Source organism: Osmerus eperlanus, chromosome 12, assembly GCF_963692335.1.
Source record: "Osmerus eperlanus chromosome 12, fOsmEpe2.1, whole genome shotgun sequence".
NCBI classification, from domain to species: Eukaryota; Metazoa; Chordata; class Actinopteri; order Osmeriformes; family Osmeridae; genus Osmerus; species Osmerus eperlanus.
In genome coordinates this window covers 4,070,167-4,638,020 of record NC_085029.1, presented here as the reverse complement: position 1 = coordinate 4,638,020, position 567,854 = coordinate 4,070,167, and the positions used below count along the sequence as shown (strand labels likewise).

Here is a 567,854-nt window from a genome sequence, read left to right as displayed (position 1 = left end):
GTGCGGCTTATATATGTACACATCATTAAATGTAGCTGCTGCGGATTATATTCAGGTGCGCCTTATAGTCCGAAAATTACGGTAAATACATTATTTAACGTGACATTACTTACTGTACATGCAAGTCTTGAATTGCTTAAATGTAAAATGCTGCTAATACGCCACGGCACGATACGATACTTGCTGTGCAACAATCTTACTAGCACATCAATGCACGTCTTATCTATGCGTCGTTGCTAACGTGTGCTGACGTTGTGACGTAGGCTAGCACTGAGTTCCCTTTGTGCACACAAGGCACTTTTTGCTACAAAAACGTTGTAACCTCCTAAACCGTGCAACGGAACATAAATAAAAATACAAGCAACGCAATCGCTAACAAGACGAACCTTTGACACTGGCGTTGTCTATGTAGTCCAAATATTGAGGGATCCTTAGGGGGGCAAAAATGAATAATAAAGAATAAATATATATGAGAGTGAACAATGGTTGTGCTCGCCGAAGGCTTGAGCACACCCAATAACCCTAGTTACATTTACATTTAGTCATTTAGCAGACGCTCTTATCCAGAGCGACTTACATTAAGTACAGGGACATTCCCCCGAGGCAAGTAGGGTGAAGTGCCTTGCCCAAGGACACAACGTCATTTTTCACTGCCGGGGAATCGAACCAGCAACCTTCTGATTACTAGCCCGATTCCCTAACCGCTCAGCCACCTGACTCCACCTGAGTTACAACCAAGGTGTGCAGAATACCATCTCTGAACGCACAACACGTCGAACCTTGAAGCAGATGGGCTACAGCAGCAGAAGACCACACCGGGTGCCACTCCTGTCAGCTAAGCTAAAATATATAGAGAGAGAGATATAGAGATATATAGATAAAGAGAGATAGAGAGAGATGGTGCGGCTTCTTTCGTGGACTAACCGGTAATGATCAGGCACTCATTGTGGTCCAGGGCTTCGGTAAAGAGGCGGGAGACGATGAGCTTGGGGTTGATCAGGAAGCGGATCTCCTCTTGCACCAGGCCTGACCCTGTGACTCCTCCACCCACAAACTGGTTGGCAAAGTCCACCTGCAAAGCAATATGGCTAAACATAAGAGCAGAGGACGTTTTGCTGAGCAACTGTGACATTAAAATTGTAATATCCTCAAACTTCATCAATTTCTGCCATGAAAACAAAACTGACAAATCTACTGAAAGTAAAACTGATTTAAAATATCTCTCTCCTGTCTTTCTGTGGCCATTAAAATGGTATACTGACTGGAGCAAACATTTGTAACAGAAAAAAATATAATCAAAAAGGTTGGACCTCTTTTCTTTCTGACAGGGCTGATGACAGTTCTCTCAGGCTGATTGCAATAGCAAGCTTGGGTGCTGGTGTTACTCAGACATTTACGCCCCGTGGCTAAACGAGCCCCACCCAGGGAGCGTCACGTCAGAACGAAGCTGCAGGACCTAACAGCCAACCAAAGCAGTGTGCCTCTCTGCACCAAAGCTCACTCCAGGAAGCAGCCAAATTGAATTATTTTGATATTCCTCCATTTGGAAGGCCAACCTCTTTCTCACTTTGGGCTGTAAAATGTGTTTTTTTTTTTATTGCTAGTGACATGGGCCATATAGATGCTGCCGATGTGCATGCATATTTACATTTTGGACCATTCACATCAAAACAAGAAAGAATCTGGAGCGCCCTGGCGTTGACAGGATCACACATTGTTTTGGTCTGAGGGAAGCTGCGTGGAACGCATAATCCACCATTTTAAGGACTGTCAGTTTTGGCTCATTGGACTGTGGACACCCCGGGCTAACTTTGTATCACCCTGGCATCGGGCTTGGAAACGGCAGTCGAGTGGCGGCCAACCATTTTACCCTCGACCAGTCACTCAGCCCTGGGACACTCGGGCAGGCCTCCAAAGTCTGCTCTGACAGGCTGTCAGAGAGCCCCGCCTCGCCCGCACGTCCATCACTCTGGCTGCAGGGTGCCCCGGAGCTGGTCATGTGTGCACATCACTTGTCAGATCCACAGCAAGCGAAGGCAAACAAAAAGGTGAAGGGGAGATGAGGGCACCCTGACAATGTGGATGCGGTTAGGGCAGGGGAGAATGAGGGGAAGGCAGGGGTCTCAAGTCCCCAACTCCGCCCCCATCGGTTCCAGAGCGGCCCCCTTCTGACGTGTCTCCTGTGCCATCACAGGCCTGTTCAGCAGCAGTAAGTATTCTGTGGTAACTGACTATCATTGTGTGTTTGTGCACACGTGTTGGGCGCAGAGAGGCATTGAGCGAGCGATAGGTCTCCAGTCTATTTCAGAATGGGATCCAAGGAAAAAGTAGAGAAACCTTAAGTGCCACTATCCAGTCTGCCGTTGACTTCATTCTGCCTTTCCCCAGTGTAAACCTTATCAAAGTAATTTACAACTGTAATACATGTCCTACCTGCAGCATTCCATAGCCTTGGTCCTCAATGGTTCCTTCACATGTTATGTGAAGCTTTGTAAGCTGAGTTTGTGAACTGTAACACAAATAAATTGTGTTATATTATACATTTGACAATTGTCATGATGACTATGAATTTTAAATACTAAATAATGGTAATGTGATCTTTGAAAATAATCCAAATATAGGATTACAGGTGTAAACATTGAGTGAGATGGACATATAATGTTTTTTTATGAATCCCACTTTTAGAATGTGAAGGACAAAGTGTGTACAGTACTTCATCCAGTTTGGAGGACTATCCAATCTTTGTCTTGTGTAAGTATGTCATGGAAATTTTGGAATACAGTTATAATGTGTGTGTTTCATATATGAGGAATGTGTTTTAACGGAAGTCTAAAGTTGATTAAGAGTCAACTACATTTGGTAGAGATGCCATTTGCAGTTTTATAACTAGGAGACGGGAAGTCTGGGTGACCTGAGAGAGTTCTGTCACCTGGGGGGAAGAGACAGTTGGTCTGGAGACAAATGTGGATTCAACTGTATTGTTATTGTGATCTGCTGCTCTGACCCTTCCTGTAGACTTGTTTGAAGTGGCCCACACAAAGGACAGTTGACCATTTGACTGGTGAACCCCTGTGGTTTTACTATCTACTGGTTTGGGGAGAGAGGCCACAATGAAGAACCGTGGGACCTTGATATGAAGTCACTGTCACTGAGCAGTGCTGACCAATCACAGAGTTCAGAATAACCATTTGATCTAAAGTTTATATAAGGCAGGGTTTTGGGGTTGTTCTGTATCACTCTGGCGAACGACCTGTGGCTAGCACCTCCTTCGTTATGACTGATCACAAAGTACTTTGTTAAATCATGATCTGTATAAGCAAAATAAATTTATTATAACCGCCATCTCTTGACTATTCAAATCTGCACAGTGCCGCTGGAATTTCTTCCATATCAAAGTAACAAGTCCATTGGGTTCTGAAATCAAGGAAACCTTCAATCAATGATGATTTGCACCCTGTAATAGAAAATAATACGACTAATACTGATATTGCTCATCTAGTTTGTTTCAAACCTTACTTTGCTCAATGACACTTTTAAAATAGCAGAGAAGTATTTTCAGTTTCTCAATCTTCCTCTGGGATGTCCCCTCAAATAGCCTGTGAAAGACAGGTTGTAGAAAAGAGGCCAAAGGTACTTTAGAAAACAAAACAATTAAATTATAACATTGCCATAGAATTTGTTATGCCTCAATGAAGTATTAAGCCTGTCAATGTAAAGTCTAATGCCTCCTCCATTCACTCTTACAGGCACTCATTCATTCCCAACACCATTTCACTTCTGAACTCGGCACTGGGGTAGATAGAAGGCTAGTGATAGTTTATATGATAATGATGGTGACGATTAGGGCTGGGTGGTATGGCCTAAAATGTATGTCACGATATAATAATAGTATATATCACAATATATTTGTTTTTCTTGAAATATCATGAAAATGCAGTCCACACCGCTGCGTCTAATCTACCGCACTCGGACGGATTTAGATGGGGGACGGCAGGTGTTTCACATGAGTTGCATTTTTACTTTTGCAGTGCTTTGCCACTGAAGAAGAGCTAATATGTAGCTTTTAACCGTATCCTTAGTTTATGGGATCACAAGAAAACGTTATTCAATATTTGTAGTGAGCTAGCTTTAACAAATTATCACATGGCTGAATACTCGATTCTGTTTGCCTACAGTAAACATTTCACAATTCTAACCAACCTGGCATCATTGACTGCATACACCCAAAACAATACTCTACTCCAGGGGTCCCCAAACTTTTTTCTGCGAGGGCCAGATAATTTTTCCTTTCTTTAATGTGGGGTCGGTCTGTAACAATGACATGGGCTGGAGTGATAACCAGTATTATTGTGGAGATTTTATTATGATTTTAAATGCATTTATTATGCTAGATTAGTTTATTATTTTGTTATGCACCGTACATATCAAGGGATGTATAGCCTATTAAAAGAGCATCAGGGCTCAACATTAACATTTTTTGGCACTGGCCCCATCGGGCCAGTGGGTTTGAAACTTACTGGCCCCAAGACAGTTTTTACTGGCCCCCCCTCCAAAAGTTGTAATTTATCATTGTTACAACAAAACCAAAGACTTATACGTTGTGTTATTCTGTTAACATGTTTAACCGTTTATTAAACACATCCTGGATATAAAGAGAACAAAAATGAAATCACATTTCTAGCGATAAAAAAATAAAAGGTAGTCAGCAAAACAATTGACTTTTAACCTCAAACATGACGTGCTCTCTTCCCTGCTGACAGCCATCTCTGCACAACTGTCTGGCTGAAATTGAAACCTCTGGTCCCTCAATGCTAATATATAAAAGCTTCCATAGCATTTCATCAGTATGATACTAAGTACCCAAGTCGACACCATTCTTCTGCTGCAGTTCAATAGCCTGGGGGAACGAGGCGAACGTCTGGCCCGTCTTAATTACGTGATATGCTGTTGTTATAAGTCGTGCAATAACATGATGGGCATCTACATTTAAATTCCTGACCAGCATGGTCAACGGCCTCGAAGATGGATTGTCAACCATCCGCTTAGTTGTCACGCAAACCAGGTGCTGTCTGCTAGCATGGCTGGTCAGGTATTGTTTTCTAAAATTGTCGGTGCCTCTGTAAAAATATCCACTTTAGTCTGCTTTAGACGGGAACATACGACAGACTACACAGTGCATCTTCGTTCCATAAAAAAAGTTGCTTCCGTTTGAGCTCGTAGCTCTACCATTTTGCTGCCATCTTCACTTTATTGTCTCGCGCCAGTTGTTAAAAAATGTATCGAGATTAGAGAATTACAATTTGACAACCACTCCTCACTCACTACTCAACTCTTGATTTGCCAACTGTGCGCCCCACAAGCTGCAAAGTTATTTATGCATTAGCAGATAGCAAAACATATGAATGGATGTTAACTTTTACAATGCAAATTTCTTTCTCAATCAATAATTTGCAGTGGCCCGATCGGGCCAGTGAGTTGCTAGTTTAACTGTCCCGACATTACTTTTTTACTGTCCCCGGGCCATCGGGCCATCGTTATTGTCGAGCCCTGAGCATTATTACTGTCGTAATGACTGTGTCACATTGTGCCGACGAACCTAGCTCTGTCTCAACAGGAAAAGCACACTTCAAACACAGCCCCGGTCAAATCAAATCAACACTTTATTTGTACATCTTTTTACAGCCAACGTCACAGAGGGCTTTACAGATGCCCACAGATCAGCACCTATGGCCAAGCTGAAGCCTCAAGCCACAGTGAGCGGACCCACCCCTCTGTCAGGACCGCAGATGAATCCCCTGCTCTAGTCTTTACTGGGCGACACAGCGGGCTGCCCTTCATCTGTATATTACGAGAATCACAGCGGCTTTTAGGTTACACAGTAATAAGACAACACAGTAATAAGTCATATTCATGGCTATTGAAATCAAAACATTTATTTACTTATGCATATTAATCAGTGTGAACTGTGGGCTTGCTTCTGGCTAGTGAGAAGTCCAATGTCAGGTTCCATTCCTGTCACAGCCAGTCTCAAAGACTGATGCAAATGTTCATCAGTTAGTCTTGATCTCATTGGATTTTTCATCAGTTTCATGCTTAAAAAGCTCACAGATATATGTGCTTCCAAAATGTGTGGACATCTGTTTATGTTTGGATATGTCTCGTTAGGGAGGGCAGCATAGAATTCATTGAGACTGTTGGGCTTACAATGCGTCTTTCAGAACATCACAGTTCTGTAACTCAGCCAACTCAAACTGATAAGAAGGCATGGCTTTGTCAATGTCGGCAGCAAAGGGATTTCTTTAGCGTGGACAGGTAGCTCAGGGAATCTCACATCAAACTGCGCCTTCAGCATTTCCAGCGCTTCCACTGATTTTTAGGCTGGGAATGGGGCCGCTGGTTTCTCAGCTGAGGCTTTGGGTAACAGGGAGATGGGTGAAGTCTTGCTTTTGCACTTGTCCCACAAGCAGTGCTAGTTTCACCTCAAATGCTTTTATGTGGGAATACATGTCACATATTAGTTTCCCCTTGCCTTGGAGCTGCAAGTTGAGGCCGTTCAACATTTCTGTCACATCTGTTAAAAAGGCGAGGTCCCATTTCCATTCTGTGTCGATCTGTTCTGGGACAGTTTTGCCCTTTGTCAGAAGAAAGGTTGATTTCGGGTAGCAGCTCGTAAAATCGCCTCAAAACTCTGCCCCGGCTTAACCATTGGACTTCAGTGTGGTAAAGCACATCTCCGTGAGCAGACTCTAGCTCGGAGAGAAAGGCTTGGAACTGCCTGTGTTTAAATCTGTTTGCTCTGATGAAGTTTATACATGACATCACCACCTTCATAACCGATTCCCACTTCAGAACTTTGCAGCACAGTGCTTGCTGGTGAATCAGGCAGTGGACTTGTAACGGGGGGGTGAAACCTCCATTTCTCTATTTATGCATCCTATTAGCCCCCTCGACGCGCCAACCATACTAGGAGCCCCGTCGGTCGTGATGCTGGCCAGCTCAGACCAGTCTAGATCCAACACCCCTATCATTTGGCACACTTTACCAAAAATATCCTCGTAGGATCTGTCGTAGTACCTTTGAGACTTTGGGCTGCTAGCTCCTCGGACACTTAAAAGTTTGAGCTAACTCCCCGTAGAAAAATTAGCAGCTGTGCTGTGTCCTGCACGTCATTGCCCTCATCCAGTGCTAATGCAAAAAAATCGAATTCTTTCACTTTCTCCTTCAGCTGGGCATATACGTTATACCCCATTTCTTCAATTTGTCTGGTGATTGTACTTGCGGTCAGACTCACCAGGATGGATGAGCACATTTAAGACGTCTTTCTTATCGGGGCACACCTCCTCCGCAACAGCATTTACATTTATTGACAAACTCACCATCACTGAATGGCCTACCGCTGGTTGCAATCAGCTTAGCTACCTGAAAGCTAGCTCGAACAGATGACTGGTTCAACTGGGTTTTGCGTGCAAACGTATTCTGCTAAGCTAATAGTCCACGTTTTAGCTTTGACACTTTGTCTGCTCTCATTTGGCCTTGTACACTCGTATACTTGTCTCTGTGGCGGGTTTCATAGTGTCGGCTCAGATTGTAGTCTTTGAACACAGACATGGTTTCTTGACAGATGAGACAAACAGACATTTCTTTGCATTGAACAAAAAAATTATCACTTGTCCACCCTTGGTTAAATAGCCTGCATTCTGAATCTACTTTTCTCTTTCCCAACCGTTTGTCCGTTTTGTTGTCTCTGAATTTTCTTGCTGGCTCGCGTGCACCTGCTCGATCACGATCACGATGGAACGTTATGTTGAATGTACCATTCTGTTGGTAGGTGAATTTAACAAATAATTAGTTTACGTTAATAATTATAGTTAATAACTAAGGCACATTTTAGTTTGAAAGCCAACCTTCATTATCAAATACAGATATGATATGATTAAAACATATAGGCCTATAAAAAATAAAATTTTCAAAAGTGTCTCTGGCATTGTTCAGAGGGCCGGTCCAAATGTGTGGCGGGCCATATTCGGCCTGCGGGCCGTAGTTCGGGGACCCCCTCTACTCCATCTGTGCAATACTGATTGTGAGATTGTGGAAGATTGCTTGCGATGTTTGCATAGATTGATTGCAATATTTGGGTTAAAGTTCCGTAATTTTATGCCGTGCCTGTTGTGAATGGGGCTGTGACAAATCTTCTAGAAGGCTCTACCGCAGTTAGCACGGTATAATCAAAATCCATATTGTAGGCCAAATTCATACCGGCGTATTTCTATACCGTTAATACCGCCCACCCTAGTGACAATGATGATGGTTGTGATCATGTTTCACGATGCTGCCAACCTTTGCTAACTATCAGTTTTGTTTATGATGTTGGCTGTGTTTCTTGCATAAGGTTGTTGAATTGTTTCATATATCCATGTTGTAAATACTATTGGTGACATGTTGATCTTCGAACTGCTGTCCTGAAAATCAGCACTTTATTCTTGCAAGCATCTTTATAGCACTTTTCTTTCATATGTAACTCCAAGATTGGTAGGTCAACTTGGGACCACTGTTCTCCTCAAGTCCGTAACATTCAGTGCCCTTTTGTATTATATAGCTGTATCTTTGGCTGTTTTCTGTCTTGCTGCAAAATCAATTGCCCTCTGGGGATAAATACATTTGAAAGTCCTACCAAATTTCTAAGCACTATAAATTCATTAAGTAGTCCAAAGCGACATATAAAAAGTAACAACATGTATGCCATTCCATATAATCAATCTAAAGGTAGAAGTTGGACAAGGGTCACACAAGGCAACCAACACCTTCAAATCTTCAGCTATTAAAACCGTTCAGCTCTCACAAAATTCAGCAGTTTCAGGCTATGACTGCTATATCTTTTCAGCTTTGTACCTCTTATGCTTGAATTAATATAAATCAATATTCATAATATTTTTAACATGGTTTTCCAATTGAGTTTTTTTTCAAATCCTCTCAATCCTCTTAAACTTCTTAAACTTTCAAATCCTTCTTCCTCAATCCTTCAGCTACAGCCACCATTTAAACTTTAAAATGTTGACAAAACCCTAAACTATTTTTTTTTTATTCAGCTTTTTGATATCTATTCAACTTTTTTTAATATCACTGATTATGTTTCATGACTTTTTCAAACCGTTTCTGAGATTTACATGGGTGTGTATGTGAGAGCCTAGAGTGCTGACTGAAACGCTTAGAGTGGAGGGGAGCTTCGAAATCAGTTTCAAAAAGTATTTCTGGTTTGCCAGCATTGCCACAATTTTCACTCTTCATGCTTCATTTTTGGATCAATAGATAGCTAATTTTGTGCTGGTCGTGGAAAGTTGTCTGTGGAATCCAACAGACGTACACATTTGTTCAGAGCCCCACGAAAGCGAGACAAAGTCCAACTCTCGCCCCATAGAGACCTATGCAAATCTGGTGACACATTTCTCAGAGAAAGCAGAAGTTAGACGTTTTTGAAACTGCCGGTAGAGTCGTATTTCTGACCGCACAGACCTATAAAGGATATCTCTGGTTTCGGCAAAATCTTGGGTCTCGGAAAATATCCTTATTTTTTGGATTGGACGTATAATTTTGCGTCTAGGTTAACTTGTTTGAGGTGTGGATTCTAGCTACATTTCTGTTATTCGCGCTACCCTCAGCGCGTTAGCAATCATAGCTGCACCATCACCGTGGCAACCAAACAGACATGCGCCACTCTTACACAGGTGATTGGTATTAGCTTATTAGTGGAGACACAAGACAAGCTATTCAGTCAACTAGTCTCATTAAAAGACTAAGAGCACCTACTAATTCTGCAGATGCTGCTAATATCTCTTTTACTAACTACTATTGCTAATGGAACTGTTTTGTTCTACTACGCCACTGAGTGCGTTCACTTGACCATGAGAAACCCGATAGCAATTGTCGGTTTATGCCAATAATACGATTACTCCGTTTACATGTGTAATTGGGTGTGCTCAAGCCTTCGGCGAGAGCGCAACCTTTGTTCTCTCACATATATATTTATTATTGGGTGTGCTTTGCCTTCGGCAAGGGCACAACCTTTGTTCTCTCACATATATATTTATTATTGGGTGTGCTTTGCCTTCGGCAAGGGCACAACCTTTGTTCTCTCACATATATATTTATTATTGTGAGAATGCTGTTAAGCACAATATTTTCCAAGTATTGTTCTTTGAATCTTTATTCAACTTCTTATTCTTCTTATTCTATTTCTTCCGTGGAACGTTTCAGCGCCTTCAAATCTTCAGCTATCAAAAAATTCAGCAGTTTCAGGCCATTCCTGCTATGACTTTTCAGCTTTGTACCTCTTATGCTTTAATTAATATAAATCAATATTCATAATATTTTTAACATGGTTTTCCAATGGAGTTTACTTTCAAATCCTCTCAAACTTCTTAAAACTTCTTCAACTTCCAAATCCTTCTTCTTCCTCAATCTTTCAGCTAGAGCCACCATTTAAACTTTAAAATGTTGACAAAACCCTAAACTATTTTTAAATAATTCAGCTTTTTGATATCTATTCAACTTTTTTCAATATCACTGATTATGTTTCATGACTTTTTCAAGACGTTTCTGAGATTTACATGGGTGTTTACGTGAAACCCTAGAAACCCAGTGCAGACTGAAACGCTTAGAGTGGAGGGCAGATTTGGATGTTGTTGAAAAAATATTTCTAGTTTGCCAGCATTGCCACAATTTTCGCTCTTCATGCTTCGTTTTTGGATCAATAGATAGCTAATTTTGTGCTGGTCGTAGACAGTGCACACATCTGCTACTGCTATTACTATCCCAACTATAATTTCAGCTGTTAAGACTTTAATATTCTTTTTATGACTAGCTAGCCTAGGCCTACTTCTTCTTCTGTTTACCAGTTCAGCTTTCAGCTTCTCCGGCATTGTATTTCAGCTCTTAGCGTTGTTAGATGATGCAGTTCAGTTTCCACACTGCCTCTTTTGTGTGACTCACACATTTTTGACATTCATTTCAGCTTGCGGGTATTTTCTCATTTCTGTATTTTCTGCAATTTAAGAAAAATCATTTCATCTTTCAGCATTCCAACGCATTTTCAGCAGGAAATGCCTTTCTAGTTATTAGTGTGTTTGCTGCAAGCAAAAAATTGTTATTCTGCATACTTATTATTATTTTTTTTATTTTATTTTTTCTCCCACTTTTTTCCGTTGCCTACTCCTTTCACACCGTTTAAGCTAGAAACACCGTTCAAACTTCATTTGATAAAGTCTGAAGTGCTCTAGTGTGCTATTACTTTTCTCATTGATAACTTTTAAAGTGTTTAAGGTATTAAAGTTTAAAGTGCTAAAAAAAATGAATGGGTTTCAATGGTTCAGAATGTTCAAGTCAAATTCAATTGTGACGTCATGCACTGACAGAACTGTTTCTCACCGCGTCAATTTCTGACACTGTTTAACACTTTCCTGCCTGAATATGCAGACTTTTTCAAATAATATACCTGAACTGTTTATACCATTTTGAAGACAAGATTTAGGGCTTTCTAACAATGTAAATATTTATATGATCATGTTAGGCAAATCATCCTTTATCAAGACGATTTCACTGAGCCATTCTGACAAAAATCTTCTCCGTCTGCATTACTTTTTTAGAAAACCTCATTTTTAACCACTTTCTCTACAAGATAGAGGATATGTTAGATTGTATGAAATTTGCGTACGTTTGTCGTGAATTCAGAACAGCAGACAGATTTAAGATAGACTATTTTGTTTAAAAGTTATGACCACTGAAGTGATGAGTGGGATAACGCAATTCCAAGCTAGCGCGATGGCTCTCCATAACTAAAAACGGTTCTACTTTTTTCCACCATCGACCAAATTGGCCAAACAAGGTATGTACATTGAGCTTAAAGTGTACATAATCTAGCTAGATTATTTTTCTTTAAGAAAGTTTCACAGAAATATGCAAAAATCGAGGCTCAACACTGTCATAGCCGACTGTCACGAACAGTTAAACCGGGGTCACGAAAGGTTTACTGCAGCTGGCATTACTACGAACAAAAGCTTCGTAACTGAAAAGTTTTTACTTTTAGTTGACGATATTGAACACAGACGTTAAGAAACTTGTCTTTACTCTAAATATCTTCTCCGTTTTCAATTTGAAGCAGTAAATCTAACACATTAGGAATTCTCCCACGACATCCGCTCGCTCTGCTTTGACAAATATGTTTTCTCAGTCCACCATACATTAGACGAGCTAATTTTCAAGCACTTTCAATACAAGATACAGGCCATGTTAGAGTTGATATATATACATAAATTGTGAGGGCAATGTAGAACAGCAGACAGATTTGAAATATGATCTTTTGTTTTAAAGTTCTGGTCATTCTAGTGACGAGTGCTTACAACTCTAGCTACGACTGTCATCATACAGTACTGTACTAGCTGCCATAGAACGGCGAAACTAGCTACGTCTATCGTTCGTTACCTACAAACAAATGCTTCGTAACAGTATTTACTTTTTATCGGCGATATTGACAACAGAGGTTAAGGAACTTGTCTTTAATCAAAAGATCGTCTCCGTTTTCAATTTGAAGCAGTATCTACCTTACTGTAGGAAATCTCCCATTGCATCCTGTGATGGCATTTTTTGATATAATTACTAAGAGTGTATTTTTAATAGATTGAGGTTGTGTTTAAACAAATGAATGTTGCAGTTGGTCTTAAGGTATTTATGGTGTTGGTTTATGATGCCTGATTGAGAAGCTAGGGGCACGGAGGTTGGGGGATGTTTGAGTTCTGTGGCCTAAAGGGAGAAGGGTAGATGGATCAGTTGATCTAGCAGCTCTGACCTTTTGGCCAAGGAGATTGTGTCCTGTGTCCTGTTTGTGTTTCATTAAGGGTATCCTTACTGTCCCCATTTAGAGAAAGAACCATTTGATCTAAAGTTTATATAAGGCAGGGTTTTAGGATTGTTCTTCATCACTCTGGCGAACGACCTGTGGCTAGCACCTCCTTCGTTATGACTGATCACAAAGTACTTTGTTAATTCTTAATTTGTACAAGCAAAATACATTTATTGAAACCGCCATCTCTTGACTATTCAAATCTACACAGTGCCACTAGAATTTTTCCACTACAATCCTCTCTAGCTTCTTCGGCTAAAGATGGACGACAATGACGATGCATGCATTATTCACGCCTACGGTGTTAATACAGTCTGTAAAAATACCACTTTGACACACTTGCAAGAAATGATCCGCTGGCTAGATGTAGCATGATCTTATTTACCACCCACAATAGTTCTGCTTTTTTTGCAGCAGCAGCATTCTGAGTTAGAGTAGCTAGCTTTTCCAGTTGCACAAAAAAGTCACATAATGTGACGAGATTGAATTTAAAAAACTCACCAGGGACAACGACAACATCGGCAACCCTGCACTATGGATTATTATTTTGATGTCATCTTTAAATTAAGTGTCTTAAGTGTTCTTCCAGTCTCAAATACCACCTAAACGCAAAGCTTCCCTTAGCTAATGCGGAAGATGCCGGGCCAAGCACTGATGTAGCGCAGGGGAAGAGCCGTCGTCAAACTACTGTTTGAGTGCAACCGAGGCAAGCCCGTCAGCACAGCTCTATCAGCCAAGCTAACTAATCTAATAAACAGTTAATAAACACAGGTACATCTTATTGAACATAATTTATTTTCATCACCAATTATATAGAACAGCTTTCTCAAGCAGTTTGTGATGCATTTTGGAAACAGGAGATGAGCCCCTGGTCTAATGTGCCACCTGGCTTGAGAAACCCGTTCTCAAAGACTTACTTTTAGTCATTATTTGGGTAGCACACATATTCTGAATGCCTTCGGTGGAATTCAAATGAGCCATTTTAATCTAGATTAACGCCAACATTACAATGAGATTAATCTAGATAAAAAAAAATAATCTATGCCCACCACAACTTTTAACGATTAAAAATGTATGAAAGTCAATAAGATACTCTTTTCATCACTGTTTTTTCTCATTTTAAACAGTAAGAAAATATCGCAATGCATAACAATGACAGATATACTTTTAACACTTTTTCTCACCATTTTCTTTTTAAAGCACATACCTCTTTTAATATTTTTGTAAAACCTTCTTCACTATTCAAGCTGTGTAGATGTGGAAGCAACAAACAAACAATCGTTTCAACTGCTTTCAGCAAACACACATATTTTCTTCAGGAAATGTACCTTTCTAGTTTATTTTTGCCCCCCTAAATGTTCGTCAATATTTGGCCTACATAGACAACCTAGGTGTCAAAAGTTTCGTCTTGGTAGCGATTGAGTTGCTTGTATTTTTATTTACGTTCCGTTGCATGGTTTAGGCTCAAGTTAAGTTTTTGTGGCGAAAAGTGAAGCTAACCGTGGCTAATTTGCTAGCCACAGTCACTGACGTTACTAACGTCACTACGTCACGAAAACACGCGTGACTACCTGTAGCAGAACATTCGTTTCGCATCTGTTAACTTGGGGGATAGCTAGGCTAACTGTAGCTTTACTGCAAGGCAGCTGCAGAAACGCCACAAGCAAAGAGGCCAGGGTGATAACTATTTACTCATTTCACTTTGTGATGTGAAACACAATTGTGAAATGTAATGTACAATATTAGCTGATATTATTAAGGAAGTAGGCCCACATCTACTTTCGGAAACGGTAGTCTACTATTTCACTGAAGCATTAGCATCATGACATTAGCCTCTGTTGCCCGGGCAACACATACTACAGTGGTCTATGATGCATCTGTTTTCAATCGTTAAAATAAACATTCCTCACAAATACATTTTCGTTGTAGGATTTATTATGACATTACATTACAAGTAAACGATTTGTTGGTGAAATTATCATTACCTGTGGTTTCAAACCAGTGTTGCTCACTGCAACGCTGTAGCCTAGGCGAGGCACACTACAAAAACATCTACACAGCTGTTTAGGAAGTCAAACGGCGACAGAACATGTTCGGCACTCCCCTTACTTAAATCAAAAGTCTTTCAATAGGTGAAACTATCTGACTACTAACCTGAACTTCATTGCCACAGCCTAAACTTTGTCAATATGTTCATGAAAATAATTAATTTCAGCCTAAACCGTACAACGGAACGTTGTATCGAATTCAACCAACGCAATCGCTACCAAGACGAACACAGCAGTAGTCTAGTACTGTACTGTAGTAGTAGAATTTACGGGGCAGCTTCTCCACACAGGGCTATATCGCATTTTGCGTTGTTACTGACAATGATCGCTACCAGTGAGCTTTTTATGAATGAGCGATTTTCCACTAAATAAATGTCAAGCTTATTTACGTTTTTGGGGGCATATTTTCAGTTAGCAGATGGTACTGTTTGAATCGCGATTCCATCTTCTACTGCCGGTAACGTCGTAGAATAATCTTCAAAGGGGGTTCTTTATTAATCAATGAATGCAATATGAGTAGGCTAAATGCCTGAAAATATCACAAGAAGGGAAAACTTAAAAGGACGTTTAAGTCATAGAGATTAGGTCAATTTTTACACTGGTCTGCCAAATGTATTCGTTTTGATTCAGCTATGAGGCTGCCTCTTGCAGGGGAAATGAGAAGACATCATATTTCATTCTACACTTCACTCGTATTTTGAGTTGAAAATGAGCAGCAAAAAAAAGATGCTTTTAAATCTATGTAATCTTTATAAATAATAAGTAGGTCCTATGCATTTTTATATAAAGTATACAGAAATATCAGTTGTAAAAAATGTCATTAAAAAACGGACCCCTGTGCAACCGACCCAAGCAAGCACACCCTACAATTTCCCCAGAAATTGTATCCTCTCTAGTTTTTAGTATTATTTATTTTTGCCCCCCTAAGCCTCAGTCAATATTTGGACTACATAGACAACCTAGGTGTCAAAAGTTTCGTCTTGGTAGCGATTGAGTTGCTTGTATTTTTATTTACACTCCGTTGCACAGTTTAGGAGGTTACAACGTTTTTGTGGCAAAAAGTGTCTTCTGTCAACGAAGGGTACCAGTGCTAGCCTACGTCACTACGTCAGCACACGTTAGCAACGACGCATAGATACAGAGACGTTCTAGCACGCAAATTGGAGCTTGGATTATGAGTGAAAAATGCCAACCCCCAAAATTACCAACCATTGGGTTTTGTTGAGAAAGCAATTTCGAGTGGAACTGCCATCTCGGATTTTTTATTTAGGTCGTGAAAGTCTTTGTAATTTGAGCGAGTGCGGGTCGCCCGTGAGACTGCCTAGGCGGCAGCCATGCAAGCGTCATAGTAGTTTAGTATTTTCGTAATTTTATAGTTCGGTCAATTGTACACCAAAAAACAGGAGGAGGGCAATGTTATGACGATATGACTATTGTGAAGACAGCCAGATGGTGAGATTTTAATGTAGGTTGCTGTAAAAACTTTGATTGGTTTGCTACAGCCCCGTCAGCCTCCGTTGACGATTGCGTCAGCTTTTGTCGATCTCTGATAAGTATTTTCTTAATTTCGTACCAGGGTCAATTCTACATCAAAAATCAGAAGGAGGGTAGTGTTTTAAAGATATGGCGATTGCGAAGATAGCCAGCGGGTCAGCATATTTTTGTGATTTGAGTACAACTTGGAATTTGAGTGACACCGCGGCTTGTTTTGACGTTAGCCTCAGTCAGACTCGGCTCGCCCACTAGCAGTGTGTAGTACAGTACTGTCTTCAATGCCACAGCTAAACTTTGTAAAAAAAACGTTCTCATTTCCGGCGCTTTCAAACAATCAGTGAAATGTGGAGCAACAGCAGCTAGCTTGCCTCTAGCAAACTTATTTTGAATTAGTAATTTCCCCCTACATTAATGTCAAACTTATTAACGTTTTGGGGGGAATATTTTCAGTTAGCAGACGGTACTGTTTGAATCGCGATTCCATACTGCCAGTGACAACGTTGTTACAGTAGCTTGTTTCAAAGGGGGTTCGCAGCTGTTTCAAAGGGTGTTCTTAATGAAATATGCAATATGAGTAGGCTAAATGCTTGAAAATATCACTAGAAGGGAAAAACTTAGAGGACGGACCCACCTGCAACCGACGCAAGCAAGCACACCCTACAATTTCCCCAGCAATTGTACCCTCTCTAGCAGTGGTAAAATTGGAGGTGGGTAAACTATTAATTTTATTATTTATTTATTATTACGTTTCATTAGGCCTATTTAGATAGAACCAGTAAGGTTGGCTTGTACCTGCATCATCGTATTTGAAAGCACGTTATTAGGCTAGCCGCTAGCGTTTGTCCCTGTCTTAATGCGATGTTGTGCGAACCAAAACAACGTTTACAAACGTGAATTGATCTTACTCTGTACTTGAGGCCTTTTGCAGGCATCTGTGGGAGTGGGAGCACTCGATGGTCTCTTCAAAAATCGCCTGATATCCATGGCTAATATATCCATTACCCAGCTAACACATGACGTTGCGGCAACGTTGCCAGTAAGTGCTCAGTTGGTAACCCGCGACGTTACCTTCTGGCAACGTTGTGGCAACGTCGTAGCAACGTTATAAAGGGAATGTTGCCAGTTGGTCCCATGGACAACGTTGCCACGACGTCGTACCTTGGTCGGCTGGTTACGTTATTTTTAGACCCGTGGACAACGTTGCCGCAACGTCGTACCTTGGTCGGCTGGTTACGTTATTTTTAGACCCGTGGGCAACGTTACCGCGACGTTGTACCTTGGTCGGCTGGTTACGTTATTTTTTGGTCCCATGGACAACGTCGTACCTTGGTTGGCTGGTTACGTTATTTTTTGGTCCCATGGACAACGTTGCCGCAACGTCGTACCTTGGTCGGCTGGTTACCTTATTTTTAGACCCGTGGACAACGTTGCCGCGACGTCGTACCTTGGTCGGCTGGTTACGTTATTTTTTGGTCCCATGGACAACGTTGCCGTGACGTTGTACCTTGGTCGGCCGGATACATTAATTTTGGTACCATGGGTTAAGTTGCGGTTAAGTCGCTCTTTGGTCGCAGGACAACGGATCTCGAGTGCAATATAGTGGTTTATCCAGAGATGGAGAGATCACACTGGACTGCTCTCAGTTCTGACACCTTTGCAATGTATAGTCTACATGAATTTCAATCACACACAATATTAAATGTTGCACCCAGCACGTATAAATGTAGACAATGCATGTAATTCATGTGCAGCTCAGCCCCAGCATGTCATTGGTCATCAATTTTCTCATATGCAGAAACATAGCTTTAATAAATAAAAGACTGAATTTGGAATATAATTTAGTCTTTCATTCTTTACTATAAACATGTACAAAAGCAATCAATGTGTGATGTGTAACATGATTAAGCAAACATTATTTGTATAGCACACCAAAGCTGTATGACACACAATGCAAATTTGTGCTCCAATAATGTTTGTGATACAAAATTGTTAAATGTGACCAAAGGGTAAGCGACTCTTAAGAGTTTCATTTCCAAAGACAAGTCATCACAGAATATTACAATGCTTCCTTAGCAAACCTTCCCCTCAGTCTGCCCCTGAGCAACAACTTTGCGCATGCCCATTTCAACGCATCGCTGAAACTGGGGTTTCAGAAGAGATTTTGCAGGGGTTCACCGTCTTGTACGCATTGGATTTCAACTGGAAATTAGCTACTTCAAAGGTGAATTTCTTTACAGAAATAGTTTAAATATATAAACATATTTTCAGAAATTGGATGGGGCATGCTAATACGTATATGTTTGAAATTTAGGCCATTTAGCCTGTTTATGTGCTATCAGATTCACATTGTTTACGTTAGGATTTCGCTAGCTACAGTACAGTAGAGGTTAAACCCTCCAGAAAGTTATGTTGAAATACTGAAAATGCATAGGCCTACATGTTATCAAAGTTTAGCGTCTCACAAATCACCCACAAAAGAATCAGTGAAAATAAACGTTCAGAACTGTTAAAAAAACTTGTCCCAAAATAGTTTATTTAGCCCGGAATTTTCAAAGACTGTGGAGCTAGCGTGGCTGATCACGTTTTAATCAGTCGGCCATGGCATGCACAGCAATGGCGTCTATAAAAGTATCATGTCACTAATTTTTCCAATTTGTACATGCCATCTGTTTTTGGATAAGTTTATTCGTTTTAATCTTTAGATGCGTGAGTTCTAAATATTTCCGACGCTTCCACCAGTTATTTTTCCAAAACGGCAGCTAGGTAGCTTTAATTAGCTTCCGTTACCTAGCAACCTAGCATAATACTCGTAGCAATGCTACCACCTGCTAGTGTTACTTGTTACCCTACTATTTGTAAATTTTGAAGCCTTACTATAACGTTTGTCAGTTTTTGTCTATCGGAAAACAGTCGGTTGGAATGTTCAGAATCACACATGTGCGACGCTACGATGTGGGGCCCTGCTTTCGAACGGTAACATATGTGCAATGCTACTCTTTTAATATCAATATGCTATAACTATGTACATAAACTACATTCCATTTTCATTTCTGTACAGATTATCCTACCACCGTCACACGGCCTAGCACTGTGTCCCTGGGAAATGATGGTAAAGTAATGAATGACCGTTTAAAACAGTGACAATATTTGTATGAGCCATGGCAACCTAAAGGCTATGTTTTGAAGCAAAAGCATGACTTAAAACTTTTGCATCACCAGATTCCATACCCCTAGATGTCAACTCTGGTCTGGTGGAGGTGAACCAATTGGGGGCCCAGGAAAACAGCTGGCAGCCAGGCAAGTGCAAATATAAGACACTCAAAAAAATATATGCTTTGTATACAACCATTCAAGGTAACATTTGTTATTTACATCATTGTTACAGCTAATCTAGAAGAACCACAGTGTATGCCAATCATGCTAACTCTTGTAAACTTGTTTTACTTGTCTTTAATGACAGACACATTACAGGTTATGCTCCGGAAGATGGAGACATTGGAGGAGAACCAGCGAGAGGCTCTCCTATTCAGGCGACTACAGGGCAGAAACACTGAAGAGGTGCCAGTGATGGACCTACAGGTGATCCAAACACAGGCTGAACTCCAAGACCTTGAGGAGTGCCTTAAGGTGCTGGAGTTGCGAAAGAGAGTGGTAAGATGCCATGAGCCATGGCTTATACGCAGCGTTCAACGTTCACATTGGTGCTGACAATAAGTTCATGACTTCTAATTCCAGACGCTGTGATGAAGTGGAAGACGGGACTGGGAGAGAAAGCTGTGGAGCTCCTCATAGAGGAGACACTCAAACACGCCCCGGCAGCCCATTCAAAACAAGCCAGGTGAATGAATCATGATTGCAGCTTCCATATCCAACCTTTCACATGGCTATGTGACAAAAATCTAGAATCACATATTTTTTTGATGATTTATATTATTTTAGATATAAATAGCCCCAATATAAGCAGTAGAATTGAGAAATATAGGTTACTTAGTTAACGTTGCAGTTACGGACTGGCAACGTCACAAAATTACGTTGCTAGGAGGTCGCGGTTACGGACTGGCAACGTCGGAAAATGATGTTGCTAGGAGGTCGCGGTTACAGACTGGCAACGTCGGAAAATAACGTTGCTAGGAGGTCGCGGTTACAGACTGGCAACGTCGGAAAATGACGTTGCTAGGAGGTCGCGGTTACAGACTGGCAACGTCAGAAAATAACGTTGCCACGACGTCGCGGTTACAGACTGGCAACGTCACAAGATTACGTTGCGGTTACGTCCTGGCGTCCCACAGATGCACGGTCCCGCAACGTCGCCAAAGACGTTGCGGCAACGTATGTTTGGTCATCGAGTGACGTAGGGGCAACGTAACTGTGTTAGCTGGGTACGAACAGGTAGGCTGATCCACAACGTGTATGTGTTTACATACTTCGTGGATCCTGATTGGTGCCGCAGCCGCAACGCATTGATGATTCAGACTACAGCGTATGTTCAACAATATGAAATATTAAGTTTTTGGTGTTTTAAAATTACACCAAATTTATTTAGGATTATTCCAATGGCAGAATACGAGGCGCAGGGAACTTAGATGTTCGTAAACGCACATAAACGAAATTTAGAGGTGGATAAACGCAATTTCCGCAATTTAGAGGTGAATAAATGCTATTTCCCAATTCGGGAGGTGTGTAAACGGCGTTTACGTGCGTTTAGCCCCCACTACATCCCTGCTCTCTAGTGAATGAATGCAATATGAGTAGGCTAAATGCCTGAAAATATCACGAGAAGGGAAAAACTTAAAAGTTTAGAGAGATTAGGTCAATTTTTACACCGGTCTGCCAAATGTATTCGTTTTGATTCAGCTATGAGGCTGCCTCTTGCATGGGAAATGAGAAGACATCTATTTCATTCTACACTTCACTCGTATTTTGAGTTGTAAATGAGCAGCAAAAAAAAGATGCTTTTAAATCTATGTAATCTTTATAAATAATAATTATGCATTTTTATATAAAATATACAGAAATATCAGTTGTAAAAATGTCATTAAACAGACCCCTGTGCAACCGACCCAAGCAAGCACACCCTACAATTTCCCCATAAATTGTACCCTCTCTAGTTAGTTATGGGATTACTCAAACACGTCTACATGATTCTTTTTATTAGTCGTTGTATGCTCCACGGACAAAACGTGCACCATCATCCTTCTGCAACAAAGTGTCGCCGTGTCTTCCTGTATCGGCCCTACTGCTGTATGTTTCATTCAATCAACACATTAAATCCTACTAAGAAAGCTGAGTAAACGCACTCAATGATAGGCTACATCTGCTACTGCTATTACGATCCCAACTATAATTTCAGCTGTTAAAACTATAATATTCTTGTTACGACCAGCTAGCCTACTTATTCTGTTTAACAGTTCATCTTTCAGCTTCTCCCGCATTGTAGGCTATTTAAGCTCTTAGCTTTGTTAGATGATGCAGTTCAGCTTCCACACTGCCTCTTGAAATTCAACTATTTCTTCGATTGCTTTACAACGTTCAAACGTATTCTCCCGCATTGTATTTAAGCACTTAGCTTTGTTAGATGATGCAGTTCAGCTTCCACACTGCCTCTTTGTGTGACTCACACATTTTTGAAATTCATTTCAGCTTTCAGCTTGCGGGTATTTTCTAATTTGTGTATTTTCAGCAATTAAAAATACATAAATTCATCTTTCAGCATTCCAACGCATTTTCTGCAGGAAATGCACTTTCTAGTTAATTTAAGTCATTTTCTGCTTTAATTTCCCTGTTCTATCAGAGTAGCCATCTTTCATCTTGTGGCCATGGGTGGCAACCTGTCTTTGACACAGGCTAGCCACTGTAGTAATAAAAGGACATGGTCCTTTGAGAGCAGGGGATTAATACATAAGAATTCTATAATTTGACTACTCCTTAAAAGACGTGTAGACAGACATGATACAGATGCAAAAGTTACTTACAGAAAGACCATATCTACCCTATGGCGGAGCTTATTTAATTATATCCAGAAACTTACCTTCAAGACCTGAGGACATTTTACTCTGCAAATGGCAGCCTCTGAGAACCTTAACATTAAACGTTTGAAAGATAAAAATGAATTACAGATTACTATATTACTTAAAGAGATACATTCTAAAGGGATACTACAACAGTGTAAAGTCAAACACTGAATCGTTGACCGGCATTGGTTTCTAAATGGACTAGAAGAGATTTGTGTTTTTTACAGTTCTTGTGTACAGATAACAAAGCCAAAGGAAATATAATAGTGATCATTAGTATATGCTTATACTTCTAGTATATGCTACCAGTCCGTGACGTCCTGCCATTGCTCCCTTGTCAAATCAGCCATCCAAGTCAATGTCTAATCTAATTCTCTCCTCCAGTTAATGATCCTGTAAAGTGGAATTAAAAACGAGTTTCAAGTTCACCACACCATAGAATAATGTGTTATTAACTACCCATCCAAATTCGAATGAAAAAAATCACCGACAAGTATGTTAAACTAGAAAGTGAATTTCCTGCAGAAAATGCGTTGGAATGCTGAAATATGAATTATTTGTTTTTAAATTGCTGAAAATAGGCTACAGAATTAGAAAATACCCGCAAGCTGAAAGCTGAAATGAATTTCAAAAATGTGTGAGTCACACAAAAGAGGCAGTGTGGAAGCTAAACTGCATCATCTAACAAAGCTAAGTGCTTAAATACAATGCAGGAGAATACGTTTGAACGTTGTGAAGCAATCAAAGAAATAGTAGAATTTCAAGAGGCAGTGTGGAAGCTGAACTGCATCATCTAACAAAGCTAAGAGCTTAAATAGCCTACAATGCGGGAGAAGCTGAAAGCTGAACTGTTAAACTGTAGCAGTAGTAGAAGTAGTATATTCGTCTTAGTAGCTGAAATTATAGTGCTCTTAGTCTTTTAATGAGACGAGTTGACTGAATAGCTCTGTCTTGTAACAGAAATGTAGCTAGAATCCACACCTCAAACAAGTTAACCTAGACGCAAAACTATACGTCCAATCCAAACAATAAGGATATTTTCAGAGACCCAAGACTCTGCCAAAACCAGAGATGTCCTTTATATTTCTGTGCGGTCAGAAATACGACTCTACAGGCAGTTTCAAAATCTTGTTCTTTTTGCTTTCTCTGACGATTTTGTCACCAGATTTGCATTGGTCTCTATGGGGCGAGAGTTGGACTTTGTCTCGCTTTCGTGGGCTTTCGTGCGTTTCAGTCTGCACTCTAGTTTCACGTACACACCCATGTAAATCTCAGAAACGGCTTGAAAAAGTCATGAAACATAATCAGTGATATTGAAAAAAGTTGAATAGATATCAAAAAGCTGAATTATTAAAAAATAGTTTAGGGTTTTGTCAACATTTTAAAGTTTAAATGGTGGCTCTAGCTGAAAGATTGAGGAAGAAGAAGGATTTGGAAGTTGAAGAAGTTTAAAGAAGTTTGAGAGGATTTGAAAGAAAACTCCATTGGAAACCCATGTTAAAAATAGGATGAATATTGATTTATATTAATTCAAGCATAAGAGGTACAAAGCTGAAAAGTCATAGCACCCATGGCCTGAAACTGCTGATTTTTTTGATAGCTGAACGGTTTTAATAGCTGAAGATTTGAAGGCGCTGAAAGGTGCCACGGAAGAAATAGAAGATAAATAATAATAATTTAAAAAAAAGTTGAATAAAGATTCAAAGAACAATACTTGGAATGCTGAAGCAGCATTCCAACAATCAGTGATATTGAAAAAAGTTGAATAGATATCAAAAAGCTGATTTAAAAAAAAAATTTTTTTGGGTTTTGTCAACATTTTAAAGTTTAAATGGTGGCTCTAGCAGAAAGATTGGGGAAGAAGAAGGGTTTGGAAGTTGAAGTTTGAGAGGATTTGAAAAAAAACTCCATTGGAAAACCATGTTAAAAATATTCTGAATATTGATTTATATTAATTCAAACATAAGAGGTAGAAAGCTGAAAAGTCATAGCAGTCATGCAGCATTCCAACAATTAGGCTTTGAAATCGTAAGAAAATCAGCAGTCTTCTCTGTTCGAGACTGGGGGGGCGTGTCGCCTGAAGGAGCTGAAGCTCGGCCCCCTCACTGGAAGGCGCTGCCTCTCTCAAGTAAGCTACCTACGACCCAGATAATGGACGCTACGTCAAGCCGAACAAAACAGTATAGAATTAGAATGTATTTGTTCAATGAGTGAAACATACAGGAGCCGAGTGCACCAACTGGGCGTACGCCTGGGTGTAACGCTACGTCCGACATAGAACTGAAAGTTACGACTAGTGCACCAGTTAGACTTAAGCCCATTTATGTGCTGCACCTGGGTGTACATTTTACGTCTAGTGGGGAGCAGCCGTAAGTTGGAAAATCGGACTAATATCCATGGTAATTATAATGTACAACAGTTTGATCGCACATGCAGCGCGTCTTGTTTATAGGCAACATATGGAAAGGGCATTAAGGCGAGAAAAAGTCGTCCGTGAGCGCACAAATCCACTGTTCATTTTATTTGTGATCTATTTCCAAGCTGATTGTTTCTGTTTGTTTGTGTTGATACTATTAAATTTCCCCGTGAGCACGCTTGTATTCTGAGTAAACAACTCTAGAGGTTTTCTAATTTCTCTCTCAGTAAAATGTATTTTCCTTTTCTTTTTTTTCTTTTTTAAATCATGGCTTGTTTTGAAGGGAGATAAGCTAGCTAAGTGGCTCTTAAATGTGTTTCTTGGCAACGATCGATGCTTTCGCATTTTCACAAGGACGCGCATCTTAAAACCAGGCGTAGCTACGACCGTGGCCTGTCAAGCTTGGTGCACTCGGTGTAAATTCAAATCACAAAGTCGGACGTAGCTAAGACCGACGTAGGAGTTAAGACCAACTTTTTTACGCCCAGCTGGTGCACTCAGCTCCAGATGCATATAAATGAAACATTCCCCTGAGCTGTAACACAGGAGTAAACATTTACACCAGTGACAGCAGACAGTGCGCTCTCCAACTACTTCTAGCACATTAGCTACCATTTCACCAAAATACCATCATTCTACACCGAGTAGCCTAATATCAAGTTAGCGGTTTGCACTAATTATAGCAGAGATACCTCTGGAAAAGTTATCTAGTATAATTATAACAAGCACACGCGATGCTCGGTACGGCTCCGCGCTGCAAGAGAAGCCGTGTGTTGGTGAACCTCGTCTGTCTCTGGTCCATCGTAAAACTGTCCGCCGTGAAATGGTCAGTGGGGCAGAGGCGGCTGTTGGAGTTTATCCGAAGCTTTCCTTGAGCGTGGCTCTTCACAAAATCTATCCACCTATTTTTCACCTATTAATAGGGAACTTAAATGGCGTTGCAGCGCAGCTGGAGTTCTTGCATCCAGGGAAGATTCAGTTGCGGGTGGTGGGAGACATCCTGAAGCTAGCTAGCTAGCTGATGGAAGCTACAATAACAGTACAGCAGGAGGAGCCATTCAGTGATCTGACGTAGATGGGGCGAAATGACGTAGATAGGGCATTTTTTGGCTCCGCCCATTGATTTGAAAACGGAACAGAAACTGTTCTTCGGTCTAACTCCACATTTCAGTGCGACAAAGTTTTAGCGCTTTGCACATGCTTTCAGGAACTCATTTCACACGTATGTACTTAGAAGCAAAACATGGAATTTACTTTACAGGATCTTTAAGGAATTATACCACCGTGGAAACTACAGAGCTGGAACAACTGTGATCTATCAAAGTGGGGTCACTACTTAGATAGCCTTTAAAGAAATTAGAATCCCTACACAGAAACAGAGACACAGAGAGAGACAGAGAGATAGAACCACGTTACACTAATCCCAAAGTTCTTGTTAGAAGTAAATGCGAACCAAAAAACAAAACATTTTACTTCGGGAATATCCTTCAGCAAAGGATATTGGATTGGCCATTTGATAAAATTCCATCATACCTTTCACTTAACTCGTTGAAAATTTGAAAGATTGACCGGCCAATGAATGTCAATGAATCAATGTGAAATCAGGAAGTGTAAACCTGACTGACTGACACATAATTAAACCAAGTGTTTGCCTTTAACAGACATTATTCAAGTTGACTATTGGGAAAGGTCCAGTACTTTCTCTATAACCTAAGATAAAACTATCGTCCTTAATCATACCTGTGAAATGTTAAGGTTTAAACTGTGTGATGTCATGCAACTTAGGAAATAGAGAGGTAATTGTGAGAAGCTGCCGTTGGAACTGAGACTGGTTGGTTTCTTACTGATAAAAAAAACAAACACCAAACACTCAATCATTATAAAAAATAAAAAAAAGACTAAAATTAAGATCTCTGAGTGGGATAAAGAACTACCGTGTCTAATATTATGGAAAAAAACTTCACAATGCAACATAATTTAGGCTGTAATGATTCAATCCTAAATACAAGTAAGTTTAGACAATCGGGGGGGGGGGGGGGGGGGGGCTGCAACATAAACGTTTCTGCACTACCATGCAACATTAGAACTGCAATTATACTGATGAAGATACAGCGCTCTTAAAACATTGGCTCAATTGAATTTGGATTATACAGCCTTGTCTGAACGGTGTCCATTTGTTTTGCTATATAAGACACCAGCACATCATTATGGAGAAAGTCAAACAGATATATATCAATATCAGTGGTGGCTGCTGGTCTCTCAAAGAAGGGAAGCTCATTTTCAGCCTACATCAGAAAAAATGTCCATTATTTGGCTAATTCACTGGCTAGTTCACCCCTACAACACTAGCCTAGTCTACTGTATGAATGAATGAATGAATGAATGAATGAAGGATCGAACAAAACAATATTAAACTTGAAGGAGGAAATGTGGGAATTAGGTTAAACTGAAACAAGGAATGTGCTATATAATTGTATGAAATGTATGATGAAAATTGGCTAGCAATTTCGCCAAGCAAATACCAAGAAATAGGTTGCAGCAGTTTGTCTTCCGACTACACTTGCAAAATCCGTGATGGGACTGAGCTTGAATAGCTTCGGCGACTTTTTATAGTACAAAATCCCTGTCAATCAAAAGGAGATGCAGTCTTTCAACAGACCCTCCAATCATCACGAAAGAGCCCGGCGTCCAGGCCAGCCCACTCTTCCATTCACCCCCAGAGACGCAGATCGTCCATGGGCGGGACTTAATCTCAGCATTTATCCAATGACCTTATAGTTTCGAAGCACTGAAAAAAACTGTTCAAAGCAGCCCCATTGAAGTCCATGGAAGCCAGGCTTCAACAGGGAAATGCACTGTGACGCTACGGGAAAGTATGAGAAGGAAATCGAGACAGTCGACCTGCTATATGTGGCTGATTCTGAACAAACTCGTCTTCGAGATGAACGTGCTCTAACGCATTTAAAATGTTAACATAATAGTAAATATTTGACCATTACTTTTTTTTTGACATTTTAGGGCAAGCCGAGCTTCCCTTGCAGTCTTAAAGAAATCGCCACTGATCAATATAGTTATTGCCCATAACAATGAAATTAGTATTCACAGGCAGCCATGACTGACACGTTAGTATACTATATGTGATTATTTTTGCGTTATTATTAACTATTTTGCAGTGAATTTCTACTGAGAGACAATCTGAATAAATACTAAGAAAAGAGATGGAGAGTTTAGGTGAAAGTAGTTAGTAAAGAAAAATGCACAGGCCTCCTTCTGGAAATTAGTCCAAATAATCACCAGGGGCCTCATGTATAAACGTTGCGTACGCACAAAAAGCTTGCATACGCTGGTTTTCACGCACACTTTGTGATATATAAAGATTTACTTGACGTGAGATTGTGCGGGCCGTCACGGAAAGTTTTGAGCAGACGTGAGAATGTGCGGACCGTCCGCAAAGTCTTGTCTGGCTCTGTAACATGGCGAATTCTAACTGAAAAGTGCCGAAACTCACCAAACATTACAAAATAAAGTTTCCACTACAGTTTCTGTCATACGTAGGCATAACGTTAGTTATTCAAAAAACATATTTGGGCTACCTACGGTAATAAAAGTTTGATCATTAATGTGGATGATCACATCAAAACCCAAAACGGGAAATGCTATATAGCCTTCTGTTTAATCCACCACCACTTAATAACTTCTGTTAAACTTTAGGGTGTCAAACGAACGACAAAATCACTCTGGAAATGCATGTTCTCTGAACCCACAGCATTTATGGCCCTATAATAATAATAACTAGAGGGTACAATTTCTGGGGAAATTGTAGGGTGTGCTTGCTTACGTCGGTTGCACAGGGGTCCGTTTTTTAATGACATTTTTACAACTGATATTTCTGTATATTTTATATAAAAATGCATACTTATTATTTATAAAGATTACCTAGATTTAAAAGCTTTTTTTTTTTGCTGCTCATTTACAACTCAAAATACGAGTGTAGAATGAAATAGATGTCTTCTCATTTCCCCTGCAAGGGGCAGCCTCATCGTTGAATCAAAACGAATAAATTTGGCAGACCGGTGTAAAAATTGACCTAATCTCTATATTTTAAACGTCCTTTTAAGTTTTTCCCTTCTCTTGATATTTTCAGGCATTTAGCCTACTCATTGCATTCATTCATTAATAAAGAACCCCCTTTGAAGATTATTCTACAACGTTACCCGGCAGTAGAAGATGGAATCGCGATTCAAACAGTACCATCTGCTAACTGAAAATATGCCCTCCAAAACGTAAATAAGCTTGACATTTGGAAAATCGCTCATTCATAAAACTCTCACTGGTAGCGATCATTGTCAGTAACAACAAAAAATGCGATATAGCCCTGGGTGGAGAAGCTGCCCCGGTAAATTGTACTACTACGGTACAGTACTAGACTACTGCTGTGTTCGTCTTGGTAGCGATTACGTTGGTTGACTTGGATTTAACGTTCCGTTGTACGGTTTAGGCTGAAATTAATTATTTTCATGTACAGATTGACAAAGTTTAGGCAGTGGCAATGAAGTTCAGGTTAGTAGTTATATAGACTTTTGATTTAAGTAAGGGGAGTGCCGAACATGTTCTGTCACCGTTTGACTTCCTAAACAGCTGTGTAGATGTTTTACCACAGGTAATGATAATTTCACCCACAAATCGTTTACTTGTAATCTAATGTCATAATAAATCCTACAACGAAAATGTATTTGTGAGGAATGTTTATTTTAACGATTGAAAACAGATGCATCATAGACCACTGTAGTATGTGTTGCCCGGGCAACAGAGGCTAATGTCATGATGCTAATACTTCAGTGAAATAGTAGACTACTGTTTCCGAAAGTAGATGTACTTCCTTAATAATATCAGCTTATATTGTACATTACACATCACAATTGTGTGTCATATCACAAAGTAAAATGAGTAAATAGTTATCACCCTGGCCTCTTTGCTTGTGGCGTTTCTGCAGCTGCCTTGCAGTAAAGCAGTTAGCTTAGCTATCTCCCAGAAGTTAACGAGCTGCTAAACTAATGTTCTGCTAGAGGTAGTCACGCGAGTTTTCGTGACGTTAGTGACGTAAGTAGCGTCATTGACTGTGGCTAGCAAGTTAGCCACCGTTAGCTTCACTTTTCGCCACAAAAACTTAATTGCTACTTAAACCGTGCAACGGAACGTAAATCCCAATAGCTGCAACTCAATCGCTACCAAGACGAAACTTTTGACACATAGGTTGTCTATGTAGGCCAAATATTGACTGAGTTTTAGGGGGGCAAAAAGAAGAAGAAAAAAAATAATAATATATATGTGAGAGAACAAAGGTTGTGCCCTTGCCGAAGGCAAAACACACCCAATAATGATTTTTTTGTAATGCACTTTACATTTAGCTAAATCTCAAAGTGCTACAGGTTAAAAACAAGAAAGGGCGCAAATAGTGACAGTTTTCCACTCCGCCGACTTTCTTTTGTCGCTAATACCTGATGACAGGCCGCCAAACAGGACACATTTTCTCGCCTCCACCTCTGTTGTCATAACTCGATCTCACAGTCACTGTATTTCTTCGATTAAACGCCAAGGCATTTAACATTCATTTTTGGTGCGCCGTTTATTCGAGGGCGGCGTTTATTCGAAGAAATACGGTAATTCAGACAATGAAATGACCTCAGGAGCGCATTTATAGTTCATTTGCATATTCATTTATGGGAGGAGGCAAGGCGGGGTCAGTGGCTCGTTCACGTGCGGTCAATCTCACGTTGATTGTGATTTATAAAGGAAAGGTGCGCAGGACCTGGCGTACGACCGGTTTAATACATGTGAATATTTCTGTGCGTAGGTACTTTTCGAGTTTTGGCCGTACGCCATCTTCTGGTATGAAAGCTGTGCAATCCTTTATACATGAGGCCCCAGGTATTCTCACACTACCAGAACTAGATGAAGCTGTATTTTATCCACTGCAGTCTGACTTTAAATTACACCATCTTAATGTGGAATTATCCTATCGTAACTATTCATCGAGAGGTGAAGGATACCGTTTTTATCCTGTGGAGGGGGCTACCTGTTGAAGTTGATGTTTGGCTGGTGGGTGTACTCAGACTTCCTGGAGTTGCGTCGGGGGAAGGTGCAGCAGAAGGCGTTGGCAAGAAGACAGGCCACTTGCTCCTGAGACAGCTTGATGGAGTGGTTCATCTCTGCCTTAAGGAGAGGTATCGGCTGGGAGAGGAGAAGACAGGAGGGGAGGGGAAAACAAGGAGTGATTGAGGAAGGTCAAAATAATTAGCTTTTTCAATTAGCAAGAAAGAATAACAACAAAGCTAAAAGAGGAATTAACTGGACTCTTTAAGACCACTCTAGGCTTCTTAAATTGTGCATCATAATTAACATAGAGGGTCATCTCGGATTGGGGAGAGGATTTGTTTTATTGATGTAAATTACTAATCTTGACCGAGTTAATAATACATTTTGTGTTATTAGCCTTCACATTTTGAAAGAGCAGAGCTCCTATAGAAACACTATCCAACCTCCACATATGAGAGGAAGTCAAAGTAAAATCCCATAAGATTGATTGCAAATTAAGTTCAATGTTTAAAGCCGAAAGCCTGTGAGAAACATTACTCTAAAGCCCTGCAGTTCTACTTTGCTGACCAAATTAGTTAAACTAGCTGGTTCCCCAAACTAGACAAGGGCAAAATAGGGAGCATTTTGGGAGCCCCGTTCTGCTTTGTTCCATCATTAATCTCCCTAGCTGTACACAGACAAGCAAAAAAATCCAATAGGCTCTGAGGACCAGAGGTGGCATTTCAATCGATCTGAGATGGCTGCTCAATTTTCTGTCTCATTATCACCAAGTTAGCTTAAATCTTGAGGTAAACCTTTAGGCGTTCGGGGTAACATACCCCAAATTGTCTATTTTCAAAAGTGTCACACAAAACCTAATCTCATAAAACAGAGGCACAACATGAAGTCAAAGGTAGGGTACCGACTGAAAGCCACATCTCATTATTGGTGCAAAACAGAACCACAAAAAAAACGAATTGTTCAACACACAAACCACGGTTCGGTTTCTACATGTAAGCCACGGTTTTTCGGATCTACGAGAAAACACAACCTAACACCCTTTGTCCTTCCCCTGTCCCATACCCTTTCCCAGAGAGTACTAAGAGAGCTAAGTATTTAGAAAGATTATTTGCTATATAATTATTTTTTGTGACCGTTTGAATGCGGATCTCACAGCGTAACATCGCATATATGCGATTTCGAACATTCCAATTGAATATTTTCCGATGGACAAAAACTATGCCACAAACACTTTAGTATGGCTTTAAAATGTACTAATGAGAAGGCTAACAAGTAACACTAGCATGGTAGTAGCATTGCTACGAGTATTATGCTAGCTAACTTAGCCCAGAAGCTAACTAAAGCTATTTTGTTTTTATGTTTGCTTTAAATAGCCTGAGTAACATTTGCTTTAGAAATAATGTCGATTTCATGTTATCAAATCTCTGGATGTACCGATTCAATCACAAGTTCATATGAAGACTCTTGACTATGTTTAGTACACAAATCCGTGAAATAGTTTTAAGGAAAAACTGTTTTTTTTGTTGTTGAAAAAGTAGATTTATTTGAAATATGCTTGCTTGGCTAATTGCTATGGCCTCCTCCAATGAATGTCTCCCTTGCTCCACAGTTACACTGATACACCCTGGCCTCTGACACACACGCAAGCTTGGGCCTACGCACACACATCTAAGGTTTCCTGGAAAGTGTTGGCTCACTGTTAAAAAGACATTCTGTGGCTAGTTTGGCCACAGCTAATGCTACTGTTAAAAGAAACAGAAGGTCTTCTTCTCAAAGAAGTTTAATCAACCGAACACAGCCATTTTATTTTCTTCTTTAGCACAACGAAACTAAGGACAAAACTTACGGTGCGTGTCCACTACAGAGTTTTTTAACGCTCTGCACCGCTTGCCTTCCCACAGTACACCACGCTCCGGGGGCGTGTTAGACAAGTTAATACAGAGTTGTAGTTGTCTAAGGTCACTGTTGTAGTCATGGCCAAGCATGCAGACTTGGGTTCATGTAGGCTACTCACAATATCGATCAAAATACCACTTTTACACAACATTTGTGTAAAAAGACAATATTTTACTAGTGCAAGATTACAATAGAATACGGTCACTCAACCAGTCGTTTGTCGGCTGGGCTAGCGAGCTAGCTCTAGCAGTGGCACAGAACAGTCACGTAATGTGACGAGACTGAATTTAAAGTAGAAAAACACACCAGGGACACTGACAACATCGGCAACCCTGCACCATGCATTATTATTTTAATGTAATCTTTAAATTCAGGCTTGTCACATTACGTAACTTTGTACTGAACAAAACTGGGTGTGCAGACACATACGATAAGTTTCTCCTCCATCTTGAAATTGTAAAACCTAGAAATGTTTACCTTGACCAACAGTTGCTACGTTACAAGAAACAAATCCAATTGGCCAACGCTAGCGTTTTCCCGCTCCTCATTTACATAAAGTTGAGAAAATCCAACTTGCAACGCTCCGCTCGCCTTCCCGCAATGCCCTACGTGAGTGTCAACGCCTGATTTCATTGAAAATGAATTGGAAGCCGACGCCCCGCGCCGCCCACTCCGCTGTAGTGGCCACGCACCGTTACACTTTCAAGAAAGCATGGGCCTAACCAGAGAAATTTGGTGAGGGATGCCCCCTCCAGAGACAGTTGGTGATAGAAAGGTGCTGACCATAAGTTAAACTTAGTCATGCATTAAGAATAGAGTAAATAGAGAGTAAATGAGCAAATGGATGTTGAAACTAAGTGTTCTAAGTTTACATTTAACAGACATTTTATTAATTTAGCAAGTTCTTTAACTCAAACAACCATAACACAGCTTTTAATACAACAATAGCCTACATACATCTTGGTGACCTTAACTATAATTTACCTAACTATCATTGAAAGATGGATTCAATTTAAGAGAAAACCTGGTTTATTAGGTATGTCCATTGTGTACAAAACTGCAGTCAGATTTGGCGAGATGGCTAGCTTGGATGTTTTCTTTATTTAGCAGACCCCCACCCCTCGGCTTGAGGCAACGGCCCCGGTGGATGTAGGTGGTATTGCATTTCCGATTTGCTACCCGATTCGTCCGGTCGTTTTTATTCTATTAACTCCAGTCAACATATCTAAAACTATCTCCCCCAATAATTTTTTTTTGATTCTGGAACCTGGCTCATAGCTTTTTCATAGAATAATTTTTCCAGATTTTTGCTAAGTTTGAAACCAATCCGAAATGGGTAAACTAGCACCCCATTTATTTGCTTACGTCAAGAAAAGTTGCCTGGAAACGTGCTTGCGGATACAAAGAGGGGACGAGCACAAAAGGGAACATTAGCAAATTGTAGCAACTTTTACAAATGGTTGCACATATACGTGACGGTTGTTTGTAGAGTTAATTTCCGTTATTTTAAAGCAGATTTAACCATTTTGTAATGAACGTTATTATGCTCATGGCATGACAAACGTACTTATAGCCTAATATAATTAGTTATAATATCGTGGCATGTTAGGGCGTCATTATAGATTGTTGACATGTTTTTTCTGGAGCAAAGACGAAGATGAATAAATCATGTCGGTTAACCACAATATTGTTATGGTCGTTATATTGTTATAACTTTATGTTGGTTAACACCACAACGATGGCATTAACAATAACTGTAAGCTAGTAATAGTAAGCAACACTCATCATCATTATAATAGTAACATAGGTGTAGGCTTAATTTTGCTTGCTTTGCCAAGCTTGAACAACGACGGAGCCAGATATTGAAGTTTACAGTTTATTTAATCCGACACAATACAAAAACACGAAGCAAAAAGAACAACGTAAGCTATATTTGGTGAGTCTGAGTCGTATGTGGAACGTATGTTCCATCTAAAATAGTCATATTTCTAAAAACCAAGTGAAAGGAAAACTACAGTATGCATTGATTTTCGTAAAGTTCACATGTATCTGCTTCTTGATCGGACTTGTACCACACATGGCCGGATTAACCATATGGGCAACTAGGCAACTGAATATAGGCAACTATATATAAAAAATCTAATGTAATTGCAATAATACAGTACATACATTTGCAGTAACCCCAAAACAGTAACCCCAAAAATCACTCACGTTAACGTCCCACAATGTGTCTCTGTCTGCCTATGGTGCCTTCTGCGTTGTGTCTGTGCAAGCAGGGCACCCAAGTATCCCCCCTCCCCCCACCTGTCCTAATGCTTTCCCCATACCCCCTAGAACTCTCCTGGTTGGTTGCTGTGCCCTGGTCATGCCGCTCCCGTGTGACACTACAGTATGGAAAAAAATGTTTTTATCATTGGTATATTCAGACCCCACGTCAGCACAATTTGACGTTCCAAACACAATGCATAAACTCAGCGAAAGAGGCGCCAACAGAACGATCAAGATGAAGCGGCAGCAACTTAGCGGTAATGCAAAACGACAGTTGAAAAAAGATAAATAGTGTCGAAATGCGGCCACAAATTTAACTCAAATAACTTGTTTCTTTATTCGTACAGAAGAACATGAACTGCCAGGGGGATGCAGCAATAACTTTAGCAGAAGCACCAGCAGTACAGAAGCTAATCTACCTAACGACAGCTCTGCTAAACCAGCTAGTAGCAACAATGTCGATGTCCGCTCTGCCAAGCCAGCTACTGCTAGCAATGACAACAGCTCTGTGCTAAGAAACACAGTGAGCGACAGTACAGCCGGCGGTGAATCTCAGCCTCAGCAGCGACCGGAGCCGGAGGAGACTGTCAGCCCCGGCGTGAGCGGCACCCGGGACCAGGCGCCGGCGGAGGAAGATGGAACCGAGGCCCAGCACCAAAGTCATCGGCGGCAGCAACAGTACATCACGCCTGGAGACCTGGCATTATGGGGAGGGGGACTCTTCACGGAGAACGTGCGGGAAGAGGCTATTCAGTGAGGGCCTGCAGCCTATCAGAAGCAGGCTGCCAAATATCCAGCTTCTGTGCGGGACTCTGGAATTGGCGGTTGGACACGTTCTCTTACGAACGATTTGCTACATTGTCGTCTCCAAAACAATGAAACTGTGCCTAGGGAATGGCTGCATTACTCTCCGTCAACTGGTTCAGTTTATTGCTATGCCTGCAAACTCTTGTCATCGCAAAGTCACACATTCATAAACGGGTTCTATGACTGGAAACATCCTGAGAGGATATCCAAGCACGAAAATAGTGCTGAACACCGACACCACATGCTTGCTTTATTGAACAGATCAAAACACGTATCTACAGTGGACGCTTCACTTGGCCGACAGATCGAAGCAAAAGTATTGGAAAGAGGTGTTGAGTCGTGTAGTAGCCGTTATCAAGTTTTTGGGAGAGATGGGGCTTCCATTCCGAGGCGATGACGAAATACTCGGATCACCGCACAACGGCAATTACTTAGGAGTGCTTGAGCTGGTTGCGGAGTTCGACCCCTGTTTAAAAGAACACATCGAAAAGCATGTCCAGAAAGGTAGAGGTAAGCCCTCATACTTGTCCTCTACTATCTGTTAAGAGTTCATCTCAATAATGGGTGAGAAAACAAGGAACGTCATAGCAGCTGAAATCCAAAACGCCAAATCTTTTTCTGAATCATAGATTCAACGGCAGATCTATCTCACGTAGACCAGCTCACATTTGTTTTCCAATTCGTCTGTAGGGATGGGTATCGAGAACCGGTTCTTGTTTAGAACCGGTTCCCAGTGAATCGATTCCTTGGAATCGTCAGCCAAATTCTTTAACAATTCTGTCAACCATTCTCTGTGCCGTTGCGCATGCGAAACTTTTATAGTTTATTCAGACTGCAGCAATCATGGCAACTAGGCAGAAGCGTTCTAAAGTTTGGTTGTATTTCACACAACAAAATGACAACAACGCCACTTGTAACGCGTGTAAAAAGTCTATTTTGTCGAAGGGAGGAAATACTACAAATATGAAGAAGCATTTGAACACACAGCATGGAATGAAGTTACTGGAACGCAGTACCGGTCTTAGCACATCTGGCGCCCTAGGCGAAATGTATCAACAGAACCCCCCCCCCCCCCCCCTCCCGGAGCGCAAATCGTAGTGCCCCATATGTCGCCTGTAGGAAGGACCGGCCCTGCTGGAACGTCATGTGTTCGATGCATGCAGCAGCGCAGCTAAAGTTCGCGCTTCATCTCTAACTATCTAAGGTAGAGAGCTAAACTACTCAAAAGTGATCACAACCACTTGTTACTGTGTGAAGCAATTTGCCTTTATGTGTGTAGTCGATCAAGTTATCTTCTGTCCCGTCGTTTGAAGCATACATTTTAGCTCCGGCATTCGTCTCCCATTAGTATTGATCTTATTGATCATTTCACGTTATCGGGGGACGTGTGTTATCAGCAAACGTTCACGTGTCCCATTATTAAACTGAGCATATCGATTTTTAATCCATTATTAACCCTTTCACACGTAGGTTCTAAATTCCTTGACTGGTCCCCCAGAGTGAGTTTTTTATGCGCGTGAGTTTGGATCAATCTCAACGTTCCAGAAATTGATTATGACGCATTAAAATCGAATTGCTATACAATTTAAGTATTTCTCGGTTCGCATTTTCCATTGACCTAGTTTGCACCCCGTATTAGTGACGAATACTCCATTCATTGGTTGTTTTGTTTATCCACCTTCTCGTTACGTATTTCTTCCGCTTCAGGGGACTGGCGGAAACCTTCAAAGTAGATATTTTGGCTATTATTCTGGTGACTGAAGTATTTGTATAACTCAAATTATACCACCCATATAGTTTGCACGATACTGAGATGAAAGCATGAACTGTTGTATTTCACGAGGTGATGTTTTTGCCAAACTAGCTAGCTCGTAGTGTAGTAAAGAGTCAATCAACAAGTTAGCTGTTGCTAATTTACTAGGCTATGTTACGTTGTTTGTGTGGTCGGATTATAACGAATACAAAATAATTTGGATACATCCAGTCAGTCTAATTTGATTTATATTCATCGTTTTGTTTTCTCTAGCTGGCTTCCATCTCGTAAACCTTCTGAGTTGGCAACGCAGCCAGTGTTCACAAAATAAGTTACTGGATGGAAGCCAGCTAAACGAAAACAAAACGATACATTACAATCCTAGTAATACGCTAGACTGACTAGATGCACTTGCATTACTTTGTTATAATCCTACTACACAAACTACGTAACATAGCCAAGTAAATTAGCAGCAACTGTTGATCGTCAACCAAATTGAGCTATAGGCGAGACTGGAACATGACTCCCACACACCTCGGCGAAAGGCGATCAAGCAAGCTCATGCTGCTTGGATACCTTCAAACCTTTTTGGTTGGCATCTTTATCTGGGAAACTTTTCTGGTGAGTAGATTATTTATACCCACAAAATATACACATACCTGTGGCATGATATTGAGACGAAAGCATGACCTGTGGTTGTTTTCCACTATCTGATGTTTTTACTAGCTAGCTCGTAGTAAAGGGTATTATTCAGGTAACTAGCGATTACTAACTTGCCATGTTTAGTCAAATTAAAGCAAACACAATAATTCAGACATCCATTCTATATTGATGGCTATGTTTTGTGATCTCTTGCTACCATCTACTGTCATTAATTTCCGTGTTGATAGAAAATGTATTCCTCATTTATTGTCAGGCCACAGTTCAAGCAAAAATGAGAGGCAAGTGTAATTTGTTTGGAAAATCTGGGCTAGGGCTAGTTGATGGACGACATGTAGAATAAACCAGACTTTATGCTTATTCAGTCTAACAACCTATTGAAATGACAAGACGGCAATGTATGACTGTAATGTTTCATAGGGTAATGAAACGCACCACTTGTCATACCACTTGATTGCCTGCTGTTGACCGTTTTCTATATCTTGAACATCTCCCTATAATTTTACAGGTGAATGTTGGCCTGCACAGGCCCCGTTCCAAGAAACAGAACATGACAGCACTGCTGTACAAATTGTCCATGTATAGTACATGGCCTTCTCTCAGGTGTCGAGCAAGTACGGTCAGCACAAAGTGACCATTCCTTGCTGAACATCAACGAGACCGTCAAACACCTAATTCCTTGATGTACCAGCAGCATGTTTATTTTTTTGCAAAGGCTGAAAGCCCATCTCCCATCCCACACCATCACCACATTGCATAGAGGGACTGTAGAGAGCATCCCAAGGAGCTGCATCACGGCCTGCAGAGGACAGTGAGGACAGCTGAGAAGATAGTCAGGATCTCTCTGCCCTCCCTCACAAACATCTATACCAAATGCTGCATCCCCAAACCCACACGCATTGTGGACAAACCCATGCACCCCACACGCTCCTGTACATCATCAAACTCAATATTTTTGCATATTGCTGCTACCTCAATAACTGATGTCCATGTATTATGGTATTAGTATGTTATGTTTACATTCAGTTTCCCTTGCACTAGCTTACTTGTTTACATTCACAGTATCCCCACTTCTTGGTGTTTTGAGGCATTTGTCACAAATTTCATCTTGTCTTATTGGACCAATTTTATTGACCTAATTCCACACAGTTGTTGTAGTTGTCTAGGTTATGTCTAGGTCCTGGAAGAACGTTGTTTTGTTTCATTGTGTACTGTAAGTATATGATGACAATAAATACCAGTTGACTTGTCATGACAACAGATCCAGAAATCCCAAGCCCTTCATGATCCTGGATGTCCATAGTGGATCCTGTGTAAAGGATCATGTCCTAAACATAGCCAGTACATCACACAACTCAAACATGCTGTACCTTTTTGCCGATATGTTGACGGAAGCTTTGCCTACCCCTACACAGTAAGGTTTTAAATAATTTTGATGTGATATTTTTTATAGCTGTGTGCTAATGATATTCATTGATATGTAACGTGACAATGACGAGATTGTACCCTTTCCTGGACATGTAATTAGCTACCTGAAATGAGTAAAAGGATACGTGTTAAAAATTAAGAAACGTGTTGGTGTGGGCTTTTTAACTTATTAAAATATTTATTAAAATAACTTAGTACTGTCATTACTGTTCCGATTTTTAAATATTCACACAGGTGAATCCACAGTGAATTGATATGATATATTATCGTAGTGTAGCTTTCGAGAAGCTAACTTGGCTAATGACGATAATGTAGGCTGCCATGTTTTTTGTTTTGATCAGTACTCTGCATTGTGGGTGTCAAATGGTCAACGAGATGACCTTATCTTCTCACGAGAAAATACTGAGGTGTACGGGGTCAAGGGGTACATCATCAAGGGTCATATTTGTTGCCGGAAGACAAAAAAATCAAAGATGGCCTCTAGTAGCTCAAAACGAGACGAAAGAAAGACGAATGTCAGATGTTTTAGATGCATATTTGTGAACGTATATCTATTATTTCGATCTCTGGTTGGTTGTACAATAGTAAAATCTGTTGAAAGCGATAGCCAAGTCAAGGAAAACGGATAATATTATGGTTTACTAGGTGGCGTGAGTAAAGCGTGAGTTATTTTTGGTTAGCTGTTAGCTAACATTAGCTAAACTAAATTGTTTGAACGTTTTCTTATGGATAATAAAGGTAAACTTTCTCAAAATATACAGTAAATTGAGATTCATGTTTATAACATACGCGTAGGCTAATGCTGAAGAGTTTATTGTTACGTAATAAGCCAAACTGGACATTCTAAAGGACGCGTTCCAACACACCGGTGTGTTGGTACGCTCCAGGGACCAGCCAGGACTCAACACACCGGTGTGTTCGTACGCGTCAAAGGGTTAAACTTAGCTTGTTTAACCTTTTAATAGTCCTGTTAAATGTGCCAGAAAACGCCTAAACAACATACCCAAAGTACATTGAAAGCTGTTGTTGAACCATTTGAAGTACATGCATGTAAATGGTCTCTTTTGAAAGGTGACACTCTGAAATTATTTCCCCTGTTGTTGGACCCCTGTATGTCCTACTGGTGTTGAGTAATAGAAGCTTGAACACAAGGAAACTGAAAGTTTCTATCTCCGACTAGATTTAGTTTTGAAAACAGAGGCCTGAAGAGGCCTAGAAGTGGTAGGTATTAGCTCATTTCAGAGCCAGTCAAAGCCAGTTTGAGAAATTCGTTTAGAACAAGTGTGTGTGTGCGGGGCTGCAGGACGCACAGACCTAGTTGGCTGTAGAGGGGAGAATCGATAAGAGAATCGATAAGAGAATCGAATCGATAAGCAGGAATTGATAAGGAGTCGGAATCGTTAAAATCTTACCAATACGCATCCCTAATGTTTACTGAACTGAAATCTCTTGTAGCCCAAATACAACCATGACATAGTTTCCAATCCATATTTATGTGGTTAATTTCACAAATTCAACTGTAATATTTAGTAAGATGTTGGAGAAAAATTTAATAAAAATGATGTCCAGTCAAGTAAATTATATAATTCCAAAATCTTTTGGAAGAATACATTAAATTAAAAGTTTACACTTAGAAATGTATTTCAAGTCTAGTTTAACATTCTTAATAAACAGAATAACTATGAACAATTTAACAATGCATTGTATGAAAAGAAAAAAATGTTATATTTGCACTGTCTCAATGAATGACTAATTTAATTCCCAGTGTCTGTTATATATACCCATCACATCCCCTTCAAGGAGCCGTCCAATGTTATGCTCTCCTTGTAGCCACCCCCATTCCCACCCAAACCTGAGTATGTGGACGGTATTGGACTTAATCATATATGTAGATGGTCTTATATAGAACACATACAGAACATCTTCTGTGCCTTTAATGCAGGGGTGGGGAACCTTTTTTCTGCAAAGGGCCATTTGGATATTTATAAAATCATTCGGGGGCCGTACAGAATTATCAACTTAAAAATGTGCCTGTAAAGAATGTATAATACATTATAACACATATTCTAGAACTGTAATCACCAGCTGCATATCAGGCACGGCACTAACTATAATCCCAGTTATTAATATGTGTGGCATTTTAATCACTGAATGCATCACGGGCACTGTGCACGAGTGAATATAACAACAGGATTTATGAAGGATGCATGTCTTAAAGTTATGTATTGTGCTTATTAAAGTTATGTCTTATGAAACTTAGAAGTGTGCTCAGGCTTAAACATAGGGTCTCACACTGAGTGTGGGAAGCAGGCTGTTCTTTGTGTCTCTATCTTTTCATTTTCAGAAACAACCTTGAATCTGGGTGGAGACGGCACCCGAGCAGGTGGGACGCGGAGGCAAGAACAACTCCCTGATGCACGAGAGAACAAGCTCAACCCTTTTTTGATACTTGTGTTTTCTATTGCATTGTATAATATATGCTGGGGCAGGGAAAGATAGCCAGTTGGACTTCGTGAACCAGCCCAAACTCTGTTGCGGGTAGGGAAACGTAGACAACCCCAGAGCTCTGTACTTGTTGATTTCCAACTGCTGCATTAAAGCTGATATTATCGGACCTCTGCGACTCCAGACCACTCTTTCTAGAACACAGATTTGTGTCATTGAATACCATCATTACATATTGGAATAGACACAAAGATTTTCAATCCTTCACCTGCTATATTTTGTCAAACATTTAATTAACTCACCCCTAATGTGATGGCTGGAACTGCTTCTCTTTGTGAGGTTTGTGATGTTAGCTGGCACGGATACAGCCTGCTTTGACTGGGGGTGCAGTGAACATTTCTGGGGGGGTATCATGATTAAGGAAAGGGATTGTATTATTTTTTATATTGCTACCATTTTTGAGACTGCTTATCAATCCGAGTGTTAATCAGGCGCGGAGCCAGACGTTGTAAACATTCGGGGCTTAAGCCAAACCAACAACGTATTCTGGGTTTGATTTGCTAGAAAGGAATTCCACACTTAATGCGAGCGCGCAAGCGAAATTTTTGGTACATTGGTACGCAACGCTGCGCGCCTCTAAGGTCCTCTTCCACATATTAAAATAGTGCTGCTGCCAACGAATAATGTGTAACCTGCGTTGTGTTTGTTCTTCAAGGACTGCAACCCTGCACAATGGATCATCAAATACAAAGTTGTGGGCATTACTTTGGTCCGCCTGCAGCAGTTATCTTTTCTTATGCCATATTAATAACTGTGTTCTAATTAATTCCTAATGAAGGATTCAAAATCTTTGTGTCTATTCCAATATGTAATGATGGTAATTCAATGACACAAATCTGTGTTCTAGAAAGAGTGGTCTGGAGTCGCAGAGGTCCGATAATATCAGCTTTAATGCAGCAGTTGGAAATCAACAAGTACAGAGCTCTGGGGTTGTCTACGTTTCCCTACCCGCAACAGAGTTTTGGGCTGGTTCACGAAGTCCAACTAGCTATCTTTCCCTCCCCAGCATATATTTATACAGTGCAATTGAAACACAAGTATTAAAAAAGGGTTGAGCTTGTTCTCTCGTGCATCAGGGAGTTGTTCTTGCCTACGCGTCCCACCTGCTCGGGTGCCGTCTCCACCCGGTTTCAAGGTTGTTTCTGAAAATGAAGAGATAGAGACACAAAGAACAGCCTGCTTCCCACACCCAGTGTGAGACCCAATGTTTAAGCCTGAGCACACTTCTAAGTTCATAACTTTAATAAGCACAATGCATAACTTTAATAAGCACAATATATTCTTTACTAATTACTAAAACATACAATCTTCATCCAACATTGTATCACACAGAACAGCACATATCACCCAGTAGACACTCTACTCTTGTGGTGAAAAAAAGAGTACTGCATGTAGCATTCACGAAGACGTTACTGGCTAGTTATTCTAAAACGGGAATGCTAGCCACGTCACCAGTACGATAACCGTATAATAACAATTTTACCACACAAAATAGAACACTTCAAATCAAAACAACAAATTGATTTTGTTACCTGCACAATGGATCATCAAATACAAAGTTGTGGGCATTACTTTGGTCCGCCTAGACAAAATACATGTGAACATTACAAACTCCATTAGCCAACCGCCAACGTGCTTGAAAGTCAAACGAAAATAGAAAATGATAAATAAAATACAATTCTACATTTCATTGAAATGTGATTTATATGATTGCTTATTGACAACACAAAATAGGCATTTAATTGGTATTTGTAATACAAATATATATGAAATTATTCTAAAGATTTTAATGCGAACACTTTTTGCCCAACCTACCTGCAGCAGTTATCTTTTCTTCTGCTGCAAGGCCGGATATGCTACTAACATGTGAACAATATTTCAAAATAAAAGTCTTGACCCAATGATGCAGGGTTTAACAACCGCTAGCAAGGACTGTATATACAACTCCGTTACATACACCCCCCTTAAATTCTGCTAAATTGGAGACATACCGGAGAAGTACTAACAGACAAGAAAAGAGAGAAGGAAAGAAAAAGAGAAAATAATTTGACCAGGATGTCACTAAAAAGTATCACAAGCCGTCGATTAAAACAATCCTCCAACTAAGGAGTACTTAAAGAATGGAATGGCGCTTTACCCCAGACTGAAAGTAGACCCAAGAGATGCCTGTTACACCTCAAATTCTGCTATTCTATATCTGATACTCATCTCTAACTGTACCTTAGTCAGGTCAGACTGACTGGGAATGACATCTGTTACTACAATAAGAATTTCAAAATAAGCTCTTAACTAGAGAAAAAAAAGAGGTCACCGTGGACCCTGAAGTGTCAAGCACCTGCTCATTCATCTCACAAACAAGTCTCTGTGGTGGATTGATAACTCTGCCTCGTCTTGTTCGGGCAACTGTGTTCTCAAAGCCCCAAGGTTGAATGCACACAACAAGCTCATCCGAACCTCTATCTTCATACGGGAGCACTACTTGTTGGGACTCAACATCGGATGGGTCCCTGTTCGCAGAAGGAACATCACTGTTCTGCTTCCTCGCTTCACTCATGACGCCACTGGCTGAATCAAACGGCCTTGGCACACAATCAGCTACCTCACGCACTTCAGAGAGACAAGTCTGATGATCCTCCATCTCAAAATGGTCATGGCTAGAGAGCACCCAGTGCGCAGTTCGGTCACCGCTGCCATCCACCTCGGCTGGAGGGTTGACTTCAGGAACCATCTCGTCACTGCCATCCATCTCGACTGGAGGGTTAACGGGGACAACCTCATCACTGTCACTGGTCTGGGTTTCCTGTCCATCGTCAATCGGTAAGAAGTTCACAGGAAGCAGTAGATTTCGATGGATTACTCTCAGTTTGTCTGAGTTGATGTCTTTGATCTCGTAGACATGGATGTCAGGCTTAACAGCTACAACTTCATACAGAGCAGACTCCCATTTGTCAGCTACCTTCCTTTTACCTCTTTCACCTCTGTTTGCAACGAGTACTCTGTCACCAATGGCAAGTGGCGAACCCTTGATCTTCCTGTTGTAAAGCCTGGCGTGGCGAGTCTGCTCTTTCTGACTGTGTTTCTGTGCAATCTGAACCGCCTCACGTAGATCTTTCCTTAGGCGTGACACAAACTCATTGTGATCCACCACTACGCCATCAGAAAGCACATGTTGGAACAGAATGTCAACCGGGAGACGAGGGACCCTGCCAAACATGAGATAGAACGGTGCAAAGCCTGTTGTCTCGTGCTCCGTGCAATTGTAGCAGAAGGTGAGTAGCTGCAGCATCTGAGGCCATTTGGCTTTGGACTTGGGTGGCAACGTTCTTATCATGGATCCGAGGGTCCTGTTGAATCTTTCAACCACACCATTGCCCATGGGGTGATACGGTGTTGTGTGAGACTTTTCAACACCTGAAAGAGTCAACAGCTCCTTGATCAGCTTGCTCTCAAAATTCGCTCCCTGATCAGAATGAATTCTCTTCGGAAAACCATAGACGAGAAAGAAGTCATTCCAGAGTCTGCGGGCCACTTGCTTGGCAGATTGATTCTTGCATGGGAATGCATGAGCCATTTTGGAAAAATGATCAGTCACCACGAGCACATCCATGGACTTCCCATCACTGACCTCTGCAGACCAAAAGTCGATGCAGACCAGCTCCATCGGCTCTGATGTGCGGATGCTTTCAAGTGGAGCGCAAGCATTTGGCTCTGGTGTCTTCCCGACAACACAGCGATGACAGTTTCTCACATAATCGTCAATGTCTCTTTTCATGCCAACCCAGAAGAATCTCTGTCTCGCCAGAGACAGCGTTCGGCTCTTCCCTTGATGACCAGCTGCATCATGAATCCCATCGAGCGCTTGAGCCTTGAGAGAGTTGGGCACCACAAAGAGAAAAAGTCGCCTGTTTGTGTTCTGGTCTCTTCTCGTCTTGCACAGTAAACCATCGTGAACAACCAGCTTGTCCCAGTATTTTAGCAGCTGACACACACTGGAGGGCTCATCTGCTCTTTCATACTTAGATGGCTTTCGTTGTCTCTCGATGTAGTAGAGGACTCGGCCGATGGTGTCATCCTGCCCTTGCTGGTCAACGAGGCTGCTGCGGGGAAAGGGGGAGTTAACCTGCTGCAGTTGAGGAGTAGCTGGACTCGCACCCATGACTTCACTCAAGCCACCAGAGGCATGAGCATCCAGAACAGCTGAAATATCTGGAGCTTCAATTGAACCAGTGTCTGAGGCTTCGTTGGTAGATGTATTGTGTGGATCTTTGCCCAATCTCAGGACCATCTGATGATTGTTGGTGTACTTGAAGGCATGTTGCACTGTGTCATCCACAACACCACTGACATTCCTCAAGAGTGACAGATATGGCTCTGTGACAATGCGATGGCCTATGCAAGACTGGACGAATGGCTCTCTGCTCAAAGCATCAGCAACAAAGTTTCTGGGTCCTGGAACATACTTAATATCTGTAGGCCCAGCTGTAGGATGCAAGCTTGGCCACCCACCGCTGCTCACAGGCATCCAGTCTGGGCTTTGTCAAAATGTATGTCAAAGGGTTGTTGTCAGTCCACGCTGTGAAGTGGCGTCCCTTTAGCCAATGGCTGAACTTTTCACAGACAGCCCACTTCAATGCAAAGAATTCCAGTCTGTGAGCAGGGTAGTTCATCTGTGAACGAGACAGCGTCCTACTGGCAAAAGCTACTGGTCTCGCTATCTTTTCACCAGGTGGGACTTGAGAAAGAACTGCTCCAACTCCATCAAAAGACGCGTCTACAGCCAGAATGAAAGGTTGGTCGAAGAATGGGTGCGCCAAAGTAACGCTGTGCAACAAACCTGTTTTCAGGGCTTCGAAAGCCTTCTGACATGCAGGTGTCCAGTCAGTAGGAGCGAGTGTCGTGACGCTGAGCCTGTTCTTCGACTTCTTCCCCTTCCTCCCACGAGTTTGCTTTCTGGAGGAGCCTGCTGTTAACTGGAAGAGTGGCTTGGCCTTTGCAGAACATCCCTCAATAAAGTGTTGATAATAAAGCACCATACCAAGGAACGACCTGATCTTCTTTGAACACAGTGTCTGCCCGTCAGCCTCCATTAGATCAACCTTCTGGACTTTGCTGATGGCCTCGACTTTGCCTGGATCCGTCCTAATGCCTTCTTCACAGACAATGTGGCCAAGGAACTTGACGGATCGTCTTAAGAAGAAGCATTTCTTCGGGGCCAGCTTTAAGTTGTGACTGGACAGACGGGAGAAGACCATTTCAAGGTGTTGAAGACCCACAGCCTCGAATGGGGCAAACACCATCAGGTCATCCAGGTAACACAGGACACTGCTGAAATTCTCATCTCCAAAGATGGACATCATCATTCTCATGAATGTGCCTGGACTGTTGGAGAGACCCTGGGGAAGTCTGTTGTATTCGTGCAGGCCAAAAGGTAAAGTAAAAGCTGTGTATTTCTTATGCTCTTCCTGCAGAGGTACGTTATAATAGCCTGACGTCAGATCCATGGTAGAGAAGAAGGCGTTTCCGCCCAGCGCGGCCACACATCAGACTGGTGAGGCAACGGGTAGGCATCTCTGACAGTCCGAGCATTCAACCACCTGAAGTCCGTACAGATACGTAAGTCACCATTCTTCTTCCAGACCAGCACGAGGGGAGACGCATAATCACTGTGCGACTTGCGGATGATTCCTTTCTCCTCCATCTCGTTCAAAGCCAGTCTTAGTTTATCATACTGGCTTGGTGGTATACGCCTGTACGGCAAACGAAAAGGTCTGTCATCAGTCAGGTGAATGCGGTGGGCAAAGCTTTTGGCTTCTCCACAGTCCATTTTGTCCCTTGAGAAGGTAGACTCATATTTCTCGATTATCTGTAGAAGCTTGTCTTTCCAGTGTGCTGACACCTCACAAGACTCCAGGTCGATGTCCGGAAGGTTCAGACTGCACAGGGCTTGCTTCATTTCCTCACTTGATCTGGGTGTTGAAGAAGGGCCGCTGTCAGTGCACTGTACATTTAACTTGATCTGTTCAGGCAATGGCAGATCATCCACCGCAATACAAGGCGACACATCAGCTATTTTAGTGTTTCTTCTCAACACGACTCTGTGGTTGGTTGGATTAATGATTTTCAATGGGATAGAACCATCTCCCCAAAGTGGTGTGATCACTCTACCAACCATTATTTGTCTTGGTCTTGATCTAGACATTGTTGGCTCAATGATGACTGTGCTGCCCACCGACAGGACTGAAGACACGGGTAGCTTTCCCCAAACCAGGTGCTCCGTTTGTGGCTCTAATGTCACACTCCTCTGGAGCTTTACAGTACCTACTCTGTCTGGCACAGACTCACCTCTCCACCTCTCAGTGTTGGAGAAAAGGGACAAGAACTCACAGCATTCATCACCCTGGTTGTGGCTGGGCATGGACATGAGTCTCCAGTAACCACTCGTCTCTCTCAGCTGCGTCAACAGCCTTTTGATGATGTTGGTGCCCAGGATCATCTCCTCAGTCTGACCTGGCACAACTAATGTGGGGACAGTCATTGAACAGCCGTACACAGTGACTGGGAGGTCATAAATTGCCGTTGGAGTAACACGATGGCCTCCACAGCCAACAATCACAATGTCTCGAGCCGACTGCTTAGCCATGCCTGGACTGTATTTCAATAACCTCTGTTCAGCAGACTCACTAAGAGTACATGCCATAGACCCACTATCAAGGAGAGCTTTGAAAGTGAGTCCACTCACAATTGCAGCTGACGTGTAAAATAAACTATCCGACCTTGGAACTGTCTGCAAATTCTGAAAAATAACAGTTTTTTCTGAAGAAATATCGCTACTGTACAATTGACTTAAAGAGTCATAATCTGAAAAAGCTTGAAAGCCAGAGGTGGGAGGTATACTCTCAAGATCTACATGGTCCTCCCCTACACGCAGATCAGTTAGTTTAACGCCTGGCCAGCAGGTGCTGCACTCTTTCCTCTGTGTGGACATCTGTCCCTTGCGTGGTCAGGTGAAAAACACTGGAAACACAGCCTGTTATCTCTACAGTGTTTCAACGCAGAATGAGAGGGGTCTTTGCAGACTAAGCATGGTGAGTCATTAAGGCCTTTAATACGGGGTAAGTCACGCATCCTCCCACTTGTCGGTCTGGACTGGTTATTACTCACAAGAACTTTTTTTCAGCATTCCAATCAACCTCTCCATAGCAGAGTGATCTGTGGACGCAAGCTGTGGCGGAGACTGTACGTTACACAGAGGCACCGGACTACTGTTCACCTCCATCCTGTTCACAGCTACGGCCCTCTCCATAACAGCCCCATCTCTCTTTGTCAACACTGTTCTGATAGATGTCTCTGAGTGGTATTCATTCAGGATCTCTTGCACCTCTGAAGCTGACCACTTGTCAATGGTCTTAGAACGAAACGTGAGAACTAATTCTGAATTTGGGCAGTTCCTTATGAACATGCGTGTGACCTCAACAGACAGACTGTCTTGCTGCTTACCCTGTTCCTTGAGACACTCAGCAGTGACATCAGCAGCACGGTTTAGACAAAGCCAGTAGTCATAGGGATCCTCCTGTGGCTCAGGGAGGGTCGTGTAGAAGCAGAGGCAGGGGTGAAAACTGCTTACAACTGAAATGTTTCCTCAAAAGGCTGTATATGGAATCTGGGCTACGTCCGATGTCAACCCCACTATATTTCACGCCCACTTTCACGACATCCTTGGCCTTGCCCCTTAAATGGATGAGGATCTCTTCACCTTGCTCCTCAGTAGATAGGCCTCCCCTCCTAATGAAAGTACGCGTGATCTCAATCCACTCTTCCAATGTAACAGAATCTGAATTGTCACCTCTAAAAGTAGGGGGATCCCTCAGTTTTCTCTGACTCACTACGTGACACTGAGACGAGGAACTTTCCATAGAGTCATGAACTGGAGTGTGGCTACCACTGTGAACACTAGGAGCAGGCAAAGGTGCTACTGGACTAGGCCTACTCAAGTGTGTGAGAATGCTGTCTGCCAGCTGCTGACCTATGTGTTGTACCATGTCACCCATCTGACCTAGAATGTCTAGAGTATTTACAGGAGTGGAAGTACAGGGGCCCTGGTGGGTGGAAGGACTACCCTGTTGTGGGTGATCAGTGCGTAAATCACCAACTAGCGAACGTGAAGCATGTGCCGCCCTCCCTTCAGCACTACCTACAGATGGACTAAGCCCTGGGAAAGAGATGGGCACCCCTAATAAACCTCTACCCCGACTAACACTAACTGGGGTTTGAAAGCACTGGGCCCCAGTAAACTGTGCGCCAGCCATGGCAATCAAAGCGATAGAAAGAGAAGAGAAAAAAATAGAGAAGTAGAAACTGCCTATATATATATATATATACAACTACTGTTATATACACTAAAGTTGATACATCAATAACAGTTATTTACATGCTGCGGCAACCATAACCCATACATATGTGTACAATTGTGTATGCAGAAGTATTTGCTCAGCTGATCTCAGGAGCCGTAGGACGAAAACAGGTCCACGGGTCCGAAGAGTTGTTGATCAGCGACCAATTTGTAGAAAACGGGATCACGGCACCACTGTAACCTGCGTTGTGTTTGTTCTTCAAGGACTGCAACCCTACACAATGGATCATCAAATACAAAGTTGTGGGCATTACTTTGGTCCGCCTGCAGCAGTTATCTTTTCTTCTGCCATATTAATAACTGTGTTCTAATTAATTCCTAATTACTAAAACATACAATCTTCATCCAACATTGTATCACACAGAACAGCACATATCACCCAGTAGACACTCCACTCTTGTGGTGAAAAAAAGAGTACTGCATGTAGCATGCACGAAGACGTTACTGGCTAGTTATTCTAAAACGGGAATGCTAGCCACGTCAACAGTACGATAACCGTATAATAACAATTTTACCACACAAAATAGAACACTTCAAATCAAAACAACAAATTGATTTTGTTACCTGCACAATGGATCATCAAATACAAAGTTGTGGGCATTACTTTGGTCCGCCTAGACAAAATACATGTGAACATTACAAACTCCATTAGCCAACCGCCAACGTGCTTGAAAGTCAAACGAAAATAGAAAATGATAAATAAAATACAATTCTACATTGCATTGAAATGTGATTTATATGATTGCTTATTGACAACACAACATAGGCATTTAATTGGTATTTGTAATACAAATATATATGAAATTATTCTAAAGATTTTAATGCGAACACTTTTTGCCCAACCTACCTGCAGCAGTTATCTTTTCTTCTGCTGCAAGGCCGGATATGCTACTAACATGTGAACAATATTTCAAAATAAAAGTCTTGACCCAATGATGCAGGATTTAACAACCGCTAGCAAGGACTGTATATACAACTCCGTTACAAATGCACCTAATAATATGGTTCCTGCAGTGCCATGGCGGGCCGGACCAAATGATGTCGGACGTTCCCCACCCCTGCTTTAATGTATACATGGTCTATTAGCGTACCTTTTTCAGTTGTTGCTGCTTGCACATGTTGAGTGTATCCATGTTGTTCCATTAACTTTAGAATTGTAGACGATACAAAGACATCCTCGTTAAAGTCTCCCATGATAACTTTCTTCCCTGGATGCTTCTCAAGTTCACAGATAACCTTTAACAGCTGTTGTCGAAACACGTCAATTTTATAAGTGCTAGGCCTGTACAACACGGCACCTGTCAAATCTACATGAGGTATTGCAAAATACAAACATTCTAAATTGCATTGTTCTGGAATCAAAACATTCATGTCAATGTTGTCTGAATAATACACACCCACTCCACCTCTTTGTTGTTGTTTCAGTTCTGTAAAGAGTGGCTCTGTGTCATCGTAACAGTTTGCTCTTGGATTGTGGTTGAAGCAAAATCCTGGAAGTTCTGGTAAATCTTCAGTGCCTACATTGAGCCATGTTTCAGTTAGGCAAATACAATCAGCTTTCATTAGAGTTTTATGGGAATAAATATTTTGAAAGTGAGCTTTCAGACTCTGTATATTGTGAAGTGCTAGTGTACATGTACGGTTAACATTAGAGAAAACAGACTTTTCAAATGTAAACTGAGTCAAGCTTTTCATTGCCATGTCTATTTTGTTATTGCAATATATGGTTGACTCTTTGAAGTCCTCAATTATCAGTCTGCTGAGAGTTTTCACACGACTCAAAGCAACATATGCTTGCCCTGCAGTAAAAATATTTTTTAGTGATACAACAGCTTTTTCAACAGTGAGTCCTTGGTGTTTGTGAACTGTGCATGCCCATGCCAGTCTGAGGGGAAATTGACGGCGTACTCCACCAGCATTTGTGAATTTATCCTCTTGTACCTCAATTAGCGTTGAACGTTAGAAAATCAAATAAACCTCACATTTGATTTTCTATCTATGAATCTTGCCAACATTTGGGTCATCAAACTCTACATGAATAGCTGTGGGTAAATCATCATCTTGTTGACGTTTACTGATGTGGACAACTGTTCCAAATGCTCCATCGACAAGACCATCAGACACGTCTATATTCTTCAACATCACTTTTGCTCCAATACCCAATGAAAAACAATCTAACAAACAGGAATTAAAAATGTTTGTGTGAAAGCCTTGTAATGGCAGAATTCTAGTGGCACTGTGTAGATTTGAATAGTCAAGAGATGGCGGTTTCAATAAATTTATTTTGCTTGTACAAATTAAGAATTAACAAAGTACTTTGTGATCAGTCATAACGAAGGAGGTGCTAGCCACAGGTCGTTCGCAAGAGTGATGAAGAACAACCCTAAAACCCTGCCTTATATAAACTTTAGATCAAATGGTTCTTCTGATGGTCAATCCATCATTGTAGCAAACTCTGTGATTGGTCAGCACTGCTCAGTGACAGTTTGACTCCATACCAAGTGTCCCACAGTTCTTTGATGTGGCATCTCTCCCCAAATCAGTAGATAGTAAAGCCACAGGAGTTCACCAGTCAAATGGTCAACTGTCCTTTGTGTGGACATCTTCAAACAAGTATTTAATTAACACCACCCATGCAACAGGAAGGGTCAGAGCAGCTTGATCAGTTCATCTATCTTAAACTGCTCCCTCAGATCACAATAACAATACAATTGAATCCACATTGTCTCCAGACCAGCTGTCTCATCCTCCCCAGGTGTCATAAACTGCAAATGGCATCTCTACCAAATGGAGTTGATTCAACATTCATTGTATCAAGCTTCTCAACCAACTTTAAAACACACACATTATAACTGTATTCCAAAGTTCCACCACAATTCCACTCTTTTTTTTTTTTTTTTTTTTTTTTTTTTTACAATACCATAAACCCAAACAGTTAATCAAGAAAAATAAAATTCAAACATTAACATAAGAAATGCCATTCCCAAGACAAAACCCATTGTAGCCCGTACACCACAAAGTCCAGGTTGTCGGAACGGATGCCATGGTCGTGCATCCATAGTGACCATCTTCAGTTGGCTGCAGGCAAACTTCTTTCAGGCGGTGTAGTCTAGTCGAACCGATTGCAAACGACGATCAAATTGCTCAGGGCAACTTTCAACGACACTGCACTTTGCGTACAGCTCGGAAATTTCCTTGGTACTACGCAGAACGCGTATCCTCTGTTTCCGTCTCCAGACAAGGTGCACGCTTACAATGGTTAGCGTGTATCCACGTTGCTCTTCCCTCCGATCTTAACCGCCGGATTAGTCGTCAGGAGAATCTGGTATGGCCCCGTCCACCTTGGGTTTTACCAGGCGTTTCAGGTCCTTCACCACGATCCAGTCATCCTGGTATCAAATCATGCAGCGGTCCAGTCATAGGAATAGCCTCCTTCACCTGCCTGTGAATCTCACACAAAGTGGACTCCAAAAGGTTGCACAGTGATAAGCAAGCACATTCTCACAGAGGTCAGTTAAAGGTAACTGACTTCTTGTCGTCTGACTTAGTCTTCAAAGTTCTGTTCTCTCATTCAACTGAAGTGATTAACACAATGTTGAATCCTATCAACACCAAAATAACTTCCATAAACAAGTGTGACCCATTATCATTACATATCCTCAAAGAGGTCTTGTTCACGAGTGAGGGAAGGATGGAGCGCGAGATGACAGGCGGATCGGTGCGGCGTCCGCAGTGATGCGGGCTCTGCATCGGTCCGTTGTGGTGAAGAAGGAGCTGAGTCGAAAGGCGAAGCTCTCTATTTACCAGTCGATCTACGTTCCTACCCTCACCTATGGTCACGAACTGTGGGTAGTGACCGAAAGAACGAGATCGCGAATACAAGCGGCCGAAATGAGTTTTCTCCGCAGGGTGTCCGGGCTCTCCCTTAGAGATAGGGTGAGAAGCTCGGTCATCCGGGAGGGGCTCAGAGTAGAACCGCTGCTCCTCCGCGTCGAGAGGGGCCAGTTGAGGTGGCTCGGGCATCTGATAAGGATGCCTCCTGGACGCCTCCCTGGTGAGGTGTTCTGGGCACGTCCCACTGGGAAGAGGCCCCGGGGAAGACCCAGGACACGCTGGAGGGACTATGTCTCTCGGCTGGCCTGGGAACGCCTCGGGGTCCCCCAGGAAGAGCTGGTGGAAGTGGCCGGGGAGAGGAAAGTCTGGGCCTCCCTGCTTAGGTTGCTGCCCCCGCGACCCGACCCCCGGACAAGCGGCAGATGATGGATGGATGGATGGATCCTCAAAGAAAAAATCCCATCGAAGAATAATCTAAATTAACAAAACTTGACCACTGAGCCCCTGAGAAGTCTAAAACTTCTTCCCATCCAACAACCATCAACAATCATTAAACAGTATCACTTCTCCAAAAATTAAACTCTACAAAATCCATCTATCAATACTCAAATGGTTTCTCTAACCTTAACTGTGAAGCTTATCGTGTTTAAACTCCTTTTCTCATAATACTTGTCCCACATATGAAGCACTAACAAAATGACTATGCATCCATTACAAATCCTCTTGTATGCTAAAATAATGTATTCTTGATATCACACAAACTGTAGAGGCATGATCTTTCCATGTGTTAACTGAGCAAAATCTCAAGATACATGTTTTATGCAGACCATACAACCTCCATTTTTATTCTCATATCCTTCCTTTTTACAAAACGCATTTTCTTGTGTGTTTAGTCCAAGTTCGAATCTCCATTCCACCATTCCTTTCTCCATCTGTCCGCTGTATTCTGTAATTCTTATCAAATATACTCAAACAAAAACAAAATTCTCAGTCTGGGTTAAATACAGTCCAATACTTTCAACTCAGCAGTATCATATCAAACCCTCACAGTCCTATCACAAATCCAAACTACTGAAGCTAAATTCATAAAACCATAAAACCCCCATAGTCACTCTCTGTTTGGATCAGTCAGTCATCAGTCAGTCATAAATTCCTAAACGTCACCTCTTCCTCTCTAAGAAGCCTGCGCTTCCCTTAAAGAATCTGTAACAAATGTTGTATCAAGTTCACACAACAATTTTCCTCAAAAGACTCCTGTAAGCCCGAATTTGTCAAGTTAGGCTCATCCGGACATAGCAACATCATCTCATCACTTCCTGTAAACATATCAACATCAAAAACATATTCTAGTTAGTTCATCAATGCATGCAGGCAATCTAGAAACTGCTCCAGCTAGTATCAGCACTAGCATTTTCCCTGTGGAATAATCATAATTGTTAGAGTGAATTCCACATTTGCATACAGCAAGTGTTCTATAAGTGAAAATAAGAAACTTCCTGTTTCCATACCTTTCCCAAAATCATATGTAACACCAATGATGTATTTTACTATCAGTAAATATTTTAACTCTTTTCCCTTTTATGAATTAACAAGCTTACACTGAAGCAAACAACTTTTGAACCAATTTGTATAAAATAAAACTATTTTAGAAAACAACCAAATTACCCCATATTTTAGTCTCTTATTATCTTTTCTTAAAAAAACCTTTAGGAACAGTTCAAATGAATACCTTTATATTTCAGATTCCCTTTTAATTTTTTTGGTATTTAAATTCACCAAATCAAATCTCTCTTTTTCCAAGACATGTAGAAAACTAGCATCACTGCCCTAAACCAGAATTTAGTCTGTATGATTCCAAAATGAAACATAGACCATAAAATGTTCTTAATGTAACCATTAGCCAAAACTTATACCCCATCTATATTTCTATATAGGTTAGATAGGTAGAACTTCATAACTTGCTTTGGCTGCAGTCCAGAACAAGCTACTTAGCACAAACCATCATAACCACAATTTATCAGACTTAATGAGTCTTCCCAAATTATTTCAAAACCAAGTTATAATAACCCTCTTTATGAACCAATAGCATAATGAAACAACCTCATCACAGCCTAACTGTTTATCCCAAAACATTGTACCATGCCCTGATAAAACTCTCAAAGAAAACTTAAAATCAAATTACAGTCAAACTCCAAACAAAAGTACATTGCAATTATTTTCTCTTTCTCATTTCATAACCACATTGCATCTAATACCTTTATCAAAACTCTTAAAAAACCTCTAGATTTTAGTATTCTGATTTAAAACGTTTGCCCATATACCTCTTCAAAGCATATGCATAGTTCCCTTTTCAGAACATCAAAGTGTTTAAACCAATCATCTCTTCACATCCACAAAACATTCTCTTGTTTCATTAAATCCATGTTCGCACACTTAAAACTGCTCTTAGAATAAGTAATTCATGCTAGAATTACGCTACGACTCGCAATCACATCAATCAAACAATGCCCTTAAGACAAAAGAAAATATAAACTCTCCCTTTTTGTTTTTAAACCTTTAAATTCACAATTTAACATAAACCCGTAAAACAAAACCTTATTCTTTAACTTCTCTAAAGTCTTATCAAAGCATGTAATGTATACACCTTTGAATATTCCTATATTTACCAGTCATCTCAATTACTCTTTGTTAGTACTCAATGAATCAACTCAAATAAATGTCTATCAGCGCGCTCTGGAACAAAGCAAAAACTCTCAACCTTTTTTTTTTTTTTTAAACAACACAGATGGTTGGCGTTTACCATCTATTCACTTAATTTTGCTAGAGTATAACTTTTCCAATCCAATTAGAACTAATTTATGAACCAGGGGTCTAATTTCTGCATTTTTATGCATACCATCACACATCACAGATTTTCCGCTCGTAAATACAAGTTCTGGTCTGAAAGGCTTCTACCTCCCTGTTTGGCTAGGAATTAGAACAAATGTTAATCATACATTCGTAAACCACCAAACTTCGAATTCATCTAAACGGACACATCTTTCACCATTAATACTCACATAATTATGCAGAATTACACCCTCTGGGATCACCTTTGTAAAACTCAACGTAACAGGACTCTTTTTTTTTTGCCCCCACCTTTCCTCGGAATTTCTGAAACTTATTTAAAATGTCCTCAAACAAACAAAAACCTTGTTAGCAAATGTCTCAAAATACTCATCGCTCAACATATTTCAAAAGTAACCAAATTAATATGTAAAATTCGCTCCAAATTTATCTATTTCTCTAAATTTGCGTCTTAGTCAATTTCTAAATTTCCATCTGCGCATGCGTCATGCGGTTTTTTTTTTGCACTCATGGCGGGTGTGGGCCACTGCACGCAGAATGAGCTTCAATGAAAGAATCAACTTCCGCTAGGCTCAAGCGCATGCGCCTCTTTTCAAGTGGAGAATTCAGTCAAAGAATTAACATTAGCATTTTCAAAACAGAATGTCTCCGTCTTCAAAAACAAATGCCTTCTGGCGGTAATCAGACCGATGTAAAGTCTAACATCAAATATATAACGGTTAACACAAAGTTGTAAAACAATATAACAAGTCAATCGTCTCTCCTCTACCAACAGTGTCATAACCGATAAACATTGTATGTCACCAGTTCGGAACTCAACTTCCGGTCACGAACCCCTCTGATTTGCGAGAGTTCTGTGATGTGTGATGGTATGGAATTTCCAGAAAACTTTCAACAGTGATGACACATCTCCGGACATTCACGTACATGCTCAAATTCCCACAATTAAAGCACGCATTTTGGATTGACCATACCTAGCAATTCGTGTTGGCCTACATGTTTTTCAACATCATGTCAACACGCTCTGCATTAGCTTTGACCAACATAGCCCACAACACCATTTATTCCAAACACAACAGGGACTCAAACCCTTTGTACCGGAGAGGACTTTAACCTCTCCTTCTTTGAAACGCAAAATAATAAGTATAGCCTAGGCAATTGCAAGTCAAAGCACAAGCCGCAATCTTTGTGGGAATCCAAAGAGGATTCCCGCAAAGTTACTTCTTTTAACTTCAAAAAACATAACTTGCAATTAAAACAAAAAATGAACACGCGCGTTTACTAATTTTGAAATTTCATAAATCAGGCCTCCTTTCCTTTTTTTTTTTCTAAAACACTCTCAGCTGGTTACCAATTTCTCTTTAATTTTTACCAATTTACTCTTTACCAATTTAATCTTTACCAATTTAATCTTTACCAATTTAATCTTTACCAATCCTCTAAAGTATACTTTTTACCATTTTACTCTTGGGACTCAGAAATCAATACATTTCCTGACCCAATTTCCCAGGGCCTTAAAGACACACAGCACGATATCACGTGTGAATTATTACCCTTTATGCGCTCGTCAGCACATTTCCTGCATGCTTTTTGTACGACTCTAACGTAACGGGACCAACGTTCCAACGTTCTCCCAATTTGTACGACTTGCACGTACAGGACACAGCTCTCCTCCGGTCTCTGCCCGATTACTAACTTAACCGAATTATTGACAATAGTCTAAACAACACACATTTAGACAACTCAAATCACACAGCGACCAAAAGAATATCTCACCGGTTCTTTCAGGATCCCGCGTCAGCAAAAGCGCAACCAGCCAAGCCCCCCCCAGAATCGGTCCCGCTTTCTCTGTAAATTTTAGATAGAGGTAAAGGCGGTGTAGTGAGGTCCACAAGACCACACGGAGCCAACATCTTGCCACACCTGAAGAGTGATTCAATCACATCAGACAAACCTAATCAGCCCTTGTGACACCCTCAGTATGCTGATTACCCACCAAACGCCGATGCAAAGGAACCATAGAATGGGGGGGGGGGACCTCCCCAATCTACCTAATCAGCCCTCCTGCTAGCTTGCAAGCTTCAAAGGGCCTGATTTAGACAACACGTCTCCAGCGACCATTTGCTATCCGTTTCGGCGGCGATTTGAACAAAGAACATACCTTGATCAGAACTTTTGAGGAAAGTCTTGAGACTTCACCTTTACCACAAGAGTACAAGGTGGAGAATTATGAGAGGGATATTTGTGTTATGTTTGTTACTTTGTTTTAATGTTGTGTTCACTGAAATCTTGATTCTAGTAACAACTCCTTCTTCCTGAAAGATAACCACGTCATTCTTGGTATCTACACGAAGCTATCATAATAAAACAATCATTCAACTATATTTTGTAACTGTACCAAGATGTCCAGAACAATATTTGAACCAATCGAATGAACCAGCCAGAGATCAGATCACACCTTTGGTAGGTGTGAAGGAAGGAGGGGGGAGTTGAGAACCCAGCTTCCCCCAATCCACATCTGACCCCAGACGGGTCCTCCCTCGAACTGTATAAAGCCCTAAGATGACCATCAATCAAAGACTCCAGCGAAACCGACCATGGCATGAACGCCATCAGGATTGGCGTTCCAAGGACGTCGCCAAGCTTCTCCTGAGATTCAACTTTATAGTGATCGCGACACTATCTGGACGTTTCAACAGAAGAACCAAAAACGCAATTTCAAATGCGACTTCACTGAGATCCCGCAGACTCAGTCACATGACCCAGCGCAGCCGCGCTGTGACTTCAGATTCTTCAAATGGACCTTTGGCGCAAACCGCCCTCAACATCATTGATCAACCCCTGATCAAACGTAACTATGGCTAACGCTCTTTCCTCCTCGACATGGCATTGGCGTGAGCTCTGTTTATGATTTGTAAGGATGTAATCACTGACTGTACAATTTCTGCCTTTCTTTAAGTTAGACCATTTCATTCTGTTCATTGAAACCAATCTCTCATATCAAACCCATAATCCAACTTTTCATAAGATCTGTTTACCTTACTTGAATAAATTCATTGTAAAGATATTTTGACGTGCGTGTTCACTGATGTTACGATTGGCTCTACTCTTAGAACGAATTCATTCCTAAAGATGAGACTGATTATTACATATTAAACATAGGATTCCCTAATGTCCTAAACCAATATTAGGGTGGTGCCCCAGACTTTATGATAAATTAAGTATTTCTATCTTTAAACGAGCAAACCCCGCTACATAATGGCGCCCCGTGTGAGGCTAAGATAGATTGAAATGAGCAATCGTAACTTTTGTGAAACGAACTGTTAAAATAGAGCGAGCTCTAACTGTATGTAGCACCATGTATTTAATACTACTGTGCCTAGGCTACAGTGGCTGTGTGCGTATTCAATTGTTTTTCGTGAAATAGCTGCTAGTGTGTGTGTGGGACCAGCTAGCTCAAAGGAAGCAGCTAGGTTTGACCGGAGGTACGCGCGTGCTCAGAAACACCGCTTCCCCGACATTTACGTTGTAATCTGCCTCGGCCAGCTCTTCAAGGAAAGTAGCATAAGAGCCTTTATTATAGCCCCTATTTTAATAGTGTAGCTATTTGGTTAAGTGAATTAACCAACCAACTAATACGTTGGTGCACATGTCTAGTTCAGGGAAACAGACAGTAGTGCTTAGTCCTGAAGGACTTTTGTTTAGAAGCAACTAAACAACGCAGTTCTGTACACGTAACCTACCGCCACCACGAGTGTGTGTGTGGGACCAGCTAGCTCAAAGGAAGCGGCTAGGTTTGACCGGAGGTACGCGCGTGCTCAGAAACACCGCTGCCCCGACATTTACGTTGTAATCTGCCTCGGCCAGCTCTTCACGGAAAGTAGCATAAGAGCCTTTATTATAGCCTCTATTTTAATAGTGTAGCTATTTGGTTAAGTGAATTAACCAACCAACTAATACGTTGGTGCACATGTCTAGTTCAGGGAAACAGACAGTAGTGCTTAGTCCTGAAGGACTTTTGTTTAGAAGCAACTAAACAACGCAGTTCTGTACACGTAACCTACCGCCACCACGAGTGTGTGTGTGGGACCAGCTAGCTCAAAGGAAGCGGCTAGGTTTGACCGGAGGTACGCGCGTGCTCAGAAACACCGCTGCCCCGACATTTACGTTGTAATCTGCCTCGGCCAGCTCTTCACGGAAAGTAGCATAAGAGCCTTTATTATAGCCTCTATTTTAATAGTGTAGCTATTTGGTTAAGTGAATTAACCAACCAACTAATACGTTGGTGCACATGTCTAGTTCAGGGAAACAGACAGTAGTGCTTAGTCCTGAAGGACTTTTGTTTAGAAGCAACTAAACAATGCAGTTTCTACACGTAACCTATTATGCCGCCACGATAGCTTGTCGAAAAAAGCATTGACTATTCCCACAGCTAACTGTGTTTTAAAATAACAGTGGTTGCCAAACTAAAGTTACATTATTAGATGCAGTTCATCAATGTGGTTTAGTTACGTTGACTTCAAGAAGCTACTTAGTAACTATAATTGTGTAAAGTATGTACTATAATTACCTTGTACCTTTATTTGTTATTTGTATACGTCTTTGGCAGTCAATTGTAACCATAACCTAAATGAGTTTATTGAAACTAGTTTGATTTAAAAAGATTGGAAAGCCGACAACTTTTCCCTCATCTAGACCCCTAGTCACAAAGCTTCAATTGCTACGGCCATTGTAAGCCACTTCAAGTGCCTCTTTTTGTTTCAATAATTTCCTCTCAACCTTTTTCCTATGTCATGTCATAGCTTAATCACTCATAGCCATGCCAATGTCTGGGGAGGGGGGGTGACATGCTGTTACGCTGCTGTGGTCTTTCTTCTCTTGTCTTCATGTCAACAGTTTCATCGACGACGGTCTATGAAAGTTGACATCCGGGGGGATGTAGTGAGGTCCACAAGACCACACGGAGCCAACATCTTGCCACACCTGAAGAGTGATTCAATCACATCAGACAAACCTAATCAGCCCTTGTGACACCCTCAGTATGCTGATTACCCACCAAACGCCGATGCAAAGGAACCATAGAATGGGGGGGGGGGACCTCCCCAATCTACCTAATCAGCCCTCCTGCTAGCTTGCAAGCTTCAAAGGGCCTGATTTAGACAACACGTCTCCAGCGACCATTTGCTATCCGTTTCGGCGGCGATTTGAACAAAGAACATACCTTGATCAGAACTTTTGAGGAAAGTCTTGAGACTTCACCTTTACCACAAGAGTACAAGGTGGAGAATTATGAGAGGGATATTTGTGTTATGTTTGTTACTTTGTTTTAATGTTGTGTTCACTGAAATCTTGATTCTAGTAACAACTCCTTCTTCCTGAAAGATAACCACGTCATTCTTGGTATCTACACGAAGCTATCATAATAAAACAATCATTCAACTATATTTTGTAACTGTACCAAGATGTCCAGAACAATATTTGAACCAATCGAATGAACCAGCCAGAGATCAGATCACACCTTTGGTAGGTGTGAAGGAAGGAGGGGGGAGTTGAGAACCCAGCTTCCCCCAATCCACATCTGACCCCAGACGGGTCCTCCCTCGAACTGTATAAAGCCCTAAGATGACCATCAATCAAAGACTCCAGCGAAACCGACCATGGCATGAACGCCATCAGGATTGGCGTTCCAAGGACGTCGCCAAGCTTCTCCTGAGATTCAACTTTATAGTGATCGCGACACTATCTGGACGTTTCAACAGAAGAACCAAAAACGCAATTTCAAATGCGACTTCACTGAGATCCCGCAGACTCAGTCACATGACCCAGCGCAGCCGCGCTGTGACTTCAGATTCTTCAAATGGACCTTTGGCGCAAACCGCCCTCAACATCATTGATCAACCCCTGATCAAACGTAACTATGGCTAACGCTCTTTCCTCCTCGACATGGCATTGGCGTGAGCTCTGTTTATGATTTGTAAGGATGTAATCACTGACTGTACAATTTCTGCCTTTCTTTAAGTCAGACCATTTCATTCTGTTCATTGAAACCAATCTCTCATATCAAACCCATAATCCAACTTTTCATAAGATCTGTTTACCTTACTTGAATAAATTCATTGTAAAGATATTTTGACGTGCGTGTTCACTGATGTTACGATTGGCTCTACTCTTAGAACGAATTCATTCCTAAAGATGAGACTGATTATTACATATTAAACATAGGATTCCCTAATGTCCTAAACCAATATTAGGGTGGTGCCCCAGACTTTATGATAAATTAAGTATTTCTATCTTTAAACGAGCAAACCCCGCTACAGCGGCTATGCCGGATTGATCAGATCACCTTTTCTAAGGGAGTCCTTGTCCGAGATACGCTGAGCAGACGAGGATCCCGGATTTCGGCACCAAATGTAATGGCAGAATTCTAGTGGCACTGTGTAGATTTGAATAGTCAAGAGATGGCGGTTTCAATAAATTTATTTTGCTTGTACAAATTAAGAATTAACAAAGTACTTTGTGATCAGTCATAACGAAGGAGGTGCTAGCCACAGGTCGTTCGCAAGAGTGATGAAGAACAACCCTAAAACCCTGCCTTATATAAACTTTAGGTCAAATGGTTCTTCTGATGGTCAATCCATCATTGTAGCAAACTCTGTGATTGGTCAGCACTGCTCAGTGACAGTTTGACTCCATACCAAGTGTCCCACAGTTCTTTGATGTGGCATCTCTCCCCAAATCAGTAGATAGTAAAGCCACAGGAGTTCACCAGTCAAATGGTCAACTGTCCTTTGTGTGGACATCTTCAAACTATACTCTATACTGATTGCGTCAGGACAGGTCTGTTGCAGTCTCTGGATGTTATATTCATCAACCTCTGCGTTTGTAGCAAATATCTGAATGTCACTACATTCTTCACCAGTTTTGCACTGCTTTAATGTGAGAACATCATGGCTGCTTAGAGGTTCATTCTTTTTACGAACTCTCAGGTGATTCAACATTTCCGCAAAGGTTGCATTTTGTTGTCTGACTACTTTAGTTAGTTCTGCAACTTCAAAGTTGTTCTCTCACAAGTTGGCTCCGTTATTATCAGCAAAGAGAGGAGGGAAACTGATAGAAATCACCTACAGCAACAATGCACACTTTTCCAAAAACATAGTAATCGCCAGTCTGCTTGATTTGACGCAGTCTACCATGAACATAGGCCAGAAGGCGGTGGTCAACCATGGACACTTCATCAATGATGAGAATTTGCAAGTTGCCCATTTCGGTTCGTAGAATTGACTTTATCATCACTTAGAGGTTGATATGGCAATCTGATATTGGCACCAATGGAGAATGTGTTGTGAATGGTTGTTGCACCAATGTTATATGCAGCCACACTGGTTGATGCTGTTAAAATGACAGTGGCATCATCAGGACTTTCAGCAAGTTGAGATAAAATTCTAGAGGATTCATAATGTATTGCTTTGACTAAATGGCTTTTCCCTGTTCCTGCTCCACCTGTAATAAATAATCGAAATGGTTCAAGATTTTGTCCAAGCAATTTATCCAAACACCACTGACAAACATGATAGAATATTGCAGACTGCTCCTCGTTTAATGACTGTAGTAAATGCAGTGCATCCTCTCTGGGCATTGTCCCATGATTTGTTTCAAGAGTACATGTGGTTTGTGGACGTGCTGTCAGATCTGGAATGAGTTCCTCATCATCATCATCATGTTCATCAGGCTTGACCTTATCTTTCATCACTTCTAAACAATGAAAACGCTCGTTTTCAGTTTCAGGACATATTTGAGCCCAGGCATCTTCCAAGTCAATGTCGTCTTCCAGCAACTGTTTGGCTTTATCGATTTCATTGCTTTCTTTTTCAAATAAAGCTTCGTTAGAATCAACAATTAACTGCACTCTTTGGATATCACTGCCACATTTCACTGCACCATTCTTGTAGAAATCCTCGTATGTATCAAACTGTGCCGGCTTAAGGTGACAGTCATTATAATATGGCAAAAAAAGTTGCAATAACGAATGAAAGTACTTTTCTGTTTTTTTTTGTGGGAGAAAATCTGGGATACTTCACAACAGCAGGTTCAGTCCGGGTCCTTTGCTTCAAAAATCCACAGTCGTTGTTTAGCCTGATTATATGAAACTTGTGACTTTGAGAGTACTCTATATTCAGAACAAAAACTGGCAAGGCATAGACTTTCTAATGGTGCTGTCCTGGGTCTGTTCTTACACCTCTCAACTATATTGATCATCTAAAGACTGTTTTCATCATCACTCACTTGATGTTGAGATTTATTTTGGAGTATGTGCAAAGGCAAACTCATCCTAACAGGGTTCTCCCCAATGGGTATATATTGTACTTGACGAGAGCATTCTTTCAAGTGCATATGTGTTAATCGATACACTGCCTCTTGGGCTGAGACTTCTCTGTTGTGCAGATATATGCTTCCCTGCTGTTTGAATGCTGCTTTTGCATCAAGATTCCCGTGCATTCCCTCATTTTGTGCACGTTGTAACAGCAATCCCATTTCTTGTTCTGCTTTTGTGATATACGTCAGTATATATACCACTACTGAAAAAGCATCTGTGACATACTGGATATCCATATTGCCTTGCCATGCACGCAATAAGTCTTTGTTGTACTGATTTACCCAAATGTCTTTGGGACTTCGCTTTAGCACAATGCTTTTCTTTTTGGAACATATGTTGTATGCGCTTTCAAACAAACCTTGATCAATTCCAATAGACTCAAAAAATACATCTGTTGAACTGAAATTCATATCAGGCTTTGTCAACGCAGTTTGGACTTTCTTCATTATTCCAGTTGCACTTGTATTTTCATCTTTGCCATTCAAGTCTTCTGAGTTACCTCCTCTTGTGACAAAAGTATGGTTGGATGGTGGTCGTGGGAAATTAAATCTGCACACTGTGTTTTTCTTACGACAAGTCTTGGAATGTCTCATTCTGTGTTTCTGCACTTTGACACTTCACAGTCTCATAAAGCTCTGTGTCAGTTTCAGATGGAGTCTCACAAGTGATGTATGTATCTATGAAATGTGCTACTTCAGCATCACTTTCTTTGTCAATCTTAGGAGCATTCTCAACCCAAAAAAGACAGTGGACATGAGGTGAACCACGTTGTTGAAATTCAACACGGTAAAAGTAGTCTTGTATTTTCCCAATGGGTTCAGCTGGAGACATGATTACATCACGCAGAAAACAATGCCATCTGTAATCAAACATTCTTGCTGCTGTGACAGGATTGCATTGTATAAGATCACATTTTTCCGACCAGTCAAGCTCATCAACATTTAATTGTTTTCCTTCTATTCTCAGGATAGAGTTCAGCATTTCAGGCCATCTCAAATCAGCAGAGCTAAAAGATGCAAAAAAGGTGGGTATGGAAAGTTGTCTTATCATGGCAAAAAGGTCTTTCTGTACTGACATCCAGTATGGAGGTGTGCCACGAATTCCTCTTAAGAACTTGTATCCTTCATTATTATGTAATATTTGACGTAGCGAGTCTGAGTTTGTTAGCATGTCTTGTGTCACTTTTTTCATAGACAAACCTTCACCTTTGCGTAATGCGACTGAAACACTAGACACAACTTGATTAACTTCTGATATGTACTGTGCATAAAAAATGAAGTCTGTGTTCTGTGCGAAACGACCATCGGCATTGAGTATGCGTGTATTCAGGTAACGTGACAAAGATATTTTTTCCTCTCTTTCAGCATGCAAAGTAGGCCCACCAGTAGGATAGAGGACAGGGAAACCTTTTGCTTCATTGGTTTGATCTGTTAGCAACCTAACAGGACTGTTGCCTTCACCTGGTGCCACATTTAGGATGTCCTGGAAATGCTGATCAATTATCTCTGAACCCAGATCAACCAGCTGTAATGATGTATCTGACAAAAGTCCATTCTGTCCTTCAATATATGTCAAATCTTCCTCTGGTTGCGCTTCAGGAGTATTCTCTTCATTACGCTCTTCTACTGTCTCATCTTTATATGCCTCTTTCTCAGCATCATCAGTTTCATTCAAAGTATTAACCCAGTCTTCATTGAACTTCACATCATCATACCATTTGTTGTGTGTCATTAAATATTTCAGAGCATTTCTGACACGGTCAGTATGGACATACATATACTCATAATGCCCTTTGTAGGTCAATTTTCTCTTCAGTTTTACTCTTATCATTTTGTCGTCACATTCATGTCTCGGAAATATGTTTGTTACATCTGCGTTATTGATAGGAACAGAGACACATGGGCCATGACAAGCTCTCTGGCGACCACGGGGCAAACACAACAATTTCATAAAAGGAATATGACGTGCGATCAAATGATGCTCTAAAGAGTTGAGACACTTAAGTTCCGCTGGAATTTCCTCCAAATGCATGTTGTTGGCAACACTCTGGTCTGGAAGTTTACCACAAAGTATTTTTCAATGGCATGTATAGCAAATCCATAACTTACTTGATGGATTGTCAGACAAATGGTTTCCATGCTCACATTCAACATCACACACATGTAAATATGTAAGTGTTTTACACCTGTCAGCCAATGCAGCAGTTTTCTCTCCTTTGTTTTCATAGCAAAGTCTTTTACACTCAACAACCTGTTTTCGGAAAAGTAAACGGTGACACACACACCTGGACCTCTGCTGAAATGACTAATAGCAAAATCAAAGTTTTCTTGTCTCTTTTGCCACCTTGCATAGTCCTCACAGCTTCTTTGAGTTTTATTTACACAGATATTTTCATTTTCTTGGTACTTCTTCGTGTTATGCTGTTTGATTTTATTTTGAAATATGGTATTTCTTCTGTATTTATTACGACCATAATCACGGACAAAAGACTGAAATGTTCTGTTTGTCTGGTATTTGGTTTTAGAAAATGCTCGCACACTTTCTTTAAAGTCAATGTTCTTCCTGTATTTATTTTTAGAGTATGTTTGCACACTTTCTTTAAAGTCAAGATTCTTCCTGTATTTACTTTGAGTATGTTTGCACACTTTCTTTAAAGTCAAGATTATTCCTGTATTTACTTTTAGAGTATGCCCGTAAACTTTCTTTAAAGTCAAGATTATTCCGATATTTGGCCAAAAAATTCTCCAGCTTATGTTTTTTAAAGTTTGTGTTACTCCAATATTTAATCTTCTCATGTTCACACCTAGCCTGTTTGACAGACTCCTCTTTGTGATATTTATCGTTCAGATATTTCCGTTTTTTCTCTCTGTAATCAGAGTTATTCCAGTACTGTTCACGGTTTTTATTAGCTTTCACGCTTTCTAGTCCATAATTCAATTTCCTTTTCCTTAAACCTGTATTCAAAAGATAAATCTCTCCAGGCTGACACATTCCTGCACAAACATTTCGTGCATGTCTCTGTTTAACACATTCTACAACTTCATAATGGTTGCCTGTGTGGTTTAAGAAGATACAATTTTCTGTGCATGACTGTGGATTTGCAGTTGTGGGCCGGTGCGCATTCCATCTTCCATCATTAAAAGTGATTATAGTTGGGTCTAAAAAGTCAGCTGCAGCAAAAATGTAAATCTCGGTTAGCCCATGAACTACAGTAATAAATTCTTGACTTGGTCACGTAGTCCTTTACAGATGTGTACTCATCTCTCAAATATAATTCAAACTTGGAACTGTTCTTTTCAAGGTGTTGCACAATGGACCGTCTAATTGGTGGCCAAGCCGCGAAGCCACTTGTGTTTCTACCTTTTATTATTAGGGTTCCTCCGGTAGGAGAACCCTATTGTTATTGGTGGTATTATTATTTTTTACCCATGGGAGTCAATGGCAGCCCCTAGACCAGTACCGTAAAAAGTTGAGAAATTTGGCATGTTGAAACTGCAGACCATTAGTAACTACCATACCAAACATGGGCCATGTGAGACAATAGGTGGCGCTACAGGCCACGCCCCAATATGTCAATTTTCAAATTGATGCCATTTGCAGGCCATAAGTCCCAAAATTCTGAAATTCATTACATATGCCTTATTTCTCATGAGGAATAAAAAAGCCTCAAGAAGCTATAACGGCCGCCATATTGGATTTTTCTGTACAATAAAGATTAAGGAAACGCGTTTTTTCCCTACTCCTCCTACATTTTTGGTCGAATTTTCTTCAAAATTGCCATAGATGATATCCAGACTGAGCCTCACAAAAGTTATCGTAGGGATTTCTGATTTTCAAAACCGTTTGTCCGGTAGAGCCAATCAAAATCTGCAACAAAGCAACCAAACAGGACGTTTGGTCAAATCTCAGCAAATCTTTGAGATATCAACACCAAACTTGGTATGTCACGTGGAAGACACTACAACATGTTACCATGTGCAAAGGCAACTTCATACCTCTAAAAATGATTGATATAAAGCAAATTGAATTTATTGCTAATGCTAAAATAATGCTTTACACATCCGCCGGCCAAAAAACAATACTCTGATTCAATCACTAGTTCATATGAAGACTCTTGAGAATGTTGAGTACACAAATCTGAGAAAAAGTTGACTGTAACATGAAAACTCGATTTTTAGTGAATATTTGAAACATGCATGCTTGGCTAATTTCTAGAGCTGTTTCCCCAAATCCTCTCTCCCTTTGCTCCTGTGCGCGCGTGCTCCACATTCTCTCACACACAAGGGGCCAGAGCCCCTTGACACACGCGCGAGCTTGGTACACGCACAAGAAGACGACCATTTTATTTTATCGTTGGAGAACTCCTGCAGCCCTCAGAGATTTTCATTGTTACATTTGACAGTGAGTAATAAGATCCTACAATGGCAGTACAAAACATGTATTTTAGCGTTTGTATTCGTATGATAACTTGAAGACTTTTATACTGTCGTAAACAGGATAGCAGCTAATCTATCTAGGCTAGCTGAGCTAAGGATATCTCTTTGTACAGACAGTATTACAGGCTAGCAAGTCGTAAAATCTTTAACATTATACTTGCTTCTGTGAGACGCGTTTGAAATTTGTATACTGTGCGTAACTATGCGGTTGGGTTGTTCTATTTTTACATGTCATTGTTGATGTAATTTAAATTAGTACGGTGAGTTCCAAATGTGTCTTTCGATTAAACACTGCAGCGTGTATTACACAATGATCATTTGTGGTGCGGCGTTTATTCGAAGGCAACGTTTAATTAGTAAGACAGATTCAGTGAATTGTAGTTGCAGTGCGGCCATACACAAACAAATAGACAAGGAGGTCAGATAAATGCCGAGCAAGCTATAACCCTTAAGGCTAGTTTTTGCTTTTGTGGACGGCGTTTCAAATTTATGTACTGTACCTACCTACGGTTGGGTTATTCTATCTTTAGCTACATGTCATTGTTGATGTAATTTTGTTTGTTCGTTCCAAGTTTTTCTGACGGTCTTCACATTGTAAGTTATTCTTTTTGAAACTGTAGCTAGGTAGCCTAGTTTGCTGCACAGATAGAGCTACCTAGCATTAAACAAGTAGCAATGGTACCATGGTTGTTTTGCTTGCTAGCTTTGTTTGGTTTCATGGTTTGATCGTTTAGGAGTTCCATTGAAAGCCTATAGAGCTACAATACGTTTGTAATCGGCATGTTGTACTATGCTGCACGATTTCCCATCTCTTGATAACATTTTATATTTGTATCAATTTTATACACTAAATTGCCAAAGTATTCGCTCGGTTGCCTTTACACGCTCATGAACGTGAGTGACATCTCATTCTTAAACCATAGGATATGATGTCGGACCACCCTTTGTAGCTATAATAGTTTCAACTCGTCTAGGAAGGCTTTCCACAAGGTTTAAGAGGTTTATGGAAATGTTTTACCATTCTTCCAGAAGTGCATTTGTGAGGTCCAACATTGATGTGGAACAAGAAGGTTTGGCTCGCAGTCCCTGCTCTAATTCATCCCAAAGGTGTTGTATTGGGTTGAGGTCAGGACTGTGTGCAGGCCACTCAAGTTCGTCCACACCAATCTCGCTCATCCATGTGTTTATGGGCCTTGCTTTGTGCACTGTTGCATAGTCATGTTAGAACAGGAAGGGGCCATCTCCAAACTGTTCCCACAATGTTTGGAGCATGAAATTGTCAAAATGTTGGTGAATTATTGCATTTCAGGAAATTAACTTATGGGTAGGAAATATTTAATGGATTGGGCTCGGCGGGGTATTTTGTCATCCATCCATTCCTACTCCATGCTCTTGATTATGTAATTGACCTACAGGTACATCTTCTAGGCTATGTTTATTTGTTTTAATTTTCTAATGTGAGTCAGTGGCTTGGCAGTATTTTAACAGTAAGGTTTGGTTATTTGTGTTAAACTGTGATGATTCTTTTGATGAAACATGAATTTAAAGTAAAAACCATTTGCAAGATAAATTGTTCTCAATTGGTCTTAATTTGTATTTATAGTTGAGTCCGTTTCTCTGTTTACATTTTACAGACTTAAATTTGAATGTAGACAGTGTAAATTGAATAAAGGTAAATAATGGATGTCTAAATATTTTTTTTAAGTACAGAGATTGTTGTTTTGAGAATCCTAACCATTTCAATATTTTCTTAAAGGTCTGTATACTAGAACTGTTGAGTATGAAGTTATGATAATGTAAGACTATGAAATTGTTAAGCAGTAGTGTGGTATGTTACATTTCATAGTTTTTGATGGTTTTTCTATGTGTTTTTTAGATGCCATGTTCCAGCAAGAGATCCAGGGACCAAGGATCCACTGTTGAGGTTAGACTTCCTTGTGGGAAAAAATGCTAAACCAGTGTGTTTAAGTGATAAGATTAATTGAGAAAAATGAATGTGAATGAGCATTTTTAACAATGTCTTTGTTACGGACCCATGTTTAAAATGTCCTAATTCAGTCTGTATAGTTGTGGTTGTGTGTTTTTTCTTTTCTCCCTTCTTTCTTTCTATTCGCTGCATGCAGGTATGGTCTAGTCAGCGTTTGTTGGCGGTTGGCTATCAGTCTCCCTATCTCGTGATTGGCAATCAGCTGCGCACTTCCAATCAGCGGTTTAGTTGTCAACATAAAATTACCACACTGGTCAGAGATTGCTTTTTGCTTTGGAAAGTTGCTTGTTTAGAGAGTTGTCAAGTCAGAGAGACTTCTTGTTGAAATCATTGTAAATGTTGTTATTATTTTGTTAGAATGGTTTGCTTCATAGTGAACCTTTTTAATAGAGCAGTTAGTGGTGCAGCGTTTATTCGAGGGTGGCGTTCATTCAAGGGCAACGTTTAATTGGTAAGAGAGATTCAGTGAATTGTAGCTGCAGTGCAGCCATAGACAAATACAGAATAGACAAGGAAGTCAAACAAAAGCCCAGTGTAAAATGTATGTCTGCGTGTCTCTACTTTGTGTACAAATCTGACGCAGCATGCCGTAACATTCTTACAGCTTTCAAACAGAAACCTGTGCAGAAAGCACTCACCACCAGCAACAGATCTATAGCACGCAAACTTGGTGTTGATGAAAAGCACATTCAGGAATGGTTAAGTCAGCTACCTCGCCATATTGTATACAATATGTATAACTATCTATAGGCCTGAATGCAATTGTCGCATTTGCATTATAATAATGTATAATTTTTTTTCAAGCAATGTCTTAATTTAGAATTATATAATTGTATTCAGAATTATTACGTGACTTTATTTTGAAGGCCTTTTGGGACGCTCATGAGTGAGAGAGTCGACAACAGCAAGCGAAGCACAGACAATTTAAAGCTCTGATAAAAGTTTCAAGTTCAAGTTTATTATCATATACTCATAAACAGCATTTATAAGTAATGAAATTCTTTGTGCTCAATGTCCGTTCAACTTGCAGAATAAAAAAATTAAATACTAAAGAATGGAGAAAAAGGGTAGAAAAAATAAGAAAAATTGTAGTGCAAAAAGATATTTCAAGGACAGTTCAGCATCCTGATGGCATGTGTGAGAAAACTATCCCTGTATCTGCTGGTACAGGACCTTATACTCTTGTATCGCCTTCCAGAAGGCAGGAGGGAGAAAAGACTGTGGCAGGGATGACTAGGGTCAGAAATGATCCACTTGGCCTTTCTCCTGCACCGCTGGCTGTAAAGGTCCTGAATGGATGGTAATGCAGTCCTTGTAATACGCTGTGCAGATTTGACCACTCTTTGTAGTGTCTTCCTGTCCTGGGCAGTGCTGTTGCCAAACCATGTTGTAATGCCACCAGTCAGTATGCTCTCAATGGTGCACCGGTAAAAATTGGTCAGTATAGTGCAGTCCATGCCAAATTTCCACAGTCGCCGCTGAAAAAAGAGCCTCTGTTTCGCTGTCCTTGTAACCACACCAATATGGTGTCCAGCTCAGATCCTCACTGATGTTGATACCAAAAAATCTGAAACTTTTGACTCTCCACAGCTGTGCCCGCGATGTGAATGGGTGCATGTTCTCCCTGCAGCCGCCAGTAGTCCACTATCAACTCCTTGGTTTTTGCTACATTAAGCAACAGGCTGTTATGCTGACACCAGGATGTCATTGTTGCCAACTCTGCTCTGTAGGCAGACTCATCACCATTCTTGATGCAGCCGATAATGGTGGTGTCATCAGCAAACATAATGATAGTGTTGGACCTTTTTGTGGCTGCACAACCATAGGTGAAAAGAGAGTACAACAGTGGGCTTAACACACAACTCTGTGGGGCACCAGTGCTGAGTGTTAGACTGGTGGGGTGATGTTACCTAACCGTACTGCCTGTGTCCTGTCCAGCTGCACATGGAAGGACTGATGTTCGGTCCTGTAGTTTTATGATGAGCCTGGATGGTACTATGGTGTTGAAAACGGAGCTGAAGTCGATGAAGAGCATCCGCACGTATATGTTGTTCTGATCCAAGTGAAAGAGAGCAGTGTTCAAGGCCAAAGCTACAACATCATCTGTAGACCTGTTCGGCCTATAGGCAAACTGGAGTGGGTCTAATGCAGGTGACAGGCAGGATGTAATGTGGTCTTTGACTAACGTCTCAAAGCATTTCATCACAACAGGGCAACAGGGCGGTAATCATTGAGACAGCTCACTGATGGTTTCTTAGAGACTGGGATGATGGTGGCCCCCTTGAACCTATTGGGGACGACAGACTGCGACAGGGAGAGGTTAAAGATGTCAGTGAACACCTCTGCCAGTTCAGGAGCACAGGCCTTGAGAACACAGCCAGGGATGTTGTCAGGTCCTGGAGCTTTATGCACATTCACTCTAAGTGATAAGTTTAAGGTTGTTATAGAGGTTGTTAGCAATCTAAGGAAACCTCTATTCCCTTGTGTAGGCTACAGCATGCAGCCAACAAAGTATGTTGTTTTGTGTCTGTATTTGACTTTGGTGAATGTTATTTACATGCTGCGCATGTCATTGCATGTTCATATTAAGCTAATGTGGTCTTTATTTTCTCATTACAGCGTGAGTTTAGTTTTAACGGTGGATTTGGAGAAAAAGCTTCAAATAAATCTGTAGCAAGAAAGACACTTGTGCCTGCCAGTGTTTCATGGGATAATAGTATGCTACACTTGTAAATTACTTGTGTAATAAATACTGTGTTTTAATTTAACCAATTAAATAACCGTTTTCTGATTTTTTGGGGGAGGCGTTTAATCGAAGGTGCCATTTATTACACAATGTTCATTTTTGGTGCAGCGTTTATTCAAGGTCAACGTTTAATCAAAGAAAAACTGTAGTTTTCTTCCCAGCATGGGAAGGCCAAAGGATGTTTACAATTGTAGTAGGCCATTGATATGTTTTAAAAGTTCAGGGATGTAATTTGTTGGATAAGAAGCCCCCATCCCCCACTCCAGAGACAATTGATGACAGAGAGGTGCTGACATTAAGTTAAACATAGTCATGCGTTAAAGAGTAGAGTAAAAAATAGAGACAAAATGTGTACATGGATGTTGAAACTCAGTGCTCTGAGTTTGTGCATGTCAGTTTAGACAAACGTAGCCTTTTCAACCTCTAGGTTTAATTCTCTCTTTTATACATTTAAAGTTGGATTTGACATTTAACAGACATTTAATCATTTAGCAAGTTGTTTGACTCAAAAACCATAACGAAGTACATATGGTGTAAAAAATCTGCAGTCAAATTTGGCGAAATTGCTAGCTTGGATGTTATCATTACATATAGATGGGTTGGTGGTTACAAACAATGAGGATGCGCACGCAGCTTCAAGGCAGAACAATGCCTACCATTTCACCTCTAGTTTATATGTTCCCACCCCCCCACCCCCTTCTGAATAAAGTTAGATAGATCTGATTTGTTGATATCTGTTGCTATGAAAACCATTTTAGCCAAGATAACTAACATTGTTTTTAGCTAGCTGACATTACCATTCAATCACTAACAAAACACGAATAGAAATACTTTGCTAACAGTCCTCACGTGTAATCAAAAGCTTGTAGTGAGATCACATGCATGACCCCCCGAGACAAGCTTTCATGTTTGCATCGCTAGCATCTCGTCATATTACACAGCCGGAAGACAGCTAGATAATAAATATTGTAGCGTCAGCGCCCTTGGGTACCCAGCATGCAGTGCACACCAAAAACGCAAATAGCTGTGGAAAATAGTTTGGTTACAACAGCTGTGCAAGGGATTTCAGTTGTTGTGTTCGTTCACTTAAATGTGTGTAATGTTATTGTTTTTTACTTAAGATAATACTGTTGGTCACCCTGATTGTGCATTTTGTGTAGTTTAATGGGATCAGAGAGTCTGACCATGACAAAGTATTGTTAAGCTGCTGTACCATCACAAGGTACACTTGCTAACAGCTGGACATTAGCTATACCTTGGTCCAGTTCCCTACATGACTCTTGACAGTTGTTTGACTGAGACTCTAGAGAGAGCTCAATTCAGGTAGAGTTCTAATAGCCATGGTCTTGTAACCAGTTTCAGTTTTGAAAACAGTGTGACTGTGTATGGTATGTTTTTTGGGCTACTTCTAATACTCATACGGCTGCCGCATTTATGCCTTGGCATGACCTGCGCTGGGATAGAGGGAAACCACATGGATGGGGAAAGTGTGTGGGCAGAGCAAGCAGTAGTAGTACATAACCTACACACTTCCTTTAGTGAAGTGTATCCTCACTTTCATAAAGTTATTGTTGTAATCAAAGCTTTTAACCCTTGTGCTGCCTTCGGGTCACATGACCCAAAGGTTCATAACGAACCATCGTTGTGTTTACCCAATTTTACCCAATACAAAAACAAATAAAAATAATTTTCTTTTAACCATCGCTATGTGGGGGGTCTGAGACAGCCCAACGGTTAAAAGAAAATGATTCACTTTGTTTTGGTATGCGGTAAAGTTGTCGCAATACGACGGTGGGTCACAATGACTGATGGGTCAGAATGACCCGAAGATAACACAAGGGTTAAAGAATGGATCTCTGCATGATGGGCCTGACCAGAGCACAGGTGGCCTGACACAACACGCTTCAAAGTTGTCACTTTCAAAAGGGTGGCATTTTAACCCTGTCAGTCCAACATGTCTAAAAGTTGGTACGCATGCCTTATTGCCAATGGGGAACAAATAAGTCTCAAGAACCCATAATGTCGGCAGCATGGATATTTCTCTACAGTGACAATTTGTGAAGAATTTCAAAAAATGACTTCAAATCAGCCATTGATCCAATTGTCTTGAAATGTTGTGTACATGTATGAAATACATGTCTGTGTCATGTCAATTTTGTAATGGTTTGCAATGCTGAGGAGGAACCCGCCATTGCTGCCTGCAGCTATATTTATTATTATTATTGGTGGCCAAGCCGCGAAGCGGTGAAGCCACTTAAGTGTTTCTACCTTTTCTTATTGGTGGCGAAGCGGCGAAGCCACTTAAGTGTTTCTACCTTTTCTTATTATTAGGGTTCCTCCGGTAGGAGGAAACCTATTGTTATTGGTGGTATTATTAGGATTCCTCCGTAAGGAGGAAACCTATTGTTATTGTTAGTTTTATTATTAGGATTCCTCCGTAAGGAGGAAACCTATTGTTATTTAGGGTTCCTCCGGTAGGAGAACCCTATTGTTATTAGGGTTCCTCCGGTAGGAGAACCCTATTGTTATTAGGGTTCCTCCGGTAGGAGAACCCTATTGTTATTGGTGGTATTATTATTTTTTACCCATGGGAGTCAATGGCAGCCCCTAGACCAGTACCGTAAAAAGTTGTGAAATTTGGCATGTTGAAACTGCAGACCATTAGTAACTACCATACCAAACATGGGCCATGTGAGACAATAGGTGGCGCTACAGGCCACGCCCCAATATGTCAATTTTCAAATTGATGCCATTTGCAGGCCATAAGTCCCAAAATTCTGAAATTCATTACATATGCCTTATTTCTCATGAGGAATAAAAAAGCCTCAAGAAGCTATAACGGCCACCATATTGGATTTGTCTGTACAATAAAGATTAAGGAAACGCGTTTTTTCCCTACTCCTCCTACATTTTTGGTCGAATTTTCTTCAAAATTGCCATAGATGATATCCAGACTGAGCCTCACAAAAGTTATCGTAGGGATTTCTGATTTTCAAAACCGTTTGTCCGGTAGAGCCAATCAAAATCTGCAACAAAGCAACCAAACAGGACGTTTGGTCAAATCTCAGCAAATCTTTGAGATATCAACACCAAACTTGGTATGTCACGTGGAAGACACTACAACATGTTACCATGTGCAAAGGCAACTTCATACCTCTAAAAATGATTGATATAAAGCAAATTGAATTTATTGCTAATGCTAAAATAATGCTTTACACATCCGCCGGCCAAAAACTGATACTCTGATTCAATCACTAGTTCATATGAAGACTCTTGAGAATGTTGAGTACACAAATCTGAGAAAAAGTTGACTGTAACATGAAAACTCGATTTTTAGTGAATATTTGAAACATGCATGCTTGGCTAATTTCTAGGGCTGTTTCCCCAAATCCTCTCTCCCTTTGCTCCTGTGCGCGCGTGCTCCACATTCTCTCACACACAAGGGGCCAGAGCCCCTTGACACACGCATGCTTTCTTGAAAATGTGTGCTGACCAAGCCCCCACCCTCGTTTTTTAGCCCCTGTTTCATTTCGCTTCCAATCGCAGCTCGCTGTTACGAATACAAATTATTTTTCGGCGGCCATTGTTGTTTCCCGTGAAAGTCGTCTCCCGTGAAAGCCGTGTTGGAGGCAGCCACTTTCAGTAAGTCCTGGTTTTACACATTTTAAGCTAGAATTAATGATTGGGTTTGTGAAAGTACACTACTCTTGAATTATGGTGAAGGTTTAGCACTTTTAGACCTTATAGATCGTGATTCTGAAGTGACGGAAAACCAAACTCGAAAAGTAGCTACTGTAGCTCTAGCTTTTTTCCTCTGTGTTTTTAATTAGTGAGTCATTTTGCATCTCGGCGAATTGTTCATCAAAAAGGTCGAGGAGAGCAGCCTTTAGGAGAAAAAGCAATTCCCCACAGACCTGTCGGCTCATAATGGTGATTTTTGGCGTGAAAGTCTTTGTAATAAGCCTATGCGGCAGGGAGACTTTTTCAAGGCGAGCCTGTTTCATTCGTCATATGCCCTGAGAAAGCGACCTACGTTAGCCAGGCTAGTTTTGCCAATTTCGGTAAGTCAGGCTATTTAAAGGTCTCTTACAGTCAGAATCACTGTTTACAAGCAAAGGTCGAGCTGGTCTTTTGTCAGATGTGTATATATTGACCAGTTTAGAGGTAAATACTCTTGCCAGAGCCTGGAATCGAACCTGTGTTTTGAGTGACTGCATGGGTCTCCATGACGTCAACACATTTGGATTCAAGTTCAAGTAATGACACTGCATTTCACAGTCAAAACTGAAGTCTGTATCAAGTGTAGATGGGAAAAGCTTCATTTTTCACAACTGACATGGACCCTTTCTTCACTTTGACAGGTCTGGAGGGTCATGCAGAGGCCTGCTCAACAGAGTTCAACAGAGGATGCAACAGACTCGAGGATGGTGAGATCCACACAGACCCCTTGCTGGACTACCCCTCTCTAGCTGGACAGCTTCTCTTCAGCCCTGACCCCAGAACAGCTTGATCCAGCTGGCCTGCCTGCCTGCCTGCCTGCAGGCCCTGCTTGCCCCTGCCTGCCAGCCCTCCAGAGACAGTCACCCCACAGACACAGTAGCTCTGCAGCCTGCTTTTTTGAGGACATTGATGAAAAAGGACAAGCCAGCATTACTTTGATGAAAGTCTAAATGTTTAATCCTTTCCATGTGCCAGTATGCCAAGCTGCTGACTTTGTGTCTTAAGTGATGAAACTAGTTCAAGTGATAGACTTTTGACCTGAATCCAATGATTATTCATCTGAATAAAAACCACTCAAGAGAAGTACTGCTTCTTGGAGCATTTGTGCTCCACATCAGTACATCTCACACATTTGCCTTTGTTTCCATGGGATTCATGGAATTGTTAGTTTCTGCTCCACCATTTCCACCCTAGTGTAATAATAAGTATAATTTAGGACAGCAATTACATTTTTGTGTTATCCTTCCGCATTACACACATTTAGTCAATGTTCTTAAACTCAACCGATTATTGTCATTTTACCATACTGTTCATATTGAACAGACATCAGTGTTTACTTGGAAAGATGACTGTATATTTCCACTTTTGATTTGTATTTCCATCGTAAGTTTGGTCTTTAATTTCATTTGGAAGTGGTATTAAAAGGTCTTACATTTAACTTGTTTATACCTGTAGACACCCTGTGAAGCCCCCACTGCAGAGACAGTTGGTGACAGAGAGGTGCAGACATTAAGTTAAACATGCCTTAAGAATAGAGTAACAAATAGAGACTAAATGTGTAAATGGCTGTTGAAACTGAGTTGGTGCATGTCAGTTTAGGCAAAGGTAACCTTTTAAACCTCTAGGTTTAAAACAAATTCAGATTTGATTGGAACTCTCTTTTATACATTTATAGTTGGATTTGACATTTAATTCATTTAGCAAGTTGTTTAACTCAAACAACCATAACACGGTACATATGGTATACAATGCTGCAGTCAGATTTGGCGAAATTGTTAGCTTGGATGTTATCTTTACATATAGATGGGGTCTTGTTGATGCGCACGCAGCTTCAAGGCAGAAAGACGCGTTCCATTTCACTTTTACTGTACCTACACCTTTAATGTTCCCGCCATCCCCCCATTTCTGAATAAAGTTCGACTGATCTGATTTGTTGATTTCTGTTGCTATGAAAACCAGTTTAGCCAAGCTAACTAACATTGTTTTTAGCTAGCTTGCATTACCATTCAATTGCTAACAAAACATTAGTAAAAATAGCTTGCTAATCGGGCAGAACTTGAACTCGGGCAGGAGACTCTGAGACCTCAGCGCACCACTAGCATCTCGTCATATCACGCAGTCGGAGCACAGCTAGATAATCAGCGTCAGCGCTCTTGGGTACCCAGCATGCAGTGCGGCATGTTAAAAAAACAACAGCTACGCAAGGGATTTCAGTTGTTGTGTTCGTTCAGTTAGATGTTTGTAATGTTATTGGCCGGGTTTCCCAGATTCGTTAAGAAGCTCTTAACGCTAAGAGCTTCTTAGGAGCGTTCTAAGAGCGTTCTAGAGCGTTCTTAGAACGCTCTTAAGAAGCTCTTAGCGTTAAGAGCTTCTTAACGAATCTGGGAAACCCGGCCATTGTTTGTTAGTTAATATAATCTTGTTGGTCACCTTGAGTGTGCATGCTGTGTAGTTTAATGGGAACAGAGAGTCGGCCATTTTACTATCACAGGCTATACTTGCAAGGAGCTGAACGTGGGCTGTGCCCTAGACCAGACCAATTGCCTATGAGGCTAATCTTGATTCTGGATTGACTGAGATTCTGGAAAGAGATCTACTCAAGAAGAGAGTCAATATCTGTGGTTTTCAAGCCATCTTTGAGAAAGTTTGAAAACAATGTTGCGGTTAATATGTTTTGATTGTGGGAGGCAACTTTTGGACTACACCTAAACCTCATGCGGCCACCGCACCACCCGCACTGGCAAAGAGGGAAACAGCATGGATGGGGAAAGTGTGTGGGCAGAGCAAGCAGTAGTAGTACATAAACTACACACGTCCTTTACTAAAGTGTATTCTGACTTTCATAAAGTTATTGTTGTAATCAAAGCTTTTAAAGAATGGATCTCTGCATGATGGGCCTGACCAGAGCACAGGTGGCCTGACAGAACACGCTTCAAAGTTGTCACTTTCAAAAGGGTGGCATTTTAACCCTGTCAGTCCAACATGTCTAAAAGTTGGTACGCATGCCTTATTGCCAATGGGGAACAAAGAAGTCTCAAGAACCCATAATGTCGGCAGCATGGATATTTCTCTACAGTGACAATTTGTGAAGAATTTCAAAAAATGACTTCAAATCAGCCATTGATCCAATTGTCTTGAAATGTTGTGTACATGTATGAAATACATGTCTGTGTCATGTCAATTTTGTAATGGTTTGCAATGCTGAGGAGGAACCCGCCATTGCTGCCTGCAGCTATATTTATTATTATTATTCTAGTTCCATGGGAGTCAATGGCAGCCCCTAGAACCCTTGTATAACTTTTTGTGAAATTTGGCACACTCTTTAAGGACAGTTCCTTCTATACCTACACCAAGTTTCATGTATCCCATTAGACCACTCTGGCGCCACCAAAGGGTCAAAGTTTGACTTGTGTTTACACACGCAACTTTTGAACAGTATTACTGATTTTCAAAAATGAGGTACCATTGGATTCCCTGGATCAAGACGAGTTCAATAATTTCCGGTTATATAGATTTTCCGCCATTTCCGGTTTTATCAAAAACCTTTGAAAGCCTACTCCTCCTACAATTGTTTTCCAATCTTCCCCAGAATTGACACACATCATCGTCACAGCAGCCCTCACAGAAGTTATCAAAAGTTTTTGATTTTCAAAACCGTTTGTCCGGTACAGCCAATCAAAATTGGCAACAAAGCAAGCAAACAGGAAGTTGGGTCAAATCTCAGCTAATCTTTGAGATGTCAACACCAAACTTGGTATGATGACTCGGAACCCTCTTTCAAGGATGACCACACAATTTGGTGTCATGTGATAACTGGGCGTGGCCGCAGGAAGCAAAAATGTGTTTTGGCCAATAACTATTGATTTGTTTGCATTTATTAAGTGATTCATTATCTCATGATATCTTGGGACATCCCGTGTGACTCATAGTTTGTGATAATAGCCGAAATGATGCGGCCGCCATATTGAATTCATTGAAAAACGTTTTTTCTATACTCCTACACATGTTGTCACCAAATTTGGCAGAGATTATCTTCAGACCAAGCCTCACAAAAGCTATCACATGGTTTTTTGATTTTCGAAACCGTTTGCCCGGTACAGGCAATCAAAATGTGCCGTTAAGCCAGCAAACAGGAAGTTGGGTTGTATCTCAGCAAATCTTTGATGGATTCACACCAAACTTGCTGCGTGTACTCGTTACCCTCTTCTGAGGATATCTAAAATGTTTTCTGGGTCATTTGACTGCTTGGCCACCTCATTGCTGCTTGCAGCTATATTTGGATTTGGTCAGATTTGATATCCCATTGGTAAGTCTGCAGCATGGATTTTTCTATACAGTGACAATTTGTGAAGAATATACATTTTTCAATGGTTCGCAATGTTTTGGAGGAATCCGCCATTGCTGCTTGCAGCTATATTTCATATTTATTTTTGGTGGTAGTCTTTGCAACTAATGTCAGATGTATTTGACCTCTTTTAACTGAGAATTGAGGAACAGGATTTGTTGCCTGCTGTTCTCCGCCATTCTTGTGCCTCTAGCTCAGTTGTTTACAATACCTCTACCTAGCCTGATTGAAGACTACAGTAACACGCATTGAGTGGAGGGGAAGGTAGCCCATCCAATCATTAGTCTGGGGCCGGCTTAATGATTGGTTGTGTTTTTTACAGTCTTGCGACGCCCACAGATGTCGGATAGATTTCATATTACCATCAAATCTTTATATTTATTGGTTGCTATCAAGATGTGAAGTTTATTTTGGCAAATATGACCAAAATTGCTTCTCAACAACATTGCCTATCCTGCCTTTACATTTACATTTAGTCATTTAGCAGACGCTCTTATCCAGAGCAACTTACAGTAAGTACAGGGACATTCCCCCGAGGCAATTAGGGTGAAGTGCCTTGCCCAAGGACACAACTTCATTTGGCACGGCCGGGAATAGAACCGTCAACCTTCTGATTAATAGCCCAATTCCCTAACTGCTCAGCCATCTGACCCACCTTTAATTACCCCGAGGTCAAAATCCAAGATGGCATTTCTTCATCACTCAGGTAATGGGGCTGAGTGGGGCAACTGTCTTAAGAACATTGAGCTCCAAGTTGTTCTAGCTGCACCAGGGGCCTCATGTATAAAAGATTGCGCAGTTTACATACCAGAAGATGGAGTACGGACAAAACTTGAAAAGTACTTACGCACAGAAATATTCACACGTATAAAATCGGTCGTACGCCAGGTCCTGCTTAGCCTGGCTCTGCCCTCCTACGTACTTCCGCTCAATTTTTATTTTGCTTCTGTACTGCGTCTGGGCATGAGGCAAGTAAGTCAGATGTCTCCGGTTAATTTTCTACCTGTCCAGTCAGCGAACAGAGGGAGTGGCTGAGAACGATGACGTTGATGGCGTGCGCTAGTTTGTGTTGTAGTTCCGTAATGGCGGTGGAGAAAGATGCGAGCGAAGCCATTCGGTCCGTTGTGGCAACGCTGCCGAATATCCATAAGTTAAAGCCGGAGCAAGATCAATCTTTGATCCCCACGGGGTTCGTTTGATCTTCCTGCTAGCTCCGTTGGTCATGAAGGAGTTGGCTAAGGCGAACGCTAGCGATTGGTTATGGCAGATCCAGAGTGGCTCTGGGCAGATCCAATAGTTTTAAACTTCAACAGAGTACCGCCTTCAAGGAAGTTAACGCTTGTCAATGGTGCGATCCCAGACTCTCTGTACAAATGAAATGTACGAGTCTGGTTAGGACCAGGCTAGGTCCTGCGCACCTTTCCTTTATAAATCACAATCAAGGTGAGATTGACCGCACGTGAACGAGCCACTGACTCTGCCTTGCCTCCTCCCATAAATTAATATGCAGATGGACTATAAATGCGCCCCTGAGGTCATTTCTTTGCCTGAATTAAAATGGCTAAACACGCAAAAAATAAATATTTCACAGACTGAGATTGAGGTGAACTGAATTATTTGTACGTGAATTTGATAAAACTGAATTAGTTTGATCCAGAAATACAAATTTCTGTAATTCAGATTGCAGGAATTCAGATTATTGAAATTCAGATTGCTGAAATTCAGACTGCGGAAATTCAGATTTTGTCTGAACTACATTTGCATTTAGTCATTTAGCAGACGCTCAAGAGCGACTTACAGTAAGTACAGGGACATTCTCCCCGAGGAAAGTAGGGTGAAGTGCCTTGCAAGGCAAGGCATTTTGAAAGCCGGGAATCGAACCTACAACCTTCTGATTAATAGCCCGACTCCCTAACCGCTCAGCCATCTGACCCCACTAGGCCAAAGGTGAAACAGCTTGCTTTCACAGGGAAAAGTAGACAACTTTAGAACGACCGAACTTTACCTCAGAACAAACAGAGTTGCATTTCATTGAAACTGACTTCCAGACGATGAATCAAAGCTGCACCACCCGGCTGCACTACAGATATATCCTGTTAACTACTACATTTATTTATTTAGTTCCGATCTCTCAGACAGCAAATATTTCACTATCCATAACCGATCTGAAAGTTCACTTAGCAAATGAACATATAGTCTATAGCAGGGGTGTCAAACATACGGCCCGCGGGCCGGAACCGGCCCCCAAGGAGGTTCGATCAGGCCCGCAGGATAATTTGAAAGTGGAAAAAATGCATAAAAGACATGGAATTAATATTTTTAATTCGCTGCAATTCATGGATTATCCGCTAAGGGGCGCACTCTGAGACAGACTGAAAACAGCAGACGGTATCAATGCGCCATCTGCTGCTTGTTACGACGTTGTTAATACCTTGGTCTCTACCTCTCCGCTACACCCTCATTAGCCAAAATGTCGTTATCCAAACGGAGAAAAGTAGATAAGGAGTGTAGAATTTTCAAAGAAAAATGGACCACGTCCTATTTATTTACAGAGATGCACTGAAAACCTTTGTGCTTGGTGTGTTTGCAACAAGTTTCGGTATTGAAGGAATATAATATTCGACGCCACTACGAGACTCATCACAGCGAAAAATATGACGGCTTGCAAGGACAACTGAGAAGAGATAAGATTAACGAATTGCTGGCGGGTCTGAGGAAACAGCAGTCAACTTTCATCCAGAGCCGAGAAGTCAGTGAAGCAGCGGTAAAAGCCAGCTACCTAATTGCTAGCGAAATAGAATTAGCATCGAAGCCGTATTCCGACGGTGACTTTGTTAAACGATGCATGATGAAGGCGGCTGAACTTGTATGTCCCGAGAAGCGACAAGCTTTTGCCAATATTAGCCTGACGAGGAATACTATAGCATAGAGGATTTCGGAACTATCGGCAGATTTAGACAGTCAATTGAAACAGAGAGTCAAGTCATTTATTGCATTTTCCGTGGCAATTGACGAGAGCACTGACATCACAGACGTGGCCCAACTGGCCATATTTATTCGAGGAGTTGATGAGACATTGACTGTTACTGAAGAGTTTCTTGAGTTGGTGCCAATGATGGACACCACAACAGCCAAGGACATTTTCGGCTCTGTCGTTGCTGCATTGGACAGAGTTGGAGTGGACTGGTCCCGCGCTGTCAGCCTGGCTACAGACGGCGCGCCATCCATGGTCGGAAAGAAAGCAGGTGTCGCGACAAAGTTCAAAGACAAAGTACAAGCCCTTAATGGAGGAGATCGTTTCTGGACATTTCACTGTATTTTGCACCAGGAGGCATTGTGTTGCAAGTCGCTGAAAATGGACCACGTCATGGAGGTGGTTGTTCGCACTGTAAATTTCATCCGGTCCAGAGGTCTGAACCATCGTCAGTTTGACAAACTTCTCAGCGACAGCAACATTACCCACAGCCTGCCATACCACACTGAAGTGAGATGGTTAAGCCGAGGCGCTGTGCTGAGGCATTTCTTTGATCTACGAGAGGAAATCGGACAGTTCATGGAGAAAAAAGGAAAACCGGTGTTGGAATTACAATCTCAGGAATGGCTACGGGACCTTGCATTCTTGGTTGATATTACTGAACACTTGAACAATCTGAACAAAATGTTGCAAGGCCGCAAAAAAGTTGTCACACAGTTTTCTGACAACATACATGCATTTAAGTTGAATCTGACTTTGTGGGAGATGCAACTGGCAAATGGCAACCCTGCTCATTTCCCCTGTCTGAGAGATGTGTGTGTGACCAGACCTGATGCGGACATGAAACGGTACAAAGACAAAATTGCAGGACTACTGCGGGAGTTTGAGAAACGTTTTCAGGTATTTGGTGAACTTGAGACAGAATTTTCAGTTTTTCGCTCACCTTTCACAGTTAAAGCTTCTGATCTGCCGGTCGAAATTCAGCTAGAGATAATTGATTTGCAGAGTGATGCAGATTTGAAGGGCAAATTTGCCTCTGTAGGTCTGGACAGATTTTATCAGTATCTACTACCAGGGTACCCCAAATTAACAGCCCTGGCTGCTAAAATTTTGTGCATGTTTGGGACAACCTACCTTTGTGAACAAATTTTCTCAGTGATGAATATCAATAAAACAAAAATGCGTTCAAGGCTCACAAACAAGCACTTAAATGACATTCTGAAAGTGACAGCTAGTCAGGACATGACACCTGGTGTTAATGCACTTGTACAGGCCAAAAGATGCCAAGTTTCAGGAACAAATACAAGTCCAGACTAGACTAACACCTTTAAAATGCTGCCTTAGATACTGTTTGCATTGAAAGAATACAGCTCTGTGAAGATGAATCCTTACTGTGGTGATTTAAAAAATGTGCACTTTAATGTTAGTCAGCAGCTTCAAAACAAAAGTTGTGTGATGGAATTCTACTGTTCATACAACTCCATAAATTTTCAGTATGTATTGTATGTGTATGTATGTTTCATGTATGAAGTTTACAGATTTACAGGACAGGCGAACACTTTCTTCATTACACATTTAAAATCACTCTCCTTAGTTTGTAAGGTGTACGCAGGGATTACATTTAGATTTTATATGCGTATGTGTAAGTGGTTTAAAAATTCCTTTCTTTAAAAGTCTCATTTAATCTTAAAGTGCATTACTATATTTTTCAGTACCAATTAAAGTTTTGTGCCTTTGTACAATCAGTGGGATCAGTTGCAATGCATATTTGTGAATGATAAAAGTAAATTGCACATTTGTCTAAGGAAATATGAGGTGTTTCATGAAATGTTTTGTAAAAGGATAGTTCATTAAATTTCAATATTTTCCTAATGTTCTTGTGCTTCTTTACACCAAAACAAAGGAAAGACATTATATTTTGGTTATTTATAGCAGAGTATGGTATAATTTTAATGGTCCGGCCCACTTGACATCTCCCTAGGCCGTATGTGGCCCACGATGCGAAATGAGTTTGACACCCCTGGTCTATAGCATAGGCTGAACTTTTACTTTGATAGGAATATAAGGAGACAAGGAAAAACAATATACTTGACCACCCAAAATGTGCTATTAGCAGTAGCTAGCTACTTGATTCAACCTGGATTTTCTGTGTGGGTATTATAATGAAGAGACAATTGTATTCAATTTATTTTTATCAGGCTGGATGTTGATGCCATCAAGCTCTTAAAAGAACTCCAACACAGAAAAGAGAGAACAACGGAACAGAGAAACATAAACATATACAGCTTTGCCAGTTCCGTCTCTTCCATCGGTCTACGCCACCCTCCGACTCTGTCTCGAGTCCTTTGGTTACAGTAACTGCCGATTTTGGCAGAGAAGAAGACACAGGGTTTCCAAGTTTCATAAGCACTTATACCTCATTGGGCTCCATCCTCCTCCAACGAGCAACTCTTAGTTTTTGTTCTGAGGTCAAGTTTGGTCGTTCTGAAATCGTCTACTTTTCCCTGTGAAAGCAAGCTGTTTCACCTTTGGCCTAGTTCAGACAAAATCTGAATTTCAATAATCTGAATTCCCTCAATCTGAATTTTGGAAATGTGTATTTCTGGATCTAAATAATTCAGTTTTATCAAATTCGGCATACAAAAATTTCAGATCTTTCAGACAAGTTCATACTAAGGGTAACGTTGACAAAGTGGTATTCGCTTACAAAGGGTATGGTAAGAGCCTGGTAACACCATGGAAACAAACACGGCTTCCTTTTACAGTCCAGTTTCAGATTACTTACTGAGTAAATAGTCCAAACATGCGCAAGAACATACCCAGTATCCAAGAAGATTTACCATGACAGTAGAGGAAAACTCTTCCCGCGGAGGTAGGTATACCAGCCAAGTAAATGAGGCCATCATTGATAAATGTATCTGAAAAGGTATTTTATTGTAAAGTACTATCTTACCTTCTCATTAGACGTGGACTGTTACTGACATAAACCTTAGGTAACTGCAGGGTAATAGTAGAGTATTTTGTTCGTAATTCTGCTGGAGCTTGGCCGTCTTTACCTACTTAGTAGCAGTGGTATTTACCCAATAACACATTATAATTTACCATATATATCTCCCGTATTTACCAACTTACTACCAGCGGTATTTAAATAGTAATATTTATAAGTTTCCAGGTAAATACTAAGTTTTGTCTTCTGTCTTTACCTAATTAGGACCAGTGAAAATTACCCAGTAATAACCAGCACGTTAGTATTTAGTTAATGGGTAAATACTTCGAATTATCTAGGTATTTACCACCTTGGTACCAATCGGTAATACCCAATAATACAGAAAACATCCCCAGTAATGACCAGCACGTTAGTATTTAGTTAATGGGTAAATACTTCGAATTATCTAGGTATTTACCACCTTGGTACCAATCGGTAATACCCAATAAAACACATAACATACCCTTTACTTTCTATGTAAATACCTAGTACTTAAGGGACTGTAAAAGGAAGGGTTACCAATAATATTTCATTTATTTATGGGCATTTACATAAATACACCCCTTTCAGAATGTTTTTATTGCATTTCTTATTCCTGATCACCCTATAGGAAGACATGTATTCTACAAATCTGTAACAAATTTTAAGTCGATTGGAACTATGGTTCATGAGGAGAATCGTTTTGGAGGTTGTACCAAATTTGGACAGTACAGCAAAATTTATCAGGGCGGACCTTATGGGTCCTTGAGGCTTTTTTGTAACCCATGAGAAAATAAGGCATGTGTACCAATTTTCAGGCATTTTGGAGTACCTATGGGCATACATGGGCCACTATCCGTCTGGGAGTAGTGAGTGACCTGTTATATCATTGGGCCAAATTTGAAATAATCGGTTCTAGGATTTTTTGAGATATTTAGCCATTTCATGGAGAAGAGGAAAAATAATAAGAATACTAACAAAAACAATAGGTTTCCTCCTACCATGTAGCAAAGCCTGCTTTATATTGTCCAAGGTTTTCAAAACGGTCTTTGTTGAAATGGTTCAAGCAAATGAATAATTGAGTGTCAAACTTCACAGGGATCTTCTCATAGACAAACATCAGCCATGCCCGTCGAGTGTTTGGTTCCTTGGGAAGACTATAAAACATGTCAGCATTCCCTGTACAACCTGGAACGCTACATTTACGACCGTCCATTTTCAATATCCTTGAAAAAATTTCTTCTTAGTAATTCCCGTGAATGTACACAGAGCAGCGTGCAGCAAATTTTGGGGCGTGACAAAGGTACAGACCAGAGCCAAAAAAGGTGTATTTTTTTTAACCAACCGTTTTACAGCAGCAGTTTCAAATTGTGAGATTTGCATAGGAAAGAGGTGTCAATGGACTTTAAGGTTCACTGTAAGTCCATTTTACCCACCGAACTGTCGTTATTCAACTATGACAAGGTAAACTCGGTTTTGCAGTCAATGACCCCGCCACAGTCAAGAAAGCACAGCAGCGACTCTACTTCTTGCGAATACTGAAGAGAAACAACCTGTCTCCCGAGTTGCTTAAGTCTTTTTACCACTGTTGCATTGAAAGTGGCATCACATACTGTATCACTGCATGGTACGTCAACTGCACGGACAAGGACAGGAAATCCCTTAGTCGGGTCATAAGATCTGCTGAGAAAATAATTGGACTTCCACTGCCTCCCCTGGATGACATCTTTAGGACACGTTGCCTCTGCCGGGCAGGTGGCATTTTGAAGGATGAGACTCACCCCGCTAACCATCTCTTCACCCTGCTACCCTCTGGCAGGCGCTACCGGGCCACCACAGCCCGCACCTCCAGACTGCAGAACAGTTTCATCCCCAGGGCCATCACAGAACTAAATACCCACACAACCCTCCTACATATATTCATGTGTGAGTGCGTGGGGTTGCAAGCATGCTTAAATGTGCTTTAATGTGGTTGAAGGGTGTATGTGAATGTAAGCATTGTTTTTTTTTGTGGTTGCACAAGCAAATTTAATTGAGTATCTAATGCACAATGACAAATAAAGTCTATTCTATTTCAAATTAGTTTTCCCCGTGTGATTTTGAATTTGTTTTAATACTGGAGGATATCACACATATCTAGGAAGAGTCAAGAATGCAGGGTTTTGGAATTTGATCGAGTGCAAAGATACACGTTTGTTTTCTCTTCACTGGGCCCAGATGAACCCTCTTGATGCTTCTATTGTAAAGTCTAACCGAATATGGGACTTTGGGACAAAATTACACCAAAACATGATTCTAATTAAGATGAAGGACAAATCATTCTACGTAGGATTCTGTCTAATTAGTAATCAATTTGCCTGTCTAAACATGCACAGGCAATATCATCTACATCATACAAAGTGTAATGATCGAGAGCATTTAATACATAAGTCTAGCAAAAGGTATTAACATGAAAACACTGAATTGCTTAGCTTAGTGCAGTACAAATTAAGTGCAGTGAAGTCCCATTTTTTGGCATGAGCAGCATTGAATGTCAGTATAGCGTTCTTTAAATAAATAGTTAAAAGGTCTTTAAAATCAAATACAACCTTAATATCCTATCTGGGTAAGCTTATACAAGGTTATACAAGGTTTTTGAATCCATTACTTTTCATTAATATTTTCCTTGGACAGATTTTCTAAAGGCAGTTCTGTTTCATTTATGGGATCTTAACGCCACCCTATGGGTGTTTCTAGTAACAACAGTTAATAATTATGTTGCAAGTACTGCATATAAGTACTCCATAAATTAAGTCAACAAAACACATTTCTGCTGTTTGTTTTTACAAAAGAAAATAATAAATAAATTACTTACCTTCACATCACGTGAGCTGACAAATGTCTTCTTCAAGGCTTTCTGGATCAACTCCCACCTACTCTGCAGCTTGTCCCTGTCCTGTGAAAAAGGTCACTCAATTGACTCTTTGCCCTTACTGTATTTGGTATGAATTATTGCTGGACTACAACCTATGCCTTAATTATTAAATCATATAGAGTGAGTCTAATTTATTTAGTGCAGGGTGGCACTTAACCTTTTAAACTTGGCTGTAACGAGGGAATTTAAGTTTTAATATCAACATCACTAATAATGACTTACTGCTGGGAAAATGTTCAATTTTGAAGAAGGAATTTTTACATGTACATCATCCCATGCAACCTTAAACCTCGATGGAAACGGCAAAGGACATTTCCCATCTTGCAAAAGGTCAGCCTATCAAAAACATTTATACTTAATGCACTCAATCATTCTTATTGCATCATACATTTTTTATACAACTACAGAGAACTGTGCTGTTTTGTTAAGCAAAAAAATTATATGCTCAGACCCTTATCATGACAGTGTGCTGGTAAGGAATGTCCCTCAAAGGTGGGAGGGGTTGGCCACACTGGGGCATTCTTCTGAGCTCACTGATGGGGGTCCCCAGCCACTTGGCACTGGGCGGGGTGCTGTCATCTTGTTTCTGTACTGGAACCTCTCAACTGCAGTGTCTCAACGAGGAGGTCAGTGACGGCCTTCTTGAGAAGAAGTCTGTTATTTGGGGGGTTTGTTTGATAGGCTCTTTTGAACCCACTGAGCTGGATCTATCTTGATCTTGCTTGGCTACATCCCCATTGCATTCTGTTATGACATTGTATTATGATGTATTATGACAATCTTGTCTTTCTCAGGGTCAGACTGTGTAGAGGGCTGGGTCTCCTCCTCCAGTGCACCGGAGCTAGTAAAAGGCTTATCAGAGTTGTGGCAGGTTTGGACCTGGCTTCCTGTGTCCACATCCTGCTGTGAGGAGCAGTGAAAACTGTCAGGAGGACTCACCATCTCTACATCTTGAAGTGCTCCAGACTCTTCAAGAGGACGTGTGATCTTTTTGGAGTTCACCAGCCATTTTTCCAGTGTACCATGGAACTTTTTTAGCTTGGAACTGCTCTTGAGATGCCCAGACTGTGTTTTGACACCACGCAGTCTCAACATTTCAGTCTTTGCTTGGTGTCCCATTCTCTTTTCTTTAACTTCCTTTTCTTTCCTATGAAAGGGACATAAGTCTATAAGTGCTTTTAAGTCTTATAAGTCTATAAGTGCTTTTGCACCAAAAACATTTTTGGGAACAAATAAATACCTTTCTTTCTCTGCTGTCAGATCATTCATGCTTGCACTACAAACAGGTGGACCGGGACTTGCTGCAGAAATCCCACCCAAAAACAAAAGGAAAGTGTTGAGGTTCTAAAACTGCAATATTCAATCACATGAACAAAGTATTTTTACGCCACCATTTAATATGACAATGAGGTGGGCTGGAAATTATTCCATGTTTAAGTTAAGCAACTTTCGTGGTCTGTCACCTCTGCAAGGCAACTAAAGGCTCTCTTTTGAAGTATCTCAAAATTAGTCAGTGCAGTAGTGATGTGTCGTTCGTGAACGATTCATTCATTTTGAATGAATCATTAGTATGACTCAGGAGTAACGAGTCGTCTCAAAGAGTGACCCCTTAAATTTTCTTGTGGCCGAGAAAAAAGACAAAGTAAAAATAACAAAACCTGTAATTATCACTTGTGAACAAATCTCATTCACGTCTTACTATACTAAACCTAGCAGTCACGCGAAAGTGAATGAGGTAAACAAATCCTTTCTGTTTCCTCTTCTGAGCCTATGTAGATCACGTGAAAAATGATCCAACGACTCGTACCCGAAGACACGGTCGGGAAAAGAATGAATCCTTTCGACTTCCTCTACCAGTCGGCTACTGAGCCTATGCAGGTCACGTGAAAAACGATCCAAAGACTTGTACCCGAAGACACGATTGGCAGATGAACGAATCATTGAACCGAAAACACGGTCGGCAGAAGAACAAATCATTGACTCGAATACTCAGTCGGCAGATTAACAAATTTTTTACCCAAAGACACAGTCAGGAGGGGAACGATTCGTTCCTTCTTTCGGGTACTATGTGTGAGTAGTATTTGGATCATTTTTCACGTGACCTGCATAGGCTCAGTAGTTAGTAGAGTAAACCGAAACCAAGAGAAACTGACTGACTGACTAACATAACTGTGTCTTCGGATACGAGTCTTTGGATCATTTTTCACGTGATTTTTCACGCTCTGTAAAGAAAACAAAGGATTTGTTTTTTGTCATTCACTTATGCGTGACTGCTAGGTTTAGCAGTAAGACATGAATAATTGTTTTTTGATTACAGGTTACATCAATCTTTGATTTGATTGATTACAGGTTTTGTTATTTTGGTAATTTTTGCAACTTTACTTACAGTTCAGTGCGGTGTAATTGTGTGGCGTGATAATTAAATGCTAGTGTGATAATGAATTATTTCAAATCATACAAAGTGTCATGATGCTTTGTATTTAATGCAGGATTTTTTCTTCTTCATGTTTATATTTATATATTTGCAATAGTGGACGTTTTCAGGCTAGGAAATTGGTTATCAGATGTTGAGGAACATCTGATCCCCCCCCCCCCCCCCCCCCGCATACATAAACGCATACTCACTCAATCAGGGCCGGCCCAAGGCATAAGCTAACTAAGCAGCTGCTTAGGGCTCGTGTGGCTACCAGATTGTCATGGTAACGGTCATAAACAGTCATTGCGGTAAACTAATTCTGATGGGAGGACGACCTGAAAAAGTGGCCTCAAATAACGTACACTAGCATATTTAGCTAGTGAGCTAAACTTTGAAACTTTTTAACTGTTGCTACGGACGGTGAAGAGATGAATAACCTGACAACACAGTGTTTTGGGTGGTCTCTTCAAGGCTATGTTTTTCAGCCACATTTTTTTGGTTCCTCATCTGTTGGCAGGCGATGGAAACTGTACACTTTGTCACAACAACAATCCATATTGGTTGTGGGTGTGTGTGTAACGGATACGAGTTTTAACTTGGATCCTTGAGGCACACAACCAACACGGTGAAATAATTTACAAAAAATATCCCTTTATTAATACAGTTCTAAAAAAACAGAAGACTTAAGTCATGAGCAAATCGCAGCTCTACACCTGGTGCCAAAAGCTAATGTTAGCAAATCCACAGCAATTCACATCAAATTCACAGAAAAACCCACAGCAATTTCACTGCAAACCCACAGCAATTTCACTGCAAACCCACAACACTGCAAACATTATAGTACACCATAAACGTATGCCGCAAAACGGCGATAGGCTCATAACCCCCAGTCCCTCACGGAAGTAGCAGAAGATCCAGATTAATATAAAAGTAAGTAAAAAATAGCCCACTCATGAGGATTTGTCCAGCTATACCACCAGTCCAGACACCACTCACGGCCCAGCTGATGACTCAGGGCTCCAGTGTAATGCAGCCGCAAGCGCACCGCAGTTCCACCAAAACTGTCCTTTCACAGCGGTGGCGTACGTTTCCCACAGAACTGCGGAAGAAGAACAAGATAAATCAGGACCCGCACTGGCAGTGAAGTTAAACCACCAGGCTGTTATACGGCAATGTGGTACAGGCAAGAGTATTTCCCTTCCCTTTGCTGCCGAAATAGAGAGCGTTGTATGTCTTTTGGCGGTGCTCACGATACCAGTGTTCTCCAGCGTTTCTTGACGTTGTTTCGTTGAGTGCGTTGTATGGTCCTTCTGCTCGATCGTAACGGTTGCTGTTGTTCCACTCTGTGGAGGTTCGTAGTTGAGTCCTTTCTGCGCGCCTGCCACCAACCAGCCCCCCTTGTTGAATGCCGTCCTCCGCATTTAATTCCTCCCGTCACCAATCACGTCGGTCTCATTAGAGACCATTTGGCACACCTGTTGGGGAACGCTACAAACCATACACCATTCTAAAATAATCACTTACAATTGTTCAACCCCGCCCCCTACCAACAGCCAATATTTACATGTCACAATCACAAAACACCCAAACATTGTCGCCCCGTTACATGTGTTCAACACACTGTCATGAAGCCACAGATTAAGTTTAGTCTTGTTGTTAGTACAGCCGCAAACAGCGCAACAGGTACCAGAGCTCCACAATGACATTTTATAACACAACCAAGTTTTAGTTCAATTATAGTTTAGAGCTTATACTTCAGAAAGAAACACGTGAGTGTGTTTACATGCACACTAATACACCGATCATAACCCAATGCGATTATTAAACTGATCATGTAAACGCCTTTATCTGATTTCCAAAGTTGGGTTATGGTCTCAATCGGCGTATTCATAACCCGATAAAGACACCTGGGGCCTCATGTATAAAAGATTGTGCAGCTTTCGTAAAAGAAGATGGCGTACGGCCAAAACTTGAAAAGTACTTTGAGATTTAGCTAAATGTAAAGTGCATTACAAATAAAATCATTATTATTATTATAGGGCCGTAAATGCTGTGGGTTCGGAGAACCGGACCATGGCAGAAATTAAGAAACGAGAGGTGGCGCATCGTAACAGCATGGCAGCTATAGGGTTAGCGTGACATTCATTTCCTGAGTGATTTTGACGTTCGTTTGACACCCTCAAGTTTAACAGAAGTTATTAAATTAACATCAAGTTAATTTTTATACATCACACCGTGTGCGTGAAAACCAGCGTACAAAAGCTTTTTGTGCGTATGCAACGTTTATACATGAGGCCCCTGGATTTTTTGCCCAATCATTCGATTCTTTGATGCATGTCAACACCTTACTCGGCTTTCTTGCAGGTTTTGGAAACTGCGCATGTGCCACTTGTTTTGAAATCACAGCGTAATCATACGTATGATTTAACTATTTAGCCTACCTAAATAAACAACCGCATACATTAAAGACATCTGCATTTTGTGATGGGTAGAGCTAGACCTAGCGTAGGCGTACTGAGCGTAGATGCCTGAATCATAAGATTACGACGTCTTCCACTTTCCGTTACTATTAAAAGTAACATGAATGCCGTTGTCATTTGATTCTGCATCAAATAGGCTATCTAAAGTAACATCCTTTTTACAATAACATACAATAAGCTATCCTCAAACGATAAGCAAAATAACTAGTTGTTAACACGGAGAAAGGATAACTGTTTAACGTGTGTTTGTGGCGCTAGCATGCTCGTGCAACAAAGTTGTTAGTAGCCAGCCAGAAGTTGGTAATATGTTGCCAGCTAGCCAAGAAGGATTAAATGTGTTGATTGAATGTAACATACAGCAGTAGGGCCTATACAGGAAGACACGGTGACACTGTTGCAGAAGGATGATGGTGGTGCAAGTTTTGTCCGTGGAGCATACAACGATTAATAAAACGAATCATGTAGACGCGTTTATTGAGTAATCACATAACTAATTACACATGTAAATGGAGTAATCGTATTATTGGCATAAACCGACAATTGCTAGTAATTGGGTTCCTCATGGTCATGTAAACGCACATTGTTGAAGGCTGGCTGGGACTAACGTAATATTAGCTTTACTAGCAAACCGCAACTTCCACTATCACACCGGAAGTTGCACCCCCTGAGAATTAGCCTGGTCCTAACCAGACCCTCATACATTTCATTTGTACAGAGGTCTGGGATCGCTCCATTGACAACCGTTAACTTCCTTGAAGACGGATACTCTGATGAAGTTTGAAACTATTGGATCTGCCCAGAGCCACTCTGATCTGCCATAACCAATCGCTAGCGTTTGCCTTAGCCAAGTCCTTCACCACTACTGTAACGGAGCTAGCTTCCGTAGCTGGAAAATCAAACTTTTCCTGAACCCCGTGGGGACTATATAGCCAGCTAATTATAAATATGTCAAGCCAGTATTATATGGGGTTACCAGTCATAGAAAAGAGACGTTATTTGGAAAAACTGAAATGCTATAACGTTACATTACCAGAACCGTTCAACAAAACGTTGAGACAAGAATGTTTTTCTATGGACCTGTCTGATTTACTGGAGGTCAGTCAGGTGCATATCTTTGAATACTTAGTCGAGAGGGTATGTGTATATTCAAGGGAGGCGTTTGTCAGGAATATTAATCTTTTCCAAGCATTGCAGTCAGAAGTTAAGAAAGGTTTATTGCTTGTGGCCGCAAGGAGACAAAACATCACACGCCCATGTGCTACAAAGTTTGTCTGCTAGCATGTTGTGCTAGCTACCTATTTAAACAGACCCGCTCTTGACAGTCATTGGTTAAAACAAAGGCATTCAAATGTCCCATGCCTCTTCTTTCATTGGCTCCCTTGCATAGACCTGGCGTGCGTGTGTGTGTGTTTACGTGTGTGCGTGTTTATGACATCAACCCTAATTGAAAAACAACAACAGGATCTACTGATGTCGCAAAAGCTCCTTCACAAAGGTGTCAAGCAAATGGTCTCCAGACCTTGCGTCTCCACCTTAGTCCTTGTCACACAGTATCTCCTTAAAACAACCGAAACCCCCCTCTTCTTAGTCCCCCCAAGATAAGGGTCTTGTATGTTTACCCAGAGTTCAGATTTGGGGGTAGGCCTCTCTTTGCACCCAAGGAATACTGAACACAGAATCATTCTTATACAGGATAAAAGTTACATCTTTAACTTTTCTAACAGCGTTCAAGGCAAGGCCGTAATCATAATATATATTGGGGGGGGACACCCCCCCCCCCACAATATTCAAATCTGGTCAAAATGTCCCCCCCAATATATTGATATAAAAATATAAATAAAAATATAAATGTGCTACGCTACGACAGGCAACCACGCACGCTGTCCGAAATTATAATTAAAAAATGATTTTGTCCCCCCAATGTTGACTCCATGGCTACGGCCTTGGTTCAAGGCATATCGCAGCTTGGATTCCTACAACTATTTCCACTCTGGAAAAGTCAAAAGCATCCTTACGTATAAGAATGGAAATACCTGTGTGGTTTACAGGGAAATCGAGGCAGGTCAGACGCTTTCCAAGCACTATTCCGCCTGGATCATTGCGACTAAGTCCGGCGAAGTCCATAGCGGGCATTGCACTTGCATGGCAGGATAAGTAAGAGGCTGGCTAACAATACAGCCATGTTTCATTTGATAATAGCTTTTTAAATGCTTGCAATAACCCATGATAATGGAATGTCTCTGGATCTGTGCAGCAATGGAGAGGTGTGTAGCCATGTAGGCACGATTTTGATTACTGTGGAGCAGTGTGTCCAGGATGGACTGCAGAGTGGCCCACCTGTCACCTCAAAACCAAGTGTTTGGTCACGGGTGACTAAGAAGGTGAGCATTTAAAAATGACACACTACTTCCATGCCTTTTCAAATATCAGTGTGAAATTTGTGATATTTTGTTTCAGCAAAATGAATGTAGCTTTGATAATACTTTAAGTCCAATGCAATGCTACATATGTTATAATACTGCATTTCCCTCAATTATATTTAGATTATTCTTTCAGGCTGATCCACAACCTGTTGCTCAATGCAATTTCATTATACCTGGCAAGAAGCGGCAACCAGCTCCCCTCTGTTTTCCCCCGCTAAGTTCATGTGTTCTAAGTTCAAGTTTCTGGTCGAGTACCCCAACAGAGGAATTTCATACTGATTGTTTTGCCATCTGCGCTCTTTCTGGGTTGTCAATCCAACCCTGTCTGAGAGAGAGACTTGTTTGTGCAAGTTGCACGAAAACCTGGGCTTCATCACCAACAAGCTCCATCACCTGAAGCCGATACCACACTGCAACATAGAGGGGCTGGTAGAACAGGTTGTGTGTGAATCGAGTCAAAAGGACTGCATGTATGGTCAGTCTGACAGGTGTAAGCTAAACACCTTTCCACTCACAGTGCCCCACAACCCCACATCCACTGTCTTATGTAGGTGAACGTCGGGAGCTGGCTCGCATATCTGAAAAGCCGACTTTATTTTTTATAGATTAATATAGCCTATAGAAATTCAATGATTATGTAATAATGAAATAATGAATGATTTTAATTTTATTTAAAATAATTGACTAATTCAAAGAACAACAAAAAAATAAATATAGCTGCAAGCAGCAATGGTGGATTCCTCCTTCAAAATGGCAAAATGTTGTAAAATTGACATAATAGATAGTTACACTGGGATTAACCAGAAGACTTGAAACTGTAATGTCTGACATAAAAAAAAAAAAGTTAATACCTTTGCCTGGATTCGAATCCACCACCCTTCGCACATCAGCACTGCTTCTTATCCTACTAAGCCATTCACAGACTTAGACATTTGATTGTTCAGTTTTTTTTATCAGGAAATAAGAAATGTATCCAATGGCAAGCATTGTCAGATTTGGTTAAAGTTCAAACAGCTGTAATTTAGTCCTATTTGAATATGGGACATAAAAAAGGGACAACGGGATGACTGGGTTGCTGCTGTAAAGAATAGCTTACTCGTAGTGCTTTAACCTTTTAAGGAGTGAGTTCTAAATATTACGGACGCTTCCACCAGAGTGAGTTATTTTTCCAAAACGGAAACTAGCTAGTTTTAGTTAGCTTCCGTTACCTAGCAACCTAGCATAATACTCGTAGCAATGCTACTACCTGCTAGTGTTACTTGTTAGCCTCCTAATTGTAAATTTTGAAGCCATACTATAGCGTTTGTCATATAATTTTTGTCTATTGGAAAATAGTCGGTTGGAATGTTCAGAATCACACGTGTGACGGTACTCTGTGGGGCCCGCTTTCGAACGATCACATATGTGTGACGCTACTCCTTAACGGGTTAAAAAGGTTGTTTGGGGTGCCATAACTTGTCATGGAAGGGAATTTGAAATCATTTCAAATTTCAAATCATGCCTAGCATCAGTGGGGATGTGTCCTGGCTCAGGTTACTGAAATGAATTTGTGCAACAGGCAAGGGATCCACCTGAACAATTAATTTACTTCATTAGAGATAACCATTAGAGTTATCTCTACCATGCGTAGACTACAAGTAGCTAGCTACTGTGGTGAACCTGGCTTGTTTTGCAGTGGTTTACACAGTCTCGCTAAACAGATGATCGGAGTGTTGTGATGGGCTCAAATAAACACGCATTGCTATGTTTTACAACTGGAGGATTGATCGGAAGACTAGAAACCGTTTTGTCAGAATAAAAAAAACTATCCCTCTGACTGGTTTTGAACCTACAACCCTTTGCTTATCAGCACAACATCTCAGCCAATTGAGCCATTCCCAGACATGGATTACATGTTAAAATTCAGTAACTGGATAATAAAAAAAGCAGTTTCTCCAATGGCGAGCATTGTCAGATTTGGTCCAAGTTCAAAGAGCTGTAATTCAGACATAATTCAGACAATTCACATATCAAGGTGAAACTTTGCATGGTACTTCAAGGGGGTGTCACCTTAAAGCCTATTAGGTTTGAACCATCCTTCAAAAATACATTTGATTTAGTGACACAAACATATTGTGGCAATGTGGACATTTACATAAATACACCGCTTTCAGACATTTTGTATTTGATTCAATTGTCTTAAGTAACGTTTTTAAATACGTCAATGATACATATCTGTACACAATTTCAAGTCAATTAGTGTTTTGGTTCAAGAGAAGAGGAATTTTTAAGGTTTTCCAAAATTATCACTGTACAGGAAAATCCATCATGGTGGACCTTATGGATCCTTGAGGCTTTTTTGTTCCTCATGAAAAATAAGGCATGCACACCAAGTTTCAGAAGAATTTGAGCAATGGGGTGGAAATGCCATCACTTTGAAAATGTGACTTTTGGGCGTGGCCTGTGGCGCCCCCTATGGTCTGATGTGGCCCATATTTGGTGTGGGGGTACACACTTGGATGTAGTATCAATGTGCCAAATTAAAACATTTATGACTAGGGACTTTTTGAGATATTGGGGCGCAAGGAGAAGAAAAATAAATATAGCTGCAAGCAGCGATGCAGGTTCCTCCGCAAAATGGCAAAATATTATAAACATGTACACTGTAGAAGATCAAGACTTGTACAACAAGAGAGCAAAACTACTTCATGTTTGGCCAACAACAATAGGCTGAACGGGGATTTGAACTCATGAGCATAAGGTTACAAGTCAGTCTCTCTAGCCTCTCAGCTACACACCAACTGCTGAGATTTTATGATTAGTAAGGGCTGAGTATTAGCTTTGTATAGGATATTGAAACTCTTCTTGAGTTGATCTCTTTCCAGACTCTCAGTCAATGCACAACTAACAATAGTCATGTGGCAACTGGGCTAGGGCAGAACTCATATTCAGCTCTTTGCGAGAATAGCCTGTGATAATACAGCAGCCGACTCTCTGGTCCCCTTAAACTACACAACATGCACAATCAGGGTGACCAACAAGATTATATTAACTAACCAACAATAACATTACAAACATCTAACTGAACGAACACAACAACTGAAATCCCTCGCACGGCTGTTGTAACCAAACTATTTTCCACAAGTCTTTGCGTTTTTTGACATGCCGCACTGCATGCTGGGTACCCAAGGGTCCTGACGCTGATTATCTAGCTGTGCTCCGACTGCGTGATATGAGTATTAGTTTTTGGTCAGCTTTGGGACAAAGGTTAAGAAACAGTTGACATTTCAAGGTGAAATTGCATGAAATTGCGCATGGTATTTCAGAATGATGTCTGCCTGTTTAACTAAACAAGTAATCCAAATTATGACAGGCCAATAGACTGTGCCTGTATTCGAACCTGTGACCTTGCACTTTGTAGGACACCATTTCAACCCATTGAGCTACCCTCAAGGATGACAATACATGGTCAGTTACTGTGCATGTATTTTTTGTTAAGAGACAAAAAATACATCACCTTCACTAGACAATGTTTTACCAATTGAAAAACGGCTGTTTATTCTACATGAAGCTCAAAAACTATTTTGCGCTCAAATAAAGGCCAAAATGTTTCACTCCGTAACTAGCATCACATCAAACACAGAATGTGGATGCATTGGCAGGGCAGCTGTGGTGGCGTATACGGGGGCCGGTTCTGGTGGGCCGGTCTGGATCAAAGTCCAGGGCCTATTTTTACTCCCAGTCCGTCCCTGCCAAGCCCTGATCAACCACCCTCAACCAGCTGTTTAGGGACAGATACACAGCAGAGAATCACCACCTCTGAATAGGTGTTACATTGTTATGCTGGTGTTGTGTTAGGCTATTGGTATTGAGTTATATGTTTGGTAATAAAAAGTTAAACAAGCAAAAACAATCAGGTTTTTTTAGGGGGGGGGGGTATCATAAAGGAATTATGCTTAGGCCACCAAAATGGCTAGCAGCGGCACTGCATAAAATTGAGCATGGTACATCAGAAAGATGTCACCTTGAAGCAAATAAGGTTTGAAAAACCATCAGTCAAAATGATATTTGATTTATTGACACAAATATATTGAGGCAATGTGGACATTTACATTATACACCCCTTTCAGACGTTTTGTATTGCATTTCTCATTCCATTTCACCCTATATAAAGACACATCTGCCCGCACACTATCCCCATCCATGATACTTCCCTCTCTCCCAGCGCAGGTCATGCCAAAGCAGAAATGCTGCAGCAGCCACATGAGGTTTAGATGTAGTCCAAAAAATTACCTCCCACAATCAAAACATATCATCCTCAACATTGGTCTCATACTTTCTCAAAGACAGCTTGAAAACCACAGACATTCACTTTCGTCTTGAGTAGATCCCAAGAATAGCCTCATAGGCAACTAGCTAGGGTACAGCCCGGGAACAGTCCACATTCAGCTCCATGCAAGTGTAGCTTTTGAGTGTAAAGTAGCCGACTCTCTGTTCCCATTAAACTACATGACATGCACACTCAGGGTGACCTACAAGATGACATTAACTAACAAACAATAACATTACAAACATCTAACTGAACGAACACAACAACTGAAATCCCTCGCATGGCTGTTGTAACCTAACTATTTTCCACAAGTCTTTGCATTTTTTGACATGCCGCACTGCATGCTGGGTACCCAAGAGCACTGACGCTGATTATCTAGCTGTGCTCCGACTGCGTGATATGATGAGCGCTAGTGGCGCGCTAAGGTCTCAGAGTCTCCTGCATTAACAAGTTCTGCCCAATTAGCAAGCTATTTTTACTAATGTTTTGTTAGCAATTGAATGGTAATGCAAGCTAGCTAAAAACAATGTTAGTTAGCTTGGCTAAACTGGTTTTCATAGCAACAGAAATCAACAAATCAGATCAGTCGAACTTTATTCAGAAAGGGGGGGATGGCGGGAACATTAAAGGTGTAGGTACAGTAAAAGTGAAATGGAACGCATCTTTCTGCCTTGAAGCTGCGTGCGCATCATCAAGACCCCATCTATATGTTAAGATAACATCCAAGCTAACAATTTCGAAAAATCTGACTGCAGCTTTGTATACCATATGTATTGTGTTATGGTTGTTTGAGTTAAACAACTTGCTAAATGAATTAAATGTCTGTTAAATGTCAAATCCAACTATAAATGTATAAAAGAGAGAGTTCCAATCAAATCTGAATTATTTTTAAACCTAGAGGTTTAAAAGGTTACCTTTGCCTGAACTGACATGCACCAACTCAGAGAACTGAGTTTCAACATCCATTTACACATTTAGTCTCTATTTGTTACTCTACTCTTAAGGCATGTGTAACCGGGTAGCTCTAGGACTCAGGAGCTTTAACTCACAGCTGGCGCTCATTTCTTAATGAGGCCCGCGATAGTTTAAGTAGGAGTAGTACTGGAGGCAATTGTTTGCTGTTTGAGTAACCTAATGCCTTAGGCATCAGTTCCAAGGTCAGCGGGATATTGACGGTGATCAAGTGAGTTGCGGGGTCTAAACGCAATAGCAGTCGGTATGTTTTGATCGTAAATTATTAATTTGTAAATACTGCTGCTATTGTATTACTAATACATGTATCTTCTACTACAGGTGTTTAGTGCCTGCCACTGTTTTTCCCACATTTTGATTTATCTTTGTTTTCAAGTTGTTTGGTTTGAGCAGTGGTTTGTTGTGCTTACCTAGTGTGCTTTGGTTTGCCGTAAATTATTTTTATAATGTACTATTAAATACCTTTGGATTTTATTATTGTGCATAAAATAAAACTTTGTATATTTTTGATACCACAGTCTCTGTACAGTTCATTTGATTGGACGGGACACAAATAGTAGTTATAGTATTTCTAACTATGGGTCTCTCACCCCATCTGTGAGAGTGGCGTAGTCAGTCTTCCCCGCCAAATATGGCGTAGTCGGCAGGATACAGAGGCTGTGGTATTTTGTTTTCTTTCGTTGGTTTACCTATTTTGTTGTAATATTCGTTTAGTGGGAAAAACAGTGGTGGTCATCTGGGGCCTCATCGCCCCCTGGACAGCCTTCGGGTGGACTGTGGTGATCCAGTGGACATCAGTACTCTACTGGGCTCTGAAAGACTGTTAGTCATGTCGGAGGACAATGTTCAGGAACAATTACGAGCTCTTGCCGAACAGGTACGACAGCTTCAAGCTGAAAACAGCCGCCTGAGAGGGAATGGGGGTTCTCAGGAGGACAGTTCCGCCCCCTTGTCATGGAAATTTTGGAATACAGTTATAATGTGTGTGTTTCATATATGAGGAATGTGTTTTAACGGAAGTCTAAAGTTGATTAAGAGTCAACTACATTTGGTAGAGATGCCATTTGCAGTTTTATAACTAGGAGACGGGAAGTCTGGGTGACCTGAGAGAGTTCTGTCACCTGGGGGGAAGAGACAGTTGGTCCGGAGACAAATGTGGATTCAACTGTATTGTTATTGTGATCTGCTGCTCTGACCCTTCCTGTAGACTTGTTTGAAGTGGCCCACACAAAGGACAGTTGACCATTTGACTGGTGAACCCCTGTGGTTTTACTATCTACTGGTTTGGGGAGAGAGGCCACAATGAAGAACCGTGGGAACTTGATATGAAGTCACTGTCACTGAGCAGTGCTGACCAATCACAGAGTTCAGAATAACCATTTGATCTAAAGTTTATATAAGGCAGGGTTTTGGGGTTGTTCTGTATCACTCTGGCGAACGACCTGTGGCTAGCACCTCCTTCGTTAGACTGATCACAAAGTACTTTGTTAAATCTTGATTTGTACAAGCAAAATAAATTTATTGTAACCGCCATCTCTTGACTATTCAAATCTACACAGTGCCGCTGGAATTTTTCCATATCACTTGGTGGCCCGTAAGGGGATCCTCGCCTGCTCTGCGTATCACGGACAAGGACTCCCTTAGAAAAGGTGATCTGATCAATCCGGCATTGCCGCCTTTACCTCTATCCAAAATTTTCAGAGAAAGCGGGGCCGATTCGAGGGGGTGCTTGACTGGTTGCGCTTTGACTGACGCGGGATCCTGAAAGAACCGGTAAATATTCTTTTGTGGCTTCTGTGTAATTTGAGTTGTCTAAATGTGTGTTTAGACTATGGTCAATAATTCGGTTTAGTTAGTAATAGGGCGGAGACTGGAGTAGAGCTTTGTCCTGTACGTGAAAGTCGTACGAAATTAATAGGGCGGTGATCGGAGTAGATCTTTCGTCCTGTACGTGGAAGTCGTACAAATTAATCGGGTAAGGCCGGAGAACTTATCCTTTACGTGAAAGTCGTAAAAAAGCATGCAGGGAAAGTGTGCTGACGAGCGCACAAAAGGGTGATAAATTCACATGTTATATCGTGTTATGTGTCTTTTGAGACCCTAGGATTAGAATATGTTGGGTTAGTGATAGTTTGAGAAATTGTATTGGCTTTGGTGGTCATAACAGTTCTTATTTATTTACGGCCAAAACGTGATTCTAAGTCCCGAGAGAAAAGTATACTAGTCAGCTGTGTGAGTGAGAGTGTTTACAAAGGGTTTGAGTCCCTGATGGTGGAGAACAAAGAAAAGAAAAAGTTTAGGAAGTATAGGCCTGTGAAATTTCAAAGTAAAGGTTTTAAGTTTGCAACACGCGTGTTCATTTTTGTTTTATATGTTTTTTGAGGTTAAAAGAAGTATGAGTAACTAATGGTGTCTATTATTCAAGCTATATACAAATTACAAAAATCAAAATTTTAATTACTTTTCGAATTTTTAATTATTTTTTCGGTTTGAATATTTGTAATTTAAGATTGTGCAGTTATTTTCATTGAAAGTTGGGAAGTCGGAATTTAATTGTTTTTAGAAAAGAAAAAGGGTAATTGTGTCTTTATTTTCCGTTGTTGGTTATCGTTTATGGATTGTAATTCTGAAAATGAATGGTCTGGAGACAGAATTGACCTGTCCAAACATCGATTACATGAAGCAAAAGTATGGTAACGATAGTTTATTGCAAATGCAAATATGGATTGATAAATGTGGATTTTCGAGTGTTGAGTCGTTTTGTTTTAAGGACCTTATTGTATTGCGAAATGGGTTCGTGGAGAGAAATAGATACACGATATATTTTTTTTGAAGTGGAGAAAAGAATAGATTTTAGCCTGATTGGAGAGCTTTTTTTCTGATTGGATGGAGATAGGTAGAGGGATAAAGAAATATTAGGACAGAATAGTGTGGGGAATTTTTCATCTATTTCCCCACAGATTCTGTTCCGCAAACAAATTTCGCCTCATCCGCAGCCAGGGGTGTTGCGGCAGGATGCGCGGGCGCATGAGGGTTTGCGGGAATGCGAGAACAGAATACGAAGAGGTCAGACATTTGCCATTTCTTCTGACAGCCGGTTATATCTAGGAAAAGTCAAGAAAGTAGGATCCTGGAATGTTTTTTATAGATTTGCTTTGGATTCCCGCAAAGATTGAAGCTTGTGCCTTGACTTGCAATTGCCATTGTGTTTCGAAGAAGGAAAGGTTAAAGTCCTCTCTGGAACAAAGGGTTTGAGTCCCTGTTGTGTTTGGAATAAGTGGTGTTGTGGGCTATGGTCGAAGCTGATGCAGAGCGTGTTGACATGCTGTTGAAAAACATGTAGGCCAACACGAATTGCTAGGTCAATCCAAAATGCGTGCTTTAATAGTGGGAATTTGAGCAAAATGTACGTGAATGTCCGGAGATGTGTCATCACTGTTGAAAGTTTTTTTTTTTTTGGAAATTGAAAGTTTTTTTTTTTTGGAAATTGTGAGCGAACTCGCAAAATCAGAGGGGTTCGTGACCGGAAGTTGAGTTTCGAAATGGTGGCGTACAATGTTTATCGGTTGACACTGTTGGTAGAGGAGAGACGATTGTTTTACAACTCTGTGTTAACCGTTATATGTTTGATGTTAGACTTTACATCGGTCTGATTACCGCCAGAAGGCATTTGTTTTTGAAGACGGAGGCATTCTGTTTTGAAAATGCTAATGTTAATTCTTTGACTGAATTCTCCACTTGAAAAGAGGCGCATGCGCTTGAGCCTAGCGGAAGTTGATTCTTTCAGTGAAGCTCATTCTGCGTGCAGTGCCCACACGTGAGTGCAAAAAAAAAATATATATCACTCATTTTATTGAGAATTTGACGTTGAATTGTGAAGTATATTGGTTGGGAAAACAGATGTGTGTTTCTGTTTCTTTGTCGAACTTAAGAAAATATTGTGAGTTGCCATTCTCTTGATTTGGAAATTATGTACAGACCGATTTTCTATATTATGAGCTTGATTCGTTATTGAATAACGCGCTGGAAATTTAGTGTTTGGGTAGGATAATTGGTAAAAGGCCAGTTTTGGCAATAAAAGTGGTATTCATTTGAAGAATTACAATCCCGGGGTTATTGAAACTTTTATAGAAAGTTATGTGTTCAAACGGAAATGTTATGTTGTTTAAGGGATATTTTTGTTTATGTCTGGAAATGTTCGATGGTTTTATTTTTAATTTTGTGGGAGTTCACAGATGTTACTGTTGTTTAAAGAAATATGTAAAGGGTTATGAAGAAGTGATTAGAAAGATTGAGCCAGTCCGAGGGACTGAAGTGTATACAAGGGGAATTAGTTCGAGTGACCGAATTGCGTTTGTTGAAATTAAAATGGTACTAATGGTTGATAGACTTGAAAAGATAATCCAGGCTGTGACTGTTGGTTAATGGCTAATGGTGAAAACGTGGAGGAAGTGCATTTTGTTCTGTCCCGAGACAAAGGAGAGTCCAGGAAGTTGAATTTGCAACTATGGCAACGACATTGGCTAACAAACTAACAGACCGACAGGCGGGTACAGGCTAGTAAAGGAATTGCAGCTTGATATTTGAGATCCAGGATGAGTAACCGCATGACGCATGCGCAGATGGAGGTTGAGAAATTTACAAAGACGCAAATTTAGAGAAATAGATACATTTGGAGCGAATTTTACTTATTAATTTGGTTACTTTTGAAATATGTTACGTGGTGAGCATTTTGAGACATTTGCTAACAAGGTTTTGTTTGTTTGAGGACATTTTAAATGAGTTTCAGAAATTCCGAGGAAAGGTGGGGGCTAAAAGAGTCCCGTTACGATGAGTCTTACAAAGGTGATCCCAGAGGGTGTAATTCTGCATAATTATGTGAGTATTAATGGTGAAAGATGTGTCCGTTTAGATGAATTCGAAGTTTGGTGGTTTACGAATGTATGATTTAACATTCGTTCTAAATCCTAGCCAAACAGGGAGGTAGAAGCCTTTCAGACCAGGACTTGTATTTACGAGCGGAACATCTGTGGTGTGTGATGGTATCCATAAAAATGCAGAAATTAGACCCTGGTTCATAAATTAGTTCTAATTGGATTGGAAAAGTTATACTTTAGCAAAATTAAGTGAATAGATGGTAAACGCCAACCATCTGTGTTGTTTAACCTGTTTACGCTCCTGTTTCGCCCGCGAGACAAAAATGCTGCCTCCCCCTTCCTCAGTTACGACGCACTAAATTCTAAAAAATATATTTTTTAGACGCTACACATGTTATACATCGTTGGAAAGCTACGATTCTTGTGCTTCCATTGAAATAAACCAATTCAAGATCAAGTCGCAATAGCAAGCAAAGTCAACGTCTTTTTCCGGTGAACATTCCTTCAACAATGCCAAAGAAAAAAGTTGTACTCACCCTAAGTTGTTCAAATAGGTCCAGGTGTGCAAATCATGCCATCAAAACTTGATCTGCGTAAGTCCCAAGGGTTCAAAGTATCTAACCATGTAAAGTAATTCGTCCAAATACAATGTTTTACGTTCATGAATAGCCATTATCCTTTGTTTCATTATGCAAGTTAGCCGACGGAAGAAACAACTTGTTCACATAAAAGTGTTATTTTCTCCGATTTATCAACGGAGTATTTACAAAATGAAGGTCTCAAAATGTCCGTTGAACCCTCCCCTTTTGATTGACACCTTGTTCGACCCAATAGGAGCTTCCATGCCCCGTTGACAGCCCTCTAAAGCCAACTAGGTCTGTGCGTCCTGCCCCCCCCCGCCCCCCCCCCCCACACTCGTTCTAAACAAATTTCTCGAACTGGCTTCGACTGGCTCTGAAATTAGCTCGTTAGCCTTGTAGCTGACAGCTAGCTGAAAATGCCAATACCTCATTTGTATGCGTCTGTGGAGCCTTCAAAATAACAGTCGATTGCGCAATATGGTTGACAGAATCAGTGTTCTTTGTGCGCCAATCCTTGGAATCAGATAAAGCACTCCAATGTGTTCATGCTTCAGTTTTTGTGTTTCAGTATTACTAATTAGGGATTTAGCTATTATATATGATATTTCTAAGTACCAGAGATGGGCCAGAGATAACAATTATGAAAAATAATACCTTTTTATTTGACCTTGACCTTGGTTACAAAGGGTCATTTTGGAGTCTCCAAAAGACCCTTTTAGAAAATTCCTGGATGTACTCTTATAAAAACATGTGTCAAATATGAATATATTGTGGTATTATGTTTGACTTTTGATTTGAATTGGGTAAGGCTTCAACCTGTGGTCCAATTTAGTCTTCCAGATAATACCTACCACCTCTAGGCCTCTTCAGGCCTCTGTTTTCAAAACAAAATCTAGGCGGAAATAGAAATTTTCACTTTCCTTGTGTTCAAGCTTCTATTACTCAACACTAGAAGGACTGACAGGGGTCCTGACAACAGGGGACATAACTTCAGAGTGTCAGCTTTCAAAAGAGATCATTTACATGCATGTACTCCAAATGGTTCAAGAACAGCTTCCAATTTACTTTGGGTATGCTGTTTAGGCGTTTTCAGGCAAATTTAACAGGAACATGAAAAGGTTAAAAGAAATGAAAAAAGGTTGAGAGTTTTTGCTTTGTTCCAGAGCGCGCTGTTTGATTCGAGTTTGAAATGCGCGATTGTTTATTTGAGTTGATACACTAACAAAGAGTAATTGAGATAGCTGGTAAATATAGGAATATTCAAAGGTGTATACATTACATGCTTTTATAAAACTTTTGAGGTGTTAAAGAATAAGGTTTTGTTTTACGGGTTTATGTTAAATTGTGAATTTTAAGGTTTAAAAGAAAAAAAAGGGAGAGTTTATATTTTCTTTTGTCTTAAGGGCATGGTACAATGTTTTGGGATAAACAGTTAGGCTGTGATGAGGTTGTATCATTATGGTATTGGTTCATAAAGAGGGTTATGATAATTTGGTTTTGAAATAATTTGGGAAGACTCATTAAGTCTGATAAATTGTGGTGTGATGGTTGTGCTAAGTAGCTTGTTCTGGACTGCAGCCAAAGCAAGTTATGAAGTTCTGCCTATCTAACCTATATAGAAATATAGATGGGGTATAAGTTTGGTTAATGGTTACATTAAGAACATTTTATGGTCTATGTTTTATTTTGGAATCATACAGATTAAATTCTGGTTTAGGGTAGTGATGCTAGTTTTCTACATGTCTTGGAAAAAGAGAGATTTGATTTAATGAATTTAAATACAAAACAAATTAAAAGGGAATCTGAAATTTAAAGGTATTCATTTGAACTGTTCCTAAAGGTTTTTGAAGAAAAGATAATAAGAGACTAAAAGTTGAGGTTATTCGTAATTTGGCTGTTTTCTAAAAATAGTTTTATTTTATACAAATTGGTTCAAAAGTAGTTTGCTTCAGTGTAAGCTTGTTAATTCATGAAAGGGAAAAGAGTTAAAATATTTACTGATAGTTAAATACATCATTGGTGTTACATATGATTTTGGGAAAGGTATGGAAACAGGACGTTTCTTATTTTCACTTATAGAACAACTTGCTGTATGCAAATGTGGAATTCACTCTAACAATTATGATTATTCCACAGGGAAAATGCTAGTGCTGATACTAGCTGGAGCAGTTTCTAGATTGCCTGAATGCATTGATGAACTAACTAGAATATGTTTTTGATGTTGATATGTTTACAGGAAGTGATGAGATGATGTTGCTATGTCCGGATGAGCCTAACTTGACAAATTTGGGCTTACAGGACTCTTTTGAGGAAAATTGTTGTGTGACCTTGATACAACATTTGTTATAGATTCTTTAAGGGAAGCGCAGGCTTCTTAGAGAGGAAGAGATGACGTTTAGGAATTTATGACTGACTGATGACTGACTGATCCAAACAGAGAGTGACTATGGGGGTTTTATGGTTTTATGAATTTAGTTTCAGTAGTTTGGATTTGTGATAGGATTGTGAGGGTTTGATATGATATTGCTGAGTTGAAAATATTGGACTGTATTTAACCCAGAGTGAGAATTTTGTTTTGTTTGAGTATATTTGATAAGAATTACAGAATACAGCGGACAGATGGAGAAAGGAATGGTGGAATGGAGATTCGAACTTGGACAAATCCACAAGAAAATGCGTTTTGGAAAAAGGAAGGATATGAGAATAAAAAATGGAGGTTGTATGGTCTGCATAAAACATTTATCTTGAGATTTTGCTAAGTTAACACATGGAAAGATCATGCCTCTACAGTTTGTGTGATATCAAGAAGAATGCGTTATTTTAGCATACAAGAGGATTTGTAATGGATGCATAGACATTTTGTTAATACTTCATATGTGGGACAAGTATTATGAGAAAAGGAATTTAAAACACGATAAGCTTCACAGTTAAGGTTAGAGAAACTATTTGGGTATTGATAGATGGATTTTGTAGAGTTCAATTTTTGGAGAAGTGATACTGTTTAATGATTGTTGATGGGAAGAAGTTTTAGACTTCTCAGGGGCTCAGTGATCAAGCTTTTGTTAATTTAGATTATTTTCGATGGGATTTTTCTTTGAAGTTATGTACACACTTGTTTAAGGAAGTTATTTTGGTGTTGAAAGGATTCAACATTGTGTTAATCACTTCAGTTGAATGAGAGAGCAGAACGTGTTAATCACTTCAGTTGAATGAGAGAGCAGAACTTTGAAGACTAAGTCAGACGACAAGAGGTCAGTTACCTTTAACTGACCTCTGTGAGAATGTGCTTGTTTATCACTGCAACCTTTTTGGAGTCTATTTTGTGTGAGATTCACAGGCAGGTGAAGGAGACTATTCCTATGACTGGACCGCTGCATGATTTGATACCAGAGGACTGGATCGTGGTGAAGGACCTGAAACGCCTGGTAAAACCCAAGGTGGACGGGGCCATACCAGATTCTCCTGACGACTAATCCGGCGGTTAAGATCGAGGGGAGAGCAACGTGGATACACGCTAACCATTGCGTGCACCTTGTCTGGAGACGGAAGCAGAGGATACGCGTTCTGCGTAGTACCAAGGAATTTCCGAGCTGTGCGCAAAGTGCAGTGTTGTTGAAAGTTGCCCTGAGCAATTTGATCGTCGTTTGCAATCGATTCGACTAGACTACACCGCCTGACAGAAGTTTACCTACATCCAACTGAAGATGGCATCCGTTCCGACAACCTGGACTTTGTGGTGTACGGGGTACAATGGGTTTTGTCTTGAGACTAGCATTTCTTATGTTAATGTTTGAATTATTTTTCTTAATTAACTGTTTGGGTTTATGGAATTGTAAAAATAAAAAATAAAAATATTTTGGAATTGTCATGGAAATTTTGGAATACAGTTATAATGTGTGTGTTTCATATATGAGGAATGTGTTTTAACGGAAGTCTAAAGTTGATTAAGAGTCAACTACATTTGGTAGAGATGCCATTTGCAGTTTTATAACTAGGAGACGGGAAGTCTGGGTGACCTGAGAGAGTTCTGTCACCTGGGGGGAAGAGACAGTTGGTCCGGAGACAAATGTGGATTCAACTGTATTGTTATTGTGATCTGCTGCTCTGACCCTTCCTGTAGACTTGTTTGAAGTGGCCCACACAAAGGACAGTTGACCATTTGACTGGTGAACCCCTGTGGTTTTACTATCTACTGGTTTGGGGAGAGAGGCCACAATGAAGAACCGTGGGAACTTGATATGAAGTCACTGTCACTGAGCAGTGCTGACCAATCACAGAGTTCAGAATAACCATTTGATCTAAAGTTTATATAAGGCAGGGTTTTGGGGTTGTTCTGTATCACTCTGGCGAACGACCTGTGGCTAGCACCTCCTTCGTTAGACTGATCACAAAGTACTTTGTTAAATCTTGATTTGTACAAGCAAAATAAATTTATTGTAACCGCCATCTCTTGACTATTCAAATCTACACAGTGCCGCTGGAATTTTTCCATATCACCCTCTACCAGTGGGATGCCAGCTGCTGTTTCTTCACAACCGGTATCTGAGCATTATGTATTTGTTCCTAGAGAGCGTAAATGCCCTATATTTTCTGGCAAACATTCTGGTGACCTGATGTCTGTTGAGGACTGGATTGAGGAGGCTCGTAGGTGTCTATCAATTAGACGCATGCCTCCAGCTGAGCAAGCTCTGTTTTTGTTTGATCATTTAGATGGGGAAGCAAAGGCTGAGATGAAATTTCACTCTGTTACAGACAGGAATACCCCAGATAAGGTGTTTAACATTCTTGTAGAAAACTATGCATGTTCACAGGTGTATGTTCGTATACAACAACAGTTTTACTTGCGAACACAGAAGGAAGGGGAATCTGTTAGAGTATTCTCATGCACTTAAGTCTCTTATGGACATTGCTATTCGTAAGAGTCCTGAGGGGTCTGTTCCTAACGCTGAACGCACTTTACGTGACCAGTTTGTAGAACATCTGCGTAACGACATGCTTCGTAGACATTTAAAAGACAAAATGGTTGCTTCTCCTACAATGTCTTTCATGGATGCTCGTCGTGCAGCTCTGAGTTGGGTTGATCAGGGTAAACTTATGAGTGACCAAAGGGCTCGCGCACACTCTTGTGATACCTATGTGAGCAATGAGGCAGAGGCTAACATTATTGTTGCTAAACCTGATGGGGAGATTGCTGAGGTGAAAGAGGTCTTACGTCAGCAACAGTTACAGCTTGATGCCATTTTAAAACATTTGGGTGCCTCTGGGCCCAGTGACAGAGGGAGGGGCCCTGCTAGGCCACATAGGTTTCGGCCTGATGGTAAGCCAATTTGCTCCCGTTGTAACCAGGATGGTCATATCGCCAGGTTTTGTTCTGTTGATTTTAAATCTTCACTTAGGTCCAGACCCTAGGGCAGGCCCCAGAACATTCAGTCGGAGTAAAACCACAGGAATAGCATCTAGTGCTATGCAGCCGTCGGAAAACTAGCGCCTTCTGGTGTAGGGAGCCAGGCATCAGAAGGGGGTCTTGGGTGCTCCAACCGTATTTCATCTCAGCTCATAGGGAGTTGTCCTATAGTGGAAGTTGGTATGGGGGATGTTGTAGTCCCCTGCTTATTAGACACAGGATCAATGGTTACTACTATTACCGAGGTTTTTTTTAAGGAATATTTTCAGTCACAGGGGGTAGAGCAGCTGCAACAATGCAAGTGGTTACAACTAAAAGCAGCTAATGGCTTGGAAATTCCTTATGTTGGTTATGTAGAACTGGATGTTAATGTGTTGGGCAAGACCCTACCAAAAATGGGGGTTTTAGTAGTAAAAGATTCCCCAGATTTGTTTGCTCAACAACAAAAATCCAAAGTGCCTGGTTTACTTGGGATGAACATCATCCGCAGTTGCTATCATGAATTGTTTGGTCACAATGGCTCTGCCTTTGATCCTCTTTTTGCACAAACTGTTAGCCCTAACTGGGAACAAGCACTGTCTGAATGCCATAGCATGGAAACATTATCAGAGAGAGGTTGTATTGGCAGGGTCAAAGTCCAAGGTCCAGCTATGTGTATCCCTGCAGGATCTTTAAAATTTATCACCACAGCTTGTCCTCAGGTATCTAGGGCCACTCTCCCCTCTGTATTTTTGGAGCCTTTGTTTAGGGAAGGTCAACTTCCTGCAGGCTTACTCATCTCAAAGGCTTTACTTGCGGTTCACAATGGTCAGGTCACCCTACCTGTTGTAAATATAAGTGTGCGGGATGTGTGGCTTCAACCCCATACTGTTTTAGGTGAGCTCCATGTAGTTCAGTTAAGGCAAGAGAGAAATTCTATCACCATTCAGGAAGGTGGGGTTCAGGGTCAAATAGCTGTCGTCCAATCACAGAGGGCATCCACCATTACCCCCCCTGACCTTGGATATATTTCCTGGCATACCCTAACCTCTGAGCAAGAGCAGGAGTGTAGGGCTTTGTTAGAAAGGTATTGGGGTGTGTTCAGTCAAGGAGATTGGGACATAGGCTGTACTCGTTTAGTGGAGCATGAAATACCTTTATTGGATGAAGTGCCAATTAGGCAGCATTACCGACGACTAATCCCAACCCAGTATGAACAGGCCAAAGCTCACATATATGAGCTGTTAGAAAGGGAGGTGGTTCGGCCAAGCTGTAGCCCTTACTCTTCTCCCATCGTTATCGTGCAGAAGAAAGACGGTGACATACGGCTGTGCGTGGACTATCGGCAGTTGAACGCTAGGACCCGAAAAGACGCTTATCCATTGCCACGGATCAAAGAGTCCTTGGACGCCTTGACGGGTGCTCAATGGTTCAGTACTCTAGACCTGGCCAGTGGTTATAACCAAGTTGCCATGGCGGAGAAAGACAAGGCAAAGACTGCTTTTTGCACACCCTTTGGGTTGTTTGAGTTCAACCGTATGCCTTTCGGACTTTGTAATGCTCCCAGTACCTTCCAGAGGTTGATGGAGCGCATATTTGGAGATCAGAGCTTTCAAACCCTCTTGCTGTATTTGGATGATATCATAATTTTTTCCTCCTCCTTCCAAGAACATCTGTTAAGGTTGGAAGTTGTCCTGGTGCGCCTCCAAGAGCAAAACCTAAAACTCAAACTGAAGAAATGTCACTTCTTTCAGCAGGAAGTGAAGTATTTAGGCCATATTATCTCTGCCACGGGAGTAGCAACCGACCCAGATAAAATCAAAGTGGTAGCTGAATGGAAGCGTCCTACTACGACTACTGAACTGCGTTCCTTCTTGGGCTTTGTCTCGTATTACCGGCGCTTCGTGGAACGGTTCGCACAGTATGCTGCCCCATTACACCAACTGGTGGCAGAGCATGAAGGTAGTAGAAAGAAAACAAGAACTAGGGGGAGGGAGACACTGGAAGGGCGTTGGAGTGAAGAATGTGAACAGAGTTTTGCAACGTTGAGGAAGCTCCTGGTCAGTGCTCCTTTTCTCGGGTATGCCGACTTCTCCAAGCCCTTTGTATTGGAAATTGATGCCAGTAATGCTGGCTTGGGTGCGGTCTTGTCCCAGGAGCAAGAGGGTCAGCGAAGACCCATCGCCTATGCCAGCCGAGGCTTAAGGCCTACGGAGAGAAATATGTCAAACTACAGCTCCAGGAAGTTGGAGTTCCTCGCCCTTAAGTGGGCTGTCACACACAAATTCAGAGAATATCTGCTCGGAGGAAAATTTACCGTCTATACAGACAATAATCCACTCAGTTACTTACGCACTGCAAAGTTGGGGGCGGTAGAGCAGCGTTGGGCATCAGATCTTGCCCTGTTTCACTTTGACATCAAGTACCGTCCTGGACCCTCTAATCGAAACGCAGATGTACTTTCAAGGCAAAATGCCCAAGATTCCATTGACGCAGTAGTTGCTGGCATTTCGATACCGCAAGAAGTCAAGCAAAGACACCTAGAGTCTAGGACTACTCTTACTGTGACTGCATCTAGCGGTATGATTGAAGCCCTCCCTACCCGCCAAAAGGCAGATTTAAAAACACTGCAGGCTGCAGACCCTATCATTGGGCCCTTCCTGCACTACTGGAGGAGCAGGAGGAGGCCCTCCAAAGAAGAGCGGAGTAGGGAGGGTGTAGAGTTCCGGCATCTGGTGGGCCAATGGGCCAAGATGAGGGAAAAAGAGGACGTCCTGTTCCGTCGAATAATCCAACCCGGTGGGGGCAGGGAAGTGCTACAGCTCGTATTGCCTCTATGCTTGAGGGACGAAGTGTTGAATAGCCTCCATGACAACCATGGCCACCAGGGGGCAGAACGAACAACAAGTCTGGTGCGTGAACGATGTTATTGGCCCCGCATGTGGCAGGACATTGAAAAGTATTGCCAAGAGTGCAGTCGATGCGTAGTCTCCAAAGCTGTCCAACCCCGAGCAAGAACATTTATGGGCAACCTCACTGCCTCCAGGCCCCTGGAGATCATTGCTATAGATTTTACACTACTGGAGAAAGCTAGCGATGGACGAGAGAATGTGCTGGTAGTGACAGACGTGTTTTCAAAATTCACCCAAGCATATCCAACAACTGATCAGAGAGCCAGTATGGTAGCACGAATACTGACAGAGAGATGGTTCTACACCTACGGGATCCCCAAGCAGATCCATTCGGACCAGGGCAGGAACTTTGAGGGTGATCTGTTAAAACGCCTCTGCCAATTGTATGGCATCAAAAAGAGCCGCACCACTCCATACAGACCAGAAGGAAACGGGCAATGCGAGCGGTTCAATCGCACGCTGCACGATTTGCTGAGAACGCTCCCCCCAGAGAGAAAGAAGAAATGGCCTGTGTACCTACCCCAAGTGCTGTTTGCGTACAACACCACAGAGCACCAATCCACAGGCCACTCCCCCTATGAGCTGATGTTCGGCCAGAAGGCTCAGCTGCCTATCGATTTCCTCCTGGGGACAACGGAGGAAGACACCAACTTATGTTCTGTGGAAGACTGGATTGGCGAACACCAGCACCGCCTGAACTCAGTTTACAAGCATGCCAGGGAGCAACTGGAGGCAGCAGCAGAGCGCCGTGGGCGCCAGAACCCACCCAACGTGACTACTATCCTGGAACCAGGCACGCTCGTCTACAAGAGGAGCCATGTCCAAGGACGTCATAAAATCCAAGATTTCTGGGATTCCACCGTCTATGAGGTACTAAGAAAAATGGATGAGAATGGAGCAGTTTATCAGATCCGCCCTGTCAATGGCCCTCGAGGGCAAGAGAAGAACATCCACCGATCAGAGTTAAGAATACTCCCAAGCGGGGCTGTAAGTGAACCCCCAGCACTATTAGTGGCTCCCCCCCAGTGAAGTTGGCACAAGGCTTGCCAACAGTGGGCGACTATTGTGACTATCGTGAGTATGTAGGTATACTCCAGTTGTTACCCCCATCTAACGAAGCCCCTCCTGGCGGGCAGGCTCCTCAAAATCTCCGACAAGACGAGAATGCTCTAGAGGCTGAAGAGCCACAACCAGGACCGTCCAGTACAACTACCAATGCACGTGCAGTTGTCCTTCCGGTGGGGGAAGTACAGCAACTGGCTGACCAGGGATTAGCAACTGCCCGAGAGTCAGTTGGAACTATTGGACAAGCATTGCGCCGTACGCCGAGAAGTACCGCAGGCCAAAATGCAAACCCTTTCAACCTCCCTCGCTCAGCAGCTGGGATGCAGGAACGGTCCGAGGACCAGTTGGGGGTTGCAGCCCAGCCCATGTCCAATCAAGCCATCCGAGCAGGATTTAGACCTTGGCTTTAGGTTATGGTAGACACTAGCCCTGTCACCGGGACGGTGAACTTTGAAAGTGGGGATGAGTGTAACCGGGTAGCTCTAGGACCCAGGAGCTTTAACTCACAGCTGGCGCTCATTTCTTAATGAGGCCCACGATAGTTTAAGTAGGAGTAGTACTGGAGGCAATTGTTTGCTGTTTGAGTAACCTAATGCCTTAGGCATCAGTTCCAAGGTCAGCGGGATATTGACGGTGATCAAGTGAGTTGCGGGGTCTAAACGCAATAGCAGTCGGTATGTTTTGATCGTAAATTATTAATTTGTAAATACTGCTGCTATTGTATTACTAATACATGTATCTTCTACTACAGGTGTTTAGTGCCTGCCACTGTTTTTCCCACATTTTGATTTATCTTTGTTTTCAAGTTGTTTGGTTTGAGCAGTGGTTTGTTGTGCTTACCTAGTGTGCTTTGGTTTGCCGTAAATTATTTTTATAATGTACTATTAAATACCTTTGGATTTTATTATTGTGCATAAAATAAAACTTTGTATATTTTTGATACCACAGTCTCTGTACAGTTCATTTGATTGGACGGGACACAAATAGTAGTTATAGTATTTCTAACTATGGGTCTCTCACCCCATCTGTGAGAGTGGCGTAGTCAGTCTTCCCCGCCACACATGTTTAACTTAACCCTTGTGTTATCTTCGGGTCGTTCTGACCCATCAGTCATTGTGACCCACCGTCGTATTGCGACAACTTTACCGCATACAAAAACAAAGTGAAGCATTTTCTTTTAACCGTTGGGCTGTCTCAGACCCCCCACATTGCGAAGGTTAAAAGAAAATTATTTTTATTTGTTTTTGTATTGGGTAAAATTGGGTAAACACAACGATGGTTCGTTATGAACCTTTGGGTCATGTGACCCGAAGGCAGCACGAGGGTTAATGTCTGCACCTCTCTGTCACCAACTGTCTCTGGAGTGGGGGGTGGGGGCTTCACAGGGTGTCTACAGGTATAAACAAGTTAAATGTAAGACTTTTTAAGACCTTTTAATACCACTTCCAAATGAAATTAAAGACCAAATGTTTCTAATGCAAAAGGATAACACAAAAATGTAATTGCTGTCCTAAATTATATTTATTATTACACTATGGTGGAGCAGAAATTAGCAATTCCATGAATCCCATGGAAACAAAGGCAAATGTGTGATATGTACTGATGTGGAGCACAAATCATCCAAGAAGCAGTACTTCTCTTGAGAGGTTTTTATTCAGATGAATAATCATTGGATTCAGGTCAAAAGTCTATCACTTGAACTAGTTTAATCACTTAAGACACTAAAAGTCAGCAGCTTGGCATACTGGGACATGGAAAGGATTAAACATTTAGACTTTCATCAAAGTAAAAATGCTGGTTTGTCCTTTTTCATCAATGTCCTTAAAAAAGCAGGCTGCAGAGCTACTGTGTCTGTGGGGTGACTGTCTCTGGAGGCCTGGCAGGCAGGGGCAAGCAGGGCCTGCAGACAGGCAGGCAGGGAAGGCCAGCTGAATGAAGCTGTCCAGCTAGAGAGGGATAGTCCAGCAAGGGGTCTGTGATGCTCTCAGCATTTTCTGTTGTTGCTCTCAGCATCCTCTATTGAACTCTGTTGAGCAGGCCTCTGCATGATCCTCCAGACCTGTAAAAGTGAAGAAAGGATCCATGTCAGTTCAGTTGTGAAAAACGAAGCTTTTTCCATCTACACTTGACATAAACTACAGTTTTGACTGTGAAATGCAGTGGCATTACTTGAACTTGAATCCAAATGTGTTGACCTGATGGAGACCAGCTCGACCCTGTAATCACTGAATCTGACTGCCAGAGACCTTTAAATAGGCTGACCGAGTAAAACTAGCCTGGCTAACGTAGGTCGCTTTCTCAGGCAAATGACGAGGGAAACAGGATTGCTTTGAAAAATCCTAGATACTGGCTATCTTCAGCAGGCTATTGTCTACAAAAAGCAGTCCTCCCGGACGTTTTTGGAGTAGAATTGAGTGAAATACAGTCACTGCCAGTGAGCGAACCACGTCAAAACAATGCACTCTCACTCAAATTGCAAGTTTTCCACAAATCACAAAAATAATAGGACCATCTGGCTAAAAGCACAATTCCCACATCTCTTGAGGCTGCCCTGCCCTTTTCGGGGGTAGAATTTACCGAACTGTAAATAAAATGGTGAACATGATGCAACCAAAACGTGGTTGCCGCTGTTGGACCGAATTATCACTCCCCCGCAGAATCCCACTCCCCTACGCGTGAACGCGCACTGCCTTCCTAGCGTATTGCTAGTTGTAGTTTGACGAACCGAGGCGATTTTTACAAGCCTAGGTTCCCTCGTCTTAGGCTTTGAGGAAACTGTCAGTAGGTTATTTAATTCATGTTTCATCAAAATTTAAGTTATGTTGGGAGTCTGTTGACTCAGCGGTGGGAGTCTGTTGGCTGAGCGGTGAGGGAATCGGGCTAGTAATCCGAAGGTTGCCAGTTCGATTCCCGGTCATGCCAACTGACGTTGTGTCCTTGGGCAAGGCACTTCACCCTACTTGCCTCGGGGGAATGTCCCTGTACTTACTGTAAGTCGCTCTGGATAAGAGCGCCTGCTAAATGACTAAATGTAAATGTAATGTTGTGCTGCACTTGAGAGCCTATACGATTTGTATGTCGTGCTACTCGTAAAATCCGAATGATTGTCTCAAGAAAATAGACGTAGCCTACTTTGGAGCTGCACTTGAAAAACTATGTTGATGTCGATGTTGTGCTACACTGTCCTATTATCGGAATGAGGGTAATATGTGAATTATGTTGTAGTTGCTGTTATGTCACTGTCTGGTAAAAGCGAGCATCCTTTGTATTCATTTGTACGAATCACTTTCAGTAGAACTATTCACTTCTGATTCTTGATTACGTTGTACTTGCTGTTATATACTTACTAAATACACTATATGCCAATTAATTGTCATATAATTGTCTGGTAAATGAGTATAGCTACGTTATTTTACAAATGTAGGCTATATAAAAAGGCCCCTGCTCACAGGTCCCTCCTACCAGAATTCAACTTCCATTTCCCTCTCAGTAAACTACTTGTCACACAACTGTTTTGTGTTCACGATCATATCCATTTTATAGATCCTGCTTCCCACAGCCTAGTTTGTGTCTTCTAACTTGCAATGTACAGTGCTTGGTTTTAATACCTGATAAGCCAAGCCTGGACCTTCCCTTTGTGAATGGCTAGTGAAAAACATCTAATAAACTAGAGAGGGTACAATTTCTGGGGAAATGTAGGGTGTGCTTGCTTTATTTTGTAAGTATACTTAGTATAAAAAGTATACTATTATCATGGTACTTAAGAGTATACTAGCAGTGTACTTATTGATATACTATTTTTGTACTAAGTAAACTGAATTGGCCCACTTTTTAGGTCATAAAGTATATTTCCTAAAGTACTTCAAAGTATACTTTGGAATACTCTAAAGTAACCTGTGCAGTGCACTTTCAGTTCATGAAGTATGCTTCCTAAAGTACCTCAAAGTATACTTTGCAATACTTTCAAGTGCACTTTCAATTAATGTAAATACGTCAAGATGTAAACTTAATAAATGTAAATTTACTCAGATTTACTAATATATTGAAATGTTTAGGGGCCCTTCACATGCTGCTGATCTTGCATCGCCAAGTGACACCACAGATCCTTCGATGAAAGAAGCTAATTATTGTATACACACTAAGGCTGAAATAATCCAGCTCTCTTAACCCTTGTGTTATCTTCGGGTCGTTCTGACCCATCAGTCATTGTGACCCACCGTCGTGTTGCGACAACTTTACCGCATACAAAAACAAAGTGAAGCATTTTCTTTTAACCGTTGGGCTGTCTCAGACCCCCCACATTGCGAAGGTTAAAAGAAAATTATTTTTATTTGTTTTTGTATTGGGTAAAATTGGGTAAACACAACGATGGTTCGTTATGAACCTTTGGGTCATGTGACCCGAAGGCAGCACGAGGGTTATGAAACGTAACACTCATTTAACTCATGGTTACAATGGTAAACCGGCACAACAATGACAATTACCACGCAACAAACACTACATTCTAAGCAGACACGTAAAAAAAACGAAATTCATGAAGTTACATTTGTATTTCGAACAAACGGCAAACTTATCGGCAAATTTTTACATTATTTACCACCTTGCATCATGGGAATTGACCAGCCAATGAGCCACACTATCTTCATTTTTTCACTTCCTTATTTCGTACTTCAGTCAGTTTGACAGTATAACCTTCAAATGCACAATGCAACCCTTCTGTCTGCTTCTTTCTCAAGTAGCTTTTTCGTTTTTTCCATTAACACTCCAATTGATAATTATTAGTATAAGAGTATAGGGCTTCAAAATGTTTTTGCAGTAATTAAGGTTACAGCTTCAGTACAAAAAATATTCAATGTGCAATGCATAATATATTTTCCTAGACATGAATAATTAGAATGAGATGGATCTAAAGAATTTAACCTGTAATGTACTTAAAAATTATTTTGACTGTTTTTGCTGTATAATAATAGAAAACGTACATCGTACTCCAGAAGAAATGTATACAATTTTATGTTACGAAGCATACACTGTAAAATATTTCACTGTAACTTTACAGTAAATTACTGGCTACTAGTTGCATTACTTTCACAGTAATTTTACAGTAATGTATTATAAATATTTCACAGTAATGTACTGCACGTTTCACAATAATTAACTGTAAACATTTCACAGTAAAATTCAAGACAACTACAGCAGTATATTGTAACTTCACAATTGTCCTGTCATTGAATTACTGTGATATAGCAGTATGTAGCTGTGAAATTACATTGTCTTGCTGTATATAAATTACAGTAATTGTCTGTATTTTTCTGCCAGTAATTTACTGTAAATGTATAATTTTTAATTATACATTAAAATATTGTTTATTTACACTTTTACTGTAAAAGTAATGCAACTAGTAGCCAGTAATTTACTGTACATTTACAATTTTATTAACACTGCAAAATACTGCAAATTTGACTTGTTAACTGTGATTTTACCACACTAACGTGCTTTGGATTTGCTAAATTAAAAGTCAAAGCAAGAACTAAGACAACAAAGACGATACTCATTTTAACTTTTTAATAATGAAAAAAGTATTACATTCACTATTCAATTATACAATTTACTATAGGGCTGTCCCCTTAACATACATGTTCATTAAATTCACTATTCAATTATACAATTTACTATAGGGCTGTCCCTTAACATACATTTTCATTAAATTCACTATTCAATTATACAATTTACTATAGGGCTGTCCCTTAACATACATTTTCATTAAATTCACTATTCAATTATACAATTTACTATAGGGCTGTCCCTTGACAACTATTTCATATTTACAAAGACCACTCAAAGTCAACAAGCTTTCTTTGGAGTGTGCTCACATTTTGGCTTATGCCTCCACGCCTCTTGGATTTTGAGCCTTGCTCTGGGTTAATGCCCAAGAAGCACCTGTAAACGATAAGCAAAAACAACTTTCAGTTTTACAGATTTAATATTGCATTGTTTATCCAAGGCACATGCAGTGGTGCCCCTTCCCCTTTAACCAAATCGTACATGAAATAATTTAGTATCTTGTGGACATTTCCTAAAACTCATCATTCATTCATCAAAATCAGTCTAGGTAATAAAGAAAAAATGCCAAATGAACAACCATAAATACTATCCAAGCAAGATAAAAAAGCAATACAGTCCAGTGTTATTTTAAGTGTTACAATACCTTTGGATAAACTCCAAAGTGCAGGAGCCATCCTCAGGATATTGCAGGTTCAAATTGTAGTAGCTTGCAAAAACCGCAGCTATCCCGTTGATAAAGCGATCATGTGGTCCCATCACCACCTGTCCTTCAATGGATAACATCCAGGTGCTAGGCTTCATCAGGTCGCCTGAAGGGAACAGAGATACCCATCTATCACTACTGTAAAGAAGTGGAATGCTGCACAAGAGAGGAATGCTCTCTTGAATTTCATTCATTTAAAATGTTCAACGTTGAATGCTTTTGAAAACTGTGGCCCACTCACTGACCATTGTTATTGGTCTAATTGACTGTCTCTTGCACACCTGACACCAGAGAACATTAAGCCTATTTAAAATAACCACATACAGCTCAAAATATCAATATCAAATCCAGATGTCAACAATACCTTGGACAATCAAGCAGGGGGTGCTTGGTAACGTCACTGTCCTCTGCACATCAGCAGCTGTAGCACACGGCTGTAAAATAAGAAACAACACACATCAATAGTTGCATATGTTCAACATGGTGCATAAGAGAATGAAATGAAATCACAATCACTTTTTTTTAAATAAATCTTTTAACAACGACATGTGGAGACCATTAACTTTAAATGGAAACACACAATGGCCGGGTTTCCCAGATTCGTTAAGAAGCTCTTAACGCCAAGAGCTTCTTAGGAGCGTTCTAAGAACGCTCTAGAACGCTCTTAGAACGCTCCTAAGAAGCTCTTGGCGTTAAGAGCTTCTTAACGAATCTGGGAAACCCGGCCAATTTGAGTTTTCAATGTAGTGGGAAGATCAAGATTTTAACAATGTAGCTAGTACTGTCTTTGTATATCTGGTGAAGGGGTGTAGCATGGGCCAACATAATTCTGACCATAATTCGTCATTAGGCTTCTTAAAAACTTTTTAAGGAGGGAGTTCTATTACCGACGCTTCCACCAGAGTGAGTTACTTTCCTAAAACGGAAGCTAGCTAGCTTTAGTTAGCTTCCGTTACCTAGCAACCTAGCATAATACTTGCAATGTTCAGAATCACTCATGTGTGACGGTACTCTGTGGGGCACGCTTTCGAATGATCACGTATGCGTGACGCTACTCCTGGTGGTCGTTAAAACCGCGGGTTTTAACGACCACTGCAAAGGAGCTGCAATTCCTGTGCAGACAGGAGAACCTAGCAGAACAACCATCTCTCCAGCTTTCCATCACAGCCAAAGCCCACCTGAGAGGCCACGACAGCTAGCCAGACTCGTTAGATCAGAGAGGTATATTAACATTGCATCGTTTGAGTATCGTAAAAGTCGAGACTTCAGGGCCCCGGGTTCTGGACTGGATGGAGTGCTACAGAGATGGCGTTCTGCTAGGTTCTCCTGTCTGCACAGGAACTGCAGCTCGATTGCAGTGATTGTCTCCCATGTATGCACAGGAACACTGAAGCTATGTAAGTGTGTCTCTTTGGTACAGCTTTACTGTGCAACACTAGTTCACTCCAATGTGAATACTTAGCTATAAAAATAGCATTCGCGCTGACCCACAGCAGTTAGCTAGCGTTAATCGTTCATCCTAAATTTGGAGCCGGAAAAAACCTACACATTTGTAGGGTTATGTATAGTTTGAACAGTACTTGCAACAAATCTTTAGATGAGGCAACATATTCTATATGTTTCTATTCCACTGATGCCAACTGCAAATTAGCCACCCTAGAAGGTTCTAGCATCGACCATGTGAGACTTAGAGCTAGCTATCAAACTAGACGAAATTGTTTGCAATCATGACAGATTTACTGGATTACATTATTCAAATTAGTGTAGTACGGTATTAACTGAACAAGTAAAACATAAGTACACACAGAAATTACTAGCAGATAAATTAGATGAATGCAGATACTTTACCGTTATAGAGCCAAGGGGGTCACGATCCAAGCAGGCAGCTCTGAGGTGAAATGGTCGAAAAGACAAACGGTTGGGAAAGCGCGAAATCTGACGTGCATGTAAACCCATAGATAAACCCATAGATATATATATATATATATATATATATATATATATATATATATCTATATGTGTAAACCAATCTCATACATTTTAACTAATTGAATCTTGCTTGTTTCACAGCTAGCCATATTTAAAACATTATAGTATATTTTAATTGATAATGTTTAATATATTTAGGAATTAATAGACTTATGCTCATTCTAAGGATTTTAATTAATACATTTTGAGAAAATAATAAAATCAAATAGATGTAAATACTTAATTATAAAATATGCCATGATTCATTTCTGTGAGTGTACCCTCAAACTCTTCTATCGTGCTGTATCCACCGTGGATCCACCTGTCTCTTCTTGATCCCACAATGCAGTGCAGTTCAAGTGCAATTCAAGTTTTACAGTAATGTATTGGGTTATCTCAAAGGATGATTTGAATTGAGTATTTTACTGTGAAATAACCCAACAAAATGCTGTGAAATCCCGGTATCGATTTGTTCACAGTAACTTACTGTGTATACATTGATTTCACAGTAAATTCTACATTACAACATGATATCGTTATTATTACAGTTAAAGCCTGTAAAGTTATAATACAATGATTTATTGTGAAATATTGCAGTTAAATATTGTAAAATCCTGGTAACATTTTACAGTGTACTTCTTAAAAGTATATCAAAAGTGAACTATTTTCAAAGCATACTTAAAAGTATATCAAAAGTGAACTATTTTCAAAGCATACTTCTTAAAAGTATATCAAAAGCGAACTAAAAGTGTACTATCCATATTCTAGTATACTTATAGTATATTTTAATATACTTCTTTTTTGTAAGGGCCCCAAAACGTAAATAATAAGTTTGACATTAATGTAGGGGGAAATGGCTCATTTAAAATAAGTTTGCTGGAGGCAAGCTAGCTGCTGTTGCTGCACATTTCACTGATTGTTTGAAAGCGCCGGAAATGAGAAAGTTTCTTTTGACATAGAGTTTAGCTGTGGCATTGAAGACAGTACTACACACTGCCAGTGGGTGAGCCGAGTCTGACTGAGGCTAATGTCAAAACAAGCCGCGGTGTCACTCAATTTGTTTTACACAAATCACAAAAATATTCGGACCCGCTGGCTGTCTTTGCAATCGCCATATCTTTAAAACACTGCCCTCCTTCTGATTTTTGATGTAGAATTGACCCTGGTACTAAATTAAGAAAATAATCATCAGAGATCGACAGCTGACGCAATCGTCAACGGAGGCTGACGGGGCTCTCACGTAGCAAACCAATCAACGCTTTTACAGCAACCTACATTAAAATCTCACCATCTGGCTGTCTTCACAAGAGTCATATCGTCATAACATTGCCCTCCTTCTGTTTTTTGGTGTAGAATTGACCGAACTATAAAAATACGAAAATACTAGACTACTATGACGCTTGCATGGCTGCCGCCTAGGCAGTCTAACGGGCGACCCGCACTCGCTCAAATTACAAAGACTTTCACGACCTAAATCAAAAATCTGAGATGGCAGTTCCACTCGAAATTACTTTCTCAACAAAGCCCAATGGTTGGTAATTTTGGGGATTGGCATTTTTCACTCATAATCCAAGCTCCAATTTGCGTGCTAGAACGTCTCTATCACTTGGTACCATGCGTCGTTGCTAACGTGTGCTGACGTAGTGACCTAGGCTAGCACTGAGTACCCTTCGTTGACAGGCACTTTTTGGCACAAAAACCCAATTTCTACTTAAACCGTGCAACGGAACACAAATAAAAATACAAGCAACTCAATCGCTACCAAGACGAAACTTTTGACACCTAGGTTGTCTATGTAGGCCAAATATTGACTGAGATTTAGGGGGGCAAAAATAAATAATAACTAGAGAGGGTACAATTTCTGGGGAAATTGTAGGGTGTGCTCGCTTGCGTTGGTTGCAGGTGGGTTCGTCCCCTTAAGTTTTTCCCATCTAGTGATATTTTCAAGCATTTAGCCTACTCAAGAACCCCCTTTGAAACAAGCTACTGTAACAACGTTGTCACCAGCAGTATTTCAGATGGAATCGCGATTCAACAGTACCGTCTGCTAACTGAAAATATGCCCCCAAAAACGTAAACAAGTTTGACATTAATTTAGGGGGAAATGGCTAATTCAAAAGAAGTTTGCTACGAGCAAGTTAGCTGCTGTTGCTAGCCAAAAGTCACTGAGGGGATTGTTTGAAAGCGACAGAAATTAGAATGTTTCTTTTGACATAAAGTTTAGGCTGTGGCATTGAAGACAGCGACACACCACACAAGCTTGAGTTTAACCCTTGTGTTCTCCTCGGGTCGTTCTGACCCATCAGTCATTGTGACCCACCGTCGTATTGCGACAACTTTACCGCATACAAAAACAAAGTGAAGCATTTTCTTTTAACCGTCGGGCTGTCTCAGACCCCCCACATTGCGAAGGTTAAAAGAAAAGTATTTTTATTTGTTTTTGTATTGGGTAAAATTGGGTAAACACAATGATGGTTCGTTATGAACCTTTGGGTCATGTGACCCGAAGGCAGCACGAGGGTTAAATACATTATTTAATGTGACATTACTTACTGTACATGCAGGTCTTGATTTGCTTAAATGTACATGTGCTGCTAGTACACCACAGCACGATACTCGCTGTGCAACTGCACGCCAATCTATGCGTCGTTGCCAACGTGTGCTGACGTAGCTAGCACTGAGTACCCTTCGTTGACAAAGGCACTTTTTGCCACAAAAACGTTGTAACCTCCTAAACCGTGCAATGGAACGCAAATAAAAATACAAGCAACGCAATCGAGACCAAGACGAACAGGTTTCCTCCTACCGGAGGAACCCTAAATATAGCTGCAAGCAGCGATGCGGGTTCCTCCGCAAAATGGCAAAATATTATAAACATGTACACTGTTTAAGATGGAGAGTTGGACAACAAGGGAGCAAAACTACTTCATGTTTGGCCAACAACAATAGGCTGAATGGGGATTTGAACTCATGAGCATAAGGTCACAAGTCAGTCTCTCTATCCTCTCTGCTACACACCAACTGTTGAGATGTATGAGTAGAAAGGGCAGAGTATGAGCTTTGGTCAGCTTTGGGACAAAGGTTAAGAAACAGTTGACATTTCAAGGTAAAATTGCATAAAATTGCGCATGGTACATCAGAATGATGTCACCTTGAAGCAAATAAGGTTTGAAAAACCATCAGTCAAAATTATATTTGATTTATTGACACAAAGATATTGAGGCAATGTGGACACTTACATAAATACACCCCTTTCAGACATTTTGTATTGCATTTCTCATTCCATTTCACCCTATATAAAGACACATCTGCCCGCACACTATCCCCATCCATGCTGTTTGTCTCTCTCCCAGCGCAGGTCACGCCAAAGCAGAAATGCTGCAGCAGCCACATGAGGTTTAGGTGTAGTCCAAAATTGCCTCCCACAATCAAAACACATTAACCGCAACATTGTTTTCAAACTTTCTCAAAGATGGCTTGAAAACCACATATATTGACTCTTTTCTTGAGTAGATCTCTTTCCAGAATCTCAGTCAATCCAGAATCAAGATTAGACTCATAGGCAATTGGTCTAGGGCACAGCCCACGTTCAGCTCCTTGCAAGTATAGCCTGTGATCAGGGTTGCCAGGTTTGTGTGACAAAACCAGCCCAATGGCCAATCAAAACCACCCAAAACCAGCCCAATGGCCAATAAAACCAGCCCAAAAACCAGCCCAATATCAGAACTCAAAATATGCCCCTGCCAAACCATATACACTGCTTTTAAAGTCCAACAGCATTGCTATCATTGCCAAATGTATTGTAATATCTACAAAGTAACACCAAATGTTTAGTATGCCAGCATTTAAAGCAGTTTTCCATAAACAGTTCTTTCACCTAGGTCCTAAAATGGCCTTGTGTAATTAGATACAGTATATTATCATAAATAAAATATAGCTCTGTGAACTTGTAGACCAATTCACTGACGGACAAACTAACCTGTTGCTTGTTTTTAGGCTTCTCTTCCCTTTTGCCTCTTCCTCCCTGCCTGGAAAACAAGAATGTACTGTTTTTACTTCATATGCATTTACTGTAGTTAATGCAATACCTTATTTCAACTGAAACACCTTATCATGTTGCTTCACTATATTTTAATCATATACTTATAGTTCAAACATGTGTAAATAGGCTATGTATTTACTGAATTAAAATTATTTCAGCTTACCTGTTTGACTTGTAGATGGTGCCTTACAATAAAAAATAAAAAAAGAGAAAAACTGAAATGGAACTATTTACAATTTCCGATGTCTTTAGTTTAGACACTTTGAGACCCCTCGCCCTCTTGGTCCTTGTCATACATGTCTGTATTGAACAAGGCCAGCATCTCTGGTTGGCTCGAACAGGTGTCAGCAGATTCCATGCCTCTGCATGTAGGCCCGAATGAGAAGGATGTTCTCCAGAAGGCTGTCTTTCATTCGATTGCGCAATTTGGTCTTGATCAAATTCATCTCAGAGAATGTGCGTTCCACAGCTGCGTTTCTGAATGGCAATGCCAGAAGTAAGAGGGCAAACGATCCAAGCTCAGCAAAGTCCTTGTCACATCCAGAACTGTTCACAATCCTGAACTGACAGAGATGCAAGCTGGGGGTTTTTCTGAACACTGAGCACCGTAGATGGACTCAAGGCCCCGAGAGACTGGAGTTATTGCATGTTGGTAGGCAGACGTTGTTTCATTTGCTTCGCAAGTTCAAGCAGGTATTCTTTGCAACGTTGTTTGACTTTCTCTGCTGCTGGTGCTCGTAGATTTGCGATATCCAGCTCCATCTGGAACCAAATTCCATAATCAACAGCGGAGATAGGCAGCTGGTTGGTTTCAATGGCCCTGTCAAAGGCTATGATCTCTGTCCACCTTGAGCTGTCCACGACCACGGTGCTGATGTTTGTGACTCTTCGTAGCAGGCTCAGATAGAACGTGATGAGTTTGTGGAAAAGCCTGCATGGATTTGTGTTTTCCATCTGAAACATCTGGTTCACTCGGTTTGCCTCTTGGACAATGGGCTGAAGGAACAGTAAGTACAGTTTGTTGACTGGATCTGAGTACATTTGATAGACAATCTCCGCACTGTAAGCTTGGGTCCTTGTCTTTTGCCAACTGGAAGTGCAATCTGAGCTCTTCGTACTGGTCGAGCACCCGATTCAGGCACGCGCTGACAGCTAGCCATCTTGTGTCTGAAAGTTGGAGGATTTTTAGTGGAACTTCTCCAACGTTAATCGTTTCATAGAGATGCTTGTAGTTTTGCTGGCGGAGAGTACTGTGTGAAAACCACGCATAAGTTTGCGAAATCTGGTATTCTACATTTCTCGGCAACACACGCATTGCATATGAGGAGCACAGCTGAATCGAGTGACACACACATTTCACAAACACGATGTTGGGGTTGTGCTCTCGAAATTTTGTGAGATTTGAATGGTTCAGCCCAATGGCCAATAAAACCAGCCCAAAAACCAGCCCAATATCAGAACTCAAAATATGCCCCTGCCAAACCATATACACTGCTTTTAAAGTCCAACAGCATTGCTATCATTGCCAAATGTATTGTAATATCTACAAAGTAACACCAAATGTTTAGTATGCCAGCATTTAAAGCAGTTTTCCATAAACAGTTCTTTCACCTAGGTCCTAAAACCAAACCTCACTTGCTGCACATAGTATTGCATCCGTCGGTTGCGAGCCCGATGCATTGTTTTGGACACAGCTTGCATTCTTGCAAAAAATTCAGCAATGCGTCCGTTATTGAATTGGCATCTCCGCCGTCTACATTTTTGATACCAGCAAAAGTAGACACAATGCGCTGCTGTGTTTGGCTGTAGTATCGTATTACATTTACATTTAGTCATTTATCAGACGCTCTTATCCAGAGCGACTTACAGTAAGTACAGGGACATTCCCCCCGAGGCAAGTAGGGTGAAATGCCTTGCCCAAGGACACAACGTCATTTTTCACAGCCGGGAATCGAACCGGTAACCTTCAGATTACGAGTCCGACTACCTAACCGCTCAGCCACCTGACTCCTGTATTACAATACGTATTACAATAGCAAGCTGTTTTTGCATGCCCACGTCGGTACTTTCATCGATAACTAAAGAATACAGTTCTTCCCCTATATCCTTTAGAAGCTGGTGCTGCATGTCTGGGCCGATTACGTGTTGTATTAGTGCAGAGCATTGTGTCCTGTGCAGTTTGATGTCCTTCTGTGCAATTTCACCAACAAGCTCTCCCAGGTGATCCACGGTCAAAATGCTTGAATGGCAAGCAATGTGCGCTGCCATTTTAAGCTCGGCTAACTTGACAGAGCGGTCAATTCTCACTGTGGTTATGCCACTGTCAAACAATGTATGCACTCGACAACTGGAGAACGGAGCAGCATTTCGAAGGTGTTTCTCCGTTTTGCTGTGGTTTTGGAGATCACTGTGGTGCGCGCGGATCTCGCTTTTGCAGTACCGACAAAAAGCTTTGATATCACCCCCAGCCACATGTTCTATCCATTCTTTAATTACGTTTTGACTTTCCCATTCTTTTGTATATTTCTTCCCGTATTTTGCCCACTTACCGGGTGTCATGTTTCTCCCCGGGGTTGCTAGCTAGCTAGCTAGCTACACTAACTACCAGTTGGGATCGAGAGCAAAGGCATGAGCACACGCGTGTGTGTATGTGGGCGTGTCCCATGTCCATTTGTGTACGTGGTGATCTGGAGTCAGTTTGGTAGGATTTGGGTATAAATAAATTATTTCATTTAAAATATCGATTTTTATTTAAAGATATTCATGTCATTTGCATGCAAAATAGGTCTACCCGAACCAGCGGACAAAAAATTCAACCCGTGGCAACACTTCAAAAGTAGCCCAATTCCGCGGGAAAACCGCGGTCCTGGCAACACTGCCTGTGATAGTAAAATGGCTGACTCTGTTCCCATTAAACTACACAGCATGCACACTCAGGGTGACCAAGAAGATTATATTAACTAGCAAACAATGGCCGGGTTTCCCAGATTCGTTAAGAAGCTCTTAAGCGCTAAGGGCTTCTTAGGAGCGTTCTAAGAGCGCTGTGAAAGAAGGACGTGTTTCCCAGAGTCGTTCTTAGCTTAAGAAGATCTTTCACTAAGAAGGAAATGTAAGATCAGCCTGACCCACTCTTAACAGCCTTCTTAGCTCACTGCAGCCGCGTCAGGGAAAATTATATCTGACACTCAAAGGAATACTAAAACCATGCGGGATGATAAATGTGCGCCCACAGCTGCAGAACAACAAAAATAATAGCATAAGAAGAAAAATAACGATATAAAAATAAATAATTACCCATGTGTTCCTGTTGCACATAAATAAAATGAATCATCATTACTATCACTCATTACGTTTTCACACACATTCGGCATCTGCATATGAGTTTACTTTAGCTATAAAAACATCAACAACCCTGTGGTATTTCAGATACCAGGGAAACTGACAGGTGTAATTGAAGTCGGCTGGAACCTCATCCAGAGAGGCTCCACCTGCTAGTATATATAAAGTCCACGCGTGTGAGACACCATGGCTGCAATACAGCATATTCTCGCTGCTAACCAACAGCGTCGCCGTGCGCGAAGCCAGATGGTTTACATAAATGCCTATGTGCGTCAGCACTTCTCCCCACTTAATGTGCTGTCGGACCGGGCTGTCCAGTCCAAGTACCGGCTTCCCCGTGTGGAGATCCAACGCCTCGTCAGAAAGCAACCCGCTGCAATTTTGCCCTCAGCCCGGAGGTGCAGCTCCTGGCCGCGCTGCGTTTACAGGAGGATCGTGACACCGATCCTCCTGCGCCATGCCCGGACACACATCAGAATGCCCACCATACGGGAAGAGGTCCGCCAGGTCCACCGTGGATTTCATGCCATGGCTGGGATCCCCCGGGTGATTGGTGTCGTGGATGGCCCACTGATCCCAATCCACAATCCCTCCCTGGTGGATCTGTGCTGGATTGGGAGGAAACATTACGCTGCCTTCAACATAGGGTGCCGCCCCCCTACTCCCAACATTAAACCCACTACCATCACACAACCCTTACCAACTATCATGTAGGCTATAGGGCTTGAAAGCTAGGAAATGACGCAAAATGATCCACACAACACATGGTTGAAAAGGAATAGTAGTTTATAAAAAAAAAGAAGAGAAAAAGGGTGTTGTGTGTGATTTATGCGCCGATAAAGTGGTGGGTGATCGATTCGCCTGGCATCGATTGATTTAGTTTCAGCACCATGGCGGTGGGCAGCTCCCTCTAAGAGCTTCTTAAGAAGCTTCTTTGGCGGGATATTAAGAAGGCAGTTAAGAACGCGTCTGGGAAACACCCCTATCTTAGCGCTCCTTTTTAGCCGAACCCTTCTTAAGAGCTTTCTTTAGTCCTTAAGAACGATCGAATCTGGAAAACCCGGCCAATAACATTACAAACATCTAACTGAACGAACACAACAACTGAATTCCCTCGCATGTCCGTTGTAACCGAACTATTTTCCACAAGTGTTTGCGTTTTTTGACATGCCGCACTGCATGCTGGGTACTCAAGAGCGCTGACAGCTGATTATCTAGCTGTGCGCCGACTGCGTGATATGATGAGATGCTAGTGAGGTGCTAAGGTCTCTGAGTCTCCTGCATTAACAAGTTATGCTCGATTAGCAAGGTATTTTTACTAATGTTTTGTTAGCTATTGAATGGTAATGCAAGCTAGCTAAAAACAATGTTAGTTAGCTTGGCTAAACTGGTTTTCATAGCAACAGAAATCAACAAATCAGATCAGTCGAACTTTATTCAGAAAGGGGGGATCTGTATTTTTTACTCTACTCTTAACACATGACTATGTTTAACTTAATGTCTGCACCTCTCTGTCACCAACTGTCTCTGGAGTGGAGGGTGGGGGCTTCATATCCAACAAATTAGTAAGTAAGTAAGTAAGACTTTATTTATATAGCACATTTCATACAAGAATTGCAGCTCAAGGTGCTTTACATAAAATCAATAAAAACAATAATACAAGTGCTAAACAATTCAAACAAAAATAAAAATCCCAATAAGATCTCTGTTCAAGAGAGAAACCAACTTTAAACATGCATCTTAAAAGTAACAATAATATAATTAATAAAAGTAGGAAAACCCTTTTGAGATAAAATTACTTAAATGCTTCGGTAAAAAGGTAGGTTTTAAGCTGTCTTTTAAAAATGTCTAGAGTGTTTGCTTTCCTAATATTTATGGGTAATTTGTTCCATAGTTTTGGGGCGTAATTGACAAAGGCCGAATCACCAATCTTCTTATGACTGCTTCTGGTGACCTCTAATAGGCCTGCATTTGATGATCGCAGTGTTCTAGCTGGTGTGTAGTTTATAAAGGAGTTAGCAATGTAGCTAGGTCCTTGTCCGTGTAGAGCTTTGTATGTGAGGAAAAGGACCTTAAAGTCAATTCTGAAGGTAACAGGGAGCGAGTGTAAAGTAGCTAGGACAGGACTAATGTGTTCTCTCCTTTTAGTTTTGGTTAATAATCTAGCTGCAGAATTTTTAATGAGCTGTAGTCTTTCAGTGGTTTTCTTGGGAAGACCAGTGAAAAGTGCGTTACAGTAGTCCAGCCGGCTGGATATAAAAGCATGAATTAACTTCTCTGCATCATTTTGGTTTATGAATGGTCGTACCTTTGCTATATTCCTCAGGTGAAAGAAAGCTGTTTTGGTCACTTTATTAATGTGAGAGTTGAAATTCAAATCTGAGTCCAGGATTACACCGAGACTCGTCACCTCTGGTTTAAGACAGGGGGTTAAACCTCCAAGATTCTTAATAAGCATCTCTCTTTTGGATTTGGGGCCACATAGTAGGACTTCGGTTTTGTCTTCATTTAATTTAAGAAAGTTAGCGTTCATCCATTTGTTTATTGCCAACAGGCAGTTGGTAATGGAATTGATGGCCGTTGCATTGTTGGGTTCAGTGGATATATATATAGTTGTGTGTCATCCGCATAGCTATGGAAATCTATGTTATGTTCTCTGATTATGTCGCCGAGTGGTAACATAAAGAGAAAAAAGTAATGGACCTAAGCAGCTTCCTTGAGCAACCCCGTAGCAGTTCTCATGTTTCTTGGACCTATGGTCACCTAAACTAACATAAAACTTCCTTCCTGTGATATATGATTTCATCCAGTTCAACACACTATCCGTGAACCCAATAAGCTTTTCCAGTCTATTGATTAGGATGTCGTGATCAATTGTATCAAATGCTGCACTGAGATCTAACAGGATAAGGATAGAGACTTTATTTGCATCAGAGTTTAGTCTGAGGTCGCTAATTATTTTGGTGAGAGCAGTTTCAGTACTGTGATATTTCCTGAAACCTGACTGCGAGACTTCCAGGATGTTATTTTCTTCAAGAAAAGAATTTAATTGGACTAAAACTATCTTTTCCAGTACTTTACTAATAAATGGAAGGTTTGATATTGGTCTGTAATTTGCAAGTAGACTGTTATCCAATTTGGGTTTCTTTAATAGGGGCTTTACAACAGCTGTTTTGAAGGCATCTGGGAAAACGCCAGTTCTAAGGGATGTGTTTATAATCTCTAGCACCGGACCTGAGACACTAACAAACACTCGCTTAAAGAATGTTGTGGGTATAGGATCAATATCTGAGGTTGTGGAGTTAGATTCGCTGACAATTTTGGAAAGTTCACTAAGTGTGATACAGGTAAATGTGCTCATGGTTATGTTGCAGAATCTACTGATGTCAGTTTTGACCCCACTATTAATAATACTAGCTCTGATCAAAGTTATTTTGTTCTTGAAGAACAAAGCAAGCTCTTCACATATAACTACTGAGGATGGAGGTGGAGCAGGGACAGTGTTTAGCAGCTGGTCAATGGTGGAGAAAAGAACTCTGGAATTTCTGGCATTTTCTGTAATAATGTTGGAGAAATATTCTCTCCTTGCTAGACGGATGGTTTTGTTATAGGTGGTTAGTGTATCTTTGTAGATATTGTAGTGGATAGTGATCTTTGTTTTCCTCCATTTTCTCTCTGCTGCACGGCATTTTCTTTTTGTTTCACTAACATTTTTATTTCTCAGCCATGGGGAGGTTCTGCTTGTGCACTTCTTTTTGGTTTTCAGTGGTGCAACAGAGTCTAACACAGATAATAGTGCATCATTGAGGTTCTCTACCATTTCATTCAGAGAGCAATCATGGTTAGTCGGCTCATATAGAGCAAATTGTTCAGAAAATTTCATCATAGCTGTATCATCTAAATATCTTCTATGGACTAAGAATTCTTTTTTGTTTTTTGTTAGGATAATTTCCACATAAAAAAGTATATAATGATGGTCTGAGAGGGGTAGATCAGTTATTGAAATATTATTGATATTTAGTCCAGTTGTTTGTTTTTTTACACCCCTGAACTTTTAAAACAGATCTAATGGCCTACTACAATTGTAAATATCCTATGGCAATTGGGCCTCGATACAATGTCATCTAATATTTTCTGCCCATTCTGCACAGTTTTTGGGGACTTTCCACACCAGCACCCTTTGCCCAGTCCCTCTATTCTGCCCTACTACATGTGTTTTCCAACACCAGTTACAATCAACCCTGGGCAGGGACGGCGCCAGAGAATTTTTAATACAGGTGCTGAGGAGGTGCTAGATCATTGACAGGGGGAGCTGCGCAATTATATATACATAAATACTATTAATAAAGAAGCAGTACTTCTCTTGAGTGGTTTTTATTCAGATGAATAATCATTGGATTCAGGTCAAAAGTCTATCACTTGAACTGGTTTAATCACTTAAGACACTAAAAGTCAGCAGCTTGGCATACTGGGACATGGAAAGGATTAAACATTTAGACTTTCATCAAAGTAAAAAATGCTGGTTTTTCCTTTTTCATCAATGTCCTCAAAAAAGCAATCTGCAGAGCTACTGTGTCTGTGGGGTGACTGTCTCTGGAGGGCTGGCAGGGCCTGCCTGCAGGCAGGGGCAGGCAGGGCCTGCCTGCAGGCAGGGGCAGGCAGGGCCTGCCTGCAGGCAGGGGCAGGCAGGGCAGGCCAGCTGAATGAAGCTGTCCAGCTAGAGAGGGATAGTCCAGCAAGGCGTCTGTGTTGCTCTCAGCATTCTGTTTTTGCTCTCAGCATTCTCTGTTGTTGCTCTCAGCATCCTCTATTGAACTCTGTTGAACAGGCCTCTGCATGACCCTCCAGACCTGTACAAGTGAAGAAAGGATCTATGTCAGTTCAGTTGTGAAAAACGAAGCTTTTTCCATCTACAATTGACGTAAACTACAGTTTTGACTGTGAAATGCAGTGGCATTACTTGAACTTGAATCCAAATGTGTTGACCTGATGGAGACCCATGCAAAGTCACTAAAAACATGGGTTCGATTCCAGGCTCTGGCAAGAGTATTTAGCTCTAAACTGGTCAATATATACACATCTGACAAAAGACCAGCTCGACCTTTGCCTGTAAACAGTGATTCTGACTGTCAGAGACCTTTAAATAGCCTGACTTACTGAAATTGGCAAAACTAGCCTGGCTAACGTAGGTCGCTTTCTCAGGGCATATGACGAATGAAACAGGCTCGCCTTGAAAAATCAGATATACTAGCTATCTTTAGCAGGCCCTTGTCTACAAAAAGCAGTCCTCCCTGACGTTTTTGGAGGCAGGCAGGGTAGGCCAGTTGGATGAAGCTGTCCTGGGGTCAGGGCTGTGTGAAGGAAAAATTCTAGTGGCACTGTGTAGATTTGAACAGTCAAGAGATGGCGGTTTCAATAAAATGTATTTTGCTTGTACAAATCAAGAATTAACAAAGTACTTTGTGATCAGTCATAACGAAGGAGGTGCTAGCCACAGGTCGTTCGCCAGAGTGATGAAGAACAACCCTAAAACCCTGCCTTATACAGTTAGGTCCATAAATATTTGGACATTGACACAATTTTCATCATTTTGGCTCTGTATACCACCACAATGGATTTGAAATGAAACAATCAAGATGTGCTTTAAGTGCAGACTTTCAGCTTTAATTTCAGGGTATTTACATCCAAATCAGGTGAACGGTGTAGGAATTACAATACATTTTATATGTGGCCCCCCCCTTTTTAAGGGACCAAAAGTAATTGGACAATTGGCTGCTCAGCTGTTCCATGGCCAGGTGTATGTTATTCCCTCATGGGAGTTCGTTATTTCATTGACAAGGAGCAGATAAAAGGTCTAGAGTTCATTTCAAGTATGGTATTTGTGTTTGTAATCTGTTGCTGTCAACTCTCAATATGAAGTCCAAAGAGCTGTCACCATCAGTGAAGCAAGCCATCGTTAGGCTGAAAAATCAAAACAAACCTATCAGAGAGATAGCAAAAACATTAGGTGTGGCCAAATCAACTGTTTGGTACATTCTTAAAAAGAAAGAACGCACTGGTGAGCTCAGCAACACCAAAAGACCCGGAAGACCACGGAAAACAACTGTGGTGGATGACAGAAGAATTCTTTCCCTGGTGAAGAAAAACCCCTTCACAACAGTTGGCCAGATCGAGAACACTCTCCAGGAGGTAGGCGTATCTGTGTCAAAGTCAAAAATTAAGAGACGACTTCACCAGAGTAAATACAGAGGGTTCACCACAAGATGTAAACCATTGGTGAGTCTCAAAAACAGGAAGACCAGATTAGAGTTTGCCAAAAAACATCTAAAAGACCCTGTACAGTTCTGGAACAACATCCTATGGACAGATGAGACCGAGATCAACTTGTACCAGAATGATGGGAAGAGAAGAGTATGGAGAAGGGAAGGAACTGCTCATGATCCAAAGCATACCACCTCATCAGTGAAGCATGGTGGAGGTAGTGTTATGGCGTGGGCATGTATGGCTGCCAATGGAACTGGTTCCCTTGTATTTATTGATGATGTGACTGCTGACAAAAGCAGTAGGATGAATTCTGAAGTGTTTCTGGCAATATTATTTGCTCAGATTCAGCCAAATGCTTCAGAACTCATAGGACGGCGCTTCACAATGCAGATGGACAATGACCCGAAGCATACAGCGAAAGCAACCAAAGAGTTTTTTAAGGCAAAGAAGTGGAATGTTCTGCAATGGCCAAGTCAATCACCTGACCTAAATCCAATTGAGCATGCATTTCACTTGCTAAAGACAAAACTGAAGGGAAAATGCCCCAAGAACAAGCAGGAACTGAAGACAGTTGCAGTAGAGGCCTGGCAGAGCATCACCAGGGACAAAACCCAGCGTCTGGTGATGTCTATGGGTTCTAGACTTCAGGCTGTCATTGACTGCAAAGGATTTGCAACCAAGTATTAAAAGTGACAATTAGATTTATGATTATGTTAGTTTGTCCAATTATTTTTGGTCCCTTAAAAAGGGGGGGGGGCACATATAAAATGTGTTGTAATTCCTACACCGTTCACCTGATTTGGATGTAAATACCCTGAAATTAAAGCTGAAAGTCTGCACTTAAAGCACATCTTGATTGTTTCATTTCAAATCCATTGTGGTGGTATACAGAGCCAAAATGATGAAAATTGTGTCAATGTCCAAATATTTATGGACCTAACTGTATAAACTTTAGATCAAATGGTTCTTCTGATGGTCAATCCATCTATGTATCAAACTCTGTGATTGGTCAGCACTGCTCAGTGACAGTTTGACTCCATACCAAGTGTCCCACAGTTCTTTGATGTGGCATCTCTCCCCAAACCAGTAGATAGTAAAACCACAGGAGTTCACCAGTCAAATGGTCAACTGTCCTTTGTGTGGACATCTTCAAACAAGTATTTAATTAACCCCACCCATGCTACAGGAAGGGTCAGAGCAGCTTGATCAGTTAAACTGCTCCCTCAAATCACAATAACAATACAGTTGAATCCACATTGTCTCCAGACCAGCTGTCTCATCCTCCCCAGGAGTCATAAACTGCAAATGGCATCTCTACTAAATGGAGTTTATTCTTCTTAACCAACTTTAGACTTCCATTAAAACACATTCCTCATATATGAAACACACACATTATAACTGTATTCCAAATGTCCACAACAGCTGAAGAGAAGCTGTCCAGCTAGAGAGGGGTAGTCCAGCAAGGGGTCTGTGTTGATCTCAGCATCCTCTGTTGCATCCTCTGTTACGCTCAGCATCCTCTGTTGAATTCTGTTGAGCAGGCCTCTGCATGACCCTCCAGACCTGTCAAAGTGAAGAAAGGGTCCATGTCAGTTGTGAAAAATGAAGCTTCGGGTTCGATTCCAGGCTCTGGCAAGAGTATTTAGCTCTAAACTGGTCAATATACACATCTGACCAAAGCCCAGCTCGACCTTTGTCTGTAATCAGTGATTCTGACTGCCAGAGACCTTTAAATAGGCTGACAGAGTGAAACTAGCCTGGCTAACGTAGGTCGCTTTCTCATGCAAATGACGAAGGAAACAGGATTGCTTTGAAAATTCCTAGATACTGGCTATCTTCAGCAGGCTCTTGTCTACAAAAAGCAGTCCTCCCTGACGTTTTTGGAGTAGAATTGATTGAAATACAGTTACTGCCAGTGAGCGAACCAAGTCTAGTTCTGAGGCTAACGTCAAAACAATGGACTCTCACTCAAATTGCAAGTTTTCCACAAATCACAAAAATAATAGGACCATCTGGCTAAAAGCACAATTCCCACATCTCTTGAGGCTGCCCTGTCCTTTTCGGGGGTAGAATTTACCGAACTGTAAATAAAATGGTGAACATGATGCAACCAAAACATGGCTGCCGCCTAAGCCTATGCGGTCTCCCTGGTGTCCGAACTCACTCCAATTACAAAGACTTTCACGACCCAAATCAAATTCTGAGCCTACAGTTCTGTGGGGAATCGCCTTGTCTCCGACAGTCTGCCCTCCTCAACCTTTTGGGTAAACAATTCTCCGAGATGCAAAATGATTCACTAATTATAAACGCAAAGGGGAAAAGCTAGCTACTTTTCGAGTTCGGTTTTCCGTCACTTCAAACTCACGATCTAAAGGTCTAAAAGTGCTCAAACCTTCACCATAAGTCAAGAGTAGTGTACTTACACAAACCCAATCATTGATTCTATCTTAAAATGTGTAAAAATAGGACTTACCAAACGTGGCTGCCTCCACCACGGCTATCAAGCAACTCCAGTTGAAAACAACAATGGCCGCCGAAAAATAATTTAGATTCCTCACGCATCAACGTCGCTAATGCAAGTCGCGCTTACACGAATAAATCTCACTTGGGTAAACGTCAACTGAGACTTAAGCCTCAAGCCGTTCCACTAACGTTCCGTTCCACTAACAGGCAACGCTAATTCAAGCTAGACTTCAATAAGCTTAGACTGTGAAGCCCAGATCAGGCGATCTTTGAAAAGAGGAGTTATGTCGCAAAAAGCAAAGCGTAAACCAGCAGAGGGGCGTTATTTTCAGCAGCGTGAATTGAGTTTTTTTGGAGTTGTCCCCAAAAATGGCAATGTTGTCGCAATTAACACGGCAAGGGAGACAACTTGTCAAACCATTACGACCGTTAAAATGCGTAAATTGTAGGCCTACCAAATCTCCTTAACATAACTATATGCAGTAAGGCCTACTGATAATTTGCGTAATTTGATGAGCTGTCTGAAAACGGTCTGACAGTAGCCTATGGCCAATATTCTCAACAGGAGATTGAGAATAATAGCCCAAAAAAGAACGTGGCAGCAATTGAAAATTGTAGGCTAAAATTCAAAACACCGAAGAAGGGCATGGCACTTGATGTGGGCTAATAATGTTTTTGTCTTCACATCTTGAACAAAATTTATAAATTAGCCTACTTCAAAATAACTTTGCCACACACATTTATTAACTGATAGGCTAAGTGCTGAGCTTTAAGATAAAAGGGAAAGATAACCATGACTAAAATGGGGATTCACTGAAATAAGTAATATTGCACAGATCCAGCACAAACTTTCAGATCAGAAGGTGACACAAACTGTAGCACACTTTGCTTGGCAGAACAGTCATTTAAAATTGCTCAGCATGGCTAAGAATATATAATTATTATATTACACATGCATATTTAATCCAAATCCAATTATTACTATTCTGGCTGACAGTGTATGGACAGCTGCCCCAGATTTCCAGATTTCCAATTAACATAGTATGCCTCCACAGATCCAGAGGGGGCTTGGACAGTGGCAGACTGTGGCTGTTTGAAGGGCAGGGGCAGAAAAATTAAAAGGGTTGCTACTGCACAACATGGGCTCTCACCAGTGTAACAATGGGAATGGGAAGACACCCCAAGTGTCGTCACAGCCTCACTTTGGGAAAGCATGCCCTAGTGGGCACATTGTAGGGGAGACTGTTGGGCACAGCATCTAATCGTCTTCTTTGGAAAGGGCACCATTTGGGACATTGTCATGTAGTGGTAGCATAAAGGCACTTCACCTTACTTGCCTCGGGGAGAATGTCCCTCTACTTACTGTAAGTCGCTCTGGATAAGAGCGTCTGCTAAATGACTAAATGTAAATAAAGGGCACTTCATAACAGCACCCTTTTCCATTGGAAGTAAGGGCACGGGAACAGTCAAATATAGACCATTGTAAGGGCACCTTATAGGGTACTGCATCACATTTTCTCTACTATAAAGGAACTCATTAAGACATGTTTTGAAATTTATAGAGGGCACACTATCATTTATTGCGTTAAGGGGCACCCTGGGCACTCAAGCATATTTCACAATGTGAATGGCAGACAGTAGGGCACTTGGTCTCATTTTTTCCACTCTAGAGAGCATTTTAGAAACGCCTTTTCAACCATGGGGACACCAGACAGTCATCCCCTGAGTCTTCCAGTGGGCCTGGATACACCAATGGGGACAGCATATTGCACTTATAATATTGGGGAAGCGAGAAGGAGAGGTAATATAGAGGCTTGTCAACATATAGGCTACTTTAAACAATGAAAATACTGTCTGCTTTGGAGCAAGGTATACCCTTTATATTTCCTGGCATAGTTGCCCGTTCAAGAATGTCCCACATGCAAATACACACAGAGATGCAGACAGATTGAACAGTGTCAAGGCTTGGCTACAGTGAGTTTGCTTCCTTGTGTGTGATTCCAGCAGACTACATAGTTTAGGCCTACCTACATAGACTGCAGTCTACTACCCTCCTTTCCACTATTATAGTCGAACAAACGATTCGTTGATCTCCCGACTCAGTGTTTCTACGAGTCTTTGGATCCTTTTTTCACGTGACCTGCATTGTATTTTTTAGTAGAGGAAACAGTTTCCTCATTCCCTTTCGCGTGGCCGCTGTTTTAGTAAGACGTGAATGATATTCGCTCAAGTCATCATACTGACTGGTTTTGTTATTTTCACTTTACATTTACACTTACAGTTTAGTGTAATTGTTTGCCGTGATAATTAAATGCTAGAGTGATAATAAATGACCAAATCATACAAACTGTCATGATACATTATTTAAATGCAGGAATTTCTTTTAAAATAGTATCTGCTGGTGCACATGTCATGCACTAACCTACATGAGAATATGATACGTGTTTGCAGTGGACGGATAGCCACCCCCCCCCCCCCCCCCGTTGAAATGAACGAATGACTCGAAAAAAGATTTGTTCATTTTACTGAACGAGATTTAAAGAACCGAATCAGTAAAATGATCCGAACTTCCCATCACTAGAACACGGACTAAAGTGCTTTGCACGCAGGAATTTACTTGACGGAACTGTCTTTTGAGATTCTGTTTCCGCCTGTTTGAAATTATTTGCAACACATTTTAGTTTAGCTTGACTTTTAGCCTGACATGGATCAGGCTAGTTCCGAAGTATAAGTTACCTTGGTTACGTAGCTAGAATTAGAATAAGCCACCTTAATGGAACGGAACTCTCGCTAAAGTAAGTGAGACTTGACGAAATAAGACTCGCTTTTCCTTAATCAACATTGATGGAACACCCCCCAGGCACAGTTGTGGGTAATTGGGTGTGCTTTGCCTTCGGCAAGGGCACAACCTTTGTTCTCTCACATATATATTTGTTGGAATGCTGCTTCAGCATTCCAAGTATTGTTCTTTGAATCTTTATTCAACTTATTGTTGGAATGCTGCTTCAGCATTCCAAGTATTGTTCTTTGAATCTTTATTGTTGGAATGCTGCTTCAGCATTCCAAGTATTGTTCTTTGAATCTTTATTCAACTTATTATTATTGGGTGTGCTCTCGCCACAACCTTTGTTCTCTCACATATATATTATTATTATTGGTGGCCAAGCCGCGAAGCGGCAAAGCCACTTAAGTGTTTCTACCTTTTCTTATTATTATTATTGGTGGCCAAGCCGCGAAGAGGCGAAGCAGCGAAGCTGCGAGGCACCTATTGTTATTGTTAGTATTATTATTAGGGGCCAAGCAGCGAAGCTGCGAGGCACCTATTGTTATTGTTAGTATTATTAGGGGCCAAGCAGCGAAGCTGCGAGGCACCTATTGTTATTGTTAGTATTACTGGGTGTGCTCAAGCCTTCGGCGAGAGCACAACCTTTGTTCTCTCACATATATATTATTAGGGTTCCTCCGGTAGGAGAACCCTATTGTTATTAGGGTTCCTCCGGTAGGAGAACCCTATTGTTATTGGTGGTATTATTATTATGTTTTACCCATGGGAGTCAATGGCAGCCCCTAGACCAGTACCGTAAAAAGTTGTGAAATTTGGCATGTTGAAACTGCAGACCATTAGTAACTACCATACCAAACATGGGCTATGTGAGACAATAGGTGGCGCTACAGGCCACGCCCCAATATGTCAATTTTCAAATTGATGCCATTTGCAGGCCATAAGTCCCAAAATTCTGAAATTCATTACATATGCCTTATTTCTCATGAGGAATAAAAAAGCCTCAAGAAGCTATAACGGCCGCCATATTGAATTTGTCTGTACAATAAAGATTAAGGAAACGCGTTTTTTCCCTACTCCTCCTACATTTTTGGTCGAATTTTCTTCAAAATTGCCATAGATGATATCCAGACTGAGCCTCACAAAAGTTATCGTAGGGATTTCTGATTTTCAAAACTGTTTGTCCGGTAGAGCCAATCAAAATCTGCAACAAAGCAACCAAACAGGACGTTTGGTCAAATCTCAGCAAATCTTTGAGATATCAACACCAAACTTGGTATGTCACGTGGAAGACACTACAACATGTTACCATGTGCAAAGGCAACTTCATACCTCTAAAAATGATTGATATAAAGCAAATTGAATTTATTGCTAATGCTAAAATAATGCTTTACACATCCGCCGGCCAAAAACTGATACTCTGATTCAATTACTAGTTCATATGAAGACTCTTGAGAATGTTGAGTACACAAATCTGAGAAAAAGTTGACTGTAACATGAAAACTCGATTTTTAGTAAATATTTGAAACATGCATGCTTGGCTAATTTCTAGGGCTGTTTCCCCAAATCCTCTCTCCCTTTGCTCCTGTGCGCGCGTGCTCCACATTCTCTCACACACAAGGGGCCAGAGCCCCTTGACACACGCGCGAGCTTGGTACACGCACAAGAAGACGACCATTTTATTTTATCGTTGGAGAACTCCTGCAGCCCTCAGAGATTTTCATTGTTACATTTGACAGTGAGTAATAAGATCCTACAATGGCAGTACAAAACATGTATTTTAGCGTTTGTATTCGTATGATAACTTGAAGACTTTTATACTGTCGTAAACAGGATAGCAGCTAATCTATCTAGACTAGCTGAGCTAAGGATATCTCTTTGTACAGACAGTATTACAGGCTAGCAAGTCGTAAAATCTTTAACATTATACTTGCTTCTGTGAGACGCGTTTGAAATTTGTATACTGTGCGTAACTATGCGGTTGGGTTGTTCTATTTTTACATGTCATTGTTGATGTAATTTAAATTAGTAGGGTGAGTTCCAAATGTGTCTTTCGATTAAACACTGCAGCGTGTATTACACAATGATCATTTGTGGTGCGGCGTTTATTCGAAGGCAACGTTTAATTAGTAAGACAGATTCAGTGAATTGTAGTTGCAGTGCGGCCATACACAAACAAATAGACAAGGAGGTCAAACAAATGCCGAGCAAGCTATAACCCTTAAGGCTAGTTTTTGCTTTTGTGGACGGCGTTTCAAATTTATGTACTGTACGTACCTACGGTTGGGTTATTCTATCTTTAGCTACATGTCATTGTTGATGTAATTTTGTTTGTTCGTTCCAAGTTTTTCTGACGGTCTTCACATCGTAAGTTATTCTTTTTGAAACTGTAGCTAGGTAGCCTAGTTTGCTGCACAGTTAGAGCTACCTAGCATAAGCAAGTAGCAATGGTACCATGGTTGTTTTGCTTGCTAGCTTTGTTTGGGTTCATGGTTTGATCGTTTAGGAGTTCCATTGAAAGCCTATAGACCTACAATACGTTTGTAATCGGCATTTTGTACCATGCTGCACGATTTCCTATCTCTTGATAAAATTTTATATTTGTATCAATTTTATACACTAAATTGCCAAAGTATTCGCTCGGTTGCCTTTACACGCTCATGAACGTGAGTGACATCTCATTCTTAAACCATAGGATATGATGTCGGACCACCCTTTGTAGCTATAATAGTTTCAACTCGTCTAGGAAGGCTTTCCACAAGGTTTAAGAGGTTTATGGAAATGTTTTACCATTCTTCCAGAAGTGCATTTGTGAGGTCCAACATTGATGTGGAACAAGAAGGTTTGGCTCGCAGTCCCTGCTCTAATTCATCCCAAAGGTGTTGTATTGGGTTGAGGTCAGGACTGTGTGCAGGCCACTCAAGTTCGTCCACACCAATCTCGCTCATCCATGTGTTTATGGGCCTTGCTTTGTGCACTGTTGCACAGTCATGTTAGAACAGGAAGGGGCCATCTCCAAACTGTTCCCACAAAGTTTGGAGCATGAAATTGTCAAAATGTTGGTGAATTATTGCATTTCAGGAAATTAACTTATGGGTAGGAAATATTTAATGGATTGGGCTCGGCGGGGTATTTTGTCATCCATCCATTCCTACTCCATGCTCTTGATTATGTAATTGACCTACAGGTACATCTTCTAGGCTATGTTTATTTGTTTTAATTTTCTAATGTGAGTCAGTGGCTTGGCAGTATTTTAACAGTAAGGTTTGGTTATTTGTGTTAAACTGTGATGATTCTTTTGGTGAAACATGAATTTAAAGTAAAAACCATTTGCAAGATAAATTGTTCTCAATTGGTCTTAATTTGTATTTATAGTCGAGTCCGTTTCTCTATGTTTACATTTTACAGACTTAAATTTGAATGTAGACAGTGTAAATTGAATAAAGGTAAATAATGGATGTCTAAATATTTTTTTTTAAGTACAGAGATTGGTGTTTTGAGAATCCTAACCATTTCAATATTTTCTTAAAGGTCTGTATACTAGAACTGTTGAGTATGAAGTTATGATAATGTAAGACTATGAAATTGTTAAGCAGTAGTGTGGTATGTTACATTTCATAGTTTTTGATGGTTTTTCTATGTGTTTTTTAGATGCCATGTTCCAGCAAGAGATCCAGGGACCAAGGATCCACTGTTGAGGTTAGACTTCCTTGTGGGAAAAAATGCTAAACCAGTGTGTTTAAGTGATAAGATTAATTGAGAAAAATGAATGTGAATGAGCATTTTTAACAACGTCTTTGTTACGGACCCATGTTTAAAATGTCCTAATTCAGTCTGTATAGTTGTGGTTGTGTGTTTTTTCTTTTCTCCCCTCTTTCTTTCTATTCGCTGCATGCAGGTATGGTCTAGTCAGCATTTGTTGTCGGTTGGCTATCAGTCTCCCTATCTCGTGATTGGCAATCAGCCGCGCACTTCCAATCAGCGGTTTAGTTGTCAACATAAAATTACCACACTGGTCAGCTGTTTCAGAGATTGCTTTGGAAAGTTGCTTGTTTAGAGAGTTGTCAAGTCAGAGAGACTTCTTGTTGAAATCATTGTAAATGTTATTATTTTGTTAGAATGGTTTGCTTCATAGTGAACCCTTTTAATAGAGCAGTTAGTGGTGCAGCGTTTATTCGAGGGTGGCGTTCATTCAAGGGCAACGTTTAATTGGTAAGAGAGATTCAGTGAATTGTAGCTGCAGTGCAGCCATAGACAAACACAGAATAGACAAGGAAGTCAAACAAAAGCCCAGTGTAAAATGTATTCCGCGCGTGTCTCTACTTTGTGTACAAATCTGACGCAGCATGCCGTAACATTCTTACACTTTAGCTTTCAAACAGAAACCTGTGCAGAAAGCACTCACCACCAGCAACAGATCTATAGCACGCAAACTTGGTGTTGATGAAAAGCACATTCAGGAATGGTTAAGTCAGCTACCTCGCCATATTGTATACAATATGTATAACTATCTATAGGCCTGAATGCAATTGTCGCAATTGCATTATAATGATGTATAATTTTTTTTCAAGCAATGTCTTAATTTTGAATTATATAATTGTATTCAGAATTATTACGTGACTTTATTTTGAAGGCCTTTTGGGACGCTCATGAGTGAGAGAGTCGACAACCTAACAGCAAGCGAAGCACAGACAATTTAAAGCTCTGATAAAAGTTTCAAGTTCAAGTTTATTATCATATACTCATAAACAGCATTTATAAGTAATGAAATTCTTTGTGCTCAATGTCCGTTCAACTTGCAGAATAAAACAATTAAATACTAAAGAATGGAGAAAAAGGGTAGAAAAAATAAGAAAAATTGTAGTGCAAAAAGATATTTCAAGGACAGTTCAGCATCCTGATGGCATGTGTGAGAAAACTATCCCTGTATCTGCTGGTACAGGACCTTATACTCTTGTATCGCCTTCCAGAAGGCAGGAGGGAGAAAAGACTGTGGCAGGGATGACTAGGGTCAGAAATGATCCACTTGGCCTTTCTCCTGCACCGCTGGCTGTAAAGGTCCTGAATGGATGGTAATGCAGTCCTTGTAATACGCTGTGCAGATTTGACCACTCTTTGTAGTGTCTTCCTGTCCTGGGCAGTGCTGTTGCCAAACCATGTTGTAATGCCACCAGTCAGTATGCTCTCAATGGTGCACCGGTAAAAATTGGTCAGTATAGTGCAGTCCATGCCAAATTTCCACAGTCGCCGCTGAAAAAAGAGCCTCTGTTTCGCTGTCCTTGTAACCACACCAATATGGTGGTCCAGCTCAGATCCTCACTGATGTTGATACCAAAAAATCTGAAACTTTTGACTCTCCACAGCTGTGCCCGCGATGTGAATGGGTGCATGTTCTCCCTGCAGCCGCCTGTAGTCCACTATCAACTCCTTGGTTTTTGCTACATTAAGCAACAGGCTGTTATGCTGACACCAGGATGTCATTGTTGCCACCTCTGCTCTGTAGGCAGACTCATCACCATTCTTGATGCAGCCGATAATGGTGGTGTCATCAGCAAACATAATGATAGTGTTGGACCTTTTTGTGGCTGCACAACCATAGGTGAACAGAGAGTACAACAGTGGGCTTAACACACAACTCTGTGGGGCACCAGTGCTGAGTGTTAGACTGGTGGGGTGATGTTACCTAGCCGTACTGCCTGTGTCCTGTCCAGCTGCACATGGAAGGACTGATGTTCCGGTCCTGTAGTTTTATGATGAGCCTGGATGGTACTATGGTGTTGAAAACGGAGCTGAAGTCGATGAAGAGCATCCGCACGTATATGTTGTTCTGATCCAAGTGAAAGAGAGCAGTGTTCAAGGCCAAAGCTACAACATCATCTGTAGACCTGTTCGGCCTATATGCAAACTGGAGTGGGTCTAATGCAGGTGACAGGCAGCATGTAATGTGGTCTTTGACTAACGTCTCAAAGCATTTCATCACAACAGGGCAACAGGGCGGTAATCATTGAGACAGCTCACTGATGGTTTCTTAGAGACTGGGATGATGGTGGCCCCCTTGAACCTATTGGGGACGACAGACTGCGACAGGGAGAGGTTAAAGATGTCAGTGAACACCTCTGCCAGTTCAGGAGCACAGGCCTTGAGAACACAGCCAGGGATGTTGTCAGGTCCTGGAGCTTTATGCACATTCACTCTAAGTGATAAGTTTAAGGTTGTTATAGAGGTTGTTAGCAATCTAAGGAAACCTCTATTCCCTTGTGTAGGCTACAGCATGCAGCCAACAAAGTATGTTGTTTTGTGTCTGTATTTGACTTTGGTGAATGTTATTTACATGCTGCGCATGTCATTGCATGTTCATATTAAGCTAATGTGGTCTTTATTTTCTCATTACAGCGTGAGTTTAGTTTTAACGGTGGATTTGGAGAAAAAGCTTCAAATAAATCTGTAGCAAGAAAGACACTTGTGCCTGCCAGTGTTTCATGGGATAATAGTATGCTACACTTGAAAATTACTTGTGTAATAAATACTGTGTTTTAATTTAACCAATTAAATAACCGTTTTCTGATTTTTTGGGGGAGGCGTTTAATCGAAGGTGCCATTTATTACACAATGTTCATTTTTGGTGCAGCGTTTATTCAAGGTCAACGTTTAATCAAAGAAAAACTGTAGTTTTCTTCCCAGCATGGGAAGGCCAAAGGATGTTTACAATTGTAGTAGGCCATTGATATGTTTTAAAAGTTCAGGGATGTAATTTGTTGGATAAGAAGCCCCCATCCCCCACTCCAGAGACAATTGATGACAGAGAGGTGCTGACATTAAGTTAAACATAGTCATGCGTTAAAGAGTAGAGTAAAAAATAGAGACAAAATGTGTACATGTTCAACATGTGATGTTGAAACTCAGTGCTCTGAGTTTGTGCATGTCAGTTTAGACAAACGTAGCCTTTTAAACCTCTAGGTTTAATTCTCTCTTTTATACATTTAAAGTTGGATTTGACATTTAACAGACATTTAATCATTTAGCAAGTTGTTTGACTCAAAAACCATAACGAAGTACATATGGTGTAAAAAATCTGCAGTCAAATTTGGCGAAATTGCTAGCTTGGATGTTATCTTTACATATAGATGGGTTGGTGGTTACAAACAATGAGGATGCGCACGCAGCTTCAAGGCAGAACAATGTCTACCATTTCACCTCTAGTTTATATGTTCCCACCCCCCCCCCCCTTCTGAATAAAGTTAGATTGATCTGATTTGTTGATATCTGTTGCTATGAAAACCATTTTAGCCAAGCTAACTAACATTGTTTTTAGCTAGCTGACATTACCATTCAATCACTAACAAAACACGAATAGAAATACTTTGCTAACAGTCCTCACGTGTAATCAAAAGCTTGTAGTGAGATCACATGCATGACCCCCCGAGACAAGCTTTCATGTTTGCATCGCTAGCATCTCGTCATATTACACAGCCGGAAGACAGCTAGATAATAAATATTGTAGCGTCAGCGCCCTTGGGTACCCAGCATGCAGTGCACACCAAAAACGCAAATAGCTGTGGAAAATAGTTTGGTTACAACAGCTGTGCAAGGGATTTCAGTTGTTGTGTTCGTTCACTTAAATGTGTGTAATGTTATTGTTTTTTACTTAAGATAATACTGTTGGTCACCCTGATTGTGCATGTTGTGTAGTTTAATGGGATCAGAGAGTCTGACCATGACAAAGTATTGTTAAGCTGCTGTACCATCACAAGGTACACTTGCTAACAGCTGGACATTAGCTATACCTTGGTCCAGTTCCCTACATGACTCTTGACAGTTGTTTGACTGAGACTCTAGAGAGAGCTCAATTCAGGTAGAGTTCTAATAGCCATGGTCTTCTAACCAGTTTCAGTTTTGAAAACAGTGTGACGGTGTATGGTATGTTTTTTGGGCTACTTCTAATACTCATACGGCTGCCGCATTTATGCCTTGGCATGACCTGCGCTGGGATAGAGGGAAACAGCATGGATGGGGAAAGTGTGTGGGCAGAGCAAGCAGTAGTAGTACATAACCTACACACTTCCTTTAGTGAAGTGTATCCTCACTTTCATAAAGTTATTGTTGTAATCAAAGCTTTTAAAGAATGGATCTCTGCATGATGGGCCTGACCAGAGCACAGGTGGCCTGACACAACACGCTTCAAAGTTGTCACTTTCAAAAGGGTGGCATTTTAACCCTGTCAGTCCAACATGTCTAAAAGTTGGTACGCATGCCTTATTGCCAATGGGGAACAAATAAGTCTCAAGAACCCATAATGTCGGCAGCATGGATATTTCTCTACAGTGACAATTTGTGAAGAATTTCAAAAAATGACTTCAAATCAGCCATTGATCCAATTGTCTTGAAATGTTGTGTACATGTATGAAATACATGTCTGTGTCATGTCAATTTTGTAATGGTTTGCAATGCTGAGGAGGAACCCGCCATTGCTGCCTGCAGCTATATTTGGTGGTATTATTATTTTTTACCCATGGGAGTCAATGGCAGCCCCTAGACCAGTACCGTAAAAAGTTGTGAAATTTGGCATGTTGAAACTGCAGACCATTAGTAACTACCATACCAAACATGGGCCATGTGAGACAATAGGTGGCGCTACAGGCCACGCCCCAATATGTCAATTTTCAAATTGATGCCATTTGCAGGCCATAAGTCCCAAAATTCTGAAATTCATTACATATGCCTTATTTCTCATGAGGAATAAAAAAGCCTCAAGAAGCTATAACGGCCGCCATATTGGATTTTTCTGTACAATAAAGATTAAGGAAACACGTTTTTTCCCTACTCCTCCTACATTTATGGTCTAATTTTCTTCAAAATTTCCATAGATGATATCCAGACTGAGCCTCACAAAAGTTATCGTAGGGATTTCTGATTTTCAAAACCGTTTGTCCGGTAGAGCCAATCAAAATCTGCAACAAAGCAACCAAACAGGACGTTTGGTCAAATCTCAGCAAATCTTTGAGATATCAACACCAAACTTGGTATGTCACGTGGAAGACACTACAACATGTTACCATGTGCAAAGGCAACTTCATACCTCTAAAAATGATTGATATAAAGCAAATTGAATTTATTGCTAATGCTAAAATAATGCTTTACACATCCGCCGGCCAAAAAACTATACTCTGATTCAATCACTAGTTCATATGAAGACTCTTGAGAATGTTGAGTACACAAATCTGAGAAAAAGTTGACTGTAACATGAAAACTCGATTTTTAGTAAATATTTGAAACATGCATGCTTGGCTAATTTCTAGGGCTGTTTCCCCAAATCCTCTCTCCCTTTGCTCCTGTGCGCGCGTGCTCCACATTCTCTCACACACAAGGGGCCAGAGCCCCTTGACACACGCGCGAGCTTGGTACACGCACAAGAAGACGACCATTTTATTTTATCGTTGGAGAACTCCTGCAGCCCTCAGAGATTTTCATTGTTACATTTGACAGTGAGTAATAAGATCCTACAATGGCAGTACAAAACATGTATTTTAGCGTTTGTATTCGTATGATAACTTGAAGACTTTTATACTGTCGTAAACAGGATAGCAGCTAATCTATCTACTGTAGGCTACCTGAGCTAAGAATATCTCTTTGTACAGACAGTATTACAGGCTAGCAAGTCGTAAAATCTTTAACATTATACTTGCTTCTGTGAGACGCGTTTGAAATTTGTATACTGTGCGTGACTATGCGGTTGGGTTGTTCTATTTTTACATGTCATTGTTGATGTAATTTAAATTAGTACGGTGAGTTCCAAATGTGTCTTTCGATTAAACACTGCAGCGTGTATTACACAATGATCATTTGTGGTGCGGCTTTTATTCGAAGGCAACGTTTAATTAGTAATACGGATTCAGTGAATTGTAGTTGCAGTGCGGCCATACACAAACAAATAGACAAGGAGGTCAGATAAATGCCGAGCAAGCTATAACCCTTAAGGCTAGTTTTTGCTTTTGTGGACGGCGTTTCAAATTTATGTACTGTACCTACCTACGGTTGGGTTATTCTATCTTTAGCTACATGTCATTGTTGATGTAATTTTGTTTGTTCGTTCCAAGTTTTTCTGACGGTCTTCACATTGTAAGTTATTCTTTTTGAAACTGTAGCTAGGTAGCCTAGTTTGCTGCACAGTTAGAGCTACCTAGCATAAGCAAGTAGCAATGGTACCATGGTTGTTTTGCTTGCTAGCTTTGTTTGGGTTCATGGTTTGATCGTTTAGGAGTTCCATTGAAAGCCTATAGACCTACAATACGTTTGTAATCGGCATTTTGTACCATGCTGCACGATTTCCTATCTCTTGATAACATTTTATATTTGTATCAATTTTATACACTAAATTGCCAAAGTATTCGCTCGGTTGCCTTTACACGCTCATGAACGTGAGTGACATCTCATTCTTAAACCATAGGATATGATGTCGGACCACCCTTTGTAATAGTTTCAACTCGTCTAGGAAGGCTTTCCACAAGGTTTAAGAGGTTTATGGAAATGTTTTACCATTCTTCCAGAAGTGCATTTGTGAGGTCCAACATTGATGTGGAACAAGAAGGTTTGGCTCGCAGTCCCTGCTCTAATTCATCCCAAAGGTGTTGTATTGGGTTGAGGTCAGGACTGTGTGCAGGCCACTCAAGTTCGTCCACACCAATCTCGCTCATCCATGTGTTTATGGGCCTTGCTTTGTGCACTGTTGCACAGTCATGTTAGAACAGGAAGGGGCCATCTCCAAACTGTTCCCACAAAGTTTGGAGCATGAAATTGTCAAAATGTTGGTGAATTATTGCATTTCAGGAAATTAACTTATGGGTAGGAAATATTTAATGGATTGGGCTCGGCGGGGTATTTTGTCATCCATCCATTCCTACTCCATGCTCTTGATTATGTAATTGACCTACAGGTACATCTTCTAGGCTATGTTTATTTGTTTTAATTTTCTAATGTGAGTCAGTGGCTTGGCAGTATTTTAACAGTAAGGTTTGGTTATTTGTGTTAAACTGTGATGATTCTTTTGGTGAAACATGAATTTAAAGTAAAAACCATTTGCAAGATAAATTGTTCTCAATTGGTCTTAATTTGTATTTATAGTCGAGTCCGTTTCTCTGTTTACATTTTACAGACTTAAATTTGAATGTAGACAGTGTAAATTGAATAAAGGTAAATAATGGATGTCTAAATATTTTTTTTAAGTACAGAGATTGGTGTTTTGAGAATCCTAACCATTTCAATATTTTCTTAAAGGTCTGTATACTAGAACTGTTGAGTATGAAGTTATGATAATGTAAGACTATGAAATTGTTAAGCAGTAGTGTGGTATGTTACATTTCATAGTTTTTGATGGTTTTTCTATGTGTTTTTTAGATGCCATGTTCCAGCAAGAGATCCAGGGACCAAGGATCCACTGTTGAGGTTAGACTTCCTTGTGGGAAAAAATGCTAAACCAGTGTGTTTAAGTGATAAGATTAATTGAGAAAAATGAATGTGAATGAGCATTTTTAACAACGTCTTTGTTACGGACCCATGTTTAAAATATCCTAATTCAGTCTGTATAGTTGTGGTTGTGTGTTTTTTCTTTTCTCCCTTCTTTCTTTCTATTCGCTGCATGCAGGTATGGTCTAGTCAGCGTTTGTTGGCGGTTGGCTATCAGTCTCCCTATCTCGTGATTGGCAATCAGCTGCGCACTTCCAATCAGCGGTTTAGTTGTCAACATAAAATTACCACACTGGTCAGAGATTGCTTTTTGCTTTGGAAAGTTGCTTGTTTAGAGAGTTGTCAAGTCAGAGAGACTTCTTGTTGAAATCATTGTAAATGTTGTTATTATTTTGTTAGAATGGTTTGCTTCATAGTGAACCCTTTTAATAGAGCAGTTAGTGGTGCAGCGTTTATTCGAGGGTGGCGTTCATTCAAGGGCAACGTTTAATTGGTAAGAGAGATTCAGTGAATTGTAGCTGCAGTGCAGCCATAGACAAATACAGAATAGACAAGGAAGTCAAACAAAAGCCCAGTGTAAAATGTATGCCGCGCGTGTCTCTACTTTGTGTACAAATCTGACGCAGCATGCCGTAACATTCTTACAGCTTTCAAACAGAAACCTGTGCAGAAAGCACTCACCACCAGCAACAGATCTATAGCACGCAAACTTGGTGTTGATGAAAAGCACATTCAGGAATGGTTAAGTCAGCTACCTCGCCATATTGTATACAATATGTGTAACTATCTATAGGCCTGAATGCAATTGTCGCAATTGCATTATAATAATGTATAATTTTTTTTCAAGCAATGTCTTAATTTAGAATTATATAATTGTATTCAGAATTATTACGTGACTTTATTTTGAAGGCCTTTTGGGACGCTCATGAGTGAGAGAGTCGACAACCTAACAGCAAGCGAAGCACAGACAATTTAAAGCTCTGATAAGTTTCAAGTTTATTATCATATACTCATAAACAGCATTTATAAGTAATGAAATTCTTTGTGCTCAATGTCCGTTCAACTTGCAGAATAAAAAAATTCAATACTAAAGAATGGGGAAAAAGGGTAGAAAAAATAAGAAAAATTGTAGTGCAAAAAGATATTTCAAGGACAGTTCAGCATCCTGATGGCATGTGTGAGAAAACTATCCCTGTATCTGCTGGTACAGGACCTTATATTCTTGTATCGCCTTCCAGAAGGCAGGAGGGAGAAAAGACTGTGGCAGGGATGACTAGGGTCAGAAATGATCCACTTGGCCTTTCTCCTGCACCGCTGGCTGTAAAGGTCCTGAATGGATGGTAATGCAGTCCTTGTAATACGCTGTGCAGATTTGACCACTCTTTGTAGTGTCTTCCTGTCCTGGGCAGTGCTGTTGCCAAACCATGTTGTAATGCCACCAGTCAGTATGCTCTCAATGGTGCACCGGTAAAAATTGGTCAGTATAGTGCAGTCCATGCCAAATTTCCACAGTCGCCGCTGAAAAAAGAGCCTCTGTTTCGCTGTCCTTGTAACCACACCAATATGGTGGTCCAGCTCAGATCCTCACTGATGTTGATACCAAAAAATCTGAAACTTTTGACTCTCCACAGCTGTGCCCTCGATGTGAATGGGTGCATGTTCTCCCTGCAGCCGCCTGTAGTCCACTATCAACTCCTTGGTTTTTGCTACATTAAGCAACAGGCTGTTATGCTGACACCAGGATGTCATTGTTGCCACCTCTGCTCTGTAGGCAGACTCATCACCATTCTTGATGCAGCCGATAATGGTGGTGTCATCAGCAAACATAATGATAGTGTTGGAGCTGTTTGTGGCTGCACACCATAGGTGAACAGAGAGTACAACAGTGGGCTTAACACACAACTCTGTGGGGCACAAGTGCTGAGTGTTAGACTGGTGGGGTGATGTTACCTAGCCGTACTGCCTGTGTCCTGTCCAGCTGCACATGGAAGGACTGATGTTCCGGTCCTGTAGTTTTATGATGAGCCTGGATGGTACTATGGTGTTGAAAACGGAGCTGAAGTCGATGAAGAGCATCCGCACGTATATGTTGTTCTGATCCAAGTGAAAGAGAGCAGTGTTCAAGGCCAAAGCTACAACATCATCTGTAGACCTGTTCGGCCTATATGCAAACTGGAGTGGGTCTAATGCAGGTGACAGGCAGGATGTAATGTGGTCTTTGACTAACGTCTCAAAGCATTTCATCACAACAGGGCAACAGGGCGGTAATCATTGAGACAGCTCACTGATGGTTTCTTAGAGACTGGGATGATGGTGGCCCCCTTGAACCTATTGGGGACGACAGACTGCGACAGGGAGAGGTTAAAGATGTCAGTGAACACCTCTGCCAGTTCAGGAGCACAGGCCTTGAGAACACAGCCAGGGATGTTGTCAGGTCCTGGAGCTTTATGCACATTCACTCTAAGTGATAAGTTTAAGGTTGTTATAGAGGTTGTTAGCAATCTAAGGAAACCTCTATTCCCTTGTGTAGGCTACAGCATGCAGCCAACAAAGTATGTTGTTTTGTGTCTGTATTTGACTTTGGTGAATGTTATTTACATGCTGCGCATGTCATTGCATGTTCATATTAAGCTAATGTGGTCTTTATTTTCTCATTACAGCGTGAGTTTAGTTTTAACGGTGGATTTGGAGAAAAAGCTTCAAATAAATCTGTAGCAAGAAAGACACTTGTGCCTGCCAGTGTTTCATGGGATAATAGTATGCTACACTTGAAAATTACTTGTGTAATAAATACTGTGTTTTAATTTAACCAATTAAATAACCGTTTTCTGATTTTTTGGGGGAGGCGTTTAATCGAAGGTGCCATTTATTACACAATGTTCATTTTTGGTGCAGCGTTTATTCAAGGTCAACGTTTAATCAAAGAAAAACTGTAGTTTTCTTCCCAGCATGGGAAGGCCAAAGGATGTTTACAATTGTAGTAGGCCATTGATATGTTTTAAAAGTTCAGGGATGTAATTTGTTGGATAAGAAGCCCCCATCCCCCACTCCAGAGACAATTGATGACAGAGAGGTGCTGACATTAAGTTAAACATAGTCATGCGTTAAAGAGTAGAGTAAAAAATAGAGACAAAATGTGTACATGGATGTTGAAACTCAGTGCTCTGAGTTTGTGCATGTCAGTTTAGACAAACGTAGCCTTTTAAACCTCTAGGTTTAATTCTCTCTTTTATACATTTAAAGTTGGATTTGACATTTAACAGACATTTAATCATTTAGCAAGTTGTTTGACTCAAAAACCATAACGAAGTACATATGGTGTAAAAAATCTGCAGTCAAATTTGGCGAAATTGCTAGCTTGGATGTTATCTTTACATATAGATGGGTTGGTGGTTACAAACAATGAGGATGCGCACGCAGCTTCAAGGCAGAACAATGCCTACCATTTCACCTCTAGTTTATATGTTCCCCCCCCCCCCCCCCCCTTCTGAATAAAGTTAGATAGATCTGATTTGTTGATATCTGTTGCTATGAAAACCATTTTAGCCAAGCTAACTAACATTGTTTTTAGCTAGCTGACATTACCATTCAATCACTAACAAAACACGAATAGAAATACTTTGCTAACAGTCCTCACGTGTAATCAAAAGCTTGTAGTGAGATCACATGCATGACCCCCCGAGACAAGCTTTCATGTTTGCATCGCTAGCATCTCGTCATATTACACAGCCGGAAGACATCTAGATAATAAATATTGTAGCGTCAGCGCCCTTGGGTACCCAGCATGCAGTGCACACCAAAAACGCAAATAGCTGTGGAAAATAGTTTGGTTACAACAGCTGTGCAAGGGATTTCAGTTGTTGTGTTCGTTCACTTAAATGTGTGTAATGTTATTGTTTTTTACTTAAGATAATACTGTTGGTCACCCTGATTGTGCATGTTGTGTAGTTTAATGGGATCAGAGAGTCTGACCATGACAAAGTATTGTTAAGCTGCTGTACCATCACAAGGTACACTTGCTAACAGCTGGACATTAGCTATACCTTGGTCCAGTTCCCTACATGACTCTTGACAGTTGTTTGACTGAGACTCTAGAGAGAGCTCAATTCAGGTAGAGTTCTAATAGCCATGGTCTTGTAACCAGTTTCAGTTTTGAAAACAGTGTGACTGTGTATGGTATGTTTTTTGGGCTACTTCTAATACTCATACGGCTGCCGCATTTATGCCTTGGCATGACCTGCGCTGGGATAGAGGGAAACCGCATGGATGGGGAAAGTGTGTGGGCAGAGCAAGCAGTAGTAGTACATAACCTACACACTTCCTTTAGTGAAGTGTATCCTCACTTTCATAAAGTTATTGTTGTAATCAAAGCTTTTAAAGAATGGATCTCTGCATGATGGGCCTGACCAGAGCACAGGTGGCCTGACACAACACGCTTCAAAGTTGTCACTTTCAAAAGGGTGGCATTTTAACCCTGTCAGTCCAACATGTCTAAAAGTTGGTACGCATGCCTTATTGCCAATGGGGAACAAATAAGTCTCAAGAACCCATAATGTCGGCAGCATGGATATTTCTCTACAGTGACAATTTGTGAAGAATTTCAAAAAATGACTTCAAATCAGCCATTGATCCAATTGTCTTGAAATGTTGTGTACATGTATGAAATACATGTCTGTGTCATGTCAATTTTGTAATGGTTTGCAATGCTGAGGAGGAACCCGCCATTGCTGCCTGCAGCTATATTTAGGGTTCCTCCGGTAGGAGAACCCTATTGTTATTGGTGGTATTATTATTTTTTACCCATGGGAGTCAATGGCAGCCCCTAGACCAGTACCGTAAAAAGTTGTGAAATTTGGCATGTTGAAACTGCAGACCATTAGTAACTACCATACCAAACATGGGCCATGTGAGACAATAGGTGGCGCTACAGGCCACGCCCCAATATGTCAATTTTCAAATTGATGCCATTTGCAGGCCATAAGTCCCAAAATTCTGAAATTCATTACATATGCCTTATTTCTCATGAGGAATAAAAAAGCCTCAAGAAGCTATAACGGCCACCATATTGGATTTGTCTGTACAATAAAGATTAAGGAAACGCGTTTTTTCCCTACTCCTCCTACATTTTTGGTCGAATTTTCTTCAAAATTGCCATAGATGATATCCAGACTGAGCCTCACAAAAGTTATCGTAGGGATTTCTGATTTTCAAAACCGTTTGTCCGGTAGAGCCAATCAAAATCTGCAACAAAGCAACCAAACAGGACGTTTGGTCAAATCTCAGCAAATCTTTGAGATATCAACACCAAACTTGGTATGTCACGTGGAAGACACTACAACATGTTACCATGTGCAAAGGCAACTTCATACCTCTAAAAATGATTGATATAAAGCAAATTGAATTTATTGCTAATGCTAAAATAATGCTTTACACATCCGCCGGCCAAAAACTGATACTCTGATTCAATCACTAGTTCATATGAAGACTCTTGAGAATGTTGAGTACACAAATCTGAGAAAAAGTTGACTGTAACATGAAAACTCGATTTTTAGTGAATATTTGAAACATGCATGCTTGGCTAATTTCTAGGGCTGTTTCCCCAAATCCTCTCTCCCTTTGCTCCTGTGCGCGCGTGCTCCACATTCTCTCACACACAAGGGGCCAGAGCCCCTTGACACACGCATGCTTTCTTGAAAATGTGTGCTGACCAAGCCCCCACCCTCGTTTTTTAGCCCCTGTTTCATTTCGCTTCCAATCGCAGCTCGCTGTTACGAATACAAATTATTTTTCGGCGGCCATTGTTGTTTCCCGTGTCCCGTGAAAGTCGTCTCCCGTGAAAGCCGTGTTGGAGGCAGCCACTTTCGGTAAGTCCTGGTTTTACACATTTTAAGCTAGAATTAATGATTGGGTTTGTGAAAGTACACTACTCTTGAATTATGGTGAAGGTTTAGCACTTTTAGACCTTATAGATCGTGATTCTGAAGTGACGGAAAACCAAACTCGAAAAGTAGCTACTGTAGCTCTAGCTTTTTTCCTCTGTGTTTTTAATTAGTGAGTCATTTTGCATCTCGGCGAATTGTTCATCAAAAAGGTCGAGGAGAGCAGCCTTTAGGAGAAAAAGCAATTCCCCACAGACCTGTCGGCTCATAATGGTGATTTTTGGCGTGAAAGTCTTTGTAATAAGCCTATGCGGCAGGGAGACTTTTTCAAGGCGAGCCTGTTTCATTCGTCATATGCCCTGAGAAAGCGACCTACGTTAGCCAGGCTAGTTTTGCCAATTTCGGTAAGTCAGGCTATTTAAAGGTCTCTTACAGTCAGAATCACTGTTTACAAGCAAAGGTCGAGCTGGTCTTTTGTCAGATGTGTATATATTGACCAGTTTAGAGGTAAATACTCTTGCCAGAGCCTGGAATCGAACCTGTGTTTTGAGTGACTGCATGGGTCTCCATGACGTCAACACATTTGGATTCAAGTTCAAGTAATGACACTGCATTTCACAGTCAAAACTGAAGTCTGTATCAAGTGTAGATGGGAAAAGCTTCATTTTTCACAACTGACATGGACCCTTTCTTCACTTTGACAGGTCTGGAGGGTCATGCAGAGGCCTGCTCAACAGAGTTCAACAGAGGATGCAACAGACTCGAGGATGGTGAGATCCACACAGACCCCTTGCTGGACTACCCCTCTCTAGCTGGACAGCTTCTCTTCAGCCCTGACCCCAGAACAGCTTGATCCAGCTGGCCTGCCTGCCTGCCTGCCTGCCTGCAGGCCCTGCTTGCCCCTGCCTGCCAGCCCTCCAGAGACAGTCACCCCACAGACACAGTAGCTCTGCAGCCTGCTTTTTTGAGGACATTGATGAAAAAGGACAAGCCAGCATTACTTTGATGAAAGTCTAAATGTTTAATCCTTTCCATGTGCCAGTATGCCAAGCTGCTGACTTTGTGTCTTAAGTGATGAAACTAGTTCAAGTGATAGACTTTTGACCTGAATCCAATGATTATTCATCTGAATAAAAACCACTCAAGAGAAGTACTGCTTCTTGGAGCATTTGTGCTCCACATCAGTACATCTCACACATTTGCCTTTGTTTCCATGGGATTCATGGAATTGTTAGTTTCTGCTCCACCATTTCCACCCTAGTGTAATAATAAGTATAATTTAGGACAGCAATTACATTTTTGTGTTATCCTTCCGCATTACACACATTTAGTCAATGTTCTTAAACTCAACCGATTATTGTCATTTTACCATACTGTTCATATTGAACAGACATCAGTGTTTACTTGGAAAGATGACTGTATATTTCCACTTTTGATTTGTATTTCCATCGTAAGTTTGGTCTTTAATTTCATTTGGAAGTGGTATTAAAAGGTCTTACATTTAACTTGTTTATACCTGTAGACACCCTGTGAAGCCCCCACTGCAGAGACAGTTGGTGACAGAGAGGTGCAGACATTAAGTTAAACATGCCTTAAGAATAGAGTAACAAATAGAGACTAAATGTGTAAATGGCTGTTGAAACTGAGTTGGTGCATGTCAGTTTAGGCAAAGGTAACCTTTTAAACCTCTAGGTTTAAAACAAATTCAGATTTGATTGGAACTCTCTTTTATACATTTATAGTTGGATTTGACATTTAATTCATTTAGCAAGTTGTTTAACTCAAACAACCATAACACGGTACATATGGTATACAATGCTGCAGTCAGATTTGGCGAAATTGTTAGCTTGGATGTTATCTTTACATATAGATGGGGTCTTGTTGATGCGCACGCAGCTTCAAGGCAGAAAGACGCGTTCCATTTCACTTTTACTGTACCTACACCTTTAATGTTCCCGCCATCCCCCCATTTCTGAATAAAGTTCGACTGATCTGATTTGTTGATTTCTGTTGCTATGAAAACCAGTTTAGCCAAGCTAACTAACATTGTTTTTAGCTAGCTTGCATTACCATTCAATTGCTAACAAAACATTAGTAAAAATAGCTTGCTAATCGGGCAGAACTTGAACTCGGGCAGGAGACTCTGAGACCTCAGCGCACCACTAGCATCTCGTCATATCACGCAGTCGGAGCACAGCTAGATAATCAGCGTCAGCGCTCTTGGGTACCCAGCATGCAGTGCGGCATGTTAAAAAAACAACAGCTACGCAAGGGATTTCAGTTGTTGTGTTCGTTCAGTTAGATGTTTGTAATGTTATTGGCCGGGTTTCCCAGATTCGTTAAGAAGCTCTTAACGCTAAGAGCTTCTTAGGAGCGTTCTAAGAGCGTTCTAGAGCGTTCTTAGAACGCTCTTAAGAAGCTCTTAGCGGCCATTGTTTGTTAGTTAATATAATCTTGTTGGTCACCTTGAGTGTGCATGCTGTGTAGTTTAATGGGAACAGAGAGTCGGCCATTTTACTATCACAGGCTATACTTGCAAGGAGCTGAACGTGGGCTGTGCCCTAGACCAGACCAATTGCCTATGAGGCTAATCTTGATTCTGGATTGACTGAGATTCTGGAAAGAGATCTACTCAAGAAGAGAGTCAATATCTGTGGTTTTCAAGCCATCTTTGAGAAAGTTTGAAAACAATGTTGCGGTTAATATGTTTTGATTGTGGGAGGCAACTTTTGGACTACACATAAACCTCATGCGGCCACCGCACCACCCGCACTGGCAAAGAGGGAAACAGCATGGATGGGGAAAGTGTGTGGGCAGAGCAAGCAGTAGTAGTACATAAACTACACACGTCCTTTACTAAAGTGTATTCTGACTTTCATAAAGTTATTGTTGTAATCAAAGCTTTTAAAGAATGGATCTCTGCATGATGGGCCTGACCAGAGCACAGGTGGCCTGACAGAACACGCTTCAAAGTTGTCACTTTCAAAAGGGTGGCATTTTAACCCTGTCAGTCCAAAATGTCTAAAAGTTGGTACGCATGCCTTATTGCCAATGGGGAACAAAGAAGTCTCAAGAACCCATAATGTCGGCAGCATGGATATTTCTCGACAGTGACAATTTGTGAAGAATTTCAAAAAATGACTTCAAATCAGCCATTGATCCAATTGTCTTGAAATGTTGTGTACATGTATGAAATACATGTCTGTGTCATGTCAATTTTGTAATGGTTTGCAATGCTGAGGAGGAACCCGCCATTGCTGCCTGCAGCTATATTTATTATTATTATACTTCTTAAGACTGGGTGTCTATGGCAGGCCCTAGAAGCGCTTGGTCGAAAGTTGTGAAATTTGGCACACTCATTGGGGACAGTCCCCTGGTCCAATTCACAAAGTTTCATGTCCCATACTCGGGCACTCTAGCACCACCAATGGGTCAAAGTTGGACTTGTGTTTACACACGCAACTTTTAAACCGTATGACCCATTTTCAAAAATGAGGTACCATTGGATTCCCTGGACCAAGACGAGTTCAACGCACCCTATGGGGTCAATTTCCGGTTATATAGATTTTCCGCTATTTCCGGTTTTATCAAAAACCTTTGAAAGCCTACTCCTCCTACAATCTTTGTCAAATCTTCTTCAAAATTACCAGATATGCTCTTCAGACCAAGTCGCACAAAAGTTATGGTAGAGCATTTTGATACCCACAAACGTTTGTCCGTGACAGCCAATCAAAATCAGCAGAAAAGCCACCAAACAGGAAGTGAAGTCATATCTCAGCAGTTGTTTGAGGCAGTGAAACTAAATTTGGTACGCCGCCTCGGAACCTTATTCTGAGGATGTCCTCCAAAGATTGTGTCATGTGACTAAAAGGGGGCGTGGCCGGAAGCATAAACGTGTTTACGCTAATAACTGTTGAAGTGTTTACCTTAATAAAGTAATTTCTTTGTCTGTTGATGTCTTGTGAGATATCAAGCCTGACTATTAATAACTTTTCATAAAATTCGAACGGACGTGGCCGCCATTTTGGATTTCATGGAAAAGTGTAAAAACCTTTTGCACGCCACAATTTTTGTCCAATGTTTACCAAATTTGGCAAAGATGATCTTTAGACCCAGTTTCACAAAAGCAATCAGATGAATTTTCAATTTTCAAAAACGTTTGTTCGGTAGAGACGATCAAAAGCGGTGGCGAAGCCGCCAAACGAGGCGCAAGAGCATATCTCAGCAACCATTTGCACGATTGTCACCAAACTTGGGTTTCATCATTCCCATGAGGAGCAGAGGAGGCCTGCAGTGTTATACCAGAAAAATAACTTTGAACTCTCAGTACTCTTGAACACAAACATATATTTCAACCAAACTTGGTGTGTTGCATGAGTGCAACAGGTTGTTGTGACCTAATTGTTGCACAAGTGCTATGGAGGCCATGTCCTGCTCTGGACTGCTTGGCCCCTCCATTGCTGCTTGCAGCTATATTTATTATTACACTTCTTCTGCCATTGGAGTCTATGGCAGCCCCTAGAACCATATGGTAAAAAGTTGTGAATTTTGGCACACTCATTAAGCACAGTCCCCTCTTTATATTCACCAAGTTTCATGTCTCTCATTGCAGCACTCTAGCGCCACCAACTGGTCAAAGTTGGACTTGTGTTTACACACGTAACTTTTGAACCGTATGACCGATTTTCAAAAATGAGGTACCGTTGGATTCCCTGGATCGAGACGAGTTCAACACACCCTATGACGTCAATTTCCGGTTATATAGATTTTCCGCCATTTCCGGTTTTAGCAAAAACCTTTGAAAGCCTACTCCTCCTACAATTTTTCTTCAATCTTCCCCAGAATTGGAACACATCATCGTCAGAGCAACCCTCACAGAAGTTATCCAAAGATTTTTGATTTTCAAAACCGTTTGTCCGGTACAGCCAATCAAAATCGGCAGCAAAGACACCAAACAGGAAGTTGGGTCATATCTCAGCCAATCCTTGAGAAATCAACACAAAACTTGGTATGATGACTCGGAACCCTCATCTGAGGATGTCCAAACTATTTGGTGTCATGTGATCACTGGGCGTGGCCGCAGGATGCAAAAATGTGTTTTGGCCAATAACTGTTGATTCGTTTGCCTTTATTAAGTGATTCCTTTGTCTCATGATATCTTGGGACATCCCGTGTGTGACACATGATAACTTGTGATAACAGCCGAATTGATGCGGCCGCCATTTTGAATTACTGAAAAAAACGTTTTTTCTGTACTCCTCCTACAAATGTTTTCCAATCTTCAGACCAAGCCTCACAAAAGCCATCATATGTTTTTTGGATTTTCAAAACCGTTTGCCCGGTACGGCCAATCAAAATGTGCCGTTAAGCCAGCAAACAGGAAGTTGGGTCGTATCTCAGCAAATCTTTGATAGATTCGCACCAAACTTGTTGCGTGTACTCGTAACCCTCTTCTGAGGATGTACAACATGTTTTATGGGTCATTCGATTGCTTGGCCACATCATTGCTGCTTGCAGCTATATTTATTATTATTATTATTTTTATTTCTTTTTGCCCCCCTATAACTCAGTCAATATTTGGCCTACATAGGCAACGTAGGTGTCAAAAGTTTCGTCTTGGTAGCGATTGAGTTGCTTGTATTGTGATTTACGTTCCGTTGCACGGTTTAAGTAGAAATTACGTTTTTGTGTCGAAAAGTGAAGCTAACGGTGGCTAACTTGCTAACCACAGTCAATGACGCTACTTACGTCACTAACGTCACGAAAACTCGCGTGACTACCTCTAGCAGAATATTAGTTTAGCAGCTCGTTAACTTCTGGGAGATAGCTAGGCTAACTATAGCTTTACTGCAAGGCAGCTGCAGAAACCCCACAAGCAAAGAGGCAAGGTGATAACTATTTACTAATTTTACTTTGTGATATGACACACAATTGTGATGTGTAATGTACAATATAAGCTGATATTATTAAGGAAGTACATCTACTTTCGGAAACAGTAGTCTACTATTTCACTGAAGTATTAGCATCATGACATTAGCCTGTGTTGCCCGGGCAACACATACTACAGTGGTCTATGATGTAGCGTTATCTGTTTTCAATCGTTAAAATAAACATTCCTCACATATACATTTTCGTTGTAGGGTTTATTCTGACATTAGTAAACGATTTGTTGGTGAAATTACCATTACCTGTGGTTTCAAACCAGTGTAGCTCACTGCAACGCTGTAGCTTACGTGAGACACACTACAAAAACATCTAGCTTACACAACTGTAGGAAGTCAAACGGCGACAGAACATGTTCGGCACTCCCCTTACTTAAATCAAAAGTCTATCTAACTACTAACCTGAACTTCATTGCCACAGCCTAAACGTTGTCAATCTGTTCATGAAAATAATTAATTTCAGCTTAAACCGTACAATGGAACGTTAAATCCAATTCAACCAACGCAATCGCTACCAAGACGAACACAGCAGTAGTCTAGTACTGTACCGTAGTAGTACAATTTACCGGGCAGCTTCTCCACACAGGGCTATATCGCATTTTGCGTTGTTACTGACAATGATCGCTACCAGTGAGCTTTTTATGAATGAGCGATTTTCCACTAAATAAATGTCAAGCTTATTTACGTTTTGGGGGGCATATTTTCAGTTAGCAGATGGTACTGTTTGAATCGCGATTCCATCTTCTACTGCCGGGTAACGTCGTAGAATAATCTTCAAAGGGGGTTCTTTATTAATGAATGAATGCAATGAGTAGGCTAAATGCCTGAAAATATCATGAGAAGGGAAAAACTTAAAATGACGTTTAAGTCATAGAGATTAGGTCAATTTTACACCGGTCTGCCCAATTTATTCGTTTTGTTTCAACGATGAGGCTGCCTCTTGCAGGGGAAATGAGAAGACATCTATTTCATTCTACACTTCACTCGTATTTTCAGTTGTAAATGAGCAGCAAAAAAAAAATGCTTTTAAATCTTTATAAATAATAAGTATGCATTTTTATATAAAATATACATAAATATCAGTTGTAAAAATGTCATTCAAAAACGGACCCCTGTGCAACCGACGCAAGCAAGCACACCCTACAATTTCCCCAGAAATTGTACCCTCTCTAGTTATTATTAATATTATACATCTGCCATGGGAGTCTATGGCAGCCCCTAGAACCACATGCTCAGAAGTTGTGAAATTTGGCACACTCTTTGGGACCTGTCCCCTCATCACTTTCACCAAGTTTCATGTCTCCCATTTCAACCCTCTAGCGCAACCAATGGGTCAAAGTTGAAGGTGTGTTTACACACGTTACCTTTGAACCATATGCCGCATTTTCCAAAATGAGGTATCATTGGATTCCCTGGATCAAGACAAGTTCAACGCACTCTATGACGTCATACCCAGTCATATAGATTCTCCGCCATTTTGAATGTTAATGAAAAGCGTTTTTTCGCTACTCCTCCTACAATTCTTGACGAATCTTCTTCAAAATTGCCACAGATGATCTTCAGACCAAGCCTCACAAAAGTTATCCCCTGGAGCTTTGATTTTCGCAACCGTTTGTTAGTTACAGCCAATCAAATTCAGCAACTGATCCGGAAAAAGGGAAGTGAGGTCATATCTTAGTGAATCTTTGATGCATTGACTCCAAACTTGGTGTATGGATTCATGACCCTGTTATTAAGAGGTCCGAAAAAGGTAGGGTCATTTGAGCTCTACGGGGCGCTACAATAGGCTAAACTGTGTTTTGACCAATAACTGTTGATTTGTTTGTCGTATTTAAGTTATTCCTATGTCTCGTGATATCTTAGGAGATCCCGTGTCTGACGCATGTTAACGCATGATTCCAGACCAATTGATGAGGCCGCCATTTTTAATGAATGAATGAAACTTTTTTCCCTACTCCTATACAATGTATCCAATATTCACCAGATTTGGCACAGATTATCTTCAGACCACAATCACCTTGACATGTCAAAATAGGACTGAATTACAGCTGTTGGGGCAACAATTTGGGCCAAATCTGACCACGCGTGCCACAGGAGAAACGGCTTACTTTTTGTATACAGTAACTGTACACAGCAATTCCCAGCGCTGAAAATGGCTCACTGGGTTAAGACGGGCTCCTTTGAAGTGCAAGGTCGTAGGTTCGAATCGAGCCAAAGTCTCAAGCATGTCATGATACTGGTTTATCTGTTTAGTGATGCCAGGTATGCGACAGTAGCTGTCGAGCAGTATAATAATAATGGTCACGATAATGTTTCATTCTCAGGGGATTTATACTCAGTCAGATATATTGTGCTTTGTCGATATAGTGATGCTACATCTAGCCAGTGCATCGGATTTCTTGCATCATAACTTTTGAACAGATTTGTCATAAATCACAAGATTGGTCTCTTCTGATTCTACGTGGCATACTAAGTCGAAATATATCACACTGTCCCGTGTCTGCCATTTTGGGCGTCGGCCATTTGGAATTTTCATAAAAACAAACTCCTCGTTCGCCGTTGCTCCTATTTTCATGGACATGTAATCAAATCATTTTCAGACCACAATCACCTTGACATGTCAAAATAGGACTGAATTACAGCTTTTTATACTTGGGTCAAATCTGACAATGCTTCCCACAGGAGAAACTGCTTACTTTTTTTTATACAGTAACTGAACACAGCATTTCCCTGCAGTGAGAATAGCTCACTGGGATAAGACGGGTTCCTCTGAAGTGCAAGGTCATAGGTTCGAACCCAGCCACAGTCATTAAGCATGTCATGATACTGGTTTATCTGTTTAGTGAAGCCAGGTATGCCACAGTAGCTGTCTAACAGTATAATGGTAATGACCATGTTTCATTCTCAGGGGATCTATACTCAAGAAGAGTCAGATTTATTGTCCTTTGTAGATATGTGTCCTCTAACCTCTAGGGGGGCGATCCCGTGTCTGACACGTTAACTTGTGATACCAGCCGAATTGATGCCGCCATTTTGAATGAATTAATAAAATGTTTTTGTTCACTCCTACAAAATGTATCAAATATTCACCAAATTTGGGACAGATTATCTTCAGACCACAATCACCTTGACATGTCAAAATAGGACTGAACTAGAGAGGGTACAATTTCTGGGGAAATTGTAGGGTGTGCTTGCTTGCGTCGGTTGCACAGGGGTCCGTTTTTGAATGACATTTTTACAACTGATATTTCTGTATATTTTATATAAAAATGCATACTTATTATTTATAAAGATGACATAGATTTAAAAGCATTTTTTTTGCTGCTCATTTACAACTGAAAAGTGTAGAATGAAATAGATGTCTTCTCATTTCCCCTGCAAGAGGCAGCCTCATCGTTGAAACAAAACGAATAAATTGGGCAGACCGGTGTAAAAATTGACCTAATCTCTATGACTTAAACGTCATTTTAAGTTTTTCCCTTCTCATGATATTTTCAGGCATTTAGCCTACTCATTGCATTCATTCATTAATAAAGAACCCCCTTTGAAGATTATTCTACGACGTTACCCGGCAGTAGAAGATGGAATCGCGATTCAAACAGTACCATCTGCTAACTGAAAATATGCCCCCCAAAACGTAAAGAAGCTTGACATTTATTTAGTGGAAAATCGCTCATTCATAAAAAGCTCACTGGTAGCGATCATTGTCAGTAACAACGCAAAATGCGATATAGCCCTGTGTGGAGAAGCTGCCCGGTAAATTGTACTACTACGGTACAGTACTAGACTACTGCTGTGTTCGTCTTGGTAGCGATTGCGTTGGTTGAATTGGATTTAACGTTCCGTTGTACGGTTTAAGCTGAAATTAATTATTTTCATGAACAGATTGACAACGTTTAGGCTGTGGCAATGAAGTTCAGGTTAGTAGTTAGATAGACTTTTGATTTAAGTAAGGGGAGTGCCGAACATGTTCTGTCGCCGTTTGACTTCCTACAGTTGTGTAAGCTAGATGTTTTTGTAGTGTGTCTCACGTAAGCTACAGCGTTGCAGTGAGCTACACTGGTTTGAAACCACAGGTAATGTTTTTTTCACCAACAAATCGTTTACTAATGTCAGAATAAACCCTACAACGAAAATGTATATGTGAGGAATGTTTATTTTAACGATTGAAAACAGATAACGCTACATCATAGACCACTGTAGTATGTGTTGCCCGGGCAACACAGGCTAATGTCATGATGCTAATACTTCAGTGAAATAGTAGACTACTGTTTCCGAAAGTAGATGTACTTCCTTAATAATATCAGCTTATATTGTACATTACACATCACAATTGTGTGTCATATCACAAAGTAAAATTAGTAAATAGTTATCACCTGGCCTCTTTGCTTGTGGCGTTTCTGCAGCTGCCTTGCAGTAAAGCTATAGTTAGCCTAGCTATCTCCCAGAAGTTAACGAGCTGCTAAACTAATATTCTGCTAGAGGTAGTCACGCGAGTTTTCGTGACGTTAGTGACGTAAGTAGCGTCATTGACTGTGGTTAGCAAGTTAGCCACCGTTAGCTTCACTTTTCGACACAAAAACGTAATTTCTACTTAAACCGTGCAACGGAACGTAAATCCCAATACAAGCAACTCAATCGCTACCAAGACGAAACTTTTGACACCTACGTTGTCTATGTAGGCCAAATATTGACTGAGTTTTAGGGGGGCAAAAAGAAATAAAAATAATAATAATAATATATATGTGAGAGAACAAAGGTTGTGCTCTCGCCGAAGGCTTGAGCACACCCAATAATAATAATAATATATATGTGAGAGAACAAAGGTTGTGCTCTCGCCGAAGGCTTGAGCACACCCAATTACAGGTGTTTAAACTTGGGCCAAATCGGACAACCGCTTGCCACAGGAAAAACTGCTTATATTTTTACCCAGTAACTGAACTGTGATTTGCAGAACTGAGAATCGCTCACTAGGATAAGTTGGTGTCCTGGCAACGGCGACGTCAGAGGTTTGAATCCAGCCAAAGCCGACAAGCTTGTCATGTCTCTGATTCTCTGTTTAGCGAGACTGTAAGCCACTGCAAAGGAAGCCAGGTACACCGCAGTCGCTAGTTACCTGTAGTCAAGCTACAAGCTATAGTCAATGCAATCCTCACACAAACTATCAAAATTATTTTAGATTTTCAAAACCGTTTGTCAGGTACAGCCAATCGAAATCGGCAGCAGAGCCGCCAAACAGAAAGTTGTGTCGTATCTCAGCAAATCTTTGATGGATTCACGCCAAACTTGCTGCATGTACTCGGAACACTCTTCTGAGGATGTCGAAAGTTTCTTCTGGGTCATCTGACCTGCTTGGCCACCCCATTGCTGCTTGCAGCTATATTTATTATTATACTTCTGCCATGGGAGTCTATGGCAGCCCCTAGAACCACATGGTCAGAAGTTGTGAAATTTGGCACACTCTTTGGGACCTGTCCCCTCATCACTTTCACCAAGTTTCATGTCTCCCATTCCAACCCTCTAGCGCCACCAATGGGTCAAAGTTGAAGGTGTGTTTACACACGTTACCTTTGAACCATATGCCGCATTTTCCAAAATGAGGTATCATTGGATTCCCTGGATCAAGACAAGTTCAACGCACTCTATGACGTCATACCCAGTCATACAGTTAGGTCCATAAATATTTGGACATTGACACAATTTTCATCATTTTGGCTCTGTATACCACCACAATGGATTTGAAATGAAACAATCAAGATGTGCTTTAAGTGCAGACTTTCAGCTTTAATTTCAGGGTATTTACATCCAAATCAGGTGAACGGTGTAGGAATTACAATACATTTTATATGTGGCCCCCCCCCCCTTTTTAAGGGACCAAAAGTAATTGGACAATTGGCTGCTCAGCTGTTCCATGGCCAGGTGTATGTTATTCCCTCATGGGAGTTTGTTATTTCATTGACAAGGAGCAGATAAAAGGTCTAGAGTTCATTTCAAGTATGGTATTTGTGTTTGTAATCTGTTGCTGTCAACTCTCAATATGAAGTCCAAAGAGCTGTCACCATCAGTGAAGCAAGCCATCGTTAGGCTGAAAAATCAAAACAAACCTATCAGAGAGATAGCAAAAACATTAGGTGTGGCCAAATCAACTGTTTGGTACATTCTTAAAAAGAAAGAACGCACTGGTGAGCTCAGCAACACCAAAAGACCCGGAAGACCACGGAAAACAACTGTGGTGGATGACAGAAGAATTCTTTCCCTGGTGAAGAAAAACCCCTTCACAACAGTTGGCCAGATCGAGAACACTCTCCAGGAGGTAGGCGTATCTGTGTCAAAGTCAAAAATTAAGAGAAGACTTCACCAGAGTAAATACAGAGGGTTCACCACAAGATGTAAACCATTGGTGAGTCTCAAAAACAGGAAGACCAGATTAGAGTTTGCCAAAAAACATCTAAAAGACCCTGTACAGTTCTGGAACAACATCCTATGGACAGATGAGACCGAGATCAACTTGTACCAGAATGATGGGAAGAGAAGAGTATGGAGAAGGGAAGGAACTGCTCATGATCCAAAGCATACCACCTCATCAGTGAAGCATGGTGGAGGTAGTGTTATGGCGTGGGCATGTATGGCTGCCAATGGAACTGGTTCCCTTGTATTTATCGATGATGTGACTGCTGACAAAAGCAGTAGGATGAATTCTGAAGTGTTTCTGGCAATATTATCTGCTCAGATTCAGCCAAATGCTTCAGAACTCATAGGACGGCGCTTCACAGTGCAGATGGACAATGACCCAAAGCATACTGCGAAAGCAACCAAAGAGTTTTTTAAGGCAAAGAAGTGGAATGTTCTGCAATGGCCAAGTCAATCACCTGACCTAAATCCAATTGAGCATGCATTTCACTTGCTAAAGACAAAACTGAAGGGAAAATGCCCCAAGAACAAGCAGGAACTGAAGACAGTTGCAGTAGAGGCCTGGCAGAGCATCACCAGGGACGAAACCCAGCGTCTGGTGATGTCTATGGGTTCCAGACTTCAGGTTGTCATTGACTGCAAAGGATTTGCAACCAAGTATTAAAAGTGACAATTAGATTTATGATTATGTTAGTTTGTCCAATTATTTTTGGTCCCTTAAAAAGGGGGGGGCCACATATAAAATGTGTTGTAATTCCTACACCGTTCACCTGATTTGGATGTAAATACCCTGAAATTAAAGCTGAAAGTCTGCACTTAAAGCACATCTTGATTGTTTCATTTCAAATCCATTGTGGTGGTATACAGAGCCAAAATGATAAATTGTGTCAATGTCCAAATATTTATGGACCTAACTGTAGATTCTCTGCCATTTTGAATGTTAAGGAGAAACGTTTTTTCGCTACTCCTCCTACAATTCTTGTCGAATCTTCTTCAAAATTGCCACAGATGATCTTCAGACCAAGCTTCACAAAAGTTATCCCCTGGAGCTTTGATTTTCGCAACCGTTTCTTAGTTACAGCCAATCAAATTCAGCAACTGATCCTGAAAAAGGGAAGTGAGGTCATATCTTAGTGAATCTTTGATGCATTGACTCCAAACTTGGTGTATGGATTCATGACCCTGTTATTAAGAGGTCCTTTGAGTTCTAGGGGGCGCTACAATAGGCAAAACTGTGTTTTGACCAATAACTGTTGATTTGTTTGTCGTATTTAAGTGATTCCTATGATTCCTCGTGATATCTTAGGAGATCCCGTGTCTGACGCATGTTAACGCATGATACCAGACGAATTGATGAGGCCGCCATTTTGAATGAATGAATGAAACTTTTTTCCCTACACCTACACAATGTATCCAATATTCACCAGATTTGGCACAGATTATCTTCAGACCACAATCACCTTGACATGTCAAAATAGGACTGAATTACAGCGCCACCAATGGGTCAAAGTTGAAGGTGTGTTTACACACGTTACCTTTGAACCATATACCGCATTTTCCAAAATGAGGTATCATTGGATTCCCTGGATCAAGACAAGTTCAACGCACTCTGACGTCATACCCAGTCATATAGATTCTCCGCCATTTTGAATGTTAAGGAGAAACGTTTTGTTCGCTACTCCTCCTACAATTTTCGTAAAAACAAACTCCTCGTTCGCCGTCGCTCCTATTTTCATGGACATGTAATCAAATCATTTTCAGACCACAATCACCTTGACATGTCAAAATAGGACTGAATTACAGCTTTTTATACTTGGGTCAAATCTGACAACGCTTCCCACAGGAGAAACTGCTTACTTTTTTTTATACAGTAACTGAACACAGCATTTCCCTGCAGTGAGAATAGCTCACTGGGATAAGACGGGTTCCTCTGAAGTGCAAGGTCATAGGTTCGAACCCAGCCACAGTCATCAAGCATGTCATGATACTGGTTTATCTGTTTAGTGAAGCCAGGTATGCCACAGTAGCTGTCTAACAGTACAATGGTAATGATAATGTTTCATTCTCAGGGGATCTATACTCAAGAAGAGTCAGATTTATTGTGCTTTGTAGATATGTGTCCTCTAACCTCTAGGGGGGCAATCCCGTGTCTGACACGTTAACTTGCGATACCAGCCGAATTGATGCCGCCATTTTGAATGAATTAATAAAATGTTTTTGTCCTACTCCTCCTACAAAATGTATCAAATATTCACCAAATTTGGGACAGATTATCTTCAGACCACAATCACCTTGACATGTCAAAATAGGACTGAATTACAGCTGTTTTGAGTTTTGACAGTATTCGTGATCTTAGTTTCCTACTCTTAATTGTGAATGCGAGCTTATTGATTTTAAATGCTCCGGAAATTAAGTGTTGCTCGACTAGCCTAAGGTGATGTAATGTGTAAGAGTGATTCTGTATGGCTTCTCGAGCCGTGGTGTCATATTGATGGTATTACGAGGTGTAGTAATTTAGGTAGGACTAAGTATGACGTCGCTGAAGGCCTACGCGTGAAATGCATGGCCCGCCACTGGGTTTCAGTCACTGTCTATTTATAAAAACACAATTTGAATCGCCCACCACCTGCGAGCACTTGAGGAAAGCTTTTCCTATTCACACCAAAATGTTGGTAGTAATGAAACAGAAATGGGAGCGGAGGCCCCAGTTGTAAATGACTGTGATTTCAAACACTGATTCACACTCCATGGTCCCGGCACTGGGCTTAATCACAGCTGAGAGTCTACCCACAGTCTCCAACTGTCAAAGTGCACACATTTGTTAGACCCACTGCGCCAAGCACCCCCATTGGAGTGCCACTACAAATGCCCTGCTGTGGACCTGTTGGCAGTGTGCACTAAAATGCATTTTTTCTTTTGTTGTTTGTGGCAACTGTAGAATAACAAAATATATCACATGTACATTGTACTAAACAAATAGTCCAGAATAATACACCCTACTTCCTAGCAGGAGAAAATTAACTTGTATTCTGGCATAGAAGAATACAATATCACAGATTAAAAAAAGCTATTATTCAACTTGCTTAGCTATTGCATTTAGCCATAAAAATTCTGAAATGATGTACCCCCCCCTCACCACCACAGCACTCTTTTCTCTGCTCTGCTGCCTTCATGACTATTATATATAAAAAAAAATATATATATTATATTTATATATATATATAATATATTGCCCAACGGATGATAGTGTGTGGTTTTACTTACAAAGACCAGTGTTTTACAGAATGCCGTTTTGTTCTCATCATACCTTTCACCTAAATAGGGTTGTCAAAGTAACTTTGGCTTTCATAAAGCAGCTTTATGGCTCTGCTGTGTATCTGTCATGGCCACAGCCGTGCCCCCCTGTTGTTTTTGGTTTTGCCCTGTCCTAGTGTTTCCCTGTCATTGTCTTCACCTGTGTCTCGTTCTCGTTAGCGTCATTGTGTCCACCTGTGTGTCGTTTGGTTCTGTGTATTTAGGTTTCTGTTTTGTGTCCAGTCTTTGTCTTGTCATTACTACTCCTGTTATGTGAGTACCCTATCTGTGTCCCTGGATTTTTTTCGGAAATAAACCCTTTGTTTTCAGTATGGCTGTGTACTCCCTTGCATTTGGGTCCTACCCCTCCTCACACCCTGACAGTATCTAAGTAAAAATGTTTTAATGTAGTTTATTTAACCAATCTAACAAGAGAAGACATGACTCTTTTTTCAAATACACTTTTATTAAATAATTTCAGAATGCACAAAAGATTGCAATATAAAATAAACAACCCAAAAACAACCCAAAAAAAACTTGAATGTCTTTGCTCCAAAACATAATTTCAAAGATTGCTTGCTGTGTTGTGATTACTGGTAAAATATTTTATTAATACTTAAGGAAATACTGGAGTTGCATAAGTTAGTAGGGAAATTCATGTTGACAGACACCAACATGACTGGAGGAAGAGAATTCTCAACTTTGAGGTGTTATACAGGCTTTCGCCACTTTGTCAGTAAAAGCTATACTCAAAATGAGATGAGTACCAAGTAGAGAGAACATAATTAAAAGAACAGCACTCTATTTTGAGCAATCAACCAATAAAGACCTACAAACTCCCTCCCCATCTTTTCCACTTTGATGACAGTTGCTGTAGAGTTCACAACCAAAGACCAATGAAACATGATAGAATCAATGTGACCATAGAATGCATTTCCATTAGAACAGATGGACAGAGAACCATGTTTGTGCTTTGGCCTTGCACCATCTTATCCCCCTGTTACTCCATCTCCCTTAGATGTTGGGCCCCCCCTTCCCAGGCGTCTCTGTTGGGGAGTGCGAATTGGAAACGGTCTGACAGGCAACCGGATAGGCTGCTTGCCAAACTTCTCCATAATCTCTTTGATGCGCGACAGGTTGGTGCGGCCGACTGTAAAGTCGCACCGGGTAGCGCCCATGTCGTAGCCCACCTCACACTTCTTGCTGCTAGGGCTGTAGCCCTCCGCCCTGGCAGTCACTCTGTATTCCCCAGGGTTCAGAAGACGCCAGTAGTCACCATCAGAGGCTTTGGAGCACATGCACACATTCGTGAATACATGTGTGTGTGAGCATTGAAATTGTGTGTGTGTGTGTGTGTGTGTGTGTGAGAGTGAGTGAGTGAGTGAGTGAGTGAGTGAGTGAGAGAGAAAGAGAGGAATCCTTTTGTAAAGTCAACTCATGACCAAAGATATTCATGATTATGCCAGACAATCAGTATTTTGATCACATCAAGACCACATCATACATGCAAAGACAATATACTCACAACAATTAAGCCATTATTACAAACCATTCACAGATCTCAAATGTATGCACATTTACTCTAGATGGACTAATTACAAGCGTTGACATCAATGTGTGTATCAGTGTTTCTAGCCCAAAGTAAATGTTCCTATATGCTACTGTGCTCCTAGAATTAAAAACTCTGTATGTGTGGCAACAGTCGAAAGCCGGCACAATAAAGCAGGAATATGTTTGAGTGAAAACAGAAGGAGGGATAGTAGGGTGCTCTACTTTTCTTAAGAGGAGGAACTTTGTATTCCTGTTCAGGATAAAATAGGTCTGCACTGTTATCCTGGATTTACCTGCCTTCGCTTTCTCTGAGCAGGAGCATTGTGTGGACTCTGGAATGTGAAGTTGCTGTGTACTGATGCTCAACCATTGATACAGCAGGCACAGTGATGACAGCTACACTTCCACACCCCCCCCCCCCCCCCCACACACACACACACACACAAGCAACCATAAATGCACACACCCACACATGCAAACATGCGCTCACAAACCTTTTCTCTGCTGCCTGCATGACTATTGCCCAACTGATGATAGTGTGTGGTTTTAATTACAAATACCAATGTAGTAAATCTATCGTTTCTACAAAAAGCCACACGTTCAACACTGAGATGGACTCATTCAGAACAATCTGTGTTTGTGCCCTTTACCAACAGGATTCTGATGGGAATCTCTAAGAACTTTCTGTTTTGAAGAAGTCTAGGAAAACATCATACATGTTTTATGTTGACATGTCTTACCACCCCTTGCCAAGGCTACGCAGAATTCCAATTAACTCAAGAACATTCAAATTTACAGAAGGATTATTTATTTATTTTAACTGCTTGGTGAGGAGACTGTTTAGTTTTAAGGATCTTAGTTTTAAGAGTATGTGGCACTCCAATTAGTTTTTTTATAGTTATCAATTATTTATACTTATCACTGATCAAGAATCTTACTTAAACCTGTCTGTGGAGGGATGAAGGAACTGAGGCTTCTTATGAAAAAAGCTTGACTTGTACTGGATTTCAAGAAAAATAACCGCTTGCAGAAAATATTTGATTTTCTGCTCCGATAACAAAAGCATTTCAGTCATGCAACCTTTTTAGGTGTTATCCAGGATTGGCTTGGATTGGAGGCACATTTGATCCCCTAATCAAATCCATGGAGCCTTAGAGGATAGAGAGCATAATGCCCATCTCTAGTTCAGTCAAGGCACTCACATATTGATTTGGCCATTTATTGATAACCATAGACATAGACTTTGGCGGAGTGGATGTATGATGCACTACCTGCCTCTACCTATGTATGTTGTTTGCTAGAGCAACATACATTCCGTATTTTTTCGAATAAACGCCGCCCTCGAATAAACGGCGCACCAAAAATGAACGTTGTGTAATAAACGCCGCCCTCGATAAACGCTGCACCAAGAAAATCTGAAAACGTATTTAATTGGTTAAATTCAACCCCAGTATTTATTACACATGTACATAACTTTCTGCACAGCTTTCTGTTTGAAAGCTAACGTGTATGAACGTTTAGGCATGCTGCTTCAGATTTCTACACAATGTAGAACACTTGTATTTGAGACAGTTGTACTACCAACGCACACCTAATTGATAGCCAATGAGAAAGATTTGCCGCACTCATAGACAAACAAAGAATAGACAAGGAGGTCAGCAGTAGTAAATGAAAACTGCTTTTTTAGCTGCATGATTAATTTGTCACAATGTCAGCAACGAAGTTGTCCATGGCTGCACTGCAGCTACAATTCACGAAATCTCCCTTACTAATTAAACGACGCCCTCGAATAAACACTGCTCTCGAATAAACGCTGCACCAAAAATTAACATTATTTAATAAACGCTGCAGCGTTTATTCGAAGAAATACGGCACAATATGAGGCAGGAAGCAAATAGAGTAATAATCTTCCCTGATGGATAGTAATATTCAGACAACACAGGGGGAATGGGGATGGTGGAGAATGGCAGCAGCACAGATACTACAACAACCGGGAGTGAGTGTACATGTATCCGTGCTGCATTATATTGCCACCTTATCAGACGTGGCCCAATGGGCTTGAAGCAGGCTAACACAGGTTCAGTGATGAGTGCCATCGCTGAACTAGGCTTCGCTCATTTTCTAACATGAGCTGATGTTCCGTGGTGTACAGATTTTGCATCTTGACCGGGAGGCTGCAGTTGCCTAGTATTAAATACTTGCTTTATCTCCTACTGTTGTTGAGAAGTGAAGTGAATTACCATTGATGATGTACTTCATCAAACATGTTCTTCTTGTTACTCCAATTAGTTTCACTGTCAAAAGGAGCATTTAAGTTTCACCTGTGTTGGTATTTCTATGTGCGTTCACATACATTTGTCATACCTGTGCGAATGTCATGGCTGATCCCATCCACGGAGATGATGGCGTTTGCAATACCCCGCCCTTGGACGTCTCTCACAATGCCTTTGATTCCCCGATGCACCTATACAGAAGAGGTGTTCAGAGTGCAACAGAGGGGCTTGTGAGGAACATTGTGTACAGTTTTATGTCTTCTTCTGAGAAAGTAGCATGCAATAACCCATGTGAGTGTGTGTGTGGAGGGTGTGTGTGTGTAGCTAATACCCACAAACAAAACTGTGTCTGTAGATGTGTGTGTGAAGGCAGTTAGAACACCATCTCTGTACAGACCACCTTTGGGGTGGGGGTGGGGGGGGTGGTGGAAGGCACACCAAAACACTTCTCAAGAACTTGAGAAGTGTTTTGGTGTGCCTTCCACTTCTCTAAGTATTCACCCCCCTTGGATGTTTTCCACTTTTGTTGCTTTTAACCATGAAATCATGGTCCATATAATTTGGCTTTTTTGACAAGAATTTGCAAAAAAGCTCATTTCGTGTCAAAGTGAAAACACATTTTTACAAACTAATGTCAACTAATTAAAAATATATAGTGTAAATAAGTGTTTGCATGAATATTTACCCCCTTTAAAGTGACCGACCTAATTCAACAGAGGTCCAGCTAGTTAAAGATGCTGTAAAGCAGTGTCACAATTAGTGAAATGGAGAGCACTTGAGTGAGCAGTTGATGTGTGTCAAGTGATTGTAGTATAAAAACACCTGTGTCTGGGAGGTCCAGTCTCTGGTTCATCAGTATTTGTTAAGTACATACATGTTATGTATGCCCTGCATGTATTTTTTTCTGTTTTGTGTTGTTGTTTTGTGTTCCGTCTCCTCCTACTGTTTTCATTCTCCTACTTCACGGATGTGCACAGGTGTGATGAATGATTGATGAACGATTGGACACATCCAATCGTTCATCAATCATTCATCACGTCATCACACCTGTTCCAGATTCCCCATCATCCGTTCCCCTTTAAGAGTCATTTGTTTCTGTGTGTTTTGTGGTTAGAGAGTTGATTTTTGAGTTGAGCTGTGGCAGAGCTCTGTTTGAGTTATAGTTAGTGTGTTTGCTGAAAGCAAAAACACTATTGTTATTCTGCCTACTTATTAGTGTGTTTGCTGGAAGCAAAAACACTATTGTTATTCTGCATACTTATTATTTTTATTAGTGTGTTTGCTGGAAGCAAAAACACTTGTTATTCTGCATACTTATTATTTTTATTGTTGGAATGCTGAAGCAGCATTGATAAGCATTGATAGCAAAATAATAAGTATGCAGAATAACAACAATTTCAGCAATTTGTAAAAAATAATTTCAGCTTTCAGCATTACAACGCATTTTCTGCAGGAAATGCACTTATCTAGTTGTTGGTCACAAGGGCGTAGGTTTGCATAGGGTCCATAGGGACTAGTCACAAGCAAAGTTTGGGAAAGACACAATTATCCCCACCAATATTTTTTTAATTTTCGAAGAAAATATTTTGAACAATATATTTGCAAAACTCATTCGTATATCATATATACTATGTTTGTCACCCAGAAAAGTGAAAAATAAATTTCCAAGTTAACCAATGCGCCCTCGAGCCTGCGAGACAAGATGATCAGGGTTCTAAATTAACTGTTTTGATCACCAGCCAATTTGGCTGGTAACTTTCTAAAGTTACCAGCCAATCAGAATTTCCACTAGCCAAATTCTTTCTGGTGAAAATAAGAACAATTATGAGTTTCACTGAATGCACTTGATCATTTTATTAACATTGTTGGCATGAAAAACACAGAAAATGAAGTAAAATGAAGCACAGAAGTATGATGCAAGGGTATGTGAAATCAGTAAGGACGATTTATTGTAAATGGCTAAAACGTCCATTCGCGTCATGAGATTGACTCCTGCCCATGCATTTACAGTAACGTTTTGTCCTAAGCAGGCATTAATTAAACCTAATATACTCTTTATTAAGAACAGTGTATTTACATTACACTAGACTGTGTCAGTAAGCAACACAATTTTTCTTATGCGTAGACTACATGCGGCAATCCTTACAAAACATGACAACATTTTCATTGTCAAACACAAGCCATTCCCGACCCGTCAGCCATTTGGCATTACATTTTATTTTCTTCGTTTCTCTAGTGCTATCAATATCCGCATCCCCTGCCTCGTTCCCATTCTCGACCCCAGAAGTTTGTCCTAACCACCGCCGCATTAAGTTAACTTTATACTTTACTTTACTACTCTAGCTAGCTCTTATTACCTCCTATGATCCGCTATGCTTCGTTTTACTACTTCCTTGTGTTTTCTGGTGGACGCTCCGTTCGTTTCCACGGTTTCTCGCGCCGGTTTCACTTCAACTGCGTGCAGCCAATGGGCGTATAAAACGTTATCACGTAGCATTACGGCACAGTGTTCATGGGAAACTTAGGAAATACTGCCAGGGGGATAAATGACCGAGAACCAATGCCGAGAACAGAGCCTAACAGTGCGTTCACACTGCAGCGGAGCGGGCGGCGCCGGCTTCCAATTCATTTTCAATGAAACCAGGCGTTGACGCTCGCGTAGGGCATTGTGGGAAGGCGAGCGGAGCGTTGCAAGTTGGATTTTCTCAACTTTATGCAAATGAGGAGCGTGAAAACGCTAGCGTTGGCCAATCGGATTGGTTTCTTGTTTCTTGTAACGTAGCAACCGTTGGTCATGATAAACATTTCTAGGTTTCACAATTTCAAGATGGAGGAGAAACTTTTCGTATGTGTCTGCACACCCAGTTCTGTTCAGAACAAAGTTACTAATGTGACGAGCCTGAATTTAAAGATTACATTAAACTAATAATGCACGGTGCATGGTTGCCGATGTCGTCATTGTTCCTAGTGTGTTTTTACAGCCTACTTTTAAATTCAGTCTCGTCACATTACGTTCTGTGCCACTGCTAGCTCGCTAGCCCAGCCTACAAACGACTGGTTGAGTGACCGGTGGCGTAACATGTATTCTACTGTAATCTTGCACTAGTAAAATCTTGCACTTACATAAATATTGTGTAAAAGTGGTATTTTGATCGATATAGTGAGTACATGAACCCAAATCTGCACGCTTGGCCATGACTACAACAGTGACCATAGAGAACTACAACTCTGTATTAACTTGTCTAACATGCCCCCAAGCGTGGTGTACTGTGGGAAGGCGAGCGATGCAGAGCGTTAAAAAACGCTGCAGTGTGAACGCAGCGTAACAGTGCGTTCACACTGCAGCGGAGCGGGCGGCGCGCGGCGTCGGCTTCCAATTCATTTTCAATGAAACCAGGCGTTGACGCTCGCGTAGTCTGACACGGTAAACTACTAAATAACGCTACGCGAGGAAATAAAAGCCTCATATTAGTATTTCGTTTGGTCTCAGCATTGATATTTTTGACCCTTTTGTGCTTCGTACATAGGAAAATGTCACCCATCAGAGATATCAGAAGTTTTTTCACCACCCAGAGAGTAAGGAGCTATCAAGAGAAGGTCGTTAGTTAGCGCAAACCTGTAAGCCTTACATCGCCACCCATTCTACAATGGAAACGTGTTTTGAAAGCTGTTAGTGTAGTAGAGCATGTAACTTTTGCTTGTATTAAATCTATCCCTATCGTCTGCAATCTTTCGACCAGTGTGTTAGCAGCAGCAGGTCTTGCTGCAGCCAGAAGGATAAAGCTAACCTACCCACATAATGGGACCGTGCTAGTTTAGCCTAGTACCAGCAGGCTAGCAACTCAAAAGTGATATTAACTGGTAATAAGTAGGCCTATATGATCCCTTGGATAGTAAGATGGCTATCCCTGTAATCTCGACCAATGTCAGCAGTCAACTAAACATGGATAGTGTCTGTATTAAATTGATGAATTACTGTGCAGGAAAAACAGCACCCTGAAGCTACAGATGTAGAGCAGGTTGGTGATGAATCAGCATCAGGGGTTCAGGTGAGAAGTTGAATTGTCCATTTTGGTAAAGATTGCATTAAACTGCTGTTTTTTAAGGGACGTTTAGACAATGTTACCCATGAATGTTATCATTCACACTTATACTTGTAGGTAGTAAAAAGGTGCTATAAATTGGGATGCCCAAATGTATGCATCATATAATTCATTAATGCATTATTTCATTGCTCAGAAGTCCAGTACAGATTATGTAGGCCTAGTACAGCTCCATAAAACCTGAACCAATTACCTACATATAAAAAAGTAATTTCTGAACAAACAAATGTATTTTATGTACTTATCATTAGGTCATTTTGTTAATTAAGGCATTATTTTAAAATTCATTCAGGAAACTAAGAAATCCAGTGCAGATATAGTGCAGGCTGAGGAAGCAGCAGCTGGACCATCAGGGCTTCAGGTGAGGTCTTAGTCATGGCATTTCGTTAAGAATTTCCATGCATTAGCAATGAAATTGAAGGACCTTGGGGGAATCCGCCCTTATGTCAGCACTTTTTGATTGAGAATTATGTGATGTTGAATAAAAAAACAAGGCTGTTCCATAAAACCGGGCAGGGTACCGGGCAGTGTCCCTACCAAAGCTGACACCAAACCTACGCCCTTGCTGCTTCAGCATTCCAAGTATTATTCTTTGAATCTTTATTGTAGGAATGCTGCTTCACCGTGGCAACCAAACAGACACGCACCAGGAAAGCAGAAGGAACACGTTTTTGAAACTGCCGGTAGAGTCGTATTTCTGACCGCACAGACATAGTACTTGTTAAAGTTGGGCGCCAGGTGACCACTACCATGTCAGACAGAGTGAAATGAATCTTGGAATAGCAGATAGAATTAACAAAACAGTCAAAGAGTCAGAAATGTGTTGAAAAGGTATATATTTCAGTTCACAGTCATCAATAATTACATTGAACCTTATGTATACCTAGCACACAGACAGACTGCTTGTCCTAGGCTAACGAGTCTCAGATTTATTTTCAGGCAGCTCCAAAAAAATTTAAAAAAAGAGGAAAAAGGCAAAAAGTTAAAATCTTAAACAAAAAAGGGCCTCTTTGTAAATTAACCGAAATGAGTCTTCAGCGACACTGCAATGAATGCACGCAACAAATCAGACAGCCACAGTTGTGGTGATTCCACAACTACTACCACTACTAGTGCTGCTACAACTACTGCACCTGCTGATATATCTTATGCCACTACTACAACTACTAATTCTGCAGATGCTGCTAATATCTCTTTTACTACTATTGCTAATGGAACTGTTTTGTTCTACTACGCCACTGATACTACTGTATCTGCTACAGCTATTACTATCCCAACTGTAATTTCAGCTACTAAAACGAATATTCTACTTCTTCTACTACTTCTACAGTTTAACAGTTCAGCTTTCAGCTTCTCCCGCATTGTATTTCAGCTTTTAGCATCGTTAGATGATGCAGTTCAGATTCCACACTGCCTCTTTTGTGTGACTCACACATTTTTTTAATTAATTTCAGCTTGCGGGTATTTTCTAATTTCTGTATTTTCAGCAATTTGTAAAAAATAATTTCAGCTTTAAGCATTCCAACGCATTTTCTGCAGGAAATGCACTTTCAAGTTATTTTTATTCCTCTTCCGACCGCTTTTTTTTGCTGTCTAACTAGTTTCACGCTGTTAGCTAGAAACGGTGTGAAACACTGTTCAAACTTTATTTGATAAAGTCTGAACTGCTCTAGTGTGCTATGACTTTTCTCAATGATAACACTTTTCAAGTCAAATTCCATTGTGACATCATAAAGTACTGACAGAACTGTTTCTCACCGAGTACATTTTTATACTGTTTAACACTTTCCTGCCTGAATATGCATACTTTTTCAAATAATATACCTGAACTGTTCATACCGTTTTGAAGACAAGAAGTAGGGCTTTCTAATGATATAACTATTTGTATGATTATGTAAGGCAAATAATTCTTTATCAAAACAATTTCACGGAGCCATTTTGACAAAAATGTTCTCCGTCTGCAATACATTTTTAGAAAAACCTCATTTTAAACCACTTTCAATACAAGATGGAGGATAAGTGTATGAAACGTGAGTACTTTTGTGGTGAATTCAGAACAGCAGACAGATTTAAGATAGACTATTTTGTTTCAAAGTTATGACCACTGAAGTGATGCGTGGAAACACAATTCCTCTCATAATCAAGCTAGCGCGATGGCTCTCCGTAACTAAAAACGGTTCAAATTTTTTCCACAATCGACCAAATTGGCCAAACAAAGTATGTACATTGAGCTTAAAGTGTCCCTTACAAAAAAGAAGTATACTTCAAGTTTATTTTGTAAGTATACTTAGTATAAAAAGTATACTATTATCATGGTACTTTAAAGTATACTAGCAGTGTACTTATTTATATACTATTTTTGTACTAAGTAAACTGAATTGGCCCACTTTTTAGGTAATTTAGTACACTTTAAAGTACACATAGTGTATTGGAGGTTAACTTTTGAATACTGTAAAGTAGCCTGTGTAGTGACTTAGTGCACTTTCAATTAATGTAAGTACTTCATAAGTAAACTTAATAAGTGTCAATTTACTATGATTTAATAATGTATTTAAATGTTTAGGGGCCGCTAATCTTGCGTCATTTCGCGAGAAGAAGCCCTTGTCAAGTGACACTGCAGATTCTTAGCTGAAAGAAGCAATTAACTGTGTATGCTATGCACTAACTTTATAATAATCCAGCTCTTCTTATGAAACGTAACAGTCATTTAAAGGGGTGATTGACTGGGTTTTGGGGTATTTCACACTGTTCCTTAAGGTCTCTGAATAGGGTATGTAACATTGGTTGGGCTGAAAATGGCCCGGGTGCTGTTCTATGCCCCCTGACACATCCTCTTAAATTTTACCGGGAAAAAACGCTAGGTTTTCTCCTTTTATGGTATGCTCATGAATATATAGATGAGCTGTGCGCTGATTGGTACAACGAGTGAAGCTGTGGAGCAAAGACGCAACTCGACCAACACTCACTGAAACAACGAAGGTGGAGACTTGAAATAAAAACATACAAATAAATCTATTGTCTCTACACAACACTGTTTTCAACAGATTGACTAGATATCATTTGAAATGATTACGTTAGTTGTTTCCACTTCTGTTGTCGAAGCAAACTGGATCGACTTAGGTGGGTAGAACGTTACAGCTTAGCAACCAAACTATATTGTGATTCAACTCAATAAAAAATAACCTGCCAAAGATCTGGACAAACATGCATCGTGAATTGTAGACTTACATGTAAGGGTTATGTAATCGAATGAAACACAGTCAGGAACATGAAATAACGTGTTAGCCCCATTGCCAATGAACTAAATAATCACACATTACCTATGCTCTTGCGTTAGCAAGCTAAACTAGTTTACATGCCTACTCTAGGTGTTTTCGCTATCTAGCTGTTCTTGCATTCCTTGCAAATCAGCGTTAATAAAAAGCAGATGAGCTAGAGTCTAGCTAACATTGACTCGACGGGAATCGCAGATGTTTGTCTATAACGTAGCTCTAGCGTAGAAGATCCCTGTGCAAGCAAACAGGATCGACTTAGGTGGGTAACGTTAGAACTAGCTACAGCTTAGCAAACAAACTATCGTGATTCAACTCAGCTTCAGTTAGCTCTAGCTATCTTGCTGAAAAATAGATCTGGACAAACATGCATCTTGAATTGTAGATTTACATGACAACATGGGTTATTTATTTAATAAATAATTAAGAAATAACGTTAGCCCCATTGCCAGTAAACTAAATCATCACACATTCTGCCGATGCTAGATACAGGCAGGATACGTTAGCATTGCTAATAACTGTTAGCGACAACATCATACAGCTTGCGGTTGTGATGAACCTAAGGTCGGAACAGTACCTCTTTTCAGCAACAGCTTTATAGCAAATCCTGCTTTACATTGTCCCAGGTTTTCAAAACTCTCCTCTGTGACATGGTCCGAGCAAATTAATACTTTAGCGTCGTACTTAATAAGGATATTCCCATAGATAAACATCAGCCATGCCTGTGTAGTGTCTTGTTATTTGGGAAGATGGTGAAAAGTGTCAGGATTCTCGGTACAGCCTGGAAAACTGCATTTACGGCGCTCCATTTTCAATATCTTGAAAACTATCTTGATTAACTTTATTTGTAATTCCTGTGGATGTACAAAGCAGCGCGCAGCTAGCTAAAAAAGTGTCGGAGATCTACACGACCTCCGTTTATGTTCCTGCACCAGAAAACCAGAGGGCGGGTAAATGTAAATTTTGGGGCGTGACAAAGTTGATGCTGCAAGTCGTGACGTCACAACTTGCACTGTTTCAAAAGCTAGCGTTTGCAAGTTGCAGTTTCAAAAAGTGAAATTTTGATAGGAAAGAGGTTTCAATGGATTGAGGTTCACTGTGTCTATTTTACACACCAAACTGTCATTTTTCAACTATGACAAGGTAAAATCGGTTTTTCAATCAATCACCCCTTTAACTCGCGGTTACAATGGTAAACCAGCACAATAATGACAATTACCACGCAACAAAACATTACATTCTAAGCAGACACATTTAAAAAACGAAATTCATGAAGTTACATTTGTATTTCGAACAAACAGCAAATTTATCAGCAAATTTTAACACTATTTACCGCCTTGCATTATGGGAATTGACCAGCCAATGAGGTCCGTGTACTTTGCGGCCAATGGATTTTCGTTTTGAAATAAGAAAACCAAAATTGGGATAGGAAAACAAAAAACGGAAAACGACCCATTTTCCGTTTTGATAATAGAAAACGGAAAACAAAAAAACGACCCGTTATCTGATTTTCTTTGATGTGCTGAACATGGAAATCGGGAATTAAAATAGTGTGTGGAAATCTTCTTCCTCAATTTTGCGTAGATTTTTGTGTTGTGACCCGGAAGTTGCTCCCACGAGCTTGACAGTCACATATTCAGGATGTCAGCAGAGGGCGCATAGGTCCGTGTACCTTGTGGCCATTGGTTTTTCTAATTTGCAACCCGTGTTCACGAACGCAAAATAGGGCCGTAATATCGTTTTGTCACTTTAGTAAATCGAAAACACATTTAAGTATAACGGCTTGTTTTTGGTTGTTTCGTTTTTTTTGGAATAATGAAATAACCATATAACACAAATGGTATAACGAGCCATTAATCGTTGTTTTGATTATTCCATATCCTTTATGCTGATATCTGCAAAAGATGAAAAATAGGCTCGTAATATCGATTTGTCCATTTCGGAAGTCAGAACCAGATGATGGGGAAATGCGTGGTATCCGTTGTTTTGTTTTATTTTGGAATAACGGAATAACCATATAACACAAATGGTATTACGAGCCATTTGTTTGTTTGATTATTCCATATCCTTTATGCTGGTATCTGCAAAAAATGAAAAATAGCCTCGTAATATCGTTTTGTCCATTTTGGATGTCAGAACCAGATTATGGGGAAAGGCTTGGTTTCCGTTGTTTTGTTTCATTTTGGAATTACGGAATATCCATATAACACAAACGGTATAACGAGCCATTTACTCATTTGTTTGATCGGCTGTATTATGCATACTGGCACAAGTGAAAAAGAGAGAGGGGGAAAAATGTGAAACTATTGGGGGTGATCTGTGATCTGTGATCTGCAGGCCTACAATCTTGACGACATGGCAGCAGGTTCTTTAGTAGAAGACACACACACCAAACTGAAGGCACATGTTGACCGCGTTTGCTAGTTGCTACTTAGTTCATAAATCTTTGATGAACCCAAGTTTCTTTAATATATATTAAGTTTCTTTAATATATATTAGAAACATTACAAGACGGGGCTCCAGTGTGTGTTCAAACAAGGCCAAAAGTGCCAGACGGTATCAATCACACCCGTGCAAGTAACACTCCACCCCCCAACCCTCCCCAACCCTCCCCAACCCTCCCTCCCCCCCACCTAAATGACGCTTTCAGTTCTGTTGTACGTCTTAATTAAGTGCATTGAGGCAATCATAGTAAGAAAGTTGAGGTCAAGTGGGCTACCTTCGCAGTTTATATAGACACACAACTGACAGAGGCACTGTTGTGGATACTTTTTTTAAAAAGTTCTGATCATATTCCAAATTCAACTTCTTCAAAGTCCAAAAACAGCACGGAGCAGCAACGAGAGGGTTCCCAGGAAAATCTGATTTCCCTTTGTCTGTGCTTCACCTTTTATATCCAACAAATTACACCCCTGAACTTTTAAAACAGATCTATTGGCCTACTCCAATTGTAAATATCCTATGACTTCTGCTCCAATTGGGCCTTGATGCAATGCCATCGAATAGTTTCTGCTGTTTCTGCCACGTTTTTGGGGACTAACCAGGGACCAAACCAGTAACTTGTGCCCAGTTCCTCTATTCTGCCCTACTACATGTGTTTTTCAACACCAGTTGTAATCAACCCTGGGTTATAGTCCTTCACCATTGCATGGTGCCATTCATTCTTCACAGGTCACACCCATCAAGTCAAAGTGAAAAGTAACTGGTCCAACTCCATGTCCAAGCCCATGGTATCTGTGGAGGAATACAGTCATCACACTTGTCAAACCCTCCCCACACAAGTCCAATGACTGCATGTTTGCAGACATACAACACAGATGAGACTCAGGAGAGTGAATTAGAGATAATGGTAATGGGAGGGTGTTGCACTTTTCTGCTTCTCTTTTCTCCACTCACTTCTTTACCTTCTCACGCTTTCCAATTGTTTAAACAAGTCTCTATATTCTATTCTCTCTGTATCCTGCACAAAAGATGACTGTGTACTGTATATAAAACATTCCGGCATATAAATCCACGTATCTCCACACTCAGATCCTGTCACCCTTCCCCAGTCCACTGATGTTTTCAACTAACCTATATACTACAACAGCATAATACAATTGCTGAAATTCAGTTATGACTTGTGATTTTGGAAAGCCACCCCAGGATTTCAGTGGCCCCATCTGGCCACTCCTATAAAACATTTCTGGGGGTGCCACTGCTTTTGCCTGTTAATGCCTGCACTGCAGTGAAGAAAACTATATGACAACAATAATGTTTAATGTAACTGGCCCCTCTAACAGAACCTCTGGCCCCAATGTAACTGCTGCCCCCCCCCCCCCCCCTAAAGCTAGTATACTAACTTTAAGCACAGAAGTGTAGGCTGATACTCAAATCGTCACAAGCAGAACAGAAATTTTCTTTCAAAGGACATTTTTAAATTGTGTGTCACAGGGTATGAATGCATTGATGTAGGCTAAAACGTGTTGTACATTGATGGATGTAAGGACAACAATTGTATTGTCCCTACAATGGCCTTTTGCAAAATTGAATAGATGTAAATGTAATGTTTTGGGTCAAGTTAACTCTACATTTAATCCAAACTGAATAAAAGTTGCATGAGAATAATATTATGTTTTTTTATAAATAAAAAGGGAAAGTTTGCTCAATGATTGCCTCGATGCACTTCATTAAATTTCAGGGGTGTAATTTGTTGGATATAAAAGATGCAACACAGACAAAGGAAATCAGATTTTCCTGCGAACCCTCTCGTTGCTGCTCCGTGCTGTTTTGGGATTTTGAAGAAGTTGAATCTGGACATAGAATATGATCAGAACAGAAAAGTATCCACAACAGTGCCTCTGTCAGTTGTGTGTCTATGTAAACTGCAAAGGTACCACATGACCTCAACTTGCTCACTATGATTGCCTCAATGTACTTCATTAAAACGTACAACAGAGCTGAAAGCCGTAATTTAAGTGGGGGGAGGGTTGGGGAGGGTTTCTTGCACGGGTGTGATTGTCTTTTTCAACTGATACCGTCTGGCACTATTGGCCTTGTTTGAACACAGAAAAGAGAAGCAGAAAAGTGCAACACCCTCCCATTACCATTATCTCTAATTCCCTCTCCTGAGTCTCATCTGTGTTGTATATCTGCAAACTGCTATAGTATGGGCTTACACGAAAGTTATTACGTCATTGGACTTGTGTGGGGAGGGTTTGACAAGTGTGATGACTGTATTCCTCCACAGATACCATGGGCTTGGACATGGGAGTTGGACCAGTTACTATTCACTTTGACTTGATGGGTGTGACCTGTGAAGAATGAATGGCACCATGCAATGGTGAAGGGCTATAACCCAGGGTTGATTGCAACTGGTGTTGGAAAACACATGTAGTAGGGCAGAATAGAGGAACTGGGCACAAGTTACTGGTTTGGTCCCTGGTTAGTCCCCAAAAACGTGGCAGAAACAGCAGAAACTATTTGATGGCATTGCATCAAGGCCCAATTGGAGCAGAAGTCGTAGGATATTTACAATTGTAGTAGGCCAATAGATCTGTTTTAAAATTTCAGGGGTGTAATTTGTTGGATATAAAAGGTGAAGCACAGACAAAAGGGAAATCAGATTTTCCTGGGAACCCTCTCGTTGCTGCTCCGTACTGTTTTTGGACTTTGAAGAAGTTGAATTTGGACATAGAATATGATCAGAACTTTGAAAAAAGTATCCACAACAGTGCCTCTGTCAGTTGTGTGTCTATGTAAACTGCAAAGGTAGCCCACATGACCTCAACTTTCTTACTATGATTGCCTCAATGCACTTCATTAAGACGTACAACAGAACTGAAAGCGTCATTTAGGTGGGGGGAGGGAGGGTTGGGGCGTGGAGTGTTACTTGCACGGGTGTGATTGATACCGTCTGGCACTTTTGGCCTTGTTTGAACACACACTGGAGCCCCGTCTTGTAATGTTTCTAATATATATTAAAGAAACTTAATATATATTAAAGAAACTTGGGTTCATCAAAGATTTATGAACTAAGTAGCAACTAGCAAACGCGGTCAACATGTGCCTTCAGTTTGGTGTGTGTGTCTTCTACTAAAGAACCTGCTGCCATGTCGTCAAGATTGTAGGCCTGCAGATCACAGGAACATTTTTTTCAAAGCTAGTCGTTGCTGCCCTCTGGTGTTCGCAAGTAATAACACCCCCAATAGTTTCACATTTCTCCCCCTCTCTCTCTTTTTCACTTGTGCCAGTATGCATAATACGGCCGATCAAACAAATGAGTAAATGGCTCGTTATACCGTTTGTGTTATATGGATATTCCGTAATTCCAAAATGAAACAAAACAACGGAAACCAAGCCTTTCCCCATAATCTGGTTCTGACATCCAAAATGGACAAAACGATATTACGAGGCTATTTTTCATTTTTTGCAGATACCAGCATAAAGGATATGGAATAATCAAACAAACAAATGGCTCGTAATACCATTTGTGTTATATGGTTATTCCGTTATTCCAAAATAAAACAAAACAACGGATACCACGCATTTCCCCATCATCTGGTTCTGACTTCCGAAATGGACAAATCGATATTACGAGCCTATTTTTCATCTTTTTCAGATATCAGCATAAAGGATATGGAATAATCAAAACAACGATTAATGGCTCGTTATACCATTTGTGTTATATGGTTATTTCATTATTCCCAAAAAAACGAAACAACCAAAAACAAGCCGTTATACTTAAATGTGTGTTCGACTTACTAAAGTGACAAAACGATATTACGGCCCTATTTTGCGTTTGTCAACACGGATTGCAAAATAGAAAAACCAATGGCCACAAGGTACACGGACCCGCATAGCAGAGCAGATGAACGATAAAATTGCTCGCAGAGCAATAGAGCCTCAATGCAAAATTGGATTACATCGGACTGAAGCATGGTTCCAGAGTCTCATCAGACACCTCACAAAATAAAGAAGGTTCTACAACAAATTTGAATATTTTTCTAAGAAAGTCAACGACCGGATATGTTTTATAAATTATTTAAAAGTGAGTCTCTTTGACTTTTGGGGAAATGGGCCATTTAATGAATTTAAAATGTTTTTTTTATTTTTTTTTTATGGACAATGCAACCATATTTTGAACCTGTACACACAATCCTCTGTTATCAAAAAATATGTAGATTTCAAAGCATCACTAATATATGTATTATTACATTTACTGTCAAATAAAGTACAATCATAAATAAAAACATTTGGTAAAGTTGGTAAGGGTCTTATTCTTACATATAACAATGTGCTTTGAACTAACTGTAATAATGGTATCGGTTTTGCTTTACAGATCTTGTTGTATTCTCTATAAGTACAGTTTAAATTATATTTGTCGAAGAAAGCTTTATATTACAAAAGGTTACCAGACATCTATAACATCATTCACAAACACAATGCCCTTTTCATATCAATCATATTTCAACAATGATTTCCTATTGATTACAATGACCCTATTGTTCCATAAGGCTCAAATTTTTAAAGAGAAATGTTTAGGCTCGAAGTTGATAGGCTCAATTTTTAAGCTCGAATTTTTTGGGGAGCTCGAATTTGAGCAACCTGAATTTCCGAGTCTTGAATTTTGGGGTCAGATTTTTTTTTTTCTTCATTTAAATATATATTCATATGTGAATTCGGTGTTGTTTAAATTTCAATACTAAGTATTCAATGCCTTTTAAAATTCTAAACATTATGTCACTGATTTGCTTCCATACAAATGGCAGCGCGCCCTCTGCTGACATCCTGAATATGTGGACCAGAGTGACTGTCAAGCTCGTGGGAGCAACTTCCGGGTCACAACACAAAAATCTATGCAAAATTGAGAAAGAAGATTTCCACACACTATTTTAATCCGTGTATCATTCGTTCTTTCATTTTTCAATTGATAAACCAAAAATTATTCGTTTTTCCGTTATTCAATTGAGAAACCAAAAACGAGAAACCAAAATCTATTGTTTTTATTGTTATTCAATTGAGAAACCAAAATCGAAAAACCAAATCGAAAAACGGGGCACTGACCGAAAATGAGAGAAATGATGAGTGCCACTGAATGCATTTGATCATTTTATTAACATTGTTGGCATGAAAAACATAAGCACAATACATACAACAAAATATACATGGATGGATTCCCATCTGCTGCAGAGTTTTGGAAATCTCTTTATGCGTCTTCCCAGTTAGAAATAAATCCATAATTACATCAAAGTAACGTTCCAGTGCGGCCATATGGTGTCGACACCATACCACTGTTACTCACAGTGGCTCTTAGCGCAGCGCTGGGTTTATAGGCAAATATAGATCAGAATCAGAATCAGAATGGGATTCATTCTCCATGAAAGTTTGCACAGACAAGGAATTTGCTTTGGCAGGAAGGTGCATACAATAAACATATACCTAAAATTTAAATATGTGGACTATCTATACTAAGGGTACATAAACTAGCAGTACTAAGTGGGATTAGAATAGAATTAAATATACAATAAAATATAAGTTGCCGTAAATTACAATATAAAAATACAAAAATACAAATATTACAAAAGATACAAATGTACAAGATACCATTTTGTAATGCAGTGCAAAAAGCAGTGTGTTTTAAGCAAGAAGTCATTAGAGTCAGTGTGGTCCCTTGGGCTTGTTGAAGAGGCCAACAGCGGAAGGGAAGAAACTGTTTTTGTGGCGTGAGGTATTGGTCCTGATGGACCGCAGCCTTCTGCCGGAGGGGAGTGACTGAAACAGGGAGTGTCCAGGGTGGGAGGAGTCGGCCACAATCTTCCTCGCTCGCCTCAGGGTCCTCGAGGTGTGCAGGTCCTCGAGGGTAGGCAGATTGCAGCCAATCACCTTCTCAGCAGTGCGGATGATACGCTGCAGTCTGCTCTTGTCCTTGGCAGTGGCAGCAGCGTACCAGACGGTGATGGAGGAGGTGAGGATGGACTCAATGATGGCTGAGTAGATGGTGCACTTCTACTCAGCCATCATTGAGTCCATCCTCACCTCCTCCATCACCGTCTGGTAGGCTAACCTGGAAGGTCCTGCCGATTTTTTCGGTTGTCATCAGGGTTCTAAATAAACTTTTTTGATCACCAGCCACCATGTGGCTATGGTAACAATCAGAATTTCCACTAACCACATTTTTTCAGTGAAAATAAGAGAAACTAGAGAGGGTACAATTTCTGGGGAAATTGTAGGGTGTGCTTGCTTGCATCGGTTGCACAGGGGTCCGTTTTTTAATGACATTTTTCCAACTGATATTTCTGTATATTTATATTTATTAGATTTATTAGATATTTATTTATATAAAAATGCATAGGGCCTACTTATTATTTATAAATATTACATAGATTTAAAAGCATCTTTTTTTGCTGCTCATTTACAACTCAAAATACGAGTGAAGTGTAGAATGAAATATGATGTCTTCTCATTGGGTGTGCTCAAGCCTTCGGCGAGAGCACAACCTTTGTTCTCTCACATATATATTTATTATTATTTATTTTTGCCCCCCTAAATCTTTGTCAATATTTGGCCAACATAGACAACCTAGGTGTCAAAAGTTTCGTCTTGGTAGCGATTGAGTTGCTTGTATTTTTATTTATGTTCCGTTGCATGGTTTAGGCTGAAGTTAAGTTTTTGTGGCGAAAAGTGAAGCTAACGGTGGCTAATTTGCTAGCCACAGTCACTGACGTTACTAACGTCACTACGTCACGAAAAACACGCGTGACTACCTGCAGCAGAACATTCGTTTCGCATCTGTTAACTTGGGGGATAGCTAGGCTAACTATAGGTTTACTGCAAGGCAGCTGCAGAAACGCCACAAGCAAAGAGGCCAGGGTGATAACTATTTACTCATTTTACTTTGTGATCTGAAACACAATTGTGAAATGTAATGTACAGTATAACCAGATATTATTAAGGAAGTACATCTATTTTCGGAAACAGTAGTCTACTATTTCACTGAAGTATTAGCATCATGACATTAGCCTGTGAAAAACGATTTTTTTTCTTGTTATTCAACTGAGAAACCAAAATCCAAAAACCAAATCCAAAAACGGGGCACTGACCGAAAATGATTTAGAAATGTTGTTTTGGGTGACCCGGAACTTGTGACCCAAATGACTTCTTTGTGTATTCCACTAATGTCTCTTAATCTAGATAGCCTACTCAAACAATCATGGAGTTTTATATTGTTTAGAGGAACAAAACGTGCAGCCATGGTGTCGACACCACTGTTACTCCAAGTGGCTCTTAGCGCAGCGCTGGGTTTATAGGCAAAATAGATAGGCTAACCTGGAAGGTCCTGCCGATTTTTTTGGTTGTCATCAGGATTGTAAATTAACTTTTTTGATCACCAGCCAATGTGGCTATGGTAACAATCTGAATTTCCACTAACCACATTTTCGGTGAAAATAAGAGAAATTATGAGTGCCACTGAATGCATTTGATCATTTTATTAACATTGTTGGCATGAAAAACACAATTACAATACATACAACAAAATATACACTGAAAGTGCAAACATTCCATTTCAAGTTTGGGATCTATCTACATTCTTCCTTGTGTTTTCTGGTGGACGCTCGTTTCCATGGTTTCTCGCTCTGGTTACACTGCAAACTGCGCGCAGCCAACGGGCGTATGAGTAACAACTTCCGGGTCACCAAAAACACAATTTCTAAATCATTTTCGGTCAGTGCCCCGTTTTTGGATTTGGTTTTTGTATTTTGGTTTCTCAATTGAATAACAAGAAAAACAATCGTTTTTCGTTTCTCGTTTCTCAATTGAATAACGGAAAAACGAATAATTTGGGGGTTTTGGTTTTTGGTTTATCAATTGAAAAATGAAAGAACGAATGATACACGGATTAGTGCCCCGTTTTTGGATTTGGTTTTTGGATTTTGGTTTCTCAATTGAATAACAAGAAAAACAATCGTTTTTCGTTTCTCGTTTTTGGTTTCTCAATTGAAAAATGAAAGAACGAATGATACACGGATTCACAGATTTATTTTAATTCCCGATTTCCATGTTTAAGCACATCAAAGAAAATCAGATGACGGGTTGTTTTTTCGTTTTTTGTTTCGATTATCGAAACAAAAAACGGAAAATGGGTATTTTTCCGTTTTTTGTTTTCCTATTTCTAAATGGTAGTCGGGAAACAGCTTGTTTCCCGCTTTTTGGTTTTCTAATTTCAAAACGAAAATCCATTGGCCGCAAAGTACACGGACCTACACGGACCCAATGAGCCACGCTATCTTCATTTTTTTTCACATTGTTATTTCGTTCTTCAGTCAGTTCGACAGTATAACCTTCAAATGCATAATGCAACCCTTCTGTCTGCTTCTTTCTCAAGCAGCTTTTTCGTTTTTGCCATTAATACTCCAATTGATCATTATTAATATAAGAGTATAGGGCTTCAAAATGTTTTGGCAGTAATTAAGGTTACAGCTTCAGTACCAAAAAAGATTCAATGTGCAATGCATAATATATTTTCCTAGACATGAATAATTAGAATGAGATGGATCTAAAAAATGTAACCTGTAATGTACTTTAAAATTATTTTGACTGTTTTTGCTGTATAATGATAGAAAATGTACATCCTACTCCAGAAGTGTATACCATTTTCTGTTTCTAAGCATAATTCTTAAAAGTATATCAAAAGTGAACTATTTTCAAAGCATACTCATTAAAAGTACATCAAAAGTGAACTAAAAGTGTACTATCCATATTTTAGTATATTTATAATATACTTGAATATACTTCTTTTTTGTAAGGGGTACATAATGTAGCTAGATAACTTTTCTTTTAGCAAGTTTCACAGAAATCGAGGCTCAAGACTGTCATAGCTGACCATCACGAACAGCCAAACTGGGGTCACAAAAGTGTTTTCCTGCAGCTGGTGTTACTACGAACAAATGCTTCGTAACTGAAAAGTTTTTACTTTTAATTGACGATATTGAACGCAGATGTTAAGAAACTTGTCTTTACACTAAATATCTTCTCCGTTTTCAATTTGAAGCAGTAAATCTAACACAGTAGGAAATCTCCCACGACATCCACTGGCTCCGCTTTGACTAATAAATATATTTTCTCAGTCCACCTCACTTCATTAGAATTTTCGAGCACTTTCAATACAAGATACAGGCCATGTTGGCCTGTATAGTTGATGAAATATACGTAATTATGTGGGCAATGTAGAACAGCAAACAGATTCGAAATATGATCTTTTTCCTGAAATAACTATCGTTCGTTACCTAGCTACAAACAAATGCTTCTTAACTGAAGAGTATTTACTTTTTATTGGCGATATTGACAAGAGACGTTAAAATACTTGTCTTTAATTAAAAGATCGTCTCCGTTTTCAATTTGAAGCAGTAGATCTAGCTTACTGGAGGAAATCTCCCATTGCATCCTCTCTCCAGCTTCGCTTCGACTAAAGATGGACGACAATGACGATCCAGGCATTATTTACGCCTACGGTGTTAATACAGTCTGTAAAAATACCAGTTTCACACACTTGCAAGAAATGATGTGTAACGTTGTGTAATAAACGCTGCCCTCGAATAAACGCCGCCCTCGAATAAACGCCACACCAAAAACATCTGAAAACGGTTATTTAATTGGTTAAATTCAACCCCAGTATTTATTACACATGTACATAACTTTCTGTTTGAAAGCTAACGTGTATGAACATTTAGGCATGCTGCTTCAGATTTCTACACAATGTAGAACACCTGTATTTGAGACAGTTGTACTACCAACGCACACCTTGATAGCCAATGAGAAAGGGAGTTGCCGCACTAATAGACAAACAAAGAATAAACAAGGAGGTCAGCGGTAGTAAATGAAACCTGCGTTTTTAGAAGCATGATTCATTTGTCACAATGCCAGCAATGAAGTTGTCTATGGCTGCACTGCAGCTACAATTCACAAGATCACCCTTACTAATTAAACGCCGCCCTCGAATAAACGCAGCACCAAAAATGAATGTTGTTTAATAAACGCTGCAGCGTTTATTTGAAGAAATACGGTATTAATACTTTTCAGAATGGGTTTTATTCGCCAAGAAACATCACACAGACGAGGAATTTACTGTGGCAGGAAGGTGCACACATTAAACATATAAGAATCTTAAATAAGAAGTGGACAAGTCTAACTAATACTAAGGGGCTAAAATGTAAAAGATTAAGAATGAAATCAAATATAAAATAGCTATAGTACAAATAGGGCAACATCGTGCAATATGGCAAGGTGTCTTGTGCAGATAAAGTGATAAGTGGTCAAGTCAGTGTGAGTCCTTGGCCTTGTTGAAGAGGCCAACAGTGGATGGGAAGAAACTTTGTGTGGCGTGAGGTTTTGGTCCTCATGGACCGCAGCCTTCTGCCGGAGGGGAGTGGCTGAAACAGAGTGTGTCCAGGCTGGGAGGAGTCGGCCACAATCTTCCTTGCTCGTCTCAGGGTCCTCGAGGTGTGCAGGCCCTCGAGGGTAGGCAGATTGCAGCCGATCCCCTTCTCAGCAGCGCGGATGATACGCTGCAGCCTGCTCTTGTCCTTGGCAGTGGTAAAAGTGTACCAGATGGTGATGGAGGAGGTGAGGATGGACTCAATGATGGCTGTGTAGAAGTGCACCATCATTGTCTTTGGCAGGTCGAATTTCTTCAGCTGCCGTAGGAAGTACATCCTCTGTTGTGTTTTCTTGGTGAGGGAGCTAATGTTCAGTTCCCACTTGAAGTCCTGGGAGAGGATAGTGCCCAGGAAGCGGAAGGACTCCACAGGGTGATGGGGGTGACTGTCTTAAGAGCATTGAGCTCTAACATAACACTTTAACATTCATGAAATTAAATAAGATACCCTTTTCATCACTCTTTTTTCTCCTTTTTCAACGTAAGAAAATATCGCAATGTATAACAATGACAGACATACTTTTAATACTTTTTCTCACCATTTTGTTTTTAAAGCACATACCTCTTTTAAAATCTTTGTAAAACCTTCATTATTCAAGCCATCAAAACAAAATCATTTAAACTACATTCAGCAAACATACACATTTTCTTCAGGAAATGTACCTTTTCTAGTTGGTATTGCTTGTTTGACTGGTCTTTAAGTCTTCATGTCTTTATCCATATGTCTTTACCATTTAATTTAGTTAGCAGACTAATTAGGGTTCCTCCGTCAGGAGGACCCTATTGTGTTTGTTGGTATTATTATTAGGTTCCTCCGGTAGGAGGGAACCTATTGTTATTGTTGGTATTCTTCTTATTATTTTTCTTCTCCTTGCGCCCCAATATCTCAAAAAGTCCCTGGTCATAAATTTTATAATTTGGCACATTGATACTACATCCAAGTGGGTACCCCACACCAAATATGGGCCACATCGGACCATAGGGGGCGCCACAGGCCACGCCCAAATGTCCGATTTTCAAAGTGATGGCATTTCCACCCCATTGCTCCAATTCTTCTGAAACTTGGTGTGCATGCCTCATTTTCCATGAGGAACAACAAAGCCTCAAGGACCCATAAGGTCCGCCATGATGGATTTTCCTGTACTGTGATAATTTGGGAAAACCTTCAAAATTCCTCTTCTCTTGAACCAAAGGTGAAATTGACTTGAAATTTGGTACAGATATGTATCATTGACGTATTTAAAAACGTTACTTAAGGCAATTGAATCAAGTACAAAATGGCTGAAATGGGTGTATTTATGTAAATGTACACATTGCCTCAATATGTTTGTGTCACTAAATCAAATGTATTTTTGAAGGATGGTTCAAACCTAATAAGCTTTAAGGTGACATGCCTCTGCCATTGGAGAAACAGCTTTTTTTAATTATCCAGTTATTGAACTTTGTGTATTCCATGCCTGGGAATGGCTCAATTGGATGAGATGGTGTGCTGGTAATCAAGGTTCAATACCAGTCAGAGGCATAGTTTTTAATTTTTTATTCTGACCAAACGGTTTCTAGTCTTCCGATAAATCCTCCGGTTGTAAAACATAGCAATGCGTGTTTATTTGAGCCCATCACAACACTCCGATCATCTGTTTAGCGAGACTGTGTAAACCACTGCAAAACAAGCCAGGTTCACCACAGTAGCTAGCTACTTGTAGTCTACGCATGGTAGAGATAACTCTAATGGTTATCTCTAATGAAGTAAATTAATTGTTCAGGTGGATCCCTTGCCTGTTGCACAAATTCATTTCAGTAAGGACACATCTCCACTGATGCTAGGCATGATTTGAAATTTGACAAGTTATGGCACTCCTAACAACCTTTTTAAAAAAAACTATGAGTAAGTTATTCTTTACAGCAGCAACCCAGTCATTCCGTTGTCCCGTTTTTATAGGAAATGTACAAGCAGTTTCAACTTTGGACGAATCTTACAATGCTTACCACAGGAGAAACAGCTTATTTTTTTATACAGTAACTGAACGTGACAATATTCAGCACTGAGAATATCTCAATGGGCTGGGATGGTGATCTGTAAAGTATAAGGTAGTAGGTTGGAATCCAGCCATTATCTTTTGGCCTGTCATAATTTTGATTATCTGTTTAGCTAAACAGGATGACATCATTCTGAAATACCATGCACAATTTCATGCAATTTCACCTTGAAATGTCAACTGTTTCTTAACCTTTGTCCCAATGTTGACCAAAGCTAATACTCTGCCCTTTCTATTCAAAGAAACAGTTCTATATCTCAACAGTTGGTGTGTAGCAGAGAGGATAGAGAGACTGCTTTGTAACCTTATGCTCATGAGTTCAAATCCCCATTCAGCCTGTTGTTGGACAAACATGAAGTAGTTTTGCTCTCTTGTTTTCCAACTCTCGATCTTCGATAGTGTACATGTTTATAATATTTTGCCATTTTGCGGAGGAACCCACATCGCTGCTTGCAGCTATATTTATTATTATTATTCTAGTAATTTATCTCATGAACACATTGGTAAAATGTTTTGAAATTTGGCATATTGATACAACATGCCACAACTACGGCCCAAACACAGACTGGCCCACATCAGATCATAGGGGGCGCCACAGGCGACGCCCAAATGTCCGATTTTCAAAGTGATAGCATTTCCACCCCATTGCTCAAATTCTTCTGAAACTTGGTGTGCATGCCTTATTTCTCATGGCGAACAAAAAAGCCTCAAGGACCCATAAGGTCCGCCTGATCGATTTTCCTGTAGAGTGATAATTTGGGAAAAACTTCAAAATTCCTCTTCTCTTGAACCAAAGGTCTAATTAACTTGAGATTTTGTACAGATATGTATCATTGACGTATTTAAAAACGTTAGTTATAGCAATTGAATAAAATACTAAATAGCTGAAAGGGGTGTATTTATGTAAACTTCCACATTACCTCAATATGTTTGTGTCACTAAATCAAAGTTCATTTTGAATGATGGGTTTTCAAACCTAATAGGCTTTAAGGTGACACGCCCATGAAGTACCATAAACAATTTCACCTTAATATGTCAAAATATGACTGAATTACAGCTGTTTGAACTTGGACCAAATCTGACAATGCTCGCCATTGGAGAAACAGCTTTTTTTTGTAGAGTAACTGAACATGCCAATACTCAACACTGAGAATAGCTCAACGAGCTGGAACGGTGACCTGCAAAGTACAAGGTCGTAGGTTCAAATCCAGCAACACTGAGTCTATCTTAATTTGAATACATGTTTAGTTAAACAGGATGACATCGTTCTAAAGTACCATGCGCAATTTCACCTTGATATGTCAAAATATCATTGAATTACAGCTGTTTAAGCTTTGACCGAATCGAACAAGCCATGCTACAGGATATACATCTTTTTTTCGGGGGACAGAAACTGATCAGAATTTCTCAGCCTTGCGGGTAGCTCAATGGGTTGAAGCGTTGTACTGCAAAGCATAAGGCCACAGGTTCGTTTCGAGGCACAGTCTTTTGGCCTGTCATAATTTTGATTACTTGTTTAGTTAAACAGGCAGACATCATTCTGAAATACCATGCGCAATTTCACCTTGAAATGTCAACCGTTTCTTAACCTTTGTCCCAAAGCTGACCAAAAACTAATACTCATATCACGCAGTCAGAGCACAGCTAGATAATCAGCGTCAGCACCCTTGGGTACCCAGCATGCAGTGCGGCATATCAAAAAACGCAAAGAACAACAGCCGTGCAAGGGATTTCAGTTGTTGTGTTCGTTCAGTTAGATGAAAGTTAGTTAGTTGTAATGTTATTGTTTGTTAGTTAATAAAATCTTGTTGGTCACCCTGATTGTGCATGTTGTGTAGTTTAATGGGACCAGAGAGTCGGCTGCTGTACTGTCACAGGCTATTCTCGCAAGGAGCTGAATATGAGTGCTGCCCTAGCCCAGTTGCCCGCATGACTATTGTTTGTTGTGCATTGACTAAGACTCTGGAAGGAGATCAACTCAAGAAGAGTTTCAGTATCCTATAAAAAGTTAATAATCAGCCCTTACTAATCATAAAATCTCAGCAGTTGGTGTGTAGCAGAGAGGCTAGAGAGACTGACTAGTAACCTTATGCTCATGAGTTCAAATCCCTGTTCAGCCTATTATTGTTGGCCAAACATGAAGTCGTTTTGCTCTCTTGTTGTCCAAGTCTCGATCTTCTACAGTGTACATGTTTATAATATTTTGCCATTTTGCGGAGGAACCCGCATCGCTGCTTGCAGCTATATTTTTGGTTTGTCTTTTGTTTCTTGAATGTTTTGTTGCGTGCACCGGGACAAATGAGGATAGGTAGCCCCGGGGGCTACATATTACACCCACGTAGTTATATATTTTGTCACTACCCCAGGTTAGTAGTGAGCACCACCCACTGTCTTTTTAGGTGCTTAGCACCGGTCAAAGGGGCGGGCGGGTTTGTTTATGTTCTTTTCTTTGGTGCCACTGACAGTCCTCTTTGATCCCGGTGTTGCTGTTTGTAAATACTTTATTTCCTCGTATTGGGTCCTGGTTTGTGTGACTGCACCCTTACTGGCTTCACCTGTAGCCCTATCTTATATCCTTCCACTCCGAGCCATCGATAGGCGTAACATAAAGTGGGGGCTCATCCGGGATCCTTGATCCTTGTAAGCTACAGGTTTGGTTAGTGTTGGTGTGCAGTGCACACGTCAAGTAGGCTGGTGGTATTGGTTGAGTAGGTTGAGGTTTTGCTTGAGGCTGTTCATTACCTCATCATGAACATTTTTGAGGGTTTTCTTAGGGATCCTTCTGTGGAGCAGATCAACCGCTGTAAGAAAGAGGATTTGTATGCCACACTTTGACTTGGTAGTCTCATCTAGCCTGTTAAAAGCCGAACTGAAAGTTCGAAGTTGTGGTCCGCATGTTGGTGCACAACGAGGTGCTCAGTATGGGCAACAGTGCAACTGCTAGTGAGCCCACTTCTGGTGCAGAGGGGGACAGTAGAGAGGACGGGGTAGCTAAGAAAGTGCTGGTTGAGGTTCGGGTGGTTGCTTCAGATTGGGCCTCTACTTTGAAGCTTAAGCCCACTCCTCGTTCTGCATCCCGATCATCTCAGCCCGCCATAGACTACGCTTGGCACGTTTACAGTTTGTGGCACAAGAGAAGGAGAGAGATGCTGATTATAGTCACCGGTTGGCTATAAGGGAGATGGAGTTAGAAATGGAGGCGGAAATCTCTAACCGAAGAATGGAGTTGGAAATCGAAAAAGAGGTGAAGCTAAAGCGCCTATACCTATAAGCTGCTGCTAATACTGCAGTATACAGTGTGTGCAGAGTGTAGATCAACTTCCTGGTCCTACTGGGTCCCTAGTAGGGATGTGCATATTCATCACTGAGGACGATGCGATACACATCTCAATGCACTGCCTACGATCCAATACATAAAAAATACATAAAAGCAACTACTAATGCGATTCGATCCACCCCTATAGCGAAGCATTGCGATTCGACACAATGCGATGCGAAAGAATATGATGCTATGCAATTTACTATGGTACATAATGATTTATTTCTTTGTCAGACAGCAAATCATAATTGACTAAAAAGTGAACGTTTTACTTCACATATTCAACAAAGTCTCTGACAAAAGATAAAATAAAATCAGCCCTGGGGCCTCATTTATCAACCGTTCGTACGCACTAAAATGTGCGTAAACCGTGCGTACGAATGAATCAACTCAAAAGTAGCGATTTATCATGCCAAGAGATTTCTTGGAAGTGTGCGTAAATCTAAGAATGGTCAATACTATGCGTAGCTGAGTACGAACAATTCCAAGTGGTGAAACAAGGCAATTGCATCGTGAACCCGGGAACTATATAGGCCTATAAGATTGAAATCAATAATGAAAGCATTTTGCAAGGATTTCCATGAAATAAAATAAAAAAAATCATGAAATATTGTAATGATATAGCCTAATTGAACACCATAAGGGGAGTTGTTAATGTTGTCGAATTGATGTAATGTAGTGTAATGTTACAATATGCTTGTGGACCACTATAAAAGACAGTCAATTAACACAGAATATCTAAGAGAAGATGGCAGATCTAGCTGTGTTGGAAGATTTAGCACACGCCGCATTTCGCCGAGAGCGCATTTTCAGAGACAGTTATGACTTCTTTGCAGAAAGTAATGAGTGGCTCATTAGTAGATATTGTTTCCCTAAACCCATTTTAGTGGAATTATGCGAGGATCTAAGACCAACTCTACAAAGACCAACAAGGAGAACGAATGCCATTCCAGTGCACATTCAGGTGCTATCCACCTTGGGTATCTTGGCGACGGGCACTTTTCAGCGTGAGCTTGATGATCGGTCTGGCATCTCACAACCCTCCATCAGCCTAACGATGCCTGCTGTTTTAAATGCAATAATCAGTAGATCCCGTCAGTACATACTTTTCCCATATACAGTAGCACAACAGGTAGAAGTCAAACAAGGCTTCTTTGCGGTCGACGGCTTCCCAAACACAATTGGAGCGGTGGACTGCACCCACATTGCAATTAAAGCACCATCCCTGAACGAGTTCAATTACGTGAACAGAAAAGGCTTCCACTCAATTAATGTGCAAATCATCTCGGATGCGCAAAATAACTTGTTGAATGTGGTGGCGAGATGGCCGGGGGGAACGCACGACTCATTCATTTTGCAGAACAGCAACGTTGGCCTTCGCTTAGAGGAGGGAGCTGTTCAGGATGGATGGCTTATTGGTATGTATTGCCCAGGCATCAAGTACTTGCCATTAGTGTATTCTATTTACCTATTGGTTTCCCTGTAGGAGACAGAGGTTATCCATTGAAACCGTGGCTGATGACTCCTTTGACCAATCCTGTGACGGCACAGGAGAGAGCCTATAATGCTGCACACAGTCGCACAAGGTCGATCGTGGAGCGCACAATAGGAACTCTGATAGGCCGGTGTCTCTGTTTGTCATCTGCTGGGGGTGCTTTGCAGTATACACCGGAAAAGGCTTGCAACATAGTCATGGCCTGTTGTGTACTACATAACATGGCCATCAAGCATGGCATTCCACTTGTTCAGGAAGACCAACCTGACGAAACGATGCCAGACGCACCACCTTTCCAACCTCCAAATGCCTTGGCAGTTCAAAGGAGGATGGAGATTATTCAATGTTTTCGAGTAAGTACCTCCCCAAGAAGAGAACAGCCTACATGCCTTCAGCTCATTTATTTAACATTTGACTGGCACAGTTAACCAGTTGTTGTAGGGATTTGTTAATGTCATTGAGTGCAGTGCAGATGCCAGTTAATTTCTCATTTATATCTTTGATGGAGTTGATGATTTCGTCTTGTTTCTGTAGGACTGAGTCTGTCAGGACCCTTGGTTCACGGCTTGATGTGGCGCGGGAGCGTGGTGCCTCACTGTGGGTCGCAGCGGGGGGAATAATTGCCTCTCCCAGGATGACTCCGGAACTGTCTCCACTCACTGCAATTTATGGAATTATTTGATTACTGCATCAGAGCAGATTATAATTTCCTGTCAAATAAAGTGGTGACCACAATATTGACAACACTGTTGAAAATCAAATTATTCTACTTACCTTCAACCTGACCACGAGTAGACACCGGTGAATTGGACACGGTAGGACCTGCGACTAGGTCACTGTCTCCACCTGACACAATTCCAGACAGCGATGTGAGATTGCATGGGAGAAACGCTCGTCTCAACTTGTCCACCTCCAGTTGCAGCAATGTCTCGCCTGTGTGCGGCTACGGCCTTTTTTGCACTTGATTTTAAATCAAACCACTTTTTTTTTATATCTGCCAATGAGCGCCTCTGAGAAGATGCTGCGTTAACAGCAATCGCTACCTTTTCCCAAAGCATATTCTTTTTTTTGTTGGTCAAAACACCGTTTTGTGTTCCAAATAAAACTTTGTGGTTGCACTCAACCTCCGACACTAAAACCTCAATTTCGTTTTGCGAAAAATTATTTTTCTTTCCTTTCTTTTCTTGCTCCATTTTCATTACCAATTTCTAGCTGAACTTGTTAGCTCCCTTTTTATTGGTGGTGATTCAACTAATTTAGATAATATGGGGCGTTTCGTATGCAAATGCTTGTGTTCGTGCACAAGTTTATAGACTAAGAACAGGTGAGATTTATCAAGGATAATCTCCTTGGAGTGTGCGTACGGCGCTCGTACGAATGTTTGATAAATCGCACCTTCAACTGTTCGTGGGAATATTCCAAACCTCCACGTAAGAACAATTTCTACGCACGCTTGATAAATGAGGCCCCTGGACCTTAAACCAGTCCTTCTTTCCTGTTGTATGTGTTCTCTGAATGTAAAAAAGGTAAACTATTACTGGCAGTCACAAGCTGCTGTAAACACTGTCATAACACCTCACACACTAAATTGAACTCATATGTCCTACTTAAGGTGTTTTTCAATGACTCAGCTCTCGTCTTACTTTGTCGTACACAACAGGGATTTTTTTTCTCGGTGAATAGCTTCCTTTTTCGTATGTGGTACCTCGGCTCCAATATGTTGAGGAGGTATTGGAAGTCCTTGTTCTCTAACACTATAGGGCTGGATATCTTTACAAATAAAGAAGGCGATAGCTTCGGTTATTGAGAACGAACAGGGCTGTTAGCCAGTGGGGCATGAAAAAAAGTTGCAGTACTTTTCTCACCAGTCTTCTTGCGAGGGGTACCGGAGGAACTAGCCACTAACTGTAGCCATAGCTGAATCCGAGGGGGAGAACATGCCTCCAACTCGCGCGAAAATTGGCCACTGACACCAGTGGAGATGAGAGCGCGCTTAACCCTTGTGTTATCTTCGGGTCATTCTGACCCATCAGTCATTGTGACCCACCGTTGTATTGCGACAACTTTACCGCATACAAAAACAAAGTGAAGCATTTTCTTTTAACCGGTGGGCTGTCTCAGACCCCCCACATTGCGAAGGTTAAAAGAAAATTATTTTTATTTGTTTTTGTATTGGGTAAAATTGGGTAAACACAACGATGGTTCGTTATGAACCTTTGGGTCATGTGACCCGAAGACAGCACGAGGGTTAAGAAACTGTTAGAGAGGAGGAATCTATCTAAATATAAAATTGTTCGCCTACACATAATTCTATATATAAATACATAGGATTATACCGATGCAAAAAGTTTAGAAACGATCAATCGCGATTTCATTCCACATTCATTGTATCCGGTGCACACTTTTTTGCATTGTGAGTTTTTATCCCGAAGCACCGATGCAAACCGGTGAGTCTTACCATCCCTAGCCCCTAGGTACTGATCCCTCCGCAGCTGCAGGGGGTTTCGATGTAAGCAGAAACGTAGGGTTAGTTCCACAATTTTGTGAGGAGGAAGTAGACTCGTATTTCAGTGCTTTTCAACAAGTTGCTACCTCCCTGAAATGGCCAAAAGAGGTCTGGGCTATACTGCTCCAGTGTTTAACTGACGGGTAAAGCCTAGGATGTTTTATCTGCTCTCTCTTTAGATGATGGTTTGTCTTATGAAGCGATCAGGGCAGCTGTTCTATGAACTAGTGCCTGAGGCATATAGACAAAAGTTCTGGACTTATAAAAAAGCGCCCGGTAGAACATTTATGGAGTTTGCTCGTGAGAAAGCGTCCCTGTTTAATCAATGGTGCAAGGCAGGTAACGCAACTGACTTTGAATCTCTGTCGGAGCTTATTCTCCTCAAAGAGTTCAAGAATAGTCTGCCTGATCGGTTGGTGACTTACCTAAATGAGCAAAAAGTTGGGACGATAGCGCAAGCTGCTGTGCTTGCTGGTGAGTTTGTGTTAACGCACAAGCAGACTTTTGGAACACCCCGAAATGAGAGTAGGGTGTTGACCCCTTCTGCCCCGGCCAGAGTGCAGCCCAGTCCCCCACGCCCGTTGCCTCTCTGCTCTAACGAGGAACGGGAGTGTTACTACTGTCACCAAACAGGACACCTTAAGGCTGACTGTTTCATGTTAAAACCCAAGCTGCTGTCACAGCCAAACAAACGACCAAAAGAGGTTGGTTTGGTATGTTGGTGGGTCCAGTGTCGCTAACCCCGGAGATGGAGGGTGACACTCTGGAGTCCTGTTACGCACCATTTATGTTGGACGAGTTGGTTTCCCTCAGTGCGAATGCGCTGAACCAGTGCCCTGTGCGCATACTAAGGGATACTGGACAGCCCAGTCTTTTATATTGTCTGATGTGTTACCTTTTTCTACTGACACTTTAAGCGGCTCGTGTGCTTGTGCAAGGCATCAAAATGGGCTTCGTGTCTGTACCACTCCATCAGATACATCTGACCTGTGGCTTGGCGAATGGAGTGTTTAAAGTGGGCGTGCACCCGTCTTTGCCCGTTAGAGGTGTTACATTTCTGCTAGAGAATGACATTGCTGGTGGCAAAGTTATGCCAGTTTTAGAGGTTCTAGAACGACCTGAGATTTTGCAGCCTGACGTGTTGGCTCAGGACTTCCCTAAAGTGTTTCCTGTGTGTGCAGTCACCCGTGCTCAAGCACATAGTTTGGATGAAGCCATTTGTTTTGAGAATAATGGCTGGCTGATGAAGTTATTGGCTGGATAGCCAGCTCAGCCAAAACCTAAATGGCTGCTGCAGCCGCCAAAATGTTAATAGCTACAAATGGCTGAAGCTGCCACTTCATGTCTACAGATATGTTATACTGATTTACTAGATCTCAATATTTCCAAGTTCTAAAAGAGTACAAAAATATCGATAAAACACTAGTCCTGACACAACGACAAACGGCATTCTAGTCCTGACAAAACGGCACTCTTACTTCCAAAAACTGAAGATCTAACAAAAGTCTGAGTATCCAATGTAGAAATTAGGAAAGTATGTGAGAACAACACAATTACCTTTTCTAGTTGTTTCTGCCATTTCAGCTCAGCGTGAGAGAAAAATGAATTGCTTCTTTTACTGTCTATGTCTATGATCATCACTATCGGAAAACGCGCAATTTTAATTGGTCATCAATTCACTGTGAGTCCTGTGTATCATAGACTGTGGCGTATCCGGTGTGCAAAATTGATTTAGTTTATCATTTATTTTTCGTGTGTGTATGTCTCTATGTGATAGATATAATTATTGTTTGATGCAAATCATTTCAGCTGGCTCAGCCCAAAAATATCATATGGCGGCTCAATTTGGCTTACAAAATTTTTAGCTGGCTTTGGCTGAAACTCAAATGGCGCCGCTGGGCGCCGCCTGGCGGCGGCTTCGGGATCTAGTTTGGATGAAGCAGTTGATTTGTCGGACACCCTGTTTGCGACTGCGTTGACTGGCCAGCCTGCGTCACCATCTGTGTTTTTGTCCCAGAAATTTTGAATATAAGGTTATATTCTGAAAATACTGGTGTTTAGCATTCAGTCATTCTTTGTCAGTAGAGAACCCCTTCCTACATGACTTATAGATGACACTAGGCTTACGTAAACAAACTGACCTAGGTTGACCATTATCATACTAGAAGTGCAATAAACCTTATCTGTGTGGAGTGAATCATATGGTCAAGCCTAGGGTTAGAGAACTCTGTAAGTTTCCACATGCACGCGCACTCTGTCACTGGGATCGATCATATTGACAGTTGATATGCAGGGGAGGGGACTCACCAATAAATAGTCTTACCTGAAGACTGGGGAGATAGACAAACTTTGTAGCACAATGGCGTGTGATGTTTTGTCTCCTTGCGGCCGCAAGCAATAAAGCTTGCTTAACTTGTTCATCAACTGACTGTGCAATGCTTGATAGATTAATATTTCTGACAGTTTTCTCAGTCTACTGCTGAGCTGAGTGTCCAGCTTAAGGTTCAGTGCGATACTCCCAGCTCAGGCACAATCAGGTTACCTATGGGTGTGCTAGTCTTATTGCTGTTCAGAAGGAAGACGTTACTCTAGCCAAGTGTTTTGCTGCTGCTCTTGCTCCAGAGAGAGCTAAAAACACAGAAGTGACTTATTTTGTGGAAAATGGTCTCCTGATGTGGCGTTGGAAATCTAATGCTGATTCTGATAATGAATGGTGTGATGTTTTTCAGCTTGTCGTGCCTACACAGTACCGACAGTCCATTTTATCACTGGCTCATGACCATCACTGGTCTGGTCATCTTGGAATTACGAAGAAGTATGACCGAGTGTTAAGACATTTATTCTGGACAGGTTTGAAGCAAGATGTGTCTAGGTTTTCCCGTACGTGTCATGTATGTCAGATCACGGGGAAGCCTAATCAGATTATTAAGCCTGCCCCTCTTCATCCGATCCCGGCTATAGGGGATCCATTTGAACACGTATTGGTCGATTGTGTTGGTCCTCTGCCAAAGTTGAAATCTGACAACCAGTTCCTCTTAACAATCATGTGTATTGCTACCTGGTACCCTGAAGCTATCCCTCTTAGGAGTATAACAGCCCAGTCAGTAGTAAGGGCCCTAATCAAGTTATTTTCTACTTTCGACCTAAGATCGTACAAACTGATCAAGGTACCAATTTCCTCTCTGGAATATTTAAACAGGTATTAACATCACTGTCTATAACACACAGGACCTCTAGTGCTTATCACCCAGAGTCGCAGGGGGCACTTGAAAGATGGCATCAGACGTTTAAGTCAGTATTGCACAAATATGTCATGGAGAGCGGTAGGGAATGGGATGAAGGCGTTCCCCTGGCTCAGTTTGAAGTTAGGGACGTCGTGCAAGAGTCCCTGGGTTTTGGTCCAGCAGAGCTGGTATTTGGTCACACTGTGAGAGGCCCTTTGGGAGTTTTGAAGGAGCAGCTAACGGGCGAGAGTCCGCCCACCCAGAGAAACGTGCTGGCCTACGTGAGTCGCTTTTGGAAACGACTGCACGAGGCTTGCAGTATCGCTAAGGATAATCTCTCTATTGCACAACAGGGTATGAAGCGGCAGTTCGATAGGAAAGCACTTCCACGTTCTCTGCAGCCGGGTAACCTGGTTTTAGTGTTACTGCCAATTCCAGGTAATTTTATGAGTGCTCGTTTTACAGGACCGTACACCGTCGACAGGAGGTGGAGTGCTACTGACTATGTTATCAGAACCCCTGATAGAAGACGGAAAACGACGGAGTGTGTCATATTAATATGCTGAAACCTTACCACCCTAGAGACGACGTCCAGCCTGAAACACGCAGTGAGCCTCTTGTGGCCACTGCTGTGACATCAGTAGCTGTGAGCTCCATTACTTTCACAGTGAGTAATAGTGATGAGGATGGCCTGAGTATGCGAAATGCCCAGCAAAAGACCCCTCGGTTGGCCAACTCAGAAATGTTGTTGAGACTTCCATCCTTAATTCCCTTATCTAAGCATGGAGCAGGAAGCTGACCTACTCTACCTTATTTCTGAGTTCCCCTGTCTGTTTGGAGATGTGACTACCTGCACTACGGTGCTAGAGCACGACATAGATGTGGGTGAGTCTAGGCCCATCAAGCAGCACCCATATAGAGTAAATGCATTTAAAAGATCTCTGAGAAAAAAATAAGTTGATTATTTACTGGACCATAATTTAGCACAGTCCAGCTCCAGTCCGAGTTCTCTGTGCTTATTAGTTCCAAAGCCTGACATTACTGTCAGATTTTGCACAGATCATCAAAAGGTAAACCATGTCAGGGTGCCTGACTCGTTTCCTATGCCCCGCGTAGATGATTGCGTGGATATGATAGGATCAGCTTGCTGCTATGTCACAAAGTTATATCTATTAAAAGGTTATTGGCAAGTTCCCCTTTCACCTCAGGCTTCAGTTATCAGTATTTTTGTGACTCCTGACAGTTTCTTACAATACTCCGTGATGGCTTTTGTGATGAGAAACGCTCAGGCCACTATCTAAAGGTTGGTGAACATTGTGTTTAGTGTTGTGCCTAACTCTACTGCATATTTGGATGATGTGGTTGTACACTCGACAGAGTGGGATGCTCATTTGGACTCACTAAGAACCGTGTTTCAATGACTGGCTGACGCGTCCCTGACCCTAAACTTGGCAAAATGTGAGTTTGGGAAGGCGACTGTGAAATATTTGGGTAAACGGGTGGGTGGAGGCAAGGTGCGTCCCTTGGGGGCCAAGGTCGCAGCCATAACATCTTCCCCAGTGCCGACCACTCGGCGGGAGTTACGCAGATTTCTCAGAATGACTGGTTACTACCGAGGGTTCTGTAATAACTTCTCTGCAGTTGTAGCCCCACTGACTGACTTGATCAATTCCCTGGTGCAGTTTGTGTGGTCAGATACGTGTCACACTGCCTTTGAAAGCTGTAAAGCCCTCCTGTCTAATGCCCCGGTACTTGGTGCTCCTGATTTTAGTAAACCTTTTTCAGTTGAAGTCGATGCGAGCTGTATTGGTGCCGGCGCGGTTCTGACTCAGATGGATTCTGAGGGTTTGGTCCACTCTGTAGGCTTCTTTTCGAAGAAATTCAATAGTTGCCAAACGCGCTACTCAATGATAAAACAAGAGACGTTGGCTTTGCTGCTCGCGCTCCAATTTTTCGAGGTCTATGATGGGTCTAGTGTGGAGCCTGTGGTGGTCTACACGGACCACAATCCACTGGTGTTCCTGCACCACATGCACAACCACAATCAGCGACTAATGCGTTGGTCACTGGTTATTCAGAATTACAACCTGGTGATCCGCCACAAAAAGGGCATAAAGAATGTGTTTGCGGACGCTCTTTCTCGCGTGTCAACGCGTAACAGTATTCCTACTACAATTTAAAGATGAAGACAAAATAACACTCAAAGCAACTCAGAGAAAAGATAACTGAAAAGTATAAGTCAAGAGATGGCTACAAAAAGATTTCCATCCCACAGAGGTCAGTTAAATCCATTATTAAGAGATGGAAGGAGTCTGGGGCCGGTTGCACAAAACACCTTAAGTTTTTTCCTTAACTATGACACTTAAGGGTACATTTCTCCTTAGCTAAGGGATTTACTTCAGGGGGTTGCACAGAATCCCTTAAATGGTTTCCTTAGCTAAGGTGAAACATTAATGGATTTACTACATTGAACGTGATTTCACAGCTGTAAAATTCGACCGTTTCCACGGTGACCGCGTTTGTTCAGTTGTATCGCTGGTGCATCACCTTAGTAGCTTAGATCTAGCTAGCTTATAGACCTACGAAAAGGCAAGAAAACCAAATTTGTCAGAGGAGGAAAATATTGTGCTTCTACAGGAATACAAAAAAGAAAGCACATACTAAAACGTAAATTTGATCCACAAATAACTGCTAACAAAGAAAACTAATGTAGGACGAAATTGCATCAAAAATAAACTCAAGAAGTTTGGTGAAGCGGTCAATTCAAGAAATAAAAAATATAGCTTTATGATAACTTGACTGTTATGTCCAAAAAGAGTCCAATAAAACTGGTGATATCAACTTTACTTGTAGGTCTTGTTGCTACACAGTAACGTTTAAGTGAGAGCTAGCTTACTTAGATCAAAATGAGATCAACAGCATTTACCGGCGTGAGTCTAGGCTAGCTACTTTATTTACAGCGGTAGCCGAACGCATATTCCATTACTTTTTTCTCTTTATATGTTACAACTCGGGGACATAATCAGAGAACATAACATAGATTTACATAGCTATGCGGATGACACACAACTATATATATCCACTGAACCCAATGATGCAACAGCCATAAATTCCATTACCAACTGCTTGTCGGCAATAAATAAATGGATGAATGATAACTTTCTTAAATTAAATGAAGACAAAACTGAAGTCCTACTATGTGGCCCCAAATCCAAAAGAGAGATGCTAACTAAGAATCTAGGAGGTTTAACCCCCTGGCTTAAACCAGAGGTGACAAGTCTCGTTGTAATCCTGTAATCCTGGATTTAAATTTAAACTCTCACATTAATAAAGTGACCAAAACAGCTTTCTTTCACCTGAGGAATATAGCGAAGGTACGACCATTCATAAAACAAAATGATGCAGAGAAGGTAATTCATGCTTTTATATACAGCCAGGTGGACTACTTGAACACACTTTTCGCTGGTCTTCCCAAGAAAACCACTGAAAGACTACAGCGCATTCAAAATTCTGCAGCTAGATTATTAACCAAAACTAAAATGAGAGAACACATTAGTCCTGTCCTAGCTACTTTACACTGGCTCCCTGTTACCTTCAGAATTTACTTTAAGGTCCTTTTCCTCACATAAACAGACAAGGACCTAGCTACATTGTTATCTTTTTACCAAAGCATTTAACGAATTTTATAGTTATTTTTTTTTATTGTTTTATTATAGTTTTTTTGTATTCGAGAGACCGCAGATAGATTGCGGCTAGTCTGGTTTGTTATATGTTTTGGAAACTGCAAAGGCAACTCGAGTCCAAGACGGATTCGAGAGACCGCAGATAGATTGCGGCTAGTCTGGTTTGTTATATGTTTTGGAAACTGCAAAGGCAACTCGAGTCCAAGACGGATTCGAGAGACCGCAGATAGATTGCGGCTAGTCTGGGTTGTTATATGTTTTGGAAACTGCAAAAGCAGCTCGAGTCTAAGACGTTTTCGAGAGACCGCAGATAGATTGTGGCTAGTCTGGATTGTTATATGTTTTGGAAACTGAAAAGGCAGCTCGAGTCTAAAACGGACTTGAGACACCACAAAGACTGCGGCTTATACGTGTTTTTGTGTTACATTTTAATTTTTTTATTTATTTCTATTACTTTTATCACTTATATTATTGTTTTTATTGATTTTATGTAAAGCACATTGAACTGCAATTCTTGTATGAAATGTGCTATATATAAATAAAGTTTTATTATTATAAATAGCCTACATGTTTAGACTGAAGCACAGTAGCCTAACAGAGTGCTATAGGTGTGGGATGGGGTTAATTCATCTCCATAAACTCAGCCATGTTGCGGTAAAGAACAAGTCAGAGGTACCTTAAGTTTTCTTCCTTACTTTGTTTGCTAAGGTCTTTCGTGCAATGCTTTAACAAACTTTAAGGGAATCATTAAGTATACAACCAAGATAAGGAGAAAACCTTAAAAACTTCAGGGAACATTTAAGGAAACCTTAAGGAGAAGACTTACATTTAGTCATTTAACAGACGCTCTTATCCAGAGCGACTTACAGTAAGTATAGGGACATTCCCCAGAGGCAAGTAGGGTGAAGTGCCTTGCCCAAGGACACAACGTCATTTTTGCACGACCTGGAATCGAACCAGCAACCTTCTGATTACTAGCCCAATTCCCTAACCGCTCAGCCACCTGACTCCCAAGGGTGCTTTGGTTAACTGATTTTATTAACAGAAAGAACGGCGGGGGGGGGCGACGGCAACCATGTAGAGACAGAAATGACATGCCGTTGTGTAAATAAGATAAATAACATAAGGCCATGTAGTTTGTTTAATAAAAGAGCAAGAGCTATATTTGTGAGCTGAACAACGTAGCAGTCGCGCAACCAAATGTTAATGCACCTGTTAGCTACGAGCGAGACTTTCAGCCTCCAACTCAGCAAATCAGCCGTAGGCCCACTGAGTGCAACGAGTCAGAGGGGCAACAAATCAGACATGCACTCACCAAATATATGGATCCATGACATTCATTGTGCTGAGGTGGAGGGGCTGGGAGATGGGTCAGGTGACATGGCAGGTGGCATTGCAGGGGTGTGCCCATAGGGATGGCTGCTCCTCTGGTGGTACTGGGGATATTGAGGTGGGAACATGGACTGTTGCATCATCGCGAAGCCATCTACAATTGAATTAGTCAGCCTCTCTACTGTCCCTGTTAGTCTGGACGTGTTGGCCGAAAACTCCCACTCGGTGTCCTCCATTCGCTGGAGCAGCTGCCTTTTCATTTACATCTGCTCCTGTGCAATCCACACTTCTTGCTCTTCATAGAGAAGTCTTCTTTTTAGCCTTTCATATCTGTGAGCTGACAGATGAGCAGTGAGCTTGTCTCTGCGACACTGCAAATTTGCATCCGGAGGGTCCTCTCGACTCTCAGGAGGCGAAGAAGGGCCATTCTCCTACAAAACATCAGTCAGAGGTTAATCGGTAGGCCAATTAGGTCGTAATATTTGTAACTAAATATCAGCCTTGGTGGCACATACAGCACACAAATGAATGCTCACGCAAAAAGAGCGGGAACCGCAGCATATAGATGCACTAAGAATGTAACGTCAACTGATTTTTAACAGCTTCATGTTAACATACATGGAATAAGTATGCCCTCAATTGTACAACATGTATATAACCGTGTGTGTTCATCAATAAATTGTCTTTGGTTACTGTTATGGACAAAGTTTATTCCTCGTGTATATTTCCCTATCTAGGTTATATCAGTAAATGGGTAGGTATGAGTCTCCGTATGATTCAATTCTGACAACAGTTCATCATCGAAATTAATGTAAATGATAATCAGTGGTTTAACTTACCGCGGTATCGGGATCCACAATGTCACTTATCTCCAGGCTAGAGACAAGTGTTGTTGTTGCCGGAGATCCTCCCCATATTTTTTCGCACATCTCAAAAAATAGAAGTACGACTCGTCCATGGCCACTTCTTCTCCCGGAGTCCACCGCATGCCTGTACTTACTCCTAGTTGATTTCAGCTTCGTGGTATTCCACCTTTTCTTTTCCATGAAAAGAAACTCGCCTTTGCTGCTGATTTTGGTTGAGCCATTGTATTACTGTAACTGTTTTTTGTATTACTGTTTTTTACATCAAAACAAGTGTCAGTCTCAGCTGATCACGCGCATGTAAACAGAGCAGCGTGGCGGGAGGGAGGGGCAGGAGTGGCGTAACCATGACAACGATTGTCATGTACCCGTGTTAGTGTGGACGGCAAACATTTGGAAAATGATATGAAAACGCTAGTGTGGACGGAGATCGTTTTCATTTCGAATACGCGTATTTGTATTTACCCAAGCTAGTGTGGACGCACCCTTAATGTCAGGAGAGGATCCTGAATAAAGTCCTCCAGTTCACACCCATTCATGAACATTGGAGGGGACAAGCTTGGATAACTGACCAATTACCTTTCTCACCTGCACAAAAGACACTTCAAACTCAAGTTGTACTGCTTTGCATACTAAACCCATAACCTACCCAGTACTGGTCATTCCTCAATAAATCCTTTGTGTCAAATTTTATGTCGCGTAACTAGTCTACGTTCCATCATTGTATATGGTCTGCTCTACTCCTAAAAAATGTGTATTCCATCAGAAAACAGATTCTTACATATAATATCTATGTTAATATTAAGGTGGTGCCCCATAAAAACAATAATTCATTATAAATTAAGTTTCTTCTATTCTTAACTACCACACCATCTACATACATAATGCGTACAATCGTGTTTATGATGTTCTTGTTAGCATAAAAATAGGCTACATAGTTTGTTTATGTGTGCGTGTGATGCGTGTTTGTACGTGAGTGAGTGTCATGGGGCCATGTGGCCCCTTGCCTCTGTGTACCTGCTCCATGAAGACAAGTAGTGACTCGCGGTTGTTTTCCCACTCTTCGGGCAGCTCGCTTTCATGAGGGAATTTATCACAGCCCACGAACATGGACAACTCAAAGCAATTGGTGTGCAAGTAGCTGAAATCATTCATACCTGTCAAACAGAGAGCAATTTATGTCAGCCATTTTCAAAATTAAGGCATGGGATTTTTTTCTTGAAGAGACTGAAAAAAAGCACAGACTCTTACTGAACTGCTGCATCCCTGGTATTTTGGGATTATGTTACCTTTTATAGTTTGTGGATACTTTTACAACGGTATAAACAAAACACAAAATTATAAAAGTAGCTAGAAGTACAGTGGGATTAGCATATGCAGATATTTGCAAGGGAATTAAAACAGTAAAATTGTCAAGCGCCAAGGCTGAGCTGGCTTCTGCTAACTAACACCATTGGTGAGTCTTCACCAACAATAAGCCACTACAAGGAGAGAAGGCGGAGAGAAGTGCACAGTGGTCATGGACACTAACTCCCTGCTGCCGTGTGCCAGGATGCTCCATTGATGGTGCTGTCTTCTTTGGCAAAGTCCTCAGAGTGGCAGACACGGCGACTGGCGTCGGTCATAAGGCGATGGGTGGAAGCGTAGGAGAAAGCCAGCCAGCGGAAGACGTGGTCGTCAGGAGTGGGCGTCTGCTCCCTGATGACGCCCTGGGAGCGTGTCTTGTCATAGGGGAAGGTCACCACCAGCTCCCCCCCCTGGAGGTTCCCCCCCAGCACAAAGGATATCTTCTCCATCCATGCCACCAGGGCCCGTGTCTCCACAGCAACCTGGGGCAGAGGGAAAGCGACAATGTATTGTCTTCCAGCAATCATTTCAATACCAAGAACATCACACATAAATCATCTCTGGCTTCCCCCTAAAAATGATTCAATTGGATTGTATATTCAGCTGAAAGAATGATGAGGACAGATGTCAAACTGGCACAAACAATTAATTTCTACTTCTTAAAAATAAATTACATTCTAGTCTGTGCTGGAGGAGGATATGATTCAGTACCATAAAATTACATAGCTTTGCATTTTTTAGTCATAATTAGACAATATCGCTGCAAGAAGCAATGGTGGATTCCTCCTGAAGATTGCGAACCATTATGAGTTTTGAGAATTAATATGAACTGGTGATTGAATATTGTTTTAAGACAACCAGATGTGTAAAGCATTATTTTAATAAATCATAAACATAGCATAAATCTTTCCTTTTTGTTGTTTTTGGAGATATGAGGTTGCCATCTGACATGGCAACATAGTGTACTCTTTCTGTGTGGCACATTTAAAATACAAGTGGTTCATGGACACATGAAATAAGCTGCAACATTTGTCTATTCACCAATATATATAAATGTTTTATTTTATTGCTTACTACCCATACAAAATGTGTACCACATTTGAAAGTAAATCGTAAGTAAGGTATATAACAACATTTAGATAGCGATCCAATGGCCCGCCGGCGGGTTGTAGCTTGTTAAGTTGTCTAAATCGCCTCGCCACCAAAATAATAATTTAGACTGCTACACATGCCATATATTGTTGGAAAGCTACTATTATTGTGATTCTATTGATATAATCCATTTCAAGATCAAGTCGCAACAGCAGGTACAATCAACATCTTTGTCCGACCACGAGCATGTCAACAACGTGAAAGAAAATATAGACTTCTTACCTATTAAGGCTCAGAGTTGTCCAGTTATGCAAAACATCCCAACAAAAATGGTCTGGTTACATTCCCAAAGCTCCACACTGTCTAACCATGTAAAGTATTTCGTCCAAAACAATGTATTACTTCCATAAATAGCCATGATTTCTTGTTGCATCATTTTACATTTGCCGACTGAAGCGTCCTTTCACTCACATTCATTTGATCATAATTCTGGTTTGAATATTTACGATAGCTTGATGTCAAAATGGCCACTGCACTCTGAACTTTCGATTGACACCAATAGGAGCTTCCATGCCCTGTCCATAGCCTTCTAAAGCTAGCCAGGTGGCTCCCAAAATCTGTGTGTCCTTCCCCCCCCCCCCCCGCACTCCAATGTGTTCATGCTTCAGTTTTTGGGTTTCAGCAATACTAATGGGGGTTTTAGTTATAATATATGATAGTTCTAAGTACCACCTTTCATTAGAGTTAACAATTATGAAAAATAATACCTTTTTATTCTAAGTATTTGACCTTGGTTACAAGGGTCCTTTTGGAGTCTCCACAAAGCTCTTTTAGAAAACGCCTGGATGTACTCTTAGAAAAACGTGTCAAATATGAATATATTGTGGTATTATATTTGACTTTTGTCTTGAATTAGGTAAGGCTTCATGCTGTGGTCCAATTGTGTCTTCTAGCTAATACCTACCACCTCTAGGCCTCTTCAGGCATGTGTTTTCAAAACAAAATCCAGGCGGAAATAAAAACTTTCAATTTCATTGTGTTCAAGCTTCTATTAATCGAAAACCAGAATGACTTACAGGGGTCCTGACAACGGTGGAAGAACTCATAGTGTTACCTTTGAAATGAGACCACAATCATGCATGTACTCCAAATGGTTCAAGAACAGCTTTCAATTTACTTTGGGTATGTTGTTTAGGCATTTTCAGGCAAATTTAACAGGATTCTTATGAGGTAAAATGTTTTTTTTTCACTTTACAGGCTTTTTCGTTCCCCATTAAGGCATGTACATCAAGTTTGGAAATACAGGGCTGAGGGGCGATCATGTAGATCTTGGGCATGTACTGTAGCACCCCCCTATGGCCAGATTGGGGTCATTGTTGGTGGCCGAGTAATGAGAAGTATACAGTATTAGTGTGCTGAAGTATAGCATTTTTGGTGTAGTAGTTTGAGAGTTACTGGCAGTAATGTTGCAGAAGAAAAATAATAATAAATATAGCTACAAGCAGCAATGAAAGGGCCAAGCAGCATTCGATATGGAAATTCAGTAGCTAAAGAAGCAAAGCAAAACTTTTTATAAAATATTCGTTTAAAAAAAAATTGCATTCTACTTTTGGGCAACGTGGTGGCGCTACCCCAATACTTTTGATTACCTTCATGGCATTGTGCAAAATATGTATACAGAGTTTTGTAATGATAAGCCGATGCGTTCAGTAAATATGTCATTTTAAGACAAAATTTGAAATGGCCGATGTCCAAAATGGCCGACGTGGGAAAGTGTAATATTTTACGACTTGGTGTGCTGCAAAGAATCAGAAGAGTCCAATCTTGTGATTTTGGGTCAAACTGTTCAGAATTTATGATGAAGAAATCCGATGCGCTGGCTAGATGTAGCAGCATTATATCTACAAAGCACAATAAATCTGACTGTTATTGAGTATAAATCCCCTGAGAATGAAACATTATCGTTACCATTATAGTGCTAGACAGCTAGAGAAAAATTCAGAGTGAAAACAAAAATAATGCGCGAAAATGTCCAGTCAAAGAAAGCACAAGAGTGGGGACAAAAATAGAAAATTACAAGCTCTAAAACATGAGAGAATGTCAGAATTACTAAAGAAGACTCCAAAATTAACGAATATATGGAGTGCTGCAACTAATCCGCTGACTAGTCAGCCTGCTGCTGCTACCTCTCCCAGCACTGACCAACCAACTGCCATGATGACTAGCCAGTCTGCTGCCAGTGCCCTTAGCAGTACAATCTCTGCTGACACAACTGATGGTGATGGAGAAGAGCCAGGTCCTAGTTCACAATCACAAGTTTGCAAAGATGAACCAGAGGACCTATGTCACGCTGATTCCGAGGCAGGGGCAGAGACAGAAATATCTAGAGATGTTGCATGTTGGGGAAAAGTTAACGAGGAGGTTCGGTCCTACTGGGTCGGGAAAGGAGTTATGGCACCCACACTGTGTCAGAATAAAAATGCAGATTTTTCTGCTTCGGAAAGGACGTACAAAAGTACGAAACGATGTCTAAGCAAAACATTGTTCAACCGCACACTGCGAAATGGAGAAAAAGTTCCAAGAGAATGGCTCGTGTACTCCCCATTCACTGGGAATGTGTATTGTTTTTTGTAAACTATTTGGCGATGGATCATCCGGTTTCACTCATTCTGGTTATTCCAATTTGAAGCATTCTGTTGACCGGGTGGAGATGCATGAAGCAGGCCAGTCGCACTGAAATGCCACGCTCACTTGGCTTGCGCGCACGCAGGTGTGAGGGATAGATGCGGCGCTGCTGGATAGGGATGGGCGGATCGATCCTTAAGTATCGATATTTTCGATACTGGCATTGTATCAAAAGGATCGATTCTCAATTTGAAATATCGATCCTACCTGGGATTTCTTTTAAACAAGTGATTTTAGAATATTTTTATAATAGTTGTAGGCCGCATAGTATAGAAAAGTACTTAAATAGGAAAGTCAATGGGAACTATTTTTTCTTCCGCTGTGTCTGTGCTTATCATGAGTTCATCAGCGGCAGCGCGCCACGCTCTCTCACTCCCACTCAGTGAAAGCACACTCAGCGCAGATTCAAGTGCATTGCTGCGGTCATGACTGAAAGAAAACACAAACATGACAAGCATCTAAAAGTTACCCTAAAGAGCACAACGAAGTACAGCTGACGCTAGCAGAGGAGGCAACACAGACACGTAATGCCTATTGCGGTTTATTTAATATTAATAACAATGGCTTTCAGAATGCATTATAAAATTACTCAAATAAAAGATTTTCATAGAAGTATTGGTATTGATATCGACGATACTGGTCTTGAAAGTACTTGGTATCGGATCGAAAAGAAAATGATTGGTATCGCCCATCCCTACTGCTGGATCAATTCAGAGATGAGGCTAGTTACTGGCGAGAAGTACTGAGGAGAATTGTGGCAGTAATAAAGTTTTTGTCAGAACGTGGCCTTGCATTCCGTGGAGACAATGAAATATTATGCTCTGTCCACAATGACAATTACTTGGGAATCTTGGAATTACTGAGCAAGTTCGACCCTTTTCTTGATGAACATTTAAAAAAATATGGGTATAAAGGCCGAGGGACAACCTCATATCTGTCTTCCACTATCTTCGAAGAATTCATAAGTCTAATGGGTCAGCGGGTTCAAGCTGAAATAATTCTTCAGCTGCAGAAAGCCAAGTACTTTTCTTTGATTGTCGACTCAACACCTGATTTAAGTCACATAGACCAGCTAATATTTCAATCAGGAGAGACCTGGGATGAGTGAAAGATGTTTATTACAGAATAATAAATGTACTATGATGTTTGGAGCTTGAACCCCACGGGGAATTATATAGATCAATGGGCGCCTGCCCAACGCCCGAAGAAGAATCCCCAAAAGTAAAAGGGTAGGAAGTTAGAGACCAGAACAAAAAGCAAAACATACTCACCAACAGGAAGGAACCATGAACCTCTGGGGAATAAGCAACACAAACACAACACGGAGAGCGACCGACATGGGTGCACAGCACCGATCGGAGCGACCACGATCAGTACGAGAGTGTACAGAATGACCTAGGCTAAAAGCATCCATACCCGGGCCGGATCCTGCAGGAGATGGCAAGCTACGGACAGATCCGTAGACATGTTCCTATACCGAGAACCCAGGGGAAAGAGAAGCAATGATTGTAGGACGTAGCCTCCTGACCAGAGGCCGATGCCCTAGTGCATGAATGGGTTATGTGCTAGAGGGCCGACCCCCTCATGCTGTCGGTGTTGGCCTAGGCTGGCTGAGGCCCGACGCCCTCAATAATGAAAGTGATAGCCTTTGCGGCTTTGGTCGGGTAGAGGGCCGACGCCCTGGGTCTATGTGGACAGCCTGTGCTGGCTGGAGGACCGACGTCCCTGCGTACATGACCTATGTAGGCTAGAGGGCCGACGCCCTTGAGTCTATGTGAACAGCCTGTGCCGGCTGGAGGACAGAGTCCACGTGTACGTGAGCTATGTAGGCTAGAGGGCAGACGCCCTTGAGTCTATGTGACAGCCTGTGCACTGGCTGGAGGACCGACGTCCCCGCGTACGGATGACCCTATGTAGGCTAGTGGGCCGAAGCCCTTGAGTGTGTGAGCAGCCTTTGCCGGCTGGAGTGCACGTGAGCCTTTGTTGGTTGGAGGACCGATGCCCTCGTGACTTGTGATAGCCAGAGAGGCAGGAACCAGGCACCCTCTGTTTGCATACAGAAACCAAGTCGCTGTATCCGCAGGCAACGTAAGCATTGAGCCTGTAAACACGAGACGGTTTAACGAGAGACACGGTAACAACACCGACCACCAGTTATTTGCAAGCGCTCACCGAGAGCCGTTAGGGCCGTAGTGATCTTTGGGCCTCGATGATGGCAGCAGAATCAGGACGAATGTATGAAGAGTACGCTGATGAAGACCAGCGGCCCAGCTGCTGCAGAGACGCAGGGATGTAACTTCGGTGTGTTATCTTGTCGTTGGGAAAGGATGGCACCTACCCCCACCTCGGACGCGTCCACCTCCACCACGAACGGCAACGTGGGATCAGGGTGCTTCAACAGGGGTGCGGAGGTGAACCGTTCCTTGAGGACACCAAAGGCCCTCCCTGCCTGAGCCGACCAAAGCAGGTGTCGAGGCGCCCCCTTCAGTAAGGCCGTCAAGGGTGCTGCAACGGTGCTAAAGTTCCTGATGAACCGCCTGTAAAAATTAGCAAACCCCAGGAACCGCTACAACTCCTTGATCGTCTTGGGAGTGGGCCACCCCAGTACAGCTTGCACCTTGCCCTCCTCCATCTGCGCACCATCGAGGCGCAAGACATACCCTAGGAAAGACACTGAATCCTGGTGGAAAACACATTTCTCGGCCTTTACAAAAAGACGGTGGGACAACAACCGAGATAACACCGCCCGAACGTGACCAACGTGTTCCTCAAAGCTGGCAGAGAAGACCAGGATGTCATCGATGTAAACCACAACGAACCGATGGAGCATGTCACGCAGAACCTCATTCACGAATGCTTGGAAGACTGATGGGGCATTGGCCAACCCAAACGGCATGACGAGATACTCGTAGTGACCAGTAGTGGTGGAAAATGCAGTCTTCCATTCGTCGCCCTCCCGGATCCGTATCAGGTTGTAGGCACTGTGTAGATCTAATTTTGTGTAGCACCGGGCTCCTCGTAGCTGTTCCAGGGCCGCCGGCACCAACGGCAAAGGATAGCGATACTTTACGGTGACCTCGTTCAGTCCCCTGTAATCGATGCAGGGGCGTAATCCGCCATCCTTCTTCTCCACAAAGAAGAACCCTGCGGACGCGGGGGAGGTGGAAGGCCTAATGAACGCCTGTCGTGTAGCCTCCTCAATGTACTCCTCCATGGCTGCAGTCTCGGGTAAGGAGAGAGGGTACACACGGGAATATGGTGGCATGGTTCCTGTCAGCAAGTCGAGTGCACAGTCACAAGACCTATGTGGAGGGAGCTCAGCAGCTTTGGCCCTGCTAAAGACCTCTGCGAGATCTTGGTATTGGGGTGGCACAGATGAAGGAAGCTGGGCCGTGGGTTTAGCAAGTGCTGTTACGCTACACTGCATCGGAACACATCTCTTGGTGCATGTGGGTGACCATGACAACACCCTCTGGCTCGACCACGATAGAAGGGGGTCATGTTTGCGTAACCAGTGTAGCGGGGTTTGCTCGTTTAAGATTAGTAATACTTAATTTAATAATAAAGTATGTAGTTCTTAGGGCACCACCTCTTATTGTTAAAGGGATAGAGGAAACCTTATTGAATAATATTTAAATAATATCCTTCGTAATAATCAGTCTAATCTTAAGTCGTGAATTCTATGAAAGTAGAGCAGATCAGATAACGTGAGTGATACGCGAATATTATACACAATGATTTATTTAGGAGAATGTAATTATAATGAACAAATACCAGATAAGTTATGGGTTAGTCGGAGTAGTACAGTGGCTGGATGCAAATGAGGGCGAGCAACACAATGGCTGTGTAGAGCGCGTGTAAAGGGGGGAGGCAGAGAGAGTGAGAGAGGGGTAGAGAGGGACAGGTAGGCCTTTGTGGTAACAATGGACGAGCAAGGGCAACTGACTTAGCTAACTCATTTGTAAAATACAATCAACATCAACAATTCAATCACAACATGCCAATATGTCACAGGTAAGAAATATTGCAAATCGTAGTTACTTTTGTCGGTTTGAAGAAGGGTAGAGTCAATGGTTTCGTTATCGTCCAACGAAAATAGAACAACGGAATCTTTGGCCAAAGTTCCGGGCGCTCAGTGAATTTGCAGGTTGAGAGGAATAGTTTAGAAATGTCGCGAGCACTTCAGTTTAATCCTACGAACAAGCGGGGGTGATTGTACGTTTGGGGGTTTTATACTCCAAAGGAAATGGGGGGGTCCCCGTGAAGGTGACCTCTTTCATTGGTCAGTTTCCCCCCACCTGGGCGTCGTCCTGAGATCTGCCTAGGTGTGAAGTAGTTGTACCTTTTGAGTTCCGTTATTTCAACTGTCCATGGAATGCTAAAACTTCAGAATATAACAATACAACATTCGTAAATGGTTTTGTTAGTATGGTACAATAATTTTGATATCAAGATTGGCTGACTTAACTATACTTGAAGGGAAGTTATAATCAAACCTCACTTAAACAACGTTCTAAGTAAATGGGAAAAACACACATTATAACACATCAACTACTGTCATTGAAATAGTGTCCATGAGCCATGTAGTCCTTGAGAATATGTTTGTAAATCCACATAAGAAAGTTCTTCCTTGTAAATCCTTTGTCTGATACTGTGGGCCGTGTGGCCTCTGTATCTGACCCCATGCTGGGTCAGAAGCTTTGAAGCTTCTCCTCTGGGAGAAGGACAAAGGGGAAGACCCTTTCCTTGTCGGGGGTAGGAGAAGGTGTGATGGTACCGTGCTTTGTCTGTGGACTGTGCTACACCAGGGAAGCCCAAGAATGAGTTGATGACTTGGTGCGTTGATCACAAAGAGAGACAAGTGTTCTGTATGTGTTCCACCACACGTCATGGTGAGCATGTTGGTTCTCTCCGTTACCTGTCCGGAACCTAATGGTTGACCATCGAGAGTGCTCACCAACAGTGGCGGTACACAGGCTGTGGTGGGTATATTCAGGGTTGAACTAACCTAACATCAATAAAACTCCCTGCGGCACCAGAATCTATCCTGGCTACCACGGAACATGACGACTGTTCCCACCTCAGTTCGACAGTTATTGAGAATGATTCAGAAGGTAAGTTCTGTAAAGAGGTACTCACATAGGGCACGGCAGACTCCCCACCTCTAATTGGCCGGAGTTGACACTGGGATCTGTAGTGGCCCGCCTCCCCACAGTACAGGCACAATCCCCTCCTCATCCTGCGTTGCCTCTCCTGGGGAGTGATGTGGGTCTCACCGGTGCGTATTAGAATTCCGGTGACGCAGACCGGCGCACCGTCGCCGTGCACTCCGTGACAATAACATTATCGTGGCCCGGCACGTGACGTGCTGTGAGGATGAAGTTGTGATTAACGGAGAGCCATGTGATGCGTCTCATGAATTACATGATGAGTGGGCAGTTAGAGCGCCCCTTGTTTATGATGCTCACCACAGCCTGATTGTCGCACAACACAGCTATACGCTTACGACGCCACGACTGGCCCCACAGGTAACAAGCGACCACGACGGGGTAAATTTCGTACAGGGTGGAAGAGGTACCGGGTGCAGCGTAGTCGTGGGGCCAAGGGCTGGCAAACCACTGCTCCTGATAGAACCCCCCAAAACCAACGGACGGCACAGCGTCCATGAAAAAACGCAGAGAGTCCGAAGACCGCACCACGTCGTCATAAAAGAACAACACGCCATTCCAGCCCTCGAGCAACTGCAACCAGAACGATAAGTCGGACCGGCAACCATCGTCCAAGCAAACTGGATCGAGCAAGCCAGACACGGAGGACGCCAGAACGAGCAACCGGGAGATGAACGCGCATGGCGAAATTGAAATGCCCGAGGAGAGACAGCAGCTGCCGCTTAGTCATAGCTGAAGACGCCACGAGCGATCGAGCTTCTCAACCAGCAGGGAAGCCTTCATCTCTACTGTGTCCGGCGTGATGCCCAGAAACTCGAGGCGAGTGGCCGGCCCGAGAGTTTTCTCGTCAGAAGGGGAATGCCCAGTCCGCGGAACAGGTTTTTCAACAGTACCAAGAGAAAGTCGTCTAATAGGTGGAGCAACGCGGGGACCGGGACCTGATTTAACAAGATCCAACAAAGGGCCTCGGAAACCCGGTTGAAGATGGAGGGGCTGCTCCTGCTCCCGAATGGTAGGCACACGGCGAAATAAACCGATTCTCCCATTTCATCCCGAGCAAGTGCCACTGGGACGGGTGAACGGGGACGATCTTGAACGCGTCAGTGATGTCTGCTTTGGAAAGCCAGGCACCGGGCCCTGCCAGCTTTATGAGCTTGATGGCGTGGTCCACGGTGGCATAGTGAAGCGAGAAAGGCTCGAGGGGAATGAGCCCGTTAACCGGACCGGAGCGCGGAGCAGACAGGTCCAGGATGAGACGTTTCTTACTGGAATACTTCCGCGTAGCGACGCCGAGCTACTAGGAACTCCCCAATTGACAGGTCCCTTGCCAACCTGGGGTCAGCAGAACAGAGCACCATGCTGTATTGATCGCTGGTGGAGACGCTCGCGTCACACTCAGGCGAGGGGAGGATCAGCCGAATTAAATTGATATTCCTGCCTTGCAGGATGTGGGATCTCATGCGGGGGGTGATGTCAGCCCCCAAAGGGATGTAAAGGCCTACCTGCTGAAGGAACAGCCACTGCGGAAGCCAGGGTGTGCAGTGGCTCCTCCATGGGCACAAGGGGCACCGAGGCGGGGAGCGGCGCAGCCACGGGAGCGGAAGCCCCGGCGTTCTCCAGAGACCGCAGGCGGGCATCGATGGACTGAAGGGAATATGCCAGGACCAGAAGGGTACAAGAGAGGGCTTCCCCAGGAGGATCGGAAATGGGAACAGGCAGAGGAGCGACGGCAGGGCCGGCAGATGTGCCAGCGTCCGAATCCAGCACCTCCGGACGGCGCGACTTCCTTGTACGCTTCCGACCTTGAGCAGCGGCGGAGGGGGGAGCCTCGGGCGACGGGACTCGGACAGGAGACACGCAGTCCACCCCGACGACCAGGGCGCGGAGCTGGGAAAGCCCCAACCCGGGCGCTGGAAGGACACCCACGGCGCGCAGCCCCGCCTCTAATGCAGACCCGTCGTTGTCCCGACGAGCAGCGAGCCGGGAACTACGTCGAGCAGCAGGGGAGCCGGAACCGGGACGTCCTCCTCGAACAACTCCAGCTCGTAATCCGACTTGCCTGACCGTCTTGCCTGACTGAACTTGCGCAAGCTTCATTTGTGGTACGTAATGTTTCTCAGGAGGGCAAAGTCTTCGAGCGATTTTTACAATTTCTGCCGATATTTAGCCATACAGGCTAAATTTAGCCTGTCCCCAAATCGCTGTTTGGCCCCAAATAATAATAATAAAACTAACAAAAACAATAGGTGCCCTAGCAGCTTTGCTGCTTGGCCCCTAATGATAATACCAATAGGTTTCCTGCTATCGGAGAAACTCTAAATAGACGAAACACTTCCTCTTCTGCAAGGGCTCTAATTGTTTAGTGTTGGCCCTGTCTCTAAGCCTGGGGCACATGGTGGTGGAGAGATATGAAGAAAATGTTCCCAGCTTCCTGAGCACAGATGGGGACAACAGCTCCACTATGCTTGCCTGTCTGGGCAGAGGCAGCGCTGCCCAGTGCCTGCAGCTGCTTGGCTATTTCTGAAGCAGTCTGACTCACAGGTGGTAGTGAATAAACCCTGAATACTTGAGTGAGAATTTAATATATATGGCTGGGGTTTAAATTAGCTCCAAAGCACTGAGTCATAAACAAACCCCATAGAGAACAGCTCACTTGGCCAGCCCCCTCAAAAACAAAGTTTGAGTTTGGACTGACCGTTGCGTTTTTGGACTGGTACCAATCCGGGATGGGCACCTGATGGTTAAACATTTTCCGGGGGATCCACTTCCTGGCCTCCGCCTCCCAGAGGATGGAGTTGAGGTCAGGGAAGTTGTGGTGGATGTCTATGCCATCTTGGGTCCATCGTCCCAGGGACCAGCCGCTCAGTTCAGAACCCTACGAGATAACGACAGAGACAGATACACACAGTGGTATTATGAGGGAGATGGACCGATACATACTGTGTACCACATGCACACAAACACAGACACACATGACACAAATTATTTTCTATAATTCATTGTGGATATATGAGTCATAATTGTCCCTGATTTGTCAGTTTTTCACAAACTAAGATCTGAAACTCATGTTGAATTTCACGATCTTTGATCATATAAAAAAACATTAATATTCAGATTTTATGAAATTGTAGGGCACGACTTCCGAGAACCGTATATGAATTATCCTCAATAACACTGAACCCTTTAACATTTTTTAATTTCAATGTACACTTTTAGACTAGATATAAATATGTACATTCAGACCTTAAACAGCTGCTTTGGTTCAAAAGGGATAAAACATACATAAAACAACACTTTACTTTGACAGATCTTTTTAGGAAGGAGGGGGGGGGGGTGCTATTGGCCTTAGGGGTCAATAGATGCTAGGGAGGGGTAACTGTCTGCAGCGAGGATGGCAGGGGGCAGACCTACCACTTCAAAGGCTTTCTCATAGCCGTCAGGATTGACGGATGGCAACAGGTGGATCCTGGTCTCATCCACCAGGTGCCGTATCCGTGGGTTACCGGACAGGTACTCCTGACATATAAACTGCATGAGCAGCAGCAGTAGCTCACGACCCAGCACCTCATTACCATGGGAACCGGTCGTGTAGCGGAACTCTGGTTCACCTGGGGGGAGGGGAGAGGGGAAGAGGGGAAGAGGGCGGGGAGCTAGTAGACCTGCAGTGTCTATGGTTTTTAACAACATACAAGAGTGGATTATTGTCATGGTAAAGATTATTTTCTAACCGAGTTCGTGCTCTCCGGGGTTGTCAGAGATCTCAAATGCATAGAGCTTGAGGCCATTTTGGCTCTTGCCAATGTTGTAGATCCGGGTAATGTTGGGGCACATTTCATTCACCAACTTCATGAGCTGCAGAGGAGAGAGCACAAGACATGTTCCATTATCTTATTTACATGTAGTAACAGTTGCCACCGGCTTACTAGCTACCCCAAGCCTCAAATACTTTCTCTTTCCCACTCCTTGGACTGGTCACATCCCTTACCCGTCAAACTTCAACAGAGCACTTTCCTTACTTTTGGCACTTTAAATAGATTGGATATTTCACATAAGACACAGGAGGGCTTACATGGGTTTTTATAATTGTATATAATAATTAGTGGTGGGCATAGGGGAGTCAGGTGGCTGAGCGGTGAGGGAATCGGGCTAGTAATCCAAAGGTTGCCAGTTCGATTCCCGGTCATGCCAACTGACGCTGTGTCCTTGGGCAAGGCACTTCACCCTACTTGCCTCGGGGGAATGTCCCTGTACTTACTGTAAGTCGCTCTGGATAAGAGCGTCTGCTAAATGACTAAATGTAATGTAAATGCATAGATTTTTTTTTTTATCTAGATTAATCTCACTGTAATATTGGCGTTAATCTAGATTAAAATGGCACATTTGAATTCCGCCGAAGTCATTCAGAATATGTGTGCTACCCAAATAATGACTAAAAGTAAGTCTTTGAGAACGGGTTTCTCAAGCCAGGTGGCGCATTAGACCAGGAGCTCATCTCCTGTTTCCAAAATGCATCACAAACTGCTTGAGAAAGCTGTTCTATTATGATAATTGGAGATGAAAATAAATTCTGTTCAATAAGATGTACTTGTGTTTATTAACTGTTTATTAGATTAGTTAGCTTGGCTGATAGAGCTGTGCTGACGGGCTTGCCTCGGTTGCACTCAAACATCGTAGTTTGACGACGACTCTTCCCCTGCGCTACATCAGTGATTGGCCCGGCATCTTCCGCATTAGCTAAGGGATGCTTTGCGTTTAGGTGGTATTTGAGACTGGAAGAACTCCTACAGTAGCCTAAACTAATTCCGCATAGCACAAGGTGCAAACAACCTTAGTCTTGTCGAGGTTTCCATTGGGAAGCTTCTTAAAAATACATTTTCCCTGAAGCAAACCAGGCGGCTTCATAGCTGCATCCATGTTAGCACGTCACGTTTGATGTGATAATTTCATACACAAGGCAAACACACAGGTTCGAAGACTCGTTCTCGCCCCCTACAGTGCAATTCGGCTAGGTATACATCCGCGCTAAAATATCAAGGTGAAAGTCATCATAGCTTGCGTAGTATAGACCCAGCTCCCAACCCAACTTTGAGAATAGATTAACGGCGATATTTTTATTATCGCCGATAAGAGTCGCAGCGCGTTAACACGCGTTAATGCCGATAACGGCCCACCACTAATAATAATATAATTTAGGCTGTGGGGACACTGTGGTCAGGAGTTGGAACATGAACTCCTATGTAACTGTACTTTTACAAGTGGGATGTGACCCAAAACAATACACTCCTTGATCAAAATGAACAGACTGTCATTGGGTGTGCTCAAGCCTTCGGCGAGAGCACAACCTTTGTTCTCTCACATATATATTTATTATTGGGTGTGCTCAAGCCTTCGGCGAGAGCACAACCTTTGTTCTCTCACATATATATTTATTTATTTATTATTGTTTATTTTCGCCCCCCTAAGGATCAGTCAATATTTGGACTACATACACAACGGCGGTGTCAAAAGGTTCGTCTTGGTAGCGATTGCGTTGGTTGTATTTTCATTTACGTTCCGTTGCATGGTTTAAGTAGAAATTGCGTTTTTGTGGTGAAAAGTGAAGCTAACGGTGGCTAATTTGCTAGCCACAGTCACTGACGTTACTAACGTCACTACGTCACTAACGTCACGAAAACACACGTGACTACCTGTAGCAGAACATTCGTTTCACGTCTGTTAACATGGGGGATAGCTAGGCTAACTATAGCTTTACTGCAAGGCAGCTGCAGGAACGCCACAAGCAAAGAGGCCAGGGTGATAACTATTTACTCATTTTACTTTGTGATGTGAAACACAATTATGAAATGTAATGTACAATATTAGCTGATATTATTAAGGAAGGGGCCCACATCTACTTTTGGAAACGGTAGTCTACTATTTCACTGAAGCATTAGCATCATGACATTAGCCTCTGTTGCCCGGGCAACACATACTACAGTGGTCTATGATGCATCTGTTTTCAATCTTTAAAATAAACATTCCTCACAAATACATTTTCGTTGTAGGATTTATTATGACATTACATTACAAGTAAACGATTTGTGGGTGAAATTATCATTACCTGTGGTTTCAAACCAGTGTAGCTCACTGCAACGCTGTAGCCTACGCGAGACACTACAAAAACATCTACACAACATGTTCGGCACTCCCCTTACTTAAATCAAAAGTCTAACTACTAACCTGAACTTCATTGCCACAGCCTAAACGTTGTTAATCTGTTCATGAAAATAATTAATTTCAGCCTAAACCGTACAACGGAACGTTAAATCCAATTCAACCAACGCAATCGCTACCAAGACGAACACAGCAGTAGTCTAGTACTGTACCGTAGTAGAATTTACCGGGGCAGCTTCTCCACACAGGGCTATATCGCATTTTGCGTTACTGACAATGAATGATCGCTACCAGTGAGCTTTTTATGAATGAGCGATTTTCCACTAAATAAATGTCAAGCTCATTTACGTTTTTGGGGGCATATTTTCAGTTAGCAGATGGGACTGTCTGAATCGCGATTCCATCTTCTACTGCCGGTAACGTCGTAGAATAATCTTCAAAGGGGGTTCTTTATTAATGAATGAATGCAATATGAGTAGGCTAAATGCCTGAAAATATCACGAGAAGGTAAAACTTAAAAGGACGTTTAAGTCATAGAGATTAGGTCAATTTTTACACCGCTCTGCCAAATTTATTCGTTTTGATTCAGCTATGAGGCTGCCTCTTGCAGGGGAAATGAGAAGACATCTATTTCATTCTACACTTCACTCGTACTGTATTTTGAGTTGTAAATGAGCAGCAACAAATATATGCTTTTGAATCTATGTAATCTTTATAAATAATAAGTATGCATTTTTATATAAAATATACAGAAATATCAGTTGTAAAAATGTCATTAAAAAACGGACCCCTGTGCAACCGACGCAAGCAAGCACACCCTACAATTTCCCCAGAAATTGTACCCTCTCTAGTTATTTATTATTGTTTATTTTTGCCCCCCTAAGGATCAGTCAATATTTGGACTACATACACAACGGCGGTGTCAAAAGGTTCGTCTTGGTAGCGATTGCGTTGTTTGTATTTTTATTTACGTTCCGTTGCATGGTTTAAGTAGAAATTGCGTTTTTGTGGTGAAAAGTGAAGCTAACGGTGGCTAATTTGCTAGCCACAGTCACTGACGTTACTAACGTCACTAACGTCACGAAAACACGCGTGACTACCTGTAGCAGAACATTCGTTTCACATCTGTTAACTTGGGGATAGCTAGGCTAACTATAGCTTTACTGCAAGGCAGCTGCAGGAACGCCACAAGCAAAGAGGCCAGGGTGATAACTATTTACTCATTTTACTTTGTGATGTGAAACACAATTATGAAATGTAATGTACAATATTAGCTGATATTATTAAGGAAGTAGGCCCACATCTACTTTTGGAAACGGTAGTCTACTATTTCACTGAAGCATTAGCATCATGACATTAGCCTCTGTTGCCCGGGCAACACATACTACAGTGGTCTATGATGCATCTGTTTTCAATCTTTAAAATAAACATTCCTCACAAATACATTTTCGTTGTAGGATTTATTATGACATTACAAGTAAACGATTTGTGGGTGAAATGATCATTACCTGTGGTTTCAAACCAGTGTTGCTCACTGCAACGCTGTAGCCTACGCGAGACACTACAAAAACATCTAGGTTACTGTACACAGCTGTAGGAAGTCAAACGGCGACAGAACATGTTCGGCACTCCCCTTACTTAAATCAAAAGTCTATCTAACTACTAACCTGAACTTCATTGCCACAGCCTAAACGTTGTCAATCTGTTCATGAAAATAATTAATTTCAGCCTAAACCGTACAACGGAACGTTAAATCCAATTCAACCAACGCAATCGCTACCAAGACGAACACAGCAGTAGTCTACTAGTACTGTACCGTAGTAGTACAATTTACCGGGGCAGCTTCTCCACACAGGGCTATATCGCATTTTGCGTTGTTACTGACAATGATTGCTACCAGTGAGCTTTTTATGAATGAGCGATTTTCCACTAAATAAATGTCAAGCTTATTTACGTTTTGGGGGGCATATTTTCAGTTAGCAGATGGGACTGTCTGAATCGCGATTCCATCTTCTACTGCCGGGTAACGTCGTAGAATAATCTTCAAAGGGGGTTCTTTATTAATGAATGAATGCAATGAGTACGCTACATGCCTGAAAATATCTCGAGAAGGGAAAAACTTAAAATGACGTTTAAGTCATAGAGATTAGGTCCATTTTTACACCGGTCTGCCAAATTTATTCGTTTTTATTCAACCATGAGGCTGCCTCTTGCAGGGGAAATGAGAAGACATCTATTTCATTCTACACTTCACTCGTATTTTCAGTTGTAAATGAGCAGCAAAAAAATGCTTTTAAATCTATTTAATCTTTATAAATAATAAGTATGCATTTTCATATAAAATATACAGAAATATCAGTTGTAAAAATGTCATTCAAAAACGGACCCCTGTGCAACCGACGCAAGCAAGCACACCCTACAATTTCCCCAGAAATTGTACCCTCTAGTTTTAAGTACAGTTTCAGTCTACTTCCTTTATGATATGTCATTTTAAGTAGATTATGAGCCAGTCCATTGTTTTACATACAAATGTGTCCCTTACTTGATGTATGCACTTCTTAGATTATAGCAGGTAGGGAAAGAGCTGCAATACCCCTAGGCCAAAAGTTAATAAAACACAATTTCATGTTGTTACATAAAGTACACAATGTTGTGCACAAACCCAGGCAGTGACCAATAAAAACAGGATACGGTGTCACCAAGCTTGCTAAATTACTTTTCAATCAGAGTGGCTGTAATGCAGAGAGGTTGAACTAATTATATTACTTGAGCTTGTACAACAGCTGGTGTACTATGCTCAGAGATATTGTGACAACGCAGAACAACACCCATCACGCATATGCACAAGACAAGAGTGATCAACAGAGCAGGAAGGAACTACCATGACAAGATGTCAAAAATGGGAAAATCATTATTAAAATCACAAGAGAGTGAGGGTTTTTTAATTGGGGTATTGTTGAACCTTCATTTTACCTAGGACATCCTTAAACAAACATCTTTTTTTTCCTAAACAGTTTTTTTGCGCATAACATGTGCACTTGAAGGGTGAAGGCTCTTGTCTCCCATGCATGTTCCTGATGTTCTCGAAGGTAATAAACAATGAGTGCAATCTTCCCAGACTAAACTCCATGTTCTACACACATACAGCACCTAGAAAAAAATATTATTCTATCTTTGGAGATGAGAGCTCATATAAACGAGGCCTGCAACACATTTTCTGCCAATTGGAGTTGTGGGAGGATCACACTCGTCCGAGTGTGAGGAGATCCTGGCAGACAGGCTGACTAGCTAACATGACATCATTCTCTGATCGACTGTGTGATGGCTGTAATGAGGATCTTAAGCCGTCCTCGCGGCATGAAACACACAAATTGGAGAGCACATGCTTCTTTTAATTTTGATAATGATCACTAGGTTTTCCCATCATGAAGCTCTATTTCACAGTGATGACAGCAGTCCGGGGGGGACACTTGACAAACTGCCAGCCAACTAGCCAGCCAGCAGCTGCACCTGCATGACATGGGATTAGGATCCCAGCAGTCCTACCTTGAAACCGTTAAGTCACATTGTTCACTCAATATAACTATATGCATGTGGGGTTTTGGCATAGCAGGCAACTCTTAATGACAACAACAAGAATAAGTAGTGCGGCAAAGATGAATAGATTAAAGATTAAATAGATTTGTATTTATTGACCTTGATCTTTTTTATTTTAATTATTGGGTGTGCTTTGCCTTCGGCAAGGGCACGACCTTTGTTCTCTCACATATATATTTATTATTGGGTGTGCTTTGCCTTCGGCAAGGGCACAACCTTTGTTCTCTCACATATATATTATTTCTTTTTTTCTTCTTTTTGCCCCCCTAATTCTCAGTCAATATTTGGCCTACATACACAACTTAGGTGTCAAAAGTTTCGTCTTGGTAGCGATTGAGTTGCTTGTATTATTATTTACGTTCCGTTGCATGGTTTAGGCTCAAGTTAAGTTTTTGTGGCGAAAAGTGAAGCTAGCGGTGGCTAATTTGCTAGCCACAGTCACTGACGTTACTAACGTCACGAAAACACGCGTGACTACCTGTAGCACAACATTCGTTTCGCGTCTGTTAACTTGGGGGATAGCTAGGCTAACTATAGCTTTACTGCAAGGCAGCTGCAGAAACGCCACAAGCAACGAGGCCAGGGTGATAACTATATACTCATTTTACTTTGTGATGTGAAACACAATTGTGAAATGTAATGTACAATATTAGCTGATATTATTAAGGAAGTAGGCCCACATCTACTTTTGGAAACGGTAGTCTACTATTTCACTGAAGCATTAGCATGACATTAGCCTCTGTTGCCCGGGCAACACATACTACAGTGGTCTATGATGCATCTGTTTTCAATCGTTAAAATAAACATTCCTCACAAATACATTTTCGTTGTAGGATTTATTATGACATTACATTACAAGTAAACGATTTGTTGGTGAAATTATCATTACCTGTGGTTTCAATCCAGTGTTGCTCACTGCAACGCTGTAGCCTACGCGAGACACACTACAAAAAGATCTACACAGCTGTTTAGGAAGTCAAACGGCGACAGAACATGTTCGGCACTCCCCTTACTTAAATCAAAAGTCTTTCAATAGGTGAAACTATCTGACTACTAACCTGAACTTCATTGCCACAGCCTAAACTTTGTCAATCTGTTCATGAAAATACTTTCAGCCTAAACCGTACAACGGAACGTTAAATCCAATTCAACCAACGCAATCGCTACCAAGACGAACACAGCAGTAGTCTAGTACTGTACTGTAGTAGTAGAATTTACCGTGGCAGCTTCTCCACACAGGGCTATATCGCATTTTGCGTTGTTACTGACAATGATCGCTACCAGTGAGCTTTTTATGAATGAGCGATTTTCCACTAAATAAATGTCAAGCTTATTTACGTTTTTGAGGGTTTGCGTTCACATATCAGTCTTCCTCTATTACCTGATTCGTCACAAATTCACAAACATATTACTGGCGATTTTCAAGTCGGATCGCATATTTGCTGCGGCGAATATGAAAGTATGAAAGTATAGGCTACGTGCGCACTACATTAGATCTATTCACGACAAAATAAATGGAGACAAAATAAAACATTTGCAGGCTCGCATGAAGTGGGATTCGATCGCACTAGAGCAAAAACACGTATTACACCAAAGCACACTGCTTTACACTGCGAGTTAATCTAGCTCATAAAAGATCGGCCAAATCATCATGTATTTATTAACTACGTTGGCCTTCAGGAAAAATCTTGTTTTGGCTTCTTCTAAAACAACTGGTTCCCATAGACACTACCCGAATGTAGGCTACTAATCATGTATTTGGGGTTGTTTCGAGGCAATAGCCGTATTTTCCACGACATCACAGCTCCTTCTGGCACCACATATTAAAAATTCATACTAAGAACTTCGCTGCTAACCCAGACAATACGATCAAAATAGCCTACGCTAACCCTTTGAAACACAACATGTGTCTATTTGTTTCCTGTGCGATTTTGTGTATGGCTGAGTGTTTCTTCGCTGTTTCTTTTGAAATCAATTCATTTCATAGTTGTATATGTAGCGAGCACTACATTACAGCCATTCGCCATGACAAAATAAATGGAAGCTAAGAAAATAAAAGATTTGACTGGGATTCGATCCCACGAGCAAAAACACATCCATCATTGATGTCCTTTGCATTACACCACAAGCTATTGAAGCATATAGGAATTTCAGCTATTCAGTTACAAATTGATTAACTATGAAGGACTTCAGGCAACATTTTGTTTTGGTTTCTTCTGAAACAACTTGTTACCGTTGACACTACCCAAACGTAGGCTACTAAACACGTATTTGAGCATCCAGGTAACTTTGTGAGGTTTCTATGATAGGCCTACATTCATTTGTATTTTGTTTCCAACAAACACACAACACATGTATTGCCATCATATTTAATTTATTATGTGAAGCACTACACATGCAGTGTTCGCATTTAAGCTGATATTGTCAGCGACGATCTTACTTTGCAATATGTGGTGTCATTACGGGGCTGTGATATCTTGGTAAATATGGCTATTGCCTCGAGACAACCCCGAATACGTGTTTAGTAGCCTACATTTGGGTAGTGTCTACGGTAGTTATTTCAGAACCAAAACAACATGTTGCCTGAAGGCCAACGTAGTTAATAAATGCGTGACTGAATTACCGAGATTTCCATTTGCTTCAGTAGCTTGAGGTGTAATGCAATGGACTACAATGATGGATATGTTTTTGCTCGTGGGATCGAATCCCACTCGAATATTTAATTTTTCTTAACTTCCATTTATTATGGCGTGAATGGCTGTAATGTAGTCCTCACTACATTTGTTCAGAATATAAAATTATGAAATGAATTGATTTCAAAAGATATAGCGAAGAAACACTCAGCCATACACGAAATCGCATAGGAAACGAATAGACCCATGTTGTGTTTCAAAGGGTTACGCGTAGGCTATTTTGATCGTATTTTCTGGGTTAGCAGCGACGTTCTTAGTATGAATTTTTAATATGTGGTGTCAGAAGGAGCTGTGATGTTGTAGAAAATACGGCTACAGCCTCGAAACAACCCCAAATACGTGATTAGTAGCCTACATTCGGGTAGTGTCTATGGGAACCAGTTGTTTTAGAAGAAGCCAAAACAAGATGTTTCCTGAAGGCCAACGTAGTTAATAAATACGTAACGATTTAGCCGATCTTTTATGAGCTAGATTAGCTCGCAGTGTAAAGCAATGTGCTTTGGTGTAATACGGGTTTTTGCTCTAGTGCGATCGAATCCCACTTCATGCGAGCCTGCAAATGTTTTATTTTGTCTCCATTTATTTTGTTGTGAATGGATCTAATGTAGTGCGCACGTAGCCTATACTTTCATATTCGCCGCAGCAAATATGCGATCCGACTTGAAAATCGCCAGTAATATGTTTGTGAATTTGTGACGAATCAGGTGATAGAGGAAGACTGATATGTGAACGCACAGCTGGGGAACCAGTTAGCGTGGAAACCAGTTGGGCGACAACACCGGTAACGTCGTAGAATAATCTTCAAAGGGGGTTCTTTATTAATGAATGAATGCAATGAGTAGGCTAAATGCCTGAAAATATCACGATAAGGGAAAAACTTAAAAGAACGTTTAAGTCATAGAGATTAGGTCAATTTTTACACCAGTCTGCCAAATTTATTCGTTTTGATTCAACGATGAGGCTGCCTCTTGCAGGGGAAATGAAAAGACATCTATTTCATTCTACACTTCACTCGTATTTTCAGTTGTAAATGAGCAGGAAAAAAAAAGATTTTAAATCTATGTAATCTTTATAAATAATAAGTATGCATTTTTATATAAAATATACAGAAATATCAGTTGTAAAAATGTCATTCAAAAACGGACCCCTGTGCAACCGACGCAAGCAAGCACACCCTACAATTTCCCCAGAAATTGTACCCTCTCTAGTTAACTTTGATTCTTTTCTTAAGGCACAAGCCTTTTTCAAGTCAACTTACATGCCTCATGTCTTTGTAGCTGTGATGTTTGAAGTCCAAATTGTCTGTTGTTGTCACTTCATTCCTTCTGTGGTAGTAGTTATTGGGATCTGCAGAGAAATGTACTATTTAGGTGTCAGGTTATGAAACATGATACATAAAGAATTCTTACAGGGAACCTACAAGTTACATAATATTATTTGCATCTAGTACCATACTGTACATATCAACATCGTTAATGACGGATTAAAAGACATATCAGCTATGACCTGAAGGGGGCGTTATAACAAGTATAAAGTATAGAACTTCAACCTTCAATTGTGCCATACCTGGCATGGGGCAGCCAAGGATCTCAGCCCGCATACAGATGCTGCCACTGTTGAACCAGGAGCGAGGGTTGATTCTAATGTAGCGTGCCACCACGGGCACAGGGAACATGTTCAATACTGGGATCTCCTTCTCTTTGTTCCCTATAAATATCTACTGAGGCAAGCACATGCCACAATGCACAAGGAACTGTGAATCAAGACATAGATATCCACAATAGGGCTGCTCTGAGGAAATGTGTATTATAATTAAGGGTGCTCCGATTGATCGGTCGCCGATCATTTTCGGCCTACAATCATTTTAAATACTCAGATCGGTACCAACTATAAAGGCCGATTTTTTTTTGGTGCACTTTATTGCCCATGGTCTTTTATCTCCTACCAAAAAAAAAAAGTGAAACTATATTTTTACTATGGCCTTTTATGTTGCAGATTTTATAGTCTAAAGTTAAAATGTATAAAGACTCTGTTTATTCTGTTTTTGTAATTTATTATTCAGCAGGATAGTTACATTAGTTCATTTATAAGCGGTTATCAATAACCCAGTATAGGCTGCTATAGTTTATGTTGCGTCTCTAAAAAGCGTCTCTAAGAAAGAGATTGGAATATGTTAAACATGTTTCCTGCCACTAAATAAACAGTTGTTTCATGATATTTTATCATATCTTCATTGTTATACTTAATATCCATTGTTGTTAAGAATAGTTAAATGGATTAATGCTACATGATAAATAGAAAGCTTCAAATTCTCACTAACTCATAGCAGAAGTATCTCTGCTATGAGTTAGTGCAAACCGCTAACTTGATATTACTCGGTGTAGAATGATGGTATTTTGGTGAAATGGTAGCTATGTGCTAGAAGTAGCCTAGTTGGAGAGCTCACTGTCTGCTGTTTCTGGTGTCCATTTTTACTCCTGTCTTACAGCTCAGGGGAACAAGCTTCATTTATATGCATCTGTATGTTTCACTCATTGAACAAATAAATTATCTGGGTCGTAGGTACAGGCGGCGCCTTCCAGCGAGGGGGCGGAGCTTCAGCTCCTTCAGGCGACACACCCCCCCAGTCTCAAGCAGAGACGACTGCTGATTTTCTCACAATTTCAAAGCCTAATTTAACCTACTTGTCTGTGTTTTTTTCATTCAAATTTGGATGGGTAGTTACAACACATTCTTCTGTGATGTGATGAACTTAAAACTCATTTTCAATTCCACTTTACAGGATCTTTAAATAATGTAAAAACGTACTTAATGTAAAAAAATACATCCACTTTGGAAAATACATCGGTTATCCCCACAATGGAACACTTGAGGGTAAACCCTGCTTGAAATCTCAATACCATGGAGAGGAAACAATAGTGAACTTCTAGTATTTTAAGTATTTCATTTTTCTTCCTCCACTGTAAACAAAGCTAAGTGTCCAGGCAGACAGTTGCACTGCCAGTCGTAAAATTAGGCTTGATGAGCTTACCATCTGTCAGAGAATCATACATTTGACTATTCTCTCCAAGCTCATCTGGCTGGCTAATAAGCACTCAACAAATCATCTCAATTAATTGCTTTCAAACAACAGATTTGCCATCATGAAAACACAAAAATACATTGAAAACAACATATGAAAACACCTTGAAATCAGGGTAAAACAAAGTTGTGGGTAGAATTTCAGTCCTCATTGCCATTTTTGGGGGGGGGGGGGAGAATTGATTACCATGGTGAGACAAAGGAATTGCTCTTTTGATCTCCTTTCCTTTGTGGATTACTCACCAGTTCTTCTGAGCCATTTTTCAGAGTCACCCAGGTGTGACTGTCATTGCTCACCAGGATTTTGTATGATGTCACCCAGTCGCTCCTGTATAAAGAGAGTGAGAGAAAAGGCAAAGTAGGTCTGTGGGTTGAAAATAGAGAAAAGGGAAAAACGTTTTCATGCTCCACCACCTCAACTGACAGAGGGGACAGTTGTAGCTGATTTTACCTGGGGAAATATCCAGACATGAAGATTTTTAATGTTGAGTTGAGAGTTGCATCTAGCTCAGAACAACTGTAAAGAATTCGTAGCTAAGGGTTCATCTTTGACTGTTTTACTTATTACTTATACAGTCTCTGAGCTTGGGACCACCTAAACTGATTTATTTATTTTTGGTCACTGGTCACACATGGTTCATAGGCGTAATCCCGGGGGGGACACGACCCGCCCATCCTGGGAAAATTTTGATTTGTCCCCCCCAATAAATCACTGTAAACATACGGAAATTTAAATAATATCAATAATATACATTTAACATATTACAATGTAGGCTATGTGTCACAGCAGTACTTTTGGGGTGGCTGTGGCTCAGGGGGTTGAGAGGGTTGTCTGTTAATCCCCGACTCCTCCTAGGTCATGTGCCGAAGTATCCTTGAGCAAGTCTCTGAACCTCAAGTTGCTCCCATTGGGCAGGCCGGCGCCTTGCAGGGTAGCTCGCTGCCGTCGGTATGTGTGAGTGAGAGTATGAATGGGTGAATGAGAGGCAAACATTGTAAAGCGCTTTGAGCGCCGCTAAGGTAGAAAAGCACTATATAAATGCAGTCCATTTACCATTTTGGTGTCCCCCTCAGGAATTGCTCTTGAGAAAATGTCATATAATTGTCCCCCCCCCAAAATTGATAGCAGATTTTCGCCACTGACATGGTTCTGCCTAGTTCTCTATACAGTTAAAATGAGACATAGACCTACTGTATGAAAAGAGAATTCCACTAGTGCCACAATCAGACCAGGATTCCGCTCTTGTCTAAGGCTGTCAATTGGGTATCGCAACAAGGTTTTATATTTTCCATGCCACATGCATTCCATACATCTCGGAAGTACCTTTTATTTATATATATATATAACACTTTAGTGGCGCGGCGGCCCTGCAGATGGTGGTGATTGACAGGGGAGTGGGATTACGCCTTGTGTCCTGATTGGGGCCCAGGTAATCATGGGGAGGGGTTTAGCCTTTTGAACTCCCAGATGGTGGAAAGATGGGGGAACATCAGAGTTGGTTGTGGGAGGATGTAACCATAGATGCCGACCGGTTGTCTCCTGGGTTTCTGTTTCCCATCTGCGTTGTTTCCCCACTGCTGCCTGTCCACCTTTCCTTTGGGTAACGCCGTGCTTAATATACATATATAAACTGATCGAATCCACCACCCGCGAACGAGCTGTTCGCCAAACTGAACGGCGGCTTAAGTTGTCCCGGAGACTGGGGTGGGAGTCTACTGTGGAAGAAATTGCGATTTCCGGTGTGCTTACATTATTCACTAATCAATATAACTAGTCATTGGATACTAGTTAGTATGTTCTCATGTAAGCTTGCTATTAATAAGAGTAGATTGTGTCTATGTGTCAGGGTTAATAGATGTTCGTGATCAGGAGAAAGTACTGGGTAAACCTCCTTTGTCATGACTACAAGGAGAGCGCCAACTATGATCTCTCTAGTCTGAGTGGTCATGTGTTGGGAGCTGTGAATCTCTTCCTCTGAGACTGTTGTAACGTCATTACTGCCTGACTGTCACTATCTATGTTTACATTCCTGTGCCCTATAAAAGATGGTCCTCCGGCTTTCAGAGCTGAGAGAGACATCAGCTTCTCCACACAGGGCTATATCGCATTTTGCGTTGTTACTGACAATGATCGCTACCAGTGAGCTTTTTATAAATTAGCGATTTTCCACTAAATAAATGTCAAGCTTATTTACGTTTTGGGGGGCATATTTTCAGTTAGCAGATGGTACTGTTTGAAGCGATTCCATCTTCTACTGCCGGGTAACGTCGTAGAATAATCTTCAAAGGGGGTTCTTTATTAATGAATGAATGCAATGAGTAGGCTAAATGCCTGAAAATATCATGAGAAGGGAAAAACTTAAAATGACGTTTAAATCATAGAGATTAGGTCAATTTTTACACCGGTCTGCCAAATTTATTAGTTTTGATTCAACGATGAGGCTGCCTCTTGCAGGGGAAATGAGAAGACATCTATTTCATTCTACACTTCACTCGTATTTTCAGTTGTAAATGAGCAGCAAAAAAAATATGCTTTTAAATCTATGTAATCTTTATAAATAATAAGTATGCATTTTTATATAACATATACAGAAATATCAGTTGTAAAAATGTCATTCAAAAACGGACCCCTGTGCAACCGACGCAAGCAAGCACACCCTACAATTTCCCCAGAAATTGTACCCTCTCTAGTTATTATTAGGATTCCTCCGTAAGGAGGAAACCTATTGTTATTGTTAGTTTTATTAGGGGCCAAGCAGCGAAGCTGCGAGGCACCTATTGTTATTGTTAGTATTATTATTATTAGGGGCCAAGCAGCGAAGCTGCGAGCAACTTTTGAACCGTATGACCCATTTTCAAAAATGAGGTACCATTGGATTCCCTGGACCAAGACGAGTTCAACACACCCTATGGGGTCAATTTCCGGTTATATAGATTTTCCGCTATTTCCGGTTTTATCAAAAACCTTTAAAAGCCTACTCCTCCTACAATCTTTGTCAAATCTTCTTCAAAATTACCAGATATGCTCTTCAGACCAAGCCGCACAAAATTTATGGTAGAGCATTTTGATACCCACAACCGTTTGTCCGTGACAGCCAATCAAAATAAGCAGAAAAGCCGCCAAACAGGAAGTGAAGTCATATCTCAGCAGTTGTTTGAGGCAGTGAAACTAAATTTGGTACGCCGCCTCGGAACCTTATTCTGAGGATGTCCTCCAAAAATTGTGTCATGTGACTAAAAGGGGGCGTGGCCGGAAGCATAAACGCGTTTTGGCTAATAACGGTTGAAGTGTTTACCTTAATAAAGTAATTTCTTTGTCTGTTGATGTCTTGTGAGATATAAAGCCTGACTATTAATAACTTTTCATAAAATTCGAATGGACGTGGCCGCCGTTTTGGATTTCATGGAAAACTGTAAAAACCTTTTGCACGCCCCAATTTTTGTCCAATGTTTACCAAATTTGGCAAAGATGATCTTTAGACCCAGTTTCACAAAAGCAATCATATGAATTTTCAATTTTCAAAAACGTTTGTTCGGTAGAGACGATCAAAAGCGGTGGCGAAGCCGCCAAACGAGGCGCAAGAGCATATCTCAGCAACCATTTGCGCGATTGTCACCAAACTTGGGTTCCATCGTTCCCATGAGGAGCAGAGGAGGCCTGCAGTGTTATACCAGAAAAATAACTTTGAACTATCAGTACTCTTGAACGCAAACATATATTTCAACCAAACTTGGTGTGTTGCATGAGTGCAACAGGTTGTTGTGACTTAATTGTTGCACAAGTGCTATGGAAGCCATGTCCTGCTCTGGACTGCTTGGCCCCTCCATTGCTGCTTGCAGCTATATTTATTATTATTAGGGTTCCTCCGGTAGGAGAACCCTATTGTTATTGGTGGTATTATTATTTTTTACCCATGGGAGTCAATGGCAGCCCCTAGACCAGTACCGTAAAAAGTTGTGAAATTTGGCATGTTGAAACTGCAGACCATTAGTAACTACCATACCAAACATGGGCCATGTGAGACAATAGGTGGCGCTACAGGCCACGCCCCAATATGTCAATTTTCAAATTGATGCCATTTGCAGGCCATAAGTCCCAAAATTCTGAAATTCATTACATATGCCTTATTTCTCATGAGGAATAAAAAAGCCTCAAGAAGCTATAACGGCCGCCATATTGGATTTTTCTGTACAATAAAGATTAAGGAAACGCGTTTTTTCCCTACTCCTCCTACATTTTTGGTCGAATTTTCTTCAAAATTGCCATAGATGATATCCAGACTGAGCCTCACAAAAGTTATCGTAGGGATTTCTGATTTTCAAAACCGTTTGTCCGGTAGAGCCAATCAAAATCTGCAACAAAGCAACCAAACAGGACGTTTGGTCAAATCTCAGCAAATCTTTGAGATATCAACACCAAACTTGGTATGTCACGTGGAAGACACTACAACATGTTACCATGTGCAAAGGCAACTTCATACCTCAAAAAATGATTGATATAAAGCAAATTGAATTTATTGCTAATGCTAAAATAATGCTTTACACATCCGCCGGCCAAAAACTGATACTCTGATTCAATCACTAGTTCATATGAAGACTCTTGAGAATGTTGAGTACACAAATCTGAGAAAAAGTTGACTGTAACATGAAAACTCGATTTTTAGTGAATATTTGAAACATGCATGCTTGGCTAATTTCTAGGGCTGTTTCCCCAAATCCTCTCTCCCTTTGCTCCTGTGCGCGCGTGCTCCACATTCTCACACACACAAGGGGCTCGCGCGAGCTTGGTACGACGCACAAGAAGAAGACCATTTTATAGTTGGAGAAGACTTGAAGACAACGACTGACGAGACTCCTGCAGCCCTCAGAGATTTTCATTGTTACATTTGACAGTGAGTAATAAGAGCCTACAACGGCAGTACAAAACATGTATTTTAGCGTTTGTATTCGTATGATAACTTGAAGACTTTTATACTGTTGTAAACAGGATAGCAGCTAATCTATCTACAGTAGGCTAGCTGAGCTAAGGATTTCTCTTTGTACAGGCAGTATTACAGGCTAGCAAGCCGTACAATCTTTAACATTATACTTGCTTCTGTGAGACGCGTTTGAAATTTGTATACTGTGCGTAACTATGCGGTTGGGTTGTTCTATTTCTACGGTCTTCACATCGTAAGTTATTCTTTTCCAAACTGTAGCTAGGTAGCCTAGTTTGCTGCACAGATAGAGCTACCTAGCATTAAACAAGTAGCAATGGTACCATGGTTGTTTTGCTTGCTAGCTTTGTTTGGGTTCATGGTTTGATCGTTTAGGAGTTCCATTGAAAGCCTATAGAGCTACAATACGTTTGTAATCGGCATGTTGTACTATGCTGCACGATTTCCCATCTCTTGATAACATTTTATATTTGTATCAATTTTATACACTAAATTGCCAAAGTATTCGCTCGGTTGCCTTTACACGCTCATGAACGTGAGTGACATCTCATTCTTAAACCATAGGATATGATGTCGGACCACCCTTTGTAGCTATAATAGTTTCAACTCGTCTAGGAAGGCTTTCCACAAGGTTTAAGAGGTTTATGGAAATGTTTTACCATTCTTCCAGAAGTGCATTTGTGAGGTCCAACATTGATGTGGAACAAGAAGGTTTGGCTCGTAGTCCCTGCTCTAATTCATCCCAAAGGTGTTGTATTGGGTTGAGGTCAGGACTGTGTGCAGGCCACTCAAGTTCGTCCACACCAATCTCTCTCATCCATGTGTTTATGGGCCTTGCTTTGTGCACTGTTGCACAGTCATGTTAGAACAGGAAGGGGCCATCTCCAAACTGTTCCCACAAAGTTTGGAGCATGAAATTGTCAAAATGTTGGTGAATTATTGCATTTCAGGAAATTAACTTATGGGTAGGAAATATTTAATGGATTGGGCTCGGCGGGGTATTTTGTCATCCATCCATTCCTACTCCATGCTCTTGATTATGTAATTGACCTACAGGTACATCTTCTAGGCTATGTTTATTTGTTTTAATTTTCTAATGTGAGTCAGTGGCTTGGCAGTATTTTAACAGTAAGGTTTGGTTATTTGTGTTAAACTGTGATGATTCTTTTGGTGAAACATGAATTTAAAGTAAAAACCATTTGCAAGATAAATTGTTCTCAATTGGTCTTAATTTGTATTTATAGTCGAGTCCGTTTCTCTATGTTTACATTTTACAGACTTAAATTTGAATGTAGACAGTGTAAATTGAATAAAGGTAAATAATGGATGTCTAAATATTTTTTTTAAGTACAGAGATTGGTGTTTTGAGAATCCTAACCATTTCAATATTTTCTTAAAGGTCTGTATACTAGAACTGTTGAGTATGAAGTTATGATAATGTAAGACTATGAAATTGTTAAGCAGTAGTGTGGTATGTTACATTTCATAGTTTTTGATGGTTTTTCTATGTGTTTTTTAGATGCCATGTTCCAGCAAGAGATCCAGGGACCAAGGATCCACTGTTGAGGTTAGACTTCCTTGTGGGAAAAAATGCTAAACCAGTGTGTTTAAGTGATAAGATTAATTGAGAAAAATGAATGTGAATGAGCATTTTTAACAACGTCTTTGTTACGGACCCATGTTTAAAATGTCCTAATTCAGTCTGTATAGTTGTGGTTGTGTGTTTTTTCTTTTCTCCCCTCTTTCTTTCTATTCGCTGCATGCAGGTATGGTCTAGTCAGCGTTTGTTGGCGGTTGGCTATCAGTCTCCCTATCTCGTGATTGGCAATCAGCCGCGCACTTCCAATCAGCGGTTTAGTTGTCAACATAAAATTACCACACTGGTCAGCTGTTTCAGAGATTGCTTTGGAAAGTTGCTTGTTTAGAGAGTTGTCAAGTCAGAGAGACTTCTTGTTGAAATCATTGTAAATGTTGTTATTATTTTGTTAGAATGGTTTGCTTCATAGTGAACCCTTTTAATAGAGCAGTTAGTGGTGCAGCGTTTATTCGAGGGTGGCGTTCATTCAAGGGCAACGTTTAATTGGTAAGAGAGATTCAGTGAATTGTAGCTGCAGTGCAGCCATAGACAAACACAGAATAGACAAGGAAGTCAAACAAAAGCCCAGTGTAAAATGTATGCCGCGCGTGTCTCTACTTTGTGTACAAATCTGACGCAGCATGCCGTAACATTCTTACACTTTAGCTTTCAAACAGAAACCTGTGCAGAAAGCACTCACCACCAGCAACAGATCTATAGCACGCAAACTTTGTGTTGATGAAAAGCACATTCAGGAATGGTTAAGTCAGCTACCTCGCCATATTGTATACAATATGTATAACTCTATAGGCCTGAATGCAATTGTCGCAATTGCATTATAATAATGTATAATTTTTTTTCAAGCAATGTCTTAATTTAGAATTATATAATTGTATTCAGAATTATTATGTGACTTTATTTTGAAGGCCTTTTGGGACGCTCATGAGTGAGAGAGTCGACAACCTAACAGCAAGCGAAGCACAGACAATTTAAAGCTCTGATAAAAGTTTCAAGTTCAAGTTTATTATCATATACTCATAAACAGCATTTATAAGTAATGAAATTCTTTGTGCTCAATGTCCGTTCAACTTGCAGAATAAAAAAATTAAATACTAAAGAATGGAGAAAAAGGGTAGAAAAAATAAGAAAAATTGTAGTGCAAAAAGATATTTCAAGGACAGTTCAGCATCCTGATGGCATGTGTGAGAAAACTATCCCTGTATCTGCTGGTACAGGACCTTATACTCTTGTATCGCCTTCCAGAAGGCAGGAGGGAGAAAAGACTGTGGCAGGGATGACTAGGGTCAGAAATGATCCACTTGGCCTTTCTCCTGCACCGCTGGCTGTAAAGGTCCTGAATGGATGGTAATGCAGTCCTTGTAATACGCTGTGCAGATTTGACCACTCTTTGTAGTGTCTTCCTGTCCTGGGCAGTGCTGTTGCCAAACCATGTTGTAATGCCACCAGTCAGTATGCTCTCAATGGTGCACCGGTAAAAATTGGTCAGTATAGTGCAGTCCATGCCAAATTTCCACAGTCGCCGCTGAAAAAAGAGCCTCTGTTTCGCTGTCCTTGTAACCACACCAATATGGTGGTCCAGCTCAGATCCTCACTGATGTTGATACCAAAAAATCTGAAACTTTTGACTCTCCACAGCTGTGCCCGCGATGTGAATGGGTGCATGTTCTCCCTGCAGCCGGTTGGTTTTTGCTACATTAAGCAACAGGCTGTTATGCTGACACCAGGATGTCATTGTTGCCACCTCTGCTCTGTAGGCAGACTCATCACCATTCTTGATGCAGCCGATAATGGTGGTGTCATCAGCAAACATAATGATAGTGTTGGAGCTGTTTGTGGCTGCACACCATAGGTGAACAGAGAGTACAACAGTGGGCTTAACACACAACTCTGTGGGGCACAAGTGCTGAGTGTTAGACTGGTGGGGTGATGTTACCTAGCCGTACTGCCTGTGTCCTGTCCAGCTGCACATGGAAGGACTGATGTTCCGGTCCTGTAGTTTTATGATGAGCCTTGATGGTACTATGGTGTTGAAAACGGAGCTGAAGTCGATGAAGAGCATCCGCACGTATATGTTGTTCTGATCCAAGTGAAAGAGAGCAGTGTTCAAGGCCAAAGCTACAACATCATCTGTAGACCTGTTCGGCCTATTTGCAAACTGGAGTGGGTCTAATGCAGGTGACAGGCAGGATGTAATGTGGTCTTTGACTAACGTCTCAAAGCATTTCATCACAACAGGGCAACAGGGCGGTAATCATTGAGACAGTTCACTGATGGTTTCTTAGAGACTGGGATGATGGTGGCCCCCTTGAACCTATTGGGGACGACAGACTGCGACAGGGAGAGGTTAAAGATGTCAGTGAACACCTGCCAGTTCAGGAGCACAGGCCTTGAGAACACAGCCAGGGATGTTGTCAGGTCCTGGAGCTTTATGCACATTCACTCTAAGTGATAAGTTTAAGGTTGTTATAGAGGTTGTTAGCAATCTAAGGAAACCTCTATTCCCTTGTGTAGGCTACAGCATGCAGCCAACAAAGTATGTTGTTTTGTGTCTGTATTTGACTTTGGTGAATGTTATTTACATGCTGCGCATGTCATTGCATGTTCATATTAAGCTAATGTGGTCTTTATTTTCTCATTACAGCGTGAGTTTAGTTTTAACGGTGGATTTGGAGAAAAAGCTTCAAATAAATCTGTAGCAAGAAAGACACTTGCGCTTGCCAGTGTTTCATGGGATAATAGTATGCTACACTTGTAAATTACTTGTGTAATAAATACTGTGTTTTAATTTAACCAATTAAATAACCGTTTTCTGATTTTTTGGGGGAGGCGTTTAATCGAAGGTGCCATTTATTACACAATGTTCATTTTTGGTGCAGCGTTTATTCAAGGTCAACGTTTAATCAAAGAAAAACTGTAGTTTTCTTCCCAGCATGGGAAGGCCAAAGGATGTTTACAATTGTAGTAGGCCATTGATATGTTTTAAAAGTTCAGGGATGTAATTTGTTGGATAAGAAGCCCCCATCCCCCACTCCAGAGACAATTGATGACAGAGAGGTGCTGACATTAAGTTAAACATAGTCATGCGTTAAAGAGTAGAGTAAAAAATAGAGACAAAATGTGTACATGGATGTTGAAACTCAGTGCTCTGAGTTTGTGCATGTCAGTTTAGACAAACGTAGCCTTTTCAACCTCTAGGTTTAATTCTCTCTTTTATACATTTAAAGTTGGATTTGACATTTAACAGACATTTAATCATTTAGCAAGTTGTTTGACTCAAAAACCATAACGAAGTACATATGGTGTAAAAAATCTGCAGTCAAATTTGGCGAAATTGCTAGCTTGGATGTTATCTTTACATATAGATGGGTTGGTGGTTACAAACAATGAGGATGCGCACGCAGCTTCAAGGCAGAACAATGCCTACCATTTCACCTCTAGTTTATATGTTCCCACCCCCCCCCCCCTTCTGAATAAAGTTAGATAGATCTGATTTGTTGATATCTGTTGCTATGAAAACCATTTTAGCCAAGCTAACTAACATTGTTTTTAGCTAGCTGACATTACCATTCAATCACTAACAAAACACGAATAGAAATACTTTGCTAACAGTCCTCACGTGTAATCAAAAGCTTGTAGTGAGATCACATGCATGACCCCCCGAGACAAGCTTTCATGTTTGCATCGCTAGCATCTCGTCATATTACACAGCCGGAAGACAGCTAGATAATAAATATTGTAGCGTCAGCGCCCTTGGGTACCCAGCATGCAGTGCACACCAAAAACGCAAATAGCTGTGGAAAATAGTTTGGTTACAACAGCTGTGCAAGGGATTTCAGTTGTTGTGTTCGTTCACTTAAATGTGTGTAATGTTATTGTTTTTTACTTAAGATAATACTGTTGGTCACCCTGATTGTGCATGTTGTGTAGTTTAATGGGATCAGAGAGTCTGACCATGACAAAGTATTGTTAAGCTGCTGTACCATCACAAGGTACACTTGCTAACAGCTGGACATTAGCTATACCTTGGTCCAGTTCCCTACATGACTCTTGACAGTTGTTTGACTGAGACTCTAGAGAGAGCTCAATTCAGGTAGAGTTCTAATAGCCATGGTCTTCTAACCAGTTTCAGTTTTGAAAACAGTGTGACTGTGTATGGTATGTTTTTTGGGCTACTTCTAATACTCATACGGCTGCCGCATTTATGCCTTGGCATGACCTGCGCTGGGATAGAGGGAAACCGCATGGATGGGGAAAGTGTGTGGGCAGAGCAAGCAGTAGTAGTACATAACCTACACACTTCCTTTAGTGAAGTGTATCCTCACTTTCATAAAGTTATTGTTGTAATCAAAGCTTTTAAAGAATGGATCTCTGCATGATGGGCCTGACCAGAGCACAGGTGGCCTGACGGAACACGCTTCAAAGTTGTCACTTTCAAAAGGGTGGCATTTTAACCCTGTCAGTCCAAAATGTCTAAAAGTTGGTACGCATGCCTTATTGCCAATGGGGAACAAAGAAGTCTCAAGAACCCATAATGTCGGCAGCATGGATATTTCTCTACAGTGACAATTTGTGAAGAGTTTCAAAAAATGACTTCAAATCAGCCATTGATCCAATTGTATTGAAATGTTGTGTACATGTATGAAATACATGTCTGTGTCATGTCAATTTTGTAATGGTTTGCAATGCTGAGGAGGAACCCGCCATTGCTGCCTGCAGCTATATTTATTATTATTATTATACTTCTTAAGACTGGGTGTCTATGGCAGGCCCTAGAAGCGCTTGGTCGAAAGTTGTGAAATTTGGCACACTCATTGGGGACAGTCCCCTGGTCCAATTCACAAAGTTTCATGTCCCATACTCGGGCACTCTAGCGCCACCAATGGGTCAAAGTTGGAGTTGTGTTTACACACGCAACTTTTAAACCGTATGACCCATTTTCAAAAATGAGGTACCATTGGATTCCCTGGATCAAGCCGAATTCAATGCACACCATGGCGTCAATTTCCGGTTTATAGATTTTCCGCTATTTCCGGTTTTATCAAAAACCTTTGAAAGCCTACTCCTCCTACAATCTTTGTCAAATCTTCTTCAAAATTACCAGATATGCTCTTCAGACCAAGCCGCACAAAAGTTATGGTAGAGCATTTTGATACCCACAACCGTTTGTCCGTGACAGCCAATCAAAATCAGCAGAAAAGCCACCAAACAGGAAGTGAAGTCATATCTCAGCAGTTGTTTGAGGCAGTGAAACTAAATTTGGTAGGCCGCCTCGGAAACTTATTCTGAGGATGTCCTCCAAAGATTGTGTCATGTGACTAAAAGGGGGCGTGGCCGGAAGCATAAACGTGTTTTGGCTAATAACTGTTGAAGTGTTTACCTTAATAAAGTAATTTCTTTGTCTGTTGATGTCTTGTGAGATATCAAGCCTGACTATTAATAACTTTTCATAAAATTCGAACGGACGTGGCCGCCATTTTGGATTTCATGGAAAAGTATAAAAACCTTTTGCACGCCCCAATTTTTGTCCAATGTTTACCAAATTTGGCAAAGATGATCTTTAGACCCAGTTTCACAAAAGCAATCAGAAGAATTTTCAATTTTCAAAAACGTTTGTTCGGTAGAGACGATCAAAAGCGGTGGCGAAGCCGCCAAACGAGGCGCAAGAGCATATCTCAGCAACCATTTGCGCGATTGTCACCAAACTTGGGTTCCATCGTTCCCATGAGGAGCAGAGGAGGCCTGCAGTGTTATACCAGAAAAATAACTTTGAACTATCAGTACTCTTGAACGCAAACATATATTTCAACCAAACTTGGTGTGTTGCATGAGTGCAACAGGTTGTTGTGACTTAATTGTTGCGCAAGTGCTATGGAGGCCATTTCCTGCTCTGGACTGCTTGGCCCCTCCATTGCTGCTTGCAGCTATATTTAGGGTTCCTCCGGTAGGAGAACCCTATTGTTATTGGTGGTATTATTATGTTTTACCCATGGGAGTCAATGGCAGCCCCTAGACCAGTACCGTAAAAAGTTGTGAAATTTGGCATGTTGAAACTGCAGACCATTAGTAACTACCATACCAAACATGGGCCATGTGAGACAATAGGTGGCGCTACAGGCCACGCCCCAATATGTCAATTTTCAAATTGATGCCATTTGCAGGCCATAAGTCCCAAAATTCTGAAATTCATTACATATGCCTTATTTCTCATGAGGAATAAAAAAGCCTCAAGAAGCTATAACGGCCGCCATATTGAATTTGTCTGTACAATAAAGATTAAGGAAACGCGTTTTTTCCCTACTCCTCCTACATTTTTGGTCGAATTTTCTTCAAAATTGCCATAGATGATATCCAGACTGAGCCTCACAAAAGTTATCGTAGGGATTTCTGATTTTCAAAACCGTTTGTCCGGTAGAGCCAATCAAAATCTGCAACAAAGCAACCAAACAGGACGTTTGGTCAAATCTCAGCAAATCTTTGAGATATCAACACCAAACTTGGTATGTCACGTGGAAGACACTACAACATGTTACCATGTGCAAAGGCAACTTCATACCTCTAAAAATGATTGATATAAAGCAAATTGAATTTATTGCTAATGCTAAAATAATGCTTTACACATCCGCCGGCCAAAAAACTATACTCTGATTCAATCACTAGTTCATATGAAGACTCTTGAGAATGTTGAGTACACAAATCTGAGAAAAAGTTGACTGTAACATGAAAACTCGATTTTTAGTGAATATTTGAAACATGCATGCTTGGCTAATTTCTAGGGCTGTTTCCCCAAATCCTCTCTCCCTTTGCTCCTGTGCGCGCGTGCTCCACATTCTCACACACACAAGGGGCTAGAGCCCCTTGACACACGCGCGAGCTTGGTACACGCACAAGAAGACGACCATTTTATTTTATCGTTGGAGAACTCCTGCAGCCCTCAGAGATTTTCATTGTTACATTTGACAGTGAGTAATAAGATCCTACAATGGCAGTACAAAACATGTATTTTAGCGTTTGTATTCGTATGATAACTTGAAGACTTTTATACTGTCGTAAACAGGATAGCAGCTAATCTATCTACTGTAGGCTAGCTGAGCTAAGAATATCTCTTTGTACAGACAGTATTACAGGCTAGCAAGTCGTAAAATCTTTAACATTATACTTGCTTCTGTGAGACGCGTTTGAAATTTGTATACTGTGCGTGACTATGCGGTTGGGTTGTTCTATTTTTACATGTCATTGTTGATGTAATTTAAATTAGTACGGTGAGTTCCAAATGTGTCTTTCGATTAAACACTGCAGCGTGTATTACACAATGATCATTTGTGGTGCGGCTTTTATTCGAAGGCAACGTTTAATTAGTAAGACAGATTCAGTGAATTGTAGTTGCAGTGCGGCCATACACAAACAAATAGACAAGGAGGTCAGATAAATGCCGAGCAAGCTATAACCCTTAAGGCTAGTTTTTGCTTTTGTGGACGGCGTTTCAAATTTATGTACTGTACCTACCTACGGTTGGGTTATTCTATCTTTAGCTACATGTCATTGTTGATGTAATTGTGTTTGTTCGTTCCAAGTTTTTCTGACGGTCTTCACATTGTAAGTTATTCTTTTTGAAACTGTAGCTAGGTAGCCTAGTTTGCTGCACAGTTAGAGCTACCTAGCATAAGCAAGTAGCAATGGTACCATGGTTGTTTTGCTTGCTAGCTTTGTTTGGGTTCATGGTTTGATCGTTTAGGAGTTCCATTGAAAGCCTATAGACCTACAATACGTTTGTAATCGGCATTTTGTACCATGCTGCACGATTTCCTTTCTCTTGATAACATTTTATATTTGTATCAATTTTATACACTAAATTGCCAAAGTATTCGCTCGGTTGCCTTTACACGCTCATGAACGTGAGTGACATCTCATTCTTAAACCATAGGATATGATGTCGGACCACCCTTTGTAATAGTTTCAACTCGTCTAGGAAGGCTTTCCACAAGGTTTAAGAGGTTTATGGAAATGTTTTACCATTCTTCCAGAAGTGCATTTGTGAGGTCCAACATTGATGTGGAACAAGAAGGTTTGGCTCGCAGTCCCTGCTCTAATTCATCCCAAAGGTGTTGTATTGGGTTGAGGTCAGGACTGTGTGCAGGCCACTCAAGTTCGTCCACACCAATCTCGCTCATCCATGTGTTTATGCGCCTTGCTTTGTGCACTGTTGCACAGTCATGTTAGAACAGGAAGGGGCCATCTCCAAACTGTTCCCACAAAGTTTGGAGCATGAAATTGTCAAAATGTTGGTGAATTATTGCATTTCAGGAAATTAACTTATGGGTAGGAAATATTTAATGGATTGGGCTCGGCGGGGTATTTTGTCATCCATCCATTCCTACTCCATGCTCTTGATTATGTAATTGACCTACAGGTACATCTTCTAGGCTATGTTTATTTGTTTTAATTTTCTAATGTGAGTCAGTGGCTTGGCAGTATTTTAACAGTAAGGTTTGGTTATTTGTGTTAAACTGTGATGATTCTTTTGGTGAAACATGAATTTAAAGTAAAAACCATTTGCAAGATAAATTGTTCTCAATTGGTCTTAATTTGTATTTATAGTCGAGTCCGTTTCTCTATGTTTACATTTTACAGACTTAAATTTGAATGTAGACAGTGTAAATTGAATAAAGGTAAATAATGGATGTCTAAATATTTTTTTTAAGTACAGAGATTGGTGTTTTGAGAATCCTAACCCTTTCAATATTTTCTTAAAGGTCTGTATACTAGAACTGTTGAGTATGAAGTTATGATAATGTAAGACTATGAAATTGTTAAGCAGTAGTGTGGTATGTTACATTTCATAGTTTTTGATGGTTTTTCTATGTGTTTTTTAGATGCCATGTTCCAGCAAGAGATCCAGGGACCAAGGATCCACTGTTGAGGTTAGACTTCCTTGTGGGAAAAAATGCTAAACCAGTGTGTTTAAGTGATAAGATTAATTGAGAAAAATGAATGTGAATGAGCATTTTTAACAACGTCTTTGTTACGGACCCATGTTTAAAATGTCCTAATTCAGTCTGTATAGTTGTGGTTGTGTGTTTTTTCTTTTCTCCCCTCTTTCTTTCTATTCGCTGCATGCAGGTATGGTCTAGTCAGCGTTTGTTGGCGGTTGGCTATCAGTCTCCCTATCTCGTGATTGGCAATCAGCCGCGCACTTCCAATCAGCGGTTTAGTTGTCAACATAAAATTACCACACTGGTCAGCTGTTTCAGAGATTGCTTTGGAAAGTTGCTTGTTTAGAGAGTTGTCAAGTCAGAGAGACTTCTTGTTGAAATCATTGTAAATGTTTTTATTATTTTGTTAGAATGGTTTGCTTCATAGTGAACCCTTTTAATAGAGCAGTTAGTGGTGCAGCGTTTATTCGAGGGTGGCGTTCATTCAAGGGCAACGTTTAATTGGTAAGAGAGATTCAGTGAATTGTAGCTGCAGTGCAGCCATAGACAAACACAGAATAGACAAGGAAGTCAAACAAAAGCCCAGTGTAAAATGTATGCCGCGCGTGTCTCTACTTTGTGTACAAATCTGACGCAGCATGCTGTAACATTCTTACACTTTAGCTTTCAAACAGAAACCTGTGCAGAAAGCACTCACCACCAGCAACAGATCTATAGCACGCAAACTTGGTGTTGATGAAAAGCACATTCAGGAATGGTTAAGTCAGCTACCTCGCCATATTGTATACAATATGTGTAACTATCTATAGGCCTGAATGCAATTGTCGCAATTGCATTATAATAATGTATAATTTTTTTTCAAGCAATGTCTTAATTTAGAATTATATAATTGTATTCAGAATTATTACGTGACTTTATTTTGAAGGCCTTTTGGGACGCTCATGAGTGAGAGAGTCGACAACCTAACAGCAAGCGAAGCACAGACAATTTAAAGCTCTGATAAGTTTCAAGTTCAAGTTTATTATCATATACTCATAAACAGCATTTATAAGTAATGAAATTCTTTGTGCTCAATGTCCGTTCAACTTGCAGAATAAAAAAATTAAATACTAAAGAATGGGGAAAAAGGGTAGAAAAAATAAGAAAAATTGTAGTGCAAAAAGATATTTCAAGGACAGTTCAGCATCCTGATGGCATGTGTGAGAAAACTATCCCTGTATCTGCTGGTACAGGACCTTATACTCTTGTATCGCCTTCCAGAAGGCAGGAGGGAGAAAAGACTGTGGCAGGGATGACTAGGGTCAGAAATGATCCACTTGGCCTTTCTCCTGCACCGCTGGCTGTAAAGGTCCTGAATGGATGGTAATGCAGTCCTTGTAATACGCTGTGCAGATTTGACCACTCTTTGTAGTGTCTTCCTGTCCTGGGCAGTGCTGTTGCCAAACCATGTTGTAATGCCACCAGTCAGTATGCTCTCAATGGTGCACCGGTAAAAATTGGTCAGTATAGTGCAGTCCATGCCAAATTTCCACAGTCGCCGCTGAAAAAAGAGCCTCTGTTTCGCTGTCCTTGTAACCACACCAATATGGTGGTCCAGCTCAGATCCTCACTGATGTTGATACCAAAAAATCTGAAACTTTTGACTCTCCACAGCTGTGCCCTCGATGTGAATGGGTGCATGTTCTCCCTGCAGCCGCCTGTAGTCCACTATCAACTCCTTGGTTTTTGCTACATTAAGCAACAGGCTGTTATGCTGACACCAGGATGTCATTGTTGCCACCTCTGCTCTGTAGGCAGACTCATCACCATTCTTGATGCAGCCGATAATGGTGGTGTCATCAGCAAACATAATGATAGTGTTGGAGCTGTTTGTGGCTGCACACCATAGGTGAACAGAGAGTACAACAGTGGGCTTAACACACAACTCTGTGGGGCACAAGTGCTGAGTGTTAGACTGGTGGGGTGATGTTACCTAGCCGTACTGCCTGTGTCCTGTCCAGCTGCACATGGAAGGACTGATGTTCCGGTCCTGTAGTTTTATGATGAGCCTTGATGGTACTATGGTGTTGAAAACGGAGCTGAAGTCGATGAAGAGCATCCGCACGTATATGTTGTTCTGATCCAAGTGAAAGAGAGCAGTGTTCAAGGCCAAAGCTACAACATCATCTGTAGACCTGTTCGGCCTATATGCAAACTGGAGTGGGTCTAATGCAGGTGACAGGCAGGATGTAATGTGGTCTTTGACTAACGTCTCAAAGCATTTCATCACAACAGGGCAACAGGGCGGTAATCATTGAGACAGTTCACTGATGGTTTCTTAGAGACTGGGATGATGGTGGCCCCCTTGAACCTATTGGGGACGACAGACTGCGACAGGGAGAGGTTAAAGATGTCAGTGAACACCTGCCAGTTCAGGAGCACAGGCCTTGAGAACACAGCCAGGGATGTTGTCAGGTCCTGGAGCTTTATGCACATTCACTCTAAGTGATAAGTTTAAGGTTGTTATAGAGGTTGTTAGCAATCTAAGGAAACCTCTATTCCCTTGTGTAGGCTACAGCATGCAGCCAACAAAGTATGTTGTTTTGTGTCTGTATTTGACTTTGGTGAATGTTATTTACATGCTGCGCATGTCATTGCATGTTCATATTAAGCTAATGTGGTCTTTATTTTCTCATTACAGCGTGAGTTTAGTTTTAACGGTGGATTTGGAGAAAAAGCTTCAAATAAATCTGTAGCAAGAAAGACACTTGCGCCTGCCAGTGTTTCATGGGATAATAGTATGCTACACTTGTAAATTACTTGTGTAATAAATACTGTGTTTTAATTTAACCAATTAAATAACCGTTTTCTGATTTTTTGGGGGAGGCGTTTAATCGAAGGTGCCATTTATTACACAATGTTCATTTTTGGTGCAGCGTTTATTCAAGGTCAACGTTTAATCAAAGAAAAACTAGTTTTCTTCCCAGCATGGGAAGGCCAAAGGATGTTTACAATTGTAGTAGGCCATTGATATGTTTTAAAAGTTCAGGGATGTAATTTGTTGGATAAGAAGCCCCCATCCCCCACTCCAGAGACAATTGATGACAGAGAGGTGCTGACATTAAGTTAAACATAGTCATGCGTTAAAGAGTAGAGTAAAAAATAGAGACAAAATGTGTACATGGATGTTGAAACTCAGTGCTCTGAGTTTGTGCATGTCAGTTTAGACAAACGTAGCCTTTTCAACCTCTAGGTTTAATTCTCTCTTTTATACATTTAAAGTTGGATTTGACATTTAACAGACATTTAATCATTTAGCAAGTTGTTTGACTCAAAAACCATAACGAAGTACATATGGTGTAAAAAATCTGCAGTCAAATTTGGCGAAATTGCTAGCTTGGATGTTATCTTTACATATAGATGGGTTGGTGGTTACAAACAATGAGGATGCGCACGCAGCTTCAAGGCAGAACAATGCCTACCATTTCACCTCTAGTTTATATGTTCCCACCCCCCCCCCCTTCTGAATAAAGTTAGATTGATCTGATTTGTTGATATCTGTTGCTATGAAAACCATTTTAGCCAAGCTAACTAACATTGTTTTTAGCTAGCTGACATTACCATTCAATCACTAACAAAACACGAATAGAAATACTTTGCTAACAGTCCTCACGTGTAATCAAAAGCTTGTAGTGAGATCACATGCATGACCCCCCGAGACAAGCTTTCATGTTTGCATCGCTAGCATCTCGTCATATTACACAGCCGGAAGACAGCTAGATAATAAATATTGTAGCGTCAGCGCCCTTGGGTACCCAGCATGCAGTGCACACCAAAAACGCAAATAGCTGTGGAAAATAGTTTGGTTACAACAGCTGTGCAAGGGATTTCAGTTGTTGTGTTCGTTCACTTAAATGTGTGTAATGTTATTGTTTTTTACTTAAGATAATACTGTTGGTCACCCTGATTGTGCATGTTGTGTAGTTTAATGGGATCAGAGAGTCTGACCATGACAAAGTATTGTTAAGCTGCTGTACCATCACAAGGTACACTTGCTAACAGCTGGACATTAGCTATACCTTGGTCCAGTTCCCTACATGACTCTTGACAGTTGTTTGACTGAGACTCTAGAGAGAGCTCAATTCAGGTAGAGTTCTAATAGCCATGGTCTTCTAACCAGTTTCAGTTTTGAAAACAGTGTGACTGTGTATGGTATGTTTTTTGGGCTACTTCTAATACTCATACGGCTGCCGCATTTATGCCTTGGCATGACCTGCGCTGGGATAGAGGGAAACCGCATGGATGGGGAAAGTGTGTGGGCAGAGCAAGCAGTAGTAGTACATAACCTACACACTTCCTTTAGTGAAGTGTATCCTCACTTTCATGAAGTTATTGTTGTAATCAAAGCTTTTAAAGAATGGATCTCTGCATGATGGGCCTGACCAGAGCACAGGTGGCCTGACACAACACGCTTCAAAGTTGTCACTTTCAAAAGGGTGGCATTTTAACCCTGTCAGTCCAACATGTCTAAAAGTTGGTACGCATGCCTTATTGCCAATGGGGAACAAATAAGTCTCAAGAACCCATAATGTCGGCAGCATGGATATTTCTCTACAGTGACAATTTGTGAAGAATTTCAAAAAATGACTTCAAATCAGCCATTCATCCAATTGTCTTGAAATGTTGTGTACATGTATGAAATACATGTCTGTGTCATGTCAATTTTGTAATGGTTTGCAATGCTGAGGAGGAACCCGCCATTGCTGCCTGCAGCTATATTTATTATTATTATTATACATCTGCCATGGGAGTCTATGGCAGCCCCTAGAACCACATGCTCAGAAGTTGTGAAATTTGGCACACTCTTTGGGACCTGTCCCCTCATCACTTTCACCAAGTTTCATGTCTCCCCTTTCAACCCTCTAGCGCCACCAATGGGTCAAAGTTGAAGGTGTGTTTACACACGTTACCTTTGAACCATATGCCGCATTTTCCAAAATGAGGTATCATTGGATTCCCTGGATCAAGACAAGTTCAACGCACTCTATGACGTCATACCCAGTCATATAGATTCTCCGCCATTTTGAATGTTAACGAAAAGCGTTTATCGCTACTCCTCCTACAATTCTTGACGAATATTCTTCAAAATTGCCACAGATGATCTTCAGACCAAGCCTCACAAAAGTTATCCCCTGGAGCTTTGATTTTCGCAACCGTTTGTTAGTTACAGCCAATCAAATTCAGCAACTGATCCGGAAAAAGGGAAGTGAGGTCATATCTTAGTGAATCTTTGATGCATTGACTCCAAACTTGGTGTATGGATTCATGACCCTGTTATTAAGAGGTCCGAAAAAGGTAGGGTCATTTGAGCTCTAGGGGGCGCTACAATAGGCAAAATTGTGTTTTGACCAATAACTGTTGATTTGTTTGTCGTATTTCAGTGATTCCTATGTCTCGTGATATCTTAGGAGATCCCATGTCTGACGCATGTTAACGCGTGATACCAGACGAATTGATGAGGCCGCCATTTTGAATGAATCCTGCTCCTATTTTCATGGACATGTAATCAAATCATTTTCAGACCACAATCACCTTGACATGTCAAAATAGGACTGAATTACAGCTTTGTATACTTGGGTCAAATCTGACAACGCTTTCCACAGGAGAAACTGCTTACTTTTTTACCCAGTAACTGAACTGTGATTTGCAGCACTGAGAATCGCTCACTAGGATAAGTTGGTGTTCTGGCAACGGCAACGTCAGAGGTTTGAATCCAGCCAAAGCCGACGAGCTTGTCATGTCTCTGATTCTCTGTTTAGCGAGACTGTAAGCCACTGCAAAGGAAGCCAGGTACACCACAGTCGCTAGATACCTGTAGTCAAGCTACAAGCTATAGTCAATGCAATCCTCACACAAACTATCAACATGATTTTAGATTTTCGAAACCGTTTGTCCGGTACAGCCAATCGAAATCGGCAGCAGAGCCGCCAAACAGAAAGTTGTGTCGTATCTCAGCAAATCTTTGATGGATTCACGCCAAACTTGCTGCATGTACTTGGAACACTCTTCTGAGGATGTCGAAAGTTTCTTCTGGTCATCTGACCTGCTTGGCCACCCCATTGCTGCTTGCAGCTATATTTATTTTTACTATTGTAAACGTTTTGTAAAAACTCCTATTAGTTTAACTGTTTGTCATGCCACCTGTTTTAATGTATACGGTTTTGTATCAATCAATTCTCTAGTGTTACAGTTGACTGGTTTGGTTTTGGCAAGCCTTAAATACAATTTAACTTCAATACAAATTAAAAATCACTCTTACCCGCTGATATTCACATGGGTCAGTCAGAATGTCTTCCAATGATTTGTCCTCAACATCATGTTGGCCTACACTATCATAGATGAAATTAAGTTTCCGGAGACATTGAAGCCTGGCTGAAGCGTTGACCAGGATGTCAAAGTCCCCTTTTATTTGCCGTGATGCGGCAAAGGTCACATTAGAAAGTTGAACCGGTGTTCTTAAGAAATAAAAAAAGTGTTATCAAACAGTAAGTTAGATATTTCATGATATTATAATATTTAGATTTTATTTATAATAAAATACATCACTTGTCTGTTTCTGCAGTACGGTACACGTGGTGACGTTGTACGTCAAAAACCACAAGTCGAGTGTTTCTTTTATCTTCTTGTAAGATAGCTGAGAAGAATTTTGTTTGTTTTTTTCCTTGTATGACTTCTGAGACTTTGTGGAGGTATCCTTCCACTTCCGATTTTGTTTTCTTCTCCATTAAGCCTGACTATTTTAAAGATTCGTTAATTAAACTTTGGTAAAGTGACATTTCTACTTTCATTTACAATAATTTTACATTTTGTTATGCAACATAAGTAGCCTATTGCTTTTTTATATAACATTTTGAAATAATTTAAAAATCTAGGTAGCAAGTGAGAAAAAAATACTTTACCAGAATGAATGTGTGTGCTGACAATATTGACTGAAAGAAATGGATTTGCAGGATGTTTTACAAACATTTTAGACTATGATGCTACATTGTTATTCATTAGGTTATTATGTTAGGCGGGGTATAACAAGGGGGGAGTTAAAAATGGGGGAGTTGAAACAGTGTCGAAGAGTCACAGAAACCTGTAATCTGTTAGTGTCTCTTGATACTAATATAATAAAATGATAAGCCTTCAAGAACGTTTGGTTACACTATTGTGAATCCAATACTCATGACTGCCCCATTTCTGCCTTTTCTAGTAATTGTTTTATGGATAAAGATATTAATACGAACCTTGTTTTTCCCAACAGTAGCCTAAGGTCCTCCGAAATACCTCAAATTTAATTGTTAATTGTTTTAACGCTGGTGATACAAACTTTGTTTCTCTTAACAGTCTGTATGAAAACTTCTTCTTTATGGAAACTCCTACCCCCGGCCCCGCCTGATGCAAATTTTTAAGTTGATTGATTTACCCACGCTGCTAGGTTAATAGGCATACGTCGTGGGGGAGCGCTGCATTGTTTCAATGTTAGTGAAGTTTACGCAAATTAAGCCACAAATGCAGCTGTGGGGTTTTACATAATTGTCAAAAAACTATACCCAAGACAGAGAAGAACCCAATTAAATAAATTGTTGCAATAGCAGCAATGAAGTATGCCAATCACTCAAATGACACGGACACAAAAATCATAATTCAGAGAAAAGTTTATAATGAAAATGCTACGGGATTGCATTTTCATTTGAATTAAGTTAATTATATGTTTCATACAGAATACAGCAAGTTTGGTTTCAATGCATCAAAGAGTTGTAGTCAGGCCGTGCCAGGCATAGATATATATAAAGGGTAGATGTCTCGTCCGCGTTGCCAGACAACGGAGTCGAACGTCCGCACATGGCGGCCATCTTGCTACAGTCAACTCGCTCACCCATAACATTGTGTTGATGCTACATGTACTTTTTAAATGACCATAACTTGCTCAATTTTCAAACGATTTTGAAACGGTTTGGTTTGTTATCAATGTCAGAGTTGTCGTTATGCCACTGCATACTTATGAATAATTATGTTATTTAAAAACAAATAGAATAGACATTGTCTTGTACTCCAATCAGTCCAATGTATGCTGCTACCGGGCTGAAAATGTGTATGTTGCTCCATTTAGAGACATTCCATGCAGAGTGTGACAATGACATTCGAAACTTGAATATAATTCTTTTTACAGTGCATTATGCAAACGTATGAAGAAAAAAATTCAAAAGTTTACTTTTGTAGTGCTGATTATATATAACTTTTATTGATCTATAATAAAAATAAACATTTTACATTTCTGATCAATCTGATATAAAATTGTAGATGATATTGGTGTAAAACACCAATTACTAAAAGAACTACAAATGTATTCCATTAAACAATAGATCGAGACGTTGAATGACGCCATATTTGTAGTTCAATTAAATGTTTTTAATTGAAGTTTACATGTTTAGAGTTAGAAAACAGAACATCTTAACGATTTATATATCACATTAAGGTATGTATGAATAGATTACTATATAATGGAGGTGTTGAAGAGGTAATTTAATATCAATAATAGTATTAAATGCCCTTGTTGGCAATGGAATATTCGTGTTCTAAAAGAGAACAGTGACATCTGCAAACTGAAAATATTCCCCCCAAAACGTAAATAAGAACATGTATGATACGTTGAAATTTACCGAATGATTAGCCAAAATTTACACTTGCGAAAACTGCACATTAGCCCATATATATCACCCCTGCAAACAAAACACTATTTTTTTGTATAACAAAACACAGAAAGCTGATGTGAAAATGAGCATAAACAAATGTATGCTGTTTTTATCTATTCAATCTTCATAAATAATCAGTATACATACTTAGGCTATAAAAAATATACAGAAATAACAGTTCTAAAATGTAAGTAAAAAACGGACCCATCTGCAAATGAGACACACCACACCTCACAATTTACCCAGAAATTGTACCCTCTGTAGTTGTTTGTCGTTTCGTTTATGTATATATTTATTTGTTGAAATTATGAAAATGTCAGAGCGTGAAATAGTTTCAGTAGTGTGATTTGTCAGACCTGACAGTTTCTGATGTGCTCTCTGTCTGTATTGTGGATCCCACATTCCAGCAGACGGTCAAAGGCAGCCAAGCACAGGCAATTTGTCTATCATTGAGAAAACTATTAATTATGTTACTTCATTCTTAATATTTTCCATATACTGAAGCTGTGAATGCGGTAGTGAAGGTAAGCATAAATTATTGATGAAAGTGGTGTGGCTTACTGTTGTTTTACTGCTGTTATGTAATAGTTCCTGCTCCAAGGTCTTGATTACTTAATTTTTCTCCAAGAACATCTGTTTTATGTGAATCAGGGTTTTGGCAGTAAAGTTTGCTTATTTGTGACCCAATTGTCATGATTGTGTGTGTTATTGTTGTGAAACTTTTGTTGAAGACAATTTAAAGATGTATTTTTCTAAGTGTGGTATGTCATACTTGACAGTTTCTGATGTGTTTTCTGTCTGTATTATAGATGCCACGTTCCAGCAGACGGTCAAAGGCAGCCAAGCAAAGGGTGGCTGCTCCAGAGGCCAAACGGATACCAAATTCTGACAACCAACCAACTTTGCCAAACTTTGAAAGCTTACCAAACCTACAAAACCTTCCAAATTCTTTCCAAACTTGTGAAAACTCTCCAACAAACTCACTGTCAACTACTGTGGAAAAACAACTTGTTACAAGTGAAGATTGTTTGTCTTTGACTAAACCTGTTGATTTTCCAGAGAGATCTGTGCTAATGGGATCCTTTCATCAAGGTCATCCACAGTTTGGAGATGCACAAAACAAGCAGTGTGGTGCCATCAGTCTGACTGCAGTTATGAAGAGCAAGACTAAGAGTGTGTTGACTTGGAATACTCAAGATTTAGATGATGTTTTGGTGAAAGGGACCTGCCTGTTTAGATCAATAAGAGCTCAGGGTAAGATAAGAGACTGTGTCAGAGGAAGAGGTTACATTGCTGTGTCTGAACTGCCAACAAGACATAGATTGTGGAATTCTGATTTCAGAATATACTTTTCTGATTCTTTCACTGGATTTGTTCATGTTGAGGATTACGACCATGCTGTACGTGATGTTGCCATGCCATTTGATGTAGCATTACAACGAACACTGTTGAGTAACGATGCATGTCTCTTAACCATTTGTGCTAATACATGTGCTATTTTAAAAGAGGGAACATGGTTTGCGCTTATTGATTCACACGCTAATAGAGACGTTAACAAGAAACGACACAAGTCAAGTATTGTTGCATATTTTAGCTCTGCTGAATCTCTTTACAGATATGTTTTTGACTTTTCAAGCTCAGTTGGGGAAATAACACCACGCTTTGAGATAACTGGAGTTAAAGCAGTCATGATGGATGTCAGTGCAGAGCTGCATGGAATTCGTAATGATGCAGGTACGTCTTCCAGTTACATGGTCAACAGGGCGAGCTCTCCAAGCCATACTCCAGGACATACTAAATGTGGCACCAGGTGAAGGCAACAGTCCTGTTAGGTTGCTAACAGATCAAACCAATGAAGCAAAATGTTTCCCTGTCCTCTATCCTACTGGTGGGCCTACTTTACATGCTGAAAGAGAGGAAAAGATAACTGTTACGTTACCTGAATACACGCATACTCAATGCGGATGGTCGTTTCGCACAGAACACGGACTTCATTTTTTATGCACAGTACATATCAGAAGTGAATCAAGTTGTATCTAGTGTTTCAATCGCACTACGTAAAGGAGAAGGCAATTCTCTGAAAAAAAGTGACACAAGACATGCTAACAAACTCAGACTTTTTACGTCAAATATTACATAATAACGAAGGATACAAGTTCTTAAGAGGAATTCGTGGCACACCTCCATTCTGGATGTCAGTACAGAAAGACCTTTTTGCCATGATTAGACAACTTTCCATACCCACTTTTTTTGCATCTTTTAGCTCTGCTGATTTGAGATGGCCTGAAATGCTGAACTCTATCCTAAAGATAGAAGGAAAACAGTTAAATGTTGATGAACTTGACTGGTCTGAAAAATTATACGACGCAATCCTGTCACAGCAGCAAGAATGTTTGATCACAGATGGCATCGTTTTCTGCGTGATGTAATCATGTCTCCAGCTGAACCCATTGGGAAAGTCAAAGATTACTTTTACCATGTTGAATTTCAACAACGTGGCTCACCACATGTCCACTGTCTTTTTTGGGTTGAGAATGCTCAAAAGATTGACAAAGAAAGTGATGCCGAAGTAGCACATTTTATAGATACATACATCACTTGTGAGACTCCACCTGAAACTGACACAGAGCTTAATGAGACTGTGAATTGTGTGCAGAAACACAGCACAAGACATTCCAAGACATGCCGTAAGAAAAACAGTGTGCAGATTTAATTTCCCACGACCACCATCCAACCATACTTTTGTCACAAGAGGAGGTAACTCAGAGGACTTGAATGTCAAAGATGAAAATACAAGTGCAACTGGAATTATGAAGAAAGTCAAAACTGCGTTGACAAAGCCTGATATGAATTTCAGTTCAACAGATGTATTTTTTGAGTCTATTGGAATTGATCAAGGTTTGTTTGAAAAAGCATACAACATATGTTCCAAAAAGAAGAGCGTTGTGTTAAAGCGAAGTCCAAAAGACATTTGGGTAAATCAGTACAACAAAGACTTATTGCGTGCATGGCAAGGCAATATGGATATCCAGTATGTCACAGATGCTTTTTCAGTAGTGGTCTATATACTGACATATATCACAAAAGCAGAACAAGAAATGGGACTGCTGTTACAACGTGCACAAAATGAGGGAATGAATGGAAATCTTGATGCAAAAGCAGCATTCAAACAGCTGGGAAGCGTATATCTGCACAACAGAGAAGTTTCAGCCCAAGAGGCAGTGTATCGATTAACACATATGCACTTGAAAGAATGCTCTCGTCAAGTACAGTATATACCCATTGGGGAGAACCCTGTTAGGATGAGTTTGCCTTTGCACATACTCCAAAATAAATCTCAACATCAAGGGAGTGATGATGAAAACAGTCTTTGGATGACCAATGCAGTTGAGAGGTATAAGAATAGACCCAGGACAGCACAGTTAGAAAGTCTATGCCTTGCCAGTTTTTGTTCTGAATAAAGAGTACTCTCAAAGTCACAAGTTTCCACAGAAAAAGATTTAGATTATATAATCAAGCTAAACAACAACTGTGGATTTTTGAAGCAGAGGACCCGAACTGAACCTGCTGTTGTGAGGTATCCCAGATTTTCTCCCACAAAAAACCCAGAAAAGTACTTTTATTCGTTATTGCAACTTTTTTTGCCATAATATCATGACTGTCACCTTAAGCCGGCCCAGTTTGATACATACGAGGATTTCTACAAGAATGGTGCAGTGAAATGTGGCAGTGATATCCAAAGAGTGCAGTTAATTGTTGATTCTAACAAAGCTTTATTTGAAAAAGAAAGTGATGAAATCGATAAAGCCAACCAGTTGCTGGAAGACAACATTGACTTAGAAGATGCCTGGGCTCAAATATGTCCTGAAACTGAAAACGAGCGTCTTCATTGTTTAGAACTGATGCCTGATGACGATGATGATGAGGACCTCATTCCAGATCTGACAGCACGCCCACAAACCACATGTACTCTTGAAACAAATCATGTGACAATGCCCAGAGAGGATGCACTGTGTTTACTACGGTCATTAAACGAGGAGCAGTCTGCAATATTCTATCATGTTCGTCAGTGGTGTTTAGATAAATTGCTTGGACAAAATCCTGAACCATTTCGATTATTTATTACAGGTGGAGCAGGAACAGGGAAAAGCCATTTAGTCAAAGCAATACATTATGAATCCTCTAGAATGTTATCTCAACTTGCTGAAAGTCCTGATGATGCCACTGTCATTTTAACAGCATCAACAGGTGTGGCTGCAATGCAACCTTTGCGGAAATGTTGAATCGCCTGAGAGTTTGTAAAAAGAATGAACCTCTAAGCAGCCATGATGTTCTCACATTAAAGCAGTGCGAAACTGGTGAAGAATGTAGTGACATTCACATATTTGCAACAAACGCGGAGGTTGATGAATATAACATCCAGAGACTGCAACAAACCTGCCCTGACGCAATCAGTATACCGGCTCAAGATTTTGTCAGAAATCCTAAAACTGGAAGAATGGAACAGAAAGAAGCATTTTTTATTCCTGTTTGTCGGATTGTGTTTCATTGGGTATTGGAGCGAAAGTGATGTTGAAGAAGAACATCGATGTGTCTGATGGTCTTGTCAATGGAGCATTTGGAACAGTTGTCCACATCAGTAAACGTCAACAAGATGATGATTTACCCACAGCTATTCATGTAGAGTTTGACGACCTAAATGTTGGCAAGATTCAGAGATCAAAATCAAATGTGAGGTTTTCTGAACGTTCAACGCTAATTGAAGTACAAGAGGATAAAGTCACGAATGCTGGTGGTGTACGCCGTCAATTTCCACTCAGACTGGCATGGGCATGCACAGTTCACAAAGTCCAAGGACTCACTGTTGAAAAAGCTGTTGTATCACTCAAAAATATTTTTACTGCAGGGCAAGCATATGTTGCTTTGAGTCGTGTGAAAACTCTCAGTGGACTGATAATTGAGGACTTCAAATAGTCAACCATATATTGCAATAACAAAATAGACGTGGCAATGAAAAGTTTGACTAAGTTTAAATTTGAAAAGTCTTTTCTCTAATGTTAACCGTACATGTACACTAGCACTTCACAATGTACAGTCTGAGAGCTCATTTTCAAGATATTCATTCCCATAAAACTCTAATGAAAGCTGATTGTATTTGCCTAACTGAAACATGGCTCAATGTAGTGTTGTAGAAAAAACATCACACTGCTGTAATTATGACGATGGAGAAATGATCATGATTTATATTATTGATATAGAACCACTTAATCACCTTTTTTACTTTTATATGCTATATTATTGAAAACCAGATGCAAAGCTGTTGATTGATTAGAATTGCCACTAAAACAACAAAGGCCAAATGTAGAAGACCAGATAGATAGAGTTTGAGTGCCAGAGAGAAAAGAATGTGTGTAGGCCTCTCCCATGAAGGACTACATAGCCCAGATATTGAGAACTACAACCGCCTGATGTCAGGGGACAGATTTATGTCCTTAGACTCAGTGTCCCTGTGCAGCTGGGCGGCATGGCCCCACGTGGGCCTTGGAAAGAGAAAGTAGAGGAAAAGTACTGGCAATGTAAATCTTGTGACGATTGACCAACCGGGTGTGAAATACATAAATGCATCTGTGACCAGACATAATGTACCAATGACAAAAGATCTTAAAATAATGGACAGTAGATATAGAGGCAAATGTCCGGAGAAAAAGGGCAGTCAGACTCCGGGGTCTACTCACGTTTGTTGGAATCAATCCTTTGTGTTGGATTCGAATAAACACATTTGCATCTTACTTTGCTGCCTTTTCCGTGCAGTTTTAAAACTTGGATATTGGATAAAAAACGTGGATATTGGATAAAAACTTGGATTATTGTACTTCGACAGTAGGCACTGAAGATTTACCAGAACTTCCAGGATTTTGCTTCAACCACAATCCAAGAGCAAACTGTTACGATGACACAGAGCCACTCTTTACAGAACTGAAACAACAACAAAGAGGTGGAGTTGGTATGTATTATTCCGACAACATTGACATGAACGTTTTGATTCCAGAACAATACAATTTAGAATGTTTGTATTTTGCAATACCTCATGTAAATGTGACAGGTGCTGTGTTGTACAGGCCTAGCTCTTATCAAATTGACGTGTTTCAACAACAGCTGTTAAAGGTTATCTGTGAACTTGAGAATCATCCAGGTAAGACAGTTATCATGGGAGACTTTAATGAGGATGTCTTTGTATCATCTACAATTCTAAAGTTAATGGAACAACATGGATACACTAAACATGTGCAAGCAGCCACAACTGAAAAGGGTACGCTAATAGACCATGTATACATTAAAGGCACAGAAGATGTTATTGTTGAAGTTGTGCAGACGTACTACAGTTTTCATGAAGCAATACTAATTTCCTTCATGTAAATGTTCTTAATTGATATTTAAGATTGTGACCATTTAAGATACAGCCCGTATGTGTTCTATATAAGACAATTTAGATATATGATTTATGTCAAATACCGTCCACGTACTAGGGTTTTGTGGTGGGGGTGGTTGCAAGGAGAGCATAACATTGGACGGCTCCTTGAAGGGGATGGGTATATATAACAGACACTGGGAATTAATTTATTCATTCATTGAGGCAGTGCAAATATACTTTTTTTTATACAACACATTGTTAAATTGTAGATAGATATTCTGTTTAATTAAGAATGTTAAACTTAAAATAGAGTTGTAAGTGTACTTTCTTAATTTGATTTATTTTTCTAAACGTTATACTATTTCGTTTACACGTGTATTTTAATGTTCTTGTATTTAATGTTCTTGTATTATAGAAATTTGCTTGGTTGCATTTTATTTTTCACCAACATGTTGCTAAATATTACTGTTGAATTTGTGAAATTAACCACATAACTATGGATTGGAAATTATTTCATGCTTGCGTTTGGGCTACAAGAGATTTGAGATCATTTTTGAAAATAAAGGAATTCAGGAAACCTTTGACCTTCTGAACCACGAGAGCAGCACCTAACACCAGTCATAATATCTCCAGAAAGACACAGTGAGTATATTTGGTTTAACAGACAATTTTTCCCCCCCAATATGGGCATGCTAAATCTGATCAGCTAAATCATGTGCAAATCCGTATATACAGTATTATACATCCTTAGTTAATGGGTATGTTGATGTCTTTCACCCGAATTCTCACACATATAGGGAAGCAATTTTGCCAAGTTTACATCTCTCTTCTAATTCATAGGTTTGGATGACCGTACAATTTTCTCAACCGTACAATGACGCTTCTGGACATAATAATGTAGTCAACGTCATCTCTGTCTGCATTGAACAGCCAAAGCATTGTGCCAAGTAAACCACATTCTGAACATTTAGCCTCTACAGTAAATCTGGCAAGCTACAACTCTTCATAAACTACTTTCACCTAAGAGAAGGAGTAGAAAACAACAAAATACACTATAATCAAAGAGTTTGCAATTGTTTCTATGTTTTTACTGTTAATCCCATCTCCAAAAAGAAGCAATCGTGAAGGATTATTTAAAAAAAATGTCAGTGAATGGCAAATGACTGATATGAGGGATAGTTTTGTGTAAGAAACCACTGCACTTGTAAAATGCCTATTTTGCATTGTCTTACAATAGGCAATGTTGTGTGTAAAAGGTGATCATGCTTTCCCATGCCTCAGTGATGGTAAGAATGTTCATGTAGGGCGGCTGTGTCTCAAAGGATAGAGAGGATCAACCACTAACCACAAGGTTGGCGGTTTATTCCCGACTCCTCCTCTTCAAGTGTCCTTGAGCAAGATGCTGACCCAAGTTGCTCCTGAGCTGGCATGCACTTTGCATTGCAGCTCCACCTGTGTGTGTGTGTGTGTGTGTGTGTGGCTTTTATGCCGCTATGGTATAAAATTGCCATATATAAATGCAGTCAATTTACCATGTACATTTATAACTTGGCTCAAGAAAGATGTATAAGATATATTTTTGTTCTATACCACTAACTGTGAATCTAACCTAGATTATTTAACCCATGACTACATAATTTGCACTGTCTCAATTATATAATATTGATAGGCTACTATATATGGGGTGGGAGTCTGTTGGCTGAGCGGTGAGGGAATCGGGCTAGTAATCTGAAGGTTGCCAGTTCGATTCCCGGTCATGCCAACTGACGTTGTGTCCTTGGGCAAGGCACTTCACCCTACTTGCCTCGGGGGAATGTCCCTGTACTGTAAGTCGCTCTGGATAAGAGCGTCTGCTAAATGACTAAATGTAAATGTGTAAATGTATATATATATAACAGAAAAATGCTATTGCATAGTGTGATATTTTACATATTCCCTGTATACTGTTATATCTTTTTGTGTGTTATTTTCCTTTTTGCACCTGCAATAAATACATTATTTAGAGTATACATATTGTATTTTAGAGTTTCTCTTCCCTGGAACAGATTTCATGTTCCAACCGAGGAGGGCTGGCGCTATCTTGGTGTCTAGGGCTGCATCAAATACCCTTTTTTGCTCTACTAATTGCTGCACTAGTCCACACTTGACCGGTGGGGACCTCATTCTAATATTACCGTAACTGTTCCTTTCTCTTTGCATTCTCTAATTCCTGCTCTCCTCTCTCTGTCCCCCGTACACACATCCCCTGTGGTGTGGGGGGTTTGAGCTGTCAGCACCTGCCTGGTCGTCAGTGGACATCGATCTGTGACAGTCTGCCAAAGCTGGATCTAGTCGTCAAGTGGACACCAGTCTCCCTGACGGACAACAGCAAGATCCTGGTCCCTTTCCTCATCCCCCCGCCCGCCTGTGATGCTACCTCTGCTTAAACTGACATTTACCAACTCTGAACCAAGTTGAACACTGGATGTTGACACTTCCCTGCTGTATTACTGTGTTCTGCACCTCCCTTTCACTAACTGTCTCTGGAGGGGGGGATCCATCACTGAATTGCTTTTTCGAGTTTTTCGTTGTCTTTCTTGAGGGTTTGTGAAGCCCTCTCTGACATTGCTTGTAAAAAGGGCTATACAAATAATTTTGGATTTGATTTATACTGCAATCTGAATTTCTTAAAATAAATCAGACTACAAAAAGGGAAAACTTCAGTTGTAAAGAAGTATAAATCAAACATGATCTCAACTACTTTCACTTAATGCTGTTGTGCAAAGGGTGTGACATACAATGTTATGTCAACATCACCCATGTCTGAAAATTTCATTTAAACTATTGTTAATCAACAGGACACGATTGATGTCAAGCATTACCTAGTATACTGAGTACTAACTAAAAAGTATATAAAGATGAAGTAAGCAAAAGCGTTAGCACAAATGTATTGCACATGAATAGTAAGGGCTTCCGAGGCCATGTACCTTTGCAGTGGCTTACAGTCTCGCTAAACAGAGAATCAGAGACATGACAAGCTCGTCGGCTTTGGCTGGATTCGAACCTCTGACGTTGCCAGGACACCAACTTATCCTAGTGAGCGATTCTCAGCGCTGCAAATCACAGTTCAGTTACTGGGTAAAAATATAAGCTGTTTTTCCTGTGGCAAGCGGTTGTCTGAGCGGTAAGCCCAAGTTTAAACAGCTGTAATTCAGTCCTATTTTGACATGTCAAGGTGATTGTGGTCTGAAGATAATCTGTCCCAAATTTGAAGAAGATTCGACAAGAATTGTAGGAGTAGCGAAAAAACGTTTCTCCTTAACATTCAAAATGGCGGAGAATCTATATGACTGGGTATGACGTCATAGAGTGCGTTGAACTTGTCTTGATCCAGGGAATCCAATGATACCTAATTTTGGAAAATGCGGCATATGGTTCAAAAGTAACGTGTGTAAACACACCTTCAACTTCGACCCATTGGTGGCGCTAGAGGGTTTGAAATGGAGACATGAAACTTGGTGAAATTGATGAGGGGACTGGTCCCAAAGAGTGTGCCAAATTTCACAACTTCTGACCGTGTGGTTGGCGCTGCCATAGACTCCCATGACAGATGTGTAATAATAATAATACGTAGAAACCCTTAAGGTGGCTTTGCCGCTTCGCGGCTTGGCCACCAAATATAGCTGCAAGCAGCAATGAGGTGGCCAAGCAGTCAAATGACCCATAAAACATTTTAGACATCCTCAGAAGAGGTTAACAAGTACACGCAGCAAGTTTGGTGTGAATCCATCAAAGATTTGCTGAGATACGACCCAACTTCCTGTTTGCTGGCTTAACAGCACATTTTGATTAGCCGTACCGGGCAAACGGTTTTGAAAATCCAAAAAACATATGATGGCTTTTGTGAGGTTTGGTCTGAAGATGATCTCTGCCAAATTTGGTGAAGATTGGAAAACAGTTGTAGGAGTAATTCAAAATGGCGGCCGCATCAATTCGGCTGTTATCACAAGTTATCATGTGTCACACACGGGATGTCCCAAGATATCATGAAACAAAGGAATCACTTAATAAAGGCAAACGAATCAACAGTTATTGGCCAAAAACATTTTGGTTCCTGCGGCCACGCCCAGTGATCACATGACACCAAATTGATTGGACATCCTCAGAAGAGGGTTCCGAGTCATCCTACCAAGTTTCAAATCAAATCAAATTTATTTGTATAGCCCTTTTTACACGCAAGCATGTCACAGAGGGCTTCACATACGCCCATAGAACTGCCCCTCAACCAACCTAAACCCTCAAGGAAGACAAGGAAAAACTCCCAAAATACTCTCAACAGGAGAATAAAATGGAAGAAACCTTGGGAGGAGCAATTCAGAGAGGGATCCCCTCCTCCAGAGACGGTTGGTGAGAGAGAGGAGCAGAACACAGGCTAAACATAGTCATACAGTGTCGATGGGTTTTGAAACACCAAAATCCATTGTTCAACTTTATAGATGTAGGACAGGACCGGGAGACTCGCGACCAGGTCCAGCGTTGGCTGACCGACGACCAGGCAGGTGCTGACAACTCAAACCCCCCACACCACAAGGGATGTGTGTGGGGGGGGACAGAGAGAGGAGAGCATGGATTAGAGAATGCCAGGAGCAGCTAACAGTTACAGTCATAATAGAATGAGATCCCCACCGGTCAAGTGTGGACTGGTGCAGCAATTTAACAGAGCAAAAAAGTGGAATTTGATGCAACCCCACACACCAAGACAGCGACAGCCCCCCTCGTTTGGAACATGAAATCTGTTCCAGGGGAAGAGAACTCTAAAATCAGTTATACTTATAGAATAAGGATGGAAACAACCCGTCCCCCGTTGCCTCCAACTAGTAACATACTTACCTTTAACAGTCGTAGAATTGACTAAACAATAACGTTTTTAACCTAATTTTAAATGTCGAAACAGTATCAGACTCCTTAATTGACACAGGTAATTTGTTCCAGAGAAGAGGTGCTCTATATGAGAACGCCCTACCTCCAGCTGTTTTTTTCTTAATTTTGGGAACCACCAGATAGCCGGCATCTTGAGATCTAAGTGTCCTTGCGGGGCAATAGGGTGCAAGGAGACCGGAGAGGTACAGTGGTGCCAATCCATGCAGAGATTTGTAGGTTAGTAGTAGAACTTTGAAGTCAGCTCTGGCTTGGATAGGGAGCCAGTGTAGAGAGACAAGAGTAGATGTTATGTGATCAAACTTTCTTGTTCTGGTCAATAGTCTAGCAGCAGCATTTTGCACCCGCTGTAAATTTTTTAGGTGGATAATTGGGAGGCCAGAGAACAACACATTGCAATAGTCCAATCGGGACGTAACAAATGCATGTATTAGTTTTTCGGCATCATCCTTTGAGAGAAATTTTCGTATTTTGGCAATATTACGTAGATGGAAAAATGCAGTTCTGGTAATTTGCTTAATTTGGTACCCAAACGAAAGGTCTGGTCCATTGTGACTCCTAAATTTTTTACTAGCTGGCTTTGAGAGACTTTGACGCCGTCTAGGTCTAAGGTCAGATTGGAAAAATTATTTCTATATTTTTTAGGACCGAAAATTTGAACCTCAGTTTTATCCGAATTTAGAAGAAGGAAATTTGCAGTCATCCAAGCTCTCAACCTAGAAACACATTTTTCCATAGCATGTGGAAATTCTCCAGACTTTATAGACATATATAGCTGAGTATCATCTGCATAACAGTGAAAATTTACCCCAGAGCTTCTAATTATGTTTCCTAAAGGCAGCATATAGAGTGAAAATAACAGAGGGCCTAGAACTGAACCCTGTGGTACTCCGTATTTTACAGTTGAGCTCCTGGATGAGCAGCCATCATAGTGGACATATTGTGATCTCAATCCAAGATGGCGCCGATGATGGCTGCCTCGGTCGTTAGGTGCGCTCTTTTTTGTCTTGTTTTGTCTGTTAATTCAGTGTTCTGCCAAGATTTCCGGGGTTCTCTAACTATAGAAGTACTTCTAAACATCAGGACTACAACTCCTGTGGATTTATTTCCCACTTTTCTGCTTCCAGCGGCAGAATTAGTGGGAATTATAGTCAAAGCCGCCCTCGGCTTTGTCCTAGCAGCGAAGCGCCGTAGGAGAGGCAAGCGAGCCGGTGCTCTGGTGCAACTCCGTCGGCGTGGGGCACGCACAGCGTTACCGGGGATATTTCTCTCCAACTTGCGTTCACTGAGCAACAAACTGGATGAACTTCAGCTACTGGTGTGGAAAAACAGAGACTTTCATTCATCTTCCGTTTTGTGCTTTACGGAGACATGGCTGAGTGAACTGATCCCAGACTCTGCGCTACAGCTAGCAGGTTTCAAACTGCTGAGAGCGGATCGTGACCCTGTGTTCTCTGGCAAAACGAAAGGCGGTGGGATTTGTTTTTACATTAACAGTGGCTGGTTTGAAGATGTGACAGTGATTCTGCAGCACTGTTCTCCTGATCTGGAATCATTTTTTATTAACTGTAGATCTTTTTACTCGCCACGAGAGTTTGCATCATTCATTCTGGTCGGCGTCTACATGCCTCCGCAGGCTAGCGTCAACGAGGCTCAACGTGTGCTCGCCAGCCAGATACTGAGTGTGGAGCATGAAAATCCGGATTCCTTGGTTATTGTGCTAGGCGTTAAAAAAGGCAATCTCACTCAAGAACTCCCAAAATATAGACAATTCATCAAATGCCCTACCAGAGAAGGAAACACCTTGGATCACTGCTACTCTACAATCAGCAAAGCATACCATGCGGTCCCCCGAGCAGCACTGGGTCACTCTAACCACGCCATGGTCCACCTGATTCCTGCATACAGGCAGAAGCTAAAGCGCTGTAAGCCTGCTGTGAGGACATCAAAACAGTGGACCAGTGAAGCTATGGAGGATCTGCGGGCGTGCTTGGACTGCACTGACTGGGACATGTTCACGACTGCTACCAATAGTCTGGATGAGCTCACAGAGTCTGTGACATCATACATCAGCTTCTGTGAGGACTGCTGTATACCAACACGCACCAGGGTAAGCTACAACAACGACAAACCCTGGTTTACAGCTAAACTCAGAAGGTTGAGGTCAGAGAAAGAGGCCGCGTTTAGGAGTGGGGACAAAGACAGTTTCAAGGAGTCGAAGAACAGGTTTAGCAAGGCGGTGAGGGAGGCTAAACGACTCTACTCAGAGAGACTAAAACACCAATTCTCTGCAAACGACTCTGCTTCTGTCTGGAGAGGGCTTAGGCAGATTACCAACTACAAGCCCAGAGCCCCCCACTCCACTAACGACTCCCGCCTGGCCAACGACCTGAATGAGTTCTACTGCAGATTTGAAAGACAATTGGACAGTCCTGAACTACCCCTTCCCACCCAGGAGGCCTCCCACCTCCCCCCCTCTTCAGTGACGACTCTCTCCATTCAGGAGGGTGACGTTAACAGACTTTTCAAGAGGCAGAATCCCCGCAAAGCAGCTGGGCCGGACTCTGTCTCTCCAGCCACCCTCAAGCACTGCGCTGACCAGCTGTCTCCGGTGTTTACCTACATCTTTAACACCTCCCTTGAGACATGCCATGTGCCAGCCTGTCTCAAGTCCTCCACCATCATCCCTGTGCCCAAAAAGCCAAGGCCAACAGGACATAATGACTACAGACCCGTCGCCCTGACCTCTGTGGTAATGAAGTCTTTCGAGCGCCTGGTGCTGGCACACCTTAAATCCATCACTGACCCTCTACTGGACCCCCTGCAGTTTGCCTACAGAGCCAACAGGTCTGTGGACGATGCAGTTAACATGGCCCTCCACTTCACCCTACAGCACCTGGACTCCCCAGCATCCTATGCCAGGATCCTGTTTGTGGACTTCAGCTCTGCCTTCAATACCATCATCCCCGCCCTGCTTCAGGACAAGCTCTCCCAGCTGAACGTGCCTGATTCCACCTGCAGGTGGATCACAGACTTCCTGTCTGACAGGAAGCAGTGCGTTAAGCTGGGAACACAAGTCTCTGACTCCCGGTCCATCAGCACCGGATCACCTCAGGGCTGCGTCCTTTCTCCTCTGCTCTTCTCCCTGTACACCAACAGTTGCACCTCCAGTCATCCGTCTGTCAAACTCCTGAAGTTTGCGGACGACACCACCCTTATTGGGCTCATCTCTGGTGGAGACGAGTCTGATTATAGGTGGGAAGCGGCCAACCTGGTGACCTGGTGCAGCCAGAACAACTTAGAGCTCAATGCTCTTAAGACAGTGAAGATGGTTGTGGACTTCAGGAGGAACACAGCCCCACTCACCCCATCACCCTGTGTGACTCCCCAGTCAACACTGTGGAGTCCTTCCGCTTCCTGGGCACTATCCTCTCCCAGGACCTCAACTGGGAACTGAACATCAGCTCCCTCATCAAGAAGGCACAACAGAGGATGTACTTCCTTCGGCAGCTGAAGAAGTTCAACCTGCCAAAGACGATGATGGTGCACTTCTACTCAGCCATCATTGAGTCCATCCTCACCTCCTCCATCACCGTCTGGTACGCTGCTGCCACTGCCAAGGACAAGAGCAGACTGCAGCGTATCATCCGCACTGCTGAGAAGGTGATTGGCTGCAATCTGCCTACCCTCGAGGACCTGCACACCTCGAGGACCCTGAGGCGAGCGAGGAAGATTGTGGCCGACTCCTCCCACCCTGGACACTCCCTGTTTCAGTCACTCCCCTCCGACAGAAGGCTGCGGTCCATCAGGACCAATACCTCACGCCACAAAAACAGTTTCTTCCCTTCCGCTGTTGGCCTCTTCAACAAGGCCAAGGGACCACACTGACTCTACTGACTTCTTGCTTAAAACACACTGCTTTTTGCACTGCATTACAAAATGGTATCTTGTACATTTGTATTTTTTGTAATATTTGTATTTTTGTATTTTTATATTGTAATTTACGGCAACTTATATTTTATTGTATATTTAATTCTATTCTAATCCCACTTAGTACTGCTAGTTTATGTACCCTTAGTATAGATAGTCCACATATTTAAATTTTAGGTCCCTATATGTTTATTGTATGCACCTTCCTGCCAAAGCAAATTCCTTGTCTGTGCAAACTTTCATGGCGAATAAATCCCATTCTGATTCTTCTGATTCTGATCTATCAGATAGATACGATCTAAACCACTGAAGTGACGTACCAGAAATCCCAACATAGTTCTCCATACGTTCCAAGAGAATCTCATGATCCACCGTGACAAAAGCTGCACTTAGGTCTAGAAGAACCAGGACAGAGATAGAACCCGCGTCAGAGGCTAACAGTAGATCATTGACTACCTTGGCTAATGCAGTTTCAGTGCTGTGGTGGAGATGAAATCCAGACTGGAGAGGTTCATAAAGCTGATTTGAGGAGAGGTGCTCAGTGAGCTGCCGTGCCACAGCCTTTTCTAAAAATTTTGGAGAGAAATGGCAAATTTGAAATTGGCCTGTAGTTGCTAAGACAACCTGGATCCAGGTTTGTTTTTTTAAGAAGGGGCTTAATAATAGCTTGTTTGAAATCGTTGGGGACTTGGCCAATTACAATAGATTCATTAATAATACTAAGCATGGGTGGTCCAATAATAGGGAGAAGTTCCCTACAGAGTTTGGCAGGGAGGGGATCGAGAAGGCAGCTAGTGGGTTTCGAGGAGTCTATCAGCTCGATGAACGCTTCCATAGAAATAGGGTTAAAGTGAGTGAGAGCCTCAACATGCAGCATGCTTGGTATAGGGGAAAGTTCAGTGTTGATGGCCACTCCTCCAGGACTAGTCTGTAGTTTGTCCATTATTGCATAGATTTTTTGGTCAAAGAAATCTAAGAAATCATTGGGAGAGAGATATGAACTAACACAGAGTGTACTTTTCTTAGTGAGATTTGCAACAGTATCAAATAGGAACTTAGTGTTGTGTTTGTTCTTACTAATCAACCTAGAGAAATATTCTGATCTGGACCTGATGAGGACTTGCTTGTACTCCATTAGGCTGTCCTTCCAGGCCAGGCGGAAAACCTCCAATTTAGTGGTACGCCACTTATGTTCTAGTTTTCTAGTGGACCTCTTAAGAGTGCGGGTTTCCTCTGAATACCATGGAGCCAGTTTCTTGTCCTTTCTTTTCCTTGGTTTGAGAGGGGCAACAGAGTCTAGGGATAGCTGAAGAACCAAATTCAGATCCCTCGTTTTAGTATTTAATGATTTATTTGGGACGTCAAGGGCTTCTAGTGCAGCGGGTAGAATATTAGCCAGTTCCAGAGCTGTGTTCGGGGTTATGCAGCGGCTAGTAGAAATATTCTTAGTGCCTCTAAGGCTCTGGCAGAGGTCCATTTTGAAGGTGACCAGGCAATGGTCTGATAATATAGGATTGTGGGGGTGGACAATGACGTCACTAATCTTGATTCCCCGCGTGAGAACTAAATCCAATGTATGCGAGTGAAGATGGGTAGGTTTGGAAACCACCTGAGTGAGACCTGTGGAATACATTAGAGCAGTAAAGGCCTTACAGGATCTTTTGGGTCATCCACATGAATGTTAAAATCACCCATAATTAAGACGTTATCAGTATATGTCACAAGATCAGCACTAAAATCTGCAAATTCCTCCAGGAAGAGGGAATACGGGCCGGTATAGAGTAACTATACAAAATGAGGGAGGGGGGCCAGGAGTAGTAGCATTATTCCTTTTTAAAATAGTTGGTGGTTTCATGCAAATTATTTCAAATGATTTAAAGGTATTTACAGATTTTAGGCTGAGGTTGAAGCTAGCTTTATATATCATAGCAACACCACCACTTTTCTTTGATACACGAGGGATGTGTGAGTATGCAAAATCCGGAGGCGATGCTTCATTCAGGGGGGAATATTCATCAGGTTTTAACCAGGTTTCGGTGAGTCCAATCAAGTCCAGGCTGCATTCAGACATTAGATCATTAATCAAAACGGCCTTTGTGGATAGAGATCTGATGTTAGGAGCCCAACATTCCAGTATGGGTTTTTGGCAGCTTTAGACGTAGATAATTCTTCTGAGAAGGTGGCACTGTCATCAGAAAACTTAGTAGGAAGAGCAACGGGGGAGCAAGGCTGAATACATATTAAATTGGTATAATTCCTAATACTTGAAGGCCGAAATTTAGAGAAAGGGCGGGGGACCGACACCGTCTCAATGGGAAAAACTACATCAGCAACCTCACTGACTACACTACAAGCTAGGCTATCGGGCCCCCAACAGCTCACAACATACCTATCAACAAACCTATCAGACTCTCTAAGAGACTGTGGCCCGGCTTGTTCTAGTGAGTGTCAGGCCTGCTCTAAAATAGCTTAAATATTCCTAGACAATAGAAAAGCACCTCTCCAGCTCGGATGGAGCCCGTCACTTTTCAACAAGCCAGGTTTGGCCCAGAAACAAGACCAATTATCTACAAATCCTAAACCCTGTTCTGAACAGAAGCGAGCCAACCAGCGGTTAAGAGAGACAAGTCTGCTGTAGATCTTGTCAGTCCCCCTAACAGGTAGTGGACCAGAGACTATTACTCGATGCCGACACATCTTTTGGTGTTTGGTGTTGATTTCTCAAGGATTGGCTGAGATATGACCCAACTTCCTGTTTGGTGTCTTTGCTGCCGATTTTGATTGGCTGTACCGGACAAACGGTTTTGAAAATAAAAAATCCTTTCGAAATTTTAGTGGGGGTTGCTGTGACGATGATGTGTGCCAATTCTGGGCAAGATTTGACAAAAATTGAAGGAGGAGAAGCGAAAAAACATTTTTCCTTAAAATTCAAAATGGCGGAAAATCTGTATAACCGGAAATTGACATCATAGGGTGTGTTGAACTCGTCTTGATCCAGGGAATCCAACGGTACCTCATTTTTGAAAATCGGTCATACGGTTCAAAAGTTACGTGTGTAAACACAAGTCCAACTTTGACCCGTTGGTGGTGCTAGAGTGCTCGAATGGGAAACATGAAACTTGGTGAAAATAAAGAGGGGACTGTCCTCAAAGAGTGTGTCAAATTTCACAACTTTTTACCATACGGTTCTAGGGGCTGCCATAGACTCCAATGGGAGAAGAAGGGTAATAATAAATATAGCTGCAAGCAGCAATGAGGTGGCCAAGCAGTCGAATGACCCATAAAACATGTTGTACATCCTCAGAAGAGGGTTACGAGTACACGCAACAAGTTTGGTGTGAATCCATCAAAGATTTGCTGAGATACGACCCAACTTCCTGTTTGCTGGCTTAACGGCACATTTTGATTGGCCGTACCGGGCAAACGGTTTTGAAAATCCAAAAAACATATGATGGCTTTTGTGAGGCTTGGTCTGAAGATGATCTCTGCCAAATTTGGTGAAGATTGGAAAACATTTGTAGGAGGAGTACAGAAAAAACGTTTTTTCAGTAATTCAAAATGGCGGGCGCATCAATTCGGCTGTTATCATAAGTTATCATGTGTCACACACGGGATGTCCCAAGATATCATGAAACAAAGGAATCACTTAATAAAGGCAAACGATTCAACAGTTATTGGCCAAAACACATTTTTGCATCCTGCGGCCACGCCCAGTGATCACATGACACCAAATTGCTTGGACATCCTCAGATGAGGGTTCCGAGTCATCATACCAAGTTTGGTGTTGATTTCTCAAGGATTGGCTGAGATATGACCCAACTTCCTGTTTGGTGTCTTTGCTGCCGATTTTGATTGGCTCTACCGGACAAACGGTTTTGAAAATCAAAAATCTTTGGATAACTTCTGTGAGGGTTGCTCTGACGATGATGTGTGCCAATTCTGGAGAAGATTAAAGAAAAATTGTAGGAGGAGTAGGTTTTCGATAAAACCGGAAATGGCGGAAAATCTACTTAACCGGAAATTTACGTCATAGGGTGTGTTGAACTCGTCTTGACCCAGGGAATCCAATGGTACCTCATTTTTGAAAATCGGTCATACGGTTCAAAAGTTACGTGTGTAAACACAAGTCCAACTTTGACCAGTTGGTGGCGCTAGAGTGCTTCAATGGGAGACATGAAACTTGTTGAATATAAAGAGGGGACTGTGCTTAATGAGTGTGCCAAAATTCACAACTTTTTACCATACGGTTCTAGGGGCTGCCATAGACTCCAATGGCAGAAGAAGTGTAATAATAATAAGAAAAGGTAGAAACACTTAAGTGGCTTCGCCGCTTCGCGGCTTGGCCACCAATAAGAAAAGGTAGAAACACTTAAGTGGCTCCTTACGGAGGAATCCTAACTAGAGAGGGTAAAATTTCAGGGGACATTGTAGGGTGTGCTTGCTTGCGTCGGTTGCAGGTGGGTCCGTCCTCCAAGTTTTTCCCTTCTAGTGATATTTTCAAGCATTTAGCCTACTCATATTGCATATTTCATTAAGAACACCCTTTGAAACAGCTGCGAACCCCCTTTGAAACAAGCTACTGTAACAACGTTGTCACTGGCAGTATGGAATCGCAATTCAAACAGTACCGTCTGGCGTGTGCTACCTGAAAATATGCCCCCCAAATGTAAATAAGTTTGACATTAATGTAGGGGGAAATGGCTAATTCAAAATAAGTTTGCTAGAGGCAAGCTAGCTGCTGTTGCTCCACATTTCACTGATTGTTTGAAAGCGCCGGAAATGAGAACGTTCCTTTTGACATACAGTTTAGCTGTGGCATTGAAGACAGTACTGCACACTGCCAGCCGAGTCTGACTGAGGCTAACGTCAAAACAAGCCGCGGTGTCACTCAAATCGAAGTTTTACACAAATCACAAAAATATGCTGACCCAATGGTTTTCTTCGCAATCGCCATATCTTTAAAACACTGCCCTCCTTCTGATTTTTTATGTAGAATTGACCCTGGTACGAAATTAAGAAAATACTCATCAGAGATCGACAACAGCGGACGCAATCGTCAACAGAGGCTGACGGGGCTCTCACGTAGCAAACCAATTAAAGTTTTTACAGCAACGTACATTAAAATCTCACCATCTGGCTGTCTTCACAATAGTCATATCGTCATAACATTGCTTTCCTTCTGATTTTTGGTGTAGAATTGACCGAACTATAAAATTACGAAAATAGTGGAAAATCGCTTTCATAAAAAGCTCACTGGTAGTGATCATTGTCAGTAACAACGCAAAGTGCGATGTAGCCCTGTGTGGAAAAGCTGCCCCGGTAAATTGTACTACTACAGTACAGTAGACTACTGCTGTGTTTGTCTTGGTAGCGATTGCGTTGGTTGAATTGGATTTAACGTTACGTTGTACGGTTTAGGCTGAAATTAATTATTTTCATGAACAGATTGACAAAGTTTAGGCTGTGGCAATGAAGTTAAGGTTAGTAGTTAGATAGGTTATATTTTTGATTTAAGTAAGGAGAGTGCCGAACATGTTCTGTCGCCGTTTGACTTCATAAACAGCTGTGTCTCGCGTAGGCTACTGCGTTTCAGTGAGCAACACTGGTTTGAAACCACAGGTAATGATAATTTCACCCACAAATCGTTTACTTGTAATGTAATGTCATAATAAATCCTACAACGAAAATGTATTTGTGAGGAATGTTTATTTTAACAATTGAAAACAGATGCATCATAGACCACTGTAGTATGTGTTGCCCGGGCAACAGAGGCTAATGTCATGATGCTAATACTTCAGTGACATAGCTAGTAGACTACTGTTTCCGAAAGTAGATGTACTTCCTTAATAAAATCAGCTTATATTGTACATTACACGTCACAATTGTGTGTCATATCACAAAGTAAAATTAGTAAATAGTTTTCACCCTGGCCTCTTTGCTTGTGGCGTTTCTGCAGCTGCCTTGCAGTAAAGCAGTTAGCTTAGCTATCTCCAAGAAGTTAACGAGCTGCTAAACTAATGTTCTGCTAGAGGTAGTCACGCAAGTTTTCGTGACGTTAGTGACGTAAGTAGCGTCATTGACTGTGGCTAGCAAGTTAGCCACCGTTAGCTTCACTTTTCGCCACAAAAACTTAATTTCCACTTAAACCATGCAACGGAACGTAAATCCCAATAGAAGCAACTCAATGGCTACCAAGACGAAACTTTTGACACCTAGGTTGTGTATGTAGGCCAAATATTGACTGAGTTTTAGGGGGGCAAAAAGAAATAAAAATAATAATAATAATATATATGTGAGAGAACAATTATACATGTAAACGGAGTAATAGTATTATTGGCATAAACCGACAATAGTAGTAATCGGGTCTCTCATGGTCAAGTAAACGCATTTAGTGGCGTAGAAGAATAAAACAGTTCCATTAGCAATAGTAGTAAAAGAGATATTAGCAGCACCTGCAGAGTCACCTCTTGTAAATTGTATTAGGTTGAAATACTATCAAACTCTGTCTTGTGACTCCACTAATCAGCTAATACCAATCACCTGTGTGAGAGACTGAGTGGTGCGTGTCTGTTGTTGCCACGGTGATGGCGCAGCTATGATTGCTAACGCGCTGAGGGCAGAGAATAACAGAAATGTAGCTTGAATCCACACCTCAAACAAGTTAACCTAGATGCAAAACTATAGGTCCAATCCAAAAAATAAGGATATTTTCCGAGACCCAAGACTCTGCCGAAACCAGAGATGTACTTTATATTTCTGTGCGGTCAGAAATACGACTCTACCGACAGTTTCAAAATCTTGTTCTTTTTTCTTTCTCTGACGATTTTGTCACCAGATTTGCATTGGTCTTTATGGGGCGAGAGTTGGACTTTGTCTCGCTTTCGTGGGGCTCTGAACAAATGTGTACGTCTGTTGGATTCAACAGACAACTGTCTACGACCAGCACAAAATTAGCTATCTATTGATCCAAAAATGAAGCATGAAGAGCGAAAATTGTGGCAATGCTGGCAAACTAGAAATATTTTTCGACATCCGAAGCTCCCCTCCACTCTAAGCGTTTCAGTCTGCACTCTAGGCTTTCACGTACACACCCATGTAAATCTCAGAAACGGTTTGAAAAAGTCATGAAACATAATCAGTGATATTGAAAAAAGATGAATTGATATCAAAAAGCTGAATTTGTAAAAAAAATAGTTTAGGGTTTTGTCAACATTTTAAAGTTTAAATGGTGGATGTAGCTGAAAGATTGAGGAAGAAGAAGGATTTGAAAGTTGAAGAAGTTTAAGAGGATTGAGAGGATTTGGAAAAAAAACTAAATTGGAAAACCATGTTAAAAATATTATGAATATTGATTTATATTAATTCAAGCATAAGAGGTACAAAGCTGAAAAGTCAACTGCTGATTTTTTTTGATACCTGAACGGTTTTAATAGCTAAAGATTTGAAGGTGCTGAAACGTGCCACGGAAGAAATAGAAGAAGTTGAATAAAGATTCAAAGAACAATACTTGGAATGCTGCTTCAGCATTCCAACAATAAAGATTCAAAGAACAATACTTGGAATGCTGCTTCAGCATTCCAACAATTAAATGGATGGTCCGAGGAGAATGAGTGTAGAGTTGGTGAAGTGTCCTGGGGCCTCATGTATAAAGGATTGCGCAGCTTTCATACCAGAAGATGGCGTACGGCCAAAACTCGAAAAGTACCTACACACAGAAATATTCACATGTATAAAACCGGTCGTACGCCAGGTCCTTCACACCTTTCCTTTATAAATCACAATCAACGTGAGATTGACCGCACGTGAACGAGCCACTGACCCCGCCTGGCCTCCTCCCATAAATGAATATGCAGATGGCCTATAAATGCGCTCCTGAGGTCATTTCTTTGTCTGAATTACCGTATTTCTTCGAATAAACGCCACCCTCGAATAAACGCTGCACCAAAAATGAACGTTATTTAATAAACGCCGCAGCGTTTATTCGAAGAAATACGGTGACTGTGAGATCGAGGTTCTGACAACAGAGGTGGAGACGAGAAAGTATGTCCTGTTTGTCGGCCTGTCATCAGGTATTAGCGACAAAAGAAAGTCGGCGGAGTGGAAAACTGTCACTATTTGCGCCCTTTCTTGTTTTTAACCTGTAGCACTTTGAGATTTAGCTAAATGTGAAGTGCATTACAAATAAAATCACTATTATTATAGGGCCATAAATCATGTGGGTTCAGAGAACCGGACCATGGCAGAAATTAAAAAGAAATGGTCCGATATAAAACTTTAAATGAAGAAACGAGTGGTGGCACATCGAAACAGCATGGCAGCTATAGGGTTAGCGTGACATGCATTTACTGAGTGAGTTTGTCGTTCGTTTGACACCCTCAAGTTTAACAGAAGTTGTTAAGTGGTGGCGGATTAAACAGAAGGCTATATAGCATTTCCCGTTTTGGCATTTTGATGTGATCATCCACATTAATGATCAAACTTTTATTTGTATGTTTTTTGAATAGTCAACGTCATAAACGTAGTAGTGGAAACTTTATTTTGTAATGTTTGGTGAGTTTCGGCACTTTTCAGTTAGAATTCGCCACGTTACAGAGCCAGACAAGACTTTGCGGACGGTCCGCACATTCTCACGTCAAGTAAATCTTTATACATCACAAAGTGTGCGTGAAAACCAGCGTACGCAAGCTTTTTGTGCGTACGCAACGTTTATACATGAGGCCCCTGGTGATTTGCTATCATTTAGCAACGCAGCAACGAGCTCTGGAGCTAGTCTACGAACAGCAGTGCACATATACAATTTTCTTTTTACTGTCAGTGAATAGCACTGAGTGAAAGTCAACATTTTCTTTATATCTAGTGACAGTGATCATTCAGGGCCTGACCTGCTAATTTAATGCTCAACACTTGAACGGGGGCTTATTACTTGAAAGAGAAATTATTTACTGCGTCTTCTCAGTTACACTTAGCCTGGTCATTTGTACAGAGAGTCTGGGCTCGCTCCATTGACAAGCGTTAACTCCCTTGAAGGCGGATACTCTGTTGAAGTTTAAAACTATTGGATCTGCCCAGAGCCACTCTGGATCTGCCATAACCAAACACTAGCGTTCGCCTTAGCCAACTCGATCACGACTAACAGAGCTAGCTGGAAAATTAAACGAACCCCATGGGGATCAAAGATTGTTCTTGCTCCTGCTTTAACTTCTGGATATTCGGCAGCGTTGCCACAACGGACCGAATGGCTTCGCTCGCATCTTTCTCCGCCGCCATTACGGAACTACAACACAAACTAGCGCACAACATCATCGTCATCGTTCTCAGCCACTCTGTTCACTGATTGGACCGGTAGAAAATTAACCGGAGACATCTGACTTACGTACCTCATGCCCAGACCTAGTACAGAAGCAAAATCAAAATTGAGCGGAAGTACGTAGGAGGGCAGAGCCAGGCTAAGTTACACTACCAGGGCTTGGAAATACTGTGAATTGCTAAAGTAGGCAAATGGCGAGTAAAACATAACATTTCATAATAATTTCAGTCAATCAAACAGCTGCAAGACCCAGTGAAATGTTATATACAGCTAGCAAACTAACATTAGCTAGCATCGCTAACGACATTGGCTAACTCAACTCGCAAGCGGGCCAGTGCAAGTAACATGACATTTTATTTTCTTTGAGTTTAAACGTGTACATTTCTCTTCCACTTGCCCTACAAAAAAGATCCATTTGTCCTAGACAATCATGTCGTTAGCTGTAGTTCAGATAAGTAGACTCGTACTACCGATAAACTTATCTAAAGTCCTCAAAAAAAGTTTGGAAACGTTATTTCGGTCGATTATTCCTCCCCTTCAATAATACCAATTGGTATTGTATTTTATATTGTTGGCAAGCCTGATTAGTCACCTTTACAAACGAGGTGCAACTTGTAAGGATCGTGCATTTGTGGAATGAGCAACACAGCTAACCGTGTGGGTAACGGCCAAAACATTTTCCAAAATACCCTGCAATATTCTTCTGTTGGTATTCACTCTTGTTTTGAGTTGCTTGGTAGATTGGATGATTGCACTCTCCCACAGTAATAAGGAAAAAACAACACACATTGGCCATTTTTACACTTTATTCATGTTACACTGTCAGGGACCTCAGTAGCGTGTGGAAGATCCATACGCAGACACAACAGCTTGGCACCTCCTCCTCATGCTGGTCACCAGCCTGGTCGCACACTGCTGTGGGATGGCATCCCATTCCTCAACCAGGATTTGTCGCAAGTCAGCCAACATGTTTGTGTTGGTCACTCTGGCACGTACAGCACGCCCAAGCTGATCCCACTTGAAGCTCAAAACGAGAGTGAATACCAACAGAAAAATATTGCAGGGGATTTTGGCCATTTTTTTGGGCCGCTACCCACATGGTTAGCTATGTTGGTCATTCCACGAATGCTCGATCCTTTCAAGTTGTAGCCTACCTCGTTGTAAAGGTGACTAATCAGGCTTTCCAAAAATATTAAATACAATACCAATTGGTATTATTGAAGGGGAGGAATAATAAACCGAAATAACATTTCAGAAATGTTTTGAGGAGTATAGCTCTAGAAATGGAAGACATCATGCTCGCTATGGGCTAACTTGCCAGTCCCACCTGTAAAATCCCCCAAGATCATTGTTAGATGACTTTTACTGTCAGAAAATAGGCCAAGGAAGACACCCAAATGAAAAAGAGTTAACTTGGTTTATTAGATCGAGCTGCTCGGATCACGTCACCACGTCAGGCAGAGTGGTTGGCATGAGTGAAAAACATGTCTCTCAGATGGCCATTATATACATGAGCTGGACAGTACAGATATAGTAACCACCAAAACATGCCCTAAAACAGTACACATTCCACGAATAATGTACAGGGGAAACGGCATACAGGTGATGCGGTCATAACTGAGTTTGGAGACCATTATCTACTTCCTTACTCTCCAGAGGTTGCACAGAGTGCATCCCTAGATCTACAGTTAGGTCCATAAATATTTGGACATTGACATAATTTTCATCATTTTGGCTCTGTATACCACCACAATGGATTTGAAATTAAACAATCAAGATGTGCTTTAAGTGCAGACTTTCAGCTTTAATTTCAGGGTATTTACATCCAAATCAGGTGAACGGTGTAGGAATTACAATACATTTTATATGTGGCCCCCCCCTTTTTAAGGGACCAAAAGTAATTGGACAATTGGCTGCTCAGCTGTTCCATGGCCAGGTGTATGTTATTCCCTCATGGGAGTTCGTTATTTCATTGACAAGGAGCAGATAAAAGGTCTAGAGTTCATTTCAAGTATGATATTTGTGTTTGGAATCTGTTGCTGTCAACTCTCAATATGAAGTCCAAAGAGCTGTCACCATCAGTGAAGCAAGCCATCGTTAGGCTGAAAAATCAAAACAAACCTATCAGAGAGATAGCAAAAACATTAGGTGTGGCTCAATCAACTGTTTGGTACATTCTTAACCCTTGTGCTGCCTTCGGGTCACATGACCCAAAGGTTCATAACGAACCATCGTTGTGTTTACCCAATTTTACCCAATACAAAAACAAATAAAAAATAATTTTCTTTTAACCTTCGCAATGTGGGGGGTCTGAGACAGCCCAACGGTTAAAAGAAAATGATTCACTTTGTTTTGGTATGCGGTAAAGTTGTCGCAATACGACGGTGGGTCACAATGACTGATGGGTCAGAATGACCCGAAGATAACACAAGGGTTAAAAAGAAAGAACGCACTGGTGAGCTCAGCAACACCAAAAGACCCGGAAGACCACGGAAAACAACTGTGGTGGATGACAGAAGAATTCTTTCCCTGGTGAAGAAAAACCCCTTCACAACAGTTGGCCAGATCAAGAACACTCTCCAGGAGGTAGGCATATGTGTCAAAGTCAAAAATTAAGAGAAGACTTCACCAGAGTAAATACAGAGGGTTCACCACAAGATGTAAACCATTGGTGAGTCTCAAACAGGAAGACCAGATTAGAGTTTGCCAAAAAACATCTAAAAGAGCCTGTACAGTTCTGGAACAACATCCTATGGACAGATGAGACCAAGATCAACTTGTAACAGAATGATGGGAAGAGAAGAGTATGGAGAAGGGAAGGAACTGCTCATGATCCAAAGCATACCACCTCATCAGTGAAGCATGGTGGAGGTAGTGTTATGGCGTGGGCATGTATGGCTGCCAATGGAACTGGTTCCCTTGTATTTATCGATGATGTGACTGCTGACAAAAGCAGTAGGATGAATTCTGAAGTGTTGCTGGCAATATTATCTGCTCAGATTCAGCCAAATGCTTCAGAACTCATAGGATGGCGCTTCACAGTGCAGATGGACAATGACCCGAAGCATACTGTGAAAGCAACCAAAGAGTTTTTTAAGGCAAAGAAGTGGAATGTTCTGCAATGGCCAAGTCAATCACCTGACCTAAATCCAATTGAGCATGCATTTCACTTGCTAAAGACAAAACTGAAGGGAAAATGCCCCAAGAACAAGCAGGAACTGAAGACAGTTGCAGTAGAGGCCTGGCAGAGCATCACCAGGGACGAAACCCAGTGTCTGGTGATGTCTATGGGTTCCAGACTTCAGGCTGTCATTGACTGCAAAGGATTTACAACCAAGTATTAAAAGTGACAATTAGATATATGATTATGTTAGTTTGTCCAATTATTTTTGGTCCCTTAAAAAGGGGGGGGGCACATATAAAATGTGTTGTAATTCCTACACCGTTCACCTGATTATAAATACCCTGAAATTAAAGCTGAAAGTCTGCACTTAAAGCACGTCTTGATTGTTTCATTTCAAATCCATTGTGGTGGTATACAGAGCCAAAATGATGAAAATTGTGTCAATGTCCAAATATTTATGGACCTAACTGTATGTGTCCTTCCAGGGGCCAACGGAGCGACCTCTTGACCTCACTGAGACACAAGCTTCGTGTATACAGAAATTCTGCATATCAATCATCCCTAATTAAAGGCCCGATTGATTGCAAAACCGATTTTACCTTGTCATAGTTGAAAAATGACAGTTTGGTGTGTAAAATAGACATACAGTCAACCTCAAAGTCCATTGAAACCTCTTTCCTATCAAAATTTCACTTTTTGAAACTGAAGCTTGAAAACGCTAACTTTTGAAACAGTGCAAGTTGTGACGTCACAACTTGCAGCATCAACTTTGTCACGCCCCCAAATTCACATTTACCCGCCCTCTGGTTTTCTGGTCCAGGAACATAAACGGAGGTCGCGTAGATCTCTGACACTTTTCAAGCTAGCTGCACGCTGCTTTGTACATCCACATGAATTACAAATAAGAAAGTTAAGTTTTCAAGATATTGAAAATTGAGCGCCGTAAATGCAGTTTTCCAGGCTGTACCGGGAATCCTGACACTTTTCACCATCTTCCCAAAGAACAAGACACTACACAGGCATGGCTGATGTTTATCTATGGGAATATCCCTATTAAGTACAACGCTAAAGTATTAATTTGCTTGGACCATGTCACCGAGGAGAGTTTTGAAAACCTGGGACAATGTAAAGCAGGATTTGCTATGAATCTGTTGCTGAAAAGTGCTGTTCCGACCTTAGGTTCATCACAACCACAAGCTGTATGATGTTGTCGCTAACAGTTATTAGCAATGCTAATAAACGTATCCTGCCTGTATCTAACATTGGTAGAATGTGTCATTATTTAGTTTATTGGCAATGGGGCTAACGTTATTTCTTGTTCCTGACTGTGTTTCATTCTAATAAATAACATGTGTTGTCATGTAAATCTACAATTCAAGATGCATTTGTTTGTCCAGATCTATTTTTCAGCAAGATAGGTAGAGTTAACTGAAGCTGAGTTGAATCACAATAGTTTGTTTGCTAAGCTGTAGCTAGTGCTAACGTTACCCACCTAAGTCGATCCTGTTTACTTGCACAGGGATCTTCTACGCTAGAGCTACGTTATAGACAAACATCTGCCATGCCCGTCGAGTCAATGTTAGCTAGACTAGCTCATCTGCTTTTTATTAACGCTGATTTGCAAGAACAGCTAGATAGCGAAAACACCTAGAGTAGGCATGTAAACTAGTTTAGCTTGCTAACGCAAGAGCATAGGTAATGTGTGATGATTTCGTTTATTGACAATGGGGCTAACACGTTATTTCATGTACCTGACTGTGTTTCATTTGATTAAATAACCCGTACATGTAAATCTACAATTCACGATGCATGTTTGTCCAGATCTTTGGCAGGTTATTTTTTATCTAGCTAACTGAAGCTGAGTTGAATCACAATATAGTTTGGTTGCTAAGCTGTAACGTTCTACCCAAGTTGATCCAGTTTGCTTCGACAACAAAAGTGGAAACAACTAACGTAATCATTTCAAATGATATCTAGTCAATCTGTTGAAAACAGTGTTGTGTAGACACAATAGATTTATTTGTACGTTTTTATTTCAAGTCTCCACCTTCGTTGTTTCAGTGAGTGTTGGCCGTGTTGCGTCTTTGCTCCACAGCTTCACTTGTTGTAAACCAACCAATCAGCGCGCAGCTCATCTATATATTCATGAGAATACCATAAAAGGAGAAAACCTAGCGTTTTTTCCCGGGAAAATTTCAGAGGATGTATCAGGGGGCATAGAACAGCACCCGGGCCATTTTCAGCCCAACCGATTTTACATAACCTATTCGGAGACCTTAAGGAACAGTGTGAAATACCCCAAAAACCCAGTCAATCACCCCTTTAACTATTTTCTCCGACGTTGTAAACACATTTCCGATTAGATGTCTCACGTTTTGATGGTACTACTAGCCCATATTAGACAATCTCTGGTACTAGCCTAGTGTTTATTTTTAATCGATTTCAATGGTCTTAAAGCGGGCTTTGGTTTGTCGTCTCCCCAACGTGACGTCATGTAATGCATTGTGGGGGAAAGAAGAATCATTGCAAAAAGTAGCAACTTTTTCGTATTATATTCCATATTGTGACACCCAACAACATCAAATACAATGGATAACAGTTTAAATGTTTATTATCAACAACCAAATAAGCAAATTTGGTGGAAAAAATAAACCTGATTCTGGATATTGAAACTCAAGAAGAGTTTCAATATCTGCTGTTTTCAAGCCATCTTCGGGAAAGTTTGAAAACAGTGTCGCGGTTAAAATGTGTCGATTGTGGGAGGCATGTTTTTGGACTACTTCTAAACCTCATGCAGCCGCCGCATTTCTGCCTTGGCGTGACCTGCGCTGGGAGAGAGGGAAACAGCATGGATGGGGATAGTGTGTGGGCAGATGTGTCTTTATATAGGGTGAAATGGAATAAGAAATGCAATACAAAATGGCTGAAAGGGGTGTATTTATGTAAATGTCCACATTGCCTCAATATCTTTGTGTCAATAAATCAAATATAATTTTGACTGATGGTTTTTTAAACCTTATTGGCTTCAAGATGACATCATTCTAAAGTACCATGCGCAATTTCATACAATTTCACCTTGAATGGTCAACCGTTTCTTAACCTTTGTCCCAAAGCTAATACTCTGCCCTTTCTATTCATAAACTCTGAACAGTTGGTGTGTAGCAGAGAGGATAGAGAGACTGACTTGTAACCTTATGCTCATGAGTTCAAATCCCCATTCAGCCTATTGTTGTTGGCCAAACATGAAGTAGTTTTGCTCTCTTGTTGTCCAACTCTCGATCTTCTACAATTTAATTTAAAAAAATATTTTGCGGAGGTACCCGCATCGCTGCTTGCAGCTATATTTATATAAATAATTTTTACATATATAGATTATGATTTTGAAAAGGAATGTAATTTACTAGAGTTTCTGACAAAATGCTAATTGTTGTAGCCGGTGTAGATTGGTTAAACTCGCTCGTTTTAAGGCCATCCGTGTCAGTAAATTGTCAGCTTTTCGTTGGCGTAGCTGGTAGTGGTCACGCTTGAGAAGACGGAGGTGGTGGGTTCAAACCAGGGTGTGGATGAAGACCGGTTAACCTCCAAAGGTGGTGCTGCCATGTCTGTTAGTTACACAGTTTAACAAAATGTCATCAATTTGAATTTTGTGTGTCAGAATCTGCTTCTCCGCTACTGAAGGCGAGCCGTGAGTGTGGAGTGCAGTTGCTTTCAGCCAGTAAAAACATTTCACAACACTTCAATTTCCTGGTGTAATTTATTTATTGGTTGGGGTCATAGACATTATAAGTAGACCAAGCACAGTGACTCTTTAAAGATAGCGCCCCCGTTCATTTATATGGAAAGTGCTCAGTGAGGCAAGTGAGAGTGCGAACAGACTGCGCCATCTTTCCAGTTCCGGCTTGTCCGGTCTTGAGCAGAACAGTGGCTCGCCATGCTCCGAGGCTCGTGCAGGCTCTTAACTAGCTGTACACGTCATACTTTGCAACAACCAGTCACGAGCACGTGAGCTAATAAGGCATTGCAGTAGAGTCAGAAAACTGGCAGAATGGGTTAAGTCTGATTAAGAAGCAGATACATGATGCTGACTACGAAAATCAATGCTATCACTGTGTAGTATTCCTTTCACTTGGTGTTTAGAAATATAGGCCTATTCTAGATGAACCACATAGCCTACGTTGTATTTTTTGCTTCGTGTTTTGAGTATGATTACCAAAGCATTGTACTGTATTAGCCAAAAAAAACTGTCAACTTGAATACCTGGGGCCAGTTGCACAAAGCACCCTTAAGTCTTCTCCTTAAGGTTTCCTTAAATGTTCCCTTAAGTATTTAAGGTTTTCTACTTATCTTGGTCGTATACTTAAGGATTCACTTGAAGTTCGTTAAAGCATTGCACGAAAGACCTTAGCATACAAAGTAAGGAATGAAACTTTAGGTAACTTACTTATTCTTTACCGAAACATGGCAGAGTTCATGGAGATAAATGAACCCATCCCACACCTATACCATACTGTGCTGCAGTCTAAAAATGAAGACTATTTATGTGTCGGCTACCGCTGTAAATAAAGTAGCTAGCCTAGACTCACGCCGGTAAATGCAGTGTAACTGTTGATCTATTTTGAGCAACCTAAGAAGTAAGCTAGCTCTCACCTAAACGTTACTGTGTAGCAACAAGACCTACAAGTAAGGTTGATATCACCAGTTTTATTGAACTCCCTCCTGAAATTGGTTCTCTCTTTTTTGGACATGACAGTCAAGTTATCATATAGCTGTATTTTTTTTTCTCGACTTGACCGCTTCACCAAACTTCACGAGTTTATTTTTGATGCAATTTCGTCCTACATTCGTTTTTTGTTTGCAGTTATTTGTGGATACATTTTTTTTTAGTATGTGCTTTTTTTGTATTCCTGGAGAAGCATTACATTTACATTTAGTAGACGCTCTTATCCAGAGCGACTTACAGTAAGTACAGGGACATTCTCCCCGAGGCAAGTAGGGTGAAGTGCCTTGCCCAAGGACACAACATCATTCTGCACAGCCGGGAATCGAACTGGCAACCTTCAGATTACTTGCCCGACTCCCTCACCGCTCAGCCACCTGACTCCCCAGAAGCACAATATTTTCCTCCTCTGACCAATTTGGTTTTCTTGCCTCCTTTTCGTAGGTCTATAAGCTAGCTAGATCTAGCTCTAGCTACTAAGATATCTAACGATACAACTGAACAAAAGCGGTCTCCGTGGAAACTGAGTTTTATTAAGTTAATTTTACTGCTTTGAAATCACGTTAAATGTAGTAAATCCCTTAACGTTTCACCTTAGCTAAGGAAACCATTTAAGGGATTTTGTGCAGCCCCCTTAAGTAATTCCCTTAGCTAAGGAGAAATGTACCCTTAAGCGTCATAATTAAGGAAAAAACTTAAGGTGTTTTGTGCAACCGGCCCCTGGCTCTGTCGTTGTTCTCTCCCAGCAAAGCAAGCTAAATAGTTATATACATATGTTACTACATATGTTACTATTACGATAATGATGAGTATTGCTTTATTATTACTAGCTTACTGGTATTGTTAATGCCATCATTGTGGTGTTAACTGGAATAACCACAATATTGTTATGGTTATTCAACGTTATCAGACATAATTTATTAATCTTCGTCTTTGTCAACAATCTATAATGCTGCCTTAGCATGCCACAATATCACTAATTATAATAGGCAATAATTACATTCGTCATGTCATGAACGTCATAACGTTCATTACAAAATTGTTAAATCTGCTTTAAAATAACGGAAATAAACTCTATAAACAACGTTCATGTATGTGTGCATCCATCCATCATCAACAGCTTACCCGGAGTCAGGTCGCGGGGGAAGCGGGGGGGATCCCGAGGCGTTCCCAGGCCAGTGTAGAGAGATATAATCTCTCCACCTAGGCCTGGGTCTTCTCCGAAGGCCTCCTCCAAGCTGGGGGTATCCTTACTACCCAAACCACCTCAACTGGATCCTTTTGACGCAAAGGAGCAGCGGCTCTACTCCGAGCTCCTCACCTTAAATCTACGGGAGAAGCAAGCCACCCTCCTGAGGAAACCCATTTTGTCCGCTTGTACTCGCAACCTAGTTATTTCGGTCATGACCCATCCTTCATGACCATAGGTGAGGGTAGGAACTAAAATTGACCGGTAGTTGGCCATGTTAACTGCGTCGTCCACAGACCTGTTGGCTCTGTAGGCAAACTGCAAGGGGTCCAGAAGAGGCTCTGTGATTGCTTTGAGGTGTGCCAGCACCAGGCGCTCAAAAGACTTCATTACCACAGAGGTCAGGGTGACGCTGTGAAGCCTGACACATCAAATAATATCCAGAAAATTGGTGGCCAAACCACGAAGCACCTTAAGTGTTTCTACGTATTCTTATTCTTCTTATTATTGGGTGTGCTTTGCCTTTGGCAAGGGCACAACCTTTGTTCTCTCACATATATATTTATTATTGTGAGAATGCTGTTAAGCATTCTCACTATTGTTTTTCAACTTCTTAGTTCTTCCGCAGATTTTTTGTCCTTTAACTAGTCCTGCATACTTTCACCGATTCCTACAATTCTGAAATCAAAACGTTCAGCTCCTTCAGGAGATGTGTGCTGTGACTTTTCTCATTTCTCACTTTTATACTTTTTGATATATTAAGGTTTTTGTGCAAATTATTCTCCCATTAAAAGTAATGGTAAATCCTTTCAAATCATTAAAAAGCTTCCTCCTCTTTCAAACGTAACTCAGGGCTCTCAAGTGTCACGCACTGAGCATGACAGTCACTCATTTTGGTCTTTTGTCACGCCCTCCCGCCACACATTGTATTTCTCACGCAGAAAAAAAATATTTATAATATATTTAATATGCCGCAGCACCCAACCAAAATTCCTCTGGCCGCGCCGCTCTCACTATGGAACCGGCAGGAATCAAGCGCGTCTCCCCTGGAGTTCTTGGTCGAGCCTGCCACTTATCAGCCAATCAAAAAAAAGAAAGGGTCTATACAATAGCCAATCGTAAAATAGCACCATTGTATCTGGGTAAGATTTAATGCAACAACCAATGGAAAAAAAGCATATCCTGTAATTTTTTGTGATTCTGCTACAACATCTTCTGAAAGTTTTGTTCACCTACAAAGCAAACCACTGGAGCTCGAGCATCACTTTGAGCACAGTCATGATCTCCTGTTTTACTGTTACAACATATTCACAACTTGTTTGACACAAACAATGACAACTTGACTGCTGTTAGAAAATGTTTACCAGATAATTAGCATCAGTTTTTCATGAGTGTCTTAACCAACAATTTTACAGCCTGTTCACTGACAACACCTGCTCAGAACAAGTCGTTCATAGATGTAGCCAGTGTGTATCGGTGAAACTCACTCCTCAGGTATGTAACAGGCCACCCGCATCAACGGATTTATGGCTTTTCGTTGGCGTAGTTGGTAGTGGTGGTGCTTGGGATGTCAGAGGTGGCAGGTTCGAACCCAGTGCGGGACGAACATAGGCCTGATACCTCTGACGGAGCTTGCAACACTTCGTCTGTTATATATAATTGGCCTAGTATTATTTTCGTTATCACACAATGACTGACATATTGTCACATTATAAACATCTCTTTCCAAATAGGCGTAATAATTTTATTAGCACTAAATACATTTAAGTGTTTTGCATAGTCGATGTTATAGGTCACTTTTAAATCAATGTCATATTTTATAATTATATCCTGGTCATGGATACATTAATCATTGCTGCCTTTCAAAGATGTCAGGTAAAAAGCAATTAATTAATTAATTTTGACCCCCTGACGGGGGACGGGGGGAGAATGTCACTCTTGCCTGTCTTAAAAACTTGAGAGCCCTGGAGCCGAGTGCACCAGCTGGGCGTACGCCTGGGTGTAACGCTACGTCCGACGTAGAACTGAAAGTTACGACTAGTGCACCAGTTAGACTTAAGCCCTTTATGTGCTGCACCTGGGTGTACATTTTACGTCTAGTGGGGAGCAGGCGTAAGTTGGAAAATCGGACTAATATCCATGGTAATTATAATGTACAACAGTTTGATCGCACATGCGGCGCGTCTTGTTTATAGGAAACATATGGAAAGGGCATTAAGGCGAGAAAAAGTCGTCCGTGATCGCACAAATCTACTGTTAATTTTATTGGTGATCTATTTCCAAGCTGATTGTTTCTGTTTGTTTGTTTGTGTTGATATTATTAAATTTCCCTGTGAGCACACTTCTATTCTGAGTAAACAACTCTAGAGGTTTTCTAATTTCTCTATCTCTCTTTTCTCTCTCTAAATTTCCTTAGTAAATTCCTTGTCTGTGCAAACTTTCATGGCGAATAAATCCCATTCTGATATTCTTGTTACGACTAGCTAGCCTACTTCTTCTGTTTAACAGTTCAGCTTTCAGCTTCTCCCACATTGTAGGCTATTTAAGCTCGTAGCTTTGTTAAGATGATGCAGTTCAGCTTCCACACTGCCTCTTTTGTGTGACTCACACATTTTTGAAATTTATTTCAGCTTTCAGCTAGCTTGAGGGTATTTTCTCATTTCTCACTTTTCTACTTTTTTAAATAGGTTTTTGTGCAAATTATTCTCCATTTAAAAGTAATGGTAAATCCTTTCAAATCATTGTTGGAATGCTGCTCCAGCCCCTTTCAAAAATACCTGTCGGTTGCTTTGAAGCTTCAGCTTATAACTTTCTACTAAATGTTCACTATTTTCAGCTTTTTTAGCATGGTCAGCTATCCCCATTCAGGTTTTCAGCATTCTCACTGCTGTTTTGCAGGAACTGCCTTTTCTAGTTGTTGGAATGCTGCTTCAGCATTCCAAGTATTGTTTTTTGAATCTTTATTCAACTTCATATTCTTCTTATCCTTCTTATTCTATTTATTCCGTGGCACGTTTCAGCGCCTTCAAATCTTCAGCTATTAAAACCGTTCAGCTATCAAAAAATTCAGCAGTTTCAGGCCATGGGTGCTATGACTTTTCAGCTTTGTACCTCTTATGCTTGAATTAATATAAATCAATATTCATAATATTTTTAACATGGGTTTCCAATGGAGTTTTCTTTCAAATCCTCTCAAACTTCTTTAAACTTCTTCAACTTCCAAATCCTTCTTCTTCCTCAATCTTTCAGCTAGAGCCACCATTTAAACTTTAAAATGTTGACAAAACACTAAACTATTTTTAAATAATTCAGCTTTTTGATATCTATTCAACTTTTTTCAATATCACTGATTATGTTTCATTACTTTTTCAAGCCGTTTCTGAGATTTACATGGGTGTGTACGTGAAACCCTAGAATGCAGACTGAAACGCTTAGAGTGGAGGGCAGCTTCGGATGTTGTTGAAAAAATATTTCTAGTTTGCCAGCATTGCCACAATTTTCGCTCTTCATGCTTCATTTTTGGATCAATAGATAGCTAATTTTGTGCTGGTCGTAGACAGTTGTCTGTTGAATCCAACAGACGTACACATTTGTTTAGAGCCCCACGAAAGCGAGACAAAGTCCAAGTCTCGCCCCATAGAGACCAATGCAAATCTGGTGACAAAATCGTCAGAGAAAGCAAAAAGAACACGATTTTGAAACTGCCGGTAGAGTCGTATTTCTGATCGCACAGAAATATAAAGGACATCTCTGGTTTCGGCAGAGTCTTGGGTCTCGGAAAATATCCTTATTTTTTGGATTGGACGTATAGTTTTGCGTCTAGGTTAACTTGTTTGAGGTGTGGATTCTAGCTACATTTCTGTTATTCTCTGCCCTCAGCGCGTTAGGAATCATAGCTGCACCATCACCGTGGCAACGACAGACACGCACCACTCAGTCTCATGCAGGTGATTGGTATTAGCTGATTAGTGGAGTCACAAGACAGAGTTTGATAGTATTTCAACCTAATACAATTTACAAGAGGTGACTCTGCAGGTGCTGCTAATATCTCTTTTACTACTATTGCTAATTGAACTGTTTTATTCTATTATTTACGCCACTGAGTGCGTTTACTTGACCATGAGAAACCCGATTACTAGCAATTGTCGGTTTATGCCATACGATTACTCCGTTTACATGTGTAATTAGTTATGCGATTCCTCAATAAGCGCGTCTACATGATTCTTTTTATTAATCGTTGTATGCTCCACGGACAAAACTTGCACCATCATCCTTCTGCAACAAAGTGTCGCCGTGTCTTCCTGTATCGGCGCTACTGCTGTATGTTTCATTCAATCAACACATTGAATCCTACTAAGAAAGCCTAGTAAACGTACTCAATGCACACATCTGCTACTGCTATTACTATCCCAACTATAATTTCAGCTGTTAAGACTATAATATTCTTTTCATGACTAGCTAGCCTAGGCCTACTTCTTCTTCTGTTTAACAGTTCAGCTTTCAGCTTCTCCCGCATTGTATTTCAGCTCTTAGCGTTGTTAGATGATGCAGTTCAGTTTCCACACTGCCTCTTTTGTGTGACTCACACATTTTTGACATTCATTTCAGCTTGCGGGTATTTTCTCATTTCTGTATTTTCTGCAATTTAAAAATGAATAATTTCAGCATTCCAACGCATTTTCTGCAGGAAATGCACTTTCTAGTTGGCTTTGACGGCCATCAGGTCTCGGCAATTCCTCATTTGCCCTCTCATGTCTACTTGGTTCAAAATTATACGGCTGCAGGCCATCATACACATTAGTGTTTTTTGCCACCTCTTCTTCATCCCAGTCAGTCGCCATAGTTCTAGTACTAGGCTGAGGCTACTCTCCTCGACTCCCCAACTTGACGTCATCGCCGAATTGCTCTAATATGCTAATGCTAACACCAAAAACGACAAAAAACTTGTCTTTAACACCAATTGGATACACCATTTGGAGATATTTTCAATGATATACATATCTTAATTGCTTCATGTACCCATTAAAAAACAGTAGTGTTTAACCTGCCATATGGCCTTTGACAATAACCATGTGGTCAACTGGGCTAGGGCAGAGCTCATGTTCAGCTGCTTGCGAGGTTAGCTTGTGACAGTACAGCAGCCGACTCTCTGGTCCAATTTAACTACACATGCACAATCAGGGTGACCAACAAACAATAACATTCCAAACCAAAACAAATTTAACTGAACGAACACAACAACTGAAATCCCTCGCCATGAAATCCCTCGCCATACCCAGCATGCCACACTGCATGCTGGGTACCCAAGGACGCTGACGCTGATTATCTAGCTGTGCTCCGACTGCGTGATATGAAGAGATGCTAGTGACGCGCTAAGGTCTCGGAGTCTCCTGCATGAACCAGTTCTGCCCGATTTAGCAAGCTATTTTTACTAAAGTTTTGTTAGCGATTGAATGGTAATGCAAACTAGCTAAAAACAATGGCTGCGTTTCCCGAAAGCGTCGTAAGCCTAAATTGATCGTAGAATCCATCGTACCACGAATCTTAGTTTTATGGGCCGTTCCCAAAGACACCGTAGCTAAAGTGTCTCTTTAAAATTCATAGCTCTTGAAAGCGCATGGATTAGCCTACTCCTTACGAGCATGTTTGGGAAACGCACATAAGAAATATCGATGGTTTCGTTATTTTGCTCGATCGTTGCTAAGATCCATCGTTATTGGGAAACGCAGCCAATGTTAGTTAGCTTGGATAAACTGGTTTTCATAGCAACAAAAATCAACAAATCAGATCAATCGAACTTTATTCAGAAAGGGGGGGGGGTGGCGGGAACATTAAAAGTGTGGGGTACAGTAAAAGTGAAATGGAACGCGTCTTTCTGCCTTGAAGCTGCGTGTGCATCCTCATTGTTTGTAAACACAAGACCCATCTATATGTAAAGATAACATCCAAGCTAACAATTTTGCCAAATCTGACTGCAGCTTTGTATACCATATGTACTGTGTTATGGTTGTTTGAGTTGAGAACAATTTGCAAAAATGAATTAAATGTCTGTTAACTGTAAAATCCAACAATAAATGTATAAAAGAGAGTTCCAATCAAATCAGAATTCTTTTTAAACCTAGAGGTTTAAAAGGCTACCTTTGCCTAAACTGGCATGCACCAACTCAGAGCACTAAGTTTCAAAATCCATTTAGATAGATAGATACTTTATTAATCCCGTGGGGAAATTCAGGTATCTCTCACAGCTCCCATATTAACAATAATTACAGACAACATGTACAGGCAACACGATACAATACAAACAGACAATACAACACAATAAGGCCATGCACAGAGCAGACAAGATGTAGCTATAGTGCAAACAAAACAGTGTGGAGTCGTATAGTTAGTCCCATGACAGCTGGGACAAAGGACCTCCCAAGACGCTCAGTCCGAGAACATAGGGAGTTGAGCCGCCTGCTACCTGCTACGGAGGTGTTGAGCCGCCTGCTACAGAGGCTGCTGGACTGTCCTGCTAGGACATGGTGGAGGGGATGCTTGACATTGCCCATGTTGGCCAAGAGCTTGTCCCGCATCCATATCTCCACCACAGTCACCGCCTTCCTGACCAGCTTGTCCAGCCTGTATCTCATCCTCCGCGTTGCCAGCATAGCCCTTCGCTTAGCTCCAGCTCCGCAACCGTGGAACGGCTCTCGAAGCTCCATTGGGATAGGGCGCTTTATTGCCAGTTTAGCAGTCCCTCGTAGTGCCACAGGGCATGCCCAGTGTATAGCGTAAGCTAAGGGGTCCCATTATCGTCCACCTAGCTCGACATAGAGCTGCTAAAACAGACTGCCTTAGTCGCCGCGCCATGGCAAACAACTCAGCCATCCAAACAAACTAAATCAAATAATGCCGGTAGTGTCCGCTGCTCTGGCTGGTTTAAAAAAACAGGTTCAACTGGCCAGTAAGACCACGAAAAAAAATAAAAATAAACTATTCACCTGTATGTAGATCAGTACACTATCCCAATACAAACAAACTAATCACAATAGAACAAAAATAAAGTTGAGAAAACAGTAGAAAAACAAAGAGCTGCTAAGACAGCTGCCACTCACAGCGGCGCTACGTCATAGACGTATTACACATTTCGTCTCTATTTTTTACTCTACTCTTAACGCATGACTATGTTAAACTTAATGTCTGCACCTCTCTGTCACCAACTGTCTCTGGAGTGGGGGGTGGGGGCTTCATATCAAACAAATTGCACACCTGAACTTTTAAAACAGATCTAATGGCCTACTACAATTGTAAATATCCTATGGCTTCTTCTCCAATTGGGCCTCGATACAATGCCATCTAATATTTTCTGCCCATTCTGCAGTTTTAGGGGATTTTCCACACCAGCACCCTCTGCCCAGTTCCACTATTCTGCCCTGCTACATGTGTTTCCCAAAACCAGTTACAATCAACCCTGGGTTATAGCCCTTCACCATTGCATGGTGCCATTCATTCTTTACAGATCACACCCATAAAGTCAAAGCAAATAGTAACTGGTCCAACTCCATGTCCAGGCCCATGGTATCTGTGGAGGAATACAGTCATCACACTTGTCAAACCCTCCCCACACAAGTCCAATGACTTTATAACTTTTGTGTAGGCCCAGCAGTTTGCAGACATACAACACAGATGAGACTCAGGAGAGTGAATCAGAGATAATGGTAGTGGGAGGGTGTTGCACTTTTCTGCTTCTCTTTTTCGCCACTCCTATCCACCTTATTCTCAGGGGGTCTACTGTAGAAGTGATTATGGGTGCAACTTCCGGTAAGTAGCGGAAGTTGCGGTTTGCTATATGTTAGTCCCAGCCAGCCGTCAACAGTGATTCTTTCTAAAGTAATTTCAACTATAATTTAACTAAAACTGGTTTGTTTTTGTTGTCATTTATTAGGGGGCCAAGCAGCAGCGAAGCTGCTGTGGCACCTATTGTTTTTGTTAGTTTTATTATTATAAAAATAAATTGTCGTTTATTATTAGGGGCCACCCCCCTGTCGTCATTGTGGCACCTATTGTTTTTGTTAGTTTTATTATTATTATTATGCATAGTGATTGGTGAAAAGTTTTGAAATTTGGCACACTGATTTGGAACGGTCTCCTGACTATGTATCACCAAGTTTCATGTCGATCCATGAAGCACTATAGCGCCACCAAGGTGTCAAAGTTGGAGGTGCGTTTACGCCCATAACTTTTGAACCATGAAACCGTTTTTCTTAAGTGAGGTTTCATCGGATTCCTTAGATGCAGACGATTCGACTGAACCCTATGGCGTCATTGTCGTCCCGAAGGTTTTTCCGTGATTTTCATTTTAAGAAATGGCAAAATGGCATCGATAAGTGAAACCGTTCACGAGTTACGCGCAAAGATTTTGACAAAGAGCACGCCATAGCGGAAGTGAGGCCTTGTCCCTGCGACGGTTTACCGTATGGAGACGAAACTTTGGAAATGTCATTGCGAGCATGTCATCTAATCATCTTCCTACCACAATCACCTTGATATGTCAAAATATGACTGAATTACAGCTGCGCAATTCGGCGTTGCCGAAAAGTAAATTGTGATTTTAAAAAAGCGAATAATTTTTATTAAAGATTTTGCTGTGCTTCTTTAGCTACTGAATTTCCATATCGAATGCTGCTTGGCCCCTTCATTGCTGCTTGCAGCTATATTAGTTATTATTATTGTTATAAAATGTCATTGCAGAGCTCTGATAGGCTACCTGTTGCGCTGTTCGCGGCTGTACTAACAACCAGACTTAGCTAAATCTGTGGCTTTAACGACAGTGTGTTGAACACACACCCACAACAAAAAGGGATTGTTCTTGTGACAAACGGTACAGTTTCCATCGCCTGCCAACAGATGAGGAATACAAAAGAATGTAGCTGAAAAACCTAGCCTTGAAGAGACCACCCAAAAGTAGTAAAAGTAAAGGTGGGATGCAAGTGTTCATATAGGAATTTTTGTGGGTTAGTAGTGCCCTGGTCCAGCAACACATGAGCACCCAACCGTTTGTATTTCACCTGACGATGAAACTAAAACCCAGGACCGGTGATGTGGGGCTCTGACCAGGCTCTATGTCTGCTTTAAGGTAGACAAGGTTGTGCCCCACCTCCTTTATTAAAACGCGACCAACTTTATTGCTGTGGAGGTAGCTACTGATAAGACTCAGAGCTTTTCAGGTTATTCATCGCTTCACCGTCCGTAGCAACAGAGTTAATAAAGTACCTAAATATGCTAGTGTACGTTATTTGAGGCCACTTTTTCAGGTCGTCCTCCCATCCCTCGATAATAGAAGGCAGAGGTATGATCAAATTGTCCCGTTTCAGGTGTAACAGGCTGTGTTCCCACATGTTTTATTTCGCATCAGAATTAGTTTACCGCAATGACTGTTTATGAACGTTACCATGAAAATCGCCGGCTCCGGAAGTCGCACCCATAATTCAGGAAATGGATAATGGGAGCTAGGAATAAGGTGGATAAAACCTTTCTGGAGCGCCACTGATTTTGCCTGTTAGTGCTTGCAATGCTGGGAAGAAAACTATATGACAACAATAGTGTTTAATGTAACTGGCCTTTCTAACAGTACAACCTAGCTTGGCCCCCCATAGTCTAGAACGGGTGTACTCAATAGGCGGACTCAGGTCCGGATCCAGACACAATACAATTTGGACCGAAGCCAAAATCAACATTATAATTTAGTCATGATCCAAGCGAGTTTTCATTGGTGCGTGATTTTGCGCCATAGCCTATATTTTTTTCCTACGAGATGTGCTTTCTATCTTCCGAGTCCAATCCAAAGGTCCAATCGGGAGCTGTAATCACCACGACAACTCACTCACTCAACGTTGGCCGCAACCTCTGTGGGTCACGCAGGTTGTGTGTGTCATTTGCAACAACGCAGGCTAATCGATTTGCTAATGGTACCTATTTCTTCCTTAGCAAAAATCATGGCGTGACAAAACCCAACAAAAAGCAAAAAGTTGTTTCAGAAAATCGGAAATTTCAGACTGAGTGGACTGACAAGTATGCATTTGTGTTGCCGGTGGGGAGCACAAAACCGATGTTTTTAATCTGCAATGAGACGGTTGACCTTGTGGTAGGCCCAACGTGAAACATCACTATGACACAAAGCATAGACACTTTGAACAAAATTACCCCCAGAACTCTGAGGTAAGGGCCAGAAAAATACACCATCACTCTTTCAGACCCTGGATTAAATGGGAATTTGGTGAGTGGACCTTTTGGGTTTGTAATTGAGTACCCCTGGTCTAGAACATCCCCTAGTTGCAAATCAAGACAAGAGCCTTTTCATAAGGCCCAGTGGCGCACTCATGCTGTCTGAGGCCGTCAAATGTCAGCAGGAATGCCTCTTGTCCGATGAAAGTAGACCTACTTGGTTGTATGTGGATGGCGGACTGTATGGGTCACCACTGTATGGTTTCCCATGATATATAAGGCATGTATAGTTTCCGACATTTTAGACTCTTAGAATTTGAGAGCTTTTTACCATTGCATACAAATACGGAAATGCAATTACACCAAGGTCCACAAGGGCCTATGCTAAAAACCAAGGGGAGTGTGGGCTTGTTCAGCCCACAATTTCCAGAAAGGATGTGTGTGCGTCTCACCAAGCTTGCACGTGTGTCAAGGGGCAGGATTACTCTGTGAGAATTTGGAGCGCGCGCTGTGGAGCAATTCAATTTAATTAAATCATATTTTGACATATCAAGGTGAAATTGCTTATGGTACTTCAGAATGATGTAATCTTGAAGCCAATAAGGTTAGAAAAAACATCAGTCAAAATTATATTGGATTTATTGACACAAAGATATTTAGGCAATGTTATGGCAATGTTATGGCAGTTTTTGACATAGTTACAATATCTGTTTCTTTAAGCGGTAAAAAGTAAGTTCCTTTTTTATAGACAGACGAATGTAAGAAACTGAGGCTCTGTGGTGTGGTCTACTCTGTAGAATGGACACTCAGATTGGGTCTTAGTTAGGTCTGGGGGTTGGGGGAGATTGTTATCTCAGTTGAGCGAGCTGACCTAACCTTTTGGCCAAGGAGATTGTGTCCTGTTTGTGTATCATTAACCATCTCCTTCTTTAGAGAGGGAGCTGGGGCATCAAAGAACTGTGGGACACTTGATGTGGAGTCAAACTGTCACTGAGTAGTGCTGGCCAATCACAGAGACCGCTATATTGATGGATTGACCATCAGAAGAACCATTTGTTCTAAGTTTATATAAGGCAGGGTTTTAGGGTTGTTCTTCACCACTCTCTCGAACGACCTGTAGGTTACATCTGCATGTCTTTCGCTATGACAGGTCCAGAGTACTCTGTTAATTCTTAAATTGTACAAACTAAATAAATTATATTGAAACCGCCATCATGACTATTCAGATCTACACAGTGCCACTTGAATTTCCACCATGACAGCAATGTGGACATTTACATAAATACACTTCTTTCAGCCATTTTGCATTGCATTCCTTATTCAATTTGATCCTATAGGAAGATACGTATTTTACAAATCGGTAACAAATTTCAAGTCGATTGGACCGTTGTTTTAAGAGATCAATTTTGAAGGTTTTCGCAAAATGTCGCAGTACAGGAAAATCCATCATGGCGGACCTTATGGGTCCTTGAGCTTTTTTTGTTCCCCATGAGAAATAAGGCATGTATACCAATTTTCAGGCATTTGAGTAATGGGGCGCTGGGGAAATCACGTAGACTTTGGGCATGGCTTATAGCGCTACCTATGGATGTACGTGGGCCATTAGTGGTCTGGGAGTAGTGAGTGACCTGTTGTATCATTGGGCCAAATTTGAAAAAAACGGGTCCAGGACTTTTTGAGCTATTGAGCCATTTCATGGAGAAGAGGAAAAATAATAAGAATACTAACAAAAACAATAGGTTTCCTCCTACCTTAGGAACTTTAATAATTGGCCCATAATTGCCCACCCAGGATATCTGCCAGCCCACCCTTCTATTGCTGTCAATAACCGGGCCTGAGTCTGAAAGTGTTCTCACACATCATCGAGCATACTCACGACCAGAGGGAGTTCCTGCCCTGCGTGATGACCCCGGTGAACTTGGTCAACCTTCTGGCGTCCACCTCGAACCACTGCAGAGGGTCGAGCCTCCCTGCGCACCAGCCTCCGTCATACAAATCATCTTCATAGAGGGCAGCCTTCCAGAGACAGAAAAACACCTTAAACCCGTTTCTCTATTTTTTTCAGTCTGAGTTTAAAGTGGGATTCTTGTTTTCCCAACCTCCTCCCGATTCTCATTAAATCATTGTAAAAAAACGTATGCACTTCTCTTTCCCCCTGTATCCCCCCCGCAATAGCTCCCACATCTCCCCCCATGTCAGGTCACACCCCACAGTTGGAGAACCACTGACTCAGATCAAGTCAACGGTATGAGAGAAAAAGACTGCCAGTTCGGAAATTGCCTAAATGGACTCAACATCTAACTACACCTTAATTCTTTTCACTAACCACTGGGCAGTGAAAGCTATAACCTTCATAAGCAGCCAATACATTGTAAAGTAAATTGAAACATTCAGATTTATGACCATTACAAAACTATACCAATAGGACAAATTGTTTATCTTCCTCAAATGTAGACTACTCTGGCTGTTCAGGACACAATAAAAAAATATATAAAATATCACACTTTGTAATTTGTCAACTGTTAAGATGCTCCAAGTACCTAATTAGTCTTCCAAACTAGTTTTCAGTAAATCAGGTTTGACGATAGTCAGGTGATAATCATGATGAATATTATCATTTTACATGATCAAGTCTTCAATTCAACATAAGATAATTTAAATGCAACATAAATTGAATGATCTTGTGTAAAAGTGTAGCATTGGGCAAATCAGACAACAGCAAAGATTGTCTCTGGTGTTTGGTCCTTTGCTATCAGTGCTTAGAATCTGAACACAGAAAAGAAAAGAATTTTCTTCGATAATGCATTTGGCCTGAACCAAGAGGACACATCTGTTTTATTTGTGTACATAAACACACACACAACATCATGACAGCCTACAACCAAGGTATTGTTTCTCAGTCCCTCAACAGATACAACACATTGAATGGTGTGTGTGGAATGAAATGTACAGAATCTGGCATTGCTGACTCCAGATAATGATGAGGCAAACTGGAGAGTACACTCTAGTTCATTTCCTCTATGAGGAGCAGCTTGCACTAACAGGAAATACCTCTTTTCCCAGTTGCCAATCCGCTTTATGAGGTTTGGGGATGTTTACCAGGTTTTATGGCAACAGTGTTGTTTTCTCTAGAGTCTGCAGAGTCATGACATGTAAAAGGGAGCTATATGCCATCAAAATGGAACCAAGCAATTAGTGTTGTGAATTCCTCACACTACGGAGACTGTGTAGGTTGCAGTGTCTGTAGTTAAGTTAGTGACGTATGCTAATGACGTCAGTTCCACAAGAATGTTTTGTGTTTTTTCTTTTCATTACGGCGCCTGTACAGAAGTCAGAGACGATGTAAGTTCGTACTCCTTATGTCTATCTATTTTTACAGCAGATCAAGCTATTCTTCAGTTGTTTCAGTCTGATACGAGTACTGCCTGAGTTGTTTCAGTCTAAAACAAGTACTCAATGTTAGCCGTTTTACCCAGCGATGCGAAGCTGCGAGTTAATATGTAACGTCACTGTGTCCAATCCCGACCGCCGTAAACTCCTATTGTCCAAACCCGAACGGGGTTTGGACACTCAGTTTCCGGTCTTTTTGCCAGCATTTTCTTTTGCGATCGCCAGCAAAGTGTAAGTAGTATTATTTTAGGCATACCAAACAATCTACGTGTCAAATTTCATGAACATATATGGACGTTTACATGTCTAAATAATATAGGAAAGTTACTTTGGCTGAAAGACCACTTGTGGTCGTCGTACTGCTACTATATGGGTTAGCATATGAGTGTATTTCAACGCTAGCTTAACACTACTTTGTCTAGCCAATGAAAATACACAATCATGTGTGACATGATCTGTAGTCGAGGGAAGGAAGGGATGGGGGCTAGCAAACTTTGAGAAGAGTTCGACAAAACATCCAGCAGGTGGTGGTATACAGTCCAATTGAGATTTTATCGCATAGTTTGGAGATGTTGAAGCGTGATATCTTATTGTGGAGGACATAACTACGTCCCCGGATATGTTGACAGCATTGATGGTCAGTTTGGTGACCCTGGATCAAGTTAATATCCCTGTAAAAACAGCAGCGGCGAGTGTTTACTACGAGGATAGAAGTGCGGTCGGGTTTGGACAAGGGTAGCGCACGGCTAATTTACCGGCGCCAGCGTCTTTTTACCGGCTCCAGTAAAGGCTAAGCTAACTCTAAATGTTTTAACAATATTTAGCTCGAAAGTTAAGAAGTTAAAGCTTAACGTGAAATCAGTAAATCAGCTGAAAATGTGATACGTATATTTTTATCAATATTTGAAGTGGCATTTTAGCAGAATGTTAGCTAAAAAACGGTCGGGATTGGACACAGTGACGTTATATTGCTAGCTTGCTAACTTTTCACTGTACATCACACACGTTCCTAGCTAGCGTGTGATACGTTTGTTGTGGTGCTAATCGTTATTGTGCTAGAGAGGATGTTTATTTTACTTGCACAGTGTGATAATTGTACACTTTATTTCCGTATTTGTTGTTAAGTGATTAATAACCTGTTGATTAATGTCAAATCATAGTAGATATAACAGCTGTGATATTAATGTACCTTTTTGGGGTTTATTTTCAGAAACTTCCTTTTTTCATTCATTCATTGATCCAATGTACAGTTTGTGACTGCCTGCCTGTAGTGCAACATCTTACTACCAAGTAAAACCTTAAACTCCACCTGGTGACTCGTGCTCTCTGACAGGAGCCCTGAAGTGGCTAATGCACAACATCCAGCATTCACAGGGTTAAAATCCCAACAATTAGTATGACGTTTTATTGAGATATCTTTGCACAATGAGACCATTGAGACATCTCTACACAATTACAGACAACCAACACTTAATGTTTCTACATTTTGCTTTGGAACATTGATTTATGTTTTTTTCATAGTGAGTATTGCAGGCGACTACTAAAAAATAGTCGCAACCTCGGTTGCTATTTCAGCCCCACCTGGATGTTGAGGCGACCCCTGTGAGCTCCAAGCCCGTAGCGTCTCATGGTGGAGGCATGAAGCTGGAAGTCATCTATCTTCAGTGTCTCCAGTCCCATCGGAGGGCATTCTATGGAGAAAAAAAAAACGGAAAAAAACTGTACTACTACTTTTATACTGTTGTGGATGAATCTGTTAAGTCCAATTGTTATTATAACTTTACGTAGGTGTTTCTAGGAATGCGATTGAAGTCTTGCAAGACATGTCTATGGCCTGATGTGTTCATCATTGTTGTGTGGATTGTCCATGTGCATGGAAGAAAGTTAAAATGTGTTCCCAGTTTGACGCAAGTTTACAGCATGATCAACTGTCACTTTACAACCTCAATGATGACGTTAATCACTGTCCAGTCGGTGGTGGCTGTAGAGAAAAGGTTGATTATGTCTGACTGAGTGTACATGTGTCATCTACTTGAGGTTTATATTCTTTCACTTTTTGTATGGGCTCATTTACATTAACTCAGTAACATATCAAAGTCACGACAAGGCTCTATGTCTTCTTTTAAATCAACCAGTTACTTGCTGCCACATTGTGGCTGGAGACTTCCACATTGGGAAGTTATGACAGAGTCTTAGCATTAGGGCTTCAAACCATACTTTTTTTCCACTCGGTTCGTTCCAAGCAGAATCATTATTTTAACATTTCTCTGACAGTGGGTAAACGTACAAAATCAGCAGGGGATCAAATATTTTTTTCCCTCACTAAGTGTTACGCCATAATGCCCCTCCCCCATATGCACCTACCTAGCAACTGTGGAGCAGAAGGCTAGTTCACCCCTATGACACTAGCCTAGCCTACTGTATGAATGAACATAACGAGCTAACAAAATAATATTAAACTCCAAGGAGGAAATGTGGGAATTAGGTTAAACTGAAACAAGGAATGGGGTGTATAATTGTATGAAATGTATGATGAAAATTGGCTAGCAATTTCGGCAATCAAATACCAAGAAATAGGTTGGCAAAATCCGCGATGGGACTGAGCTTGAATAGCTTCGGCGACTTTTTATAGTACAAAATCGCTGTCAATCAAAAGGAGATGCAGTCTTTCGACAGACCCTCCAATCATCACGCTGAAACCCGGCATCCAGGCCAGCCCACTCCTCCATTCACCCCCAGAGATGCATAGCATCTGTGGGCGGGACATAATCGCAGCATTTATCCAATGACCATATAGTTTGAAGCACTGAAAAAAAAAAATCAAAGCAGCCCCATTGAAGTCCATGGACGCCAGGCTTCAACAGGGAAATGCACTGTGACGCTATGGGGAAGTATGAGAAGGAAATCGAGTCAGTCGACCTGCTATATGTAGCTTATTCTGAACAAACTCGTCTCGAGATGAATGTGTTCTAACGCATTTAAAATGTTAACACAATAGAAAATATTTGACCATTAATTTTGCAGCCGGAGGCGCAGCCGGGGTTGTTGCAGGGAGAGGGACTGCATGACTGAAGAGACCTGCGGCCCAGATGGGGGCGTTGAGAAGTGTTGTTTTGTCTGCGTCCTTCATGACCGTGAGGGACAGCCAGAGGTGACGCTGGATCACAGTTGCGGTCGCCATAAGGCGACCAGCACATGTAGCCCCCTTTTGGTTCAGGAACAGCGCCGCCGAAGCCATGTCTTTCGAAAGAATTTCCGAGTCTTCCAGTGGTAAGTTTGGCGATGGCCGCAGAGAGCAGGGCAGCCTGGCAAATGCTGTTGCGCATTGGATGCTCAGCATGAACGCTCTATCCACCAAGGAGGCGGAGAGGTGATCACATATAGAAGGCAATCTCGTTTTCTTAGTTCCCACGATGATGGTGGCATGTAGAATTATCTCAAGATATCTCCTTACCGACATGGTGGAGGCAGAGGCAGACTCTGCCTCGATAGGGTGCTCAGGGGCGTCGTCCGCAGCCAAACTCTCTCCATTGGAGTTCAGTGCAGAGACAACCGGCTCGAGGGACTCCTCCCGGATGAAAACATAGCAACTGTCGTGATGTGGGCTGAGACAAACGAAGCAGAGATCGTGTCCGTCCAGACTGCCATCAAGATGACGGCACCAGCAGTGACTGAGAAAGGGCGGATCTCCACAACACAGAATAGGAAGCATGGAGGCCTGAGCGTGACCCGCAAAGCTAAACTTGTTTTTAGGCTTTTCTATGTAACTGGAGCTAGCTAGATATTTTCAAGAAGTTCTCTTGACATTGTAGCATATCTATCAAACATTGATTAGGTTGATGTCTAAGACCAATATTTAAAAAAGGTGCATAGCATATGACAGGAAGTAAACTCTGCACCAAAATGATGCCAAGCAGAATGTGTTTTAATTTGTTGGAGTACATAAGAAAATGAAAAAAAATAACGTTAGTGACTGGTTACCATTATTTCAAATAAACATTTCTGTTCCAGAACATAAAATATAAAGTTTCTGGTTTCGTTTTTGTTCCAAGCGAAATATCAATTGTTTCTGTTTTTCCTTGAACAGGTGTTGTGTCGATTTGTCCTACCTTGTCAGATTTTCCTACCATATAACAAAATTATAACTATATATCAATCCCTGTATCTATCGGTCCATCTTCATCAGATGGTCCTAACAGTCTAAAATAAACAGGTAGGATGATTTTACAGTGCAAAATACCTAATCAGATTGCCCTATCAGCAGGGCCATCACAAACGAGGGGAAAGGTGAATATGATTCACGAAGCACATGGCTTGGAGGGGGCCCATTATTCCTGTGTTGGTTTTCATGTCTGTAGTAATCATTTGTCAATCAAATCAATATTTCAAACCAAAATAATACACTTGCGGAAATATGTCAAATTTTCTAATAAACTAGGGCCCCCCTCCTTCCCGCTTTAATAAATGATTTGCTCCAACTGCACATTCCAAATTCCCAAGTATTGTGCAGTGCAACTCAGTGTGACAGTTGGATTACGTTGTCGTCGCAACATAAATAAGGTGCACAAAAAAGAAAAGGCAGAGAAAAGAGTCAATACTGGGAAATTGCTCTTGACAATTTTTTTCACCACAACAGCAAAAGATTTGAGAGGTTGTGATGGCATTTTTATAGATATAGTTACTAAGAATGTATTTTTAATAGACTGAGGTTGTGTTTAAACAAATGGATGTTGCAGTTGGTCTTAAGGTATTTATGGTGTTGGGTTATGATGCCTGATTGAGAAGCTAGGGGCACGGAGGTTGGGGGATGTTTGAGTTCTGTGGCCTAAAGGGAGATGGGTCAGTTGATCTAGCAGCCCTGACCTTTTGGCCGAGGAGATTGTGTCCTGTGTCCTGTTTGTGTTTCATTAAGGGTATCTTTACTGTCCTCATTTAGAGAAAGAGCCGTGACATCAAAAGACTTTGGTCACTTGACCTGGGGGGTTATATTGTCTTAACTGTCACTGAGCAGTGCTGACCAATCACAGAGTTCAGAATAACCATTTGATCTAAAGTTTATATAAGGCAGGGTTTTGGGGTTGTTCCGGATCACTCTGGCGAACGACCTGTGGCTAGCACCTCCTTCGTTATGACTGATCACAAAGTACTTTGTTAAATCATGATCTGTATAAGCAAAATAAATTTATTGTAACCGCCATCTCTTGACTATTCAAATCTACACAGTGCCGCTTGAATTTCTACCATTACAAGGTGAGCTGCAACAGTACACTAGTAGCTATCATGACGTTAGCTAGCACTTCTCACATTTCCTGAAACTCAGCTAGTTATCTGACATTACCCGTGGTGAAAACCAGTAACATATGTAACAGGTGTGAATCCATGAAACTCACTCCTTAACCCTCGTGCTGCCTTCGGGTCACATGACCCAAAGGTTCATAACGAACCATCATTGTGTTTACCCAATTTTACCCAATACAAAAACAAATAAAAATACTTTTCTTTTAACCTTCGCAATGTGGGGGGTCTGAGACAGCCCGACGGTTAAAAGAAAATGCTTCACTTTGTTTTTGTATGCGGTAAAGTTGTCGCAATACGACGGTGGGTCACAATGACTGATGGGTCAGAACGACCCGAGGAGAACACAAGGGTTAAGTATATAACAGGCCACCCGCGTCAACAAAGAGCTAGCTTTTCGTTGGCGTAGCTGGTAGTGGTTGCGCTTGGCAAGTCAGAGGTGGCATGTTCAAGCCCAGCGAGTGGCGAACATCGGCCCGTAGACCTTGTGACGGAGCGTGGCCACGTCTGTTACAAATACAATGGGCGAATATCTCCGTAATTAATAACTTCCTGAGTTAGCATTCAACTAAAAACATTAAGTTATCAAATACTGGATATACAGATATACATTATGAATAGGGTTGGGTATAGAAAACCAGTTCCATTCTTCTGGGAACTCCAGCTTTGACGTTCTAAGGTGTCAAAAAACAATTAAAGGTCCCATGACATGAAAACAGTTTAGGAGGTTATATAACATTAATATGAGTTCCCCTAGCCTGCCTTTGGTCCCCCAGTGACTAGAAATGTCAATAGGTGAAAACCAAGCCCTGGGTATTCTTCTCCGCCTTTGAGAAAATGATAGCTCAAACGCTCGGTTTTGAAAATCCCCCTATTGTGGATTACCTCCCCTTTCTCTGCTTTGCCCGCACAGAGAATTTGTCCCACTAATGAAAAAATGAGCTACGACCGTGCAAGCGCAACATTGGCTTTTCCTTGAGACATCATGGCTTGCAAACGACCGAAGCATGGCAGTTAGCCCCGCCTCTTTCTTCCTCATAGCATTTAAAGCTACAGACACTGAAACGGCACGTCCTGAGGAAAGCTCATTGTGGGACTGCTCGTAGTGGCTGTAATTCTGCACCAAGGCTGAATTTTGGGAAAGTAATTTGTTTTAAAGTAATTTGTTTAGTAAAATTGTTATGTTTTAAAATTGATGTTTTACAAACGTCTGTGTCATTGTTATGAAACCCATTTTCGAAACTAAAGAATATATTGTGCTTATTAAAGTTATGCATTGTGCTTATTAAATGTCTGTCTTATGAACTTAGAAGTGTTGATTTCTAACTGCTGCATTAAAGCTGATATTATCAGACCTCTGCGACTCCAGACCACTCTTTCTAGAACACAGATTTGTGTCATTGGATACCATCATTACATATTGGAATAGAATTTCAGTCCTTCAAATGGTGACCCCGACGCTGAAAAGAGGGAGTCCAGAGGGTTCCGGCCCGACCGACTGATCGGGAGAGAGACCCATACATCGGTACGAGGAGGCAGACGTAACCGTCGGGCGCGCCTCAATATAAAAAAGTTAAGCAGACACCTGTTAAAAAAGTACTGCTATTCAGAACTGAGAACCAAATTTAGACGATTACTATGTTTCATCGTACCTAGTGAGAAATCAACCGTTTTTATGATTCAAAATAGTTAAATTCCCTGAGGTTAAGTGTCCTCAAAAGGGTTAAAGTCCCTGAGGTTAAGTGTCCTCAAAGAGGTTAAGTGTCCTCAAAAGGGTTAAAGTCCCTGAAGTTAAGTGTCCTCAAAGAGGTTAAGTGTCCTCAAAAGGGTTAAAGTCCCTGAGGTTAAGTGTCCTCAAAATAGTTAAAGTCCCTGAGGTTAAGTGTCCTCAAAATAGTTAGAGTCCCTAAACAAGTAATATTTGTGTGGAGTCAGATTGTGTTGAATAAAAATAGAGAGGAGTGTGGTGTGGTTTTTTTCTTTGACCAAGAAGTTACAGAAATCCCGAGGAGAGATGGAGAAAGGTGGGGGCTAAAAGAGTCCCGTTGCGTTGAGATCTTACAAAGGTGATCCCAGAGGGTATACCCCTGGTTTATAAATTGGTTCTAAGACAATTGGAAGAGTTATACTAGAGTAAAATTAAGTGAATAGACTGATGTTTTGAAGAGGAAACTATGAATATACTTTGAAGGTATATGGGATAACATTTTAAGTCAAAATAGTAAAATCTACGGTTTTTAAGAGTTTTGATTAAGGTATTAGATGTAATTTGGTTAAAAATGAGCAAGAGAAAAAACTAAATGTATTTTTATTTGGAGTTTAATTGTAATTTGGTTTTAAGTTTTATTTGAGAGTTTTATCAGAGCCTGGCATACAGTTTGGGATAAACAGTTAGGCTGTGATCATGTTGTATTAATAAATGGTATTAGTGCACGAAGAGGGTTATTATAACATTCAGTTCTGAAATAATTTGGGAAGACTCATCAAGTCTGATAAATTGTGGTTATGATGGTTTGAGCTAATTGGCTCGTTTTGAACTGCAGCAAAACGAGTTATGGGGCCCTATTTTACATTTAGTCATTTAGCAGACGCTCTTATCCAGAGCGACTTACAGTAAGTACAGGGACATTCCCCCCCCGAGGCAAGTAGGGTGAAGTGCCTTGCCCAAGGACACAACGTCATGTGGCACGGACGGGAATCAAACCAGCAACCTTCTGGTTACTAGCCCGATTCTCTAACCGCTCAGCCACCTGACTCCAGCATTTTAACGATCAGAAACGCAAGTATCAAAACGCAAAGCGCAAGTAACTTTGTGGGCGGGACTCCGGCGTGGTTGCTATTTTGCCGGCGGGATAAATGACTTTGCGCCTGGCGCAAATCTAAAATGGGTTGGTCCAAAGTAGCTACATTACTAATGGGTGTGGTTTGGGCGTAACGTGCAATAAACCAATCAGATCATCATTTCACATTCCCTTTAAGAGCAGCGCTTGTTCCATGGCGGATTGCTATTATAACGGCGGATTAGCCATGTTTTACCTGGTATCGCCTTGGAACGTATATTACAAGTTCTTACTAAGGGTAACGTTGACAAAGTGGTAATCGCTTACAAAGGGTATGGTAAGAGCCTGGTAACACTATGGAAACAAACACGGCTTCCTTTTACAGTCCAGTTTCATATTACTTACTGAGTAAATAGCCATGTTTACCTGGTATCGCCTTGAAACATATAGTACAAGTTCTTACTAAGGGTAACGTTGACAAAGTGGTATTCGCTTACAAAGGGTATGGTAAGAGCCTGGTAACACCATGGAAACAAACGGCTTCTTTTTACAGTCCAGTTTCATATTACTTACTGAGTAAATAGCCATGTTTACCTGGTATCGCCTTGGAACGTATAGTACACGTTCTTACTAAGGGTAACGTTGACAAAGTGGTATTCGCTTACAAAGGGTATGGTAAGAGCCTGGTAACACCATGGAAACAAACACGGCTTCCTTTTACAGTCCAGTTTCAGATTACTTACTGAGTAAATAGTCCAAACATGCGCAAGAACATACCTAGTATCCAAGAAGATTTACCATGACAGTAACACTAGAGGAAAACTCTTCCCGCGGAGGTATGTAGCTATACCAGCCAAGTAAATGAGGCCATCATCAATAAATGTATCTGAAAAGGTATTTTATAGTAAAGTACTATCTTATCTTCTCATTAGACGTGGACTGTTACCGACATAAACCTTACGTAACTGCAGGGTAATAGTAGAGTATTTTGTTCGTAATTCTGCTGGAGCTTGGCCGTCTTTACCTACTTACTACCAGCGGTATTTAAATAGTAATATTTATAATTTTCCAGGTAAATACTACGTTTTGTCCTCTGTCTTTACCTAATTAGGACCAGTGAAAATTACCCAGTAATGACCAGCACGTTAGTATTTAGTTAATTGGTAAATACTTCGCATTATCTAGGTATTTACCACCTTGGTACCAATCGGTAATACCCAATAATACAGAAAAGATACCCAGTAATGACCAGCACGTTAGTATTTAGTTAATGGGTAAATACTTTGAATTATCTAGGTATTTACCACCTTGGTACCAATCGATAATACCCAATAATACAGAAAATATACCCAGTAATGACCAGTACGTTAGTATTTAGTTAATGGGTAAATACTTCGAATTATCTAGGTATTTACCACCAATCGGTATACCCAAATAAAACACATAACATACCCTTTACTTTCTATGTAAATACCTAGTACTTAAGGGACTGTAAAAGGAAGGGTTACCGGAGACCCTGCCCCATCTGCCCCTATGCCTCATCAGACCTAGGATTGGTCTGCCCCCCCCATTCCCCTTGAAGACCCTGCCCCACCTGCCCCAATACATCATCAGATGTTTGGGGAAGCCTGTTGTACATTTATGGACAGGACCATTCAAGGTCATTGAGAGAACCTCCCACGCCCTAAGGCTGCTGGGGAAAGGAAGTACCACTGGAGCATGTGTTGTGCTGCTCCAGAACCCAGTCGTACGTTGCAGGAGTTGGTGGAGAAGGGCCAGTGAACCGTTTGCTATTGCTACGAATGTGAGAGTCCGAAAAAGAGGGTTACGACTAGGTCAAGATTGATACTGCTTGACCACACTAGAATTGTACTGGACTAAGAAGGTTTCCGCTATTTTACTTAAGAGTGTGCTATATCAATATCAACATGATTGTTGCTGTATCCCATGTATCAGGTCCCTGTGCAACCGGATCATTGTCTCGGCTGTGGAGAACCCAAACACGGGGTTCCAAATGCCGTTGCTGGGGCTGGCTGACCTGGGCTGCGTTTCCCGATAACGATGGATCGTAGCAACGATCGAGCAAAAAACGAAACCATTGATATTTCTTACGTGCGTTTCCCAAACAAGCTCGTAAGGAATAGGCTAATCTATGCACTTTTCAAGAGTTACGAATTTTCAAGAGACACTTTAGCTACGGTGTCTTTAGGAACGGCCAGTAAAACTAAGATTCGTCCTACGATGGATTCTACGATCAACTTAGGCTTACGACGCTTTCGGGAAACGCACCCCAGGACGAGGAGGCGGTGGTTGGCTCGGGCTATGTTGATTGATCTCTGGTGTTTTCAGAGATCAAAAGAGGGATTAAAGAATATATTGTGCTTATTAAAGTTATGCATTGTGCTTATTAAAGTTCTGTCTTATGAACTTAGAAGTGTGCTCAGGCTTAAACATTGTGTCTCACACAGGGCGGGGGGGAGTCAGGGGTGCGGGCAGAGAAAGAGGAACAATCCAGACGAGTTTCGACCACAGTGTGGGAAAAAGGCTGTATTTTGTGTCTCTATCTCTTCATTTTCCAAAACAACCTTGAAACCGGGTGGAGACGGCACCCGAGCAAGTGGGACGCGTAGGCAAGAACAACTCCCTGATGCACGAGAGAACAAGCTCAACCTTCTTTTCATCTTTGTGTTTTAATTGCACTGTATAATATATGCTGGGGAGGGAAAGATAGCTAGTTGGACTTCGTGAACCAACCCAAACTCTGTTGCGGGTAGGGAAACGTAGACAACCCCAGAGCTCTGGACGTGTTGATTTCTAACTGCTGCATTAAAGCTGATATTATCGGACCTCTGCGACTCCAGACCACTCTTTCTAGAACACAGATTTGTGTCATTGAATACCATCTAGAACACAGATTTGTGTCATTGAATACCATCATTACATATTGGAATAGACACAAAGAATTTCAGTCCTTCAAAACCCATGAACGTTGCCCATGAACAGAGGTGGAAAGGGGAGCCACCAGGGCAAGGTGCCTTTCAAGCATGTTATAGCATCAACACACATCACAAGTAAAATAGATGTGAAGAAAAGGTCTTGAGTTCACCACCATTTAATCTGATACCCCCTCAATGAAACACAAGCAATTTCTCTTCCACGTTCTTCAAAACATTGAAGTGTGGATAAAAGAAAATGGAAACGGGTGAGGTGCCTGAGAGAACCGCTTAGCATAATCCCTTTCAATTTGACATTTAGTCATTTAGCAGACGCTCTTATCCAGAGCGACTTACACTAAGTACAAAGACATTCCCCCGAGGCAAGTAGGGTGAAGTGCCTTGCCTAAGGACACAACGTCAATTGGCACGGCCGGGAATCAAACTGGAAACCTTCAGATTACTAGCCCGATTCCCTAACCGCTCAGCCACCTGACTCCTGACTGAATTTTGTTAGTCCGACTGTAGGTACAGTAGGTGTGGGTGTGCTATATGGATCCTTATAGACCAATTATCACCCTACGTCACACAACGTCAAGCAGGCTCAACTGCGCATGTCGGTGGCAAAAGACGAACTTCTCCCGGGTATATACACTTGGAGTGTCGATCAGGTAATTATTCTCTCTGGCCACTGGATTGCAGGGCTTGACATTAACTGTTTGAGGCACTTGTCATGTGGGCAAGTACATTTACGTTTCACTTGTCCATGCACAAAAGTCACTTGTCCCCCCAGACCTTGAAATAGCCTGACCGAGTGAAACGGGTAAAACTAGCCTGGCTAACAGAGGTCGCTTTCTCAGGCAAATGATGAATGAAACAGGCTTGGTTAAAGAAATTCGAGATACTGACTATCTTTAGCAGGCTCGTATCTTCAAAAGGCAGTCCTCCCCGAAATCTTTGGTGTAGAATGGAGTAAAATACAACATTGTGATTTTTTTTGGTGTAGAATTTACTGAACTGTAAAATTATGAACTTTGCGACCAAGACATGGCTGCTACCGGGCGACATTCTCACTCAAATTTCAAGACTGTCCTCCTCGACCTTTTTGGTCTTTTTAAATCTAACTATCCGTGTAATTCTCTAGCCGTTAAAAATGCAATCCTTTCCCGGTTTTCTGCCACCATGCTGCGCACGCATCCCGAATGTTTACAAACAAATAATTAGTCTATACCATGGTCTGGGTGAATACTCGATTATGATTGGCTGCAGGGGTGTCCATTATCAGGTGATATATGGACACCTACTAAGTAGTTCCAGCAAAACAGTTTGTTCACCGTTCTAAATTATTGCGCTTGCTACATAGTATGAGCCTGTACAAATTGTCTGAAATAAGTAACCATAACAACAGGGATGGAGTCAAAGCCTAGCATGTAATTAGCTACAACAATGAGTGACTTCAATATTTCTTTTAACCTATTTGGAAAATGTTCCTTTTCTGGATTTACTGTCAGTGTCACGTAACCGCTCATCTCACATCCCGCGGCCAACATGACATGCCGATTATTTTGTCCGTAAAAATCTTGATTTGATTTGGGGACAATGACATTGCTCGATAGCTGGCTAGTCTTGTTGTTAAACATACTTTCAAATTATAATTACTGTTGGGAGAAAATGTCAACTTTGATGCGGTCATTTCACATCAATTTGCTATTCAACCTGCTCCACAGGCTGCGGCCAAACTATAGCCTAGTACTAGTATATGGCCGATACTTTCTTCGTGAAAATCTTGATATTGATTTTGGGACAGTGACATGGCTGGTTAGCTAGCTAGTCTTCTTGTCAAACACACTGTAAAATTATATTTACTGTTTGTCAACCGTACACAATGTTATTGCCTTTGAATCTTGCTACCATTACGTTAGCTTTCGGGCTCATAGCTCAGCCAAAGGAAAGCCGGTGTTAGTTATGAGCTGAGCGGACTAGAAATATCAGAGTTGGCTAAGGTTTTCTATTACAAAACGCATGAAAACATAAATTAAAGTTTGTAAAAAAAAAAATGTTGGCAAGTGACCATGGTATAAGCGGAATGATGTGAATCAAGTTGGATCACATAATGATGACATAATGATCACAGAGAGACACAGGGCAGGGCATCTCAGCTAACACAGTTGCGTTGCGACAACGTCATTCGATGACCAAACATACGTTGCCACAACGTCTTTGGCGACGTAACCGCAACGCAATTTTTGTGACGTTGCCAGTCTGTAACCGTGACCTACTAGCAACGTAAATTTGTGACGTTGCCAGTTCGTAACGGCGACCTCTTAGCAACGTAATTTTGTGACGTTGCCGACCTCCTAGCAACGTAATTTTGTGACGTTGCCAGTCCGTAACAGCGACCTCCTAGCAACGTAATTTTGTGACGTTGCCTGTCCGTAATTGCGACGTTAATTAAGTAACCTATATTTCTCAATTCTACTGCTTATATTGGGGCGGTTCATATGCAGACCTCATTTGCCCAAAATGCTACTTGATCTTGTATAATAGGATACATGGTAGCCAACTTTAGGAGGACTATGTTTGTGTGATGTGTAGCCTTACTCAAGCTAATCATAAACGAGGCAGCATTTCCATGTAACATTCAGTCATTTTATTTCAAACAAAGTGCCAAACAGTGAATTAAAATCTTCTGCCAGTCCCCGCTACAGGTCCTGTTTGTTTGCCCTGACTATGAAGCACAAAATAAGTTAGTTTCCTATCAACATAATTGCACGTGTGAAAGGGGCTATACAAGTCATAAAAAATCACATATAAAATAATATAAATCATAAAAAAAATATTATGTGATTCTATTTTTGTGTCACATAGCCATGTGAAAGGTTGGATATGGAAGCTGCAATCATGATTCATTCACCTGACTTGTTTTGAATGGCCTGCCGGGGCTTGTTTGAGTGTCTCCGCTATGAGGAGCTCCACAGCCTTCTCTCCCAGTCCCGTCTTCCACTTCATCACAGCGTCTGCAATTAGAAGTCATGAACTTATTGTCAGCACCAATTTGAACGTTGAATGCCATAAGCCATAGTTCATGGCATCTCCAAACACCTACCACTCTCTTTCGGAACTCCAGGAGCCGAGTGCACCAGCTGGGCGTACGCCTGGGTGTAACGCTACGTCCGACGTAGAACTGAAAGTTACGACTAGTGCACCAGTTAGACTTAAGCCCTTTATGTGCTGCACCTGGGTGTACATTTGGAAAATCGGACTAATATCCATGGTAATTATAATGTATAACAGTTTGATCGCACATGCAGTGCGTCTTGTTTATAGGCAACATATGGAAAGGACATTAAGGCGAGAAAAAGTTGTCCAGGATCGCACAAATCCACTGTTCATTTTATTGGTGATCGATTTCCAAGCTGATTGTTTCTGTTTGTTTGTGTTGATATCATTACATTTCCCCGTGAGCACGCTTCTATTCTGAGTAAACAACTCTAGAAGTTTTCTAATTTCTCTATCAGTAAAATGTATTTTCCTTTTCTTTCTTTTTTAAATCCATGGCTTGTTTTGAAGGGAGATAGGCTAGCTAAGTGCGCTTTGGATAGGCTCTTAGATGTGTTGCTTGGCAACGATCTACGCTTTCGCATTTTCACAAGGACGCGCATCTTAAAACCAGGCGTAGCTACGACCGTGGCCTGTCAAGCTTGGTGCACTCGGTGTAAATTCAAATCACAAAGTCGGACGTAACTAAGACCGACGTAGGAGTTAAGACCAACTTTTTTACGCCCAGCTGGTGCACTCGGCTCCAGCACCTTAAGGCGCTCCTCAAGGTCTTGGAGTTCAGCCTGTGTTTGGGCCACCTGTAGGTCCATCACTGGCACCTCTTCAGTGTGTCTGCCCTGTAGTCGACTGAATAGGAGAGCCTCTTGCTGGTTCTCCTTCAATGTCTCCATCTTCCGGATGATAACCTGTAATGTGTCTGTCATTAAAGACAAGTAAAAAGAGTTTACAAGAGTTTGCATGATTGGCATACACTGTGGTTCTTCTATATTAGCTGTAACATTGATGTAAATAACAAATGTTACCTTGAATGGTTGTATACAAAGCATTAGTATGAAAACATTTGTTGTTTTGACAAATATGTATCCCCCCACCACGATCAGAACAACTTAGGTATGCCTTACAATGAGTTGGCAATGCTATTGAAAAGCTTTGAGTATTTTTTTGAGTGTCTTATATTTGCACTTGCCTGGCTGCCAGCTGTTTTCTGGGCCCCCAATGGGTTCTCCTCCACCAGACCAGAGTTGACACCTAAGGGTATGGCATCTGGTGATGCAAACGTTTTAAGTCATGCTTTTACTTCAAAACATAGCCTTTAGGGTTGCCATGGCTCATACAATTATTGTCACTGTTATGTTAACAGGAGTCAGGTAGCTGAGCTGCTAGGGAATCGGGCTAGTAATCAGAAGGTCGGGGGAATGTCCCTGTACTTACTGTAAATCTAAATGTGCTAAATGACTAAATGTAAATTTATAAACGGTCATTCATTACTTTACCATCATTTCCCAGGGACACAGTGCTAGGCCGTGTGACGGTGGTAGGATAATCTGTCTAACAATGGGATGTTGCAGTCACTGGTTGTGGTTGTGGCAGAGGAAGAAAAGTAGTCTCTATGCACAGTTTAAGATAAGTGACATAGAGATCCAAGATGGCACAGATGATGGCTGCCTCGGTTGCTAGGTGCGCTCTGTTTTGTCTTGTTTTGTCTGTTAATTCAATCTTCTGCCAAGATTTCCGGGGTTCTCTAACAAGAAAAGTACTTCTAAACATCATGACTACAACTCCTGTGGATTTATTTCCCACTTTTCTGCTTCCAGCGGCAGATTTAGTGGGAATTCTAGCCAGTGCTGCGCTAGGCTTTGCCCATGCAGTGAAACGCCGAAGAAGGGGAAAGCGAGTGGGAGCGCTAGTTCGGCTACGCAGACGTGGAATCTGAACCGTGCTTCCAAGTTTTTTCCTCTCCAACGTACGTTCCCTGTGCGAATTGATCCTGGACACCGCATTGCATCTGGTAGGCTTTCAACTCGTGAGAGCTGACCAGGACACTGCACTCTCCGGCAAAACCAAAGGCGGTGGTATTTGTTTCTACATCAACAGTGGCTGGTGTGTAGATGTGACAGTGATTCTGCAACATTGTTCTCCGGATCTGGAATCATTTTTTATAAGCTATAAACCTTTTTACTCGCCCAGAGAATTTGCGTCACTCATTTTTGTCGGAGTCTACATGGCACCGGGTCCACAGGTTAAAGAGGCCCAATGCATGCTCGCCGACCAGATTCTGAGTGTGGAACGAGCAAACCCGGATTCCCTTGTTATCGTACTCGGCAACTTTAACAAAGGTAATCTTAGCCACGAACTCCCTAAATACAGACAATTCATCAAATGCCCAACCAGAAAAGAGAACACTCTGGATCACTGCTACACTACAGTCAGTAGAGCCTACCAAGCCGTCCCTCGTGCAGCACTGGGTCACTCTGGCCATGGTCCATCTGATTCCTGCATACAGGCAGAAATTAAAGCTCTGTAAACCTGTTGTGAGGACATCAAAACAGTGAATGTCGTGGAAATTTTGGAATACAGTTATAATGTGTGTGTTTCATATATGAGGAATGTGTTTTAAGGGAAGTCTGAAGAAGCTTAATACAGTGACAGTCGATTCAACCCATTTGGTAGAGATGACATTTGCAGTTTTATAACTAGGAGACGTGAAGTCTAAGAGACGGGAAGTCTGGGTGATCTGAGAGGGTTCTTGTCACCTGGGGAGGAAGAGACAGCTGGTCTAGAGACAATGTGGATTCAACTGTATTGTTATTGTGATCTGCTGCTCTGACCCTTCCTGTTGCATTGGGTGGGGTTAATCAAATACTTGTTTGAAGTGGCCCGCACAAAGGATTGTGGGACAAATGGTACAGAGATGTATTGTTTCAAACTGTCACTGAATTGAGTAAGCCAATCATAGACTTGATTACATTGATGGATTGACCTTATAGAATGCCATTTGATCTAACGTTTATATAAGGTAGCGTTTGTGATTGTTCTTCATCACTCTGGCGAACGACCTGTGGCTAGCACCTCCTTCGTTATGACTGATCACAAAGTACTTGGTTAAATCTTTATTTTGTACAAGCAAAATAAATTTATTGTAACCGCCATCTCTTGACTATTCAAATCTACACAGTGCCGCTAGAATTTTTCCACATCACTTGGTGGCCCGTATGGGGATCCTCGTTGGTCTACGGCGTTCAGCAGGCGGCTCCCCTCGGCGAATTGATCTTCCGGCAAAAAGCCGCCTTTCCTTCCGCCATGCGTGAGACAGCAGGGCCAGGGGGGGCGCCCGTTGGACGTTTTGTGGCTGACGCGGGATCCTGAAAGAACCGGTGAGAAATTCTTTTTTTGGCTTCTGTGTAATTTGAGTTGTCTAAATGTGTGTTGTTTAGACTATGGTCAATAATTCGGTTTAGTTAGTAATAGGGCGGAGACCGGAGGAGAGCTTTGTCCTGTACGTGCAAGTCGTACGAAATTAATAGGGTGGAGACCGGAGAAGAGCTTTTGTCCTGTACGTGCAAGTCGTACAAATTAATCGGGTAAGGCCGGAGAACTTATCCTTTACGTGAAAGTCGTAAAAAAGCATGCAGGGAAAGTGTGCTGACGAGCGCACAAAAGGGTGATAAATTCACATGTTATATCGTGTTATGTGTCTTTTGAGACCCTAGGATTAGAATATGTTGGGTTAGTGATAGTTTGAGAAATTGTATTGGCTTTGGTGGTCATAACAGTTCTTATTTATTTACGGCCAAAACGTGATTCTAAGTCCCGAGAGAAAAGTATACTAGTCAGCTGTGTGAGTGAGAGTGTTTACAAAGGGTTTGAGTCCCTGAAGGTGGAGAACAAAAAAAAAAAAAATTAGGAAGTATGGGCCTGTGAAATTTCAAAGTAGAGGTTTTAAGTTTGCAACACGCGTGTTCATTTTTTGCTTTAATTACAAGTTATGTTTTTTGATGTTAAAAGAAGTATGAGTAACTAATGGTGTCTATTATTCAACCTATATACAAATTACAAAAATCAAAATTTTAATTATTTTTCAAAACTTTAATTATTTTTCGGTTTGAATATTTGTAATTTATGATTGTGCAGTTATTTTCATTGAAAGTTGTGAAGTCGGAATTTAATTGTTTTTAGAAACGAAAAGGAGTAATTGTGTCTTTATTTTCCGTTGTTGGTTATCGTTTATGGATTGTAATTCTAAAAATGAATGGTCTGGAGGCAGAATTGACCTGTCCAGACATCGATTACATGAAACAAAAGTATGGTAACGATAGTTTATTGCAAATGCAAATATGGATTGATAAATGTGGATTTTCGAGTGTGGAGTCGTTTTGTTTTAAGGACCTTATTGTATTGCAAAATGGGTTCGTGGAGAGAAATAGATACACGATTTTTTTTTAAGTGGAGAAAAGAATAGATTTTAGCCTGATTGGAGAGCTTTTTCTGATTGGATGGAGATAGGTCAGATATCTTCTGACATCTGCCATCTTTATAAATTTGCTTTGGATTCCCGCAAAGATTGAAGCTTGTGCCTTGACTTGCAATTGCCATTGTGTTTCAAAGATGGAGAGGTTAAAGTCCTCTCCGGAACAAAGGGTTTGAGTCCCTGTTGTGTTTGGAATAAGTGGTGTTGTGGGCTATGGTCGAAGCTGATGCAGAGCGTATTGACATGCTGTTGAAAAACATGTAGGCCAACACGAATTGCTAGGTCAATCCAAAATGCGTGCTTTAATTGTGGGAATTTGAGCAAAAATCCATATTGGACTGTATTTAACCCAGAGTGAGAATTTTGTTTTGTTTGAGTATATTTGATAAGAATTACAGAATACAGCGGACAGATGGAGAAAGGAATGGTGGAATGGAGATTCGAACTTGGACAAATCCACAAGAAAATGCATTTTGGAAAAAGGAAGGATATGAGAATAAAAAATGGAGGTTGTATGGTCTGCATAAAACATTTATCTTGAGATTTTGCTAAGTTAACACATGGAAAGATCATGCCTCTACAGTTTGTGTTATATCAAGAAGAATGCATTATTTTAGCATACAAGAGGATTTGTAATGGATGCATAGTCATTTTGTTAATACTTCATATGTGGGATAAGTATTATGAGAAAAGGAATTTAAACACGATAAGCTTCACAGTTAAGGTTAGAGAAACCATTTGGGTATTGATAGATGGATTTTGTAGAGTTCAATTTTTGGAGAAGTGATACTGTTTAATGATTGTTGGATGGGAAGAAGTTTTAGACTTCTCAGGGGCTCAGTGATCAAGCTTTTGTTAATTTAGATTATTTTCGATAGGATTTTTCTTTGAGGTTATGTTATGATAATGGGTCACACTTGTTTATGGAAGTTATTTTGGTGTTGATAGGATTCAACATTGTGTTAATCACTTCAGTTTGTAGTGAGGTCCACAAGACCACACGGAGCCAACATCTTGCCACACCTGAAGAGTGATTCAATCACATCAGAATCAGCCCTTGTGACACCCTCAGTATGCTGATTACCCACCAAACGCCGATGCAAAGGAACCATAGAATGGGGGGGGGACCTCCCCAATCTACCAAATCAGCCCTCCTGCTAGCTTGCAAGCTTCAAAGGGCCTGATTTAGACAACACGTCTCCAGCGACCATTTGCTATCCGTTTCGGCGGCGATTTGAACAAAGAACATACCTTGATCAGAACTTTTGAGGAAAGTTCTTGAGACTTTACCACAAGAGTACAAGGTGGAGAATTATGAGAGGGATATTTGTGTTATGTTTGTTACTTTGTTTTAATGTTGTGTTCACTGAAATCTTGATTCTAGTAACAACTCCTTCTTCCTGAAAGATAACCACGTCATTCTTGGTATCTACACGAAGCTATCATAATAAAACAATCATTCAACTATATTTTGTAACTGTACCAAGATGTCCAGAACAATATTTGAACCATCGAATGATCAGCCAGAGATCAGATCACACCTTTGGTAGGTGTGAAGGAAGGAGGGGGGAGTTGAGAACCCAGCTTCCCCCAATCCACATCTGACCCCAGACGGGTCCTCCCTCGAACTGTATAAAGCCCTAAGATGACCATCAATCTCGGACTCCAGCGAAACCGACCATGGCATGAACGCCATCAGGATTGGCGTTCCAAGGACGTCGCCAAGCTTCTCCTGAGATTCAACTTTATAGTGATCGCGACACTATCTGGACGTTTCAACAGAAGAACCAAAAACGCAATTCCAAATGCGACTTCACTGAGATCCCGCAGACTCAGTCACATGACCCAGCGCAGCCGCGCTGTGACTTCAGATTCTTCAAATGGACCTTTGGCGCAAACCGCCCTCAACATCATTGATCAACCCCTGATCAAACGTAACTATGGCTAACGCTCTTTCCCCCTCGACATGGCATTGGCGTGAGCTCTGTTTATGATTTGTAAGGATGTAATCACTGATTGTACAATTTCTGCCTTTCTTTAAGTTAGACCATTTCATTCTGTTCATTGAAACCAATCTCTCATATCAAACCCATAATCCAACTTTTCATAAGATCTGTTTACCTTACTTGAATAAATTCATTGTAAAGATATTTTGACGTGCGTGTTCACTGATGTTACGATTGGCTCTACTCTTAGAACGAATTCATTCCTAAAGATGAGACTGATTATTACATATTAAACATAGGATTCCCTAATGTCCTAAACCAATATTAGGGTGGTGCCCCAGAGACTATGATAAATTAAGTATTTCTATCTTTAAACGAGCAAACCCCGCTACATATTGGCGCCCCGTGTGAGGCTAAGATAGATTGAAATGAGCAATCGTAACTTTTGTGAAACTAACTGTTAAAATAGAGCGAGCTCTAACTGTATGTAGCACCATGTATTTAATACTACTGTGCCTAGGCTACAGTGGCTGTGTGCGTATTCAATTGTTTTTCGTGAAATAGCTGCTAGTGTGTGTGTGGGACCAGCTAGCTCAAAGGAAGCAGCTAGGTTTGACCGGAGGTACGCGCGTGCTCAGAAACACCGCTTCCCCGACATTTACGTTGTAATCTGCCTCGGCCAGCTCTTCACGGAAAGTAGCATAAGAGCCTTTATTATAGCCTCTATTTTAATAGTGTAGCTATTTGGTTAAGTGAATTAACCAACCAACTAATACGTTGGTGCACATGTCTAGTTCAGGGAAACAGACAGTAGTGCTTAGTCCTGAAGGACTTTTGTTTAGAAGCAACTAAACAACGCAGTTCTGTACACGTAACCTACCGCCAGCACGAGTGTGTGTGTGGGACCAGCTAGCTCAAAGGAAGCGGCTAGGTTTGACCGGAGGTACGCGCGTGCTCAGAAACACCGCTGCCCCGACATTTACGTTGTAATCTGCCTCGGCCAGCTCTTCACGGAAAATAGCATAAGAGCCTTTATTATAGCCTCTATTTTAATAGTGTAGCTATTTGGTTAAGTGAATTAACCAACCAACTAATACGTTGGTGCACATGTCTAGTTCAAGGAAACAGACAGTAGTGATTAGTCCTGAAGGACTTTTGTTTAGAAGCAACTAAACAATGCAGTTTCTACACGTAACCTATTATGCCGCCACGATATAGCTTGTCGAAAAAAGCATTGACTATTCCCGCAGCTGTGTTTTAAAATAACAGTGGTTGCCAAACTAAAGTTACATTATTAGATGCAGTTCATCAATGTGGTTTAGTTACGTTGACTTCAAGAAGCTACTTAGTAACTATAATTGTGTAAAGTATGTACTATAATTACCTTGTACCTTTATTTGTTATTTGTATACGTCTTTGGCAGTCAATTGTAACCATAACCTAAATGAGTTTATTGAAACTAGTTTGATTTAAAAAGATTGGAAAGCCGACAACTTTTCCCTCATCTAGACCCCTAGTCACAAAGCTTCAATTGCTACGGCCATTGTAAGCCACTTCAAGTGCCTCTTTTTGTTTCAATAATTTCCTCTCAACCTTTTTCCTATGTCATGTCATAGCTTAATCACTCATAGCCATGCCAATGTCTGGGGAGGGGGGGTGACATGCTGTTACGCTGCTGTGGTCTTTCTTCTCTTGTCTTCATGTCAACAGTTTCATCGACGACGGTCTATGAAAGTTGACATCCGGGGGGATGTAGTGAGGTCCACAAGACCACACGGAGCCAACATCTTGCCACACCTGAAGAGTGATTCAATCACATCAGAATCAGCCCTTGTGACACCCTCAGTATGCTGATTACCCACCAAACGCCGATGCAAAGGAACCATAGAATGGGGGGGGGACCTCCCCAATCTACCAAATCAGCCCTCCTGCTAGCTTGCAAGCTTCAAAGGGCCTGATTTAGACAACACGTCTCCAGCGACCATTTGCTATCCGTTTCGGCGGCGATTTGAACAAAGAACATACCTTGATCAGAACTTTTGAGGAAAGTTCTTGAGACTTTACCACAAGAGTACAAGGTGGAGAATTATGAGAGGGATATTTGTGTTATGTTTGTTACTTTGTTTTAATGTTGTGTTCACTGAAATCTTGATTCTAGTAACAACTCCTTCTTCCTGAAAGATAACCACGTCATTCTTGGTATCTACACGAAGCTATCATAATAAAACAATCATTCAACTATATTTTGTAACTGTACCAAGATGTCCAGAACAATATTTGAACCATCGAATGATCAGCCAGAGATCAGATCACACCTTTGGTAGGTGTGAAGGAAGGAGGGGGGAGTTGAGAACCCAGCTTCCCCCAATCCACATCTGACCCCAGACGGGTCCTCCCTCGAACTGTATAAAGCCCTAAGATGACCATCAATCTCGGACTCCAGCGAAACCGACCATGGCATGAACGCCATCAGGATTGGCGTTCCAAGGACGTCGCCAAGCTTCTCCTGAGATTCAACTTTATAGTGATCGCGACACTATCTGGACGTTTCAACAGAAGAACCAAAAACGCAATTCCAAATGCGACTTCACTGAGATCCCGCAGACTCAGTCACATGACCCAGTGCAGCCGCGCTGTGACTTCAGATTCTTCAAATGGACCTTTGGCGCAAACCGCCCTCAACATCATTGATCAACCCCTGATCAAACGTAACTATGGCTAACGCTCTTTCCCCCTCGACATGGCATTGGCGTGAGCTCTGTTTATGATTTGTAAGGATGTAATCACTGACTGTACAATTTCTGCCTTTCTTTAAGTTAGACCATTTCATTCTGTTCATTGAAACCAATCTCTCATATCAAACCCATAATCCAACTTTTCATAAAATCTGTTTACCTTACTTGAATAAATTCATTGTAAAGATATTTTGACGTGCGTGTTCACTGATGTTACGATTGGCTCTACTCTTAGAACGAATTCATTCCTAAAGATGAGACTGATTATTACATATTAAACATAGGATTCCCTAATGTCCTAAACCAATATTAGGGTGGTGCCCCAGACTTTATGATAAATTAAGTATTTCTATCTTTAAACGAGCAAACCCCGCTACAAGTTGAATGAGAGAACAGAACTTTGAAGACTAAGTCAGACGACAAGAAGTCAGTTACCTTTAACTGACTTCTGTGAGAATGTGCTTGTTTATCACTGTGCAACCTTTTTGGACCATCATTATATACTTTTTAATGTGGAAATTATCCTAACAAAAACCAAAAAAGAATTCTTAGTCCATAGAAGATATTTAGACGATACAGTTATGATGACATTTTCTGAACAATTTGCTCTATATGAGCCGACTAACCATGATTGCTCTCTGAATGAAATGGTAGAGAACCTCAATGATGCACTATTATCTGTGTTAGACTCTGTTGCACCACTGAAAACCAAAAAGAAGAGCACAAGCAGAACCTCCCCATGGCTGAGAAATAAAAATGTTAGTGAAACGAAAAGAAAATGCCGTGCAGCAGAGAGAAAATGGAGGAAAACAAAGATCACTATCCACTACAATATCTACAAAGATACACTAACCACCTATAACAAAACCATCCGTCTAGCAAGGAGAGAATATTTCTCCAACATTATTACAGTATTACAGAGTTCTTTTCTCCACCATTGACCAGCTGCTAAACACTGTCCCTGCCCCACCTCCATCCTCAGCAGTTAAATGTGAAGAGCTTGCTTTGTTCTTCAAGAACAAAATAACTTTGATCAGAGCGAGTATTATTAATAGTGGGGTCGAAACTGACATCAGTAGATTCTGCAACATAACCATGAGCACATTTACCTGTATCACACTTAGTGAACTTTCCAAAATTGTCAGCGAATCTAACTCCACAACCTCAGATATTGATCCTATACCCACAACATTCTTTAAGCGAGTGTTTGATAGTGTCTCAGGTCCGGTGCTAGAGATTATAAACACATCCCTTAGAACTGGCGTCTTCCCAGATGCCTTCAAAACAGATGTTGTAAAGCCCCTATTAAAGAAACCCAAATTGGATAACAGTCTACTTGCAAATTACAGACCAATATCAAACCTTCCATTTATTAGTAAAGTACTGGAAAAGATAGTTTTAGTCCAATTAAATTATTTTCTTGAAGAAAATAACATCCTGGAAGTCTCGCAGTCAGGTTTCAGGAAATATCACAGTACTGAAACTGCTCTCACCAAAATAATTAGCGACCTCAGACTAAACTCTGATGCAAATAAAGTCTCTATCCTTATCATGTTAGATCTCAGTGCAGCATTTGATACAATTGATCACGACATCCTAATCAATAGACTGGAAAAGCTTATTGGGTTCACGGATAGTGTATTGAACTGGCTGAAATCATATACCACAGGAAGGAAGTTTTATGTTAGTTTAGGTGACCATAGGTCCAAGAAACATGAGAACTGCTACGGGGTTGCTCAAGGAAGCTGCTTAGGTCCATTACTTTTTTCTCTTTATATGTTACCACTCGGCGACATAATCAGAGAACATAACATAGATTTCCATAGCTATGCGGATGACACACAACTATATGTATCCACTGAACCCAACGATGCAACCAATTCCATTACCAACTGCCTGTTGGCAATAAACAAATGGATGAATGATAACTTTCTTAAATTAAATGAAGACAAAACCGAAGTCCTACTATGTGGCCCCAAATCCAAAAGAGAGATGCTTATTAAGAATCTTGGAGGCTTAACCCCCTGTCTTAAACCAGACGTGACGAGTCTCGGTGTAATCCTGGACTCAGATTTGAATTTCAACTCTCACATTAATAAAGTGACCAAAACAGCTTTCTTTCACCTGAGGAATATAGCAAAGGTACGACCATTCATAAACCAAAATGATGCAGAGAAGTTAATTCATGCTTTTATATCCAGCCGGCTGGACTACTGTAACGCACTTTTCACTGGTCTTCCCAAGAAAACCACTGAAAGACTACAGCTCATAAAAAATTCTGCAGCTAGATTATTAACCAAAACTAAAAGGAGAGAACACATTAGTCCTGTCCTAGCTACTTTACACTGGCTCCCTGTTACCTTCAGAATTGACTTTAAGGTCCTTTTCCTCACATACAAAGCTCTACATGGACAAGGACCTAGCTACATTGCTAACTCCTTTATAAACTACACACCAGCTAGAACACTGCGATCATCAAATGCAGGCCTATTAGAGGTCACCAGAAGCAGTCATAAGAAGATTGGTGATTCGGCCTTTGTCAATTACGCCCCAAAACTATGGAACAAATTACCCATAAATATTAGGGAAGCAAACACTCTAGACATTTTTAAAAGACAGCTTAAAACCTACCTTTTTACCAAAGCATTTAAGTAATTTTATCTCAAAAGTGTTTTCCTACTTTTTAAAGTTGTTTTCTCTCTTGAACAGAGATCTTATTGGGATTTTATTTTTGTTTGAATTGTTTATCACTTGTATTATTGTTTTTATTGATTTTATGTAAAGCACCTTGAGCTACAATTCTTGTATGAAATGTGCTATATAAATAAAGTCTTACTTACTTACTTACAGTGTTGACTGGGGAGTCACACAGGGTGATGGGGGTGGCATGTATACAAGTACAGTCTTTGTGACATACAAAAAATGGAGTGAAATACAACATTGTGCACACTGCCAGTGAGCGACCCGAGTCTGACTAACCTTTATTGGTCCTTTTTTTGTTGTCCACCGTGGCTTGGGATCCATCTCAAAGCTGTGTTTGTGTTTTTGAACTTCAGCGCTCCAACTAATGTGGAGTCACATACCCCTTTTCCACCAATGCATTTTGGGTGTCGGTTCGGAGCCGGTGCTTAATCACGAACCAGTTCTTTCTCTTTCGACAGACTGAGAACCGGAAAAGTGGTTCGTACGTGGTTCGCAAATAGCACCACTTCAGAGCTGGGGCCCGTTCTCCGTACGTCGTTTTTACTACAGGAACCTGTTGCAGAAGGTGCAAGAATAATTGGCAGAATTTAACATGAAACCGAATTAATTGCTCATTGCGTGATAGATAGGCTCCTTAAGCACAGCGCAATATGCTAGCCTATACTTTTTGAGAGGATAGCCTATCGTTTTTTTGTGAGGGTGTCATTTACATAATACATTTGTTGAAATCACATCATATGACATTAAAGATGATAAATGAAAATATGAAAGTATGAAAAAAAAAAAACATAGGCCTAGGTTACTCTAATAAGCGATAAAACGCGTGGTCACTCCTCTACATTTAATTTGGTCTGCTACTTTTTGCCAGTCCTCTTTCTTGGATTTTGCAGACTTTGAGGTGTTCCCTGGCGTTCTGATAAAATCTTCAAATTCTGAGTAACCTTCGAGCAAGCTGTTGCTCTGTTGGCTCTGTTGCGGAAAAAACTGGGCGCTCATTTTGGCCACGGTGAGCAGCCATAGTCAATCCGATCCACTTTTCCATGTTGATAAGAGCATTAAAATGAAACAAAATTATGGGACAAAAAGAAATCAAGGGACATTTAGAATAGATAAAAATGTGCGATTAATCGCGAGTTAACTATGACATTAATGCGATTAATTGTGATTAAATATTTTAATCATTTAACAGCACTAATTTTCACTGATTACTTTGTGGGTATTTTTTGAGACGCTAAACTTTGATATCATATATGCATTTTCACTATTTCAACATAACTGTCTGGAGGCTTACCTCTAGCTAGCAAAATCCTAACTTAAATAATGTGTATCTGATAGCAAATAAACAGGCTAAATAGCCTACATTTCAAACCTATACGTAATAGCATGCCCCATAACATTTCTGTAAATACATTTATATATTTAGAACTATTTCTGTAAAGAAACTCACCTTTGAAGTAGCTATTTTCCAGGTGAAAACCAATGCGTGAAAGACGGTGGAACTTAAGATAACCCCTGCAAAATCTCTTCTGAAACCCCAGATTCAGCGATGCGTTGAAATGGGCATGCGCAACTTTGTTGCTCAGGAGCAGACTGAGGGGAAGGTTTGCTCAGGGAGAACTGTAATATTCTGTGATGACTTGTCTTTGGAAATGAAACTCTTAAGAGTCGCTTACCTTTTGGTCACATTGAACAATTTTGTATTACCGAATTATTGGAGCACAAATTTGCATTGTGTGTCATATAGCTTTGGTATGCTATACAAAGAATGTTTGCTTATGTTACACATCACGCATTGATTGCTTTTGTACATGTTTATAGTAAAGAATGAAAGACTAAATTATATTCCAAATTCGGTGTATTTTATTTATTACGTTTCTGCATATGAGAAATTTGATGACCAATGACATGCTGGAGCTGAGTCGCACATTAATTACATGCATTGTCTACATTTATACGTGCTGGGATACAACATTTAATATTGTGTGTGATTGAAGTTCATGTAGACTGGGCTACATTACAAAAGTGTCAGAACTGAGAGCAGTCCAGTGTGATCTCTCCATGTCTGGGTAAACCACTTATAATGCACTAGAGATCCGTTGTCCTACGACCAAAGAGCGACGTAACAGCAACGTAACCCATGGTACCAAAATTAACGTAGCCGACATGCGCGCAGATGGCACTGGGGACGGGGGGGACATGTCCCCCCCAGACTCCTAGTGACCCCGATCCGTCCCCACCACTCTCCCTACGTAAGGCGACAAGCATCAGTTAATAACTGCACTGCTGATTAGGCGATGTTAGCGTTGTTAGCGTGTATTAGCGTGTGTAACGGCCACAAAAAAGTACTACAAAACTTTTGGAAAAAAAAGTGCATTATGCTTATTTAAAGTATTTAACTTTTGAGAACGTCTTCTGGACCAATAGGAACAGCGTATTGGTCCAATTATTACACTAGTATATAAGAAACACATATATTATACCAGATAAGTAATTGAGTTGGAATCATTTTCTGACAGCTTGGTCCCCCCCCCCCCCCAGTTCAAAAATTCCATCTGCACCCCTGGTAGCCGACCATACGACGTTGCGGCAACGTTTTCCACGGGACCAAAAATAAGGTATCCAGCCGACCAAGGTACGACGTCGCGGCAACGTTGTCCACAGCACCAACTGGCAACATTCACTTTAGAACCTTGCTACAAAGTCGCGGCAACGTCCACGGGACCAAAAATAACGTATCCAGCCGACCAAGGTACAACATCGTGGCAACGTTGCCAGAAGGTAATGTCGCGGGTGACCAAATGAGCACTTACTGGCAACGTTGCCGCAATGTCATGTGTTTACTGGGATGCTGTAATGCATTGGGTCCCACAGGCTCTGACATGTTTGTGAGCCTATAGGCTAGCAAAAGTTAGATTGCCCTTTTCCACCCACTGAAGAATAGGGTGATAGAGGCTTTTTCTATCACACAAATGTTTTTGCATTTCCCTAAATTCAACAGATTACAGATTCACTTATGATGGATCCACATTTAGACTTTGCTGGACGTCACCCAGCTAGATCTGTGCTTTTGGGTAAAACTCTGAAGGTGCACAGCTTTTTTAGTCAGATCATGCTGCTTGAAGACTACACCAAACCATAGCTATGGGCTTTCAAAGTATTTCCTCTCAGTCATGTGTCTGTTTGTCCATGCAGCATGGACCGCACATGGTTTCCATTGCTCCACAGTCCCATGGCCAAAGCGGTCCTCATATGAACACTGGAGGAGGGGTAGGAAGATGAAGGCTGTAAGGCTCTCACAATACAGACATCCTTCCTCTATCTAACTGTTTATGCATGCATGGCTTTGAATTGCAGTCTCCAGCTTTGTTGTGCCTCCTTTCTTGTTAGCTTGTTGGAGACAGACTTGGCCTGCCTGGCAGGCTAGACAAGTGAGTGTATTAAAGTGTATTTTAGCTCATGTTCACCCTGACCCTGGAAAAAAGCTTTGAACCCAGGAATCAGAACTCATTAGGGTCAGCCTGGCCCTAACAGGATAAACAAACACATAATGCCATCCTTGCCAGCAGAAACTTTGTGAACATGCCAAGCAATGCACACAGAAAAAACACATGATCCGACTTTAATGATGGAGATGCAGACAAACTGTCAGTGTCTGTGCAAAGAGGTTCACAGGATATCAATGCTTTTAACCAAAACACAGGGGTAGGGCATATGGATCTGGATGGATCCATATGGATGGATCTGTTCCAGTGTTGTAGTACTCGAGACCGGTTTTGGTCCCGAGACCACATTTTGAAGGTCTCTGTCTTGTCTCGGAATCTACCGCATTACTCGGTCTTGTCTCGGACAAAGAGGACTCTGGATTTTATTTCAAGACAGGTCAAGACCACAACTGTGGGAATATCACTAAATTGCCTGTGCATTGTTTAATTTATTTGTTAATATCATTATTGTTATTGGATGTAAAACATCACGCTTCAAATGCAACCAATAGACCAATTATTTGTTTGTAAGCATTCGGGATGCACGCTCCATGTGGCTGCAGAAAACTTGGAAAGGATAGGCTTTATAATGGCTAGAGAAGTGCACGGATTATACAAATAGTTTGATTTAAAAAGACCAAAAAAGTTCGAGGAGGACAGCCTTTAAGAGAAAAAGTGATTCCCCATTGATCTGTCACCTAAGAATTTTGATTTGGGTTATGAAAGTCTTGAAATTTGAGTGAGAATGTCGCCCGGTAGACCGCATAGTCTTATGCGGCAGCCATGTCTTCACGTCATGTCACAAAGTTCATAATTTTACAGTTTTACAGTCAATTATACACCTAAAAAGTCAAGCAGGGCAGCTTTAAAGAGATATGGGAATTCTGCTTTTAGCCAGATGGTCAGATTATTTTTGTGATTTGTGTAAAACTGGCAATCTGAGTGAGACTGCATCCCCGTTACACTGTTTTGACGTTGTTAGCCTCAGTCAGACTCGGGTCGCTCACTGGCAGTGTGCACAATGTTGTATTTCACTCCATTCTACACTATAAAGGTCAGGGAGGACTGCCTTTTGTAGATACAAGCCTGCTGAAGATAGCCAGCATCTCGGATTTCTTTAACCAAGCCTGTTTCATTCATCATTTGCCTGAAAAGCGACCTTCGTTAGCCAGGCTAGTTTTGCCCGTTCACTCCATTCTACAGTAAAAACGTCAGGGAGGACTGCCTTTTGTATATACGAGCCTGCTGAAGATAGCCAACATCTCGGATTTCTTTAACCGAGCCTGTTTCATTCGTCATTTGCCTGAGAAAGTGACCTCCGTTAGCCAGACTAGTTTTGCACTATCACTTGATCAGGCTATTTAAAGGTATCGGGGGTCAAGTGACTTTTGTGCATGGACAAATGAAACGTAAATGTACTTGTCCAAAAGTTAATGTCAAGCTCTGAAATCCAGTGGCCAGAGATATATGATGACCTGATCGACACTCCAAGTATATTATACCCGGGAGAAGTTCGTCTTTTGCAGCCGACATGAGCAGTTGAGCATGCTTGACAGTGGTGTGACGTAGGATGATAATTGGTCTATAACTTAACTCATTTCTAATTTTGAAATTACCCATCACCCCCCAAAAGTGAATGAGGAAGATTGGCGAAACAGTGGCTGTCTGAAGATGTTGGCCAAACCAGCTATGATTAGATTTGGTTACCTGAACCACAAAGCGTTTACAATAACGGCAAAGAGACGCTCACTGAGATGGCTGGAACTAGGCCTACATCAAACTTTTACCAGCATTTACATTTAGTCATTTAGCAGATGCTGTTATCCGGAGCGACTTACAGTAAGTACAGGGACATTCCCCAGAAGCAAGTAGGGTTAAGTGCCTTGCACAAGGACACAATGTCATTTGGCATGGCCGGGAATCGAACTGGTAACCTTCAGATTACTAGCCCGATTCCCTAACCGCTCAGCCACCTGACTCCCCTAGCATTTAGAAAGAAAACTTTTTAAAAGGTGAGGTGTAAGCAAAGCTTGCTACCTAACGTTTGCAATGTGCCTCTGTACCAAAACTCTTCAGAAATCTCTTCCCCCATTACACAAAGAGATTTAGCTAGTATTAGCTATGTAACATACTGTATGTTTCAGGGCGACGGGTGTTAGTTTCAGTTGCTTGCCAGATTTTGTTTGTGATAACGAGCCAGGCCACATAAAGCTAATGATGTAGCTAATGATGAATATAAAGTTATGTTACATCAACGTTAATCATGTCAGCTGCATACCTCTCCCGACTTCATGATGTTAAGTTAAACGCTGCGGTACCGTGCTCCTTCACTTGGGGGAGAGAGAGATGTGAAAGCAGAGACCGAGTACTAATGAAAAATGCCTGGCCATAAGCACACAGCACTACTTTAAGAGTGCACATTTTTAGTTCAAATACAGTTACAGATCAAATCTAACTTATTACCTAGTCAAACCGTACTGCTTGTGTATTTTGAGTGGTCTGGTCTTGACCCGGTATTGCCCTGCCTTGGTCTTGACCCCTCAAAGTCTTGTCTGGGTCTTGATACACTCTGGTCTTGGTCATGACTTGGTCTCGGATTAGGTGGTCTTGACTACAACACTGATCTGTTCATAGAATCTCATACACATGTTACTGCACTGCTGATGCTTTGTCATCAGGCTAGTGCAAAACACTGAACTCTTACGAGGTTCTGACATAACCAATACATATTCCAGGGATAGCAACAGTTAAAAAAATATAAACATGTTCTGCAGGGAGCCTGAAACTTTATCGCTGAGAAAAACTAAATGAAAAAAGCGGTTCTAGCTCATAGATAACTTTCTTGATTCATTCTGTAACTGTAATAAAATAGTTGAGGAAACCAGTTCCCTAAACAATTAATTCATATATGGAATTTATTTGTTTAGTATTTACACAAACACAATGATGTAAGTCAACTATATTGTTAATTGTACATAGTAATTTGTATTACTGGATGTATTTAATTTCTGAATATGCTCAATAAACCACAGATCTATTGAGTGGCAGCATCGCATCGAAGTACTCATATTAAATGGATGCTTGTCTTCTTATCCATCTATGACACATTCTGAGAATATACCATTTCCCCCCATAAGCCTTCCAAACAAATGCAGCGATCACTCAAGAATTGTAGAGCTGTTACAAAGTAATTACATTACTAGCCCTGACCCATGATCAATCAGCAGGATTAGAACTATGGAAAGGTTGGGAATGGAGTCAGGCCTAGGCTGCAGGCCAAAATAAAATGTTCACCAGCAGGGGGCCTTGGGTGTAATCATTTAGGCCTGGGGAGCCTTGAGAAGAACCACACTCTCCACATGAGACAAACTGGCTCTCATTCAGGCAGCATCCTGGCTTATGTTTAGCAGTTAGACTGATCCATGGAAACCAAACACAATGTTTCATTCCCGGAAAAGACTGCAGTGCATCTGCGGCTTCACTTCTCTTTGAAGCATCATTTTTATGGCCAAAGTTTTTTTTCCCCCTCTCAAGGAAAAGTAAGTGAATTGAATACTGCCTCAGAAGGACCGAGGCACATTTGTTATTTTGTAAGTGTTCGCTTGTGTGTGCGGCCTATCTCTGTTTCTGTTTCAGATGCACACACAGTTTCCTCTGCATGCCATGAGGTGGGAACCCCCATTCACTGAGGAGAAGGGTCATCCCTGGCTATCATCTGAATATCAGATCCCAGTGGTGGACTTAATGTCTCCAGTATCACTTACCCTCTTGAATCTGCTTGTATTGAGCATCTCCCTCGCTGATCATGTTTGGACTTTTCTTGCTTTTCTCAGTATTCTTATTTCTATTTTTCACTGAAAGAGAGACACATGTATTCATCTTTTTATTTCAACACAACACTTAATTTTCTTTTGCTGACTGGCTCACAGATTAAATGAATTATGTATCAGTATGTTTTGGATAAACAGACAATAAATTACAATACTAAATCCTGAAGAATCCGGCAAGTGGGCCCTTATCCCGATTTTTAATGTTCTGAAGGCAGAATGAATGTAGAAAAATGACCTAAACTGCAAAGGATTAAGTCAATGATACTGACTTGAAGCTAAATATCCTAATGGCTTGCAAAACACAAGATTATTTTCCAGAATGGATTATTGCCAGGGGCGTAGCCAGGACATTATTAAAACTACTATTTTAAAACTCACACACTGCATCACTCAGAGCAACAGTTTTCTAACGGTATCCAGTGGTTAGCTGCTAGTTTCCATTGAAGCGCTGTCAGAATGCAGGTACGTTGGTTTGTGTCTTGCGCTGTTGATGGGGGCGTGGCCCAACATGTTGCGAATATGGGGCTTGTAGCATAAGTGACAAATGCCAATATAAGACGACTTTATAAAAAAAATACTAATGCATTTATTTCAGCTTTATACTGTTTCTGTCCAGGAAGGTTTAAAAAAGAAAAAGAAAGAAAAAAAGGTTGGGGGGGGCGGCAGGGTGGCCATTTTCTGACCAATGGTGGCCGTGGCCCCCCCTGGCCACCACGTGGCTACGCCCCTGATTATTGCCCAGGTATTTCATCATGAGAATGGTAAATGTTGCATATTACAAATAATTGCTATGAATAAGTTAAAGACTCATTGCATAAACCAAAGCAATGAAAATCCAACCAGTAGAGCCATGAACCGTACAGCCACGAGTACATTCAAGAATGACCCTTGTATTCTCCAACATTCATATTCTTTGTCCTGCCCCACCTGTTCCAGGTAGTCCTGATGGCTGCTGCGCATGTGAGCATGCCTGAACCATGAGGTCAGTGTCGACACAGCTGTTCCCAATTAGCTGCCACCAGCCCACCACTGGAACAACCCACACACCAACTACGTGCCTGTTACTGGCTCCTCTGCCCTGCATTCATTCAGAGGACAAACCAATTTTAAGTGCTACGGCCCATCCTACACGTACAAGGCTTTCACCCATACGATAAACTGCAAATATGTACTTTTCGACAGGTCTGCAAACGCCTTTGTAGGCAGAGATTTGTTAAAATGTTTTAATCGAAGCAGACCTCTGCAAACTTCCAGAGGTCTGCAAAAGGTTTTGCAGACTTCTTAGAACTTCTCTGGACCAATAAGAACAGCGTACTGGTCTAATTATAATAATAGTATATAAGAAACTCAATTTTATGAAAGGCTGCAGGTTTGGTGTATTCTACTGGCTCCGCCCTGAAGACGTGGCAATCTCACATGTGCACACTGCACATCTGGGCTCCTACTGTGATCCTGACCTCCCCAGGGCTGGTGGTGTTTAATGCTGTTCTCTGTAGGGGTGGTGGCCACCTGGCCTTCGAGCCACATAGAGACCTGCCACTAATGTGTGTGGACAGAGTAAAGGAGGACTGCATGGGGAGATGGGTGTTGTTCCCTTTATTTGCTCATCCATCACAGCAACATCTGAATTGAATTCAGCTGCATTTCAGACACCAGGGTATTGTCCCTCAAGTTTTCCATTAGCGAGCCATCAAATGGTTAGCTTGTGACAGATGAGTATCTGGTGCATTTTACCATAATGAGCCTCAAAGAAAAAGTTGAGCTTTTTATTTCTGAAACATGATACATTTTTTTTAAAAGATGATACCAATCACTGACTGATCGCAGAGTCTTTGTGACTTATTTTGACTTTGATCTGTTAGACTGATTAATTAAATGACTTATTTTATAGCAAAATGTTTTTCTAATTAGTGCAACAACAACCATGATCATCAGGCCATTTAAAATAATTTTTTTAATCACGTTGTGGGCAGTTTACTTACATGGCCATTAAAACATTGATTTGTTAAGTCATGAAACCATGAATGTTCCAATTCTGTCTTGCTATACAAATGTTGATGTGTGTGTACATTGTATTGGTAAAATTAATCAAGAACACTAGTATTGTCACTGAAGCAATTCACTGTAAGGGACACACTGTAACTGACCTACAGCACCACATTCACAAACCATTTATCATAAAAAACTATGAGACTTCCACTTGGGCTTGTTTTTTTAAAGAAATTTGAATGTTTATCAACTGTGCTTTAAATGGTCTCTACAGTAGTAAAACTATAAACAGAGAAACAAGCGTTTCACCATTCACAAGAGAGTTTAAGATTGATGTTTCGAGAAAATAACCAGCCACTATTGTTGGGAACTATAAAAGAGGGAGGGGTTGACCATACCAGTCTTAGCCTCCGGGGTGGCCTTGTCCGTCTGCCGGCTGCTCGGTGCCTTGCCCTTGGCCCCTTTCTTGGCTGTGGTTTGACTAGGACTATGGTCCCGGTGGGTTTGTGCTTGCTCCTCGGCCCCTGGGACCTGGTGATAGTGCTCTCTGCTCAGGAGCTCCTGCATGTAGTAATTCTCGTCCTCAGCCACATGGCCATGAGAGAGCTCCAGGTACCCTGCCAGGAGTCCTCCCAGCAGAGCCAAGGCAAAGAGGGTGAGATGCGGTCCACTCATGGCCTTGCAGGGTGGGGAAGATGGTGGTCAGAATTCAGGGGTCTGTCTGTCTCCAGAGGAGGCTGCTGCTGTCAGGCTGCGTCCCATCAACGTCTCTCCTTTCCTACTCCAGCGCAGCGTGGGGAGTTTTCAGGGTGCTCCAAGTGTTGGACAAAAGCAGAGTCAGGGGGTCCATGGAAGTCTCTCTGTGCCCGAGAACAACGCAGGCGAGGCTGGGGAGAGGAAATAGTGAAACGGAAAGAGAAGAGAAAAATAAAGCTAAAGACAATAGTAAGAACGAGAGAGAGAATTCCCTCCTTAGATGTTGGCAGCTGACTGAATCTCCAAAAAGTCCTCAGGGTAATTCTCAGATATTTTGCTTAACCTTTGACGCTATAGAGCTAAAAAAACAAGAGGACTATAGAGTTATTTGAGATGTTGGGCAGTAAGATCAAAAACTCCCAGACACACATTGACACTTGACTACTTTTACAGGGTCTTCTTTCACCTTCCTCTCCTCCCACTCTGTCCAGGACAAATGGGGTGGCTGTGTAATCTGAGAAAACGTTTCTCTTTCCAGCTGCAGAGCAGAGGGAGTGCAAACTCTCTCAACCCATCTGCTATCAGGGGGGAAGCCTGCCATAGATTTATAAACTGAGAGCAGGGGCAAGCTTTGCAACTCACTAAAACACTTGTCACAGTCCAACTTGATATGTTGTATTTATAATTAGTGCTAAGGATGAAAAATGTGTCTGTTCATTGAAGGCCTCATTCCAACTTAAATCCCTGAATCCCACCAGGAGAAGTAGCTACTTAGATTTGAGTGAGCTTCTAAATAGCACTTTTTCTGGGAAAATATTTTACTCTGCTTTAACTTCACTTTAGAAGCGGCCTTATTTCCTGACTGAGTTGTTGGATGGCCAGACCTGTTTGGACATAGCTGTAATTTGCACATTAGCGACGGCCTGAGGTAAAACAGTGCCTCACTGTACCGTGCCCGGGCATGCTCAGACACAGAGATGAAGCTCTGCCCTCCATGTCACAGTCCATCACATCAACACTGCACTGCCTGCTCCTTATCTCTCCCTGCCCCCTCTTTTGCTCTCTTTATTTCTCCCTCTCTCTATTTCACTTCCTTTCTCTTTTTCACCCCCTTTCTCTCTCACACACACACGTGTGTGAAACACATTCACTTTCACAAAAATGTAATTGCATGCATACAGTACTTCCATGTTCACCTGCGGAAACACAGACACCTCATATTCATCTGAAGCAGCTCACACTGACGCCAGTTAAAACACCCAGTGACTCACCTACACTGATCTTATCTCATTGAGATAACAAAATGAAAACCCCAGGCAGAGCCAACATTACACAACACAGACACATCATGCATATCACTGCACCATAGTTTACCTGTGTGCAGTGATATTATATTTACTATATTATATAGCCTATAGATAGTAATATGTATTACTATAGTTCCAGGCAGAGCAGTTATAAACCATTCTGACACATGCATGCAATTTAGATACTTAATTTAGGTGCTATACAAAGGGATTCAAAATATCAAATCAACATTTATTTGTATAGCTCTTTTTACACGCAAGCATGTCACAGAGGGCTTTGCTGGGAGTGTATTTACTGTAATGTAATTTCTTACAAATTAAAGTCAGTTTTATTGGTCTATTATTGCAGGTATTTTAAGACTTTATTTTGAGAATTATCCCTGGGATATCACTAGCCTCAGGCACCCTCTGAGAACTCAGTCCTGGAGAAGACACGATTCCATGAAGCCTATCGCACACCTAATGAACACAGCCCTTGACATTTACACAGCCTGAAGCAAAACAAACTAAAGACAGGATAACATTCCCCCACCTGGGCAATCCACATGCACATGCACACACACACACACACATGAGCACAATGAAACGTATTGCTTCATTTACACCTGTTTAGGGGTGGGGTTGGAAAAGAAGGTGGGATGTCACTTGCAAAGTCCTCAGAAGGAATTGTTTACGGAACTTTAAGTGTATTCTATTGTATACTGTGTATTGTGTATACTGTATATTGTGTTTTATTAGGTGTATATTGCACATTGACTTGTGTAACATCTCTAATAATGCCAGGATTCTGTGTGTCTGTGTATCTGTGTGAATGGGATTTTAGGGCAGCGAGTTTCCGACGATTATATCAAGAACCGTGCACTATGCAAAGTTCATGTTTTTTTGGAGTTGTCCCCAAAAAGGGCAATGTTGCTGCGATTAACACGGCAAGGGAGACAACTTGTCAAACCATTACAAACGTTAAAATGCTTAAATTGTAGGCCTACCAAATCTACTTAACACAACTATATGCATTTAGGCCTACTGATAATTAGCGTAATTTGATGAGCTGTCTGAAACCGTTCTGACAGTAGCCTATGGCCAATATTCTCAACAGGTGATTGAGAATAATAGCCCAAAAAAGAACATGGCAGCAATTGAAAATTGCAGAATAAAATTCAAAACACTGAAGAAGGCCATGGTTAATTGCACTTGATGTGGGCTAATAATGTTTTTGTCTTCACATCTTGAACAAAATTAATAAATTACTTCCAAATAACTTTGCCACACACATGTATTAACTGATAGGCTAAATGCTGGGCTTTAAGATAAAAGGGAAAGATAACCATGACTAAAATGGGGATTCACTGAAATAAGTATTATTGCACAGATCCAGCACAAATTTTCAGATCAGAAGGTGTCCCAAACTGTAGCGCACTTTGCTTGGCAACAGTCATTTAAAATTGCTCAGCATGACTAAGAATATATAATTATTATATTACGCGTGCATATTTAATCCAAATCCAATTATTATTATTCTGGCTGACAGTGTATGGACAGCTGCCCCATATTTCCATATTTCAAATTAACATAGTCTGCCTCTACAGATCCAGAGGGGCTTGGACAGTGGCAGACTGTGGCTGTTTGAAGGGCAGGGGCGGAAACATTTTAAGGGCTGCTACTGCACGACATGGGCTCTCACCGGTGTAACAATGGGAATGGGACGACACCCCAAGTGTCCTCACAGCCTCACTTTGGGAAAGCATGCCCTAGTGGGAACATTGTAGGGGAGACTGTTGGGCACAGCATCTAATCGCCTTCTTTGGAAAGGGCACCATTTGGGACACTTATGTAGGGGCAGCATAAAGGGCACTTCATAACAGCACCCTTTTCCAATTACATTTAGTCATTTAGCAGACACTCTTATCCAGAGCGACTTACAGTAACTACAGGGACATTCTCCCCGAGGCAAGTAGGATGAAGTGCCTTGCCCAAGGACACAACGTCAGTTTGCACGGCCGGGAATCGAACTGGCAACCTTCTAATTAATAGCCCGACTCCCTAACCACTCAGCCATCTGACTCCATTGGAAGTAAGGGCACGGGAACAGTCAAATTTAGACCATTGTAATGGCACCTTATAGGGTACTGCATCACATTTTCTTGACTATAAAGGAAGTAATTAAAACATGTATTTACATTTATAGAGGGCACACTGTCATTTATTGCGTTGTGCATCCTGGGCACTCAAGCATATTTCAAAATGTGAATGGCAGATAGTAGGGACCATGTTCAGTCTTCCAGAGGGCCTGGATACACCCATGGGGACAGTATATTGCACCTATAATATTGGGGAAGCCAGAAGGAGAGGATGAAGTAATATAGAGGCTTGTCAACATATAGGCTACTTTACACAATGAAAATACTAATCAAGTCTCCTTGATTCTTTGTGTTTCAAGATGACCTGGAAAACTGATGATAATATTCAGGTAATGCTTTGGAGCAAAGTATACCCTCATATTTCATGGCAGATTTGCCTGTTCATGAATGTCCCACATGCAAAGACACACAGAGATGCAGACAGACTGAACAGTGGTCAAGGCTTGGCTACAGTGAGTTTGCTTCCTTGTGTTTGATTCCAGCAGACTACATAGTCTAGGCCTACCTACATAGACTGCAGTCTACTACCCTCCTTTCTACTATTATAGTCTACTACTCTCCTTTCTACTACTTTCTACTAAGGATGGTAGGCTGCTCTTATGTGTTCATTCTATATACATATATATATTTAAGAATGACAATAAAATCTATCTAGATAAACTATGCTGGGCCTGCTGAACCTGAGATGAAGTAAACACGTAAATTCATTCATGTCTGCACTTCAAAAAGTCTGCACTTATGTTTCCGAACACGGTCTAAAGTGCTTTGCGCGCAGGAATTTACTCGACAAAACTGTCTTTTGAGATTCTGTTTCCGCCTGTTTGAAATTATTTGCAACACATTAGTTTAGCTTTTACGGTGCGCGTCCACTGCAGCGACGCGAGCGACACGACAACAAGCTTTCCATTAATTTTCAATGGAGTCAGGCGAATCACTTGCGTGGTGCATTGTGGATAGTGACACGATTCGAGTTGAGATTTTCTCAACTTTATGCAAATGAGGAACGATTTTCGCTAGAGATTGCCAATCGGAGTGTTTTCTTGTTTCTAGTAACGTAGTGTTACCGGCCTCAAGCCTAGGGGAACTTGGGCCAGCACAAACAGGTTCCTTACGCTTGAAAAGTGAAGGAACAAACACAGGTGTCAAGGCATGGAGTTCAAACAAAAGCTCCCCAATTCCTTTTATCCTTCCCTGCCTTGCAGAGTGCATCCAATGACACCTCGCTGTCCCTAGTGGACTGGAGTGAACCAAGCAAGATAGGGTGCATGCTTGGGTCCATGTGTATATGTGTATTTGTGTGTATGGGCGTGCGGCACTGAGGATAACCCGCTACACTCTCCCCCACTTTTAGAGGAGGTCTCCTGACATCTTGATTATTTGCAACTACTCCCCAGTGCTAATAGCCCCACAATACTGGTCTCCAATGAGGCTGCCACGCAAGATACGAGGAGTATGGCAACAGGTCATTCTGGAAAGGGGGGTGATACAGTGGACTAAGGGTTGGTATGACGGTTGACCCAGGCTTTGATATGTGAGCATTTTTCTTGGTCTCACTGTGCGTTCAGATCTTCTCGGCATGAGCTCTTCCTGCTCTTGCACTCGCTCCACACCCTCAAGGTCATCACAGACATTTTCAAACTCACGACCTTGGTCATGGTGGAGTTTTTCCGGGAAGCCAAAACGGGGGATAAAGTCATTAAATAGTTTCTTTGCAGCTGTTTTGCCAGATTTATTTTTAGTGCGATAAGCTTGGGCAAAGCGTTTAAAATGGTCAATTATGACCAAGATATACTCATAACCACCACTAGTCGGTTCAAGATGGAGGTAATCAACTGCAACTAACTAAAAAGGTGAGCTTTTGGAGATGGAGCCCATTGGTGCTTTGTCTTGCATAGAGGGATGTTTTTGCTGAATGCACGCCCTTACAAAAAAGAAGTATATTAAAGTATACTATAAGTATACTAAAATATGGATAGTACACTTTTAGTTCACTTTTGATATACTTTTAAGAAGTATGCTTTGAAAATAGTTCACTTTTGATATACTTTTAAGGAGTATACTTAGAAAATAGTTCACTTTTGATATACTTTTCAGTATGCTTTGAAAATAGTTCACTTTTGATATACTTTTAAGAAGTATACTTAGATAATAGTTCACTTTTGATGTACTTTTAAGTATTCTTTGAAAATAGTTCACTTTTGATATACTTTTAAGAAGTATGCTTCGAAACAGAAAATTGTATACATTTCTTCTGGAGTAGGATGTACGTTTTCTATTATTATACAGCAAAAACAGTCAAAATAATTTTTAAGTACATTACAGGTTAAATTCTTTAGAACCATCTCATTCTAATTATTAATGTCTAGGAAAATCTATTATGCATTGCACATTGAATCTTTTTTCGTACTGAAGCTGTAACCTTAATTACTGCCAAAACATTTTGAAGCCCTATACTCTTATACTAATAATTATCAATTGGAGTATTAATGGAAAAAACGAAAAAGCTACTTGAGAAAGAAGCAGACAGAAGGGTTGCATTGTGCATTTGAAGGTTATACTGTCAAACTGACTGAAGAACGAAATAAGGACGTGAAAAAATGAAGATAGCGTGGCTCATTGGCTGGTCAATTCCCATAATGCAAGGCGGTAAATAATGTAAAAATTTGCTGATAAGTTTGCCGTTTGTTCGAAATACAAATCTAACTTCATGAATTTCGTTTTTTTTATGTGTCTGCTAAGAATTTAATGTTTTGTTGCGTGGTAATTGGGTGTGCTCAAGCTACGGCGAGAGCACAACCTTTGTTCTCTCACATATATATTATTATTGTGAGAATGCTGTTAAGCATTCTCACTATTGTTTTCCTGTTTCTCTTTATTATTATTATTGTGAGAATGCTGTTAAGCACTTTTTTGGCCTTTAACTCGTTTATAACTATATAATATAGTTTTATGGCCTTTAACTCGTTCTGCATACTTTAACCGATTCCTACAACTTTTGTATCAAAACGTTCAGCTCCTTCAGGAGATGATGGCTATGACTTTTGGTATTTCTCACTTTTATACTTTTTAAGACATTAAGGTTTTTGTGCAAATTATTCTCCCATTAAAAGTAATGGTAAATCCTTTCAAATCATTAAAAAGCTTCCTCCTCTTTCAAACGTAACTACTTCAGCATACTTTCAGCTAGAGACACCATTCAACCTTTAAAATGTTCACAAGACATTCAGCTATTCCCAAATGATTCAGCTTTTTCAAATGTTCAGCCAATTTTGAATTATGACAGTTTGAAATACATTAAAATGTTTGCTCCTTCTTGATTTTTATGAATGAGCAGCAAGCAGAGTGGCACACTCTGCTTGCTGCTCTTTTTCTGATATTCAACTAATTTGTCAAACAAATTCCTCTAACGTTCATATAGTTTAACTTACAGAAACAAGTTATACCTTAAAATGTAGGAAAAATTGTCCTCTTTCAGCCAATGTAACTACTAAAGAGCTCACATTTACATATTTTCAGCTATGAGCCTTGAAGCGAGAGCAGCCTTTCAAATTCTCTCACTAACTTCAATGGAGAGGTGAGTAAAATCAGTCAGAGAAAGCAAGAAGGAACAAGATTTTGAAACTGCCGATAGAGTCGTATTTCTGACCGCACAGACATATAAAGGACATCTCTGGTTTCGGCAGAGTCTTGGGTCTCGGAAAATATCCTTATATTTTGGATTGGACGTATAGTTTTGCGTCTAGGTCAACTTGTTTGAGGTGTGGATGCTAGGTAAATGTTCGTTTTTCTCTCTGCCTAGCTCGTTAGCTATCACAGCTGCGCCATCACCGTGGCAACCAAACAAACAAGCACCAGGAAAGCAAAAGGAACACGTTTTTGAAACTGCAGGTAGAGTCGTATTTCTGACTGCACAGACATATAAAGAATATCTCTGGTTTCGGCAGAGTCTTGGGTCTCGGAAAATATCATTAGATTTTGGATTGGACGTACAGTTTTGCGTCTAGGTTATCTTGTTTGAGGTGTGGATTCTAGCTACATTTCTCTTATTCTGTGCCCTCACCGCGTTAGCAATCATAGCTGCACCATCACCGTAAGACAGACACGCACCACTCAGTCTCTCACACAGGTGATTGGTACATTTACTTGACCATGAGAAACACGATTACTAGCAATTGTCGGTTTATACCAATAATACGATTACTCCGTTTACATGTGTAATTAGTTATGCGATTACTCAATAAACGCGTCTACATGATTCTTTTTTATTAATCGTTGTATGCTCCACGGACAAAACTTGCACCATCATCCTTCTGCAACAAAGTGTCGCCGTGTCTTCCTGTATCGGCCCTACTGCTATATGTTTCATTCCATCAACACATTGAATCCTACTAAGAAAGCCGAGTAAACGCACTCAATGGTAGGCTACATCTGCTACTGCTATTACTATCCCAACTATAATTTAATCTGTTAAAACGATAATATTCTTGTTACGACTAGCTAGCCTACTTCTTCTTCTGTTTAACAGTTCAGCTTTCAGCTTCTCCCACATTGTAGGCTATTTTAGCTCTTAGCTTTGTTAAGATGATGCAGTTCAGCTTCCACACTGCCTCTTTTGTGTGACTCACACATTTTTGAAATTCATTTCAGCTTGCGGGTATTTTCTCATTTCTCACTTTTATACTTTTTTAAATATTAAGGTTTTTGTGCAAATTATTCTCCCTTTAAAAGTAATGGTAAATCCTTTCAAATCATTGTTGGAATGCTGCTCCAGTCCCTTTCAAAAATACCTTTCGGTTGCTTTGAAGCTTCAGCTTATAACTTTCTACTAAATTTTCACTATTTTCAGCTTTTTTAGCATGGTCAGCTATCCCCATTCAGGTTTTCAGCATTCTCACTGCTGTTTCGCAGGAACAGCCGTTTCTAGTTATTATTTCTTTTTGCCCCCCTAAAACTCAGTCAATATTTGGCCTACATAGACAACCTAGGTGTCAAAAGTTTCGTCTTAGTAGCGATTGAGTTGCTTCTATTGGGATTTACGTTCCGTTGCATGGTTTAAGTGGAAATTACGTTTTTGTGGCGAAAAGTGAAGCTAACGGTGGCTAACTTGCTAGCCACAGTCAATGACGCTACTTACGTCACTAACGTCACGAAAACTCGCGTGACTACCTCTAGCAGAACATTAGTTTAGCAGCTCGTTAACTTCTGGGAGATAGCTAAGCTAACTGCTTTACTGCAAGGGAGCTGCAGAAACGCCACAAGCAAAGAGGCCAGGGTGATAACTATTTACTCATTTTACTTTGCGATATGATACACAATTGTGACGTGTAATGTACAATATAAGCTGATTTTATTAAGGAAATACATCTACTTTCGGAAACAGTAGTCTACTATGTCACTGAAGTATTAGCATCATGACATTAGCCTCTGTTGGCCGGGCAACACATACTACAGTGGTCTATGATGCATCTGTTTTCAATCATTAAAATACATTCCTAACAAATACATTTTCGTTGTAGGATTTATTATGACATTACATTACAAGTAAACGATTTGTGGGTGAAATTATCATTACCTGTGGTTTCAAACCAGTGTTGCTCACTGCAACGCTGTAGCCTACGCAAGACACTACAAAAACATCTAGGTTACTGTACACAGCTGTAGGAAGTCAAACGGCGACAGAACATGTTCGACACTCCCCTTACTTAAATCAAAAGTCTATCTAACTACTAACCTGAACTTCATTGCCACAGCCTAAACGTTGTCAATCTGTTCATGAAAATAATTAATTTCAGCCTAAACCGTACAACGGAACGTTAAATCCAATTCAAGCAACGCCATCGCTACCAAGACGAACACAGCAGTAGTCTACTAGTACTGTACCGTAGTAGTACAATTTACCGGGGCAGCTTCTCCACACAGGGCTATATCGCATTTTGCGTTGTTACTGACAATGATCGCTACCAGTGATCTTTTTATGAATGAGCGATTTTCCACTAAATAAATGTCAAGCTTATTTACGTTTTGGGGGGCATATTTTCAGTTAGCAGATGGTACTCGCGATTCCATCTTCCACTGCCGGGTAACGTCGTAGAATAATCTTCATAAGGGGTTCTTTATTCATGAATGAATGCAATGAGTAGGCTACATGCCTGAAAATATCACGAGAAGAGAAAAACTTAAAATGACGTTTAAGTCATAGAGATTAGGTCAATTTTTACACCGGTCTGCCAAATTTATTCGTTTTGATTCAACGATGAGGCTGCCTCTTGCAGGGGAAATGAGAAGACATCTATTTCATTCTACACTTCACTCGTATTTTCAGTTGTAAATGAGCAGCAAAAAAAATGCTTTTAAATCTATTTAATCTTTATAAATAATAAGTATGCATTTTCATATAAAATATACAGAAATCAGTTGTAAAAATGTCATTCAAAAACGGACCCCTGTGCAACCGACGCAAGCAAGCACACCCTACAATTTCCCCAGAAATTGTACCCTCTCTAGTTACATTTACATTTAGCAAACGCTCTTATCCAGAGCGACTTACAGTAAGTACAGGGACATTCCCCCCAAGGCAAGTAGGGTGAAGTGCCTTGCCCAAGGACACAACATCATTTTGGCACGGCCGGGAATCGAACTGGAAACAGGAGATAAAAGAAGTGAGGTCATCTCAGTACCTCTTTACTGCATTGACACCAAATTTGGTATAGGGACTAGGGACCCTGTTCTAAAGAGGTCCAAAATAGGTCATGTCATTTCACCTCTGGGTGGCGCTGCAATAAGCTAAATTTGGCACCAATTATCTTAAGATCAAGCCTCACAAACGTTTTCACATGGTTTTTGATTTTCAAAACAGTTTTTCCGGTAAAGCTGATCAAAGTCGGTGATGGAGCCGCCTAAACAGAACGTGAGATCATATCTCAGGAAATATTTGCTGAATTGACATCAAACTTGGTACAGGTGCTCGGGACCCTGTTTCAAAGAGGTCCACAAAAGGTTGTGTCATCTAACCGCTAATGGGCGATCCCGTGTCTGACATGTTAAATTGTGATACCAGCTGAATTGATGTGGCCGCCATTTTGAATGAATGAATAAAACGTTATTTCCCTACTCCTACAAAATGTATCCAATATTCACCAAATTTGGCACAGATTATCTTCAGACCACAATCACCATGACATGTCAAAATAGGACTGAATTACAGCTGTTTATACCTTGGGCCAAATCTGACAACCGCTTGCCACACGAAAAACTGCTTATATTTTTACACAGTAACTGAACACAGTAATTTCCAGCACTGACAATATCTCACAAGGATAAGTTGGTGTCCTGGCAAGGGCAACGTAAGAGGTTCGAATCCAGCCAAAGCCAACAAGCCTGTCATGTCACTGATTATCTGTTTACACTATCAAACCTCACCTCACTCTATCAAAATGATTTTAGATTTTCTAAACCGTTTGTCCAATCGAAAATGGCAGCAGAGCCGCCAAACAGAAATTAGAGTCGTATCTCAGCAGATCTTTGATGGATTCACACCAAACTTGCTGCGTGTACTCAGAACCCTCTTCTGAGGATGTCGAAAGTTTCTTCTGGGTCATCTGACCTGCTTGGCCACCCCATTGCTACTTGCAGCTATATGTGTAACTTGTTTAACTACATGCTCTTATGGTTCTTCCCTTTGGCACTTATTTGTTTTTTTCACGATGGAGACATGGCAGTGTGATTTGACCCCGGACACTGCGTTACAACTGGCAGGCATTCAACTCGTGAGAGCTGATGGGGACACGGCCCTCTCCGGCAAAACGAAGGGCGGTGGTATTTGTTTTTACATCAACAGTGGCTGGTGTGTAGATGTGACAGTGATTCTGCAACATTGTTCTCCAGATCTGGAATCATTTTTTATAAACTGTAAACCCTTCTACTCGCCTCGCGAGTTCGCGTCGCTTATTCTGGTCGGACTTTACATGGCGCCGGGTCCACAGGCTAAAGAGGCCCAACGCGTGCTCACTGACCAGATTCTGAGAGTGGAGCGAGCAAATCCGGATTCCCTGGTTATCGTACTCGGCGACTTTAACAAAGGGAATCTCAGCCACGAACTCCCCAAATACAGACAATTCATCCAATGCCCCACCAGAGAAGGGAACACTCTGGATCACTGCTACACTACAGTCAGTAGAGCCTACCATGCCGTCCCTCGAGCAGCACTGGGCCACTCTGACCATGCCATGGTCCATCCGATTCCTGAATACAGGCAGAAATTAAAGCTCTGTAAACCTGCTGTGAGGACATCAAAACAGTGAGGCTATGGAGGATCTGCGGGCGTGCTTGGACTGTACTGACTGGGATATGTTCACGACCGTTACCAATAGTCTGGATGAACTCACAGAGGCTGTGACATCATACATCAGCTTCTGTGAGGACTGCTGTATTCCAACATGCACCAGGGTAACTTCAACAACAACAAACCCTGGTTCTCAGCAGAGCTCAGAAGGTTGAGGTCGGAGAACGAGGAACATTTAGGATAGAGACAGATTCAAGGTGTCGAAGAACAGGTTTAGCAAGGCGGTGAGGGAGTCTAAACGACTGTACTCAGAGAGACTGAAGCACCAGTTCTGTGCTAACGACTCTGCTTCTGTCTGGAGAGGGCTCAGGCAGATTACCAACTACAAGCCCAGAGCCCCCCACTCCACTAACGACTCCCGCCTGGCCAACGACCTGAACGAGTTGAAAGACAATTGGACTGTCCTGAACTACCCCTTCCCCTTACCCTCAAGCACTGAGCTGACCAGCTGTCTCCGGTGTTCACCAACATCTTCAACACCTCCCTGGAGACATGCCATGTGCCAGGATCACAGATTTCCTGTCTGACAGGAAGCAGTGCGTTAAGCTGGGAACACAAGTCTCTGACTCCCGGTCCATCAGCACCGGAACTCTTCAGGGCTGCGTCCTTTCCCCTCTGCTCTTCTCCCTGTACACCAACAGCTGCACTTCCAGTCATCCGTCAGTCAAACTTCTGAAGTTTGCGGACAACACCACCCTCATCACTCGTAATATCGTTTTGTCCATTTTGGATGTCCGAACTAGATTATGGGGAAAGGTTTGGTTTCCGTTGTTTTGTTTCATTTTGGAATTACGGAATAACCATATAACACAAATGGTATAATGAGCCATTTACTCATTTGTTTGATCGTCCGTATTATGCGTACTGGCACAAGTGAAAAAGAGAGAGAGGGGGAGAGACGTGTAATTATTGAGAGTGTTATTACTTCCGAACACCAGAGGGCAGCAACGACTATCTTTTTATTTTATTTTTTTCTTGTGATCTGTAGGCCTACAATCTTGACGACATAGCAGCAGGTTCTTTAGTAGAAGACACACACACCAAACTGGAGGTACATGTTGACGGAGTTTGCTAGTTGATACTTAGTTAATAAATCTTTGATGAACCCTAGTTTATTTAATATATATTTGAAACATTACAAGACGGGGCTCCAGTGTGTGTTCAAAGAAGGCCAAAAGTGCTAGACGGTATCAGTTGAAAAAGACAATCACACCCGTGCAAGAAACACTCCCCAACCCTCCCTCCCCCCACCTAAATTACCGCTTTCAGTTCTGTTGTACGTTTTAATGGAGTGCATTGAGGCAATCATAATAAGAAAGTTGCGGTCATGTGGGCTACCTTTGCAGTTTACAGTTTACATAGACCCACAACTGACAGAGACTGTTGTGGATACTTTTTGGGTGTGCTTTGCCTTCGGCAAGGGCACAACCTTTGTTCTCTCACATATATATTATTTTTATTGTGAGAATGCTGTTAAGCATTTTCCTGTTTCTCTTTATTGGTGGCCAAGCCGCGAAGCGGCGAAGCCACTTAAGTGTTTCTACCTTTTATTATTATTATTATTGGTGGCCAAGCCGCGAAGCGGCGAAGCCACTTAAGTGTTTCTACCTTTTATTATTATTATTGGTGGCCAAGCTGCGAAGCGGCAAAGCCACTTAAGTGTTTCTACCTTTTCTTATTGGTGGCCAAGCCGCGAAGCGGCGAAGCCACTTAAGTGTTTCTACCTTTTCTTATTATTGGTGGCCAAGCCGCGAAGCGGCGAAGCCACTTAAGTGTTTCTACCTTTTCTTATTATTATTAATCATCTTCCTCTCCCATTGGAGTCTATGGCAGCCCCTAGAACCGTATGGTAAAAACTTGAGAAATTTGGCACACTCTTTGAGGACAGTCCCCTCTTTATTTTCACCAAGTTTTATGTCTCCCATTCGAGCACTCTAGCGCCACCAACGGGTCAAAGTTGGACTTGTGTTTACACACGTAACTTTTGAACCGTATGACAGATTTTCAAAAATGAGGTACCGTTGGATTCCCTGGATCAAGACGAGTTCAACACACCCGATGACGTAAATTTCCGGTTATATAGATTTTCCGCCATTTTGACCTTTAAGGAAAAACGTTTTTTCGCTTCTCCTCTTCAATTTTTGTCAAATCTTGCCCAGAATTGGCACACATCATCGTCACAGCAACCCTCACAAAAAATTTGGAAAGGACTTTTGATTTTCAAAACCGTTTGTCCGGTACAGCCAATCAAAATTGGCAGCAAAGACACCAAACAGGAAGTTGGGTCATATCTCAGCCAATCCTTGAGAAATCAACACCAAACTTGGTAGGATGACTCGGAACCCTCTTCTGAGGATGTCCAATCAATTTGGTGTCATGTGATCACTGGGCGTGGCCGCAGGAACCAAAAATTTATTTTGGCCAATAACTGTTGATTTGTTTGCTTTTATTCAGTGATTCCTTTGTCTCATGATATCTTGCGACATCCCGTGTGTGACACATGATAACTTGTGATAATATCCGAATTGATGCGGCCGCCATTTTGAATTAATTGAAAAAGTTTTTTCTTTACTCCTCCTACAAATGTTGTCCAATCTTCACCAAATTCGGCAGAGATTATCTTCAGACCAAGCCTCACAACGCACATCACATGTTTTTTTTATTTTCGAAACCGTTTGCCTGTTACAGACAATCAAAATGTGAAGTTAAGCCATCAAACAGGAAGTTGGATCGTATCTCAGCAAATCTTTGATGGATTCACACCAAACTTGGTATAGTGACTCGGAACCCTGTTCTAAGGATGTCCAAAATGTTTTCTGGGTCATATGACTGCTTGGCCACCTCATTGCTGCTTGCAGCTATATTTATTGTGAGAATGCTGTTCAGCATTCTCACTATTGTTTTTCCAACATCTTAGTTCTTCCGCCGTTTTTTGGCCTTTAACTAGTCCTGCATACTTACCGATTCCTACAATTTTTGTATCAAAACGTTCAGCTCCTTCAGGAGATGTGTGTAATGTCTTTTGGTATTTCTCACTTTTATACTTTTTAAGATATTAAGGTTTTTGTGCAAATTATTCTCCCATTAAAAGTAATGGTAAATCCTTTCAAATCATTAAAAAGCTTCCTCCTCTTTCAAACGTAACTACTTCAGCATACTTTCAGCTAGAGACACCATTCAACCTTTAAAATGTTCACAAGACATTCAGCTATTCCCAAATGATTCAGCTTTTTCAAATATTCAGCCAATTTTGAATTATGACAGTTTGAAATACATTAAAATGTTTGCTCCTTCTTGATTTTTATGAATGAGCAGCAAGCCGAGTGGCACACAGCTGCCTGCTCTTTTTCTGATATTCAACTAAATTGTCAAACACATTCCTCTAACGTTCATATGGTTTAACTTACAGAAACAAGTTATACCTTAAAATGTAGGAAAAGGTGTCCTCTTTCAGCCAATGTAACTACTAAAGAGCTCACATTTACAGATTTTCAGCTATGAGCCTTGAAGCGAGAGCAGCCTTTCAAATTCTCTCACTAACTTCAATGGAGAGGTGGGTCAAATTCGTCAGAGAAATTCGAAAGTAGTCGTTTTTTAAACTGCCGGTAGAGTCGTATTTCTGACCACACAGACATATAAAGGACATCTCTGGTTTCGGCAGAGTCTTGGGTCTCGGAAAATATTCTTGGACTGGACGTATAGTTTTGCGTCTAGGTTAACTTGTTTGAGGTGTGGCTGCTAGGTAAATGTTTGTTATTCTCTCTGCCCAGCTCGTTAGCGATCACAGCTGCGCCATCACCGTGGCAACCAAACAGACACGCACCATGAAAACAGAATTGGGTACACGTTTTCGAAACTGCCAAGAGTTGTATTTCTGAGTTTGGGTCTCGTTAAATATCCTTATTTTTTGGATTGGACGTTTAGTTTTGCGTCTAGGTTAACTTGTTTGAGGTGTGGATTCTAGCTACATTTCTGTTATTCTCTCTTATAATCGAGCTAGCGCGATGGCTCTCCATAACTAAAAACGTTTCGACTTATTTTCCACAATCAACCAAATTGGCCAAACAAGGTATGTACATTGAGCTTAAAGTGTACATAATCTAGCTAGATCGTTTTTATTTAAGCAAGTTTCACAGAAATCTGCAAAAATCGAGGCTCAAGACTGTCATAGCTGACCGTCACGAACAGCCAAACCGGGGCTGGGGTAAGTGTTTGCTGCAGCTGGCGTTAATCCTACGAACAAACGCTTCGTAACTGGAAAGTTTTTACTTTTAATTGACGATATTGAACACAGATGTTAAGTAAATTGTCTTTACTCTAAATATCTTCTCCGTTTTCAATTTGAAGCAGTAAATCTAACACAGTAGGAATTCTTCCACGACATCCGCTCGCTCTGCTTTGACTAACAAATATGTTCTCAGTCCACCATACATTAGACCAGTGGTTCTCAATCCTGGTCCTCGGGACCCCCTGCCCTGCATGTTTTAGATGTTTCCCTGCTCCAACACACCTGATTCAAATGAATGGTCGTTATCAGGCTTGGATAACGACCATTCATTTGAATGGTCTGTTGGCTTGACTTGGGTTACCGGTACCCGATCTATCTGATTTGAATAATCTGAGAGGCTCTCTTCTCTCACCCTCACCTCTTACCTCTCCTGTCTACAACTCATACACCTATCTATATAAAACACTTGCTGTTTTTACAACTTAGACTAAGCATTTATGCTATTTCTGAGACTTTTTCCAACACAATTGGTTTGAACAAAACTGAAAAGTTAATTCAGAAACTAAAAGACAACACATAACATACACATTTTGTTGTAATTGATAATTGACAAGCTAAATTTCCAAATATATAATTTCTTATGAAAATTCATCATTAAATTCACATAATTCAAGCTCTCTTGTTACTTTACATAAAAAGCAATTGTAGTAAAAGTCTATATTATAAAATAAGTTAATTTCCTGATCGTTGTTGCTTTGGAGATCTGCTGTTCGTACCTAAAGTTTGGTTTGGTAGCAGATATCTTCACTCTAGAACTAACGTACATTATTTCAATCATTCACTGTATATGTTTGTTTAGTTGATTTACTTTGTTCATACTGAAATAAAACAAAGCCATCTATAAGGAGGAAGTGGATTTATTGGGAGTTGCTGCCTTCTGTCTGCAGACCCGACGTTCTTCAGAAGCTTTCTTCCATCATCACTTTGCCACGACAACTCTTCCTGATTTACAATATAAAACACTAGTATTATTAAGTTACTCTCTGCTGGTAAGTGCAAACAGTTGAGGATCAGATCACTGCTGATATTAGATAACTGGTTGTGGATTGATGGAAAATATCTTCTTTAGTGTATTTAATTTATACAAAACAGATTGTGATATAAGTGGCTCGCTGTTATAAACAATTGGAAGCAACATAGTTTGTTCAGTTGTGTGTCAGTGTCAAACTTTAGTTTTTACATTGAGTACATACATTTTTTTTGTCCAGGTTTCTTTGAGAAATATCTTTTACATATTCAATATAATCTGTTCCTTTATTGAACCCCTTATTCACGTACACTGCCCAGAATAGACCCGATCACAGTATTTATAGAAGTGCTTTGTTAAAATTGTCATATACTGTAATAAGGGTTCTTTGATTTGTGTATAAAAGCCTTAATATAATATGTCTAAGGAATATATACTTTCACTGAATTTGACATTCCAAGCATTTGATTAACAAGAACTAAAATATATAAATACCATAGAGCACACACTTCACATTTATATCCACAGACCAAGCCTTCTAGAGCAACACTTGCTTGCATACTGAGAAGTCTCTTTGGGTATAGTTTCAAAGCATTAAACCCTGAACTTTTCTGTGAGTTAATTTATCATTCTTGGTCAATAAAACCAGACACTGGTTTCATCTATTTTCACATCCTGCTTTGTTAATAGTTCATTTTACCATTAATATTGTGTTTAATATCTTGGTTGTGTAGAATACAAGTAAAACAATACCATTTGTGGTTTTGAAACACAACAACAATGCCAAGGAAGAGTAAGAGATCAAAAGCTCAGAGCCTGCGCTGGCAGCTGTCCAATGAGAATCCCTGTGCAACAAGGATTGAAAGAGCAGAATGTGCTGGTCCTCAGAGCAGTGGCGAGGAAAAGATGTCTGCAGAGTCTCATGGTGCAAGTGTGACACAGGGAGGTCAAAGTGATGAGTCACGTGTACCACAGGTATCATATGCAGACGTAGTAAAGAGAGGACGTCAGTGATGATTTATGTACAGCAGGACCTTCTAATGTCAAGCAGGTAAACCTTAGACGTCAAAGTGAAGAGTCATGTGAACCAGAGGTATCTCATGAAAATACTATAAAGAGAGGACAACCCATTAAAGAACCATGTGCAGCAGGACCTTCTAATGCAGACTGTGTAGATACTGGAGATCAGCCTTCTGAACAACATGTCCACGCATCCCACAGCCAGGCTTCTATCAGATACGGCAGATCCAGAAATTGGCAGTGCACCTGTAACTCACTGACTTTTCTTGCATTCCTTCATGAGAATGAAAAAATCACAAGAGCAGACCTGGACCATGTTTTGGATAAAGGTAACACAATGTATAAAGAGACCAGGAAACAAGTCACTAATCACATCTATCTGACCACCGATGAGCTCATTGATGAAGTTCCTGCACGCATCGCTACACACTGTGCCAACATGACTCAGCTTTCAAGGTACGGCACATTAGGAGAACCTTTACCTGGAGCTGTGGATAGCTTTCTGGACCTAGAGTCAGGACTCAGCTGCTTGTTATCTGATGTGAAGTATGCTCTGCTGTTGATTAGACTCTTGTGCATCGCAGTGTTCAGAACCAAGTCAGGCAGATATGGTTTCGTTGACCCACATTCCAGAACAGCCAGAGGTTTGCCCCTACCAGCCGGTTCACACACACCAGGTACTGCTGTCATGGTGACATTCTCACGTCTCAGTGACATGATTGACAGGCTCAAGAAGTCCCACAGAATGATGGACACAAAGTCCTCCTGTACCTATGAGTTGGAGCCTGTGGAATTCTACAATGTTAACACAGTTAACCTGAACGATGGTCTCCCAAACACAGACTGCAGACCTACAGCTGTCCCTGTGGATGAATCAAACTCACCTACTCTAAAGAGAAACACAACCACTGATCAGACCAGTTCACCTGAAATGACTCCTCACATTCCAGCTGTAAAACAACCAGAGGTCTTCATCACAACATCATCACATGATGCTCTTCACAATGAATCAGAATCAACTGCTCAAGTGATAAACCCTTTTCTCAGTGATCCCTCTGACAACATATTGACAGCAGAGTCCAGTGACATCATCTTTACACCATCGGTGAGACAACAAGAGGTCATATTCCCTGATACCCCCAATGAACCAGAACTGTCAAGTCAATCCACTTTCCTTCAATCACATGATGCTTCTATCAATGAACCAAATATTTCTTCTTCAGTAGAAAATACTGATGCCAGTGATCTATCTGATGTTCTATTACAGGGAATCTCATGTAAACTGACAAAGTGTAGTAAAAACAAAAGGAGAAAAATGAAGAGAAGACTGATGATGTCAGAGAAAACTCAACAAAGTAAAGAGATTCAGAAAAGGAAAGAAAGGGAAAAGTATGCTTCAAATAAAGCATTTAAAGCAGGCAAAATATCTAATGCAAAAAGGCAATATCAGAACAACCCTGAATATAGACAAAAGAAAATAAATAATACAAGAGACAACGTTGACTTCAAGCGAAAACGGAAAGAGTACATTTCCTCCCAGTACAGAGAAAATGCTGATTTTAGACAGAAAAACAAAACAAATCTTTGTCTCTCGTTACAGAAATAATCCTGAATTTAGAGAAAACAAAAGAAAAATCTTGGTCTCTCGTTACAGAGATAATCCTGATTTTAGAGAGAAACAAAAACAGATCTTGGTCTCACGTTACAGAAATAATCCTGATTTTAGAGAGAAACAAAAACAAATCTTGGTCTCTCGTTACAGAAGTAATCCTCAATTTAGAGAGAAACAAAAACAAATCTTGGTCTCTCGTTACAGAAATAATCCTCAATTTAGAGAGAAACAAAAACAAATCTTGGTCTCTCGTTACAGAAATAATCCTCAATTTAGAGAGAAACAAAAACAAATCTTGGTCTCTCGTTACAGAAATAATCCAGAATTTAGAAAGAAACAAAAACAGCACTTTACGGACCGCTACCGAGACAATGCTGAGTTTAGAAGGTGCAGGAAACAGTGGAAGCGTTACCCAGACTGAGAAGTGAGTCTCAAGTGATGAGAGTAAAACTGAAGAGACGATTGTGTTACAGAGGTCATCAGCTGTTCCAGACTGTCACCTGGTCTAAACTAGTGCAGGCGCTGCATAAACTCAAACGCATTCATCCACAACATCAAGACATCACTATCAGAGATGAGGCTGAGCTATGTGACCCAACACTTCCTGATGAAGATGAGGATGATGAGGATGCCACTATGGATGAGAACGACTATGATGATGCTGATTTAAAGGAAATTGATATGTGTGAGAAAAGTGCACTGTGTGAGACAGAAACTGAGCTTGATGGAGAGCAGGATGTTGACATGATGTCTTGTGATGGTGAACAACCAGAGGAGCAAAGAGATGATGAAGAACAGGAAGGTGTCATGCCTAACGGTGGTTTTGCTCTAGAATCATGTCTTCAGCCATGTGATGTTTCAGAGGAGATTTTATGTTTCAGTGAAGGAATCTACTCTGTTGCCCCTGCAGAAAGTAACAGTCCAGTTGGTTTCTTCAAAACTCCTAAACTTGAGGCGATGGCTTTCCCTGTGCAGTTCCCTACAGGCCAAAACACACTGGATGAAGGGAGACGTATGAAAGTAACACCCAGCAGTTATTTCAAAGCGAGGCTTTTCTGCATTGATGATCGTTTTGCCAGAGACACCAACTATTTGTTCTTTGCACAGTTTGTGACTGAAATACACTTGGCCACATCCAGCATGACAATACAGTTGAGGAAAGGAAAGCCAATGACTCGAGATGGACGAAAAATAACTTCTGGTATGCTGCAAAATAAACGAGAGGTAGAGAAACTGGTGAGGAACAAAGACGCAGTCAGATTCATGCAGCCGCTGAGAGGAACACCAGCCTACTGGGAGAAAACCACACAAGATCTTTTTGCCATGATCAGACAGTTGGGAACTCCCACATTCTTTTGTACGTTTTCTGCAGCTGAGATGTGTTGGCCTGAAGTGATTGAAGCAATAAAAAGACAGCAAGGTGAAGAGGTACATTTTGAAGGGCTTGACTGGTCAGCAAAGTGTGACATTCTGAGAAGCAATCCTGTGACAATAATGCGCATGTTTGATAAGCGTGTTGAGGCCTTATTCAGAGATCTGCTCTTATCTCCTACACAGCCTCTTGGCAAAGTTGTTGACTACTTTTACCGAGTTGAGTTTCAGCACAGAGGAAGCCCACACATTCACTGTTTGATATGGGTAGAAGGTGCACCTGTGTTTGAGGAGGATGATGATCAGACTGTGTCAGATTTTGTGTCCAAATACATCACAGCTCAGCTGCCTGACCCACGCACACAACCTGAACTACACAAGAAGGTCACAGAAGTGCAAATACACAGCAAAAAACACTCAAGGACATGTTTCAGAAGTCCCAGCTCTGGTTGCAGATTGGATTTCCTAAACCACCTTCCACAAAGACAATCATATCAAGACCTGGTGAGGGCGTTGATCCACTGCAAGTGCAAATAGCAAAGTCAAAACTCCAACCACTGAACTTGTTGCTGAATGAACCTGAAACCGCCTCACTCAGTTTGCAGCAGCTCCTAGCTCAATGCAACTTAACACTCCAAGAGTATGAAGGATGCCTCAATGTTATCAACAAATCCAGTGCGGTGATCCTGAAACTTGAGCCAAAAGACTGCTGGGTAAATGGATACAATGCACATCTTCTTGAAGCCTGGGATGCCAATATTGATGTTAGTTTTATTCTCAATGCATACTCATGCATCATGTATCTCACCAGCTACATAACCAAAAAGGAAGCTGGACTTTCTGAGTACCTCAAAACAGTCATTGAGAACTCCACCAGAGACCACGTCAATGAATGTGATGAAATGAGGGAAATCATGCAGGCTTACTCTATAAAGAGAGAGGTCAGTGCTCAGGAGTGTGTGACTCGTGCATGTGGAATAAACATGAAGAAGTGTTCACGTCGTGTCATATTCGTACCAACAGATGACAGCGCACTGAAAATGAGTCGCCCCATGTCTTACCTGGAGAACACAACATCAGAAAGTGTAAATGTGTGGCTGACATCTTTGACTGACGAATACAAAGCCAGACCAGTAACACCAGAGTTTGAGCAGATGTGTTTGGCTGATTTTGCAGCTACTTGTAGAGATGTGTTGCCCCTCCTCAATGAGATGGGATTTGTGCAAAAGCGTAAAAACGATAAACCTGCTATCATCAGATCTTACTGCTGCTCACAGGAAAAATATCCTGAGAAGTTCTATGGCACATTACTGAAACTGTACATTCCTCACCGATCAGACCAGGAACTTAAAAGACCACATTTCCCCACATACGAGTCCTTCTATAAATGTTGTTGTGTTCAACTACCAGGTTCTAACCATCATGAGTATGTCAAACACATAGTGAAACGAAACAAAGACAAACATGAGAAAAACAGCGAGGAGATTGAGAAAGCAGTCGAAGAATTTGAACAGAACAGAGGAGTAATTGATGAATGGTGTAATCTGGCTCCAGAATCTGAAGTGGAGAGGTTGGAATGTATCGAAGAACTGGAGGCAAGAGAGCCAGATCATGAAAATGTACAAGAAAATGTTCCAGAATACACTAATCAGGCTAATGTTGCAACAGAAGCCAGAGCCATCAGAGAGCCTCCTGCGTTTGACCCCACACTGTTACGGCAGATGTATCAGAACCTGAACCAGAAACAAGCATGTGTATTCTATGCAGTTAGAGATTGGTGCGTAAAGCGTCTCTGTGGCCTATATCCTGAGCAGTTTTTCTTTTACCCTCAATGGTGGTGCCGGAACAGGAAAGTCACATCTCATTAAATGCCTTTACTCAGAGGCATCTAAGATACTGTGCAAACTTCCCAGCCATTCTGAGGAGGTTGACATATCAAACCCTGTCCTGTTGACAGCTTTCACTGGAACTGCAGCCTTTAATATATCAGGATCAACACTGCAATCTCTGCTCAAGCTTCCACGAAGTCTGAAACCGCCATTTCAAGGACTTGGTAACCAACTGGATGAAGTCCAATCAGAACTTTTAAATGCTGAAATCCTCATCATTGATGAAGTGTCCATGGTGTCAAAGCCCCTGTTTGCTTATGTGGATGCGAGACTGAAACAGATCAAAGGTAGCCCCAGACCCTTTGGAGGAATGTCAGTAATAGCTGTTGGAGACTTTTATCAGCTACCACCAGTTCGACAGTCCAAGACCCTCTGTGTGTACGAGCCGTGTGAGATTGATCTATGGCAGGAGCACTTTCAGACAATCACCCTGACTGAGATTATGCGGCAGAAGGATGATGTTGCCTTTGCAGAGATGTTGAACCGGATCCGTGTGAAAGGAAAGTCAGATGAGTTGTCTCAAGCAGACAGAGCCTTGTTGTCACAGACTATCACTGAACCATCACTTTGTCCACCTGATGTCTTGCACATCTTTGCAACTAATAAACAGGTTGATTCACACAACTCAGTAACATTAGCTCTGCTCCATTCTAATATCACCAAGATCGATGCAGATGACTACAAGAAGGACCCACAAACTGGAAGAATGGCTCGACAAGCCCAACCATACAAAGGAAACAGAAATGAGTTACCCGATACACTAAACCTAGCTGAAGGTGCTCGAGTCATGCTCACCAGAAACATAGACGTGTCTCAAGGATTGGTGAATGGATCGTTTGCTACACTTGTCACAATGCTCGGGCTAAAGATGGATGATCAAACTGCTGGAAGGAATTACCGTAATAGAGCACCAGGCGGCCCTGATGACGTGGTGTACATAGAGAGAGCGGAGGATAATCTGAAACAGAAAGGAGTGGTACGCAGACAGTTTCCTGTTAGACTTGCATTTGCCTGTACGATACACAAGGTTCAGGGTATGACAAGGACATGAGCTGTAGTGTCACTGAAACACATTTTTGAACCTGGCATGGCTTACGTAGCTATCAGTAGAGTGACCTCTCTCAGTGGACTGCACATGCTGGATCTGGATGAGAGTAAAATCTATGCCAACCCAGAAATCACTGGAGCCCTCGAGACCATGAGACAAGTCAACTTGGACGACATGATGCCTCTTCTTCATATTACACAGACATCGAGCAGACGTGACACTCTGACCATTGTTCACCATAACACGGAAGGTTTGCCTTCTCACATCAATGACATCAGGAGCCATCATGAACTGTGTCTTGCAGATGTTTTGTGTCTCACAGAAACTCACCTTCAAGGTTCCTTTGTTGCAGAGAGTCTCAATTTAGAGGGCTACAACATGTTCAAACGCAACAGACACCTTTCCTACACAAATGTTCAACAAATAGCCAACAGAGGTGGTGGTGGAGTTGCTGTTTATGTGAAAAGCCACATTCAAGTGCGTGAGAAACAGTACATACATAATGTAACTGATCTTGAGTTTGTGGCTCTGAAGGTAGAAGCCCCAGTGAGTGCCCTGGTCGCAGCTGTGTATAGACCTCCAGACTACAGTGTGAGATCATTCCTGCTTAACCTGGGGAGCCTGCTGGACTCATTGGAGATCATGGACTGTCAGCCCATCATTGTCTGTGGTGATTTCAACGAGAATCTCTTCTCCAACACTGCTAAGCCAATCCTTGAGCTCTTCCAGTCCAGAGGATATGCACAAATCATTACTAATGCAACCACTGATAAGAACACACTGCTGGACCTCATTTTCATCTCTCAACCACAACACTGTCTCCACTCTGGTGTGATGAGAACTTATTACAGTTATCACAACCCTGTCTATTGTGTCATGTCCTCTAACGGTCCATGAAGGTATCAGCTGAGTTTTAAAGAAAGAAGTAATGTACCTGTGACTTAATTTAAACTAATATTGTATATACATTGATTTAATACTATTGTCCACAATTATTCAGAAGAGGGGTATCCTCAGCCATTTTTATCTTCTAAGCCACAGCAGGGCCTTTATTCTTGTACAGTAAAAAAACTTTTCACTTGCCACAATCACGTTGTCTGTCCACATTCCTACAACAGGTCTTAAAATGTTCAGGTAAGACCAAAATCCACTGAGAATCATGGATTTTCTAACAACACCACATTGTTGTCTGGGATGATGTAATTGTTGATGTAAAGAAAACTTAATCATCTGGTCAAAACATGTTGTTGCACTTTAATTAGTTAGTAGAATGGGGTAATTTTAAGTGTTCATAGTATTGGACAACATTATGGGTCATACAGTTTTCCAGGTAACCATGTTGTTTTTAGCTATATTTCTAACACATTTTGGCCTGTGCATTTATCAGGGTGGGTTTGGGTCAGGGTCTATAAATACACAGGCCAAAACTCTTTCAGCAGCTGTGTACAATGCAAGCTGTGTACAATGCTGTGTACAGCATTACACAGCTGCTGACATTTAGTGTAGCAGATGCACATCAGAAAGTATGTGTTCTAGATGTAACACATACATTCTGATGTACCTACCAGCTGAAACCCCACACTTCCATCCCCGTTAATTTAATTTGAATTATCCTGTGTTCTCTGTAGTGTTAAGTTTCCTTTGTACCTCACAGGAGACACAGTCCTCCTGTGTCCTCTGTAACGTTAAGTTTCCTTTCTGATGGACAGGAGACACAGTCCTCATGTGTCCTCTGTAGTGTTAAGTTTCCTTTGTACTGGACAGGAGACACAGTTCTCATGTGTCCTTTGTAGTGTTAAGTTTCCTTTCTGATGGACAGGAGACACAGTTCTATGTGTCCTCTGTAAAGACACCTTCCAGTTTTGGCCTCACCTCCTTCCACACTGTGAGGATCAGCTCACAGCATCTACGACTGCTGCACCAACTGAACTGTCAATCAACTGAGGACCCATCACTGTTAGACCTCATAGGGACACATTTGACTTCCTGCTTGTCCCCGTCATTCTTCAAAGAAAATTACGAGAAAACACCTGCCTGTCCTTGCCTCACTTTCTGTCTGGCTCTGAGATTCTGGATCAGCTCGTACCAACCAGGACATCATGCCACCACAGAGCAGATGTTGAAGCACCATCTCAACTGTTCATCATCAGTGGACACCACTGAGACACATGTGTTCTCCCTGCCAGTGTTGAGGTTTTTTTTTCACAACAGATAATAAGGTATTGTCTTCTTATTTCATATGTGATTTCTAATGTTTTGTTCTAATTATGTTATCATTCATGTATTCATTTTGTATAAATGCAATATTCTTAATAACAGTAGTTGTACATCCAATATAACATTGTAATTTATATCCATTTCTTCCTTCAGGTCTTCCTTCTTTGTGATTCCTCCACATCACAGTGAAGACACTCAGGGCAGAGAGGGCAAAGCACATGAAAGAAGATGAACATCATGAAGCGTATTCAGGTGCACTGGACGTACATGTTGATCTGCCCTGCAGCAGAATTCAAGGTATTTCATTACTGTGAATTATAAACCTTTTTAGAAAGTTTAGTTTGTCTTTAGTTTATAACAATAACTTCCTGTTTTCTTTTGTCAGGATCAGGTGTGCGACTGCAAGGAAGCAAACTGCTGCAGAAGAGTCATCAGTCAGTCATCACTGTCCCAGTGATCACTGATCAAAGGTCCTAATGTTACAGGTCTTTAAAGCATTCACTACTAACTCATGAACAGTATGAATGTCTCTAAAAACTGCAGGTCTATTTTGTTTGTTTCATCTCTACCGTATTTGATGTAACAATATATGTTTTCTTTATGATTCATCACATTTCTTTTTTTTAGTTGACTGTATTTATTTATTTATTCATGTCATTCGTCCCCTTTTCAGTCAGTTTTTTAACAGATATATGAGAAAATTAAGGATGGAAATGTTTGTTTGATTGCCTCGTGCATACAAACAAATTAACCTTGAAGAAATTGCATATTTGTATCACAATGAGTCATTAGCATGGGGTTTCAGCTGGTAGGTATATTCAAGGTTTTTCACACGTGTACACCGATCCTTAGGGTAACCTAAAGTCTACTGAGAAGATGAATATTTAAGGCAAGTGTTAAATTGTATAGCTGTGAAATCCATCTAAGTGTGTCATCTTCAGATTGGCCAAAGCATGACTTGTCAAAAGATTTAACAGGAAAAAAATCCTACAAAGCTTGTGTCCTAACCTTGAGTCAACAAGTGACTCTAATTCAATGTTCAATCAAAGTAAGGAGAACTCAGTGTTTCAGTGAGCCTCAGTAAACTAAGCTTAACGTTGGGATAGTCTAAATGACAATGTTGACAAGACTTATCCGTCCGGGGCTACTGGACCTTGAAGTTTTGAACTTCTGTGAGTATTAACCTAGGTCTGGAAATGATGTGAAAAGCCTTTGATTGTAGGAAATGAACCATATTGTTAACTATTGAAACTATTGAAAGTATATTTATTCATGAATATCAAAGGGACCAATGTTCACAAAACTCTGTGTTGATAAATTTGTCAAGTTTTTATTTTGCACAAAATTGTGCACTGTACTTATCTATATTATTTTATTATATTTAAATAGAAGAAAATGGGTAAAAAAAGGATGTAAAGACAGGATGTAAATGCATATTTTGAAATATAGCACAAACCTCACACTACTGAAAAATAACAACACAAAATAATAATGAATGAATAATGTTCTGCCTGGTCTGTGGTATACGTCTATTTAAAAACTTTTGCTTTTTAGGCACTATGGGTACATCTTGTGGGATCTTTGTGGAAAACCCAAAGGCTTCGGCAGAAAGCGTTTATTTTTTCTTTATTTCCAATTCTATGTTTTAATTCACTTGAGAGCACTTAAATTATGATGAGTTAATTTAACTAACTTATTTCAGATTAATGCAGTTTGATAAACAAGGCATCCTTACTTGGACAATTAAATATACAAAGAGAAAACCATTTTTACTTTGCCAGTTTTCATTTGCACGTGTACAGAGAATTGTTATTTACATTTCTTATAATTGCTTTTGTTTTTCCTCAATAAAATCTAGTGATTTATATTTTTGCATGAGCAATATATTAGGCTTTTCTGTATGTTAGTTTTGACATGCTAATACTAATTACTTTTTTAATTATTTTGAAATTGATGGTTCGCAAAATTGTATTCTAAATGTTAACAAATAAATGTTTGCAATGTGGTCATTGTCTGCTTTATACTCGATACAACATTGAGAATACTACTGCTGCTACTGTTGATATACAAATGCTGCTACTACGACTGCTACTACTGCAGCTCTTGATACTAATACTGCTAATATTAATCCTGCAGCTGTGAATACTACTACCAATACTTTTGCTATGACTGTTATTTCTGCAGATTCTGATGCTAGATTTCAGATGGTGCTACTATTGGTTGTATTCTACTACACCACTGATACTACTGTATATGCTACTGCTATTACTATCCCAGCTATAATTTCAGCTACTAAAACTAATATTATATGATGTATTATAATATGTTTACTGCTTCTTCAAGTACTTCTACAGTTTAACAGTGCAGATTTTGGCTTCTTTTGCATTGTATTTCAGCTCTTAGCTTTGTTAAATGCTGCAGTTCATCTTCCACACTGCCACTTTTATGTTTTCCTGCTGTGCTGGTCTTGACTTTTTGGCATTAACACTTTTTCAGCAAAGCCATTGGAATATTCAATATTTTCCGCAATTTAACTTAATTTCATTTTTGCGCTTGCTGGTACTTTGTCATTTCTGTATTATGAGCATTTTTAAAATTCATTTCAGTTATTCGGCTTGCTGGTGCATTTTCGGATTTCTGTATTTTCAGCAATTTTTGAATTAATTTTTGGCTTTTCTCATTTCTGTATTTTTAGCATAAAAAATATATATATTTTCAGCTTATTATTTCTGTATTTTCAGCAATTTTCTGAAATTAATTTCAGCTTTCAGCTTTCAGCATTCCGACGCATTTTCAGCAGGAAATGCATTTTCTAGTTGTTGGAATGCTGCTTCAGCATTCCAAGTATTGTTCTTTGAATCTTTATTCAACTTATTGTTGGAAAGTATTGTTCTTTGAATCTTTATTCAACTTCTTATTCTTCTTATTCTATTTCTTCCGTGGCACGTTTCAGCGCCTTCAAATCTTCAGCTATTAAAACCGTTCAGCTATCAAAAAATTCAGCAGTTTCAGGCCATGGGTGCTATGACGTTTCAGCTTTGTACCTCTTATGCTTGAATTAATATAAATCAATATTCATAATATTTTTAACATGGGTTTCCAATGGAGTTCTTTCAAATCCTCTCAAACTTCTTTAAACTTCTTCAACTTCCAAATCCTTTTTCTTCCTCAATCTTTCAGCTAGAGCCACCATTTAAACTTTAAAATGTTGACAAAACCCTAAACTATTTTTAAATAATTCAGCTTTTTGATATCTATTCAACTTTTTTCAATATCACTGATTATGTTTCATGACTTTTTCAAGCCGTTTCTGAGATTTACATGGGTGTGTACGTGAAACCCCAGAGTGCAGACTGAAACGCTTAGAGTGGAGGGCAGCTTCGGATGTTGTTGAAAAAATATTTATAGTTTGCCAGCATTGCCACAATTTTCGCTCTTCATGCTTCATTTTTGGATCAATAGATAGCTAATTTTGTGCTGGTCGTAGACAGTTGTCTGTTGAATCCAACAAACGTACACATTTGTTCAGAGCCCCACGAAAGCGAGACAAAGTCCAACTCTCGCCCCATAGAGACCAATGCAAATCTGGTGACAAAATCGTCAGAGAAAGCAAAAAGAAAAAGATTTTGAAACTGCTGGTAGAGTCGTATTTCTGACCGCACAGAAATATAAAGGACATCTCTGGTTTCGGCAGAGTCTTGGGTCTTGGAAAATATCCTTATTTTTTGGATTGGACGTATAGTTTTGCGTCTAGGTTAACTTGTTTGAGGTGTGGATTCTAGCTACATTTCTGTTATTCTCTGCCCTCAGCACGTTAGTAATCATAGCTGCACCATCACCGTGGCAACGACAGACACGCACCACTCAGTCTCACGCAGGTGATTGGTATTAGCTGATTAGTGGAGTCACAAGACAGAGTTTGATAGTATTTCAACCTAATACAATTTACAAGAGGTGACTCTGCAGGTGCTGCTAATATCTCTTTTACTACTATTGCTAATGGAACTGTTTTATTCTACTACGCCACTGAGTGCGTTTACTTGACCATGAGAAACCCGATTACTAGCAATTGTCGGTTTATGCCATACGATTACTCCGTTTACATGTGTAATTAGTTATGCGATTACTCAATAAGCGCGTCTACATGATTCTTTTTATTAATCGTTGTATGCTCCACGGACAAAACTTGCACCATCATCCTTCAGCAACAAAGTGTCGCTGTGTCTTCCTGTATCGGCCCTACTGCTGTACGTTTCATTCAATCAACACATTGAATCCTACTAAGAAAGCCGAGTAAACGCACTCAATGCACACATCTGCTACTGCTATTACTATCCCAACTATAATTTCAGCTGTTAAGACTATAATATTCTTTTTATGACTAGCTAGCCTAGGCCTACTTCTTCTTCTGTTTAACAGTTCAGCTTTCAGCTTCTCCCGCATTGTATTTCAGCTCTTAGCGTTGTTAGATGATGCAGTTCAGTTTCCACACTGCCTCTTTTGTGTGACTCACACATTTTTGACATTCATTTCATCTTGCGGGTATTTTCTCATTTCTGTATTTTCTGACAACCTAGGTGTCAAAAGTTTCGTCTTGGTAGCGATTGAGTTGCTTGTATTTTTATTTACGTTCCGTTGCATGGTTTAGGCTCAAGTTAAGTTTTTGTGGCGAAAAGTGAAGCTAAAGGTGGCTAATTTGCTAGCCACAGTCACTGACGTTACTAACGTCACTACGTCACTAACGTCACGAAAACACGCGTGCAGAACATTCGTTTCACATCTGTTAACTTGGAGGATAGCTAGGCTAACTATAGCTTTACTGCAAGGCAGCTGCAGAAACGCCACAAGCAAAGAGGCCAGGGTGATAACTATTAACTCATTTTACTTTGTGATGTGAAACACTATTGTGAAATGTAATGTACAATATTAGCTGATATTATTAAGGAAGTAGGCCCACATCTACTTTCGAAAACGGTAGTCTACTATTTCACTGAAGCATTAGCATCATGACATTAGCCTCTGTTGCCCGGGCAACACATACTACAGTGGTCTATGATGCATCTGTTTTCAATCGTTAAAATAAACATTCCTCACAAATACATTTTCGTTGTAGGATTGATTATGACATTACATCACAAGTAAACGATTTGTTGGTGAAATTATCATTACCTGTGGTTTCAAACCAGTGTTGCTCACTGCAACGCTGTAGCCTACGCGAGACACTACAAAAACATCTACACAGCTGTTTAGGAAGTCAAGCGGCGACAGAACATGTTCGGCACTCCCCTTACTTAAATCAAAAGTCTATCTAACTACTAACCTGAACTTCATTGCCACAGCCTAAACTTTGTCAATCTGTTCATGAAAATAATTAATTTCAGCCTAAACCGTACAACGGATAGTGATGGGTCGTTCGCGAACGATCCGGCTCTAAGAGCCGGCTCTTGAAGGTGAACGTCGGGAGCTGGCTCGCATATCTGAAGAGCCGACTCTATTTTTAATAGATTAATACAGCCTATAAAAACTACATGATTATGAAATAATGAATTTTAATTGTATTGAAAATAATTGACTAATTCAAAGAACAACAAATACTTGTAGTCTTAAAGGCGCACACGATCATCCTCACATTCTGTTCCTGTCAATCCTGCATGAGGGAGGGCCGAGCCAACTCACACAGTCAGAAAGTAGTCAAAACTCGGAGGAGAGCCATGATAAATCAATGAATTTTTAAAGATATGTGGTTACGGTCGAGTATGATTTCATAATTTAATTCAAATTGTTTTCACACCCATCATAGCCAAACTCATAGTTAAAACATGTATTTTTTAAAGAGCCGTTCGGGAGCCAAAAGAGCCGGCTCTTTTTGGTGAGCTGAGCCATACGAGCCGGCTCACAAAAAAGAGCCGAAATGCCCATCACTTACAACGGAACGTTAAATCGAATTCAACCAACGCAATCGCTACCAAGACGAACACAGCAGTAGTCTAGTAATGTACCGTAGTAGTAGAATTTACCGGGGCAGCTTCTCCACACAGGGCTATATCGCATTTTGCGTTGTTACTGACAATGATCGCTACCAGTGAGCTTTTTATGAATGAGCGATTTTCCACTAAATAAATGTCAAGCTTATTTACGTTTTTGGGGGCATATTTTCAGTTAGCAGATGGTACTGTTTGAATCGCGATTCCATCTTCTACTGCCGGTAACGTCGTAGAATAATCTTCAAAGGGGGTTCTTTATTCATGAATGAATTCGATATGAGTAGGCTAAATGCCTGAAAATATCACGAGAAGGGAAACTTAAAAGGACGTTTAAGTCATAGAGATTAGGTCAATTTTTACACCGGTCTGCCAAATGTATTCGTTTTGATTCAGCTATGAGGCTGCCTCTTGCAGGGGAAATGAGAAGACATCATATTGCATTCTACACTTCACTCGTATTTTGAGTTGTAAATGAGTAGCAAAAAATAGATGGTTTTAAATGTAATCTTTTATGTAATCTTTATAAATAATAAGTAGGCCCTATGCATTTTTATATAAAATATACAGAAATATCAGTTGTAAAAATGTCATTAAAAAACGGACCCCTGTGCAACCGACGCAAGCAAGCACACCCTACAATTTCCCCAGAAACTGTACCCTCTCTAGTTTCAAATTTCTGATCATATTCTGTCAAAATTCAACTTCTTCAAAGTCCAAAAACAGCACGGAGCAGCAACGAGAGGGTTCCCCGGAAAATCTGATTTCCTTTGTCTGTGTTGCACCTTTTATATCCAACAAATTACACCCCTGAACTTTAATGAAGTGCATTGAGGCAATCATTGAGCAAATCTTCCCTTTTTATTTATAAAAAAACATAATATTTTTTTCTCATGTAACTTTTATTCAGTTTGGATTAAATGTAGAGTTAACTACATTTACAAACATTACATTTAAATCTATTCAATTTTGCAAAAGGCCATTGTAGTGACAATACAATTGTTGTCCTTACATCGATCAATGTACAACACGTTTTAGCCTACATCAATTCATTCCCTGTTATACACAATTTAAAAATGTCCTTTGAAAGAAAATTGCTGTTCTGCTTGTTATATTGGGGCCAGAGGTTCTGTTAGAGGGGCCAGTTACATTAAACATAATTGTTGTCATATCGTTTTTTTCACTGCAGTGCAGGCATTAACAGGCAAAAGCAGTGGCACCCCTAGAAATGTTCTATAGGAGTGGCCAGATGGGGCCACTGAAATCCTGGGGTGGCTTTCCAAAATCAAAAGCCATAACTGAATTTCAGGAATTGTATTATGCTGTTGTAGTATATAGGTTAGTTGAAAACAGCAGCGGACTGGGGATGGGTGACAGGATCTGAGTGTGGAGATACGTGTATTTATATGCCGGAATGTTTTATATACACAGTCATCTTTTGTGCAAAATACAGACAGAATAGAGTATAGAGACTTGTTTAAACAATTGGAAAGCGTGAGAAGGTAAAGAAGTGAGTGGAGAAAAGAGAAGCAGAAAAGTGCAACACCCTCCCAGTACCATTATCTCGAATTCACTCTCCTGATTCTCATCTGTGTTGTATGTCTGCAAACTGCTATGTATGGGCCTACACGAAAGTTATTAAGTCATTGGACTTGTGTGGGGAGGGTTTGACAAGTGTGATGACTGTATTCCTCCATAGATACCATGGGCTTGGACATGGAGTTGGACCAGTTAATATTCACTTTGACTTGATGGGTGTGACCTGTGAAGAATGAATGGCACCATGCAATGGTGAAGGGCTATAACCCAGGGTTGATTGCAACTGGTGTTGGAAAACACATGTAGGACAGAATAGAGGAACTGGGCACAAGGTACTGGTTTGGTCCCTTGTTAGTCCCCAAAAACGTGGCAGAAACAGCAGAAAATATTAGATGGCATTGCATCAAGGCCAAATTGGAGCTGAAGTCATTGGATATTTACAATTGTTGTAGGCCAATAGATCTGTTTCAAAAGTTCAGGGGTGTAATTTGTTGGATATAAAAGGTGTAGCACAGACAAAGGAAATCAGATTTTCCTGGGAACCCTCTCATTGCTGCTCCGTGCTGTTTTTGGACTTTGAAGAAGTTGAATTTGGACATAGAATATGATCAGAACTTTGAAAAAAGTATCCACAACAGTGCCTCTGTCAGTTGTGTTTCTATGTAAACTGCAAAGGTAGCCCACATGACCTCAACTTGCTCACTATGATTGCCTCAATGCACTTAAAACGTACAACAGAGCTGAAAGCGGTAATTTAGGTGGGGGGAGGGAGGGTTGGGGAGTGTTTCTTGCAGGGGTGTGTGATTGTCTTTTTCAACTGATACCCTGGCACTTTTGGCCTTGTTTGAACACACCCTGGAGCCCCGTCTTGTAATGTTTCTAATATATATTAACTAGCAACTAGCAAACGCGGTCAACATGTGCCTTCAGTTTGGTGTGTGTGTGTGTCTTCTACTAAAGAACCTGCTGCTATGTCGTCAAGATTGTAGGCCTACAGATCACAGGATAAAAAAAAAAAAAGCTAGTCGTTGCTGCCCTCTGCTGTTCGCAAGTAATAACACCCCCAATCATTACACGTCTCTCCCCCTCTCTCTTTTTCACTTGTGCCAGTATGCATAATACGGCTGATCAAACAAATGAGTAAATGGCTCGTTATACCGTTTGGGTTATATGGTTATTCCGTAATTCCTAAATGAAAAAAAAAACAACATAAACCAAGCCTTTCCCCATAATCTGGTTCTGACATCCAAAATGGACAAAACGATATTACGAGGCTATTTTTCATTTTTTGCAGATACCAGCATAAAGGATATGCAATAATCAAACAAACGAGTAAATGGCTCGTAAAACCATTTGTGTTATATGGTTATTCCGTTATTCCAAAATAAAACAAAACAACGAAAACCACGCATTTCCCCATCATCTGGTTCTGACATCCGAAATGGACAAATCGATATTACGAGCCTATTTTTCATCTTTTGCAGATATCAGCATAAAGGATATGGAATAATCAAAACAACGATTAATGGCTCGTTATACCATTTGTGTTATATGTTTATTTCATTATTCCAAAAAAAAAACCGAAACAACCAAAAACAAGCCGTAATACTTAAATGTGTGTTTGAGTTACTAAAATGACTAAACGATCTTACGGCCCTATTTTACGTTTGTCATCACGGGTTGCAAAATAGAAAAACCAATGGCCACAAGGTACACGGACCCTTCTGCCTAAGGAAGGTCAAAGGTGAAGGGAGGACTGTTATCTTTAGTGGCATTAAATGCCAGACGGGGTGTGTTCTGCCCATAATATGTTTTATGTGTTGGGTAACTCTAACTTGAAACGTTTGTATGTTCACGTAATTTAATGTGTTTGATATGAGTGTCAACGGTGAATGGGACTTTTATTTTGACGCCCACAGAGATCGGGAAGCAAAGGATGTTTGGAACGTACACAAACCAGGCATCGTCCACATAGCAACTGTCAACTGTCACATAGCAAACTGTCAAGTTTAATGTATTTTCAATCTGTCGTGCGAATCTTGTAGAAAGCAGTGACTGTTAGTTTTACACGATCATAATCTGTATATTACTTAAATACAATGAATTATTGTTACTTTGATTATGTTTTTTGGATGTTTTAAATAGTCTAACGTAGGGCTGAACGATTTCGGAAAATAAGATAATCGCGATTAATTTGCAATTGCGATTTAATATGCGGACATCCCAACCTACAGAGACTCATTTCATCCCCCCCCCCCATCCGGACGCATAGGTTGCCACCCGTCCCGTATTGAACAATACAATTTACCGTCCCGTACTGAGTCAATACGGGACGCAATATGTCCCGTATTTTCGTGCTAAACCTACTCTCATGCTTACGTCGTTTCACATGCTCCTACATGAGAAATAATATTATAAAACCAAGAGTTTCACGAGACATGGTAACAATGACGTTGAGTGACAGTGACTGCCTGTCATTCTGATACGTCTGTCTCGTGAAACTCTTGAATATCAGAATGACAGACAGTCAGTCAAGCAACGTCATTGTTACCATGGTTACGCAGACTCGACGCGGGGCTTGTCGGCTAATAACCCTACCTTCGGCCCATGTCCGCCTGTCAAACGAAAGAGGCTTTCAAAATATAGAAGTGAATGGCAGACGGAGAACGAGTGGGTGAGTCCCGTCATGGGAAACGAATTCAAGGCAAACTGTAAAGTTTGCCACAGGATATTTTCTGTCGCCCATGGTGGCCTGTCAGACCTGAAACAGCAGTCAGAAGGGGACTATCACGTCAGGGCAGCGCAAAGACAGAGGATGCAGAGTGGAATCGCTCAATTTATGTTACGTCAGACTTCCCCAGAGATAGATACGGTAAGTTGTGGGCAAATGTGTGTACTGTTATTAGATACATTAGTTAGTCATCATGTAATAACATTAGTTAAATTCTATTTAATTTGTAAAGCTAGCATACAAATGACAAGATTACTTTAGTATACTGGCCTAGCTAGCAGAGGGCACCTGGCTCGACCTAAAGTTGTTCATATTTGAAGGATGGTGAGTCAACACTTGACAAAAATAATTTATTCAATCACAACTGAAGAAAGTACAGCAACATAACAACTAAAAACATGTTGTGTGGAGAAGGGTCTCCCAGATGTCTGTGACCAGCACTCTCTTAAAGTGTATGGGACACACAGAGCCAGATCACAGTAACACCCTCCTCACCTCTACCCACAATTCTGCAACAAGAGAACAAGGAAAGCAGAGGATAGCAGACAGAGAGAGGAGTCACAAACAGTTATTATTAGCTATTTATTAAAAATGGCTGTATACTTAAGTCTTAGAATAAAGCCTATATTGTTACAGCAATAGCCATACATCTCTGAATATTATGAGCATACTATATATATTTAAAAATATATATTTTATATTTAATTGTTTCTTTCATACTTCCTTCCTCCCAGGTAACAGCTGCAGAGCTGACTCAGGTTTACCACACTGTAAAGCACAACCTGAGCTACAATAGTAGCGATTGTGCACAGAAGCTCACCTCAAAGATTTTGCCAGACTCAAAGATTGCCAAAAAAATCTCCTGTGGGAGAACCAAGGCAGAGTCATTGGTAAAGGATGTGCTGGCACCAAAGGCAGTGGAAGACGTAGTCAGGATGTTGAAGAAGGATGAAACAACTCTACCTTTCTCCATCCAGACAGATGCCTCCAACAAAGGCAACAGAAAGATGTTCCCAGTGGCAGTCCAATTCTTCACACCAGAATGTGGTGTGGTGAATAAGATGATCGACTTTGTCGAAAATCCAGATGAATCAGCAGTGGGGATCGTGGGGTGTCTGCTGGACTCGTTGGAAGCTGTTGGCTTGAAAATAGAGCAAGTTTCTGCTTTCAGCGCAGACAACGCAAATGTGAACTTTGGGGTCCACAACTCTGTCTATACAATGCTGAAACAACAAAATAACCACTTACTTCAGGGTAACTGCCATGCACACATTGTCCACAATACGCTCAAGCATGCTCTTGACAACCTAAGTGTAGATGTAGAAAATGTGGTTCTTAAAGTTTACAGCTTCTTCTCCATATCTGCAAAAAGAAGAGAGGCTTTAAAGGAGTTTTGTGAGTTCTGTGACCTTGAGTTCAGAGAAGTCTTGCGGCATGTCACTACCAGATGGCTGTCCCTCAACCCTGCCATCTCACGACTCCTGCAAAGCTGGTTGGCATTGAAGTCCTTCTTCATAAACCTTGGAGATGAGTGCCCCAAACAAATCAGGACTTTGTTGAAGCTCACCACTGAGTCCGGAGTACAGGAGAATGATGGCGATGTTGTGGAGGTATATCTCCTCTTCTGCAACAACATTCTCTCTCTCTTTGAAGAGGTTGTCAAGAAGCTTGAGACCAGTGCTACTACATATGTAGAGCTGTATCCAATCATGCATTCATTCAATGCCAAACTAAGGCAGAGGCGGGATGACCAGTTCTACGGTTACCTCACAAAAACAAAGCGGCAACGTCTCTCTCCAGTTGATGCAGGCAAGGCAAGGGAGGAGTTCACTGCATTCATCAACACTGCCCTCAGCTACATCGAGAAATGGTTCGACTTCTCTGACAGCAATTGGCTTCACTGTCTTCTACCCCTCTCTCTCTCCATGGCAAGCTCACCTTCAATGACCTGGAGAAGATCTGTGAGAAGCTTCACCTCATGGCCAGAGTGAACATGGACCACCTCTACGATGAGTGCACCACACTGAACAGCGTTGTGGAGAAGTTCCTTGAGGGGGATCAATGGAACAATAAATGTTTGGTAGGCAAGTGGATGGCTGGATTTCAGGCAGCTGATCTCCCAAATATGCTCAACATAGTCTCATATGTTCTGAGCATACCAGCCTCCACAGGGTTTGTGGAGAGAATATTCTCCAAGATGAACAGCAAGTGGAGTGACGCACGGAACCGGTGCTCGGTGGATCTCATGAAGTGTGAGCTACTCGTCTCAGTGAACTTCGACCTGTCCTGCAACGAATTCCACACAGTGGTTTTAAAGGACAAGGCATTGCTTCAGGCAGCAAGGAGCAACAACAAGTACACGTGGAAAAAAAGGTAGAGAGGGTGGGGGATAGGGTAGGTTATGGTTAGAACTAGTATTTACACCAACATAATGATACAGTAATGCTGGGGGTAGAACGGGAATGATTTACACAAGTTCGAGTGTTATTGGTTAATTGGGGGAGATGTCTAGTCTGGTTTGGGAATAGGTGGAAAGATTGAAAGGGGCGGGACCAAGGGATAGGAAAGGGAGGGGAGGGTTAAACTATGCAGGCTTTTGAACTTGAAAAAAAAACATACTTGCACGATTACAACTTGGCATTATTATATCAAGCCATATTTAACGCGACCTGTAAACGTCCAGTGCAGTTACAAACCCAGTATGATGAATTAGATAACTAGCTAACCATTAATTCCAAACAGTATGCAACACAGTATTTTTTAAACTCAATGTGGCATATAGCTACTAAGAACACTTAATACATAACATTTAACTTACTGATTGGATGCATGCAAACATTTAACTAAACGGACACATTTGAATACGGTAAACCAAAATAAGAAGTCCCACGTGTAGCACGGTCGATGATGATTGTAATGACTTGGCGTTCTAATAACTGCCTCGATCTCTTAAAGGAGCCCTGCTCTTTTAACAATTGTTCTGATCGGCTTGACAGCAAAAAATATTCTGAACTTAATGCATTTATCTTCACAACTAATTGTATTGTTAATTTAATTTCACAAATAAATTAAATATCCATCATAGTGGTCTTTGGTGGTCTACCAGGTCATTTGCTATTTCTGAGTTTATCAATGGTTTCTTGCTTCTTCCAAACTAAATAGTTAATTTTGACAGACCAAACATATTGCACATGTCCATGATCTGATGTTTTAATCCTTAAAGCCCCCACAAAAAAATAAAAATAAATACTTTACTGTGATTCATATTTTGTTCAAGAGTAGACTTCCAGTATAGGATTCAGTATAGGACTGTGAAAGAAAACTCTTCAAACTGCACAGATGCCAATTTAGTTATGTTTAGTCATTACTAAACTGGGGGTCAGATGGCTGAGCGGTTAGGGCGTTGGGCTATTAATCAGAAGGTCGTTGGTTCGATTCCAGACCGTGCAAATTGACGTTGTGTCCTTAGGCAAAGCACTTCACCCTACTTACTCGGGGGGAATGTCCCTGTACTTACTGTAAGTCGCTCTGGATAAGAGCGTCTGCTAAATGTAAATATAGTCAAGATCAAACATTTTAAGGCACATAAATGTAAGAAAAACAACATTTTCCATTTAGGGCATCAGGGAACCGCTATTGAAATGCAGGAGACTCCCCGGGAGACTTGGGATGTCTGAATATGCGATTATTATGATATATTATTAATATAGATATATACTAGCCTACTGATCTCCAGTCAGCAACATAACACACAAAGTTCAGAAAAACTAAGGAGAACATACCGCCTGTAGCCTACCTCATCGAAAATATTTTGGTAAATCAAAGCTAAACTAGAAACGTAAGCTTAAGTTGCACTTTCTTAACTAAAGCTAGCTAGCTAGCTACCGTTTCTGAAAAATAACTTGCGCTGTGGAGACAGTCGGAAATATTTAGAACTTACGCATCTAAAGGTTAAATCTTAAAAGAAAAAGAGACACTGTCTGAAAATTTCTGATCCAAATCAAATCAAATTTATTTGTATAGCCCTTTTTACACGCAAGCATGTCACAGAGGACTTCACATACGCCCATAGAACTGACCCCTAACCAACCTAAACCCTCAAGGATAAACCCTCCAGTCAGTAGCCTAACAGAAACAGTATGGCACCGTCAGCCATAGTGATCCTACTGTATGTGTATCACCGAGGGGTATCATATATTTCTATGAACGCTTACTGCTTGAGTAATTTTGTGGTAGGCTACATTGAGTTAGGCTTTGAAACATTTCGATCAGTGATAATGTCGGGTGTTATTTGGCTTATTTGACACACTAGTGTTCAGAATTTTAGCTATGCATAGTACATGGCTTGTGGTGTTTTTTTAGGGCCGAATTAGGTTGGTGGTGTTGCCCCGTGAGGTAGCAACGTTAGCCAGGCAGGTTTTGCACAATACTTGACACTGCGCAGCATCTTTTTTTTAAAGGCAAAATTGATAAAGTGACTGTAGTCTCAGGTTCTGTCGAGCCTGAGGCCATGATCGTACAGGTCAAGGTACTGTGTAGCGTGCAAAGTTGATCCTTTGTCTGCAAACTGTGTTACTCTCGCTTGTCACGTGACCAAAGTAAAATCGCAGCCTTTGCGATTACAAAATCGTGTTCTGTCCCATCGCGATATTAATCGCAAATGCAATTTATCGTTCAGCCCTAGTCAAATGCAATCGCTGCAACTGCACGATACAACTGTCGCATACGTTAGCATGTGTGCTAATAATGTCAGTTATGTAATGTATTTTATTATTACACACTTTTTCTACTTTCTCTTTTTATTCGTAGTTTCACTCCATTTCAATGTTGTCAGCTTGACTGATAAAATAGGAAGTCAATAAAGGAGCAAGAAGGCTCGTTTTTCCTGGCTCTTGGAAAGGAGTTTGGCCTCCTTTCCTCCTCTTAACGCTAGGAAGCACAACACATAGACAGAGCAGTACACTCCCATTTACATTAACTGTGCACTACGCACAAGCCACCTTTTGCCCACTCATGCTGCTCATGCAAATTTTTATTCTTATATATATTTAGGGTTCCTCCGGTAGGAGAACCCTATTGTTATTGGTGGTATTATTATTTTTTACCCATGGGAGTCAATGGCAGCCCCTAGACCAGTACCGTAAAAAGTTGTGAAATTTGGCATGTTGAAACTGCAGACCATTAGTAACTACCATACCAAACATGGGCCATGTGAGACAATAGGTGGCGCTACAGGCCACGCCCCAATATGTCAATTTTCAAATTGATGCCATTTGCAGGCCATAAGTCCCAAAATTCTGAAATTCATTACATATGCCTTATTTCTCATGAGGAATAAAAAAGCCTCAAGAAGCTATAACGGCCACCATATTGGATTTGTCTGTACAATAAAGATTAAGGAAACGCGTTTTTTCCCTACTCCTCCTACATTTTTGGTCGAATTTTCTTCAAAATTGCCATAGATGATATCCAGACTGAGCCTCACAAAAGTTATCGTAGGGATTTCTGATTTTCAAAACCGTTTGTCCGGTAGAGCCAATCAAAATCTGCAACAAAGCAACCAAACAGGACGTTTGGTCAAATCTCAGCAAATCTTTGAGATATCAACACCAAACTTGGTATGTCACGTGGAAGACACTACAACATGTTAACATGTGCAAAGGCAACTTCATACCTCTAAAAATGATTGATATAAAGCAAATTGAATTTATTGCTAATGCTAAAATAATGCTTTACACATCCGCCGGCCAAAAACTGATACTCTGATTCAATCACTAGTTCATATGAAGACTCTTGAGAATGTTGAGTACACAAATCTGAGAAAAAGTTGACTGTAACATGAAAACTCGATTTTTAGTGAATATTTGAAACATGCATGCTTGGCTAATTTCTAGGGCTGTTTCCCCAAATCCTCTCTCCCTTTGCTCCTGTGCGCGCGTGCTCCACATTCTCTCACACACAAGGGGCCAGAGCCCCTTGACACACGCATGCTTTCTTGAAAATGTGTGCTGACCAAGCCCCCACCCTCGTTTTTTAGCCCCTGTTTCATTTCGCTTCCAATCGCAGCTCGCTGTTACGAATACAAATTATTTTTCGGCGGCCATTGTTGTTTCCCGTGTCCCGTGAAAGTCGTCTCCCGTGAAAGCCGTGTTGGAGGCAGCCACTTTCGGTAAGTCCTGGTTTTACACATTTTAAGCTAGAATTAATGATTGGGTTTGTGAAAGTACACTACTCTTGAATTATGGTGAAGGTTTAGCACTTTTAGACTTTATAGATCGTGATTCTGAAGTGACGGAAAACCAAACTCGAAAAGTAGCTACTGTAGCTCTAGCTTTTTTCCTCTGTGTTTTTAATTAGTGAGTCATTTTGCATCTCGGCGAATTGTTCATCAAAAAGGTCGAGGAGAGCAGCCTTTAGGAGAAAAAGCAATTCCCCACAGACCTGTCGGCTCATAATGGTGATTTTTGGCGTGAAAGTCTTTGTAATAAGCCTATGCGGCAGGGAGACTTTTTCAAGGCGAGCCTGTTTCATTCGTCATATGCCCTGAGAAAGCGACCTACGTTAGCCAGGCTAGTTTTGCCAATTTCGGTAAGTCAGGCTATTTAAAGGTCTCTTACAGTCAGAATCACTGTTTACAAGCAAAGGTCGAGCTGGTCTTTTGTCAGATGTGTATATATTGACCAGTTTAGAGGTAAATACTCTTGCCAGAGCCTGGAATCGAACCTGTGTTTTGAGTGACTGCATGGGTCTCCATGACGTCAACACATTTGGATTCAAGTTCAAGTAATGACACTGCATTTCACAGTCAAAACTGAAGTCTGTATCAAGTGTAGATGGGAAAAGCTTCATTTTTCACAACTGACATGGACCCTTTCTTCACTTTGACAGGTCTGGAGGGTCATGCAGAGGCCTGCTCAACAGAGTTCAACAGAGGATGCAACAGACTCGAGGATGGTGAGATCCACACAGACCCCTTGCTGGACTACCCCTCTCTAGCTGGACAGCTTCTCTTCAGCCCTGACCCCAGAACAGCTTGATCCAGCTGGCCTGCCTGCCTGCAGGCCCTGCTTGCCCCTGCCTGCCAGCCCTCCAGAGACAGTCACCCCACAGACACAGTAGCTCTGCAGCCTGCTTTTTTGAGGACATTGATGAAAAAGGACAAGCCAGCATTACTTTGATGAAAGTCTAAATGTTTAATCCTTTCCATGTGCCAGTATGCCAAGCTGCTGACTTTGTGTCTTAAGTGATGAAACTAGTTCAAGTGATAGACTTTTGACCTGAATCCAATGATTATTCATCTGAATAAAAACCACTCAAGAAAAGTACTGCTTCTTGGAGCATTTGTGCTCCACATCAGTACATCTCACACATTTGCCTTTGTTTCCATGGGATTCATTGAATTGTTAGTTTCTGCTCCACCATTTCCACCCTAGTGTAATAATAAGTATAATTTAGGACAGCAATTACATTTTTGTGTTATCCTTCCGCATTACACACATTTAGTCAATGTTCTTAAACTCAACCGATTATTGTCATTTTACCATACTGTTCATATTGAACAGACATCAGTGTTTACTTGGAAAGATGACTGTATATTTCCACTTTTGATTTGTATTTCCATCGTAAGTTTGGTCTTTAATTTCATTTGGAAGTGGTATTAAAAGGTCTTACATTTAACTTGTTTATACCTGTAGACACCCTGTGAAGCCCCCACTGCAGAGACAGTTGGTGACAGAGAGGTGCAGACATTAAGTTAAACATGCCTTAAGAATAGAGTAACAAATAGAGACTAAATGTGTAAATGGCTGTTGAAACTGAGTTGGTGCATGTCAGTTTAGGCAAAGGTAACCTTTTAAACCTCTAGGTTTAAAACAAATTCAGATTTGATTGGAACTCTCTTATACATTTATAGTTGGATTTGACATTTAATTCATTTAGCAAGTTGTTTAACTCAAACAACCATAACACGGTACATATGGTATACAATGCTGCAGTCAGATTTGGCGAAATTGTTAGCTTGGATGTTATCTTTACATATAGATGGGGTCTTGTTGATGCGCACGCAGCTTCAAGGCAGAAAGACGCGTTCCATTTCACTTTTACTGTACCTACACCTTTAATGTTCCCGCCATCCCCCCATTTCTGAATAAAGTTCGACTGATCTGATTTGTTGATTTCTGTTGCTATGAAAACCAGTTTAGCCAAGCTAACTAACATTGTTTTTAGCTAGCTTGCATTACCATTCAATTGCTAACAAAACATTAGTAAAAATAGCTTGCTAATCGGGCAGAACTTGAACTCGGGCAGGAGACTCTGAGACCTCAGCGCACCACTAGCATCTCGTCATATCACGCAGTCGGAGCACAGCTAGATAATCAGCGTCAGCGCTCTTGGGTACCCAGCATGCAGTGCGGCATGTTAAAAAAACAACAGCTACGCAAGGGATTTCAGTTGTTGTGTTCGTTCAGTTAGATGTTTGTAATGTTATTGGCCGGGTTTCCCAGATTCGTTAAGAAGCTCTTAACGCTAAGAGCTTCTTAAGAACGCTCCTAAGAAGCTCTTAGCGTTAAGAGCTTCTTAACGAATCTGGGAAACCCGGCCATTGTTTGTTAGTTAATATAATCTTGTTGGTCACCTTGAGTGTGCATGCTGTGTAGTTTAATGGGAACAGAGAGTCGGCCATTTTACTATCACAGGCTATACTTGCAAGGAGCTGAACGTGGGCTGTGCCCTAGACCAGACCAATTGCCTATGAGGCTAATCTTGATTCTGGATTGACTGAGATTCTGGAAAGAGATCTACTCAAGAAGAGAGTCAATATCTGTGGTTTTCAAGCCATCTTTGAGAAAGTTTGAAAACAATGTTGCGGTTAATATGTTTTGATTGTGGGAGGCAACTTTTGGACTACACCTAAACCTCATGCGGCCACCGCACCACCCGCACTGGCAAAGAGGGAAACAGCATGGATGGGGAAAGTGTGTGGGCAGAGCAAGCAGTAGTAGTACATAAACTACACACGTCCTTTACTAAAGTGTATTCTGAATTTCATAAAGTTATTGTTGTAATCAAAGCTTTTAAAGAATGGATCTCTGCATGATGGGCCTGACCAGAGCACAGGTGGCCTGACAGAACACGCTTCAAAGTTGTCACTTTCAAAAGGGTGGCATTTTAACCCTGTCAGTCCAAAATGTCTAAAAGTTGGTACGCATGCCTTATTGCCAATGGGGAACAAAGAAGTCTCAAGAACCCATAATGTCGGCAGCATGGATATTTCTCTACAGTGACAATTTGTGAAGAATTTCAAAAAATGACTTCAAATCAGCCATTGATCCAATTGTATTGAAATGTTGTGTACATGTATGAAATACATGTCTGTGTCATGTCAATTTTGTAATGGTTTGCAATGCTGAGGAGGAACCCGCCATTGCTGCCTGCAGCTATATTTTATATTGTATTTTTTAAATTGTTTTATTTTTAAATTGTTTAGTTCTAAGAATTAGTTAAACTATTGTACTTCTTTACTTAATTTAAGATCCGTATATGTTTATTGTCTGCACCTTCCTGCCACAGTAAATTCCGTGTTTGTGTAACGTACAGTACATGGCGAATAAACCAAATTCTGATTTTGAAACTGTTTAAACCAAGGCCGTAGTCAACGGGGAACAAATTTACATTTACATTACATTCATTCATTCAGCAGACGCTTTTATCTAAAGCGACTTCCAAGAGAGAGCATTACAAAAGTGCATAGGTCAATGATCCTAAACAACGAGATAGCCCCAAAAACATGGCGGGCAGCCAAAACATGAAGCATTGTGAGAAGCAAATAAGTGCCAATGGGAAGAAACATAAGAGTATGTAGTTAAACAAATTACAATTAAACAACATGAACCTCAAAAGTGCAAGAGTGTACCTGTAGGAAAGCAAGCAACAATAATATAATTCACATCGAGAATATTTTTTTTAATGATAATTTCGGACAGCGTGCGTGGTTGCCTGACATTTATATTTTTATTTTTATATCAATATATTGGGGGCTACATTTTGACCAGATTTGAATATATTTTTATAATATACCGTAATATGATTACTGCCTTGGTTTAAACTATATTATAGAATTTCTCAATACTAACATGCTTGCTTGAAAGTAGTGAGTACTAACATTAGCCATGTTTATGTTCATTATGATAATGTTGTGTGTGTTCTTACATGTGAATGTGACATGGGGTCATTTGTGAAAAGAAATTCTGCTGCTCTCTCTCGTTGACTAACTAGACTAGTCTCCCGGCAGTTCTGCATGTAGTCAGGCAGCGCGTTCATGTGTTTTGTGGTATTATGGTTTGAATTGTTTGGAATAAAAGCTAAAATAGCTAGGTTAGCAAAACTGCCTATACCAGCTTTAAGTAAAATAGCAAAATTGTCTAACACATTCATTGTGGATCCCATCATTGTGCCTTTTAGGTGCTTAAAAGTATGGACACTTTCAATGAAAACATTTCCTTTACACCTAAAACCCAAGAGGCACTTCTTAAAGAGAGTCACTTGCTATCTGAAAGCCTCCATTTAATTACAACACACAGGAAATTACCCAGTGAATGGAAGAGGTGCTGATAAGGGTCTGAGCCCAAGGGATGACAGTTATGAAACCTGAGCCCGTCCACAAAGCTGACTTATCACAAAAGGGCCCGTCTGGAAGTCTGACCATCTGATTGTGCTGCCAACCTGATTCATAATTAATATATTTATCAAATTATCACAGAAAAAACCTGCCCGCTAGGTCTGGACTTCTTAACAGTTGTCAGATTCATTGGCCAGTGACTCTGTTTACTGCTAATCAGAATCATAATCAGAAATACTTTATTGATCCCCGAAGGGAAACTCTTTGTTACAGCAGCTCGCCTTTACGTCAGTGCACACAGGAGAAAGTACTAGCAAAGATAAAATACAATACACTATAAAACTATAAAACAGGTCAGAAAATACATTTAGTTCCAGGTGGGTAAAAGGAAAAATTAAAATAAGTGTGAAGTACCAAGTGGGTTTACCGGTTGATGATGATAATACGGTATAATAATGCAATATAATAGTATAAGTAATAAGTAGTAGTGCAACAGCAATAATGAAGGTATGAATAATAAATAGGAAAAACTAAATATTGCACAGCGTATTACACAGAATATTGCGCAATTATTTCAAGCATGGCAAGATGTAATGATCAATGTCCAGTTTAGTGACCTAGGGTCATACAGACTAACCCTTAGAGGGAAGAGTTAAAGAGTTTGACGGCCACAGGCAGGAATGACTTCCTGTGGCGCTCTGTGGTGCTTTTTGGGAGGATGAGTCTTCCGCTGAAGGTACTCCTTTGCTTGACCAGCACGTCATGGAGTGGGTGGGAGACACTGTCCAAGATGGCATGTAGCTTGGCCATCATCCTCCTCTCTGACACCACCGCCAGAGAGTCCAGCTCCACCCCCACAATGTCACTGGCCTTACGGATCAGTTTGTTGAGTCTGTTGGCGTCCGCTACCCGTAACCTGCTGCCCCAGCATGCAACAGCATACAGGATAGCACTGGCCACCACAGACTCATAAAACATCTTCAGCATTGTCCGGCAGATGTTGAAGGACCTGTCAGTGTAATGGGCCCAGGAGGGGGCCGGTGTCCTCTGAGCCATGACAGACCAATTGCTCCTCTGTGTAGAAAAATGATATGGGGAATTTGGAAGGGTTTGGGGGAGGGGGGACGATGACATGAAATGGCTTTCTCTGGAAAACCTGAATTAGGTATCTGCTGGAAATAGTTTCATTTTGTAGTTTTTAACTCGTTCATGAAAATGTTTTTGAAGAATTACATTGCCTCTGTGATCTCAATAGCAAGCTCTGTTAAGATTAATTAATGTTCATGGAATCTGTATGTACCAACATTAGTTCATGTTATCTTACTAAATGAAATTGTAAATTCCATGTTGAATACCAAAACAACATCAGTCTTCTACTGTAGGCTCCATGGCCTCCTTCAAGGGGATGAATGGTGCTCATTGAGGGGTAAAATGTATCTTTTACACCAGTGTAAACGGTCCACCCAGTTTACCATATTGCCCCTATAAAGGCATAACCTCCTTTCAAAGGATCCTTAGAGGGCACCATAGCTCACACACATCAGAGGACAGGACATGCAATCCTGGTGAGCCCCCTTTAGGGCCCTTGGAGAAGAAAAGGTGGGGGGTCCCCCTTCCTGCCTCCCTCCTGAATCTTTGACAAGACCTCCCCTACTCCCCTTCAAAAAACTAACTCTGACTCAGTGTACTTATTTAACCCTAGTTGAATAATTTGAAGTCTTTAGCATTGCACCTGCTGGTGATCCATTGCTTTCCCAACCACAGCCCCCCTCAAACCAGGACAAAATGAGATCACAGAATTACATTTCCCACAGCTTTATGGAGTAATGCTTCACAAAATTTGTTTTTGTATTCTCATTCAGCTCAGGTATTTCTTTTTGCAGCTTTCGACAGATACATGGTTGTGTCAATAGACAAATAGAGAAATTATGAGATTAAAAACAAAATTGTATTCAGTTGTTTCTTTAGGAAAGCCATCTTTGAAATACACAGAATAATGTCCCAGCATTATAACAAATGCATAATGAGTAATTGCTTATTTTTATTTTTTTACATACATGCAAAGTTTGAATTTGACAAACAAGCAATAGGAATGCATAGCTACATTAACATTCTAAACTATTTGTACTGAAAAACACCAGACCCAGAAATCTTGGTAAATTAATCTTAACAAAGTTGTCTCATACATGTCAAGAATCTCTTAATTGACACAAGAGTATGATAGTTGATTATGAATTAACATTATTCATAACCTCAGCAAAATTCCTTGGTGAATCATCCACACAATTACCTTGTTATTATCTTGAGAAAAACTGCATTTGTAAGTAAGTATGTAAGTAAGACTTTATTTATATAGCACATTTCATACAATAATTGTAGCTCAAGGTGCTTTACATAAAATCAATAAAAACAATAATACAAGTGATAAAAGTAATAATTAAAATAGCAAATCTATAACTAATAAAAGTAGTAAAACCCTTCTGAGATAAAATTACTTAAATGCTTCGGTAAAAAGGTAGGTTTTAAGCTGTCTTTTAAAAATGTCTAGCGTGTTTGCTTCCCTAATATTTATGGGTAATTTGTTCCACAGTTTTGGGGTGTAATTGACAAAGGCCAAAGCACCAATCTTCTTATGACTGCTTCTGGTGACCTCTAATAGGCCTGCATTTGATGATCGCAGTGTTCTAGCTGGTGTGTAGTTTATAAGGGAGTTAGCAATGTAGCTAGGTCCTTGTCCGTGTAGAGCTTTGTATGTGAGGAAAAGGACCTTAAAGTCAATTCTGAAGGTAACAGGGAGCCAGTGTAAAGTAGCTAGGACAGGACTAATGTGTTCTCTCCTTTTAGTTTTGGTTAATAATCTAGCTGCAGAATTTTGAATGAGCTGTAGTCTTTCAGTGGTTTGTGAACATAGAAAGGTGCCAATGCATAGGTCTCATTATCAAGAAGTGGAATGAGCTCTCGTAAATATTTGGTCTGTGTGAATTATGTCGGGCTAAGAATAAGTCCACTGGTATGTGTCATTTAAGCCTAGTCTCCTGGCTGCTGTCAAGATTGGAGTGTAATTCCTGTCTGAACACAGAATTTCATTGACCAGGCTCTTTAGGAAGCTGAAAGAGAGTCCCACAAAGAGACATGAAATACCAGTCCTCGTCCCTATCTGAACCCGGCAGATCAATTAAGAGAGTGGAAAGTAGTATGACTGAACTGTACATTTATTAAGTGAATAGCATTGTTGCCATGAGGAATGGCGTTTAGTTCTACAGGTCTCTAAATCTGTAATTGGCATTCGATGACAACCATTTTATTTTCATATATTCTTATTTCAGTAGCATACATACTGATAATTTGAGTTATCCAGAACACCCCAACCCAGCATAAACGTTTTTTAAGGTTTTTGTGGGGCTACAACAAGATGATTCATGTCATTTTTGAGGGGAGTGAAAGCAAGGCAGGTTCCATGGCTGAGTGTAGAGAGGGGTTGCAATTCACTGCAAACAACTGTTCCAGGCTGTTAAGCGCATACTTTTCAATAGGGTCTGTCTGCACTGGTAACAACTTAGTGAGAAGGACCTCTCTCTAATTGCAGACCAGACCATTACAACTAATGTGTGGTGGTGGTGGTGGTGGGGGGGGGGGGGTCAACATTATTTTCAAACAATGTGAAATGGCAGCAAGGCCTCCTCACAATGTGAAATGCTAATTGAACAATTAAACTTCAGCATGCCAATTACCTCTTTACTATTCCCGACTGTATAACTAATTACTGTGGCAAGCCTGTTAAATGAAAGGTACCCATGATTGCCCCTCTTCAGTTAATATAACTCTGCTGCTTTTTAACAGCCCTTTGGCATCTGTGAATTTAGTATCTGTTCTGTTCTGTTTTTGTTTCAGGGTGTCAATCAGGCTACCTGTTTGTCTGTCAGGAAGGATACCTCTTACATGGAGTTAGGAGACATGATCTGACCTCTCAGGTTGGCCAGCCGCAACCCTAATTACATAAATTGATTAAACATGATTTAATAAGTCAATCTATTTGGTTGCCCCAGCTACTTATACTCTTCACAATATAATGGGAATAAATGTATTCACTTCTTCTTGGAACATATGGTGAATATCACTCATTAATTATTAAGGGAAATCCTTTCTGTGATCAGTGTCAGTTCAGCGATGTCACAGCGCTATGAACATTTACCTTTAGTAGTAAGGTAAAAGCCTTCCAAAATAGCCCTCAATCTTGTTGAACACTTTGATGGATACTTTTCTGTCATTGTTTTATCAGTCGTAAGTTTTGATCAGTTACTAAATGTGTAGATTTTCTGTTTCTGTGTATCTTGAGTTAGGAACATTTATAGACCAAACAGGGATATGATATACACACATTTACAGAACGTTACCAATATTTGGATCAATTTCTTTTGTCCTTCTTACTGCTTAGTAAGTGAATAGCCCTCAAGCAGATACGCTTCACAAGCCCTCTTCTGATTACACCACAGAGGACACCTTCTAGGCCACACTGTAAGGCCAGATACTTAAGAGGGCTCTCCAGGGTGCATTAGGAGGAAATGACCTGACCCTAGACAATAGTAGGTTACAGGCTTCGGCTGCCACAGAGGGCTTGAAAACACTGTTTTTTCATTTAATCTGCAAAACAAGGCTAGAATGAGGAGAAAAAGCACGGGATAGCCATAGGCAATGTTTCAATGTTAACCTTATTCCCAATATCAGTTGTTGACCAAAAAACGCATAGAGAGGACATTATTATTTTAGCTTTCAGGATGACAAGAGATGAGGCCAAAGTGGAAATCACGCTTAGTACCCCTCTTCATTTCCGCAACTCAATTCCATGTGAGAAATGCCTGATGTAATTAAAGACACAGTAGAAAATCAAAGACAAGACAGATTGTAATTTGATACAGAATTCAACTGAAAAGGACAAACTAGGAACTGAGATATGAATGTGGCTCAAATGCAAGTAATTTACAAGTTCCAATACAAGGTGATTTTGGGTGTTGATAAGAAGGCTGAGAGATGAGGATGATTGTATATGTATTATGAGGTGATTGGAGTCAATATTAAATCTCAGAAGCTATTGTTGTGAATTCCTTTAACAGTTCAGCCAATATTGCCCCTGCTTTAATTTGATTTCTATTTATTTTACTCAATTGTTGGAATTTTATTGAGGGTGTGCCTGCTTTATCAACCCCATCTCAACCAGAAGTGAAGGTCATGAGAGCCGGTGCTTCTGTTTATTGACTTTCATTGAGTCCATATGAGCTGATTTGGCTATCTGCTTTTGATATTAAGCCCTTTCACATCATTTTGTGAATTCTGGATATTGTATATCTAGCCTGGCTCTACCCTCCTACGTACTTCCGCTCAATTTTATTTTTGCTTCTGTACATAGGTCTGGCCATGAGGTACGTAAGTCAGATTTTTCAGGTTGATTTTCTACCGGCGAATCAGCGAACAGAGGGAGTGGCTGAGAACGATGACGTTGATGTCGTGCGCTAGTTTGTGTTGTAGTTCCGTAATGGCGGCGGAGAAATATGCGAGCAAAGCCATTCGGTCCGTTGTGGCAACGCTGCCGAATATCCAACAGCTAAAGCTGGAGCAAGAACAAGTTTTGCTGAGTTTTGTTGGTGGCCATGATGTTGTGGCCCTCCTCCCCACGGGGTTCGGGAACAGTTTGATTTTCCAGCTACGGCAGCTAGCTCTGTTACAGTAGTGGTGAAGGAATTGGCTAAGGCGAACGCTAGCGATTGGTTATGGCAGATCAGAGTGTCTCTGGGCATATCCAATAGTTTTAAACTTCAACAGAGTACCCGCCTACAAGGAAGTCAACGCTTGTCAATGGAGCGAGGCCAGACTCTCTGTACAAATGCAATGTACGAGAGTCTGGTTAGGACCAGGCTATTGTATATCACCATTTTGAGACATTCCCTGTACTTACGGAAGAATTAGATATTCTGCATCCTTTTTGCAATATCCTCTTTTTGCACTCATGTAGTAATGGCAATGTTTGAGATATTCTTATTGTATGTCCTTGTGTGTCTGCAAACATAGAGCAAATTATACAGCCTACACTTTTTGTGTTTTGTGTTTGTCTCATAAAAAATCTTACTGTTAATGTTAATACCTCAAAACCAACTTGTTTTGATGTAGGGCTATTGCATATTCATATTCTCATTTATGATGATTTATATCGGTGGAGCAACATGCTATTTCAAGAGTGTGTTCTTAGGATGCTTTTAATACATATCAGTCAGTGGTTGTTCATGCCACATTTGTCAGGGTAGGCTATACAATGTATTCAAATATGACACATAAACGTGGGATTATTCACACAAACATACTCATGCCTTTTCTTATGGGTCATTGTTTTACACAGCAACGTGATTATTTTTTACAAATACGTATCATGTTTGTTGATAACTTTATAGATATATTTAGATCCAAACAGCAAAGTAAATTAATTAAAAGGGCATCTCACTGCATGTCCCAAGTGACGTCTAGGTGAAGGTAACGTATTTTTGTTCTCTGGGTGAAATTTGATGCTCCACGTGGTGTGTTGTTTACTTCTTCCAGGAACACTCCGTTAGTAGAGGAGATTTGGGATTGTGAAAGAGCGTTCCCGTTTATGATTTCATTGCTCAGCTGATCAAACACAAAAATATATTTTGCTGAAACTGAGACTTCACAACGTAAGAACTTAATGTTCGTGCGCCTTTTGTTCTACAGAGCTATAGCTAGCATTTTATCTTCCGAGATTCCTCCAATTTATTTTGTCTTGGCTCGCGCTTTGAAACATTGTTATGATGTTTAAATAGATGCTCGACGGCTGTTGTCAAAACAAAGATATTTGACTGTAATCTTACAGAGAAAGTATAAATTATAGTAGCTACTGTTAGTAATACAGTTAAGTAAGCAAATTAGGTGTCACAAATGTTTGTCAGGTTTGAATCTTCTAAGATATAGTTTAAGCAAACTCCCACTTGGCGTAGGGACGTTATTACTAACTCAGTAGTGGAGATTTTTTTTTTTTTTACAGTCAACAGACTTGTTGTTTGCATTTTGGAACAGCCTTTTTTGCTTGCAGTGAGTCTCACTTCAAGTGACTAATAATTAACCTTATTTGTTCTTTCAGACACTGTACAAAAATGTTTACACTTGGAAGCAGGCTAGCTCAGTTTCACATTGCCTCAGGTACAACTGCATCAGAGGATACCAAAGAAGAAAACCCCCAACCTACTCAAACATTTAATGAATTTCTGCAGTATGTCAGGTAGGTTATAAACACACTATACCATACCATAACTCAAAATCCACTTTCACTAATAGCTAAAAATAAAGGGAAGCATTGGACTAGAATGTCTTCAAATTAATTTCACAATTTGTGAGGTATGTTTCACAATTTGTGAGGTATGTTTCATGACTATCAATAATCCCTACTTCCTAGGAAAATTGGTGGGTTGAAAAAAGAAGACATTTTCTGCAACCTTCGTATCTCAAACTCTAACCATCCATCAAAAGATGACATCAGTGTCATCATCCTCACAGGTGCTCGTTCATGCACAAAATTATTTATGGCTACTGTAACTTCAACTGCCAATGCAACACAGATCTACACAGTAACACTTATGAAACACAATTGTTTTCTTTAACATGATGACCCTATGATTGCCTGATGTTTTACTGACACAATAATTACATAATGGAAATGGTCATAGATATTCCAGACACTTACAACCCTCTTTCACGTGAAGGCCACGGTGTTTTCTGCATCGACGTGAAACTCTGGAGGGGAACTGTGTCTGCACAGAACCAAAACTGGCACGTTCAACTCAAAGAAGATTACCAAAACTTTACTAACACCTGCATAGAGCAAGTGGAAGACCCCCTCAAAGCTATCATGGTAAATTGATGCATTAGGTCCCAGGGTGAATCTCACTCTGAAGTTGCTACACTTCACTCATATACGTGCATCCAGAAAGTGTTCACAGCGGTTCACTTTTTCACATTTTGTTACAGCCTTATTCCAAAATGGATTCAATAAAAAAAATCTCAAAATTCGACACACCCCATTATGGCAAAGTGAAAAAGTTTTCTTTAATATTAATAGATTTGCCAAAATTAAGAACGAAAATACATGTGCATAAGTGTTCACAGACTTTGCTCAATAATTTATTGAAGCACCTTTGGCAGCAACTATGATGCTACAAGCTTGGCACACCTATTTTGTGGCAGCTTCTCTCTTTCTTCTTTGCAGGACCTCAAGCTCCATCAGGATGGATGCAAGGTTATTATAGTTTTGCATTTTTCATAAGTTTTTATTTTTATTTCGTTTTGACTTTTTGTTTTCGAATTCAGTTTTGTTTTTTTTAATCTTTTTTTAAGCGTGTTTTCTAGTTTAGTTTAGTTTAAATATTTTGAAAATGCTTAGTTTTAGTTTAGTTTTTATTAGTTTTAGGGTTATTTTAGTCTTTTGTATTAACATATTAACCAACGCTTCCTCCCGTTTGTGGTGTTTCTGCGTATTTACTAACCAGCAGCTATCGGTTCGCCGGTGAAAGCACTGCTGTAGTGTTCTCTGTCCTACGGTTGTCTCCATCATGCTGCCTAGCCCTGTACCGGGGTTAGCTTCTGTTTCGGGGAGGGAGGCTTTGTGTTGTCCTTTACCGTAAGATAGGTTAGCATCCTTGTGCGCGCTTCTGAAATGTACTTTCAAATTCGTGGGATTTTTTCCTTTAATAAATTGTCCACATATTTCACCACCTTCCACTGCAAGGCACTTGCTTTTATCTGACACACAGTCATATTCAAAGTAATCCCAAATAGGATTCTACCGCTTTCTTCCGACTTTCGGTACCACCATGATGCCAGGCAAGGATCATGGACTATGCTTTGTTCAATTTGACATGGAATATCGTAATTTGTGGGTTCACAGTCGGAAATGTAAACTTATTTGCTCGAAGAAAGACATTGACAAAGACGAAAACTAAGGACATAATTTTATTTTAGTTTGTTTTGTGACCAGACAATACAGTTTTAGTTAGTTATAATTTTTTTGTAATGCCTTGTTTGTGTTTTTATTTCAGTTAACGACAATGTTTTTTTTACCACCTAGTTTTCGTTATTTTGTTCGTTTTCGTTAACGATTATAACCTTGGTTGGATGGGGAGTGTCGGGGCACACCCATTTTCAGATCTCTCCAGAGATGTTCAATCGGGTTTGGCTGGGACACAAGTACATTCACAGCGTTGTCCCAAAGACACTACTTTGTTATCTTGGCTGTGTGATTAGGGTCGTTGTCCTGTTGGAAGATGAAAAAAGTGAATTTAATCAATTTTGGAATACGGCTGTAACATAGCGTGGAAAAATTGAAGCGCTGTGAATACTTGACGGGTGCACTGTATATTTTATAATCAAATGTTCCACAAAATTGTCTTGAGGCATCATATGTGGTGGTTACTCAACTAAATGTCTGGTTGATAAAACAGAATATAGATTTCTATGTAACCCGATTTCTATTTCCCCATCCTACAGAACAAGACAGCCAACCTGTGGCAGTACATGAAGAGGAATGGAGTGTCAGTACGCCAGAACCTTTTTTTCCCCAGAGTGGTCTTTCTGGCCTCAGACTGTGAGCTGGATGAAGAACTCAGGAAGAAGAAAGAGATGGTTTCCCACAGCCAAATGGATGCTTTCTTCCATTCTTTCAGAGAAGGATATGTGGCCTGGATATCAGATGCAATGACTCCCTCATGGCTGACTGGTGAGTGGGCCCCTACTGATTTTAGAGGGGATAGTAGTGTTTTAGAAAGTCCATATGTACCCCTGTAATTTTGGAATGAGATGTACAAGAAACTCCTATTAGGTGTGATGCGTGTGTGTGTGTGGTGTGACACACACATGCACGCAAGCACACACACACATTAAGTTAAAATAATGTAATATTCAATTGTACTTGTAATTCATTGATAAAAATGTGTGAGTGTGTACCTGCAGGCCACCTGTCATACATACAAATGGGGGAGCTGAGGGAGGCCCTGAGGAGAGTGGGGACCTGGGACCTGGTGAAGCTGCACTGTGGAGAGCAGCTAAGGGGAGACTACAAGGGATGCCAGTACATCGCTCTCAACCGCCAGGACACTGACATGTTGGAGTTCTCCAGGGTCAAGACCCTGTCTGCTGACTCACTGTGGGCCCTTCTGGGGCATGCCCCTCAGGTCAGTACACTGCAACCATAACAGACACCACAAAACATGACCAGTGAGGGATTCACTTAGGGCTGCAACAAACGATTATTTTAATAATCGATTAATCTGTCGATTGTTTTTTCGATTAATCGATAAAAAATTGGTCTCAAGCCTACGGTGAGCACAACCATTGTTCTCTCTCATATATATTTACTATTATTTCCCCACCCCTAAGGATCCCTCAATATTTGGACTCCATACACAACGTCGGTGTCAAAATGTTCGTCTTGGTCCCGATTGCATTGCTTGTATAGGGATACGTTCAGTTGCACGGTTTATGCTGAAATTACGTTTTTGTGGCGAAAAGTGCCTTGTGTGGCAGAAGAGACCTCAGTGCTAGCCTAACATCACAACGTCAGCACATGTTAGCAACGACGCATAGATACGCGTTTTAGTAAGACAGACAGCTATGTCAGCGAGCCCTCAGCATTAGTACCATAGCTTAAAGTCTAGGAAAGTTTGGCGTCATGCAGCCGATCAGCTAAATACTTATTTAGCACTAGCGTTTCTACCTGCAAATACCTACAGCTGGCAGCTGTGCTCAATTTTGCTCCTAGATTCAGACCTAGCCCCGATCAAAATACAAGTTGTATACAAAATACAAAACTGTTTAATAAACATACACGTTGACATGTGTAAAAACGTTTTATTATATTACTCAAAGTCTCTGCTAATCTGTCGATACGACTACTGTAGGGAGTCCCAGCCAGGCTAGCTAGTTACCACAGAATGAAGTTACGTAATGTGACGAGACTGAATTTGAAAGTACAAAAAACCCACCAGGAGCTCCGACAACGTCGGCAACTCTGCGCCAGGCCTCATTCTTTTTATTAATGTATCTGTACAAAATACAGAGACGTATCGTACAGGACTGGATATGCAGCCACACAGGCGATTAGTTTCTCCTCCGTCTTGAAACTGAAAGCTAGAAATGTTAACCATGGTTGCTACGTTACGAGAAACAAGAACACTCATTGGCCATCGCTAGCGAAAATCGCTCCTCATTTGCATAAAGTTGAGAAAATCTCGAATCGGGTCGTGTCACTACCCACAATGCACCACGCAAGCGATTCGCCTGGCTCCATTTGAAAATGAATGGAAAGCATGTTGTTGTGTCGCTCGCGTCGCTGCAGTGTGAACGCACTGTTAGGTCGTACTGATTTCTCTGCCTCCGCCATGTGTTTCAGAACAATGTTACGGGTCTCTCCGATGGTCTTTCCTCTACCTCCGCTCTTCTCTGCTCTTTTTTTTTCTTCGCTCTGCTCTGCTCTTTTCTCAACTTTTCTTTTTTTTATACTCAAACATCTCCGCGACTTAATAAGTGGCGCAATAGTCACGCGACACAATGAATCGATAATGAAATTCGTTGCCAACTCTTTTAATAATCGAATTTTATCGATTCGTTGTTGCAGCCCTAGATTCACTTTTACCTACCTTTCTGACTGACCGTAGGAAGGCAATAATGCACAGAGTAGGATTGGGATTTGGCCGAATGTCATTATTATTATTATTATTATAATGATGATGATGATGATGATGTGGGTGATACTACAGAAGTTGTGCGAATTGGCATCCCCAATAGAAACATTTATCTAAAAAGACCAGAATTCAGTGTCCTGATTTTCAATGTTGTCTAACCAGTTCTGTAACAATTATTAACTAATACTTAAACTTCAGTCACAAGGCATGTAATATGATATCTTCAATAGGGAAGTGGGTTCACTTTTTATTATGTTTGAAGATATAGACCAATGTACTAGATGGCCACCCCTGGCCATCATTGCAACATGGGGACTTTTGAGCCATTCAATGTTATGAAGAAAATTGGGACATTATGTGACACTCTATTCTTAAGGAATAATAATATTAAGTTTAACCCTAACCATTATTTTCCCTATTATATGACTACATGCTATGGTGAATATTTATCAAATGTGAGGAAAGAAAAAACCTAATGTATGCAGTACCCGCATATAACTTGGCAATACCTAATGTCCTCAGAATACGGTTTATCGGCAGGCTGTAGAGTAACAAGAAACCAGTAGATGGCAGTAATGCTAAGTTTTCTGAAAAGCTTCTATACTGTGTGTGACTTGCACATAAACCACGTTTGGGATATAAAGAAGATGTGATTTTTGCTTTTTGAAAGACTAACCACATTGAGGAGTATCCTGAGCAGTGAAGCATCTTGAGTTGTGCTTGTCCTACTATCACTTTTTTATCTGATTGGCTTTTTGATATAAACTCTTTGTGACAAGATCATGTGATTTACTGTAGCATCTGAGCACAGTGGCAACCCCCTGCCCCCTCCTCCTCGTGGTTCTCCCTAGCCACTTTGCTCTTCACTGAGTCTATAATTTCTCAGTTCACTTCCATTAACATTGGAATGCTGAGCACTAATTATTCATTCAGTGTTCAGGGCTGCTAGTGTCTCGTTGAGGTATAAGCATTGCTGCCCGTGCTGCCCGCTAACTAAATGCAGCTAATAGTTTTAAAAGTATTAGCTCAAGGTATTTAATTGATTTATCTAATTACATAAATGTCCTTGTAATTAAATACTTTACCATCTATGAAAATCACCGAAAATATTGTTGTATTTTATTTTGATCTGGGACTTTCTCAAACGGCATATAGTAATGGAGGACCTATTTTTTTTTTTCATTTTCCATTACAGTCATGACTGACTTTATGGATTTTTATTCTTAAGTATTAACTTTTTTGTCAAATCAAGGCTAGACCCTACTATGCCATCTGATCCAAAGTAATTATTGTTACCCCACCTTAGATCTCCCCCACCCAAACACTTTCTGGAAAACTCTTTCTAAAAGGCTCAGAAGCCCATTTAAAAAGTAGTGACAACCCCACATCCCAGGGTTTACACCCCCAGCTACTGTAATCTCAATAAATGTCCAGGTTGATCCACAGTCATACCCTCTTTGCACCAAAGTGAACAGGAGCTAGTTCGGAGCTGGTGCTAGAGCCGGTTCGGAGCTAGTTCAATTTGCGAGCCTTCTAAGAACCGGTTTGCTTTTCCACGGGCTAGAGAGCCACCACAGAGCCACGTCATTAGGTCACTGTATACGTCTCATCTTTCCCTGCAACGCTAGCGTGGCAGCGCCAAACACAAAGCAGAGCCCGTCTAAAGGCTGTTTATCAATCCGAAGAACGCTAAGAACGTGAGGTTGAGATGCGTGTTTTCTTGGCTATTGCGCAATACCCTGGGGGGTGTTCCATCAACGTCGCTAACGCAAGTCGCGCTAACACGAATAAGTCTCACTTGGGTAAACGTCAACTTAGACTTAAGCCTCAAGCCGTTCCACTAATGTTCCGTTCCACTAACAGGCAACGCTAATTCAAGCTAGACCTCAATAAGCTTAGACTGTGCAGCCCAGATCAGGCGATCGTCGAAAAGAGGAGTTATGTCGCAAAAAGCAAAGCGTAAACCAGCAGAGCGGTGTTGTTTCAGCAGCGTAAATAGATTTTGAGTGTTTTGGGAGTTGTCCCCAAAAAGGGCAATGTTGCCGCAATTAACATAGCAAGGGAGACAACTTGTCAAACCATTACGACTGTTAAAATCAGTGTGTGAATTATACAATGACATTCGGGGGTGTCAACTCCACTGACTGTGGAGTGAGGTGGTTTGTGGAGTCAGGTGGCTGAGCGGTTAGAGAATCGGGCTAGTAATCAGAAGGTCGCTGGTTCGAGTCCTGGCCGTATAAAATGACGTTGTGTCCTTGGGCAAGGCACTTCACCGTACTTGCCTCAGGGGGAATGTCCCTGTACTTACTGTAAGTCGCTCTGGCTAAGAGCGTCTGCTAAATGACGCCCCCACCCCCCCCGGGACGAAGTTGACCCCTTTCGCGGCCCCAACCAAGTAAACGGCACGACAATGGCACACACAAACGCACTACTAAAACTACAAACACTATTGTTTGTAGTCATTTATGTTTGAAAAAAAAAAGTTGATCTTTACAAAATTACCAGAGGAACATATCTGACTGTTCATCACAAAATAAGGTTGTTGGAAATCTCTCCAGATTCTGACAAGCAATGAGACAGACAGATGAAGCTATCTTGCTTGATATACAGCTAGCGATAGCTATCTTTTAAGTTGGTGATTAACCATGTTTCTATCATTAACATTCTTGTGAATATTCTACAGCCAATTGCCATTACAAATACATTTGTGACAGATTTTTGGGGTATTAGATAGCAAACTTGCCTTTCTTGCACTTTCTCACAACGCAGAACGCACCGCTACACTGAGGTGATTCAACAAGCTTCTGTATTGCACACTGCCTGGTCACTCGCGAGCGGTGTATCTTGAGTTGCCTGGTCACTCGCGAGCGGTGTATCTTGAGTTTTATTGGGCACTGGTCACTCGCGCTGTGTTTATCGAGTGAATTTTAACTATGGCAGTCAGTGTAATAGTGTGTGATATTCCCTGCCATAAAGTCAAAATTTCTGTGTATCGCCAACCTGTTATTGAATTAATATGGTAACTATATTGTGATATTTACGATTACAGGTAAGAACGATATATAAATGTATTGACCCCCCCGACCTGTGGTTTTTACCTCTTTTGGGGGGCCTTAATCGGGGGGGTCAGACCCCCCCAAACCCCCCCGTAATTCGCACACTGGTTAAAATGCGTAAATTGTAGACCTACCAAATCTACTTAACATATATATATGCATTTAGGCCTACTGATAATTAGCGTCATTTGATGAGCTGTCTGAAACCGTTCTGACAGTAGGCTAGCCTATGGCCAATATTCTCAACAGGAGATTGAGAATAATAGCCGAAAAAAGAACGTGGCAGCAATTGAAAATTGTAGGATAAAATTCAAAACACTGAAGAAGGCCATGGTTAATTGCACTTGATGTGGGCTAATAATGTTTTTGTCTTCATATCTTGAACAAAATTAATAAATTATTTCAAAATAACTTGCATTTATTAACTGATAGGCTAAATGCTGAGCTTTAAGATAAAAGGGAAAGATAACCATGACTAAAATGGGGATTCACTGAAATAACTAGTATTGCACAGATCCAGCACCGACTTCAGATCAGAAGGTGACCAAAACTGTACCACACTTTGCTTGGCAAAACAGTCATTTAGCACCTTTTTACTATCTACAAGTATAAGTGTGAATGATAACATTCATTGGTAACATTGTCTAAACATCCCTTAAAAAACTGCAATTTAATGCAATCTTTACCAAAACCCCTGATGCTGATTCATCACCAACCTGCTCTACATCTGTATCTTCAGGGTGCTTTTTTTTCCTGCACAGTAATTCATCAATTTAATACAGACACTAACCATGCTTAGTTGACTGCTGACATTGGTCGAGATTACAGGGATAGGCATATTACTATCCAAGGGATCATATAGGCCTACTTATTATCAGTTAATATCACTTTTGAGTTGCTAGCCTGCTGGTACTAGGCTAAACTAGCACGGCCCCATTATGTGGGTAGGTTAGCTTTATCATTCTGGCTTCAACAAGAACACACTGGTCGAAAGATTGAAGACGCTAGGGATAGATTTAACTGTAAAAAAAAAAAGATGAAATTACCGTACTTTTTCTGTAAATTATACGTGTTTTTTTCTGTATTTCTGAATGCCAGGAAATACAGAAAGAAAGACAATGGCAAACTGTAAATTTACAATTTTACATAAACATTACAGCCAAATGTTGTTACTTAAAAATACACTAAAATGTCTGTTTTTTTACAAATATTAATAACATTTTCACCAAAATGTTCTGTTAAAACACTTCATTTCACTGTATCAAAACTAGCTAATTTAACAGTTACTTTGCAGATATTTACCTTCATCCCACGGACAAATAACATAATTTTTGGTTTAGACATAGGAACCTTGAATTGTGAACTGAGCTCGGGTAGTTGACGTCATGAAATCCCAGCATGCACCAGTCAATATCAAAGACTACAAAAGCCTGCAAAAGCCTTTTGGGGGCTATCTCGTTGTTCATGATCATTGACCAATGCACTTTTAGTAAAGCTCTCTCTTGGAAGTCGCTTTGGATAAAAGCGGCTGCTAAATGAATAAATGTAAAGACTCGAGAGTAGGACGAAGGAAAGTTGATTACATAGTTGTGTAGCGGCAACGCCCCTGTTACCCAGAATGCCCCGCGGCAAGCTGAAAAGCTACAGAGTTAAAGGTTTAAGCTTAGTTAGATAAGCATTGTTTGGAGTTTTGTTGTTGTGTTCGTTCTGTTTTGATATGTGTAATGTGATGGTCTGTAGTTTCGATAAATTAAGTGTTCACCCTGAGTGTGAATGCTGTTCAGTTAGATGGCGATCTAACCTGTCTAATAAGCCTAACGTGCGGTGAGCAATATTCCTCTCCAATTCGCACAGCTAGCCGGCGCTACAGTTGTAATCTGAAGCGCCGGTAATATCTGTAGCATCTGGATACTGATTACAGCATCTGGATGCTGTATGTTGTGCACACGACTTGTTTTGAATGAAAATGTTAAATCGTTATATCTTATTTTGGCTTTATTTAATATTTGTATTTATTGAAAATGCAGTTGTTTTTTTTTACAGAGAAGTTCAATTAATAAAAGTCATATTTACCGGCAAAGAACAGCCTGTAATGTAATATTACAGATATATCTTGTAAATTTGGTACAGGAAAAATACAATTATCTTACGGTTAGTTAATGTAAAAACAATTTAATGTAATTTCTGGGCTTAATCTGGTGTCCTAGCTGCCAGATTGTTCCTGTTTTTTAACTAGTTTTTTTTTACAGTGCAAGCAAAAGTTACATGCTCTACTACACTAACAACTTTCAAAACATGTTTCCATTGTACAATGGGTGGCGATGTAAGGCTAGCAGGTTTGCACTGGGTGTGTAGTTTTCCTACTAGCTAACTAACAACGACCTTCTTGATAGCTACTTACTCTCTGGGTGGTGAAAAAAATTCTGATATCTCGTCTTTTTGGGTGACATTATCTGTAAAGCATAAAACGGTCAAAAATATCAATGCTGAGACCAAACGAAATACTAATATGAGGCTTTATGGTTTCCTGGCGTACTGCCAGCTCTCTTTCTGCAAGTCACGATTCACAAAGTGTTTCTGACTCTGCCACTTCAGCCAATTAACTTAAATTACATCATCTTGTCTTGCAGGCTCGAGGGTGCATTGGTTAACTTGGAAATGTATTTTTCACTTTTCTCGGCGACGAACATAGTATAGATACTAATACGAATTAGTTTTGCAAATAGATATTTTTTTCGAAAATTAACAAAATATTGGTGGGGACGATTGTGTCTTTCCCAAACTTTGGTCGTGACTAGTCCCTATGGTCCCTATGCAAACCTACGCCCTTGTCTCAGTCTGTCAAAGAGAAAGAACTGGTTTGCGAACTGGTGGGCTCTAGTCTGGCCCAAGGGGCCGAGTACTGCTACAACATGTTATTGTATTCTCTAATAAATATTTGTGAAGGTAGGCTGAATGACCCTCCGTGATGAGTAAAAGTCCACCCTACCCATATTTCACAGGGAAACATGACACCCTCATGATCAATGTCATAGAATGAATGCTGGGAGCCCCGGTCTCGTGTGACACTTCTGTTGTGTTTACTGAACAATCTGTGCTCACTTCAAAAGCATAATGACAGACCATTGCATTCCCATGCTTACATGTGTAGTGAAGTGTGATGATGTATTGATGATAGTATTTCCTGTGGTACAATCAGATTTAGCAAAAGTTGGGTGTTTACATTATCAGGCGTTTAAGTCACAGAGAAATAACTAGTTTAGCTTAGTGTTGATAACATGTTTATCGATAATTTACAAAAAAATACACCATGTAAAAAATGTATCATTGTGCTACCAACCATGACATTTAGTTGAATGAAGGTAGGGAAAATATAAATATAATATAGAATAATACTGTATTCTTTTCACACAATGTGAACACATGCATGCGTGCAGGGAGCAGTGGAACACACATGCATGCCATGGTGTCCACCGGAGAAATTAGTCTCTGCCTCTTGTCCCATCCTGATGCTGTCCTTCCCAGGACAGCCAGGAATTGTGGGCAGCCACATCAGCAGCACCTGGGGGCCAAGTCCAAGTGCTCACCGATGTCCTGGCCAGGGACATGGGAAGGAAACTCTTGGTTTAGTTTTTGTCTGTGAAACACAACAGTAAAAAAGTTGGTGGAGGGTTTATGCACGTTTGGGTCTCCCATACTACTTTGATTATGTAGAATGTTGATCATTTCTACGTGGAAAGAAAGCCCAGCTCTTAGTTAGTTTGCAGCAGCTGCTCTGAAGAGGCTTGAGTGTAGCACAGATTCTCGAAGGCTCCCCAGGCACATTTTCAACTCCCAGGAATAAAATGTGCCTTTGATTTGTTACCTTTGTGTAAACACATAGGCAAGAGGATCTCAATATGACCTGGATTTTTACTCTGGCATCTGTTTGGGTGGAGGGATTGCACCAGATGCATTCACAAAGATACCACAGTTGGTGTGTGTTCTCTCAGTCCATTCCATTATTTGTAGGAGGATTGGAGAACTTGCCAGTCCCCAAAGTAGAAAATGATGGAGTGGAGTGGTTGTAATTTATTAATTATGGTCTATGTTCTTAGACCGCTGTTCTGGCCTCATTAAATTGATATAGATTTAGTGGTAATTGCTTTGGGCATCCTGTGTGTGTTTATGGGTGTGTCTACTTGCTCATAATGACATATGACATAATGACAAATAAGAAAGAGGTTCTAAGCAAGTTTAGAGACAGTGCTCTGAAATTTGGCATGTTCATAGACATTTTATATGTTTTCAGTTTACTGTTTTGCTATTGGCCTGATCATATGACGACCGTATTTTTCAGACTATAAATCGCTCCGGAGTATAAGTCGCATCAGTCAAAAAATGCATCATGAAGAGGAAAGAAACATATATAAGTCGCACTGGACTATAAATCGCATTTATTTAGAAATGTATTTCACAAAAACCAAGACCAAGAACAGACATTTAATCAGGAAAGGCAAGTTATTCAACTACACAATAGTACACAGAACAACAGGCTGAATAGGTGTCCGGTATGTTAATTAAACACATTAACAGCTACATAATAGCATAAAGAACATACTTGGGAGGCTGAATAGGCTTAATTAACATAACAAGCTAGCGAGTCCAACAAGCAAGTTACCGGTAAGCTAGAGCTAGTTCACCAAGCTCCCGATCTCATTCCACATCACTGAATCTGTTGAACTCGTTGGTTCATGTCAGTCAGTATTAATTAACATTTAAAAACATGTTAAATTATATATATTTTGATATATTAATGGCACCTGACTGTAAGTTGCAGGACCAGCCAAACTATGAAAAAAAGTGTGACTTATAGTCCGGAAAATACGGTAAGTCAGTCTGGTAGTGGAAGAAGACACTCTTAGCTGAAGCAGAGTCCAATAGTAACAGCGAGCTCTGAATCACAACATTGGCTAATTGCGTATCTGAAGTGCAGCAGCCTAGTTCATTTAGCTGTAACCAGACTGCATCTCTCAGCCGGTCTGATTAATGAAGCCAAAGCTATGGGGCTAAAAACTGGTAATTCATCAAAGGTTTTCAAGAAGAAATCCGCAAGGGGAATGGCAGAAATAATCAGACAACCGTTTCCAGAGATGCATCTCATCTCCAATGACGGGCCTCAGATTCCATGCAAATTTAGCTCGTTAATGCCTGCTGTCCACTGACATTCCTCTCAGCAATGCTTGTTTCTTGGGCAGCAGGAGCCACAGACCTGTAGCAGACAAGGCCACGTGAAGAGTGTTAAGCTCAGAAAAGGCATACGCGAGCAGCATCAAGCGCTTTGTGCTGTTAACGAATGGAGGTGCACAAAAGGCAATTACTGTGGCAGTGAAGCCTGCTGCTCAAATAGATCATATTGGCAGGCAACATGATTTTTGGTTTTCTTTGTACAAGAAAGATTGAGCTATTTCGAGCAACAGCATAACCATTATAGGATACTATCATCAATAAATCATCACACTATACACGTAAGCATGTGAATGCATTGGTCTGTCATTATGCTTTGAGGTGAGCACCTATATGTTATAATGTTCATTTCTTAGCTTTAAATAAATTCTATGTTACACTAAAATCATGTGTAGGCAAATACCTGCTGTGTGATATATGATATTCTTTTGTTCAGCGTTCTTTGATATTGCTTTGTTCAAATTTAGGCAGGAGAAAACTGTTCTTCAGTCATCTGTTTCACAGAGGCCAGGTTAATAACACTGGCTTCCAGTACAGGAGATTGCTGTAAATTATCTGTGGTATCCAACAAAATCTGATAGGATATTTCCAGTACTACTGTTCTTTAAAAAAGTTTTCAGAAGACTTTGCAGGAATAATGCCCATCCATTTGTTCAAATATAGGCTGTTTACAAGGGAAGAAAATTGTGAAAATTACCATAGTTTTCAGGTTTCTGTAATTGGAACATAGCTCTTGAAAGGAAAATGTGATTGGGAATAATTTTCTCCAGAGCATGTGTAGGAAGCTACTGAGACAGCAACTATGCAATTACAAAGGACGAGGGTACTGCAGAATCACAAGGGTCTGTAATGAACTAGTTAAGACACTACGCACTTACGCACTTGTATGGCAGGAAGCAATGCCTTGAATTGGGAGTAATTAAACTTTGTAATTGTATTTTCTCTCTGTGGCTCCAAGTCACGATGAAGAGTTGCATGGAGTGATTTCATGTCCGTCATTATGGAGATGACTTCATGTATTTTCTCGAAATTCACCCATCGGCTGTTCATTTTCAAGAGTTTCAAGTACTCTTTTAATTTAGTTAAACATCAACACGTGGCTTTACTGTTTTACATTAGGCTCAAGAGTAGAAAATGAGTACAGTACCGGTTGTAATTAGAATCAAGTGCCAATACATTTGAATACATGTTTAAAAATGCTTCTGGCAGTGCTTTAACGTTCATTACGAAACAAGGTTTTGCAGATTGAGTTATCTAATATAGACAATGATTAATGTCTAGGATATACACTACCGTTGAAAAGTTTGGGGTCACTTAAAAATGTCCTTATTTTTCAAAGAAAAGCACTGTTTTTTTCAATGAAGATAACGTTAAATTAATCAGAAATACACTATACATTGTTAATGTGGTAAATGACTATTCTAGGTGGAAACATCTGATTTTTTATGAAATATCTACATAGGTGTATAGAGGCCCATTTCCAGCAACTATTACTGTATGTGTTCGAATGGTACATTGTGTTTACTAATTGCCTTAGAAGACTAATGGATGATTAGAAGGATTAGAATTAGAATGCCAAAGGTCTGCAATGTTGTAATTGCTGTAAATGGAGCATTATTTGACGAAAGCAAAGTTTGAATAACAAAATTTATATTTCAAATAAAAATAATTATTTCTAATAATAATAATTAACCTTGTAAATGTCTTGACTATATTTTCTATTCATTTTGAAAGTTATTTGATAAATAAAAGTGTGAGTTTTCATGGAAAACACGAAATGTGACCTGGGTGACCCCAAACTTTTGAACGGTAGTGTATGTAGTACCCATGTACCATATATGTAGATTTTCTGTTCCCCGAGGCAAGTAGGGTGAAGTGCCTTGCCCAAGGAGACAACGTCATAAGGGTTCACTATTACCAAGGGTTCAGTCTAGCCAAACATTTAATTGCAATTTAAAAACACGTTTGCTTTAATTGGGAGGAATGAAAATGTCCGAGAAGCGAGAGTAGTAGAATTAGCATATCTATAAGGAATTCCTTTCTGTTAATCCATGGTATGACCACTACACATGATTGATTAGCATGTAATCTCAGCTCAAAAATGAATTGGACATTTATCATATATCCAATTTTTTGTGTTGCAGCAGGGGGTGCATGTGTGTTTGTAATGATCTAGGAGAGCAGTGTTTGATGTATTTAAATGACCTCAGTCGCAAATATTTAATTAATTCTGTCAATGCACTGTAAATCCCGGTAAAGCAGAAAGCTGCATTGCACAGTTCACTCTGACTCATGAATTTTAACTCACTAGCCTGCCATCTGTTTTAGTTCTGTGAAATTACAGATAAACTAGTTAGCAGACACTTTGCCCCATTGTCTGTTGTTTTGATAATCATCCTTAATAACGCCCGGCATCAATATGGTCTTTGGACCAGATTTAGAACTTAATGGAGTCAGATAGGGGCAGTCATTGGATGTTCTTGGGTAACATCATTAGAGATGTTTGTGAAGAACAAATAAAATCAGCCATAGATTGTGCTCTCTCAAGTCAACCAGACAACCAGACCCATTCAAGAGGGGGGAAAACGGGGGATTCATATTTTAACGTCTCACAAAAAATGCACTTACATGGATAGAAGTAAAGTCAGGGGCTCGAATGGATGTTATGTTGCCGTAGCTCTAATAGCTTCCCTTTAACAGGGTTGGAGAAGCAGAAGCTGAGCCATTATAAAGTCAACTGCTGGTTTCTAGTCATAGCTTCAAAGCAAACACAATTATTGAGCTCAGTTATTAATGTTTAAAATGTTATGATGGCCAAAGTGTAACCAACATCTTAGAGTACTATTATCATATGATGTGTCACAGAAGGCCTATGACATTGCTAAATACTATTGCGGTCGCAGAATACAATGCCATGCCACAATGTTAGCAATATGCTCTTTTTTCCATGAAATACTTGCGTTGGTGCTATGCACACCAACGGGGAACTCTGCTCGTCATGTTATTGAGTGTGTTAATGAGCAATTTTCTATCTGCTTCTGGTTTGACATGAGGTGGTAGCAAAGAAGCCGTCTCTGCCTAGTATGGCATTACACTTACTTACGTGTTCACCTGAAACACGGCACCCATGGCTCCAAGTAACACTGCTACCTACCTGATCCCCCCCCCCCTCCCAAGGATCCTCTCACTAAATCATGTGAGGAATCTGTATTTACTGAAAGGAGGCTATGACATGTCCGACCCAAGTGTGTTTCAAGTAGTTAACATACAACAACACCCAAAATTAATGCTGTCTCTCTGGCCCTGGTTGAGAAATACTTGGCAGGCAGGTGGAGGCGTAGTGGATCATACTGAACTCCCTTGACATTCCTCTCAGACCAGACTTGGTACCAGAGAATTACAGGCCCCAGCCGTCTCAAAACCCCCCATGGAGGATTGTTGATTTAACTCCTGAGTTCTCCAGTTGTTGTGTCGGGCTATGATTTCCCAGCAAGACACATTTCATCCACTATTGTTTGTAGTTCAGTCAAGACAATCACGTATTAGATTTGAGCATTAATTGATACAATGACATGGACATAGGTATATCAGAATCAGAATGGGATTTATTCGCCATGAAAGTTTGCACAGACAAGGAATTTGTTTTGGCAGGAAGGTGCATACAATAAACATATAGGGACCTAAAATTTAAATATGTGGACTATCTATACTAAGGGTACATAAACTAGCAGTACTAAGTGGAATTAGAATTAAATAAAATATACAATAAAATAAAATATAAGTTGCCGTGATTTACAATATAAAAATACAAAAATACAAATGTTACAAAAAATACAAATGTACAAGATACAATTTTGTAATGCAGTGCAAAAAGCAGTGTGTTTTGAGCAGGAAGTCATTAGAGTCAGTGTGGTCCCTTGGCCTTGTTGAAGAGGCCAACAGCGGAAGGGAAGAAACTGTTTTTGTGGCGTGAGGTATTGGTCCTGATGGACTGCAGCCTTCTGCCGGAGGGGAGTGACTGAAACAGGGAGTGTCCAGGGTGGGAGGAGTCGGCCACAATCTTCCTCGCTCGCCTCAGGGTCCTCGAGGTGTGCAGGTCCTCGAGGGTAGGCAGATTGCAGCCAATCACCTTCTCAGCAGTGCGGATGATATGCTGCAGCCTGATCTTTTCCTTGGCAGTGGCAGCAGCGTACCAGACGGTGAGGATGGACTCAATGATGGCTGAGTAGAAGTGCACCATCATTGTCTTTGGCAGGTTGAACTTCTTCAGCTGCCGAAAGAAGTACATCCTCTGTTGTGCTTTCTTGATGAGGGAGCTGATGTTCAGTTCCCACATGAGGTCCTGGGAGAGGATAGTGCCCAGGAAGCGGAAGGACTCCACAGTGTTGACTGGGGAGTCACACAGGGTGATGGGGGTGAGTGGGGCTGTGTTCTTCCTGAAGTCCACAACCATCTCCACTGTCTTAAGAGCATTGAGCTCTAAGTTGTTCTGGCTGCACCAGGTCACCAGGTTGGCCGCTTCCCACCTATAATCAGACTTGTCTCCACCAGAGATGAGCCCAATAAGCGTGGTGTCGTCCGCAAACTTCAGGAGTTTGACGGACAGATGACTGGAGGTGCAGCTGTTGGTGTACAGGGAGAAGAGCAGAGGAGAAAGGACGCAGCCCTGAGGTGATCCGGTGCTGATGGACCGGGAGTCAGAGACTTGTGTTCCCAGCTTAACGCACTGCTTCCTATCAGACAGGAAGTCTGTGATCCACATGCAGGTGGAATCAGGCACGTTCAGCTGGGAGAGCTTGTCCTGAAGCAGGGCGGGGATGATGGTATTGAAGGCAGAGCTGAAGTCCACAAACAGGATCCTGGCATAGGATGCTGGGGAGTCCAGGTGCTGTAGGGTGAAGTGGAGGGCCATGTTAACTGCATCGTCCACAGACCTGTTGGCTCTGTAGGCAAACTGCAGGGGGTCCAGTAGAGGGTCAGTGATGGATTTAAGGTGTGCCAGCACCAGGCGCTCGAAAGACTTCATTACCACAGAGGTCAGGGCGACAGGTCTGTAGTCATTATGTCCTGTTGGCTTTGGCTTTTTGGGCACAGGGTTGACGGTGGAGGACTTGAGACAGGCTGGCACATGGCATGTCTCAAGGGAGGTGTTAAAGATGTAGGTAAACACCGGAGACAGCTGGTCAGTGCAGTGCTTGAGGGTGGCTGGAGAGACAGAGTCCGGCCCAGCTGCTTTGCGGGGATTCTGCCTCTTGAAAATTCTGTTAACTTCACCCTTCTGAATGGAGAGAGTCGTCACTTCAGAGGGGGGGAGGTGGGAGGCCTCCTGGGTGGGAAGGGGTAGTTCAGGACTGTCCAATTGTCTTTCAAATCTGCAGTAGAACTCATTCAGGTCGTTGGCCAGGCGGGAGTCGTTAGTGGAGTGGGGGGCTCTGGGCTTGTAGTTGGTAATCTGCCTGAGCCCTCTCCAGACAGAAGCAAAGTCATTTGCAGAGAATTGGTGTTTTAGTCTCTCCGAGTACAGTCGTTTAGCCTCCCTCACCGCCTTGAGTATAGTAGGGATGAGTATTGATAAGATTTTAACAATTCCGATTCCTTATCAATTCCTGCTTATCGATTCGATTCCTTATCAATTCTCTTATTGATTCTTATTGGGCAAGGGGGGGAAAAAAGAGCACAAACGGGTTTATTTACATTAATTTTCTTTTATATAATTTTCTATAATGCTGAACACCATATACAGTATGCATATACATACACATTTACATTTTTCTGTTGCTCTTCTTCTACACTTCTATTAGCTACGCTAGCTTAGCTATAGAATCATCCATTTTCAGCCAAGGTCAAATCATATAATATGACTAGGGATGGGTATCGAGAACCGGTTTTGTTTAGAACCGGTTCCCAGTGAATCGATTCCTTGGAATCGTTAGCAAAATTCCTTAACGATTCTCTGTGCCGTTAAACAATTAAAATGCTAAGTTTAATAATGGATTAAAAATTGATATACTCAGTTTAATAATGGGACACGTCTGAATAAACTATAAAAGTTTGCGCATTGACAGACTGCAGCAAACATGGCAACTAGGAAGAAGCGTTTTAAAGTTTGGTTGTATTTCACACGACAAAATGACAACAACGCCACTTGTAACGTGTGTAAAAATTCTATTTCGTCGAAGGGAGGAAATACTACAAATATGAAGAAGCATTTGAACACACAGCATGGAATGAAGTTACTGGAACGTCATGTGTTCGATGCATGCAGCAGCGCAGCTAGCGCTTCATCTCTAACTATCTAAGGTAGAGCTAAACTGCTCAAAAGTGATCACAACCACTACTTGTTACTGTGTGAAGCAATTTGCCTTTATTGTGTGTAGTCGATCTAGTTATCTTCTGTCCCGTCGTTTGAAGCATACATTTTAGCTCCGGCATTCGTCTCCCATTAGTATTGATCTTATTGATCATTTCAAGTTATCGGGGCGGCGTGTGTTATCAGCAAACGTTCGCGTGTCGCATTATTAAACTGAGCATATCGATTTTTAATCCATTATTAAACTTAGCATTTTAATTGTTCAACCTTTCAATAGTCCTGTTAAATGTGCCTGAAAACGCCTAAACAACATACCCAAAGTACATTGAAAGCTGTTGTTGAACCATTTGGAGTACATGCATGTAAATGGTCTCTTTTGAAAGGTGACACTGAAGTTATTTCCCCTGTTGTTAGGACCCCTGTAAGTCCTACTGGTGTTGAGTAATAGAATCTTGAACACAAGGAAACTGAACGTTTCTATCTCCGACTAGATTTTGTTTTGAAAACAGAGGCCTGAAGAGGCCTAGAGGTGGTAGGTATTAGCTCATTTCAGAGCCAGTCAAAGCCAGTTTGAGAAATTTGTTTAGAACGAGTGTGTGTGTGTGGGGGTGCAGGATGCACAGACCTATGGCTGTAGAGGGGAACATCAATAAGAGAATCAAGGAATCAAATCGATAAGCAGGAATTGATAAGGAGTCGGAATCTTATCAATACGCATCCCTAAATATGACAGTGTCAAACATTGGCCATTCTGTTAAACAATTAAAATGCGAAGTTTAATAATGGATTAAAAATCGATATGCGAAGTTTAATAATGACAACGCAAACGTTTGCTGACAACACACTCCCTCCGATAATTAACGTGAAGTGATCAATAATGGGAGACGAATGCCGTAGCTAAAATGTATGCTTCAAACGACGGGACAGAAGATAACTTGATCGACTATACACAATAAAGGCAAATTGCTTCACACAGTGACTGAAGTGGTTGTGATCACTTTTGAGGAGTTTAACTCTACCTTGGATAGTTAGAGATGAAGCGTGAACGTTAGCTGCGCTGCTGCATGCATCGAACACATGACATTCCAGTAACTTCATTCCATGCTGTGTGTTCAAATGCTTCTTCATATTTGTTGTATTTCCTCCCTTCAACGAAATATACTTTTTTTACACGCGTTACAAGTGGCGTTGTCATTTTGTCGTGTGAAATACAACCAAACTTTAGAACGTTTCTGCCTAGTTGCCATGTTTGCTGCAGTCTGAATAAACTATAAAAGTTCACGCATGCGCAACGGCACAGAGAACCGTTAGCAGAATCGTTAAAGAATATGGCTGATGATTCCAAGGAATCGTTTCACTGGGAACCGGTTCTAAACAAGATACCCATCCCTAGACATAGGTTTGATTTTGGCGGAGTGGATAATCTAAGGGAAGCACTCCCTGCCTCCTCGATGCTACGCATGCATACATGACATATGAGGCAGGGAGCCATAGAGATAATCCCCCTGGTGGATAGAACATACAGACAGCAAGGGGGAGAAGGGGATGGTGGAGGATGGCAGCAGCACTGATCATACAACAACCGGGGTGAGTGTGTGCGTATCCGCACGCCCTTTTAAGGCTGTCTTATCGGACGTGGCCCAATGGGCTTGTGCTGGCTACCACAGGTGTGGTAATGAGCGGATGACGCGCGCTGCCCGATTACCCTGCCTGAACTAGCTTCGCTCATTGGTTTAGCCTGTCATTCATTTCAAGGAGGTATTGTTTCATGTATGCCCAAATGAATCAATTCTCATTTATCCTGAGGTGTTAGAGAATCGGCCAAAGCTGGTTCATGCAGGAGACACAGACACTCGCGCAAAGTTACTCAGTCACAGTACGCAGCCTGACACCTACATACAGCAGGGCGGTCTACTTAAGACCAGGTACTCACCCACACTCCGACATTGCTCAGCGCGACACAGGATGTCCAGCGCGTTTCTCTTGTTGCCTCCACCACCCCAGCCTCCACCCTTGGTTCTGTGTACCCTCTACCTACGGGGAATGTGTATCAAGCTGTCTGCCACGATGTGAGACGGTGTCTCGTTGGGTTACTGGCGGAGAGCCGGTGCGAGCAGAGCCATATCGCCAAAAACAATGGGCCTCATTCACCAAATGTTCTTACGAACAAATTTGTTCTCAAACCCCACTTACGCAGTTTTCATGAAGATTCTGGCATTCACCAATGTTTTCTTATTTGGGATTTGTTCTTAGGTAAGAACAGAATTTACGCACACTTGAGAGCTGACATGTTTGCACAAAATAAGTAGTTATACCTTTTTCTTCCGTTCTAATTTAAAATAGAATATTTCTCTCCTTTATAATTTTCCAACTAATAATTTTCATAATTTTACACATATTTTTTGTGTTTGTTTTTATAAATACACACTACACTTACACTTCTGCTCATTTGTAAAGCACTTTGTAAAGTTTCCTAAACTCTTGACACAGTTAGCACAACATCCGTCTGTGTTGGCTATACAATTAACACATTTCTTGTTGCTTTGACACAAAACGCATAGAATAAATACAAATCTTAAATGCTTGAACTTCTTTTACACACAAGCTCAACAAAGACCAAAACAATCGATTTTTACTGCCCATTTTACCAATGCTTTCACACTGTATGTTGGAACAGACAACATCATGTTCAAAACCTAACTTATTGGCTAAAGCCAAAATGAACAGCTGTTCATATTTGGGTGTGCTTTGCCTTCGGCAAGGGCACAACCTTTGTTCTCTCACATATATATTTATTGGGTGTGCTCAAGCCTTCGGCGAGAGCACAACCTTTGTTCTCTCACATATATATTTATTATTATTTATTTTTGCCCCCCTAAATCTTTGTCAATATTTGGCCTACATAGACAACCTAGGTGTCAAAAGTTTCGTCTTGGTAGCGATTGAGTTGCTTGTATTTTTATTTACGTTCCGTTGCATGGTTTAGGCTGCAGTTAAGTTTTTGTGGCGAAAACTGAAGCTAACGGTGGCTAATTTGCTAGCCACAGTCACTGACGTTACTAACGTCACGAAAACACGCGTGACTACCTTTGGCAGAACATTCATTTCGCATCTGTTAACTTGGGGGATAGCTAAGCTAACTATAGCTTTACTGCAAGGCAGCTGCAGAAACGCCACAAGCAAAGAGGCCAGGGTGATAACTATTTACTCATTTTACTTTGTGATATGACACACAATTGTGATGTGTAATGTACAATATAAGCTGATATTATTAAGGAAGTACATCTACTTTCGGAAACAGTAGTCTACTATTTCACTGAAGTATTAGCATCATGACATTAGCCTGTGTTGCCCGGGCAACAAATACTACAGTGGTCTATGATATATCTGTTTTCAATCGTTAAAATAAACATTCCTCACATATACATTTTCGTTGTAGGATTTATTCTGACATTAGTAAACGATTTGTTGGTGAAATTACCATTACCTGTGGTTTCAAACCAGTGTAGCTAGCTCACTGCAACGCTGTAGCTTACGCGAGACACACTACAAAAACATCTACAGTACACAGCTGTTTAGGAAGTCAAACGGCGACAGAACATGTTCGGCACTCTCCTTACTTAAATCAAAAATCTATCTAACTACTAACCTTAACTTCATTGCCACAGCCTAAACTTTGTCAATCTGTTCATGAAAATAATTAATTTCAGCCTAAACCGTACAACGGAAGGTTAAATCCAATTCAACCAACGCAATCGCTACCAAGACGAACACAGCAGTAGTCTAGTACTGTACTGTAGTAGTAGAATTTACCGGGGCAGCTTCTCCACACAGGGCTATATCGCATTTTGCGTTGTTACTGACTGATCGCTACCAGTGAGCTTTTTATGAATGAGCGATTTTCCACTAAATAAATGTCAATCTTATTTACGTTTTTGGGGGCATATTTTCAGTTAGCAGATGGTACTGTTTGAATCACGATTCCATCTTCTACTGCCGGTAACGTCGTAGAATAATCTTCAAAGGGGGTTCTTTATTAATGAATGAATGCAATATGAGTAGGCTAAATGCCTGAAAATATCACGAGAAGGGAAAACTTAAAAGGACGTTTAAATCATAGAGATTAGGTCAATTTTTACACCGGTCTGCCAAATTTATTCGTTTTGATTCAGCTATGAGGCTGCCTCTTGCAGGGGAAATGAGAAGACATCATATTTATTCTACACTTCACTCGTATTTTCAGTTGTAAACGAGCAGCACAAAAAAATCCTTTTAAATCTATGTAATCTTTATAAATAATAAGTATGCATTTTTATATAAAATATACAGAAATATCAGTTGTAAAAATGTCATTCAAAAACGGACCCCTGTGCAACCGACGCAAGCAAGCACACCCTACAATTTCCCCAGAAATTGTACCCTCTCTAGTTATTATTTCTTTTTGCCCCCCTAAAACTCAGTCAATATTTGGCCTACATACACAACCTAGGTGTCAAAAGTTTCGTCTTGGTAGCCATTGAGTTGCTTCTATTGGGATTTACGTTCCGTTGCATGGTTTAAGTGGAAATTAAGTTTTTGTGGCGAAAAGTGAAGCTAACGGTGGCTAACTTGCTAGCCACAGTCAATGACGCTACGTCACTAACGTCACGAAAACTCGCGTGACTACCTCTAGCAGAACATTAGTTTAGCAGCTCGTTAACTTCTGGGACATAGCTAAGCTAACTGCTTTACTGCAAGGCAGCTTCAGAAACGCCACAAGCAAAGAGGCCAGGGTGATAACTATTTACTAATTTTACTTTCTGATATGACACACAATTGTGACGTGTAATGTACAATATAAGCTGATTTTATTAAGGAAGTACATCTACTTTCGGAAACAGTAGTCTACTATGTCACTGAAGTATTAGCATCATGACATTAGCCTCTGTTGCCCGGGCAACACATTCTACAGTGGTCTATGATGCATCTGTTTTCAATCGTTAAAATAAACATTCCTCACAAATACATTTTCGTTGTAGGATTTATTATGACATTACATTACAAGTAAACGATTTGTGGGTGAAATTATCATTACCTGTGGTTTCAAACCAGTGTTGCTCACTGAAACGCTGTAGCCTACGCGAGACACTACAAAAACATCTACAGCTGTAGGAAGTCAAACGGCGACAGAACATGTTCGGCACTCCCCTTACTTAAATCAAAAATCTATCTCACTACTAACCTTAACTTCATTGCCACAGCCTAAACTTTGTCAATCTGTTCATGAAAATAAGTAATTTCAGCCTAAACCGTACAACGGAACGTTAAATCCAATTCAACCAACGCAATCGCTACCAAGACGAACACAGCAGTAGTCTAGTACTGTACTGTAGTAGTACAATTTACCGGGGCAGCTTCTCCACACAGGGCTATATCGCGCTTGGCGTTGTTACTGACAATGATCGCTACCAGTGAGCTTTTTATGAAAGCGATTTTCCACTAAATAAATGTCAAGCTTATTTACGTTTTTGGGGGCATATTTTCAGTTAGCAGATGGTACTGTTTGAATCGCGATTCCATCTTCTACTGCCGGTAACGTCGTAGAATAATCTTCAAAGGGGGTTCTTTATTCATGAATGAATGCAATATGAGTAGGCTAAATTCCTTAAAATATCACGAGAAGGGAAAAACTTAAAAGGACGTTTAAGTCATAGAGATTAGGTCAATTTTTACACCGGTCTGCCAAATGTATTAGTTTTGATTCAACGATGAGGCTGCCTCTTGCAGGTGAAATAAGACATCTATTTCATTCTAAACTTCACTCGTATTTTCAGTTGTAAATGAGCAGCAAAAACACGAGAACATGTGTTAGTGTTTTGGTAGACATGGTGTATTGTTTAGTGTATTTTTGTGTTATGAAAATGAGTGTTTGAGTTTAGTTTACAATGTGTGATTTTTAGCATGAAATTAACAGTTTTGCCAATTGTGCATGGTAGGTGTGTTGGTGCATTAAGAGTTAAGGAAACATGTTAGATGTATTGAAAAGATTGTCATAGCGATTGTAAAAAAACTGTAAACTAGCCTTGCTTTGCCTTCAATTCAAATCAGTTATGTTAACAGGGAACGTTGCCATCCAATATTAAGTGACTTATCACTGTATTTATAGGCCCAAAGTAGGCTTATTCCGTACACTAGGACTTCACCACACAATTGCGTATTTATTGCTGCTGCAAAATTTTGCAGATCGTCCCCTGAGGAGGGAACGCATCTTCCATGACCATACGATTTATTTGCAGAGAGTGACGAGTACCTGTTGGGACGCTTTAGGCTACCAAGAGCAGTCCTCATGGATATTTTGTAACAGTCAACTGTCTTCTAGGCTATGTTTTGAAATATGTTTTTTTGCTTCAGAATTCAAATTAAAGTTAAACCATTTCATTTCACTTCTCCAGATACAGCGTTCACTGCATGAGTAATTGCATTCCATGCATTGGTTTTATTTACTGCTTTGTATCCACAGCTGACGCTATTAAATATGATGTGTTGTTTGTCGCTAACTTCTTGCAGCTGTACCTCCACTTCAGAATTATTAAAGTTTTTCGTCGAGGCCTCCACCGTCTTTACCACGTCGTTTTGACATTTCTCTGAGTGTGCACACGGCCCTGCCTTATCATGCCCTTTTATGGCAATTAACGGGGTGTTTACCTATGCTGAATAGGAGCAACTGGGCACGAGCTTTCAACATACAAAATATTGGGATTCATCATTCTAAGAACACACCTGCGAACAAGTCTGCTGTTTAAGAACACGTCATGAATCACACGTAGATTTCTCTTAGGAACTTTCTTAAGAAAAAATTTAAGAAATAACTTAGGAAGATATTGGTGAATGAGGCCCAATATTTGTATTCTCAAAAACATTCTTTAACTACTACTGAGTCTTCCTGCTTGAATTTATTCACTGACAGCCAAGGCAGACTGTCAGTGTAGGCCATATTTACTTTCTTTTTTTCCCCTCCAACTCTCTATTTTAAAGGACCGTATTTCCTCGATTAAACGCCGCCCTCAAATAAACGCTGCACCAAAAATTAACATTGTGTAATGAACGCCGCACCAAAAAAATCAGAAAACAGTTATTTAATTGGTTAAATTAAAACACAGTATTTGTATTATAATTCCCTCGACGCACTGGCAGACACAAGTGGCTTTCTTGCTACAGGTTTGAAGCTTCTTTTCCAAATCCACCATGAAAACTAAGGGCACAGTAGGGCCTATAACGAGAAAATCAAGACTACATTAGCTTAATATGAACATACAATGACATGTGCAGCATGTAAATAACGTTCACCATACACATACAAAACAACATACCTCGTTGGCTGCATGCTGGACACAAGGGAATAGAGGTTTCCTTAGATAGCTAACATCCGATAAACTTAAAGGCCATATGGCAGGTTTATTTTCCCAACGAATTTGCGCTATTTGCTTGTTGGTAATAAACATTTAAACTGTTATCCATTGTATTTGATGTTGTTGGGTGTCACAAAACGGAATATAATACGAAAAAGTAGCTACTTTTTGCAATGATTCTTCTTTACCCCACAATGCACTGCATGACGTCACGTTGGGGAGACGACAGATCAAAGCCCGCTTTGAGACCATTGAAATAGATTAGAAATAAACTCTAGGCTAGTACCAGAGAATGTCCAATATGGGCTCTGCTAGTACCATCAAAACGTGGGACATCTAATCGGAAATGTGTTTACAACGTCGGGGGAAATATTTAATTAGGGATGATCTTGGGGGGATTTTACAGGTGGGACTGGCAAGTTAGCCCATAGCTAGCCCATAGCTAGCATGATGTCTTCTATTTCTAGATCTAGATAAGTTTACCGGTAGTACTAGTCTACTTATCTGAACTACAGCTAACGACATGATTGTCTGGGACAAGTGGATTTTTTGTAGGGCAAGTGAAAGAGAAATGTACTTGCCCCACTGGACAAGTTTAAACTCAAACAAAATAAAATGCCATGTTACTTGCAATGGGCAGCTTGCAAATACTGAGGATAGCCTACCGAAGTTGAGTTAGCCAATGTCGTTAGCGATGCTAGCTAACGTTAGTTTGCTAGCTGTATATAACACTTCACTGGGTCTTGCAGCCGTTTGATTGACTGAAATTATTATAAAATGTTATGTTCTATGAAGGATTATTTTTCTATGTGTCTATTCCAATATGTAATGATGGTAATTCAATGACACAAATCTGTGTTCTAGAAAGAGTGGTCTGGAGTCGCAGAGGTCCGATAATATCAGCTTTAATGCAGCAGTTGGAAATCAACAAGTACAGAGCTCTGGGGTTGTCTACGTTTCCCTACCCGCAACAGAGTTTTGGGCTGGTTCACGAAGTCCAACTGGCTATCTTTCCCTCCCCAGCATATATTTATACAGTGCAATTGAAACACAAGTATTAAAAAAGGGTTGAGCTTGTTCTCTCGTGCATCAGGGAGTTGTTCTTGCCTACGCGTCCCACCTGCTCGGGTGCCATCTCCACCCAGATTCAAGGTTGTTTCTGAAAATGAAGAGATAGAGACACAGAGAACAGCCTGCTTCCCACACTCAGTGAGACCCTATGTTTAAGCCTGAGCACACTTCTAAGTTTCATAAGACATAACTTTAATAAGCATAATACATAACTTTAAGACATGCATCCTTCATAAATCCTGTTGTTATATTCACTCGTGCACAATGCCCGTGATGCATTCAGTGATTAAAAATGCCACACATATTAATAACTGGGATTATAGTTAGTGCCGTGCCTGATATGCAGCTGGTGATTACAGTTCTAGAATATGTGTTGTAATGTATTATACATTCTTTAATCCCTCTTTTGATCTCTGAAAACACCAGAGATCAATCAACATAGTCCGGACCAACCACCGCCTCCTCGTCCTGGTCAGCCAGCCCCAGCAACGGCATTTGGAACCCCTTCGTCGGGTTCTCCTCAGCCGAGACAATGATCCTGTTACACAGGGACCTGATACATGGGATACAGCAACAATCATGTTGATATTGATATAGCACACTCTTAAGTAAAATAGCGGAAACCTTCTTAGTCCAGTACAATTCTAGTGTGGTCAAGCAGTATCACTCTTGGCCTAGTCGTAACCCTCTTTTCTGGACTCTCACATTCGTAGCAATAGCAAATGGTTCACTGGCCCTTCTCCACCAACTCCTGCAACGTACGACTGGATTCTGGAGCAGCACAACACATGCTGCAGTGGTACCACGTACTTCCTTTCCCCAGCACCCTTAGGGCGTGCAAGGTTCTCTCGATGACCTTGAATGGTCCTGTCCATAAATGTACAACAGGCTTCCCCGAACATCTGATGACGTATTGGGGCAGGTGGGTCAGGTGGGGCAGGGTCTTCAAGGGGAAGGGGGGGGGGCAGACCACTCCTAGGTCTGATGGGGCATAGGGGCAGATGGGGCAGGGTCTCCAAGGGGAAGGGGTAGATCATCCAGTGAGAAGGGGGGGGGACAGGGTCTCCAGGGGAATGGGGCCTTAGAACAGGGGTTAGGTAGTCAGACCCGCCGGTCTGACTCGTCCTGAAGCATAAAAGAGTTACAGTCCCAGCATCACCTTATCTCCCATGATCAAGCAGTAACTGAGTCAAATGAGATGCGAACAGTCGAACACCAATGATTAAACACAGATATTGAAATCAAGAACCCATTTCAGGATTTAAAGTGGATATTTTTAAAGTTCAAATAAATCCCTCCTTTCACACCCTTATAGGGTGTGACAACAAACCCAAATTCAAAAAATATCCCATTACCGATTGATTACACAATGTTGACATACAATAATGATGAGACTATGCAGCGTTATAGCCAAGTGGTGTGAAAAAACCAGAAATTAGACAGGATATTTTAAAGTTCTCATAAAATCCCTCCTTTCATTGATAACTTTAATCAATACCCAATCTCCTCGTTTGACTCCTCCACTCTTTGGTTTACTGCTTCACCTGGAACAGAATTTAGCAGAAGACATCTCTTTTCTAGTTAGCATTTTTTTTATAAAATTGGTTAACCATTTGATTCGCCTCTTCATTATGCTATGTGAAAGGTTTAAGTTGTGGTATTACATATGATCTCCAATAAATCAATTCAAATGGTGTTATGCACCTGGTATAGGACTGGGAAAGACTTCAATTCACATAGTAAACATACTGTATCTATAATTACCAGGCAGTATTTTCCCGTCAGTTTTCTTATTGTTGAGCAAACACATGTAACAGCATCTAATAACGAGCCCCCATATTCAACTCCTATTAGTCATGCCTAGAAATGACAATCTGTTTCTTTGTTCCCTTCTTTAGAAAATCAACTGTTAGTCTAATTTCTTTCACTCCAAAAAACCTTTTCTGTCTTTTAAAACAGTTAAGTTTAAGACCAATATTGTTTTAGATTCTCTATTTTACCAAATCACACCTCTTTTTATCAAAGATATGATAAAAGCAATTTTCATTATGCCAAACCAGAATCTGTATGCTTCTTAAATGAAATATAGACCAAATAATGTTCTTAATGCAGCTATTAACCAAACATTTTTCCCAAATATATTTTCTATAAAGGTCAGATAGGTAGAACTTCATAACTCGTTTTGCTGCAGTTCAAAACGAGCCAATTAGCTCAAACCATCATAACCACAATTTATCAGACTTGATGAGTCTTCCCAAATTATTTCAGAACTGAATGTTATAATAATCCTCTTCATGCACTAATACCATTTATTAATACAACATTATCACAGCCTAACTGTTTATCCCAAACAGTATGCCAGGCTTTGATCAAACTCTCAAATAAAACTTAAAACCAAATTACAATTAAACTCCAAATAAAAGTACATTTAGTTATTTTCTCTTTCTCATTTTTAACCAAATTACATCTAATACCTTTATCAAAACTCTTAAAAACCCTAGATTTTACTATTTTGACTTAAAATGTTATCCCATATACCTTTCCAATTGCTTCCTCATAATTTTTCACATACATTTCCTCAAACCATTCTTTGACCAACACAGCTGGTTTGCTCTAGTATAACTCTTCCAATTGTATTAGAACCCATTTATAAACCAGGGGTTCAATTTCTGCATTTTTACTGAATACCCTCACACATCACAGATTTTCCGCCTATAAATCCAAGTTCTGGTCGGAAAGGCTTAAAAAAAAAACCCTCCCTGTTTGGCTAGGAATTATAACAACTGTTGATCACGCATTTGTTAACCACCAAACTTGGGATTCATCTAAACGAACACATCTATCAGCATTAATACTCACATAATTATGCAGAACTATACCCTCTGGGATCACCTTTGTAAGATCTCAAGTAACAGGACTCTTTTAGCCCCCACCTTTCTCCAACTCTCCTCGGGATTTCTGTAACTTCTTGGTCAAAGAAAAAAGCACGAGATTGATAAAAGTGAGTGATTTCACAATTTAAAAACTTGTTAGACTTTGCACCGAAGGCAATTATGGTCCTTGGCGGACACCTAGTGGATCTTTTTATTTTATTTTTTAAAGAACGACAGATCTGTTTAAAATACCGTTCAGCTCAACCCGACTTCACACAAATAGACAGTGAAAAAGACAAAGACAACGAGTTTAGGGACTCTAACCCCTGGAAAGGACTCGAACCTCCCCTTGGACAAGGACAACGAGTTTAGGGACTCTAACCCCTGGAAAGGACTCGAACCTCCCCTTGGACAAGGACAACGAGTTTAGGGACTCTAACCCCTGGAAAGGACTCGAACCTCCCCTTGGACAAGGACAACGAGTTTAGGGACTCTAACCCCTGGAAAGGACTCGAACCTCCCCTTGGACAAGGACAACGAGTTTAGGGACTCTAACCCCTGGAAAGGACTCGAACCTCCCCTTGGACAAGGACAACGAGTTTAGGGACTCTAACCCCTGGAAAGGACTCGAACCTCCCTTTGGACAAGGACAACGAGTTTAGGGACTCTAACCCCTGGAAAGGACTCGAACCTCCCCTTGGACAAGGACAAAACACAAAAACGGTTGATTTCCCACCACTGTTGGTTTGACTAGGTACGATGAAACATAGTAATCGTCTAAATTTGGTTCTCAGTTCCGAATAGCAGTACTTTGAATTAACAGGTGTCTGCTTACCTTTTTTTTTATGTTGAGGCGCCTCTGACGATTACGTCTGCCTCCTCGTACCGGTGTATGGGTCTCTCTCCCGATCTGTCGGTCGGGCCGGAACCCTCCGGACTCCCTCTTTTCAGCGTCGGGGTCACCATTTGAAGGATTCTTTTTCTATGTGTCTATTCCAATATGTAATGATGGTATGCAATGACACAAATCTGTGTTCTAGAAAGAGTGGTCTGGAGTCGCAGAGGTCCGATAATATCAGCTTTAATGCAGCAGTTGGAAATCAACAAGTACAGAGCTCTGGGGTTGTCTAAGTTTCCCTACCCGCAAGAGAGTTTGGGCTGGTTCACGAAGTCCAACTGGCTATCTTTCCCTCCCCAGCATATATTTATACAGTGCAATTGAAACACAAGTATTAAAAAAGGGTTGAGCTTGTTCTCTCGTGCATCAGGGAGTTGTTCTTGCCTACGCGTCCCACCTGCTCGGGTGCCATCTCCACCCAGATTCAAGGTTGTTTCTGAAAATGAAGAGATAGAGACACAGAGAACAGCCTGCTTCCCACACTCAGTGAGACCCTATGTTTAAGCCTGAGCACACTTCTAAGTTTCATAAGACATAACTTTAATAAGCACAATACATAACTTTAAGACATGCATCCTTCATAAATCCTGTTGTTATATTCACTCGTGCACAGTGCCCGTGATGCATTCAGTGATTAAAAATGCCACACATATTAATAACTGGGATTATAGTTAGTGCCGTGCCTGATATGCAGCTGGTGATTACAGTTCTAGAATATGTGTTGTAATGTATTATACATTCTTTATCTACTAGCCATTTGCCTACTTTATCAAGTCACAGTATTTCCAAGCCCTGATAGTGTAACTGAGACGATGCAGTAATAAATTCCTCTTTCAACTAATAAGCCCCCGTGTTCAAGTGTTGAGCATTAAATTAGCTGCACGGTCTGTAGAGATCTTGGGACGAAGCTGCAATACAGTACATAACAGAAAGTGTTTCATTCTGCAGAAATTGTGTAAATGTTTTATGTAACAAATCCAATTTCTAAATATACCTTCAAGTAGCAATGGCGGATTCCTCCTTCAAAATGGCAAAATGTTGTAAAATTGACATAATACACTGGGATTAACTAGAAGACTTGAAATTGTAATTTCTGTCAGAATAAAAAAAGAAAAGAAAATGTTTATACCTCTGACTGGATTAGAACCCACCACCCTTCGCACATCAGCACTGCATCTCATCCTACTAAGCCATTCACAGACTTAGACATTTAGTAGTATCTAGTTTTTGTATCAGAAAATAAGACATTTCTCCAATGGCAAGCATTGTCAGATTTGGTTAAAGTTCAAACAGCTGTAATTTAGTCCTATTTATATATGGGACATAAAAACGGGACAACGGGATGACTGGGTTGCTGCTGTAAAGAATAGCTTACTCGTAGTGCTTTGAAAAAGGTTGTTTGGGTTGCCATAACTTGTCATGGAAGGGAATTTCAAATCATGCCTAGCATCAGTGGCGATGGGTCCTGGCTTAGGTAACTGAAATGAATTTGTGCAACAGGCAAGGGATCCACCTGAACAATCAATATATTTCATTAAAGCTAACTTGGTTGTGAATCTGACACTACCATGCGTAGCCTACAAGTAGCTAGCTACTGTGGTGAACCTGGCATGTTTTGCAGTGGTTTACACAGTCAACAGATGATCGGAGTGTTGTAATGGGCTCAAATAAATACTCATTGCTATGTTTTACAACCGGAGGATTGACCGGAAGACTAGAAACTGCTCTGTCAAAAAAAATAAAAAATGGCTTTGAGCCTACAACCCTTCGTTTACCAGCACAACATATCATCCAATTGAGCCATTCCCAGATCTGGAATTTGCCATGTTCAGTAACTGGATAATAAAATAAGACGATTCTCAGTAAGTACAGATCTCTGGGGTTGTCTACGTTTCCCTACCCGCAACAGAGTTTGGGTTGGTTCACGAAGTCCAACTGGCTATCTGTCCCTGCCCCAGCATTATGTAAAACAAAAAGATAAAAAGAGGGTTGAGCTTTCTCGTGCATCAGGGAGTTGTTCTTGCTGGCGCGTCCCACCTGCTCAGGTGCCGTCTCAGCCCGGTTTCAAGGTTGCTTCTGAAATTAAGACATTAAGACACAAAATACAGCCTGTTCCCCACACCCTGTGTGAGACACAATGTTGAAGCCTGAGCAAGCTTCTAAATTCATAAGACATAACTTTAATAAGCACAATATATTCTTTAATCCCTCTTTTGATCTCTGAAAACACCAGAGATCAATCAACATAGCCCGAGCCAACTACCGCGTCCTGGTCAGCCAGCCCCAGCAACGGCATTTGGAACCCCATCTTCGGGTTCTCCACAGCCGAGACAATGATCCGGTTGCACAGGGACCTGATACATGGGATACAGCAACACCCACACAGAGCAAACATGCACAACATACCAAATTAAATTCGATGCCCTGATAGGCGGGTATGCTTACCTCCGGTGGATTGTTCCGTCTTGCCTATCTCTCCAACGGTTGTGGTAAATACACAAAATAATATACTTGAAAGCCTATGACTAAGTTGAGCAATCCCAGCCAGGCTAACCCTGTAACACACTTCATGTTGATATTGATATAGCACACTCTTAAGTAAAATAGCGGAAACCTTCTCAGTACAGTACAATTCTAGTGTGGTCAAGCAGTATCACTCTTGACCTAGTCGTAACCCTCTTTTCCGGACTCTCACATTCGTAGCAATAGCAAACGGTTCACTGGCCCTCCTGGCCCTTTTCCCATTCATCACAGTCTTTTTTCCATTTTCCTTTTTTGAAAATACTAGACGGGCACTCTCCGAGTGCTTTCTTTGCTTGTATGGCCGCGGACTCACTTTCAATCATTATCTGTTTTAAACACATACGGTCCCCTTCATCCCAGTTATTTTGTTTCAAATGCCGTTTCCAGAACTCGTCATACTTGGCACATACCTTTTTACGTTTGTCCTTCTCTGTGCCACTTATTATTTGAGAGACCGCGATGTCATATTGGAAACAAAGGGTTTGACGTGCTCAGAGGAAAATTGTATTGCTCAAAGGTTGCTATTCTACAGCTCATGAGACAAAACTGTGACTCTCAGTTCAGCCTCGTTTTAATTTCAATTTCGTCTGAACCATTTCTCAAGTGTTGCTCCTAAAATTCACTATGAGCAATAGGTGAGACAGAGCAACATTAGCAGGAGTCATAGTTGAGACTTGATGGAGATAACTTGCTCAGTCTCATTAATGGCTCACTTTGTTCTCATTGGGAAAGAAAATGAGCAGTACCAGAGCTAATATTGAGCAATATATGAGTCATATATATTTATATATTAATGAAAAAAATCAAGGAAACTTTCAACAAATGCATGCAAATGGACCCTTTATTTAATGTTAAACAAAAATTATCACTTTGACAGAAAGGGCCATCTCTGTAGGGATCCTTATATAGATATATACAGTATATCTGAGCAAAAACAAAACTTTTAGTGGACACTGAACATTAGCAGAAGAAAAATCTGAACTTAACATCGAAAGAATGTATATCTATTAGGGGTGGAACGGTACACTGAAGTCACGGTTCGGTTCATACCGCGGTTCAGACATCACGGTTCGGTACGAGTTTGGTACAACGAAGGGAAAAGCAAAACAAACCAGGTTCCTCTATGAGTGAATACGGGCGCATTGAAGATGACATGTCAACTCCGATTGGGTCACTGATTTTTTTGGCCCTATTTGTATGTGTATCTAATGGCTGGTTAAGCACTGTAGGGAGAAGTAGGACAGTTTTTTTTTTGTCTCGTTCCAGTGATTGGCACACCTGGGTGATGGCGTCGGATATTTTTTGTCCTTTAGCACACGCCAGATGCGTTATATGCATTACCATGTTAGATGTATTTCCACTCACATACTCCACAATCAGTGACGTGCGGTGATGTCAGTCTGTGATATCGGCAGACACCGCTGCTGTCATTTTGACTTGAATTACGCTTACAATGTAGCTGGTGTAATGACGTTAGCTGCGCAAATGTCCAGTAATATCTCGATTTTAATTGGTCCATGTTGGATACGTAACGTAGGTGATTACTGGCATAACATATTCACGTGCAAAGGCACAGCAGAGTTGTGCTTTTCAACGTACATGTTGAAGAATACAGGATCGAAGTGCGCAAGTGAGTTTTTCGCTTGTCGTCCGCAGTTAACGGACAGTAAAAGCACTGCTTATTCTACAATTTTTTTTGTATTTGATTATGCGTAACTGATACATTTGTCATCGGAACGTCTTAACAATTGGAATAACACACATTATATATATATAAATATATAAATCACAAGTAGGCAGTGCCTACCTTGCCTACCCAGACTGCATGTCACTGCCCACAACTGCTGAACAACGCAGACACACAGTGCTTGTCTTATCCACCACTCTCTCACCTGTACTACTGTAACTGAATGGGAAACCAAACTTTCCCAAACTTTAACTTAAAGAGGCTGGCGGGTCCTCTATCTCTCGTGGGTCGCCACCACTCGCCATACTCGTCCTTAGTTCTGCTAGCTATCTCTGACTCACGGCGGCGCCAATCAGAGCTTCAGAGCTACAGATTAGATGTCCCTAAAGAACACGAGTATCTAAAAGTAGTTCCGTATTACATTAATTAATTTGCACGCAAGTTTTATTTATTTTTATACCGTGTATTCTCTGTGTTATTTCATGCACCGAACCATGACGCCCGTACCATACGGTTTAATACGAATACATGTACCGTTCCACTCCTAATATCTGTGTATTTTCGACCCTCAGACGGCGTTTGTTGATGAAGGCTTTTTTGACCCTGGCCTTCTCCACAGGTGTCCATCCGTCGAGAGTTCCACAGCGCATGATGTAGGCTGCAAGAATAAAAGAAAGCACAAATTAAAGATAAATTCCCCTTGCGTACTGTAACCATGGTGTGGAAAATCCTGACTTAATTGTTACCAGGGAAATAGTCAATGTCCAGTTTTTGCCCTGATCACACACAACACCCCTCCTTTTAGGGCTCAACAACTAATCGCATTTGCAATAATATTGCGATATGTTAAAACATGGCAACGGCTGCGATGGCAACGGCTGCGATTTGGTCACGTGACTCGCGAGAGCAAAGCAGTCTGCACTCCGCAGAGAAGGCATCAACTTGGCATGCTAACGCTACGCTGTACCTTGACCTGTTGTACAATGGCCTCAGTCCCAAAAAGGAAGCTATGTGGGACTTTTTTTGGTTTAAAAACTCCCAGACAAAACCGTTGCAGGGCGGAAGGTAATGTTTTCTCTCCCGTGTGTGTGTTTGAATGTTGGTCTGTATGTGTGTGAACAGGATTACGCAAAAACTACCAGCCCGATTTGTATGAAACTTGGTGAAGGGGTTTAGCATGGGCCTACATAATTCTGACCATAATTCATTAGGCTCCTTAACGATCACTGCAAAAGAGCTGTAGTTCCTGTACAGAGACAGGAGAACCTAGCAGATGACTAAAAAATGACTAAATGTAAATGTAGCAGAACAACCATCTCTCCAGCTCTCCATCGTAGCCAAAGCCTACCTGAGAGGTCACGACAGCTAGTCAGACTCGTTAGATCAGAGAGGTATATTAACATTGCATCGTTTGAGTATCGTAAAAGTCGAGACTTCAGGACCCCGGGTTCTGGACTGGATGGAGTGCTACAGAGAAGGCGTTCTGTCAGAGTCTCCCATGCATGCACAAGAACACTGAAGCTATGTAAAAGTGTCTCTTTTTAGTACAGGTTTACTGTGCTACACTAGTTCACTCCAATGTTAAAACTTTGCTATAAAAATACCACTCCAAGAACCAAAACAGTCAAAATAACATACAGAATACACCATCGTAATTATGAACTCATGATTACCGGGATCAGATGTTTTTCACCGCCATAGGTTTTGTGTTTTGAAATACATGCAAGTGAATGTCTGAGACAGAAAGAACCTCTAGCAACGGTCTTGACATAAACAGTCCACACAACAATAATGGCAATTGCAACTTCATGTTATACTCACCACAAAAACTTGAGCCCATGGTTACAGAGCTGACGCCAGGTGACAATGTAGAGTGGGAGAAATGTTTAATCTGCTGCAACAGAAAAACACTTGTATCATGCATGCAATTAATACATTGTGTAGCCTAAGTTCTAGAGCAGGGTTTTTTCATAAATATATTTAGTGGAACGACGTTAGTCTCCACCCACTCTGAGGCGGCAACGTCACACAACAACGTAAATGTAATAACAACAGAAAACGTTTGGTAAAAATAATGTACCTTCATTTGTAGCATTTTGTTATGTCGGTTTAAAACGTTGTTGCTAACTTTGACGATAGCACTGCATTTCCCCCCTCAACTGGGGTGCATGAGTCTCCGACCATCTAATTGATTTTACAGTAGATCGAATTCTTATCATCATATGATACACATTCGCCCAGGTGGCCCGCCAGTTTCATGTGAGCACCCCCACATAAGTTAAGGGGGCTAACACAAACAAGTATTAGTTACTCAAGTTCAGACAAACCTACTCGGTTCCCAGGTTTGACACAAGATAGTGTCACTAGCATGTAAATTATAGCAAGCTAGTCTCATGGTGTGTCGGCTATCTAAGATGGTGGACGAAGGTTCGTAGCTAGTTGCCTTGCATGTGATAGCCAAAGGTAATCCTAATGCTAACATGAACTTATTTCTTTAGAAAATTGTGAAAGTCAAACCCCAAATCATTTAAATACCAGGTAGCTATTGTTAGTCATGCATACTTAAGTTGTTGAGATGAGTGATGGCTGGAAACACATGGATAAACGACAAATTTCTTCCACTAAGTTGAGCCATGGAGTGAGTGATGACTGAACCGTTGAGTGAGTGATTTGCGCGCAATGCGCGATTGCACGGCTATCGCGAGACAATTTGAAAGCTGATAGGTTACTTGATTGATTCACTTTATCACAAAATGACCTAAATAATTTCATGTAGGCCTACACTTTCTGCATTCTACACAATGCGATCTCATTTTGCTAAAGAACATGAAACAATTGTGTAAAATACACAAAAGATGCTTAGTTTAATCCAATCCAGGCCAGTCTAATTGTTTTCAGTGTATATTTAACCAGCATTTTTTGTGCTGGCGTAAAATTGCTATTACACACATGTTCTTGTTGACCATATCATTGTGATGTATTGTGAAAAAACAAAAGGGCAAAACAGTTCTAACCGCATGCATCTGTAGTAGGCTAAACACAGTGATTTACCATTTAGGGTTTTTGTGTAGGCTACTTTACCGTTGTTTTCACGCTAAAACTATGTAGTTTTTACAAAGCAATAATGCAAAAGTTAGCAAACTTTCTTGTATTTACATTACAGTGTTTCCGCTATGTTCATTTTTCCGTGGCGGCCCGCCATGGCAAAATTTCTGCCGCCACGGTATCAGAAATAGGGCTGTACAAAATTTTGTTAGAAAGCGTATCGGAGGATTGCACGGACACGCGCTTCACAGCGCAGTTGAGATTGCGTGTGTGCGTCCTTGAGAACTGTAGAGCTAAGTCGTATAACTTATGTTGTCAGTTAATCTAAAGCTGTTATTGTATAAGTCTATAGTTCTTGCTCATTTAAATTAAGTTAACTGGTGATTTTCGTTGTTTGTAGGCTATTCTTCCCCTGCTAGCGAAATTGCACGTCGATTCGATAGCGATTGCTGCCCTTGCGCACGTTTGTATTTTAGGTGCATTATTATGCTGAAGTAGTTTTAATTAATAAAGAGTGGGTATATTGTTATTATTAGCTACAGAATGCTTAGCCTATCAAGATCAAATGAAGCAGACAGCGTACATGCTTCCGAGCGGCCCCTTAATCGATAGGCTCGGCTACTGACCATTTACAATAAGTTACGTCAATTATTAATTGGCAGCATTTATGCCATTTAGAACATACTTTATGACTGTAAGGTGTCATTAAGTAGCCTAACTTTATTTCTTTATGGGAAATAGTACAAAAATATGTGCAAAATTACATTAGCTATTAGACTATTACATTAACCTGCTCCTAAGTATAGGCTTAGGGTTAGCACTTTGTTTCGGGTGGGGGGGGTCGGACAGACCTGCCCCCACTGCAACAAAAAAAAATCCTAGAGGAAACACTGCATTAACAGTACTTATCTGTTAATTCAACAGTTATTTCATGTTTTATAATGAACAGTTTTTTTTACTGTTGCTACTTTACTACCTTTCACCGTTAAAATTACAGATTTTCAGTGTGGTTATCTTCTCTACTGTTTTCCATTTCTATTTGTCCTATTCAAGTGCAAGTCATATTGATAGATTATTGATTTTGAAATATCCAGTGAAAAAATATTGTTAAATTTGCTTTTGTCTGCATTATGTTAACCCCAATTTTCGCCATGTAAATATCAAAACATCTGTTTAAAATGTAATGGGAAATTGTTTTTCGTCATGGACAAGCATATAAACAACATTACAATTGGCAAGTTGAGTTAATTTTTTAAGAAAACAATAAATCTGGATGAGAATTCAGAGAGTGCTTGTGGAGAGCTCTTTGTTTGCTGTGTCTGAGCTCAGCATGAGATGCATGAATGAGACTAGGATGTGAATAGATTGAGATTATAAAGAGAGCTCTCTGATATCTCTGCCTGAGATAAAAAAGAGGCACACAACTTGAGAAAATCTGAGACTTATTTCAGAGCTTGATGAGATCTATTATGAAACCCAAAAGGAGACTAATTTGAGATTTTGTGAGGCTTTTTCTCAGGAGAAAAACATGAGCAACAGGAGAAATAAGCCATAATCTCGTTTTGGTTTCATACATACCTCATTCTTGTCTACGAGAAATGCATGAGACATTTTTGAGAGCTCTTTGCTAGTTTTATTTTCCTCTGGGTAGCTGACATTTCTTTAGCTCAATTAAATTCATACATATTATGTTTTCTCTCAAATACGGTATGCTAAAAAAGTTTTTTCTTAGTTTTTCTTGAATAGTTTGTAAATCCATACGCTGTAAACATTTTCGTTATCGCCATCCCTCCTGTTAGAGACATGATACATCCCATGGCTCAAATCAACACATAACGAAATAGATTCTTTAGTAACAAGTTCCTCATGTGAATTTACATAACCCATCAGTTTGGTGAAACTTCTTGCATATCTCTCAAGACAGTCTCATCCACATAATACCTTTCCTAATGTTAAGACATCCTGTATGGCTGCCTCTTTTGCCGCCACATCTGCTTTAGCATTCCCAGAAAAAATAAATCGATGTTATCAGTATGAACTTCTAGTAGAGCAAACACATTCTTCATAATCGATATCCTCCCTTGTAGAGGTGATCATTCCCTTATTTATCCATTGTTGAGCAAACACATGTAAAACTAGACAATACATCATCATTCGATATTCAACTCCTATTAGTCATGCCTAGAAATTACAATCCGTTGCTTTGTTCCCTATTCAAACAAAATCAACTGTTAGTCTAATTTCTTTCACTCCAAAAAAACTTTTCTTTAAAACTATTGTTATAACATTGAAGCACACATGTAGCTGCATATGGTACCACGGATGTCACTATACTACGGACGAGGAAATAGGTCATCCCATCTTTTCTACCTTTCCCTGCTTACTGTCTCCTATCTTTTTAGCCTATTTAGTCTACACCCTATGTCTCTTTCTTGGCTGGTCGGTTTCTTCACTGAGGTTGAGACGGGCCTTTCAATAAAAGAAAGACTCCCCTTTGTAGTCAGACTTGTGCCTCAAGAGACGGTGGTGTGTAACTAATCTGACCCTATATCAATGTCCCTTACTTTCTTAAAGTGTAACAAGCGTCTCCAAAATGTCCTCTGCTATTTTGACTGCAGAGGGTGTGGTGATTAGTACCTGATATGGTCCTTCCCACCTTGGGCTGGACCAGTTCTTTCTTTTGATAACTATAAACAATACCCAGTCTCGTCGTTTGATTTCTCCACTCTTTGGTTTACTGCTTCACCTGGAACAGAATTTTGCAGAAGATATCTCTTTTCTAGTTAGCATTTTTTATCAAATCGGTTAACGTTTTGATCCGCCTCTTCATCATGCTATGTGAAAGGTTTAAGTTGTGGTATTACATATGATCTTCCATAATTCAATTCAAATGTTTTTATTGCATCTGGTATCGAACTAGGAAAGACTTCAATCCACTATGTAAACATGTCTATAATTACCAGGCAGTATTTTCCCTTCACATTTCTTATTGTCAAAGATATGAAAAACCATTGTCATTATCCCAAACCAGAATTTTATCTGTTTTGCTGCAGTTCAAAACGAGCCAATTAGCCCAAACCATCATAACCACAATTTATCAGACTTGATGAGTCTTCCCAAATTATTTCAGAACTGAATGTTATAATAACCCTCTTCATGCAATAATACCATTCATTAATACACCGTTATCACAGCCTACCTGTTTATCCCAAACAGTATGCCAGGCTCTGATAAAACTCTCAAATAAAACTTAAAACAAAATTACAATTAAACTCCAAATAAAAGTACATTTAGTTCTTTTCTCTTTCTTATTTTTAACCAAATTACATCTAATACCTTTATCAAAACTCTTAAAAACCCTAGATTTTACTATTTTGACTTACAAAGTAGTCCCATATACCCTATAAGTATATTCATAGTTTCCACTTTAAAACATCAGTGTTTAAACCAATCATCTCTTCACATCCACAAAACGTTCTCTTGTATCATTTCATAACCTTCCATGATCCCATCTAAACCAATCATTTATGTAACTTTCTAATCGCTTCCTCATAATTTTTCACATACAGTTCCACAAACCACTCTTAGTTTTTACTCAATGAACCAACTCAAATCAGCTTGTTTCTATTCAGCGCGCATTTCAAGCTTGAATCAAACAGCGCACTCTGGGACAAAGCAAAAACTTTTTTTTTTTTTACCAAAACAGCTGGTTGGCATTTACCGTCTATTCACTTAATTTCGCTCTACTATAACTCTTCCAATTGTATTAGAACCAATTTATAAACCAGGGGTTCAATTTCTACATTTTTACTGAATACCATCACACATCACAGATTTTCCACCTATAAATACAAGTTCTGGTCAGAAAGGCTTCAAAAAACCTCTCGGTTTGGCTAGGAATTATAACAAATGTTGATCACGCATTTGTTAACCACCAAACTTGGAATTCATCTAAACGAACACATCTCTCAGCATTAATACTTAATACTACATAATTATGCAGAACTATACCCTCTGGGATCACCTTTGTAAGATCTCAAGTAACGGGACTCTTTTAGCCCCCATCTTTCTCCATCTCTCCTCGGGATGTCTTTAACTTCTTGGTCAAAGAAAAAAACACACCACACTCCGCTTTATTTTTATTCAACTCAATCTGACTCCACACAAATATTACTTGTTTAGGGACTCTAACTCTTTTGAGGACACCTAACCTCAGGGACTCTAACCCTTTTGAGGACACTTAACCTCAGGGACTCTAACCCTTTTGAAACATAAAAACGGTTGATTTCCCACCACTGTTGGTTTGACTAGGTACGATGAAACATAGTAAACGTCTAAATTTGGTTCTCAGTTCCGAATAGCAGTACTTTTTTAACAGGTGTCTGCTTACCTTTTTTATATTGAGGCGCCCCCGACGATTACGTCTGCCTCCTCCTACCGGTGTATGGGTCTCTCTCCCAGGCGGGCCGGAACCCTCTGGACTCCCTCTTTTCAGCGTCGGGGTCACCATTTGAAGGACTTAAATTACTGTGTCTATTCCAATATGTAATGATGGTATTCAATGACACAAGTCTGTGTTCTAGAAAGAGTGGTCTGGAGTTGCAGAGGTCCGATAATATCAGCTTTAATGCAGCAGTTGGAAATCAGAGCTCTCTGGGGTTGTCTACGTTTTCCTACCCGCAACAGAGTTTGGGTTGGTTCACAAAGTCCAACTGGCTATCTGTCCCTGCCCCAGCATATTGTAAAACAAAAAGATGAAAAGAGGGTTGAGCTTTCTCGTGCATCAGGGAGTTGTTCTTGCTGGCGCGTCCCACCTGCTCGGGTGCCGTCTCAGCCCGGTTTCAAGGTTGCTTCTGAAATGAAGAGATTAAGACACAAAATACAGCCTGTTCCCCACACCCTGTGTGAGACACAATGTTTAAGCCTGAGCAAGCTTTTAAATTCATAAGACATAACTTTAATAAGCACAATACATAACTTTAATAAGAAAAATATATTCTTTACAGGTCCAAAATTATAGGGCTGCAGGCGATAATACATATTGTGGTTCTTGCCACCTCTTCCTCATCCCAGTCAGTCACCATAGTTCTTGTACTAGGCTGAGGCTACTCTCCTCCACGACCCCCCAACGTGACGTCATCACCGAATTGCGCTAATATGCTAATGCTAACACCAAAAACGTCAACATTTGGTCTTTAACACCATTTGGAGACACCATTTGGAGATATTTTAAATGATATACATATCTTGAGTGCTTTATGTAGCCATTAATCAACAGTGGTGTTTAACCTGTAATATGGCCTTTAAACTTTTATCGGAGCATTAAATTGTCTGTGCTTCGCTTGCTGTTAGCTTGTCGACTTTCTCACTCACGAGCGTTCCAAAAGGCCTTCAAAATAAAGGCACTGTACTCTTACCAAATAAAGTCACTTAATAATACTGAATGCATTTATATAATTCTTAAGTATTACATTGGTTGAAAACAAATTATACATTATAATACTGTAATTGCGACAATTACATGTAGCCTACAATATAGCGAGGTAGCTGACTTCACCACTGGCAAATTCGCCTTTCATCAAACCAAAGTTCGCGTGCTACAGATCTGTTGCTGCTGGTGAGTGCTTTCTGCACAGCTTTCTGTTTGAAAGCTGAGGTGTAAAAATGTTTCGGCATGCTGCTTCAGATTTCTACACAATGTAGACACACGCGCAGCTTCAATTTTATACTAGGCTTTGTGTTTGACCTCCTTCTCTATTCTTTGTTTGTCTATGGCCACGCTGCAGCTGCAATTCTCGAAATCTCTGTTACTAATTAAACGCCACCCTCGAATAAACGCCGCCCTCGAATAAACGCCGCACCAAAAATGATCATTGTGTAATAAACTCTGTGGCGTTTATTCAAAGAAATACGGTACATTCAAGGGCATAGGTTTGGTTTGAACGTATGGTCGGGACACAGTTTTACAAAATCCACAACAAAAAAACAAACAAATCCTTTTACAAGTTTGCAGGTAATCAATAGCATAGCTTCGACCGCAACTATGGCATAGTCTCCATTCAAGACAAATGAATGTCCGATAGCTAGCAAGCAGACAATTCCGTAGTTGTGTTCCAGAGCTAGCAAAAGCTTGTTAACGTTAGAAATAGGCCTACCAGGCTATACATTTTTAACAATAATACACAGGAGTGTAATATAATTAGATTTTATAGTTTATTATTCACTCAATGTTACTTACAGGAGTAAGATCTGCCAAAAAGCCAATCATTAAATCTCTTCTCACAGTCCCGCTTCGACGCTCACCGGACCACTGTTAGCTGACAGGCTGGTACACATTGTGTTCAGCGCTCTCCTGCCAATCAGGAGTAACGCTGACCTTGAGAGAGTTAACCAATTGTGGAGCAGAAAATGTTAAAAGAATGAAAAAAATATGTTTAGACTCGCAATTATTGGTGGGGACAATTACATGTTTCCTTAACATTGGTGGGGACATGTCCCTACCGTCCCACCCTAAATTTATGCCTATGGGTACATTTACAGGTCTGGATCCATTGTGAGTTTAGTATCTAAAGTAAATGACCAAGGGTTTGAAATTGTGGGAGCCTTTTGTTGCAGTGAAATTAGGTTAGCAGATAGGGTGTGCAGGTGTTGAGGGTGCGCTGTGTGCTCGAGATGTGTTATCTGCCTGCTCATATTCCAAGGGCCTTGGGGTTGAAGCACTTCTCAGTCTATCAGCTCTGGAACCCACCAACCTCTTCACTATTAAAATGATCACGATCTACAGCAGACAAAGGAAAGAGGGACCTAATCTCATATAGGGTGTGTGGGTGTGTGTGTGTGTGTCCCGCGCCTCCGATGCTTATCTGGCTTTTGATGTTTGAGAAATAAAAGGCCTAGTGGACATCCAGTGACCTGCACAATGGACAAATACACTGGACACTAACTGTCGCAAACATTAACTATTAACAGCATTAATACAATTTGAAAGAATCTTAGAGGTGAAGAATGCTGAGTAAAAAAGATTGGAAAAATGGTCTATAAAAGTACATAAATGCCAGAAGGCATCATAATGTACTGCTATTCTCCTTACCAAATGCAGCCAAAGAAGATACGTTAAAATGTATTTTAATGGACTAGTATTCAACATATGGAATACTTCAATCAATGGTATTTAGTCATGGGGTGCCACATGGATATGTCTTAATCTTCTGTGATTAAAGTATATTTGCAATAGTTTTTCAGAAAAGGGAATACAGATTTGCTTTACGCTATTTGGATGAAGAAGTACACATTGTAAGACCATTTTTCTCCAGCACGATTCTTAGAAGGATCACGTAAACTTGACATATTGAGTTAAGGATCTCACTTATATTGGAGTGATTTTCAAAGATATGTCAATGATAAATTAGTGGAAAGGAAATCTTGGCTATCAGTAAACCCAGTCCATGTGTGGAACGGAAGCTTTCATTAATCTTCAGCAGAAAATAAGTAGCTTGTATAGGAAGAGCTCTGAGGTGTAGGCCATGAGTATCTGTAGAGTTCCAGACAAAGGTCAGGAGGTCTCAGTCAGGGCCATAAACCCTGAGAGGCCAGGGAACGTGAATCTACATCTTATGGCCAGGGAAGTCCAGAGAGTTGGACTTCAGTTTTAAGTGACCTTTTATCGAAAATATAAAGTTATTTACTAATCTCCTTGCACTTGTATCCTGTGGGAGGGGCCCTTCTCTGTTCGCCTGTAGGTCACAGTGAAGATGTATAAGCGTGGAGCCCAGGGCTGGCTGGGCAAACCTCTGAACGCCACCACCACCATCCCCTACAACACCCATGTGATCTTCAGAGTCAGTGGAGAAGAGGAAGACTTGAAGATCCTGGCCAACACCATCTGCAGCATCACACTTAGCATATGACTCAGCATAGCCAGCAGACGAAGTCTATGGAGCTACTCTTGGTTCTCTATTAAAATTGTTTTGCATGCAAATGGTTGAATATACAGTTCTTATCAGATTTTATTAATATGAGTAATTTTAGTACTGTAAGTTTTTGTAATATTTGTTTGTGGTTTTGCTACTCAGACTTTTATATATTTTACTACTATAGCTACTTTGTCCTATAAAGTATATAAAGGTTTGGCTGAATATTGTGGCATGAATATTTCCAGTCCCCCTGTACACCAAACTCTTCTCTGTCATACTCAATGACAATATTATGTTAGTGAAGATGATTCAGCCAATTAGCCAGATCAACTTTCTCTTGTTTTGAATTACAGTTGCAGTGCCTGCCCACACTTAAAACTAACTTAAAAATTAGTTTGACATCTATTATGTCCGTCAATTGTGTCATAGTCGTTCAGCTTTGGAGTGTAATGCGTTAATGATCATGATGGAAATCAGTGGCCTGGCCTCTTGCATGATGAGCATTGTCTGTATTGGTTTAATGGCCTGTGATTTAGGGTGTGTTTTGACTGGTCACTGCAAGGTGCTTTATTAACCCACTGGGGGAGAGAATGATCACGAGCTCATGTGTCCAACCAGCAGCGTCATTCAGCTCTTGTTTCTGTTACTTCCCATCTCTACCCTACAAGAGCTGCTCTAACAACTAGAAATTATATTTACTGTGCCTGGTATTGGCCGAAATGAAGTTATCTCCACCAATATATCATTGCCTGAAGCTATTTCAAGAGAAAATGCACTCTGTGGTTGCATGGTATCTTTCTGAATGACTTTACCTGAAACTATATTATACTGTACACTAGTTCCTCACTTTTTCAAATGTCCATTTACAAATGGGCCTTGGGCACTAAACAATTTTAATACACAGTATGTATCACTTGCATGTAGGACTGTCACGATAACTACTTTTTGTTGTGCGATATATGCACCAAAATGTATTGCGATAAATGATATTATTGTAATTTTCCGACCATTGTATGCCACTGATTACATAATGACAATATGACAAAATAATAGCATAATAATGGAAGTACACTCTTTCAAAGAACAAATCCAATTTTATTCTTCAGAATATTTAGACATAGGAATCGGAATGTGAAAAGATATATCCTAAATAAATAAAACAAATAAATAATAAATACACCTTTGTTAACTAAAAAGTGCAAGGTAACAAGAACTAGATAAAAACAAAGTAACATGTTTAACAAAGTCAGTTTAGACTTGTAAAGTGTCTCACACAAAGGCACAGATGCCGGATCAACAGGCCATTTCTGCTGCCTTATCAGTTTTTTAAGTGTTACGCAGATTCCGAGAAAGGAACACCAACATGTTTACCTTGTGGGGCTTAACGCCTGGGACACTGGCTGCGAAGCGCCTGGACGCGCCGCGCAGCGCCACAATTGGCTACGACTGAGCAAAAGCTGTTCACACCAGACGCGCATTTGTCCGCGCCGGTCACCAAGCCTTTCTGCTACTCTGAGCTTTCCTTTACGCTGACATGGTACATAAACATGGCATTGGCTATATCCCAGCATTGATCCTTATCTACGTTGTCCTTGTAAAATTGTTGCTGGGGGGTCATACAACAACTCCCTGTGCTTTTCAACTTCAAGAACTTCACCGAACCCGAACTCTACGCATGCACTACGCGCACTACGCTGGTCGAAATAGTGGCGCCGCCGTTGATTACGGGAAGGTGTTTATGTAGGTGGTCCGTTCAATGCAGTAGGTTGAGAGAAAGTGAAAATGGAACTCGTGAGCAGAAAAAGTGTTGTATGCAGTGGCAATTTCTTTAAGACTGCCCTAAAGTATAAAACAAAATTATGGTTGAATATTTACTATTGTGTTACCATTTTAAATGCGTTAAGAACGCGTTCATCTCGAAGACGAGTTCGTTCAGAATCAGCTACGTAGCAGGTCGACTAACTGATTTCCTTCTCATACAGTCCAGTAGCGTCACAGTGCATTTCCCTGTTGAAGCCCAGCTTCAATGGACTTCAATGGGGCTGCTTTGAACAGTTTTAGTGCTTCGAAACTATACGGTCATTGGATAAATGCTGCGATTATGTCCCGCCCACGGACGCTCAGCGTCTCTGGGGGTGAATGGAGGAGTGGGCTGGCCTGGACGCTGGGCTTCCGCATTAGTATTGGAGGGTCTGTCGAAAGACTGCATCTCCTTTTGATTGACAGCCATTTTGTACTATAAAAAGTCGCCGAAGCTATTCGAGCTCAGTCCTATCGCGGATTTTGGCCCCACTCTCGTGCTTTCTTTGACTGGACATTTTCGCACATTATTTTTGTCTTCACTCTGAATGTTTCTAATGTTATGCGCGGTGCCGTTGACTCACTTGACATCGGGCAACCTGAGGCCCCCCTGGTCGCAAGGCCCAGGGCTGCAGCCCCTAAGGCCCATTGCCTTAATCCGGCCCTGGCTATGAGTCTGAAGCACAGTTAAAGTTTCAAGTAGCTTTATTGTCAATTTCTTCACGTCAAGATATAAAAAGGAATCGATATGACGTTTCCCACTCTCCCACAGTGAAACATAAAGCACAGGCACAACAGATAAGACAAGACATTTCCTAAAACATAGCGTTACATATTTATATTTAGTCATTTAGTAGACGCTCTTATCCAGAGCGACTTACAGTAAGTACAGGGACATTTCCCCCAAGGCAAGTAGGGTGAAGTGCCTTGCCCAAGGACACAACGTCATTTTGCACGGCCGGGAATCGAACCTGCAACCTTCAGATTACTAGCCCGATTCCCTAACCACTCAGCCACCTGACTCCTATATATCCCATATTCACATCAGCATAAGCTCATAATAAAGCATAAAGCTTGCTGCAGCGTGTGATATTTGCAATGTACGGCCCGAGAAGGTCTTGCAAATAAATGAATCCTTGTCGGCTGAATCGATATCACTCAAACAAGAACTCATCCGTGTGAAATAAAGGATCTTGGCGATCGCAAAGAACTCTAGCTATTGGTATGGAAAGCTAATCGAACTAGAATATAGCTCCTTGGTCAACTGGGTCTCTCAAAAAGGGAGCTGCCATGTTATTTTCCGGGGGTGTGGCAAGCTTATCAAGCTACACTTACGTTAGCCTGCTCTGGAGCAGGTTAGTGCTAATTGATATGTTACTATGGTGATTTATCGAAAGTTGCTTCCACAAACCAAAAAGAGGGGCGTTTTTTATCTTAGCCTGAAAATGTTGTAAAATGTATTACAAAATTATTATTGTATTTTTGGTGGTATTATTATTATAATGCTGGTTCCATGGGAGTCAATGGCAGCCCCTAGACCAGGCATGTTTAAACTGTAGAGCATTAGTCACTACCATACCAAACATGTCCCACGTGAGACAATAGGTGGCGCTACAGGCCACGCCCCAATTTTCAAAGTGATGATATTTGCAAGCCATGTCCCAGAATTCTGAAATTGAGTACATATGCCTTACTGCTCATGAGGAACAAAAAAGCCTCAAGAACCTATAACAGCTGCCATATTGGATATTTTTACAATAAAGACTGTCCAAAACTACACAAATCTTCTCCTCATGAACCGTATCCGATTGACTTGATTCTGAGCCCTGCGTGTGTAGGATACATGCTTTTCTATAGTTTGCAAAGGAATAAGGAATATATTACAGAATTGCCTAATTATTTACATTTACTTATGTTTATAAGACTTTACACCTGTTGCACATATTTCATGTGTCCATAAATAAGTACCAAATTGACCTAGGGACTTGATCTGTTTCACACCTGAGGAAGACACTACAGAATGTTACCATGTGCGAAGGCAACTTCATACCTCCAAAACTTATTAAATTAAAGGAATTCAAATTTAGTGCTAACGCTAAAATAATGCTTTACACATCCGCCGGTCAAAAACTGATACTCTGATTCAATCACAAGTTCATATGAAGACTCTTGCGAATGTTTAGTACACAAATCTGAGAAATAGTTGAATGTAAGATTAAAAGTAGATTTATTGTGAATATTTTAAATATGCATGCTTGGCTAATTGCTATGGCTTCTTCCAATGAACGGTCTCCCTTGCTCCACAGCGCGCGCAATCCAAATTCTCACAGACACATCCTGGCTCCTGAAACAAACTTAGGAAGACACACACACATCCAAGGCTTTCTGAAAAGGGTGAGCTGACCAAGCCCCCACCCTCACTCCTTGGCTTTTAAGCAAAAGCCCCCGTGGATCTTGGTGTTATTGCATTTCCGATTTTGAATGCAATGGTAAAAAGTTCTCCAAATCCTGAAAAATTGATAGTATAGGCCATGAGTATCTACCACACCACAAATGGCCCACCATCGCCCATAGGTGGTGCTACAGGCCACACCACAATTGTCCATTTTCAAAGTGATGACATTTCCACCCCATGAGTCTAAAATGTTTGAAACTATGCATGCCTTATTTATCATGGGAAACCATACAGGGGTGACCGATACAGTCTGCCATGTACGGTGAACATTTAGAAAAACTTACAAATATCTTTGTATGAACCACGACTCCAATTGACTTATAATTTGGTATGTATGTGTAGGACTACTAGTATGGGCCTACACAAAAGTTATAAAGTCATTGGACTTGAGTGGGGAGGGTTTGACAAGTGTGATGACTGTATTTCTCCACAGATACCATGGACTTGGACATGGAGTTGGACCAGTTACTATTGACTTTGACTTGATGGGTGTGATCTGTGAAGTATGAATGCAATGGTGAAGGGCTATACCGTATTTTTGGGAAATAAAGCTGTGGCCTGTACCCTGATTTTGCAGTTTTCTTGTGGTTGTACGGCTTATATTTCGAAGCGGCTTATAACCCGGTTTTAGAACAAAAAAGTGGCTTTGTCCCAAGATCTCTACAGACCGTGCAGCTAATTTAATGCACTTGAACGGGGGCTTATTACTTGAAAGAAACAAATTATTTACTGTGTCGTCACAGTTACACTATCAGGGCTTGGAAATACTGTGACTTGCTAAAGTAGGCAAATGGCTAGTAGAACATAACATTTCATAATAATTTCAGTAAATCAAACAACTGCAAGACCCAGTGAAATGTTATATACAGCTAGCAAACTAACGTTAGCTAGCATCACATTGCTAGCTAACATTGTCTAATTCAACTTCGGTAGTGTAACCTATGGAAGCAAATCGTGACCAAAATTCAAATGCAAATGCATTTCCAGAAATGCATTTGCATTTTAAGAATGTGGCTGCATTATTTGACTCATAAATGAAATTAGTAATCAATCATCCTATTTGCATTTTAATTTTCTTCTTCAAGAGTGCTCAATCTTTCACTTAATTAAAATGAAAAAGAAATAGACATTTGAGATTTAATTTTCAAAACATGCCCCAGCAAATAGATACCAAAATTCAATTTGAAATGTAAAATTTGAAAATTAAAATGCATTTCCAGAAATGCATTTTCATTTTAAGAATGTGGCTGCAAAATCCTGACCACAATTCAAATTCAAATGCATTTCCAGAAATGCATTTTCATTTTCAAGAACGTGGCTGCAAAATCGTGACCACAATTCAAATTCAAATGCATTTCCAGAAATGCATTTTCATTTTAAGAACGTGGCTGCAAAATCGTGACCACAATTCAAATTCAAATGCATTTCCAGAAATGCATTTTCATTTTAAGAACGTGGCTGTATAATCGTGACCACAATTCAAATTCAAATGCATTTGCAGAAATGCAAAATGAACGAAAAAGCATTCTGAGCGGCGCAGCAGAGTGACGTCAGTAGCCGCTCTTCTTCAGCTCCCTGCTGACCGAGCTACCCATCTTGTTCGGTAGGGAGCGGTGTGCACATCTGCATTGCAATTACATTGCAAATGTGCCGGGAAATTGATTGAATTGCCGGGTCTTTAGAGGACGCATCACAGACTGAGCAACTTGATGTCAAACAATGACTAAAACAGTGGCAGAGCTACTATTAATGTGTAAATCTGTGACGGCAGAGTATGCAGCCAAGCTCTCTATGACTTGTTCTACTCGGTCACGGGCATCAGACTCAGATATATTATTAGATTCTACCTGTTCAGCTAATTCTAACAGTGTTTGCACAATTTGAGGGAGCGCCATGGTCTGTGATGCGTCCTCTAAAGCAGCGGTCCCCAACCTTTTTTGCGCCACGGACCGCTTTCATGTAAGACATATTTTCACGGACCGGCAGAACGGACTGGGAGGAAAGATAGGCCCTGGACAGCTGCGCTGCTAATGCATACATTCTGGGTTTGATCCTAGTTAGTGACTTCCACACCTAATGCGAGCGCGCGGAGCGCGCGAGAAAAATAGTTTAGCTGATTTGAGCGAAAAATAGTTTTGGGAGTTTTATGTCAAATAAACAGCCGTTTTTTCAATTGACCCATCTTTAAGTTTCTTAGCCTGGTTTTCCATCGTTATATTGTTACTATCTAGCTTTCGATGTGTCAGTCCCACTGTTGTATGTGACTATAAGCTGCGACAGTGACACCCGAAGTGCGTTCCTTATATCCAGGCCTATTCCATAATTTTGTTTGATTGCTGTCACGGCAGAAAATCCCGCTTGATGTTGGAAATGGAAGCAGGGTTTTCAGTGCTTTAGTGGCGATCTCAGGATAGCCTTCATCCAAAACACCGATAGAGTTGTTGTCTCAAACAGGCTTCATTGAGTGGTAACTATCACTTGTCATGTGTCAAGAGGAAGAGACGCGCACGATACCGTTCAATAAAGCCCACAAACTTGCTAAAAAATGAGTAAACACACGTCTTTGCAGAGCTTTTTTGCTCAGGGGAAAAGGCCCGCGGAGAAGGAGAGAATCAGGTCATTTTTCAGAATAAAACGTCTTTAAGACTCTGATAATCAATTAAAAGGAAATAATGTTATTAATTCTTTTTTGTGCGGCCCGGTACGAAATGACCCACGGACCGGTACCGGTCCGCGGACCGGTGGGCACCGGTTGGGGAACACTGCTCTAAAGACCCGGCAATTCAATCAATTTCCCGGCACATTTGCAATGTAATGCAATCCAGATGTGCACACCGCTCCCTACCGAACAAGATGGGTAGCTCGGTCAGCAGGGAGCTGAAGAAGAGCGGATACTGACGTCACTCTGCTGCGCCGCTCAGAATGCTTTTTCGTTCATTTTGCATTTCTGCAAATGCATTTGAATTTGAATTGTGGTCACGATTTTACAGCCACGTTCTTAAAATGAAAATGCATTTCTGGAAATGCATTTGAATTTGAATTGTGGTCACGATTTTGCAGCCACGTTCTTAAAATGAAAATGCATTTCTGGAAATGCATTTGAATTTGAATTGTGGTCACGATTTTGCAGCCACGTTCTTGAAAATGAAAATGCATTTATGGAAATGCATTTGAATTTGAATTGTGGTCAGGATTTTGCAGCCACATTCTTAAAATGAAAATGCATTTCTGGAAATGCATTTTAATTTTCAAATTTTACATTTCAAATTGAATTTTGGTATCTATTTGCTGGGGCATGTTTTGAAAATTAAATCTCAAATGTCTATTTCTTTTTCATTTTAATTAAGTGAAAGATTGAGCACTCTTGAAGAAGAAAATTAAAATGCAAATAGGATGATTGATTACTAATTTCATTTATGAGTCAAATAATGCAGCCACATTCTTAAAATGCAAATGCATTTCTGGAAATGCATTTGCATTTGAATTTTGGTCACGATTTGCTTCCATAGTAACCGAGCTCTTTGTAGGTCGTTTTAGATATAATTTCATATGGTCTTGTGGACAATAAGACACGGACGCGGTCTCTTTTCACAACTTGTACTTTCCCACTTCTCTTCCTGACATCGCCATTCGAACCATAGATATATATAAAGACTAGATGTCTTACAGCGGAGTAAGATATATAGTAGACATCAACGACATCACTGACGTTGATAACAAACCAAACCGTTTAAAAATCGGTTGAAAATTGAGCAAGTTATGGTAATTTACAAAGCACCAACACAATGTTATGGGTGAGCGAGTTGACTGTAGCAAGATGGCCGCCATGTGCGGACGTTCGACTCCGTTGTCCGTATGGCGTGAAATTAGTGCAAGGAGAGCGAGCTCTGTAAAAACGATTTGTAACTTGCAAAAAAGATTTGTCTCTGTAGAAAATGATTCGTGTACTTGCAAAAAAAAGTTTTGTGTCTCCGTAGAAGAAGGCAAGATTTGTGTACTTGCAAAAAAGATTTGTAACTTGCAAAAAAAAAGTTTTGTGTCTCCGTAGAAGAAAAAGATTTGTGTACTTGTAAAAAAAAGTTTTGTGTCTCCGTAGAAGAAAAAGATTTGTGTACTTGTAAAAAAAAGTTTTGTGTCTCCGTAGAAGAAAAAGATTTGTGTACTTGTAAAAAAAAGTTTTGTGTCTCCGTAGAAGAAGGCGGGAACAATGCTCCCAAAACCATCTAAGCCAATCAAATATAGCCATTTCTGTGTCTAGTATCATTGGACATTTTCGTCTGTCTATCACACAAAGAACGTCAGCGAATAAGAACAAAACTAGAATGCTGATGATTTCAATGGCGAGTCATTTGGTAAGTAGTTCAAAATATCCATGGGCATGTATCTTTAATGCAACATTTAAAGATTATTCGGTTAGCACACTCTTAACAGTATAAATTAATGGATAAGAGTCGTAGTAAGTTGAATAGTTTTTTAATGTAAATATGTATTCGGATATTTAAGTAGACGACCAGTCATTAAACCTAGCATTAGTTGGACAATGTGCAGCTTGAAATGGCTATATTTGATTGGCTTAGATGGTTTTGGGAGCAGTGTTCCCGCCTTCTTCTAGGGAGACACTAAACTTTTTTTTACAAGTACACAAATCTTTTTCTTCTACGGAACTTTTTTTTACAAGTACACAAATCTTTTTCTTCTACGGAGACACAAAACTTTTTTTTTTACAAGTACACAAATCTTTTTTGCAGGTACACAAATCTTGCCTTCTTCTACGGAGACACAAAACTTTTTTTTGCAAGTACACAAATCATTTTCTACAGAGACACAAATCTTTTTTGCAAGTTACAAATAGTTTTTACAGAGCTCGCTCTCCTGGCACTAATTTCACGCCATATGTCTGGCAACGCGGAAGAGACATCTACCCTTTATATATATCTATGATTCAAACAGCCCTCACTGACTTCACGTAATGCTTACATAAGCATCATGCCTACGGCAACTCCAGAGGGACAAAACACCCTTTTCCGTTGAACATAGAAAGGTCTGCTACAGTAGGCTATCCTCAGGATTTGCAAGCTAGCTAAACTTATACTATATCTAAAATAATTTTGTAGACATAACAATGGCTTTTGCCACTAAATGAGTGACTTGGATTTATTTCTGGACATACTATCCACAACCGAAGTGTGTTACACAATGCTGTAAGATCGCCTATACTCATGCATTGCTTGGTATTGTAGCGACAATGCTATTGGTACCCAGAATGCCCTGCGGCAAGCTGAAAAGCTAAAAAGTTTAGGGCATTAGCTTAGTTAGATAAGCATTGTTCTGAGTTCTATTGTTGTGTTCGTTCTGTTTTGATATGTGTAATGCTATGGTCTTTAGTTTAGATAATTTGAGTGTTCAGTTGATTGTGAATGTTGTCTAGTTAGATGGCTATCCAAGCTGTCCAACATGACAGCTATCTATGCTGTTCCTGGGTAATTTAAACAGTCGGCCTATATTCCAGTGTGGCCAAGATTCCGATTTACAAACACAAAGTTTCCATTTTGGTTTATAGAAAATGTGACCTATTTTCCGTAAAAGACGGTAATCCAGGGTTGATTGTAACTGGTGTTGGAAAACACATGTAGTAGGGCACAATAGAGGAACTGGACAAAAGGTGCTGGTGTGGAAAATCCCCCAAAACTGTGCAGAATGTGTGCAGAAAATATTAGATGGCATTGTATCAAGGCCCAATTTGAGAAGAAGCCATAGGATATTTACAATTGTAGTAGGCCAATAGATCTGTTTTAAAAGTTCAGGGGTGTAATTTGTTGGATATAAAGCCCCCACCCGCCACCCCAGAGACAGTTGTTGACAGAGAGGTGCAGACCATAAGTTAAACATGGTCATGCATTACGAGTAGAGTAAAAACTAAGACTAAATGTGTAAATGGATGTTGAAACTCAGTGCTCTGAGTTGGTTCATGTCAGTTTAGGCAGAGGTAGCCTTTTAAACCTATATGTAGTAAAACAAAAAAATCTGATTTGATTGGAATTCTCTCTTTTATACATTTATAGTTGGATCTGACATTTAACAGACTCATTTAGCAAGTTCTTTAACTTTAACAACCATAATATTTTAAATGTGCATGCTTGGCTGATTGCTACAGATTACGCGAGCTAGGGGAGACGCACACACATTCAAGGATTTCTGAAAAGGGTTTGCTGACCAAGCCCCCACCCTCACTTCTTGGCCTAGTAGCCATTCTGGCCGAGTAGCCATTCTGTGGCTAGTTTGGCCACAGCTAATGCTATTGTTAAAAGAAACAGAAGGTCTTATTCTTCAGAACTATAAAGTTTAATCAACCAAACACAGCTTGGTCATTTTATCTTCTTCAAAACTGCAGTCAGATTTGGCGACAGTTTCGTACTGGCCATCGGGAGAATCAGGAGATTTCCCGAACGGCTGGTCAAACTAACGGCCGCTATGGCCACGGCGCTATGCAAAAAAGAAAATATAGCCTAATAGTTTACTCTCACTTTGAGGACGGCCTGAATACCAAGCAACTGTTTAACTGGAGCGATCCAAAATCCAAAGGGTGGGGGTGGGGATATCCCCTGTGTAAACTTGAACAGTGCACTTGGTGCATTGGTCAAAAATCAGTAGTTTTCTTCGATAGCACTGCATTATACTTTATTATTATATAGCCTATGTGTATTAAGCAACTGTACACGAGAGTCGCGGGCCGGTCTGCGTTTCAAAGTCCCAGGCTGTTTTTCGGTCCCAGTCCGATCCTGTTTGGCGAGATTGGTAGCTTGGATGTTATCTTTTTCATATACATTGTCAGCTAGATAATCATATTGTAGCGTCAGTGCCCTTGGGTGTCCAGCATGCAGTGCGGCATGCCAAAAAAGGGAAAGAGTTGTGGAAAATATTGTTGTGTTTGTTCAGTTAAATGTGTGTAATGTTATTTTTTGTTAATTAAGATAATCCTGTTGGTCACCCTGATTGTGCATGTTGTGTAGTTTAATGGGACCAGAGAGTCTAACCATGAGCTTACATTTAGTGTCTACTGTACTCTCAACAGTTAAACTCGCAAGCAGTTGAACATGCGTTCTGTCCTTGCCCAGTCGTCCTCATGACTCTTGTCACTTGTGTATTGACTGTAGTGATAGGCATTCCGGCTCTCTTTCGTGAGCCGGCTCGTTTGACTCAGCTCACTGAAAAGAGACGGCTCTTTTGGCTCCCAAACGGCTCTTCAAAAAATAAATGTTTTAACTATGACTTTGACTATGATAGGTGTGAAAACAATTCTAATTAAATTATTAAATTAAATTATACTCAACCTTAACCACAATGTCTTTAAAAATACATTGATTTGTTATGGCTCTCCTCCGAGTTTCGACTACTCGTCTGACTGTGTGTGTGTGAGTTGGCTCGGCTCTCCCTCATGCAGTATAATTGGTTGACACTGCGTGTATGATTGACAGGAACAGAATGTGAGGCTGATCAGACAGTCGAAACAAATGTGTGTGCGCCTTTAGGCCTATATAATTTTTTTTCGGTTGTTCTTTGAATTAGTAAATTATTTTAAATACAATTAAAATCATTCATTATTTCATTACTACATAATCATTTAATTTCTGTAGGCTATATTAATCTATTAAAAATAGTTAAGTAGCCCAAAAATAGGTTTTTGGGCTACTTTTAAACCTAATGCGGCCGCCACATTTCTGCCTTGGGGTGACCTGTGCTGGGAGAGGGAAACAGCACGGATGTGGAAATTGTGTTGGGAGAGCAAGCAGTAAGAGTTCATAACCGACACACACTTACTTTAGTAATGTCTCCTCACTTTCATAAAGTAATTGTTGCTCTATGTCTGTGTTCGGTGGTGATAGGAAGCGGCATGATTAAATAGTTTGTTGTAATGAACCAATGAAATGTGAGAATAGCAGAAAACAAGGAAAATATTAATCCACCAGTCAACTATGAAGGCATCTATTGGATAAATGTGGTAACTCCTCCGTTGTACACCCCAAAAATATTTGACTAGTTTTCAGGCATTTTGGGCTGGTTTTGAGCACTTATTGGGCTGGAAATTTTTGCCAGACTTGGCAACCCTGAACTCAGGTGTGATGTCATTCCCAGTCCTGAGTCAAAACTTTTAAAGAATGCATCTCTGCATGATGGGCCCAGGTTGAGCACAGGTGGCCTTACATAACACACTTCAAAGTTATCACTTTCAAAAGGGTGGCATGATCCTATCAGACCAGGATGTCTGAAATTTGGTAGGCAGGCCTTATTGCTCTTGGGGAACAAAAAAGTCTCAAGAACCCATAATGTCGGCAGCATGGATTTTTCTCTACAGTGACAATTTGTGAAGAATCTCAAAAAATAACTTAAAATCAGCCATGGCTCCAATTGTCTTGACATTTTTTGGGGTTTTTAGGATTCCTCTGGTAGGAAAGGGCATAAAAAGGGCAAACAGACATTAGAGCAGGAAATATTTGTAGTCCAGGATCTAGTGATGCCACTGCTAGGTCTCCCTGCTATTCAGAGTCTACCACTGCTCCAGCAGGTGGCAGCAGTCCAAGCCATGGGAAACAAATATAAAGCCATGTTCCCAAAGGTTTTCATAGGCTTAAGGAAGCTACAAGGTAGCTATAAGATTGAGTTAGCAGACGGTGCAATGCCATATGCCCTATCAACTCCTAGACGTGTAGCATTACCCCTCATGGATAAAGTGAAGTCAGAGCTCCAGAGAATGGAAACTATGGGCGTCATCCAAGAAATCCAAGAGCCGACCGAGTGGTGTGCGGGGATGGTGGTTGTCCCGAAGGGTCCGTGTACTTTGCGGCCAATGGATTTTCGTTTTGAAATTAGAAAACCAAAATCGGGAAACAAGCTGTTTCCCGACTACCATTTAGAAATAGGAAAACAAAAAACGGAAAACGACCAATTTTCCGTTTTTTGTTTCGATAATAGAAAACGGAAAACTAAAAAACGACCCGTTATCTGATTTTCTTTGATGTGCTTAAACATGGAAATTGGGAAGTAAAATAGTGTGTGGAAATCTTCTTTCTCAATTTTGCATAGATTTTTGTGTTGTGACCCGGAAGTTGCTCCCACGAGCTTGACAGTCACTCTGGTCCACATATTCAGGATGTCAGCAGAGGGCGCGCTGCTATTTGTATGGAAGCAAATCAGTGACATAATGTTTTGAATTTTAAAAGGCATTGAATACTTAATATTGAAATTTAAACAACACCGAATTCACATATGAATATATATTTAAATGAAGAAAAAAAAATATCTGACCCAAAAATTCAAGATTCGGAATTTCAGGTTGCTCAAATTCGGGCCCCCCCAAAAATTTGAGTTAAAAAATTTCGAGCCTATCAACTTCGAGCCTAAACATTTCTATCTTAAAAAAACAATAGGGTCATTGTAATCAATAGGAAATCATTGTTTAAATATGATTGGTATGAAAAGGGCATTGTGTTTGTGAATGATGTTATAGATGTCTGGTAACCTTTTGGATAGTAGTGGGCATAGATTAATTTTTTAAATCTAGATTAACGCCAAGATTACAGTGAGATTAATCTAGATTTATCTAGATTAAAATGGCTCATTTGAATTCCGCCGAAGGCATTCAGAATATGTGTGCTACCCAAATAATGACTAAAAGTAAGTCTTTGAGAACGGGTTTCTCAAGCCAGGTGGCGCCGTAGACCAGGAGCTCATCTCCTGTTTCCAAAATGCATCACAAACTGCTTGAGAAAGCTGTTCTACTATGATAATTGGTGATGAAAATAAATTATGTTCAATAAGATGTACTTGTGTTTATTAACTGTTTATTAGATTAGTTAGCTTGGCTGATAGAGCTGTGCTGACGGGCTTGCCTTGGTTGCACTCAAACATCGTAGTTTGACGAGGACTCTTCCCCTGCGCTACATCAGTGCTTGGCCCGGCATCTTCCGCATTAGTTAAGGGATGCTTTGCGTTTAGGTGGTATTTGAGACTGGAAGAACTCCTACAGTAAACTAATTCCGCATAGCACAAGGTGCAAACAACCTTAGTCTTGTCGAGGTTTCCATTGGGAAGCTTCTTAAAAATAAATGTTCCCTGAAGCAAACCAGGCGGCTTCATAGCTGCATCCATGTTAGCACGTCACGTTTAATGTGATAATTTCATACACAAGGCATACACACAGGTTCGAAGACTCGTTCTCGCCCCCTACAGTGCAATTCGGCTAGGTATACATCCGCGCTAAAATATCAAGGTGAAAGTCATCATAGCTTGCGTAGTATAGACCCAGCTCCCAACCCAACTTTGAGAATATATTAACGGCGATATTTTTTTTATCGCCGATAAGAGTCGCAGCGCGTTAACGCGCGTTAACGCCGATAACGGCCCACCACTACTTTTGGAATATAAAGCTTTCTTCGATAAATATAATTTAAACTGTACTTATAGAGAATACAACAAGATCTGTAAAGCAATACCGATACCATTATTACAGTTAGTTCAAAGCACATTGTTATATGTAAGAATAAGACCCTTACCAACTTTACCAAATGTTTTTATTAATGATTGTATTTTATTTGACAGTAAATGTAATAATACATTTATTAGTGATGCTTTGAAATCTAAATATTTTTTTTGATAACAGAGGATTGTGTGTACAGGTTTCGAATATCGTTGCATTGTCCATAAAAAAACTAAAAACATTTTAAATTAATTAAATGGCCCATTTCCCCAAAAGTCAAAGACACTCACTTTAAAATAATTTATAAAATATATCCAGTCGCTGACTTTCTTAGAAAAATATTCAAATTTGGTGTAGAACCTTCTTTATTTTGTGAGGTGGCTGATGAGACTCTGGAACCATGCTTCAGTCCGATGTAATCAAATTTTGCATTGGGGCTCGATTGCTCTGCGAGCAATTTTATCGTTCATCTGCTCTGCTATGCGCCCTCTGCTGACATCCTGAATATGTGACTGTCAAGCTCGTGGGAGCAACTTCGGGTCACAACACAAAAATCTATGCAAAATTGAGAAAGAAGATTTCCACACACTATTTTACTTCCCGATTTCCATGTTTAAGCACATCAAAGAAAATCAGATAACGGGTCGTTTTTTAGTTTTCCGTTTTCTATTATCGAAACAAAAAACGGAAAATTGGTCGTTTTCCGTTTTTTGTTTTCCTATTTCTAAATGGTAGTCGGGAAACAGCTTGTTTCCCGATTTTGGTTTTCTAATTTCAAAACGAAAATCCATTGGCCGCAAAGTACACGGACCCTTCGGGACAACCACCATCCCCGCACACCACTCGGTCGGCTCTTGGATTTCTTGGATGACGCCCATAGTTTCCATTCTCTGGAGCTCTGACTTCACTTTATCCATGAGGGGTAATGCTACACGTCTAGGAGTTGATAGGGCATATGGCATTGCACCGTCTGCTAACTCAATCTTATAGCTACCTTGTAGCTTCCTTATGCCTATGAAAACCTTTGGGAACATGGCTTTATATTTGTTTCCCATGGCTTGGACTGCTGCCACCTGCTGGAGCAGTGGTAGACTCTGAATAGCAGGGAGACCTAGCAGTGGCATCACTAGATCCTGGACTACAAATATTTCCTGCTCTAATGTCTGTTTGCCCTTTTTATGCCCTTTCCTACCAGAGGAATCCTAAAAAATGTCAAGACAATTGGAGCCATGGCTGATTTTAAGTTATTTTTTGAGATTCTTCACAAATTGTCACTGTAGAGAAAAATCCATGCTGCCGACATTATGGGTTCTTGAGACTTTTTTGTTCCCCAAGAGCAATAAGGCCTGCATACCAAATTTCAGACATCCTGGTCTGATAGGATCATGCCACCCTTTTGAAAGTGTTAACTTTGAAGTGTGTTATGTAAGGCCACCTGTGCTCAACCTGGGCCCATCATGCAGAGATGCATTCTTTAAAAGTTTTGACTCAGGACTGGGAATGACATCACACCTGAGTTCAGGGTTGCCAAGTCAAAAAACGGAAAATTGGTCGTTTTCCGGTTTTTGTTTTCCTATTTCTAAATGGTAGTTGGGAAACACCTCGTTTCCCGTTTTTGGTTTTCTAATTTCAAAACGAAAATCCATTGGCTGCAAAGTACACAGACCCCGAAGCCTAACGGAAACATCAGGGTCTGTGCAGATCTAACGAGGCTCAATGAAAATGTGCGTCACGAGAGACACATACTGCCAGCTGTGGATGAAACTCTAGCAAAGGTAGAGGGAGCCGTAGTTTTTGTCAAAAATGGATGCCACTTCAGGATTTTGGCAAATACCCTTGCACAAAGACTCTGTGCCCTTAACAACATTCATCACTCCTTTTGGGAGGTATTGTTTCAGGAGACTCCCATTCGGAATCTCAGCTCCGGAACATTTCCAACTGAGAATCTCCCAGATCGTTGCAGGCACACCAGGAACATTGTACCATGCCGATGACATATTAGTGTTCGGCAAGGATGAAACTGAGCATGAGGACAGGCTGTGTGAGGTCCTCAGGAAGTTTGAGAGGGTGGGTATGACCCTAACTGAAAAATGTGAGTTTGGGGTGAAACAAGTACAATTTCTGGGACATAAAATCAGTGCTCAGTGGATAGAGGCTGATCCAGACAAAATTAAAGCAATTCTGAACATGCCCGAACCACAAAACGTTGAAAGCATGAGGCGCTTCATGGGTATGGTGAATTATGTCGGCAAGTTTTCACCTCATCTCCCCACTCTCACAAAACCCCTGAGCGATTTGCTTAAGAATGAGTGGACGTGGGACATTCAACAAAAGGCTTTTGAGGCAGTTAAGGAAGAGCTGAGTTCACCAACTGTCTTAGCTCAATACAATTCAAAGCGCGAAAACACTTGTCTCAGCCGATGCATCGTCTTATGGCCTGGGAGGAGTGTTAATGCAGAGACAGTCAGATGGAGAATTCAGACCAGTGGTGTACATATCCATAAGTCTATCTCTCACAGAAACTCGATATGCACAAATTGAGAAGGAGGCCCTTGCTCTGACCTGGGCGACTGAGTGCCTACCTCCTGGGATTACACTTTACCGTACGTACAGACCACAAGCCTCTCTTCTCATTGTTAGGCACCCGTCCGCTGGATGATTTACCTCCACGTATTCTCAGATTCAGATTGAGAATTATGAGATTCACGTACAAGATCATTCATGTGCCAGGAAAACAGCTGGTGGCAGCTGACACGTAGTCACGAGCACCCCTTGGACCTGAAGACAGCACAGAATGTGACAGCCTGGAAAGAGAGTGCCAAGTCTACATTGGAACATATACCTGCAACAAAAACAAAATAGGAACAGATCAAAAACATACAGAACAGATATGGTACAATGACACAACTCAGAGCATACACAGACAGAGGGTGGCCCGTGCAGAGGAAAGTAGTTCCTGAGCTTCTACTACCATATTGGCCATACAGAGCAGACATACATGTGACTGATGGGATCCTCCTGAAGGGAAAACGAATCCTCATCCCAGCGCCGATGCGCAGAGAGATGCTTGAGAGAATACACCATGGCCATCAGGGAATGACAAAATGCTTTGCCAGAGCACAGCAATCCATGTGGTGGCCAGGGTTATCAAGAGACATCAGAGAGCTGTTGGAAAGATGCGAGGTATGCTGCCAATACTCTGCTTATCACACAGAGCCACTGATCACAACACCGTTACCAGCTAGACCATGGCAGAGGTTAGCTGCAGACATCTTTCAGTGGGGGAAAGGACACTACCTGGTAGTGATTGACTATTTCTCCAGGTACATTGAAGTAGCCAATCTGCCGACCCTCACAACTGCAACCACAGTGGAGAGACTGAAAGTCATCTTCGCCAGATTTGTCATCCCTGAAGTATTAGTGAAGGACAATGGGCTGCAGTTTGCCTCATCTGAGTTCTTAGCATTTGCCCAAGAATATGATTTCGAACATGTCACTAGTAGCCCCAGATACCTGCAGAGCAACGGGGAGGCGGAGAGAGCGGTCAGAGCCGTGAAGCAGATACTGACTAAGAGTCAAGATCATCAGAGAGCTCTCTTAGCTTACAGAACAACCCCAATAGCTCATGGAGTCTCCCCTGCAGAACTTCTGATGGGACGAAAATTGAAATCTACAGTTCCAGTCCCACCACAAACTCTCAAGCCAAAGTGGCCAGATATCCAAGTTTTCATAAGAAAAGACACAAAGCTGAAAGAGAATCAAAAGGAAGCGTATGGAGCAAGACACAGAGCAAAAGAGTTGCCGATACTTGAACCAGGCTAGAGGGTATGGATCAGGACGGCAAAGACCACTGGAACAGAACAGGCATCATCTCCAAGATCATACAATGTGGAGACGGAGCTGGGAACGCTGAGAAGAAACCAGGCTCAGCTGACTGTTCTTCCAGAACCGGGCCAGCCGCAGGAAGACCAGCCCGACTCTAATGTGACTGTGACCAGATACGGGAGAGTCTCCTGCCTACCTGAAAGACTGTACTGGTAACACACACACAACATTGTAGCTTAGTAGGCCTGCTGTGAAAAAGGGCAGAATAACCCCCTGCAGCAGAGCCGGAAGGTTTTGGTAGTCTACCCATTCCTTCAAGTTTAGGAAAAGAAAAACACTAAAGAATGTTATACACATGTTGTTCATGTTTGATGGAAATGCACTATGCTGAAATGTGGTTTGTTCTGTGGCCAGGTTATTGAGAGTTAAATGAAGTGTTAACAGGAATATGGTTAATGACTAAAAGGGGGGGATGTAGTGGAACGTCAGGCCACTAGGGTGCGCTTGACCTTTGAGTAATGACTGATGTACGAGGCGGGATATGGTTAATAAAGTTACATGTGCTGATGAAGAATACACGTTGTTGTTACTGTCTGGTATAACAGAGCTTGTTCACATTATACCATTGTACAGGACCTTGATAATGAGAATGAACAGCAACTTTAGTATCATGTTTAGTCTCCAATAAAAAATGATATGTCAAAATGTTCCATTTCTATTGGATTGTTTTTTGTAAAAAATATGTTTGTTTTAATTGGCACAGATTGAGAAATGCCCACTGCAATTGCGTAGCCAAAGAATGCTGTTTGGTGGGACACAGCAGTGTACTTGTGGCTTTCACAACCAAAGGTAATGTGAATGAGACTTCTTGACATCAAAACACTAAAATAATCACTTTGTGACGTGCTCAGTAATGTGATGTCTGACATGGATATCTCTGTCCCTAATCCAGCCAGCCACTGGACAAACTGTGGCACAGACCTCTACCTCTGCCCCTCCTCCACTGGGAATGGCCTCTGCCTCGGTCCCTGTCCCAGCCCCTGCATGGCTCACACTGAATTTGTCCATGGTGACTATTTCGATATTATTATTGTCATACAAGCCATCTATTATGGACAACCACTGATTACATATGTTGATGGCAAAATGGAAGAGCATTTCAGGTTTACAATGTATTAATTTACATTTACATTTATTCATTCAGCAGACGCTTTTATCCAAAGCGACTTCCAAGAGAGAGCTTTACAAAAGTGCATAGGTCACTGATCGTAACAACGAGATAGCCCCAAACATTGCGGGTAGCCTAAACATGAAGCATACATTGTGAAAACCAGTGCCAAAGGCCAGAACCATAAGGGCATGTAGTTAAACAAGTTACAATTAAACAACATGAACCTCAAAAGTGCAAGTGTGCCTGTAGAAAAAGCAGGCAACAATAAGCCAGTACAATAATTTTAAATTAGTTACAACTAACCAACAAGAGCAAAAAGTCTCTCCATAATATTCCTTTGATAAATGCTCTAATTGTCACCACAGTTTTCTAAACCATGATTTGGAGGCTCACATGGCGCTACTGCAAAGCCCAATGTGAATGTGGTTTGGAAAGCAAAGGTAAATATGATTATATGTAAATATATATTTATAGGTTAATATGAGCAAATCTAAATCTTAAGAGCTTGATTTGATTCCATTGAGCTCTACTTTTTACAAATGCTTCCCCCCCTTCTCCCAGCCTCTGTCCAGTCCTCCCACCATATCAGGAGACACCCAGGCCACTGACAGCTCACCTATGGCCTCTGTTAGGACCACCCCACCCGGCTTTGGTTCCCTTATGGCCTCTCTGCGGCCCAGAACACTGTCAAGCCCTGCCATGGCTTTTGTGAGGACTGAATCACCGTTCTCAAAGCCCCCATCCACCCCCTACAAAGCCTCCGTGAGAACAACGTCCCGCTCCAGCCCTGCGACTACCTCTGTGAGGTCCAGCATAGCTTCCAGCCTCAGCACTGTCTCCGAGACCAGCACCAGCCCTGCAATGGCTGCTGTAAGTGTTGTGTTCTTTGAACTGTTTTTTGTTTTATAAGATGAGGATGTTCTCATATGATTGGGCTATTCTGTTTGTTTTTGTGAATATATATATTTATCTTGTTTTGTAACAGGATATGCATGATGAGGATGAGCTTGCTGCTCCCCATGCTGCTCATGGCCCTGCTCCTGGTCCCACTCCTGATTTCTGGCTTCCTGTCAGAATGAAGGACACAATCCCGGTTCAGGACCAGCGGTGGATTGTGTCCACCCTGATTCAGTCTGGCAAGCTGCATTTGAACTTGAAGCTCTGGTATGAGCCACCAGCCTCTGCACCGATCTACCATCAGGCTCCAACACCGGACCGCTTTTTTGCCCACAGGCTCTTGGTATGGATGCCCTATCACTTGTGGAAAGGGATGGTATTCTTCCAAACCTGTGGGAAGCAGCTGACGGGGTATGGTGTGCACAAGAGAGTGCGGAAGGTCCTGGACGTGGACCGGTACTACCTGATGGTGACGGAGACACTCAGGTGCACTGTGTGTCGCCTGACCCATCTGGTAACCAGTCAGGCTGTTCTGGACCAGCAGGACCTGCCTCAAAGGAGGAAGTTCAGGATGGTTCTGACATGCTTGTGACAATAACTTTCTGATAATGCCTGCTGCATACATTATTGTTATTATTACATAATTGAAGTTCTTGAAACAAATGGCTCTTTTCTTCAAAGATATTCTTGCAACATACGGGTCATCCGCATGTTGCGGGAACGGACCCTCGGCAACAGCCCGGCGTGCTTGATGAAGCAGCTGTGGGAGAACCATGGGGTGGAGTGGTTGGACCGCCTGGCTGACTACTTGGGGGAGTGTGCGGCCTTTGTTGACCGGCCCAGCCTCTTCCCAGTGACCTGCCAGGAGCCTCCAGAGCCAGTTGACGTCCCAACCAGCCGGTGGGTGCTGTCGGTGTATGGAAGGGACATCATCAGCCGGATACATATAAAGGCATCCATCACGTCAACCTTTGGGTCCATTTTAAAGATGGACTCCACTAAGAAGGTAATAAAATGAAGAAAATCCATTGTGGCAATTATGTACAACACAATGAAAATATGAATCCTCACTGATTTGTATTCTTATAAGCACACATACACACACATCCATGCCGTTGATTAAGACTGCAGTAATAAATAAATAAACTAGAGAGGGTACAATTTCTGGGGAAATTGTAGGGTGTGCTTGCTTGCGTCGGTTAAACAGGGGTCCGTTTTTAATGACATTTTTACAACTGATATTTCTGTATATTTTATATCAAAATGCATAGGGCCTACTTATTATTTATAAATATTACATAGATTTAAAAGCATCTTTTTTTGCTGCTCATTTACAACTCAAAATATGAGTGAAGTGTAGAATGAAATATGATGTCTTCTCATTTCCCCTGCAAGAGGCAGCCTCATAGTTGAATCAAAACGAATAAATTTGGCAGACCGGTGTAAAAATTGACCTAATCTGTATGACTTAAACGTCCTTTTAAGTTTTCCCTTCTCGTGATATTTTCAGTCATTTAGCCTAGCCCATATTGCATTCATTCATTAATAAAGAACCCCCTTTGAAGATTATTCTACGACGTTACCGGCAGTAGAAGATGGAATCGCGATTCAAACAGAACCATCTGCTAACGGAAAATATGCCCCCAAAAACGTAAATAAGCTTGACATTTATTTAGTGGAAAATCGCTCATTCATAAAAAGCTCACTGGTAGCGATCATTGTCAGTAACAACGCAAAATGCGATATAGCCCTGTGTGGAGAAGCTGCCCCGGTAAATTGTACTACTACAGTACATTACTAGACTACTGCTGTGTTCGTCTTGGTAGCGATTGCGTTGGTTGAATTGGATTTAACGTTCCGTTGTACGGTTTAGGCTGAAATTAATTATTTTCATGAACAGATTGACAAAGTTTAGGCTGTGGCAATGAAGTTCAGGTAGTTTCCCCTATTGAAAGACTTTTGAGTAAGGGGAGTGCCGAACATGTTCTGTCGCCGTTTGACTTCCTAAACAGCTGTGGAGATGTTTTTGTTAGCTAACCTACTCACTCGTGTCTCGGGTAGGCTACAGCGTTGCAGACTACCTGGTTTGAAACCACAGGTAATGGTAATTTTACTAACAAATCGTTTACTAATGTCATAATAAATCCTACAACGAAAATGTATTTGTGAGGAATGTTTATTTTAACGATTGAAAACAGATGCATCATAGACCACAGTAGTATGTGTTGCCTGGGCAACAGAGGCTAATGTCATGCTAATGCTTCAGTGAAATAGTAGACTACCGTTTCCGAAAGTAGATGTACTTCCTTAATAATATCAGCTTATATTGTACATTACACATCACAATTGTGTGTCATATCACAAAGTAAAATGAGTAAATAGTTATCACCCTGGCCTCTTTGCTTGTGGCGTTTCTGCAGCTGCCTTGCAGTAAAGCTATAGTTAGCCTAGCTATCCCCCAAGTTAACAGATGCGAAACAAATGTTCTGCACGCGTGTTTTCGTGACGTTAGTGACGTAGTGACGTTAGTAACGTCAGTGACTGTGGCTAGCAAATTAGCCACCGTTAGCTTCACTTTTCACCACAAAAACTTAACTTGAGCCTAAACCATGCAACTGAACGTAAATAAAAATACAAGCAACTCAATCGCTACCAAGACGAAACTTTTGACACCTAGGTTGTCTATGTAGGCCAAATATTGACGAAGATTTAGGGGGGCAAAATGAAATAAAAATAATAATAATAATATATATGTGAGAGAACAAAGGTTGTGCCCTTGCCGAAGGCAAAGCACACCCAATTATTTTTCGGCGGCCATTGTTGTTTTCAACCGAAATCGCCTGATAGTGTTGGAGGCAGCCACGTTCGGTAAGTCCTATTTTTACACATTTTAAGCTAGAATCAATGATTGGTTTCGTGAAAGTACACTACTCATGAATTATGGTGAAGGTTTTAGCACTTTCAGACCTTTAGATCGTGAGTCTGAAGCGACGGAAAACCAAACTCAAAAAGTAGCTACTGTAGCTCTAGCTTTTTTCCTCTGTGTTTTTAATTAGTGAGTCATTTTGCATCTCGGCGAATTGTTCATCAAAAAGGTCGAGGAGGGCAGCCTTTAGGAGAAAAAGCAATTCCCCACGGACCTGTCGGCTCAGAATTTTGATTTGGGGCGTGAAAGTCTTTGTAATAAGCCTATGTGCCAGGGAGACCGCATAGGCTTAGGCGGCAGCCATGTTTTGGTCGCGTCATGTTCATAAATTCACCATTTCACAGTTAGGTCTACACGAAAAAGGTCGAGGAGGGCAGCCTTTAGGAGATGTGGGAATTGTGCTTTTAGCCAGATGCTCCGATTATTTTTGTGATTTGTGGACTTGCAATTGGAGTGATACTGCGTCTCGGGGGTACATTGTTTTGACGTTAGCCTCAGAGTCAGGCTCGGCTCGCCCACTGGCAGTGTGTAAACAATTTTGTATTTCACTCAATTCTACTCCAAAAACGTCAGGGAGGACTGCTTTTTGTAGACAAGGGCCTGCTAAAGATAGCCAGTATATCTGATTTTTCAAGGCGAGCCTGTTTCATTCGTCATATGCCCTGAGAAAGCGACCTACGTTAGCCAGGCTAGTTTTGCCAATTTCAGTAAGTCAGGCTATTTAAAGGTCTCTGACAGTCAGAATCACTGTTTACAGGCAAAGGTCGAGCTGGTCTTTTGTCAGATGTGTATATATTGACCAGTTTAGAGCTAAATACTCTTGCCAGAGCCTGGAATCGAACCCGTGTTTTGAGTGACTTTGCATGGGTCTCCATCGGGTCAACACATTTGGATTCAAGTTCAAAACTGTAGTGTATGTCAAGTGTAGATGGAAAAAGCTTCGTTTTTCACAACTGAACTGACATGGATCCTTTCTTCACTTTTACAGGTCTGGAGGGTCATGCAGAGGCCTGCTCAACAGAGTTCAATAGAGGATGCTGAGAGCAACAACAGAGAATGCTGAGAGCATCACAGACCCCTTGCTGGACTATCCCTCTCTAGCTGGACAGCTTCATTCAGCTGCCCTGCCCTGCTTGCCCCTGCCTGCCAGCCCTCCAGAGACAGACAGTCACCCCACAGACACAGTAGCTCTGCAGACTGCTTTTTTGAGGACATTGATGAAAAGGGACAAACCAGCATTTCTTACTTTGATGAAAGTCTAAATGTTTAATCCTTTCCATGTCCCAGTATGCCAAGCTGCTGACTTTGAGTGTCTTAAGTGATGAAACCAGTTCAAGTGATAGACTTTTGACCTGAATCCAATGATTATTCATATGAATAAAAACCACTCAAGAGAAGTACTGCTTCTTTATGAATTGTATTTATGTATATATAATTGCACAGCTCCCCCTGTCAATGATCTAGCACCTCCTCAGCACCTGTTAAACAGTCATGCGTTAAGAGTAGAGTAAAAAATACAGATCCCCCCCTTTCTGAATGAAGTTCGACTGATCTGATTTGTTGATTTCTGTTGCTATGAAAACCAGTTTAGCCAAGCTAACTAACATTGTTTTTAGCTAGCTTGCATTACCATTCAATAGCTAACAAAACATTAGTAAAAATAGCTTGCTAATCGGGCAGAACTTGAACTCGGGCAGGAGACTCTGAGACCTTAGCGCGCCACTAGCATCTCGTCATATCACGCAGTCGGAGCACAGCTAAATAATCAGCTGTCAGCGCTCTTGAGTACCCAGCATGCACTGCGGCATGTCAAAAAACGCAAAGACTTGTGAAAAATTGTTCGGTTACAACGGCCATGCGAGGGATTTCAGTTGTTGTCTTCGTTCAGTTGGATGTTTGTAATGTTATTGTTTGTTAATATAATCTTGTTGGTCACCCTGAGTGTGCATGTCGTGTAGTTTAATGTGAACAAAGAGTCGGACATTTTAGTATCAGAGGCTACACTCGCAAGGAGCCAGACATGGGCTGAACCCCAGCCAGTTTCCTATGAGGTTATTCTTGAGATCTACTCAAGAAGAAAGTGAATATCCGTGGTTTTCAAGTCTTCTTTGAGAAAGTTTGAAAACAATGTTGCGGTTGATACGTATTGATTGTGGGAGGTAATTTTTGGACTACATCTAAACCTCATGCGGCTGCTGCAGCATTTCTGCTTTGGCATGACCTGCGTTGGGAGAGGGAAACAGCATGGATGGGGATAGTGTGCGGGCAGATGTGTCTTTATAAAGGGTGAAATGGAATGAGAAATGCAATACAAAATGTCTGAAAGGGGTGTATTTATGTAATTGTTTGTGTCAATAAATCAAATATCATTTTGACTGATGGTTTTTCAAACGTTATTGGCTTCAAGGTGACATCATTCTGATGTACCATGCGCAATTTTATGCAATTTTACCTTGAAATGTCAACCGTTTCTTAAACTTTGTCCCAAAGCTGACCAAAGCTCATACTCTGCCCTTTCTACTCATACAATCTCAACAGTTGTTGTGTAACAGAGAGGATAGAGAGACTGACTTGTGACCTTATGCTCATGAGTTCAAATCCCCATTCAGCCTATTGTTGTTGGCCAAACATGAAGTAGTTTTGCTCTCTTGTTGTCCAACTCTCCATCTTCAACAGTGTACATGTTTATAATATTTTGCCATTTCGCGGAGGAACCCGCATCGCTGCTTGCAGCTATATTTACATATTTGAATAGACACAAAGAATTTAAATCCTTCATTTTCCAAACTGTCCTCTGTGAAATGGTTCGAGCAAATGTGTAATTGAGGGTCGAACTGCACAGGGATCTTCTCATAGACAAACATCACAGCCCGTCGAGTGTTTCGTTCCTTAGGAAGCCTCTGAAAAGTGTCAGCATTCCCCGTACAGCCTGGAACACTGCATTTACCACCGTAGTCCATTGTCAATATGCTAGAAAAACGTTTTTTCAAACGACCGTTTTACAGCAACATTTTTTAATTTTGAGATTTGCAAAGGATAGTATGGAACGCCGAGTTAGTCACAATTAAATAAATAAATCGGTAAATAAATAGATAAATACATCAATAAATAAATATGGCTATGAAATAAACCCTGAAATTAAAAAAGATGGCAATAAATATATAAATATAGCATCATATAACTAGAGAGGGTACAATTTCTGGGGAAATTGTAGGGTGTGCTTGCTTGCTTCGGTTGCACAGGGGTCCGTTTTTGAATTACATTTTTACAACTGATATATCTGTATATTTTATATTAAAATGCATACTTATTATTTATAAAGATTACATAGATTTAAAAGCATGTTTTTTGTGCTGCTCATTTACAACTGAAAATACGAGTGAAGTGTAGAATTAAATATGATGTCTTCTCATTTCCCCTGCAAGAGGCAGCCTCATAGCTGAATCAAAACGAATAAATTTGGCAGACCGGTGTAAAAATTGACCTAATCTCTATGACTTAAACGTCCTTTTAAGTTTTCCCTTCTCGTGATATTTTCAGGCATTTAGCCTACTCATATTGCATTCATTCATTAATAAAGAACCCCCTTTGAAGATTATTCTACGACGTTACCGGCAGTAGAAGATGGAATCGCGATTCAAACAGTACCATCTGCTAACTGAAAATATGCCCCCAAAAACGTAAATAAGCTTGACATTTATTTAGTGGAAAATCGCTCATTCATAAAAAGCTCACTGGTAGCGATCATTGTCAGTAACAACGCAAAATGCGATATAGCCCTGTGTGGAGAAGCTGCCCCGGTAAATTGTACTACTACGGTACAGTACTAGACTACTGCTGTGTTCGTCTCGGTAGCGATTGCGTTGGTTGAATTGGATTTAACGTTCCGTTGTACGGTTTAGGCTGAAATTAATTATTTTCATGAACAGATTGACAAAGTTTAGGCTGTGGCATTGAAGTTCAGGTTAGTAGTTAGATAGACTTTTGATTTAAGTAAGGGGAGTGCCGAACATGTTCTGTCGCCGTTTGACTTCCTACAGCTGTGTAGATGTTTTTGTAGTGTCTCGCGTAGGCTACAGCGTTGCAGTGATACACTGGATTGAAACCACAGGTAATGATAATTTCACTCACAAATCGTTTACTTGTAATCTAATGTCATAATAAATCCTACAACGAAAATGTATGTGAGGAATGTTTATTTTAACGATTGAAAACAGATAACGCTACATCATAGACCACTGTAGTATGTGTTGCCCGGGCAACACAGGCTAATGTCATGATGCTAATACTTCAGTGAAATAGTAGACTACTGTTTCCGAAAGTAGATGTACTTCCTTAATAATATCAGCTTATACTGTACATTACACATCACAATTGTGTGTCATATCACAAAGTAAAATGTCTCTAACCATAGTAAATAGTTATCACTTTGGCCTCTTTGCTTGTGGCGTTTCTGCAGCTGCCTTGCAGTAAAGCTATAGTTAGCCTAGCTATCCCCCAAGTTAACAGATGCGAAACGAATGTTCTGCCAAAGGTAGTCACGCGTGTTTTCGTGACGTTAGTGACGTAGTGACGTTAGTAACGTCAGTGACTGTGGCTAGCAAATTAGCCACCGTTAGCTTCACTTTTCGCCACAAAAACTTAACTTAATCCCAAACCATGCAACGGAACGTAAATTCCAATACAAGCAACTCAATCGCTACCAAGACGAAACTTTTGACACCTACGTTGTCTATGTAGGCCAAATATTGAGTTTTAGGGGGGCAAAAATAAAAAATAAAATAATAATAATATATATGTGAGAGAACAAAGGTTGTGCTCTCGCCGAAGGCTTGAGCACACCCAATTATATAGCTGAATCCATTTACCTTCATCAATAAATAAATACCGTCTATTACCGAACACTTTATGAAGTACACTGCAATACAGTGCACTTACTCTGTAGTCTGTAGTGCACTCCGTCGCTGATTAGTGCTGTCTCAAATGGAACACTTACGTTAACCACTTGGCAGAAGTGACGGACGCAAATCTGCTCGCGGCACCCACGAATCTAAGGCCGAAGTGACAGACTCAAATCTGCCCCCGAGTCATTTCGTCCGCCATTATTTTAGAAATTAAATGAAAAGCTGCCGAAAGGGCTCCTCCTCTTCCGCTACGTAGCCAAGATGGCGCCCGTTTAGGGCGAGTAGTGTCCATCGTTGTACACTGCATTTTTTGACCGTTTGCAATGCGTCATCCGGGTACTTTCAGTGCCCTGAATTCTGCTGGTTCTGTCAGTGTAAGCGCCCTAAGCACTGAAAGTCAGTGCTCGAAGTGCACAAGTGCTCGGTCGTAGACACAGCCCTAGATTCAATAGATGATGGAAGACATAAGTCGTGTCAGCGATCGCATGCTGGCCCTTATAGATCAAATTGATCAGCATGGCTTGTCAGGATATATTATTTTGTCACATTGTAGATTTTGTAGAGGTTCGGTGGATAAGTGGTCTACAGAACATAAACATTGACCACAAAGTCTTAAATGGTTTGAGACTTATTGAGCAACGTGTTTGTGTGCAAGACGGCAAGTGTAGAAAGCCACAACAAGAATCTTCCTTTAGGGTTTAGCGTATTTTGATCGTAACCTATTGTCTGGGTTCACAGAGACGATTTAAGTAATTTGTAAGATGTAGTTTCATAAGGGGCTGTGGTATCGTGAGAAATTTGGCTATTGCCTCAAGACAACCCCAAATACGCGATTAGCCTACACATTCGGGTATTTTCTGGTGTGCCCACGATAACAAGTTGTTTTCGATGAGCCCAGGCCATACAAAATGTTGCCTAAATGCCAATAAATTTGTGACTAAAAGCTCCTTTCATCCATGAGCCTGAATAGCTTGCTTTGTATAGCAACAGACCAACAATCATGTGTTTTTGCTCTAGTGCGATCGAATCCCACTTCATGCCAGCTTGCAACTGTTTTATTTTCTTAGCCTACAGCAGCAAATATGAGATGCGACTTGAAATTCGCCCCCCCCCCCCCTTGAACGAAACCTGTGTCACACTTGCCAAAAGACTCTGATGTGTCGGGGTATAAAATGAGGCGTGTAATGGTGGAAATTCAAGTGGCACTGTGTAAATTTGAATAGTCAAGAGATGGCGGTTACAATAAATTTATTTTGCTTATACAGATCATGATTTAACAAAGTACTTTGTGATCAGTCATAACGAAGGAGGTGCTAGCCACAGGTCGTTCGCCAGAGTGATACAGAACAACCCTAAAACCCTGCCTTATATAAACTTTAGATCAAATGGTTCTTCTGAACTCTGTGATTGGTCAGCACTGCTCAGTGACAGTTTGACTTTATACCAAGTGTCCCACAGTTCTTAGATGTGGCATCTCTCCCCAAACCAGTAGATAGTAAAACCACAGGAGTTCACCAGTCAAATGGTCAACTGTCCTTTGTGTGGGCAACTTCAAACAAGTATTTGATTAACCCCACCCAATGCAACAGGAAGGGTCAGAGCAGCTTTATCAGTTAAACTGCTCCCTCAGATCACAATAACAATACAGTTGAATCCACATTGTCTCCAGACCAGCTGTCTCATCCTCCCCAGGTGTCATAAACTGCAAATGGCATCTCTACCAAATGGAGTTGACTCTTCTTGACCAACTTTAGACTTCCATTAAAACACATTCCTCATATATGAAACACACACATTATAACTGTATTCCAACATTTCCATGACAGGCGGCAAAGCCAAAGGTTTTGAATGCGTGAGAACTTGGTTGAGACAGTTTGAGACCGTTTGAGAGAGTTTGAGGCAGTTAGAATGAGTTTGGGAGAGTTATAGAGAGTTTGAGAGAGTTAGAGAACCTTAGAGAAAGTTAGTTACTTCTGTGCCATTAGCGAAATCCTGTTTGTTCATTTGTCTGTTTGTGTGCTGTTGTGTGTATATAAAAAAAGAAAAATATATGTATAGATAATCAGTATTAGCTTCAGTGTAGTTATTTATAGTTTATTGCTGCCTTAGTTAGTTAATTGTGTGTTTCCATAGTTTGTTTATATTCAGTATTAGTTGATAGATCGTTTGATAGATAGTTCAGATAAATAGTTTAGATAGTTTGTAGTAGGCCTAGTGCTAGCTTGAGAAATGGAGAATAGGGCCAACAAGAGACAAAGGTGCCTTGTGTGGGAGCACTTTGATCTGGTCTCCCCTAACAAGGTGCAATGTTTGCAATGCCCTATGAATTTGTCATACTGTAACAATACATTTTCAATGTTAAGGCATCTGCGTGCTAAGCACCCAGGGCTGGCCAACCCACCTGCACCCAATGCAGAGGATGCTGCTGCATGAGCTGCTGTTGCTGCTGGGAGTCCCGCAGTCATAGCAAGGCGGTGAGGGAGGCTAAACGACTGTACTCAGAGAGACTAAAACACCAATTCTCTGCAAACGACTCTGCTTCTGTCTGGAGAGGGCTCAGGCAGATTACCAACTACAAGCCCAGAGCCCCCCACTCCACTAACGACTTCCACCTGGCCAACGACCTGAATGAGTTCTACTGCAGATTTGAAAGACAATTGGACAGTCCTGAGCTACCCCTTCCCACCCAGGAGGCCTCCCACCTCCCCCCCTCTACAGTGACGACTCTCTCCATTCAGGAGGGTGAAGTTAACAGACTTTTCAAGAGGCAGAATCCCCGCACAGCAGCTGGGCCGGACTCTGTCTCTCCAGCCACCCTCAAGCACTGAGCTGACCAGCTCAGTGCTCAGTGTTTACATACATCTTTAACACCTCCCTTGAGACATGCCATGTGCCAGCCTGTCTCAAGTCCTCCACCATCATCCGTGCCCAAAAAGCCAAGGCCAACAGGACATAATGACTACAGACCCGTCGCCCTGACCTCTGTGGTAATGAAGTTTTTCGAGAGCCTGGTGCTGGCACACCTTAAATCCATCACTGACCCTCTACTGGACCCCCTGCAGTTTGCCTACAGAGCCAACAGGTCTGTGGACGATGCAGTTAACATGGCCCTCCACTTCACCCTACAGCACCTGGACTCCCCAGCATCCTATGCCAGGATCCTGTTTGTGGACTTCAGCTCTGCCTTCAATACAATCATCCCCGTCCTGCTTCAGGACAAGCTCTCCCAGCTGAACGTGCCTGATTCCACCTGCAGGTGGATCACAGACTTCCTGTCTGACAGGAAGCAGAGCGTTAAGCTGGGAACACAAGTCTCTGACTCCCGGTCCATCAGCACCGGATCACCTCAGGGCTGCGTCCTTTCTCCTCTGCTCTTCTCCCTGTACACCAACATCTGCACCTCCAGTCATCCGTCCGTCAAACTCCTGAAGTTTGCGGACGACACCACCCTTATTAAGCTCATCTCTGGTGGAGACGAGTCTGATTATAGGTGGGAAGCGGCCAACCTGGTGACCTGGTGCAGCCAGAACAACTTAGAGCTCAATGCTCTTAAGACAGTGGAGATGGTTGTGGACTTCAGGAAGAACACAGCCCCACTCACCCCCATCACCCTGTGTAACTCCCCAGTCACACTGTGGAGTCCTTCCGCTTTCTGGGCACTATCCTCTCCCAGGACCTCAAGTGGGAACTGAACATCAGCTCCCTCATCAAGAAAGCACAACAGAGGATGTACTTCCTTCGGCAGCTGAAGAATTTCAACCTGCCAAAGACAATGATGGTGCACTTCTACTCAGCCATCCTCACCTCCTCCATCACCGTCTGGTAAGCTGCTGCCACTGCCAAGGACAAGAGCAGGCTGCAGCGTATCATCCGCACTGCTGAGAAGGTGATTGGCTGCAATCTGCCTACCCTCGAGGACCTGCAAACCTCGAGGACCCTGAGGCGAGCGGGGAAGATTGTGGCCGACTCCTCCCACCCTGGACACTCCCTGTTTCAGGGAGTGTCCAGGACCAATACCTCACGCCACAAAAACAGTTTCTTCCCTTCCGCTGTTGGCCTCTTCAACAAGGCCAAGGGACCACACTGACTCTAATGACTTCCTGCTTAAAACACACTGCTTTTTGCACTGCATTACAAAATTGTATCTTGTACATTTGTAGTTTTTGTAATATTTGTATTTTTGTATTTTTATATTGTAATTTACGGCAACTTATATTTTATTTTATTGTATATTTAATTTAATTCTAATCCCACTTAGTACTGCTAGTTTATGTACCCTTAGTATAGATAGTCCACATATTTAAATTTTAGGTCCCTATATGTTTATTGTATGCACCTTCCTGCCAAAGCAAATTCCTTGTCTGTGCAAACTTTCATGGCGAATAAATCCCATTCTGATTCTGATTCTTACACAATACTATCATGTAATGGTCAGCAGTTGTACATACATAAGTACATAAGTTACAGTATATGTATGAAAGTTACAATACAATTAATCTGTTAAATGGTAATACATATTCAAACGATTTGTTGTCTTGACAGCAAGGAAACAAGCACTTGATGATGCACTGGTGGAGATGGTGGTGAAGGACTTACAGCCGTTTTCTGTAGTGGAGGATGAGGGCTTCAGAGCATTTGTGGGGAAGCTGGATCCAGCCTACACTCTTCCAACAAGAAAAGCATTAAAGATCATGGTGTGTGAGAAATATCACACAACCAAGGAGAAGGTGGAGGCTGAGTTAAGGGATGCAGCAGCTTGTGTCAGCCTGACATGTGGACCTCCAATAACATGGATTCATACCTGGATGTTACATGCCACTTCACCAAAGAAGATCAATTATGTTTATCTTCGTTATGTCGCTAAGTTCACTGGAACACACACAGCAGAGCATATTAAGGATGCAAAGGATTTGCTCATAGCAGACTGGGGTCTGCAAGGCAGAGTCAGGTGTCTTGTTACCGACAATGCAGCAAATATGCTTCCCTGTGCCTCACTCATGAAAATCAGTAATGTTTCATGTTTTGCCCATACACTGAACTTAGTGGTGAAGAAGGCCCTTGATGATACTTGATGATGCTCAAAAGCAAGGAGGATTGTGACATTATTTAGAAGTAGTTGTACAGCCAAGGACAGGTTGGCAGATGTCCAAAGACAGATGGGCAGGCCACAACTGAAGCTGATCCAGGAAGTGGAGACACGATGGAACAGCACCTTCTCCATGTTCCAGCGTCTGCACGACCAGAGGGAGCCAGTAGGAGCTGCTCTCTCTAGTCTGAGGACTAAAGTGACAGCAATGTCAAGTGCAGAAAATGACACCATCTGCCAGGCACTCTCCATCCTTGCCCCCTTCAACCATGCAACTGTGGAATTGTCAGCTGAGAGAAATGTGTCAGCCTCCAAGGTCAGTTTAGTATCCATCAGTCCAACAGCACTTACAATACAACACATGTGAAAACAATGAACATGTAAATATCTCTCTTATATTCCAGGTTATTCCGACGGTGAGGATGATTCAGCACAGCATGTCATTGAAGCTGACTGATATGAGCGACTTCACAGCAGTAGATTTGGGGGACAAGCTGATGCGATGCTTGAGGGCCAGGCAATGTCCAGAGACTGTTCATTGCCTACAGGCTGCAACTATTTTGGATCCACGGTTCAAAACTCTGGGATTTGGCAACCCAGATAAAAGCAAGGATGCACTAAGATATGTCACGGCAAAGTGTGCAAAACTGATGAAAGTAACAGCACCAGCTCCCACGCCACTTCCACCTTCACCAGCGCTCACGCCACCTCCACCAGATAGACCAACAACATCAGAGGTGCTATTCTTGGATATGTATTTGTATCTTTAACATTCCTTAGAAATGATTTATACTAATTATTTATTTCCTTGACAGGGACACCAGGGGAGTGTCAAAGAAAACACTCCTTGACAACCGAGTGAGTGACACAAGGAGAGTGCAGAGCACTACTGCTAGTGCTACAATTGAGGTACAACGGTACCTGGAAGATGCCTACCTGGACAGAGTGGAAGACCCCTTGGTTTACTGGGCCAGAAATGCAGGGGTCTTCCCTCACCTTTATAAACTGGCAATGGTCCATCTGGCCATCCCTGCAACCTCGGTGCCATGTGAGCGCATTTTCTCGAAGGCTGGTCAGGTGGTGATAAAAAACGTAATCGCCTGAGCCCAGGCAATGTTGATAAGATCCTGTTTCTGAATAAAAACCTGTAAATGTACCTTCTCCCTCACAAGTCTTATTGCACAAGCACTACTTCATGACACACATCCACTCGGAATCCATGTACTGCAGTAACACTGAGAAGATATATTTTTGGCCTTTATTTTGTTTTGGAAACACTACAAGATGTATAAGTAAGGGATAATGCCCGACGAGGTGTCCAATATCACCTGCTAATGGACGATGCGGAGGCGTGAACCGTCCGACGCGCAGCGGAGGTTTTGCCCCAATTGTATTTTTAGATGAAAGCCATCGCTGATGGTGTGGTATTCGATACCACACCATCTGCATTGCAGGATGGCAATAATTCCGTTCAACCACAAGGACCCTTAGAATTACGATGTGGAATTAGCGATAAGACTGTTGGGTATGCCATACTCGTAGCTGCCAGCAGATGTTGCTGTTGAGTAAAGGTTTCGAGCGTGTCAAAGGCCCCGACTCAAATGTTTCAATTGTATCTGTGTTTCGAAAATACTCGATTTGCCCATCACTAACTTCAGGTCTCGTCTCACTAAATGGTAATACCGGCATGGCATAATGGTGAGGCTAGATATTTATAGCTAGGTGCCTTATCGACCTAGATATCCACATAATGGCAGAGCGATTGCTAGCTGTGTAAGCTAACATTACCTGGCACTAATCACCCCCCACTACCTGTACATTTTGCACAAGAACAGTGCTCGATGAGTCTCAAACTATTTAAGACTTCAATATCTATGTTCTGTAGAGCTATTATCCACCCAAGTACCTCTACAAAATCCACAATGTGTGCCAAAATAATATATCCTGACATTACAGCACAAAAACAGTGCGATTTGTCACTCATACATTTGCAGTTTATGGCTAATAGCAGAGACCTGATGTAAAAACTAGAGCCTCAAGTAGATAAACAAGAAGCTAACGTTCTACTGCTAACAATGTTAGCTGGTCGGTTTTGCGGGGGAATCTCAAATACATGTACAGATTGTAAAATGAATCACACGACTGAATTCTAGGAGGACCTAAGCTTTCAAACAAAGTATAGCAAATGCATATGCCCTGCAGCGAAATCATTAGAACATCTTATGTTTGTGGCTAATGTCACGCCTGCTTATCGCAGCACAGCAGAGCGCAGGGCAGCGATCTGACCGGCAAACGAATTATATAAACACTTAAAAGTCGTTTTCAAGCCATCCAGTGAAAGGGTGTGTTGTTGACTTGTTGTAGCACACGAACATAGCACATCTGGCACAAATCCACCTAATTATTTAATATTTTAGCAGCGGGACTTCTCGGCAGTTCTCCATTGAATTGAATGATATCCCCGGTAAGCCGGAAGTGCCAATACAACGGAAATGTAAAAAGATGAAAAAAGTGGGCGGCGGAATAAGGTGAATAAGGCCAGCATGCGATCTCTGACACGACTAATGTCTTCCATCATCTACCGAACCTAGGTGTCCCTATCTGGCTTGGATCTTGTGTAGCTGCATTGGTCTGAAGATAACCACGCCCCTCTCGTTTGCATGTGAGACTGGAAATAAATACAGCACAGAAATAAATGTGGCGCTCGGAAATGTGGCGTTATGAAATAAGTCCCACAAAATAAATACATTGTTTTTTCAAAAACGTCATTTTGAAATAAATATATGTATTTATTGATGTAGGATAATGGATTCAGCTATATAATTATATGATGCTATATTTATTGCCATCTTTTTTAATGTCAGGGTTTATTTCATAGCCATATTTATTTATGTATTTATCTATTTAGTAATCTATATTTATTTAATTGTGACTAACTCGGCGTTCCATAGGAAAGAGGTGTCAATGGACTTTGAGGTTCACTGTATGACCATTTTACCCACTGAACTTTCGGTTCTCCAATCAAAGACCCCTTTAATGTTAAATAACCTCCTAAAGTGAAGTTTTTATGTCATGGGACCTTTAAGATTTCCAATTGCTTTACAGCTTCTGCTTACAGTATACATTTAGTTTCCAATTGCAGCTTCTCCTCATACAGTGAGGGAAATAATTATTTGATCCCCTGCTGATTTTGTATGTTTGCCCATTGACAAAGAAATTATAATAATTGGGTGTGCTCAAGCCTTCGGCGAGAGCACAACCTTTGTTCTCTCACATATATATTATTGGGTGTGCTCAAGCCTTCGGCGAGAGCACAACCTTTGTTCTCTCACATATATATTATTATTATTATTATTATTTTTATTTCTTTTTGCCCCCCTAAAACTCAGTCAATATTTGGCCTACATAGACAACGTAGGTGTCAAAAGTTTCGTCTTGGTAGCGATTGAGTTGCTTCTATTGGAATTTACGTTCCGTTGCATGGTTTAGGCTGAAGTTAAGTTTTTGTGGCGAAAAGTTAAGCTAACGGTGGCTAATTTGCTAGCCACAGTCACTGACGTTACTAACGTCACTACGTCACTAACGTCACGAAAACACGCGTGACTACCTTTGGCAGAACATTCGTTTCGCATCTGTTAACTTGGGGGATAGCTAGGCTAACTATAGCTTTACTGCAAGGCAGCTGCAGAAACGCCACAAGCAAAGAGGCCAGGGTGATAACTATTTACTCATTTTACTTTGTGATATGACACACAATTGTCATGTGTAATGTAAAGTATAAGCTGATATTATTAAGGAAGTACATCTACTTTCGGAAACAGTAGTCTACTATTTCACTGAAGTATTAGCATCATGACATTAGCCTGTGTTGCCCGGGCAACACATACTACAGTGGTCTATGATGTAGCGTTATCTGTTTTCAATCGTTAAAATAAACATTCCTCACATATACATTTTCGTTGTAGGATTTATTGACATTAGTAAACGATTTGTTGGTGAAATTACCATTACCTGTGGTTTCAAACCAGTGTAGCTCACTGCAACGCTGTTGCTTACGCGAGACACTACAAAAACATCTACACTACACAGCTGTTTAGGAAGTCAAACGGCGACAGAACATGTTCGGCACTCCCCTTACTTAAATCAAAAGTCTATCTAACTACTAACCTGAACTTCATTGCCACAGCCTAAACGTTGTCAATCTGTTCATGAAAATAATTAATTTCATCTTAAACCGTACAACGGAACGTTAAATCCAATTCAACCAACGCAATCGCTACCAAGACGAACACAGCAGTAGTCTAGTACTGTACCGTAGTAGTACAATTTACCGGGGCAGCTTCTCCACACAGGGCTATATCGCATTTTGCGTTGTTACTGACAATGATCGCTACCAGTGAGCTTTTTATGAATGAGCGATTTTCCACTAAATAAATGTCAAGCTTATTTACGTTTTGGGGGGCATATTTTCAGTTAGCAGATGGTACTGTTTGAATCGCGATTCCATCTTCTACTGCCGGTAACGTCGTAGAATAATCTTCAAAGGGGGTTCTTTATTCATGAATGAATGCAATATGAGTAGACTAAATTCCTTAAAATATCACGAGAAGGGAAAAACTTAAAAGGACGTTTAAGTCATAGAGATTAGGTCAATTTTTACACCGGTCTGCCAAATGTATTCGTTTTGATTCAACGATGAGGCTGCCTCTTGCAGGGGAAATGAGAAGACATCTATTTCATTCTACACTTCACTCGTATTTTCAGTTGTAAATGAGCAGCAAAAAAAAAGCTTTTAAATCTATGTAATCTTTATAAATAATAAGTATGCATTTTTATATAAAATATACAGAAATATCAGTTGTAAAAATGTCATTCAAAAACGGACCCCTGTGCAACCGACGCAAGCAAGCACACCCTACAATTTCCCCAGAAATTGTACCCTCTCTAGTTAATGGTAGATTTATTTGAACAGTGAGACAGAATAAAAACAACAAAATCCAGAAAAACGGATGTCAAAATTGTTATAAATTGATTTGCATTTTAATGAGTGAAATAAGTATTTGACCCCCCCCCCCCCCCTCAATCAGAAAGATCTGCAAGAGCTACAAGACCATCGCCAAGCAACTTGGTGAGAAGGTGACAACAGTTGGTGTGATTAATCGCAGATGGAAGAAACACAAAATAACTCTATTTCCCTTGGTCTGGGGCTCCATGCAAGATCTCACCTTGTGGAGTTGCAATGATCATGAGAACGATGAGGAATCAGCCCAGAACTACAAGGGAGGATCTTGTCAATGTGATATCAAGGCAGTTGGGACCATGGTCTCCAAGAAAACAATTGGCAACACATTACGCCGTGAAGGACTGAAATCCTGCAGCGCCCGCAAGGTCCCCCTGCTCAAGAAAGCACATGTACAGGCCCGTCTGAAGTTTGCCAATGAACATCTGAAGGATTCAAAAGAGAACTGGGTGAAAGTGTTGTGGTCAGATGAGACCAAAATTGAGCTCTTTGGCATCAACTCAACACGCCGTGTTTGACCCCAAGAACACCATCCCCACCGACAAACACGGAGGTGGAAACATTATGCTTTGGGGGTGTTTTTCTGCGGGGGACAGGACAACAGGACAACTTCACTGCATCAAAGGGACAATGGACGGGGCCATGTAACATCAAATCTTGGGTTAGAACCTCAGCCAGGGCATTGGGACGTGGATGGGCATTCCAGCATGACAATGACCCAAAACACACAGCCAAGGTAACAAAGGAGTGGCTCAAGAAGAAGCACATTAAGGTCCTGGAGTCTCCAGACCTTAATCCCATAGAAAATCTGTGGAGGGAGCAAACGTCAGCCTCGAAACCTTAATGACTTGGAGAAGATCTGTAAAGAGGAGTGGGACAAAATCCCTCCTGAGGTGTGCAAACCTGGTGGCCAACTACAAGAAATGTCTGACCTCTGTGATTGCCAACAAGGGTTTTGCCACCAAGTACCAAGTCATACTTTGCAGAGGTAAAATACTTAAGTTCACTCATTAAAATGCAAACCAATTTATAACAATTTTGACGTGTTTTTCTGGATTGTTGTTGTTATTCTGTCTCTCACTGTTCAAATAAACCTAGCATTAAAATTATATACTGATCATTTCTTTGTCAGTGGGCAAACATACAAAATCAGCAGGGGATCAAATCATTGTTTCCCTCACTGTAGCTCTGTCTCATCACAAGTGTACCTAAATGTCTTCCATCTGTGGGAGCAATAAACCTCAATAAGGAGAACCTCCAGTGTTTATAACATTAACTATAATAAAGCTGTATTTTAAATCAAATTTATTGCATTGTTGCATAAAAAAAAGAAAATATACATTGTATTCACAAGATTATGAAATGTTACTTTACTTCTACTTTTAAAAACAAACTATTTATTTTAGGAAATCAAGAATGTTGAATTATACACGTTACAAGACAATCATCGGTGTAGGGATGCATTTTCTCAAATGGTCATCTGCCTGTAAACAGTCGGATATTGGAAAAAACAGAAGGGAGCAAGATACAGACCAGTGAGTGCCACAGCTACACAATCTCTTCTTGACTGTTGTTTCACAAACACGAGGCAAGAGCGTAGTCCAGACACCATCGCGAGGACGTCCTGCTGGAATTTACTTGGGCTTGGTCTCGGCATCTGTTACTTGGCGGATAAAGATGGCGTCCTCCGGGTGGCTAATGTCTCCCTGCTCCTGCATATAGGAGGAGGCAATGGCCAGCGTGGAGCCGTCATTGCTGAAGGCCAGTGAGGCGATGCTGGTGGGATAGCGGTGGAACTGGCACAGACGCTTCTTGTTGAAGGGGTCCCAGATGTTCACAAACCCGTCTGAGCCACCTTATTACAAGGAGAGGCTTAAGGTCAATGCTGCAGCTTTACACTGGTTCTTTAAAAAAAACATTAATAATTGAGAACAGCTATTATAACTTTCCCTACACAAATCCAACAGGTCACATAAGTAATCCGCAAAGGAAAGTAATGGGTTAAAAATGATATGGTTTGAACCTTAAATCGAGCTGCAACAAACGATTATTTTGATAATCAATTATTCTAGTTTTTTTTTTGCTGTGTTCTAGCTGGTGTGTAGTTTATAAGGGAGTTAGCAATGTAGCTAGGTTCTTGTCCGTGTAGAGCTTTGTATGTGAGGAAAAGGACCTTAGTCAATTCTGAAGGTAACAGGGAGCCAGTGTAAAGTAGCTAGGACAGGACTAATTTGTTCTCTCCTTTTAGTTTTGGTTAATAATCTAGCTGCAGAATTTTGAATGAGCTGTAGTCTTTCAGTGGTTTTCTTGGGAAGACCAGTGAAAAGTGCGTTATAGTAGTCCAGCCGGCTGGATATAAAAGCATGAATTAACTTCTCTGCATAATTTTGGTTTATGAATGGTCGTACCTTTGCTATATTCCTCAGGTGAAAGAAAGCTGTTTTGGTCACTTTATTATTTCAACTCTCACAATGTGAGAGTTGAAATTCAAATCTGAGTCCAGGACTACACCGAGACTCGTCAGCTCTGGTTTAACCCTTGTGTTATCTTCGGGTCATTCTGACCCATCAGTCATTGTGACCCACCGTCGTATTGCGACAGATTTACCGCATACAAAGACAAAGTGAAGCATTTTCTTTTAACAGCTAGGCTGTCTCAGACCCCCCACATTGCAAAGGTTAAAAGAAAATTATTTTAATTTGTTTTTGTATTGGGTAAAATTGGGTAAACACAACGATGGTTCGTTATGAACCTTTGGGTCATGTGACCCGAAGGCAGCACGAGGGTTAAGACAGGGGGTTAAGCCTCCTAGATTCTTAGTAAGCATCTCTCTTTTGGATTTGGGGCCACATAGTAGGACTTCGGTTTTTTCTTCATTTAATTTAAGAAAGTTATCATTCATCCATTTGTTTATTGCCAACAGGCAGTTGGTAATGGAATTGATGGCCGTTGCATCTTTGGGTTCAGTGGATATATATAGTTGTGTGTCATCCGCATAGCTATGGAAATATATGTTATGTTCTCTGATTATGTCGCCGAGTGGTAACATATAAAGAGAAAAAAAGTAATGGACCTAAGCAGCTTCCTTGAGCAACCCCGTAGCAGTTCTCATGTTTCTTGGACCTATGGTCTCCTAAACTAACATAAAACTTCCTTCCTGTGATATGATTTCATCCAGTTCAATACACTATCCGTGAGCCCAATAAGCTTTTCCAGTCTATTGATTAGGATGTCGTGATCAATGGTATCAAATGCTGCACTGAGATCTAACAGGATAAGGATAGAGCCTTTATTTGCATCAGAGTTTAGTCTGAGGTCGATAATTATTTTGGTGAGAGCAGTTTCAGTACTGTGATTTTTCCTGAAACCTGACTGCGAGACTTCCAGGATGTTATTTTCTTCAAGAAAAGAATTTAAGGTTGTCCCGCAACCCTTGTGTATCGAGGCATGCATGCATATTCATATTTTCATAAATCCCCCCCACCCGCGCATTAGGCTAGTACTCGGTCTCTGATTTCGCATTTCTCACCCAAGTGAAGGAGCACAGTACCACAGCATTTAACTTAACATTAATAAGTCAGGAGAGGTATGCAGCTGAGTTAACGTTAATGTAACATCATTTTATATTCATCATTAGCTACATAGCTTTATGTGGCCAGGCTCGTTATCACAAACAAAATCTGGCAAGCAATTGAAACTAACTCCCTGAAACATACAGTATGTTACATACACTATAGCTAATACTCGCTAAATCTCTGTGTTAGGGATGTCACGAGAACCGATACTACCGACACCTTCCGGTTCTAAAATGACAAAACACTGACGATGCCCATTTTTTTAAGCACCGTAGGCACCGTTAGCGACGATGCCAGTGTTGGCAGCATCGGTGCTGCGCCTCTTCCGGAACTGATGGGGGCAGCATACGCTTCAGTGTTCCAGTACTTGTTGCACTATGAGCATTAATTGCACTTTATTATGTTGTTCTATGCTATATTGCACATGTTTTTATGTCTTATGACATTTTGATATTTTTCAAGTATTTTAGACGTGTGAGTTCTAAATATTTCCGACGGTCCCCACAGCGCAACTTATTTATCCGAAACAGTAACTAGCTAGCTTTAGTTAGCTAAATTAGCTAGCATAATACTCGTAGCAATGTACTGTAGTGTAACTACTACCATGCTAGTGTTAGTTGTTAGCCTTCTCATTAGTACATTTTGAAGCCATACTACATTTACATTTAGTCATTTAGCAGACGCTCTTATCCAGAGCGACTCACAGTAAGTACAGGGACATTCCCCCGAGGCAAGTAGGGTGAAATGCCTTGCCCAAGGACACAACGTCATTTGGCACAGCCGGGAATCGAACTGGCAACCTCATCCTTACTGGCCCGATTCCCTCACCGCTCAGCCACCTGACTCCTAAAGCGTTTGTCGCATAGTTGTCTATCGGAAAATATTCAGTTGGAATGTTCGAAATCGCATGCGAGACGTTACGCTGTGAGACCCGCATTCGAACGATCACATATGTGCGACGCTACTCATTTACGGGTTAATAAAGAAGTTCAAGTAAATGGAATCTTAGAAAAACCTTTTTTTTATGTGGTATCAAAATCGTCATCGAGAATCGTGTTATTTTACTGGTATTGGAACCGACTACTGCATTTTTGATATTGTGACACCCCTACTCTATGTGTAACGGGGGAAGAGATTTCGGAAGACTTTTGGTACAGAAAAAGATTGCAAACGTTAGGTAGCTAGCTTTGCTAGCCTTACGCCTAGCTTACCTTTTTTAATGTTTTCTTTCTAAATGCCGGTAAAAGTTTGATTTAGGCCTAGTCCCAGTTCTCAGTGAGTGTCTCTTTACACAAGCAGTGTGTTTTTTTTGAACATTATTTTAAACTCTTTGTGGTTCAGGTAACCAAATACAATTATAGATGATTTGGCCAACATCTTCAGACAGCCACTGTTTCACCCATCTTCCTCATTCACTTTTGGGGTGCGAGGAGGGGTGATGGGTAATTTCAAATTAGAATGACGTTTTACATCCAATAACAGTAATGATATTAAAGGCCATATGGCAGGTTAAACACTACTGTTGATTAATGGGTACATGAAGCACTCAAAATATGTGTCATTTAAAATATCTCCAAAATGGTGTCTCCAAATGGTGTTAAAGACCAGTTTTTGTCGTTTTTGGTGTTAGCATTAGCATATTAGCGCAATTCGGCGATGACGTCACGTTGGGGAGTCGTGGATGAGAGTAGCCTCAGCCTGGTACTAGAACTATGGCGACTGACTGGGATGAAGAAGAGGTGACAAAAACCACTAATGTGTATGATAGCCCGCAGCCGTATAATTTTGAACCAAGTAGACATGAGAGGGCAAATGAGGAATTGCCGAGACCTGATGGCCATCAAAGCCAATTAAATGGATGGTCCGAGGAGAATGAGTGGAGAAGTTGGTGAAGTGTCCTGGTGAGTTGCTATCATTTAGCAATGCAGCAACTCTGGCTAGCTCTGGAGCTAGTCTACGAACAGCAATGCACATATACAAAACATTTTTACTGTCAGTGAATAGCACCGAGTGAAAGTCAACGTTTTCTTTATATCTAGTGACAGTGATCATTCAGGGCCTGAGATTAACTTTTTGAGGCACTTCCTACATTTACGTTTCACTTTTCCATGCACAAAAGTCACGTCCGGGTAAAGATTGTGCCTTTGACCAACGAAGATGAGCTGTAATATTATACAAATGATAATAATTGAGGTGTTATAAAATATGTTATTTGTTACATTAAACATTTACACAATTTCTGCAGAATGAAACACTTTGTTATGTACTGTATTGCAGCTTCGTCCCAATATCTCTACAGACCGTGCAGCTAATTTAATGCTCAACACTTGAACGGGGGCTTATTACCTAAAAGAGGACTTATTTACTGCGTCTTCTTAGTTACACTATCAGGGCTTGGAAATACTGTGACTTGCTAAAGGAAAAAATCAACTTGTCCCGGACAATCATGTCGTTAGCTGTAGTTCAGATAAGTAGCGGTAAACTTATCTAAACTCGATGGCTTTCCAACGATATTAAATACAATACCAATTGGTATTATTGAAGGGGAGGAATAATCAATCGAAATAAAGTTTCCGAAATTTTTTTGAGGAGTTTAGATCTAGAAATATAAGACATCATGCTAGCTATGGGCTAACTTGCCAGTCCCATCTGTAAAACGTAAACACATTTCCAATTAGATGTCCCACGTTTTGATGGTACTAGCAGAGCCCATATTAGACATTCTCTGGTACTAGCCTAGTGTTTATTTCTAATCGATTTCAATGGTCTCAAAGCGGGCTTTGGTCTGTCGTCTCCCCAACGTGACATCATGCAATGCATTGTGGGGTAAAGAAGAATCATTACAAAAAGTTGCAACTTTTTCGTATTATATTCTGTTTTGTGCCACCCAACAACATCAAATACAACGGATAACAGTTTAAATTAGTGCTGTCAAACGATTAAAATATTTAATCGCGATTAATTGCATTAATGTCAGTTAACTCGCGATTAATCCCAATTAATCGCACATTTTTATCTATTCTAAATGTCCCTTGATTTCTTTTTGTCCCATTATTTATCATTTTAATGCTCTTATCAACATGGAAAAGTGGATTGGATTGCTTAGTTAGTGCAAATGTTTTTTTTTTTCATTGAAAACTACATTGCCTGGCTTTGACGAGGGGGCGGAGAATTCGCATCAGCTGTGTGCTTGGCCATCAAGTGGTATTTCAGACTGGACGTGCTGCGATGATAGCTCAGTTCACAACGACAAAACACACAGAACAATTTGGTCTTGTCAATGGAACCATTTGTCAACTTTTTAAAAGTAACCTTTTCATTCAGAATCTTATTGGCATCCATTTCGGCATCTCGCGCTCGCTATCCACTCAAAACGTAACGTAAGCCTACTACTCTTTAGCCGGTTCGCAAGCCCAAACAAGTGTGTGCGGCATGCCTGTTGTTTTGTTTCCGGTCTAGCTAGATCTGGTGTTGTAGTTTTTCTAACGTCAGTAGTCGTTGCAACAGCATGTGAAAAAAACTACAAAGTTTGCTAGGCCAAAAAGAACGTTAATCTTGCGATAAAATTAACGCTGTTAAAATGGGTTTGCGTTAACGCCGTTAATAATGCGTTTAACTGATAGCAGTAGTTTAAATGTTTTTTAACAACAACCAAATAGCGCAAATTCGTTGGAAAAATAAACCTGCCATATGGCCAAATAAATTCATCAATGCACAGGCAATTTAGTGATATTCCCGCAGTTGTGGTCTTGAAATAAAGTCCTCTTTGTCCGAGACTGAGTAAAAATGTGGTTGATTCTGAGACGAGACCTTCAAAATGTGGCCTTGAGACCGGTCTCGAGTACTATAACAATGATGTCATATGAATATGGAATCAAGTAAAGGCAAGTTCCGCCCTGCGTGTATTACAAACGAAGGCATTTTTGGGTTGAAGTTTTGTAAAACTTTCACACACTCTGCTAGTTCGGCTGTTTGCACTACGACATTCTCACAGGCACTGTGTCGTCTTGTCTTCTATTGGATTGCATATGGGAGTGTTACAGTCTAGCGCTACAGTGCCACACTGATCCAATTGCGTTATTAAGCCCTTAAAATAGGTCATATGAGATCAAACAACTTGTCAACAGAAATATTTGTTGACAATGTTTTATTATTTAGTTATCGATAACGTCGACAAATTAGTTCAGCCCTAAACTCAATTAAGTCTATTATGGCTGAATTGAAGCCAATAAAGGCTGCATGCATAAGCAAAACCATTCCATAGCAGAAACATACATTCAGAACAACCAGCAAGATGGTGTACCTGTGGCAAATGTGTTGTGGACACTGTGAAATGAGATGGCATTGACAGGGTAAACCTGTTCAATTCCATTCTCCTTCAGCCTGTGGCACTTAAAGGCATACTTCTTCTTTTGAACCTCCTGGCTTGGGTCCAGGTACTCCACGGCCACACGGCCTTCGATTGAACTCAGAACATAGCCCTACAGCAAAGGCAGAAGACTTTTCACAATATGCTCAATTAAGACTAGACAAACTCAGGGGACAACTGGGGTTTACCTGCTTGTTGGGGAAGGCTCGAATGCAGCGTGTTTGGTACTTGAGACTGGACTCTCTCCTCTGCTGAACATAGCCCATGTTCCTGAGGTCCCAAACCAGTACCCTTCTGCCTGCAGTCCCCACAATCACCCTGTCTCCCGCCACAGATAGAGTATACACCTTTGCACAATGAAAAGATGCACGTAACACATTACATTCATAGGTACTCAGGGTATCTGCAGGTTTAGGACAGTTGGATTTAAGACCTTTTTAATAGCACGCAGAATTACATTTAAGACCAGTTTGATTTTGCAAAAATTGTCGAAAGCACACAATACCAGTTACCATCCTTATGGGACATTGTTTATTGAAAAATTAATTGCAACATAAGTCTTTGAGCAACTGACTAAACATTAGGCAGTAGTGGCTGCACTGAAAGCTTTAATCCACATCGTTCAGTTTTCAAATGTTCTTTCAAAATGTACACACTGCCACTAACTTGTTTTAACCACAGTGCAAAACTGGGTTTAGGCCTATGTAACCAGTTCAGTAGTTGAACTTCCTCATGGTTAAAGCGCAAACTTTTCTCCATGCAGGGCCCAATACCAATGTCCCCCCTAAACCCTGAAACCCTCACAGACTTACTTGTCGTCACCTAGTAAGTGATTGCAAAAAGCTGCAAGGCCTCAAAATGCTATAAATTGGAATGGGACTGAACTTTGCTGCATTATCGGCAAAATAGTAGTCTAAATTTGTTGGATCAAATCTGATGAAAGCATATTTGGAATTTATCAAAAGGACAAACTACACACAGTGTTGGCTATATTAAACATCAATGAGATTTGTGTTTAAAGTTACATGTTAACTTTTATTTATAATGTTTACGTCAGGGTTGGTTGCTCCTTCCATGCTTGTTTGTTTACCTTTCTTGTCTTATGTGGTGGGTTTGTTTTCTTTCGCTTCCGGGCTTCCCCAGGTAACCCGTGTGTTTCACGTCACAACGCTGTGAATTGTTAGGCAGTCGGCAAAAATGCTGACTTATGAAAAGGGTGGGTAAAGGGCTCAAAATGTCTGGGAAAGAGCCCTTGTGCACTTGACGATTTTACCGTGGGACAGCCCAAAGCCTTTACTGACTCAGCGAGAACGTGCCTCAAAGTCTGTGAGGGTAGACATTGGGATGTGCCCTAGTCATATTCAGTTTGTGCACCTTGTGACCGCCAACAATCATCTATTGTTGGTTCCGCTTTTAGTTTAGTTTTTTATAAACAGAGGAACACATTTTTGTAACATGATTTCAAAACGAAACCAGTGAAAATAAAATAATCTTCGTTATATCAGCTCAGTTGAACTTTTAAGGCCTTTAACACATGAATTTAAGACTTTTTAATGCCAATTATTAGGGGTGGGAATCTTTTGGTACCACACGATTCAAATCGATTCTTGGGGTCACGATTCGATTTTTAATCAAATTTCGATTCAATATATGCTTACATTTGATTCCAGTTTGCTGTTTAGTGGTACTTGTTTCTATTACTTTTCAGTTAAGGTGGCCACCTAAGCAACACACGCCTGCCGCCCTAACTACGTCGTCACAAAAAAAACTAATAGCGATATCCGCCCTTCCATTCCAAACCGTGACCAACACCAGTCTCCCTTCTCTGCAGAACGCATTAGTCTATCTCACAAACTCCCCGGTCTGACGGCAAACCCCACCCTACCACCTTAACTAACACATTTTCTACGGGAAACCCTGAAGTGTAAGTGTACCTTGGGAGGGCTGACAACTTCTTTACAATGACCAAACAAGCCATGCACAGTGTGGCGTTATTGTAGAAGACAATGCCTTCAACAGTTTTTTAACTCTTGATATAGTGATGATAAATTAGTTTAGCTCACCTATAATCATTTTGCTATACTTGTTTGATGGGAAAGCTTGTAACGATTGTCTTACCTTTTCAGGCTGGCTAAAGGTGCCAGCATTACATGGTGTCCGAGGGTCCCACAGCCGAACTGATCTGTCCCAACTTCCTGTTACCATGACGTTGACCTCTGGGCAGTACTCTACACAACGAATGGGAGCATCATGTGTCCCAACTATAGTATCTGTTTGAAGAGGTAAAAGTACAATACAATCTCATTATGTGCAGGAGATCAGCATGCATAGTGTTATACCATTAAAAGGGGTCATTGACTTTTTGGGGTGGATTTCACACTGTTCCTTAAGGTCTACGAATAAGGTATGTAACATTGGTTGGGTGGGATCGACTTAGGTGGGTAACGTTACAGCTTAGCAACCAAACTATCGCGATTCAACTCAGCTTCAGTTAGCTATCTTGCTAGCTCTAACTAATAAAAGATACCTGACAAAGATCTGGACAAACATGCATCGTTAATTGTAGATTTACATGACAACACAGGTTATTTATTCAAATGAAACACAGTCAGGAACATGAAATAACATTAGCCCCATTGTCAATAAACTAAATCATCACACATTCTACCTATGATAGATACAGGATACATTAGCATTGCTAATAACTGTTAGCGACAAAATCATACTACATCTTGCGGTTGTGATGAACATAAGGTCGGAAGAGCACCTCTTTTCAGCAACAGCTCCATAGCAAATCATGCTTTACCCAGGTTTTCAAAACTGTCCTCTGTGAAATGGTTTGAGCAAATGTGTAATTGAGGGTCAAACTGAACAGGGATCTTCTCATACACAAACATAACAGTCCGTCGAGTGTTTGGTTACTTGGGAAGACTCTGAAAAGTGTCAGCATTCCCTGTACAGCCTGGAACACTGCATTTACGACCGTAGTCCATTTTCAATATCTTTGAAAAACGTTCTTCTTTGTAATTCCGTGGAAGTACACAGAGCATGCGCAGCAAATTTGGGTGGTGCGTGACAAAGGTACAGACCAGAGCCAAAAAAGGTGGACCCACCAAACTGACGTCAGTTCAGTGGCTTTTTCAAAACTGACCGTTTTACAGCTACATTTTTTTATTGTGAGATTTGCATAGGAAAAAAAGGTGTCAATGGACTTTGAGGTTCACTGTATGTCCATTTTACCCACTCGCCCATTCAACTGTGACAAGGTAAATTCGGTTCTGCAGTCAATGACTCCTTTAATCAATGAATAGATGTGGCAGACATACCTTGATCTGTGTTAAGATCATGGGTTTTCAGCTGAGTGTCTAAACCTCCACTCCAGGAATGTGTAGGATCCTGAAACACAGAAAATGTCTAAATGTTCCTTCATGGTCAAAAGTGTGTGACTATAATGATGGTGTATAGACCTGCAATAGTTGCCAGGTTTAAAATAAGACATTAAGCAACTATAGCAATGTTCTGTTTTAGTATACTTATAAACAGTCTTCATGCTTACATAAAAAGCACAATCTAGAACAGGCGCTGAGTGTTGATACTTCATCCTCATGGAGTTCCCCCCAACATCATAAAGGCGGACAGTAGAGTCCCAGGAGGATACCAATAGAAATTGGGCTGTACTAGGGCTGAACTTCACAGCAGAGATGCTGTCTTCTGGGCCCTGGTTAAGCTTGTACTCGTTTGAGCCAGTCATCTGTGGAAATAAGTAACAACACTTAAGTAATCAGACAAACAGGCAGACTGGCTACTTGTATCCTAACACGATACACGTCTAGTCTACTATCTAGTTATATCCAATAAGTGAGGCCGTTGAACTGCAGAACGACTCAAGTTGGCTAGCTAGCCTAGTTAAAAATAAACAAAAACATGTTTATGCCACATGCATGGTGACGTTGGCCAGAAATTCAGATAGAGGTCATACTGATGCTTTAGGTAGTTATCTTTTTCCACGTAGAGCTAATATATAGCTGAATGTGGAACATTACAAATATTTTGACAGATAGCTTGTTACCTAGCTACATACTACAGTAGGTGGCTAACATTAGGATGCTAACAGACTGCGAGGCTAGTTAACTTGCTATGCTAGTTAGCAACCCATGTTAGCTACAGTACCGAAGACGGCGAGCTACTGGTTCTAGAGCTACGCAAGCAAAATGTTAACTTAACATGTTAGCTAATCTGAAATAAATGACAAACAGAACGTAGGTAGTGCATAAAAGTTTCGGAATGTTTCAAATCAATTCGTTTTTAGTACTACTGTAGCAAAAAACCGTCTACTACCGCAGAATCCATGCGAAGCCCAGCTATCTTTAACCTCCTCCCGCCTAGCGCGCTAAACAGCACGTCATTACTAGTGTTGGTAAGAGATGGCTATATTCATTGACGCAATCTATACTCACCGTTTTTGTTGTAGAAATGTAACTTTGCTTACGATCTTTTTTCTAAACGATATTCACTTGCTATGGGGCACTAGCTTCACACGACCGTGTGCTGTTAGCAGCATTGGCTAGTCTAGAGTTGCTCTGTTGCGATATGTGGGATTTGATTGGATAAAACGAAAAACCCATGTTCCCGCCTAAGCTTTGATTCGTCGTTATTCCATTACACTTCCGTTTCCGAATACAACACTGTGGCTGTCTGGAACATAGACAGAGCCTGTTTAACCCTTTTGTTATCTTCGGGTCATTCTGACCCATCAGTCATTGTGACCCACTGTCGTATTGCGACAAATTTACCTCATACAAAAACAAAGTGAAGCATTTTCTTTTAACTGTCGGGCTGTCTCAGACCCCCCACATTGCAATGGTTAAAAGAAAATTATTTGTATTTGTTTTTGTATTGGGTGAAATTGGGTAAACACAACGATGGTTCGTTGTGAACCTTTGGGTCATGTGACCCGAAGGCAGCACGAGGGTTAAGGAGAGCCTGGCCACTCCCTATTAAGCCCCGTTGTACCGAATTTTGTTGCAGTTCCACCAGAGTTCCACTGGGAGTGATCGCGGTATACTGCAGAATGAATGGGAGTCTATGGAGCTAAACAGCTAAATTTGTCTCTTTCACCTGATTGTCGTTGAGAAATCTCAGATTTGATTGTAGTTTTTGCATGTTCAACATGGATTACAGGTCTAAAGTTGAATGAACGAGTACTTATGTCCTTTCGATTTCTTACAGGGTAAGTCGTTGTTGCCCATAACACGCTAGCATTCTGCTAACAAATTCTGATTGGTTAGTGAAGGACTGACAACGACCAGAGATCCCGCTTGATGGCATCCGAAGCAGAACCAGAATGTTAGCAACATTAGCAACAACATTAGCAAACCAAAACTCTTTCTAGCATGTGTATTGACAGGGAGAGCCTAACCTGTCAGCTGTGTTGTCGATGCCTCGAGAGAAAAGTGGAAGTAACCAGAGCTTGCCGTCAAGCAGTATCTCAGGCCGTACAATGTGTATGACGTCAATGACATTTTAAAAGGCTTTTTAGAACAGAAAGGCGACTTTTAAAAAATCTATCACCCAGCGGTGTGTATTTTTTTTTGCCTCCCCTTTCGAATTCAGAATTCAAATTACTAGACAAAAAATTATATCCTGAGAAAAGTGGATTTTGAGGGGTATAGCTCCATAGACCTCCATTCATTCTGCACTCGACCGTTAGCGACCTCATATGGAACTAGAGTGGAACTGCAACCAGTTCAGAACCCGGAAGTTTCCCGAGAGTGGCAGTTCTCTCTATATTAGACATTCTCTGATAGACGTATATATTAGTAGACACAGCTACTTTGTCTTCCAAGATGGCGTCCCCATTCATTTCTATGAAAAGTGCTCAGTGGCGCAGTTAGGTGGTGGGCCGAAGCTCAAAATCGTGCATTTGAACGATCCCTGGCGATGGAGGAGCTGGATTTTTCTGTATCGCTTTTTTTTTTTCTACAACCCTTAAAAAATGTGTTGGCATGTCCAGTTCTTGCACATTTTTCAAGGAACAAACATTTTGTTTCTTTATCGACACAGGCATGTTTTCCGGACAACGATGGTCCGCATCCAATAAGAGCTCATATACTGACACCTTCATAAAATCAACCAATCGTATACCCCGATATTCAAGGCCAGTAAAGTAGGAAGTAAACATTCACGTGCATTTTGGTGAGCCGGTATATTGTCAGTGGTCGACTGGGATTCATATGTATGGAAAAAAGTAAAACAAATGGCTGATTCAGGTATTCTCTAAAGAAACATTGCAACATTCCACTTAAGCGAGCATATTTGTTATATTATTGCGCTGCTATTAGTCATCTGAGCAAGTTAACAGTTAGGTAATAATGAAATGTGCAGAACATTGTTCAAATGAATGTACAGTATTGTTTTATGTGTGTGTTGCCTAAACATATAATAATGACATGAATCAATGACATACGTAATTATAATTGGTCAAGAGTGTACGACATCAGTAACACTTATCAATACATATTGACATCTCTGCACACTTGGAAAACGAACCTAATTAGCATAATAAGCGCATGTGCACAATTAATTGTCTTGCTAGCAGTGTATTCAAGGCCACAAGTAGTTTCAATCATGCTGTATGCATGTAGGTAGCAAACCAAAAGATTTAATCTACCCATTTACTGAAGCTAGTTTGTTCAAGTTTGTTCAGAGTCCATTGCAATTGCAAAATTGACAGCAAGGAAAGCATTCTTGCAGAAAAAGCAGTGGAAAGATTCAACTTAAATTCAGCACCTCAGAACCATTATGCTAGAATGCTGGATTTCACAGGGGTGTTACAGTAACTTCACCAACACAACAAATATAGCTAAAGCACGTAAGAGTGAAAATGCAGCTCTGGAGAAGGTTTTCTGTATTTTGTATGGTAAGATGTACAGTGGGGTCAGTGTATACAAATAATCTACTGCAAAATCAATTTTGCTGTTACAATCTTAAGTGCACCATATTTTATTTGAAAATTAGAACAGACATAGCATGCTTATTAAAAGCACAGACAGGACGGGCAGGGTGGAGGAGAGGATGGGCAGGACAAAGAAGACCTATAATCTGATGTGGAATACCATGCCCTTCTAGTCATCAGTGTCTGCGCCCATGTTTTTTGTACAATAAAGGCTATAGAGTGAAGAGATTAAAAAACATAATCTTTAGATGTTTAAGGACAGAGCAAGAAAGACAATGACGAAGGTTAAAGGTCGGGAATTTCTTTGTCTCTTTCGCCTGATTGTCGTTAGAAATCTCAGATTTGATTGTAGTTTTTGCATGTTCAATATGGATTATAGGTCGAAAGTTGAATGAACGAGTACTTTTGTCCTTTCGATTTCTTACAGGGTGATCGTTGTTGCCCATAACACGCTAGCATTCTGCTAATGAATGCTGATAGGTTAGTGAAGGACTGACTACGACCAGAGATCCCGCTTGATGGCATCCGAAGCGGAATCAGAATGTCAGAGCATTAGCCTCATTAGCAACAACATTAGCATGCCAAAACTCTTTCTAGCATGTGTATTGATAGGGAGAGCCTAACCTGTCAGCTGTGTTGTCGATGCCTCGAGAGAAAAAAGGAAGTGACCAGAGCTTGCCGTAAAGTAATATCTATGGTCGTACGATGTGTATGACGTTATTGACATTTTAAACGGCTTTTTAGAACAGAAAGGCGACTTAACCCTCGTGCTGCCTTCGGGTCACATGACCCAAAGGTTCATAACGAACCATCGTTGTGTTTACCCAATTTTACCCAATACAAAAACAAATTAAAATAATTTTCTTTTAACCTTTGCAATGTGGGGGGTCTGAGACAGCCCAACGGTTAAAAGAAAATGCTTCACTTTGTCTTTGTATGCGGTAAATCTGTCGCAATACGACGGTGGGTCACAATGACTGATGGGTCAGAATGACCCGAAGATAACACAAGGGTTAAAAAACACCCAGCAGTTTTTTTGCCTCCCCTTTCGAATTCAGAATTCAAATTACTAGACAAAAAATTATATCCTGAGAAAAGTGGATTTTGAGGGGTATAACTCCATAGACCTCCATTCACTCTGCACTCGCTTGTGCCTTCATATTTACATTTAGTCATTTAGCAGACGTTCTTATCCAGAGCGACTTACAGTAAGTACAGGGACATTCCCCCGAGGCAAGTAGAGTGAAGTGCCTTGCCCAAGGACACGTCATTTTGCACGGTTGGGAATTGAACTGGCAACCTTCAGATTACTAGCCCGATTCCCTAACCGCTCAGCCACCTGACTCCCTTTCATATGGTTGAGTGGAGAACCCGGACGTTTCCCCGACAGTGGCAGTTCTCCCTATATTAGACATTCTCTGGTAGAACAGTGGCTCGCCTTTTTCCTAGCTCCAAGACTCGTGCACGCTTGCAACTAGCTATACACGTCATACTTTGTGACAACCAGTTGCGAGCGTGTGAGCTAAGGCATTCCATTGGAGTTAATGGGGTACAGGCCGATCAAGATGCAGATAGCCTACATCATGTGAACTTTACGAAAATCAATGCTATTAGTACTGTATAGTATTCCTTTCACTAGGTTTTTAGAAATATAGGCCTATTCTAGATGGAACATACGTTCCACATATGACTCAGACTCACCAAATAGCCTATACATAGTTTTTTTTTGCTTTGTCTTTTTAGTATGACTGCTTAAGTAATGTGTCGGATTAAAGAAACTGTAAACTTGAATATCTGGCTCCGTCGTTGTTCTAGCTCGGCAAAGCAAGCAAATTAAATAAGCCTATAAATATGTTACTATTATAATGATTATGAGTGTTGCTTTACTATTACTATCTTACAGTTATTGTTAATGCCATCATTGTGGTGTTAAATGACATAACGTTACATAACCATGACAATATTGTGTTTATCAGACATGATTTATTCATCTTTGTCTTTGCTCTGGAGGACGTCAACAATCTATAATGCCACGATTAACATGCCACAATATCACTTATTATATTAGGCTATAATTACGTTTGTCATGCCATGAACATAATAACGTTCAGTACAAAATGGTTAAATCTGCTTTAAAATAACGGACATAAACTCTACAAACAACCGTCATGTGTGCAAACATTTCTATAACTGGCTACAGCTAAGGCAGGCAACTGTAGATCATGAAGCCCTTTCTCCTTGTGCTCATTCAGCTCAGGTAAATCAGCAATCGGCTAATATTAACTTTTGTGCTCGGGCCCTGTTCGTATCCGCGAGCACATTTCCAGGCAACATTTCTTGACGTAAGCAAATAAATGGGGTGCTCGTTCACCCATTTTGGATTGGTTTAAAAATGAGCAAAGATCGGGAAAAAAATTCGATGAAAAAGCTAGTAGTATGAGCCAGGTTCGAGAATCGAACAAAAATGATTGGGGGAGATAGTTTTGGATATGTTGACTGGAGTTAATAGAATAAAAACGAGCGGACTAGCTGGGTACCTAACCGGAAATGCAATACCACCTACATCCACCGGGGCCGTTGCCTCAATCCAGGGGGCGAGGGGTGGGGGTCTGGGTGGGAGTCTGGTCATAGACTTATATATTACATTTACATTTAGTCATTTAGCAGACGCTCTTATCCAGAGCGACTTACAGTAAGTACAGGGACATTCCCCCCGAGGCAAGTAGGGTGAAGTGCCTTGCCCAAGGACACAACGTCATTTTGCACAGCCGGGAATCAAACCAATAACCTTCTGATTAATAGCCCGACTCCCTAACCGCTCAGCCAACATACCCCCCTGTTTTTTTCAGTCGCTGACAAGCATTTGTCCAAACAGTTGTCACATTTTCAAAACTCTAAACACATTTAGCACAGCATCAGTCTTTTTTGGCCATACAATTCACATATTTCATGTCATTTTCACACAATATGCAGTCAGTGAACACATTTCCACAACGCTTACATTTTCTTAACAGACAAGCTATATCTCCCAACAAAATGATGGATTGTTTGTGTAGTATTTACGAATGTTAACACACAACATCCCACAATAGCAAAAACAATTATCCAAACCTTAGATACAGTACAAAAACATCTGCTTCTGCAATGATATTAGTTCAAAAACAACATATCTCAGCTGAGAAAAAAAAAAAAGACAATTGAAAAATTGACACACAGCTGATTTATGTTGGGTAAAGTGGGCCAACCACAGCTGATTCCAGTCTGGCTTAGACTCAGTGGCAGGGGTTATTTCCTTCAATTACTATAAAAGAAGGACTTTGAGAAGTGATGTTTTTGGAAACAGAAACAGAAAAATACAAACACTGTAATGTCTGGACGAGGAAGAGCAAGGGGCCCAGGGAGAAGAGCAGGCCCAGTGAGAGATGGAGGGAGAGGTGCAGAAGCAGTGAGAGATGCAGAAGGAGGTGCAGGTGCAGTGAGAGGAGCAGTGAGAGGAGCAGGGCTGGGGAGAAGAGCAGGCCCAAGGAGAGGGCAAGGTAGAGGTGTAAGAATATGTGGTGGTGGCATTCCAAGGGCTGCAAGAACAGTAGTCAGTGATGAACTTCGTGCCACTATCATTGACCATGTAATCAACCACGGTCTTTCACTAAGAGAGGCTGGTGAAAGAGTGCAACCCAAGTTGAGGCGGTCAACGGTTGCCTCCATTATACGCATCTTTCAACAAACCAATATTTTGTTCACTGTAAGCATTACTGTAAAACTTTTTCTGTTCTATTACTGTATACTGTGTTTCTACTGTACTTCCTTTAGTAAACAGTAAGAAAAAAAAATTATTTGCTTTTTACTGAAATGTGTTTGAATGTGAACATTATTGTACATGTGGACATACAGTTCCCAACCAAGAAATTTAGTGTAAAAGGTGGATTGCATGTTTTGCATGCAAATACCTGAACATAAGTCTATGCAGTTTTTATAATGTCAACAATAGCCAGTATTTTGAAACCTGGTGTACTTTGATTGATTGCATGTACCTTGTGAAGTGAAAACAAGTGTTATTCTTTGACAGAATAATTTCATTTTGAGTCAGATTTCCAGTGTTTTGGTAAAGTCAGTGTGTGCAAAGAAACATGTGTTCTGTCTTGAAATGGAGAATTAGTATATATTTAACAAAATGTGTTTTTGAGAAGAAAATTATCCATTTGGCCAATTGTGTTTTGTAGGTGTCAGTCTGTGTTAAGAGTTTAGAAAAAGTATCCGAAGTATGGGTAAGCGCTTGTTAGCGATTGAAAGAAACTGTAATAGAGATAGCTACTTCTGTCTTCCAAGATGGCGTCCCCATTCATTTCTATGAAAAGTGCTCAGTGGCACAGTGAGGCAAGCGAGAGCGCGAAATGGGCCGCGCCATCTTTCCAGTTCCGACTCTTCCGGTCTAGCGTTAAACAGTGGCTCGCTTTTTTCCTAGCTCCGAGACTCTGTGAATATCTTATGGAGTCCAAATATTCATTGAATTCACTCTCAAACACAGGAAAGAAAGTTTTAGAGCCCCTGAACTTACATTTATGGATGTGATATTTAGTGAGTAGGAATAAAAGATTAATAATTACATATTTTCCATCCTTGTCTGTCTTAAGCTCGACCACACCAAAGAAAACATCCTTAAAACAAAATGAGAAATCCGTAACAAAATAGGTTTGGATAAATTCAAGGACATCTGACCAGAATGTGTAGGAACATTTCCAAAATAAATGGGAAATATCTTCATCTGACCTTTTACAGAAAGAGCATTCAGATTCGATATCTGATTTATACCGCTTAAGCACCAACTTTGCTGGGTAGAATCTGTGAATTAATTTAAACGTAACTTCTCTCACTTTATTAGTAAGCATATATTTGAAAGGCAAAGATCAAACGTTTTTCCAAGGGACATTCTCTATTAAACTGTTCCAATATGGTATTATATAAGGAATAGTAACAATATCTTTTTGGTAAAAGTCCTAATTGTTTTATTTTTAGTCCGGCACGCGGCAGAAAAGCATAAATTCCCCACAGCAGTATCAGATAAATCCATATTGTGAGTCAATGGCCATGGGAAATGAATGCCTCCCAGCAGCATTCTGATTCCAGAAGGAATTGCATCAAAGACAATTGCATACTCCTTAATAGAAACAGGAATTTGAAATTTCCGCAAAAAATCGGAATAACTGTACAGTCTGCCATTTGTGTCATAGAGTTGGCCAACAAGTAAAATATTATTCCTGTACCAGTTTTCAAAAAATAAAGATTTGTTTTTGAAGAGAATGTCCTTATTATGCCAAATGTAATAACGATGGGGTGAGAAGTTATGTTTAAATAAGAGAGACCAAGCCAAAAGCATGTGTTTATGAAAATTGGACAGTTTGATTGGGATTTTGCTAATATTATAATTGCAGAATAACAGAAAATTCAGGCCACCGATTTTAGAGAAAACATAGTTTGGAATAAAATTCCATAGTGATGTTGGATTATTAATGAATTGTCTGAGCCAGTTGATTTTGAATGTGTTGCTTAAAGTTGTGAAGTACCAAAAATTTAAGCCCCACACCGATTTGTGTTCAGTATTACAGACTTTGACAAAATGAGTTTTGTTTTTCCACACGAAATTAAACAACATATTGTCAATTATTTTCGATACCCCACAATCAACATCCAAAGAGGCCGCCAAATAAGCAAGTCTGGAAATTCCCTCCACTTTTGTCAGTAACACTCTTCCTTTCAAGGATAAGTCTCTTTGTAGCCAAGAGTTTAATTAGTTTTTTGTTTTTTCAATGATTGGGCTGAAATTTAATGGACTTCTTATATTGTGGTCTTTAGTTATTATCGTTCCCAGGTATGTAACCTGATCCCTCACAGGGATATCACATATACTTGGCACATCACATTCTTTAACTGCCATTAGTTCACATTTTCTTAAGTTTAATTTGAGACCTGAAGCTTGTGAAAATCCTCTGATCAACTCTATCGCAGGGGGAATCTGGGAGGCATTTCCTAGCTCTGAGACTCGTGCACGCTTGCAACTAGCTGTACACGTCATACTTTGCGACAACCAGTTGCGAGCAAGCCCCTCGCCCCCCGGCTTGAAGCAACGGTGGTGTATCCAACCCTGGTGGATGTAATCGGTATTGCATTTCGTGTTTGACTTACATTTACATTTAGTCATTTAGCAGACGCTCTTATCCAGAGCGACTTACAGTAAGTACAGGGACATTCCCCCCGAAGCAACTAGGGTGAAGTGCCTTGCCCAAGGACACAACGTCAATTGACACGGCCGGGAATCGAACTGGCAACCTTCAGATTACTAGCCCGACTCCCTCACCGCTCAGCCATCTGACTCCCTGACTTCCGACTCTTCCGGTCGATTTTATTCTATTAACTCCAGTCAACATTTACAAAACTATCTCCCCCAATAATTTTTGTTAGATTCTCGAACCTGGCTCATACTACTAGCTTTTTCATAGAAGAATTTTTCCTGATTTTTGCTAAGTTTGAAACCAAGTTAAGTTTGAAATGGGTAAACTAGCACCCCATTTATTTGCTTACGTCAATAAAAGTTGCCTGCAAATGTGCTCGCGGATACTAACAGGGCACGAGCACAAAAGTTCACATTGGCCGATAGCTGATTTACCTGAGCTGAAAGAAATGGCTTGAGTTGCCTGCCCTGTTGTAGCAAGTTTAGCAAATGGTTGTCACACATACATGAAATGTTGTTAATATAGTTTATTCCCGTTATTTTAAAATAGATTTGATTTTTCGTAAAAACGTTCACGACATGATGGCAAATATTATATTATGTTAAGCGTGAGCATAGATTGTTGACATGTCTATCTGGAGCAAAGACGAAGATTAATAGTACTTTAACTGATAACCAAAATAGGAAATTATATATATATTTAAATAATATTAGTCTTGCCTTCAGAAGCTTTTGTTAAACACACTCATTATTCTTTTTTTGATCGTGTCAAAGCCAGACTGCTTTTGTGGGACAATGAAGGTCCTCAGTGACTCTGTTTCACCCCCACTTATATCTGATGGAAACGTCTTGTATATAGTTCTGTTAATATGCCCCTTTCAAAGGCACGTTCAATAAAGTAGATTATATTTTAGACACACTTCTCAATTTATTACCTTATTACCAAGTCTTGTTAGATCACGTTATATCAATTAATAGGCGTTTGGGTTAGGGTTAACCCTACAAAACCAATTGGTTTTGCCACCTGACTCCCTTTCATATGGTTGAGTGGAACTGCAACCAGTTCAGAACCCGGACGTTTCCCCGACAGTGGCAGTTCTCCCTATATTAGACATTCTCTGGTAGAACAGTGGCTCGCCTTTTTCCTAGCTCCAAGACTCGTGCACGCTTGCAACTAGCTATACACGTCATACTTTGTGACAACCAGTTGCGAGCGTGTGAGCTAAGGTATTGCATTGGAGTTAATGGGGTACAGGCCGATCAAGATGCAGATAGCCTACATCATGTGAACTTTACGAAAATCAATGCTATTAGTACTGTATAGTATTCCTTTCACTAGGTTTTTAGAAATATAGGCCTATTCTAGATGGAACATACGTTCCACATATGACTCAGACTCACCAAATAGCCTATACATAGTTTTTTTTGCTTTGTCTTTTTAGTATGACTGCTTAAGTAATGTGTCGGATTAAAGAAACTGTAAACTTGAATATCTGGCTCCGTCGTTGTTCTAGCTCGGCAAAGCAAGCAAATTAAATAAGCCTATAAATATGTTACTATTATAATGATTATGAGTGTTGCTTTACTATTACTAGCTTACAGTTATTGTTAATGCCATCATTGTGGTGTTAAATGACATAACGTTACATAACCATGACAATATTGTGGTTATCAGACATGATTTATTCATCTTTGTCTTTGCTCTGGAGGACGTCAACAATCTATAATGCCACGATTAACATGCCTTAACCCTCGTGCTGCCTTCGGGTCACATGACCCAAAGGTTCATAGCGAACCATCGTTGTGTTTACCCAATTTTACCCAATACAAAAACAAATAAAAAATTATTTTCTTTTAACCTTCGCAATGTGGGGGGTCTGAGACAGCCCAACGGTTAAAAGAAAATGCTTCACTTTGTTTTTGTATGCGGTAAAGTTGTCGCAATACGACGGTGGGTCACAATGACTGATGGGTCAGAACGACCCGAAGATAACACAAGGGCTAACATGCCACGATATCACTTATTATATTAGGCTATAATTACGTTTGTCATGCCATGAACATAATAACGTTCAGTACAAAATGGTTAAATCTGCTTTAAAATAACGGAAATAAACTCTACAAACAACCGTCATGTGTGCAAACATTTCTATAACTGGCTACAGCTAAGGCAGGCAACTGTAGATCATGAAGCCCTTTCTCCTTGTGCTCATTCAGCTCAGGTAAATCAGCAATCGGCTAATATTAACTTTTGTGCTCGGGCCCTGTTCGTATCCGCGAGCACATTTCCAGGCAACTTTTCTTGACGTAAGCAAATAAATGGGGTGCTCGTTTACCCATTTTGGATTGGTTTAAAAATGAGCAAAGATCGGGAAAAAAAATCGATGAAAAAGCTAGTAGTATGAGCCAGGTTCGAGAATCGAACAAAAATGATTGGGGGAGATAGTTTTGGATATGTTGACTGGAGTTAATAGAATAAAAACGACCGGACGAGCTGGGTACCTAACCGGAAATGCAATACCAGGTGGCTGAGCAACCTACAAAACCAATTGGTTTTGTAGGTTGAACATATAAAACACAAGCCACATTTCTACACTGATGTTAAATTGAAGGCAGTGTGATTTTCGGGGCATTTCGTTTGAATATAAAGTTGACAGTAAGCTATGGTAAGTCTGCATTATGGAAGATTTCTGTTACAAAAATAACTATTAATCTTTCTTTGCCTGGCGAGAACAACAACGGAGCTAAGTGTTCATGTTAACAGTTTATTTAATCCGATACAATGCGTTGGAAATCATACTCAAATCACGAAGAAAAACAACAACATATGTGATGAGTTCCATCTAGAATAGCCCTATATTTAGCCCTATAGCCTATTTCTAAAAAACAAGTGAGTCTTATCGGACTTGTACCCCATTCTGCCACTGCAATGCCTTAGCTCACACGCTCCAACCATATAAATCTATGCTCGCGACTGGTTGTCGCAAAGTATGACGTGTACAGCTAGTTACAAGCGTGCACGAGGTCTCGGAGCTAGGGGAAAAAAGAGCCACTGTTTAAAGCTAGACCGGAAGAGTCAGAAGTGGAAAGATGGCGCGGTTTCGTACTCTCGCTTGCCTCACTGCGCCACTGAGCACTTTTCATAGAAATGAATGGGGACGCCATCTTGGAAGACAAAAGTTGCTTCCTCTAGTTATATTAACTCTATGGTTGCGAGCATAGATATATATGGTCACGAGCGTGTGAGCTAAGGCATTGCAGTGGCATGATGGAGTACAAGTCCGATAAGAATCAGAGACATGATGCAAACTTTATGGAAATGTATGCTATCACTGTATATAGTATTCCTTTCACTTGGTTTTTAGAAATAGGCTATAGGGCTAAATATAGGGCTATTCTAGATGGAACTCATCACATGTTGTATTTTTTCTTCGTGATTTGAGTATGATTTCCAACGTCGGATTAAATAAACTGTTAACCTGAACACCTAGCTCCGTCGTTGTTCCTGCCAGGCAAAGAAAGCTTAATAGTTATTTTGGTAACAGAAATCTTCCATAATGCAGACTTACCATAGCTTACTGTCAACTTTATATTCAAACGAAATGCCACGAAATTCACACTGCCTTCAATTTAACATCAGTGTAGAAATGTGGCCTGTGTTTTTAAATGTTCAACCTACAAAACCAAACGCCTATTAATGGATATAACGTGATCTAACAAGACTTGGTAATAAATAAAAGCTTGAGAAGTGTGTCTAAAATATATTTTATTGAACATTTGCCTTTGAAAGGGGCATATTAAAAGAACTATATACAAGACGTTTCCATCAGATATAAGTGGGGGTGAAACATGAGAATGGACCTTCATTGTCCCACAAAAGCAGTCTGGCTTGATGACACAATCAAAAAAATGAAAATGGGTGTGTTTAACAAAAGCTTCTTAGGGCAAGACTAATATTATTGAAATATATATAATTTCCTATTGTGGTTATCAATTAAAGTATTAATCTTCGTCTTTGCTCCAGATAGACATGTCAACAATCTATGCTCACGCCTTAACATAATACAATATTTGCCATCATGTCATGAACATAAAAACGTTAATGACAGAAAAATCAAATCTGTTTAAAAATAACGGGAATAAACTAAATGTGCCTGAAAACGCCTATACAGCAACCCAAAGTAAATTGAAAGCTGTTCTTGAACCATTTGGAGTACATGCATGACTGTGGTCTCTTTTGAAAGCTGACACTCTGAAGTTATTTCCCCTGTTGTGACCCCTGTCAGTCCTACTGGTAATGAGTAATAGAAGCTTGAACACAAGGAAAGTGAAAGTTTCTAATTCCACCTAGATTTTCTGCCTCCTCAGTTTTGAGGAGGCAGATTAAAAAAGAAGAAATGCAATCCACCGGCGCCGTTGCCTCAATCCGAGGGGCGAGGGTCTGTACCAGACCCAGACCCCCACCCCTCGCCCCTCGGCTTGAAGCAACGGCCCCGGTGGATGTAGGTGGTATCGCATTTCCGATTTGCTACCTGACTCGTCCGTCGTTTTATTCGTCCAGTCAACATATCTAAAACTATCTCCCCCAATAATTTGTGTTCGATTCCCGAACCTGGCTCATACTAATAGCTTTTTCATAGAATCATTTTTTTTCCTGAAGTTTGAAACCAATCCGAAATGGGTAAACTAGCACCCCATTTATTTACTTACGTCAAGAAAAGTTGCCTGGAAACTATGGAGGATTATAGGGGCTAAAACTAAATAAATAAATACTTGGATAAATAAATAATTATATAACACAAAGCTTAAATAAATGACTAATTATATAATGAAATGCCTAATTGACATACAAAATATATAAATTACAAATTAAATGAGACACTAAATATATAAATGTTACATGTATTTGTGTGTATATATATATATATATATATATATATTCACGTTTTAATGTGTTCACATTTATTTATTTATACTTCCATTTATTTATTTATCCTTACATTTATCCACGGTGTAACTTGCTGCAGCCAAGTAAATCCGTCGTCCGCCGTCACCAAGTCAGGGGGCGGGTTAAAGCCTTAACGTAGCTGTATACATATCTCACTCGTACTGGCTAATCAGCTAATATGTTAAAGTAGGCTACTTCCAAAGTCGCTGTCGTAAAACTAGCCTCTTTTTCACAAACAGCTGATTAACGGAAGTATCTTCGAGGTAAAATTAAAAACCTTTAAAAACGCCTAATATTTGCGAATATTGTTGATATTATTGTGCAAAAGTATTTTAGTATCGTTAATATGTAATTTAATTCCATAATTTCCCCAGGAATAACTATTAAAACGTATTTCTGAAAAAACGCTCAAACGGGTTTGTCCTCCCTACTATGTATAAAACAATTCTGGTGTGTTGAATTGGACAATAAAGTTAACGTTAGCTAGCTAACTTCAACTTTGCTGTCGAAATCATTTCACGACACCGGAGTGGTTTTCAACGTCAAACAAACTTATTGATTAACTAACATTCAGTAGTTACTAGCTAGCTGCACACAATCATTTGTTAGCTGTTAATAGCTTGCTTCAAAACGAACTGTAAATTGTTACTCTTTGTTTATTTGTTTAATGAAACAGTAGCGCGACTTATGTGAATCCAGTATTGTTCAACATATTTAAGTTAGCTAAACGTTTAAAACATTTCTGGTACAATTATCTGTTCACTTATGATAATTTTATGCAATACGAACGAGAGTTGCGACACGCTTTGATCTCGCCGACACGTGATCACGTGGTTCAAGTAGCTCGCTGTAGGCCCAAAAACCCCACTGCTGTCAACCTGTTTGAATGGTTTTCAATGCAGCTGGCTAACGGAAGTCGCTTTCTCAGGCAAAAGATGAATGAAACAGACTCGGTTAAAGAAATCCGAGATTCTGGCTATCTTCAGCAGACTCGTATCTACAAAAAGCAGTCCTCCCTGACGTTTTGGGTGTAGAATGGAGTGAAATACAACATTGTGAACACTCGCTGCCAGTGAAACACAGAGGAAAAAAGCTAGAGCTTTTTACACGTGGTTCCGGTAGCTCGCTGTAGTTCCAAAAACCTCACTGCTGTCAACCTGTTTGAATGGTTTTCGACGGGACAGACAGCAGCACCATCTCGATTCACGGACATTTTCGGTACATTAACTGTGTTGGAGCGACATTAGTTAGTGGTGATTTGTTAATTAAATTGTTTATTATTATGATTTTGTTTACATATATGTATTTTGGTAATGTAGTTTAATAAATACAATGTTTGACTTAGACATTTGAGGGCAGTAGTGGGCACAGGTGAAGGTGTATATAGGTAGGAAGTAGGAGGTGGCCCGTAGCACCTGGGTGATGGCCCTATGGTTTTACCAGAGTGAGAGATAACATATTGTTTTGCTCAGATGGAACAAATAAATCAGCCACAACCTCTGAATCCAGCCTGGAATATATTTTTGTCTTGCCTGCGTACATCACCTGCCCAGGGTGCTAGAAGTCGTCGTTTGAAGAATTAATTTAAGTTTAATTGATATTTTGTTAGTGACAAGCACAAGTAAAAAAACGGCTAATTGGTCAAAGGGAAGAAGAACTTTCCTTGGAATTCGCTTCGGATATTATTGGGATACCCGATGGGAAATCAGCATGGCTTGTTTTAGTTACCATCTATGGATTATCTGCTGATTTGAGACAGAGGCCTGGCCCAAGCTACAAATCTCCAGTTGGTATGTAGGCTACTCCTAGAAATGCCGTATAGGAAAACGGTTTCATAAAGAAGCACACGTGAACTTAAAACTTGGACTGCTTAATGGGCTGTGCGCCTGTGAACATTCACTGATAGTATCAACAATTAGGCTATAAATTGCAACAAAATGACAGACGTGGAGAGGCCGGAATCAAAGCGGTCAATTAAATTGACTTCTAAAGGAATGTGTTTGTACATACAAACTTGTCAAGAAAAACGCACTACAAAAACTAACCAGGCTAAAAAGGTTATAGATAAAATCCAGGCCTTAATGGAATTAAATGAAAATGCCGACGTAGTGAACACACAGCTTGCTTTGCTCATTAAGTTTTGTGAAGAAGTAAGACTTTATTTATATAGCACATTTCATACAAGAATTGCAGCTCAAGGTGCTTTACATAAAATCAATAAAAACAATAATACAAGTGATAAACAATTCAAACAAAAATAAAAATCCCAATAAGATCTCTGTTCAAGAGAGAAACCAACTTTAAACATGCATCTTAAAAGTAACAATAATATAATTAATAAAAGTAGGAAAACCCTTTTGAGATAAAATTACTTAAATGCTTCGGTAAAAAGGTAGGTTTTAAGCTGTCTTTTAAAAATGTCTAGAGTGTTTGCTTCCCTAATATTTATGGGTAATTTGTTCCATAGTTTTGGGGCGTAATTGACAAAGGCCGAATCACCAATCTTCTTATGACTGCTTCTGGTGACCTCTAATAGGCCTGCATTTGATGATCGCAGTGTTCTAGCTGGTGTGTAGTTTATAAAGGAGTTAGCAATGTAGCTAGGTCCTTGTCCGTGTAGAGCTTTGTATGTGAGGAAAAGGACCTTAAAGTCAATTCTGAAGGTAACAGGGAGCCAGTGTAAAGTAGCTAGGACAGGACTAATGTGTTCTCTCCTTTTAGTTTTGGTTAATAATCTAGCTGCAGAATTTTGAATGAGCTGTAGTCTTTCAGTGGTTTTCTTGGGAATACCAGTGAAAAGTGCGTTACAGTAGTCCAGCCGGCTGGATATAAAAGCATGAATTAACTTCTCTGCATCATTTTGGTTTATGAATGGTCGTACCTTTGCTATATTCCTCAGGTGAAAGAAAGCTGTTTTGGTCACTTTATTAATGTGAGAGTTGAAATTCAAATCTGAGTCCAGGATTACACCAAGACTCGTCACCTCTGGTTTAACCCTTGTGTTATCTTCGGGTAATTCTGACCCATCAGTCATTGTGACCCACCGTCGTATTGCGACAGATTTACCGCATACAAAGACAAAGTGAAGCATTTTCTTTTAACAGCTAGGCTGTCTCAGACCCCCCACATTGCAAAGGTTAAAAGAAAATTATTTTAATTTGTTTTTGTATTGGGTAAAATTGGGTAAACACAACGATGGTTCGTTATGAACCTTTGGGTCATGTGACCCGAAGGCAGCACGAGGGTTAAGACAGGGGGTTAAACCTCCAAGATTCTTAATAAGCATCTCTCTTTTGGATTTGGGGCCACATAGTAGGACTTCGGTTTTGTCTTCATTTAATTTAAGAAAGTTAGCGTTCATCCATTTGTTTATTGCCAACAGGCAGTTGGTAATGGAATTGATGGCCGTTGCATCGTTGGGTTCAGTGGATATATATAGTTGTGTGTCATCCGCATAGCTATGGAAATCTATGTTATGTTCTCTGATTATGTCGCCGAGTGGTAACATATAAAGAGAAAAGAGTAATGGACCTAAGCAGCTTCCTTGAGCAACCCCGTAGCAGTTCTCATGTTTCTTGGACCTATGGTCACCTAAACTAACATAAAACTTCCTTCCTGTGATATATGATTTCATCCAGTTCAATACACTATCCGTGAACCCAATAAGCTTTTCCAGTCTATTGATTAGGATGTCGTGATCAATTGTATCAAATGCTGAGATCTAACAGGATAAGGATAGAGACTTTATTTGCATCAGAGTTTAGTCTGAGGTCGCTAATTATTTTGGTGAGAGCAGTTTCAGTACTGTGATATTTCCTGAAACCTGACTGCAAGACTTCCAGTATGTTATTTTCTTCAAGAAAAGAATTTAATTGGACTAAAACTATCTTATCTTCTAGAAGCACTCAATACACATGAAACATTTTTGGAATTTCCTCTACCAAAAGATAAAATACCATCCATCCATCATCTTCCGCTTGTCCGGGGGTCGGGTCGCGGGGGCAGCAACCTAAGCAGGGAGGCCCAGACTTTCCTCTCCCTGGCCACTTCCACCAGCTCTTCCTGGGGGACCCCGAGGCGTTCCGAGGCCAGCCGAGAGACATAGTCCCTCCAGCGTGTCCTGGGTCTTCCTCGGGGCCTCTTCCCAGTGGGACGTGCCCAGAACACCTCACCAGGGAGGCGTCCAGGAGGCATCCTTATCAGATGCCCGAGCCAACTCAACTGGCCCCTCTCGACACGGAGTAGCAGCGGTTCTACTCTGAGCCCCTCCCGGATGACCGAGCTTCTCACCCTATCTCTAAGGGAGAGCCCGGACACCCTGCGGAGAACTCATTTTGGCCGCTTGTATTCGCGATCTCGTTCTTTCGGTCACTACCCACAGTTCGTGACCATAGGTGAGGGTAGGAACGTAGATCGACTGGTAAATAGAGAGCTTCGCTTTTCGACTCAGCTCCTTCTTCACCACGACGGACCGATGCAGAGCCTGCATCACTGCGGACGCCGCACCGATCCGCCTGTCGATCTCGCGCTCCATCCTTCCCTCACTCGTGAACAAGACCCCGAGATACTTGAACTCCTCCGCTTGGGACAAGATCTCCTCCCCGACCCGGAGATTGCACTCCACCTTTTTCCGGTCGATAACCATGGCCTCAGATTTGGAGGTGCTGATTCCCATCCCAGCCGCTTCGCATTCGGTTGCGAACCGCTCCAGTGAGAGCTGGAGGTCACGGTCCGATGAAGCCAACAGGACCACATCATCCGCAAAAAGCAGCGACCCGATCCTGAGGTCACCGAACCGGACCCCCTCAACGCCCTGGCTGCGCCTAGAAATTCTGTCCATATAAGTTATGAACAGAATCGGTGACAAAGGGCAGCCCTGGCGGAGTCCAACCCTCACCGGGAACAAGTTCGACTTACTACCGGCAATGCGGACCAAACTCTGGCACCGGTCGTACAGGGACCGAACATCCCCGATCAGGGAGTCCGGTACCCCGTACTCCCGGAGCACCCCCCACATGAGCCCCCGAGGGACACGGTCGAACGCCTTTTCCAAATCCACAAAACATGTGTAGACTGGTTGGGCGAACTCCCATGCACCCTCCAGAACCCTGCCGAGGGTATAGAGCTGGTCCACAGTTCCACGGCCAGGACAAAAACCACATTTCGAACCTCGGATTCAGAAGATAAAATACTCATCACTAAAATTAAAACCTTTGAGGATAAAATGAAATCATGTCATGCATTCGTTTAAGATGTGAAGGAGTGGCTGTCTAAAGCTGGTTATCCATACTCGCAGCCAAAGGAACCTATCGACACAGGATGCGTTGATGATGGAATACAACCTGAAGACTGTATTTCTAACGTCTCAAGTCTAAAAGCAAGTTCTGTAAAAGCACGCGCCACCGGCGTATCAAAAGTTTCTTCAACATCTGCGGCGCGCATTAATGCGGAGGCCGAGAGAGCAGCTCTTCTTAAACGCGCCAAAGCTTTAAAAAGGAAACATATAGAAGTGCAAGAGGAAAGGCTTCGTAAGGAAAAGGAGGAATTGGCACTTGAAACGGATTTGCCAGCTACAACTGCAAGGCTTCAGGTTTTAGAAATGAACTCACCACAGCGTGGTTCCGGACGATCGGATGGAATGAACTCTTATTTGGAGAGGAGCAAATCTCAAGGACTCATCGGCTTAGATCCTCTTGTTAAAGCTTTTGTCCCACATGAAAATGATGTTCTTGCTGAACCTGATCCTGCATCAGTTGGTAGGCCAAGACAAGGATTTGCTGAGCAGATGTATGGAAGGCCGTTTGGGCCAAAAGCTCAATATCAAAAAGTACAGAATGCAAATGGGCGTCAAATGGGATATGCATTAAATTCTCAAACTCAAAGCGGTAATAACCAAAATGACATGGTGGGCATTGTGCAAAAACAAAACGAAATCACTGCACTGTTGGTTCAGCAAAATATATCTTCTGTTCTTCCTCCAAGAAATTTTGACATTTTTGATGGAGACCCTCTTTAATATAAATCCTTCATTAGAGCCTTTGAAAATGTAGTGGAGAAGAAAACAAATAATCCTAGCGACTGTTTGCACTTCCTGGAGCAGTACACTAGAGGGCAGCCGAGGGATCTTGTGCATAGCTGTCAACATATACCTCCAGATCAAGGCTATCACAGAGCCAAGACTCTTCTTGCTCAGCACTTTGGAGATGAACATAAAATTGCATCTGCCTACATGGAGAAAATATTTAACTGGACACCCGTTAAAGGTGACGACGTAAAAGGATTACAATCATTCTCTCTGTTTCTCCGAGGTTGTTCAAACCTAACAGAACAAGTCATGTATATGAGGGACCTGGACTTACCATCTAACATGCGGAGTATCAATTTAAAACTTCCTTACAAACTACGAGAAAAATGGCGGAATGTTGCATGTGATCTGCAAGAAAGAAGTGAACATAGGGCTACATTCATTGACATTGTAAATTTTATTGAGAGACAAGTAAGAATTGTTTTAGATCCAGTTTTTGGAAACATTCAAGATCTTCAATATCCTAATGTCAAGGCCTCCTATAGCAGTCAGCTACGACAAAGAAGGAAGGAAAGCAGCTACGTTACGAATATCACTCCTGTGAGGGAAGAAGCTATGGCTCGGCCTGCAGAACGTAGCACCCCCTCCACTCATTGCTGTCTTTTCTGCCTGCAGAGAAACCACACACTAGGTCAGTGCTCACAGTTTAAAGCCAAGGTACACCGGGATAAAGTCAACTTCATTAAGGACAAGGGTATTTGTTTCGGTTGCCTGAAGGTAGGCCACGTAAGCAAGGACTGTGGGAGTCGATTGGATTGCCATGTATGTCATCAGAAACACCCCGGGGTCCTTCATATAGAAAGACAGGATAAAGGCACATCTGTCGGACAAGCAAAATATCCTGTGAGCCTTTCAAAAGATTCAACCGTGACCTTCCAGACGTGTGGCCATATTGGGGCCGGTGTGGAAGATGATTCTACCTTCTCTATCGTTGCAGTAAAGGTCAGAAGCAAGGTGACTAATAAGATCATGCAGACATATGCTTTTCTGGATCCTGGCAGTTCCGGCACATTCTGTACAGAAACCATGGCGAAAGGGTTAAATTTGCGAGGTAAGAAGACAAGCATTTTGTTGAGAACAATGGGCCAAAGAAAGGTGGTGAATGCTCATGTTTTGTCAGGTCTTGAAGTGTCTGGCATGGGTGCTGAAGATTTCATAGAGCTTCCTGATGTTTTAAGTCAAAGAACTATACCTGTGTCTACGCTTAATATTCCACGACAAGCAGATGTTGATCCATGGCCATATTTGAAGGATGTAACACTCTATGACATTCATGCAAATGTAAATCTGCTTACTGGAACTAACGCCCCTAAAGTTTTGGAGCCGTGGGAAGTAATAAATAGCCTAGATGAGGGCCCGTACGCTGTCAGAACCAGGGTCGGCTGGGTCATTAATGGTCCTCTTCATGGTGGAAGCCATAGAGGTAAGAGCGACTATTCTGCTGTAACAGCAAATCGCATCACTGTTGAACACCTGCAAGAAATGCTTGTGAAACAATATCAACATGACTTTAATGAGAAATCATCATAATAGCAGATTGAAATGTCCAGAGAAGACATTAAGTTCATGGATATTGTCAGTATCACAACAAAACTAATTAGAGGTCATTACTGCATTGAAGATCTCACCAACAGCCTTATTGGAGTTTTAGTTCGATTTAGGAAGGAACCTATTGCCATAGTGGCTGATATCCAATCTATGTTTCACCAGGTTCATGTCTCAAATAAGCACGTTGACTTTCTCCGCTTCCTCTGGTGGCCAGGTGGTGACACTGCATGGGCTCTGTAGGAATACCGCATGATCTATTTGGAGCTGCATCATCGCCAAGCTGTGCCAATTATGCATTGAGGAGAACTGCAGATGACAATGCAGATCACTTCCTTCCAGAGGTTGTGAGCACAGTGAAAGACAATTTTTATGTTGATGATTGCCTCCGTTCAATTTCTTTCTATATAATTGTCTCATCAAACATCATCACATACCAGAGTTTTCCTTGTTTCTTGCTTCTTGCAAACCATTCAAAAATCTTGTTGCGATCTAGTCACACTGCCTTTCGTAATCCAATTTTCTAGGCGCCGCTGTCAGATAAACGAGGGTCCTAGAACTGCGGTCCTGAAACTGCGGTCCTGAAACTGCAGCTCTCCGGCTCTCCAGGTTCATACTATTGGTACCTGCTCGCTCAGTGCTCAAGGCGCCCCTGCTCCTTCTTCTATGTAAAAATTCAACGATGGAATCTTATGAGATAGGGCGCCTACTCTAGCCTGTTAGTCCTCTAAAATTGTATATAACATTGAGGAAATGCAGAAACGCACAACAACAGCTACATATAGAAAATACCCCAAAATAATGTTTTTAATTTGTTTAAATGTATTCTTTTTTACCATCGCTTTGGCGCCACCATGATGCTGCGCCCCCTATGCACTGTCTATATATAAGTCTATATATAGACTTTGAAGGCTTGAGACCGAGTCAAGACCAAGACCAAGGCAGGGCAATACTGAGTCAAGACCAAGAGCAAGGCAGGGCGAGACCGGGTCAAGACAAGACCACTCAAAATACACAAGCAGTAGGGTTTGACTAGGTAATAAGTTAGATTTGATCTGTAACTGTATTTGAACTAGTGCCGTGTGCTTATGGCCATGCAGGCAAAACAGATTGTACCCCCGATTGTCATTGTATAATTCGCACACTGAGTAAACGTTGATGCAACATAACTTTATAGGCTATTCATCATTAGCTACATTGCCTGGCTCGTTATCACAAACAAAATCTGTCAAGCAACTGAAACTAACGCCCGTCGCCCTGAAACATAGGCTACAGTATGTTACATATAATACTAGCTAAATCTCTTTGTGTAATGGGGGAAGAGATTTCTGAAGAGTTTTGATACAGAGCATTGCAAACGTTAGGTAGCTTGCTTTGCTCACGCCTTACCTTTTTTAATGTTTTCTTTCTAAATGCCGGTAAATGTTTGATGTAGGCTAAAGGCCGAATTATACTACTCCGTTTTCCAAAAAACGAACACATTGGACACATTCGTCCTGATTATCACGGCAACCCCGCCCCTGACACAAGCAGTTCTTAATACTGACCAACACATGTAGCACAAATAATTGCAGCAGAATTTTCAACTGTCACTTTTTTAAACATTTAGAGGGAAATTCATCTAAATACATGTCATTACTTATCCTAAGCAATGTTCTGCAGTATGCAAAATAATAAAATAATATTTTATAGAACTGTTAAATGTAAATGTTAAATGTGAGAACAAGAGAGACCAGAGTTATGGAGTCACATCACTGCGACACCTGTGGGAAGAGCCTTTCCTCATCCAGTAGCCTCAAGAAGCACATGATGATCCACACTGGAGAGAAGCCCTACATCTGTGACCTCTGTGGTAAAACCTTTAGACAGGCTTACCATTTCACAGCTCATCGCAGGATCCAAACTAGAGAGAAGCCCCTCAGCTGTGCCTGCTACTGCCAGGAGCGGCCATTGGCTCTTTTTTAACCCTTTTGTTATCTTCGGGTCATTCTGACCCATCAGTCATTGTGACCCACAGTCGTATTGCGACAAATTTACCACATACAAAAACAAAGTGAAGCATTTCATTTTAACCGTTGGGCTGTCTCAGACCCCCCACATTGCGAAGGTTAAAAGAAAATTATTTTTATTTGTTTTTGTATTGGGTAAAATTGGGTAAACACAACGATGGTTCGTTATGAACCTTTGGGTCATGTGACCCGAAGGCAGCACAAGGGTTAAATATTTAGCTTTACATTCGGCAACCGATTTAACATTTAGATTTAACATTTACCATTTAACATGTATTTAACAGTTCTGTAAAATATTATTTTATTATTTTGCATACTGCATACACAAAAAAAAAAAAACAAAGTTGAAAATTCTGCTGCATTTAATTGTGCTAAATGTGCAAAAACTGAGCAGAATTAACGGACGTGCAACCTTTTACAAACGGCGCCCCATATCAGTGGGCGTCTCTTTGCAGAATTTACACAAACTGTGTGTTTTCTTTTGGACGTTATTGTAAACTCTTTGTGGTTCAGGTAACCAAATCTAATTATCGATGATTTGGCCAACATCTTCAGACAAGACACTGTTTCGCCAACCTTCTTCATTCACTTTTGGGGTGCGAGGAGGGGTGATGGGTAATTTCGAATTAGAAATGAGTGAAGTTATTGGTTGCATCGTGACGTTTTACATCCAATAACAGTTGTGATATTAACAAATAAATTAAACAATGCACAGGCAATTTAGTGATATTTCCGCAGTTGTGGTCGTGACCGGTCTGGAAATAAAATCCCGAGTCCTCTTTGTCCGAGACCGAGACAAGACCGAGTAAAATGCGGTCGCATCCGAGACAAGACCGAGACCTTCAAAATGTCCGGTCTCGAGTAGCCTACTACAACATTGGGCCATACAGCAATAGTCATCAGGAGAATATGCATCAGAGGACAGTGCGCAAGGTTTGTCATATTCCATCATCTGATTCCATAATCACTATTCGCATATTTTGCGAATAATGATAATAAATCATTAATCATAAATAAATAAAAGGTCCAAGTCAAGCTTTAGCCCATTGCACACCCTTCAGCCAATTTACTTGACTTCCCCTTCCTCATGTTCTGTAATAAGCCAATACTTTTTCACACGGGCAAGCTAGAGCCCCGGCAATTTCGAAACAAATTCCCTATGAGTTGCTTGGTTTCTATTTATTTTGCTTTGTGGCTGAAATAACATCTCCAGCCATGCCTACATTAGCTTTATCTATATTTATATTTTTCCATTAATTCCTTAAAGTAGACGTTCCCAACGACTGTCTAATAAATGTCATATTATCCATATTTTTGCCTACATTTTACTCTTGAAGACTCAGAAGAACAAGTACTGGCCCAAAATGCAAATTATATAAAAAATCTGTACCAAAGGAAATGAAAGCTGATGTTTTCTTTCCTATTTGCTGTCTAATTCCTATCTAATTAATAATTTTGTTATTCCATGAAGAGTATTTAAACTTAGCTTCTAAATGTCTTGACATATCTTGATATACATAACCACCATTTCCACAACCTTGGTCAATCCAAAAATATTTCAAAAGTTTTACATCCATTATTTTATTATTTAATATTATAATAAAGGTAACCCTGTATTAAATTATAATCAATAGTAGGCCTTCCTTTAATTTAGAATTTATTTCCGCAATGTTCTTACAACAGGCAATAAAACAGGCTTTTGCTGATTCATAAAGGGACTCTATCTGAATATTTTGAGTCTATTTTCTTCAGAAGAATGCTGGGTTTTAAGTTATCATGTACAGATGATTGTCCTCACTGTTTCCGAGCTAGCTATGGAACAGAAGAATAGTGTCTGTACCAACATTGTACAATATGGAATTATTCCATTAAATATTATGACCACAGACCCAAGCACTTACCTTCACATTAGATTAGTTAGTTAAGAAATACAAATTACAAATGCATTTTGAAGTGGACCAAGATGAAAATGTTCAAACTTTATAGCTAGCGTTTGCTGTAGGACACATACAGAATTATGTTATCACTAACAATAATAATTACAATAGGCTAGATAAACAGCACAATATAGCCTCCAATTATACTTTCCAAAACAAACCGTTTTTACACAATTCCAAAAACAATAGGCTATAGGTATAGCCTAATACAAATAAAACAGTAATGGAGTCTCTAAACTGGTCTCAGTAAAGGAATGGATGTCACCACTGGATGAGAGTAGTACATGGGATGAGGAAATGTTAGAAGCGACTGTCTTGCATGTGAATTTCCATCAGAGCCAGTCTCTGAGCATGGGGTTTCGTGGTACAGTATGGGCACACGCACAATCCTTTGAGCAGCTGCATGACTCAAATTGGCTGCCTCCAACTCAGCAGCAAGCTGCCTTTTCCACTTATTTCTTCTGTTCTGGAACCAAATTTTCACCTGTGTCTCCGTCAGGTGCAAAGATGCTGCAAGGCCTGCCCTTTCGGAGCTGCTCAAGTAGCGCTTCATGTCGAATGTGGACTCCAGCTGGAAAACTTGACTCCTGGAAAATACTGTGCGCGTTTTCTTTTTGCGACACGTTTTTTTATCAAAATGATCATCCATTCTCCTCCAGTCATCCCCCACGTCGTCTCTCTTTGGTTCCTCCACATCACTTTCCTCCAATACAATGTCATCAGCGCTTTTGTCGTCATCCTCTTTGAGATCAACTTGGGATTTTTGAACCAGCTGCAGAGAATCTCCTTCCATGCCCGGTGATGGATCTCGCACACTGGCTTTTTCAGACACTAAAAGGAAAAAGTATCAAATTTTTCACACTTCAAAAACTATTAATCAATCTAATTTCAGATCAAATACAAAAAATCACTGAAGACATAGCATTTGGACAGCGTGTTTGGCATTTTCCTAAAACACATCAGAAACCATTGATACTGTTATTGTCCTATCATAAGGTCAATAATAGTTTAATTTAGTTTAAATGGGTTGTATTAAATTGTGACTAGGTTAAATCATGAATAATGGGCTTGTATCTGTCAGTTATCCGGTTTGAAAACAAAATTATCTTTGTTAACAAAACAATTTGACCTCGGGGGAACTAATTTTGTGAACTGTGTAACTGTGACTAATGCATGCGATAGCCTACCTGCAGTGCGTATATGCCCAGATGTGCCCAATGAGTAAGGGTACCACCAGGTAGAAGTTCGTTCCAGATAATGCGCAGATAGTCCAAATCGCTGGGATGGTAACTCAAAACGTGGAAAAGACAAATCACCGATCCGGGATAGAGAAAAGCCACCTTCAAATAGTCCTGAGGCCAGAAAGGTATTTCGTTTTAAGGGCTTATTGTCACAGTTCAGAAGATTCCTTATGGAGAATGGGGAGTCTTTAGCCGATTGACTGGTCTTTTGAGTCTCTGACATTGCCATTAGATGTTTGCACATAAAAAAAAACTTTAGAGGAAAAGCATCAAACGATGTTAACGTATAGGCTATCCCAAGTTTATGTTCGCTTTGGTCAATGTGCTAAGTGCATCCAGGCTCTGTCACTATGATTACTGCGTCAGACTTGCGACGGATTCTAACGATTAAATAAAAATGTCATCCAAGTTAAATGCGCACAGTCCTCAGCGACTAAGCGTACAATGGCAAATGCAATTTGAAGAAATACAGAGAGGGATAGGACAGGAACGTGAAAAAAGTCCACCCGTCTTGCTCCATATAGCGCACGCGTGGGTCGTCCAATTTGACTGAGCAAGCACGTTTTTCCGTGCAATTTTAGTTCCATCTCTTGTTATGTTTAACATGGCGAGACCTCTAATTAGGCTATGTTAAGAACAAGTAGGCAAGCTTCGGACGAGAGACAATATTGCTTGTAGGCCTATGATCAAAAGGACAGACTGCATTGTGTGACATTTACATTTATGCATTTAGCAGACGCTGTTATCCAAAGCGACTTCCAAGAGAGAGCTTTACAAAAGAGCATAGGTCACTGATCATAACAACGAGATAGCCCCAAACATTGCGAGCAGCCAAAACATGAAGCATACATTGTGGAAAACCAAATAAGTGCCAAAGGGAAGAACCATAAGAGCATGCAGTTAAACAAGTTACAATTGAACAACATGAAACTCCCCACAAGAGTGCAAGTGTGTACCTGTAGAAAAAACAATCAACAGTAAAAATATTTCACAGCGAGAACAAGAATTTGAAACCGTTACAACTAACCAACAAGAGCAACAAGTCTCTCAATACGAGTCATTGTGATCCTGGAGGAAACTAACATCAGGTCCAGCCAAGCATTCCTAAGTGCCGTTGTACTCCCGGAACAAGTGCGTCTTGAGCCTTTTCTTGAAGGTGGGGAGACAGTCAGTGTCCCTGACGGAGGTGGGGAGTTGATTCCACCATTGGGGGGCCAGACAGGAGAAGAGCTTGTGTTGGGACCGGGTGCTCTTGAGCGGTGGGACCACCAGACGGTTGTCAGAAGAAGACCGTAGGTGGCGGGGGGGGGGGGGGGTGTAAGGCTGGAGGAGAGACTTGATGTAGTCGGGTGCAGTCCCGTTCACCGCTCGGAAGGTCAGTACCAGAGTCTTGAATCTGATACGGGCCGTGATGGGAAGCCAGTGGAGGGAGATGAGGAGCGGGGTAACATGGGAGCGTCTGGGTATTTAAATATTCCAGAATATTCTATGTAGGCCTATTAGGATCGAATATAAAATCAAATATAACGTAGCCTATAGCCTATACACACAATTTGTACAAAGCTTTTTATGAAAGGATACCAGTGTGCTATAGCCAACCAGTTCCATGTTGTTTGTCTTATTTTAAGTTCACAGTAATGCAGTAGGCTAATAGCAAAAATGAATTATAATTTCCTTTTCAAACATCTCTGAAAAACACTAATGACCACAGCAAAGTGAGAAATAAAATGAAACAAATAAAATAATAAAACAAATCTCCATCATTGGTCCAGTCTGTTGACACACAGTAATGTTGTTGTATTGTTCTTTAGCCATTCGGCATTAGTTAGCACAGTCTGCATGGTAGGCTAAGCCATCGGACGACTCTGAATTTCAATGTCACTTATCGATCACCTAATCTCGAATGCATCCTTTGTCCACCATAATATAAAACCGCCTATATAAAAATATAACTATTATAAAAAGCTATTTTATAAGCAGGCCATTTGCATTTGGACTTTGTTAGCCTTCAAATAAAATGTGAGTGTTCTGCATGCCAGTCAAACATAGGCCATTAGTCCTTTATTCTATTTTTCAATTAAGAATTACCTGTAGGCTAATTTAGACCTGAAGAAAATGTAACCTCTAGGAATACACAAAGTGACAAACCAGGACAATGTTGGCATCAGAACTGTTCATATATACAGTACTAGTCAAAAGTTTGGACACATTTTCTCATTCTGGGAAACTTTTGACTGGTACTGTATATCGGTCATTAGATGACCTTTGCAGGAAATAAAGACGTTCCAAAGCATGAATACCATTCTTCGCAACGTAGGAGCGGATATTAGGCAATAGGCTACCTCCAGAACGAGATCAAATAATGATGGGGTCATGCAAAACAAGTAAACATGCTATGAACACTGGTCTCACGACGAGACTGTTACCTTGTGGCCGCACATTTAGTAAAATATGATCCAGATCTTTTTAATTAAAATGCAGCAATGAATTAAAAGAGGCTCGTCAGAGAAAGTAAAATGAGTGATTTTAAAAAGTGGCTAGCATGATCCTTCTTCATTCTTCATATTGTTTCTCTTTTAAACTGCACAATATTGTTGAGTCCTTTACAATAAAACTACATTCAAATTCCTTCCTACCTCTCAAAGTATTGTTGGTAAAGGGCTGTGATGAGTGTTATTTGGGCATCAGATGGCTTAGGGCATCAGATGGCTTAGGGGTCAGATGGCTTAGCGGTTAGGGAGTCGGGCTATTAATCAGAAGGTTCCTGGTTTGATTCCCGGCCGTGAAAAATGACGTTGCGTTCTTGGGCAAGGCACTTCACCCTACTTGCCTCAGGGGAATGTCCCTGTACTTACTGTGAGTCGCTCTGGATAAGAGCGTCTGCTAAATGACTAAATGTAATTTGTTCCATTGTTCACATGCCTTAAAATTCAACAGCATTCAAAGGAGATCTACTTTTGCAACTAATTATGCAGCATGTGCTTGTAAAACTTCACAATTTGGCAAAGCGGCAATGTCTCTTGTACAAAAAATGCAAACAGCACAAACATCAGCCACATTAGGAGAGAAGTTTTATTTGACTCAGTCTGTAGTTCTGAAAGGTGGATACTCTCCAATGAAGTACATTCCTGAATGCAATATGGTCCATTATCCATTACCTCTTAAAAAGTAAAAGGATAAATTCCATATCATATACTTTTCATATCATAACACTTACGTTTCTCTGTTAGGATACACACAGGACATACAGTGTTCATTTACAGTATGTTTGATGCCATGTTATGACAAATTTTATGATTGATAAGTCCCTCCAAAATATTTTCTTGGACGTTAAGTACATAAGAGATAGTAGCATAATACCAATGTATAAAAATAACTGGTTTGAGGGAATAGTATTAATCAATCCAATCGGAAACCTTATCAATCTTATTTTCCTAGCAAAGTTACTGAAAATTATGCTCGGGTCCAGGGATCCGAGCATAATTAAACTGAATAAAAACATTACCACTGTCCATTACCACGGACATCGGTCTCCTTTGATGGACAACAGGGAGTTTCTGGTCCCTTCCTGTCCATCCATATACCTGGCTGTCTTGAGATGCTGCGCCGATCACACACTCCCAGCCCCGTGGCTACCGCTGCTTAAACTGACATTCGCCAACTCTGACCTGAGTTGAACTTTTAATTTCTGTGTTTCAACATCCATTGGCACTTTTATTTCTACTCCTGATGTATTACTATGTTTAGCATGTGTTCTGCACCTCTCTTTCACCAACCATCTCTGGAGGAGGGGATCTCTCACTGAATTGCTCCTCCCAAGGTTTCTTCAATTTTTTCTCAAATGAGTTTTTACTTGTCTTCCTTGAGGGTTTAGGTTGGTTGAGGGGCATTTCTATGGGCGTATGTGAAGCCCTCTGTGACATTGCTTGTAAAAAGTAAAAATTGCTATTCAAATACAATTTTATTTGGTCAGGAAAATTAAAGGTTTTGTAATTGACTGCTCTTCAGTCTGGTGGCTTTACAATCAATTACAAAACCTTTAATTTTCCTGACCAAATAAAATAAAATTGTAGAAAATTTTAGGTTTCAATTAGAAACACATACGCTCCTAAAGGGAAAGACAGAGCAACAGGGAAAACACAACAAATACAATCAAGTGTTCATGAAAGCATGCAAAAGGCTGCCATCTAGTGCAGAGGACCAGCAAGTGGGGCTGCAAAGTTGGCTGGTTTAGCATTAATCAAAGACCATCCAACACTCAGTATAATTTTATGGGTTTATTTGAGTTCTGGCATCCCGCACAAGCAAGACTAAGGATTCCAGATGAATGATCATATTTATGAACCTTGTAGTGGTTAGTGTGTGTGTGTTGTTCTCTCTAGGAAACAAAAGGAATAGGAATACTGGACAAAAACAAACATAGGAAAAAGGGCCAAAGCTTACTGGATATTGGTAGTTTTAAAAAAAACAAATACATAAACACATAAACACGCTGCAAATACATAAACGCGTTGCAAAAACGAAAGCACGCAAACCAAAAATGCTGCAGTACATAAACGCGTTGCAAAAACGAAAGCACGCAAACCAAAAACGCTGCATCCAGTTTTCACAACGGCAGTTCTCCAGGCCTCTGGGGGGAGCGCTAAGTGGAACAGCTTGATTTTCGGCCCCACGGAGCGAGAGAGAGCATATGAGAAGTTTGTTTTGGAAATGGGACCAAAATCGAAGTTGCTCTTATGAAAAACTGTTAAAGAGGAGGGCCACATGTAAAAATGAATACTAACCTTTTTATGTCGCCTCTTTACTTCGATGTTGGTCCAAACTTCTCATATGCTCTCTCGCTCCGGCCTGGAGAACTTCCGTTGTGAAAACTGGATGCAGCGTTTTTGGTTTGCGTGCTTTCGTTTTTGCAACGCGTTGATGTACTGCAGCGTTTTTGGTTTGCGTGCTTTCGTTTTTGCAACGCGTTTATGTATTTGGTTGTGTTGTGTGTATTTGCAGCACGTTTGCTGAATGCTGCACATGTGTTGTCAAATTAATGAAGATGTGTTCTTAATTTGCTTGTGTTTTGTCTATTTGCATGTGTTTTCTTAATTTGCAGCGCGTTTGCACATGTCGGCCACCGTAGAATTACCATACATAAACAAAATGCCACTGACAAATTTCACGGCCCACTTTTCAGGAAAGCCAACAATATAATAGAAAAGAAAACACAAAGCCATACAACAGGTCTTTAGTGCATGCCTCTCATGAGAAATTCATGGTCTTAAAAGCCCAAAGTACTGCAAAACAGGATCAAGTAATAATAATGAGAATCTGTGTCAAGATGATAAAGTTTCAAAAGTGTTATTCATTAGAAACACATACGCTCCTAAAGGGAAAGAGACAGAACAACAGGGAAAACACAACAAAAGGGAAAATACAGAGACATTTATACGGTTCAATGTGCATTTTTGTTGGGATCCCAGCAAATTATTCTGGGATTAAGAAAAACCTAACAACACCTTATCAACACCAGAACTAGACTGCCTGGCAAATGTAACCTGATAATCCATAGTGGATGGGAGCCGCAAACATTCATATAATGTACATAGCATATAACACACATAAGGATGATCGATTGTGAGTGTTTTATTAAAAAAACTGATATAGCAATGCTTTTTAAACCTCTAAACCCCAACTACAGTCTTTAGATAAAATCAAGGAGTGTCACTAAAATAAGTGCAAGTGGCCAGCCTCTATTTGAAACTTCCTAGGTCTGTTTAGTTATCATACTCTTTGTCAATGAACTTGGCCATGGTGGTGAGTTGAATGTTGGTTGTGCCCTCATAAATGGTTCCTGTACATTGAAAACAAGAAAGGAAAACAATATTAAATATAGCTGCAAGCAGCAATGGCGGATTCCTCCAAAATATTGCGAACCATTTAAAATAGACATCCTCAGAAGAGGTTTCCGAGTGCACGCAGCAAGTTTGTGCTGAGATACGACCCAACTTCCTGTTTGGCGGCTTAGCTGCACATTCTGATTGGCTGTACCTGGCAAACGGTTTAGAAATTCTGAAAACCATGTGCACATTTTTGTGAGGTTTGGTCTGAAGATAATCTCTGCCAAATTTGGTGAAGATTGGACAACATTTGTAGGAGTAGAGAAAAAAAGTTGTCATTATTTCAAAATGGCGACTGCATCGAATCGGCTGGTATGCCACGTTTTCATGTTTCACACACAGGATCTCCCAAGATATCATGAGACAAAGGAATCACTTAATAAAGGCAAACAAATCAACAGTTATTGGCCAAAACACATTTTTGCTTCTTGCGCCCACTCCCAGTGATCACATGACACCAAATAGTTTGAACATCCCCAGAAGAGGGTTCCAAGTCAACATACCAAGATTGGTGTTGATTTCTCAAAGATTTTCTGAGATATTACCCAACTTCCTGTTCACTGTATGGTTTCCCAAGATAAGTAAGGCATGTATAGTTTCCGGCATTTTAGACTGATGGGGTGGAAATGCCATCACTTTGAAAATGGACAATTTGGGCGTGGGCCATAGCGCCACCTATGGGTAATGGTGGGCCATACTATACTATCAATGTTTCAGGGTTTGGATAACTTTTTACCATTGCATACAAAACCGGAAATGCAATTACACCAAGGTCCACAAAGGCCTATGCTAAAAACCAAGGAGTGAGTGGGGGCTTGGTCATCCCACAATTTCCTGAAATGTTGTGTGTGCGTCTCGCCAAACTAACGCGTGTGTCAAGGGGCCAGTATGTGAGAGTGAGAATTTGGAGCACGCGCGCTGAGGAGCAAAGGAAGAATTTTCATTCGAAAAAGCACTAGCAATTAGCCAAGCATGCATATTTCAAACATTCACAATAAATCTACTTTTCATCTTACAGTCAACTTTTTCTCAGATTTGTGTACTAAACATTCTCAAGAGTCTTCATATGAACTTGTGATTGAATCACAGTATCAGTTTTGGACCGGCGGATGTGTAAAGCATTATTTTAGCGTTTGCGATAAATTCTATTTCCTTTATTTCAATCATTAAGTTGCCTTTGCACATTGTAGTCTTCCACGTAACATACCAAGTTTGGTGTTGATATCTCAAAGATTTGCAGAGTGTTTCCTCCTGACGGAGGAATCCTAATTAGGAAAACTCCCAAGGAGAAGGAAGTTGTGTGAAATATAAAGTATCTTTCTGTCCTGAGTGCTTCCTTTCCCAATTTTTATGACAATTTCCTTTTTCTTATAGCAACTGTCAAACAGAGAAAGTCCTGTGAGAAGGTCCGAAGGACAACCCCCTTCTTATCTCACTCTGGCACAGTCAGTCTGTAGTTGTGACTTTCCTAAACCCAATTGCCTTTACACTGCAAGCATACATGGGAGCCATAGCCTTGGAACTGGTCATGAGGGACAAATCTGAATCGTAAATGGCTGGTTGCTTGCAACTCACCTATTTTACAATCTCTGTAGTATTTTTCCACAGGGTAGTCTTTGGTGAAGCCCACTCCTCCCATCCACTCAATGCTTTTGGATGTAGTCAAAGTTGCAAGCTAAAAGTAGTCACAAAACAGAATGATAAATGGCATAAATATCACACAAAGTGTGTTTAACCATCAATATCAAGTTATATTTTACGAAGTCACCTCTGCAGTAAAGTATTTGGCCATGCAGGCCTCCTTGATGAAAGGTCTTTCAGCCTCCTTCAAGCGAGCAGCATTGTAGGTCAGCAGCCTTGCTGCTTCAATCTGAGTGGCCACATGGGCTATCTGATGCTGCATCCCCTGAAACACATCAAGGGTCAGAAACATTTATAATTAGCATAACTGTATTACTGTGCGTTCCCATACAAATTCAATAACTTTTACCTGGAAGTCAAAAATCCGTTTGCCAAACTGCACCCTCTGCCTGGTGTATGGCACAGCCTGATCAAAGCAGCCTTGAGCCAGGCCCAGCATCTGGCATAGACAGACGCAACGAGAAGTACACTGCATTTAGATATTCCTTCAACAATGTGGCTGAACAAGCAGGGGGGGGGCACTCTTTTGCTCGCATACCTGAGCAGCAATTCCAATCCGGCCTTCGTTCAACATGCCAATGGCGTATTTGTACCCATGACCGATCTCCCCCAAAATGTTCTTCTCTGGAACCTATCGCACATAGACTCAAGTTAGTGTCATTATGTCATGTTTTAACAACAACAAAGTCCTATTGAAAGGAAATGTATCTGATATGACCTTGAGGTTGTCAAAGTTAAGAGGGCAGGTGGAGGAGGCTCGCAGGCCCAGCTTATTTTCCTTCTTGCCGATGTGAAGCCCCTCTGTGTCTTTGTCTACGATGAAACAGGTAATTCCTTTGTAGCCCTGCCAAAACAGGAAGAGTATGCCTTGAACTAAGTGTATCCTACATCCTGATATGTGGTCTTTGTGCTACTGGAATGTTGGAATGATTGTCACCCCATAATAGGATAAGATAATTTGTGAGTGAATAGCAGTGTTGTAGTCAACACCACCTAACCCGAGACCAAGTCATGACCAAGACCAGAGTGTATCGAGACAAGACCAAGACTTTGAGGGGTCGAGACCGAGTCAAGACCAAGACCAAGGCAGGGCGAGACCGGGTCAAGACCAAGACCAAGGCAGGGCGCGACCGGGTCAAGACCAAGACCAAGGCAGGGCGCGACCGGGTCAAGACCAGACCACTCAAAATACACAAGCAGTAGGGTTTTATTCAGTGGCGGACTGTCAGGGCCTGCAAGGACTTCTCTGCTGGCCTAAACATACTAAAAAAATATGTAAATGAAATTATGAAATGTTTTTTTCTTCATAATTCTCCCTCCAGTTAATGTCATTCAATAAATACACTGACATATATTTAAAAAAATATTCTCCGTAGTCTGTCTTCATGTCATATTATATCCACTTGGTTGAGCTACTGACAGTGTTGTAAATTATGGTAGAGTTTTTATCCAATCATTATTTAGCTAGCTTGGCCTTCAGAATCAACAGAGCCGGCTCCCGTGCGCTGTAAGTGAAAGGAGACGGTCAATTGCGATTGCCAATCAGATCTCGAGTCTGCAACACCAAAGGCCAAGTAGAAAGCCTTACGCTGAACTTGACATGTACGCATCCTGTGATTGGATAAGCACTCGTGAGAGCCAGAAAGAGGGCAATCCGTTAGCGCGAGTTTGGCTACTGAAAATAAAAACATTCGGATCATCTACAATTTATAATGTAAATAACGTGGCGCATAACATGTTCAATTGTTTTGCTGTTGCATATTCTCAGAAACAAATGCAAATAATCAGTTTACTTTGATTTTCAATGAATAGTCTGTTTCGTTATCGTCTCGTTGGTGACATATTAAACGGCGACAATGCGCAGTTTATTGGAAAAACTTGTTTAAGCTCACATAGCGTACTTTTGGTGGACAAACTTTGTTGACTCATCTCTTAAAATCGCCTTTTATTTTTGAGTTTTGACAGTATCTGTGATCTTAGTTTCCTACTCTTAATTGTGAATGCAAGCTTATTGATTTTAAATGCCATTAAGTGTTGCTCGAGTAGCCTATATTAAGGTGATGTAATGTGTAAGTGTGATTCTGTATGGATTCTCGAGCCGTGGTATGTAAATTATGAGGTGTATTAATATAGGTAGGACCAAGTATGACGTCACTGAAGGCCTAGGCGTGAAATGCACGGCCCGCCACTGGTTTGACTAGATAATAAATAACTGTATTAGAAAAAAAAAATTGCACTCAATGCCGTGTGCTTATGGCCAGGCAAAACAAATGTTTTTTTCCTTCTTTTTCTTAAGAGGCGCATTAGTACTCGGTGTCTGCTTTCACATATCTTTCTCTTCCAAGTGAAGGAGCGCGGTACCGTGGCGTTTAACTTAACATCATGAAGTTGGGAGAGGTATGCAGCTGACATGAGTTGATGTAACGTTGATGTAACATAACTTTATAGTCATCATTAGCTACATTGCTTTATGTGGCCTGGCTCGTTATCACAAACATATCTGGCAAGCAACTGAAACTAACGCCCTGAAACATACAGTATGTTACATAGCTAATACTAGCTGAATCTCTGTGTAATGGGGGAAGACATTTCTGAAGAGTTTTGGTACAGAGGCACATTGCAAACGTTAGATAGCTAGCTTTGCTAGTGTCACTTATGCCTAGCTTACCTTTTCTTAAGTTTTCTTTCTAATTGCCTGTAAAAGTTTGATGTAGGCCTGGTGCCAGCCGTCTAATACCCCTTTTCCACCGACGCTCCGAACCAGGGATAGTGGTTTGCAACGGGCACCACTTCTACCCCTTTTCCACCAATGCGTTTTGGATGCTGGTTCGTAGCCGGTGCTTAATCTCTAACCAGTTCTTTGTCTTTCAACAGCCTGAGAACCGGCTCCGAACCAGGGAAAGTGGTTCGCAACGGGCACCACTTCGAAGCTGGGCTAGTGTGGGAACCAAGAAAGAACCGCTTGGGGCGGGGTTACCGTGACCAACAAGACGAACAGAATCCTTTGACCGCCACTGCTCTAAGTTTTTACAATTCATATTTCAGCTAAACGGTACTTGTAAATCAGCATCTGAATTAAAATGTAACGAGAAGTGGGCAGTGTACTTGCTGAAAATGTGCTTATTTTATTGATGAAACTGCTAATTTGTAAATTTGCTCCGACTTTTCGATAACCTAGCAAGCATCGCAGTGCAGTGCAGACACTAGTTGCTGCATTTGATCATAATCCTATCAAATGAGTGAAATGACAAACACAAATGTTATGAGCTATTGAGCCTATATTTAACACAAATGTAATACACAAGCACTATACAGCAAAAGTTTATAAAATGTTGCGCTGATAATGCTAGTGTCATACTGCTGCGAGTCCAGGGTATTGTGCAATAGCCAAGAAAACACACATCTCAACCTTGCGTTCTTAGCATTCTTTGGATTGATAAACAGCCTTTAGACGGGCTCTGCTTTGTGGTTGGCGCTGCCGCGCTAGTGTTGCTGGGAAAGATGAGACGTATACAGTGACGTAATGACGTGGCTCTCTAGCCCGTGGAAAAGCAAACCGGTTATTAGAAGGCTCGCAAATTGAACCAGCTCCGAACTGGCTCTAGCACCAGCTCCGAACTAGCTCCTGGTTCACTTTGGTGGAAGCGGGGGTATCAGTGAGCGTCTCTTTGCAGAATTTACACAAACTGTTTTTTCTTTTGGACGTTATTGTAAACTCAAGGGCACAAAGGTTGTGCCCTTGCCGAATTTGTTCTCTCACATATATATTATTGGTGCTCAAGCGTTCGGCGAGAGCACAACCTTTGTTCTCTCACATATATATTTATTATTATTTATTGTTGCCCCCCTAAGCCTCAGTCAATATTTGGACTACATAGACAACCCAGGTGTCAAAAGTTTCGTCTTGGTAGCGATTGAGTTGCTTGTATTTTTATTTACACTCTGTTGCACAGTTTAGGAGGTTACAACGTTTTTGTGGCAAAAAGTGTCTTCTGTCAACGAAGGGTACCAGTGCTAGCCTACGTCACTACGTCAGCACACGTTAGCAACAACGCATGGATACAACGTGATGGAGACGTTCTAGCACGCAAATTGGAGCTTGGATTATGAGTGAAAAATGCCAAACACCAAAATTACCAACCATTGGGTTTTGTTGAGAAAGCAATTTCGAGTGGAACTGCCATCTCGGATTTTTTATCGTTGACGATTGCGTCAGCTGTTGTCGATCTCTGATGAGTATTTTCTTAATTTCGTACCAGGGTCAATTCTACATCAAAAATCAGAAGGAGGGCAGTGTTTTAAAGAAATGGCGATTGCGAAGATAGTCAGCGGGTCAGCATATTTTTGTGATTTGTGTAAAACTTGGAATTTGAGTGACACCGCGGCTTGTTTTGACATTAGCCTCAGTCAGACTCGGCTCGCCCACTGGCAGTGTGTCGTACTGTCTTCAAAGCCACAGCTAAACTTTGTCAAAAGAAACATTCTCATTTCCAGTGCTTTCAAACAATCAGTGAAATGTGGAGCAACAGCAGCTAACTTGCCTCTAGCAAACTTATTTTGAATTAGCCATTTCCCCCTACATTGATGTCAAACTTATTTACGTTTTGGGGGGCATATTTTCAGTTAGCAGACGGTACTGTTTGAATCGCGATTCCACACTGCCAGTGACAACGTTGTTACAGTAGTTTGTTTCAAAGGGGGTTCGCAGCTGTTTCAAAGGGTGTTCTTAATGAAATATGCAATATGAGTAGGCTAAATGCTTGAAAATATCACTAGAAAGGAAAAACTTAGAGGATGGACCCACCTGCAACCGACACAAGCAAGCAAGCACACCCTACAATTTCCCCAGAAATTGTACCCTCTCTAGTTATAATTATTATTTTTGCCCCCCTAAAACTCGTTGCGTCTGTCTAATATTTGGCCTACATAGACAACCTAGGTGTCAAAAGTTTCGTCTTGGTAGCGATTGAGTTGCTTCTATTGGGATTTACGTTCCGTTGCACGGTTTAAGTAGAAATTAAGTTTTTGTGGCGAAAAGTGAAGCTAACGGTGGCTAACTTGCTAGCCACAGTCAATGACTATTACGTCACTAACTCGCGTGACTACTCTTGCAGAACATTAGTTTAGCAGTAAAGTAAATTCCATGTTTTGCTTCTAAGTACATTATATACCTGTGAAATGCGTTCCTGAAAGCATGTGCAAAGCGCTAAAACTTTGTCACACTGAAATGTGGAGTTAAACCGAAGAACAGTTTCTCTTCCGTTTTCAGATCAGGTTTTAATGGGCGGAGCCAAAAAATGCCCTATCTACGTCATTTTGCCCTATCTACGTCAGATCACTGAATGGCTCCTCCTGCTGTACTGTTATTGTAGCCTACATCAGCTAGCTAGCTTCAGGATGTCTCCCACCACCCGCAACTGCATCTTCCCTGGATGCAAGAACTCCAGCAGCACTGCAACGCCATTTAAGTTCCCTATTGATAATGAAAGGAAAAATAGGTGGATAGATTTTGTGAAGAGCCACGCTCATGGAAAGCTTCGGATAAACTCCAACAGCCGCCTCTGCACTGACCATTTCACGGCGGACCAGAGACAGACGGGGTTCACCAACACACGGCTTCTCTTGCAGCGCGGAGCCGTACCGAGCATCGCCCCCCCGGCCGTTCATCCTCCGGTCGCACCTGGACCATCCACCGCCGCCAGCAGTTCATCACTCAGTTCTGTGTGCTTGTTATAATTATACTAGATAACATTTCCAGAGGTATCTCTGCTAGGAGTTAGTGCAAACCGCTAAATTGATATTAGGCTACTCGGTGTAGAATGATGGTATTTTGGTGAAATGGTAGCTAATGTGTTAGAAGTAGCCTCGTTGGAGAGCTCACTGTCTGCTGTCTCTGGTGTCCATTTTTACTGTTACAGCTCAGGGGAACATTTCATTTAAATGCATCTTTATGTTTCACTCATTGAACAAATAACTACTAATTCTATACGGTTTTGTTCGGCTTGACATAGCGTCCATTATCTGTGTCGGAGGTAGGCACTAGGCAGCGAGGGGCGGAGCTTCAGCTCCTTCAGGCGACACGCCCCCCCCAGTCTCAAGCAGAGAAGACTGCTGATTTTTTCACGATTTAAAAGCCTAATTTAACATACGTGTCGGTGTTATTTTTTCATTCGAATTTGGATGGGTAGTTAATAACACATTATTCTGTGGTGTGGCGAACTTAAAACTTGTTTCCAGGTCCACTTTACAAGATCTTTAACTTCTGGGAGATAGCTAAGCTAACTGATTTACTGCAAGGCAGCTGCAAAATGTGATATAATAATGTACAATATAAGCTGATATTATTAAGGAAGTACATCTACTTTCGGAAACAGTAGTCTACTATTTCACTGAAGTATTAGCATCATGACATTAGCCTCTGTTGCCCGGGCAACACATACTACAGTGGTCTATGATGCATCTGTTTTCAATCGTTAAAATAAACATTCCTCACAAATACATTTTCGTTGTAGGATTTATTATGACATTAGATTACAAGTAAACGATTTGTGATTGAAATTATCATTACCTGTGGTTTCAAACCAGTGTAGCTCACTGCAAGGCTGTAGCCTACGCGAGACACTACAAAAACATCTAACGTTACACAGCTGTTTAGGAAGTCAAACGGTGACAGAAGATGTTCGGCACATAATAATTAATTTCAGCCTAAACCGTACAACGGAACGTTAAATCCAATTCAACCAACGCAATCGCTACCAAGACGAACACAGCAGTAGTCTAGTAGCCTACTGTACTGTAGTAGTACAATTTACCGGGGCAGCTTCACACAGGGCTATATCTCATTTTGCGTTGTTACTGACAATGATCGCTACCAGTGAGCTTTTTATGAATGAGCGATTTTCCACTAAATAAATGTCAAGCTTATTTACGTTTTGGGGGGCATATTTTCAGTTAGCAGATGGTACTGTTTGAATCGCGATTCCATCTTCTACTGCCGGTAACGTTGTAGAATAATCTTCAAAGGGGGTTCTTTATTAATGAATGAATGCAATGAGTAGGCTAAATGCCTGAAAATATCACGAGAAGGGAAACACTTAAAAGGACGTTTAAGTCATAGAGATTAGGTCAATTTTTACACCGGTCTGCCAAATGTATTCGTTTTGATTCAACGATGAGGCTGCCTCTTGCAGGGGAAATGAGAAGACATCTATTTCATTCTACGTTTCACTCGTATTTTCAGTTGTAAATGAGCAGCAAAAACAAAAATGCTTTTAAATCTATGTTATCTTTATAAATAATAAGTATGCATTTTTATATAAAATATACAGAAATATCAGTTGTAAAAATGTCATTCAAAAAAGGACCCCTGTGCAACCGACGCAAGCAAGCACACCCTACAATTTCCCCAGAAATTGTACCCTCTCTAGTTATTGCTGATATCTATCTTCCTTATTCACTTTTGGGGTGCAGGGAGGGGTGATGGGTAATTTCAAATTATAAATGAGTTAAGTTATTGGTTGCATTTGAAGCGTGATGTTTTGCATCCAATAACAGTAATGATATTAACAAATAAATTAAACAATGCACAGGCAATTTAGTGATACTCCCGCAGTTATGGTCTTGAAAAAAAATCATGAGTCCTCTTTGTCCGAGACAGAGTAAAAATGCGGTCGATTCCGAGACAAGACCGAGACCTTCAAAATGTGGTCTCACGACCAAGACCGGTCTCGGGTACTACAACACTGGTGAATAGGTTTAACTCACAGCTGAAGGGTTCACGTTAGCCATGACCAAGAACACCCCTGCTTGCTCTGCATTGCTGATCCACATCTTAGAGCCATTGATGATGTAATAGTCCTTGTGTTTCTCAGCGCGTGTCTTCAGGGCAAAGGCATCGCTACCTGACTCAGCTTCAGAAAGACAAAAGCTACCTACCTGTAGGACAAAGATTCAGGATCAGTACAAGAAAGTCAGACCCCAGTCCACAATTGCTGTGTGATATACAGTATGTGCAAGTTAATACAATGCATTGAAATAATCAATGAAGGGATATCCCTGACCATGTCTGTTGAGAGTCGGCTGAGGTACTGTTCCTTCTGGGCTGGGGTCCCCAGTTTGGCCACCAGAGTGTTAATGAGAGTGTTCTGGATGTCACACAGCACAGCCACAGAAGGGTCCACCTTAGCCAGTTCCTCAATTACCAGGATAGAAGAGAAGAAACTGGAGCCAGTGCCGCCATACTCTGGGTCTATCTCAATGCCCATCAGCTGTTAAGATCCATAGCAAACAAATATTAATTCTTAATTTCTAATTTTGCGAGACAGCAACAATAATCTTAATGAGGACACACACCCCTTGTTCAAATAATGAGGATATCACTTCATCATCCATTTTGGAGTTTTCATCCATTTTAGACACAAAAGGGGCAATACGCTCCTGGGCAAACTTCTTCACTGTAAAAAAAACGAAAAAAGATTTTTTAAACATATTTTTACATTAAAAGGACAGTAAAGACTCCCTGACAGTAAAGAGATTCCTTTGGCTCAAGACTCAAACAGAATCCTAGGTAGGGCTGGGCGATATCGAATATTAGCAATAATCATTTTGACGACGATGTCCAATTTGCAAATATCATAAATATCATTTTTGTCGTCGTCGTCATCTGACGCTTGTCCGGGGGTCGGGTCGTGGGGGCAGCAACCTTAGCAGGGAGGCCCAGACTTCCCTCTCCCCGGCCACTTCCACCAGCTCTTCCTGGGGGACCCCGAGGCGTTCCCAGGCCAGCCGAGAGACATAGTCCCTCCACAGTGTCCTGCGCTTTCCCACATCATACGCAAAAAGCAGCGACCCGATGCTGAGGTCACCAAACCGGACCCCCTCAACGCCCTGGCTGCGCCTAGAAATTCTGTCCATATAAGTTATGAACAGAATCTGTGACAAAGGGCAGCCCTGGCGGAGTCCAACCCTCACCGGGAACAAGTTCGACTTACTCCCGGCAATGCGGACCAAACTCTGGCACCGGTCGTACAGGGACTGGACATCCCCGATCAGGGAATCCGGTACCCCGTACTCCCGGAGCACCCCCCACATGAGCCGTCGAGGTCAGCAGCGCACCATCCCCACCATATACAGCGTTGACAGTGCATTGCTTCCCCCTCCTGAGTCGCCGAATGGTGGTCCAGAACCTTTTCGAAGCCGTTCGTAAGTCGTTCTCCATGGCTTCGCCGAACTCCTCCCACGCCCGGGTTTTTGCCTCCGCGACCGCCAAAGCCGCATTCCGCTTGCCCTGCTGGTACACATCAGCTGCCTCTGGAGTCCAACCCAGCCAATACAGTCCGATAGGCCTCCTTCTTCAGCTTGACGGCATCCCTCACCTCCGGCGTCCACCACCGGGTTCGAGGGTTACCACCGCGACATGCACCGAACACCTTGCGGCCGCAGCTCCGGTCAGCCGCCTCAACAATGGAGGCCCGGAACATGGCCCATTCGGACTCAATATCCCCGCCCCCCCCAAGACATGATTGAAGCTCTCCCGGAGGTGGGAGTTGAAGCTTCTTCTGACAGGGGATTCTGCCAGCAGACCCTCACATTACGTTTGAGCCTGCCAGGCCTGACCGGCGTCCTCCCCCACCATAGTAGCCAACTCAACACCAGGTGGTAATCAGTTGACAGCTCCGCCCCTCTCCTCACCTGAGTGTCCAAGACATTCGGCCTCAGGTCAGACAACACGACTACAAAGTCGATCATCGAACTGAGACCTCGGGTGTCCTGGTGCCAAGTGCACATATGGACACCCTTATGCTTGAACATGGTGTTCGTTATGGACAAGCCGTGTCTAGCACAGAAGTCCAACAACAAAACACCACTCGGGTTCAGATCGGGGGGGCCGTTCCTCCCAATCACGCCCCTCCAGGTCTCACTGTCGTTGCCCACATGAGCATTGAAGTCCCCCAGGAGGATGAGGGCATCTCCGGGAGGAGCGCTTTCCAGCACCCCCCCCCCCCCCAGAGACTCCAAAAAGGGTGGGTACTCTGCGCTGCCGTTTGGTGCGTAAGCACAAACAACAGTGAGGACCCGTCCCCCCACCCGAAGGCGGAGGGAGGCTACCCTCTCGTCCACCGGGGTGAACCCCAACGTACAGGCGCCGAACCGAGGGGAAACAAGTATTCCCACCCCAGCTTGACGCCTCTCACCAAGGGCAACTCCAGAGTGGAAGAGAGTCCAGCCCCTCTCAAGGAGACTGGTTCCGGAGCCGATGCTATGCGTCGAGGCGAGGCCGACTATATCTAGCCGGAACCTCTATCTCGCGCACCAGCTCAGGCTCCTTTCCCGCCAGCGAGGTGACGTGCCACGTCCCTAGAGCTAGCTTCTGCAGCCGAGGAAAATCATTTTCTAATTTTCTTTTGCTGGTCCTTGTGTTGCTTGTGTTTTAAGATCAACATCTGGCTCCTCTGTGTTCACACACACACACCATTTGTGCACATGCTCACTGAAAATTGCACAGGCACTGTCTTTTGCTCTCTTTTAGTCCTGTCACATAAGGACCTCTGCATGAATTGTTCCATGTGAGGTCCATTTTGTCAAGTTGCAAGTACCATGTTATGGCAACTGCTTAAATTTGCACTACACATTTTGTACTTTGTAACAATAGCTGTTCTATCTGTTGTTTTTGTTGTTTTCTAATGGGGGCAAAAAAAATCATGTTTTTTTATGATTTCAATGCAAATGCAAACATATCGAGATATACACCGAATATCGTAAAAATGTACAATATTGATATATATATATATATATATTTGTTTTTATATATCGCCCAGCCCAAATCCTAGGTATAACCATTGGTGTTCTTCGGCATTCCCCACTAAAAATTAAGTTCACTCACCAGCATCCCTCATCATTCCCTCTTCCTCAGAGAAAGTCTGGAGGGGAGGGTAGGAGACTCTCAGGCCAGCAGCTTGGTCTGAGGCCATCTCTGGTGCAGACCATGTGGACCTGTTCTGCAGCCATACCTGGCAAGTGCCCCATGGTTGGGAGACCCATCTACCAATCTGTAATCAAACAATGATGCTAATCCTTATTATAAAACAGCTAGTTGATGAGTTAGTAGTCTGTAATCCACAGACCTGGCTCTGAGAAGATGAATGTAGGAACTATTTTCCTTATACCAAACTTCCTACATTAAACTGCACACAAGGTCAGTGGATTGTCTTTAGTGACCAGGTCATGATGTCTGGACAGAGACATTGCTGTTGAGGTTTTCCAATTGATTTTTGGGCGCTCTGAGCCACTTTCGTATGTTCTATTAAATACAGACTATTGCTGTTTCCCTGAAAGAATGTCAATATGTCAATTCAGAAATGGCATTGGTCACAAGTCTGAGGCTGGATTAAAACAGTAACAGTTTTGTCTCCCATCGTTAAACCAACATTAGGCTGACTACGAACACAATGTAAATAGAGAGTCAAGGGCTGAGCGGTGAGGGAGTCGGGCTAGTAATCCGAAGGTTGCCAGTTCGATTCCCGGTCATGCCAACTGACGTTGTGTCCTTGGGCAAGGCACTTCACCCTACTTGCCTCGGGGAATGTCCCTGTACTTACTGTAAGTCGCTCTGGATAAGAGCGTCTGCTAAATGACTAAATGTAAATAGGTTGCTCAGGACAATCTTTTGACATGGCAATATTAAGGATAATCCTACACTACCACAAAGGCCCTCATCTAAAGGGAGTCAGGTGGCTGAGCGGTTAGGGAGTCGGGCTAGTAATCTGAAGGTTACCGGTTCGATTCTCGGCTGTGCCTAATGACGTTGTGTCCTTGGGCAAGGCACTTCACCCTACTTGCCTCGGTGGGGAATGTCCCTGTAATTACTGTAAGTCGCTCTGGATAAGAGCGTCTGCTAAATGACTAAATGTAAATGTATTCGAGACTGGCTGGGTTTAACCGTGCTGTTTTATTTCACAGTGCAGAGAACACCAACAGTCCTAAAATAAATCATGAAATAATTTAATGTATATATACAATAAATAATTACATTGGGGAAATAAATACAGAAATGAATAATTAAATACTGAAATATATGGGCCTAATTCTTGAAATAATGTATTAGATTGGGGTTAGGTTAAAATAATAAAATATGGACACAAATAATTAAATGTGTTTCAACTAATTCTTTCTGTTAACGTTTAACTTTTAAATGATACAATTATCAGCACAAATCTTCATATTGCAATGCCCGTTTGTGACAAATGTAGTGCTATGCTTGTTGGGGGGCCTGGGAGATCCATTGCATCATCACTTAGCTAGTGATGGGAAATTCGGATCATTTTACTACCTCGGTTCTTTGAATCTTGTTCAGTAAAATGAACAAATATATTTTCAAGTCACTCGTTCATTTCAATGGGGGGAGGGGGTTGCTCAATATTTTATAGCCAATTCCCTGGCCTGAATACGTCCACAGCAAAGATTTATCATATTCTCATATATATATATCTATATATAAATATATATCTTAGTGCCTCTAAACCAGCCAAGATTACACTTGTGTGGCAGATAATATTTTAAAAGAAAAATTCCCACATTAAATACAGTGCATCATGACAGTTTGTATGATTTTAAATGGTAATTTAATTTATTATCACACTTGCATTTAATTATCATGGCAGACAATTACACTGCACTGAACTGTATAAAAAAGTAAAAATAACAAAACCTGTAATTATTACTTGTGATTGAATATAATGTCTTACTAATCTTAGCAGTCATGTGAAAGTGAATGAGGTAAACAAATCCTTTCTGTTTCCTCTTCTGAGCCTATGCAGGTCACGTGGATGATCCAAAGACTCGTACCCGAAGACACAGTCAAAAGATGAATGAATTCTTTACCTGAAGACACTGTCGTCAGATGATCAAATGTTTTACCCGAAGACTCAGTCGTCAGATGAACGAATCTTCTACACGAAGACACGGTCGGGAGGTAAACAAATCTTTCATTCGGGTACGAGTCTTTGGATAATTATTCACGTGACCTGCTTAGGCTCAGAAGAGGAAACAGAAAGTATTTGTGTTAGTGATGGGAAGTTCGGATCATTTTACTGACTTGGTTCTCTGAATCTTGTTCAGTAAAATTAACGAATCATTTTTTCAAGTCATTTGATCATTTCAACGAGGGGGGGGGGGGGGGGGGGCTGGCATTTTGAAACAAAATGCCAAGGATTACAACTTGTTTTTGGAGGATAATGACTTGAACGTGTTTTTACAGACTTCACAGATCTGAGGGCTGCGAGAGAACACTGGCAGGAATCACATAGTTCGCAAATTCGTAAATATCTGGGCATATCTTTGAAATGTGGGTGTTTCATATTCAGCTTTGAAGTTTTGGATGACATTTTTACAACTGATATTTCTGTATGAAATGCAAAATGCATACTTATTATTCATAAAGATTACATAGATTTAAAAGATTTTTTTGCTGCTCATTTACAACTGAAAATACGAGTGAAGTGTAGAATGAAATAGATGTCTTCTCATATCCCCTGCAAGCGGCAGCCTCATCGTTGAATCAAAACGAATACATTTGACAGACCGGTGTAAAAATTGACCTAATCTCTATGACTTAAACGTCCTTTTAAGTTTTTCCCTTCTCGTGATATTTTAAGGCATTTAGCCTACTCATATTGCATTCATTCATGAATAAAGAACCCCCTTTTAAGATTATTCTACGACGTTACCAGCAGTAGAAGATGGAATCGCGATTAAAACAGTACCATCTGCTAACTGAAAATATGCCCCCAAAAACGTAAATAAGCTTGACATTTATTTAGTGGAAAATCGCTTTCATAAAAAGCTCACTGGTAGCGATCATTGTCAGTAACAACGCCAAGTGCGATATAGCCCTGTGTGGAGAAGCTGCCCCGGTAAATTGTACAGTACAGTACACTACTGCTGTGTTCGTCTTGGTAGCGATTGCGTTGGTTGAATTTGATTTAACGTTCCGTTGTACGGTTTAGGCTGAAATTAATTATTTTCATGAACAGATTGACAAAGTTTAGGCTGTGGCAATGAAGTTAAGGTTAGTAGTTAGATAGACTTTTGATTTAAGTAAGGGGAGTGCCGAACATGTTCTGTCGCCGTTTGACTTCCTACAGATGTGTAGATGTTTTTGTAGTGTTTACAGCGTTGCAGTGAGCAACACTGGTTTGAAACCACAGGTAATGATAATTTCACCCACAAATCGTTTACTTGTAATGTAATGTCATAATAAATCCTACAACGAAAATGTATTTGTGAGGAATGTTTATTTTAACGATTGAAAACAGATGCATCATAGACCAATGTAGTATGTGTTGCCCGGCCAACAGAGGCAAATGTCATGATGCTAATACTTCAGTGAAATAGTAGACTACTGTTTCCGAAAGTAGATGTACTTCCTTAATAATATCAGCTTATATTGTACATTACACATCACAATTGTGTTTTACATCACAAAGTAAAATGAGTAAATAGTTATCACCCTGGCCTCTTTGCTTAAAAGTAAAGCTATAGTTAGCCTAGCTATCCCCCAAGTTAACAGATGCGAAACGAATGTTCTGCCAAAGGTAGTCACGCGTGTTTTCGTGACGTTAGTGACGTAGTGACGTTAGTAACGTCAGTGACTGTGGCTAGCAAATTAGCCACCGTTAGCTTCACTTTTCGCCACAAAAACTTAACTTGAGCCTAAACCATGCAACGGAACGTAAATTCCAATAAAAGCAAGTCAATCGCTACCAAGACGAAACTTTTGACACCTAGGTTGTCTATGTAGGCCAAATATTGACTGAGTTTTAGGGGGGCAAAAAAAAAAAATTATAATAATAATATATATGTGAGAGAACAAAGGTTGTGCCCTTGCCGAAGGCAAAGCACACCCAATAACGTCAGCTAGTTCGAGGTGTATGCATAGGCTAACCATAAAATTAGCAGCACATTTCCCGTATTTAACAATGATTAAACATGGACTTACCTGAAAGTGATGCACGGGCATCATTTCGCAGTTTCTTTCTCTTTCTTATTTCTGCCCCTGACTCCTGTTGTCTTTTTGAGGCCATTTTCGAAAAGTTGACCCTACTGTCAAAGTTCGTCAGTCCACTGAGATAGGAAAGGGCAGCCACGGCGAGCTTGGGAAGTTGAGTGTGTATTTGTTTTGGGGGGGGGGGGGGGGGCACCATCGTAACTTTTTTGAGCAATTAAATATATCTCTTGTTCTGCCTGTTTTGTGATATACATGCCTAAAAGGTGCCTAATATTTATATACTGATATAATATCGGCATTATAATTATTAGTACTATGATGATTTTTGAGTTGGCAATTTTTTGGTGCCCCCTCGGGACTTGGTGCCCTACGCACAGCGCGTAGTGCGCGTTATGGGAGCGGCGGTACTGCTGCTAGCACACGTAGATATCTCAGGAATTTAAGGTCCGCATAGCGACGGACGCGTCCTTGCATCGGATCGGCAGTGTGACGTTAGGTAGGACACTATTTGGCACTAGGACACTATTTGGCCTCACAGGGCCTCTGCAAAGTCCCGGCCGCCACTGAATTCACTGCTTTCAAGTCAGCCGGCTGCAGCAGGCTGCGGCGCTGCATAAAGTCGAACACACCTATTAACCCCTTTTTATTTAATCAAATAATGAATTTAAAAGCCAACTAATCAGAAAAATAAGCACTTGAACAGACATCAGCGTTGTAAGAACTAGCTAAAATGACAGAAACCATCTTTGGAAATATAATTCTAAATTATTAGACGTGCATTAAGATTTCTTTATTTGGCTCATGTCCCACCAGCTAACAGATGGGGCTGGACTTCTGCAGCCAGCCACCATGACATGAGGCGATCGAAATGTTTTGGCTTCACTTTTCAGAGCGGTTACACCGTCCATTCATGTTACAGTCTATGCGTATGACTTCTTGACTAGCTAACTGTAAACGGACAGGAAAAGGCTCTGACATGTCATATTAATTCGTGTAAACTGAAAACGAATAAAGGAAATTACCTTGTGTTTAATACAATTCAAGTAAATACTGTCACCTTTTTCACTCCTGATGAGTTTGCATCCCTGAAAAACTGCACGTCCTTGGGTCCGAACAAGACACCTGACGACATGCAACCATAATACCCTCTTCTCGATAGAATCGAGCCACAGACAGATATAGAGTCATGGAATTATAGTTAGATATTCAGCTAATTTCCTAGGCTAGCTATCTAGCTAACGAGTTGTAGCAGTTCCGTTCCATGATTGCGAGATTGAACTTTACGTACAGTAATGGGGTTATTTAAGCGCGTCTAGCACACAAAACCACTTTTGTCCAAAACTGGCAAAAGTGTCTATAGCGTCAAGCTAAACGAAAGAAAATACAAAAAACATGATTGACAATGATGTTCATGGACTTTTCAGTTTCCATTACATTTCTCCTCACCTTCGTAGAGATCCTGAATAGTGGGGCTGCCATGATTCTTGTTGTTTACATACGGGCATCAGCTGTAAAAGAACGTGTTTCAATTTATGTAGACCGGGTGGAATACAGACTTGATTACAAGTCCCACTGTATTTCATGTGTACGGCGGTCACTATCTAGACATTTCATAATAACAAATTAATCATCTGTTTATGATTCCTGATCTTCTAATAATCAACAGTTCGCCATACCTTCAATTCGCCAGATAGGAACTTCCGATAATACAGCTCTTTTAAAGTGGGAGTCCTTTTATGTGTGCTACATCGGTAGGGTGTCTTTATTCAACCCAGCTGGGGTTTGACAGTTTGCTCTTATAAATCAATGTCTAATCACGCCGATATATGACATTTCATTGTTTAGCGCGGATGTGAGTACCTACTACGTAACGTTAAGTAAATTGACAGTAGAGCTGTTGGCCTCTTAACCAGTTAAGCTAGCTCTGCTAGGTAACTAGCTAGCAAGGGGGATATGGCTGCTTAGCTTCAGTAGTTGGACTAGCTAGCTAGCTAACTGTTTTGCAATGTTGATTGACAGCGAGTTCTTTATATGATATGGAAACAATACTTTTTAAAGATGCATTGTCTAATATTGTATTTTTCCTTATGTAATCAGTAACCACCACCCACAGGAGAATCATGGAAGAAATCAAATCAGAGCCTCTCGATTTTGTGAAAGACTTCCAAGAGTATCTGACACAGCAAACCCAGCATGTCAACATGATCTCTGGTTCCGTGGGTGTTGACAGAGAAACAGAATCTCCACCACAAACTGGTGAAGATGACTAAGCCCTAACTTTGACAAACAAACTTTAAACAGCAGTTTTCATCAACCTAAATACCATAATCTAAACCACTAAAAGAAACATCTAATTTGACATGCTGTTTTATCTATGTGTACTTATTGCAGCTGCTACAGAGAGTGAGCATAATGGGCTGGACCATCCTTCTGTGGAGGTGTCACTGGATGACAGCTCAGGGTTACTTGCAGATGATTTTGAGAGGACCTACGATGGCAAACTAAAGTGCCGCTACTGCAACTATGCCAGCAAAGGCACAGCTCGGCTGATAGAGCACATGCGCATCCATACAGGTAAAGTTTTTTTAACATGGTGTAGTATTTTTTTCCTCATTTTACTACACTTCTGTCTTATGCCTTTTATTTTTGTCATGTTGCATCTTTTTCATGCATGTCTTTCCATTGATGTTATTGTCTTCTCCCTTGTGTGGTGTGGAAAAGGAGAAAAGCCCCATCGCTGCCACCTGTGCCCATTTGCATCAGCTTATGAGCGGCACTTGGAGGCCCACATGCGCTCTCACACTGGGGAGAAGCCCTACAAGTGCGAGCTCTGCTCCTTCCGCTGCAGTGACCGCAGCAACCTGTCCCACCACCGTCGCCGCCGCCACAAGCTGCTGCCCATGAAGGGGCCGCGCTCCACGCTTTCCAGTCGGAAGATGCTCAGTGTCCTGCAAAAGAGGACCAGCTCCTTGGCCTACACCAGGAGGCTCTTCATCAACTTCAGTCCTCCATCCATGGTGGTGCAAAACCCGGATTATCCGAATGACCTCTCACATGAGCTACCCCACCTGCATTCTAATGCATATGAAGCACATGCCGGCGATGGCAAGGATGCACGGCATATGATGACGGACAACCCACTGAACCAGTTGTCAACGTTGGCAGGCCAGTTAGCCAGCCTGCCTCCTGAATGCCAGACCACTGTGTCTCCAGACAGGGATGAGAAACCATTTCTTATCCAGCAGGCTTCTTGTACACCGGCTGAAGCGTCTGCAGGTGGACCTCACACGTCTCCCCCCGGCTCATCAGAGCCGCAGCCCCCAGCACGCAGGAACTACAGCCCAGTAGCAGGCCCCAGCAGTGAACACAGCTCAGCTAGCATTAGCAACAGCATGCCCAGCACACCTGTCCCTGGCCTGCCACCACAGGACCCTCAGCTGCTTCACAGCTGCCAGTACTGCCAGACCTACTTTGCAGACAACATCCTCTACACCATCCACATGGGCTGCCACAGCTATGAGAATCCATTCCAGTGCAACATCTGTGGCAGTAAGTGCAGTGATAAGTATGACTTTGCTTGCCATTTTGCTCAGGGACAGCATAAGCAGTAACTCTTCAAACGTTCAAGCTACATAACAGTTTCTTTGTTTTGCCCACATACAGCATATTATTTTGGCTGAATATGTACGAAATTACTTGGAACTTATAAGAATACATATACTTTCAGATTCAGTGACTGTTTAAAGATGTGGTTGTAATACATAGTTTGGAGCTAAAATGTTTCACTTTAAATGAGAAGTACAGGAGACAGTCCTTTATAGAGAAGTTCAACCATGTCAGAGACATGTTTTGCCATTACAATAGTACTAGGCCCTTTACTAGTCAATTAGCTAGACGGACAAGGAGAAAATGTTATGTTAAATAGTTTAACACTACAACTCAATAACTTTGACACTTTTAAATACATTTGATGTACACTCTGTTGCACATAAATTCCCTGCTGCCAATCATATCTTCCCAAAAAGTCATTTTGTCCTGACTGAATTGTGCTTGTTGTTCTGTGCTGTTAGCTCCTTTATTGTTCACTGGTTCAGAGTGTCGCCAAAAACGTATTTCGACATGCCTGGAATATTTCACATCCACCACTCAATTAAAACTTGATAATTCGAAGACCAAAGTGTTCTTTTTCTTTCAAAATGTCTAAAGGAAAGTTGTACATTAGGTCTGTAGAAGCCTTGTAGCACTGTTTGTGTGGTCTGTACAGTCTGTAATGTAAGACTTACGTAAAGTATTTTACATTATTTGCACACGAACTGAGTGTTGTGTAATCTTCCATATGTTTATTGTATGTGAATAGGAAAGTTTGTGTCTCAAGATAGTATATGTTATCTGGAAACTGATGAGTAGACATCAAGTGTACATTATGTAGACCATAGTCTGTCTTCTACCTTGAAAAGGCCTTTGTCTTATATATTGTTACAGTAACTAAAGTGTATTCATATATTACTAAGTATTAAAAAAAGAAAATAGTTTTATTTAGTTAAATTGGATAAACCTTTTAGATTTTTGTTTGTTCTGATTTCAGAATGATGCCTTTATACTGTTGTTGGTGCTGATTCTTTTTATCATGTAGCATTTGGACAGTTTGTGTTGGTCCACTACTATTGATTACAGTACTAGTCTTGTATCTGTTAGGTGTCACCATCAGAACACCTTCTAATCTTTACAGGAATCAAGTATGTGAATGTGACTTAATACTTCAATGGATTTTGTTGCAGTTACATTCTTCTTCAACTTATGTTGGACTGACTTATCAATGCATTTGGTGTAACTGAAGAACTGCATAAGCTTACTAGCAGCTTTATGTTCACTCAGGAACATCAGCAATTTAAACCTAAATTTACTTAATAATTAACCATTTGTGATTAACTAATCTTACCTACTGTTTTTGTACATTCTGAATTAAAAAACTTTGTGAGGGGAAAAAGTCAAGTGTATTCATTGGATATAAATCTTCCAACTTAAAGACACTGACATTTACTGTGCAGTCAATAAAATATTGACATTATCCATGGCCTCAATAGCTTCCACATTTCCAAATCTCTCATATGAGCATATTAAATTAAATGTAGAAAAAGAAAACAAACATGCAGTTCACTGTATTACACAAGGGTGCTTAGTGTGTGTATATGTATGTATAAAAAAAGGTACATAGAAACAATTAATCATAAACTAATAATTATCAATGATGGGGTTTTAATACTTTTCCTGTGGCATTTGTTTAATTCAGAAGGAATCTTGCCATGATTTCCTTTGTATCTTGATCAAAATCATCCAGTGCTCTTTTTGCCACACTCTCTCCATCTATGGTTTCCCGTGGGGTGATAGGTAGGTCTTGAAGAACTTTCTTTCGCAGGTTTTGAAGAAATGTTGTCTTTGAGTTATTCAACTCTGCTGCTAGAGACCTCATATGATCTGGAGACATCTTGTTCTCTGAACATAGGAGTAAATGTAAGAAAAATGCTCTAAACCAAAAATACATTACACTTAAGAATATATTTTAACACAAACTATGCTTGAGGCAATCGCGTAATTAAATACTTCAGTAGTCCATTGCAAAAAATAAATAACATTCCAAAACTATTACCTAAGCATGTGTGTTAGTGTGTACATTTGAATCATGTTTAACCCTTGTGCTGCCTTTGGGTCACATGACCCAAAGGTTCATAACGAACCATCGTTGTGTTTACCCAATTTTACCCAATACAAAAACAAATAAAAATAATTTTCTTTTAACCTTCGCAATGTGGGGGGTCTGAGACAGCCCAACGGTTAAAAGAAAATGCTTCACTTTGTTTTTGTATGCGGTAAAGTTGTCGCAATACGATGGTGGGTCACAATGACTGATGGGTCATAATGACCCGAAGATAACACAAGTTTTAAGCAATGCTTTAGGCACGGCTTTTAGCTGACCTCTTGCCTTCTGCATGGCCTGAGATACCCGGTGTCGACAAGCCTGGTCAGATTTATGAACGACACTGTTGGCACAGATTAGACGATCTGCCACCTGGAACAAAAAACGTTAGGAGACACTCTTCATAAATACAGCCAAAGTCATCTTTTTAAATAAATGTATGAACATATACATTAAGAAACCCAAACATGCCTTTTGTTCTGTGTTGTCCTGAACTGGACTCAGTGGGTTGTCTAGAGCTATAGAGATAAGCTCCTTCAACTTCTGTCTGAGATACAGTAAAAGAGTATGTACATAGTAAGATAAATAGAGAGTAATATAGATTTATTCAGAATGTGATCAAATAAATCACTACATTAATGTTCTAGTTAGTTGATCAATTGATTCACAGCTCACAAGGCCTTGTCTGTGAAGCCGTCTTTGGTGTCCAGTGAGATGCTGCTCTGCTCCCATGGATTCTTCTCAGGATTGGGAGGCTCCATGCGCTGGGCCATCGCAACGATGACTTCATTGGGTAAGGCCTGGGGTCGTCTTTGGTTTCTGTCTATGCATGATTCCGCTGGACAGTGCAGATACACCTGACAAAATCCAATGGAGTCTGTGGCAAACATGTTAACACAACATACAAACTACAGTTGATTACCCACAAATAATTCATGTAATGAACTGACACACAAATTCTACTTACACTTTCTTGCCAGTTGATAAACTTCATATCTCATGCTTCGGTAGTAGAAGTTGTCATCCAGTAGAAGGATGAGTGGTGTTTGGTGGGTGTTGGAGCCCTCTGTAGCCCTTACCGCATAAACACATTGTCTCCAAGCAAAACTGTTGATATAGCAGGTGGTGGGTGGCAGCTCCAAGGCTTGAGGATTCTGCAGTATATGCTCGACACATTGTAGAATTGCTTGCCTGTACAACCTCCATTTAGTTTGCTGAGAAAAAAAAACAGAACAAATACAGCCAAAAGCGGCGATTCCGGGGTTCAAGCCAGCACAACTCTTTTTTTGCATTTTTACAATTTGAATAAACTGCTTTTGAAGAGTCTGTTTAGTCTGCTTGGTAATCTAGTCCAGATTTGACCATTTACTGGAATTGGCATTCACTGTACTTTTCACTGCTGGAAAAAAGTTTAATTATTACTCTCACGCATTACCAGTCTAAACTGGTCTCCTAATTGTTCATTGTGACAAAATAAACTTCTTGATTATACTTATCAGCAATCATACATATAAAGGGCAAATGGAAATATTGTCAATAAACATCAAATGACAAGGCAAGAGGCCAAGTTTCAAAATACCCCCCCCAGAAAAACAAGAACCTGTTTCAAAATAAAAGCTACAGAAAACACTTTACTGTAAGACTATATGGAAGAAGTTCTCATTGGGAAACAGCCTCAAGGACCCATAAATCCACCATGATGGATTCTGAAACGTAAATCCAATTGACTTGGAATTTGGTAGACATGTGTATGTACTTGATGTCTTTCCATTTGTTGCTTAGGAAAAATTAATACAATACAGAATGGCTGAAGGGGTGTATTTATGTAAATGTACACATTGCTTCAATATCTATGTGTCAATAAATCAAATGTCATTTTGACTGATGGTTTTTCAAACTTAACAGTCTTCAAGATGACATCACTCTGAAGTAACTTGCATCATTTCACCTTGATATGTAAAAAGATGACTGAATTACAACTCTTTAATCCTGATGCATGCAGAAATTTGAATTCAGCAGGGTGAAATGTGCTTTTGCGGTTCCTTTGTCGGGAGTTAAGTCTATATGGAAGCAAATCGTTACCAAAATTCAAATGCAAATGCATTTCCCAAAATGCATTTGCATTTTAAGAATGTGGCTGCAAAATTGTGACCACAATTCAAATTCAAATGCATTTCCAGAAATGCATTTTCATTTTAAGAACGTGGCTGTAAAATCGTGACCACAATTCAAATTTAAATGCATTTGCAGAAATGCAAAATGAACGAAAAAGCATTCTGAGCGGCGCAGCAGAGTGACGTCAGTAGCCGCTCTTCTTCAGCTCCCTGCTGACCGAGCTACCCATCTTGTTCGGTAGGGAGCGGTGTGCACATCTGCATTGCATTACATTGCAAATGTGCCGGGAAATTGATTGAATTGCCGGGTCTTTAGAGCAGCGTTCCCCAACCGGTGCCCACCGGTCCGCGGACCGGTACCGGTCCGTGGGTCATTTCGTACCGGGCCGCACAAAAAATAATTAATAACATTATTTCCTTTTAATTGATTATCAGAGTCTGAAAGACGTTTTATTCTGAAAAATGATTCTCTCCTTCTCCGCGGGCCTTTTCCCCTGAGCAAAAAAGCATTTTCATTTTCCAGATGTACATTGGCCGGTATGCCTCTGACGAAGCTTGCAAGACCACGTCTGTTACAGAGGGTTAGACGTATGGAAGCAAATCGTTACCAAAATTCAAATGCAAATGCATTTCCAGAAAATCATTTGCATTTTAAGAATGTGGCTGCATTATTTGACTCATATATGAAATTAGTAATCAATCATCCTATTTGCATTTTAATTTTCTTTTTCAAGAGTGCTCAATCTTTCACTTAATAAAAAAGGAAAAATAAATAGACATTTGAGATTTAATTTTCAAAACATGCCCCAGCAAATAGATACCAAAATTCAATTTGAAATGTAAAATTTGAAAATTAAAATGCATTTCCAGAAATGCATTTTCATTTTAAGAACGTGGCTGCAAAATCGTGACCACAATTCAAATTCAGGACGCATCACAGACTGAGCAACTTGATGTCAAACAATGACTAAAACAGTGGCAGAGCTACTATTAATGTGTAAATCTGTGACGGCAGAGTATGCAGCCAAGCTCTCTATGACTTGTTCGACTCGGTCACGGGCATCAGACTCAGATATATTATTAGATTCTACCTGTTCATCTAATTCTAACAGTGTTTGCACAATTTAAGGGAGCGCCATGGTTGTGATGCGTCCTCTAAAGCAGCGGTCCCCAACCTTTTTTTCGCCACGGACCGCTTTCATGTAAGACATATTTTCACGGACCGGCAGAACGGACTGGGAGGAAAGATAGGCCCTGGACAGCTGCGCTGCTAATGCATGTACATTCTGGGTTTGATGTGATCCTAGTTAGTGACTTCCACACCTAATGCGAGCGCGCTGAGCGCGCGAGAAAAATAGTTTAGCTGATTTGAGCGAAAAATAGTTTTTGGAGTTTTATGTAAAATAAACAGCCGTTTTTTCAATTGACCCATCTTTAAGTTTCTTAGTCTGGTTTTCCATCGTTATATTGTTACTAGCTAGCTTTCGATGTGTCAGTCCCACTGTTGTGTGTGACTATAAGCTACGACAGTGACACCCGAAGTGCGTTCCTTATATCCAGTTCAGGCCTATTCCATAATTTTGTTTGATTGCTGTCACGGCAGAAAATCCCGCTTGATGTTGGAAATGGAAGCAGGGTTTTCAGTGCTTTAGTGGCGATCTCAGGATAGCCTTCATCCAAAACACCGATAGAGTTGTTGTCTCAAACAGGCTTCATTGAGTGGTAACTATCACTTGTCATGTGTCAAGAGGAAGAGACGCGCATGATACCGTTCAATAAAGCCCACAAACTTGCTAAAAAATGAGTAAACACACGTCTTTGCAGAGCTTTTTTGCTCAGGGGAAAAGGCCCGCGGAGAAGGAGAGAATCATTTTTCAGAATAAAACGTCTTTCAGACTCTGATAATCAATTAAAAGGAAATAATGTTATTAATTATTTTTTGTGCGGCCCGGTACGAAATGAACCACGGACCGGTACCGGTCCGCGGACCGGTGGGCACCGTTTGGGGAACGCTGCTCTAAAGACCCGGCAATTCAATCAATTTCCCGGCACATTAGCAATGTAATGCAATGCAGATGTGCACACCGCTCCCTACCGAACAAGATGGGTAGCTCGGTCAGCAGGGAGCTGAAGAAGAGCGGCTACTGACGTCACTTTGCTGCGCCGCTCAGAATGCTTTTTCGTTCATTTTGCATTTCTGCAAATGCATTTGAATTTGAATTGTGGTCACGATTTTACAGCCACCTTCTTAAAATGAAAATGCATTTCTGGAAATGCATTTGAATTTGAATTGTGGTCACGATTTTGCAGCCACGTTCTTAAAATGAAAATGCATTTCTGGAAATGCATTTGAATTTGAATTGTGGTCACGATTTTGCAGCCACGTTCTTAAAATGAAAATGCATTTCTGGAAATGCATTTGAATTTGAATTGTGGTCACGATTTTGCAGCCACGTTCTTAAAATGAAAATGCATTTCTGGAAATGCATTTGAATTTGAATTGTGGTCACGATTTGCTTCCATATGTCTAACCCTCTGTAACAGACGTGGTCTTGCAAGCTTCGTCAGAGGCATACCGGCCAATGTACATCTGGAAAATGAAAATGCTATTGTGGGATTGTATTTTCAACTGCATTTAGTTCAAAGCTGGGCATGACTTTGAAAATGAAATGCCCAAACCAGCCTGTGGCCTACGATACAGCACTCATGTGGCATCTGCAACGCAGTTTGGATTCAATAAGAAAAATACAGAAATACACATACAGTCAATACGAATTGTAGGCTATTGATAAATATTGATTGTCTGATAACATTGTAAATTAGATCATCATTACCCTCTGTACCGTGTCTTCAAAACCCTCGACTGTTTTGGAATGAAAAGCATAATCTGGAATCAGATTATCATAAGATATAACCGATGATCTCCAGTGTTGCTGACCAGTCAGAGTCTTGACAGCCTGAGCGAGTGTTGATTTTCCTGATGCCGGTAAACCGCAGAGAACACACAAGCATGCACGCTCACTTTGAACCTTTGCAGGCGTTTTGTTTAAATCCATTTGTGACAACTGCCAGTGTTTTCTGAAGTGTAATGAATTCTTTAGAATATTGTTTATGTTTTTGTTCTTCTTGTTTGACGGTGTTTGGCATTCAGATAATTGGTACATTACCGCCACCTTCTGCTCCGGAGTGAGGATCAGACGATAGACTGAAGGCCGAATTATACTACTGGTCCGTGTACTTTGCGGCCAATGGATTTTCGTTTTGAAATTAGAAAACCAAAATCGGGAAAAGATCTGTTTCCCAACTACCATTTAGAAATAGGAAAACAAAAAACGGAAAACTACCCATTTTCCGTTTTTTGTTTCGATAATAGAAAACGAAAAAAAAAAAAAAAACGTTATCTGATTTTCTTTGATGTGCTTAAACATGGAAATCTGGAATTAAAATAGTGTGTGGAAATCTAATTTCTCAATTTTGCATAGATTTTAGTGTTGTGACCCGGAAGTTGCTCCCACGAGGGTCCGTGTACGTGAGTTTAATTCCTTATATCATAATTCTTTTGCAAAAACGGAAAAACGGATATTGACGTGTTATTTTGTTTTCTCGTTTTTTACACACAACCCATAAACTACTTTAAATATATTTATATTTCTCACGTGGGTGGAGCTAAGTGTGAAATGCCTGTCATTGGCCGAATGTGTCGTCAGCACTACCTGTTCCTTCAAAGTAAAAGTTTCCCCCTTCTAACTCGATTAGCCTAATATATCTATCTGTTACATTTTATTCAAGTTTATAAACTTTCCAATTACTCTTCATTGACTTGGGAGTTCGCCCTTCCAACTTCATTCAATGCATCTACTATTTCATAATTGATGTAGGACCTACTGATATAAATAAACTAATGCCATGATTCTATAGTCATGTTTTTCCATTTATATTTGTATTAGTAATATTAGAAGATCACAGCAATTATCATTTTTATTGTCCTGTTAGTGTAGTGATGTTGCTTTACGGTTAGCTAACTGATAGTGCTTATAGATTTAACACCCCCTTGAACTTCTTTCCCCTTATATGATTAGATCGAACTTTGTCATTGGACAGTAAAAGTACAGTACAACAAAATGCAATTAGCATAGAACCAGAATTGCAAATGGTATTTACAAGTATTAAGCACATTAAGTATATGTATATTACAAGTGAAATACATAGATGTGCAAATGTTATTCTAAGTGGCATTGTAGATGCC

At 41.0% G+C, this 567,854-nt stretch overlaps 7 protein-coding genes and 3 long non-coding RNA genes across 25 annotated transcripts; 4 read left to right on the top strand and 6 right to left on the bottom strand.

Moving 5' to 3' along the window:
* Nucleotides 1–66,485: 66,485 nt before the first annotated feature.
* Nucleotides 66,486–67,144, top strand: LOC134031230 (uncharacterized). Its single transcript, XR_009931856.1, has 3 exons — nucleotides 66,486–66,525; nucleotides 66,706–66,763; nucleotides 67,104–67,144. It is a non-coding gene; the product is annotated as an uncharacterized LOC134031230 (long non-coding RNA).
* Nucleotides 67,145–138,969: 71,825 nt separating this feature from the next.
* Nucleotides 138,970–355,564, bottom strand: cpxm2 (carboxypeptidase X (M14 family), member 2). Of its 5 annotated transcripts, none has more exons than XM_062474750.1 (14): nucleotides 354,732–355,564; nucleotides 352,279–352,368; nucleotides 320,694–320,803; nucleotides 317,599–317,738; nucleotides 247,983–248,067; nucleotides 246,225–246,375; nucleotides 245,917–246,005; nucleotides 235,944–236,067; nucleotides 235,627–235,823; nucleotides 234,911–235,090; nucleotides 223,455–223,752; nucleotides 222,941–223,080; nucleotides 183,269–183,368; nucleotides 138,970–139,708 (listed from the first exon to the last, which is right to left on the bottom strand). In XM_062474750.1, exons 1-14 carry the CDS (start codon nucleotides 355,006–355,008, stop codon nucleotides 139,656–139,658), a joined length of 2,034 nt encoding a protein of 677 aa, XP_062330734.1. In that variant the 5' UTR covers nucleotides 355,009–355,564; the 3' UTR covers nucleotides 138,970–139,655. The 5 variants fall into 5 exon arrangements, with proteins under 5 accessions (XP_062330734.1, XP_062330731.1, XP_062330732.1 ...); XM_062474747.1 differs by lacking the exon at nucleotides 138,970–139,708 and adding an exon at nucleotides 179,811–180,638 and having other exon boundaries at nucleotides 354,732–355,563; XM_062474751.1 differs by lacking the exon at nucleotides 138,970–139,708 and adding an exon at nucleotides 180,464–180,592 and having other exon boundaries at nucleotides 354,732–355,563.
* LOC134031232 (uncharacterized) lies at nucleotides 210,569–211,059 on the top strand. Its single transcript, XR_009931857.1, has 2 exons — nucleotides 210,569–210,668; nucleotides 210,850–211,059. It is a non-coding gene; the product is annotated as an uncharacterized LOC134031232 (long non-coding RNA).
* LOC134031228 (uncharacterized) lies at nucleotides 332,755–345,521 on the bottom strand. The gene is made up of 5 exons (XR_009931854.1): nucleotides 345,309–345,521; nucleotides 334,674–334,787; nucleotides 333,894–334,443; nucleotides 333,035–333,137; nucleotides 332,755–332,848 (listed from the first exon to the last, which is right to left on the bottom strand). It is a non-coding gene; the product is annotated as an uncharacterized LOC134031228 (long non-coding RNA).
* Nucleotides 355,565–408,651: 53,087 nt separating the features above from the next.
* Nucleotides 408,652–455,859, top strand: si:zfos-911d5.4 (uncharacterized). 5 transcript variants are annotated; one of them, XM_062474779.1, is made up of 7 exons: nucleotides 408,652–408,797; nucleotides 409,241–409,378; nucleotides 409,553–409,653; nucleotides 409,860–410,008; nucleotides 411,640–411,868; nucleotides 412,102–412,322; nucleotides 455,648–455,859. In XM_062474779.1, exons 2-7 carry the CDS (start codon nucleotides 409,254–409,256, stop codon nucleotides 455,813–455,815), a joined length of 993 nt encoding a protein of 330 aa, XP_062330763.1. In that variant the 5' UTR covers nucleotides 408,652–408,797; nucleotides 409,241–409,253; the 3' UTR covers nucleotides 455,816–455,859. The 5 variants fall into 5 exon arrangements, with proteins under 5 accessions (XP_062330763.1, XP_062330760.1, XP_062330764.1 ...); XM_062474776.1 differs by having other exon boundaries at nucleotides 409,833–410,008; XM_062474780.1 differs by having other exon boundaries at nucleotides 409,833–410,008; nucleotides 455,624–455,751.
* A 39,808-nt stretch (nucleotides 455,860–495,667) lies between these two features.
* bub3 (BUB3 mitotic checkpoint protein) lies at nucleotides 495,668–507,008 on the bottom strand. The gene is made up of 7 exons (XM_062474781.1): nucleotides 506,781–507,008; nucleotides 505,880–506,074; nucleotides 505,650–505,719; nucleotides 504,442–504,593; nucleotides 502,512–502,670; nucleotides 502,258–502,435; nucleotides 495,668–496,234 (listed from the first exon to the last, which is right to left on the bottom strand). Exons 2-7 carry the CDS (start codon nucleotides 506,072–506,074, stop codon nucleotides 496,014–496,016), a joined length of 975 nt encoding a protein of 324 aa, XP_062330765.1. The 5' UTR covers nucleotides 506,781–507,008; the 3' UTR covers nucleotides 495,668–496,013.
* A 24,732-nt stretch (nucleotides 507,009–531,740) lies between these two features.
* On the bottom strand, nucleotides 531,741–533,650 carry hmx3b (H6 family homeobox 3b). The gene is made up of 2 exons (XM_062474782.1): nucleotides 533,216–533,650; nucleotides 531,741–532,859 (listed from the first exon to the last, which is right to left on the bottom strand). Exons 1-2 carry the CDS (start codon nucleotides 533,511–533,513, stop codon nucleotides 532,261–532,263), a joined length of 897 nt encoding a protein of 298 aa, XP_062330766.1. The 5' UTR covers nucleotides 533,514–533,650; the 3' UTR covers nucleotides 531,741–532,260.
* A 3,881-nt stretch (nucleotides 533,651–537,531) lies between these two features.
* On the bottom strand, nucleotides 537,532–557,326 carry LOC134031215 (short/branched chain specific acyl-CoA dehydrogenase, mitochondrial-like). Of its 3 annotated transcripts, XM_062474763.1 has the most exons (11): nucleotides 557,246–557,326; nucleotides 551,678–551,843; nucleotides 549,148–549,248; nucleotides 548,856–549,062; nucleotides 548,560–548,730; nucleotides 541,514–541,639; nucleotides 541,334–541,426; nucleotides 541,145–541,234; nucleotides 540,923–541,060; nucleotides 540,730–540,829; nucleotides 537,532–539,108 (listed from the first exon to the last, which is right to left on the bottom strand). In XM_062474763.1, the coding sequence occupies exons 1-11, from the start codon at nucleotides 557,276–557,278 to the stop codon at nucleotides 539,032–539,034; spliced, it is 1,302 nt and encodes a 433-aa protein (XP_062330747.1). In that variant the 5' UTR covers nucleotides 557,279–557,326; the 3' UTR covers nucleotides 537,532–539,031. The 3 variants fall into 3 exon arrangements, with proteins under 3 accessions (XP_062330747.1, XP_062330748.1, XP_062330749.1); XM_062474764.1 differs by lacking the exon at nucleotides 548,560–548,730; XM_062474765.1 differs by lacking the exon at nucleotides 551,678–551,843 and having other exon boundaries at nucleotides 557,246–557,305.
* LOC134031218 (zinc finger protein Pegasus-like) lies at nucleotides 556,436–559,969 on the top strand. Of its 4 annotated transcripts, none has more exons than XM_062474772.1 (4): nucleotides 556,436–556,513; nucleotides 557,897–558,055; nucleotides 558,191–558,373; nucleotides 558,521–559,969. In XM_062474772.1, exons 2-4 carry the CDS (start codon nucleotides 557,920–557,922, stop codon nucleotides 559,408–559,410), a joined length of 1,209 nt encoding a protein of 402 aa, XP_062330756.1. In that variant the 5' UTR covers nucleotides 556,436–556,513; nucleotides 557,897–557,919; the 3' UTR covers nucleotides 559,411–559,969. The 4 variants fall into 4 exon arrangements, with proteins under 4 accessions (XP_062330756.1, XP_062330755.1, XP_062330754.1 ...); XM_062474771.1 differs by lacking the exon at nucleotides 556,436–556,513 and adding an exon at nucleotides 557,317–557,550; XM_062474770.1 differs by lacking the exon at nucleotides 556,436–556,513 and adding an exon at nucleotides 557,317–557,651.
* Nucleotides 559,970–561,020: 1,051 nt separating this feature from the next.
* On the bottom strand, nucleotides 561,021–566,753 carry LOC134031219 (L-seryl-tRNA(Sec) kinase). 3 transcript variants are annotated; one of them, XM_062474773.1, is made up of 6 exons: nucleotides 566,443–566,753; nucleotides 562,462–562,708; nucleotides 562,170–562,371; nucleotides 561,966–562,041; nucleotides 561,773–561,866; nucleotides 561,021–561,292 (listed from the first exon to the last, which is right to left on the bottom strand). In XM_062474773.1, exons 1-6 carry the CDS (start codon nucleotides 566,662–566,664, stop codon nucleotides 561,081–561,083), a joined length of 1,053 nt encoding a protein of 350 aa, XP_062330757.1. In that variant the 5' UTR covers nucleotides 566,665–566,753; the 3' UTR covers nucleotides 561,021–561,080. The 3 variants fall into 3 exon arrangements, with proteins under 3 accessions (XP_062330757.1, XP_062330759.1, XP_062330758.1); XM_062474775.1 differs by having other exon boundaries at nucleotides 561,207–561,324; nucleotides 561,734–561,866; XM_062474774.1 differs by lacking the exon at nucleotides 561,021–561,292 and adding an exon at nucleotides 561,311–561,481 and having other exon boundaries at nucleotides 561,737–561,866.
* Nucleotides 566,754–567,854: the final 1,101 nt, after the last annotated feature.

Bases quoted from the DNA above. Each gene is read 5' to 3' on its own strand.
- cpxm2 (XM_062474747.1), bottom strand. From the start codon at position 355,008: ATGAGTGGACCGCATCTCACCCTCTTTGCCTTGGCTCTGCTGGGAGGA. The intron at 246,006-246,224 runs GTATGGCACAAT...ATTTCTCTGCAG, and splicing joins CCTTGGCTGCCCCATGCCAG to ATCCCAATAACTACTACCAC. The intron at 235,091-235,626 runs GTAGGTCTGCCC...GTTATCTCGTAG, and splicing joins ATGAGAAAGCCTTTGAAGTG to GGTTCTGAACTGAGCGGCTG.
- LOC134031215 (XM_062474763.1), bottom strand. From the start codon at position 557,278: ATGGCAGCCCCACTATTCAGGATCTCTACGAAG. The intron at 541,235-541,333 runs GTATGCGAGCAA...TGTCTATGCCAG, and splicing joins GGATTGGAATTGCTGCTCAG to ATGCTGGGCCTGGCTCAAGG. The intron at 540,830-540,922 runs GTGACTTCGTAA...GACTACTTTTAG, and splicing joins CCAAATACTTTACTGCAGAG to CTTGCAACTTTGACTACATC.
- si:zfos-911d5.4 (XM_062474776.1), top strand. From the start codon at position 409,254: ATGTTTACACTTGGAAGCAGGCTAGCTCAGTTTCACATTGCCTCAGGT. The intron at 409,379-409,552 runs GTAGGTTATAAA...CCTACTTCCTAG, and splicing joins GAATTTCTGCAGTATGTCAG to GAAAATTGGTGGGTTGAAAA. The intron at 409,654-409,832 runs GTGCTCGTTCAT...TAGATATTCCAG, and splicing joins CAGTGTCATCATCCTCACAG to ACACTTACAACCCTCTTTCA.
- LOC134031219 (XM_062474773.1), bottom strand. From the start codon at position 566,664: ATGGATTTAAACAAAACGCCTGCAAAGGTTCAAAGTGAGCGTGCATGC. The intron at 562,709-566,442 runs GTAATGATGATC...TTTTTTTCTCAG, and splicing joins TTGAAGACACGGTACAGAGG to CAAACTAAATGGAGGTTGTA. The intron at 562,372-562,461 runs GTAAGTAGAATT...TGTTTGCCACAG, and splicing joins TTATCAACTGGCAAGAAAGT to ACTCCATTGGATTTTGTCAG.
- bub3 (XM_062474781.1), bottom strand. From the start codon at position 506,074: ATGACTGGCTCAAACGAGTACAAGCTTAACCAGGGCCCAGAAGACAGC. The intron at 505,720-505,879 runs GTAAGCATGAAG...TCTGTGTTTCAG, and splicing joins TTCTAGATTGTGCTTTTTAT to GATCCTACACATTCCTGGAG. The intron at 496,235-502,257 runs GTACACCATCTT...CCTTGTAATAAG, and splicing joins CCACAACACATTTGCCACAG to GTGGCTCAGACGGGTTTGTG.
- hmx3b (XM_062474782.1), bottom strand. From the start codon at position 533,513: ATGTGCAAACATCTAATGGCAATGTCAGAGACTCAAAAGACCAGTCAA. The intron at 532,860-533,215 runs GTAGGCTATCGC...TTTTCCTTTTAG, and splicing joins TGGGCATATACGCACTGCAG to TGTCTGAAAAAGCCAGTGTG.
- LOC134031218 (XM_062474772.1), top strand. From the start codon at position 557,920: ATGGAAGAAATCAAATCAGAGCCTCTCGATTTTGTGAAAGACTTCCAA. The intron at 558,056-558,190 runs GTGAAGATGACT...TACTTATTGCAG, and splicing joins AGAATCTCCACCACAAACTG to CTGCTACAGAGAGTGAGCAT. The intron at 558,374-558,520 runs GTAAAGTTTTTT...GGTGTGGAAAAG, and splicing joins GCACATGCGCATCCATACAG to GAGAAAAGCCCCATCGCTGC.